Source organism: Myotis nattereri (assembly GCF_964212035.1).
Source record: "Myotis nattereri genome assembly, chromosome: 7".
Classification (NCBI taxonomy): domain Eukaryota; kingdom Metazoa; phylum Chordata; class Mammalia; order Chiroptera; family Vespertilionidae; genus Myotis; species Myotis nattereri.
The window spans coordinates 29,406,419-29,902,436 of record NC_138082.1 but is presented as its reverse complement, the minus strand read 5'-3'; the positions used below and the strand labels follow the sequence as shown (position 1 = coordinate 29,902,436).

The 496,018-nt window shown below is 41.3% G+C and overlaps 4 protein-coding genes and 1 pseudogene across 5 annotated transcripts; 3 read left to right on the top strand and 2 right to left on the bottom strand.

Moving 5' to 3' along the window:
• Positions 1-648: 648 nt before the first annotated feature.
• FBXO36 (F-box protein 36) lies at positions 649-70,192 on the bottom strand (the record flags this gene model as incomplete). Its single annotated transcript, XM_081096221.1, has 4 exons — positions 649-1,480; positions 5,796-5,968; positions 14,516-14,624; positions 70,097-70,192. The coding sequence occupies 4 exons, from the start codon at positions 70,190-70,192 to the stop codon at positions 1,313-1,315; spliced, it is 546 nt and encodes a 181-aa protein (XP_080952347.1). The 3' UTR covers positions 649-1,312.
• Positions 70,193-70,560: 368 nt separating this feature from the next.
• Positions 70,561-195,164, top strand: TRIP12 (thyroid hormone receptor interactor 12). The gene is made up of 42 exons (XM_081096220.1): positions 70,561-70,828; positions 101,144-101,290; positions 113,433-113,555; positions 114,358-115,160; positions 129,657-129,762; positions 136,909-137,045; positions 140,885-140,968; positions 142,483-142,578; positions 150,063-150,211; positions 152,844-152,879; positions 152,981-153,076; positions 153,833-153,925; positions 154,268-154,429; positions 156,013-156,081; positions 156,174-156,339; positions 158,867-158,984; positions 159,099-159,255; positions 161,039-161,192; positions 162,240-162,468; positions 162,786-162,904; positions 164,768-164,975; positions 167,153-167,253; positions 167,951-168,122; positions 169,892-170,033; positions 171,090-171,281; positions 172,932-173,083; positions 174,600-174,757; positions 175,130-175,203; positions 175,285-175,484; positions 176,092-176,219; positions 177,483-177,634; positions 178,278-178,420; positions 179,475-179,631; positions 181,479-181,577; positions 185,325-185,439; positions 185,736-185,890; positions 187,041-187,205; positions 190,108-190,272; positions 191,495-191,608; positions 193,347-193,441; positions 193,814-193,917; positions 194,623-195,164. The coding sequence occupies exons 2-42, from the start codon at positions 101,193-101,195 to the stop codon at positions 194,817-194,819; spliced, it is 6,183 nt and encodes a 2,060-aa protein (XP_080952346.1). The 5' UTR covers positions 70,561-70,828; positions 101,144-101,192; the 3' UTR covers positions 194,820-195,164.
• A 5,423-nt stretch (positions 195,165-200,587) lies between these two features.
• LOC308522691 (large ribosomal subunit protein uL11-like) lies at positions 200,588-201,184 on the top strand (annotated as a pseudogene). Its single transcript has one exon. The product of its transcript is annotated as a large ribosomal subunit protein uL11-like (transcript).
• An 11,984-nt stretch (positions 201,185-213,168) lies between these two features.
• On the bottom strand, positions 213,169-216,331 carry LOC308522632 (pre-mRNA-splicing factor ATP-dependent RNA helicase DHX16-like; the record flags this gene model as incomplete). The annotated part of the gene is given in 3 exon segments (XM_081096104.1): positions 213,169-215,137; positions 215,140-215,506; positions 215,510-216,331. Coding segments are annotated over 3 exon segments (3,120 nt in total). The 3' UTR covers positions 213,169-213,206.
• Positions 216,332-226,519: 10,188 nt separating this feature from the next.
• On the top strand, positions 226,520-457,586 carry DNER (delta/notch like EGF repeat containing). The gene is made up of 13 exons (XM_081095960.1): positions 226,520-226,958; positions 322,219-322,518; positions 324,794-324,888; positions 327,296-327,462; positions 352,026-352,171; positions 381,940-382,093; positions 395,202-395,315; positions 404,844-405,068; positions 424,426-424,548; positions 435,732-435,845; positions 442,257-442,388; positions 449,951-450,197; positions 456,574-457,586. The coding sequence occupies exons 1-13, from the start codon at positions 226,665-226,667 to the stop codon at positions 456,683-456,685; spliced, it is 2,223 nt and encodes a 740-aa protein (XP_080952086.1). The 5' UTR covers positions 226,520-226,664; the 3' UTR covers positions 456,686-457,586.
• The last annotated feature ends 38,432 nt before the right edge of the window (positions 457,587-496,018 follow it).

Sequence of the window (496,018 nt, the reverse complement as noted above, 5' to 3'; positions counted from 1 at the left end):
TTTCTTTCACATCAAGGTTTCTTTCTGTCTTTCCCTCTCTCTTCCACTCTCCCTAAAAATCAGTGGAAAAATATCCTTGAGTGAAGATTAAAAAAAAAAAAGAAAAAGAAAAAATATCTGTCACTAAGCCATAGCTATGAAACCATTCTAGAAGAATCTAGGAGGAGGACAGCCAGCAGTTCACCTCTTCTGCACTTTTGGGGAGGTCCCACTGCATCAGGGGAGTCCCTCTGACATGGAGGACGTGGGGTGGAGAGCTACATATGTCATTGTTTTCTAGGTAGCAAAGTAGAGGCTGCAGGAATGAAGAAATGAGGTTAGAAAGGTGATGGGAGGTTGAAAGCTACTTTGTTCTGTAACCTGAAAGGAGTCATGAGATTATCCACTGCTATGAGTTCATTGGGGGACTTAAACCTCACGAGAGCGCAGGAAGAAAACTATTTTTAAATAACCCATCTCAGCAAGGTGGCATTCCCTCCCCTAAAACTGTTGTGTTTTTACTCCTCTGCCAAGTTAAAAGAATACAAACCACAGATTTTTACACAGTTACCCACAGCTTGTGTTCTTAAAAATCACAGTTATAAGAGTGGTAACTGTCCACATCCTTTGGGAAACACATCCCTCTAGGAAATATTTATAGGTTTATTTGGCAATGTGAAGTCCTGGGAGGCTGAGCTCTAAACAAGATCTGCAAGGAGCATGCCTGGCCTGGTAGTGGGTTGTCTGCATGGCCATACCCCAGGGCCAGGGCAGGGGTTGTCTGCATGGCGAGATGATGCCCAGCATCCCGGGCCCACAGGACCAGGTCCTGAATGCAAACTACAAGGAACAGGGTTGGGAAGACAGTGGCACTCATGGGAGTACCACCCAGGCCATTGCCTCTCTGGCGACACGTGGCCCCTGCTCCATGAATGGATTCATATGACATACCATCAGCAAAGAATTTAAAAGCTTGGTTCCCTTTTCCAATGCCTAGGTGAAACAGATATGTAATAAAAAATCCACTGGTGGCCATTTATTGCAGAAGCAGCCTTTTTTCCTTTGGGTGTTGGAGGATGGGGAAGACATCGCTGGTGGGCTTCCTGTCTTTCAGCCCTTGGGCGGGCCATGATTTGACCTTCACCTTCGCCTTCACTGGAAGGACTGTGGTTCAGGCAAGGCCCTGCAGAGTGGGGTTTGCTGCATCTGTGAGTAAGTACTTTGTGCTTTTCAGATGACTCCTTGAACCAGCAATGCCTCCTAGTTTTCAATGAAAGGAAACAGAAGAGATATGGACACAGCAGAAAAACGCAGCCATGCCTCAACATCCCTATCACTGACTGTCTGCCTGGCTTTTTTGATTTTGCTGCTTGCAGAGATGCAACTTTCGAATGAAGAACTTTTGTCTCCAACCCAGGTCCTGGGCCAGAGCCTTCATGGCAGGGGTGATTTCACCAGAGGCCTCAATTATTGGCTTCCACAGTTTGTCAGATGTGCACAGCTGTGGGAGGAAAAAGTCAGAAGTGGATCACAACTCGTGTGGGTTTAGTGCAAGTCATACACTCACTCATGAGGTCACTACCCACGTCCTGTTGCCTGTGAGACATGGGAAGAAACACTGCATGTGCATGAAGAGGTGCCAGGCATAGCTCCTGCATCCAGAAACTTCCTACTTGAGGAAAGAGGCAAGTGCACAAAGATCTAAAGGACAAAGCAATATTTGATTAACTGAATAAATCCTGATGTCATTTAAGATGCAGAATGCAAGATAGTTCTATGTAGTTCGAAAACAACATTACTTAGCTAATTTCTAATTAGCCACATAGCAGAGGCTGATAATGGTATAGTCAACTGATCTGCCACCCAGCACTGCATTAGAATGAATTAATAGGGAGCAGCTAATTCCTGCTAAATTTGCATCCCTTTTCTTAAAAAATTTTCTTTATTGATATCAGAGAGGAAGAAAGAGGGAGCGAGAGATAGAAACATCAATGATGAGAGAGAATCATTGATCGGCTGCCTCCTGCACGTCCCCTACTGGGGATTGAGCCCACAACCAGGGCATGTTCCCTGACAGGGAATCAAACCGTGACCTCCTGGTTCATAGGTCAACGCTTAACCTCTAAGCCATGCTGGCCAAGCTGCATCTATTTTAAGCCCTTGCTCAAGCCATCTCTGCCCTGGGTTTGCACAACTGACAGCTCATTCCCCTGCAGGCTACTCAGTGTTGAACTTCATCAAAATGACCAAGCAGCCCTCAGAGATTGCCAGCAGGCACATGGAAAACCTACTCCTTCCTGGTACCACAAGTTTTGCTCCAAGTCCTCTGCACACATGTCATTGCCCCATGCACCTGGCAAAGTGAGCCGTTCTCTGGGAACAACTTCCTCTGAGACACTCTTCTACAGCCTTGGGCTTTAACCAGGGGCCATGAGGTTAAAGACAGACAAGACCCCTCTGGCCCAATAGCTGCACACGTCCATTTTCCCTCCTTCCAACATCAAAGTTGCCACAATTCAGCTTCCATTTACCCAAGATTTCCTAATAGCAGGACTTTTTCAGATGGCACCATTAGTTATGGTAACACCTCTCATCAGTCCCCTGCTATTAACACACTATTAGAGTAAAAACTATTATATTCACATAATGTTAAACAGCAACACTGAATATAGGATAGTGACGGCCCACAAACATTTTGATGTTAGGCAGGTTGTGCATTATCTTAATCCATCTTCAACAGTCATTCAAGGTCTAGTTTCTCTATTCAGATTACAATATATTCTAAATATAAACAGCAAAGGAAAAAGAAAGTGTCAAAATATTAAAAACAAAACAGATCTGTTCCTTTTAAACTTTAATACTAGTATAGATGACTATCCTGTTTCCAGTAGACACATTTCATGGGAGAAAACTATGAGGTTTTGGGAGAAGAGAAAGAATTCTCAAGAGAGCTGAAATTTCCACCAGCATAATTTCATTTGACTCATTTTATACTGAAAACACTTTTGTTTTGTATTATAAGTTCGTCATAAAATACTCCCATCTAAGACTACCAAACCCTGGGGCTTTTTTATTTGGTAGATGCCAGGTTGCAAAACACGAGGTATCTATCCTGACTATGGTTCCAGTTACTTTGATTCCAAGCAAAGCAAACTGTGGGCTTAGCGCCCCCTCGTGGTGACGCGTGAATTTAACATACATAAGCTATAAACTTAATATACATAAGTTTGAAAGGAATCCTAGGGCTTATCTCCTTAAAACCTCTCCTTTTACAAATGGGGAAATTAAAGCTCAGAGAGGATAAGGGTGCAGCTGCCAAAGGCTCATGATGGGAAGTGGTTGAGCTAAGAACAGAACCTAGCACTCTGGCCTCCTGTGGACTTAGAACACACATGTTGGCCTGTACACAGTAAAGACAGGAAAATCCCTCTCCCACCCCGAGCTTCCAGCCTTTTAGAACCTGAGATATTTTATCTGTACAACTTTAATATCCATGGGTCAAATTCTTGGACCAGACTCTTAGATTGCGGTTACTGTAAACACAAGAAAAGATGTGAAGAACACAGATGCTGGGCCCACCTCAGCCCTGCGGAATCAGGCCCTCGGGGCTGGGCATCACCAGTTCCACTGCTCCCTGGGTGCTTCTTCCAGGTGGCCAGACTTGGGAATCAAGGTCAAAGGGCACGAGGAAAGGCTGTTTCTCCATAGCCAAAACGTGACGGAGGAGAGGTTTTCTTCCTCAGTGTTCCTGAGTCATGATCAAGAGGAACATGTTTATATACTAGTCATGACTGTCCCTCCCGTCTGTGCCTCGGCCTTCTCATCTAGCTGTAGAGGGTTTCCTCAGGTCTACTCTGCTGCAGTTTGCAGAAACAGCAGAGTATCAATGCCAGGTGCCGCCACCGGAGCCAGCCAGCAGGCCCCCAAGCAGGTTCCCACGGCAGCATCAGCTTAGTGAGCTTACCACAATCCCAGGGTTCGCCTTTCAGGGGTTTGCTTCTATTAGCCAGGCTCCCAGAGGAGTGGTTTGCCCTGAGAAATATAGACAGCCAGCCCACCAGACCTACGGGAACTTGTCCATGGAGGCTCTGTGACTTGGTCGACAGAGTCAGATCAAGGACTGGCAGCTGGAAGGTCCTGATTGCTGGTGGCATGAAGTTTGATAAGTGGAAACTTCCTATCTTGACCATGGGATGGCACCACAGGCTCTCCTGGGCTAGGGCCCCCTTCCACCTCTGAATCCACACACTGTGTCTCCATGTTTATCGTTATGCTTCCAAGACAGGCCCTTTGCTGCAGAGTCAGGTCTGGCCTAGAAACCTTTCTGTCTCATAAAGGTGACCTTGCAGCTCTCATTTTCAACAAGATCCACTAACCCTACTAGACCGCTGTACCGATTTTTCGCTAGACGAAGGTGGAATATTGGCACTAGACGAAAGGTAGATGAAAGGTAGACCTATTTTCTACAATGTCTCCAAGTTCCATCTTAGTCTAACCACTTGTTTGCATGTAACTAACATTTTTCTATATCACGTTGGTTTTTTCTCTTTAATGCTCAGGAGCCCAGGTATAGGGGACAGTTGGGTTCAGGGCCTCAGGTCTGGTAGGATTAAAACAGCACCTGACCACATCCCTGTCATCTGCCCATCTCCCCTCAGCTCTACCCTCCAAAAGCCTCTCCAGCTTCATCCCTGCTCTAGCAGCACTGGCCTTATTCTGTCCTTCACTCTTCAGGGTCTCTGGCACACAGCTCCCTCTGCCTAATCAGGCTGCTTCCCACTCAGCCTGGCTAACCCCTACTAGTCAGGTAAATGTCCCTTCTTCAAGGAAGCTCCAAGTCAATTATGTCTCATGGGACCCCACGCCAGTCCCCTGAGCACTCATCACAGCTGTCACTGTCCAGACAGTTCATTGTGTACTGCCTCTGACCCTCATTCAGGTGTAAGCTCCTTGAATGCAGGGACCATGTCAATCTTACCACCTTCAAGTCCCTAGCACCCAGCACAGTGCCTGGCCCACAGCAGGAACTCGGTGACCACTTGCTGACTGCATATGTCCCTTAGTGGAAAGTTTGTGACACTGGCCCACCGACTGGCTGACAGAATGCCTGGGGATCTCAATTCTGCCCTTTACTGGCTGTAGGGCCCTGGACAAGTTAATCTTGCTGATTCGTAGCTTCCTTATCCCTAAAGTAAGAATGAAAAATAGGATCTATACCATACAGTTTTTTGAGACTGAAATAAAATAAAGAACTTAAGAGATCTGGCCAGTGTGGCTCAGTTGGTTGAGCATTATCACATGCATTGGTTAGATCAGGGGTCCTCAAACTTTTTAAATAGGGGGCCAGTTCACTCTCCCTCAGACCGTTGGAGGGCCTGACTATAGTTTTAAAAAAAACTATGAACAAATTCCTATGCACACTGCACATATCTTATTTTGAAATAAAAAAACAAAACGGGAACAAATACAATATTTGTATTTGCATGTGGCCCACGGGCCGTAGTTTGAGGACGCCTGGGTTAGATTCTAGGTCAGGGCACATGCATGGGTTTCAGGCCCGATAGGGGGCATTCAGGAGATAGCCAATCGATGATTATCTCTCATCATTGATGTTTCTATCTCTCTCTATCTCTCCCTTCTTCTCTCTGAAATCAATGAAAACATATTTCTACAAAAATTTTTAGTAAATATTCAACACATGCTTGCTGAAATAAATGCAAGTAATAAATCACTGCCATATTTTTAAAAATACAGAAAAACAACTTTGACAAAGCACAAGAAACATTCTCTATGGACACAAAATATATGACCATTACCTTTGAAAATCTGTGTGATGTGAGAGAAAGGCTGGCAATATCTTTAATGCCCAGATAAGAAATGATTCTCATGAGCAAATCGTCTGAGAGCCGCTCAAGGAAGTCAATTCTACCTTCACACAAATTGAAGACATAGTCCAATATTCTTGCACCAAACACCAAGGCAATTTGAACTGTAATTCAAAGAAAACAACAAACCAAGATGATTATCATGTGCAGTCACATAAAACTTGATCATTATCAGTAAGATGCAGGCTTGGGGGCACTTTTTCCCTGAGAGTGCCATGATATTATGCTGAGTCATTCCTACTTTCACCAAGCTGCCTGTGGGCCCAGTGGCCTGCATTTGGAGGCGATTGTTTCCCATTGCTCCCCCTGCCCGAGGGTCAGAACCTTTTAAGGACACTCAGTGTGTAACATAGTGATGGACTGCATCCCCTTGATCTCATCAGCATAAATTCCAGTCCAGACATCTGACTTAACCAGTCTCAGCAACATCATCATCCCCACCCTCACAACCCCCTGACTGGGCACAGATGCTGGTTCATGTAGTTTTTCTGCCACCTCTTCTCTCCTCAGATGGATCCGAAATATATAACTCTTAATTTTGTTTTATTATTATTCTCTTGTTATTTGTAGCTTCTCCACCAAAGTTTCTTCCTTCCACTTTACCTTCATTTAAAAAAAAATAGTTTATTGATTTTTAGAGAGAGAGGAAGGGAGAAGAAAGAAACATCTATTGACATGTGAGAGCACAGCATCGATAGGCTGCTTCCTACACGTCCCCTACCTGGGGTCAAGCCTGCAACCCGGAATGTGCCTTGACCAGAAATCGAACCAGTAACCCTTTTGATGCCTGGGATGACACTCACCCAATTGAGCCACACCAACCAGGGCCCTCTTTACCTTCTTTTTACCCTTATCTTTACACAGTAGGAAAAAAATAGAGGCAAAGAGAAAAATAGATGAATATTTCATGAAAATTGTGTTAACTTTTGCCCAATATTTTTCACACCGTTTTTGTGATTTCCAAATTAGGAAATAATTCACAAAGAATCAACCAATATAATCATCTACCTCACATGTTCAATATAAGGGGAAATGGGGTGTTTTTTCAACCCAAGCTGCCTGAATAACCAAAAAATAGCTAATAAATAGGAAAACATGTTTGGAAGGATACATATTCAAATTTTAACAGTGGTTAAATCTGGAGAGACTTTTACTATTTTGTTTGTCTGTATTTCCTAATGTTTCTACTGACAAGAAAAAAATTCTGCGATGTCCTAAATTAAATTACAGCAGACCAGAGGATGGTAGGAAGAGACAAGAGAGGTTAATGAGTTAACAACTACAGGGCAAAACCAACAAAAGACTGCTTACATTCCCGAGTGTATGCTGAAACTTTGAGCTAACTTCCAGGTGGCTATTTCAGAGATTATCCAAGAGAGAATAGCTGACCATTAGTGCCACAGCATCTTGCTTATGCATTAACTTTCCAGACTGTTGCCCGAAATCAATACAAAAGAGCCAACATTTCTTCCTTCCAGGCTCTGCACCTGTCCCAGAACTCACTTGCTTCACCTCCCACCCCTTTATCTATAGCCAATGTAAATTCTTTCAAAACAACTTTCATCTTTCTTCCCCAAACTTAATGCAGAAAAGAGCCAGTCAATGCCAAGATGGCAGACTTATAGTCTTCTCCATCTGGCTGTGGGTTAGGCTGCACACCCCAGGACCTGGCCCTTTTTCTGGCTGGCATAAGGCTCAACAAACGCTTTCTTTTAGAAAAGCTTTCGGCTGTGAAGGCTTTTGTTTACCACTATAATAACCCCATATTACCAGTGTAATTTTTTAAAATCTAGAAAAGAAGGGAGGGAGATGGGGAAGAAAGAGGGATAAAAGGAGAAAGGGAGAAGGGAAGGGAGAAAAAAATATAACTTCCAAAATAGTTGCTCTATAGTCAGTTGGAAATTGGTTCACTGAAAACTCAGTTTAAGGTGGCTTAACAACTAGGATTTTTCTTTCTCCCTCACACAGTTAGATTCTGAAGGTAGGCCGCACAGACTGCTGCCAGAGCTCTATTAAGTTATTAATGTCCCAGGGTCCTTTTATCTCTGTTTCACATTCTAGGATGTGGCTCTCATCCTTGGGGGGCATGCTAACATGGTTCCCGTACCAAGACATCAACCAGGGTGCAGCAGGTAAAAGTGGCAGGGCAATGAACAAAAATGTCCATGGAGGCTAGGTCTGTCCCTGTCTGAAGGGCCCTTCTGGGGAGCTCTATGAAAAAACTTAGCTCACATCTTACTGAGCAAAAGTAGGTCACACAGCCACAAGTGCAAGGTAGGGGCAAATGCCAACTCTGTCTTAAGGGGAAAAAATAGAATAAAGAAAACAAAAAGAAAGGAGAAAATGGGAGCAAACAAAAAAAGCAAAGATAAAGTATAAGATAAAAGCATAGCCCTAGCCGGTTTAGCTCAGTGGATAGAGCATCAGCCTGTGGACTGAAGGGTACCGGGTTCAATTCCAGTCAAGGGCACATGCCCAGATTGCGGGCTCAATCCTCAATGGGGGGCATGCAGGAGGCAGTCCATTGATGATTCTCTCTCATCATTGATATTCCTATCTTTCTATCCTTCTCCCTTCCTCTCTGAAATCAATAAAAATATATATTAAAAAAAGATAAAATCACAAAATAAGACGATAGAAATTACTGGCATAGTGGTAATCATAACAAATGTAAATGAACTAATCAGGCAAGGTAAAAGGCTCTCAGATAAATAACACATGCATACACACAAGTATTTCTGCTCATATGCTATTTACAAGAGACATGCTAAGACAATGATATGGAAAAGTACAAGTAAAAGTATAGAAAAAAACCAATTCAAACCAAAAGAAAACATATTACTAGCAGACAAGATATACTTTAAAGTAAAATTCAGTATTGGTGATAAAAAAGACCATTACTTATTGATAAAAGAAATAATTCACCAGGCAGACTTAATACTTCTAAACTAGTATACCCAACTACCCTCAGTAGGGGGAATGATTGAATAAACTATGGTTTATAATGGAATAGAGTATCATTGACCATTGAAATAAATGAATTAGATTCACATATATCAACATGGATAAATCTCAAAAATAGTGTAGATTGATAAAATAAAAAAACTATATAGTATGATACCATTTATGTTAAATTTTAAGCATAAAAATAGTATGTATTATTTATATATAGTTGTAACTATGTATAATAAATATGTTTAGAAATGATACCAACTTTTTAGAACAGTTACTAGGAGAAAATAAAGGGGAAATAGGTAAGAGGTAGAAATCTGACTGTATATGTAACTTTTTAACAATTTTTAAAAGATATTAATACAGTGCTCGCTTCAGCAGCATGTATAATAAAACTGGGATGATAAAGAGAAGATTAATATGACCCCGAGAAAGGATGACACAAAATTAAAACCCTTCAGAGTAGATTCTCTGATCACATGCAATTAAGCCAGAAGTTGGGGTAAAGGAAAGTAATAAAAAAATCCCAACTACCTGGAAATTAAACAGAATGTTTTAAAATAATTTATGAGTCAAAGAAGAAATCAAAATGAAATTTAGAAAATATTTTAATGTGAATGAGACTATAGATACAATTTATCAAAACTTACCTAATACAGATACAGAAGCAATTAAAGAACATTTAGTGGGCAGAGATAGCTAAAAACAATGATTAAGCTTCCATCTCAAAATCAGACCTAAAGAAAGTGGTAGGAAGGAAATAATAATAAAGGTAAGAGCAGAAATCAATAACTAAAATGGAGAAAATCAGTTCTTTGAAAAAATTAATAAAATGAATAACTTCTCAACAAGATGCATCAAGACAAAAAGGGGCGGGGGTGCACAAATTACCATAATCAAGGAATTAAAAAGGAAACATCACTACAGTTACTACAGACATAGAAAGGAGAGGATATTCTGAGCAACTTCACCAACACATTTGATAATCTGGATAAAATGAAGTAAATGTGACTAATGTTAACATTTTCAGTTAGTGGTGTTGGGTATTACTTTCTGTCCTGTTTTGTAGGTGTAAGATATTTCTAAACTTAAAAACTTTGAAAGGTCAAAGTATAGAACACAAGGCATAAGATTCTTCTTTTCGTGTTAACATGTGTTGTATATATGCACAGACCATTTCTGGGAGGATATGCAGGAAACTGGCTCCATGTTGTCCTGTAGTGCTTCTGTCCCTAACTCTCTCCCATTCCACCCTCCACTCACAGATGTCCCCAGGTCTGCAGAAATTCCAAGAATCCAGGCTGAAGACAGGGAGTGACTGATCAGAGGAGCAGAGTCAGAGGTGGTGGCTAGGCAGGAGAAACTGCAGGTCCAAGGCTGAGATAGAAGGCTGGAGAAAGGACCTAGAGAAAATGGATTATGGATGCATACATGGGGTTGGCCCAGGCTGGAAAGAAGGTAAGGACTGTCTTTCCCAATTTCTATTCCTGCTATACCCATATTCCTAGGATCTAGAACTCAGTATTTCAGGACATTCATGTTTATTAGTATTATTAATTTTTCATTATAGTTCTCACTTCAAACATTCAGTCAAATTCTCCCCACAATCATCTAAATGCTCAAGGGAATTAAAAAACTTTGACATCAAAATGATTATCTCCCACATTTCCTTTCACATGCAATACCCAAAATAAGAAACCTTCGTCATTTGGTTCAGAAAGTATAGTTGTTGTCATTTGGTTTTATCACAGGGATTTTTGTGGATTACCCTAAATACTTAACCACCACTTAGAACTCATTAAAAGGTCTAAGCAACCAACTTTAAAATGAACATAAGTTGGAAAACAACTTATTTTTAAGTTGGATTCAATCTCAACCCATGAATCAGCACTTTCTTTCTTTTTTTTAATATTTTTTTTATTGATTTTTTACAGAGAGGAAGGGAGAGGGAGAGAGAGTCAGAAACATCGATCAGATGCCTCCTGCACACCCACCACCAGGGATGTGCCCGCAACTAAGGCACATGCCCTTGACTGGAATCGAACCTGGGACCCTTGAGTCCGCAGGCCGACACTCTATCCATTGAGCCAAACTGGTTAGGGCTCAGCACTTTCAATTGAGTTTATATTGGCACATTTTTACCTTAAACTAAAAATTTTTAAAGTTTCCAACAGCTAATTTCCTGATTGTTCCTATTTATTTAACTTGGGAGGAAAATCTATAGACATTTCCTCCGATTGTTAAAGGTCTCAGAAAGAAAAAAAAAATTTAAAATTCACAGACAAATGGACAAAGAATACAAACAGGCAAATTACAGAAAGAATATAAATGGCAATTAAACATGACAGGAGGCTCAACTTACTCAATATCAGGATAATGCTAATTAGACAAGATATTGATTTCACTATTTGACTGGAAAGGATGAAGAAAGATAGTAATATCTAATTAGTGATGGCAAAGGTATAAGAAAACTCCTGTGTCCCGGTGGATAGAGTATAATTAATACAGCAGCTTTGAGGGGGGGAGGGGGGAATTTGTGAATATTGTGAAGTAACAGGCATTTTATATAAGTTTTGAACGATTAGTGGACATTCAGTCCTGTCCAAAATGTCAGGAGACATTTGGTTCATAGTTTATATAAATCCAGTTCTCCTGAAAGATTCAAATCCCAACCCAACTGCCTAGTCCCACGGGCCATTACCAGCCAGGCTACCCAGGCAAGAAGGATTATTGGCAATACAGCCACAACCCAATTATTGGGCCAGTGAAATATGATAGTATTTTTAAGGTATTAATCCCATAAACCAAAGGTAGAATAAAGCATTATGGGCTATGTGAACCCAGGGACAGTTTCTAAGTATGGACATTTTGGACAGGATCAAATGTCCTGCAAAGGTTTTAAATTACTCAAAATTGAAATATTGTGACACCAATATATTAACAAAGTCTCATCCTATCTAATAAAAGACAAAAAGGGTAATTGACCATACCTTCGTTATGCTTCCCATTGGCTAATCAGGGTGATATGCAAATTAACTGCCAACAAAGATGGCGGTCAATTTGCATATGTAGGCGCCAAGCAACAGAGCGAAGCCGGCTGGCCCCTTGCAGGAGCAGCGAGTGAAGGCCGGCGTGGTGAGTGAAGAGCAAAGAGGGAAGCCCGCCGCACTGGACTCCGCCACGTCCCCGGGGCCCGCATGCAGCGAGTGAGGAGCTAAGCCCCTCGCCCGCTGCGCCAGCCCCTCCCGGCGAAGAGCGGAGGCCTGGGTTCCAGGCGCCAGAGAAAAACTGGTGCCAGCAGCCAGGGGAAGGGGCCCCTCGGACTGTAAGAGGGCACAGGCCGGGCTGAGGGACCCACCTGAGTGCACAAATTTTTGTGCACTGGGCCTCTAGTTTTATAAATAAACGTTGAAATAACGGTTGCTGTGCTGAGAACAAAGTACTGTGGGGCAAGAGTGGAAAGAGTGAGACCAGATGGAAGGCTGGTTCAATGATCTGGGAGAGAGTTTGTCCTTGGTTGGACCAGAAGTGGAGATGGTTAGAAGCATTCATTTGTATATTAGTTATTTATTGTTGCTCACAAATTACCCCAAAGTTTACTGGCTTAATACAACAGACATTTATTATCTCACAGTTTCTGAGGTTCAGGAATCTAGAAGTGGCTTAATTGGATGGTCCTGGTTCGGGTTTTGCCTCTCATGAGGTTACAGTCAAGACATCACGGGTTGCATCATCTGAGGCCTAAGGCTGGAAGACCCTCTTATAAAAAAAAACTCATGCACATAGCTGTTCAATGAAGGCCTCGGTTCTTCACCACATGGACCTATCCACAGAGTTGCCTCAGACATGGTAGCTGGCTTCCGCCAGATCAAGTGATGAAAGGGAGAGAGAAAGGGAGAAAAGAGAGAAAAGGCCAATTTTGCAGTGTCATTTATAACTTAACCTCGAAAGTGACATACCATCACTTCTGCCAAGTTTTATTGGTTGCACAACTGATCTAGATACAGTGTGGGAGGGGATTACACAAAAGTGTGAATATTGGTTGGTGGGCATCATTGGGGTCACCACAGTTTGAATTCTAGTGATATCGATGGATTCAATCTAGCATGTAAGAGAATGGAACCAAGGGTAACTACAGAATCTTTGGCTGACATTTTCTGGGAGGGTTTTAGGGGACCATCAGGAGCTATTTTTGGACATGTTACATTTGAGAGGCTACTACATATTTAAGTGGAGATGTTGAGAGGGCAGCGAGATACATTTCTGAGTGTGGAGTTCTGGGAGAGGTACAGGCTGGAGATGAGGGGCTTGTTTATTTACGGGTGGCATTTAAAACCAGAGCCTTGATCCAACCGCTCGAGATGCTCTGGAAGTCAGGGAAGAAAATACCAGCTCGAGCTAAGTGCTACTGAGAAGCCAAGGAAGCAAGAGTGACACAGGTCAGGTCCTTTGCCAAGGATGCCACCAAGACTAACCCAGATTTCTAGACATGTCACCAATGTGTAGGATTTAAACAGAATTATTTTGGATGAGAAAATTTTGGTGGGGAGGAGATCTTGGAACTATGACAAAAGATGGGATAGAAACCTAGGCAAACATCATTTTCTTAACAACAGCAGCAACCAATGACTAAGAGCTGATTACACACCATGCTGGGTGGAGGCAGAGCCCCTGCTCTGTGCCACAGTGCCCCCTTCCTTCCACTGCAGAGAGGCCTTTCTGAGGGGTTCCCTGAGAACCAAGAGAGGAGGGGGACGAATAGCAGTGTGGTTTGGAGGTCTCCCCTCTGCTGGGATGCTGTAGATCTAAAAAGTGAGAAACGGGAGCTTTTGAACTCACCACGACAGTTTAATTTGGTATCTTAGCCCCACTCCTGGAGAAAGGCCCCCAGGTAGCCCTGAAATTAGCCGCTCTCCAAACTGCAGTTTTAAAAGCCAGTGTGGGTGCACTCCTTGACTGAATCCCTCCACTCTTCTCTCCAGAAAGGAGGGTTGGAGGGAGTGGGGCAGGCTTTAGTCTGACCCTTAAATTCCCACTTTATTGCCCATTCCTCCAGGATCAGGAAACACACAAGTGGTTATCCTGACTGAACCTGATGTCACCAGCCACTCTCCCCTCATTATCTTACCTGGGGGTGGTGGTGGGGGAGGTGCGGGTGGGTAGGGGTGTTGGAGGTGCCTGGGGCAAGCAAGAGGCAGGTGAGGACTTGGCCCTTAAGCCTCTATTTAGAAGACAATCACCTCCAATCTGTCCTGCCCAACCCCCATCTCTGGGTTTTGTGGAAGTCAGTCTGAAAATCACATGGTCTGCTGATGAATATTCAGCACTACTACACATCTAGTTCTGGGTTAGGTACCACAGGGCTTAGAAAATAAAATGGATGTAAACTTGAAAATGGAAAGTGTTTCCTACTTTATTTTATAAGCACATGCCTCTTATTAAATAAGGAAGGAAGGCCTGGACTGATTTTTATTCATGAAATGTGGACAGTCTTTCTCCAACATGGTTCTTTTTAAGCCAATAATGCATTTTATAAATACTTGCTGTAAGAATCCAATATTCTACTATATCTACTGTATTGAATTAAGTACAGAATGACATCGATATTTCAAATGATGATGTCTTTGATCCTTCTCTGCCAAATTAATCACTAAAGGGAACTTAACAGCAATAAGTGCATAGCATGCTCCCTTCCTTACTCTGAAGGTGTGAATTCTCTCGGAAGTCTTCATGAGATTCTTTTACTTCTCCAGGTTTTGTTGATTGATATCCACTCCTTAGAGAAATCTTCCACCATCTAAAGATGACCTGTGATTGAATAGAAGTGATCTGAATTAAAACTGATGTAAATACCAACAGCTATGATCTGGTAACAATCACTCTGGTGGGCACAAAGCCTGTGTCCAACATCAGCTATAACTTGGCAATATGGCATCACATGAAATGCGAAGTGAGGTCTGCATCAGTGAACATTTTCCTAGTCGTCAGGGTCACAAAGTCAAAGTGCTAGAGGGAATCTTAAAAATCTATCAAGTCAATCAATGTTAAAATCACTCAGCACCAAATGACTGTTTCTTGAAGATCTCTGAGAACACAGATTCTCTAACCTGGGGAGCCAATTCCATAATCAATGCTCCTCCCTCTGCCTCCCTTCCTGTCTACACGACAGACAAGGTGAGGGAATACTATTCCCCTAGAGAGGGACAGTTACAGGAACAGGGCCAGGAAAGCACCACGAAGCATTGTTTGATGCATGAAAGGGTCACTGCACAAGACACTTCTTGGTAATGGATCTGCTGATAGCCCATTTGACTTCTATAAGCATTTTGATTTATCTGAAGCAAACTTCATTTTCATGGTTATGGACTGCACTGAAGCTCTATGTTGACTTCATGGCAGTGTCAACTACCAGGCCTAATGAGAAGCCCCTTGAACTTTTTCAACTTACCTCACATTTTCCAACCTGTAATGAAACTGGGTAGTTAATTAAGATGACAAAACTCCCATCAACTTGAGCAACAAGTCAAACTATTTTTGTACTAGGGCTACCAGGGAAGATGATTCAGGAGACAATACCTATAAATTGCTTGGCTTCAGACAAAATTGTTAAGCCGGTGAAAACTTGCTATGGGCCTTTTTAAAAAAAAAAAAAAAGTATTTTTTTTTAATTGATTTCAGAGAGGAAGGGAGGGGGAGAGAGAGATAGAGACATCAATGATGAGAATCACTGATTGGTTGCCTCCTGCACGCCCCCTACTGGGGATCAGCCTGCAACACAAGCATGTGCCCTGACCAGGAATCAAACTGTGAGCTCCTGGTTCATAGGTCAATGCTCAATCAGAGTCACACCAGCCCTGGCATGGACCTCTTTTTATTTACAGTTTCCTCTCCCCCATCCCGACCCACGCAGCACTCCCAGGGGTCCTCCCTGGTCCTGGGTGAACCCTCTTGAGCCACTGCCTTGGTCTCTACTAGTTTTCAACCACTGTTCCCCAGGCTTTGAACTGCCCAGCCTCTTACTTTCTCCCCACTCCTTTCCCCTTGCCTGTGGGCCCAGGCTCTCCAGCTTTCCGCTCCTGGGGCTGTCTCCCTCTGCCCTATTAGCCTGTGCCCTTTTCCCCTCCTAGGCCCCCCCCCACCACCCTTGCCTCCCCCTATCCCCGCCCTTCCCTGATGTCTGAAAGATAACTGAACTCTCCAAAGCAGCGGTTCTCAACCTGTGGGTCGGGACTCCTTTGGGGGTCGAATGACCCTTTCACAGGGGTCGCCTAAGACCATCGGAAAACACATATATAATTACATATTGTTTTTGTGATTAATCACTATGTTTTAATTATGTTCAATTTGTAACAATGAAATTGGGGGTCACCACAACATGAGGAACTGTATTAAAGGGTCGCATTAGGAAGGTTGAGAACCACTGCTCCAGAGGGTAGAGACCTTTGATACCATCTTACCTAGTACCTTGCCTGATAGAAAGTAGGTCCTCAATAAATACTTTTTGAATGAATTAAAGGGTGATTTTCATTTAGATTTGGTTCTATTTACTAAAGGAGATAAAAAACAACAACCATGTGTTAAGTTACAAAACTCCATAATCTCACAAAATTGTGGTGGCTGATTCTTTTCAGAAAATCCCTTAGCCTGTCACTTTTGATTTTCCTGAGCAGGAACCTCACCACAATCGTCCTCTTAAGCATCTTTCTGCCCCATCTCACAAAGGTGAGGATGTATCAGTCGATAAGGCTGCCATTAGAAAATACCACAGAATGGGGGACTTAAACAACAGAAATTTATGATCTCATAGTCCTGGAGGTTAGAAGTCCAACATCAAAGTGGTGGCAGGTTTGGTTTCTTCTCCTGAGGCCAAATGCCCTCTTGCTGTGTCCTCCCAAGGCCTTTCCTCTGTGCATGTGCATCCCTGGTGTCTCTTCTTATAAGGACACCATTCAGATTGGATTAGGGCTCCACCTTTATGGCTTCATTGAACCTTAATTATCTATTCAAAGGTCCTATCCCCAAATACAGTTGCATTGGGGGTTAGGGCTTCAACTTAGAAATTTTGGGGGGACACAATTCAGTTCATATCAGAGGGGTATCAAGTATTACAGTAGAAAGAACGTGAATTTTGGAGTAAGAAAGGCCTCTTAAACTTATTTATTCTCTCTGCACTTCAATTTCCTTTTCATTCACTTTCTATTAAGCATCATTAAAATTAATATTAAATATTATAACATTTCCTTTCTATTGAATGATAATGCCAGGCAACCTGAATCAAATGCTAAGTTCTTTGACCACATCATCTAGAACTTTTAGAACTAATTGGGAAGGCAAATAATTTATTCCTTCTGCAACACACACAGATGAGCAAAAAGTTTCAGAAGTGAAGTTAGAAATGATAGGTCTCCTTCCCCACAACCTTACTCCCTGATGTTATCTTATAATGAATGCAAGTCTGGGGTTGAATTCTGCCACAGGAAAGATATTTATCACCAGGCAGGCACCACTAGAGTCCAAAACATGTTTCCAGAAGCTCAGTGGAGTCCCCCTCACTGTCTTATTTTGCACTCTGTGGGAACCTTCCCAGGAAAGTTTCCATGTGGTTATAGTGCACCTGTATTATAATGACATAATCAGCTACCCTTCTAGCCCAGTGGTTCTCAACCTTGGCTGCACATTAGAATCACCTGGAAATCTTTTTAAATCCTGATTTCTGGGCCTCATCCTCCGGAAATTCTGTTTCTTTGTTACCAATGTTGTGGCCCCACCCCATAACAAAGAAACAGAATTTCCAGAGGATGAGGCCCGGAAATCAGGATTTTAAAAAGATTCCCAGGTGATTCTAATGTGCAGCCAAGGTTGAGAACCACTGTTCTAGCCAGATCAAGCAACTAAATGCCTGATTAAGTGGAGGAGTAGGGAACAAATGGAGTTCTAGACAGGGCACTACTCCAGAAACATTAAGGTACCAAACTCATTTATGTTGCTCAAAAAAAAAGGCAGAGAGACACTTGTACAATCTTATCAGCTTCATATCTCGCACATCATTCATCTCATCAATGAAAAATTATTTCTGACATTCCTTATACTAATGAATTAACCCTCTGGTACTGTTTTATTTAGAAGGCCATTTCTGAAGTGCCCAAATTATGGCCTCTGGAGGGTGGATTCCAAAGCACAGATTCAAGCTGACTTACCCACATAGATAAGCATCCTACTGGCTCCTCTGAGGTATTTAAGGTAAATTGTGAGAATACAGAACTAGCCTGAAGAAACCTGACTGGCTAGAACCAGAATCTAAGCCTCCTCACTCATGATTCAGACATGCAGAGTCTGTTCTGAGGCAAAAAGCTTTCTTTGTATATAACCTTCATACTCTAACTCTAGAGCAGTGCACAGAAACCTCATCTTCAGAATCACAACTTAGCCTTGTCAAGACTTGATTACCTTCCCCATACTGTATTTACTTACCAGAACAAAGTAGGAGACAGGTGTTTTCTACCACTTACTGTTTAAGATTGATAAAGATTTTTTTTTTTAAGTGGTAAAACTCAATGTTGGTGAGAAGGAAAATGGGGACCCTTAATAATCATTGAGAGGAATGAGTTAGTTTGGCAAGTCAAAAATTTTAAGGTTATCCATGCCCTTTGACCCAGACATTCTACTTGTAAGAGTTTATCCTAAGGAATTTATCAGAGATGTGTACAATGTTTTTCACGTAAGAATGTTTGTCATAGGTTAATTATGGTAATGACAAATCAGAACCAAACTAAGAGTCCAATAGTTGGGACTAGTTAAGTAATTATAGCACATTTAGATGCTGGAATACTCTGCACCCAACAAAATAATCATTTGCTTAAAAATTCAAGAATACACACACTAATCCAAAGATAGGAAGGGAAATGTTTACATATGCAGGGAGGAGGGGCATCAGCTTGGCAATCAATGCTACTGTCTCAAAGGATATGCACCTTGAAGGAAGCTGAGTTCAGATGTATCCCCCAAATATTTGTCAATTGAGTGCTATTATGGTATTAGCTCATTTTAATTCATATATATGTATATACAAAGTTGTTATACATTTATCGCTATTTTGAAAACCTTGAAGTCTATACATACCATTTTAAACATCTTGTTCTGATTTACTATGAATGTCTGTGAATGAACATGCCTGAAAGAAAAGCTACAGAGGATCTTCCCATGGTTTTTACAAGACTGGTTAGATTGGCTGGATCGTGGGCTTCACTGTGCTCTCCCCAGGTTTCACGAATCTCCTAACCACCTGTGAGCAAAGCACAACTGCCTTTTGATGGATGAAGAACCCACCATGGATGGGTTAGGTAACTAACTGGAAGAGCTGTTCTCATCCAGGCAGCATCTGACTTTGCAAGTCCAGTTCTCTGCCTCATACCCTCTCCACGAAGGGTGGGCAATCAGCCTCATTGTAGGATGCACACCATCATTTGGTGTCTTGATAGAAATCATGTGACCAGTGGTAGAATTCTTTAAACAATTTATTTATACTTATAATATTTTTAGATTTCTTATATACTTCCAGTAAATCTTTTTAATAAACTTGAAAACTGAGCTTGTTATAAAGGAGAGGTTCAAGTTTTCTGATTAATCCCTCAACATCTCTCCTGCACAAATTATTAGGGCAAGATTACAAGGCATTTATTGTTCACCTAGTGAAGGTCCCTAAAGGTTAGGCCCTTTTCCCCATCAGGACAGCAGTGAATCACTAGGCAACCCTAAAGGGGGCACTGGGAAAAAGCGGGTCCAGTTGGGCAGTGAGTATTTTGGACAATGCACACCCTTACCCCTGGTCTGAGACTGTGATCTTCCTGCCCCTAGCCCCGGCTGAAAAACCCTACTACTGATACATAAAAAGTGTTAGTTCTGGTTTAAACCATGGTCTCTGTCATTTACTTTAGGCAAATTTCTTTAATCTCTTTGGCCTCAGTTTCCCCATGTCCAAAATGCAAAGGATGATGCCCACCTCACCTAAGTTTGCAGAGATGATGTGCGATAAATCCAAAGTGCCCAGTGTGATGGCAGATAAATGGAGTATGCTCCATAGAGGTAGGTCCTTGCCTCTCTTTTTCTCCTTTTCCCCTTGCTCACTCACTTCATATTCAAGACAACAAACTCAGCCCCAAATGCCAAGAGATCAGAATCATGTGGGTTTTTTCTCATAAATTATCTAACAATATTCAATGATACTTCATCAAGGACTGAATCATATTCTCCAAGGATATTTGTTTCAGCTTTTCACTCAGACTTGGAATTTGATTTTTCTAATCATCAGTCACCATTAAGAATTGCATTTTTATGCTCTAAGTATTTCCTCAATGGTATAATTAAGAAGATGCATCCTTCTATCCAGTTTACAAACAAAGTTGCTTCTAAAGGCTTAGGGTAACCTGCCAGATTCCACATACTAAACGGGGCATCCTGAATCTTTCTGAGCATCTGTACAAGAAAGAGGTTTATAACTTAGCCCACAGCTGCCTCTGCTTTCTCCTGCAGAGAGGGTATTGTTATTCTATCAGGTCCAATTTCTCCCTATTTTGGAAATCATATATAATTAGGGGATTTCACTGTGTGCGATTGAGAGAGATCCTGTATCCTTAGGTGAGGAAGTATTTTGTGATCTGAACATCTTACTGAGAAATGGAAAAGCAAGAACCTCAAGGACAAACAGCATGTAATTTCACCTTTGAATATTACTCAGATGATCACACAGTACCGGCATTCCAAAAGGTAGAAAGATGGTATTTTTTAAAGGAATTATGAAGACAATTTCTTTTATTTTGCCACCTATTTAAACTATAAACACTTAAGATATGTTTTGGTGTAAATTTATAACATCAAATATGTGTTCCTCTATGCGTCCATGTTTGGTTCAATTTGTCTAAACATAGCAAAACTTGGATTTTCAGCTATAAAAAGTTTTACTATAGAATATACTAATTTTTACACATTAAGAATAAAAGCAACATTATTAATGATGGTAAAGATAAGACTGAGGCTAAAATGAGAATGGAATAAACTGAAAATTTTAATAATGAAGAACTGATGACATTGAAATGTTTATTTCCTTCAGTAATTCAAAAATGAAGTTGCCCTTGGAGAGTCAAATTAATAAACTTCAAACAGTGGATTTGATTAGGAATTGGTGTCAGACCTTGTTGGTTGCCATCCAACATTCATTTTCCCACTTGCCCTTCCTAGATGAGCCCCTTTTGTTCAGAAGACTTTCTCCTCTGCATAGAGATCTGCCATACTATATTTGTCATTTTAATTTAAATACATAGGATAATGTAAATAATTAGTGCTTAAATTTAGGAATAGTTTTAATCAAGTGCATTCTTCGGTTTGGGTGAGTATATCCTTCAACAGATTTCTAGGAAGTAATGGTCTCTGGAGGGAGGATCCCAGGTCTGAAAATGTGCATATTCTCTTTCAGGGTCTGGTCCTCTGTTACTATTATTCAGTGTGGGAGCCAGTGGGCAGTGCAGATGACCTCCAGATGTGCCCTCAAACATGCATTCTCTACTGGCAGTTGCTGCTACAGACCAGCTCTGGCCCTCTCTCTTGTTCCTGCAGTAGTCACACCTTCTCCAAAGAAATATGAATCTGTCTCATTGGGGAGAAAGGGAATGGATATCCTAGTTATTACTGTCCATCACCCACAGCATACAGGGAATAAGCTGCTTTTTGCCACTGCTACTTCTGCACCCTTTAGAGTCCCCTTATACCCCTTGTAGGTTGTTAACCATCTTCTATTAGTTAACAATTCTTTATCATACATTGACCCTGGTAAAATAACAGTGTGGTTTCTGCTCCCGAATGGAGTTTTCTCGAGATACCTGGTATGATTCTTTTGTCATTTATTATGCAGTGCACTTGTGAGAGCTTTTAATCTGGGGACATACACTTAATATTAAGGACAGTTTTTTATATAATTTTTGTTCTGGAACTTCTCTTTTTCAGATTTTGGACCTCCTGGTCTAATTTTTATGAGACTGATGCACTACCTACTGTGCTAATGAGGCACCTCTGGTCTAATTTTTAAATGTTATTCTTTTTCTCGAATTGTCCATCTCTTACTTTTGGCTCTTTTTCCCTAGGTGATTTTCTCAATTTCCTCTTCCAACCCTTCTACTGAGTTTTTAATTTTTCTTATCATATTTTTTACTAGAAGCTCTTTTAAATTTTCTGGATGTTATTTTTTTCTTGTGTGCTGTTGTTTTATGGATACAATATCTCTTTTTATCCTTCTGAGGGTATATATATGCCTAAGCAACTGAATGGCCGAACGACCGGTCGCTATGATGCACACTGACCACAAGGGGGCAGACGCTCAATGTAGGAGCTGCCCCCTGGTGGTCAGTGCACTCCCACAGCGGGAGCACTGCTCAGCTGACTGCTGGATGCGAGATGCCGGGCTCACAGCTGGTGAGTGCAGCTGTGGCAGGACGAGCCTCTCCTTATCTCTGTGGCAGTGCACTACCAAGCAGCAGCGGAGGCAGGCACAGCAGGGCTGGGGTGAGCGCGAGTGGCATGGCACCCAGCCTGGGGTTCCTCCCTGGCCGCCTGCCACTTCACACACTACTAATCTCCCCCAGGGGTCCCGGATTGTGAGAGGGTGCAGGCCAGGCTGATGGACCCCATCAGTGCACGAACCCGTGCACCAGGCTACTAGTTACTAATAAATAGTTTGCTTTGTCTTTGTGCATTGTCTTTATTTACTTCTTAGCTGTCCATGTGTATTCAGGAATGGGGTGCTAGGAAGCTGATTGGAAGCTCTGGGAACTTGAGCAGGGCTTGTCCAGAGGAGGGTCTCACTATATACCTGTCTGCTGGCGCTCTTTGGTTGGAGGATTCTGGCTATTAATATCTTGCAATCTCTTTTCTTGGCCTAGTCTGATTCCCCAGAGCAGGACCTTTCTGCCTGGAGGGTATAATCCCGGTGCCTGCAGTGTTCTGTGCAGAAGTCACAGTGAGTCTCCCAGTTCGGTATGTAAATTTTCACTTTATCCCTGGCCATATTCAGCATCGAGTCCCTCTGTCCCCAGTGGCTTGGGGTCCTGCATCCATAGATACCTATCTTATCCCTCCACAGATCAAGCTTCCAATCTTCTCCTGAGGGTGAGGCAAACCTGCTGCTGGTTGTGCAGATGAGAGGAGGGGCTGAAGAAGGTGATTCTAACCACATCAACACAATTTCAACCTTTCCTACAGTTTTCAGGTCCTTCTTCACTCTCCCTTTCCAAAGAATCTATTTCCACCCATTCCTGAGCCACCCTGCTCTGAGGTTCCGGGGTGCAAATCTGATTGCTTCTTGATTCCCTAGTTTAGGTTTCAGCTTTCTCAGGGCTGTTAAATCAGCTACCAGTAGGTCATCTGCTTTCTAACATACAAAATTGTTGCCTTTCCCATTCTCTTTGTTTTTGTTGGTTTATGCTTTAGAAAAACCCTATAATTGTCATTTGAGTAGTGTTGCCAGAGGGAGGGAAGGTATGTAATAGTTCTTTAACTAGAAGTTGCACTTTTCAGCTGTATTCTTAAGATGTTTAAAATGCTACAGATAATTTGACATACTATATTTGTCATTTTACTTTAAGTACATAGGATAATGAAAACGATTAAATTGGTAGTCAATATTTAAATGTAGAAATATATTACATTTACGATTTTAAGATGTTAGAATGTTTAAAGAGTTTGATCTACATATTCATTACAGTTTTTTAAACACTTAACTGATTTTGTTAGATTTGTAATTATGTTTCTTTAGATTTTAGAAATGCTTAAGAAAAAAAAACAAAAAAAACACACAAAACAAATAACAAAAAATAAAATAAAATAAAAATGCTTGAGAAAACCAAATATATTAAATTTGTGATATAGGCTGAAATGCTTGAGGATTTAATCAAGCTATAAATTGTATTAAAATTTAAGATAGTTTAATTAGATTTGTAAGTTTTGTGACTTTAATGTACAATATTTAGATAATTTGATTAACTTTGTAAACAGTGCTTAAATGTTTAAGGGTTTAAAATTTGTTAAATATAAAAAATCTAAAACATTACAAATAATGAAATGATTGTTTTTAATTTTAGTGCAAAGTTACTTGATTTATAATTAAATTTACTAGGTTGGTAAATTGTATTTGAAGGTTTAAAAAATAGGCTTTTAACCCTAGCTGGTTTGGCTCAGTGGATAGAGTCTGCTGGCCTGCAGACTGAAGGGTCCCGGGTTCAATTCTGGCCAAGGGCACATGCCCGTGTTGTGGGCTCCAACCCCATTAGGGGGCGTGCAGGAGGCAGCCGATCAATGATTCTCCCTCATCATTGATGTTTCTATCTCTCCCTCTCCCTTCCTCTCTGAAATCAGTAAAGATTATATATAATACATATATATAATGTTTTTAATTTCTAACTTTATTTTTATTTATTTATTTTTAATCCTTACCTGAGGATATTTTTCCATTGATTTTTAGGGAGCGTGTAAGAGAAAAGGAAAGACAGAGAGAAATATCAATGTGAGAGAAACACAACGATTGGTTGCCTCCAGACCAGGTCCCGGGCTGGGGAGAAGCCTGCAACCTAGGTATGTGCCCTTGACCAGACTTGAACCCCAGACCTTTAGTCTAAAGGCCAATGCTCTATCCACTGAGCTAAACTGGCTAGGGCTAATTTCTAACTTGAGTTAAGTATTAGTAATAAACAGAAAGAATTGTAATAAATTAAAAAATATTTGTAATAAATTATAAATAATTACATAGAATTGTACAATAGAGTTTCTTACATCATATTTTTTATTTATTTATTTATTTAACATCATATTTAAAAGACTGATTTAGTAAACCATGAACAAAGACAACAGTGCGGTGAAGGTGGGGAGGGGGAAGGAAGAAGGGAGGGTGTCAAGGGGGGGGGGAATACTTTCAACAATAAATACAAAAATTTTCAAAAGATTGATTTAGGAATTTGAAGACCACTGGGTAACCATTTGGAAAAGGAAAATTGATATCCTTACATAAGGATAAAGTCCAAATAGCTCAAAGATCTGATGTAAAAAAAAATAAATCCACACAAGTACTAGAAGGGGAAAAAATAGTGAATTATTTTATCTTTCTAATTATGATTCAAAAATCTAAAAATCGTAAAAGAGAAGATTGATAAATTTGACTATATAAATATAAAAAACTTTTGCCTGGCAAAGTCTCCCAAAGACCTGTATGAAAATGTTTAAAGCAGTTTAGTCATAATAGTTCCAAACTAGACACAACCAAAATATCCAGCCATATAAGAAAATATAACTCTGTTAGCAAGAATTTGGGCAAACTGGAACTCACATCATTGTGGTACAAAAGCTATGGAAGAAATTTAGCATGATCTAATAAATTACAGATGGGAAGAAAAGGATGATTTATTTAATATAGTGTTACCATGATAAGCCATCCATCTGAAAGAAGTGAACTTAAACTATTTCCAGCTACATTCAAAATTAAAATTTAGATGGACCAATATGATAAATGCAAAAAGCAATACTATAAGATTTTAGAAAAAATGTAGTACTTTAAAAATAATAAATACTAGCATTTTCATTTTAGAAAATGGTACAGGAACCAGGGATAGCACCTCACTAAGAATGACTATGCATGCTTTTAACACCATCCTTATTCTCTGGCTGAGATCTTGGAATCAGAATTAGATTAGATGCTGTTATTTTAACTTAATTAATTACAGAAATGGTAGCTACTAGTTTGCTTCCCCTCTTAGGTCTTGACATCCAGAAATATAATATTGTTACAGTAAATAAAATTGGAGGTCCTACAGAATTCATGATCACTGTCATTTTCTCTTTATCATACAGCAGAGGCATGAATTAATGCACTTGGGGGAGAGGGGGTCCCTCAGTCCTGATTGCGAGAGGACGCAGGCCAGGCCAAGGGATCCAACCAGTGCACGATTGGGGCCGGGGCCGGGGAGAGACGCGGGAGGTTGGCCAGCCGAGGAGGGACCAGTGGAGGGCTCCAGGGCGTGTCCAGCCCATCTCACTCAGTCCCGATCGGCTGGACCCCCGCAGCATGCTAACCTACTGGTTGGAGCATCTGCCCCCTGGTGGTCAGTGCATGTCATAGTGACTGGTCAACCAGTTGACTGTCTGCCCCCCTGGTGGTCAGTGCACATCATACATAGCAAGCAGTGGAGTGGCCTTAGCATATCATTAGCATATTACACTTTGATTGGTTGAATGGCCGACCAGACGACTGGACACTTAGCATATTAGGCTTTTCTTATATAGGATAAAGTCTTGGCTACTACACCTCAGAAACAATCTCACATTAGGCAGGTTTCCTGAAAGCAAAATTAGCATAAGATTTTACACCAAGGATGGAGAATAAGTAAGAAAACTATATATTCTGGTGATAAAAATCTTTCCAAAAGAACACTACACGCCAACTATACTTAATTTTTAAAAAATAATAAAATTAAAGAAGAATAATATATTTTGAGAGACCTGATCAATACAAGAAATTTTATATTAAGTGGAAATTTCAAAAACAAAAGTATGTTTTGTAAAATTAAATGTTAGATTTTGAGCAAATAATGAATACAATATATTATGGACTAAGGGTATGTTCAAGATTTGCTGATGAAGTAAAGGTTCATGAATAAACAAATGTGAAATTTTAAAAAATGTTTCCAAAAGAAAATGAGGACAAAATCCTATATAAATACTGAGTAAGGGGGTGGGAGGAAGTCACATAAACAGTTAAGAGGAGAAAACATACTAGTATATCACGTCTAAGTGGATGATGTCACTGACTGTGGTCCTACAGTGTGAAGACACAAATGTGGCTTCAGAGAGCCAAGTAGGTGTTTTGGGCCCGCATGGACCTAGCAGGGTGACCTTGGGCAGGTCTCATAATCTCTGTTTGCCTGCTCATATGCTCATAGCTTCTGGGATGATTACAATGGAATAAAATGTGCTCCGAGTACTAGATACGTCTTTATTTTCCTTTCCTATAAAATCGTTACTGGAATTTGATAACATAACAGGTCAAGAACACAGATGTAGTTCCACCAATTTGGAAGAAGCACACAGACCCACTCTTGCAACTCCAGTTGAAGAACCTGATGACACCCACAATGTTCAAAGTTTGCAGATAGTGAGACCATTCTCAAGTGCAGAAGGTCAGTGGAGACTGGGCCATGCCAGTCAGTTCTAACACACGCTCTCCAGAGGCCAGACCCCAAAACACTAAGTGTCTCTGCCAGATCAGAATACTAAAATATCTCAAAGAAATTCAAGTATTCTACAAACATTAAGATTAAAAAAAAAAGAAAGAAAAAAAGAAAAAAGGAAAAGAAAGGAAGAAAAACAAGCAACTCTGAACACAGATACAAGTGGAGCTTTTTTTTTTTTGCTTTTTTTTGCATTAGTATATCTTCTGGAACAATTCCCAGAAAAAAACATAAACAAAAAATTAATCAAACAACCCAGAACCCTCTCTCCAAAACCATTCTGGATATGGGCAAGAAAGTGACTAAGCAGGTAGCAAGGCCCAAGTATCTGTGCTTTTACTTCACAGAGCACATTTGCCTCTAATCCTGTAAACTGCTTCTTCATAAAATTACTATTTACAACTCAAAGGTGTATGCGCTTTCACTCTGGTACAAAATTTATTTTAAAAATTTCCCTCAAGTTTCTTGGTGGGAGCTGGTTATATCCCACCTTGTTACTTACCCATTCTCTATCACTGCTCTCTTCAAATGCAGCTTTAGGAAGAGACTTACCAGTCAGTAAGGGGCCATGTCATAGTTTTATTTCTGTGCCTTCTCTCAGGAATGTTTCCCTCTTCCTTCGGGTTTCTTTTCTTCTTGTTTGTAAAACGAACACCTGCTACCAAATAGTTACATCTATGCCCTTTCCAGGGCTTATCTGCTAGTCAAAAGAACAACCAGTAAAGCACTTTTGTTGCTGGGAATTAAATATTTCTTAATTATTAAATATATCAAAATTGGATATACTTTTTCAAAACCTTCTTTAGCTTCTGTTATGGACTGAATTGTGTTCCCCCCATGCCCAAATTCTACACTGAAGCTTAACCCACGATGTGACTGTATTTGGATATAGGGCCTTTAAATAGATAATTAAGGTTCAATGAAGTCATAAAGGTGGAGCCCTAATCCAATATGAATGGTATCCTTATAAGATGCACATGCACAGAGGAAAGACCTTCGGAGGACACAGTGAAAGGGTGGCCATCTGCAAGCCAAGGAGAGAGACCTCAGGAGAAAAAATCAAATCTGCCACCACCTTGATGTTGGACTTTCAATTTTCAAAACTGTGAGAACATAAATTTCTATTGTTTAAGCCCCCGCCCCCGCCTGTGGTATTTTGTTATGGCAGCCGTAGCACACTGATACAGCTCCCAAAAATAATGGTAAAATAATAACAGATCTTATCAAGTGCCTACCAGGCACTCTGCTTTAGACTTTATTCTTTACAGCAACCCTGACATTATTTATTTTACAGAGGAATAAACTAAGACTCAATGAAGTTTACAAAAACTTGTCTTAACTCATTCATTACTCAGTGGGGTTTGATCCACGTCTGTCTGACCCCAAAACCTCTAAATCTGTTACGCATGTTCAAGAGATTGCCTTTCTGGAATGACAAAAAGCTTTAACTTTTCAATGTCCATAATGTAGGGGAGCAGTGGTGTTTATAATCCTAAGGCTGCTAATCCACAAATCATAATATTTGGCATTGGATGGGCTGTTTACTTCCATTTGATGGGGGTGTGATTGATGTACTGAGAAGTGATAGCATTTCATTCATTCCACATTCCAGAAGCACACAGAGCATTGCATTGTTCTAATTTAGATAAACAGACAAATCCCTGCCCCCATGGAAATTACATTCTATGGGGAGGAAGAAGAACAATAAACAAAACAAATAAATATATTTCAGAGAGTGTTAGAACCTCATAAATGTGAAGAAAAATAAATTAGGAAGAGAAGATAGGGAGTGCTGCCTTGGGGGTGGGGTTCCATTTTAAGTAGAGTGGTCCTGGCAGGTGTCATTTGAGCCCTTCAGAATCAGATGGTGAGATACAGGAGCTGGTAAACTGCTTTGCTGCTCAGTCAGTATGCCCCATGTAGTCCTTCCAAGCAAGAGTCTATGTCATCTTCTCCTTTTCCATTAGCTCCTCCTCTTAGCTTTAAACATGCTTAACCCTCTCCTTTCTAACAATAACAATTCTTTGACCATACTTTCCCCACAACTTGAGCCTGTTCTGATCTTTCCCTTTATAAACAAGTCTCTTGGAAAAATCGTCAATTTTCCTTTCTTTTATTTCATTTCATTCACACTCATCATGTTGTTGAGTCCATTTTGCAGATGTTACCAGGATCCTCCCAACTTCCATACCTAAGGGCACACCCATCTTTGTTTCACTATACTTCTCTGTAGCATTTGATACCTTCCCTGGCTTCATCTTCTTTCCAGAATATTCCCAGATTCCCAAGGCTGAAGCCCTCCAAAGATTCCTTGCCTTGTAACATCTCCCTGCGTTTGCACAGGATGGCCCAGAAGCCCTTCTTCACATCCAGTAGAGCCTTCTATGGCCCACATCCCACTGAACTTCAGGGTATCTGGAGAGTTTTATTCAGGGGGGGAGGTAGCCCAATGAACTATAAGTACTTGTTAACATTTAGTAACTACCACTAGCCTCCAAAGCAATCTCCAAGACTTAGAGGCTTTTGTAAAAAAACCCTGCAGAATGCCCATAGTGAAAGGCACAGAGTGCTTGCTGAATAAATTAATACATTGACTTATCCAAGGGCACACATCCAGTAAATGGCTGAAATAAAATCAAGAAAGGTCAGAGAAGAACGAACTCTCCAAAAATTCAAATGGAATAAAAAAAAGACCCTGAGCCGAAACCGGTTTGGCTCAGTGGATAGAGCGTCGGCCTGCGGACTGAAAGGTCCCAGGTTCGATTCTGGTCAAGGGCATGTACCTGGGTTGCGGGCATATCCCCAGTAGGAGATGTGCAGGAGGCAGCTGATTGATGTTTCTCTCTCACCGATGTTTCTAACTCTCTATCTCTCTCCCTTCCTCTCTGTAAAAAATCAATAAAATATATTAAAAAAAAAAAGACCCCAAATAGCTGCAGCAATCCTGAGAAAGAAGAACAAAGTAAGAGGGATCTCAATACTAGATATCAAGCTGTATTACAAAGCCACAGTTCTCAAAACTGCCTGGTATTGGCACAGAACAGACATACAGACCAATGGAATAGAGTACAGAACCCAGAAATCAACCCAAACCACTATGCTCAATTAATATTTGACAAAAGAGGCAAGAGCATACAATGGAGTCAAGACAGTCTCTTCAATAAATGGTGTTGGGAAAATTGGTCAGATATATGCAAAAAAATTAAACTAGACCACCAACTTACACCATACACAAAAATAAACTCAAAATGGATAAAGGACTTAAACGTAAGACAGGAAACCATAAAAATCTTAGAGGAATCCACAGGCAGCAAAATCTCAGACATATGTCATAGCAATATCTTTATTAATACAGCTCCCAGGCAGTGGTCGGCAAACTGCGGCTCGCAAGCCACATGCGGCTCTTTGGCCCCTTGAGTGTGGCTTTTCCACAAAATACCACATGCGGGCGCGCACGTACAGTGCGACTGAAACATCGTGGCCCATGCGCAAAAGTCGGTATTTTGTGGAAGAGCCAACTCAAGGGGCCAAAGAGCCGCATGTGGCTCGCGAGCCACAGTTTGCCGACCACTGTGACCTATGGCAATGGAAACTAAGGAGAAAACAAACAAATGGGACTACATCAAAATAAAAAGCTTCTGCACAGCAAAAGAAACCATCAACAAAACAATAAGAAAGCCCACTGCATGGGAGAACATATTTGCCAATGTTATCTCCAAGAAGGGTTTAATCTCCAACATTTACAGGGAACTCATACAACTTAATAAAAGGAAAATAAACAACCCAATCAAAAAATGGGCAACAGACCTAAAAGAGGGTCTGTTTTGAAAGAGGACACATAAGGAATGCCAAGAGACATATGAAAACATGCTCAAAGTCACTAATCATCTGAGAGATATAAATCAAAACAACAATGAGGTGCCATTTCATACCTGTCAGCATGGCTATCATTAATATATCAACAAATGACAAGTGCTGGCGAGGATGTGGAGAAAAAGAAACCCTCGTGCACTGCTGGTGGGAATACAGACTGGTGCAGCCACTGTGGAGAACAGTATGGAGCTACCTCAGAAGACTAAAAATGGAACTCCCATTTGACCCAGTGATCCCACTTCTAGGAATATACCCCAAGAAACTAGAAACACCAATCAAAAAGGATATATGCACCCCTATGTTCATAGCAGCACAACTTACAATACCTAAGATTTGGAAACAGCCTAAGCGTCCATCAGCAGATGAGTGGATTTAAAAACTGTGGTACATCTACATGATGGAATACTACGCTGCTGCAAAAAGGAACTCCTACCATTTGGAACAACATGGATGGACCTGGAGAGCATTATGCTAAGCAAAATAAGCCAGTCAGAGAAAGATAAATATCACATGATCTCACTCATTTGTGGAATATAATGAACAACATAAACTGATGAATAAAAACAGATCCAGAGGGGAAGGAAAATGGGGGAGGTATAAGCGGACGTGTCCTGTGCCTTGTCCTGGAGCAGATAAGGGTGAGCAGCTGAAACGGGTAACATTCAGCCCGAATAGGTAGAGGATTTTCAGCTGAGAGATTGTCTGCAGCTAGGAAAGACTGAGAACCCACCAGGGAAAAAAAAGGACGGTTGGAGACTGCGGCTGAAGCCTCTCCTGGTGCGCCAGCTAAGCAGCGGAGACTGCGCCATCTTGGGTGGTTGTTGCTGGCATCCAGAGACCAGCTACTAACCTGGAAACAAGGGATCTCAAGCAGCGTGACTGCGTGAACTCAGACGAGCACTGCTTCTTCTCACGGAAAGGTTGGACATCCCCTAAAGGTGCGGTTTGCAGTTCGGGTTGGAGGGAGGACCCAGCTCGCGCGAGCGCGGGGCGGAATCTGCGCCCCACAGAGTCCGCAGCCGTTGGGACCAGCGTGACCCGCGAGTGGGGAAGGGGCCCCACAGGGCTGCTGGCAGAAGGGAACGCGAAAAATGAGCCCATAGCTGGACTGGATGTAAAGGAGCAGCCTTGGACTTTGCCAATCTGCTGGCTGCTTGGTGCCAGGGGCGAGTGGGCGCGCGGAGACTGCGCGCGAAGACTGTGCGCAGACCTGGAAGGTGGAGGCTTGCGAATTCGCACATCTATCAGGCTCTTGTTACAGTTCCCCTTAGATCCGTGCATTTGATTATTAAACCCAGCGCATGGGATTCCCCAGTTGGGGTCATTCACAGAGCCTGTAGGGGAAAGTTCTTTTTGGGGAGCCTGGGAAACAGCGGGCAGTGGTCTTTCCCAAATCAGTTCCAAATACCATAGAGGACAAAACCCTACTGATAGAGAGGACTTAGAGCCTCGGAGGTAAATCCAGACACACTGCCACCCAGAGGCAGAGCCACGAACTGTCTCTTTTGCGATCACAAATAAAGGCAGTCTGGTAAAAAAATACAACCTGACTTAAAATCAGGTCTGTGGTTTACTGCACGGAGGGACAGTGTATCGCAGGGAAGTTCAACACTCCCCTGAATGCCTGGCAGGACTGAGGCGTGCCAAAAAGAAGAGTGGAAGATCTGAAGCACCTTCACTTCCGAATATTTTTATATATATATTTTTTTAATTCTTTTTTCACCATTTCATTAAGAACCTATTTTATTTATTTTTTTATTTTTTATTTTTTTCATCACCTGATTTTACCTTTTTAATTACTACATTTTTTAACCAGTATTATTGCTATCTTTTTACCATTTTTTCAAGGGTCATTTTATTTTATTTTATTTTATTTATTTTTCTTTATTTTATTTTGGGATTAGTGTTCTACACTCTATTTTCATCGTTCCTTTAGCATCATTTCTCTCTATCTCACATTTACCCTTAAGTCAAAACTCTCTTCCTCACTTTTCCCCTTTTGTTGTCCTGTTTCTCTTACCCTATTCCTGCTTTGGATTTTACCTATTCCTTCTTTCTACCCACTGTCTAAATTTCACCCTACTTATATATCTAATTTCCAATCCCTCGCTCTCCCCATACAAATAGCCTCTTCCCCACCTCTATTTCATTCTCTTAATTTTTTTTTTGTTTTTGTTGTTGTTGGTTTTTTGGGGGTTTTTTTTGGTCTTTTTGTGGTTTTTTTTCTCTCTCCCTTTTCCCAATCTCATTTCGGCACTCCTTTTTGTTTTTTATTTTTCTCTCTAATATTTTCCTCTTTTTTCTTCTTTATCCCCTAATTCTCTTCGCTCGGGGGGGTCACCTTTATTTGGGGTTATTAATATCGTGAATGCATTTAGTTCGGTGCCTTGTACGTTGTGCCTTGTTGTGTTGTATTTTGTGCCTTTGCATCAGCGCAACAGAGAGAGATCTACATAACCAAACACCTTGAGAAGAGAAATCATGGTGAAACAAAGAACCAACCCAAATATGAAAGAAAAACAGGCATCATCAGAAAAGGAAGTAAACGAAATAGAGGCAATGGAGGCAAGCAACCTGTCAGAGAAAGAATTCAGAGTAATGGTCATAAGGTGGATGAAAAGAATGGAAGACCAATTCAACAATATGTGTAGGAACCAAGAGGAAATGAAGAAGAACCAAGAGGAAATGAAGAGAAACCAAGAAGAAATGAAAAACGACATCACTGCCATAAAGAACTCAATAGAAAGCATCAACAGTAGACTAGAAGAAGCAGAGGACCGTATCAGCGAGCTAGAAGACAAGGTAGAAAAAAATACCCAAACAGAACAGCTTCTAGAAAAAAAAATTAAAAAGCAGGAAGAGAGCCTAAGAAAACTCTGGGACAATGCTAAACGAAACAACATCCGAATAATAGGGGTGCCAGAAGGAGAGGAAACTGAGCAAGGAATAGAAAACCTGTTTGAAAAAATAGTAACAGAAAATTTCCCTGATATAGGGAGGAAAAAACTCACACAAATCCAAGAAGCTCACAGAGTCCCAAACAAAATGAACCCGAAAAGACCGACACCAAGGCACATAATAATTAAATTGGCAAACACCAACGACAAAGCAAGAATCTTAAAAGCAGCCAGAGAGAGACAGAAAGTTACCTACAAAGGATCCCCCATCAGACTAGCGACCGATTTCTCAACAGAAACACATCAGGCAAGAAGGGAATGGAATGAAATATACAAAGTCATGCAAAGGAAGGGTCTGAATCCAAGAATACTATACCCAGCGAGGCTATCAATCAAAATTGAGGGTCAAATCAGGCGCTTCACAGACAAAAATGGTCTACGGGAGTTTATTACAACCAAACCAGCAATGCAAGAAATGCTAAAGGGTCTGCTGTAAATAGAAAAAACAGGAAACAAAGAAGGAACGCAGCGGTAAAGAACAAAAATGGCGACTAACAAGTTTCTATCAATAATAACTTTAAATGTAAATGGATTAAATTCCCCAGTCAAAAGGCATAGGGTAAATGAGTGGATAAGAAAACATGACCCATATATCTGCTGTCTACAGGAAACCCACCTCAGAAAAAAAGACGCACACAGACTGATGGTGAAGGGATGGAAAAAGGTTTTTCAGGCCAATGGAAGTGAAAAAAAAGCCGGGGTAGCAATACTTATATCTGACAAATTAGATCTCAAAGTGAAGGACATAAAAAGAGATCAAGAAGGCCACTTCATAATACTAAAGGGAGCAGTCCAACAAGAAGAAATAACTCTGGTAAATATATATGCACCCAATATAGGAGCACCCAAATACGTAAGAAATCTTCTGGAGAAGATCAAGGGAGAGACAGCAATACAATCATAGTAGGGGACCTTAACACCCCATTATCGCCACTGGACAAATCCTCTAAACAGAAACTCAGCAAAGAAACATCAATCCTAAATGACTCACTAGATCAGATGGAATTAATTGACATCTTCAGAATATTTCACCCCAAAGCCACAGAATATACATTCTCCTCAGGTGCACATTTGTCATCTTCAAAGATAGACCATATATTGGGTCACAGACAAAGTCTCTTCAAATTCAAGAAAATTGAAATCATATCAAGTATCTTCTCAGACAACAAAGGCATAAAACTGGAAATCAACTACAACAAAAACAATCCAAAAAAATCAAACACATGGAGAGTAAATAGCATGCTATTAAACAACGACTGCGTCACCAGTGAGATCAAAGAAGAAATAAAAAACATCATGGCAACGAATGACAATGAAAACACAACAATCCAAAACCTATGTGACACAGCAAAAGCAGTCTTGAGAGGGAAGTTCATAGCTCTACAAGCCTACTGCAAGAAACAAGAAACAATGAGAATAAATGACCTAACTCTACAACTCGAAGAATTAGAAAGAGAGCAACAAAAAAAGCCCACTGTAAGCAGAAGGAAGGAAATAACAAAGATCAGAGCGGAGATAAACGACATAGAGACCAAAAAAACAGTACAAAAGATCAACAAAACCAAGAGCTGGTTCTTTGAAAGGATAAACAAGATTGATACACCTCTAGCCAGGCTCACCAAGAAACAAAGAAAGAGGACCCAAATAAACAAAATCAGAAATGAAAGAGGAGAAATAACAACAGACCCCATAGAAATACAAAGGATTGTTAGAAAATACTATGAACAACTCTACTCCAACACACTAAACAACCTGGAGGAAATGGACATATTCCTAGATAAATACAACCTTCCAAAACTTAACCAGGAAGAATCTAAAAATCTCAATAGGCAAATAACTATGGAGGAAATCGAAGCAGTAATCAAAAAGCTTCCAGCAAACAAAAGCCCGGGGCCAGATGGCTTCACAGGGGAGTTTTACCAAACATTCAAGGAAGACCTAAAACCTATCCTCCTCAGACTATGTCAAAAGATCCAAGAGGAAGGAACACTTCCCAGCTCATTCTATGAAGCCAACATCACCCTAATCCCAAAACCAGATAAAGACAATACAATGAAAGAGAATTATAGGCCAATATCCCTCATGAACATAGATGCCAAAATCCTCAACAAAATCCTAGCAAATCGGATCCAGCAGTACATCAAAAAGATCATACACCATGACCAAGTAGGATTTAACCCAGGGATGCAAGGATGGTACAATATCCGCAAATCAATAAACGTGATACATCACATAAACAAATTGAGAGAAAAAAAACCACATAGTCATATCAATTGATGCGGAAAAAGCATTTGACAAAATCCAACACCCTTTCTTGACAAAAACTCTCAGCAAGATAGGAATTGAGGGATCATACCTCAACATAATAAAAGCCATATATGACAAACCCACAGCCAACATCATAATCAATGGGCAAAAACTAAAACCATTCCCCCTAAAAACAGGAACAAGACAGGGATGCCCCCTCTCACCACTCCTGTTCAACATAGTACTGGAAGTACTAGCCATTGCGATCAGACACGAAGAAGAAATAAAAGGCATCCAGATTGGAAAAGAAGAAGTAAAACTGTCCTTATTTGCAGATGACATGATACTGTACATACAGAACCCTAAAGACTCCATCAAAAAATTATTAGACTTAATAAATGAATTCGGCAATGTAGCAGGATACAAAATTAATGCTAAGAAATCCATGGCATTTCTTTACACCAATAGTGAACTTACAGAAAGTGAAACTACAGAAGCAATCCCATTTACCATTGCACCAAAAAAACTAAAATACCTAGGAATAAACTTAACTAAGGAGGTAAAAGACTTATATGCCAAAAACTACAGGACACTGAAAAAAGAGATAGAGGAAGACATAAACAGATGGAAGAATATACCGTGTTCATGGATTGGTAGAATCAACATCATCAAAATGTCTATACTACCCAAAGCAATTTATAGATTCAATGCAATCCCCATTAAATTACCAACGGCATATTTCACAAATCTAGAACGAACGTTCCAAAAATTCATCTGGAATAAAAAAAGACCTCGAATAGCTGCAGCAATCCTGAGAAAACACAAAGTAGGTGGGATCTCAATACCAGATATCAAACTGTATTACAAAGCCACTGTTCTTAAAACAGCTTGGTACTGGCACAAGAACAGACATATAGATCAATGGAACAGAATAGAGACCCCAGAAATCGACCCAAACCACTATGCCCAATTAATATTCGACAAAGGAGGCAAGAGCATACAATGGAGTCAAGACAGTCTTTTCAATAAATGGTGTTGGGAAAATTGGACAGATACATGCAAAAGGATGAAACTAGATCACCAACTCACACCATACACAAAAATAAACTCAAAATGGATAAAAGACTTAAACGTAAGACGGGAAACCATAAAAATACTAGAGGAATCCACAGGCAGCGAAATCGCAAACATATGCCGAAGAAATTTCTTCTCTGATAATGCTCCTAGGGCAATGGAAACTAAAGAGAAAATAAACAAATGGGACTACATCAAAATAAAAAGCTTTTGCACAGCAAAGGAAACCATCAAAAAAACAACAAGAAGACCCACTACATGGGAGAACATATTTACCAATGATACCACCGATAAGGGTTTAATTTCCAACATATACAGGGATCTCATGAAACTTAACAAAAGGAAGATAAACAATCCAATAAAAAAATGGGCAACGGACCTAGATAGACACTTTTCGAAAGAGGACATACAGAAGGCAGAAAGACATATGAAAACCTGCTCAAAGTCACTAATTATACGAGAGATGCAAATCAAAACGACAATGCGTTATCATCTCACACCTGTCAGAATGGCTATCATCAACAAATCAACAAACAACAAGTGTTGGAGAGGATGTGGAGAAAAAGGAACCCTTCTGCACTGCTGGTGGGAATGCAGACTGGTGCAGCCACTGTGGAGAACAGTATGGAGCTACCTCAAAAGACTAAAAATGGAACTCCCATTTGACCCTGTGATCCCACTCCTAGGAATATATCCCAAGAAACCAGAAACGCCAATTAGAAAGGATATATGCACCCCTATGTTCATAGCAGCACAATTCACCATAGCTAAGATTTGGAAACAGCCTAAGTGCCCATCAGCAGATGAGTGGATTAGAAAACTGTGGTACATATACACAATGGAATACTATGCTGCGGTAAAAAAAAAAGGAACTCTTGCCTTTTGCAACAGCATGGATGGAACTGGAGAGCATTATGCTAAGTGAAATAAGCCAGTCAGAGAAAGATAAATACCACATGATCTCACTCATTTGTGGATTATAGAGAACAACATAGACTGATGAAAAAGGACAGACCCAAAGACTGAGAAACAGCGATCAGGCTATCAATCCCCAGAAGGAAAGTAGGGGAGGGCGGGGGTAAGGGGAAGAGATCAACAGAAGGACTTGTATACATGTATATAAGCCAAACCAATGGACATGGTCAACGGGGGGATGGGAGCATGAGTTTGTGTGTGGGGGGGAGGTTGGGGGTTAAAGGGGGGGATGAGGACACATTTGTAATACCTTAACTAATAATAAAAAAAAAAAAAAAAAACAGATCCAGAGACAGAGAAGCATCGATCAGACCATCAAACCTCAGAGGAAAGGTAGGGGAGAGTGAGGGTAAGGAGGAGAGATCAACCAAAGGACTTGTATGCATGCATATAAGCCTAACCAGTGGACACAGACACCAGGGGAGTGAGGGCATAAGCTGGGGGAGGGGAGGCAATGGTGGGATAAGGACACATATGTAATATCTTAATCAATAAAGAAAATAATAAAAAAAAAAGGTCAGAGATTCTTTTCCAGTAGACTATACTGTTGAAAATGATAGTAAGTTTTACAGATATTAGAACTCATCGATATGTGGGATAAAAACTATAGAAATCTGTACTTTGGAAGATAGAAAAATTTATTTATGTAAATAACTAGGGGCACTGTGCACGAAATTCGTGCACTGGGTGTGGGTGGGGGGGGGGAGTGTCCCTCAGCCCAGCCTACCCCCTCTCACATACTGGGAGCCCTCAGGTGTTGACCCCCATCACCCTCCAATCGCAGGATCGGCCCCTTGCCCAGGCCTGATGCCTCTGACAGAGACGTCAGGCCCGGGCAGGGGACCCTCATTTCCCCCCATCACTGGTTCTGCCCCTAGCCCAGGCCTGATGCCTCTGGCCCAGGCGTCAGGCCTGGGCAGGGGACCCCCAAACCCCTCCGATTGCTGGCTCTGCCCCTTTCCCAGGCCTGATGCCTTGGTCAGAGGCGTAGACCCCCATCACCCTCCGATCGCCTGATCAGCCCCTTGCCCAGGGTTGGCGGCGTGAGTGGCGCGGACACCGCAGCAGCCCCGCCGGCTCGCGTCCAGGTCTGCCGGCCAGATCGGGTCCGGGCAACCGCTGGCACTCACGCCCCCAACCCGCTCTGGTTGGGGGCGTGAGTAGGGCGGACACCGCAGCCGCCCCGCCGGCCTGTGTCCTGGTCAGCCAGCGGGATCTGGTCCCCGGGGACCGCCAGCACTCACGCCCCAAACGCGGGTTGGCGGCGTGAGTGCGGGCGGATGCCGCAGCCTCCCCGCCGGCCCGCATCCGGATCTGCCGGCCGGATCGGGTCCGGGCAACCGCTGGCACTCACGCCCCCTACCCACTCTCTGATGGCGCTGTACCATTCTGCCTGCAATATGCAAATTAGCCGCCATTTTTTTTGGCGGTTAACTGCCAATCTTAGTTGGCAGTTAATTTGCATATCTCACTGATTAGCCAATGAAAAAGGTATCGTTCGTACACCAATTACCATTTTTCTCTTTTATTAGTATAGGATACTTATATTTTAATTTATATTTATAGATTTATATAAATATTAGATTTACATTAATTTATTTCTATTTAAACATATATTTGTATGTACAGTCATTATGCACTTATGTATTTATTTTAATTTTAAAAAGAGTAAACTAAAGATAGCAAGCAATCTAAACAGCTGAGAAATCCTTATTATTATGAAAACTAGAGGCCCAATGCATGAAAATTCATGCAAGAGTAGGCCTTTCTTTCCCCGGCTGCCGGCACTGGCTTCCCCCTGCCACCTGGGACCCAGCTGGCTTCCCTCAGGCTACCGCGGGCACCCGGACCCGGACTGGCTTACCTAGGGCCCCAGCTTCGTCAGGAAGGACATCCGGAATGACGTCTGGAAGACAGCTGGTCTAATTAGCATATTAACCTTTTATTATTATAGACTAGAGGGCCAGTGCATGAAAATTCATTCACTGGAGGGGAGTCCCTCACCCCGGCATAACCCCTCTCACAGTCCAGGAGCCCTCAGGGGCATGTGGTGACCCGGCAATCATGGGAAGGTGACATCCCATCACATCTCTTCTGCTGCCACTGCTGACAGCGCAAGCCTCGGCCGGCCCTGGTTACCTGAGCCTGGGGCAGCCCTGAGTGGCTGGGCAGCTGCCATCCAAGGCTTGCCTGTGCTTCAGGCGGGCCCTGGGCGGCTGGGCAGCTGACATCTGAGGCTTGCCTGCACCTCGCGTGTCAGCTGGGCAGCCACCATCCAAGACTTGCCTGCGCCTCGGGCTGGCACTGGGCGGCTGGGGGTCTGAGAGGACAGGGGAACTCTGGAGGCAGGCGCATGGCAAGGCCAGGCCTGCCCCCAGGTGGGCCCGGCCTTGCTGCATGCCTGCCACCCCGGCGGGTCTGAGGGGACTGGGTGCTGCCATCTTTGAGGGTGTGTCAGTCAATTCGCATATTCCCTCCTTATTGGCTGTGGGCACCACCATCTTTGTGATGGTGTGAGGGTCAATTGGCATATTACCTCTTTATTAGATAGGACTAGAGGCCCGGTGCATGAAATTCGTGCATGGAAGGGGGGTCCCTCAGCACGACTTGCACCCTCTTGCAATCCCTTGGGGGGATGTCTGACTGCCGATTTAGGCCTGATCCTGGGGTGAGATTGGGCCTAAATCAGCAATTGGACATCCCTCTCACAATTCGGGACCGCTGGCTCCTAACTGCTCACCTGCCTACCTGCCTGATCACCCCTACCCACTCTGCCTGCCTGTCTGATCGTCCTTAACCCCTCTGCCTGCCTGCCTGATTTCCCCTAACTGCTCCCCTACCGGCCTGATTGCCCCTAACTGCCTCTGCCTTAGCCTCCACAGCTTTGTCCGGAAGGACATCCGGAATGTCGTTTGGTTATCTGGTTAAGTAGCATATTATGCTTTTATTAGTATAGAACAGTGGTCGGCAAACTCATTAGTCAACAGAGCCAAATATCAACAGTACTTCTTCAAAACAGAGTCACCTAGGCCGAAAACCAACTTCTGCGCATGGGCCACGAACTTTCAATTGCACTGTACGCGCGCCTGCACATGGTATTTTGTGGAAGAGCCACACTCAAGGGGCCAAAGAGCCGCATGTGGCTAGTGAGCTGCAGTTCGCCGACCACTGGTATAGAAGACTAGGAACCCAGAGCACAAATTCATGCACCTTGAAAGGAACTGTGGGCCACGAGGCTGTGGTGGGCACAGGGGTATGTCTCGGCCCATCCTCTGTGCTCCCGCCCATCCCCTCCTCCCGCAGCCCCCAGTCCCATCTTTGCCGGCAGCCCGCTCCCGCTGCTCCCATGCACTGACAGCGCCAGCCCTGCTAGCACCCACTGACCACACCAGAATTGCTTGCACCCACTGACCACACCAGAACTGCTCACACCCACTGCCGGCGCTGGTTCCACTTGCACCCACAGCTGGTGCTGGAGCCATCGCTCACACCCACTGCCAGCACCCAGTGCCGGTCCCAATTGCTCGGCACTATCAGGGGGTGCGAGTGGAGGCTGCTGCCCCAATCGCCCCTCAGGAGCAGGAGGGAGGTGGAGAAGCCCTCAGGGCGATTGGGGCCGGCAGCCTCTGCTCACACCTGTTGATGGCGCAAAGCGATCGGGAGTGGCACCAGGTGCCAGCAGCAGGTGCGAGCAGCAGGTGCGAGTGGCGGCTCCAGCGCTAGCTGTGGATGCGAGTGGGGCTGGTGCTGGCAGTGGATGCAAGCGGTGGCTCTGGCACCAGCAGTGGGTGCGAGCGGGGCAGTGCTGGCAGCAGGTGTGAGTGCCCGGTGGGACCATGGCATGCAGAAGCAAAGAATTTTCAGTAAACACCAGTGGCTCACTCTGATGAGTGACTGGCGCCCCGCCTTGGTCTGGCACCTCCACTCACCAGCTCCACCATCCCACTGCGGCCAATACCTGCCATGTTCCGCACACGCCCCCTGTTGGTCAAAGCACGTCATAGCGACTGGTTGTTCGGTTGTTCCGCCGTTTGGTCTATTTGCATATTAGCCTTTTATTATATAGGTGACCACAAAAGCACTTTTCTGTGAATGAACAGACTATTTTCTATTAAGTGAAATTTAGTATTTTAATAATCATATTAAATACATTTAAAAATTAAAACTGCATTTCAGCCATATCTTCTGACTCTACAGCAGACAAGGGGCTAAAAAGGGGGCTAAATAATAGCTGCCTGCTGCATTTCTTTTTTGAAATGATAAGTAGGTGCAGATGCTGGGCAAATCAATACGATAAAAATGAGGGGATTTTCATGCAGTATTGCGAAGATAGCCATAAAAGAGAAAATATACTAAACTCCTCAAAAGGCTGAAAACATTGCAGGTTAGGCTTCAGGCTATTTCCAGTCAAACTGGCAGGCAATCCTTCAAATGAGAACAAAAGGGGTGGGAATAAATTAAATGTTTTGGAATGTTAAAATTGGGAAATACTATCATACACAGGTTTATCAATAAATCCTAAATAATAAAAGAGAAACATGCAAATTAACCGCCCCCTGCTACGCTCAAGCCACACCCACAAGCCTATTAGGAGCAAGTATGCAAATTAACCCAACTAAGATGGTGGCGGCCATGAAGCTGGAGCGAGCAGGAGGCTTGGGTAGCCCCTGGTGATGGAGGAAGCCAAGCTTCCTGCCTGCCCTGGCCAGCCCTCGGCTCCGCTCAAGGTTACAAATTTATTTATAGAAGATATATAAATCCCAGAAAAAAAAAAAGATAAAAAGGAGAGGCTGGGAGCTTGGGTCGCCAGGGGGCATGTCCAGCCTGAAAACGGCCTACAGCCCCTCACCCAGGCTGGCCAGGCACCCCAGCGGGACTCCCCCACCCTGAAGAGGCTGTGGGCAGCCTAAAAACGGCCCTCGGCCCCTCACCCAGGCTGGCCACACCCCCATGGGGTAAGGGTCCCCGCTGGGGGGCTTGGCCAGCCCACAAACGGCCTTCAGCCCCTCACCCAGGCTGGCCAGGCACCCCAGCAGGACCCCCACCCTGATCCGGAACACCCATCAGGGCAAACCAGCCGGCCCCCACCCATGCACCAGGCCTCTATCGTATATAATAAAAAGGTAATATGCAAATTGACCCTAACAGCAGAACAACTGGGAATGACTGGTCACTATGACACACACTGACCACCAAGGGGCAGACGCTCAATGCAGGAGATGCCCCCTGGTGGTCAGTGTGCTCCCACAGGGGGAGCTCTGCTCAGCCACAAGCCAGGCTGACGGCTTCCAGCACAGTGGTGGTGGCAGGAGCCTCTCCCACCTCCTCAGCAGCGCTAAGGATGTCCGACTGCATCTTAGGCCTGTTCCCCACTGGCAAGTAGACAACCCCCAAGGGCTCCCAGGCTGCCAGAGGGATGTCTGACTGCCAGCTTAGGCCCGGTCCCCCAGGAAGCAGGCCTAAGCCAGCAGGTGGACTTCCCCCGAGGGGTCCCAGACTACGAGAGGGCACAGGCCGGGCTGAGGGACTCCTCCCCCCTCACCCCCCCGAGTGCACAAATTTTTGTGCACTGGGCTTCTAGTAGATTATAATTAACCTTACCTCTTCAAGGTACCCCACAATTTTATTTCCATTTTACTGCTATGAATTGTATAAATGCAATTTCTTTGTAAATAAATTGAGCTTTTTGCAACACAAATATTAAAACAAAACAAAATAATAATACATGACCTGAGAATCGGGTGGGGACATAGACTGCAAAGAGTTACCTGGAGGTAGTAGCCCATCTTTAAAAACTCAAAATATCAGTGACATTAACCAGTTCGTATACTATGTACATAAATAAATATCTTGCTAGATCTCTTCATAATTACTGTGAGTGTATTTCTAAATAAAAACTAAAAACCCGGAGTCCTAAATTACTGGTTTACTCTGAAACCATGTATTTCCTTTCCCCACCCCAACTCCTCAGATCAATAAAAAATAAAATGAAAAAATTGAAATGTATCACCCACTAAGGTGATCATTTAAGTTCCAATTATTTTTCCATTCAAAAAAGTTTAGCTGTGGCTGGTGCCCAGTGGTTAGCGCATCAGCCAATGGACTGAGGGTCTTTATTCGATTCCTGGCAAAGGGTATGAACCTGGGTTGCAGGTTCAATACCTGACTTGGTCCAGGTGCGTGCGGGAGGCAACCAATCCATGTGACTGTCACATAACCATTTCACTCTCTTTCTCTCCACCCCTCCTTTCCATTCTCTCTAAAAATCAATGGGAAAAATATCCTGGGGTTAGGATTAACAAAACAAAACATTAAAAAATCTGCCAAGTAGGATGTCTCCACCTACTGTGGACTACCACTGAAAGGTGAGTCAGTTTTCCTGGAGTGTGTTTCATGTATTTGACTTTCAACAATGGCCACACCTTTTCCTGAACAGTAAGCAGGCAAAATTCCTCACATTACTTTCTTAATCCTGTTAATTTTTTAAAGAGAATATTTAAAACGTTAGAAAGGCTTTACAGTTTTTAATAACAATGATAAAGCTGACAGTAAACAGTTCAAGTAATGATAAAAGAGCCTGGGGGTGGGGTAAGGGGGGGAGGGGAGTAAAAAACAAAAACACCGCAAATCTAAAATTTCATTTTTAGTCATTAAATAGTATTTTTACAGATATTCTCCAAACATTTCTCAGGCTCTCTATATATTTATAGATTTGTATGACTGTACATATGTGTGCATGCTTTCTAGTTTTACATGAATGGGATAATAAACATGCTCATTTGTAATCTCTTCTTTCATTCTATGTCATAGACATCTATTCCTGTGATGTCTAAATATAGCATCATCATTTTGGTGGCTTCACAGTGCTCCTTTATACAGAGGTATACATAATTTACCTAACCAAGTTCTATTGAAGGACTTTTAGTTTCTCCACCCTCCTTTTTGGTTATATAAACAAAGCTGTGATGAATATTATTTATGTGTCTTTTCAAATTTATGTAATTATCTCCTGGGGTAAAATTCCTGACTTGGGATGCCAGGGTAAAGGATGACCATATTACTTGACTGTGTTGCTGAACTGTTTTGGGGAAGCATATTGGTCAGGACTGGACAGAATTTGGTCATGTGGCTACACCTAGCTACAGGGGAGACTGAGAAATGTAGGTCTTTTTGTTTGTTTGGTTTTGTTTTTTTCTGGGATGCCCATATATATGTTCAGCTAAAAGTCAGGTAACCTTTCACTAAGGACAAAGGAAAATCAATATTGGGGACGATTCATGTTTCTATGAAGGATGCACTAATTTACACTCTTGTCAACATCACACAAGAGGAGCCATTTTCCATACCTTTACCAACTTTGTTCCATCAGATTATTCCCACTGCACATGCTTTTCATTACTGACAAGGAAAAATATTTAACTCATCCTCAAATAATCTGAGTCGTTTATGCCACTAATATCAGTGATATACACTTTTCTCCCCCAAAAGTAAAAAGATGATGCAAACATGGAGACACAAGTGTTCCTCTGCCTTGACTTGTGCTTCAGTGTTAAAACTCTGTTCTTTGCTGATGTCTCTTGTCTCTCTAGGTCAGTGGTTGGCAAACTCATTAGTCAACAGAGCCAAATATCAACAGTGAAATTTCTTTAGAGAGCCAAATTTTTTAAACTTAAACTATATAGGTAGGTATATTGTTATTTACTTAATTAGGGTACTCCTAAGGCTTAGGAAGAGCCACACTCAAGGGGCCAAAGAGCTGCATGTGCCTCGCGAGCCGCAGTTTGCTGACCACAGCCCTAGGTAATCTCATCCATAGCTTTAAATGCTGCCAAGTGAGTCAAATCTTTATTTTTCACTTTTGATTTCCAGAGTCCTAGTAAAGTATCTAGCAGACTATGTATACCCAACTGGGTAATTTACCAGGACCTTTACTATAAAAAGTTGATTTCATCATCATCTCTCACAAACTTACCTCTTCCTCTTCCTAAATTCCTTATCTTGGTGGCACTAGTTGAGTCATTCTAGACTCTTACCACTCTTTCATCCCAAAACATTGGCTTTGTGACCAAATTCTAATTAAATTCACTTTCTCAACAACTACTGTCTTCCTCGCCACTGTGCTCTTGAAGATCATGATAAAATCTTATAAGAGGCTCTCTACCTCCACTCTATCTTTAAAATGGCAGTCAACGGCCTCTTAACAAAATGCTACTATGAATGTAATTTTTCCCCCCCGACTTAAAGTCCATTAAAGTTCTCCATAGCCAAAATCCCTGGAGTGACATACGAAGACCTCCAGACAGTGGCCCTCATCCACGTCTTCTTCAGCATACTCATGCCAGGCCCATGACTATCCCTCACATTTCAACATACCATTTCTGGCTTCACAACTGTAGTATAATAATTCAGTGACTGTGCTAAAATGGATGCCCACTGCCTAGAATTCTTCCTACTATCCACTTCACTTCCTAGAAATTGCCAAGATTGGGGACAGAGTGTTCCAGGTGGAGGGGTAGAATAAGGAGACTGAAGGACAGAGGTGACATTATTCAAGTTCAAGAGAGGATGCCTGTGTGAGGATAGGCCCCACATAATCAAGATTGCAGAGGCTTAGCTCACAGCATACCTTACATGCAGCAGAGCACTGAGACCTGACTGAACCCCTTGGATCATACATGGTCCATGGAAGTGCAATTCTAAGGCCTCTGTTACCTGCCTATACTTCCTTTCTCCCTCCAGGGGCTACACTGCAAAAGTTCTACTCTTGTTTTACTTCCTGTTCATATTCCCAATTCCCAGTTTGCTGTTTCACACTCTGTCCCAGGAATAGTCTTAAGGAAATAAAAGATAGAAGAAAATCCAGGTCCACTACATTTTGGACCAAAAGAAATCCATATTAGGGATAAAGTTGTGATTTAGAACAAGAGTGAATTCAAGAGAGATCAAAATGTCTGAGTGTATTATTCAGAGCTCCTGGTCTCAAGAGACAGACTCATACCGAGTATTTTATTAAGAAAGCAGTAGTGTTGGGTTGTATAATTTGGAAAGACAGTGTTGTGGGTGGCCTCAGGCATAACAGGGGTGCAAAGCGACAGCACCAGATTATCAGCTCTTTCTCTTGTTTCCACTCCTCTGCCGTTGGCCTCATTATCTTCTATGGCAGATGCATGTCTCTTCTGCAGTGGGGAACTGGCAGCTGGAAATTCTAGGCCTAATCACCCAGCTTGAGGACCCACCAGAAAATGAGAAACTCTCTTTGAGGGTAAACAAATCCCAGGGAATGATTGTATTGGTCTAATAGACTGTAGAGTCTAGGCTGTGTCAACTACCCACACATGTCCTGGCCTAGAGGCAGGGGGATTCATGATTGGACAGACCTGGCTCACATGCTCATCCTTGTGACTGCTCCCCAGTGGAGTGAGGGTGAAACGAGTGGGGAGGGGCAAAGGTTGAAATGAATTATGGGCAGAAAAAAATTGTCAATTTGGTTGTAACAGAGACTTGTGTCAGAGTATTAGGAGACAAGTTAGGAGAGGGAAAAGGGGTCAGATTGTGTCGATCAATATCCCATAGTGAGAGAGAGAAACCAAGATGGCGGCATAGGTAACACCGGAGATTGCTGCCTCACACAACCACTTCAAAAATATAACTAAAAGATGGAATGGACATTATCCAGAACCACAGGAAGGCTGGCTGAGTGGAAATTCTACAACTAGAAGGAAAGAGAAAAGCATACTGAGACTCAGAGGAGGTGCGGTGCGGAAGTAAAATACAGAGGTACAGAGGCGCATGCGGAGAGGGTTGGCGGCTGAGGACATGGTTGTCTTTTTCAATCGGGAGGGAGTCTCAAGCTCTGAGCTCCAGTTCCGGGCGAGTCTCTGGGGACCCAGACTCATACGGGAGAAACTGGACTGTCTGGCATCAGTGGGAACCTGAGGGCAGCTTTCTCTCGGGGGTGCTTGCAGCAATTGCTGGGACACTGAGAAGCGGGGCCTCTGAGGGCAGGACTGAAAGCAGCCATAGCTGCTCGCTCCGCCCTGTTGATTCCCTGGGACCCTGCCCTGCCCAAGCCACGGAGGCTTTTGCATATGAAAGGCCTGGCCCTTTGCAATCTGATAATTACCTAACAAACTGCAGCTGGCCCAAGGCTCCAGGGCAATTTACATTGCATCACAGCTGGCTCCTGCTGGATAGCCTCAGGCAGAGGCTAGATTAGCACCTCCTTAGAGATCCAGGAGCCAGTGTGCCTGGTGGTCAGAGTGGGACCATCCAGATTGCAGCCCCTCAGATTCATAAAGGACACACTCAGGGGGCAGACTCAGTGAGCATCAACGCCCCATTGAAGCAAGTCTTGCCCCGGAGGAGTGTCTCCAGCACAGAAGTTCTCCCACTGCAGACACAGCTGATTCTCACAGCCAACTGGCCTGGAGGTCAATCCCTCCCAGTGTTACCTACAACAATCAAGGCTTAACTACAACAAGACTGTGCACAAAGCCCACAAGGGGGTGCACCAAAAGCGTCTACCTCAGGTAATTGAGGAGACTGAGCCACTGGGCCCTATAGGACACCTAGTACAGAAAGCCACTCTATCGACACGCGAAGCATAAAAAAATGCGGAGACAAAGAAACAGGACACAAATGACAGAAATGGAGGAGAGCAAACTACTGGATATAGAGTTCAAAACCACACTTATAAGGTTTTTTCAAGAATTTTCTAGAAATCACCGATAAACTTAATGAGACCCTCAAGAAATCTAATGAGACCCTCGAGGTTGTGATAAAGGACCAACTAGAAATTAAGCATACACTGACTGAAATAAAGACTATTATACAGACTCCCAACAGCAGACCAGAGGAGCGCAAGAATCAAGTCAAAGATTTGAAATACGAAGAAACAAAAAATACCCAACCGGAAAAGCAAAATGAAAAAAGAATCCAAAAATATGAAGATAGTGTAAGGAGCCTCTGAGACAGCTTCAAGCGTACCAACATCAGAATTATAGGGGTGCCAGAAGAAGAGAGAGCACAAGATATTGAAAACCTATTTGAAGAAATAATGACAGAAAACTTCCCCTACCTGGTGAAAGAAATAGAATCACAAGTCCAGGAAGCGCAGAGAACCCCAAACAAAAGGAATCCAAAGAGGACCACACCAAGACACATCACAATTAAAATGCCAAGAGCAAAAGACAAAGAGAGAATCTTAAAAGCAGCAAGAGAAAGTCAGTCAGTTACCTACAAGGGAGTACCCATACGACTGTCAGCTAATTTCTCAACAGAAACTTTGCAGGTCAGAAGGGAGTGCCAAGAAATATTCAAAGTGATGAATACCAAGAACCTACAACCAAGATTACTTTATCCAGCAAAGCTATCATTCAGAATTGAAAGTCAGATAAAGAGCTTTACAGATAAGAAAAAGCTAAAGGAGTTCATCACCACTAAACCAGTATTATAGGAAATGCTGAAAGGTATCCTTTAAGAAGAGGAAGAAGAAGAAAAAGGTAAAGATACAAACTATGAACAACAAATACACATCTATCAACAAGTAAATCTACAAATCAAGTGAATAAATAATCTGATGAACAGAATAAACTGGTGATTATAATAGAATCAGGGGCAGAGAAAGGGAGTGGACTGACTATGCTTGGGGGGGGAAAGGGGTGTGGGGGATGCAGGAAGAGACTGAACAAAAATCGTACACCTATGGATAAGGACAGTGGCGGGGGGTGAGGGCAGAGGGTAGGGGGGTAAAGGGTGGAGGGGAGCTATGGGCGGAAAAAAGAGGAACAAATGTAATAATCTGAACAATAAAGATTTAATTTAAAAAATTAAAATAAAATAAAATATCCCAGAGTGAAATGGAGCACCACATATCCTGAGTCTATGAATGTATATGTGTACAGCTGATTCTCATTATTCATGTGATTAGGTTCTAAAAAAAGTCTCCACCAAGGCTGAATTATCCAATACCGAATCACTGCCCTCGGGAAACACAGAGGTAGGTTCCTGCCAGCCTCTGGTCACATTTTCACCAACTGACCAATACATAACCTTGCTTTATGTGTTTCATTTTAAAGATACTTCGTTCAGCATATATTGGTTCATTAACATTGAACTCATAGCCAACAGCAGTATAACTCAAGCCTGAATGAAGCTAACACATGTATTTTCTCCATAAGGCACATGGCAGCCTTCTTGTACTTAGGACACTAAGAGAGCACTTTAGCACTGTGCATGGAGGCCATTTTAAACAGCGAAACCACCACCAACAAAAAACACAAAAATGAGGAAAATATGGCACTAAATAGACCACAAAAAGGACACTTGTTTTCAGATGAGAGCTAAACTAAGAAGGCAGATGGTGGCCTTGTTCCACATCAGCTGGGGACATGCCAGTGGGTGGACTCAATCGTTTTTCTGCTCTGCAGATGTCCATGAATGACTGGGAAAGCACTAGGAGTATATTGATCTTGGGGTTCCAAGTAAATTTTAGTGAGCAAATTCACAGGCACGGAATCCGTGGGTAATTAGGATCGACTGTATTGTCCCCCTCAGAATTTTGGAAGATTCACCTGTGGGCAGTGGTGGGCAGGAAGGAGGAGGACTCGAGATGTGGAGACCAACTGGGAGACACAGCAAGATGGGTAAGAGGCAATGAGGGAGCAAAGGGGAAGGAGAGAAGGATGAACCTGAGTTTAAAGGAAGGGGGGACAAGACTTGATTTCCAACTGGACATGAGAGAGGAAAGGGCAAAGTCAAGGAGAGGGAGGAATCAGCAGCTTGAGCGCAGAAAGGTGAAGAACCAAGTCTGGAAGGGAATCTGACTTTAAGGGGCAAGATGATGGATTCTGAAGTAAGCCTTTGGTCCTGTCAGATGCTGTTTGTTCTTCACTATGAGATTTTTTTTTTTTTTTAAAGGAATACATTTTAACCGACTTAAAAATAAGTACTATTCTAGTACTAAATCTGTCCACTTTCAAGCAATCAACCAACCTCATTAATAACAATAAACACACATAGCACTTACTATACACCAAGCATTGTTCTAGCTTGCTTATATTTACTAGTATTAACTCATTTATTTCTCACAACCTTTTGAGGTATCATTATTAGACCCATTTTTTAAGATGGAAAAACTAAAGGTAGAGGAAAGTAACTTGCCTATGTGGTCCAACAACCAGTAAATAGTGGGATCTGCTAATAGAATCCATGCATTTAATTAACTACCATGTTACTGGTAGTATTGGCTATGACCTATTTACAAACTCTTTTTTTTAATATATTTTATTGATTTTTTACAGAGAGGAAGGGAGAGGGATAGAAAGTTAGAAACATCGATGAGAGAGAAACATCCATCAGCTGCCTCCTGCACACCTCCCACCAGGGATGTGCCCGCAACCAAGGTACGTACCCGCAACCAAGGTACATTCCCTTTACCGGAATCGAACCCGGGACCCTTCAGTCCGCAGGCCAACGCTCTATCCACTGAGCCAAACCGGCTAGGGCTACAAACTCTTTTTACCACACTGCTATCTTCCTGCCCCTTCTCTGCACCCTCCATACAATTTGTGGCTTTGCTAATATTGCTGACTTTTTCTCATCTAAATTAGAACAGTAATAAACCATATGCATCCTCATTTCTTGCAATTACATTTCTCCTAAAAAATAATCAATGATCTTTAGCTAAACTTTGTTATAAGTTATAGTTCACAAATCCCTAAATCTTTAGGTTTTTTTTTTGTTTTTTTTTTTCAGAATAAGCCAATAAAACTCTTACTTTTCTTATGCTTAAAAAACACACACACCAGTTTTACTGCTTCTATCAGAAATTTAGTTTTTTCTCTTATATTTAAAATAATTAACATGGTCTATAATTTTAGGTACTAATAAAATAATTCTTTTTGCCTAAACAACTCATTTGATATCCTCATGTTTAAAGAAGTGATACTATCTTTCTAGTTTGGATACTGTAACAATTAATAACTGGAAAGTCATAAGTGAAACTGTTAAATAAATGCATTTTAATGTGACATGTAAACTTGCCTAGAACATTTACATGAATTCTGCTTTGTTTGCGAGCTATATTTTTGTTTATCTTTGATTCCTCAAACATGGCTGGTTTCTAGTGTGGAGAACATGGGAGAGGCAGGCAGTTTTTAAGAAAGGCGGGAACATTTTAATTTAGTGAACACATTTTTTGTGTTAGGTGCCTTTTTTCTTTTTCTAACTTATTTTTATTGATTTTAAAGAGTAAGGGAGAGGGAGAGATAGAAACATTAATGATGACAGAGAATCATTGATCAGTTGCCTCTTGAACGGATCGAGCTGCAACCCAGGCATATGCCCTGACCAGGAATCGAACTGTGACCTTCTGGTTCATAGATCTATGCTAAACCACTGAGCCATGCTGGCCAGGCTAGATGCCTTTTTTCAACACACATAACCTCATGCAGTTTTTACAAGCAGATCTGGGGAGATGGTCACATCAGCAGTTTGTCCAGGTCCATACATACAGCCATGGTAGCCAGCAAAGTTGCCAATGGGCCACGGCTCTTGAATGTATCACATATCTACTCCCAGGCTACTGTTTGTGTTTGGTTTTGTCTTATAACAATAGCCACCATGATTTATGAACTCAAACACTTTTAACCTTGTCTTTCACATCTTTATTTATATCGGAGAGGCTGAACTTCAAACTGCCTGTATCACCCACAGCTCCTATCACTGAGCCTGACCTTCCTTGAACCCATTTTGTTCTGCATTTGACATGTGGCCTGCCATCCCAGACACTGCTGATTCTATCAGGGTGGCCCTCTGACTTGCACCAGTTAGGGTGCTTCCAGTTTTAGGTGATGGAAAACCCTGTCAACCTGGTTGGAGTGAAAGAAAAGAACCTTATTGGCATGCATAGCCGTAGGCCCAGTTGGCCCCAGGAGCAGCAAACAACGCCACAAAGATCCGATCTCTCTGTACCTCTGTGTTGGCAGGTTGTCCCTGGTGGTGACAAGCTTACAGCTCCCTGGTAGAGACAAGATGACTGCTGGTAGCTCACATCACTGTAAGTTCAGAGTAAAGGGAATGCTCCATTCTCAACAGTTTCAGCATCTAATTGGTTTGGATTGGGTTCTCCAAATCACAGTGGCCATTGGTCATCACATGGCCTGTGTATGTATTCACATTTCCATCTTCTTATAAAGATACCAGTCACTGGATTAGGGGGTCCACTTATTCCAGTATGCTATCATCTTAATAATATCTGCAATAACCGTTTCTACATAAGGCCACAATCTGAGATACTGGGGATTAGAACTTAAACAACATTTTTGGGGGAAGACATAGTTCAACTCATAACACATACCTACATGGGTTGTATAGACAACTTCTCCACAAATCAGATACACAACTAACCATTATGGCAGAATTACTCCAAATGCACAAACCTTACACATAAGGCATGTGACACTGCAGTAAGTACCTATGATGAAGACGTGTTCCCTGTGTTTATGAAATATTCTTAGTTATGTTATTCATAAAGCAGTCTTTGGGTTACTAACTGAAAAAAGTAAAAAAAAAAAAAGTAAAAGTAAAAAAATAAGTATTTAAAGGTAATATTGAGGAATAATTTTTATTTCATTTATTTTAAAATCTTTTTTAGTCACTACTTTAATAAGGTCTACTACTTGGGAAAAATAAAATCGATACAGTAAGCAAAATACAAAAGCACTAAAAATACATCCAGCACTATGATGGACTCTTAGCCCCTTTTTTGAAAATGAAAAAAACATTTTAGGCAGAGGTAAGACTCGGTATTTTTAATTTTATTTATTTATTTTTACTGAATTTATTGGGGTGACATTGGTTAATAAAATTATACAGGTTTCAAGTATACAATTATATGATACATCATCTGTTTATTGCATTGTGTGTCCACCACCCAAAGTCAAACCTTCTTCTGTCACCATATATTTGACACTTAGCTCCTTTAAGAGTGTCTTTTGTGGAGCTTTGGGAAGGCTCCGATAGCCAGGTCTTTAAGGAAGAGAGAATCTTGAGTAACTGCAGGAAGTAATGACCATGTATGTGGAAGAGAGCCGTGGAGGAGCTGGAGGCAGTCACCGAGACCGTCTGGCACAAAAGGGTATGGAATGCATAAACAAGTTTTGTCCTGCTGAATGCCAAACTCTCCCTTAAAAGAAATGCCAAAGAGACCTTTTAATAGTTTTAGAGAGGAGACTCATTTCGGAACTAAAAGAACTACCAGAACAAAAATGTAAGGTCGGGAAGAATTGTCAATAACTTGTATATTTACTTCATAAAATCCTTAAAACATTATTAGGCGGTAAAAAGTATTATGGACATTTTTTAAAATAAGAAACAAGATCATTTCACTTGTGCATCTCCTCTCCACAGAAACTTCTTCCACTCCCTCATGTCTTCCACATTGCTGTACCCAGAGCCTGTTCTGTCGCACAGCTCCAATCATGTCATTCTCCCCAAAAGTCTGCTGTGGATCCCTACTACCTTGAACAGTAGTTTTCAAACTTTTAGTTTTTCATTGCAGAATCCTTTTATGAAGGGAAATCTGTATAGATTTTATCTGTATCTATTTATGTCTATATATCAATTTATATTTATCTATTTTTTTGAAGACAGACTTTTTGTAAGTTCAGAATAATAACATTTAGTTATTATAAGTTGACCAGAGCAAAGAAGCTCTTCTGACAAAGAGACCTTTGAAATTAGGCAGTGAAATATAGATGAAAATGAATATTAGTGTTATTCAACATTAGTAGTCAATATCTGCCTTTTATTATAATAAAAAGAAAACCCTGATCCATGCAGATAGTCATAAATCTGTTGACATTTTATCCAGACTTATCCTTTAAAAATGCAAACCTGATTACCACATTTCACTAACTCTAAAATGCCATCAACTGTACGTTATTTTATGAATAGCACAGAAAAAAAAATGCTAATTAAATTTGGTTCTGGGGATAAGAGGTAAAAAAAGTGTACCTCACAATCATTGGAATTTAGTATTCCAGTCACTTCATCCTCTTAAAAATCAATGGCTCTGGGTCTCTCAGTATCAGGACAAAGCTCCCGATTATGTTCTAAGAAGCCTGCTTGGCCTTGCTACCCTGGTCTCTGCACTCCAGCTGCACGGGCCTTCTTTCCCGTCGCCCAGTCTTCCAGATGGCAGATCAAGCCTCAGTTCCTCTGGAGAGCCTTCCTCCACCTCCCTGACCAGGCCACATCCTTGAGCACTTGTGTGTTTCTCCTTGACAGCACTTACCATGGTTGACATCTCATTTGGTTCACATTTTAGTTCAGCTTACGTGCTTATTTGCTCAGCATCCAGCTCCACGAGGGCAGAAAACATGTGCTTTTGCTCCCTTCTGTATCCTTAGTGTTTGCACAGCACCCAGTAGCACCAATTAGTAGAAAGCACTCAAACATGTACTGAGTAAATTAAAATCATTTTGTTTTAATTACTGCTTTTAGGATACTCTTCAATTCAGAGGATCCAGGAGATCCAAACATGTGAGAGTAGTTAATTAAGACTTTCATTTTAGAGTTGAATTACCAATATCTACCAAATTCAGTGTTCTTATCACAAATACCAAGTTCAGACAAAAAGCACTGAAAATTGCTTACTGTGTGTTAACTCTCTAGCTTGATGTCATTATCACAAGGTGGTCAATGTGTTTTGGGGGGAACTCTCAGGTTCCATGATCTGTGCTGAGATGGTGCATCTGAGCTTCTCCTGATCTTCAGGCTTTCTCTATCTGACTGTACCTGCCTTGTACAGGCACGAATCCAAACAGGGTTGATCATAGCTCAGCCTTCCCAAACAATGACACATTTGTGAGAAATTCTACTGTCTTCACAGTGATGACAGATGCTTTCCTCTGTGGCCTGCACCAAAACATGTTCATCTAGATTTTGGAAGCACAAGGTATTAAAATTTGATACATAAAACATGTGAAGGTGTAAGTATTTCCTTTGTGTTACAACTTCCAAATTAGTGGAAAATATTCCCAAAGAGGAGATTTGAATAAAATGCTTGTGGAACCTCGTTGGTCCATTTATTTGTAAAACCAAAGGGTAATTTGAAAACCACTGACTGGCTGGATCAAGTCTTAATTCTTGATTTACACTTCCTGATCTGCTCCCTGGCTGCTCCTCAGTGATATGGACACCAAGTTTTACTAGTACTTCCTGCACTAGTACATGATTTTTTACTCACCCCTGAAACAAGTGCTGGGCTCACATATCCTTGGCTCACATGACTGTCCCTAGCTCTTCGTCTTCATCTCAGCTCACATCTAGGCCTCACGAAGTCTTCTTGGACCTAGGTAGGATGCCTTCCAATGCTCTCACCAGATGGCTCAGATCTCTACTTGCTGTAGTCTTTGTTGTCGGCATGGTCCAGGACTTGGTGAGCAAACACTTCATGAAGCCCTTTCTCTCTCGGCCTTGTCAACCTGGATGGTTTCAATTTTTGCCAGTGGAAAAAAAATGTGCATCTTGTGGCTTTAAATTATATTTCCTTGATCACTAGTAAGGTGAATCATCTTTTTTTAAAAAAAATAAATCAGCCGAAGCCGGTTTGGCTCAGTGGATGGAGCTTCCGCCTGCGGACTGAAAGGTCCCAGGTTCGATTCCGGTCAAGGGCATGTACCTGGGTTGCGGGCACATCCCCAGTGGGAGATGTGCAGGAGGCAGCTGATCGATGTTTCTCTCTCATCGATGTTTCTAACTCTCTATCTCTCTCCCTTCCTCTCTGTAAAAACTCAATGAAATATATATTAAAAAAAATTAAAAAAAAAATAAAAATAAAAAAAATAAATCTTTATTGTTCAGATTATTAGTTGTTCCCCCGTTTTCCCCCCCATAGCTCCCCTCTACCCAGTTCCCACCCCACCCTCTGCCCATTACCCCCCCACTGTCCTCATCCATAGGTGTATGCTTTTTGTCGCCGGGTCAAAGGTCATACACATGGAAAATGTAGCTATTTCCATCCGCAACATGTCCCCGTGTTCGGAAAGGTCTCTCACGACTTGTTCACGCTCTACTCAGAAAGGGTACAGAGCCATGTAATGGCTTTTTAAAATAATGTGTCCTCTTATGTTTAAAATGAGGATTTTGCTACCAAAAGTGAGGAGAAGGCAACACTACAGCTGCTCTCACCCCTCTCGCCCTTCGGGTGATAGTTGTGCGTGGGGCTGCGAGCTGGTTCATGGGCTGTCGATGAAGCCATCTGGGTGGCTCGTGCGGTTCCACCGGCTTCCCAGGGGCCGTTGCAGCCTTGCAGGGGCCGTTGCAGCCTCACAAGGGCCATCACAGCCTCGCAGTGGCCGTTGGAGTCCTGCAGGGGCCATCGCAGCCTTACAGGGGGCGTCACAGCCTCACGCAGCCTCGCAGGGGGCGCCGCATCCCACGTTGGGGGTGAAGGTGTGAGACAGAAGCTCCTCTTGCTGTCTGTCCTGCTGCTCCCTTGCGTATCGCCGATGCTGTAAATTTCTGAGAGCAATCTGCAGGTGCTGGACATCATACTTTAACTGGTCAACACAAAGTTTGGCATTCTGTCTTTTGTTGGGAGGATCCTTGCTGGACAAAATCTCCAGGCGTTCTTGCTGGCTAAATATCTGGTATGCTTGCTTGGATTTCGTTTTCTACTAAATGCACAGACTGCTTGTCTGCCATTTCCTGGCATCCCATGTGAGACTGGATCTGGTGGACCTGCTTGTGTGTTTGCTAGTACAGCGGTTCCATGTCACTGGCCCAGCCGGGTCCAGCTCTGGCTTCCTCTGAACCTGATTCTGCTTCTTGAGTGTGTCCCTTATGGATGAGAAGAGTTGAAATCTGCAGTGTGTTCGGTAAGGCTGCAAAAGCGCACGCGGTTCCTTTTGTGCCACTGGCACAGCGTGGGTGGGGATGTAAATTGAGTAGGGTGAGGTCTCGGGGAATCACCAGGGCGGAGCAAACAGCAATGGCGTCTCCGCGACTCCTTGCCTCTCTGCGACTCCGCGTCTCCGAGTCCCTGAGTGTCAGCGAGCAGCTCCGCGAGAAAGCCACCCTCGCTCTCCGACCCGCTGCAAGGCAGTCCCGCCTCTCCTCGTAGGGGTCTGGGACCTCAGAATCCCGCCCCAAACAAGCTCAGTGGATTTGAGAGCTTGTATCCCCTAAACCACGCATTTAGTTGCACGCCAGGCGGGCGACTCTGTACCTCTGTTCTTGGCGCCTCTGCATCTCCTACTCAGTCTCAATGAGCTTCCTTCTTCCCTTCTAGTTGTAGAACTTCCACTGGGCCAGCTTTCCCATGGTTCTGAATGATAGTGTTTTGTCTTACAGTTGGTAGTTTCAATGTTGTTGTGGGAGGCAGCACGCACAGGTCTATACCTTATGCTGCCATCTTGGTTCTCTCCAGGTGAATCATCTTTTCATATGTTTATTAGTCATGTGTATTTCTTTCTTTTTTTTTTTTTTTTTTGGTTAATCCTCACCTGAGGATATTTTTCCCATTTTTTTTTTAAAAGAGAGAGTGGAAGGGAGGGATGAGGGGTGGAAAAAGAGAGAGAGAGAGAGAGAGGTGAGAGAGACACACTGATTCGTTGCATACCGCATGTGCCTTGACCAAGGCTGGGGAACAAACCTGCAACCTAGGTACGTGCCCTTGACCAGCAATCAAATCTGTGACCCTTTGGTGTGCCAGCTGATGCTCTATCACCGAGCCACACCTGCCAGGGCTGTCATATGTATTTCTTCAGTAACTGTCCACAGTCTTTGCTTATTTTTCTATGAGATTATTTACCTTATTACTTTATATATTAACTAGGGGCCCAGTGCACGAATTTGTGCACCTTGAAAGGAACTGTGGGCCACAAGACTGCGGTGGACACAGGGGCGGGTCTCAGCCCATCCTCCGTGCCTCCACCTGGCCCCCTCCTGCCACAGCCCCCAATCCTCTGTCTACTGGCAGCCCCGCTCATGCTGCTGCTCCCACACGCTGATGGCGCTGGCAGTGGGTGCAAGCGGGGCCAGTGCTGGCAATAGGTGCAAGCGCCAGGCCAGACTGCAGCACGCAAGAGCAAAGACTTTTCAGTAACCACCAGAGGCTCACCTTGATGACAGCGAGTGGTGCCCTACCTTGGTCTGGCGCCCCCACTCACCTCCTCCACCATCCCGCCACGACCGATGCCTGCCATGTTCCACGCGTGCGCCCTGGTGGTCAGTGCACATCATAGTGACTGGTTGTTCGTTTGTCCTGCCATTTGGTCTATTTGCATATTAGGGTTTTATATAGATAACTTTTTAATACAGAGTATATTAATGCTTTGCCTAGTAAATATGTGGTTAACATTGTCTCTCAGGTAATTTATTAAATGTGTTTTAAGTATCATTTATGAAACAAAATTTTATTTAAATGTATGTGGGTTCCAGATTCAGAGTCTTGCATAGAATCTACCTCCAGATTAAAACAATATTCTTTTATTTCTTATGGCACTTTCACAGTGTATGTCTGTGTGTACAGCACTTAGTTCTTCAATCCATATGAAACTTTTCAATATATAGCACGAGAGAGAGAGAGAGAGAGAGAGAGAGAGAGAGAGAGAGGGAGGGAGAGATATTTAGGTCATTTTTTAAATTTTATGACAATTTTGATTGTGAATTTGATTGTGAACCACTATAATTATTGAGTGGTTCTACATTTCCTCATTGACTTGAAATGTCAAATGGGCATCTATATATCTACACTAATAATAGACAAACATGGTAATTGACCATACCTTCGCTATGCCTGCCATTGGCTGATCCGAGCGATATGCAAATCAACCGCCAACAAAGATGGCGGCTAATTTGCATACTGCAGGCAGGATGGGACAGCGCGAGCCGCCATCCAGGCCCCCGTGTGCAACCTGGGGGAGGGGACTCAGGCGAAGCGATCGCTGATTGCCTCGCCTGAGCCCCCGCGCGCCTGCTGGGGACACGGGGCCCACTCCTGTGTGTGATCCGGGAGTGGGCGGGGGCTCAGGCAAGGTGATTGGCATTGCTTGCCTTCGCCTGAGCTCCTGCCCGCCCACCGGGGACAGGGGGCCCTCTTATAGAGAAAGAGAAAGAGAGAAAGAGAGAGAGAGAGAGAGAAAGAGAGAGAGAGAGAGAGAGAGAGAGAGAGAGGGAGAGAGAGAGATGGAATTTGGCACCCTGCATCCCTCCCTGATTGGCCACTGCGATTCCAAGCCAGCGAGGGCTGCCTTCAGGCTGCAGCTCCAGGTCCCTCACCCCCACCCCAGGCCTGAGAGCACAGTGCTGGGCAGGGGCACCCAAGGATTCGGGAATGCAGTGCGAGGGGCCGGCACGACATGGGGGACGGGGGGCTTGTGTTTACACCGCCAAGTTCCCCACTTCTGCCCTGGCCTGTGCATCCCTCCTCCTTCCCCTCAGAGGCCCAGCTCCTGCCTACATGCTTGCTGGGCAGGCCCAAGTGCACCAGGGAGTGAGCCATGGGATCGGGATGGCCAATTCCTGGGATGGAACAGCCGGACCATGGTGATTCACGAGGGCGATGAGGCCCGTGGGGCATGCGCAGCCCTCTGGTGGCGGGGGTGGCCGGCCAAGCTGAGTCTGGCTTCAGTGGGGCCAGTGGGAGCCCGAGGTCACCCCAACCCCCACAGGGCCTGGGCAGATGGTGGCTCAGTGGAGAGCGGTGTCTCCATGCGTGGTGTCCAGGGGTGGCTGTGAGCTGCTGCAACCCCGCCCCACACTTCAGGGAGGGGGAGAAGGCTCGCAGCCACCAGCACCCTAGGCTGCACCGCCTGTGCCTCAGCCTGCCAGGTTGGCAGGGTCCAGAGCAGGTGAGCTGCTCCCTTCCCCTAGTGGTAGAACAGGGAGGAGAGCACTGGGTACAGGGAGGGGACCTCAGCTGGGATCCTCCTGGTGTGGGGAAGGGGCCCAGCCTGGGCCCGGTGGGGAACTTAGGAAGTCTGGCTAAGCAGGCACTGGTTCATACCAATTCTTACTCTGCCATCTTCCTCTAGCTCTTCAAGCTAGCCCCCCTGCCCCACCAGTCCGGGGGAATGGGCTCTGGGTGACCTCCCTGAGCTCAAACTGTGGACCCAGAGACCTCAAGGAAGAGTGCCTGGCCAGACCCAGGCAGGGGCCGGTGCAGAACTACCAGGGCAGAGTTGCTTTGGTGTCTCAGTGAAGTTTGCAACTGACCCAAGGAGGAAACCCAAGAGGGGAAAGGCCGGAAGGCATGAATTGCCAGCACTTTAGCCACTTGAAAACAGCTCCACTTGGAATGTGAGGCGGTTGTATGTTCAGCTGAGAAGTGAGGGGGCTGAACTCCACCGTCGCTGGGCTCCTGTCAGTCTGAGGCCCAAGCGTCCACCACGACAAGGGGAGAACAGAGCGAGGGGCCCGGAGGAAGGGAGGACAATTGAAGAAAAGCAGACTTTCCCCAGCCCGCTCCTTCTTTCTGCTGCCTACAAGAGCCCCAGGCCCGGCCACAGCTCTGTCTCCACCTTTTAGTCCCCAATTCTCCAACCACAGAGGAAAGAAATAAGGACGGAGTCTGTGCTGCCTTCAGAAAGTATCTATATACCTGATCGGCCAGTTGCCTTCCACAGAGGGAGGCCAGACTGCGGCTTAGGCCCACTCCCCACAGGGACATCAGTAGGACATCCTGTGAGGGCTTCCAGACTGTTAGAGGGGGCAGGCTGGCCTAGGGATGCCCCCCGAGTACACAAATTTTTGTGCACCAGGCCTCTAGTATATATATAAAAGCCTAAGCAACCATTAGGACCAAACGACCAGAATGATAGGAACAACCAGTTGACCATTCATTATGATGTGCACTGACCACCAGGGGCCATACGTTTAATGCAGGAGCTGCCCCCTGGTGATCAGTGCACTCCCACAGCCAACCTCCCATGGCCAGCCAACCTCTCCCACTCCTTCCCCCGTCTGACAGGCCCTGTCCAGCAGAGCCGGCAGGCCCAGGCCATCAGGTGCCGGCAGGCTCCAGCTGGCAGCCGGCAGGACCCGGCTGGCCTGGCCCCAATCAGGACTGGGCGAGACGGCCCTATAAGCCCTAATCGCCGGCCAGGCCTACGGACCCCACCCGTGCATGAATTTCGTGCACCAGGCCTCTAGTTTTAGATAAGACTCAAAGGAGGGAAATGACTTGGATATAGGGAGACAAACAAGAAGTGACCCAGATGATTGGGCCCAAGTGTACAGTGACAGAATGGGTAAGTGGTGGGTATTATTTAAGGTATGATGAGCATGGTGGTGGTCCTGGAGTCAAGATATTTGATCTGAAGAATTATTCAGAGAAAAACTACAATTTAAATTTTAATATATAACTAAATGATCATTTTTTGTTTTTGTTTTTTTAAATCAAATTCACTATCCATCCAAAATAGAAACTTTTAGCAAACTTGAAATAAAAGGAAATGTTGTTAATGTGATTTTTATAAACATAGAGCAAATATTATACTTTATGGCAAAATATGAAAAGCCTTCCTCTTAAGTCCAGGAATAAGAAAAGAATGTCTTACATCATTTCTTTTCAATATTTTAGTGAAAATCTTAGCCAATGGAATAAGGCAAGGATAAAGAAGACATGAGAATTAGGAAGGAAGAAATACGTATCATTATTCAGAGGTGACATGAATATATCCAAAAATCTAAAAGAATTATAAATTATTAGAATTAGCAACTGACTTTTGGCAAGATCACTAGATCTTTTTTTTTTTAAATATGGAACGCTTCACGAATTTGCGTGTCATCCTTGCGCAGGGGCCATGCTAATCTTCTCTGTATTGTTCCAATTTTAGTATATGTGCAGCCGAAGCGAGCACAAGATCTCTAGATCTTGATAAAAGTTCTAGATAAAAGGAAATTTACCAGAAACAAAAATCAATTGTTTTTGTTATTAGTTACAAACAGAAAATAAAACTTTAAAAAGGAATTTAATTTAAAATAGAACAAAGAGGTCAAACACCTAGCAATCTAACAAATATATGTAAGATTTCTACTCTATGAGAAATCATTGAGCAAAATTAAATAGCTAAAAAACTCTAAAAGTAAGTATATATTTGTGGATTTGAAACTTGATAATAAAGATGTTATTTGACCACAAATGGATCTACATATTGCATTATAATCCCAATCAAAACATCAATAGGTATTTTTGTGGAAATATAAGCTGATTGTAAAAATAAATAAAATAACATAGTTGTGAGATGACTAACAGCTACTACAAACATTTTCATTGGAATGTTAAATTTGACTAATTTGTCATTGGAAGAAGACAATGCAATATAAATCCTTAAACATTTTTCAACATTTGCTGCCATATACCAGGCACTCTACTGGGTATTTTGCAAAGAACACTGCACAGAATCTCAGTTTCTGAGATGCTCAGAGAAAAACGGGTTCTGTAGTCACATGCCTGTAGGAAAAATTCCATGCTACAATCTCCTCTTGGAGATTTCATATTGCGCAATAGGATTTTAAAGGTTCTGAAAAAATTGGAGAAGCAAATAGAATGGTGTTTAATCCTGGATTTTCTAAACTTATTCGATCATGAAACATCTCTTAGGGTAACACTGGTTTAGAGTGCTTTAAAAAATTGTTTTTAAAAATATATTTTATTGATTTTTTACAGAGAGGAAGGGAGAGAGATAGAGAGTTAGAAACATCGATGAGAGAGAAACATCGATCAGCTGCCTCCTGCACATCTCCTATTGGGGATGTGCCCGCAACCCAGGTACATGCCCTTGACCGGAATCGAACCTGGGACCCTTCAGTCCGCAGACCGACACCTATCCACTGAGCCAAACCGGTTTTGGCTTAAAAAATTTTTAAAAGTATGTTTATTGATGAAAGAGAGAAAGGGGGGAGGGGGGGAGGGAGCGTGAGTGTGCATGCACCCAGACTGGGGATCGAACCTGCAACCCTTTCGGTGTAAGGGACGATACTTCAACCAACTGAGCCACCTGGCCAGGGCTAGAGTGCTTTTTCATATACATTTGGTTTTCACCAAATCTGGGAAGTGGCCAAGGGTTGAACTGTTCATTTTAGAGATGAAGAAATAGAACCTCTGGCAGGTGAAGATTTACACCAGACCAAACATCTAGCTAGTAATACAGAATCTTTGATGCAAATGCAATTTTCCTGAAAAAAAAAAAAAAAAAATCCAGGGCTTTCTCCCAGGTAAAACACTATTTTCATGTGAAATAGCATTTTAGAGATGGAATAAACCTTAGTGATCCCTTAGACTAGTAACCTTATTATGTTGATGAGGCAACTGGGCCCAGACAAATTAAGCGCCTTGCCCCAGGTCAAGAGCTTGCAGATTAGCAGGACTAAAAGGATCCATGACTCAGTGACTCCCAATTAAGTGCTCTACTGCCCCATATAATTAGGAGGTAAATCTGTGTCAATGCAGGGTGAACCCAAATTAACTGCCCAGACTGAATAGGTGCTGAATGAATGATTTACCTGGAAATAGATGATGCTAGAGCTATGTGGAATCGTCATGTAATTTTGAAATGAGGACTTAAGAGCCACTCGATGACTTGTTGATAATATGATAAAGTACTGAATATTGTTACTTTTAAGAGTTTAATCACATTATTTGTATTATTTTACCCCTCTCCTCCAAAAAGTGCCACATGCCACTTGAAAAAATTAAAAGGAATTGAAACTGTGGATTAAAAATGTTTTCACAACTCTAATGGGGCACATCCTGGAGTGTCACAGATTGGGAATTATTTTTCTGAAGTGTGTCAGGTATGAGGAATAGAAGAGTAATGAAGAAGGATAAACACCTGGCCAAACCTGTAGGGCAGGGAAGGGTGTTTACAGCAGGTGCTGCTGTCAGAAAGAGCAGCAGGGAAAACCAAAACCTTCCTTGAGCAGGGAGGGGCTGAAAGTTCTAAAATGCAGTGAAGAAGGGAAAAGCCTATCTTTTAACGATAGAGGGAAAAACAAGGGGTTGGGGGAGAAAGACAGCGGAAAAGAGGAGGGTAAGTCAAGCCATAAAAAGTGGACGGGCAAAATACATGACTTTGGGCTTTAAAAGAAGCAGGCGTGCTATGGCTGGTGGCCATTGGGCAGAATGGGCGAGGTAGCTTTGAAGTCTGAGGTAGCTCTTAAGTCTGCAGAATCATTCAGTTCCATCAGAGGGAGGGTTGCATTAGGGTTAAGGAAAGAGTAAGCTTTATTTTCTCCATGTATTTGACTCTGAGGACCTTATGTGGGGGACAGGCCCAAAACAGAGCATAATTTAGGGGTTCCTGGGAAAACACCATCACAATAACAAGTTGACTGCATCCCATGCAGCTCTCAAAATCTGCAATCTGGTGTCTTCTTAATATGATTTCAATTTACTTGAGATATTCTGTTCTCTAAGCTTTATTGGAGGGCAAGTAAATCTATTCACTATACCACCTTTGCCTTGTTTTACCCTCCACATGTTTTTGTAGCTCATTAGTATTATCTTACAACCAGCATGGCAAGAGAGGGCAATCCTTTAGTTTCTCAAAAATATTTATTACCTACATTAAAAACGAAAACAAAAGCAAAAATCAAAGGTCAGAAATTTTTAGACACTAACATCTCCTTAAAATTTCCCAAGTAATCATTAACTCATTTGCACCCCCTCTAAATTCGTAAAATTAGATTTACACCCCCCCGCCGTCCCCCCCCCCAAAAAAAAAACCACAGCAGGATCTTGGTGACAAATTATTAATGCTGCCCATCATTTAATGTGGGAGGTGGTGCTGGTGAAACTGTTGCACAGAGTAGGGCAACTTTTCTAAGAGTTAACCATTTTAATTTTTTATTGCTTTTCTCTGATTATAAACATAAATGCTCATTGTAGAAAAATTCAGATCTTTCAGAAATATGCAATGAAGAAAGTGAAAGCAATCCCTAAGAGTGAATCACTCCAGCTTTTCCCTCCAACATTTATTTTAAACAAAATAAAACTGTAGTTGTTTTTTAAACAGGATTATACGATGTTTAATCCAACAACTTGCTTTTCTTGATTACAATTTTACTTGTTCTACTGAATAATCAGAGATCCATCACATCACTTTAAAAGGCTGCATATTTTTCTGTAGAAAAGATGTTTTTATAATTATTTTACTTTGGTGAACATTCTTGCTCACATATCCTTGTACACACGTGAAAGCATTTTTGAATAGAAAATCCTAGATATGGATTTGCTGGGACAACATGTCCAAGTATTAACATTTTCATTAGACTGTTCTTAAATTTTAAATCTTTAAAATTGGTCAGTGGCTTGAAATGGCAAATGACTTTGTTGCAAGGTCTCTCAAACAACAGTCACCAAGTCTAGTTTTCTTTAATTCCCTTTTCAGGAGTCACTGAGATAACAGTTTATTGTCACAGGCTCACATTCAATCTCAGTTTGTCAGTGTTACAATTCTAAAGCATGCCAAAAATATTTTTGGGGAGTGAGCTTTTGGATTTTTTTTCAGATGACATTAGCTTCAGGTATGTTTTTGAAGTTTTGAGTAGGCTTTAGAAAGACAGATAAAATCAGACTAATCTACTACCCAATTCTCCCTTCTTTTAGCTGCTGCAGAGAACATGATGTTGCTCTTGGGACAACCACCTGGGTTACTAGCTGCAGGAGGCCATGTCTGACAATTCTCATTTATTTAGGGTATGGGTACTATTTCTAGCAGTTTTCAGTATTTGTCACATTGAACCTAAGCCACTAACTCTGACTACACTTCCATTTTAAGAAGACAGACTTTCAAGAGCAAAAACACTTATAATAGGAACCTCCTGGACCACCCACTCTAAAATGATTTTTGCTTCCTCTGGACTCACAGATTTAAAAATGTCTGTGCTATTCATTAACTTGTCAATTTCCTTTTGGACGTCAAAAAAAGGTATAAAAGTTAAACTGTTTAAGTGTTTATATAAATCAAATGACTGACTATATTATCCCCACTGTATTATAACCTTCATGAGAGGAGGTACTTGGTTTAGTTCACTGATGTTTCTCAGTATCTAGGACAGCACCTAGCCTATAAAAGGTGTTCAATACATATTTGTTGAAAGAATAATAAATTCTTGAAAGGCAGAAATCTTCTTATATTTTGCATCCCCATAGTAAATGCCAAATTGCTGATAAAAATTAAGGAAAGACTTTTCATCCAGGAACACAACTTAAGAATTTTTTAAGAAGCTAAGTATGTAATATCCCTGGCCTAAATAAAATTCAAGATTCTTCCCAGCCTTAACTTTTATGAAGTACTAGTTTTTTAAAAAAAGAATCCAAATATATATACATATGTACATAAAACTAAAGTAAGAATTGGATCTTTGATTTAGAAAGCAGTGGACTGATTTTTTTTAAACCTTCAATCATCATTATAAAGATCAGACTTGACCTCAAGCTGCATTCTATAAAGTTCCTTGTTAAAAAAACAAAACAGAACCCAAACAAAAACATGGCATCAAGTCGTTAACTGGGAATGCCTTTGTAAGCCTTAAAAAAGCTTTTAATGTTACTGTGTAAGCAAGAAGGCAAAGGAAATATTTGTGTACATTTTATATTCTACACTTTGCCAACGGTGATATGCCTTCAAATCCATGTCATATGTGCAATTATTTGGATTTAAAGCCAATAAAAATAAAAGCAGTAAAAAATGTATAGAAAAGGGAATCTGAGTGAAAGAAGTATCCATCTAAACCTAGTGCATATTTTGGATAAAATACAACATTTGGGGGAATAAAGGCAGAAAGTGAGATAAAAAATGTACAAGAGTGAGTTTTAGAAACTTACTCCAGAAAATAGTCCATCTTATAAAGCACATTTTAATTCTAGTCTTTTAGTACTTATTTATGTCAGACCACCTCTTAGTGGATGTTTGGTTTCCTGTGTCGAGATTGAGAAAAATTACTTTGCGGTTAGAAAATAGCATATTCTCAAGACAGTTGACTGAAAAAACCTTTTTTAGCTTACTATTTTTTACAATAAATTTTACTTTATAAAGAGAGTAAATTAATCAGATTGAGATTAACTCTCACTGGTAGAACTGTAGTGAATATATTCAATTTGCTTAAAAAAGAAAATGGATCATCCCTGGAAAGAATTTTATATATAAGCAACTCACAGAAATAGGGCCTAAAATAAAGGAGAGTTTTTTGATCTGTAAACAAAAAAAAAAAAAAAGGAGAAAGAAAAAAATTTAAGAATATTGGGTTGGGGAGGGCAAGATTTCATAAAACAGAGTAGTTAAAGTGCCCAAGTTACAGTAGAGAGCAAAGTCTGAAGAATGTCAACAACAGACGCATTCTTGGGGAAAACTAATGTCAGGCCCACTCCTACGGTTCATTTCCTAAAACAAAACGGTAGACGAGTATTCAACTTGCTGAGGCTTACAATGCTGGAGTATAGTGCACTTGTTACACCGAACCAGTGAGCAAAAGAATTACTCAAAAAAATTTTAAGAAGACATACTATGGGAAAGACTATAAAATAAAAATTAGAACATTCTTACTTAAGATAGATTAAAATAAAAAATGAAGTAGGTATAGGGTAAGAAGATATTACTGGTCCCAATCACTCATGTCAGGAAGATAAGAATCATTAGGATCATACATCTTAAAGCGAATGGAAAAGAGTCATTCCTAAAAACTGTACAAAAAAAATTTTTTCAAAAATTAAGAAATTCCAATTCAATGTGTAAATATTCCTTAAAAAAAGGTTTAACTTAAAATTTAGCTTTGGCAGGCTATCACATGGGAATATTAATATTATGCCTGCAATATCTATACATTTTAGATTAAAAAATCAAAATATGTATTACTTCTATTTTAAAAGGTGCTTTTGAAGCTATTAAAAAAAAACCATTCTCTGCCTAGTTTATTTAAGGGCTCATGGAAAAAAAAACACCTGATGAAATATTCATTATCTACACCAAAGCAAATACATACAAAGTTCTAAATGTCATTTTATAGGAATACCACCTAGTCTAGTGCAAGGTGCGTGAACCTCGCTCTCCGTGACAGGCGTGAGCTCCGCCAGGCATCAGAAGCGTGTTGAGTGGAGGCCCCGTTCAGGTCCTGCATTTCCTGGGCACAGTGAGTCCCCCCAAAGCCCCCTCAGCAGCTCAGGTAACACAAACACAGGCCGCGGCCGCTGGACCACAGCGAGAATCCCAGCCCCGGCCTTATTGTGGTGGAGCAGATGTCACGATGGGTGGGGCTGACGCGCGGAGCAGCTGAAACATTTTGGCACCACCCCCTGCACTTTCCATGGAAGAGTAAGGCTCCCAAAAGGTAAGGGCGACGCTCGTGAGGATCAGTTCCCACTAGAAATAAGGAAGTTACGATGGGACCGCGGTACACGTGAAGGCCACAGGAGATTTTTTTAAACCCCCCCCCCCCCCCCAGGATTAAGTTCTACCCAGGGAAAGAGACCGGCCCCTTTCCCCCTCCCCTGCCGACTCCTCCTTGGGACACTTGGATGAGTCTTTCTTTCCCTCCTTCCCACGCTGAGGTGAGGCGGCACGCAAGCCCGGGGCGCCTGTTTTTCTCTTCACGCGGAGAGAACTCGACGGGTAGGAACCCTCGGTCGCAGGGAGGGAGAGCGCGGCGTGGTGCGGAGGCAGAGAAAGCTCGCCTAGGCCGAGCCGGGCGGGGATTGGGAAGGGACCGGCGGGCCGCCGGGCCGACTGAGGAGGCCGAGGTGACGAGGGAAATCTGCCGGCTGGGAGCCGGGACCGGGCGCTTCCGGCAGGCCCCAGCCACTCTCGGCCCAGCGCGGCTGGCGTTCCGGGCTCCCCCGGGGCGGACAGGTAGTTAGTCGAGAGGGTAAACCGCGGTTCGCACTTGCCTGGGAGCGGGTGATCAACATCTGGTAGTAGTCTTTGCTCGGCGCTTTGCCTTGTCCTACAATTTCGAACAGAATCTCCGGCAGCCACGACGCCATCTTGGGACGCCACCGTCGTCGCTAAGACAACCAGGAAGAGGCGGGGCTTGGTTGGGGTCATGAGGCCAAAGGCCTACTTTCAATCGAACTCTTCTTTTTTTGAGCTGGCAGGGGGTTTGTAACTTGAGGTGATGTCCCCTTTTCCCAGGGTCTCAAGGCACTCTGACCGGTAAACTTTCCACCTCAGGCCTCCGGTGACCCGAAAGGGAATTAGTTCCTGCTACCACGGAGGGGCGGGGGTGACCCCGGCGGAGGGATATCGAGTGAAGCTTCACATTTCCCTTCCTGGTCCCTCGAAGGGATCGGGAGGAGGTCGCAGGCCGCCGGGAAGTTGATCCAGGCGTTAGGGTAGGGAGGGGCGATGTGATGGGCCGCGAGTAGGCAGCGGGGCCGGGCCCGCGGACCAGTTCGTCAGCGCAAGCGGAGGGCAAAGTAGTTCCTGAGGGTGTTGGAACGGGCGGGGAGGGAGGCGGCGCAGGCGGAGGCGCACGCCGCCACGGTGCTGCGGCTCAGCTGATAATTGAAGGGACCCGAGGAGCCGCCGCCGCCGCTGCCGCTGTCTGGGGGGGTGGGGGAGCGAGTGGAAGTTACTGCCGCGCCACCGAGTCCGGACCGGAGACTTTGGGGCCCAACTAGGTAACTGGGGCGCAGTTGCGAGCGGTGGGGTCCGGCCTGGGGGAGGGGGATATGCTGAGGGGTTGGGGGGAGGTGACGGTGGGGAGGAGCTGGAACAGAAAGTCCCAGGAAGCCCGGTTGTGTCATCGCCGCGAATCGGCCCCCGCTCGGCCTGCTCCCGGCGGCGGCAGGGCCGCAGAAGGACCGGGCTCGGGGGTTGACTGGCGAGACGCTCGAGGGACACCGCGGCCGGAGGAACCTGGACTGGGCGGGAGCTGTGGGGGCGGGGGGGTCGCTGGGTTCCCCCCTCCGGTACCCCGCAATGAGGAGGGCCCTTGACGGAACCGGGGTGAGGCGTGCGTGTTTTGTTTTTTTTTGGAGCCCGGAGGGGGCCGGGGAGCCGGAAGTGGGCTTGGGAGCTTGGAGGGCGTCTAGGAAGAGAGAAAGTGGGGGGCCGGAAGTGCAGGTGGGAAGTGTGAAGACCGTGAGGGTTCCCCGGAAATGGGATGGGGGCCCGGAAACCGGGTGAGGGGAGGCTCCAGGGCCAGGGACGTCCCGGAAATGGAAACTAGGGAGCAGCTCGAGTGACAACAGTTGTGGCCCGCGAGGGTCAGAGGAGGGAGAGGCCGGAGGGACTTTCGGCCGCAGTAAGGGGTTTGCCGCCCGGGGGGACGGTTGAGGGCGGGCGGGGCCGTGGACGGGTCCGCGCTGGGCAGTGTTAGTCGTGGGAAGTTGACGCTGAGGGAGGTTGACGACGAGACGGGCCTGGGCATGCGGGGGGGGGGGGGCATGAAAAGAGCCCCGGAAACTTGGCTGAGAGGAGCGGAGCATCCTTGTAAAAAGGCCAAAACGGGAATTGGGGGGAGGGGGTCCAATTGTCACTCCGTTCGTATTAGCATTCAAAGCGACTCAGGCGATTAATTTATTTATATATGGGTTACATAAAACGTATTATGCCGTTTGTCCATTCAGTTCCCCCTCTTTCTCCTCCGCCTTTCTCCACAGTGAGAGGGTTTCTACCTCAGAAACAAGTGAGAGGGGAGTTCAGATAACGAAGGTTGTAAAACCCCAAACCCTGGCCTCCGGGTCGCTCCCTTCCTCAGAGTAAGGGAAAGCCTAAATTTCTCGGAGAAACTAATGACGATTTAAAACACACGCTAACGGGGGGAAATAAGTTAGGCGTTGAAACTCCTGCGGAGGGGCGGGAGGGAGCCGGTCCCCCCGTGTGCTGAGGGGACGGAAGGGGCTGCTCCGACACCCTGCAGATTGGGCGGCGATAAGGCCGTTTTGTCTGGCGGAGGGTTAGCTTCAGCTTCAGCAGCGTGCCGGCGGTGGGTACAGTTTAATTGCCTCGTTAGTTGCGGGGAGGAGGGACTGTACCAGTGTGTAAACATCCGTGTGTGCTCGGGGGTTGGGGGGCGTTTAAAAGCAGTGAATCGTCCTGAGTGGACTTGCCCCTGCGCCCTGCTGTCTCCCTCCCTAGTTGGCGTTCCTGACGCTGCCTGGGCTGCCGGATCCCCGATCCCCGGGCTTTACTCTGTTTTGTAGGCCCTTTAGTGGTGCCTGTAACTTTCAAGTCCCTTGCCGTCTCTCTAGATATTTTTCACATTTCATTTTTTAAAGACCCGTGAAGTTGAGGCTCAGAATCTCCTCTCTAAAAACAAAACAAAAATATATACGGGTTAGAAAGTTGAAAGAGCTATTGACTGGGGTGAAAAACCGAGTCTTGGAACAAAGGTCCTAGTTGTTAGAGAAAAAGGCAAGAGGCCTATATATGAGGCCTGTGTGTCGCATGTACACGGGGGATAGGGGCTTGGAGAAGGGACACAGGGTTGAGGAGTGGAATTATCAGAGGTTTAGAGACAATAAATTACAAAGGGTGTTAGTGAGGCTTATTTTAATATTTACATCATGCAAGGAGGTTAATTTTAAGTGTGAATTTTGGAAGAAACAGTTTCTAATTTTTTTTGAAACTCCCTGCTCCATATTCAGCCCCAGGAATATTGAATTAACGTGGCTTTTATAACATCTTTGTGAGATTGTTTAGGGAGTTTTTTTATTTTTTATTTTATGCTTAAAAGAGCATATTAACATGATTGGGGTTTGTGGGCTTTTTCCATAACTGCCTTTCTATGAATGTGCCAGTATCCGTAAGAATTGAATAACTGTAATTAAGATTATCATTTTTTCCATTTGCTCCCCAGTTTTTCAGGAGTTTGAGTGGCAAATCTGCTCAGCTGACATTTACTATTTAGTTTGTGTCCACAAACAGACATTTTATTTTAGTTTTTCATTTACTTTCTAAAAGTTTTAAAATATTTTTGGCAGAGTTCTAGAGGTGCTAAACTAAAATAATTATATTTTTTAAATGAAGGGGATGCTGGGCCAGGGTAAAGTCAATGTTTTTTCCCAAGTAAATTTGGAGTAATGTTTAACATTCCATTCTAACTTTAAGATTACTGGATTTATGTTATCTCCATAAGGTTTTATTATCCTATTTTAAAGACTCCATCCTAAAAGACACATACTGGTTTAGGAATTCATACCTTAACAGCAGGTACCTGTGTGACCTTGAGCTATTCACTTACCTTATCTGGTCTACAGTACTTCTTTATCTGTAAAACCGGGTACCTCGCTAGGTGGTTGTGAGACTCAGTGAATATAATGGTTGTGAAAAACGACAAACAGCTAAATAAGTGTAAGATATTATTTTAAGAAAATAACATTAGTTATTTTGAGGTCATTAAGAAAAACAACAGTTTCTGCTCTGGCCAGTATGTTCACTTGTTTGGCATATCCTTTATACCAAAAGGTGGCAGGTTCAACCCTATTCAGGAGAGGAGGCATGGGTGTTTCTCTCCCCATCTTTCCCCTCCCTCTCCCTGTCTGAAAAATCAATAGAAAATGAAAAGAATAAAAGTTTCTTATCAGTGGTGGTGATTGGGGGAGGTTGATGGTAGTTTGAAGATAAGAAGTTACAGCACCTTATAATTTTAAATTGCTGCTAAAGTAGTGGAACTTGTGCCCGATTTCTATCTGTGAAGTAATTTTTGTTTTGCATCAACATGCTAGGTAATTTTTCACCATACAGCCTACTGAATAAATTTGTTAACCCTCTTTAGAAAAATTTCAAACAAAAATTTCTTTACATTTTTATTATTGTTATTTTTTGTCGGAATTTTCTTTCTTTCTTAATCCCTTCATCTTTTTCACCCAGCTTCCCCAATCCCCCCTCTGACAGCTGTCAGTTTCTCTTTTGTTTGTTAGTTTATTTTGTTAATTAGATTCACATATAAGTGAAATCATATGGTACTTGTCTTTCTCTGACTGGTATATTTCACTTAGCATAGTACTCTCCAAGGCAATCCATGGTATCAGAAAAGGTAAGATTTCCTTTTTTTCCGGCAGAGTAGTAATCCATTGTGTAAATGTACCACAGCTTTTTTTATTCACTCATCTTTCTACTGAGGGGCACTTGGGCTGCTTCCAAATCTTGGTTATTGTAAATAATGCTGCAGTGAACATGGGAGTGTCTATGTATTTTGAATTAGTGTTTTGGGTTTCTCTGGGTATACTCCCAGAAGTGGAATTGCTGGGTCATAAGGCAGTTGTTTTTAAGTTTTTGTTTTTGTTTTTTTAAATATAGTTTATTGATTTTTTACAGAGAGGAAGGGAAAGGGATAGAGAGTTAGAAACATCGATGAGAGAGTAGCATTGATCAGCTGCCTCCTGCACACCCCCTACTGGGGATGTGCCTGCAACCAAGGTCTATGCCTTTGACCGGAATCGAACCTGGGACCTTTTAGTCCCCAGGCCGACGCTTTTTCCAATGAGCCAAACCTGCTAGGGCTGTTTTTAAGTTTTTGAGGTAACTCCATGTTGCTTTCCACAGTGGCTGCACCAGTCTGCATTCCCACCAACTGCACTAGAGTTCATTTTCTCCACATCCTCGCCAACACTTGTCATTTTTTACATTTTAATTATTGACAAAATATGTACCTAATCTTGGTTTGTGGCTCTTCTGAAACTTTCTAATGGAGACTACAATTAAGGAACATTTCTGAATCTCAATCTTTTTTTTTATAGAGAGTTTAGGGAGGTTTTTTTATTTTTGTTTTAATTTTAAATGGATGGGTGGGAATCTTTTTGAGCAAATATGGTAACAATTGCCCTTTTATTTTTTCTTATTTTTGTTGAGGTAATTAGATGGACTCAAGTATAAAATGTGAACAGCTTGTTGCTTCTCTCCTTCACTCAAGCTCTTGCTACTGCCAGCCTGACCCTGCACTTTTCCCTCATTTAAATTGTTTTTAGGTTCATTTCAACTCACCCTTCAAATCACTTTCCCAAGACTTTTTATTTTATTTCTTGGTTGTCTAGGTATGCTACATTTTGGGATTATAGTGCTAAATTTGTTGGTATGTTGCTTTTTCTAGTTGTGTTTTTTTTTTTAAAAATTAAATTTATTGGGGTGACATTGGTCAACATGAACATAATAGGTTTCAGGTGTGGGTTTCTAAGCACTTTGCTTTTGTTTCCATGCCTGGATTATAGGCTTCCTGAGGGTAAAAATGTCACCATGTTCTTCATGAAGGGGCACTCATAAACACAACTGAAAATAATACCTATTTTTCTTTCCACTCCAAACCAATAAAGTTAGCCTGGGCTTGCCTACTATGTAGTCAGTCTTCCTGCTTAGAAAGGATCTTGGTCCTAACATATTCCTCAGGGTGCTGTTTGGTTTAGTGATCACAGCCTCTTCAAATCGTCCTGACTACTGTGACATCAGAGTGCCTAGATCAGGGGTCTTCAAACTTTTTAAACAGGGGGGCCAGTTCACTGTCCCTCAGACCGTTGGAGGGCCGGACTATAGTTTAAAAAAAAACTATGAACAAATTCCTATGCACACTGCACATATCTTATTTTGAAGTAAAAAAACAAAACGGGAACAAATACAATATTTGTATTTTCATGTGGCCCGCGGGCCGTAGTTTGAGGACCCCTGGCCTAGATAGAGTGCCAGAATAAGAATTTGGTGGGTAATACACAATAAATATAACTTGTAGATTGTTACATAATCTTGGTGTTTGTAGTTCTTAACATTAACTTGTAATAGCTTCATGTTTGTGTATTTTTTTATAGTGCTTGTGTATAGTTCAAATAGCTGTTACAGATTTTTCAAAAACAAAACCTTAGCCATTATTCTTTATAATTTCTACCTTGTCTGCTAGTTTACTTTGTACATACTGGGGGCTTGCTGCTGAACCAGTCTCTTGATTTTGATTTAAGTAAAATTTAATTTGGCTAATGTCCTGGATTTTTAAAAATGCAGTTCCCTAGTACACCTGAAACTTATATAATGCTATTAACCAATGTTATCCCAGTAAATTTAATTTTTTAAAATGCAGTTCTTTAAATCTAATATCCTAATTTATTGATAGTTTCAGGTTATTGGGAAAAGAAGTTTGTTTCTCACCGGTCACCAACCAGTGTTTGGAAGACCACTGGTGGTCCATGAGGTCCGGAAGGTTGACAACCTAGACCAGTGGTTGGCAAACCGCGGCTCTTTGGCCCCTTGAGTGTGGCTCTTCCACAAAATACCACGTGCGGGCGCGCACGTACAGTGCGATTGAAACTTCGTGGCCCATGCGCAGAAGTCAATTTTCGGCCTGGGCGAGTCTATTTTGAAGAAGTGGCGCGTTAGAAGTGGGGGTATGTTTTCTGAAGTCGACCCCTCAGATTGATGACATTTTTAGCAAAGGCCAGCTTAGGAGTAAGGTCAAATTAAACTAATATGTCTCAGGCGCTTAATAGTTTATCTCAGGCCTTTTAATATGTTTCATTGATTTTTTTACAGAGAGGAAGGGAGAGGGATAGAGCGTTAGAAACATCGATCAGCTGCCTCCTGCACACCCTGTACTGGGGATGTGCCCGAAACCAAGGTACATGCCCTTGACTGGAATCGAACTTGGGACCCTTCAGTCCTCAGGCTGATGCTCTATCCACCGAGCCAAACCAGTTAGGGCTATCTCAGACCTTTTAGATTTCAGTTGTGGGTTTTATAGTTTCATTAAATTAGATTGGACAGAAGAAAAAGGTACTTGTCTGTTATTCAGACTCACCTGTTTTGTCTTGAGTGTGCAGACGCTGTTGGACATAGACAGTTTTATGGTTATGCTTCATTTAAAAAGCCATTTTAGTAGCCTAGAGTAAACAAGCTGCTACTCTGTTCTTTACTGAACAGCACTGTTCAAGGGAGTATCTGATGTGAAGAAGGTAAAAGACTTGGGTTCCAGTCCTGATTGTGTCTTTTTTATCTTTGTGTCCTTGGGCAAATAATTGTGAGTTTCAAGTGCCTCATCTGAAAAATGTGGTTTATTGCCACCTAACCTAGAATTAATTGTCATTTATGTGCTCAACACTGTATTTAGGAAATTAGGTTACAAAGATGGATTGGAATACATGACCCTTCCTCCATTGGTTCAGTTGCAGTATTGACCATCATCTTATCAAACATACATCATACATCAAAAATATTTTAGTATACAATAATATTCCATAGCCGGTTATGAATTCCTTTCAGTGCCTGACTCATAATACAAACTTTTTAAATGTTTATTGAATGAGTAAGCATTGTGAGAATAAAATACTATAAGTGAAAATATATTGTAATGATTTAATGTCCTATTTGTTTTGATAATTATTTTGGATTATTGTTAATGCTAAAAAGTCTCCAGGAGTTTTATTTTTAATCTGTTGGTATATATTTTAGAGACTGCAAGTTGCTTTAAATCATACATATTAAAAAAAATTGGGCAGGCCATTTTATATTACCTTTTTTTAAACATATATTACCTGATCATTTAAATGCGACATTGGGGACCTAAACATATTTTTATGCAATGCGCATATTTATTAATTATAAAATTGAGTTTTATATATCATTTCAGTTTATTCTCTTTGTTCCTTATTTGTTTTTATAAATGTGATGTCATTACCCATACAAGATTTTGAAGGCTATTTATAAGCTGAATGGTCTGTCAACAAGTCTTCAAGACTTGAAATTAACAGCATTTCAATTTGTATGTTAATCAGCTCGTTGGCTGTCATAACCACTGAATTTTCTACCCTGACTTCAAAACTATTACTCATGCCACCTGTGGGTGGCATTCTGAATAAATAGATCTACCTTGTGTCATCTTCTTAAGGTCAAATTAACTCATTTTGAAGTCCTTCTACTGGTAAACATGTGTGATGCCTTGGAAACCCAAAGTTAGTTTTTACAGATAGCCGATCTAAAATTCACTGTTGAGTTGTAATTTAAGATGGTTTGTCCTTAGAGAGCAGGTTCATGGAGATCATATGGAGGGCCTCCGCCCACCTCCTTTAAAAAAATTATTGAAAATCAAGTGCTTATAGTTAGTTGCCTTATAAATAGTAAATATATGAAAATGCTGCAACTTATGTTACGGCCCCAGTATTTATTTTGTACCTTGGCTGCATGCAGTCAGATTGAGCTGCTTGTTCCTCTCTCTGAACATACCCAGGAACTGCAGCACACCTGGTTTTGATTGTCTGGATTAAAACCCCTCCACCATCTTATATCTCTTATTGCTACACATTTTCTTCCAGTAGCTTTTGTAAAATTTTTATTCTTCACTCTTCTCCCTTCTACTCCTTTCTATGACATTTTATTTGTCCCACTTACGTCATCCACAGTTTGTCTTATTGTTAATTGTTTACATCTTCTCTACTAGATCTTTGGCTTCTTGGGGTAAAGGTCTCATTCTTCTATCCCCACAGTGGCTGGCACAAGGCTCCTAACATAAACTCATTGTATGTGGTAAGTGTTAGACTTTGTTTTGGTGACACATTGAGAAACTATATTGGGAAATAATATTAGCATCATTTGCCTTAGTTTATTGTCAGCTTGCTTATTTTACGTTTTCAGGGTTTGGTAGCTGAGGTTGGATCCTAGAATATAAATTTGTCAGAATTAGGCTCATTAAAATCAGCTACTTAGGGATTGTTAAGGCACTAGACTATTTTAGTAACTTAGTTTCCCCAGATTTAGCTTTTGGGACGTTTATTAGTAGATGAAATACATACTAAGTGCTTACTGTGTACCGTGACTGTGTTGGGAGGAATACGAAGGGGACTTAAGACCTAGTTCTTGTCCTCTGGGTTCTGTTAATGTTTCATTTACTTGATAATCATGTACTTACTTGGTAACTATATATAGAGAAGTATTCTGTAGGTATTCTAAATGCAGGCTTCCTGCATTTAGAAAACCTGATAATGAGAATCTAAATTAAAAAACATGAATTAGGGTATGAGTTTTGTTTGGCTTTACTGAATTGTTGGAAGCAACTTCACTATACAAAGATTTCATCAGCAACGTGTGTTTATTTCTGGTTCTATAAAAGATCTATCCTGAGGAGAAATAAGAGACATAAAATGAGATCTATTATGTTGAAATGTACTTTATTGAAGATGAATTCAAATTAATGACAATAGAACACAACATGTAAAAGAAATACAAAGTTGAGTTTTATACAGTGGGTACTCAGAAATTTAGAGAGATATTCAATACTGGGTTGAAGTTTCTGAGGAATGCTTCATGGGGACAGGAGGGACTTAAATTGGTCCTGATTGGGTAGCTATAGAAGAATGGGAGCTTAAAGATGTAATTGTGGTGAGGGTCTAATGGTAAGACACACTGGCTCTCTGGAGTATAGGGTCCATATTGATGAAGCAATAGAATATGTGGGCTGAGATTATTGAGGTCCTTAAATGAGAGATTAAGAAATTAGATTTAACAGATGGTTAAATTTATTGTTGATTCCTGAATAAACAAAGACATGAAAAAGGTGTAAATATATTTAATTTATAAATGAACTGAACAGAAAAACAAAAGTGCTTTTAGATCTTATTTATCTTTTCATGCACTGCTTCCCTTTTTGGATTGCAGATAAGGTTTTTTGTAAGTTTTGGGGCCATACGAGCAGTGGAGGTTAAACTTCTTGTTCAGTTTTCCTGTGTAATAGTTAAAGTAGTTTTGCTCAGTAAGGAGGAGTTGGTTAAGTGTCTAATGAATCCTGTTGCTCCTCAGGTTAGTCACAAATTTTTTTTTTCGTTTTTGTTGTTAATCCTCACCCGAGGATATTTTCCATTGATTTTTTTAGAGAGAGCGGAAAGGAGGGGGAGAGACAGAGAAATATCAATGTGAGAGAGACACATGGATTGGTTGCCTCCCGTATGTTCCCTGACCAGGGCTGGGATCAAGCCAAAACCTTATATGTGCACTGGAATCGAACCTGGGACTAGTTAGGGCCATAGAATTTTTCCTTTAGAGCAGCGGTTCTCAACCTGTGGGTCGCGACCCTTTGGGGTCGAATGACCCTTTCTCAGGGGTCGCCTAAGACCATCGGAAAACACATATATAATTACATATTGTTTTTGTGATTAATCACTATGCTTTAATTATGTTCAATTTGTAACAATGAAATTGGGGGACACCACGATATGAGGAACCTGCATTAAAGGATCGCGGCATTAGGAAGGTTGAGAACCACTGCTTTAGAGCAAGCATGTCAAACTCGCTGGCTGCATGTGGCCCACAAGGTATATTTATGTAGCCCAGCCAACAAAATGGTATGTAAGAAATGTTTTAATAAAAATTTCATAACTTAATTTTTACAATTTTTACAATACATAATTATTAATAACAAACTATAACGTTTGCTAATGACTGATTACTATAATCGTGTTGCATTCATTTCCCTTACACGCCTTACATGCAGGCTCACCATTTTTCTCCACTAATACTTGCAGCGAATATTTTAGCAGCCGATTGCCATGTCATTAGTCTTGTACTGAATTGTTTGGTGTGCACAACAGGAAATATTTCACTTTCGGAGAACAAGAAAAATAGGTTTACTTGCATTATGCTTATTGTGCAGTTATTCAGTGTCTGGTAAATTACTGTTCAAGAAAATTAATTTTTATTAAAATGTTCTATTTTATGTTTACGATTACTTATTTATTTCAGCCCTTTGTATATAGCATGTCTCTATCTAAATATATCTACCTTTCTATGAAAATTGAAGCTTTTGGTTTCTTTTGGCCCATATAAACTTAAACCTTGTTTATTTGGCCCATGTTAGCCTTTGAGTTTGACATGCTTGCTTTAGAAGAAGCTGGCAATCATTTCATCTTAACACATTCAACTGTATTCAGAAGTTTATGTTTTAAATTTTGAGTATTGTTTGATAATATATGATTTTTTGTGAGTCACACAGTAATTTGTCATTCTTATTTATAGGACAAACTTTTTGCTTGGCATCTAATGCAGTGAAAAATGTTTAAAGCAAAATTGAATTGTAATAAGTACTTAGGCACTTTAAAAATGCAAATCAATATTACCCAGTTTAATCAAGTTAAATATTTTAATTCTGGTTGATGTCATAGTAGACTATTAGTTATCCCTTCCACTTTTTTGAAAGTATGCACAACAGGACTTTAAAAATAGGAAGTGAGGCTAGATGGTGGTTGAAGGGAAAATAAAGAATAATATTCAGGGGTCTGGTAACCATATTTACCTTTCTTCGGTAGCTTTTGTTTTCTAGTGTGTTCTTGTAGATTTGCTGACTACAGTCTGAATTAATTTGATTTTTCCTTATGTGGAGATAGCAGAGATGCTAACTGTTAGTGCAAGATAATGGTTTAATACCTGTGAAGGCTATTTGTATAGGCCAAAATTTGGGGGGGGGTTGTGGATTTTAGAATAAAAATATTTGTTAAGTGTGTATTTTACTGCTATAGTAGGTAGGAGTGCCTGTTTTTCTACAAGACAGGCAGCTTCCTTTTTTTGTCTTTATGAAGCAGATATTTTCATTTCTTCTACCCACCTAGAGAAAACTGCTTAGTCTCTAGAGAAAATTTGACCTATCTCTGCCCCTCCTTCCCAGATCCAAAAGCATTTGTGCCCTTCTCCCAGTAGATGGCAACAAGTAGTCTGAATTTTGGGAAGACTCAGTAGTTCTTAACTTTGTGATCAGACCTGTTTGCTGAATATTTCTCAACTGTCATTAGAAACTTCGTGTTGGTTTCCACATTTTGGGCTCAAAATATTCTGTTAATTGCCGAATTCATCTTTTTTACTCTATTCTTCACCCTGTCTTTTGAAAAGTTTTGCTATTCCAGTTGCCGCTATGAAGTAAGACTTGGGGAATTTCAGCCTTTGGTGTAGTACACTGTAAGATAATCTGCTTCTGCCTCTTCTAACCATCTAGTATTACCTTTCAGCTGCCTGTATATAAGGCTGTGCCACTCCTCACCCCCCTGACCCCCCCCCCCCCACACACACACACACACTCCCCAGTATCTTCTCATTACACAAACTTAAGTTCTACTGAGAGGAATTACTGAAGAGATAATAGACCATCACTTGGGATCTTTGTTGTAGCAGATGTTCTAAATAATAATTTATATTGCTTAGATCTGCTAAGGAATCGGTAAACTTAATGTTTGCCATAATAGCAGCATTTCTCTCTTGTGGGGTGGGCTTCTACTTCATTCCTGTGTTTATTTACATTTAGCTTAATGCTTTGTTTCTTGTTACTAAACATTTAATTCATAATTGCACAATTAACTTTTGAGAGTTTACCATATTTAGAGAAACATAAAACTTTTTCAGGATGCCTGCTGAGTTTATTTATATGTTTAATTCGGTAGTAAGGAATTTGGGAAGCTTCTATATTAGGAGAGTTTTAACGTTAGGAATGGCTTAATCTGTAGTTCCATGGAGTGTAAAGTCAAGAACTTACTAAAGCAGTAGTTCTGAAAATTCTGCAATTATTTCTGTTTTAAGGGCTAGTATAATTATGTTGCAAGGGAAGAAATTATCTTGGTTTCAGTAACTTGCTTGCTGTATTTATCTTATTTTTTAAGTAAAGCAAAATGGGGTTTATTGAAGATATACTCCAAATGAGAAGTGGGTCAGCCTACTACTTATAGTTTCAAATAAGTAAGGTCAGTGTAGGGTGTACTAGTATTTTAGCTATCTTTTTGATAGAATTTCAGACTTATAAAAATGTTATGAAAGTATTGTAAGGAATATCCCATACTCTCTTGGCCCACTTTCAAGGTCATTTTTTAAATTGTTAGATGATAAATTTGTTTTCTGTTTTAAGTCAATGAAAGCTTTATTTTTTAAAAAAGAAATATATGTGGTAAAAATCTGGAAAAAGGTTAATACAGTAAACACATTTTTTCCCCATGTAGCTCTTTACCAATCATTGTACACTTGTTAACTTGTCAGAGTGAGGTGAATGCACTGTAATGCTTTGTTTCTGACTCTTGTTAAAGCAAAGTTTTTAATGAGATGTCTCCCTCCTTTATCTTTTGTACTAATTTGGGGAATGTTGTATTATGAGAGGAATATTCACGTGCTTGTGGCAGTCCATGGGAAGAGTTGGAAGGCTCCTTATGACTTATAGGTCCTATGTGGTCTGGCTCTTGAGCACCTCTCTAATGTCATCTCCTGCTTTATCCTTTTACTGGCTCTTGCTGCCTGGAATGCTCTTCTAGATCTTACATGGCTACCTCCTCTTGCATGAGGCTCAGGTATTACCTCTCAAAGAGTTCTTAATTGATCACTCTCTCCATAATAGTTCCTTCATCTGATAGTAACATTTCACCTGTAAGTAATAGAAAACTTGATAACAGGGCCTTCAACAAATTGGGGTTATTTTTCCTCATATAGTGTGGTTCAGCTGCAGGATGATCCCTGTGAGGACTTAACCTCTGCCATTTTTAGCAAGTGCTTCTCTTGGAAACCATCATACTGGCTTGAAGTCAGTATGCCCATCATTTGAGGCAGGAAGGAGGAGAAAATGATGTCTTTTTAAATGCTAAATGCAAAAGTATTTCTACAGAATGCCTAGAATACCTTACCATACCTCTTATTAGGGAGAAGTAGGTCATACTTCTGGCAAAAATAAAGTATAATGGTATGTTTGTACAAATATAGGTTTTAGACCACTGCCTTTTAAATTCTTTTGATCTGCAATCCATAAGAGATGCCCTATTTTGTATCACCAGTGTATTAGTAGATATATGTATGTAACTCATTTCACAATGTTTAATCATAATGTTTGCTGCTATTTTCTGTTCTCTGTTTCATTTGAAACTTCTGGTTATGACCTCATTAACCTTTTTTGTAGTGTGGACCCTTTAGTAGTGTGAAGCTATGGATCCTCAAAATAGTATTTTTAAATTCATAAAATAAATGCAAAAGTCAAAATCCCAAGTATATCAGAATGTTGAAATCTAGCTTTCAAACTGTTAAACTGGTTTGTTGTAATATAGCAATACATTTCTTTGTTAGTACTTAATAACATGGTCTCGCAGCTGTTCAAAGTAGTGATGGTGTAAATTATATTTTGAGGTATCCTCAACAATTGCATTATGATATGATAATATCTGTGATTTTTCTTGGTGCATTGTCAAAGGTACTGGCAGTAATGTTGTGGTTTGTTGTTTATTCATAATAGAAGGGAATGCTAAATTTAACTAGAGGTTAGTGAAACTATTATTTTTTTAATCCAAGTTCATGAACTCATTATGAACCCCTGATCCAAATTGATTTCAAGACTCTAAGTTTGTAGTTTTGAGAAAAATACTGACTTTAGCCCCATCATGATCATCTCCTAGGGCCAGGGGAGTAGCCTGCTTCCTCAGCGGTGATGGGATTTGTATCTCCTTTAGGGCAGGATTCTTTTAACAGGGAAGAGAGGTGTGGGGTACATGGAATTTGGGTAGGGAACAGTATCTTCTATTTTCTCCCCCTTCTTTACACTCCTTCCATATTGCTTAATTTTCCTCATTGTACTAATAGTATTTGCTGTTTGTCTGTCTCCCTAGTAAAATATAAATTCTGCAGCGGAGAGACTGAAAATGTGAATTGTTTGCTATCATTAACTTGATTTTTTTAACTTGCTAGTTAAACACATTTCAAAGTTTTCTTAAAGCAGTAGTTTTGATTGATAAGATGCATCAGTCCCTTTTGCACAGTTGGAATGCAAACATGTTGACTGAATACATTTTTTTCTGGTCTACATAACTGTCTCGATATCTATTCCTCAGTCTTGAGGTTCTTTAAAAAGGTCCATCACACCTGTCAGAACAGCTATCAATGAACCCACAAATGACAAGTATTGGCTAGGACAGGGGTGGGCAAACTTTTTGACTCAAGGGCCACAATGGGTTCTTAAACTGGACCGGTGGGCTGGAACAAAAGCATGGATGGAGTGTTTGTGTGAACTAATATAAATTCAAAGTAAACATCATTACATAAAAGGGTGTGGTCTTTTTTTTTTTTTTAGTTTTATTCATTTCAAATGGGCCAGATCTGGCCTGCGGGCCGTAGTTTGCCCACGGCTGAGCTAGGACATGGAGAAAAGGGAATCCTTGTGCATTTTGGTGGGAATGCAGATTGGTGCACCCACTATGGAAAACAATATGGAGGTTTCACAAAAAATTAAAAATGGATCTGCCTTATGAGCCAGCCATTTCACTTCTGGGTATTTACCTGAAGAAACCCCAAACACTAATTCAAAAGAATATATGCACTCCTGTGTTCACTGCAGCATTATTTACAATAGCCAAGATATGGAAGCAAACCAAGTGCCCATCAATAGATAAGTAAATATAAAAAGCAGTGGTACATAGTATACCCAATGAAATATTACTTGACCATAACAAAGAATGAAATCTTACCATTTGCAATAGCATGGATGGACCTAGAGGGTATTATGCTCAGTGAAATAAATTAGAGAAAGACAAATGTTACATGATTTTACTTATATGTGGAATCTAAAGAAGAAAATAGATGAACAACCAGAATTAAAACAGATTCATAGAAACAGAGAACAGACTGGTGGTTGCCAGAGAGGGGCGGGGGGTTGGAAGACTAGCAGAAAGAGGTGAAGGGATTAAGAACTACAAATTGGCCGAAACCAGTTTGGCTCAGTGGATAGAGCGTCGGCCTCTGGACTGAAAGGTCCCAGGTTCGATTCCGGTCAAGGGCATGTACCTGGGTTGCGGGCATATCCCCAGTGGGAGATGTGCAGGAGGCAGCTGATCGATGTTTCTCTCTCATCGATGTTTCTACCTCTCTATCTCTCTCCCTTCTTCTCTGTAAAAAATCAATAAAATATATTTAAAAAAAAAAAAGAACTACAAATTGGCAGTTACAAAACTACCAATAGGGATGTAAAGGGCAGCATAGGAAATATAGTCAATAATATTGTAATAACTATGTATGGTGCCAGGTGGGTATTGGAAATACGGGAGGAATGCTGAAAGGTATATGATTGTTTAACCACTCGGCTATACACCTGAAACCAATACAAAATAATATTGAAAGTAAACCATAATTGAAAAGTTTTGTTAAAAGGTAAACTGGTACTTTTGGATTGCAGTATTTTGTGAGTCCTAGAAGAAGGTGTTTTGGAACAGATGAGTGACAGTATCCATGTTGGACTTAATTAGTGCTATTTTGTGTGCTTTAGAAAAAGCCATAGTGTTTAGCTTCATCCAACATTAGGTATGTGGAATATAACAGTAAATGTCTGTTAGTTCCTATGTAAATACTTGTGATTATTTTATTTTATTTTTATATTTAATGGCAGTGTTGATAAACAGAAAGCTATTGACATTCTAACCAGTGTAAGGATTGTGGAGAAGCTGTCATTTTTTATTTTTTTAAATATATTTTTATTGATTTCAGAGAGGATTGGAGAGGGAGAGATAGAAACATCAACCATGCGAATCATTGATTGGCTGCCTCCTGCACACACTCTAGTGGGGATTGAGCCCGCAACCCAGGCATGTGCCCTTGGCGGGAATCAAACCCAGGACCCTTCAGTCCCCAGGCGGACGCTTTATCCACTGAGCCAAACCAGCTAGGGTGAAGCTGTCATTACTTTAGAATAGAGAAGAGTAAGATGTGGTGTTAGTACTAAAGAAATTAGATGATCACTGTGCTTTAGTAACTGCATTAAAAAAATGCACTCTTATTATATTTAGGAGTTATCATTCTTAACAGAAGATTATTTGTCTTTAAAATGTCACTTGTAATATCTCCCAATAGGTATTGGGAGAAAGAATCTGGCATATCACACATTGTTTGTTGGCATTTAAACTGTATAGTGTTTAGTATATTCAGAGTTTTGCATTTTAGAACATTTTCAGCATTCCAGAAAGAAACCCAGTACTAGGTGGATTCTATAAACTTTTAGGTTAAGTTTTAGAATTGACAATTACATTTTGATGTGCTGTTTCCCATTAGTTAAAATCTTACCAATAAAAAAAAATTAAAATAAAAATCTTGCCTGTTTTGTCTAATGGGACTACAAAAGGAAACTATTTGTATTTCTCCTAGGAGGGTTCATACCTTGTCAGTTTGACTTACTGTTTCTCCTTAAAATTATTTGAATTTAAACATCCTGTTAACTACAGAATATACTTATTTGTTGGCTTTGACAGTGTCACTTGAAGAAGGCTAGATAGGAAATTTTTGAAGATGCCAAATTCACTTCAGAACCAAGTTCAGAGTGGTGGTTCTACTTGTCAGGGAGCACATTACCAGTTCTTTTTGATATTCCATATAAATATCAAAAAGAAGTCCACCTAATAGGTAAAAATTAAATTTGTGATTGGCTCTTACAAACTTCTATCCATTTTCTTATTAAAAGTTTATATGAATATTGATTTTAAAAGACCCTATTAGCACTTTCTTCATTATTATGTTTGGTTTGCAATTTGGCTGAAAGAGTTAGGTGTGAATTATGTATTGGGGGTGTCTTTTGTCATTTCGATTAAGGTGTTTTCAGGCTTTCTTCTCAGATATATCCAATTATTTCCTGTTCATTTGTTCCTTCATATCCCTAGGCCTTTCGGAAGCTGTTTTCTGTGAAATGCCTCCTTTGCCTCCCATTCCTAAGGGCTCCCTTTTCTCCTGGGCAAAGTCATTTTTCCACTTCTGGGAGGTATGTTGCCTTGCTCAGGGCTTGAGTTGCTCTTCTATAATAGTACTTAAAGTAGTAATCTGTCACCTTTCACTCTGTTTATAGTTTGCTCTTTGGTCTGAGCCTCCCAGAGTTCCTTTAAATCTTACATGCATCTTAACCAGTCTAACATCACCACTATCTGCTCACTTTGGAGTTGTCTTTAAAAGAGGGTCTGGGCAGCACAAGTTGGAATCTTCCTTAACCCACTTGTCACTTCTAATTTATTCTTGCTGGTTTTGTGATCCCCCCTCCCCCCCAGGAGAAACTTAACTGTCCTGTTTTGGAGGTGTGGCAGAACCCCTTCTCTTTCTTTTGTCTAGTGTTTACATGCTATTTTTTCATATTTTTCTTTCTGTGTTCCTGTGTTTTAGATCTGTCTCTTGTAGTTGAAGTGTTTTAAAAATCTGATTTGATAATCTTAGAGATTGAAATTTACCATTTTCTAGTTTGTTGCTTTCATTGGAATTATTTTTAATAGAGGTATGATTCTAGTCTTTGAATGGTTATCTTAGAAACTAGATCAGTATATCTAACAAGGTCTATCATTCATTGCTACCTTTACTTGTGGAAAATACAAAGACCTTAGAATTGTAACTCGGTTTACCAAGCTCCTTGACTTCAAGATATTGATGTCATTTTACTTTAATCAGTTTTTAAAATTTTACTAGATAGTATAATTTATAGTTATTGTTTATTTACACATCTTTATTTTTTATCTTTATTCTAGCATCTTAAAACTGTATCTGGAAAAACTATCAGATTTTATCTGACAAAAACTATATTCTTAGGAGATAACTTTTATTTGATGTAAAATTTTGATTGGCACCTATAATTCCACTGTCTTCTGGCTTCCATTGTTGCTGCTTATAGCCTGGCAAACAATAATGAGCTCCCTCTCTTTGCACTATAAAATTGTCTCTAGCTTTGGTATTTGTAGTTTTATTATGACACTAGTAGTCTGGTGCACGGATTCGTGCACATTGAAAAGAAATTAACTAGAAGAAATATTTTAATATCGCTATTCACCTTTTCTCTGTAATAAGTGTCAGAAATGAAGGAAATTAGTAAAATGTATATGAAAATATATATAAATTGATTAATAAATAAACAATAACATGGCATAACAACAACAAAGACATATAAAAACAACAAAAACATAAAAACATGATATAAAAACAACAATTACTGATAAATTGATGAAACTTATTCTAATATCTCCCTGTATACCACATTGAGTAAAAACACTTTCAGAGTGCTTGACTAATTTCTCTTGTGATAAAGTATTTACAACTTTAACGTCACATGCTCTTCAAACATGAGAGAAAGCAACATATAACTGACCATGTTGGAAAATGGGTTCAGGTAGGAATATTCCTACTCTGTCTAGAGTTTGTCCTTGTGATTTATTAATAGTCATGTAAATGCTGGCACCATAGGAAACTCTTCGAATTAATTTAAATGGGAGACCAGTGTCAGCCGGGGATAAATCAATTCTTGGAATCAGAATAACATCTCCGCAGATCCTGGTAATACTTCAGCTTCAATTATGTTAGGTCGCAATCGTATGGTAAGTTAGTACCATTACAAAGACCCCATTTACTCTGAAGATTTCTCAGTAGTGTAATGATAGCAACTACTTTCAATTTTAATTTATGACACGGCATTCCCGAAGGAGTAATATTAAGAAATTCGATGGGAAAATTTTCCTTTTCGGCATCATTCATTAAATCCATGGAATCATCACTCAAATACTAGTAGGTGTGAAAATCTCCCATTGAGTATATCCAAAATTTCTCCATGTAATTTATGAATGTGCTCATTTTTTGGACAAAGAATTGCACATTTAGATATATTTTTAATATTATCTATAGATATGCGATTTCCAAAGGTAGCTTCAATAAATAGATCCTCCTTTTTTTTTAAATAAATCTTTATTGTTCAGATTATTACAGTTGTTCCTCTTTCTTTCCCCCCATAGCTCCCCTCCACCTGGTTCCTACCCCACCCCATGCCCTTATAACCGCCCCCCCACCCACTGTCCTCATCCATAGGTGTAAGATTTTTGTCCAATCTCTTCCAGCACCTTCCTCATCCCCTTCCCCCTGAGAAATGTCAGTCCACTCCCTTTCTATGCCCCTGATTCTATTATATTCACAGTTTATTCTGTTCATATTTTTTAAAAAAATATATTTTATTGATTTTTTACAGAGAGGAAGGGAGAGAGATAGAGAGTTAGAAACATTGATGAGAGAGAAACATCGATCAGCTGCCTCCTGCACATCTCCTACTGGGGATATGCCTGCAACCCAGGTACATGCCCTTGACCGGAATCAAACCTGGGACCTTTCAGTCCGCAGGCCGACGCTCTATCCACTGAGCCAAACCGGTTTCGGCAATCATATTTTTTATTCACTTGATTTTTAGATTCACGTGTTGATAGATATGTATTTGTTGTCACTTTGTTGTTCATAATTTGTATCTTTACCATTTTCTTCTTCTTCCTCTTCTTAAAGGATACCTTTCAGCATTTCATATAATACTGGTTTAGTGGTGATGAACTCCTTTAGCTTTTCCTTATCTGTGAAGCTCTTTCTCTGGCCTTCAATTCTGAATGATAGCTTTGCTGGGTAGAGTATTCTTGGTTGTAGATTCTTGCTATTTATCACTTTGAATATTTCTTGCCACTCCCTTCTGGCCTGCATAGTTTCTGTTGAGAAATCAGTTGACAGTCATGTGGGTACTCCCTTGTAGATAACTGTTTTTCTCTTGCTGCTTTTAAGATTCTCTTCTTTGTCTTTTTCCCTAGGCATTTTAATTATGATGTGTCTTTGTGTGGTCCTCTTTGGATTCCTCTTGTTTGGGGTTCTCTGTACTTCCTGGACTTATAAGTCTATTTCTTTCACAGGTAGGGGAAGTTTTCTGTCATTATTTCTTCAAATAGGTTTTCATTGTCTTGCTCACTCTCTTCTGGCGCCCCCATAATTCAGGTGTTGGTATGCTTGAAGTTGTCCCAGAGGCTCCTTACACTATCTTCATATTTTTGGATTCTTTTTTCTTTTTGCTCTTCTGGTTGGGTGGTTTTTGCTTCCTCGTATTTCAAATCATTGATTTCATTCTGGGATCCTCTAATCTAGTGTTGAATCCCTGCATATTAGTCTTTATTTCAGTCAGTGTATGCTTAATTTCCAACTAGTCCTTTTCCATTTTTTGGCATTCTCATTAAGATCCTTGAAAGTCTCACTGAGTTCCTCGGAGGTTTCTAGAAGATTCTAGAGTAACCTTATAACAGTGGTTTTGAATTGTATATCCAATAGTTTGCTTTCTTCCATTACTTTCATAAGTCTCATCCATATGAATGAATCTCATGGTATAGTACTGAGTCAAAGAAGCTTTATACAAAGGAGTGTATATTCTGTGGCTCCATTCATATGAATTGGTGGAATAAGTAAAACTAATGTTTCGTGAGAAATAGAACAGTGGTTTTAGAATTGGGAAGAGCACAAGGAAACCTTTTCAGTGATATTCTATCCTATATAATAAAAGCCTAATATGCTAAGTGTCTGGTCATTCGTTCAACCAATCAAAGTATAATATGCTAATGATATGCTCAGGCCGCTGAACCACTTGCTATGACGTGCACTGACCACCAGTGGGGAGACGCTCTGACAGGTAGGTTAGCTTGCTGCTGGGGTCCAGCCAATTGGGACTGAGCGAGATGGGCCGGACATGCCCTGGAGCCCTCCCGTGTTCCCTCCCAGGCTGGTCAACCTCCCGTGTCGTTCCTTAGCCCCGATCTTGCACCCCTTTGATTTTATCATGGAGTTCACAGCAGTGCCAAGAAAAATGCATTGAAGAAAATATTCTGAAAATGATGCCTATGTGTATTCCTGTGCTCTAAAGGTCATTTACCAAACATAAAATTGTTTTTGTCTACAGGTAGAAACTTTCCCTTTTTTTGTAGGTAGCACCTTTCTGTCTTCTACAGGATATTTTGTAATTTTACTTTGAATAACTGATTTCTTACCCAGCAGGCATCTCTCTGTCCCTTGGTACAGGAGAGGCATTTACAAATCAATCTTTCCCCTCTCTCAATATCTCTTCCCTTTTGATAAGCCCTATGTCTAATAGTGGTGTTAGGAGATCTTCATAAAGAAGAATTTAAAAAGCATTCCATGTAAGCCCTGGCTGGTGTGGCTCAGTTGGTTGGGCATCCTCCCAAGCACCAAAGGGTTGCTGGTTTGATTTCCAGTCAGGGCACATCCTGAGTTGTGAGCTTGATCCCTGGTAGGGGGAGTGCAGGAGTCATAAGTATTAGGTTACAGTATTATAGACTTTAGAGCTGAATTGTGTTTTAGAGACCATCTAGTCCAGTGGTTTTCAACCGGTGTGCTGTAAGAATTTATAAAACCTGTAATACCTGACATTTAGTCAGGAGCACTGACTTTTTACCCTTAGATTGTCAGATAAAAAAATAACAATAATCAACACAACAGTAGCCGTCCAGTGTGAATGAATTAGACCAGCCAACAGTATATTTTTTGGTGTGCCGCAGAATTTTAGTAATTGTGTGCTATGAGATGAAAAAGGTTGAAAATCCCTTATCTAGTTTAATAACTGTTCCCTCTTGTCTTTTCATTCCTGGGTAGTTAGAAAAGAACATCTTTAAGAGGATGTATTAAAAATGCTAGTGATAAGCTGACCTCTATCCTCACTCATTGGCTAATTATGGTAGCCAACAAGGTTGAGACCTGTTAAGACTGGGTCTATGAGCCATCTTTGGCACCTGGGCTAAAAAGTTGCTCACTCTAGTCCTTAAGATCTTAGAAAGAAGAGAAAAAAAAATAGGAAGTACAATTAGTATCCTAAAGTATTATACGAGCTATAAGACAATTTATATTTGGGAATGAGTGGATCTGTGTTTTAGAAGTGATTGGTCTGGGCAGGGTCATATGTGATTAATTGATTGATCATTAATTACAGTGTTCTACAAAAATAGACATTAGGTGCCAGTCATGGACACAAGATCTCTGGCTAATTCAATATATCATTCTCTGTAGTCTTATGTTTTAGGCAAAGTAATCAGTTTTTAAGTTTTTCTCCATTTTTTAGTAATTAGACCATACAATTTAAAAAACGAAAATGAGAAAACAATCTGCTGCTGATTGATTTTTTTTTTTTCCTGGTTATTTTTATCCACTTCTAGTGTTAAAATTACAGTATACATAATTGTGTAAAGAAATTTTTGAATATGGAAATGTGTACATGATAAAAAATGTAAAAGGCCTCAAAGGATCCTGTTCTTATTTAAATATTTTATAATGTATTCTCTATTGACAATATTTAAACCAGTGATTATTTACACATACAGAATATGTAGCTACATCATATTCTTTGCTCAGCATTTTGCTTCACAAAAATATTGACAAATAGTTTCATTTTTAGTGCAGATAGCATTTTTCTTCTCATTGTAGAGTTAAATAAAACTCTTAAGGTTGTCTTCTTCCAGTTTTATAACTTGTTTTTAAAATTGTGCAATAGTATTTTTTTCTTCTATTTTATTAAACACTAGAGACCCGGTGCACAAAAATTTGTGCACTGGTTGGCGTGGGGGATCCCTCCGCCTGACCTGTGCCCTCTCACAGTCTGGGCTCCTTGGGAGATAACCACCTGCTGGCTTAGGCCTGCTCCCTGGGTGGCAGATGGCAGGCCCGGATCCCACGCTGGGTCACAGATGGCAGGCTGGATGGCAACGGGGCGGGCGGCGGCTCGCGCTGTGCCGCTCTGCCTGCAGTATGCAAATTTAACGGCCATCTTTGTTGGGTTAATTTGCATGCTCTTCTGATTGGCTGATGGGCATAGCAAAGTTATGGTCAATTAGTATCTTTGTCTTTTATTAGTGTAGATGTTCTCTGTTTTCTTCACTTAGTTGTTTAAGACATCTATTCAATTTTAATTACTTCCTCTGCCCTGTAGTTAAATTTTTAATTTTGCTTTTGGTTATTTTTTTCCCTTTGAGCAGAAAAGATCTTTTTTTCAGAAAGCCTTTGTGATAACTTTTGCTTGGTGCTTTGGGAGTTGTTTGCCTAGCTGGTTTAATTTTGGTGTTGCTGTTTCTCTTACTGCTTCTCTTCCTCTCATTCTGTAGGTATTTTGATCTTTTGTTGCCTTCACTCCATAGTTCTTTTTTACAAGGAACAAGTCATTGATAGGAACCTTCAAGATTATCTTCTTACTGTTTTCTTTTTAAAAAATTACTTGGTCTTTGCCTCTTTCCTGTTTTTGGTGCAGATTTTATTGTATCTGGCAAATTTTCTTTTATGATTTAGGGTATTGCCAGCTCTTCTCTAGTTTCATGATAAGTGAAGTTTTATTTTTAAAACGTTTAAATGTTTTTATTGATTTTTAAAGAGGAAGAGAGAGGGATAGAGAGATAGAAACATAGATGACAGAGAAACATTGATCTGCTGCCTCCTATAGGGCCCTCTGTTGGGGATGAAGCCTGAAACCTGAACATGTGCCCTGACTGGAAATGTATCCTGCCTGGAAATCGATCCCATGGCCTCTTGGTTCATGGATGGACACTCAACCACTGAGCCACCTGGGCCAGGCTATTTTGAATTTTTAAGTGTTTATTTATTTTCCTTGATTTCAGGGATGGGGTAGGGAGAGAGCCTTTACCCTGTTGTCTCCTTATTTTAGGCTTGCAATAAGTATTTGGGTTAAATAAAAAAATCTTGAATCAGGTGCTTATATTCAAGAGATATTGGAGTACCTATTATGTGCTAGTTAATGTGTTAAACAACTGTGAACCTCAAGTTCTATTGAAAAAGGACGTTTCTAAGAGAGTTAACAGCACAAATTGTATAGAGTTAATTGCTTGGCTTACTACTCAAAAGAATAATACACTTTGTGAAAATAATGCCAAAATTAATCTCACTGACCCTTGCCAGATGGCATCTAAGGTAGATTCTCAAGGCATAATTACAATTATAAAATGTGGGCTTTGGTATCAATTTGTGTGTCCAGTGTTGAATTGTAGTTAAGTGTCAGGTGACACTTGAAAGATCAAGTGCTTGCTGTAGGTACTCTAGTTTTTAATATGCACTGTGTAAATGAATGTATAGTGTAAAAGTTACTCAGGGTTTAGACCAGGGGTGGGCAAACTTTTTGACTCGAGGGCCACAATGGGTTCTTAAACTGGAAGAGGGCCGGAATAAAAGCATGGATGGAGTGTTTGTGTGAACTAATATAAATCCAAAGTAAACATCATTACATAAAAGGGTACGGTCTTCTTTTTTCAATAGTTTTATTCATTTCAAATGGGCTGGATCCGGCCCGCGGGCCGTAGTTTGCCCACGGCTGGTTTAGACTCTGGTGGGTCAGTTCTATTCTTTTTCCACTGTTAAATGGTTACATGTAAACAGATCAGTAAAGAAAAAGTGATTAAATTCATGTATCAGAGCAGAATGGCATAATGGCAAGTACAGTGGGGCTGGGGCCTTGACTTACGAGTTTAATTCGTTCGGAGACCGAGCTCGTTAAGGAGCTCGTTAACTCAAATTACTCTGTCAACTCAATGCAAAAAATCGCGGGAGTGACAGCTGGTATCTCAAAAAACTCAGTAGGGACACTTGTAAGTGAAGGCCCCACTGTATACTATGTACTGGCATTCTGGAGAGCTGGGTTTAGCTGTAAGGCATGTCCCTAAATAGATGTGTGCTGTGGAGCAATTCACTCTGGATGAGAATTTCCTCTTACAGAAATAAGGTAATCACATCAGGTGTGGATTTGGCACTTTAGTTATGGATTCTTCTCTCATGTAAGTTCTTTGTGCCCCTGGGCAGTCATTCTTGCCTTTTTTTTTTTTTTTTTCCAGTGACTTAGGACTTAATATCAAGCTTTTATGTGAAAAATCTTGGTGATTATTTTCACAGAAATGAAGGTGTATTCATAATTAGAAGAGTAATATATTTCAGGACTTTATAGTCAGTACTAGAGGCCTGGTGCATGAAATTTGTGCCAGGGGGGTCGGGGGGCCTCAGCCCAGCCTGCACCCTCTCCAATCTGGGACCCCTTGGGGGATGTCTGACTGCCTCTCACAATCCGGGACCGCTGGCTCCTAACCACTCGTCTGCCTGATTGCCCCTAACCACCTCTGCCTGCCTGATAGCCCCTAACGGCTCCACTACCGGCCTGATTGCCCTTAACTGCTTTCCTGCTGGCCTGATCGCCCCTAACCACCTCTGCCTCACTCTGCACCTGGGCTTCCCTCCCTCTGGCCGGCTGCAGGCGCCCAGGATCACAAGGCGGTTGGCTTGTTCCTCTCCCAGGCCGCAGGTGCAACCACTTGTGCCCAGGACCACAGAGCGGCGGCTTGTCCCTCTCCCAGGATACAGCCTGGCTGGTTCCCATTCCTCGCTTGAGAGTTCATTTGTACCTGGCTGGTCCCCATTTCTCTTTCCCCAGTGTTGAGTGTCTGAGCCGTTACGGCATGATGGCATGATGACTATTTGCACATTAGCTCTTTATTATATAGGATTATTAAAAGCTGGACTTAGCCAAAACCGGTTTGGCTCAGTGGATAGAGCGTCGGCCTGCGGACTGAAAGGTCCCAGGTTCGATTCCGGTCAAGGGCATGTACCTGGGTTGCGGGCATATCCCCAGTGGGAGATGTGCAGGAGGCAGCTGATCGATGTTTCTCTCTCATCGATGTTTCTAACTCTCTATCTCTCTTCCTTCCTCTCTGTAAAAAATCAATAAAATATATTTAAAAAAAAAAAAAAGCTGGACTTAAAACTTCTAGTATCAGCATTACGAGATAGTCTATTAGGATGGAGTCTTAAGTTCCTATTCGTTTCAGGTTATTAAAGCACAGATTGTAGCAGTATGGTTTTTATATTACTGTGCATGTGTTTTAAAAATTAATAAAATATGGTAGGCATAAGTAATTTGTCAGTACAGTACAGAATAAAAGGCTAATATGCTAAGTGTCTGTCCAACCGGTCATTATGATGCGCACTGACCACCAGCGGGCAGATGCTCAACACAGGAGCTGCTGTGACGTGCATTGGCCATTTACAGAGAAAAGGCACCGCAGACTTGGTGCCCACAAAGCAACACTCGGCTTCCCCCAAGTGGGACACAGGCCCTGCCACCACCCCAGAGCAATACCCCACCAAATTGCAGCCGACACTGCCAAGACCCCATGGTGCAAAATGCAGCCTACAGGCCAGCCCAACCCAGAAATGGTGGCGGTGGGCGCCGGGTAATGACATCATGTAGCAACTCCTGGCTTCCTCTCCCTAGCGACTAGCCTCCTTGCAGTTTCTTCAGCCTAGGAACACGAATTCCTTTATAGCCAGGTGGAAACATTTCACAATTTAACCAAATGTCTGTGAAGCGTTTTCCTGTTCCTCATCTCATTTGATCCTCACAGAAGTCCTGGAGTAGGTTGATAGGAGACTCGGTGGAATCCTATTTTCTTTTCATTAGCCAGAAAACAAAGATTTAGAAAGCTTAGAAACTTGACCTGACTGAAAAGAAGAAATGGTGGACCTTGAAAATGACTTAAGGTTTTCTCACTGCACAGAGTATAGTCAAACACTGCTGCAGTTAAATATTTTACCCTTTGTTCTTGGGTGATCTACAATTATAATCTGCTTCGTGTTGATATTTGTTGCTGTGTTGCTGACAATTACCTGAGAGAGAATTTTGGGGTGCTTCACTGGGCTGGAAAAAGTTTAACTAAATCAGAAAGCAAGTCTAATTAAGCAAGTTTATTCAACATATATAAAAGGCTAAGTTGACTCATATGTGTGCAACACATATAAAGCTCTCGCTGGCACCAATCGCAAGCGTGCGTTTTGATCTGTCATTGTCAATCGTGAATTTGGTTGACACTTCTATTACAGAGAAAGGGTGAATAGGGATATTAAAATATTTCTTCTAATTAATTTCCTTTCAACGTGCACAAATTGATGCATTGGGCCACTTGTATTCATAGAATAAGAATGAAATCATTGTATGTTGCATACTTTTGGTTCTTATATGGAGCCAAAGGGAAGTTGAATTTTGGTTGAAGTTGAGGTCGTTGTGATCTTTGGAGAGGATAGGTCAGGATTCACAGGACTGGTTCTTCAACACATGACTTGCTTCATTTGGATTTGTCTGTTATGTAAGGGGTTGAACTTGATCATCCTCAAGGGTCCCTTGCAGCTCTGGATTTGTTGATACCTGGCAGAGGGGGAGACCCTATATGTATCATACGTTAATCTTATATCTACATTTTGGGAATTCAAATTTCAAAGTTTAACCAAGTCTGGCATCCTTCTTTAAAGATCAGCTTAAGCTTTAAAATCAGGTAGCGCTTTGATGAATAACTGTCTTGCCACACTTTCTTAAATCTCCAGAATTATTCCCTAACTAGAGGCCCATTGCACGACATTTGTGCACTTGAGGAGGAGAGGGTTGTTCCTCATCCTGGCCTGTGCTTTTTAGCAGTATAGGAGCCCTCGGGGGCTGTCCAACTGATGGCTTAGATCCCACTCCCTGTGGGGAACAGGCCTAAGCTGCAGTCAGACATCCTTAGCACTGCTGCGTTGTGACTGAGCGGTGATCCCCCTGTGGGAGCGCACTGACCACCAGGGGGCAGCTCCTGTTTTGAGCGTCTGCCCCCTGGTAGTCAACACATGCCATAGCAACCAGTCATTCCACCATTCAGTCGATTTGCATATTACCCTTTTATTATATAGGATGGACTGTTGGTTGGTAATGATGCTGGTTGAAAAGCTCTGAAGATATTGGGAGCATTATTAAGGTTATTTTGGTAATTGAGGTGAAATTAACCAGTGTGACTTATATTCATTTGAATGACAACTTAACACCCCAGGACATACAGTAGACATTTAATGGCAGGAAGTAGGCTGGTGAGATATACCAACCCTGTTTAATAATAGTATTCTTTGCTTTTCAAAATGAAAACAGCTGTAAAATGCTCTTCTCTTGTATCCATTCTTTTTAGGGTCCAAGTGAAATAGCACTGAGATGGTGTTTGAAGTAGTAAAACTTCTTGGATAAGTTCTGAAATAGACTGGCATTTTATTTAATTCTTTAATTGGGTGCAATTGTTCTCTAGTGAGCTCTTTTAAAATATGTCTCCAGTTTCTGTACCCACAGAATCAGAATCTTAGGGCAGAGGCCAGGCATTTATAATTTGATGAAACACTATGTATTTAGAGCAAAATTCACTTTTTAAACTATATTTCCAGAATATAAAACTCAGGTTGACAGTGTTTTTTATGGTGAATTTCTCCCCGCCCCCAATTTTATTTTAACACAAGTATTTTTATTCTTCTGAATAAATGTTTATAATAACAAGAATAGTTAATGCGTACTGAGCTCGTGCTATATGTTAGGTACTGTGTTAGTGGTTTGCATGCGTTTTCTCATTTAATGCTCACATTTGCTCTATGAGGTTAAGTTCTTTATCCCCATTTGATAGACTGAAGCACAAAAAAGTATATACAGGGGTGGACAAAAATAGGTTTATGGAAAAAGGCATGCAGGTTATAACTATAAAATACAAGAATAAGCTTTTACATAAACCTACGTTTTCCCATCCATGTACACAAGGACATACAAGTTATTGGTGTTGGAATCAGGATTTGAACTCAGCCAGAGATAGTTTGACTCCAGAGCTCTACCATTGTAACTACTGTGCTAGAGTCATCTACCTTATAGCACCCAAAGGGTAAATAGCAAAATGACTCCTTTTACCTCAAACTTTGGACCCCCCAGTTTTCTTTCTTGAAGGCAGTTAGTATTAACAAAGTCTGTTTTATGAATCCTTCCATCAATAGACAACATATAAAGATAAGTATATAAGCCTTTTTAATATACATATACACAGATTGGCGGGGGAGGGTATACTGTTTCCTCCTAACATATCTTGGGAAGATCTTCCTATATCAGTACATGAAAATTTAATCATCTTTTTCTCCCTCTTAATGTTTACATAGTATTTCCTCTTTTTTTTTCCTTTCTAAAATTGATAGTAATTACACTAGTAATTTGAACTTTATGACCCAAGCTTATGTAATATATTAATCAATGATGTGGGCATGTATGACAGAAAAATAATCTTTCTACTAAATGGGGTCAACATGTAACTTAAAAGAAAACCTACTTTCCCATTACAGTGCATGGAATCTCTAAAAACAAAAATCTAATGATAGATTTAGTTATGAATAGTTCGCATTTTCTTCATTGCATTCTGTTTGTACCAGTTTCTCTAATGTCATATGGTCTTTCTCTTCCCTCCCCTGTACATGGAAGTAATTAAGAACTTGAGGCTTAAGAAAAATTGTGACATTCGACTTACACAATCATAATTCTTTTTGTGATGGTAATATTAGCCTGTTGTTGTTTTTTTCAGTTAAACTGATTTTCTTTGAGTATCAGCATTTTTTCTATATAATAATTAAATTTCTTACAGAAAGAAAATTTAAATTAACAGCTGTGCTTTGAGCTAACTTGTTAAACTTATGAACTATGTTTATAATTTCTTTGATGCCAAAAACTGTGAGGTAGGTAATATACTGATAGTACAGAATAAGCAAACGAAATCTAGAGATTAAGTTTGTAGTCCAAGTGCATAGCTAGCACAGCTGATGTTGAAATTAGGGACTATTTCTCAATTTACTATACTGGAGCTGTTTTCTCTTTATTTCTCCATTAAAATACGATAGTTTTATGGTTTCCTTTGTATTTATGATTTGTTATTCACCGTAATACTGTGAGGTAGGCATGACATGTTTTTTCTTTCGTGGCTGAGGACTCTTGAGGCCAGAAGTTGGGGCTTGTACAAAGGTAGACTCCTTTTATGCCTGTTCTATCACAGGATTTGAGCCAAGGTGTCCTGACTTTAGGTGCAATGCCATTTTCTACACAGTGTTAAAAATGTGGAAACAGATTTCTACTTGTACTGTTTTCTTTGAATTGTGAATTCCTGGGCATTTCATGAGAAATCTTAAGTTAATTTTATTTGCTGTGTTTTGGACCTCATACCTCAAATTTGGTATATTTCTGACATTTTATAACACACTAGTCAATCAGTCTTAGTTTAATAAGACAGTGCAACATTTGTGAAGACTATACAACCAAATTGTTTACATAAAATTTCCCCTTCATCTTTGGTGTCCCTTTTTTCTTCAGTGTTATACCATGTATAACTGATATTTTTTCTCATTTTTTTTTCTTTTAGTGAATGGTAGTGTCTAGAAAGGGTATGTCCCTTCAAGAGAGAGGTGCCAATGTCCAACCGGCCTAATAACAATCCAGGGGGGTCACTGCGACGTTCACAGAGGAACACTGCCGGGGCCCAACCACAAGACGATTCGATAGGAGGAAGGTATGTATTAAATGGTATTTAAAGGGAATTGGGAATAAAAGAAAATATTTTTTAAACCTCATTATGAGGACCAAAACTTGAATGGTTCACTACAAATAGGTAATTTCTCTCTAATTTTTGAGCCAAGAAACACAAAACTGGAATTCAAAGCAGTTCTTTAATCATTTCCCAAATATGCCAGACTGGAAATAAGAGTTCTTTGTCATTGACATTATCAAAAATCTAATTTAAGGGTGGTTAATATATGGAATATCATGTTTACTTGCTCTTCACTTTCCTAAACACAAGCTACAACACATCTTTCAACCCTTTGTGGTTCCTTTATGTATGTCTTGGCTTGATTTACTTCATTGAATGGAACTTTCATTTGTTTTAACATGTAGAGTTTTGTTACCTAGCTTGATATCTTTTCTCATCGTCTTGACAACATGGTTGCTGACAGGCTGGTGAAGCAGTCTGACTTTGTTAGCACATCGGTGCTCATTATTTTCTTAGTGGTCTGGTGTTCAGCTGGTCTTTCTAGTTGGAATAGTGGTTGTATAGCAGGTAGCGTGAAGAATCAGATGTGTTCTCTTGAATGTAAAATTCCCTGTTCGATCTAGCCAAGGACTGTCATTTTATGTATAAGATTCAGAACTTTACTTGCAAGGCCGCCTTTTCCAGTCCATGGAATAATCATGTTTAACTTGCAATAAATAATGGCTAAGTTCTAATATGATTACCTGATGCAACATTTTTAGGCATTACCATGTATATATTGTCTATTAAGTTATAAAAAATGTTTTTAAATGTTAAAATGCAAAGAATAAACTGAGACACTTCTGACATGAGGTTATTTCAGTGATTGAGCATGTGGACTTTGGACTATATAGCTTTACATGTAATTTCTGCCTCTGCCATTAAATAGCTGTGTGTTCGTTGTTAAATCTTTCAGGAAACCTCAGTTTTTTTGGTCCACACAATGGGAACACCTATTTCACAGGGTTATTGGTTAACTTCATTATTGTAGTTTGTTAAGCTCTTAGCAGAATGTTTACTACAGAGTTCTGTTCTGAAATTTTTTTTTGTGTGTGTGTGGTTTTTTTTTAGATTCAGGAGCAGCCACACGTTATTTGTCCTGTTGTTTAAATAATATCACTGCCCCATTATAAAAATGTTGTATATTTATTTTAGAGAATTTGGAAAATATAAAAAAGTGTAAAGAAAAATATGGCTCCACAACCCACTTGTAACCACCGTTTTACTGGCATATATCTCCTTAGTTTTTCATCTATGTGCTCATAAGTAACTTGTATCTTCTGAACAACTTTAGTTTTTATACACATCCTCAGGTTAATTTAGACTCTTGCACATGACTGATAAACATTTTAGGCTATCACACATCACATTGCTTCTAAAATTCACAGTGATGTTTTGGCACATTGTCTTTTCCACACATCATTGTTATATAAAATTATTTCAATATTGTATTTTATATCTTGAAAATACGAGTCTGAAACAAATGGAAGTGGTTAATACTAGTATTTAAAGATGCGTTGGTTTACATAAAGTTGTCATCAAAATGGAACTCAATTAAATTTATAGAATGACATTTTTCACTGTAGTTCATGTGCTTAAAGTCAATAAGCTCAATTGTGAAGGAAAAGAATAAATTTTAAAATGCGTTTTCTTTGAATTGTGAATTCCTGGGCATTTCATGAGAAATGTTTGGAATGTCAGAAAACATGCCAAAGAATATAAAGCAAAGTAAAATTATAATTAGGGTCCCCTCGTTCAATAATGTAGACCATTTCAGTTTTCACAATTTCAACCTTTACATGTCTTCAAAAAACACTTCCTCACAAAAATGCTACACAAAAGAGGGCCTATTCACTTTTTAAAACCTGTTACATGTATCATTTCCTATATCTTTAAACATTTTTTAAAATGTGACTTTTGAAGTCTTTATGTTCAATTGTGTGGCTATACTATAATTTAGTAATAACTGAATATACATATTTTTCTATTAGTAAAATAATGATCAGGGTATAGAAATTTAGATATTTAGCCAAAAATTTTATTAATTAACTAAGAGTGCAAAATTAGAATTCATTGGACAGCTTGATTCTTTTGCTCAAAATAGAATCTCAGAACTAGAGGGACCCTTTCATCAAACCCTAGACTGACTTTTGAAGTCCCATTAGAGTGTTGCTCTACTGGAAATTTTCTAACCTTTAAGAAATCTCTCATGATTTTGGGGAGTGAGCGAATTGGGATTAATTGGGAGAGAGCAACTGTAACTATAGCTTCATTCTCTTTCTCTGACTCCTGTAGCTTAGCTCTCCTAAATAAAATGCTGTTATTGTGGCTTTTGTTTCCTAAAAACAGTAGACTTGGTCTTGTAAATATATTTACCGTGATAGTGATTTTAAAATGGTAATAAATAACAACATCTACTACAACAGCACTGGTGTGGAGTGTTTTAAGTTAAAATATATTTTAAACATATCTTTCATTGGAGACTCACAGGAACTCTGTGATAAATATGTAATCCCTGTGCAATAAATATGGTAGCTTGCTCAATTTCACCCAGTATGTAGAGTCCAGGACCTGATGATTACTGACCTCTTGACTCTAAAGTCAGTGATTCTTTTCATTATGTCAAACTGTCTACTGCACAAACCACCTGATTCATATGATGAAGGGATTAGAGCAGCCGTGGGCAAACTACGGCCACCGTTTGAAATGAATAAAACTATTGAAAAAAAAGACCGTACCCTTTTATGTAATGATGTTTACTTTGAATTTATATTAGTTCACACAAACACTCCATCCATGCTTTTGTTCTGGCCCTCGGGTCCATTTTAAGAACCCATTGTGGCCCTCGAGTCAAAAAGTTTGCCCACCCCTGGCTTAGAGGAAGGTGTGAAGAAATTATAATTGAAGAGTATTAACTTACCCAGTTTAAAAGTAAAGTAGCAGTTTTCCCCTGGTAGAATTTTTTGATCCATTTATTTTTGATCCACTCTGTTTTCTTCCAAACTTGCATTAAGCTGTCTTCTTTTTGTAGCTTTCTTACTGTGACCTCACCTGCCCTTCTGCAAATCAAGGTCACTTACCTTTTTTTTTTTTTTAGTAGAAGAGTTTTTCATCATTAAGATAAAAGAAAGTTGGATCTTTGGGATATATTAATCTCCTGATTATTCCCTCTGCTCTTTTTCACTCATCCTTCATTTCTTTCCATAATTGAATTAGACATCTTACTCCTCTTTTATCATTTTTTCTTTTCCCTTTTTCCATAATTTTTTGGGCTCTAGCTGATCTGTTCCTCTCTTTTCTGTTCTCTTTTTCTTTAGGAAATCACTCCCTTCCACTGCTTCTCTGTTGGCTTGCTCTCAGGGATACTTCTAGCCTTTTCCACTTCTAGTACAGGTATTTGTAGGCTCCTCCTCCCTCTTGGCCATGCAGTAGCATTTTCATTATATCATTGTGCTTTTTCTTGTTTTTCGCAAATGGCAGTGGTGGGATTGAATTCAGTTCTATAGCAACTTTGGCTAAGATTGCTATAGTGTTAAGTTTCTTCTCTGATACTTTTTTTAAATATAAAAACATAGCATATTAAGAACAGAAAATTGAGAAGCTTCAGGAAAATTTAAAAAATAAATTTAATTTGACTACCCAGAGATAATGGTGTTCAATATTTCTACTCTTATTTGTTTTTTCCTTTTTACTGAATTTATTGGGGTGACACTGGTTAACACAATTATGCAGGTTTCAGTTGTCTACTCTATTTTTACTCCATGATTTTCTGTGATATGAAAGCCCATGATTTAAATTTGGGCCTCTGGTTTTTTTCTCCCTCCCTGCACCCCAATTTTTTCCTGTGAAATACATTGCTGTGCCTATCCCATTTGACTATGGCTCTGATTTCATCAAGTGAAATTCCATGAATGGGTTTACAGAACCTAAGGGTATGAAGATTCTGAAGCTTAACAAATTGCTAACTCGTCTTTCACAAAGATCAGACTGCTTTATTTGTCATTTATTTTTATTGTGAACCAATTTATACTTCTACTTTTTTAGAGTGCATATTTCCCTCCATATCCTAGTCAAAACAGCATACCATTTTTAATAGATTTGTGGAAAAGAGAATTCTTTCGGTTAAAACTCCTATTTCCTTGGTTACTATAGAGTTGAAGATCTTCCCACATGTTGGCCATTTTTACTTATATTATGAGTTGCCTGTTACTGTACTTTGTCTGTTTTAATTCTGCTTGTTCTTTTATTAGAACCCTTTATAGAAAGGCTATCAACCTATTGACATGGGCAAATACTTTTTCTAGTTTTATTACTTATTATGATTTAATTTATAGAAGTTTTAAAAAGTAGATAATCAAGTCTGTCAACTCTTTGTTTCTTATCCTCCTTTGCCTTCTCCATCCCAAAAGTAAAATTTCTTCTCAGTTCTGTTATGGTTCCGTTTTTATGCTTTATTGTAATCTGTCAAATTTTTTAATGATATGATGCAATGATTGAATCCAATCTACCTACATTCTTACCCCCATTAAAAATTTTGTAATTTTAAATAATTATTACTGAGTAAAAACTCAATTATGAGATCTGTAAGTTATAGCTTTTTGTTAATGTCAGAGGAGTGAAACTTTTAGCCAGCATTAATTAGACAGAAAGAAACAGATGTATATTTTGCTTCAAAGGTTGTATGGGATACAGAAAAATGGAAACAGAAAATAAATATTATCCAGAGATAAATCTATATTAACATTTTGATTTTTATCTCTGGAAAGTTAGCATGTAGGTGATTACTTTAAACGTAATTTTGGATCCTGCTTTAAAAAAAAAAATCCGTATTCTAATAAACATTTTTCTCACGTTGTGAATTTTTTAGTTAATTGTTTACAAATGGTCACAGTATAAATATTTTCCATGATTACAGTTTTTGGATAGGTAGATGGTTACAGTGGGCAGAGTTTTTGCTTATGCTTAAATGTTTGTATTTCAGGTATCTCTTAAGGAGGTAGATTCCCTGACATGCAATTTCTTTGGTCAAAGGGAGTTTTTATGGTTAATTTGTTTTACATACATTTTTTTTTCCTTCAATCTCCCATCAGGAAAAAGAATGCTTTTTCTCACCATTCTGTTTGCGTTATCTCCATTTTGCATATTCCTACTAATTTAATTATATTTATAAGGAAAAATTGCATTAAACTTATTGTTACTTGTATAGTAATGAGGTGTTAAACATAGGGAAAATAGATTTAAGGAGTGAGATCTGAGTGAGAATACTTTTTGATGCCTTTGTACTAGTAAGTTTTCAAATGTTAATCTCCCTTTGTACCAGTAGATAGGTGAACTGACTTTTTAATTTGTTTAGCAGATAGTAGCCCCTCTTCTTAGAATAGTAACCCTATTTGTGGAATGATCCCCCTCAATTCTTCACGGAATGCATTTCGAATGGCAGTTACTCTTTTTCAACATGACCTTACTCATTTCCTGGCTACCCATTGCCTACTCTTTGGCTAGAGCTGGAAGAATCTCTTGTCTTCCATCTTTCTGAGCTCAGTGGTGGGACTAGGGTGATCACATGATCCAAGCTTGGAAAAACTGGAAACTTTTTTCCATTCTGGTCGCAAAGGGAAGATGTGAATCTGAAATTGCCAACTGCATATCTTCTGCCTTATGGAAGAAGGTGGACAGGCAGAGAAAAGCAAATCTAAGAGAGTATGTTTGTATTAAAGTTCTGACAAGTTTCAGTTCCTTAGTTCCTTTAGAGCTATGTTGACTTTTGCCTTCTTTAGGCTTATTTAGCTGTTTTGGTTCTAGATATATCCATGCATTATTTTATTTTATTTTATTTTATTTTTTGCATTATTTTAATAAAACCTCTTTTGGCTTTCGAGTTGAGTCTTAACCATAATGTAATACAGACCCAGTATAAGATTATATTTATTTATTTGTTGAATGCTATGCTAGTAAGCACTGTGCTAGATGGTAGTTATAGAAATAAGAGTAGAATAGCCTTTGTTGCAAGCAGTTTCAACTCAGTAGGGAAAATGGGCATGTAGGTGATTGTTAGACTCGGGTGAGAAACATTTCTAGAAGATGATCTCATTGATCTGGGCTCTGAAGCCTGAAGAAGCAGTTGTGAAGCAGATTGTACATCAATTGTATTCTTCTCTACTTAAAATCGTAATGTGTGGAATCATTAGTTACTACCAGAGTTTGGATTTATTACTCATTCTTCTGTGTCACTTGTTGCTTTGATCATAAGTTGTAGTTGTTCAACACTGCCTTGGTAATGCTGAGAAGGTTATTCTGACCCATTAGGTCTTGGGTCTGCAAGGCAAGATTTATAGTGTAGTTTTAATTTGTGCGTGGTTGTGGCATGGTGGTCTAAGAAGGAACAGTGATTGCTTTTCTCTAGTTGAAAGTTGAGCACATCCTATATAATATCCTATATAATAAAGAGGTAATATGCAAATTGATGTTACTCCCTCACAAGATGGCTGCCTATGACCAGGCCAGCAGAGGGGTTAGTGAGGAACGACCAAACAGCTAAACAAGCAGGCTGCGTGGGGCGACCAGGCCAGCAGGGGAAGCAGTTAGGGGTGACCAGGCCGGCAACGGGGAGCAGTTGGCGGGGAGCAGTTGGCTGCAGCCAGGCAGACAGGAAGGTGAGTGATTAGGAGCCAGCGGTCCAGGATTGTGAGAGGGATGTGTGACTGCTGATTTAGGCAGTTGGACATCCCCCAAGGGGTTCCTGATTGGAGAGGGTGCAGGCTGGGTTGAGGGGTTCCCGCTGCCACCCTGTACATGAATTTCGTGCACCAGGCTTCTAGTTAGATTATAAAACAAATTTGAAGGTGTAATTAAGCTCCAAATAATTTATATTTGGTAATATATAGTTGTATTTGAGTTGTGAATGTATCTGGAATAGAAATTAATTTCAAACACAATTTAAGACTTGTAATGTAAGGAATTAACTACTTGTTACTAGCCACTTTTCTCATTTTCCCTATGTGCTTTTTTTTAATCCTCACCTGAGCATATTGATATTTTGAGAAAGAGAAAGAGAGAAAAACAAACATTGATTGGTTGCCTCTTGTATGTGCCTGGATCAGGAATTGAACCCTCAGCCTTTTGGTCCATAGGATGATGCTCTAACCAACTAACTAGCCTCTTTTAGATGTCCTCTGAATGAGAAATGTTTTTAAATGGTTAGAACTGTCTAGGATTTTACTAAATACCTGTAAAAGTAAATTAAAATATGAAAAGGGTCATTCACTATGATTTGCCTAAAAGTGAACCAGTGACATTTGAAACTTGTTTTTAATTGAAGTTAATCTTGAAAGCAAATAACCCAGAATTGATTATAGTCTGTCCTGTTGTAATGTGGGATTTTTAATGTGAGTGAGCCTACATACACTTGATGAATAGGAAAATATTGTCACTATAACATGGAAGTACTGTTGGTTCACCGACAGTTTTCCCTACAGTGCTAATATATGAACTGAAAGGCATGTAGGCTTTTGAATTAAAGAAAAATATTTGGTAATAATTTATAAGATCTTGTGGAAAATCTGAAAATATTGCAGAAATGCTTTGAATAAATGATTTAGTGCAAGAAAAAGCTAGTGATTTGCAGAACCGCTGTACTTTGCACTATTTTAAACACTTTCAGAAAGCTCAAAAACATTTACCCCTGTATTTATAAAAGAAAGAAATTGTCAAAAAGGAAAGCCTCCCCAGAAATGTATTTTTAATTTTGTTGAAGCTGGTTTTAAAAGAAAACATCTTTGGAAGTTTACACTTATAGGAGAAAGTACAAAAATAAGACTCCAAAGAGTAGACCAACTGTGATTATTGGTCCAAATGTTAGTAGAGATTTAACATTTTATTAAAATTTATGATGTTTTTGTTGGGACCTATGAAAATAACATAGGTTTGAGTAGTCTGTGTCCAATCTTATTTTTACCATTAGCCTAGTTATTTTTAGTGGTGACTTTTCAGAACATGAGTTTTTTGAGGAACCCCCATTCAATGGCCATATAGAATTTCCTGAACCACACACACCCACACCCATCCACCCACCTGACCTTGGGCTATAATTTACTAAATGGACTCATTCTTATGCTATTAAACAATTTGTCATGAATTGTACTGTGCTGCTCTTGCAAATTTGATTCATAGTGGATGTAAATTTTACTAGATCTTAAACAGATTATACATTTAAATAACAATGTTTGGCATTAAGGTTTAATAAATGAGAGTTGGTAAAATGAGCTAAAAGGAGGCATTGAAGTTCATGTAGTGCTGAATACTGTGATGTTTTAATTGGCTATTCTAGATCTGGTATTATTTAATGGAGATTTACTTACAGTATTTTGAGCATTAATAATTTACAAATGAGTATAATAAAATAGAGCCTCACTTTGGAAGGCTCCGTATTGTTACTTTAAGGTTCCATCTGGTTGCCTCTTCTTCTTGTGGTAAGTAAGCCAAGGGTTGGGAAACTGTGACCCCTGGGCCAAATCCAGCCTATTGTCTGTTTATAAATAAATTTGCGTGGAATGTGCCATGCCCATTTATTTGTGTATTGTTTATATCTGTTTTTGTTTGTTTGTGGGTTTTTTTGGTATATAGTTTCTCCCACAAAGCTGAAAGTATTTACCATTTTTTAAAGAAAATGTATTAAGACTGTACTAAACAATAGGCAGGACAGTAATAATGATCAGTACTTTATAATATTTTAAGATATATTTTTAACCACTCCTCAGAATGTCACCCCCCCCCCTTTTTTTTTTTTGGTTAATCTTCACCCGAGGTTATTTTTCCATTGGTTTTTAGGGAGAGTGGAAGAGAGAGGGAAAGACAAAGAGAAACACTGATGTGAGAGAAACACATTGGTTGGTTACCTCCTGCACTAGCCCAGACCAGGGCCCAGGCAGGGGAGGAGTCTGCAACCAAGGTACATGACTGACCAGAATTGAACCCGGGACCCTTTGGTCCAAAGGCTCCTCTACTGAACCAAACCGGCTAGGGCAGAATGTCACACTTAAAATAGTTTCAGGAAAGGAAGAATCAGATCAGTATGAGCTTAATTGGATTTTAGCTTATTTTAAGATCCTCAATTTCTAAGATGATTGGGTATTGTTAATCTTTTTTTTGGTATTCTGATATTGAGGCTTCACCTGCTAAATTATTTAGTTCATTGAAGTAGCGTGTTAGTAAGAACATGAAAAATGAAGAAAGAGATTTGGATGAATATATAGTTAGATGTGTTTTAAGACCAGAGAACAATTTATTTGGGTTAAAGACGGGGAACTGCTACCTCTACTAGAATCAGCGTTAGGTTGATGCTGGTCAATTTCTGTTGACAAAGAAAATGAATATTATTTTTGAGATATACTAGGGATATACTGTGACTGTTTTTTAGCATTGACATTTGAATATTTAACTGTGTATACATTATTACAAAATTGCCTAGCTTTGAATAGGTAGCATTTTTGTTTTGTTTTTTAATTTTGTATTTAATGATTTGAGAGAGAGAGAAATATCAATTTGTTATTCTACTTATTTATGCGTTCATTGGCTTAGTCTTATATGTGTCCTGACTGGGGATCAAGCTCACAACCTTGGTATGTTGGGAAGACGCTCTACCCAGTGAGGGTGATAATGTATTGTGTGTTTTTTTCATATGACTTCTAAATTATAATAAAAATATGTCAAGGAATATTTTAAATTTTATAACTGAAGTAGAAATTGTGATTCAATTAAGTTGCTCTGTTAGCAAACTATGAAAATTAGGATGTGTGGAGAACCTGAATGATATGTTGTCCCATGGATATTAAATTGTATACCCTGAAAATGGAACATTATACCTTCCTTTTAAAAAAATAACAAATTATTTTGAAAATTTTCTCAATCTCATTAAAAACAAAACAAAACTCTTAGGTATATTACTAGAAATATAATAAAAACAAAAGCAATTCCTAGAAATTAAATCTCTAATAAGAAACTCATGGGATAAAGCAACATTTTGATTTGCAGTAGAATAATATCTAAGAAAAATAAAGAGTAAATTATAGTCTATCAAAATCTTACAAGGTTCAGTTAGCTATACCCAAAGAAAATATATACCTTGAAAAAAAAATCATTCCGAAAGTGAAGACTAAGACACTTGGAAAAACTAATCTAGAGTTTTTAAGAAGTTGATCTATATTCTGTCATAGATTAGAACCTTAAAAATGAAAATGATATTATGGATCCAAGAAATACTTCCTTTCATTGACAAGCTAAATTTCATATATTCTTTCAAGAATCCAGTATTGGATTCTGGAAAAATTGAAGAAAAAATAAAAATACTGAGATGAGAAACCTTAGATCTAAATCTTCTTGAAGAGATGGTGGAACTTGTATGATATATTAAGAACTGTATGGCACACTTACAGGTTAAATTAGAATTTTTGGTGAGGTTTTCAGTGACTTATGTCTAAGCTCCTTTGAGATTGTGCTCAGAATGAAAGCCTTTAAAAAAATTTTTTAAACATGGTAAACAGCTTTGATATTAATGAAACTTTGTTATTCTCATTAGAGTATGCTCTTTATGTTATATATTATTTACATGGATGTTGGTTGTGAATTACATAAATTGCATCTGCTATGTTAATATCTTACCTTTATAGCACCAGCTTTTCTGGGTATATATTAATGCATGCTTCCTTTGCTTAGTAAGTTTGATATAACTATTGGCAGGAATTAAAAAACTAACTACTGCCCTGACCGGTTTGGCTCAGTGGATAGAGCGTGGACCTGGGGACTGAAGGGTCCCAAGTTCGATTCCGGTCAAGGGCATGTACCTTGGTTGCGGGCACATCCCCAGTAGGGAGTGTGCAGGAAGCAGCTGAATCGATGTTTCTGTCTCATCGATGTTTCTAACTTTCTATCCCTCTCCTCCTCCCTTCCTCTCTGTAAAAAATCAATAAAATATATTTAAAAACAAAAAACTAACTACTGAAAACTCTTTATGTCCCTCAAACTTGCTCTTAGAATAATGCTGACATAAGGATTTGGTTTATTATAAATACAGGGTAGGGCAAAAGGATATTTACAGTTTTTTTTGTGTGGTAAATAATACAATAATTAAGAAACAATAATACGCCAATAAACTCTGTTTCCTGTATGTGTAACTGTAAACCTCCTTTGTCCTACCCTGTACAACTCAAATCATTTATCAGTGATGGAATCTTTAGAATGTGTTTGGATTATTTTGTTATAAATACTTTCCCCCCCCTCTTTTTTATTAAAAATATTTATTTTATTTCAGAGCGGGGGAGAGAGTGATAGAAACATCAATGATGAGAATCATTGATCTGCTTCCTGCACACCCCTTACTGGGGATCAAGCCTGCAACCTGAGCATGTGCCCTGACCGGGAATCAAACCCTGACCTCCTGATCCATGGGTTGACATTCCACCACTGAGCCACACCGGCTGGGCTGTTGTAAATTCTTTATCTCTTTCTCAGATTTGGTTTTGGGTGTACTTTCTGTTTATAAGTGCTATAAATTCTTAGCAGATACCACTATTGATTTCATGTAAGTTTATTTACTCTTTAGTTGCTTCTAATGATTTTCTGTGTAAAATCAGCTTGAGAATTGATTTAATCTTATGCAGTTACATGCTAACCTAAATTACAATGTACAAATTGGATATCGTTAACATTGTAGGGATCACAGATTGCTATTTCTATAAACATTTTATGCTATTATAGTTACATTGGCTATTAAAAGTAGTGTTTAGATCTAAAATCTGGGTTTGCTTTTTAAAAATTGAGCATATTTGAATGTCTACAGTAAAATTGCTGAAAAATTTATTATGGCTTGAGCAACTATAATACTGCTATGCAATTATGACAGCTCATAATAAAAAATCTTAAGTCTTGGGTATTCAGGGAGTTGGTACTAAAAGGCAGTTTTTTTGCCAAATTATTTGATAGAATAATAATTTAATATAAATATTTGGGACAGGTGTAGGGTCGATAATGAAAAATTGGAAGGATTTTTTTGAAAAACTGATTTGACTTTCACTATTGTATTTGCATCTCATTTTCCTGATAGATTTCTGTTTTGATTTTCTGCTGACAGGTCACATTTAGGGCAGGCAAAACATAAGGGATATAGCCCTCCTGAGAGTAGAAAATCTAATTCTAAGGCACCCAAAGTGCAGTCTAATACTACTGAACTGTCAAGGGGACACCTTTCTAAAAGGTAAATCTTCACATGGCTTATACATTCTCAAAGCAGAATTATTTGCATATGAATCATTGCATAATATTAAAACTTACTAGATTATGCCAAAATGTTATGATATATATTTCATTATTCTCTAAGTATAACTTTTGCATTAATGGTTTTTTCATCAACTTTGCAGTGATGTTGATGCTGGACAATGCACTTTTTCTTGCTTAGAGAGAGATAGGAGGTTCCCCTTTTTCTTAACAAATCATTATAGGCTTCTGAAATGCATTGTGCCATTTTCCTTAGATTTTAATTGTTAGAGCCATAGATCAATGATTTCTTAAGATCTAATTGGTAGGAGCCTTTGGGATAAAATATATCTGTAAAGATTTGATGATGCTACAATACAACAACTTCTAACCTTCATTTTGAAAGTGTGTAATTTAATGCTTGCTTATTTTAAGCTTGAATAAAGTAGTTTTCTTTGTAAATAGAGCATCAATATTCTAGTTTCAACTGGTTCTGAAAAAGCATTCTTTTTCCCATAATCTGAGTTCTTGTTTTATGATTAGGAGTGTTAGTGTCAGTAATCTTTGGGCTAAAGAATAAACCTGATCTTTGGGCTAGAGAATTAACCTGATCTTTTAATATTTTTACAATCCAAAGTCAAGCTCGATTTTTCCCCCCAATTTTGAGCCATTGGAAAAGCTATGTTTATTATTGCTTAGAAAAATTTTTGTACTTATTTTAGCACTTGTTTCCATAGATTTGAGAATTTAATAAATATTATATGGCAGGCTGATATTAACTCTCTTCTTATCTAACCTCTTAGAAGCTGCAGTTCATCATCTGCTGTCATAGTTCCACAACCAGAGGATCCAGACAGAGCCAATACTTCAGAAAGGCAAAAAACGGGGCAGGTGCCTAAGAAAGACAATTCTCGAGGAGTGAAACGCAGTGCTAGTCCAGACTACAACAGGACCAATTCTCCTAGCTCTGCAAAAAAACCAAAAGCACTTCAGCATTCTGAATCTCTCTCAGAAACAAATAAGTCACATAGTAAGTCAAAAAAGAGACATTTAGACCAGGAGCAACAACTGAAATCTGCACAATTGCCATCAACAAGCAAGGCTCATACCAGAAAGAGTGGGGCCACTGGTAGTTCACGGAGTCAGAAAAGAAAGAGGACAGAGAGTTCTTGTATAAAGAGTGGTTCTGTGTCTGAGTCAACTGGTACCGAAGAGAGATCTGCAAAACCTACCAAGCTGGCTTCAAAATCAGCCGCCTCAGCCAAAGCTGGGTGTAGCACCATCACTGATTCTTCTTCTGCTGCCTCTACTTCCTCCTCATCTTCTGCTGTAGCCTCGACCTCCTCCACTGTACCACCAGGTGCCAGGGTGAAACAAGGAAAAGACCAGAACAAGGCCAGGCGTTCCCGTTCAGCATCCAGTCCCAGTCCCAGAAGAAGTAGCAGGGAAAAGGAACAGAGTAAAACTGGTGGCTCTTCAAAATTTGATTGGGCTGCGCGTTTCAGCCCTAAAGTTAGCCTTCCTAAAACAAAACTGTCTCTTCCAGGGTCTTCTAAGTCAGAGACATCAAAACCTGGACCTTCTGGATTACAGGCCAAATTAGCAAGTAAGTTTACGGAAAGAGCTGCTTTTTTTAAGTAAGAAAATTTCTCTTGGTTTGTCAAAGTGACCATGCTTTCAAGATAGCCAGGTGTTTTGTTTCTAGTCTGAGGCAGCCTTAGATTTATTACTGTACCTGTGTCTACACAACAGTACATAATAATTGATACCACTTTTAATTTTATCCAGACAAATACAAATGCTGACTTATTAACCATGTTTTAGTGTTTATGTCTTTATTTTTATAGCATCTGCTACTTACCAATATCAGGGTGAGACATCAAGTTGCATTTTCTTCTATAACCAAACACAAAATTATTCTAGTTATGAGTTGCTATTGACCAGGATCAAGCATCAGATGTGTTTTTGCATGTGTGTTGTTTTGTTTTTGGTATTGTACGTTCTTGATGTATGGAAATACTGAGTTAACTTATTAGAATAAATGCACCATATAATTTAAATTCATGCACATGTAATATTTTATGGCTTTGAAGGAGTTTAGTCTAAAGGTGAATACTTCTTATTTTCATGTACTGAGGCTCTGGGTCCTAAGTAAATGGAAAAGAATATTGCCCTTTTGAAACTTAAATTGGAGTAGAAAGAACTAATGTTTGAGAATAATATATTCAAGTAAAGATCAAACTAAATGGGAGAAATGGATCTTGAGGTACATTCTTCTTCTCTTTTTTTCAAAAAGTCTTCAGGAAGCCAGATGTTCATTTCATTAGAACTGTTGATGAACCTTTTCAATTATGCATTTGCTGTAATGCTAAAGTGTTTGTTTTTCTATTTTGAAAAGTCTAAAAAACACACAGAATAATACTGTGCTAATCTACAATTTTTAAGCATTTAATTTTTGTAATATTTAACCAGAAGCTTGGTTTTGACCGTCTTTTCTCCTTTTGAGTCCTCAGGAAATTTCAGATCCACATTTTCATAGGGCTGTAATTTTTCTTTTGGTTATTAGAAGATTTTATATAGTGCCTACTAGCTAAATTCTTCTCAAAGTTTAGCTAGCATTGAATCAGCCTAACCTAATATTGAATTAGAACTAAATGTTAGCTTTATTTAACCCTACAACCTATGACTACTTTCAGTTGATTCAGTTGATTCATAAACTTTGACAAGAATCGTAGTAGGTACAAAATAAAATCTTACGTTTAACCTGTATCATAGGGCTATTGTAAAGGTAAGTAACATCTTTTTCTCTTAGATTGTAGAATTTTGTTTTACATCTGTATAAAATCTTTTGAATTTGAAGGTACAAGCGTTGGATTAAGATCAAGATTAGTATCTTGAAGTCAAAAGGAAATAAAGGGCTGGGTTAAAAAAGGACGGGCAACTGCCCATTGGGCCTGCCAAGGTTTTCTTGAAAGTGCCATTATCCGTCTCGGCTTTTATACCTCTTCCCTCTCTGCTTTTAAGTAGAAGCATGTGTGCATCTGTGTTTGCGTGTGTGTCTGTGTATGTTCATGTCCTCATTGTAGTATCTCTGTGATCTTAATAGACAGTGGACCAGGTTGAGTTTACAATGAGTTTCATGGGATTCACTCCTCACTTTCCTGTCATCCAGTCTGCTTCACTTAAAGAGCTCATCTTTTTCAACATTTGTTTCTAGGAAGGTTCAGGCCTGGGTGAGAGCAGATTGTTGTTGAGTATCATGTTGATTCTTCTCAGTGACCAGCTTTCTTGTTTTAGAGAGAAGCTTCTTAACATGATTTTTAACAGGAAGCTCAGCCCTGCCCGTAGCTGGCTACTCAGTGGTATTTCCTTGATTGTGAAGTTGCTCTCAGTCAGGAAGCACTCAGAGTTTTGACACTGCCCCTGTGCCATAATAAAACCAGTCTAGATAGTCTAAGTCTACACATGGTCACAAACTGACTTGGTGGATTAAAGATCTGTGTGTTCTGTGGTCACTAATAAAGCTTGTACATTTTCACTGCCACTGTCCTAGTTCTAAGCTCTAATTATAGTCTAAGCTGTTGAAACAAGAGAAGGGAACCAGTATGTGTTTAGCATCTAATAAGTGCCAGGTATTTTACATATGCAGTCATGACTAATTTTAAAAAGTTAAGCTTTGTGATACTTATTAATGAAAATTTATTCCAAGAAGGTGAAATAACTTGCCTGCGTTACGTATTTTAAGTGGCAGAGCTAGGATTCGAAGGCAGAATGTGTGACTTTGAAACTGTTGCTTTCCTTGCTGTGCCATTTATTTTTCACCCATGTTAGTTCTCCATGTTTGCAGCATCTTTGGCTCATTAAGAGATGTTAAGATCTTAGAGGACATAAGATTTTATCTGATTCTTCTTTACTGGTATTGATTAATCTTTAGGAATGAACACCATGTGAACCAGGGATTCATATCATCCCATTCACTACTTACTTGCTTCTTTTCAAATAAGTGAAAAACATTTCTTAAAATAATAGGAAATATTTACAAGTGCTTACAAGTGTCTGACAACTTTTAAAGACTTTACATGAATCATTTCATTTACTCCTCATCTTCCCTGTGTGGCAGGTACTATTATTCCCATCTTACAGGTAAGGAAACTCAGTGTCATTTGTCGAATTACCTATCGAAGGACACAGAACTAAGAAGTGTAGAAGCAAGAGTTAAATCCAGGCCATATGAATAGGACTCAAAGGATTGAGTAGATTGGGTGAGCTAAATCTAGGAAGGTTTCCTGAAGTCAGATGGGCAGGGTGAATTTTAGACACGATTGAATGTGTCACTTCAGGAAAGAGTTAATGTAAGAAGCAGTACTGCAAGAGAATTGGCAGTACTTGGTAATTTTATGTAAGACCATAGGGGCAAAGTGTGGTATCTTAGGGGAATCTCTGGGTTTCAAGTAATGGTATTTTGGGGACAGAGAGCTCTTAATATAGGGCTAAAAATCCTGAGTTTAAACCCTAGTTCTGCCATTTTATCACCTGGTGACTATGCAAAGTTTGTAACCTTTTCATTGTAAAATAGGCACAATAGCTATTTGAGGAATAAATAATGTGAGCAGACTTAGCATAGTGCTTAGTACATAAGTTGCATCACTAAATTTAGGGTGCACAGCTGAAGTTGAGTGTCTTAAGAGAGAAAAGATATTCAGAGTAGCATTTTGAGAATAAAGGATTGATAAATACTTGTCAGTTATCAGTTTTAAATGTCTCTCTCCTTAGATTTGGAAGACCCTGATTTGAAGTTGTTATCTCCTAGTTTTGTGAGGCTGGACAAATAATTGGCAACCTAATCTCTAATCTTATTTGAAAAATGGTAGTATTCATTTTTGTGAAGCATAAATAAAGTAATGTATTTGAAAGAGTTTTATAAAATTAAAGCACCATATAAACAGATAATGGTGCATGAGAGTTATTGCAATATATTTGAAGTGCTTTTGTATGAATCAGGATTTTTTTTCACTTAAAACATTAACCTAGGGGACAGAATTAGATACAATGGATAGAAGTTGAGATTTCTGATTAGTGTCTTTCAGGGAAACAGAATTTGTGAATTACCTGAAAAGTGGATTGGACCTACACTTTGTACAATATATAGAGCATTTCAAATTGGGTAGATTATTTGTTTTCTTCCTCTTTTAAGAATCTGTGAACCTGTTAAATTAGAATGTGATATTTCCCCCAGGTAAAGGTTAATTCTAAGATAAGATTGGTCAGTAAAGCTTCATGGTAAAGCAGATTTTTTTCCAAATTGCAGGAATAACAATATTTATATGATGTTTTGTGAAACCCATTTCCCCATGATCAAATATCACTCAAGGAGGTTCAGGTTAGAAATCTTACAGTAACTTCTGCTTAACTCAAAATTTTATACATTTATCTGTTCACCTATATTACCTTGGGAGATAGCAGTGTTCCGTGGAACATACTTTTAGTCAACACTTGAGTGGGAAGACTTTTCCTGTTTTGGCAACATTTATAGGCTGATAAATGCTTTCCTGGGGAGGAACTAGGGCTGGCCTAGGGGTGGTGGGAGAACTAGTGAAACAGCTACTTTTGTGATGGACTTTCTGATGCCTGTGGCTTTCCAGCTATAGCTGATCAAAATAACTCTGGGACAAAGGTCATCCTGTATCAATTGATAGAAATCTTGAGGTAATACTCTAGAAGAGATACTGTTTATGTGATAATTTTTAATGTGCATTAGGAAATTATTCTTGCTATGTGTTTAATCTAAGCAAACAGACATTCTTAAAAACTTACTTAGCATAAATGTAAAACCAATGGGGCAGTAAAATGATACAAATGATGTTTCTTTTTTATATTTTAAATATAATATTTAAAAATATGTTCATTTGGCTTCAAAATATATTTTTCTAATTTACCTTTTTAAATTAAGCTAATTTTGAAGTAATTTGACTTTCAAAATGTGTATGTCTGAATAGTAGAAAGTGATGGATGGCATAGAAATATGCCAGAGGAAATTTGTGATCAAAATTCGGGTAATTGTGGAGTTTTTTTTTACAGAAAAATTTAAAGGTATTATATTTCCGCTCTGGTGTGCCTATTTATAGAACTAGTTTCCCTTCTATTATTTAAAGTGGACATCATGTGCACATTATTAATAACATAGTCAGCAGTAGTTACCAGCTTATTTGCATCTTGAGTTTCAGACTTTCTTGGTGACTTGTGTGCAGTCTGTGGCCATTATTAGAACTAGCCAAAACCCAGGCAGATGCCGATTCTGGCAAGGTAATTCTGCTTGGTTTAGGACTCTTACCGACACTCTGAGACATATGGTGTATTGCACCACTAGCATCAGGGGAGTAAATAAGAATGAGTTGAGCAAGACAGAAGAACTTAAAAGTCAAACCCTTGGTTTTACCTAATTGGATCTTGTAGGGTCATCCCTACTGATTTTACAAAGTTGAATTATCTTTTAGTCTCCCGAGGTGTTGGGTAATAACCTTAAAAGGAAAGGGTTGAATATTAAAATTTTCTATATTAGAAGGCAGCTGTTAAAATAATTTTAACTTAAAAGTTTAATAGTTCTAATATGCAACTGCTTTGAAAAATTACCAATGATTTCTTAAGAACATATTAAATTTTAGAAAATGGGTTGCCAAAATAAAAGAAAACTATGTATTTTTGTATGTCAGATTAGAATAAGAATTAGTTTAACCAAAGTACACTTTACTAAACTTACATGTAAGTTAGTGAAAACTGTTATTTTATATTCCAGCTTCTGTATTCTGTAATATTTTAGACACTTCTATTCATAAAATGTTAAAGACTAATTCAGACAATACCAAAATGTACAACTAAGAAAAATACAAAATCACTTAATTTGATCACCGAGGACTACCTCTTTCCTTGTATGTGTGTATCCTGCTTAATTTTTTTCAATGCTTAAGTGCATTTTAAAGTCATTATATAAGATTTATTATTTAAAAAAAGCAGTCTTTCTGCCACATTGCCCTTCCCTGTAGCTGATTATTTTGGTTCTTATTTTAGTCTCTAAATTATGTGCTCAAGAGGTCTACTTGTTGATTTTTTTTTTTAAGTGTGAGCAGTATTTCATGTCCTTCATGGAAAATTTACACCACCTCTTCACTAAACTCGTAGTTGTACATCTCATTTTCCCAGTCATGAATGATGCTCAGTGTTTGTATGGTTACATAAATGCTATTTACAGAGCCATGTAGGAACTTTTCCTTTCTTACACATTTTTGTTTTTCTTGAATTTAATAATTAGTTCGTTTTTCTTTTCTTTTTTTTTCTTTTTTCTTTTTTGTGAACTGAACTCCAAACTATGCCATTGTCTGAATCTTTTCTCAAGCTGTCTACATGTATCTGTTTCAGTTCCTGAAGAAAAATGGCTTCTGGATGACTGCTCTTCTATGCCTAGTTACATTGCTTTTAGCCTCAGGATTTTCTTTACTCTCTCCTTTCTCCAGCTTCCACATCATCTTTCTTGGTTTACTGTTTCGTTTTGGTGTGATATACCTTTGACTTGCTTTCTATGAAGAAGTGCTTATGAAAATTTAAAAAGCTTTTTAATTTTTGAAGATTTTGAATGTCTGAAAATAAATAAATAACCTTGATACTTGTTTTACCATTGAATATAGAGTTCTGGGTTGGAAATAATTTTCCTTCAAAACTTTGAAGAATTAAATTACCTTTTAGCTTTCAATAACATAGATATTCTGATTCCTGTGTCCCATTTTTCTGGAAGCTTGCAGATCTTTATCTCCATTATTTAGAAATGTCATGCTATTGTCATAGCTGTGGGTTTATTTTTATTCCTGTTAGAGTGACCAGAAGTCTTGTTTTTCCTTGGGTCTGGATTTCCTCAGGAGTTTTAGCCTTAAAGTTACTAAATCTTAGGCAAACCAGGATGGCTGATCGCCTTATTGTATCTTGTTTAAGATACTAGTTTATGGACCTTATATTGGTTTTTCTACTCCATTTTTAAATAGAGATATATTTACTATCTGCAGGGATATTACAAAAACAGTAAAGAAAAATCAAGATATTTAATATTCTAGAAAAGTTAGTGCTAAAACTTTTATTACTAAGATATTAATTAGCTAAGGTTTTGTTTTTTTGTTGGTTTTTTTTAATTTAAAACAAAAGGGATTAGTTTTTATTTTGGAGAAGTTTTTTTTTAATTTTTGACAGATTTTAAAAATTTAGGTGAGTGCTTATACTGTTCTTTTCTACTCACAGTCCATGTCAGTAAGCATTTTTTGTAAAGGTCCGTGTAGTAAATATTTTAGACTTTGCTGACCACATACGTCTTTGTCATATCTTTCATTTTAACTCTTAAAAAAGTAAAAATCACTTTTAGTTTGTGGGTGATACAAAAACAGGCTGCCAGCTGGATTTGACTCATAGTCTCAAGTTTGTTGACACTTACTCTAGAGTAGAAATTTTAATGCAGTAATGACTTTTAGTCAGAAGATTTGGGCTTATGTGATAGATATTCATACCATTAAATGGAAATCGGCTTACGTGACTGGTAAATCCAAGAGATTGACTAGCTTCAGGCTTGTTTGGGTCCAGGTGCTCAAATGAAGACAGTCCTATTCATCCCAAGCCTTCCCACAAAGAATCCAGTCATTTATATATCAGCCTGTAAGAAAGTTTCTTATTTCTCTTTGGGTCACATGCCTATCCTGAATGAAACACTGATGGAGGGGAGAGGGAATGGTGGTTGTAAAGTTGTAATTGGAAATGATTGAAATAGTCTGGCCAATTTGAGTCCCACTCATATAGTAGGGGAGTATACTGTGAATGACAGTTCATCAGTACTACGTGGAGAAGGGGAAGGAGATAGCTCCCCATAGAATTAAAAACAAAACAAAAAACAAGGCAGGGTGCTCAGAATCGGGTTGCTGGGCATAATATAACAGATGTCTACTTGGTCATCTTTTAATGCCACTTTAAAGTTAATGTATAAGTTGGAGAATAAAAACATTCATGTATTTGGAAGTAGTTATACACTGAATAAAGGTGTAAGGTCAGTTTTTCCCTCCAAACAACTTTATTAAATACACTAGAGTCCTGGTGCACAAATTTGTGCACAGGTGAGGTCACGAAGGGGGTAGAGGAGGCCAGGACGTGATCGGCCCTCTGGGTGGACGGTGGGACGCCCTTGCTGGCCTGGGATCCGGATCCGTCCTGCTGACATTTGCACCTGTTGTCTGGAGCCACCTGGGAGCCGTTTTCATATTGTTTCTTCCTCACTGACCGTCTAGGGAGGTGAAGCAGCTACGGTCCCCGAGGCTGACTTCGAGGAGGCCGGTGGTACTGGTCCGTTGGTGCCTGGCCAGTTCTCCAGAGATTGGACCTGCAGGACTACTGCGGGCATGAGTGGCTGCCGCCAGGCTGGTGGGCCACCGGGATGGGTTGGTCAGCTAAGCAGTGCTCCTGCTGTGGGTGCGTACTGACCACCAGGGGGTTGCCCCTGCGTTGAGTGTCTTCCCCCTGGTGGTCAGTGCACGTCATAGCGACCAGTCATTCTGGTCATTTGGTCGCTTAGGCATACATACACACACACACACACACACACACGTGCGCGCATGCGCGCGCGCACGTATATCCAGTAGGTCCTCGGATTACGTCAGAGATCCGTTCCTACAGTGTGTTGTAATGCAGTTTTCTCCGTAAGTTGGAACCCACCTGCATAAGCACCTACGTCACTCACATGGAGCACATACACAGCAGTAGTGAAGTGAAACATTAAAAAACATTTAAAAGAAAGATAACGGTGCCTGACCTTTACTTGTGGTAAATAAATAATAAAAAAAATAAAGCACATATGTTGAAATAACGGAACTTTTTTATATATCAGTAAATGGGAGAAGGCAACATAACCACAAAATGATATACGTCGAGGACTGTCTGTAGATTGATATTTATGCTTACTTTGACTCCTTAAACAGAACAAAAGGAATCTTTAGGCAATTGGAAAGTTTTCTTAATTATTACATTGCTAAAATATTTTATTATTGGGGAGGCTGTATTTTTATTGTAGGATTTTGTATTCTGTTATGTGTATATACGTAAACAGATCATGTAAGAATAAGTAGAGAAAAAAAGTATGACAGTAACTATGTATCACCCAGTTGTATTTTGCTACTTTTAAAGTAACACAATTAACCGTGAAAACCTTATCTTTCCAAGGATTGGAATAATTCTACCTTTGGTGACTCTGGTAGTGAAGTAGTAATCATATTACTGTTGCTCATTTCTTCTGCAAAAATGACAAAATTGGGATCATTTCAGTTTTGTAATGAGAAATACTTTTAAAATTTTGAAGTAGAAAAGAAAAATTAATTGCAAATAGAAGGTACCCAAGAACATCTTAATTCCTTTTACACTAATGGGGGTCCAGAAGATAAAATTTCTAAGGCCCTCCATCTGTTTATATTTTTTTAATTCTTATATTTAAAAATCCAAGTTTTTAGTTGGATACATGAGAGGTTTACTTATTTTATTTTTATTTTTTTAAAATATTTTTTATTGATTTTTTACAGAGAGGAAGGAAGAGGGATAGAGAGCTAGAAACATCGATGAGAGAGAAACATCGACCAGCTGCCTCCTGCACACCCCCCACTGGGGATGTGCCCACAACCAAGGCACATGCCCCCGACCGGAATCGAACCTGGGACCCTTCAGTCCACAGGCCGACGCTCTATCCACTGAGCCAAACCGGTTTGGCAGGTTTACTTATTTTATATTTCAAATATCACACTTTATAAAGGACTAATTTTTTAAAAAGATGAAGCCCTGGATTTTGAGTAAATCAGTTTGAGGCTAGGAATACTTGTTCAAAAGAAAAAACAGTAAGACATACCTACATTGTAGAAGAAAATATCAATTAGGACTTTTAAGAGAATAATACTGCCAGTTTCACCTTTATCTGAAAGAAAAATGACCATAGGAATAGCCCTGGCCGGGTGGTTCAGTTGATTGGAAAATTGTCTTGTATACCTAAAGGTTGAGGGTTCGATTCCCGGTGTAGGCACATACCTAGAATGTGGATTCCATCCCTGGTCGGGGCAAGTGTGGGAGGCAACTGATAATGTTTCTCTCTCTCCTCTTCCTCACTCCCTAAAAATCAATTAGAAAACACATTCTTGGGTGAGAATTAAAAAGAAGATTATAGGAATATATTTGTAGCAACAAATTCATATATTCATATACCAATATAATAAGATCAAGGAGCTTTGATAAAAGTAATATGTCTACATTTATACCTAACTTCATTACACAAGGCATTGTGGATAAGAATATATTATTATGAGCAGTGATATTCTGGTTGCTTCTCAATGTGGCATCATAACAATAAGTGATCAATACAGTTTTTCTGCATTACAGAGCCTGGGAGAGAGAGAGAGAGAGAGAAATAGAGATAGATTGATTGAAATTGTGTGTGTTCCCATGCACCTGCATCTAAATTGGTTTTCAGTAAGTTGTAGGTTTATACTTACCATGTTTTCTCTTTTATTAAAATACTCCTTACTTGAGACATAGAATGAAGAAAACATATTTTAATTATATAAAAATACTTTATTTTTATAGAGAGAGTTTTATAGTTTTCTCTTTTCTTTTGCTATACAAACATATTACCTGAAGGTTTCTAAAGGAACCAAAAATCAAAGTTTTAACACTTTTCCAGAAGTATATTGAACAAATAGTATACTGTTCTGCTTCAGAACAAACTTGGGAATTGTGTAGTTATGCACTTCTAGGCAAGTCAGTTAATATTTTTGTGTGTGAAAAATAAGAATTATCATTACTTTATACCTGAAATTGCTTTTATGAAAAATTCCATAGCCGATCTAAAACTGTGAAGATATAAGAAAGTATATTCTGGCAGCATCAATTTGCTGAATGGTCAAAAAAACCCACATTTCACATTCACATTTCTAGGAAGTACTTGATTTACCCAACTGTTTTATCTTTAACTTGACTGTTTTATCTTTAACTTTCATTTTTCCAAGAATTTATATAGTTCTTCCAAGAATTGACTTAATTTGTTTAGAAATCCTGATAAGTTTCTAATTACCAGTCTTCACAACATCTGAGATGTTTCCCTGTAGTAGTTTATGGAGAGCAGAGTATATAAAAGCTAGTTTTGTTTCCCATAATAGACTTGGGTAATGTTATAAATAGTGATACCTCTTTTCCACTAGAGAGGACTATATGTAGCAGCTCCTTTACCATGGAATTGCTTTCCCGGCAAAATGTTTGAGGCTATTTCTCCTAGTTTTTGGGACTACATCGAGTTATGTCAATTAGCCTAACAGTCATTTTACATTGTGGTATGATTATAACGTCAGTTATAAATATTTAACTCCAAGGATGGATAAAGAGTTTGTGCACATATGTGAAGAAATACCGTACCATACCACTCCACAGTAAAAAAGGAATGGAAGGAATAGACTAAAAGGTACAACATGAATTTATCTACAAAACACTGATTCCATTTATATAAAATTCTGTAATAGCAATAGCAACAAAATAGCAAATCAGTGGGTGCCAGAGCCTGATGTGCTAGGGAGATTAACTGCAAGGGGCATGAACAAACATGGAAATGTTGGTTATAATTGTCTTAATTGTGGTGTTATATGGGTGAACACATTTGTCAGACTCATTGAACCCCATATAGTCAAACCAAGTACCTTTTGCCATATTGGAAATTATATTTGAAGTTGTTTAAAATAAAGTTAAACACCAAAGTATGAAATAAAATAGTTCATGAGTAGTGACGTGTAAAATAAGTTTGGTCAAAAAGTATACTGTCAACCTCAAATTAGCATTAGAGCAGTAGTAGCCCACGGTTGAGTATTAAGTTGAGTATTTTATTTTGAATGCCACTGAATAGATGTCAGATTTTGTGCTTGTCCATTACTGTCTTATGCCATGTGTAAAAACGCTTTAGTATTATATGAATTAAGTTAATGACGGTAATACAGGGTTTTTAACTTGCTTTATAGCACTTTGTTTTTCAGTGTTTTAATGTAAAGTGCACTCATGTTTTTTCTCTCTCTGAATTGTATGTTTTTTTACTGTATTACTGCTTAGTCACACAATTCAGATAGGTATAATTTAATATTTCCTGAAATATTAAAAATAATTTCTGATTTTTTTTAACATTAAAAAATAGTGATTCTGAATACCTGAATATATTCAGCTATTCTTCTCCCTTCCTTCTGAAATCAATAAAAATGTATTTAAAAAAATATTTATGCCCTAACCTGTTTGGCTCAGTGGATAGAGCGTCAGCCTGTGGACTCAAGGGTCCCAGGTTCGATTCCGGTCAAGGGCATGTACCTTGGTTGCGGGCACATCCCCAATGGGGAGTGTGCATGAGGCAGCTGATCGATGTTTCTCTCTCATCGATGTTTCTAACTGTGTATCCCTCTTCCTTCCTCTCTGTAAAAAATCAATAAAATATATTAAAAAAATATTTATATTTTCATGGATTTTTTAGAGAGAGGGGAAGGGAGGAAGATAGAATCATGGATGAGAGAGAAACATGATGGGCTGCCTCCCTACACCCCCTACTGTGGATGGAGCCTGCAACCAGGGCAGGTGTCTCGACCACGAATCAAACCAGTGATCTCTTGGTGCATGGGTCTGTGCTCAACCACTGAGCCACACTGGCCTGTCATTAAAGATTCTTGAGTAGCTTGCTTTTCACTTGGCAACTTCCATTATCCTCCTATATAATAAAAGGGTAATATGCAAATTGACCCTAATGGGGGAACTACCAGTCGCTATGACACACACTGACCACTAGGGGACAGATGCTCAACACAGGAGTTGCCCCCTGGTGGTCAGTGTGCTTCCACAGGGGGAGTGCTACTCAGCCAGAAGCTGGCTCATAACTGACCAGCACAGTGGCGGTGGTGGGAACCTCTCCCACCTCCGTGGTGGTGCTAAGTTGTCTGACTAACAGGTTAGGCCTGCTCCCAGCGGGCTCCTGGGCTGCCAGAGGGATTTCTGACTGCCAACTTAGACCCGATCCCCTGGGGGGAGCAGGCCTAAGCTGTCAGTCGGACATCCCCCAAGGGGTCCTGGACTGTGAGAGGGTGCAGGCCAGGCTGAGGGACCCCCCCAGAGTGCACAAATTTTCGTGCACCAGGCCTCTACTACAAGTACCATCCCAAGTGAGTAAACTGAAGTTATAAATTAAAAGTCTAAATCAAGAGTAAAGAATTTCTTATCTTTCACTTTAAAGCAGTGAAATGGTAAAAAAATAAATAAATAAAAAGTAAAACAAAAAACCTTCCTGGGATCTGGAGAATTATTGTCGTACAATTGTTTTTGAAAAGTTAACATCTATTTAAGACAGTGGTTCTCAACCTGGGGGTCGAACCACCCTTTCACAGGGGTTGTGTAAGACCATTGGAAAACACATAAATAATTACATACTGTTTTTGTGATTAATCACTATGCTTTAATTATGTTCAATTTGTAACAATGAAATTGGGGGTCACCACAACATTAGGAACTGTATAAAGGGTCGCGGCATTAGGAAGGTTGAGAACCACTGATTTAAAATGCTGCCACAGTTCTAATGGAGATATGCTTGTTGACTTTGTAGGCCATTCAGTGTTGGAGATCTTTGTTTGAATAGAGCACACTGCACAGTATGTTATATGATAACATCGTTGGGGAAGGGTAGATGGATGCTCTGATGGCTTCCCCATCCTGTATAATAAAAGCCTAATGTGCTAAGTGTCTGGTCATCTGTTCAACCAATCAAAATATATCAATAATATGCTAATGATATGCTAAGGCCACTCAACTGCTCGCTATGATGTGCACTGACCACCAGTGGGCAGACAGTGGACTGGTCGACCAGTCACTATGACATGCACTGACCACCAGGGGGCAGACGCTCTGACCGGTAGGTTAGCTTGCTGCTGGGGTCTGACCGATCGGGAATGAGTGAGACAGCCTGGACACCCCCTGGGGCCCTCCCATCGTCCCTCCCCAGCTGGCCAACATCCTGTGCCCCTCCCTGGCCCCGATCGTGCACCGGTGGGGTTCCTTGGCCTGGCCTGCACCCTCTCGCAATCCGGGACTCCTCCGGGGATGTCGGAGAGCTGGTTTTAGCCTAATCCCGCAGGCCAGTTCATAAAATAGTAATATACTTACATGTTATACCTTTTTAGAACTTAATACCTATAAAGGTATTAGCATCCAAAATAACATGTGTACTTGATTCATTTTCCCCCTACCCCTCCAATTGTACAGTATTCTGTAAATTGGACATTCCATAACTTTAGTTTAAGTTGATATTCCTTGCTGATAGGATGGTGTATAGTAGTGGTCACCAACCTTTCGGACCTCTGGTTGGCAACCGCTGGTGTAAAGGAAAGAAAGTATTTTATTCTCTCGTAGCCTTATTTATGAACTGTATGTAAACTAGGTGAAATGGGACAGTGTAAAGACAGTGTAATAAAGTGATAATGGACCCTGGCTGGTTTCTAAGTGGTTAGAACATCAGCCCAAGGATGGAAGAGTCAGGGGTTCGATTTCAGGTCAGGGACATATACCTCAGTTGTAGGCTCCATCTCCCACCCTGGTCAGGGCACATGGAGGAGGCATCAGGAGGATGCAACTGATGCATATGTGTCTCCCTTACATGGATGTTTCTCTTTCCCCTCTTCTCCTTGCCTCCACTCTCTCTCTAAAAAAAAAAAAAAAAAAATCAATGCAAAAATATTCTCGGGTGAGGATAAAAAACAAGTGAAAAGTTCTGGAATATGTAGTATATACAAAAAAAAAACACAACAACAAAACCTCTTGGCTTTAGTTAGTGGAGAAAAGTAGTGGACGAATAGAGATGTGGTAGGAACTCTCCTAGTTTGAAAAGGCTAAGTAAAGGCAAACTCTCTAAATAAACCTGGCAGACTGCTAGAGAGGCCATGAGAAGATTCTATGGTCTTTGAACCAGGACGATGAAGAATTTTTATTTTTAAGAGAACTTCTCCCTTTAAAATTTTACTTTTGCATTTCATATATATAGGTTTAAGAAAATCTACCAAGAAGCGCAGTGAATCCCCACCTGCTGAGCTCCCCAGTTTGAGGCGGAGCACACGCCAAAAGACCACGGGCTCCTGTGCTAGTGCCAGGTAATAACTTGGGTTTTTCCAGTTTATGATTAGTTCATTATCTGTGTTTTAGAATTTGTTACCTCTATAAAGGAGGGTAGATGGGTCTATGATTTTTTCCTCAAAATCATTAACTTTGTAAGATTTATAAAATTATTAAAAGTTTCACTTGAATATTGATAAAGAAATTTATCACTATTTTTATGAATTTTTTTAAAATATATTTTTATCAGTTTTAGAGAGGAAGGGAGCGGGAGAGAGCGAGAGATAGAAACATCAATGATGAGAGAGAATCATTGGCCAGCTGCCTCCTGCATGCCCAATACTGGGGATCCAGCCCACAACCAGGGCATGTGCCCTGACTGGGAATTGAACCATGACTTCCTGGTTCATAGGTCGATGCTCAACCACTGAACACACCAACCGGGCTGTTTTCATGCATTCTACCCCAATATTTGTTTACATGTTTTTGCTAAGCTTTAATTATACTAGCTTTTTTTTTTAAAGGTGCTGTTTATTTTATTTTATTGTATATAATAAAACGCATATATTCATTTTTATATATATATACTAGTGACCCTGTGCACGAAATTCGTGCACATTAAAAGGGAATTAATTAGAGGAAATATTTTAATATTGCTATTTGCCCTTTCTCTATAATAGAAGTGTCAGAGATGAAAGAAAATTTATAAAATGTATATGAAAATAATATATACATTTATTAAGAAATAAACAGTAACAGCGGGGGATGCAGCCTCACGTCCCCTGGCCTTGCTGTGCACGCAGCGCCACTCACCCGCGCCTGCTGCACACGCAGCCTCCTGCTGATCGGTCGTTATGGCATGAGGGCATCACAATCATTTGCATATTAGCCTTTTATTATATACGATATATTTTATTGCTGATAGTATTACAGATATCTCCCATTCCCCCCCACACCCCTCTACTCCTTTCTTCACAGCCCCCCCCCCCACCTGACCCCCTGGTCTTCACTATCCTATTGCCCGTGTCCATGGGCTATGCATATAAGTTCTTTGGTTTATCTCTTCTTGTCTCCCCTTCCCACATCAAGGTATGTCAATCTGTTCCATGCCTCCATGCTTCGGGTCTTATTTTGTTGGTCAATTCGTTAGATTCAGCAAATAAGGGAGATAAAAAAAGAATACTAAAAGACACACAGCCAAAGACTTAGAGGGGATATAAAGAAAAAGGGAGGAAAAGAGAAGATGAAAAATTGGCTTTATTGAAGCAAGGAGGAAGCTAAAAGAACTAGTTAGTGTAGGACAGTAATGGCGAACCTTTTGAGCTCGGTGTGTCAGCCTTTTGGAAAACCCTAACTTAACTCTGGTGCTGTGTCACATATAGAATTTTTTTAATATTTGCAACCATAGTAAAGCAAAGATTTATATTTTTTATATTTATTTTATATATTTAAATACCATTTAACAAAGAAAAATCAACCAAAAAAATGAGTTCGCGTGTCACCTCTGACACACGTGTCATAAGTTCGCCATCACTGGTATAAGAGGAAAAGAAGAGGAAACAGAAAATAAGTGAAATGATGAACTTAAAATGTAGTAATAATGAGTATATTAAGATATAGATAGGAAAAATAAAACAGAAAAAAAGAAAAAACAAAATAAGAAAAATTAATAACAATAAGAATAGACTGGCGTAGACTAGAATCAAAGGAAAGAGAAATTAGAGATATGGAAGAAAAAACCCAAACAACAAAAACAAAGTTTATTCACACACACACCAAAAAACAAAACCACATACTCAAAAACCTTTGGGTCTGCTATTTGTGGAGCTCGCTTGATTTTGCTCTGATATTGTTGGATCTGCTCACTTCGTGTGTCTATCCTGGGCCTCCTGGGAGCTTCTATAGTACAGGCGAATGTGTGTCAGCTATCCTTTTCTGGCCCTGTGCAATCTGATTGAGGTCTGAGAGGTAGAAGACCCTACTAGTCCAGTGGTTGGGACTCCTTAGCCCAGAGGTTGGGTCTTCCTTGAGTCTCATGCCTTGATTGTCCCTGTTCTGAGCTGTACTCCCTTCCCCCATGGAGTTGGCCCTGCAGGTATCAGCTGCAGGCGTTGGGGGTCCCACTGGCTTTTGCTTCGCTTCATGATGGTCTGGGTGGTATCTGCATTGGGCACGCATGGGGTCTGTTGTCATTATAGTAGTTTTTTTATAACACTTTTATCCTTTACATTTTCCTTCATTGCTACATTGTTTTCATAGTTATTGCCAAGTAGTTGGACATTTGATTGTCTTCAAAGTTCTAGTCAACCAAATAAATCTCTAGTGAGCATCTTAATGCAGATTTGGGTTATTTTCTTAAAGGTAGCTGAATTTTCCAGTAGTGTGATTAATGGATCAAAGGGATGCCTGTTTTTTGTTTGTTTTTTAAATATACTTTATTGATTTTTTTACAGAGAGGAAGGGAGAGGGATAGAGAGCTAGAAACATCGATGAGAGAGAAACACCGATCAGCTGCCTCCTGCACATTCCCCACTGGGGATGTGCCTGCAACCAAGGTACATGCCTTTGACTGGAATCAAACCTGGGACCCTTGAGTCCGCAGGCCGACGCTCTATCCATTCAGCCAAACTGGTTAGTGCAGGGATGCCTGTTTTAAAGGATGTAATATTGCCTAATTAGTTTCTAAAAGTGTTGCCACAGGTTATTGAGTTTAATGGGTGAGTGGGAGAGATGTACTTCATTTTGTATACAACACCTACCTGGCAAGGAAAAATGTATTGTTTGTATTTTTTCACATCTTTAATTCCCATCTCCCAGTTACTGTTTTGGAGCTCATTTTCAGAAGATCAACTACCTTTGTTGTGATAAGTGTATTACTTTTTTCACATATTTATTTTTTTTTATTTATTTTTACATACTTTTATTAACTGATGGGGAATCTTGGGTTAAAGTTAAAAATCTTTTTCTGACAATTTTATTCCCACATTTTCTTTTTTTTGGCCTTTGAAATTGTCTTTATTTCTGATCATTCCTTTCCAACCATCCACCCGAGGATTAACTCCCACAGATGCACCTCCAGCCCAATTCCCCAACCCCTCCCCAAGCAAACCAGATGCATGTTTCTGATAGTAGGACACTTTGCCTTTGAGTTCCCATGAACTCCCCAACCTTTGTCCCTGCAATCCTGTACCCAGGCTGGGTCCCTCCCTTTCCCCATTCACACTGAGCATGAACATGAAACGTGAGTGGCCCCGCATACTGCACCCCAGTCCAAGGTTTCAGGGGCCCAGAAGGAAGCCCTTGTTAGGTGCACCTGGTGAGCAGGGTCACTACGGGGGCACATCACGGGCTCCATGTCATGAAAATGCCATGTCACAAAAGTCCCCAGAGCTAAAGTACTTGGTGTCAAGACCGATGGTCCTGGGTTGTCCTAACTCCCTCAGTGTCTCCGTGACCTCAGCCCAGATCATGGCAACTCTTTCCTGGTCCACAGTCTCGTGGGTCCTGTAACACTCCAGGGGGACAGGGTACAGCTCGCTCTCTAAACTGTGCAGCCCAGCTCTGTGGCACAGCAGCTTCTTTATGGTGGCCACGGAGACGGGGTTCTCAGTGATGGTGAAGTCCCTGAGCTGGTGACAGCAGCTCAGGACAGGCAGGATGGCCTCAACTTGGGAGTCCATCATCACACAGTTATCTAGGCGCAGGTCCTGGAGGGTGGGTGCCACTGCCTCAGCAGAGCTCGGAGGGGCTTGGGACTAAAATCAGTGAGGTTGGCGCCATACAGACGCAGGGACTTCAGCTGCCTGAGGTCGGGCACTGGAACAGGTGTGTCAGGTTTGATTGTGTCAGCTGCCAGCAATGCCATATGGAGAGTTTGTCCAAGGGGGTCTGCAGGCACCTGAGCATCTGGTCCAGATGGCCTCGGGGGAAGGAGGTAGAGTCCAAGTAGAGCTTCTTGAGGTGCTGCAGCCTGAGCATCTGAGAGAGGAATTGGGAAAAGTATCCCTGCTCCTCCTGCTCCTCCCTTTCCCACTCCTGCTCCTCCCTCTCCCACAAATATTCCTCCTCCAAGGCCTGCTTCTTTTCCTTCTGTTCCTCTTGCTCCTCTTCTTCCTGCACTTCCTCCTCCTCCTCCTGTTTGTCCTCCCCCTCAGCTAACACCTTGATGTGGCAGAGAGCGAGACTCTGCAGGTTACTCATCTGACCCAGGTAGAGAGCAAATGTCCCCAGGGTGGGCAGGTCCCCGGTGCAGTCCACTTGCACCTCCTGGATGCAGTCCAGCTGCACCCTATCCAGGACCTTCCTGGCCCTCTGGAAGGGCAATTCGAAAAACCTCAGCATCTTGCAGCACAGGTGTTACCAACCCTTTTCTCTGGTGGGCCCATTGGATGATGTACATGAAAAACTTAACCCCGTCCATTTCACTGAAGTAAAGGTCTAGGAACACCTCCAAGGGAGCCAAGGGGTGCTCCATGTTGGGGCTGGAGCAGTGCGCAGTCACTGGTCCTGTCTGAGAGCACTCCTGTGTGCTGTGTCCACACCACATTCTCCAGAGGTTGACATCCTTGTTCCTTAAATCCAGCACCCGCAGTTTTCACCTCCTGGGGCGAACCTCTTAGGCAAGCAGACCGTCAAGCCCCTCCAACACTGCTTTTAAGACCATGACTGGAGGCAGCCTCATCAAGCTCCCCAGAGGGAGGACAGGGAAGGGCCAGCCAGGCTTGCACCAAAACCTTCAGGGGCTTCCGCATTCTCCCACGCATTCTCCCACGGCAGGCCTGAACGAACAGTAGTTTGAAGAACTCAGCAGGCAGGTACTCCAGAGCTGCGATGGCCACAGCCTGGTTTCTCAGCAGGCTCCTTCCTGTCAGCCTCAGGAGTGTTGGGGGGGTCCAGATGCTCATCTTCAAGGTGCTCAGAAAAAAATCCTGCAGAAACATCTGCTGTGACTGGGTTGATTGGGGCTCAGATCTCAGACCTGGTGGATAAAGAACCACGGCACTGACTGCAGAGCTGGAGGACTCTCTATTCCCACATTTTCAGGCTTGGTCGTGAGTTGGTCAAGTGCTCTTATACTGCTCGCTATTCACAGCCATTTAGGCTTTTTCTTTCATTTACATTCACTTTGTTCTCTTTACTAAATGTGCCAAAAGCCAGTGATGGAGCAACTGATTTTAGTTTGTCTTTTCCTTTCTAACTCGGGTTGGTAGAAAGGTTTTAGCACTTATTTAGTTCTTCTCTAAAGCAATGGACTTTGCTGTTGGCAGTGAGTACAATAGTGACATAAGGAAACAGTATGATTTGTTTCCTGTAAGTCATAAGAAAAGAACCCTGACCACTTTAATCTCTGCTTTTCCATTTTCTAGTTCTGTCTGGATTGTTTGAAATATCTGGAATCAGTACACCTATTTGCTTTTGAGGTTTCTAGGCAGTACAGGCAGCCCTTGTTTTATTAGTGCTTCACTGTAGTATTATACTGTGTTTTTTTCAAGTTGAAGGTAAGACCCTCCCCCAGTTGCAAAAAAATTACAACTCGCTGAAGGTTCAGATAATGGTTAGCTTTTTAAAAAATCAATGAAGTATTTTTACATTAAGGTTATGTACATTGTTTTTTAGACATACTATTGCACATTTTAGCCACCTGCCTGGAATGCTCTTCATCTCAAACTTTTTCAGAATTAGTTGAGATTCTGCAACTAATTGCTTTTTTACAGTGGTGTCTTTGTCTCTGTTTAGACTCATACTTCTGGAGGGCAGCAATCATAGTGTTCAGCACAATGTGCATCACATGGTTGGTGCAAATTAAATGTCAAATAAATGAATTAATTTGAGTCCCACTTTGTAGCTTGGCAAATTGAGTTTGGAATGAGCTGTTTTACCATGTAGGAAAGATTAACCAAATAAATTCCTGTTTAGGATGCATTTCTTTACTAATTGGGAGAAAAAACTCTTCTATTTTTTGGTAATTCAGAGCCTCCTTTACATGTGTGCTTCGTTCTGGTTCCTTACTAGGCAGCATCTAATGCAGTAGTTCTCAACCTTGGCTGCACATGAGAATCAGCTGGGAATCTTTTAAAATCCTGATTTCTGGGCCTCATCCTCCGGAAATTCTGTTTCTTTGTTATGGGGTGAGGCCACAACATTAGTAGCAAAGAAACAGAATTTCCGGAGGATGAAGCCCAGAAATCAGGATTTTAAAAAGATTCCCAGGTGATTCTCATGTGGAGCCAAGGTTGAGAACCACTGATCTAATGTCTCTGTAGCTTGACTGCTGTTTGAACCATATCAAGGTGTAGTAAGCTGGGAAAGTCTTTGGCTTCTACCTGATTTTCTTTTAAAATAGAAAAAAAGTCATCATTAATAAAGTGTACTTTGTTTCATGAGAAATGACTGATGATTCTTTAAAAAAATAAATGTTTTTACTGATTTTCAGAAAGAGAGGAAGGGAGAGGCAGAGAGAGAAACATTAAGATCGATAGACTGCCTTCTGCATGCCCTATACTGGGGATTCAGACCGAAAACCGGCCGTGTGCTCTGACCTGGAATCAAACTGGTGACTTCTTAGTACATTGGTTAATTCTCAACCATTGAGCCACACAGGCCAGACTGTCATTCTTTTTTCACTATCTTATACTGTGCTTTAATCCTAAACAATGTCTTCCCAAATTTCGTCTTAGTTATAAATATTACATATTTAAATCTTTATTTTAAAGGGTGGAGCTATTGTCCATTTTTAAGATAATTATTTTTTGATTTATGAAATCTGAAACTTAGGTGATGGGAATTTCCCCCATCTTCTTTCCTCCTTCCCTCCCCCCTTTGTCAGGTATCAATCTGACAGTCTGTATATTGATCTACTATTTACCTTGGAAGTAGGGAGCTATTATAAATGAATTGAATTCTTTCCACAGAAGGAGTCACGTTTTCATTTATTTGGAAGTGTTTAAAAGGCATTTCTTTCTGTAAGGATGACAACACAAAAGTTTGTATTATGAAAGTAATATTATTTTGGAAGGCTTTTAAATATGTAACGTCTTGCTTGTTACCCATAGTGTTTTTCTGCAACAATTTTTATGTAAAAAGAAGAAACTGGCTTCGTGCTCCACGCATTGGAGTTTTGTGCTGTGTGTTCATTGCTCTTGGTCGCTGGAAGTGCTGCCTCTGATGGCATTTTTCTGTTGTAGTCGGCGAGGCTCTGGCCTGGGCAAAAGAGGAGCAGCTGAAGCTCGTCGACAGGAGAAAATGGCAGATCCTGAGAGCAACCAGGAGACAGTAAATTCTTCAGCTGCACGGACAGATGAAACCCCTCAAGGAGCTGCAGGTAGTGGCACTTCTTAGCCCTAAAATGCTTTTATGTATCTTACAGGTTTATTTGGAGATAAATTACTTATTAGGTATATCAAATATAATGAAAAAGGGGACAGAAGTATACTAGATGTTTATTATCAAATGACCTTTTTGTTCTGTTTTATTTCACTGTATAGGTTTCTTGATAAGTTGGATTTGGTGGTGGTTGTTAATTCTTTCCAAAATCCAAATTTGTACTAATTATATTCAGAAGGGAGTAAGTCTCTTTCTGCTTTAGCTTCTTATATTAATGACCACATATAGTAGTTGCCCATTGATTGTCTGAAAAAATTTAAATTCATTATAAAACTGTAAGGACATGCCTTAATTTGCTTCAATTTTAATTTAGAATGTTGAAATTCCTAAAAAAATAATAAGTATTATTATTATTCAGTAAGTATTGAATCTAAGCAACTTCAAGAATACTATTTATACTTTTATGGGCTTTTTTCATTTTTAAATGTATTTTTTATTGTTGATAATATTACATATATCTCCTGTTTTTTATGGGCTTCTTATTTTTATTCTTGATATCTTAGCATAGCAAAAGTTAAGCCACCTCCATCCTTCAGCTTTAAATATGTATTCTTTACCAATACCAAAAGAAGGATAATACTTCCTAGCTAGTTGTGTTAACATGTTTTAAAATGTTGCTTGTCATCAATATTTCTCACTAGTATTAAGATATGATTTAAAATGTTACAGTTCGTCATTATAAATGTATGGATATGAGGCCATTAAATCAGGAAGATAACACATTGGTTTAAGCATATACTTTTGAACAAAGCCCTTTCATATACTGTTGTTTAATATTAGAATATGTGCTAGTTGGTTGTTGTTTAATGTCTGTGGTTGATCACATGTCCTCATTTGCCAGGAAGGTTCTGGCTTGCCCACTACTTATCCATGTTTTATGCCTTTTGTTCCCAGCTTTCTGTCCAGCTTAACATTTTTCCACTGGTCTTTCCTAGTTATGTATGATAAATTACTTGGTGAACTGACAGCCTCACTTTTGATAGGAGGGGACTTTTTTCCTGTACCTTATTTTCAAATAGTTTTCCTGAGGAATTAAATGGTGGATTTAGGGAAAATAATCCATTTCATATGCAACTCATTTAAGCTTTTTATGATACAAAGCCTATCCTTCCCAATGTTTTAATGTTTATTTCAAATATGAACATGGAAGTGGGGCAATTCCCATATGGATGACAGAAATGGAGATGCTGAGTATGTTGTTAAAGTAGACTCATTACAGTAATTATAATAGCTAAAGTTATGGTATGTACACTCTATTGCAGACACAGAATTAAGCATTTCACATATATTTTCATTGAAAATTCTAAACAACCTGCTGAGGTGTGAGTGCTGTTACCCTCATTTTACAAATGAGGCAAACTTGAAGCATATAATGGTTAAGCTTGCCCTGAGTTTACAAACTAGGATGTGTGATTCTCAAATACAGATCTCAGAAAAGAAGTGCATATATATAATGGCTGTGGCATTCTGCTCCTTAGGGTATAAGAGGTTGTTCATTTCACATGGATATAATTGGAGGCTGTAATAGCGGAGTGGAGTGTAAAATGTTCTTCCATGGTATATTTACCTACGAGGATAAAAGCTTCAAGGGATTAGGTCAGTGGTCAGTAAACTCGCTAGTCAATAGAGCCAAATATTAACAGTACAACAGTTGAAATTTCTTTGGAGAGCCAAATTTTTTAAACTTAAACTATATAGGTAGGTACATTGTTATTAACTTAACTAGGGGCCCGGTGCACGAAATTTGTGCACTGGGTGTGTGTGGGGGGGGGGGGGAGTGTCCCTCAGCCCAGCCTGCCCCCTCTCACATACTGGGAGCCCTCAGGTGTTGACCCCCATCACCCTCCAATCGCCTGATCGGCCCCTTGCCCAGACCTGACGCCTCCGCCAGAGGTGTCAGGCTTGGACAGGGGACCCCCATCTCCCCCCGATCACTGGCTCTGGCCCCCGCCCAAGCCTGAGGCCTCTGGCCCAGGAATCATGCCTGGGCAGGGGACCCCCATCTCCCTCTGAGCGCTTGCTCCACCCCCCGCCCAAGCCTGACGCCTCTGACCCAGGCTTCAGGCCTGGGCAAGGGGACCATCATATCCCCCCAATCCCCGGCTCCGCCCCCCACCCAGGCCTGATGCCTCAGCCAGAGGAGTTGACCCTCATCACCCTCCGGTCACCAATCACCGGATCGGCCCCTTGACCAGGCCTGAGGCCTCCGGCAGAGGTGTCAGGCCTGGGCAGGGGACCCCCAGCTCCCCGCGGTTGCAGGCTCTGCCCCTGCCCAGGCCTAACGCCTCTGGCCCAGGCGTCCGGCCCAGGCAGCAGGGACCTGCAGTGGCAGCGGGGGGCGCCGCGATCGTGGGCTTCGCTTTAGGCCCAGGCAAGGGACCCCTAGCTCCTGGGACTGCCAGCTTTGACCGTGCCCAGCTCCCATCGCTGGCTCCACCCCTACTTCCTGCTATCACTGGCCAGGGCGGCAAAGGCGCCTGATTCTCCGACCATGGCTGGGGGGGGCAGGGCAAAGGCGGCCCTAGGGCCGCCTTTGTCCTGCCCCCCAGTTCTTAGCTCCCCCCTGGGTTTCCGATCACTGTCAGTGGCAGGGGGCTTCTTCCTGCTTTCCCTTTCGCCTCCCTGCATTGTGCCTACATATGCAAATTAGCCGCCATCTTGTTGGCAGTTAACTGCCAATCTTAGTTGGCAGTTAACTGCCAATCTTAGTTGGCAGTTAATTTGCATATAGCCCTGATTAGCCAATGAAAAAGGTATCGCCGTACGCCAATTACCATTTTTCTCTTTTATTAGTGTAGATTAGGGTACTCCTAAGGCTTAGGAAGAGCCACACTCAAGGGGCCAAAGAGCTGCATGTGGCTCGCGAGCCGCAGTTTGCCGACCACGGTATTAGGTTCTTAAGCCTGCCCTCATAAACATTCACCTGTGTTTTCATTTGTCACTCATATTTGAAACCACAGTGTGATTTAGGTATTTTCCAAGTTTAAAAATGTATGTGGCATGTTCACTGGTATTAGAACAGTACTAGCTTCAGTACACTTTGGAGGCTGGATCCCTGGTGGATTCTACAGGAATTCTGCCAGCACACTACAGTAGTTTTGGAGAAAAAGGTGAATTACTTATTAGCTTAATATTGAGTTTTTCTGAGTAATGTGCTTTTTAAAAATTTTTAGTTTTGAATTTCAAGTGTACTACCATGTAATGTGCTTTACTTTCTTAGTATTTGAAACCCTCTAAGTTAGTGTAGAGTGTAAATCGATGATGTTAACTCAGCATCTTTCAGCAAGTATCCATTCTCAGACAGCTCTTACACAGTTGGTACAAGACTCCCTTCTTTTGAAGCATTTATTTTGAATCCTCACCTAAGGACATGCTGAGAGAGAGTAAGGGAAAGAGAAATACCCATCAGCTGCTTTCTGTATCGCCCAGACTGGGAATCGAGCACACAACCTGGGCATGTGCCCTGACCAGGAATTGAACCTCAAACTCCTGGTTCAACCACTGAGCCACACCTGCAGGGCACTCCTTTTTCTTTTTATTATTTGTTTTGAATTTTTTTTTATCTTTAATTTTTTTGTTGATTAAGGTATTACATGAACAAAGGTACTTATTGATTAAGGTATTGATGAGGTCACATCCCCATAAACAACCCCCCCCCCCACACACACACACACACACACTCATGGTCTCATTCCTTTTTCTTTTTAAAGATAAACCAAATATAATGAGTTTAAATATTCCTCTTTTAACCCTTGCCCCTTTTTTCCCCCTTTGAAGCCTCTAGTTCTGTTGCAGGGGCTGTGGGCATGACCACTTCTGGGGAGAGTGAATCAGATGACTCTGAGATGGGACGATTACAAGGTAAAGACAGTTTTGAGCTTATAAGAAACCATTATTATGGGCTGTCTATACTGCTATTCTTTGTTGAAATTAATTGAGATGTTTCTTTAAACATAATCTAGCAATGCATGTACTAAAAAAAAAAAAAGCTCCTTATTTAGTGGTGATTTGATAGTTTGGAATTAGAAAATGATTTCCTGGCTCCTCATTTTATCTGTTTAACTAGATAAAATCTTATATTTAGAATATTTTAAATTTTTCTTCATTATGTTTGCATGTGTAGCTGGTAATAAATTAAGGAAGATTATGAAAGGGGGTAGCTGGTTTTTTTTTTAAATATATTTTTATTGATATCAGAGAGGGAGAGAGAGAGAGAGAAATCAGTGATGAGAGAGACTCATTGATCGGCTGCCTCCTGCATACCCCCTTCTGGGGATTCAGCCCGCATCCCAGGCATGTGCCCTTGACCAGAATTGAACCCAGGATCCTTCATTCTGCAGGCAGATGCTCTATCCACTGAGCCAAACTGTCTAGGGCAGGGTAGCTTAATATATTGTTCTCTGGTACCTAATAACACAACGCATCCAGTATGCTACTTTTTTGCCATGATCTTTTGTATTCTTGATCACCTATTTCCAAACAGATATAAAATGTGTACATAAACTCCAGCTATTTTAATGGTGTTAGTGCTTTTTTAAAAGCAGCTTTATATATATGCTCTTTACAAGTGGATTAGTATATGTTTTTATCATCTTGAGATGGCTGATTTCCAGTGTGAGGCTTATAAGAAACATGTTATTTATAAATCAGTTTCAGATTGCTTTTAAATTTCTGAAGGAACTTACAATAATCTCTCTTTGACTAGAACCCTCATGAACACAGGTTTCTTATTTTTTTTGGAACTGATAAAAATAATTTTTCATGTTTTTATTTTATTTATTTATTATTGTTTTAAATATATTTTTATTGATTGCAGAGAGGAAAGGAGAGGGAGAGAGAGGTGGAAACATCAGTGATGTGAGAAAATCATTGATGGGCTGCTTCCTGCACGTCCCCTACTGGGGATTGTGCCTGCAACCCAGGCATGTGCCCTTGACCAGAATCGAACCTGGGATCCTTTAGTCCACAGGCTGACACTCTATCCACTGAGCCAAACCAGCTAGGGCTAATTTTTCATGTTTTTAGATTAGAGGTTGTCATGACCCATATCAGAGGAAGAACAGCACAAGGGTGTTTACCATACAATTTCTTCAAAATAAATATTTACTTTGAGTTTTTCTTGGACCACTCTCATCGTTCCTGCTGGTATACTGATATTTAATATCACCATAAAACCTTAAGATACCTTAAAGTAACAGATATTAGTATAATTAATATGAGAGTGGTCTTGAACGTTTAATGTAGCTTCTCTTCAAGTTCAACATGGAAGGTAACATTGTCCAAATCAGTTATGTGAGGTGAATCAGTTGGTTCAAATTTTTAGATAGGATTAGTTGCATCAATTAACTCACCTACTCCTGCCTCTTTCTCTTTAGCTCTGTTAGAGGCCAGGGGTCTTCCTCCACACCTGTTTGGCCCTCTTGGTCCTCGGATGTCACAACTTTTCCACAGAACAATTGGAAGTGGAGCTAGTAAGTAAATACTTTTAAACTCGTTCTCCTCCCCCAACCCCCACCAATCCTTTAATAATTAGTTGAGTGCTGTTTTTATTGATGTAAGGAAGTTCTCATGAACTTTAGCCTATTTTAAAAATAGAGCTTTTGTACATTTTTCTTTTAAATATAGGAACTCTAAGGTTTTTCTTCTATACTTTGGATTACTGAATTGGAATCATTAGAAAACCAAAATTTATAGCAAGATTGACTCTTTGTTTTGTTTTAATATATTTTTATTGATTTCAGAGAGGAAGGGAAAGAGAAACATCAATGATGAGAGTCATTGATTGGCTGCCTCCTGCATGCCCCCACACTGGGGACCCAGCTCACAACCTGGGCATATGCCCTATCTGGGAATCAAACTCTCACCTCCTGGTTCATAGGTCGATGCTCAACCACTGAGCTATGCCAGCCAGACTGACTCTTATTTGTTTGAGTTATAGAAGAGTAAAGAATCTCAGATGATTACATTGATTATTACAGCATTTGATGGCATGATTTGCATATATTTAAATCTTGGGTTTTTTCACAATATAATAAAGACAGTTGTAATATGAGCCTTGGAGGAAAGATTTCTCAGTACAATTACCAGTCACAGTCACTGGTCTCATTTCATCAAATTAATGTATTATAATCCTGAAATCTTGTCATGTATGGTATGACAGTGGCGATTTTTAAAGTCTCAATTTGTAACTCAGAATAACTTATGCATAATTATAAATCCAGTTAAGTTTTTTATGGTATAGAATACTATCTTTAGCTTTCTTTAAATATATGTTTTTAATTGATTTCAGAGAGGAAGGGAGAGGGAGAGATAGATAGAAACATCAGTGATGAGAGAGAATCATTGCTCGGCGCTTCCTGCACACCCCACACTAGGGATCCAGCCCACATCCTGGGCATATTCCCTGGCCGAAAATCTAATCATGACCTCATAGTTCATAGATTATTGCTTAGCCACTGAGCCATGCTGGCCAGGCTAAGGCTATTTTTCATAACTACCTTGCTTTCTGATGTGAGAAGTTTAGCTCTTTCCTTCACCACCTCCACCACACACCCCCATACATGAAATCAAACATTTCTTCAGAGAACCCTGATTTTTTTTTATATGAAATGGTATTTGGAGCCCACAGTCTGGAAAGGCATATTCATTTATTGCTACTGTTTTGATCATTGTTATTAGACACTTTTAATGGACAAACCTAGTAAGTAGTTGCATTTTATCTTTTAAAATAAAAATTATGATCAGCCAGTGTGGCTCAGTTTGTTGAGCATCATCCCATGCACCAAGAGGTCGTTGGTTTGATTCTCGGTCAGGGTACATGCCGGGTTTTGGACTCAGTCCCTAGTAGGAGATGTGCAGGAGGCAGTGATTGATGTTTCTGTCTCTTTCTCCCTCTTTCTTCCTCTCTCTAAAAAGTCAATAAAAACTTTAAAAAATAGTAAATAAAAATCGAGTTCATACTAATGCTGCCGATGCAAATTTAGACCTACCGGGTTTTAATTAACTTTATCTTGTATCTTTTTTCTCCCATGCCAAAAGTTCCAGTTCCTAATGATAATGACATAGTCACTTCTTTGCTTGATGTCCCTTTGCTCTGTTTCCTCCTCCCACACAAATAACCTTTGTTAATTTAATGGCTTATTCTTCTGATATTTACTTGAGAAATAAACAAATTCTTCTTAGATATTTCATACATACTGCCTTTTTTTATTTATTTTTATATTTTTTAATTAAATCTTTATTGTTCATATTATTACAGTTGTTCCTCTTTTTTACCCCCAAAACTCCCCTCCACCCAGTTCCCACCCTACCCTCTGCCCTTACCCCCCCCCCCACTGTCCTCATCCATAGGTGTACGATTTTTTTCCAGTCTCTTCCCACACCCCCAAACCCCTTTCCCCCCAAGAATTGTCAGTCCACTCACTTTCTATGCCCCTGATTCTATTATATTCACCAGTTTATTCTGTTCATCAGATTATTTATTCACTTGATTTTTAGATTCACTTGTTGATAGATATGTATTTGTTGCTCATAATTTTTATCTTTTACCTTTTTCTTCTTCCTCTTCTTAAAGGATACCTTTCAGCATTTCATATAATACTGGTTTGGTGCTGATGAACTCCTTTAGCTTTTTCTTTTTTGGCTTTTTATTTTATTTATTTTATTTTTTAAATTAAATCTTTATTGTTCAGATTATTACAGTTGTTCCTCTTTTTTCCCCCCCATAGCTCCCCTCCACCCAGTTCCCCCCCCCTGCCTTCACCCTCCCTCCACTCCCCCCCCCCACACTGTCCTCATCCGTAGGTGCACGATTTTTGTCCAGTCTCTTCCCACATCCCCCTCCCCCCCAAGAATAGTCAGTCCACTCCCTTTCTATGCCCCAGATTCTATTATAATCACCAGTTTATTCTGTTCATCAGATTATTTATTCACTTGATTTTTAGATTCACTTATTGATAGGTGTGTATTTGTTGTTCATAATTTGTATCTTTACCTTCTTCCTCTTCTTAAAGGATACCTTTCAGCATTTCATATAATACTGGTTTGGTGGTGATGAACTCCTTTAGCTTTTCTTTATCTGTGAAGCTCTTTATCTGACCTTCAATTCTGAACGATAGCTTTGCTGGATAAAGTAATCTTGGTTGTAGGTTCTTGGTATTCATTACTTTGAATATTTCTTGCCACTTCCTTCGGGCCTGCAAAGTTTCTGTTGAGAAATCAGCTGACAGTCATATGGGTACTCCCTTGTAGGTAACTGACTGTCTTTCTCTTGCTGCTTTTAAGATTCTCTCTTCGTCTTTTGCTCTTGGCATTTTAATTATGATGTGTCTTGGTGTGGTCCTCTTTGGATTCCGTTTGTTTGGGATTCTCTGTGCTTCCTGGACTTGGAAGTCTATTTCTTTCACCAGGTAGGGGAAGTTTTCTGTCATTATTTCTTCAAATAGGTTTTCAATATCTTGCTCTCTCTCTTATTCTGGCACCCCCATAATTCGGATGTTGGTATGCTTGAAGCTGTCCCAGAGGCTCCTTACACTATCTTCACATTTTTGTATTTTTTCCTTTTGCTTTTCCGTTTGGGTCTTTTTTGCTTCTTCATAATTCAAATCTTTGACTTGATTCTTGCAATTCTCTAGTCTGCTGTTGGATCTCTGTATAATATTCTTTATTTCAGTCAGTGTATGCATAATTTCTAGTTGGTCCTTTTTCATATCCTCAAGTGTCTCACTAGATTTATCGAGGATCTCACTAAATTTATCTGCAGTTTCTAGAAAATTCTTGAAAAATCTTATAACTTTGGTTTTGAACTCTATATCCAATAGTTTGCTTTCCTCTATTTCTGTCATTTGTGACCTGTTTCTTTGTCTCCGCATTTTGGCTGCTTCCCTGTGTTGATAGAGTGGCTTTGTGTGTTAGTTGTCCTATAGGGCCCAGTGGCTCAGCCTCCCCAATTACCTGAGGTGGACACTCTTGGTGCACCCCTTTGTGGGCTGTGTGTGCAGTTTTGTTGTAGTTAAGCCTTGATTCTTGTAGGTATCACTGGGAGGAATTGACCTCCAGGCCAATTGGCTGTGAGAATCAGCTATGTCTATGGTGGGAGAACTTCTGTGCTGGAGACACCCATACAGGGCAAGACTTGCTTCAGTGAGGGCTTTGGTGCTCACTGAGTCTGCCCCCTGAGTGTGTCCCTTATGGATTTGAGGAGTTGTAATCTGGATGGTCCCACTCTGACCACTGGGTACACTGGCTCTGGGATCTCTAAGGAGGTGCTAATTTAGCCTCTGCCTGAGGTTACCCAGCAGGAGCTACTGAGAGATCTGCAGATTCCTCTTCTTTGTTTGGGGTTTGGAGGTGCCCAGATGAGGCCCAGCTGTGAAGCAATGCATGCTGCTGTGGGGCCTTGGGCCTTCTTTTGGATGTTCTGGGTCTCTCTTACCCAGCTGCAGTTTTTTAGGTAATTTTAGATTGCAAAGGGCCAGACCATTCATGTGCAAAAGCCTCTGTGCACAGCTTGGGTGGGGCAGGGTCTCAGGGAATCAATAGGGTGGAGCAAACAGCTATGGCTGATCCTGAGCCCTGCCCTAAGAGGCCCCATGTCGGTAATCTGCAAGCACTTCTGAGAGAAAGCCTCCCTGGAGTTTCACCTGATGCCAGACAGTCCAGTTTTTCCCCTTATGAGTCTGCGTCCCCAGAGACTCGCCCGGAACTGGAGTTCAGAGCCATCGGGACATTGTGACTCCCTCCTGATTAAAAACGACAACTTGGTCCTCAGTTGCCAACCCTTTCCGTGTGCGCCTCTGTACCTCTGAACTTTACTTCCGCACCTCCTCTGAGTCTCAGTGTGCTTTTCTCTTTCCTTCTAGTTGTAGAATTTCTACTCAGCCAGCCTTCCTGAGGTTCTGGATGATGTCCGTTTTGTCTTTCAGTTGTATTTTTGAAGTGGTTGTGCGAGGCAGCAATTTCCGGTGTTTACCTATGCCGCCATCTTGGTTTCTCTCCTCCATACTGCATTTCTTAGATAAAGGTGGTAAACTTTGCACACCTTACCTTGCTTTTAACAACATATTTTGGTGCCACTCTTCATAGTTGCATATGTAGATTGCAAGAGAAATAATTTTTTTTCCTTTTGTAAAGCACCATGGTGCTACAGTTTACTTAGCCAGTTTCCTTTTGAACTGGCTAAATAATTTGGGTTATTTCCTATTTTTCTGTGTTATCTGTAGGATAGATTTCTGAAAGGGAGATTGCTGTGTAAAAAGGTAAATGCATATAACATTCGGCAGATGTTGTAAATCACCCTCTTTTGGAGTTTTACTATTTTTGCCTTCCTACCTGTCATGTATAAAAAATGTGGTGTCATTTTTTTTTCTTTTGCTAACTTGTTAATTATATATCCTTATATACTTCTTTTAGTAGTTACCCTAGAGATGATAATTCATATCCTTGGTTTATATAGCCTACCATATATAGCCTATCATATACAGACAGTTTAAGAAGCTTACGAAAATTTAACACTTTACTTCCTGCAATCCTTAATGCTATTGTTTCCATTTGTTTTACATATACATGTGTCATAAACACAATAAGATATAATTGTTATTTTAGAACATCCATATTATTTTATGTTTGCCAATATATGTGCCATTTTAATTCCTTCCTGCATTTTTTTTCTTCTAGAATTTGTTTCCCTTTAGCTTGAATAATTTTTTTTCCTTGTAGTGAATGATTGCTAATAATAATTTCTCTTTGCATTTGTTTGTATTTCTCAGAGATATTTCCCGCAGTTGTAAAATCTTCAGCACTTGTAATATCATCTGGTTTCTGTTTCAAAGTCTTACTGCTGTCCTTCCAAGGCAATGTCCTTTTCCTCTGGCTTTTAAGATTTGCTTTTTCAAAACGTAATTAATTTTTAATAGTTTGACTATATTAGGTCTATGTGATATTGTTTTCATTTTCATTTGCTTGGATTTCACTTAACCTTTGAGTTTGTGAGTTGATATCTTTCATCAGTTTTGGAAAATTCTTTGCCATCATCTTGTCAAATATTTCTCCTATCTCACTATCTCTTCAAATATTCTCCTTCATTCCTTCTGGGAGTATCAAAATCTTACATATATTCAAACTTGGACTTACTCAACATGTCTCTTCACTCCATTTTATTGTTGTTTTTATAAGAATTATTTTCTTTTACCCAGTTTGAAAACTTTCTGTTGGCCAGCTTTCAAATTTACCAATTCTTTTTTCTGCTGTCTTTAATCTTCTTGGAAACTTATCAGTGAGTTTTAAGTTTTTTATATTATGTTTTTTAGTTTTAAAAAGTTAAATGATTTTTATTATAGATTCTAGTTATGTTACTCATTTTACCTATCTTTTCTTATATTTTCTGTAAAAGGCCAGATAGTAAATATATTGGCCTTTGTAGACCATAGAGTCTCTGTTGCAACTCTTCAGCTCTGACACTGTGTCATGAAAGCAGACACAGACAATACGTAAACAGGTTTGCATGGCTCTATTCCTATACAACTTTATTTCTGGATGCTGAAATTCATATTCATTTAATTTCACATGTCACAAAATATTACTCTTAAACTTTTCAGCTATTTAAAAATGCATAAATCATTTTTAGTTCATAAGCTTTAGAAAAACGAGCAGGAAGCAGAATATGGCTCTTTATGGAAAATAATTTGCCAACCAACCCTTGATCCAAAGTGTGGTCCATAGACTCCTGAGTGGTTCCTGAGACTCTCAACATTTATTTTTAATTTCATTTGATATTCAGTATTATTTTAGTTTCAGGTGTACAGCATGGTGGTTATATACATTTATGTAACTTGCAAAGTGATTCTCCTGATTAGTCTTGGCATCCACCTGACACCATATATAGTTATTATGATATTATCGACTACATTCCCTAAGCTCTGTACTTTACATACCTAGAACTATTTTGTAACTGCCAATTTGTATTTCTTAATCTCTTCACCTTTTTTATCCAGCCTCAACCTCCCTACTACCTGGTAACCATCAGTTTGTTCTCTGTATTTAAGAGTTTATTTCTGCTTTCTTCATTTTGTTTTTTGGATTCCACATAAAAGTCAAATCATATGGTATTTATCTTTCTCTAACTTATTTCACTTAGCATAATATCCTCTGGGGGATATTGATGATGATTTTTTTTTTAATATATTTTATTGATTTTTTTACAGAGATGAGGGAGAGGGATAGAGAGCCAGAAACCTCGATGAGAGAGAAACATTGATCAGCTGCCTCCTGCACACCTCCTACCGGGGATTTGCCCGCAGCCAAGATACATGCCCTTGACCGGAATTGAACCTGGGACCCTTCAGTCCACAGACCAACACTCTATCCACTGAGCCAAACCGGTCAGGGCTTGATGATGATTTTGATCATGCCAAAATGATCTGTGTCCTTAAAATTGCTAACCTCAATGTTTATAAGATATCCAATGGCATATGTGTCAGTTTGGGTTTTTTCAGATAGTTGTGCTATTAGGGCATAAAATGAACTATTTCATTCTTTAAAAATGAATGTAGGCACAACTGAGGATTTTTTTTTTCACTAGTTACATTCCCCTCATTTTGTTTTTCTTTCCACATTATTTCAACACAAAAATTAGCCTGCTCTAACTAGCACTGATATTATTTTGAAATTTAAAGATGGTATTTCTTTGAAGTTGGCTTTCTTGCAATATATTTTTAGATGGACTCTTATGACAGAAATATATACATAACTGTGAAATCACTTTAAGGCATAGTAAATTCAACCATTTTAATTACCTTGAATTACCAGCAGCTTGTCTTAACCCTCATATAGACTTATTCTTCATTTGGGAGGCAAAGAAGATAAGCAGCCAGCTACCATGTAGAGTCACATCTTTTACCTAGTAATAATTTTCTTAAATGTTTAAAAATCTTTTTTTTTTTTTTTTTCCTCTGTGAAGGTTCTAAGGCCCAGCAGCTTCTGCAAGGACTGCAAGCAAGTGATGAAAGCCAGCAACTCCAGGCAGTTATTGAAATGTGTCAATTACTGGTCATGGGAAATGAGGAGACACTGGGAGGGTTTCCTGTCAAGAGTGTCGTTCCAGCTTTGGTAAGATAGTTTTCCCCTTGTTTTACCTCAGTTGTCCTCTATGCTTCCAGTATTTTACTGAAAGTATAATTATTATCATTATGAATTTTAAAACACAACAGAATTAAGAGTCAGTAGAGTGTGGCTTAGTGCTTTTATTTCATGCTTACAGATATTGTGAGTGAGAGCTAATGATGTTTGGTAAATTTTCTTGATAATTAAATGACTACCTTTAAATTGTTGGCCTCTTGACTTACTATACCAAAATTTACATGCTTTCTTTTATATCCCTGTGATACATGAGGCAATAACAAGCAGTTCACTTGTGGATTGTCTTTGTGGACCATACAGGTTTCACGTTTGATGATTGTGTGCATGGCAGAACCCTCAAGCCAGAACACTACATGGATCCTTCTAGTTTAAAAAGTTTTTTGTTAAGCAAAACCAAAAGAACAAAACAATACCCACTATAGAAAAACAATTTTTAAAAATCTTGTAATAATATTTCAACACAATTATATTGAGTTGATATTTAGATATATTAAACTTAATTGCTTAATCTTTTAGTGTGAAAAAGGAAGGGATAATCTCTTGAGCATAATGTCTTTTAAATGGTAGCTTGGTAAATTTTCTTAGTCCAAGATTAAGGAAGTTGCCTATAATTTAAATCTGAATAAAGAACTAACAAAGACTAAAATGAACATCATGAATACATTCATAGCATATTGGAAGTTAAAAATATGTAAGTTTTTTTTACATATCTAATAACGTTGACAAACATGAAATTCTGGTTGACATATCAGATTGTTCCATTTGGTTACATTATCAAATTATGGGTAAAGCTGAGTGTTAAGGAGAGAGCTGAATGAAGACCAGTCAACTCTAAGGTGACATGGTGTTTTTTGTAGTTGTTGTTTTTTGTTTTGCCTATTTTTAGTTGTTGGGTGACTGGGCTCTGGCCAGAGCTTATAAAGATTAAATTAATTTTTTTGCCTGTAGCCAGTCATATCAGGATAAATAAAAGCTAACATTTAAATCTTACCAGTTCCCCTCTAATAAAGCTTTGCATGTTGATTCCTGAATATTTCAAAAAAAAACCAAACAGTATTATTAGCCTTTGTACTTCTTTTTACATTTGGCCTATGCTAATTTTCATTCTCAAATTACAGATTTCTTCAGTAGCTGGCTTCTGTTTCCCAAATTAAACTTTCTTGTTTTGTTGGTGTTCATTAAAAAATACATAGCAACAAAGAACTAGGTTTACCTTTTACTGTCTACTGTTAAAAATGCAGTTTTTATTAGTTAAATAAGGAAGCTATAAAATCTAGGCAGAAATGTTGACACAGTCAACTTAATTTGTTAACTCTTGATTAGATTTAAATACTTACTAGACCTACATGAGTCAGCTCATGCTATTAAGTCAGCTCATGCTATTAAGAATGACTGTTGTTAATGAGTTGTCCAGATTTATCTTTTATCACAGTTGAATATTGTGAATATATATTTATATATTGTGAATACTGTGCGTGTGTGTGTATATATAACATATTGGAAGTTAAAAATGTATATTTTTATATAGTATATAATAATGTATACACACACACACACACACACACACTATCATGCACTTGTGAAGCTGTATTTCATTTTTTGGTGGAATAGAATAAATATATAGTAATTCTCCCCAAACATGGTCAACGCAACTTAAGTATTGGAGAATTTATTACTTTTTCTGTTAATGTGACAGCCTCTTTCATTTAGAGTATTTTAAGTGACTGATTGATTATAGGTTATTTGAGACATAGAGTGTGCTGATAACCCCTGAAATGGAGTGGGTGCTTTATAAAAAAAGTTATCAGAACCTCTGGTGTGTGTGTGTGTGTATGTGTATTCTGTGCCCAGTGTAATTGAGATCTGAAAAGTCACTCTTATTAAATGATTATTGTATTAGAATGCGATGTCTGTTATTATAGTTATACATGTATTTGAAGGGTACTTTATAGTTTAAATTCAGTACATTTAAGACTTTCTATTGAACTAGACAACAATGAATGATCTGTTTCCCCAAGTGGGAAATTTTTTGGTAGCTTGGCTGCTTCAGGAGAATAAGAGTACATGCACCTAGCAGTTTCGTATTCTCTCCTTTGAAAAATGTGGTTGAAATCTCCTTAAGGTCTTTTCCACAAGAGAAACTAAAATAAAAATAATATATTTAGACTCCTTCATGCATTTGTAGAATAAATATATTAATTTATGTTTTAATTAGTGCGTAGTTTCTGATAATGATCAATATTGTGTTTAAACCCTAGAGTTTAAGCTATGGTCCTGAATCTGTACTGGCAATTTTTATTTAACAAATGTCATGCTGCCTCTTGCATGCCCCACACTGGGGATCAAGCCAGCAACCCGGAGCATGTGCCCTGACAGGGAATTAAACTGTGACCTCCTGGTTCATAGGTTGATGCTCAACCATTGAGCAACACCAGCTGGTCTGCATGCTAGGTTTTTAACTTGATATTATTTTTATATGGTAAAAGTCTTGAGTAATACTTTTCTATTTCAGTTGAAGTGTAGAGGAAGCAATACTTCCTCTAGGACTTTTCTCTAAGAATATAGATAGCTTCTAATACTTTGTCATAAAATCTTTTAACAGATAACATTATTGCAGATGGAGCATAATTTTGATATTGTAAGTATGTCCTTAATTTTTAAAAATACTTCAAATTTTGTATTTTGAGGTGGTTGTTTTTGTTTGTTTTGTTTAATAAAAATTGCCTTCTTGTTTTCAAGATGAACCATGCTTGTCGAGCCTTAACATATATGATGGAAGCCCTTCCTCGATCATCTGCTGTTGTCGTAGATGCAATTCCTGTCTTTTTAGAAAAGGTAATCCTACTTTTGCCCAATTTGTTCAAAAGCAGGGGTAGAGGAATCAAGTTGAGGACTCATGACTTCTGAATTCTAAAGTAGTACCTCACGTTGTGAAGCCACAGTTTGTATTCATTATTTTAGCTAAGATTCCAAAAAAGCATTTCAGAGCAGTATTTTAAAGTTGATATTAATAAAATATTATAAAATCAACTAAGGTTTATAATTTTTAATAATGATAATTACCACATTAAAATCTGTCAGAGAAGAACTTAAAGCACTTGATAAAAACTAATTTTATTATTTCTAGAAAACATCTCAGTGAGGTTATAGCTATTTATACCCTCATTGTATAGCTAAGAAAGCTGAAATAGACAAACTGCCTTGCTCAAGGTCATAAAATGAGTCAGTGGAGAAAGGGAATATTTTTTCATATGTGGTAGGTTGTGGTTTTGGTCCATGTTAAGGGTCTTTCCTTTTCAATGAATGGTAAAATTACATTATCTGATAACTTTGGAATATGAATAAAGTTTAAAATTAAAGTTACGTAATTGGATATAGTTTATTATCAATATAAAACATTTTTCAGTCTTAAGACAGCAAAGTCGTTGGAAGCTGTTTTGGCTGTATGTTATAGCTTAAAGCTGGTTTCCTGTGATGGCTTTCATATTAGTAGCCGTATAGATTGATGGAAATTAAAGAAAATACTGTGGTTAAGTGACTAGAAATAATTTGAATGATAACCTTAGGTTACCTATTTTTTTATGTTCCCAGCTGCAAGTAATTCAATGTATTGATGTGGCAGAGCAGGCCTTGACCGCCTTGGAGATGTTATCACGTAGACACAGTAAAGCCATTCTACAAGCGGTAAGTGTTGTTACCAAAGCACTATATTTCATTTAATGTTGGATTTTACACTCACATTTATAGCAGCTCCTAGATTGTAATCTCTGTAAGATATTAGGCTTTTTAATTGCTCATAAAGAGTATTTCTTGGGTAAGAGATCAACCAAAGGACTTGTATGCATGCATATAAGCATAACCAATGGACATAAGACACTGGGGGGTAGGGGAGGCCAGGGGATTGTCAAGGGCGGGGGGAAAAAAAAAGGACAGATATGTAATACCCTTTGTAATACTTTAAGCAATAAAAAAATAAAAATTAAAAAAAAGAGTATTTCTTCACATTAACAGTTTTCTGTATTTTAGGGTGGTTTGGCAGACTGCTTGCTCTACCTAGAGTTCTTCAGTATAAATGCCCAAAGAAATGCACTAGCAATTGCAGCCAATTGCTGCCAGAGCATCACGCCAGATGAATTTCATTTTGTGGCAGATTCCCTCCCATTGCTTACCCAAAGGCTAACCCACCAGGTAAAATAGAACCTACTTTATGTGTCAGACACATTTTTATTACGTTTTTTAAATGTCAATTTTAGCCGGATGTCTATCAACTGGATGTATAAATCAGAAATGTTGTCTGATCTGTGATTTTTTCCTATGTTAACCCAGTTTCACTTACCATGTTAAGTATTTTATAAATGTTAGTAGATTTACGCAAATGAACAGTATTTGATATGCTTGATATCTTCAACTATTTTACTTTAAGGGATAAATTTGTTATTTTAGCAAAAATTGAGTGTTTACTATGTGATATGATCAGAATTTCCTTTTGGAAAGATTACTCTTTCCTAGAAGGCATTTGAGACAAGACTGGGGGGACAAGATTAGGATAGAGACTAGACATGTCCTGAAAGGAAATGAAATGGAAAATGTAGACTGAGGTTCTCTGGGGAGAGGAGGAGGAGCAGTTATTTAGCAGATAGAATCAATAGACCTGATGATGCAGTATGAGAATTGAGGCTTACAGAGACTGCGGTGGAGGACAGATCATGAGTTAACTTTCAACTCAAGGTTGTAGAGAAATTGTATTTCCTTTTAATATAAATGTTTTAAAGTATGATTGCTATAATTTTGATTATTGGATCACTCTGGAGTGCTTAGGTGATCAAGACACAAGTAGTACCATTCATTTCTTTATTTTTAAAAACTTACTAGGCTGAGATAACTTATGTGGTTAGAATATAGAAATATGTTCTTTAGGTAGCTGTGATTTCAGGTCTTATTTTGGAAGTAGGCATGATAGTCAGAGAAGTTAAAAAGTTGGCCACTATTGTAGCACTTTTTTTAGACTTAAGTAGTGACAGTGAAGTAGGTGTAGAGCTTTTGTAATACCAGAATTCTCTCATTTTCACACAAGTAAGCTTAATTATCACATTGTAAGCCCATTTATTAGGAAGAACAAGTTCTTTCACACTTGTCATTAAATAGTTTCTTTTGTTCTTATATCACTTATTTAAGATGTTTTCTCAATTAAGCCACTCTAATAGTACTTTCTGATTGTTTTTAACGTGAATATAAAATCTATAACTAGTTTTTCACATTACCAATAAACCTCTGGTTCACACACATTTTTAACTTTTTAGTGTATGCATGTTTTAAATATTTCTACTGGGAATGCTTTTTAGGGTGATAGGATTTTTTATTATAAAGTTTTTAGATATTAAAATTACAGAAGTACACTATGGAGTCGTATAATAAAGGTTTATCCATATGTGATGCACAGATGATCTGACCCTTGTCCTCTTCCTCAACCTCCCACAAATAAAAACACAAATGAGTTAAATAAATGAAATAAAATTACAAAAGTATAAAAGTTGTCCCTCCTTTTCTGTATATTTGCTTTTATTTATTGGGGCCTTAATGGAGGAGAGAGTTTCTATCAGTATGATTCTCTTTACTTTAAAATCATATTATTGGTTGTACTTTGCTTAGGCTCATTGCATTTTCAGCCAGCTTCAAGAGTTTTGGGTTAGGAAGAAGATAAGGTAGTAGTGATGCATGACAGTGAGAATGTTGTATATTAATAAACTTTATTTTTCTTTATTAAAAATTAGGACAAAAAGTCAGTAGAAAGTACTTGCCTTTGTTTTGCACGTCTAGTGGACAATTTTCAACACGAAGAGGTGAGCATTTAGTTCTTGGTGTTATTTTCATAAAGTCATTGCATTGCTAAATCACAATATAACAATTTCTTTTTTTTCCCTTATGTTTGAAGAATTTACTCCAGCAGGTTGCCTCCAAAGATCTGCTTACAAATGTTCAACAACTATTGGTTGTAACTCCACCAATTTTAAGTTCTGGGATGTTCATAATGGTGGTTCGCATGTTTTCTCTGATGTGTTCCAACTGTCCAACTTTAGCCGTTCAACTTATGAAGCAAAGTAAGTGGTATTTTATTATTCTACTTTAAGCAGGAGAAGTGGCTTTAAAAAAAACAAAACTAATAAGTAAAGTCAACATAAGTCGAGCAAGTAAAAGATTGCTAATGTCATAGGGACTGTATAATAAAGGAAGAAAAATATTGTCTAATTGTGTTAAGACAGTGTAGCAATGCTTCCTACATATGATTTTTAAAGTATATAATATCATAAAAAAATTTTCCTTGTGGTTCCAGGGCTTAAGATCTGTACAGTATCAGTTATGTAATATTTATTAGATTTTCTAGCAGTTCATCTGATTACAGAATGCTTTTATTCTCCCTGAAAAAGTTTCAAGTTATACAGATGAATGCCACTGATCTTTGTTACTTTAGTATTTCTGAGCCTTTCCCATCCCCACTCAGTATGTAGGAAATAAAGTTTTATTGCACTGCTATTGCAATTTGCTCTCACTTTCTTAACCCTTAGATTTTACAAGTTAATGTGTGAAGATAACAGAATTTAAAAAATATATTTGATTATTGCTTGTAGAGTATTGGTCACATTTGTATGAAACACCTATAGTTGTGGGTAACTTCATATTCGTAGTTCTAATCTCTGAAGGAAGGTGTTACCTTGGGAGGTAGGGGTGATATGCACTAAAAAAAGAGCCCTTGATCCCACTGCCTCAGATAGACTGTTGAGTTGTATAATTTACTAAGTAGTATAATTTAAACTGCTTTTTGAAGGGAAACTCAGTTTTATTTTTAGTTTCATTACTTGTGAATTAGTGCATTGGCACATAATTTTTCAGAAAAGTAGTGTTGCTGGGTGATTTATTGATAATATTCCTCTTAAATCATTGATATATCCCCAAACTTGGCATTCCAGGAGCACTGTTTTTCTTTTGCTATGAGCAAAGTGCTCTCTGCCTAGATAAGTCTGGGAAAAGTTTAAATAGCTCCTTTTTTTTTGATGTAGTCACAGTATACTTCGCTTATTAAAATCCCTAGTAGTTCTTTGAATTTTACCTAGCCTACCATTTTCTGAAGTATGGGGCACAGCATTTCCCTAAATACTAATTTGGAAAATTGCTGCCTGAATTTTGTTTGTTTAAATATGGATATTTTTCTTTTAATATGATGAATATTTTCACCTCTTTTGCATACTTCAGGAAGTTTACCACACCTTCATACTATAGGGGCTGCTAGATATATTTTCTTTCTATAACAATAAAACAATGAAAACATGAATCTGATCTTTTTTTAAAAAGTAGAGAATCCTTGTGTGACATTGCCATGTATTCACATTTCTTTGGGAAGTTGGCAAAATGACTTTTTCAAGAAAAGTTTAAACATTTTCTTTACTATTTGTAAAATTTCTATGAGGCAGAGATTACCTCTCTGCCCAAATCAATGGTGAATACTTTCCTTGACAACAGATCTACTGATTACTGGCAAAACATTTCACTGAAATGTTTATATATATTTTGTCCTGTATGTAGTATGTGTACAAATGCACACACCACAACCAACAAAAAGCCAGCCTGTTTTCAGGTTGTTGCTGTTAGAGTGACTCAACCCTGTGGAGGCTGAGAACTCTCCACTCACACTGTATATTAAACTGGCTCATGCAAATTCTTCCATAAAATGGTGTCTCCTGGGAATGGAAATCTGTGGTAGACGATAATTTTAATGATTTTGCCCTTTGATGGCATGCTTAATGTAATATAAGAAAATGTCTTTCCTGATCACAAAATATGGTAAGATTCAGATGTTTTTAATTGGTTTGTTTTATCCTATTGGCCACACATTTTCAGTTTATTTGAATTGAAGACAAGTATACAAAATACTTAAATTGAGGGTTAAAACACACTGAGTGTACTTTTGTACAAAGCACTGTGTTCCTTAAAGAAAGTAATAAAAGATTCCTAAAGTTTCTGGGTGGATTTGTGATTAGGTGTCCAGCTAGAAGATTAGAACTCAAACTGAAGTCCTCAGAAAGAAATTGTTACAGTTTTTAGAAAATTTTCTTAAGTATTTGTTATACCTCATTTGGATCTTTTACTTTAACTTCAGTAGTGTATTGCTCAAGAAGAAAATAATTTTTCCCTCCTAGGGAATGATTGCCTTTTAAAGTAGGTAATATTATCTAATGAAAAAAATAAACAAAATAGAAACATATTCATAGATACAGAAAACAGACTGACAGCTGTCAGAGGGGAGGGGGCTTAGTGGACTAGGCGAAATAGGTAAAGGAAGCAAGGAGGGGAAATCATAGGCACAGACAACATAATGGTGATTACTAGAGGGAAAAGGGGGTGGGGGAGGTAAAATTGGTTTAAAAGGCTGATAAATGGTGATGGAAAGATAATTTGACTTGGGATGGTGAACACACAAAGCAATATACAGATGATGCATTATAGAATTGTACACTTGAAACCTATATAATTTTATTAACCTGTGTAAGTAACTCAATAAAGTCAATAAAAAATAAAGTAGGTAATATAACTAGTTTCACAGGCTTTTGTTTTTTGTTGTTGGTTTTACAGACATCGCAGAAACACTTCACTTCCTCCTGTGTGGTGCCTCCAACGGAAGTTGTCAGGAGCAGATTGATCTTGTCCCACGCAGTCCTCAAGAACTCTATGAACTGACATCTCTGATTTGGTAAAGATTGAGCTAATGATCACTGTGCTTTATAAGAGGGTGTTTTACTTTAGAGGCCTAACCTTTACTAATATTTTGAGAAGCTATTAAAATAATTGCACTTTTTCCCCCCAGTGAACTTATGCCATGTTTACCAAAAGAAGGCATTTTTGCAGTTGATACCATGCTGAAGAAGGGAAATGCTCAGAACACAGATGGTGCGATATGGCAGTGGCGTGATGACCGGGGCCTTTGGCATCCCTATAACAGGATTGACAGCCGAATCATTGAGGTAGTAGTTTCATTGTACTGTTTAAATGTGTCTATTTTGGTGGAGAGAGGGTGTAGGGATGGAGTGGGGAGGGTGAATATGTGTGCTTAAACGTGCTCAATTTTGAATTAACTCAAGATTTTCTCATTTTGTCTCCTGAGAAGAAGGTCCTCATTTCTGTTCAGGTCAGAAAACATGATGTTGTAGTCCTGCTTCTGCTGCTAACTACCTGATTGACTTGGAGCAAGTAATTTAAGTTCTTTGTTCCATAGTTTCCTCATTTCTGAAAGGAAACATTTGAAGAGTTAGGCTATATATTTCTAAAAGTCCATTTTATCTTCTATCCAAAAGAAGTCTCTCAAAAGTAGAGATTTACATAAAAATAGATGTTTCTCAATATTTTTAAGAGCAAAAATGTGGAAACAAATTTAAATGTCTATCTCTAGGAGATTGATTAATAAACTCTGACACATGCATAGGTTCATATATAATCCAGACATTAATGGGATAAATTTTATGGCATAATATAGGATATAAATGAAAACAATATTCAGAATTATGTGACTCTTTTGGGAAGTAAACAAAATAAGAGAAAGAGGAATAATAAATACATAGGAAAGAAATAAACCAAACTATTTAGAGATTTTTTTGTGTGTGTGAGGTTTTATGTAGGATTTTATTCTTATTTTCATACTTCCATGTTATGTTTGCATTGAAATATTTCAAAAGTTTCTCAGGTCAGGAAAAATTTGCCCTCATTTAGGAAGTGTTGGTAACTGCATTATTTGAGATGCAATGAATCTCAAATATGTGATTGTTAATATGTGATTCCTTTAAGTGTCAATATAATTTCTAATTTCAAACTGACATTTGAATTTTTAGAACATCACCCTTAAACATTCTTTAAAGATGTCTTCCAGTTAGTTTCTAAAAAAGGATTTTTTTAAAACTTTGAAACTAATGACATGTTACAAAATCAAAAGTTCTTATAAAAATACCTAAATTCAGAGCTAGCTTTTATGAGGAAGTTAAGTATGACTGACTGCTCTTTTATGCATTGTTAGCCTTAGTGTATAAGGAGGTCATGTTCTCTAATTCTAAGCATTCTTCTTTTTAGCATTTTTCCAGTAATTGCATCTTCACTGTTAATTTTCTATCTTGTATTTCCTAAGTGTCTTGCCTTCCATTCAACATAGAAATTCCATAGTTTGAACTGGTATAAGAATGAATATTTTGTCACTTATTAGGCTGTCTAAAATCCAGCAGACAGTGTGAATCAGACTGTCTTAGTCTACAAATGTACTGTATAATGCCTGCAACTCCTAGGGATCAGGATTACTCTGTTAATTCGAGTTGTGTCTTAGAGCATCATTTAAATGGAAATTCTTGTTTACCTCAGGATAATTTTATAGAATCGTTTTGTTTAAAGTAGGATTTCATTGGGTTAAGAATTTATGATGTAAATAACTTTATAACCTAAGAACTAGATACTAAGATTTATGGATAACACATTTTTTTTCTATCAGCAATGTTTTAGGAGCTTTCTTAATACAAATGGTGTCTTCATGTCAGTGATTCTACATGACTGGATCCTTAATCAAGATTTTTTTATCTGTTTTTATGTCTTGGGGAACCTGATAGGGCTGTGGTATATATTTATGTTTAATTGAGAATGATTTTAATTGAGTTTTGTCATATCCACACTATTAAATTTAAGTTAGTATTTATGGAGGGTCCCCACTGTGTCTTAAGTTAATAAAGTTCTCCATGGTTATATTCAAGGTTTCTCTCTCTTTGCTCTCAGGCAGCCCATCAGGTCGGTGAGGATGAGATAAGCTTGTCCACTCTGGGACGAGTTTATACTATTGATTTTAATTCTATGCAGCAAATCAATGAGGACACGGGAACAGCACGTGCCATTCAGAGAAAACCTAACCCCTTAGCCAATACTAACACTAGTAAGTGCCTTTATTAAACTTAAGTAATTAATTTGTTGTTGTTTTTATCATGTGCTTTACTTGACAGATAAGCCAGTATTTCTTAACTGGTATCTTCCCTATGATCTTTTTACTTATGTGATTTGCAGTATCCTGGCATCTGATCGGAATTGTCCTGTTTAGGGTTTTTTTGTTTGATGTTGTTTTGATTTTATCTGATTCTGTTTCCCTATTCTACCTTTAGATGCACCCACACCTGTCAGGTTAATTTTTTCCAATCTTTGATTCTATATATTTCCACCAAAATTCTCTTTTTAACGAATGAAGAATAGACAACTGTCACACACACACATTTTTGACATTTATTCCTCTCAGGGATATAATCCATTGCTTTTAAAGCACTAGCTTAGAGTACATAGAGTCAGCAAACTTTATCTAAAAAGGGCCAGATAGTAAATATTTTAAACTTTGCAGGCCATATAGTCCCTGTACTTAACACTGCTATTGTAGCTCCAAAACAGCATATACAGTTATATTAGCAAATCTGCATGCTTGTGTTCCAGTAAAATCTTATTTACAAAAATAGGTAATGGGCAAGATTGGGTCTCTGGACCATTCTTTGCCAACCCCTTGGTCTTGAGCTTACTTTTCATCAGTTACCTTTTATTTACACCTTATTCCCTCTAAGCAAACTGACAGATTACCTTGTTTTTCTGTATCTTCTAACTAAATATTCACTATTTATTTCTTACCGGTGGTTTAGTTGTTTTATGCTGAAATAATCCCAGTCTTTTGTTAAACATACTTAGTGAAATAACAGGCATACTATATTGGTGCCTTGTTCTCTTTAGCTGTCCAGAAGGGTGAGTAATTTTTCTAGCTGGCTAAATTTTGTCTTCATGATTCCGTTGTTACCTTTCTAGACCCCAGTTCATCACATTAGATGGGTTGATTTGTTTTATAATGAAAAATGTTTTAGCATTTCAAGTAGTTACATAGGCTTGAATGTTTTAAATATTGTTTGTTTCTGAAATCTGTAACTATAGGATTGAACATTTTTTATAACAGGTGGATATTCAGAGTTAAAGAAAGATGATGCTCGAGCACAGCTTATGAAAGAGGATCCGGAACTGGCTAAGTCTTTTATTAAGACTTTATTTGGTGTTCTTTATGAAGTGTATAGTTCCTCAGCAGGACCTGCGGTCAGACATAAGTGCCTTAGAGCAATTCTTAGGATAATTTATTTTGCTGATGCCGAACTTCTGAAGGACGTCCTAAAAAATCATGCTGTCTCAAGGTGTGTTCATGAAAATAGTGAAAACATTTTAGAAATTCAAGTTTCTACAAGTAATTTCTGAAATCTTTAAAGTATATGTAATATAGAAAAAAATGTGTATTTGGAGTATCTTGAGCCCTTTGTTTTAATTACACTTTAATATTATTACACACTATAATAAAAACAAAAGTTGAGCTTTTAAGAAAAGTTTTTGTTTTAGTAGACTGGTTTCATAATTAAAATATTTTTCTCCCCAATTTAAAGTAGTATGACCAAAAATACTTGCCAAATTCAGACATGTTTTATGTACAAATGTGTTTTTTGGGGTTTTTTTTTAGCCACATTGCTTCCATGCTATCAAGTCAAGATCTGAAGATAGTAGTTGGAGCCCTTCAGATGGCAGAAATCTTAATGCAGAAGTTACCTGATATTTTTAGTGTTTACTTCAGAAGAGAAGGTAATGTCATTTATGATTATTTTTTTAGTCTGAATAGTATTTTAACAGTAAATCAGAACAGTTGTAAAGGGATTATTTTATACTTCATTGTATAGTTATTGGAATATTTTAAGGCAATATTCCAGTTGGAATCTTCAGAATGCAATTAGTCCAGTCCTCTAATTGGAGGAATTTAAATGTTAAAATCAGCCCAGGAGACATGATACTTTTCCATTTTCCTTTTGAAGACCTCATAGATGAAGCTGTGTCACTCATTCAGGTTTTATCCTTTTAAAACCTGCCCAAGATATTCAAAGAAGTTCTTTCTCATCAACAGAAATCTCTTGATGGCTCTTTTGGTCTTTTAGGATACTTTAGTCTTATGTGAGGGTACAGAAAATAATGGTATTTCCCCCTCAAGTAATCTTTAGCTTTGTTTTCTATCTTACCAACAATCCTGGTTCTTTCTGCATATGATCTATTTTCCATTTTTTGAGCACCTTTGCTGGATTAATATTCACATTTTAAGAATGCAATAGACAAAAAGGCCAACGCCACATATTAACATGAAATAGAAGGTAGACTCGCTCCACTTCCCAGAGATAATATCTACAGTTAACAAATCAGGAGTATGTACAAATTGATGTTTTCCATGCTCATATAAACATTTGGCATGTGTTTTTGTTTTTAGCCTTAGGTTATCCTGTATTTTGCAATCTGTATTGTGTTTTTGGTGTTCTATATTTTTGTTGTTGTTTGCTTTTCGGTTCCACTTTTCTGATTCGGAAGTATATCAGAATTAGACTATTTTTTTCCAGGGTGATTTTTGTTTTACTTTGATATGATCAATTATGCCATTATATTGAGTCTTCTTCCCCCAAGAGCATATATATCATGTTTATTGGGGAATCTTGGTTGTTTCTAGTGCTTTGCATCCACCGTTCTTTGAGGTTTCACTTATATATCACTTATTTATGGAGATCTTTCTTTACATCTGTAAGATCCCCCTATTTTATGTTGCAGCAGCACCATATTTTTCCTCTCATAAGCAATTTATTCTTTATTTGTAATACCTTGCAAATTATGTCTTTCCCACTAATCAGTAAGTGCCCTGAGTTCATTTTTTATATCCATGGCCATACTATTTCTTTAGTACCCAGAGTCTAGCATATGATTGCCACAAGTATTTGTGAAATGAATGCCTGAAGTTTGAATTAATTTGGACATCCTTTTTTTTTTTTTTTTAAAGAATGTGATGGAAAGCTCTGGACTCTTTCCGCAAAAAAAATGTGAATATGTGAAAATGCATTCAGACAAACATCATTGCATACAATTTTATTGTTCTTGGACCATCCCCCATGTACATCTTCCCATGATCCTAGCCTGCCATATGAGTTACTGTTTAGCTTTCCTATACACTTCCAAGGGTGTGAAAATCTTCACCTTCCCATAGCTGGTGGTCTACTTTTGGCAGCAGTGTTACTGAGAGCTTGTCTCATTGTAGCATTTGAATTTAACTAATGATTGTAGTTCTTTACTCCCTTTCTGATCAAGCCCCACAGGTGCACTTTGTTTCTCTAATTGATTATTACTTATTTTAAATTTCTAGTGGGACTTTACTTGTGACCCTATTAAATTTCCTGTGTTCACTTTTTGAATATTAGAAGACATTCAATATAAATATTTTTCTTTAATTTTGAATTTGCCTACTACTTTTCTAAGTGGAGTCAAGTTGTAAATCCTGGCATCTAGACCCCCCCTCCCCATTTGCCAGGTACTTTTTATTCATTCCCTATAAGTCAGTGTTAGCATTAATGGGTTTAGTAATGGCAGGGAGTCGATCATGATTAAAACTGACTTGTTTTAATTCCTATTACTACATAGGTGTAATGCATCAAGTAAAACACTTAGCAGAATCGGAGTCTTTGCTGACAAGTCCACCAAAGGCATGTACAAATGGGTCAGGATCCTTGGGGTCCACAACGTCAGTCAACAGTGGAACAGCCACGGCTGCCACTAATGCTGCAGCTGACTTGGGATCCCCCAGCTTGCAACACAGCAGAGATGATTCTTTAGATCTGAGCCCTCAAGGGTAAGTGGGAGTCGTGTGGTGACGTCTGTGCTCTTTGCCTTTAACTCTGCCCTGGTGGCTGAGACTCACACAGGGAATAATTTGTTAGAGTGCACACTATATTTTTTCATCTGTATTTTGTTAGATGTTTAATGGGAATGAGAAGAAAAATGAACATTTGTTGCAAACCCTGTTATATTGAGCCATGTTTGGGAACCACAAGAGATATGTGGTCCATTTCTATTGATATAGAAGGGAACTGAATATTAGAAGGCTAGTATTAGAGCCTTATATTAGAATAATATAAGGCTCAGGGAAATTAAATAACAGTGTCACATACTTATTTTATAGTTGTAGGATTGAGTCCTCATTTTTGATTCGATAATCTTGAATTACTGTGTTACATGCAGCATACATAAAGAAAATTATCTGCTTCTACCTTTTTATCTGTTTTTTGTCCCTTTTTTTCTACTGTGCTATTAAGAACATTACCAGACCCTCGTATTGGTTTTAATTTTTTTGTGTTGAAATGAATCACATTCTAAAAATGTTTTTGTTTCTTTGATGTTAGAAATTTATTATTGCTGTATGAGTGGTGCAAGATGAACCAAACTCAGTTCTGAAATTCAGGATGTGTTCAGGGTGTAATGCTCCTTTTTACTTTTTCGGTGAAAAGTAGATCTTGCTAAAATATATAATAAGTGGGGTCTAAATATTTAATCTTGTAAAATGCAAGATGACATTGTCCAGTGAAACTAGCCCATTCAGGATTCCAGCTGCTTTGGCGCCACCTGGTGGCAGTTGTCTACTTTAGTTTAAATATGAGTTTTGGCAAATCTGGGACTTGGGGGCACAGATTGGGACCTCTGGCACAATTGCTGTCACTTAGGAAGCCCCTGAGCTTGGGTGGTACCCATATTATGGGCCCAATTTAAGCACATTGGATCTGGAGAATACTCAGAGCCCTCTCACTTCCCTGTTCTCAAGTTGGAATTGTCTTCCATTTTCCCTCACAGCCTTGCCTGCCTCCCTACTTCCTCCCCAGCTCCACTTTCTCTCCCTAGCTGCTGCAGTAAATCTTAAATTATGCAGGGTTTACTATATAGCACAGGCATAGCGCCTGAGATATCATAGCTACATGGTGAAATATGATACATTTCAGACACATGCAGTATTTCTGAGCCATTTAAATTAAGGAATTAGACTTGATTATTATAGATTCTAACAGTTGATAATTCTGAAGAAAGAGGAAATACTATTTCTCTTAAAATTCTTTCAGAGTTTTAAGTGTTCCCATTCCCTTCTAATACAGTTTCAAATGAAAGTTCATGTAAATTTGTAAAGGGGGAATTGTTCAATCATATTAAGTTTATTCTTTGAAAGTTCACTTGTCCTGTTTTGTTTTCGATGGACATGGCAGATGTTGGAAGAATTTTTCAATTTTTCCAATTTTATTTGAGTCACAGACCAACTGAACCAGAATATCTTTTCATCTTTTCTGTTGCATGCAACTTGTTATTCCAAGAGATATTTCAAACTATTTCTAGTGTTGTTAAGAATAGTGAAAATAACACACAAATGCTATGTATATTCTGTTTAATATATTCTAATTCAAAACAGGTTTATTTGTACTATCACTTGCTAGATTTATTTAGGTAATTTTGTGTGGTTATTTTTTAAATTACTAAAGTATTTGTAAATACATTGATTTAGAATGTTATTGCCATTGCACACCATGAAATTTTTTAGGTAATATTGGAAGGTATTTTTATAATATTATTACTTAGAGTTGTGTACTTGTCATTTAGGTTAGGGAAGAATTATTGTACTCAGATTTAACACACTCTTTTTGTTTATGATTGCATAGTTCTTTTTAATACTGGTTCTTCACATTGTATACTTGTTTTATGTACTTTCTATATGTACTACATATTAACACAGAATTAGGTATCCTATTTTGTTTCATTTTGAATAGTTTATATAAACAGCTAGCTATTTTTTGAATTAATTTTCTGTGTTGTGTACGTCTAGAACATAACAGACACAGAGTCAGCATTAAATAATCATAAATGGAAGATACCCTGTTGTGGCAATATTTATTAACTCCCTATTTCTGCCATTTTAGCTTGCTTTTCAATGAGTGATGATAAGAAATCATGGTAATTGCTAAACTTATCTCATATTTTCCCATGTGATAGTCGATTAAGTGATGTTCTAAAGAGAAAACGACTGCCAAAACGAGGGCCAAGAAGGCCAAAGTATTCACCTCCAAGAGATGATGACAAAGTAGACAATCAAGGTAATTCCTTTGATGAAACTACGGGTAGGTAAAAGGGAAATGGTAGTAGTTAAAGATATAGTTTAAATATCCTATTAAAACTGCTGATAGCCCAGACAGTGTGGTTCGGTGATTGAGTGTCGACCTATGAACCAGGAGGTTACGGTTCGATTCCCAGTCACTGCACCTGTCCAGGTTGTGGGCTCAATCCCCAGTAGGAGGTGTGCAGGAAGCAGCTGATCAATGATTCTCATCATTGATGTTTCTGTCTCTTTTCCTTTCCCTTTCTCTCTGAAATCAGTAAACATATATTTCAAAACAAAACAAAACTGCTGATAGTTTTGAAGTCTCCTGAATACCCAGTGTTCTTAGTTCTTTTGGCTAATCTATTAAGAATGAGAATCTTGCCCTGGCTGGGTAGGTGAGTTGGTTAGAATGTAGTCCCGAAACACCAAGATTGTGGATTTGATAGCCATCAGGGCACATTTAAGAATCAACCAATGAAAACAAAAAGAATCAACCAATGAATACATAAATAAGTGGAACAATAAATTCAGTTGCTCTCTCTCCATCTCTCCCTCTCCCTCCATTCCTCTCTCCCTCCCTCCCTCTAAAATAGAAAATATTGAAAAATAAAAGAGTGAGAACCTTAAAATTCACTTGTTTTTTGTCAGTTATTGTAAAATGATTTAACTATCATTCTCTCTTCTTTTCATAGCTAAAAGCCCCACCACTACTCAGTCACCTAAATCTTCTTTCCTGGCAAGCTTGAATCCAAAAACGTGGGGAAGGTTAAGTGCACAGTCTAACAGCAACATTGAACCAGCACGAACTGCAGGAGTCAGTGGTCTTGCCAGGGCCGCTTCAAAGGACACCATATCCAATAATAGGTGAAGTGGGGAAGATCTATATTCTATTCTTTGATTAGAAAAACAGCACATTTATTGTATGGAGATGAAACTTGGACACAGACCTTTAATGTGTGCTCAGAAGTGGCATGGTTCAAGAATGTAGTGTTTTCTCAGTTTTTAAGTCCTGTGCCTGGCTTTGTCTTGAGTTCCAGTCTTACATTTTAAAGATCTTCTAGACAAAAAATCAACAGGGAAACAGCGATCCTAGACAACACACTAGATCAAATGGATTTTTAATACTTTGTATTTTTTTCTATTTTTAAAATTTTATCTTTATTGTATAAAGTGTTATAGATATTCCCCTTTTTTCCCCCATTGACCCCCTCTCCCACTCCCATCCCCTCCCCAGGCCTTCACCCTAACTATTGTCTGTGTCCATGGGTTATGCCTGTTCCATATAATAAAAGCTTAATATGCTAAGTGTCTGACTGTTTGACCAGTCGCTGTGACACACACTGACCATCAGGGGGCAGACGCTCCCATCAGTAGATTAGCCTGTTGCTGGGTTCAGGCCGATTGGTCCTTCCCCGGCCCTGATTGTGCAGCGGTGGGGTCCCTCGGCCTGGCCTGCACCCTCTTGCAATCTGGGATCCCTCAGAGGGATGTCAGAGAGCTGGTTTCAGCCCGATCCCCACAGGCCAGGCTGAGGGACCCCAGCAGTGCACAAATTCATGTACCAGGCCTCTAGTATGCATGTAATTTGTGTTTGGTTGATATCTCCTCCACCCCGCCACACCCTTTCCCTCTGAGGATCCTCAGTCTGTTGCATGCTTCCATGTTTCTGGACCTATTTTTTTATTTTCTTTTGTTCATTAGATTTCACATATAAGTGAGATCGTGTGATACTTGTCTTTGATCTAGCTGCTGGGACTCATGTATTTTCAAAACCAAACAAATTATGTTCCCCAAGGAATCTGTTTCTCAGTTTTGATCCAGGTACTGGAAAATTGACTTTTTTGAGGAAGTGTGCATACACATATTTTTATGACACCCCCCCTCTCCCCTTTACAGTGGAACTTAAGGATCTTAGAGTAGCGGGTGTTTTAGGAACTTAGAAAACTACCAGCTAACCTGTTTATACCAGTTTATGGCTTTTAAGAATTACGTCTTTAAAGTCCTTGAGAATTGTTTTATTTTGTTGGCTCTGGATATAGCATACCAACAAAGGATTACTTCCTCTGCAAGTAAGAAATTTAAAAATGTGAAATGTCATTGGAAAACAATCTCTTTTTGTTTGGTTGATTGGTTTGGTTGGTAGTAGTTGTTTTTCAGAATTTCAGTTAGTAAAAATAATAGAGCAAATATATTTCTGAAGCTATTTGAATTTGTAATTTAGACAGCAAGGTGTCAGTTGTTGTAGTTAATCATGTAACTAGCCAGGACTTGTTTCTGGTCTATAGGGCTCTACTTCAGCTCTCCAGAGAACACAAGTAAAGAAAATGCAGATATGTCTGTACCTTAGAAAGTAGTCATGTAAAATCACTCTCAGCTGAATGCCTAGGAAACTGCTACTTTGTAGAGTCCCAAGAAGTTAGAACTTTGGTTTACTCTTCATGCATATGTGCATTTCTCTAGGTACATTTCAAAATGAAACTTAATTTGGTTAATGTGAAGTCTGAATTTATTAGTCTCTAGAACCTTGGGCCAAAAGAAGGTTTTATATGTAGCAGTTATTTGCCTTTCATCAGAAGTTATAATTGAAATTCTTTCTGTGTACACTGAGCTATATCTCCTTTTCCTTCTTGCAGAGAAAAAATTAAAGGTTGGATTAAGGATCAGGCACACAAATTTGTTGAGCGTTATTTCAGTTCTGAAAACATGGATGGTAGCAACCCTGCATTGAATGTTCTTCAGAGACTTTGTGCTGCAACTGAACAACTCAACCTCCAGGTATTGTATCCAGTGCATCCTGCTGGCCCCTTTTCAGTATCTTCCAGCACTCTCTGTCTTGCTGTGTTTTTTTTTCTTGTTTATAACTCTAGCTTTCCGCCAATTTAATCCTTATAGATAGACTTTTTAGCTAGATAGGTGCTATATTAGCGTTGACATTCTTTAACTTATCGCTTGCTTTTATGCTTCATTATTTCATCATTAAATGTACTATAGAAATCTCATTTTTGACTTTTTTTTGTGACATTCCATATTTATTGACAAATGAAGAGACTTTAGAAATGTCTCTAAGACCTCTTTAGTTTACAGACACTTGAGTTAATAGGACACTCCTTAACCCCTTCACCTGGGTTCTAATAGTAGTTAGAAAGGGTTCATGTTTATTAAACCTTTTATATTTCATCTGATTCTTCATCTTTTCACTTTTTTTATGTACTTTGAACAATTTGAGTAGTACATGTTTTTCAAGAAATTTACCATTTTATTCAGATTTTGAATGTATTAGTTTAAAGCCCTGCCCTAACCGCTTTGGCTCAGTGGATAGAGCATCGGCCTGCAGACTGGAAGGTCCCAGGTTCGATTCTGGTCAAGGGCATGTACCTTGGTTGCAGGCACATCCCCAGTGGGAGGTGTGCAGGAGGCAGCTGATCGATGTTTCTCTCTCATCAATGTTTCCGGCTCTCTATCCCTCTCCCTTCCTTTCTGTAAAAAATCAGTGAAATATATTAAAAAAAAAAAAAATTAAAACCCTACCTTGTATTCTTTTATTTTTCCATTATGTTATAGCTCTTTATTCCTTAATTTGAATTCTTATCCTCTGTTGTTGTTGAATTGTGAAGGTTTTTCTTTTTATGGTAGTATGAATACTAGTTTTTTGTTTTGAAATATTTAACTTTTTGTGAATGTTTTCCAAGGATCTACAAAGAGTGCACCAGGCCCCTCCCTTTTTTTTTAATGGTATTGAGGATGCATTCAGTTTCATTTGGGGAATGTAAATTATGCATTCAGTAAGAGCTATTGAAATTAATATAGAAATACTGTTTCTGACTCTTTCAGGTGGATGGTGGAGCTGAGTGCCTTGTAGAAATCCGTAGCATAGTCTCAGAGTCAGATGTTTCATCGTTTGAAATCCAACATAGTGGATTTGTGAAGCAGCTGTTGCTATATTTGACATCTAAAAGTGAAAAGGATGCTGTGACCAGAGAGATCAGATTAAAGAGATTTCTTCATGTGTTTTTTTCTTCCCCAGTAAGTTATTTAATAATGTTTGCATGAATCTTATTATAAGAATCACTGTTCACTTATGTATCTTTTCATCCCAGTAGTAATTTCCAGTAAGTTTTGGTCAGGATATTCAGGTAAAGTTTCTAGTTTGCTTGTACACAGTTGGAATCCTTGGATTTTTATATATGAAGTCAGCAGTAAAACGACAATGGGGATTTAATGAAGCCAGTGCCAAAGTTTCCATGGTCAGTGTATCTTGAGTCTTTGGTGTTTTTTTTCTGCAGGCCAACCCATTAATTGTAGTCTCTCCTCTGTGAATGCATTTTATTCTCAATATTTGTTTCCAAACTTATTGGAGTTTGAGATAGGTGATAGATAGGATAGATAGATAGATAGATAGATAGATAGATAGATAGATAGATGATAGAGTAGACATAGTGTACCTATAACCATAAAGTAGACATATATATATTTCCACTTTGTATGTAAAACATAGCAAATGCTTCTTGACTTAGGATGGGGTCACATTCCAATTAACCCATTGTAAGTTGCAAATATTTTAAGTCAAAAATTTATTTAATACATCATAGTTTCACCCCTGCCGAACATCATACTTCAGCATAGCCTACCTTAACCATGTTTAGAACGAAGTACGGTTTCTACTGAATTCTTGTCACTCTCGCACCATTGTAAAGTTGAAAAATTGTGAGTCAAACCGTCTTAGGTTGGGGACCATCTGTATTAACACATTGTATGCGGGAAACGTTTTACTTACATGTTTTACGTTGACTGGTAGTAGAGCGCGGGACACGTATTAATACGTTTTTTATAGACTAGCGGTAGAATGCGGGTAACGTATAAATACATAAACTAAAGTTATTGTAATTTTACTGAACGTTGCCATTTGCACAAAAAATTAGCAAAAATGGCCCACGCCACCTGTTAGCGCGTGATAAAAACTACCCGCAAACAATGTAAAAAAATTCCATTCAAAAGTGCTTAGTCATATTTACAATGTGGATTATAAGGCCAGAATTCAGAGTAGCTCCCCTTTCTTTACCCTCAGTAGCTGAGAACTAGAGAATAACTATTCTTGGAAACTTGATTTTACACTACTGGTTTCCAACTGCTTAAGACAAGGCATTTCTAGGGAAGTTCTCTGGCTCATCTGTGTAGTAGGGCCAAGGATAGCTCTCCTGTGTGTGAGTGAAACTCCTTACCATGCCTTTCTAGTTTGTGGGGATTTGAGCATTACTTACGTTACTTTAACTTGTTATTTATTAGAGAGTCATTAGATCTGTAGCAATATTGGATGTACTTTTCTCCCACACTTAAGATTTTATACAGATGTCATCTCTTCACTGAAATTCCTTGGTGCTTTCTGGGTTTTAAGAGTTCTACAATATAATACATGAACCATATATTACCTGATGTCCCCAGTAGATTCTAAATATCACTCCAGATACAGTAAATATTTCTGTGGCAAAGCATGAAATTTCTACTAAAAAATACAGTCTCATGTCTGTCTGAGTCAGATTTTGCCACCAAATGAAACAATAAAAGAGAATAGATGAATGGTTTCCTTTTGTAAAACTGCCTGTTAAAGTTTCTTGTTGAGGAGTGTTCCCTGTTCAAGAGGCCTTGTTTAACCTATTGGTTTATTTTTATCTTTAGCTTCCTGGAGAAGAGCCCATTGGAAGAGTAGAACCAGTCGGTAATGCACCTTTGTTGGCATTAGTTCACAAGATGAACAACTGCCTCAGCCAGATGGAACAGTTTCCAGTCAAAGTGCATGACTTCCCCAGTGGGAATGGGACAGGAGGCAGGTAAGGATCATTGCCTGAGTGTGCCCTTTTCCTTTGCGCTTAATTAATCTTGTTGAGGTAAAGTGGCAAGAGGTCTGGTAACATCTTCATCTGCCTAAGTAGCATTTAGCTATTATTACTGAAGAAATTGAATAGTCTAAAAAGTAAATAAAATACTGTTTATCTTTAAAATCACACTGTTTCTTAAACATAATGGTTTAGAAATATATAACCCAGTCACTATTGGCAACTTGCAATCTGTTCTCCATAAATTGACATACTTTATAATGCTTCAAGAATTTTGTGGATCTGGAAAATAAAACATTTAGTTTCTGTGCAGTAATGTGATTTTATATGTAATGTGAGTGCTTATAATTTTGTATTGTGATGGGTTTTAACAAGTGTTTATTTTGAAGTTTTGCTGTTTTAAATAAAACCTGTTTTTTTCAATAATACAGTAGTTTTATAGGATTCATGAGATACTGTAGAAAGAATTATGTAGGAGTTAATTGTTTTGTTTTATATGAAGTTATAAGCTTCCTAGAATATTATAACTAGAAGCCTGGTAAATACGAAGTTAGTTTTTTTAATTCTTAAAATACACAATCTGCTGTGTTTATAAAACATTCAAATTTTTGATTGAATTAAAACTGTGCATCTTGAGTAGATAAAGTGATCAATGTGGACTAGGTTGTTGTTTTTTCCTTGAAATTTAATGTAGAGTGTGATATTTAGGTTTTTATTTTATTTATTTATTTTTTATTGATTTCAGAGAGGAAGGGAGAGGTACAGAAATAGAAACAACAATAATGAGAGAGAATCATTGATTGGCTGCCTCTTGTATGACCCCCACTGGGGATCGAGCCCACAACCCAGGCACTTGCCCATGACCAGAATCAAACCTGGGACCCTTCAGTCCGCAGGCCGACGCTCCATCCACCAAGCCAGACCAGCTAGGGCTGATACTGAGTTTTGATCATTATGCCATACTGGAGTATTTTGTAAAATGAGGGGATGTTTTCCACTATGCTGAGAAAACCATGAAGCTTTTCATTTTTATCCAAATTTATATACTATTAAATAAGTATGTACATATTTATCAATATACTGGAATATTCTTTCCCATAACTCCTATTTACATTCTTTATGGAACCTCGTAGATGACCATATTTTAAGCTTATCTGTTATCTTACTCCTGCCAGCCCTTTTCTGAAATGAGCAGTTAAATAGCCTTACCAGATTTAGACTGGTGTAGCTATTGAATTACTTCTTTCAAAAGACTATAGCAAAGTTTGTACACCTGAAACTAATATAAGTTTGTGTGCCAACAGTAAAGTTTTAAAAGTGATTTTATAGCAGACATCATTTTATTTGTCATTTTATAATAAATGTCTTGAATTGCTGGTAAGTGTTTACTTTTGTGCCTTAAGAAAATGCAGTTTGTATTATCTTGCTTTTATTTGAATTAATTTTGTTGATTTTGAAAATAATAGAATAACTTTTTTTCACAAATTATCTTGAGCTTTTCTCTTAACAGAGGATCACAGGCTTTAAAATTTTTCAACACACACCAGTTAAAATGCCAGTTACAGAGACATCCAGACTGTGCAAATGTGAAGCAGTGGAAGGGTGGACCTGTCAAGATTGACCCCCTGGCTTTGGTACAAGCGATTGAGAGATACCTTGTAGTTAGAGGTACTCTTCATAATGTATATTGTGTGTTTGTATGTACTTTTGGGATAAAATTAAGGAGTTAAAATTATTTCCCTTATTGCTGTTTCTATTAAAACCTAGCATCAAGAACTTGTGTTCCCGTCATTTATTTTATGTGTAGTATATAGAAATGTGTTCAACATAGTAGAGGTTGACTGCTTACTTGAGTGATGAGTTAATTTTTCTTGTTGGAATATAGTAGAAATGACATTTTGTATTTGACATTTTTCTTAGATCTTTCTGCTTTGTAGATCAAAGTGTTTTTCTAAGACTATATTAGCTTAAACGTAAAGACAGGCTTTTCTTTGTCGTGTAAAATTTGCTAGGAGTTGAACAACCTTCTTGGGTTTTTAGGTTATGGAAGAGTAAGAGAAGACGATGAAGACAGTGATGATGACGGCTCTGATGAGGAAATAGATGAATCTCTGGTAAGGTACTATTCCCACCATGTTGTCATGCATAATGTTCAGGGCCTATAGGTTAAATAGATTCTCTTTTGCTTCATTCAGGCTGCTCAGTTCTTAAATTCAGGAAATGTAAGACACAGGCTACAATTTTACATTGGAGAACATTTGCTACCGTATAACATGACTGTGTATCAGGCAGTACGGCAGTTCAGTATACAGGCTGAAGATGAAAGGGAATCTACTGATGATGAGAGCAATCCTCTAGGAAGAGCTGGTATTTGGACGAAGACTCATACAATATGGTAAATCTCAAAATGATTTTGTTTGTTTTCGCCAACTTTGACACTATTCGTGTATTTTGGAATTGGTTCTGATGGCTGACTTGCATAAGGAGAGGGGACCCTAAATCCTACATTTCATCATTAAAAGCCACTTCAAATATCTTGTGTGTGAGCACCTGTGGGTGCATGAGTGTGTATATTTATCTTCCTCTTTAAGTCAACTAGATAGAAAATATATTCTTGGATATAATTATAGTTTATATATCTACTTTTCTAGATTTATTTCCATTCTTTAAATAGACAAACGTTTTTGTAAGATGTTCCTTTAGCTGTTAGAAATCGGGGCATCTCTGAATCTTGAGAAACATTTGGATGCAACTTTGTCTTGTTTGTGAATGTCTGCTACTTATATTTAAAGAGAGCTGTTCTTCTCAGAACTCCTAAGCTGGTGTTCTCTTCTAGGAAGCAGTCCCACTGGTAATTGTCTGAATCTGTAAGTAGGGAGAGAGGATAGATCTCACAGAGTTCTCTGGTAACTCTAGTATCTGTGGCTTGCACTTTTGGCCTTGTAAAATAATTTGCAGTTTTAAAATCTGCTTTTGGTTTAACTGTACCCCTGTCACTTTAGGTACAAACCTGTGAGAGAGGATGAAGAAAGTAATAAAGATTGTGTTGGTGGTAAAAGAGGAAGAGCCCAAACAGCTCCAACAAAAACTTCCCCTAGAAATGCAAAAAAGCACGATGAGTTATGGCATGGTAAGTTGTAATATGAAAGGAAAACTGCCGTGGGTCAGTATCTTCCTGTCTTCATGGTTTTAAAGGAGTGATTTATTTGTATCTAGTAGTAGTAAAATCTTGAGTATAACTTAGAAAAAAATGAAGTTACTACCAACATTTGACGGTTTTTAATTGAACCCTTGACTTTAAAGTCTAGAGCATGAAAACGTAAATATCTGCAAAATTAAATTTGGAAAGAAAATTGGGAAAAACTCAAATTCTTTCCATGAAGAACTCATGTTTGCATGAAGGCTAGACAAATTCAGTAACAGAACACATTTCTCTAAAGAAGAGACTGATCATTGGCAGATTGGCCCTTAATTTTTATTGGCATTCGTTATGATAGTATAATCCAGTAATGTAGAAGGAATAAAAAATTTTGCCAGTAGAGTGTAATGGCATCTCCTAAAGGACTTCTTTTTCTTTACAGCATTTTCTTCTCATTTAATTTTGCTGGTTTCCTTCCCCTCTCTTTTATATGATAGTAAAGCTTTAGCATTTGTCCACATTCTCATTCCATGGGGACTGCCTTTATCAGGGATTTCCAAACACTGGTGTCAGTTGATGAAATTTTCCTGGTTTACATAAATAAGGGCATTGTAGGAATTTTTTTTCCCATAAAGCCAAGTTTATTCTTTTTAAAGGGGTCTTTGTTTTGAAATGTTTGTTTCTTTGTTTTTGGTGCTAAAATTCGCCTTTTTTATGCAGTGATAGTGTTGTGATTTTTAATTCTTTTGCTCAGTTAAAGCAAATGGCAACAGTGTGAATCCTCATTTATTTTTATTTTCATGCTACTTGGTGAGATATAAGAACAGAGGAATCACAACTCCTACTTGGAATCTGTCACAGTCTACCCTGTCATAAGCCTTGGATTAAATAACCAAATCTGAAATATACAGGCAGTTTCTATAACTGAATTTAAACTCAAACATGTTGTCTTTACTCCTCTCTGGCTGTTTTATTGTTAGTTATTATTTCTGGTATCAAGAAATGCAAACAAGTTTTTCTCATTTATGATGTTTATTTGGGTATGGGAAGGAAAGTATAAATTTCATAAACCTGGATGAATTATGTATAAGGTTTTAAAAAAAAAAGTTCAAGCTATCAATTCTCTACCAATAAGATCCAAGCATTAAATCTTAACAATTTATAAGTACTGTTTTAGGCATGATAAGATGACACTGGCTCCATTAGCTTGGCCTTTCTAACTATAATACTTTACTTTGATCTTTTGCCCTCTAGATGGAGTGTGCCCATCAGTATCAAATCCTTTAGAAGTTTACCTCATACCTACACCACCTGAAAATATAACTTTTGAAGATCCATCATTAGATGTGATTCTTCTTTTAAGAGTTTTACATGCCATTAGTCGATACTGGTATTACTTGTATGATGTGAGTATTATTGAAGTTTTCTGTGATGTGTTATTCATTACATGTTATCTCATAGTTTCTGTCTAGTGATTTATGAATTTCCTGTTGTACTAGAAACAGAAACAGTGATTCAGCTAAATGCAGAGATCCTGGCCCAGTGAAATACAATGTATTCTTCAGTGGGAACTTCTCCCCTTTTATTTCCTGGCCTTGCTTTTAGATTTGTTCTCTTGGCAGACTTGTAAATTTATTAAATTAAACTACAGCATGAAATTGAACATACTTTTATTATAGTTAAAATACTTTTAACCCAAAGTTCATTTATCTAACTTAAGATGTATGTTAAGAGTTGGGTGAAAGTTGAATGCGGCCTTTGATATTTATATAATGTAGGGAAGAATGAAGGAGTTGGCCTTGCATAAAGTATTAGCTCCCACATCAGTGATTGAGCCAGTACTCATGGCATGTGGGGGTTGAGGTGTTTCAGCTATGCATTATAGAAATTCTCATTTGTGTTAGGACACAACAATGAGAAGCTGTATTTTGTATTTTGGAAACAAGTGAAATCTGGGCACTTTGTATACATATTTGGAGATAAAGGAAGAGATAGTGAATATAGTCCTGTTTTTACTACATATTGACTTTTTTCTTAAACATTTTGCAGAATGCGTTGTGCAAGGAGATTATTCCAACTAGTGAATTTAATAACAGTAAGTTGACAGCAAAAGCAAACAGGCAGCTTCAAGATCCTTTAGTAATCATGACAGGAAACATCCCAACATGGCTTACTGAACTAGGAAAAACCTGGTAAGACTACCACTTCTATAATGGTGGCCTTGGGAGTGTTATCATTGTATTGGTCTTTATATTTTGTAACAGAAACAGTGTTTAGTGAACCTGTTTAATGTGTTTAATAACATTGTCATATTTGATCACAGCTTGCTTACTAGTGTAGCTTTAGCATCCAAACAGACTAGGCAAGCTGGAACTAGTACTAGATCTACTTGATTGTATATGTCTGCCTATATGAAATAGAAAAGTACACAAGGGTATTTGACTGAGGAGATTCAAATCCTCTGCCACAATAAAATCAGATTCCACAAGCGGAATTGAGTGATTCTCTGATCCTACTTGGGTCTACACCTATATTCTTAGAAACTATAGACCTGCATTGTCAGTATAATAGCCACTAACCACATGTGGGTATTTACATCTAGATTAAAGTTAAATAAAATTAGAAATTTATGTTTTTAGTTACAGTAGCCACGTGCTCACATATCTACCTGTATTAGGCAGATACAAATACTGAACATTCATGTCATCACAGGAAGTGCTCTGGTAGCTCTGTCAAAATCATACATCAGGAGGCATGTAGAACCTCTGTTACTGCAGCTGCCTTTTGCATCTTTTAGTGACTTAGAAATGCTAAAGCTAAGAGGAAAATCATGAACTGGTAAAGCCACCAGTATTTGTGTATATATGGAATGGGGTAGGTCACTAACCTGGTGAAGTGTTGATCAGATTTTAAAATTTAGCTTTCACTAGTCATGTTATACTTCCTAAAGATCTTTGGGTATATTATAGACACTCTTGAATAGACTTGATTTCAATTTCAAACATAAGAATTTTAATGATTGAATTTCAGATTTCATAATGAAAGGCTACTTAATGTATTATTATGTGATCACTTAACAAATTTCATATAAGAATTAAGGAAATTCTTCAAAATTAGTTTACTTAGACCATTTTTATTGGTCATATTTACAATTCTGTATCATATTAAAACTTGTTTCTAATACAGGGTTTTTTATGGTTTCTGATTCTAATTCAGATAATAAAGTTATATCACATCTTTTTACAGCCCATTTTTCTTCCCTTTTGATACCCGGCAAATGCTTTTTTATGTAACTGCATTTGATCGGGACCGAGCAATGCAAAGATTACTTGATACCAACCCAGAAATCAACCAGTCTGATTCTCAAGATAGCAGAGTTGCACCTAGATTGGATAGAAAAAAAGTAAGTTTCTTCACCAAATTTTTAAAGATAAATCAAACTGAGCTTTTCAAAATAATGGGAAAACTAGAAATATGGTACATCTAATTTTGCCTATTGGTTTAGAGGGCTGCCTTAGTCACAGTCTTCTCTTTGCTTATTTTTTGTAATCATCTTTTAGCCATGTTTTCCTGTTAGTCTCTTGGAACTGTGCAATCTATGATTCTTTTTCAATCTCCAGTTAGAGTTCTTCTTCTCAGTTTCTGAAATAATTTTTATAGTTCTTTTATCTTTTAGACTTCATAACGCTTGTGCCAAGAAAAAATCTTGTCCTTTCTTACTGAGGCTTTCTTCCTTTCTAAATTAGGAACTCAAATTAGCCCTCCTTTTATAATTGACTAGAGGCCTGGTGCATGGATTCGTGCACCCATGGGGTCCCTCGGCTAGGCCTATGGGGATTGAGCCAAAACTGCTTCTCCATCCCCGTAGGGTCCTGGATTGCGAGAGTGCACAGGCCAGGTGCACGATCAATCTGGGTCAGGGAGGGACCGTGGGAGGGCTCTAGGGCATGTCCATCCTGTCTCGCCCAGTCCCGATCGGCCAGACTCTAGCACAACGGTTCTCAACCTGTGGGTCGCGACCCCTTTGGTGGTCGAATGACCCTTTCACAAGGGTCGCCTAAGACCACCCTGCATATCAGATATTTACATTACGATTCATAACAGTAGCAACATTACAGTTACGAAGTAGCAACAAAAATAATTTTATGGTTGGGTTACAACATGAGGAACTATATTTAAAGGGCCAGAAGGTTGAGAACCACTGTGCAGCAAGCTAAGCGACTAGTCAAATGGTCAGACACTTAGCATATTAGGCTTTTATTTTTATAATTGATCCCTATGCAGTAGGTAGAATTAATCAGCTCTACTTCATTCCCTTAGCAAATTACTCCAATTAGAAGAAACTGAAACAAAATCCTTTTTACATTTTATGTGCATAGACCAGTTAGCCCCCTGTGTTGCTGACTTCATCTTCCTGTGCTTCTAATCTGGCTCCACATTCATAGCCCTAAAACACACAGCTCTAAGCCATTTGCATCTGAGACCCAGTCCTCCACTTATGCCACTACACTGCCTTTTACTTAAGACTTCTCTCCTGCCTCTTTCTTGCTAAGGATTCTTATGCAAGTCTGTCTTTTCAAAACCTTTATCTCCAAAAGTCTCATAAGAGCCATTAGTAATGACAGAAGAAGAGGAGTGGAAGGAATGAGAAGCAAAGCAAAACCAAAAACATTCTACTTTAAAAGAAAAAAACAACACTCGCTACTCCTATCTTGATAGGTGTCATTAGGATTCCATAAAAATTGTTCTGGTAGACTTTGGAGATCTGCCAAAACCTTCCTTGTCCTCATGAATCTCATTAGTAGATGTTTGCAGTAGAGTTTTGTCGGATCTCTGCAGGTCAGGGCCAGTAGTAGGTTTCCAGCTCACCTATCACCTCCATTCCTATTTCTTCTTCATCTGCCTATCTATAAGTGCACCCAGGGATATGTTAAGTTACTGCAGCCCTGAATTGCTTTGATGTTTGGCAGTGTTTCAGAGATCCTTCTCCAACTTGAATTTTCTGAACTTGCCATGGGCTCAAGATAAAAATTACACTTACATCTAACTTTTCTTCATGTATGTATGCCAGGAATGCTGCCGATGTTTATAGCAGTGCAGCTACTTCTTAACCTTTTCTGAGGTGTGCTTTGTAAAAAAAAAATAGTTTTTTAGCAGTTTAGTTAATTTTTTTGCACTTCAAGAAATAGCACCTGTTTATTAAAGTGTAATGTGTACTTATTTTCCTCACTTTTGTACTTTATTTTGTAGCGTACTGTGAACAGAGAAGAGCTGCTGAAACAAGCCGAGTCTGTGATGCAGGATCTTGGCAGCTCACGGGCCATGTTAGAAATTCAGTATGAAAATGAGGTGAGTTTTTGAGTCGGGACAGTTTTGAGCATGGTTTGTGTCCTTGATAAGATTGTCATTAGAGTTTCCTGGTCCTGTGAAATTCTAAAAGATAATTGGGAATTACCTGACATCTGGAAATTTTTTTAAAAAACAGGTTTACTAAGATATTATTTGTGTGTAATAAATGTACATTTTTAGGATGTACAATTGTAAGAGTTAACAAGTATACAGTCTGTAATCACTACCACATCATGATCAAGAAAAAAATCCAACCACCATCACAAAATATTTTCTTGGACCACTTTACAGTCAGTACCTGCTCTTTACCCCCTATCCCTGCCCCTGTAGTTTTGTCCTTTTTTACAGTCTTAATAAATGGAATTATACAGCATGTAACCATTTTTGTTACTCTTCTCTCACTTAGTATAATGCTTTTGAGATTCATCGTGCTGTTGTTTCCTTTTATTGCTGAGTAATAGTAATAGACTATTCATAGTATGTTTCATCACCAGTTGATGTACATTTGAATGTTTCATGTCAGTTAATATTTTAAGTTGTCTGTTTTACCTATGGAAATAACAGTATTTGGATAAAGGAAATAGACTGATTTGATCTGTGATTTCTACTTAGCATAGGGGTAGTATGCTAAAGGGAGAAAGAACTGACTTTAAAGCACCATCTTGTGGGTATCAGGTATTACTGCAGTTTTATTCATTTCTCTCTTTGCTTCTCTCTCCTCTTTCCCCTCCTTTCTTTCCTCCAAGACCCAGTGGAGAACAAAATGTATAAAGTCCCTACCATCATGGGACTTTTCTTTTAGTTTGGGGAGGTCAATACACACACACACTCATACACATGGCTATGAGATGAAGAAAAAGAAAGGAAAATAGGAAGATGGAGCATGATGGGGAGGGGACAGGGTGTTCTATGGTGACATTTGAGGAGAAGAATATCTCTAGCAAAAGAACAGACATGCAAAAGCCCTGAGGCAACATTCCTTCCTGGTGGCAGATGACTTGTGGCTGGAGGGTGGGAGGAGGGATCATAGGACACGTGGGCAGTTTTTTTAACCTGAGCTTTTGCTGTGAGTGAGATGGGGAGCCTCAGAGGGTGTGGAAGAATGATACAAAACTATGTTTTGTAAGGCTCTCTCTTAGCACTTTGATTATAGGCTGTGAGATGCCAAGAATGCTGGTGCAGAGACCAAATGAGAAATTGGTGATAAAAGTTTATATGTTTTGAAGGTGGGGCAGGCTTAGTGTTTAATGATTGGTTGCAATGTGGAGAGTAAGACTGAGAAGAGCCACAGATGGCTCCCAGGTTTGGGTTGGTGTGTGGGCTGAATGCTGATACCTTTCACTGCTGTGGAAAACTGACAAAGGGATGTGGGGGATTAGGAACATGTCACCAGGTCCCAACAGATCACTGTTTGGAAAGTTGAGTTATACCTTTGGTGGACTGCACCTAATCTTTTAAACTAGTTTGGATACTTTTTAAAAGTAACTGTGATAATCCTGTGTAATAAAAGCCTAATATGAAAATTGACCGAACATTTGAACAACTAGTCGCTATGATGTGCATTGACCACCAGGGACAAATGCTCAACACAGGAATTGCCCCCAGCCCGCAGGCCCCAACCAGCAGTGATGGGTGGCGAGCCTGCAGCGCCAGGCCAGCCAAGGCGGATGCCAGTGGGGGCCCCCGATTGCCCCACCAGTCACCCCACAGATCAGCCCTGATCACAGGCCATGCCTAGGGACCCTACCCATGCACGAATTTCTTTATTTCTTTTTTTTTTAATTTTGTTTTATTGCTTCAAGTATTACAAGGAGTATTACGTATGTCTCCTTTCTCCCCCCCCCCCCTTGACATTTCCCCAGCCTCCCTTACCCCCCAGTGTCTTATTGTCCATTGGTTATGCTTATACCCATCCATGAATTTCATGCACCAGGCCTCTAGTGGTAAAGTAGTGCCCATTAGTTGCAAATACCATGCACGTGAAATACAGCCTTCTGTATTTCAGGACAGTGGTTAGATTTAGCCTATAGACTTTGGTATTAACTTGTCCTTAGCTGCATATTTAGCTTATTGTCTGAGCTGGTAGGACCTTGATAGAACATGAAGGAATATCTAGGCTGAACATTGCCCCAGGCTCATGTATCTCATGGAGGAGGCATGTTCATTCTCAGCTGGCTGTACAATTTTCTCCGGGGTTTGTTTCAAGATACCAGTGTCCAGGATCAAAACGAGACCCACCTACTAAATCAGAGTCTTTAGGATGCACCTACCCCCCATGTGCATGTTAAACAGCACTCAGGAGATCCCAGTGTACCATGGGCTTGAGAAGCACTTGTGTACTTTCTGAGGCTAAGTTAGCCCAGTGTGTGCTGGTATGGATTCAGACCTCCCCTTATTTGTGTTTATTTAACAAACCGCTGTTAAAGGCTAGTGTGTGCTCCAGCACTGTAGAGGATACAGAGGTGAATTAACCATTTGTACGCCATAAGCATCTATAGACGCAAGCAGCAGACCTTTTTTAACACATTAAGCGCCTAGCCTGTTTTGTCTTCCGGATGGAAAGTATAGTGTCAGTCACCGGTGACTGACAAGGATACTTAACATGTTAATTAAACTCAAAATATCGTGGCAGTTAACTGGTTAAAGTTTCCCTCGGGTGCGATATACAGGCATATAATGAAATGCTGACAGTGAAATATGGTAAGTATTTAGTAGCTGAAATGTAAATCCTAAGAAAAGAAGCAAAGTAACTGGGCATATAAGGAGGCTTTTCCTAAGGAGATGACATTTGAGCTGGTTTCAGAGTTGCCATTCACCAAAGATAGAATGAGAGAGAGCCATATGCAGACCATGCCTTAGTCCAGTGGCTCTCAACCTTCTGGCCCTTTAAATACAGTTCCTCATGTTGTGACCCAACCATAAAATTATTTTCGTTGCTACTTCATGACTGTAATGTTGCTACTGTTATGAATTGTAATGTAAATATCTGATATGCAGGGTGGTCTTAGGCGACCCCTGTGAGAGGGTCGTTCGACCGCCAAAGGGGTTGCGACCCACAGATTGAGAACTGCCTTAGTCCCTGAGGGTAAGGTATATAGCTTCTTTTCTCAGGATACAAGCTCAGACCATATAGTTTCTTGGAGCTTGTTTCAGGATACCAATGCCCAGGCTTGAAATGACCCACCTACTAAATTAGAGTCATCCGGGCATGCCTACCCCCCATGTGTGCATGTTAAACAGCTTTCAGAAGATCCCAGTGCACCATGGGCTTGAGAAGCACTGATGTACTCTCTGAGGCTAACTTTGGGCCATAGGGAGTAGGAAATTAGAAAGGGATGCTAGTTCTTATTCTAGAACAGTGGTTCTCAACCTTGACTGCACATTAGAATCACCTGGGAATCTTTTTAAAATCCTGATTTCTGGGCCTCATCCTCCAGAAATTCTGTTTCTTTGTTACTAACGTTGTGGCCCCACCCCATAACAAAGAAACAGAATTTCCGGAGGATGAGGCCCAGAAATCAGGATTTTAAAAAGATTCCCAGATGATTCTAATGTGCAGCCAAGGTTGAGAACCACTGTTCTAGATGATCAAGACTGAAGAAATGCAGTCAGGTCAGCTGGAGAAATAATCCCTACTGCGTCCTGATAAAGAGTTCCTGTTAGTATCCACATTGCCAAGAGGTTTTCAGGTTAAAAAAAAGGGGTGCAAATTCTAAAATTTGAAATTGTTCTACTTTTATTCTGTAGGTTGGTACAGGTCTTGGGCCTACACTGGAGTTTTATGCACTTGTATCTCAGGAACTACAGAGAGCTGACTTGGGTCTTTGGAGAGGTGAAGAAGTTACTCTCAGCAATCCAAAAGGTAATATTAATCTGAGTTAGTCAGTCAATTTGTGTTATTCAGATCAGGTAAAGGGCCCTTGCAATTCATTAAATATATTTAATTTGTAGCAGAGGACCATTCTCTCTGACCTTAATTTATTTTAGCCTTTTTCTTATTATCAATTAAGGGAGGCCCTTCCAGCTCTAGGGGACTTAATTACATGATCTTTCTGATTTTGAGAATATTGCATTTCTTAAATGTTCTGAGTTACCAGTTTTTGTTTTGTCTTGTTTTGGGAGAGAGCATGTAAAGTTTGGTTACTTGTTCATTTACAGGAAGCCAAGAAGGGACCAAGTATATTCAAAACCTCCAGGGCCTGTTTGCGCTTCCCTTTGGTAGGACAGCAAAGCCAGCTCATATTGCAAAGGTTAAGATGAAGTTTCGCTTCTTAGGAAAATTAATGGCCAAGGCTATTATGGATTTCAGATTGGTAAGTTTATTTGCTTTTCTATAAATTTTTGTGTGCCTGTTTTATGAAAGTGCCTAATCCCATGTGCTTAATGCTGTATTTTTAAAACAGTGCTATACAAACTTTAATGTGCATATGAATTACTTGGGGATTTTGTTACAAAAGCCAATTCTGATTCAGTAGTTCAAGGGTGAGGCCCAAGATTCTACATTCTCATACCAGCTCCCAGGTGATGTCCAGATGCCAATCTGTGGCCCATGTTCTGCTAGAAGCAGAGGCTCAGAATCAGGCATGGTTTTAATGATATATTTCTGAAGTATTTGATATCATAGTTTCAATTCAGTAGGAAAGCATGAGTATGTAATTACACTTACAGTAATTTTCCAGTAGAGAGCTAGAATGAAAATAATCCAAGGAAATCAGTACTCACAGAGGTTTGAATATTTCTAGACTTTCCTCCATTTCCTCTTCTCACATTTTATAAACTACTTTGTATGTGGAAGACATTTTCATTTGATGTCAAATTCACAAGCTTACAATTTCACTGTAACTGAAGAATGGGCTGTTCACCAGTTATTTTAGAATTTCCATTTAATTTTCTTTTAATGATAATCAGTTGGTTTTTTTAACTCTTCCCTCTAAACATCGCTTGATATTGAGCCCTTATGGAGACTATATGTCCATCATTGAAAAATTATTTTATAGGGTCATTGTTTAAATAGAATACTTAAGTATTTTTAAAATTTCATTATATCAGGGCCCCAGATTGAATTTAAATGGGGATTCTTTTCATATAATGAGGGAAATAGTCCTTAATACGGACTGTTTTCCTCTAAGGATTATTTGACCTATTTAAATGACCTCTTGACATGTCAGTTATAAAACTGAGACAATTCTAGAAGCTGTGACTTAAAATATTTTGCATATTCGCCCTAACTGGTTTGGCTCAGTGAATAGAGCATCAGCCTGCGGACTCAAAGGTCCCAGGTTTCGATTCCGGTCAAGGGCATGTACCTTGGTTGCGGGCACATCCCCAGTGGGGAGTGTGCAGGAGGCAGCTGATCGATGTTTCTCTCTCATTGATGTTTCTAATTCTCTATCCCTTCCCCTCCTCTCTGTAAGAAATCAATAAAATATATTTAAAAATAATATTTTGCATATTCCCTTTCAGGTGGACCTTCCCCTTGGCTTACCCTTTTATAAGTGGATGCTACGGCAAGAAACTTCACTGACGTCACACGATTTGTTTGACATTGACCCAGTGGTAGCCAGATCAGTGTATCACCTAGAAGACGTTGTCAGACAGAAGAAAAGACTTGAACAAGATAAATCCCAGGTAGGCTTACAAGATGAGGAAACCTCCAAATGGATCAGTTTCTTATTGTAGAAAGATGAGGTCTTTGTTAAGTGGTTTGTATTTGACACAGTTACGTTATTTTAGAAAACTTTAATTTTTTTATCACAACTGAAACGTGATTTTATAATGTGTAAGATGGCCTATAATAACAGCAGTTGGTGAGTAAAAGGCTTGATTAGCAAATAAAATACACTCCTAACTGAAATCAAAGGCTCCTGCTTGTTAAATTTTATATGGGTGTTATGTATCTGGGCAGATACTATGTCAGGCTGAATTCTTTTAGTAAGCATTTGAATCAATAAAACTGTTCTTAGGACAGATTTTTTTTTTTTGTCCTGAAATGTGGCTGAATTTAGGAACAGTCCATTTGTTTCTAGAGAGATTTCAGGATGATATCTTTAAAAATCATAGTGGCTGTGTACTATATTTTGGTAACACATGTTGAAGTTTCCTTTAGATTTCATGGGTAATCTTGAGTTTTATATCATTAATTGATATTTTTTACTAAGAAGTCATTTCACTCAGTCTGAGATTAGTAGTGGTATCTGACATTACAAGAAGGCAAAGTTGTATTTTTAAAAAATGGCACAGACTCAGATAGCTTATATTGGGCAGGTAACATGGACCAAAGTTAAATCAACTCCCATTAAGAATAGAGAAGAGATTCTATAGAGTCAAAGTGTCATATCTATATTAATAAAAGGGTAATATGCTAATAAGACTGGGTCGATTGGCCATTTTCCAGCACCGACTTCTTTCCAGACAAAACCATGGTGGTGGGGGACCGAGGCAGAGGCTGTTAGGGGTGATCAAGCCAGCAGGGGAGGGCAGTTGGGGGTGAGATCAGGCTGTCAGGGGAAGGCAGTTGGGGGCAAACGGGCCGGCAGGGGAGCAGTTAGGCATTGATCAGGCTGTGGCAGAGGAATGGTTAGGGCAGTGGTTCTCAACCTGTGGGTCGCGACCCCTTTGGCGGTCAAACGACCCTTTCACCGGGGTCGCCTAAGACCATCCTGCGTATCAGATATTTACATTACAATTCATAACAGTAGCAACATTACAGTTATGAAGTAGCAACGAAAATAATTTTATGGTTGGGGTCACAACATGAGGAACTGTATTTAAAGGGTCAGAAGGTTGAGAACCACTGGGTTAGGGGGTGATCAGGCTGGCAGGCAGGCGAGTGGTTGGGAGCCAGCAGTCCCGGATTGTGAGAGGGATGTCTGACTGCCGGTTTAGGCCCTGTGGGATCGGGCCTAAACCGGCAGTCCGACATCCCCCGAGGGGTCCCAGATTGGAGAGAGTACAGGCTGGACTGAGGGACCACACACACACACACACACACACACACACACACACACACACAGTGCACGAATTTTGTGCATCAGGCCTCTCCATAAAATTGAGAGGAGCTTACAGTAGACAAGTTGGGGGTTTTAGAATGCCTTTGTGTCAGGGAGGATGATTAGTAAGGGAATTCATCTTAGCTCCCATATTAATTGGTAGTTGTTGGTGATTTTGGAGAAATAAGTTTATTAAGGGAAATAGCCAGATCTTTGCCAAGTCCATATTTTCTTTTTTTTTTTTTTAATATATTTTATTGATTTTTTACAGAGAGGAAGGGAGAGAGATAGAGAGTTAGAAACATCGATGAGAGAGAAACATCGATCAGCTGCCTCCTGCACATCTCCTACTGGGGATATGCCCGCAACCCAGGTACATGCCCTTGACCGGAATCGAACCTGGGACCTTTCAGTCCGCAGGCCGACGCTCTATCCTCTGAGCCAAACCGGTTTCGGCCCAAGTCCATATTTTCAATACAATATCTGTTTTCAGATTTTTAGAACCACTTAGGTTTACACTTAGCAACTTTGTAAGTTTTAAACTATTGTAGTCTTATTTAGGATCGATTATCTTTTAGGTAAATAATGGCCCAGGGATAGAAGCAAGGAAAGAAAGTAAAATCATGGCATGTTCCAGGTGCTTTACATATGTTAATTTATATAATCCACAACAACACTGTGAGACTTAGGTATTTCTATTATCTCAGTTTTACACGTGAGAAACCCAAGGCAGATAGGTTGGGGTAACGTGCTTCCCAAGGTCACATACCCAGAATGTGAGAGCTGGAATTTAAGCCCAGGATGCTTGATCTGGAACCCATAGTGTCAAATGTCGCAAAAAAATGATTTAATAATCAGTCTGTTTAAAATGACTAATTTTCTGCACATAGAGGAATCTCCAATCCAGAAACCCATTTGCCTTCTTTCTAAGAGTGTGACTTGATTTTTCTTTGTTGGAATCTTTTTTCACTGTAGTGCTATTATATGAATATATATTTGTTATTCTAGTCCCGATTAAGAATTTACAAGGTATTCTCTAGACTTGGACTTTGCAGAGAAAAAATATTTTTATTACTAGATAGTGCATTGTTTGTACTTACTTGAATTTATAATTTCCTAACTATATTGTATTACTCAGTATTGGCTATATACATATATTGAATTCATTAAGATTTGCCAAGAATTTATGAAAAGTTTGACTCCAGAGCCCACACTCTTTAGGTAGACCATTATGCATAGTATCTTGGCCTTTTTGAGAAATTTGATTTGAATATGATCAAATTGAATAGCAAACATCTCATTATGAAGGAACACTTAAGATCTTGTTTCTCATATAAAAACAGTTGGAATCGAAAGTGTTTAAGATTATTTCTTTTGTTATCTCAGTGACTTGGTCATGTGTAGATTATGACAAAAGAAAAAAAAATAGGCTAAGAGCTAAAAGAAACCATAAAATGTGCTAGCATGTCTTTTATTTTATAAACACAAAAACATAATTAAGTGAATGACGGTACTTGACAACCCCCTTCCCTTTTGTGTAGACCAAAGAGAGTCTACGATATGCATTAGAAACTTTGACTATGAATGGCTGCTCAGTTGAAGATCTGGGATTGGATTTCACTCTGCCAGGGTTTCCCAACATCGAACTGAAGAAAGGAGGAAAGGATATACCTGTCACTATCTATAATCTAGAAGAGTATCTAAGGGTATGTAATCGTGGCGTCCTTTGGGGAGAAGACCATCTGTGGTGATGCAGAGCTTTGCCTGTGGCTACTGCTTTGAAGGAGAGGGAAGGGGCCAGTCCACTAAAGCACAAGGTGCCAGCTAGCTGCCTGCACGGTCTAGTTTGAGACCTTTGACCTGTAGGATCACTGCATGAAGTTGACTTTTTCAGCCTTAGCTTTGTTTGTTCTATGAGAGGATATATTGGATATTTCACAATGCCTTATACAATCTTGAGTTTGCTATTCTTAAGCTTAAATACTATCTTAGATGATCACATTTCACATTTTGTCACAGTTTGAGTAGAAATTACTGAAAAGGAGCTATCCCTTGTGACTAAATTGCTATCAAGCCAGATAAAAATTGCCTCTAACACACACACACACACACGCGCGCACATTTGTGGGATTGATGAGGCTTTTCAAATTACCAATTCATGGTTCTTTACCTTTATAAGCTGAATTAAGGAAAAATAATTTTATATTGAATATAAATTATGTTTTAAATTACAACCCATGAGGTCTTTATTGCTACTTTTTGAAAAGGGTGTTTTTTTTCTTTTTTTGTTTTTTTTCTAGACATTGAGTGGAAAGAGCATTGTGTTCAAGATGAAATATTACCCTCAACCTAGACCTAACTCTTCCACTAACTTAAGTGTGGGATTTTAGATAGAACCTCTGAAAATTTTTAGCTCTGATTTCTTCACCATTTAGAGAGAGAGAGAGAGAGAGAGAGAGGGAGGGAGGGAGGGAGGGAGGGAGGGAGAAACGATAGTAGAGAACCTTAAATACTATTTACCTGCTGCTTTTCTTTCAGTTTACTATTAAATGAAGCATTAACATCCAGATTAAGGCTCTCTGAAAATAATTTATAATAATGTTTTTATTTTTATCTGAATGTGTCCTCTATTTCAGAACAAATAGGTTAGTCAACGTGATTGATGACTAGATAATGTTGGGCCAGTTACAGATGCTTTTTGTTATGTGACTGCATTTCTATAGTGTGCCTTTTGCTACGTGCACATACTTAGCAAAGGGTTGGGTTCTAAGAACTTAACAGGATATAAAACTAAAAATTTCACATTTAAAACAACAGTAATTGTTACTTGTCCATTTTTTTTTTTTTAAGTAATGTTTCACTGTACTTTGTTGCAGAAAAAGATTTGAAATGTTGTCACAGTTTGTAAAAGATTTTTCTCTTTTGCAGCTGGTTATATTCTGGGCTCTAAATGAAGGCGTTTCCAGGCAGTTTGATTCATTCAGAGATGGATTTGAATCTGTCTTCCCACTCAGTCATCTTCAGTACTTCTACCCAGAAGAGGTGAGTATCTTATATCTAAAATAAATGTTCATTTCTAGTTCTGTGCCTTAATTATCTTAGTGGGGTATTTCTGTGCTATTTAGTCAAAGACTCCACTGTTGCAAACAAAAAGAGGGTTGGGAGCAAGAGGTGGATTTTTGAGAAAGATAAAGCCATTTCCTGAGCAAGGAAAAATATTAAAACATCAAATATAACATTTTATACTGTATAAATAATATATATGAACTATATAAATATTCAGTGTAATATAAATATTAAATATAAGGGAGTGGGGTCCATGTGTGATTGAAGAAGCATAGTATCATTGTCAGCTGAGACCTGGATGCTTGATGGGGCGTGGGACTTAGGTGTCTGTACTGCTGTGGTGAGCAGGGAGAGCCATGGGTCCAGAATAATGAAACTGGTACTGAGGCGGTCACACTGTCTTTATTTGTTGTTATTTTTTATTAACCACATTTCCTGGATTTGATGAGACTTGGTTTCAAGATTCAAGTTAGTCCTTGAAATTTTAAGGAAGTGTTATAAATGTATTAATTGCCAAATTCAGAGAATACTTTTGAGAATGGAAAATATGACTTTATGCATAGTTTTTCTAGCCATCTTAAAATGCAACATGAATCTCAGACTACATGAAATGTCATAGAACCAGTCTAGAAGGTGTTAGGTTTCCCCAGTTTGCAAACCTTTTTTTTCAATACTAGCTTTAGAATACACATATTCGTTGCTGGCTGAATCTGGAAATCTTTGAATAACAGCTTTTTAATCTCATTATTTTTATGTCCACTTGGGTTTGGTAACTATTGAAGCATGTGGCATCCCTAGCACTTTAAAGCACCAAGTGTCACCTGGACTTGAAAATAGCAAGTGTTGCTCCCATATTTGAGTCCTGTTCCTCACTGCCTAGCTGTGTGACCATATCCAAGTAATTGTACCTAATCTGACTGCCTTGTCTATAAAATTAAGATAACCTCTGTCTCACTGAACAGGATACATGAAGTACCTGACAGTGACAGGTAGTCAGTATTAAATTTCGTATGTCCTAAATTGGATTTTCTCAAAAGTATATACTCATTCTGCAAATGGGCAGTTAAATTAAAGAAAAGATGGTTTGATTTGAAACTGATGTTAAGATTCTCCAAGGACACAAAGGCATTTTTTGCTTTCTAACAATCATTCTGTAATGGATAGGTGGGTCCCCATATAGCCCTAAACAACTGTATGGCATAGACATGCATCTCTTTACAAAATATGGAAAACTACCGATTTGCTATGTCTCATTTTAACTTACTTCTCCCACTGCTCTCCAGCTCAGTAGTCTATCTCTTGGCTTCCCTTATTGAGTACCCTTGTGATTCCAAAAGCCAGGATTTATAAAAATCTACTTGGTTAGAAGTAGGTTATCAGGTTAAAGCTTCTAAAGAACTGAGAAGAGTTAGGAAAACTTAAATCAAGTGTTTGTTTCAGATGTTTTGTTTGAAATTAAAGACTTCTCTAGAACTCTAAATCCCAACAAATGGGCAGAATTCCTATTAATGTACAACAGAAGGGGAAATTGAATGTGTAAATGCATTAGAAGAGCACAGTATCTAAAGCGGTCCTAGCAGAAGTCTTTGATATAAAAATGATACTCTTCCTTAATACATTCAGACCTTTTTGGCATACTATGAAACATATTGTATGCACTTCAATCTGTTATACAGCTATTATCTTAATTCTTTACCCTTATTTAAATGCACAGCTGGATCAACTCCTGTGTGGCAGTAAAGCAGACACTTGGGATACAAAGATACTGATGGAATGCTGCAGGCCAGATCACGGTTACACTCATGACAGGTGAACGCTGGGGTCTGCCAGGGGTTCAATTTATAGCTTAGAATTTGGTAGTCTGTATATATATATTGTAAACAATAAAAGGGGGGTATTTTCTAATTTGTCTACATATTAAAGGAGGTTTTCTGATATTTATAGTAAAACAGGGATATCTGAACAATCCCACACAAATCTTACTTATTATAACAGTAACATTCCACTTGAATTCTAGGTATAACAGCAGAAGCAAATTTGATTTCAGGGTTCATTGTAATGTGAATTCATATGTAGTCATACTTAAATTTGACAGTCTCTAGTTAATTGTGAGAGTTGGCAATGTGTTGTGATTCAAATCTGTATTTTAATATGAAATAATAATAATTATTTCTGTTGCAGTCGGGCTGTGAAGTTTTTGTTTGAGATTCTCAGTAGTTTTGATAATGAGCAGCAGAGGTTATTTCTCCAGTTTGTGACAGGTAGCCCAAGATTGCCTGTTGGAGGTGGGTACACTGTTGATGCCTGACATTGAATGTAGCTATAACTGTGTGTGTGTGTGTGTGTGTGTGTGTGTGTGTGTGTGTGTGTGTACACACTTCAGTACCAATAGCAGGATATTTTTTATTTGATTTACAGTGCCTCATAGTTATTCCAGTATGGTAATGTTTCTCAATTTTTGGTTTGTGAGGTAATTCATTAACAGATATAACTGGCAGGAAAACTCGTAGAGATTTATCTTAAACACACTGAAATAGGATTACTATATACTGTAATGCTGCTTTTGACATATGTACATTATGATCTTAGATGAGAAGGTATTCTGAAGTGTGAGTGTTCAAAGTTGAGTCCTAACATACTTCTATAGGTATGAGTTGGTACTCTTTTAAAAGTTAGAAGACATAAGAAACTGTATGCCTTCATGTTATGCAATGACTTTTTATAGTAAATAAAGCAAATGCCAGGTTCCATGCACTAAAGGTATATTGAATATGTAGGTTTAATCGCCAAGGAAGAAATAGTACCTTGTGTGTGTGGTAATATTATACAGCAAAGCAGTGTAGTGTTTTCTGATAGTCGTAGCATAAAAAAGGCATGCCTATCATTCCAGTCTGACTCCTCTCATGGCTAAGAAAGTGTTCTCTAAGCTGGCTGTTTGCATCCTGTACACTTACTGAGTCCTTGTTCTCTCTTCCTTCCCTCTAAATTAGGCTTCCGGAGTTTGAACCCACCCTTGACAATTGTTCGGAAGACATTCGAATCGACAGAAAACCCAGATGACTTCTTGCCCTCCGTAATGACTTGTGTGAACTATCTTAAGTTGCCGGACTATTCAAGCCTTGAGATAATGCGGGAAAAACTGTTAATAGCCGCAAGAGAAGGGCAGCAGTCATTCCATCTTTCCTGATTACACCGAGGAATGCAGTGTCTGCCTGTTACAGCAAAAGAAAACAAATCATGATTTCTTTTCTAAATGTATCACCTGAGTCAAGGAAACATGTTACTCCTTCTTGTTGTAGGAAAAACGGCTTGCAGATGATAAAAGAGACACTTGGTTGATATTCATTAATGGCCCCATGGACTTAAAGTGATCAGGCCCTAAACCATTGTTGTGATGAGGTTTCTTTAGCAAGTTCTTGTTTAAATTATCATTTATTTGATGAGTGAAGTTTTTAACTTGCTTTGCTGTGTGAAATTTGAAAAAGGGGATGTTTTTCCAGGCTGAAACAATAAATGTCGCTGTGCAGTTTAATTCTGGGCTGTGTGTATCCATCTAGCTAAGTCTGCAGTATTGTTTCCTCCAAAGATAACTCTTGTACATAAGTACAGAAATTAAAGCTCACGCTTATTTGACAAATAGTTCAGTAGGTTAGCTCTGTGTGCTTTTCACTTCCCTCTAATTTTTTCTCCCCGTTCATGCATTGTCTGTGCAGTTCACACAGTTTTTTTGTATATGACACTCAATTGTTACATTTTCATTAGCCATGGGCTTTTGTTGTTCCATGTTCTCTGAATTAAGATATAATTTAAAAGTCAAAACTTGACTTATACTGTCAATATAATTCAGCCTTTGTAATTGGGTGGACTTTTCTTAGAGCTTAGTTTTAATATAGTTGTAGGGTATTACTTGCTGGCTTCCTACCAGTGACACACTAGGAATGTTTACATGGTGATTCCAGCAGCCACAGCCCATGGAGCAGAGGCTAGGAAAGCTCATTCATTCATTTCTCTTGTGTAGGTTACAAAATGTACAGCTTGGGCCGTCCAGTATGTATTATTCTATGGCCAGAGCATTTTGAATTGATGTAAAGTTTTAAAGAAAACAAGCAGTTTTAATTCCCTTTTGGAGTAAAATAATATTTTTCTCCCATGTTCTTGTTTTAAGTTTTTGTTCATAGTCTGTCTTTCTTCCACTCCCCTCTCCCCTCTTCCCAGCGATAACTTGGGACAAACAGTTCAGCCTTTGTCTCCACACAGATAAAAGCACCTGTAAGCAATGCTCTGTCCAGTAGTTCTATGTGCTGATTTCTCAAATCTGCAATAATTCATCAGGCTAATGTTTCTACCTAAAAATAAATAATGTTTGCTTCACCTTTTTGTTTATAGTTCTGTGCTGTATGCATAATTTGTGTAGATGTATTTCTGAAGTAAATTGTTACATCTCCATGATTCCGCGTCATGGCTGATTTTGCTTTTCAAAGATTTTGTAATAGCAACTTGAAGAACATAAAAATGTGGAGAGAAAATGGGAGGAGACTCCTTCCTAAGGTCAAAATTAAGCCTATTGCATAAATTTGAGAGAATTTCCATAATTCAAATTTTTTGAAAAAGAGATGAGGTCTTTTTTTTTTTAATTGAACTTTGAGAAATCAAAATTTTTTTTGTTTTACTTACTGTTCCAAAGTTTTATTTAATTGATGTAGAAACCCCTTTGTTCCTATTCTACCACTGAGAAGAAACTGAGTGGCTTGTTTTATTTTGATGACTGTCGTTTTCCACTTAAATGGCCTTACATGGAGCATCCCCTAGTGGGCGCTCATCCCCACGTGCCGCATTCTTCACTGAGCTCGGCAGTGACCTCTGTGAAGTGTGAGGAGCTGTAAGAGCTGCTCAGGGGCCTGTCTCCCTGGTCCCTGCAGAGGCTCTGACAGGTGAGAGCAGCTGTACCTTGACATGGGGGAAGGGGTGGCATTTCTGCAGTTCTGATCGAGCATAGGAACTAAGCCGTTTAATCAAGCAGCGCTAGGTTAACAAATGAACCGATTTGTTTTCAACTGTTCTGATACCTTTTTACAAACTAAGCACAAAGATTTTTGCGTGAACATAGCATTTTGTTTTTTTTAAATCAGGGTTCTGTTAACATTTAGACCTGTGTATAAACAAAGTAATGTCTTCTACTAAAATATCTGTATTTGACATTTTCATGTTGTGGCCCTGGCAGATTTGCCCTCATTGATTGACCGTCTAACCAGTACCTATGATGGTTTTTAATCCAGTTGTGGAGCTTGAGTGTTTAAGAGTCAGTAATTATCTGTTTAAACACTCAGTCTTTAGCCTACACTTTCCTCAGCAACCCTTGGTTAGTTAGGAGCAGGAAGACTTCCCCATTGTAAAGCAGTCTCCCTAGGCAGAGGCCTTAATATTGCATTGTAGGGAAAATGTATTCTATTTCATTTGCTGTTACTCCAGTTATGCCTTAAATTTATTTGCTTAGTAATCCTATCAACAAGCACTAATTTTTAGATATCCTTTGTATGCGTAAACAGTTGGATAGTGTCCTAATATTCTGTTGTCCTTTAATTTTGCTGAGATGGAGTCAGTCAGATGTTGGGCAGCTAACACCAAATATGTCATGGTGTGTTGGACAGTGACTGGTTTAATCTGCTTTGTATATTTTAACTTTCTTTTTAAGAAGGAAGGGAGAGGGAGTTACATGTAATTACATCCCCATCCCCCCTCCCTCCCCGAAGGGAATTGTAAGGTTAGTCTAATTGGGGACAGACATGGAGAAAGTTATAGATACCTTAGCCTAATTTAGCAGAAACCTTAAACACAGCCACACATAAGGGTACAGATTTCTCTCTTCCTGTTCCTCAGCTCTGGTTTCCTGTGTTTATATTGATAAACTTCCTCTCACCTTCACAGTTTATAAAGAAGGTAGTACCCCAAGTCCCTGTTTTCTGCATTGAACAACACTTCAGTACAGAACTCCAGAAGGCTGTGACCAGTCACTCCAGAACTTCATTAGGGCCACCTGTGTGTGCATAAAGTCCCTAAGGCTGAGTAATGAAGCCCCAACTTCTGCATATAAGAAATTAGATTCAAGTCTTGGTTTTCCACAGAAAGGATTCTCGCCAGCGAATTGGAGGTTTGTCTTCCCTCTGCTTCATCAGGTTTTGAGGCTGTGCTCTGTGCTCCCGATTTTTGTCAGTGAGTACAAACTCAGGAAATGGCGATGTCGCTGATACTCCAAGGGGGGCAGAAAAAAGTTAAGGAGACTTGCAGGGGAAAGACATGTTAGTGCATTCAGAAACCACGTCCTTTGAGGGTATTCTGGATGCTAGTGTCCATCCTCCTTTAGCAAAGATGATCAAACTTTTCATCCATTTATCTTAGTCTGGATTTTATGACCCGTTTTTCCCTACTGTAATGAGAATGTTGTTTGGAAATGTCATACTCTGTATTTCTAACTCTGAGAAATGCTCTTGTATGGGTCATAGGTCTGCCATGGCAGGAGCTGGCATACCAGCTCAAGGGTAACTAGTGTCAGATCACTGAAAATGCTTCCTTTGTTACCTCAAAAGAAAAAGATCCCAGACAGAATATAGCATTTATATTTCTAGAAAATGGAGGGTTGGCTGTTTTCCAAGAACTTGAAGTAAATTCTTGTGCAAGGAAAAGTTCTTAACTCTAAAGACTTGCCTGCATAAAGGAAACATTCTTTAATACTGGAAGAGGTGGTTTTATTTTTACAACAAGCCTACTTAAGACCAAACCTATAACCAATTGCTGATCTCCTGTGTAAAGCATTTTTTTCTCTCTGATCTGAAACAGTGATTTATATGAACTGTTGGAATAATGGAACCTCAAACTACAGATGTGTATGTAAAATTGCATAAATGCACTGACTTCCTTCTCCCTGGATATATTTTTAATAAACAGCGTTATCCTATATGGTCAGTTTTATTAAATCATGCACAACTAGAGGGTTCTGAGCAGTGGTATGCTTGTATGGGTGGCTTTTGGAAAGCTTCCTGTTTTGCTAAGTGCCTATAACCTAATCAGATTATGGAAAAAGTTGTAGAAGACAAATATATTCAGAGAGATGACCCTAACACTTACTTGTTAGTGGAGAGGTTTATACTTGTGTATAAGATAGTCCCGTGAAGTGGTGCCTTTGGGGTTGGGAGGTGCCTGTCAGTGTGCAGTGATAGTAGCAGAGCCCTAGCATTCATGACCGGCTGCTCCAGAGCAGTCTGTATCACTGGAACAGAGTGGAATTGATTTAGGAAAGCAAGGAGGTAGATTTTCTTTTTTTGAGTGATTATTAAATGTAGGGGTGTTTATTTGGGGGAAGGGGGGAATTACTCTTTAAGAGAACCAATGAAATATATACATATATGTATATAGATACCCACCATACATGTATATGCATGCATACACACATGTTCTAAAAGAATAGTTTGTTGGTTTTTAGAGAGAAGAAGGGGTAGAGAGAAACATCAATGTGAGAGCATAACATTGATCGATCAGTTGCCTCCTGCACACCCCCTTTTGGGGATCAAGCCCACAGTCCCGGTATGTGCCCTGAGGGAAATCAAACTGGCAACCTCCTGTTGCACAGGAAGATACCCAACCAAGCCACACCAGCTGGGTCCACACATACATTCTTATGTATTGTCGTGGTATAACTGCCTAAGGATAAAAGCATACTTTTCTCGTGGTCTGTAAAAGTGACTTTCACAGATGAAAGGAACTGCTGAAGCCAAGCCCATATAAGATAGGCATGTACATAAAGTTTGTCATCCTTGCAATGTTGCCAATTCATGTGGGAGCTGAAAAGCTCGTTTTTAGTTGAGGCAATGATATGAATCGATATTGGCATGTGAATGGGGTACACAGAAGTTTATATGTTAGTGGCAGTTGCTGGCCAGTATTCCAGTAGAAAGCACTGTGTCCCTTGAGACTGTGCATTTGGTAGGACGGTATGTGGCCATTTAATTATAGCTATTATAACTTACATGCTTACTGTGGAACCTACAAATTCCTTCCTCTTGTCCTTGGCCAGATTAGTAACCTCAAGGTTATCTGGCCTGTGTTGCCCTAAACTAATGCCATCCTACCTATGCAAGGAACTCCCAAGTGAGCAGGCAGGCCCCAGAAACCCCAAATCCATATTTGGTCTCCAAGAATTGGCCTTGGGACTTGGGCAACCTTGATAGACAGCTAAGGTATTATATCTCAAATACTCTTGTGGCTTCATGGCCCAGACACTTGTGGGTGATGGCACTCTGGCAATTCAGGTTTCAGGGAGAGATTTTAGTGTCCTCTATGTGACTAAGATGCATTCACTAGGGACATTAAGAATTTGTGTTATTGCCCTGCCGGTGTGGTACAGTGGTTGAACATTGACCTAAAAACCAGGAGGTCACAGTTCAATTCCCAATGAGGGCACATGCCCAGGTTGGCTGGATCCCCAGCAGGGGTGTGCAGGAGGCACCCAATCAATGAGTCTCATCATTGACGTTTCTATCCCCCCTCCCTTTCTAAAATCAATAAAAATACATTTTTGAGATTGCTATTTGCATTGACTGATTGTTACATGGGTGGATGCCATAAAGAAGCGGGTTGTTTGAAATGATTGTCTAAAAGTGATGGGAGGAAAGCCTCATGTGCTCCGTTTGGTGTTCCCTTCTCAGTGAGGGGGTTGAGGCCTCTGTTAGACCTGTTTATCCAGCCAGTTCTGTTCTATTCCCAAGGTGTGTTCTGATTAGTCACTTTAGTAAAATAGAGTATCCAGCTCTGAGAATCCAGCGTGGTGAGAACTTGTGCAGAGCTGTGTAAAGGCTCCGTCGGTACATGTGGAGTTTTCAGCTTTCGACCTGCAGGAGGGTCAGGTGCAACTTTCCTCACTTGTCCCCAATCCGGGTTCATCCGACACCAGCTGCCTCCACCATGGTGCCAAAGTTCAACCCCAACGAAATCAAAGTTGTATACCTGAGGTGCACTGGTGTGGAAGTGGGTGCCACGTCTGCCCTGAGCCCCAGATTGGCTCCCTGGGCCTGTCTCTGAAAAAGGTTGGTGATGACATCACCAAAGCAACCAATAATTGGAAGGGTTGAGGATTACAGTGAAACTGACCATTCAGAACAGACAAACCCAGACTGAGGTAGTGCCTTCTTGCCTCTGCCCTGATCATCAAGAGCCTTCCAAGAGACAGAAGAAAAAAAAAAAAAAGCACTAAACATTAAGTGGAAATATCACTTTTGGTAAGATTGTCAGCATTGCCTGACAGATGCAGCACCGATTGTTAGCTAGAGAACTGTTTGGAACTATTAAAGAGATCCTGGGGACTGCCCAGTCTGTGGGCTGCAATGTTGATGGCTGCCACCCTCGTGACATCATAGATGATATCAACAGTGGTGCAGTGGAATGTCCGGCTAGTTAGGAACTACAATGGAAAATGTTTCCATTAAAGATTATTTGACATAAAAATAAAAAAAAAAGTGGAGCAGGAAGAGCCCTGGCCTATTCCTAGCTAGTCATGACTCTTATTCTCTGCATTTGTCATCCTAGGGGTATGTTTTAATATTAATGTTTTTACAGTCTTGGTGTGATTCTTTGAAATGTCTTCCAGTATTTCTTGACAAAGGCATATGGGCATTTTGGTTGGCACATTGTTCCTGGCTGTTGCAGAGCACAGGGCTTTCCTGGCTCCCGGCTCTGATGGCAATAGCTTCCTCTAGTGGTGGTGACAATGCAGAATGCCCTCTCATACTTTGAAATATCACTGTGCTGTCCCCTGGCTGAGTGTTCATGTGTGCAGCTTTGGAAAGCATTCAGATGTTATACTCAGCCAGTCGTAGTTAATAACAAATTACAACTTTGCCGAACTTATGAGCAGGCACAACTTTGCAGAACTTATGAACAGGCACAAAATAAGAAGAGAAAGTAAACATTACTTAGCCAGACTATTTTTATCCTGCTTTATCTATAAGTCTGGGGTTAGGAGATTTAAGGTGATTTGCCATGTCCCCGAGCTAGTAAGTGGCATCAGGCATTCTGAGGTGAAAAGGCAACCGTATGTATCGGGTACTTTCTGTGTGTGTGTGTATGCATGTGCATGTGTGTATATAAAACAATAAGGAGAAAAATAAATTCACAGCCACAGAAGCACAGAGTGACAGGCCCTACTACCTGAATGGTCCTGAAGTGTTGCCAAATTCATCAGAGCCATTGACCTTAATATTTTTGGTATCTCTTGAGTTTTAAAATGAATACATTATTTTTTTTTCTACCAGTAAAAAGGGAAATAGCCTCACTTAAAGGTTCATTAAAACTTGAAAGCCCTGGCCAGGTGGCTCAGTTGATTGGAGCTTCGTCCTGGGCACTAAAAGGTGGTGGGTTCAATTACCAGTCAGGGCACATACACTTGTGGGCACTTGTGGGAGGCAACTGATCAGTGTTTCCTCTGTTTTCTAAGAAAGAGAGAGAAAGAAGAGAGCGGGAGAGAGAAGGAAGAAGGAGAAAGGGGGAAAAGTTAGAAGAGGAAAATAAATATTTTGAACTTAATAGAAAAAAATAGAGGGCAGAGCCACTTCTCCGGTCCCTTTATTCAGGTCCTCGCAGAATTGGAATCAAGAGTTCTCCAGCCTTGTCAATTTGTCTCCTAACCATCCACTGCCTGCTTCCACCTGGATCCAGGCAGCAGCCAGGCAGGTAAGAGGAAGCTTCGACCTGTGATCCTCCTCTGTTAAAAGGTCATTGACCTTGTGTTTGTGGAGCATGAATAGATGCAGGTAGTACCAGGAGAGAGAATGACACCAGATAAATAGATCACTTCACTGCCTGTAGGAGGTATTTAATATTTTAATAGTGTATTTAATTATTCAGAGGCATTTCTTTTCTCCTTGTACAGGTGATAAAAATTGCTGTGAAGCACATATAGCTTTTTTAAAAAGTTACTCAATTGAAGGGTTTGGTTACCTTTGTAGTTTCAGGTTGGTGCCATTAACTGGATGACTGGGTCTCACTCCCTTTTTGGGTGACATAGATTTTGAATTTGTGTGTTAGAGTTTTCATATAAAATTTTATTTTATCCTGGTTTATTTGCTCGCTTGGAAAATATTCCTATGATTGCTAGTACAACAGTTGTCTCGGGAATCAAGTTTAATTGATAAACGAATGCAGAAAGTGTATGGATGGAGTAGGCCTCTGTTCTCAAACTCTGTCTGAAGTCTACTGTCCAGAGCTAGCCAAGTTCTCAGCAATCACCTGGTCCAGCTTCCTCATGTTTCAGATGGAGAAAGAAGTCAAGAAAGTTCAGGGACCTGATCGTGTGGCTGGTAAGTGGCTGAGCCAAGACTCTGAGCCCAGCCTGGGCTTGCTTTCCTCCCTGGACACCTGGAAAGCTCAGGTTAGGGGGCATTAGAGCTATCCCTCCACCCTCCCATTCAACACAAAAATCTCTTTTCCAGGGTCCTCTGCTAGGATCCTGCTCTTCACCCATGGACCCTCCTGATTCTCAGTCCATCCTTTGGAAGCTCAAATTACTAAAAGTTTCTCCCCATTTTCATAGGAACTTTTGCTGGAGTAGAATTACGTCTAATTTCCACATTTGATTTTGAATCTAGTCACCAAAACACTTACTAGAAGTCTTTGCTCTTTTTTTTTTTTAATCATTGGAAAAATGGGTGGTTTGTAGAATATGATTCTTCCTAGGGAATTTTTTTCTCTATTCTCCCATTTCTCCCTGAGATTATTATCAGTAATTTCACAGAAATCTTTTTGAAGCTACTATCCAAGGGAATAGCAAATATTGGTTTCTTATCTAAATGGCTTTTAATTAATGTTGAGGCTAAATTATGCCAAAAGCAAGAGGACATTTCTAGGCAGAAAAGCTCATCTTGGTGTGAAGTTGAAATCTGCCTCCACTCCCCTGGTGACTCTCATTCTAGCATAGCCTTTTGTAATCAATCATCCTAAATAGCATCTAATCCTCTTTCCATGTGGTAGCTCTTAAAATATTTGGGATACAATCTCATTTCTACTCCTACTTCCCCATGCTAATATTTTTCTTCTCTAGCTACACTTCCTACATTTTTCTTAAATTCCCAGTGACCTTCCCACCCTATTCCTTTGACAATGCCAGTGTTCTTCAGTCTCCCTCAAGTACCTGCCATCTTGTCATTTGTTTGTGTGCCCTCTTCATATGGTGGTGCTTAGACTGGGGCAAGGAGTTCTGTGCCCTCCGGCTGTCAGACCACAGGGAGATGCTCTCTCATTGCAGACAGTTTACTTACATCCATGGAGCCTGAGATTGTATTCACTTTCTTGGCTGCCGTGTCATCGTATTAATTAATATTGAACATGTGATAGATGTTACCTCTCAGTCTGTTTCAGCCTGATGTTTCCATCTGTACATTCCCTTGGGCAGTGAATCATACAAATACTTGTGTACTCTTGGTTCAGAGGTTTTGGGGTCATGCTCCCAGGGACCACGTGTGGAGAATGGGCTGTTCCAGCCTGGGACTCCTCACTTAGTATGCAGGACTGGAGGCTGCCAGCCACATGCCTCTCCCTTCTTGCCATGTGTTCCTGGGATCCTTCTCAACCTTTGCTACGGTCACTGCAGGTCCAGAGCTCTCTCTGTCAAGGGTCTTTTCTCTCCTTGTCGCTACTGATCCAGCCACTTGTGGACAGTTTTGCAAAGGATGGGAAAGTGTCTCTTATAATTACCAGAGGTGAAAGTGACTGGGGATTGGGGGGCAGGACAATCTGAGGTTTGACCCTCTTAGAACTGTCAAAACTTGGAGTCTGGACCTTACCTCTGGGAACAGGAAATGACAGTAGGTGTTTATCTCATATTACTTGTCTGTCCCATCACTTGCCCAAGGCCCTTTGCAACAATGATACTCTGTAGAAACCAAACACCTCAAACTCTTGGCTCAGAAGCTTGCTATCAACGCCCTTTCACATCGCCTGTGAAGATGGCTGTCTCCTCTCAGGGGCTCACTTTCCCAGAGATAACACACAGCGACTATTGTTTCCATTCTAAGCTTTACTATCTCCTTCTTTCTGCTTGCTTTGCATTTAGACTGCTCTTCTTTTCCCAGTTTCCTAAGGTGGAAGGCTAAGTTATTCAAAGGAGATCTTCATTCTTAATATCACATTACTGATAACCTCTAGTTGTTGAAACATTCTTATCATGCCTTTAATTTTTGATAGTTTCTTTTAATTTTTTGAATCTGTTTATTAGAGGTCTTTAAAAATCTTTGTTGAGTAAGTCCAAAAGAAATCTTTGTCTAGGTTTCTCTTGGCTACTTCCCCCACTGTGTTTAAAACACACTTTTGTTTCTTTGCCGGTTTTGTAATGTTTCTGGTGGAAATTGGGTATCTTTTATAATAGAATACAGCAATTCTGGGAATCATATTTCCCCTTCCAGGGTTTATTGTTGTTCATTTAGTGACTTTTTGGGACTAATTTTGTACATTCTGTATTTTTTTTTAAAACATATTTTATTGATTTTTTACAGAGAGGAAGGGAGAGAGATAGAGAGTTAGAAACATCGATGAGAGAGAAACATCGATCAGCTGCCTCCTGCACATCTCCCACTGGGGATGTGCCCGCAACCCAGGTACATGCCCTTGACCGGAATCGAACCCGGGACCTTTCAGTCCGCAGGCCGACGCTCTATCCACTGAGCCAAACCGGTTTTGGCCATTCTGTATTTTTTATCATGTGTCCATTGATCTCTGCTTCACTAGTTTGATGGACAACTAATGATTGGACATTGATTTCTTTAAATGCATGAAGCAGTAAATGCCCGATTCTTTGCTGGGGGACCATGAGTGTGTGTGTGTGTGTGTGTGTGTGTGTATGTGTGTGCAGGTGGTTTACAACTCTGCCTTAGCCTTCACTGTTGGCTTGTGCAGAGCTTCAAAGTCAGCCAGAGATGAAAGATAGGGACTGCCCTAACCGGTTTGGCTCAGTGGATGGAGCGTCGGCCTGCGGACTCAAGGGTCCCGGGTTTGATTCTGGTCAAGGGCATGTGCCTTGGTTGCGGGCACATCCCCAGTGGGGAGTGTGCAGGAGGCGGCTGATCGATGTTTCTCTCGTCGATGTTTCTAACTCTCTATCCCTCTCCCTTCCTCTCTGTAAAAAATCAATAAAATATATTTTTAAAAAAAAGAAAGAAACAAAGATAGGGACTTTTCAAGTCTTCCCTGGGCATGTACACAGCCCTGCGAATGTATGCTGTCTTCTTGTTTCCCAGGAATATGTCAGAGCTTTTCCAAGCCTCCTGTAGATATCTCATTCCCCAGCTTTTTCTTTTCAGTTTTTTGATCAGCCCCAAGTTGTTTTACTACCTCAGGTAGCTGCAATTTCAAACAATTGGCACGTATTGTTCGTTTGTTTACAAATGCTCTAGGAAGAGGGTTGTTTAAATGGAGTGAGCTCTGAGTAAGGTTATATAATAATAAACTTAAGAAGAGAGTTTTGGGGATTCTGCCCAACAGGTCACATAGTGATAGTGCTCTGGGGATAGGCTTTGGGGGAGCTCCAGACCCATTTTTCTCCCTTGAGGGGCTGCTAGGCTGACTGACTTTCACAACTCCCATGTTTGTGGGCTATTGTTTTCAAGGCTCCTGTGGAGCTGGGGAAAGGCGGGGGGACTAAGGCAAGCTCCAGCACAGAGCTCAGTGTCTCACCGAGATTCAGCAGGTTTTCTTGAACGGGTGTTCCTCGGGTGCCACAGGCTGCAGTCAGTGTTCTCGCTTGTTTTGTGGAGGTGTGGATTTTCAGAGGTCCTTCCTCCACCATTTCAGAAATGTTTCTACAGAAATTTGGTAATAGACGTGTGTGTGTGTGTATAAGTAACCCTACCTGACTTCTTTCTAAAAATACACATAACCACCGGAGAGATAGTTGGAATTCATCAAATTACTTCTTTTCTTAACCCTGAATGAGAACTTCATCATAGTGGTGATGGGGGTTAGTGAGAGAGCAGAGGGCCAAGGACGATGGAGGCACTAAAGAGAGAGCTCTTCTGTTTCCCTAATTTCCTGAAAAGTCCATCCGTATGGGTCAGGGATGATGGGTGATGTGTGTGTGTGTGTGTGTGTGTGTGTGTGTACGTGCACATGTGTGTTTATTCTTGCTTAGAAAATCACAGGAGAGGCCAGGGGATAGACAGGGCTGCTCCTGACTGGAGGTTGGAAGGCAGGAAGCTGGTCTTCCAGGTCGTGTGTCTCTCTGAGTGGGTCCCTCTTTCCGCTTTAGTGTCAGTGAAAACAATGTTGAATTGCTACCCAAAGGTACTTCTGGCTAGAAATTTTGTAATTCTCTGAGTGAATTAGAAGCCTGCAAAATATAGCAAACCACACTTAAAGTGAAGTAGTAAGAGCTTGAAGCGTTTAAAATTTATTAGTTTTCAAAAGTATTTTCCCCTTTTATATGACAATGAAACAAAAGAACTACAGAGTCCCACACTGACCGGAGACTTGTTTACTCTTTACTGATAACGATGGACCAAGTGCTCTGATTTAGCAACTGCCCCCAGTGAGGCCTTTCTTTCTGGGAGCAGAGCAATTGTGTGAGTCATTGGAGGAAGGAAGCAGCCACTTGCCCAACCAAGGACAGATTACACGCAGATGGGGTCGGGTCACTGCCACCAAGATTAATAATGGAGGATGGATGGTTGTGTGGGGCACCAATAAAGTGTGTTGATAAATCCTCTCATTTGAGGAGTTCTGCTGAGACCAGGAGTTGAGTTGGAAGCACATTTTGTGAACTGAAATCCCACTGGGGATCTCAGGGTCTCTTCCAGTGCCCCTACTTTCCAGGAGGCTTAATTTATCAGCTTACCTTTTATCACCAAGGCTAGTTCTACTTGAAGCAAAATAGTACTATAAGCAAGTTTCCTGCAGGGCTTAACCATTTTTCTTTAACCCCCTAGATCTGCATTGAATGTGTGCTTTTGGCTCTGTGCATGCCTCCAAGATAAGCCTCAACTTCATTCACAGCCAGGGGTAAATGACTGGGAATAGCCTTCAACTCTCCCCAGTGATGTTTTCAAATGAAGAGGGACAACGGTTGCAAAGGGATCTGCTATAGACTCAAAAATAGTAGATAGCCCTAGCTGGTTTGGCTCAGTGGATTGAGCAGTGGCCTGTGGACTGAAGGGTCCTGGTTTGATTCCGGCCAAGGGCACATGCCTGGGTTGCAGACTCAATCCCCAGTAGGGGGCGTGCAGGAGGCAGCTAATTAATGGTTCTCTCTCATCATTGATGTTTCTAACTCTCTATCCCTCACCCTTCCTCTCTGAAATCAATAAAAATACATTTTTAAAAACTTTAAAAATAAGAATAGCAGATAAATGGCACCTCATGGGCTGGTCCTGGTCTTATTAGAATTGTCAAAGGTGCTATGAGGAGGAGGATTGTGATTGATTAGTGATGCCTGTTGTGTATTAGCAGGAGTTACCATGATAACATGACACCTTGCCAGGCCTGGCGCACAGGGCAGACCACTGCTCTGCAGCTCATAGGAATTGGGCTTGATGAGCCCTGCCACGACCTATGGACTGAGTTTCTGAGAGAAGGAAATGAGAAGATGTGAGTTAGATGAGAAGATGTGTGTAGAGTGTTCAGTCAGGTATGGAATTAGCAAGTGTTATGCCCAGATTTCAAGATTCCCAAGAGCCCACCAGGGAGCTAGCGAGTCCAATGCAAAAGCAAAGAGTCCTTTATTTCGAACTAGTTCGGCTCCCTGACCACACTCACCGATGCAACGGTAAGCCCAGTGGCAGAGAGAGGGCTAGCCGGATGGGAAGAGGAGTTTTATAGGGGGGTGGAGTAAGGGGTGGGGAGGTGACTGTGGGTCCTGCCGATTGGCCAGGCGCAAGTCGGTGTCTCGTTACACAGGATGTGGTCACATTGATGGCGTGCACTTCCCTTGATTATTATTGGTTAGTCCAGAGAAATCCTGGGTGTGGCTAGCAGAGGCTTGGGTTTCTGGGAAGAAGCCTTGCCAAGCACATGGCTCTGCCCAAAAATGGAGGACCCGGGGTAAGATGGAGGGCGTAGTCCTCGCCCTTTCACAAGCAGTTCTGCTTCCATAGGCTCTGAGCTCCCAGGGAATTCACAAGCCTGTCTCATTCATCTTTGTGTTCCCCACAGTGCCTGGCCCACAACAGGCCCTCCATCATTTGTGAATTAGTGAATGCTGCCTATAGAAACAGGTCAGAGAAATGGATCTAGTGATTGGTTTTGAAGACTTAGCTCAACCAAGTGGGAAGCATTGGGTGTAGGTGTGTATGTGGCGGGGGAAGGGTCATGGTCACTGGGGCTTCCCTACAAGCTTCTGAATATGGATTACCTCCTATTTTTTTAAACTTAAAAGTTATTATTGGAGTAAAAGAAACACATAGTGAAGTTTAGAAATCATAAGGGGGAGTAGCTCTATGAATTCTCATACACCTATGTAACCATGACCCATGTAAAAATTAAATTTAAAAAAAAAAAAAAGCCCAACATGGCCAGCGTGGCTCAGTGGTTGAACATCGACCTTTGAACCAGGATGTCATGGGTTTGATTCACAGTCAGGGCATATGCCCAGGCATATGTGGTCTTAATCCCCAGTGTGGGATGTGCAGGAGGCAGCCGATCGATGATTCACTTTCATCATTGATGTTTCTCTGTCTCCATTCCTCTCACTGAAATCAATAAAAATATTTTTTTAAAAATGGAGCATCACCAAGCATCCCAGAGTGCTGGTATTGCCCCCTCCTCCTCCTCTCTTTCCCCAGAGATACCTCTTGTCCTGCCATGTAATATTAGCCATTAATTTTTTTTTTCAGTATTTGGTGACATTCAACCATGTTGTTGCACAGAGTTATAATTTGTTCGTTTTTATTGCGGTATCATACTTCAGTGTATGCCATTACCATAATTGGTTCATCTGGTCACCTCTTGGCAAACATCTGGGCTGTTTTCAGTTTGGGGCTGTTACCAATAGATCTGCTAAGAATATCTTAGTTCATCTCTGTTGGTGCTTTTGACCCAATTTTTATTGGATGAGAGTAAAACCTTGGAGTGAAATTGCCAACTCCTAGGGTATGTTATGTTTGACATTGGGAGATAGCACCAAAGAGTTGTCCAAAGTGGTTGTACCAATTTACACTCCACCAGCAGTGTCTGCAAGTCCCCACTGCTCTGAGTCCTTGCTACCTTTTCATTGTCAGTCTTTTCAATTTTAGCCATTTCAGTAGATGTGTAATATTATTTTGGTTTTCATTTTAATTTCCCTGATGACTAATGCAGATGAGCATCTTTTCATGTATTCATTGGCCCTTTGAATATCTTCTTTATTAAATCTTCCTCTAGTTTTGCAACACTGTGCCTTACCATTGGAATTTTCATTTTTAATGAATAAATGTTATTGGTTGTACTTACTAAAAGTTATCAAATTCTGGTTTCCATCAATTCAGGACTCCTGTGGTGAACTTGTTGCTAATCTCTTTGTGAGAAAGCTCAACAATTAGAAGTGAATTTTCTCTGTACTCAGCCCTCAAGGAGAACTCGTTCTTTTGGAATGGCCATCACACACATTATACTGTGTCCTTAAAAATTACATTTAGCCCTAGCCAGTTTGGCTCAGTGGCTAGAGTGTCGGCCTGCAGACTGAAGGATCCCTGGTTCGATTCCGGTCAAGGGCATATGCCTGGGTTGTGGGCCCGAGGCAGCCGATCCAGGATTCTCTCTCATCATTGATGTTTCTATCTCTCTCTTCCTCTCTGAAATCAATAAAAATATATGAAAAAAGTACATTTAAATAAAAAAGGGAAATTTCCTGCCCAGCAAAGGCCCCAGTCTGGGTCAGAGCCACCTTGCCTTATCCATGCGTGGCCCTGCTAGAGAGAATGCAAACGCTGTGCCTTAGTAGAATGTTCAGAAGTGTGATAGACCTGCCTGTTTGTTTGGCTGTTTGTCTTGTTTCCACTGGTGTCCCTGGTTCCCTTCCATTCCCTGCACCTGGACTCTGCCCCTTGCCCAGCTCCTTTGTGCTGACTCTTTAGTCGGATTGTTTGTCCTCGGATGCTGCCTGTTGGCTCACCTGTAGCTCCAGGCTCTGCAGCTGGTGGGCCACTCACGTCCCCTCTTACCACACTGCTACTACCCCAAGCCCCGCTCTGACCACACAGTTCCGAAGCATTTGGCTTCATCGATGGTCCTTTGGGACTTATTCCCAGAATGTAAGTATGAGTCAGCATCAAAAAATCTATTCTTCCTGAAATGGAAAAATAATCCTGTGATCCCAGGATTCTGTGGTGAACATCCCTAAATCTTTGATTTCTAAAATTCACCATAGTTGATAACCAAGACAATGATCTAAAATCCTGATGGCTTTATAATGCATTGTCGTCAAAGACATGAAATCCACAATTTAAGCAGTTTGCAGTGGAAGCGGGGGGGGGGGGGGGGGGGGGCGGAAGGCTGGCTCACCTGGGCTAATTGTTACAATCAGGAAAATGACTTAGCACAGTTCCCCTGAGGAGCTGTCGGGATTATATGAATGTTTCTGGCTTGTGTCTATTAATTCTCATCTCAGCAGCCAATGGAATATTGGCTACTGAGTAGTTTTTAATCAGTCTGTGCCATCTGCATCTAAATAAATTGGCTTAATGGTGAGATAAACGATTGCAGTTGGTATGACTCAGGGACACAAATGTCCTTTAATTGTCGTAGCCTGTTCTTTGAAGGATGCTCCGACTGCAGGTTGCCCTCTGACGCAGAGAAGGTCACACGGTACTGTGATGACATTTGCTGGTGACGCGGACCCAATGCCTCAGTTAATCACAAGACAGAGTGACACAGCAGCCCAGTATCTACAGGGGAAAACTTCTGCCTGTTACCAAGTCTTTCGCTTTTCCTAGTGATTTAATTAGATTTCATAAAACAAAGCTGCTTTCTTCTGTGGCTGGTCCGCAAAAATGGAACATGCACAAACTGTTTTCTGAGTTGCTGATTTTATTTGGAGAGCAGTTAAGCCTATTTTCTGGATTTCTTCAGTGGCACTATTTTGGGAAATGTCGGATAGGAATGTGCGACATGTACCAAAGAAAATAAAAGGCTTTTGTGGGTTGAAAATAACAATTTGGGTGTCAAGTTTATTTATACTGATAAAATAATTGGAAGTAGCTAACAAACTGCTTCATATACAGAGTTTAAAATATAAGTTACTCTCCAGCAGCACTCCCATCTCTATTGAATCACTCTGGTCCTTATTTTGCTCAGCCCTATTCACCTGTCACTCACCCCTGCCTGTAAACCGACCCCTCTCCCCTGACTGAAGTGACCAGTTCTCTCCCTCCACCACACCCATGCCCTTCCTCCTACCCCACTTCGCCCTCCCTCCCTTTCCTCAGCATGGCAGGGGATGGCAACTCCATTTATCCATTTGTTCAGGACCCAAATCTAAGGGGTCCTCTTTGACTCCTCTCTCTCCATCATACCCAGTGTATCTGTTGTTGCTTCTCCGCCCCCCCCCCCCCCCCCCGTCCTCCCAGATACATCCCAAATTTGACCACTTCTCTCCATGTCAGATCCCACCACCCTGGATCAAACTGCCTCTCATCACTTTCCTCCTCTACCCTCTGAAGCCCATGCATCCACAGTGAGTCACAGTGATCATCTCATAATGTGATTCAACTGAATCACCCCCTTGTTTCCCCACTGGGAAAAAAATATCTAAGCTCCCTTTCATGGCCCACCACCCTGCTTCTTTCTAGTTCCTTCTTCTCAGGTTCCTGCAGCTGGTTAGTTTTATCTCAGTTGTATGAACTAGCTCCTACAAATCAATAAGAAAGAAACTATTAACAATAGAAACCCAGACAGTGGCTCCTCTGAGACTGAGTTTATTGCTCACAGAGCCTAGAAGGTCTCAGAAGAGGAAGGCGAAGCTGGAGTCTGCTGGGAATCCATTTAGTTGAAGGTAGACCTTCGAATGCAGGGGTTTGATGAGTTTTGGGTAAGAATCAGGGTCTGCCAGAATTCGGATTGGTGGAAGCAGAAAGGTGAGTATTTTGAGGCAAAGGGTTGTAGGGCGTAAACTCTTGGTGATTTTTATTAAAGAGTTGATGGGTCTTTTGAAAAGTTTCTGTAATGAATAATAATGAATTTTCGCCTGGGTAAAAGCGGCCTGTGATGCGAGGGAAGACAGAGGAATGGTGAGTCATGTTAACGTGGAGTCTAGGCTGTACACAGTAGGCTGTGTATGTGTGCATCGGTGGGGGGTAGTTTCCATCTCATCTCCAAGCCATGTAGGACAGTGGATGGTTTTGGTTCTTGGAACAGTGAGCACACACAGAGAAAATACAGCCCTGACCAGTGTTGCTAAGTGGTTCGAGCACCTGCCTGCGCATTGGAGGGTCACCAGTTCGATTTATTTTTTATTTATTTTTTTAGCTTACAAAAGTTCCCACAAGCTTTATCCCAAAACTACTTTATTAATGGATAGAAATAACGTGGAGAAGATGGAGCTGATGTCGTGTTCTGTTTACGGTTCTTTTCTTTACCCTAGCTCTTCACGTGTCTTGCCTGTTTTTTGGGGCATTTTCTTGGCATGGGGATCTTCTAGCTCCTTGGCTTTATAATAGTGAGGTGCCACCTCCAGAAGCCAACTGCTCTCAATCTCCAATACCTGTCGCATGAACTCCTTGGTGGTCAAAACAAGTTCATGGTAGAGCAGCCAGCGAGGCTGTTCCTCAAAGAGGGAGGAGTTGGGGTGAACGAACACTGTCTGCTGCTGTTTCACTGCACGGTAGCCGCTGCGAGTCAACCGTGCCGTGTGGTAAAAGTAACCGGCAGTGATGGCCTTGCGGACACGGATATAGTCCCCCTGGCAGGAACTGAGGCCAACTTCCACCCGCTCCAAGAGCCCCTCCAGCTGCTCTCGCACATCCCGGGCTCGGCACATCGACCTGAACTGGACAAAGTTCTCATAGCACCACTGGGAAGAGTAACCACTCTCAGCCCATTGTGTGTACACGTTTAGCAGAACCAGGTGGTCCCCCCCAGGGAGGAAGAAGTTGACGCGGGCGTTGTCCGCGTGGACGACTTTGTCCTTGGGCCGGTAGAAGATGGAGTTGTTGACGGACAGCATGGCGGCCACTGTCAGGATCTCCTCTGAGCAGCTGTACTTCTCAGAAGCCAGGATCATTTTAGATAGCATGGGGTCCACTGGCAGCTCTGCCATCTTTCTACCAGACGTGGTGAGCTCCCCAAGGTGGTTGAGGGCTCCCAGAGCATACAGCTGCTCCAACGCCAGCAGCAGGGTCTCATACGGGGGAGGGTCCAGGAAGTCAAAGTGCATGAGGTCATGGATCCCTAGGCTCTTGAGCAGCAACACCACGTTGCCCAGGCTGGTCCTCTGGATCTCGGGCACCGTGGTGTCCTCCAGCTCGTGCTGATAGGCCCAGGCGGTGTACAGGCAGAAGCACTTCCCGGCCGCCACCCGGCCAGCCCGGCCCGCTCGCTGATTGGCTGAGGCCTTGCTGCAGGGTGTGACCGTGAGTGACTCCATGCCCGTGCGAGGGTTGTAGCTCTTCTGCTTACAGAACCCTGGATCCAGCACGTAAATGATGCCCTCGATGGTGAGTGAAGTCTCGGCGATGTTGGTTGCCACAACCACCTTGCGTGCCCCGGGGGGCGTGGGCTGGAAGATGCGGGCCTGCATGTCGGAGGGCAGGTTGGCGTAGATGGGCAGCACCAGCAGCTCCCGGATCTTGGAGCCCAGGCGGCGGCAGCGGTCCTGGAGCATCTCGCAGGCAGCCTCGATCTCCTCCTGTCCCGTCAGGAACACCAGGATGTCCCCAGGGGGCTGCGTCACGTGGATCTGCAGCACAGACACGACACAGGCCTCCAGGTAGTCGGCCTCCGGAGCCTTGGTGTAGAAGATGTCAACTGGAAACCGGCGTCCAGGGATCCGGAAGACGGGGGCGTCAGCAAAGAAGGTGGAAAAGCGGGCAGTGTCCAGCGTGGCCGAAGCCACCAGGACCTTGAGCTCAGGTCGGAAGCGAGCCACATCTTTGATCAATCCAAAGAGAATGTCCGTGTGCAAGGTCCGCTCGTGAGCCTCGTCCACCATCACCACGCTGTAGCTCGCCAGGTCGGGCTCCGAGAGGAACTCGCGGAGCAGCATGCCGTCGGTCAGGTAGCGGAGGACCGTCCGCTCGCACGTGCAGTCCTCAAAGCGGATGCTGTAGCCCACCTCACTCCCCAGCTTCACGCCCATCTCCCGAGCGACTCGGGCGGCCACACTCATGGCGGCCACTCTCCTGGGCTGGGTGCAGGCGACCTTCAGACCCTTCTTTGTATAACCCTCCTCAAAGAGATACTGCGGGATCTGGGTGGTCTTCCCCGAGCCTGTCTCGCCCTCGATGATGAGGACCTGGTGGCTCGCAATGGCAGCCAGGAGCTCCCCGCGGAAGGGGAACACGGGAGGCTGTGGCGCACGGCCTGGATGGACTCCCGCTGCTGGGCCTGGGTGGGAGAGGGCGCAGCTGCCGGCTCCTCATCGCCCCGCAGCTGAGTGGCCCGGACAAACTCGATGGTCTCCTCTTCCTCGAGTACCAGCTGGTACTTGGGCTCCTGGGAGGCAGCATCTCTGGCCCCAAATTTCAGGGCGGCGGCCCCCAGCCGGGCCTCCTCCCAGCGCCGCTGCTCCTCCCCGGGGGCGCCGGATTCCTCCTCCACCAGATCCACAGCTCGCACTGGCGGTCCTCGCGTCAACTCGGGCATGTGGTAGCGATTGGTGGCCTCCAGCTTCTCCTGCTCACCGGCTGCCCGGTACTCCCGGGCCAGATCCCGCACTCACCGCTTGTATCTGAGCTCTCGCCGCTCATGCTGGCTCAGTTCCACGTCCCCAAAAAGGAACTCCTCATCCGCCAGCTCGGCCTCCAGGTCCTCCAGCTTCTCTCGCTCCCGCTTGGCCAGGTACTCGCGGCGGGACTTCTTCCGCAGCTCAGGGACCATGTTCTTCCGGTCTTCCTCAGCCATCTTGAGGCGCTTCTGCGCCTCTTCATAAGCCTTCTTGTCTGACCGCTCCAGGACATTGCGAGTCCGATCCTTGTCCCGCTGCCGAACCCGCTCCGCGTCGCGCTCCTCCAGGTCCTGGAGGCGCTCTCGCTCTGTCCGCTCGCATTCGTCCTCCGACTCTGGCTTTTCTGTCTGCTGTCGGCTCCCCCGTGTCTTCTTCCCTCTCCCAGAATCCTCTTCTTCTCCCTCTTCCTCCTCCTCCTGGCGTTTCTTCCTGAGGTGTTTCCGCCTTTTACGCTTCTTCTGGAGACGGCTCCCAGCCCTACCCACACTCTCCTCACTGCTCTCCTCACTGTCTTCCAGCAACTTATACGATCGGTTCTTCTCCAGCAGGGCTCGGGCCTCTCGCTCGGCGGCCCGGGCTGGCTTCTCCACCACCGCCTCCCGAGGCACCTCGCTCCAGAGCCGCAGGGCGAAGTCCCGCGCAGGCCCGCTGAGGTCCAGGGTGTCGGTGTTGGGCAGGCGCTGTAAGAAATCCTCGGCCGAGCTGCAGCGCTGCGCCGTACCGATCAGGAACTGCGCCACGTGCTTCTCGCTCAGCCCCAGCACTGCGTGCAGCTCATCCTGCACCCAGCGCTCCAGTGACGCTGGCGTCGCCATGGCGACCCACTCCTTGAGCGTGAGGGCGCCCTGCTGGGGAAGGCCTGGAGTCCAGACGGCCCGGCAGCCACGAACTAGACAGGTCAAAGTCCTGGAGCACAGAGGGGCCCAGCCCCTGCGCAGGAACCGCCTGGGGCCCGAGGTTCCCTGTTGGGGTCCAGCCCCAGCAGGTCCAGGGGTTCCCAAAGGTGTGAAGGAATGACACTGAGACAGCGTTCAGTTGATAGCAGCCTAGCCAGGATCTCTAGCCAAGTTCTGTCTTGTATTGTCTTGTTACATTTGTATTTATACCAGTTGATTTTAATCCTATCAATTTCTATTCCAAAGGTTAGGGCGTTTCTTATCTCCATTCCAGGGATTGTTCGTAGTTGAAGTGATTAACTATCTGCCTGGCATTTAGTTAAGGGGTTTTATTCCCTCCCTAACTTCAGGGGAAAATCCCTACCTGGGGAAACAACCTTTCTTGGAGAGGTGACCTTGGTTAAAACACATAGCACCAAGAAAGTGAGCAAACATATTAAGAACAGTATGCCATATATGCCAGGTCCCTTGAAACATATGCTGTGCAGATGTTTCTTCCCTGCAGCAACTGTTAAGCAGCAAGGATGGACCGGCTTCCGGCAAATTCCCCCTTTTTTATTTTTTAAATGATAGCACATGTAAATTAGTGGCCACCTCTGATTGGGTTGTTTAAGACTCGAAAGAAAACTGACAAGCAATAATAGCGAGCATAGCTATAAACATAGTGGATGGAGTGCACAAGGTGCCTTGTTCCTGTAGAAGGTTGCTGGCCTCTTCAGTCAAGGGATTTCAGCTGTCCTCAAGTTGGGGGTTTCGTTGTCCTTGTTGATCTGGCTAGCAGACGGAGTCATTGGCGACGGGCTTCCCAAAGGTGTGAAGTTGGAGGGCTTCAAAGATGGAGTTGAAGGGCTGCATTAAAGGGTCCATCAGGGCTGTGCTTGATGGTGGTGTCGGTGTCCGGGGAGGAGTAAGCTGTGCCCTCTGGGTCGGCTGATATGGAAGATGGAGGGTAGTAGAGAGAAAAAGAAGAGAAAGCAAAAGAACTACAAGGCATGGAAGTGTTTAGAAAAAAGAGGGAGAAGAAAGGGAAGAAGGCAGCATCCTGACACAGCCCTTTCCTTCAGCTGCCCCATTCCCTGTGGTCCAAGGTAGAAATGGGAAACAAGTCCTGTTGCAGTGAGAGGGCAGCTGCTGTCAGCCAGTGTCTGTCTTTACCTGGGTCCCGATCTGAGCTGGGCGTGGGAAGTGGAGCAGCCATGGGGGCAGGAGACCTCCCTCAGAAGGGGTGAGGGTTCAGGCCTCTGCAAAGTTGAGGGGGTGAGGGTCTGTGCCCCACCTCTGTTGACCCCCAAGTTGTCTCCTGATGGCCCCTCTGCAACTGTGCCTGTCTTAGGTTGTTCCTTCCCTGAGGAATCTTACCCATCTCTGGCTAACCAGCCGTCCTCTGGGGCCAAGCAGGGTGATGTGAGGTGTGCGAATGAGGGAGGGGCAGTGCCCCCCCTGCAAGAGGTTCAGTTCTGTCTCCTAGGTAGCCTATGCCCCTGTGGCCTCCACGCCCAGCACCTGCCTTGGGCTCCCCTCGCCTGCTGGCGGGGCCCCGGCTCTGGTCACATCTCTTGGGGAACCCAGGTTTCTTCTCCAGGGAGGGCCCAGCTCACGCCAGTGGGCAAGAGACAGATCCATGGCACTGGCCACCACGAGACCTCAACTTTAGTGTGAACAGAAAGCCCAGGCAACAGCTGTGGGCAAATGGACTGTAAGAAGGGGGTCCCTCTTGACACAAGGGCAAGAGGGGCCAATACTGGACAAAGGAGAGTCCCAGGACAGGGCTTTCTCAGCCCAGGATGTCAGGCTCTTGGCACAAGATAACTCCACATATGGGGCATATACCAGACAGCCCTTAGTCATGGCAGAAAAGGGAGGTGCCCTTCCTGGAACAGTAGGGTAGGGAGATTCTAGAAAAGGCTGTGTTCAGGAGAAAAGGAGAAAGGCCAAAGAACCAGCAAACAAGTAGTCAGATTAAAAAAAAGAAAGAAAAAGGAAAGGAGATGTGGAGCAAAGCTGGGACATATGGACAGACAAAAAGGAGGCACATGTGATCCTCCCAATGGACAGATGGTTCCAGCTCAGGGCTGCACATCTGCTGCATATGGGCACTGGTCAGGTGTGCTAGGATGAGGCAGAGACGGAGGGCAGTGAGACATAAGGTCGGACTAGAGTGGAATCCACACAGGTGAGTCTGCGTCCTGTGGAAATATACAAGCATATCCTCTCCCCCAGGTTAAAACCACATCAGGTCCCTTCCAGGCTCCTGTAAGCAAGTCTCTCCATTTGACGAGGGCTTTAGGTTTAGTTAGATCAGGGTTCCAATGTCTGTACATCGGGGAATTTCCCTCAGAATCTACATTTAGTATATTAATTACGAATAGAGTATGTTGTAGAACATGATGAGGAGAGGAATATTTAAACTCATTTTCTTGTGGGTTCCCAAAGGTGTGGATGGAGTCGGCGAAGAAGGAATGACACGGAGACAGCGTTCAGTTGATCAGCAGCCTAGCCAGGATCTCTAGCCAAGTTCTCCAGCCAAGTTCTGGCTGGAGAGCCTAGGTTCGGTTTCCAACAGCCCAAAGCCGCCCTCTCGCCCTCTCGCCCTCTCGCCCTCTCCCACCAGTTCGATTTCTGGTCAAGGGCACATACCTTGGTTTAGAGTTAGCTCCCTGTCCCCAGTCAGGGCGAGTGAGGTAGGCAACCAATCATGTTTCTCTCTTTCCCACCCTTCTACTCTCTCTCTCAAAAGCAATGGGGAAAATACCCTCAGGGGAGGATTAACAAAACAAATACAAGAAAATACCAATGTCTCCAAAGTACATGAAAAGTTGCTCACTTTAACTCTGGATGAGAAATATACTTGAAAACTACACTGAGGATTGGGTAGAACATCACTGTGCCCATTAAAAAAGAAAAAAAAGAAAGAAAAAAAGAAAAAGGAAACTACACTGAGCTATCTTTCCCACTTATTAGATTTTCAAAGATAAAAAGTTTAATAAAACCTTATGATGGGAAGGAAAACAGGGAGTCCTACACATTCCTGGTGGGAATGTGAATTGGTAGAATCTCTAAAAAGGTCAACCTGACATTAGCTATTAAATTATAAATTCACAGCCAGGCTGGTGGTGTTCAGTGGTTGAGCATTGACCTATGAACCAGGAGGTCATGGTTCAATTTCTGGTCAGGGCACATGCCTAGGCTGCGGGATCCATCCCCAGTGTGGGACATGCAACAGGCAGCCAATCAATGAATCTCTCTCATCATTGATGTTTCTATCTCTCTCTCCCTCTCTCTTCCTCTCTGAAATCAATAATGCTACATATTTTAAAAATATATAAATGCACATACCTGCTGTGAAGAATAAAAATGATCACTTGTGAGTATTTATCCAGCCAGCCTGCTAATATCCAAAGGAACCAGTGTCCTGTAGAATGCTTTCCAGGGAAGTGCTGCTTTAAACATAGAAATTAGTCCTTTGATTTTGATGAAAGTTGCAAATGTTTATCTCAGTGTTTTCACTTTGCATATGGTGATTTTTGCCATGTGAAATTTTGGAATGTTATGCTGACAAATGTTTTGATCTTTTTTTCAGTGGCTATGAACATGTGTCACACTCCAAGATTGTAAAAATATTCTGCATTGGTTTCTTGCTGTGCTTTTATGGCTTCTTTTTTTGGGTTGCATTTGATCCATTTGGAGTTTATTTAGGTGTAAGTTGTGAGGGATGGATTCTACACTATTTTTTTTTCATGTGGTGGTAACTCAGTTGCTTCAATGTATTGAGCAATTCATCCAGCTCTCAGCATATACTAAATTTTCACAGATATTTAGTTCTTTCTCTAGACTCCCTAGTCTGTTCCATAGATTTGTCTGTCCATTTAATGTTGCAATTATTGTAGTTTTGTCTTAGGTTTTAATACCTCATAGAGTTAGTCCCACCTCATTGCCTTCTTGTTTCAAAGTTCCCTGGTTCTCCTAGGTTGTTTATTTTTCTATGTGAAGTTTAGAATCAACTTGTCTAACCTCATTGTCTGAAATCTTATTGGTAAATGTATTTATTGTGTTAAATTAATGGATTAGCGTGCGGACATTTCTATTTTCTGATGTTAAGTCTTCCTCTCCAAGGTCATGTGATGCCTTTCTATTTCTTCATGTTTATTTTGTGTTTGTCAGTAATATTTTAATGTTTTCTTTAGTAGCTATTTCATATTATTTATTACTAGGCTTTCTCTTTTTGTTCCTAATATAAATGAGAATTCTTCATGTCCATATCTATTACCTGCTTGCTATTTATAGATATGAAGTTTTCTGATTCTGTGTATTTATTTCATACCCAGATATATGGAATTCTCTTATTGTTTGCAATATAATTCTAATTGGGTTCTCTAGGTATGGAATCACATTACCTGCTTCCCTATTTATAATGGTCTGGCCCTCTAGCAACTTCAGTGAGAAATTATAGCTAATATGCCTACAAATGTCAGGTGGTCATAATAATCTGGCCACTCAGTCTATATTATCTACACTAATAAAAGAGAAACATGCAAATTGGTGTCACTCTGCTATGCCCACCAACCAATCAGATGAACATGCAAATTAACCCAACAAATATGGCGGTTAATTTGCATACATGGGCATGGAGTGAAGACTAAAGATGATGTAGAAGGAAGCCAAGCACTGCAGAAGGGAGCGAAGCTGTGGAGAAGCAAGCGGGCCGGCGGAGGCGGGTTTGCTCCCTTCTCTGCTTCGCGCTGGCTGCAGGAAGCCCTATTCTTGCAGGAATCTTCCTGCAACGGGTCTCTAGTATTATAATAAGGAAATACTATCTTTTCTCATTTTATCAAGAATGTTATCAAGAATGCATATTGAATTTTATCAAATGCCTTTTCAGCATTTATAAAGAAGATCATAGGATTTTTTTTCTTAAATCTATTAATATAGGTGAATAGCTTTTCTGACATTTAATCATACTTTTATTTTGGGAATAAACCTCACATGGTTATTATATATTAATGTTTAATCATTTGCTGGATAATTTTGTGAATATTTAAAGATCTTTATGTGACTGTGTGTGTGTGTGTGTGTGTGTGTGTGTGTGTGCTAGCTTTGTTGAGCTGTCAGTGGTTTACACACTTTATAAAAATGAGAATGTGACTGGGGTCATATGACCATCTCTGAACTGATCTCCATCACCAGCGGAATGCTCAGGCCTAGGTCACCTGACCGCTCCTGGGTCTGAGGGTTTGGGTCAGTCTCTTATATATCTATCATCTATCTATCTATCTATCTATCTATCTATCTATCTAGTACTTGGAACCTGAGTGACTAGGTTTTTTTTTTAATTTAACCTCACTGTACCTTAATTTTGTCTTTTTTAATTGGGCAGAAGTCATAGTTGCTATCTCTGGCATTAGGATTAAATGATATAATATGTAAAATATACTCATATTAGTGCCAGGTACATTGTATATACTCTGTATCACCACTATCATCCCACTTACTTCTCCCAAGAGCTCTATAAAGCAAGGTTCTTGTTCACAGTGAGCATTCTGGAGCTTCCCTGGTGAAATCTGAAACTGACCCCCATACCTGGAGGCCAAGGAGAGACCAAAGAAAGAGGCAGACCGCTCCATGTGAGTGGGTAAGAGGTGTAATAAACACTGAAACCTACATACAAGGCTCATCTTGGACGACCACAAGAGGAGTAGATTGCTGCATCATCCCGCCAGAATGTTAAAAGTTTACATAGAGGCCTGAATGGGGTTCCTTCAATATTCAGTCTAGATGGTCTCAATAATATCTTACTTTCTCCAGGCTATGTCCTTGGAATAGCTCTGGCTGTGGGAACAGTGTTCTGGATGAACACATTCCAATTAAAGGACAGGAGGTTAGGAGCTTCCGATTGCCTAGATCCAGCTCATGGGTCAACCTTCTAGATGATCTCATTCAACACAGAGATTTCTACCTCCGTAATATGTGGCATCTCAAGGTTAAGGACACTGAGTAATTTCTTTAACGCCATCATGGGTTCTGATATGACTATTCTGATCAGTGTAGGTTGTTTGGTGCTGTTCTCCATGGCAGAAAATTATCACCCAGCATTGTGTTTCTTCCCTCTGGATTGTGTGACCAACTTTTTCTTTTAAGTTGACTCCTGCTGCAACCCAGCATTCAGGCCCACCTTCTTCAGGAGGAAGGAATGTTCCCTTATATTCTTAAAGGGTAACTGAATATAGAAAGAGGCAACAGTAATACTTGTCACTGTCTACAGGCAACGTTGGGTGCAGAGAGAGACATAGGGACCGATTTGTCAATGGCCACAGACAACTTAGATGCTTTGGGGGAGATGAGTGCTAAATCATTGCTAGAGGCATGTATTATGGCTGTGGAACTGGAGGTAAGCTGAAGGTGACTTATGCCCCATGTAAATGTTCCAGTTGGATTTATTTCAAAGCCCAGGAGATCATATCAGGTATCCTTTGCATTCTGTTCTAAATATGATATTCTAAGTCTACGGATCACCCATGATGCATCCAGGCCAGCACTTCCACAGGATGCTCTGAATGTCATGGAATGTGAGAACCTCACTGGTAAGAGGAGCATTGCTCATTGAGACCAGTGGTTCTCGTATGCCTAGTGTCTATGAACCTGTGCTGTACTGGGAAGATGTCTTCTGTTGTGACAAAACACAAAAAATAAAGACAATTATATTGCCTTGGTTTGTAACATTTCTATAACATCCTATAGTATAACTCAGTTGAGTTATAACTGTGGAGTAGATCCATGAAGAGAGACGAGCCAAACTGTTTCTTAAAAATGTTCTGTTCCATTCAATCTAAAGGCCTTGGGATCCTGAATTGGATCAGGCTGCCTACCCCCCGGGACTACCACACCTAAGCTAGCGGGTCACGCTGCATTGCTCATAGGGAACAATCACATCTGCCCTGCCACTCACGAGTGTGTGACCTACAGTTGTTTCATGTTGCTGGGACTCAGTGGCTTAAAACTACAACAGTTTATGTCTCACTCATGCCATATGTCCATTGTAGGTTCCCATTGCTTCACCAGGTTGTCCTCCCTCAGAGCCAGGCTGAAGGAGCCTCCACCTCTTGGAATCTTGCTGGTTACCATGGTCACATGAGTCATGCACTGTATTTTAAAGGAGTCCACCTGGAAGTGATGTGTGCTATTTTCCTCACATTTCATTGGCCAAGGCAGGTCATATGACCTCCCCTCACTTCAAAAGGGAGTCCTATAGAGAAGTTCCTGGAAGAAGGAGAGGTAGCAATATTGGTAAATAGCAGTAAGGCCAAAGGCACTATCATTCACTTCATATTCTGCTTTACTTACTTTAGCTCAGCATTTTTACTGGTTGAGATAATGTTACATTTTGATGCTGTTATGAATTGTATTAGCTGTCAAATTTTGAGACTCTGGCATTTTCCTAAAATTTTCATCTGACCTAGAAGTGGTCCCCTGACTAGCATGTTCAGACTACACTTGTTAAAGGGCTTCAAGTCCACTTTCCCCAGAAGGTGACTGTGAGAAACTCTATCACATTCTTTGTTGAAATCAAGACTCATTATTTGGATATCTTTCCCTTATTAATATAGAGTCTCTATATAAAAAAAAAAAAGAAATGAGATGGTTTAGGGTGCAGATTTGATGTTCTGTAAATTTGTAACAGCATGAACCAAAGGCCTGGACAACTGAATTTTTAGGTTTTATTTAAACATAGGGCCAACATTATTGTAATAACTTCTGTTAAAATGTCAAGGTCATATATTAGTTGGAGTCTTTAGATGAGTATTTGGAAGTCTGTCAGCCAAGTACCAAATCAGCCTTCAGAACCACAGAAGGACCCACTTCTCCGAGAGTGATCACAGCAACCACCACAGTGGTCACCTGGTATTTAGTGTGAGGTGTTTGCGGCCAGGGCACACAATGCCATGCTCTGTTGTCTAGAACTAATTGCATGGCTCCACCTAGAAGCAAGGGGCAAGAAATGGAGCCAAGCTCTCCAGCTTGGAGAACAATGAAATGGTCTTTTATTGTCTCTTCCATAATATGCCTTTTTAAGATTAAAGATAGGATACTTAAAAAAGGCTAAATGTTATCTTCAAAATTCAGAAATTGGCTTTCAGAAAATAAAACCTCTGTTCTTCCACATTTTTTTAAAAATATATTTTATTGATTTTTTACAGAGAGGAAGGGAGAGAGATAGAGAGTTAGAAACATCGATGAGAGAGAAACATCGATCAGCTGCCTCCTGCACATCTCCTACTGGGGATATGCCCGCAACCCAGGTACATGCCCTTGACCGGAATCGAACCTGGGACCTTTCAGTCTGCAGGCCGATGCTCTATCCACTGAGCCAAACCGGTTTTGGCCACATTTTGAAATGATATGAAATCCATTCATAAGGGGATTGCTAGGCAAACATAAAAACTTGTGATTTTAATGAGTTCACAACTTTTCTTATACTTCACTTTGCTTCAGAGGTGTGTGTTGATGTGCGGGAATGAGCACTAGTCCATTATTCCAGGACTTAAGGTAAGAGAAATTAGTGCCAAGAAAGAATGCATACTCCAGGGGCACAGAAAGTGGAAGAACACCTGAATGATGAGGCTAGTACCAGCAGAGGGTGCTGGCGTGGCACAAAATTAGGATTTTTTAAAAAAGAGGAGGTCCGGAGATAAAAGGCAGCAGGTGTGAGGGAAAACGTAAAAACCCGTTTGGATCCACCTGGAGAGATGAGTGCCCCCTGCTGCATGCAGACCCTTCTGGGTTTCAGCGACCTCTTGCAGTGGCCACAGGAATTTCAGGTGTCTCCTAAACTAAAGCACAAACCCCTGACATTGGCTCCTATGTCCAGCAGGGCTGGGAGAGGGTGGACAGTGCGTCTCCTGTTTCCACTGGAGATTTTGCATGCATGGGGTCATGCGGCATCTCTGCTTGCTCATTTGCCCAGGTTTTACAAAACAATTTTTGTGTGCCCTAAAAAATTTGCCCAAACTGTCAAGCCAAGAGACATTTTGCTTTCTCACGTGGCCATCTTCAAAAAGCAAGTACCTGAGAGCCTATGCCTAGTAGAGGCCGGGAAAGGTCGGGTGGCAGAGACAAATCGAGCTGCGTTTACTCAGCAGAGCTTGACCTCCGTGGTTGTCAAAGCAAGAATGAGGCTAACCCGGGCGTTTAGAAGAGTCCCTCACCCGCCGCCCCGCCCCGCCCCGCCCCGCCCAAGTGGGTCCCGGTGAATGTTCCTTTCCTGCAGAGCCCTGTAGTACTAGGGAATCCTGGCAGGGCCTTTGCAAACCTGCACTTCTGAGCAACTCTTTTTTGGGAGACTCGCCGAGTTCTGGGCTGGGAGCCAAGTGACCCACTGGGTTCCAGTCCAGCCCGTCGGGGCCTCAGTTTCCTCCTCGGTGCAACGACAGGATTTGACACCGATTCCGAGGCCCTTTTCAGCGCCCACAAGCCACAGTCAGACGCTGCTGAGTGGCGAGCAAGGCCGGGCTCGCCAGAAGGGAGCCTCCGCGGTCAGCACCAAGGACAAGGGCCCCAGGGCGGCTGAGCCGACTCAAGGTCACTTCCCAGCGAGCCCGGCTGATGAGCGGGTGCGGGGGCTCTGGGCGTGGGCGGTGTGCGGCCAGGGGGTGTCAGCGGGGGAGAACTGTGGAAGGGGCAGTAGCCCCGGGAATGAGGTGAGGCCGGTCCCTGCCGCGGGCTCCTAGATTCTGCGCCAAGAGGCAGCGGGTGGCGGTTGCCAGCCCGGGCCGCCCTGCCCTTCGCGGCGCGGCGTTCCTGCCCCTGCCCAGCCCATTGGGGGCGCTCAGCAGCTGGAGGCTGGCAAAGTCCTTCCCTCGGCCGGCTTTGACCCCTTCAGCCCCTTTCCTGCCCGAGCACCGCCCGGCTCTGGCCAGGCCAGCGCCACCACCGGTGGACACACCCCCGCCTCTGACCGCACCCTCACACCTAGGGGCTCAGGGAGGCCTGAAGCTCCTCCCGCCCCAACCCCTAGCTTAGGAAGGGTCCCCACGCCCCTTTCCTCCCTCGCTGCCCGGCGCCCCGCCTCCGTTTGCCCCGCCCCACAAGCCCCGCCCGTCGTTGCCCGGGAACCACGGTTCCCGCAGCTGCAGGAGGCGCCAGGCCCCGCGGAGCAGCCCTCGCCGCCGCCACCGCTCCCGCAGCCGCCGCCGCCACCGCGCCCCAGCTCCGGCCCCGGCTCCGGCTCCGGCTCCGCTCCGCGCCCACTCCGTCAGCCATGCCGCCCCGCCGCGCCCCGGCGCCCCGTGCGCAGCTGCTGCCCGCGCCGGCCCCGCTGCTCCTGCTGCTCCTGCTGCTCCTGCTGCTCGGCGCGGGGCCCCGCGGCGACTGCCTGGCCAGCCCGGTGCCCGCCGTGCCCCTGCCCGTCCCGGGGCCGTGCGCCGCGCAGCCCTGCCGGAACGGCGGCGTCTGCACTCCGCGCCCCGCGCCCGGCCCTCAGTCCCCGGCTCCCGCCGGCGAGACCAGCTATATCTGCACCTGTCCCGCCGGGGTCTCCGGCACCAACTGCCAGGTGAGTGAACGTGGCGGGCGCGGGGCGGGGCGCCGGCCCGGGACCCGCAGCCTCCTCGCCGGCCGCGAGCGGGGCCCCGCGCCGGGCTTCAGCTTGCCGGACACTAGTTTTTCCCGCTTGGGGAAGGGGATGGATCGGCCTCTCGGTCTGCACAGACGCGGACCCCTGGCTGACCTTGCAAGTGCCACTTCCCTGCCCACCGGGTTCTCTGGCCGGGCCATCCTGGGGCGCTCGGGGCGCGCCGCTCCAGGGCCGGGCCGCCACCCTCGCCCCGGTACTCCTGCTACGGCCATTGGTCACCAAGTGGCGCGCCCCTCCGGCCCGGGCTGAGCCACTCTCCACTAGAGTGTGTCTGGGTGCCGGCGGAGCGTCCCCGGCGGAGAGTCCAAGGTCCAGGTGACCCCTGCTCCCTGTCCCGCTGGACCCCGCGTGTGCCGAGGGTGAGGGGTATGGGAAGAGGCAGGTGATGGCGGGCCCCGTGCCCGGTGGTCGGCACTTTCTCCTCCATCCTTGAAGGCCCTGACGTGCAGCCAGCGCTCACAGAGGGCAGCCGCCTCCCCGCGGCCTGCGACCCGCCCTTCCTGAACCGTCTGGGGCATTCCGGGGGACTTGGCGCGTGGCGTGCCGCCCTCCGGGCTGGACGCTCCTGGAGGGGCCGACAGCCAGGGCGTGATCAGGGCACTGGAAAGCTTCGAGGAATCGGGGGCTGTGAGAGGGATGGCCAGCTGCTGCCTGGGGATTTGGACTTTCAAGAGAATTTGGCAGAAAATAATAGATGAGGCTGGATTACAAGCACGCGAAAGCTCGGTGGAACCAATTAACCTATTAACATCAACATTTTTCAATGCTGGTAGTACTGTGTGTAGAATATCCCCAAGTCTCTTCTAGGTCAGGGCTAATAACGAATCTATCTAAAATGATTAGATTAAGCCAAGTGAATATGGAATGTATTTGGAATCAAATGCTTTCTTTCTTACATTTGGAATGGAGGAGTTTGTTTCACATACATTTGATACAGTGCTCCAAGAGTTACTTTGAGAATGCTCAAATGCACTCTTATTTCTGCGGGGAAGAAAGTCCACATATGCTATGATAAGATGTGATAATAGGCTTTACTTTTTAAAATAGAGGGGTAAATGGGATTGAAAAACTTGACCTTAACAGCCAGAATTTTTGCTATTTCTTTTTGTTAATAGCAAATTATCCACCTGAATTCGCCCCCCCCCCCCCCAGCCAGTATTGTGCTCTTCTTCTTTGTTAACTGGTTCCAATAAGCTATAATTCCCTCAAAAGGGATGATGATGATGAAAGGGTGTGCTATGACCATCTGCAGTAGCTGGGAGGGGGGAGCAAGATGACTCTTCGGGGAAATGCCTGTTGGAGCCATTTTAATCATTAGGACAAAATCTTTCTTACCAATTTCCCATATTGATCGATGACTTACATTGTATTTCCTAAGAAATAAGTTGCCTTGAATGCTTCTCTCAAATGTTATATTTTCATGTCTGAATTCTATCCTTGAAAGAGGATTCAGAGTGTAGTAGAATAGACAGGAAGAGGTTAGAGCACACAGCAGCTCCAGTAAGTGGCAAGAAAGACTGGCCATTGGGAATTTCACTCAACTCTGAGATTTGTTTCTGTGACTCTAAAAATAGATCTAAGAAATCTTCAAGAAAGGCAAAGACCTCTTCAGTGCTTCCTAAATATGGCCAACAGAGAAGCATAAATATTTTCTGTGCTAAGTAGTGGTTTGATATGTAATGCAATTCATTCAGAAAAGAGTCATGAACTAATACATAAATATTGCAGAACCAGCTGGTTCAAAACAGATCCGGTTGCCTGTATAGCTCCCATTTGAGGCCATCTTAGCTGGTGAAGGCTGCCCACCTGAGGAGAAGCAGAACGGGGTGTTCTGAGTTGAAGAGAGAGCTGAAGTAACTGTAATTCTAACAGGAAAGCTTAGCATATTTGGAACCTGATCTGGCTTGGTTACCCAGAAGAACTTCAACTGAGGTGATTCAGAGCCTTATAAGCCATGAAAAATTGATTCCTGCTCATTTTAATTTAATCTTTCATGATTTTGCAGTGATGCTCGAGACTTAGGTTTTTTATGGGGGGAATAAGGGGCAATCTCAATAAAGACATTAAGCAGAGAAAATAATCCAACATGAACTCAATTACAGATAAGAGAAATGGATGCTAGCCATTGCTAAGAGTGTGACTGCTGCAATAGAACCTAACGTTCACTGGATAAACTGGAAATGGAATTTTACCTGTATGTGAAGAGAATCCTTTAAGCAGTGTCACCTTTCCCCCAGCTTCAAGGACAATAGTGTTAGCAATGGAAACATTAGAACCAAACTCTGAAACCTTCCTTCCTTCCTTCCTTCCTTCCTTCCTTCCTTCCTTCCTTCCTTCCTTCCTTCCATCCTTTCTTCTATCCTTCCTTGCCCCCCTCCCCTTTCTTTCTTTGTTTCTTCTTTGGAGAAAGTAAAGGTGATCATAAACCACTAATTGGGCTTAAAATGGATCACAGCTGTCTTCAGCTTTTCTATGGTTGGCTGACTGATGCCGGGCAAGCAGGTGGGGCCAGGCAGTGCTTCTGCTATCACCTGGTTGACGGGAACTTACAGGATCTTGAAAAAGGGGAGGGGGGGGGGCGTGGTGAAAGGAGGATGCTTAGGTTTGAAGTTGAAGGGCTAAAGTTAAACCTGCTATGACAGGTGATCTACACACACTGAGTCCTGTTTCCTCATCTCCAAGATGGGACCTATCTCCCAGAGTTTGTAATAAGGAGGGAGTCTGATTCTGTTTCTTTTGATGCTTGACTGTGACAGCATTTAAGCCTAGCCCCTCCCTCTTTCCCTTCTGCCCTGCGTCTAGGCAAGCTGATACAAAAAGCCTAGGAACGCTTTCCTTTGGTGCTGGTGAAAGGTTCATGCTATGTAAGCCCCAGGCCAGGCTGTACTGTCCCCTCCCCGAACCGCCCCCTCCACACTCACAGTCTCGTGTTCTGCTCTCTCCTGTCTGGGAGCTGCCTGCTCTCCCCAGAAAACCTCATATGAGAGCAAGGAACCTCTCCATACCCTGCTGGTGTTTGCGTGGCACTTTCATTCTTGACATCCAAACCGAAATTTAAGTGGGTGCCTGTCCTGTCTTGGTGGGGTGTCCACAACAGGGTTTGGGGGAGGATTGCATTCATTGTTCTAAATCACTGAACACCTGCGTGGTGCCTCCATCGCTGCCGCCTCTTTTCTTTCTTTTTAACTTTGCTCATCACCTAACTGTGTGAGGTAGGTGGAGCAAGTATCATCCTGCTCCGGTGTCACATGGAGAAATTGAAGCTCATTTTGACTGAGTGGCTAATTCAAGATCTCATGGCTTGATGCTACCCTAAAATCACACAACATTAAAAACATATCTATTCTGAGTTCTCTAACACAGTGATTTTCAACCATTTTCATCTCATAGCACATATACTTTAATTACTAAACTTCTGCAGCACACCAAAAATATATATATATTTGCCATTCAGACAAAAATAGCTATAATTTTGATTCATTCACACTGGATGGATATTGTTGTGTTGGCTGTTGTCACTTTTTTATTTGACAATCTAAGGGAAAAGAGGTCAGCGTCCCTGGCTAAATAGTCAGGTATTGTATGTTTAAAAAATTCTGCCGCACACTGGTTGAAAATTGCTGCTCTAACACATTTAAACATAGTAAATCACGAGGGTTCAATGGATTCCATATGGAAAGCTAAGCTGTAGAGATGATGATGATGGTGGTGGTGGTGGTGGTTGCTAACTTTTCTCAAGCACTTGCCATGGGCTTTACAGATGTAACTCACCAATTCTCGCAGTGCCCTGTGAGCTGGGTGCTGTAACATCCCATTTTATAGATGAAATGCAGAAAAGTGGAATGACTGGTCCAAGGTCACACTGCTAGTAAGTGGGAGAGCTGGGATTTGAACCAGGCAACTGGCTGGCTGGAGCGCTGTGGGATAAAGTGGGCTGAGGTGAGGTCCCACCCTGGCCCTGTCATTTGTACCTTTGTGACCTTAACTGAGAGCCAGCACCTCTTTGTGTTTTATCAGTAAAAAGGGCATGGAGTGATTCCTGAGTCTGATTTTGCTAGAAAACACTGTGCTTTTATGGCTGCGCTCAGTTACAGTAAAATGCCCCAGGAGTGACAAAGACACAGCAAATCCCCCCTTATGCCACTTACCAAGCAGGTCCTTCCTCTCTGAGTTAGAATTCTGGGTCTTGGTTGCATGATAATATGTAGATGGACATTAAAGAAAAGAATTGTGAATATATACGATGGATTTGAGAAAACGTCAACTTTTTAAAAATTGATGCTGCTCTTCTTGCCTTTCCGGCTCATTTGGGGAAACAGATACCAGAGGTGGCAGCTGCTAGGCCAATTTTTCTTTTCTAGGGAGTGGCACAGGAGTGCTTCACTTCTATTGGGCCATCCATCCAAAGTAGGGATTATTTACTTGGTTTGTTTGTAAAGCTTTTTTTTATTTTAATGAAACAATTCTTTGCCAGCTACTCGAAGCCAGCAGACACCTGTTTGTTTTTTCATTTCATGTTCCCTATGAGTCTTATCCTTTGGGATTATAATGAAAATGTGTCAACTTCTGCACTTGGAAAAAAAAGGGGCATGTGTAGCTGCTTTTTATGCAAGTTAATTTTACTCACTAAACTGGTTCTATAATCCTTTCTTCTGATTTAACATGCTAACTTAAAACAATGGTTCTACTTCAGATGCATCCATTTTATATTTTATTAATATATTTTTTTAGTTTTCTCAGGTTTTTTATTGCTAACACTATTATAGATGTCCCATATTTCCTCCCCCCTTTGCCCACATCCACCCAACCCCCACCACTCCTCAGATGAAACCATCTTAGATTGAAGTTTGCTAACAAACAACAACAAAGAATTCTAATTCTTTGCACAGCATCAGTCTTACTGGGCTTTTTGAAAACACACACACACACACACACACACACCACACAAATTTGCATTGTAATATATGCAAAATGTCCAATATGAGCTGAGATAGCAAGAGACATTGCTTCTTTCTCTGGCCTTTCTATCAACTCTTTGTGACCTTGGGAAAGTCACTGAACATCCTTGAAGCTCGCTGTTCATATCTCTAAGATGAACTAATACTGCTTGTCTTAATTTTTTATAGAAAAGATGCAGTTCATAAATAGGGACATAGCAAATTTTTTTTCAGTAAGCATAATGAAGTATGGGAGAATGAATTTTAAAGCATTTTTAAAAAAATATATTTTATTGATTTTTTACAGAGAGGAAGGGAGAGGGATAGAGAGTTAGGAACATCAATGAGAGAGAAACATCGATCAGCTGTGCCTGCAACCAAGGTACATGCCCTTGACTGGAATCAAACCTGGGACCCTTGAGTTCCCCAAGCTGACGCTCTATCCACTGAGATAAACCGGTTAGGGCTTAAAGCATTTTTTTTGGGGGAAAAAAGTAAGATGCTGCATAAATACAAGGCATACTAAGAAAAGGGTATACTTCCTGTACGAAATACGATGACAGCAGTTACTCAGTGTCTGATTGTTTTTCTTCAGTGAACAGACTCAGCTTTTTCTCCCTACTAGGATGAGTATGCTGCAATCTAAGTTTTAAAAATGAAAATTTCATTGTATTAAAATTTTGATAAATGTGTAGTTCTCTCAATTGTGACATAAACAAATAATTTCTCTGAAAATTCTCAGTGACTTCAAGTTTTCCTTTGAAATGAATGAAGAAAGCCTGGTCAAAATCCTTGGAACAATTTTACTAAAAGAAGGAAACCATTGCTTTTCGTGGTGCTACTCAAATGAAGTGCTTTTCCTCTTTTGTTGATGTGGTGCATTCTGAGGAGAGTTCACATTTCTCAGCTTGGCCACCTGACAGAAGTGCATTTCTGCCTTTAGCTTCTTTGCTTAAGCTTCTCATGGGACACGGTGCCATCTAAAATGGTTTTGATTATGCCCTCACGTCACAAGCATCAAGCAGGAAGGAGAACCAGTCTGAAGTGAAGGGTATTGGACTCAGGAAGCAGAATGTCCGAGTTGTATTTTTAGAGCCTCTTACCCGTTGAGTGGCAGCTGTGGCCACAGTGCTTAACCCCGAGGCAGGGACTACAGGGTCTTGCCTGCCAAACAGAAAACGCAGCAGCACAGCCAAGTTTTGTGAATAGAATTTCTTTATATTTCCACCCTGCCCCCTCCCCCTGCACTGGTGTCCCACCTGGAGGCTGATTAGAATCATCTGGGAGCTTCAGCCAAGGTGAAGGTTTGGGTGTGAGTTTAGAGATTTAAAATTCCCGCCCAGGTGTTGTGCAAGCTTGTCAGCGATCTTAAGCCCAATTTCTCACCCATAAATCTAGTCGTGGGAAGGATTAAAATGAGGGGCTAGTAGAGGCCCTGGTGCAGAGTTGGCCCTCTGCACGCACCGACTGCCGTTTTTATAAAGGTGGATGCGGTTCTCCACTTTATGGCTAAGGAACCTCACCTGGGGTCCCGAAGCTCGGTGACAGGGTTGGGGTCGGGGCCCCGGGGTTGGCTTTGAGTGCCGAGTGTTTGCTGTCACTGCGCAGCACTCACCCCTGAATGCTCCCTGGTTCTGACTCCAGGGTGAGCCCAGGGAACCAGCAGAGGAAGGAGTGGTGGCGGCCCCAGTTCTGGCGGTTTTAGTGTGTGTAGGGGTGTTTCAGGTGTGTGTAATTAAGGTTTTCTTCCTTAAACAGAGAGAAAAGGCACGGGGCTTTTGATAAAGAGTGAGGATTGGAGCAATGAAATAAGCATACTTCAAAGAAAGGAGCCTGAAAAGCGAACTTGTCTGCTATCTTCTGCCAACAGTGCAGCCTCAGAATTTCAAAGCTCACACTTACTTGTGCTCTTGGTTCATTTAAAGGAGCGTTTGTAACTACTTCTGGGTTTCAGAGGCAGGTTGAAACTCCTCTCTGAAAGGCATTCATGGGGTAGTGATCCCAGCAGGAAAAGGATGTAGCCCCTGGAATCCAGGGAACTCAGCCCCGTGACTGCAGGACATCCACCCCATGAGGAAGCTGGCCGCTTTCCCAAAGCATCCAGGGCAGAGTTCTGAAGTATATTATGTGGAGCAAAAGCCCATCTTTAATTTTTAAACGAAATAGAATGCATTAGAATAGGAAAACTGCCGAAACCGGTTTGGCTCAGTGGATAGAGTGTCGGCCTGCGGACTGAAAGGTCCCAGGTTCGATTCTGGTCAAGGGCATGTACCTGGGTTGTGGGTACATCCCCAGTAGGGGATGTGCAGGAGGCAGCTGATCGATGTTTCTCTCTCATCGATGTTTCTAACTCTCTATCTCTCTCCCTTCCTCTCTGTAAAAAATCAATAAAAAAATATATTAAAAAAAAAAGAATAGGAAATCTGTTCAGAATCTCTTCAGTATATTATGTTAGAGGGGAATGACATTATATAGGAACCGTGAAAAGAAAACCAAACTCTCTAACTTCAAAATGACCTCCCCTACAGTTCCTTAGACAAAGGACTTTTAGGTTCTTAAAAAATAAAGTTTAATTTATATACAGTAAAATTTACTCTTATAAGCATTCTGTTCTATGAGTTTGTCATACCGTTGTGTAACAATCACAATTAAGATACAGAACAGCTCATCACTTTCACAAATTTCCTTGTGCCCCTTTTATAGTAAACCCTTGCCCCAGCCCTAGCCCCTGGCTGCTGCTGGTCTCTGATTTTGGCTTTTCCAGGAATATCATATAAATAAAATCATACAACAACATAGCTTCGTCTATTTAGTGTAACACCTTTAAGATTGATCCATGTGGTCAAAATTTCTTTTCATTGCTGAGTAGTATTCCATTGCATGGATATACCACCATTTGCTTATCCTTTCTCCAAATAATGCCACTTGGGTTTCCAGATTTTAGTGATTATGAAAAAGGTGTCATAAACATTCCTGCATGGGTCTTTAATTTTATTTTACATTTCTTTCTTTTTTTTAATCCTCACCTGAGGATATTTTCCATTGATTTTTAGAGAGAGTGGAAGGGAGGCGGAGAGATAGAGAGTGAGAAACATCGATGAGAGAGAGACACATGGATTGGTTGCCTCCCACACACACCCCAACCAGGGTTGGGGATTGAGCCTGCAATTGAGGTAGGTACGTGACCTTGATTGGAATCGAACCCGGACCTTTCAGTCCATGGGCTAACACTCTATTCACTAAGCCAAATTGGCTAAGGCTTTATGGGCCTTTTTAAGGGCAACAGTCAAACTGTTATAAGGCATTAAAAACCTGTGAAAATATAGTGGAAGCAGTTCATTCATAAACTTACGTTATCCTCTCTCCACCTTGTCTGCTCATCTCTTGCCTGTGCACTATTTATTGTTCACATTTTGGTGTGTAGCTTTACAGTTTTCTCTCTGTACATATAAGCATATATGAAGCATATCTAAATACTCATATATCCATGCAAGTATTTTATGTTCAAATTAGATCATTTTATGCATACTGTTCTGCAACTTTTTTCCACTTATGTTTTCTTTTTTTTAAAAAAAATATGTACATATATATTTATTGATTTCAGAGAGGAAGGGAGAGAGATAGAGAGAGAGAGAGAGAAACATCAATGATGAGAAAATCATTGATTTGCTGCCTCCTGCATGCCCTTTGTCCTTTGTATTGTAAATGGTTTTTCTTGATTTATCTTTTTTCTTTTGACTCTGCTTATACTCATTGTTTTGCCCTTTAGAAGCTTATAATTTTTTATTCTTATTTAGTCAAACTCATCAATGAGATGGTTGATACATTTTAATTCAAGCTCTAATGTTGGATGCCAATACTATGCTTTACAGTGTTTTGAGAATTACCTGATTTGAGCCAGGAGTTTGCTTTTGAAGAATTCTGTTTTGGCCAAGATTTGTATTGATAGCACTGAATCTATTTGCTCTTTAGAATGTACAATTAAATATAGCCCCACTTTATGACTATTTTAAGAAGGGTTGGCATAGATTTTCTAAATCATATTTAAATGCTTGTAATTTATCTTGACTTTTTCTGAGTTTGGAACACTATAACCATTTAATAAGGTTCTTCATTTATTTTTGTAAAAGACCTACTCAGCACCTTTTATTTTTTTAATAATTGGCATGGGTTCTTTCGTATTTTTTTTTTTTTTAGAATCACCAAGTTAATTTTAATAATGTTATTGGATAATGAAGTATTTCTTGAAAGTTTTTGGTGGTTAATGGTATGATTTCAAAAAGCATTCTTCATCCAGGCTTGGGCAGAAAAAGGCTCATCTTAATAGTCAGCAAAATGCAAATGTCCCTTATGCTTTAGTCTCCATATTGTATTTTTAGGTGTTTTCCCCTTGGGAGCAACCTCATTTCTTCTGACCAGAGATTTTATGGTCCTCTATCTCCATTTTCATCCTTAAAATTGGCCAGTGTTGCCCAGCCAGCATGATTCAGTGGTTGAGCATCGACTTATGAACCAAGAGGTCATGGTACATGCCCGGGTCGATCCCCAGTGTGGGGCATGCAGGAAGCAGCTGATCAATGATTCTCTCTCATCATTGATGTTTCCATTTCTTTCTCCCCTTCCTTTCCTCTCTCTGAAATCAATAAAAACATATTTTAAAAAATAAAATAAAAGTCTCATAGTGAGAGAAATAATGAGAGAGAGAAATGAGAACTGATACTAACATTTCTATGAGGCTTAAAATAAACTCTCAGCTGGAGAGAAGTAAATTTAATATTATTAGATTTTTCTTTTACAAAGGCAGGGTCTCATGGCGGTTAGGGTGGGGGCTATATTGATTGAAAGGGAAGTCACTTTCCTTTTTCCTTTTTAAGGAGAGAAATTGTGATGATTATGTTCAACTTTAATAGTGTTAAAAAATGATATTCAAAATGATGCTGACACCTTGTTAAAAATTCCAGTTGGATTTTACGTGAGGTTCCCCTTGCTTCCCTCACCTTCAGTGAACACTGTACATGTTTTGAATGTCTAGAAGAGCTTTGCTTTCAGGCAGGCCTGGGAGGCTCCACAGAATGGAAGTTGAGGGGTGGGTGGTAAGCAGAGGTTCATGTTGATGAGCCCTTGACCTGAAGATTTCATTTTTTGAGCTTCTCTGGGCCGTGAACTATCCAGTTTCCAGAACTGCCAGCTCCCTGAAGGTGGCTTGTTTTTGTTTGTTTGTTCATTTGGGGGGAGGGTCTGTGCATTAGGGACCATACTAAGCCTACAAAACACCCAGTTTCCCCTGCTTTCTAGACAACACTGCCCAAATCCCAATCCCTGAGGACATTAACAAGGCTCATTTGTAGTTGCCAAGTACTGTAGCCTATGATGGTTGCAAAGCAACAGATGATCTCTAGGCCTCAGCCCTGCTTTGGCTATCCTTTCGCGCAGGGGTCCCACTCCCCAGCCAACTAGAATTTATCATTTGTACTGAGCTCATTAAAAACTAGCAATATAAGCACCCTACATAAACCCACACGAGCTGGTTCCTTAACAAAGGAGTCAGATGGTATTGCAACCAGCAGGGATTACTGGGGAGCCTTCATTTTTCCTTATGATGGATTGAATGTGCTTGTTGGATGCCAGAGCCTAAGAGAAGGGGACTGCATCGGGTATCTGAAGGCCACCCTACCAGATGCCAAAGACCTTTCTCAAGCTCTGTGCCACCAGTTATGAACTGGATAGCCTTGCATAATTTATAGAAAGTGAAAATGGAGAACAGAAAGGTTAAGTAATTTGACCAAAGTCACACAGTAAATGGGAGCTGAGCAGTAAACCAAAACAATTTGTGCTGCTCACCACCATGCTGTAGTCCTTCTCTGATTTGCTTTGGTGCTAGCCAGGAGACTTGCAGGATCACCACTACCCAGATCCTAGTCATCTTGTGAACTTCAGCAGAGGGGGAATCCTTTCAGACTGACCAGGCATGCTTGAATTCTTCGAAGACCTGCCCCTGGGCCTCCCACTACAGCACTAACCTTTAATATGCCCCATGTTTTGAGCCCAGGGCAGATGGATATTAGGAACTGTTTCAAAAGGAAAGTGGTTCAACAAAATGGTGCTAGGAAAACTGGACATCCACAGGCAAAAATATACAGTTGGATCCTTATCTCACACCATACAGGAAAATTAACTCAAAATGAACCAAAGACATAAATGTAAGAGCCAGAACTATAAAACTCCTAGAAGAAAACATAGGGGGAAAACTTCATGATATTTGATTTAGCTATGATTTGGGGTATGACATCAAAAGCATAGGCAACCAAAGAAAAAATAATTGGACTTCATCAAAATTAAAACCTTTTGTATAAAAGGAAAGTATCAACAGAATGAAAAGGTAACCTTAGAATGGGAGAAATATCTGCAAATTATATATCAGATAAGAGATTGATATCCAGAATATATAAAGAACTCCTAAAACTCAATGACACAAAAACAACCCAATTCAAAAATGGGCAAAGGACTTGAGTAGACATTTCTCTAAAGAAGGTATGAATGGACAATAAGCATATGAAAAGATACTCAAAATCACTAGTCATTAGGGAAATGCAAATCAAAACCAATGAATTTCCATTAGGATGAATATCATTAAAACAAACAACAAAATAGCAAATATTTGTGAGAATGTAGAGAACCTGGGACCTTTGTGCATTGCTGGTGGGAAATGCAAAATGGTGTATCTGCTGTGGAAAATAAGGCAATTTCTCAAAAAATTAAACAGAATTATCATGTGACCCAGCAATTCTACTTCTCAGTATAAGCCCAAAAGACATGAAGGCAAGATATTGGCATACCCATACTTATAGCAGCATTATTTACAATAGCCAAAAGGTAGAAACAACTGAAGTGCCCATTGATGGATGAATGAATAAATAAAATGTGGCATATACATACACCCAATGGGATATTATTTTACCTTAAAAAGGTAGAATAATGCACATTACAACATAGGGTTCTGAAGGGTAACACCTTACCATTAAGAGGGTCCTAACTCCAAATATGGGTGGCTATCAGGCTCCCATCTTTAGCAGGCCCTGAATTCTAATTAGAGGGAAAAAAGTCTAAAATTGTTGTTAAAAAACAAGACATGAAACTTGACTGATGCAAAATCAAGTGTCATGCATTTATTCTTAATAAATGGACGTTGATAAAAGGAAACTTCACCATATTATGAGGCTTAACAAACGTGGTAAAACTTGTAGTCAGAAATAAAATAGTAATTTCAAGCTGTACAAATAGGCACACACACAAACATGCATCTGTGGGAAGAACCCTGTTATTTTACTTATTTTGTCCAAAACGCTTGTCACCTTCTACCTACTGCGTGATTGAGATTTTCGTGGGGTTGCTTGTTTATAGTCTGTCCCTCTCTTGCTGGAACTTAAGCTCCCCAAGGGCAGGAATCTTTGTGTTTTCACGGTATAACCCAAGTGCTTGAAACAGGGCATGACCATAGTTGATAGTATCAGTTTTTGTTGAATGGATGAATATGTAGTGCTCCATTCAGCCATAAAGGTTTTACCCAATGCTGGTTCCATCCAGGCCCTGACACTAAGCAAACCCAGATGAATTAGGTGAGTTCTCCTAACCCTGTTGTTCTTAGGTAGATGGGAGAGCAGGCTCCAGGAGGATGAATGTCTTGTCCAAAGCTACTCAGATTGTAGAAGAGCAATGGTCCTGCCATTCTTCAGGACTGTGAAGTAGACCCCTGCAAGACATGCTTTGCTTTGTAGGAAAAGGGCAGAAAACATCCCATCCCCCTCCATTAGTGGTTCTCACCCTGGCAACATATTAGGTGAGCTCTTTGTGAGCTTAAAAAATGCAGATGTCTGGACCCTACTCCAGACCCATTACAGCAGACTCGCTGGGGGTGATGTCTGAACAGCATGTTAACAAAGGCACCCCCTCCTGCCCCACCAGGTGATCTGATGGGCAGCTATGGCCTAGGCCACTGGCCCAGGTTACTTGTGTAGGTCACACAAGCCATTGGTGTGTTATTTTTTCCTTTCCATGAGAAATCAGACCCCCTTCCCACTTCTGGAATATTAACTCCTTCCTTCCTTCCTTCCTTCCTTCCTTCCTTCCTTCCTTCCTTCCTTCCTTCCTTCTTTCCTTCTTTCTTCTTTCCTTCCTTCCAACATCTTTATTGATTTCAGAGAGGAAGGGAGAGAGAGATAGAAATATCAGTGATGAGAGAGAATCATTGATTGGCTGCCTCCTGAATGGCTCCTACTGGGGATTGAGCCTGCAACCCGGCATGTGCCCTTGATCAGAATCAACCCTGGGACCTTTTAGTCTGCAGGTCAACGCTCTATCCACTGAGCCAAACCGACTAGGACCCCTCTTCTTTCTTGGTTGAAGAGCTTGATTTGGTTTCTTCCACTAATGTTGGCCTGCTCAAGAGAACGTAAGACTTACCTGTGCAGGGTGGATGGTGATGTTCAGTAATGATCAAAGCTCAATTGCTGGTTTGATTACTGTCCTGTCCTCATATTTCGCTGGTCTGTGGAATTCTACATCATTTATCCAGTCCCCTCACTCACTGGACCTTGGTTTGGATTTGGATCTTGGTTCTGTGGCCTTGAGTAAGTTACTTAACATCTCTGAGCCTCATTTCCCTCATCTCTGAATTAGACCTAATAGAGTGTATCTCTTGTGGGTGCTATGAAGGCCACAGCCATGCAGGCACTGTCTGACCAGTTGTCTGCCATCTCCTTTCTGTTCACCGGTACCTTTTTGTCTCTGTAGGAAGGAACTTTCCCGATTTACAGGAAAATGAATTTCCCTGTGCATTTTGCTTTCAAGTCTGTAGGAAATGGACTCAAATATTTGTACAATCAGCTGACGTATTTCCTACAAGGCATCTAAGGATGTACCTTTCCTGGTTCTTTTAATCTGGGCCCTCTAAAAGCAATTGGACAAGCAGTTTATTTTTCCTCATTTTTCTCTGCAGAGGAATAAATTAGTGAAGATGACTTTTGTTTTTGTCTCTGTCCCCCTTGTGTTGAATTTAAATGAGAATCATTATAGTGAAAGGTCAGTTGTCTTCAGACTAAATCCTGAATATGTGATTTGTGGTTCACTATTCTCATTGATGAGTGCAGTTCTGGCCTCTAATTGGTGAACTAAGATGTGTCATAAGACCAATATTAGAGTATAAATGAAGCATTTTCTAGAGCCTACATGACTTGTAATGATCTCCCTCAAGACTGGAGATTGGATCCATTGCTTTATTGTGTTCCAAATTTTACTTTTTGTTGCTAGAGAGAAGGCAAGGTATTTCTTATGTTGCCTGAGTCAGATCAGTTGGGTTTTCACTGGTAATTCCCTCTTTGCATTATTTCCTATAGAACTTGACAAATGATTAATAAACATGACACATTCTTGTCTTGCATATGTTTCCTTGGGGAAATTACTGGAGTGAGTTGGCTGCATGGTTGACTACTTGGTTGATATCTGAGTGTGAATAGAAACTTTAACATAGGGGTTGATCATTTGGAAGAATTACTTGCAAACATTCTGAGACTACAATGACCCACAAAAGAGAAATAACCACAGCCTTCACATATAACTACTCCAATTACACTTGCCAAAGCCTGTTGCCTTCAGGAATCCTGCTGCTGAATGGAAGAACAAACTTTAAGTCTTGGTGCCAGGATGGTATGCTGGAAAAAGTTCTAGATGGGGAATTAGGAGGACAGACTATGTCATTAGCTCACCATAGAACCTTGGACATGTCATCTAACCTTTCTGGCACTTATTTAACATCATCTTAGTAATAGAAGATTTGCTTTCAGGTTCTCTGAGGTCCCTTTGAAACTGTGATCATTTCAGTGGGGGGAGCTCTTAAATTTGTTCCCTGGAGCAAGAGGGCTTTTGGTGTGTCCCTCTCCACTCCCCCAATTAAAAGGGAGTATGCGTGGCCCAGCTGATGTGGCTCAGTGGTTGAACATTGACCTATGAACCAAGAGTTTACAGTTTGATTCCTGGTCAGGGCACATGCCCAGGTTGCGGGCTTGATCCCCAGTGTGGGGCGTGCAGGAGGCAGCCAATCAGTGATTCCCTCTCATCATTGATATTTCTATCTCTCTCTCCCTCTCTCTTCCTCTCTGCTATCAATAAAAACATGTGTGTTTTTTTAAAAAGAGAGTATGCATGTATGTCTATATGCTTTTAGGATGCAGGAGGTGCTAAGGGATTTTCCTACTAGTAGGTGGTGACATTTCCTCTTCATCCAATTTGAGTTCAGTGGGTCCAACCTTTTTTTTGGTTCTGAACTCTGCCAGGTTGCATCTCCAGTGCTTCTAGTATGTTGATATGAATACTGTCATCTTGCTTCTTTTCCATCAGTACACTGTAAGACTAAGATAACTTGTGGGAAGAAGCACGCTTTAAAATATTTTAAACATTGCACATATTTAAAGGGCTTTTAACAGGATAAATAGCTCTAATCTTTTTAATGTTGGAAAGTCATGGCTCTGCCAAAGTCACCTGTTCTGTGGCTTTGGTAGAAGCAAGGTAGGTGGTGGGGAAGGGTATCTTTAATCCAGGGCTCAGGAGGGAAGGGGCAAGGCAGGGAGGATTTGTGGGACTAGAGGCATCACAGGCTACAAGTATATTTGCTGAACCTAGATCTTGAATCTATTTTAACTATGTGCTCAGGTGACACACACTATCTAATATCTCCTAGGAGCCAGCCTTTTAGATTAAATTCTCTCATGTGTTATTAAAGGTCATAGTCCTAGAAATATGATATTTCATTAAAGATTTCCCTTGCTGCCTGGAAGGTCACGATCTTAAGGAGAACCGAGTCTACCATCTAGTGGCACCTGCCACAAACTACAGACATAGGATCCCAAAAGCCCCAGGCTGGTCCCTGCAGGATGATGTGTCTGGCTGAGGCAACAACCCACACTTTGCTGCATCTCCATTTTCAAGTCGATGCTGGAGAAACTTCCTCTCCACACATTTCCGTAATTAAACAGGAGGACAGTGGCCTGTTCAATGCTGCCAAGGCTGCAAAAATTCAATTTTGCATGAATGCCATGGGCCCATCTGATGGTTGCTTCAGGGTGGGTGGGATTAAGTGCCAGTGTGGACATCCATAATCATTGGAGAGAAGTTTGGGTTTCAAGGCGACTTTCCACGGCTGTGCTTGTATGGACAGGACCAGGCTTCTCCAGGAAGGCCCATCTGTGTACCCTGACATCGGAGGTCCTCTCAACCCCCAGATTGTACTATTCTGGTGAAATTGTTAAGGACAACCACTGTTTATGTGTGTTAACGAGAGATGAAAGGTTCCCAGCCCATGTGTTTGCTGATGTGAATTTACCGGGGTAGAGGGTTGGCATGGATTTTACATCACAACTAAAATTAACCAAACTCTTGCTGGTCAATTTTATATACCAGCCATATTAACAGGACTGGAAAACTGTCATAAGAAATGATGACAGTTAAGATAAAGTTGACTGAGAATCCATCTGGAGATCATTATGGCCCAAAGCTGTGCCAGATTCATAAGTATTATGTGAAATCATTCTATCAGCCTTATGACTGAATTTGGCAGTGACTGATATTAAAATATTGTGACAGTAAAATAAATTTAAATCCCATTAAAAACATACCCCGTGAAGTGAAATATGGACACTTAAAGCGATGCTGGGTGTGAAAACTGGTGTATGTTTCTGGAAAGCAATTAGATAATCGGGAGGAAGAACATTAACATTTTTTGCTCTAATACTCTTTTTAGGAGTTTGTCCATAGAAAGTAGTGGAAGTTTGAACAAAATTTTATAAACAAAGATGGTCATGATAACATTATTTTTAATAGTCCAAAATTGGGAAGCATCTAGATATCACATTAGTAGGAAACTGTCTGAATAATTGCATTGTTCAATGATAGATTTTTAAAATGAGATATAATCAGAATACAATATTATAGTAGTTTCAGATGCACAACACAATGATTTAACATTTGTACACACTGTGCAGTGATCCCCACAGTAAGTCTAGTTCTGATAGAATTTTACCTGACCATTGTAAGCCATTTGACAAGACAACTTAGTGCTTATGATGTGAAATGAAAAGAAGAAAAGGCTAACGTGAACCAGTGTTACAGTCACAATTAGGGCAAGATGCACAGAGTAAAGCTGGCAGGAAAAACACTTTAGCCCATGGCAGAGTGGCATTGAAAACAGTTGGACCCGGTGCCTTTAAATTATTTTAAAAAATTGGTTTAATTTGTAGTTTGTACACATTTCAGTGTGATTCAAAGGGAGTTGGTGATAAAGTCCATGAAGGATGCTCCTCCCTAACATGTTGGTGTGACTGGGTTTTCCGCAGTAAAAGCTGCTTGCTGGGATTCAGCACTTTTGGTAGTAAGATGTTCAGAAGGTCCATACCTGGACTGTCAGGCGAGAACATGGCATTAAGCCATCAGCAATCATCACTCTCCATAGAGGGATTTGTTTTCTGGCTGAGTGGGTGCTGAGATGCAGGCTGAGTGGGGTCTGAAGCTCAGGGGAGGACGGGGCCAGCAGGAGGCAGGCCTGAGCAAGGTTTCTTGGTAGGTGGCTAGAAGGGTCTGCTGGTCCCTGAACAAACACAGTTTGGGCCAAATGAGGGTCAGGATGAGGTGCCAGAGAGGAATGTCTCTGGGATTTGACTGTGTTGGTTTATTTGAATTTCTACCTGCCCCTGGCCCAGGCCAGGCCAGGCTGGCCCAGAGGGAAGTCTCCCATGGACCACTCCCGAGGCCGCGTCCCAGGACCTCCCTTCTCTGCACCCAGGTGGGGGTATGGTGCCACTGATGACAGCTGGCTCAGCACCTGGGGGGAAAGGTGATGGTTGGGGTGGGAATGATGGGCAAGGCAGTAACTTCCCCACAAGAGGTCCTCCACTTTGTGGGGAGGGAAAATGTGGGTGTACTTTCCTGATAAAATGTGACTTCTGGAGGCTCCAGCACTTTTGGCATACTTAGTAATTTTGTGAGGACACAGGTCCATCTCCCTCTCCAACCTCCCTCTTACCCCAGCTTACCATGTATCTCCCTCCCATCTGGGGAGAGACTCACAACACAAACATATAGGCTCTTTTCTGCCACAGGCCCTTTGCACATGAAGTTCCCCTGAAGCTTCTCTTTCCTTGGCTCGGCCATGGCCAGCACCACTGCATCCTTCATACATCCATTAACTATCAGCTCCCGAAAGAGCCCACTGACCACCTTATACTGATCTTAGACTTCCGCTTGCTTCCTCCTCAGTTCTTGTTATGACTAGTAATTGCACATTTGTTTACTTGGTCGCCATGTCTACTAGGAGTGTTTGCTCTGAGGCTGGTATAGTGCCTGGCATCCGGAGTTGTTCAGTGACCATTTGTTGAATAAACGAAGAGCACGTAACCTGACTTTTACATTTACAATCACTGAAATGAATGGGAAGTGCTCTTTGTGGAATGTATGTTACTTGTTAAATTCTCTGCACAGCCAGTTTGTCCATTCCTCTTTGGTGATGGTGATGATGATGATGACAGTGACAGCTGACATTTATTGGACAGGCATGGCCCGAGGGGCACTGTCTTTGTAATATACATGCATTTTTTTTCACTTATTTTTTTTCTAACAACATTAAGAGTTTTGCTATGGAACAATGACACTCTGAAATAGCCAAGTTAAATACTGCTCTCATCATATTTTGTTCAAGTTAGTACATTTGTGTCATTCACTCAGTGATAGGCTCCAACTTCAAATTCAGGGTATGATAGAAATAAAAATAATGACTGATCCTGTGAAGTATTCATTTGCATACTTTATTTAGACAGAATAGTTTTAATAATTTAAAACTTTTAAATAACTGTTGAATTGCGGTTGGCATTCTTTTGCCAATGGACCCTTTATCCTTCATTCTCTTCAGAACTGTGGGTTGCTAAGCAACTGAAGACCAGAGTGCTCGAAACTTGTTATGTTATTATTATACAACCGTGGTCCCGGTGGATAGGAACAAATCAACAAAGATAAAAACAAGCCCCAGAATGATTATAATAATTCAGTGATTATCCAGATTGCATTCTAGAAAATCACATTTATTCCAAACCATATGCTCAATCTCTTTATCTTTACTAGGTCAGGAGAACAGCTTTCATCTAAATTATCCTTAACTGTGAATTCTCATTAGAATTCTTCAAAAAATAAATTATTTTAAATTAGTTTCCGTTGAAAAATAGCCCACACGGCTTTGATTTGTGGTGAACTGTGGGCTGTAAGTAGGTCATGATCATGAAGATCAGGTTTGATAGGAGGCTTGTTTTTTATTATACCGCAGATTGTGGCCCAGAGGAATCGGGTCGGGGGCAGTACGCTTGGAGTTAGGACCCAGTGCAACTTTGTAGCTCTCTGGGCAACTTAAACTCATGCAGCCCCAGTTTCCTCCTCTGTAAAATAGAGCAAGAACAGCATCTCTCTTTGTAGGGGAAGCTCCTGTAATAGATAAAATTAGGGAAGAGATAGGGTGTGGCCAGATAATGTAAGTTTTATATATTGTGGTCAAATTTTTATTTTATTCTAAGGACACCAGGGAGTTTTTCTCCCCTCCTCCCCACCCCACTGATGAATGGAGGATGATTTGGGTCCTGGGATTCATTGGCCATTGTTTTGGTTATCTATCATTGAGACACAAACTATCCCCAAGTGTAATAGGTTAAGCCAGTAACCACTTTATTTATTTGCTCTGTAATTTCATTGTTGTCAGTTTGGCTTATTTATATACTAGAGGCCCGGTGCACAAAAATTTGTGCACTCAGGGGGAAGGAGGAGGGTCCCTCAGCCTGGCCTGTGCCCTCTCGCAGTCTGGGACCCCTTGGGAGATAACACCCTGCTGGCTTAGGCCTGCTCCTGGGTGGCAGAGGGCAGGCCCAATCCCTAGGTGCAGCCCCTGGTTGGGCTCAGAGCAGGCCGATTGGGGAGTTGGGGCACCGCCCCCTGTCATGCACAGAGCAGGGCGGATAGGGAGGTTGCGATGTCACCCTCAGTCATGCTCAGGGTAGGGCCGATTGGGGGGTTGGGGCACCGCCCCCTGTTACACTCAAGGCAGGGTCGATGGGGAGGTTGCGGCGCCACCCCCTGTCACGCACAGAGCAGGGCCAATCAGGGGGTTGGGGCTCTGCCCCCTGTCACGCACAGAGCAGGGCCCATCAGGGGGTTGAGGAGCTCCCCCCTGTCACTCACAGAGTAGGGCCGATAGGGGAGTTGGGGCAATGCCCCCTGTCACACACAGAGCAGGGCCGATCAGGGGGTTGGGGCACCGCCCTCTATCACCCACAGAGCAGGTCCGATCAGGGGGTTGGGGCGCCACCACTCTCACACTCAGGGCAGGGACGATGGGGAGGTTATGGCCCTACCCTGTCACACACAGAGCAGGGCCCGTGGGGGAGGGGGGGTTGGGTCGCCGCACCCTGTCACACACAGAGCTGCAGGGTGATCAGGGGCTTGGGGAGCTCCCCTGTATCAGGCACAGAGCAGGGCTGATCAGGAGGTTGGGGCGCCTTCCCCTGTCACGAACAGAGCAGGGCGGATAGGGAGGTTGTGGCCCCACCCCCTGTCACACACAGAACCGCAGGGTGATCAGGGGGTTTGGGTGCTGCCCCCTGTCATGCTGATCCCAGTGCTGGGAGGCCTCGCGGCTCCGCTGATCCCGGTGCCGGGAGGCCTCGCGGCTCCGCTGATCCCGGTGCTGGGAGGCATATTACCCTTTTACTATATAGGATAGAGGCCTGGTGCATGGGTGGGGCTGGCTGGTTTGCCCTGAAGGGTGTCCTGGATCAGGGTGGGGGTCCCCACTGGGGTGCCTGGCCAGCCTGGGTGAGGGGATGATGGCTGTTTGCAGCTGGTCACACACCCTTCAGGGTGTGGGTCCCCACTGGGGTGCCTGGCCAGTCTGGGTGAGGGGCTGAGGGCTGAAGCTCCCAACTGCTCCTTTTTTTCTTTCTTTTTTTTATTCTGGGCCAGCTTTAGCTCTGGCTCCAGCTCTGAGGTGCCGGGAGCCGGTCCATCCTTGCTGTTTCAAGGGACCTGGCATATATGGCATACTGTTCTTAATATGTTTGCTCACCTTTTAGGCACTATGTGTTTTAACCAAGGTCACCTCTCTGAGAAAGGTTGTTTCCCCAGGTAGGGATTTTCCCCTGAAGTTAGGGAGGGAATAAAACCTCTTAACTAAGTGCCAGGTGGGTAATTAATCACTTTAACTACGAACAATCATGCTTAAGCTACATAATCTTTACTCCCTGGAATGGAGATAAGAAACGCCCTAACCTTTGTAATAGAGATTGATAGGATTGAATCAACTGGTATAAATACAGATGTAATAAGACAGCAAGACACAGATGTAAAGACAGAGAGAGAGAGACAGAACCTAGGCACAGAACCTACACAGAACGTTCTCTAGAGACAGAAGAACTTCGCTGGAGAGAACATGGCAAAAGATCCTGGACAGAAACTGGCCTCAGAACCTAGAGACAGAACCTAGCAAGAGAACATGGCAAAAGATCCTGGACTGAACCTGACTACAGAAATTGGCAAGAGAACCTGACTAGAACCTGGTGACAGAACCTGGCTGGAGAACCTAGCGAGGGAACATGGCTACAGAACCTGGCTGGAGAACCTGGAGAACCTGGCTAGAGAACCTAGCAAGAGACCATGGACACAGAACCTGGCTGGAGATCCTAAACAGAACTTCGCTGGAGATCCAGACCAGAACTTTGCTGGAGATCCTGGCTAGGCTGCTGATCAACTGAATGCTGTCTCCGTGTCCTTCCTTCTTCGCTGACTCCGTCCACACCTTTGGGGACCCCTGGACCCGCTGGGGTTGGACCCCAGCACTGAGACCTCTGCTGCTGAAAGCAGGTATCTGGTTTGTTTGTGTTCTGTAATCGAAACAATGTATAACTCTAGCTCTGAGATCCTGGCTGGCTGAAAGCAGGTTTCTGGGGTTTTGTTTAGCTTCTATATTTGTTCCAATGTTTCAAACTGCAGGCTCAGAGGCTGGCAAGGCAGGCGGGGAAGCTTGGTTTCCTCTGTCACTGAAGCAAGCAAGCCTCATGTTAGTTTCAAGCTACCTGGCTGCCGGCCGCCATCTTGGCTGGCAGTTAATTTGCATATCGCCCTGATTAGCCAATGGGAAGGGTAGCAGTCGTACGCTAATTACCATGTTTCTCTTTTATTAGATAGGATTTATTTTTGTATTTGTTTACCTACAATAAGAGTCAAACTTCATGCTATACAGTTAAGATGTTAGATAATTACCTATCTCACCAAATAAATGTATTTCCCCAGTCTGCCTGGAAATTGTAGTCCATCTTTTCAGTTTTGTAGTTCACTGTTATGGAAGGCAATAACATTTACGGCCACTCCTCCATCCTGCTTGCTAACCCTGGTCTTGACCTTTCATTGAGGTTGACCTTTGTCTTCATTACCCTCTAGTTCAATGGTTCTCAACCTTCTGGCCCTTTAAATACAGCTCCTCATGTTGTGACCCAACCATAAAATTATTTTCGTTGCTACTTCATAACTGTAATGTTGCTACTGTTATGAATCGTAATGTAAATGTCTGATATGCAGGATGGTCTTAGGCGACCCCTGTGAAAGGGTCGTTCGACCTCCAAAGGGGTCGCGACCCACAGGTTGAGAACCACTGGTCTAGTTCTTTCACTCTCTTCTCTGTCTTGCTTTGTGGCTTTGAGATAAAGTGACAGGTGTAACTTTTACAATATCACTTGCTTAGGTGATTATATCAGTAAGAAGAATTAAGAAATAAGATTACTAGAAACTTCATGGGTATTTTAAATCTCAGTGAAATTTTTCACTACAGTTAGATAAGAAAATTTATCAGACCAATGAAAATTGTCTTTAGTTACAGTAATCCAATATAATAAAAGGGTAATATGCAAATCGACCAAACTGCGGAACAACCGGTCACTATGATGTGCACTGACCACCAGGGGGCAGACACTCAACACAGGAACTGCCCCCTGGTGGTCAGCAAGCCGGGGCTGATGGCTGGCGAGTGCAGCTGTGGTGGCCATCAGCCATCAGTTTGACATCCCCCGAGAGTGCCAGGACTGCTGAAGGGCGCAGGCTGGGCTGAGGGGACCCTGCCCCCCCCCCCCCCCCGCCCCCGCAGTGCACAGATGTCGCACACCGGGCCTCTAGTTAGAATATATTATGTCAAGGTTCTTAGCTGAATAAATTCTAACCAAGTTTTAATTTAAAAATCTTATGTACAGTGGGGTCTTGACTTATGAGTGTCCTGACTAGCGAGTTTTTCGAGATACGAGCCGTCTCTCGGCCGATTTTTTGCTTTGAGTTGCGAGCTAAAATTCGGGTTATGAGCCAGCTTCAGATACCCCACCGCTAGTTGGCGCAGCGAACGTCACAGTGAACGCCACAATATCAGCCCAGCATCACGTGTCTCACTCGTTCACTTCTTGATTTGACATACGAGTAATTTGAGTTACGAGCTCCATCACGGAACGAGTTAAACTCGTAAGTCAAGGCCCCACTGTATAAGGTTTCTTAGCAAATATCAGTCTATAGTCTGCTGAATTTTTTACTGGGTTTGTGGGGAAGGGTGTGGGATAAATTTGTAAACTAGTCTTGAAATATATTCTCACTTGTTCAGATGTCATTATGATCCTCAATGCAGTGTAGCCTTCATCTGTGGCCTTTTGGTTAGAAATCGTTGGAACTCTCTCTTCCCTTCTCATGTGCCATCTCCCCACCCCTTGTCTCCCTCACATTTTGAATGATTTCTATTCCCCTTTAATATAGTTTTCTCTAGAATATGTGCATAGCATCTGGCAATCTGTTGTGCCAGTTTCCAGTTTCTTTTTTATTTATTTTTTTATTTTTATTGATTTTAGAGAGAAAGGGAGAGGGAGAGAAAGATAGAAACATCAATGATGAGAGAGTAGTATCATTGATTGGCTGCCTCCTACACTCTCCCTACTGGGGATCGAGCCTGCAACCTGAGCATGTGCCCTTGACCGAAATCGAACCTGGAACCCTCCAGTCCTCAGTCTAATGCTCTATCCACTTAGCCAAACAAGCCAGGGAGATTTCCAGTTTCTTGAGATGACATTACTAAATTAAGGAATAGGTAATTATAAATGTACTAGAGGCCCAGTGCACAAAATTTGTGCACTGGGGGAAGGTCCCTCAGCCCGGCCTGCACCCTCTTGCAGTCCAGGAGCCCTTGGGGGATGTCCAGCTCCCTGTAGGGAGTGGGCCTAAGCTGTCAGTCAGACATCCTTAGTGCTGCTGTGGAGGTGGGAGAGGCTCCTGCCACTGCTGCTGTGCTCGCCAGTTGTGAGCCTGGCTTCTGGTTGAGTGGTGCTCCCCCTGTGGGAGCACACTGACCACTAAGGAGCAGCTCCTGCATTGAGCTTCTGCCCCCTGGTGGTCAGTGAGAGACATAGTGATCAGTTGTCCAGCTGTTTGGTCTATTTGCATATTAGCCTTTTATTATATAGGATTACATGATGCATGATTTTTAGTGGAGGTGTAATACTCCATAACCTAGTTAATGAACTCCCCTGAATTTGAATGAGGATTTGGGGTAGGGATTCAAAAATTGGAAAGAATAGTATTTCCTAGAGGACCCTTGCTAAGTCTTTCTCATTCTGCTTGAGTGGAGTTGCATGGCTTCTGCAGAACTCAGGAATGAGTAACTTAGTAAAGGATGTAGAATTTCCTTAAAAAATAACCTAAAATGTTGATGGTGGTTTTTGCTCTTATTAGGAAGGGATTTACTATGTCAGGGAAGCTATAAATCACACTTTCTACAGAATACCTGATTTTGTCAGTGTGGGTGCTTTCTTCTAGGAGGGGCCAAACTCCTTCTTCTAACATAACTGGTTTAAGGGAGTAACACCAGGGTTGATAAAGAGTGACCTTGTCCTATCACTTTACCCCTGACAGTGACAATCTGGGAGTCAGTGGTTCTTCTCTAGTTATTATTAATTACCAGGTGCATCCAGTATACTATTATGCTTTTATGGTGCCAAAGATGGGACGTTTGGGATCCATAACTTAGTGTTAGAACTTTGGGGAGGGTCTATTGTCTCTCAATCAGTCTATATCCTTGTCTAGGTCATTTTCCTTTTAGAGTTTTATCAGTGATTTTCTGCAGCTGGCTTGTACCAGTGTCTGAGAGTTTATTGTTAATTTTCAGGAATTTTGCAAGTCACTTGATGTTTTGTTGGTAATGTGAAATCCGCCATGGTGGGGGTGTTTGCACCATGGGAATTAGCAGAAGCTATAAATCAAAGTTCCCTCTTTCCCATAGAGCTGGTTGTTAAACTTTTATCAGCACACCACTACATATACCTTTCCTTTTGAGACCTTATCATATTGTGGCTTAGTATTTTATCCAATTCTTTGGTAATTGTTTGATCTCCTCACTTCCACCCTCCACTAAAGCTAGCCTCCTCATAAGAGAGGGACCGTGAAGGTAATCTTTATCAATGTATCTTTAGCTACTAACACAGTGCCCTCGTGTATAGTAGGAGTTAAGTGGATATACACACCTTTTGCCCTGTCACCTGTTCTGTGCACATTCTCCAAATGAGATACTTGTTGAAAGTGTAAGTTATGTGACCATTACTTTCAAGAGAAATGATATTGTTGAGAAAGATAAACTATATGAAAAGTCAAATGTTAGTTTTGTCAAACAGCTTAAAAAGTAAGTGGGTCGCCCTGACCGGGTTGGCTCAGTGGATAGAGAGTCGGCCTGCGGACTCAAGGGTCCCAGGTTCGATTCTGGTCAAGGGCATGTACCTTGGTTGCAGGCACATCCCCAGTGGGGGGCGTGCAGGAGGCAGCTGATCGATGTTTCTCTCTCATTGATGTTTCTGACTCTCTCTATCCCTCTCCCTTCCTCTCTGTAAAAAATCAATTAAAAAAATCAAAAAAAAAAGTAAGTGGGTCCTCTGATTCTTTAATTTTGCAGCCACTAATACATGGTATTGCTCAAAAGGGCATGTTGAGCTTGCTTGTTTGCCTTTGGTGGGGCAATTCAGGCTCTGCCTGACGTTGGGCATTTTAATGTGGGGACCTGCTATTACTAAACTGCGCTCCTTACCTTACCTTTTGCTTTCTGCATGTGTTTCACTGGAGCATCCTTTCACCTTGCAATTGTAGTTCCCCTGTACTCAGGCCCCATGTTGGGCACTACGTGTGCCATGCCAGCATGGCCAAGAGTGAATCTGAAGAGGGGCGGTGAAGGATTAAAGAAGACAGACAAAGAGAACATAGCTGGGGCTCAGCGGATCTCCCATGCCTGGATGAGAGCACAGAAAGATCCAGCCTGCAAGCCAATACTTTATTTTATAGTCTGATTAAAACAAGGGTAGATTAAATTAACAGGTATACAAATGTTCTTGTTTTGGCAACACTTGCTGCACCTCCCACAGCCCATTAGCTATTTAGGAAGGAATTAGGGAGGGCTACAAGGTCAAGCTTAATTATGCTAGGAGAGCTCTGCCTTCAGGCTGGGACTTGTTTGTGGCCCTGCCACAGGTCAGCCCTAGTCTTGACCCTAGAACTGCTCCCTACAGGGACCAAGTTGCCAGCCCATCAAATTCTTCACTGAGTGATACCTGTGTTTCTGAGGAAGGACAGAATTAGTAACTACATGGACATTTGGGGGTCACTGGTTCTTCTCTGGTTCCTAATTACTAATTACCAGGTGCATCCAGTCTGCTTTGTAGGAATCACCAACAAGAGTGAGACCCAGGGTCCATTTAACGTAGGAGTGGGCCAGTGGGGGCCCCAGAAATGTACCTTGGGAAGGAAGCTTTCTTCCTTGATGCAGATTTACAGGCTAGGTCTTTCTGAGAAGCCATCCATGACTCAGTGGCATAGTAATGTGTCCAGACTCTTTCTATATCCTTTCCCCTTCAGACCTGGAGCCGTATCTTGAGACAAATGAGTTTTATACCATTATTACTCTTTGTGAACATTTGACTTCCTTTAATTTGTTGTACATTTTGAGTTGTTGAGGGTGTCTCCTTATTCTAGCATTTTAGGGTTTCGTGAATGAATCCAGAATAATTACTTTATGTTTATGTCAGTTTGAATCAGATGCCTTCTGATTCTTTGCAATTGAGAGAGACCTAACTTTTATAGCCTTTTTTTTCAAATGAGTCAGATAGCTTTCACTGCATATAATTATATGCAGCAGTACATCCTGACCCTCTGGAGTGGATGTGAATCACTCCATTTTTCATGTGAGAGGTCTTGGGACTGTGCTCCCAAAGAAAGATGGAGTTGGCCTCAAGTTTGATGTGAAAGATGTTGGGATGGACACACGGTCAACATATTTACTTGCCATGTAATAAAACTCAGTTTAGAGTGAATGACAGAAAGCAAACACAGAAAAGTCTAAAGTAAATATGAAGACAGGAGTTGCAAAATGTTATTAAATACCAGGTGGACTGTTAGACATGTGCAACTAGGCATTAGTGGGTTTCGCAGAGCTTGACATTTCTGCTTAGATGAACAAGTAGACGACAAGGTGCTGTTGATGAAGTGCTGTTATGTCTCTTAAGATGACTGTTTTGAGCTGTCAGACAATGCTTAAAGCTATGGCAAATGATTGTAATTCTGTTTTCTATCTAAAAAAAGGAGTAGGATAGGATAGTAGAGAGAGAGATGTTCCAAAGAGAAAGTTTGCACAAGTGAAGCTGCAAATCTCTGCAGTTCTTTTATAATAATACTAGGGGCCCAGTGCACAAATTTGTGCACCTTGAAAGGAACTGTGGGCCACAAAGCTGTGGTGGGCACAGGGGTGGGTCTTGGCCCATCCTCTGTGTCCCTGCCTTGCCCCTCCCCTGTCTGCTGGCAGCCCCACTCCCGCTCCCATGTGCTGATGGTGCCAGCCATCTGCTGGCACCTGCTGATGGCGTGAAGCGATTGGGGCCTGCTCTGGCAGCGGGTGTGAGTGGCGGCTCCGGCAGTGGGTGCAAGCAGGGCCAGTGCTGGCAGCAGGTGCGAGCGCCAGGCAGGACTGAGGCACAAGGGAGCAAAGAATTTTCAGTAACCACCAGAGGCTGCATTGAGGAACTGGACTAGGGCAGAACAAGAATTCTGTAGGTACCACTACATACTAAGTGGGCAACATTGAGGTTTCACAGGAAATCATACTCAAGAGCCAGAAGTGAGACTCATCCCTATATACCCACCTGGATCAGAGCAGGTGTATTTGCAGGCTGTAAGTTATTGTAAACAGGACAGCCCACACTACATTTGGGGGAGGGGAATGTTCAACGTGTCCTTTCCATTTTACACAGCTCTATGATCATTCATGAAATGGAGCAGCAACATTTCTGCAGGAGAATTTCAAGTCCATCCTGGCAGTGACATCTGCAGAAGAAATAGACCCAGTGCCACCTCCTACCCCAGCCCCAGGGGCACCATCAGCAGACTCCCCCCAGTTCTTCATAATCATGCACACAAGTGACTTGGAAATCAGAAGCACCTCAGGAGTGCCCTTTGGGGATAAATAGCTGTAGGTCCTGTGCAAAATTATCTCATGCAATTTCACTGCTTAGGGAGGAGGACTTTGTTGAAGTCGCTGCAAACAGGGAAGGGACGGTGACCTAAGAGAACTGTCCTTTGTTGGAGCAAACATGAGCCACTCAAAAATGCCACTCAAAAATCACAGCAGCACGTTCATGTAGGATCTAAAGAATTGGTGTCAAACCATTCAGCATATATTACTACGTGACTTTTTTTCATGCTCATATAACCTTATCAAACGATCATTAATCTGAAAAAATGTCAGCCATATTGTCAGAAGCATTTAATCTTCATAACAAACTTTTGAAGCAGGGAAATATACCCATCGAAAGGACTGTGGCTCAGAAAGGTGAGTAACTGGCCTGGGGTCTCACAGTAGGTGATGGGGATGCAGCCTGGACCTTCTGAGTGCAGGTCCAGAGGTCTTCCATATTACCAGCCCAGCCAACTCTTTCAAAGAGCCAAGGGCCCTGGGTCTGAGGCCATCTCTGTGATGGTCCCAGTGAGCATGGGACATGGGGATTTCACAGCAGCAGCAGCACTACCAGCAGAGGACTTCGGCTTCCTTCATTTGGTGTCTCCCGAGACATCCCTGCAATCCCAGCTGTGCTTCCTGGAAAGTCTTGCTGGCCCCTCCTGGGAGATGGAGTTCACAGCTCTCCGACACACCTAGACCTCCCTGGCCATGAGCAGGCTGGTCAAAGGCCCTGGGAACTGTGTCTGGCCATGTTACTCCCCTCCCAACCGAGGCTATAAAAGAGTAAAGAGGAGATATAGCCACGTGGTGGCCAGAACAGTAGCCTGTTGGTCATTTCCTTTTTGAAGTGGGAGCTGAGACAAAGGAGGTAGTACTTGAGTGCCATTCCTTTGGTAAGATAACAAGGTTGTTTCCCAGCAATTAGCTTAGAACAGTGGTTCTCAACCTTCCTAATGCCGCGACCCTTTAATACAGTTCCTCATGTTGTGGTGACCCCCAATTTCATTGTTACAAATTGAACATAATTAAAGCATAGTGATTAATCACAAAAACAATATGTAATTATATATGTGCTTTCCGATGGTCTTAGGCGACCCCTGTTAAAGGGTCGTTCGACCCCCAAAGGGGTCGCGACCCACAGGTTGAGAGCCGCTGGCTTAGAAGGACAGCTGAGTAATGAGAAATTAGGAAAGCCTATGCCCCCAGTGATCCACTTTTGCCCATCCTTTGTGCGTTGTGCTGCCTTTAAGTCTGGCCATCTTCTGGACAGTAATGAGCTGTAAACTTGACAACTTAGAGAAGTTCCCTGTTCACAGACTCTCTGAATTGAACCAAAGGATGCGGGCCCAGGGTCAGAGCTGACAGTGCCTGGCAGCGGTGGGCATGGAGGGTGGCAGAGAGTGGGAATTCCTGAAAAGGAGTCAAGGAATGGAGTTGGGTCCATGTCAGCTCATGCTGACCTCAGCTACAGCACTTCAGACTGGTCCTGTGAAACCAATATGGCTCCTTTACAGACTTTTTGACTTGTCCTCATGGGAGGACTTGGTTTTGGTGGCTTATGTTGTCGAATGTGGCATACGCCTTACTCTTCAGTGGACTACTTTCAAAGTTAGACTTATTAGCAGGTATCCCTGGCTCCTTCTCCCTCAACATGAGCATGCACATGTCAGCCTCTGTGTCAACAATTCCCAGATGCACTTGCTGCCTGTGTTTTGAACAAAGTAACAGGATTTACACCTGCTGGAACAAGGTGACTTTTAGAAAAAAGATGACCTTTGTGGGTAGATAACTAATGCTGAAATGAATGCCCTCCATTTCCTAACTGGCTTCCTTTTAGGAGGCACCTTCCAGCACCCTGTTTTCATCAGGTGATGAGTGAAGACAGAAGTCACCTTTGCATTCCGCATTAGGTCGCAGTGGTTTGGAAATAGACACTCCTTCTGGCTTCTTGATAAATGTTGGCCAAATAAAATCCAATGTTGTAGGTGAATTGTAAGGTCCATGAAAGTAGGACCCCAGGGGTTACTCTCACCACCAAATAAAGCTAGTGCTGTTACTATTAGAGCTCATAGTTATTTGGAGATTAGTGAATGAATAAAGACCAAATGAAGTCACAGCCCTAGTGAACAGTTCCCTGGAGAGCAGAGCTCAAAGGTGGTAGAGGAATCTGTGCTGTGCCACTTTTTAGTTCATAAGAGCAAGGGTTCTGGACCAGTCAGGCTTGCATTCAGAAAACAGATGATATGGTCAACTTCGTTGTATAATTTGAGAAGAAGAGTTTGACAAAGGAACTATTTACTCAGGACTGGGCGGGGCATAGAAAAACCCAGAAGAGATGCTGCAGTCTCTAGCTAACAACAGTGCCTTTATTGCTGTGGGCCTGAAACAGGGGCAGGAGGACAGGAAGCTGTTCTTGGAACTTGGAGACCAAGGTTATGTTGGAGGACAGGAGCGGAGACCTTCGGTGGCTCCTTCTGGTCATGAGAGCTTTGTGTCCAAAGGCTGGTGGACTAAGTTATGAGAATGTGACCTCAAAGTTCTCTCAATTCTTTAATTTGTGCTAAGTCTGGATGAAGTAAGGGGCACCATTTGGCAGTCTTGGGCTTCAAAAACTCTCAATGTTACTGCATATCTATTTTGTCAGTTACAATATGACATACAATCTGAGTGCATCAACCCCAGAAAGCACGGTTGCTGACATATACTATCCAATGGGCCCCTCCATGGTCAAATTAACAAATGGGTCTGCTAACACTCCAAGTAGAGGGTAGAGCTTGTTGTTACCATAACTATTTGAGACATCACACTCTACTGTTGTCCACACCTTCCTTCCTTTCTTCCTCCTTCCCTTTCCTTCCTCCCTTCCTTCCTTCCTTCCTTCCTTCCTTCCTTCCTTCCTTCCTTCCTTCCTTATTTCTCCTTCTCTTCCTCCTCCTTCATTATTATATTAAAATTTTATGTTCTCTGTTTTATTACAAATTTAATATAGTCTTGTTGTCAAGTTAAGTTATATGGACATATCTCAGTTTTCACTTTAAAATGCAACATCCCTGTCAGAAAATGTACTGAGGTTAGTAATAAGTATAAGGGACACACAGCTCTTAAATGATGTCATTTATTGGGGCACATACTATGTGCCCCAAATTCTGCAAGCATAAAACCTAAGAAATGTAAAGAGTAGACGTACCGGCGAACATCAGCATCACTAGGCACACGTGACCTTCGGCAATTTATATAATAGTCATTACAGCTGCCTGTTTGCTCCCATTAACTTTTTGATGAAAATATTCTGCTCAGCATTCCCAAAGGCATTGGCTTGTCAGAAACTCTCTGTAGCCTTGTACATTGCTGCTGCCTCTTCTCCTTCCCCTCCTTCTCCCTCCCTCCTTTCCTTCCTTTCCTTCCTTTTCTTTGTGTTACTTCACAGAGTGGTCAAACCAAAATGCTATTTTGGGCAGATGCATTTCTGCATCTTGATGTGTAGTTCTGTACAATGCTTTCAACTCATTAGTCACCCAGTTGGGCATTTTGTTGCCAGTGAATCCTGGTGGGCCCCTCTGGATGCTTAGTCCTGAGGAAAAGAAATATTGAACAGGAGTCATTATCCAGGCTGTTTATGACAGAGTGGATGTGTGGATCATCCTGCCCACTGTATCTCTTCCTCGTCTTCGATGCAGAAGAGAAGTCATGAGCAGCTGACTACTTGTTACTGCATTTGACACAATACAGAGCTATTTTAGAGACACTCTCAATTTAACCATTAGACATCTCTTATGGTGTGTCTGTATCTAGTGGCCCTCTGTCAGGACAACTCATATTTTCCTTCGCAAACAAGACCTTTTCTGGCTTCAGCCTTGGAGGAATAGCATTCAGTCAGTTCCTTTCAGGTGGCTTCAATTTGGAATCAGCTGATATCTAACCTCATTCAGAACCACCAATATCAGAGGGAGTTATTTCTGCACTAGCTCGCAGGCCACAAGCTCTACACCTGGACTATATTCTTCTAGCTCCCAACAGGATTGTATTGATTGATAGGTTAATATTACATTCAGTTTTTATTGAGGGTCATGGTAAGAAATCGCTAGATGGGTTTGTACTTTCTGTAAAACATCTGTTGAGGATATTATCTATTATGCTAAATGCCTTTAAAATAATTACACACATGGAAATTTCCTTTTTTGTTAAGAGCTGGGGAAATTGTATCTCTATTGATGAAGTCATATGATTAAAGTCAGATGAAGACAATTTAGGTATCATGTTTCATCCTTTGCCTTGGTTGTTATGAAGCTCAGAGATAATTTTTGTGCTCAGTTATAGAAACTTTTCCAAGTTTTTAAAAATATGATTCCCACTTCTTCACATATATTCTTTGTTTCCCGTCTTTGAGTTACTGATACAATAATTGGGGGAGGGCTTGTTCTATGGCAACTGCACTTTTTATGATGGCCCATATCAGATTGCATTTGGAAATGGGGGTGGGAGGGAGACCAATGATTTGTTCTAGAACTTCCCCAGTTTTCATGACTGGGATCACCAGTCATGGTTAGGGAGAGAAGATCAGGTAAAGGAGGAGGGGTTTTGAATGAGGAAGGGAAGAGAACATAACATAATTAAAGGGCATTAGGAACCAAGGTGAAAGGTGGGACTTTAGGAGTCATAAAGTGAACAGTTTGGTTCTCATGAGGAGTAATGGGAAAGAAGATAGGAAACATTTGCTAAGGGAAGACAGGGTGGGTCTGGGAGCCTGGATTTGGAGACCAAGTCCATTTGGAGCTAGGTTAAGTGACTTCTGAGAAATTTAGGTTTTGAATAGAGGTGGGATAAGATGAAAGTGTGGTGGGGGAATACTTACCTGACATGCATAATGATTGGAACTGAGTCAAGATTAGAATGGAAAGATGAGCTGATAGGAGGTTGCAGAAATTCAGGTACTCCTGCCGAAGGCTAGATTTACTGAGACTGAGAAGGAAAGAACTCTGAGCTATGAAGTTAAAGAGAGGAAAGACCTAGAGCATTTTTTGACTCTCAGTCAACTCTATGTCAAGGATGATCCCAGAACTAACAGTGTTAGAAATTTATATGAGCTCTATTTTGGTTTCACCTTGAATCCAGCTAGCATTGCTTTGGTAGACTATATTTAATACCGAGGATGGTGAAAATATTAAACACTGACATTTTGGCATTCTTTATTATTGCTTTAATATTGCATTCTAACTATTCGAGCTAACATTTGATTTATACTTAAATATATTTTTAATTACACTGCTGATTATGTATCCTCCCAACATTATATTTTCCAATAGAATAAATTCATCATTTAAAAATGTTAGTGTTACTGGGCATTATAAATTTCTGTTTTTGGTTACTTGCTCATTTCCTCAGCCCTTTGTAGACCTATGAGGATGGCCAGCTCTGTCTTCCATTTGGATTGAACATTAGTGGAATTGGTGATCCACCTTTGGAACAATGACTGGCCTTCTTATAATTCCCTGATGCCATGATTTTCTTTTGGATCCTTCTTTAATTGGTGCCTTACATTTGGCAAGATTTGCTGTCTTGAATTTATTCTCTTACTTTGATGACTTTTCTTAGCATCTCCACATTGGTCATCTTGTGATGGCTTCATTTTTAGTTTTCACAGGCTTTCAATCAGATCTGCTGGGCATGAGCCTCAGCTGTTATGTTTATTGCAAGAGGCAATTAGCCTTCATGAGGTTCACATTGCACGAGAACATGTGGTTGGGTCAAGTAGTTCTTAGGGTTTCTCCATAAGTTAAAGGGCCTGGCCTGAAGATGCTTGTGACTAAAGGGGGTTGTTCTACTACTTCTCATGATAAAGAACACTACGGTTGGCTAAGTGGAATCGATACATATATATTTTTGCACAGGATCCAATTTAATTTTCCTTTTCACTTCTTTAGAAATTTAGAATTATATCTTACTAGAGCTAAAGAGAAATTAAAGCTAAAGAATTTAACATATTATTATACTGAGGAAGAATGACTTGATATCAAGCAGCTGGTGAGAGAGAGAAAGCAGGCACCTGACCCAGGACCAGTGCCTTGTTGTTGCATCCACTATGACCTCAGCCTTGCATGCTTCAAGAATGCCTTTTCTTCTGCCCAGATTAAGGAATACAGAAGTTTTTGCAGAATGCCTTGTTTTCACTTTGGAGGTCGAGTCTTTGGAAGGAAGGCATTTTGACATAGATTTATCAAGGACTTTAGGATCAAAACCTAGCTCCTTTATCTACAGTTTGAAGCCAAGTTACTGAACTTTTCTGTTATTCTATTTACTCACCTAGAGGTCAGTGATGAGCATAACTAACTGGTGTTTTTGGTCAGTTTTTTTTATATTGCTTCTAGAGTGGGGCCCTTTTCAGGGGACTCACCTGCTTGGGCTCAGTTCTTGGCCTCACTATTCTTGAGGTCCTGGATGGTGCTTGCTTGCATCTTACCAATGTATGCAAAATGACCCTCAGTGATAACTATTTATTTTAGCAATTTTTCTTTGTTGAAGTTAGGAAAATTACTTATTCATAGTATACTTTAAGTATAGACTGTAAGGAAATTCCTATTCAGTTTGGAACAAATCAGTATCAAATAGAAATCTTTGCAGTGAAAAAAGGACAAATGTCCAAGATTTTATGAGTGTCCTCAAAATCAATGCAAGTCAGGAGATGAAATGTGAGCAGGGGTAATGAAGCAATTACTGGTACAATGCCAGTTAATTTCAAGGACTTTTCTTGCATGTCAGATTCCCCTTGAATATAGAAGGCAAAATGGAGATATTTTTATGTCTCCAACTCTGGTGGAATCTCTTGGTAATTTATTGTTTGAGACCACGTTATGGGTGAAGTTGTATTTCAAATAGGCACCAGTGGCCAGCCTGTGCTGCATGTAGACTACAAGACAGATCTACTGTGGAGTTCAGGTAGCAGTGGGTGGAAGCTTACCATTGTGTGTTGCCACAGAAATGTTGGACACCTATCCTTTTGTTTCCTGTAATCCCAGGAAAAAAAATTAAAAACCCAATTGTATTTGTTGGTGTGCCAACACTCTTCTTAAAGCTTAACGCCTCTCTAAAATGATTGATTCCTTTACACACCAATAATGAACTCTCAGAAAGAGAAACTGAAAAAACAATCCCATTTACCATTGCAACAAAAAAATTAAGATACTTAAAATAAACTTAACCAAGGAGGTAAAAGACCTGTTCTCAGAAAACTACAGGACATTGAAAAAAGAGATAGGAAAAGATATAAACAACAGGAAGAATATACTGTGTTTAAGGATTGGTAGAATTAACATCATTAAAATGTCCATACTGCCCAAAGCAATTTATAGATTCAATGCAATCCCCATTAAAATACCAACAGTATATTTCACAGATCTAGAAAAAAATTCCAAAAATTCATATGGAACCAAAAAAGATCCCGAGTAGCCTGAGCAATCTTGAGAAAGAATAACAAAGTTGGAGGGATCACAACACTGGATATCAAGCCATACTATAAGCCACTGTAATCAAAATAGCCTGGGGCTTGCATAAGAACAGGCATATAGATCAATGGGACGGAATAGAGAACCCAGAAATCAACCCAAGCCATTACACTCAATATTTTACAACGGAGGCAAGAGCATAAAATGGAGTCAAGACAGTCTTTTCAATAAATAAATGGTGTTAGGAAAATTGGACAGGTACATGCAAAAAAATGAAACTAGACCACCAACTTACACCATACATAAGAATGAACTCAAATGGACAAAAATCTTAAATGTAAGTCGTAAACCATAAAAACCCTAGAAAAAAAAACCCTAGGCAGCAAAATCTCAGACATCTCATGTAGGCAGAATTTTCACAGAAACATCACCTAGGGCAAGAGAAAGGAAAAAATAAACAAATGGGACTACATGAAGCTAAAAATCTTCTGCAAAGCAAAATAAAACAGCATAAAAATGAGAAGGGAACCCACTGTATGGAAGAACATATTTGCCAATGATACATCTGATAAGGGGTTAATTTCCAAAATATATAAAGTACTCATAACACTCAACAAAAGGAAGACAATTAAAAAAAGGGCAGATGACCTGAATAGACACTTCTCCAAAGAGGACATACCAATGGCCAAGAGACATATGAAAAAATTCTCAACCTCACTAATTATCAGAGATGCAAATTAAAACAATGAGATACCACCTCACACCTATCAGAATGGCAGAGGCCAGATAGTTCTGTATTACCCTTGGTTTTTCAAGAGGCTGGGCTGGTTCTAGATTCTGAGGTGGGAGAGAAGACAAAATGGGTGTTTGCTCCCTTCCTTAGGGTCCACGTGTGTAGTGTGAGAACATGGCCTTTGGGCCCAGGCCCCTGCATCCATGTCTTGGCTCTGCCACTTCCTAGCTGGGTCACCTTGAGCAGGTTATTTTGCTTCTTTATCTGTTTCATCATCTGTAAAATGGGAGCAGCATTATTAGTAACTAGAGGCCCGGTGCATGAAATTCGTGCACTGGGGGGGGGGGGGTGTCCCTCAGCCTGGCCTGCGCCCTCTTGCAGTCCAGGAGCCCTTGGGGGATGTCCAACTGCTGCAGAGGTGGGAGAAGCTCCCGCCACCGCCACTGCACTCCACAGCTGTGAGTCCAGCCTCTGGCTGAGTGGAGCTCCCCCTGTGGGAGCACACTGACCACCAGGGGGAAGCATCTGTGTTGAGCGCCTGCCCCCTGGTGGTCAGTGTGTATCATTGCGACCAGTCATTCTGCTCTTCAGTTGATTTGCATATTAGCCTTTTATTATATAGGATGACCTATGAAACCCTTAGGACAGTATTGGACAGATAGAGTACTCCATAGGGTAACTTATTCATCTCCTTGGGCCTACCTTTGTCTGTGATAAAGTGTTCCCTCCTGGCTGCAGAGTCAGTGAACCAAGGACAGCCTGCATCTCCACTGGGCAACGTGGCTGGGCCATCTTTGCTTTGCTGACTCTGAAGGCTCTGTCCCAGGTCCTCGAATGACATTGTGTTGTTCTCCAGCCCAGCATCTTCGGGGGTAGTATCCTCTTGTAAAATTGACATAAATATGACCACATTTAGTGCTATAGATTACTACAAGTCTTCGGCTATACCTCTATGATACTAAATCAAGTATTAATTGAATTTAAACATCAGTCAAACAAATTAAGTTGATGTCATGGACAAGAAAATCCAGAGTTTTTCCATTTCTAGCTTTTGGTATTGGCATCATGAGGACACAGCCACGGGGTGTCATTTCTCTATTAATTATAACTGCAATTCCTAATTCTAATAAGTTGTGTGTGTGTGTGGTGGGGAGAGGCATGTCCACTTTCTCAAAGGGGTCACTGTGGAATGATGGCATCTGAAGGTTCCATGTAAACATTGAATTAAAAAGCATGTTTACACTCCTGTTATCTTAGGTTAGTTGCTGTGATTTGAAGGTTACTTTTGGTTTGACTTTATCCAGCATTGTAAATCAAATATTTGTTTTCTTAACATGTGGTTCCTTTTCACAGTTGTCTTCAGTCTCTTCAGTCTCTTTGATATTTCATGTTTGACTGCGGACCACGGTCCTGGTCATCTTTCTTTGGGCAGTCCATAAAGAGTTTAATTCTGAGTGGCTAGCTAAAATTGGATCTCATTTTCTGCTTGTCACAGTTTATGATCTTAGAACTTTAGGGTTCATTTTGTAATGGTTCTTGGGTTCTACATAAAGGCTCAGCATGTCTTGTTCTACTGCAGTGAACCATGTACTGAGTGACAAGGTTTTTTTTTTTTTTTCTAGGCTGATATATAGGATATTTGGCAAGACAATTTCCATTTTGTACCTGATTATAAAACCTAGGTAACTATGGATATATATAACTAGGGGCCCGGTGCACGAAATTCGTGCACTGGGTTGGGGGGGGGGAGTGTCCCTCAGCCCAGCCTGCCCCCTCTCACATACTGGGAGCCCTCAGGCATTGACCCCCATCACCCTCCAATCGCAGGATCGGCCCCTTACCCAGGCCTGACGCCTCTGACAGAGGCGTCAGGCCTGGGCAAGGGACCCTCATTTCCCCCCATCACTGGTTCTGCCCCCAGCCCAGGCCTCATGCCTCTGGCCCAGGCATCAGGCCTGGGCAGGGGACCCCCAGACCCCTCCGATTGCTGGCTCTGCCCCTTGCCCAGGCCTGATGCCTCAGCCAGAGGCGTAGACCCCCATCACCCTCTGATCACCTGATCGGCCCCTTGCCCAGGCCTGACGCCTCCGCCAGAGGTGTCAGGCTTGGACAGGGGACCCCCATCTCCCCCCAATCACTGGCTCTGGCCCCCACCCAGGCCTGAGGCCTCTGGCCCAGGAATCATGCCTGGGCAGGGGACTCCCATCTCCCTCTGATCGCTTGCTCCACCCCCCGCCCAAGCCTGACGCCTCTGACCCAGGCTTCAGGCCTGGGCAAGGGGACCATCATATCCCCCCAATCCCCGGCTCAGCCCCCCGCCCAGGCCTGATGCCTCGGCCAGAGGAGTTGACCCTCATCACCCTCCGATCACCAGTCACCGGATCGGCCGCCCCTTGACCAGGCCTGAGGCCTCCGGCAGAGGTGTCAGGCCTGGGCAGGGGACCCCCAGCTCTCCGTGGTTGCAGGCTCCTCCCCTGCCCAGGCCTAACACCTCTGGCCTAGGCGTCCGGCTCGGGCAGCGGGGACCCGCAGCTGCAGCGACCCCGCGATCGTGGGCTCCGCTTTAGGCCCAGGCAAGGGACCCCTAGCTCCCGGGACTGCCAGCTTCGACCGTGTCCAGCTCCCATCGCTGGCTCCACCCCTACTTCCTGCTATCACTGGCCAGGGCGGCAAAGGCGCCTGATTCTCCGATCATGGCTGGGGGGCAGGGCAAAGGCGGCCCCAGGGCCGCCTTTGCCCTGCCCCCCAGCTCTTAGCTCCCCCCTGGGTTTCAGATCACTGTCAGTGGCAGGGGGCTTCTTCCTGCTTTCCCTTTCGCCTCCCTGCATTGTGCCTACATATGCAAATTAGCCGCCATCTTGTTGGCAGTTAACTGCCAATCTTAGTTGGCAGTTAATTTGCATATAGCCCTGATTAGCCAATGAAAAGGGTATCGTCGTACGCCAATTACCATTTTTCTCTTTTATTAGTGTAGATTATGACCTGCTACTCATAACCACCGTCATCGCCACTATGTCTTTAGCATGAATTAAGAACTTTGCCTCATTCTTTCAAGAAGTATTTACTGTGCATAGCAATATTCTCCATGCTTAGGGTTCGTCAATAAACCCAGCACATAAAAGTCCCTTCCCTTATGGAATTTCCATTTGAGCTGGGTGAAGATGGGGTGATGAAGAGGTTCTGGGTTGGAGAAAAGCAATAAATAAAATAATTAGGGGTTTCCAGCAGTATCCCCATGCTAGCTTGTTATTTATTTCCTCTTAACTTAAATTATTTTTACTTAATATAGTGGAATTTCTTCTGACAGGCTGCAGTCTTCAACAAACTTCACACACAGCTTTAAGACACATTCTCCTCTTTGGGACTGAGTTTCTGGAAATTGCTTAACATAGGTTTAGAGTTTCCCAAGGTCAAGGTTATAGATGTACCACCTTCTCTCCATCCCCAACTAATTAGAGGACAGAACATTTTAACTGTTTGCTAATTATCCTAGGCATAGCTTCAGAGATATTTTTGGTGGAGGTCAATGGGAGGATATGACCGTTGGTTGACCCAAGAGCTGGAGGCTCCTTATCCCTCCTCTGTCCTTGTGTGTTGTCTGGAGTGTACATCACGCCCACTGTCCCCATAGCCAGAGCCATTTCAAGGATACAGCTTTGAGAGATAAAGTGTTGTTGAGACCATCTGGGCTGAATGCATGACTGAACTCCATTTAGGCCTCCATATAAACTTTTCAGATTCTGGTGGAATGATGTGGAGATCTATTCATCTTGCATCTGTCCAAGAAAAGCCTTGTATATAAGTTGCCATATTTATTTCACCTGCCATCTACCTGTCTGGAGTGGTCTGTGTCTGTCTTGGGTTTCTCTTTGCCCTCTGTATAGAGGGGCCAGTTTACAAACCACTATCCTATATAATAAAAGCCCAATATGCTAAGTGTCTGGTCGTCCAGTTGGCCTTCCCCAGCTGGCCAACATCCCATGTCCCTCCCTGGCCCCGATCATGCATCATTGGGGTCCCTTGGCCTGGCCTGCGCCCTCTAGCAATCTGGGACCCCTTAGGGAATGTCAGAGAGCTGGTTTCGGCCTGACGGAAGAACGACCGGTTGCTATGATGTGTGCTCACCACCAGGAGGCAGATGCTTAACGCAGGAGCTGCCCCCTGGTGGTCAGTGAGCTCCCACAGGGGGAGTGCTGCTCAGCCAGAAGCCAGGTTCATGGCTGGCAAGCACAGTAGCGGTGGTGGGAGCCTCTCCTGTCTCTGTGGCAGTGCTAAAGATGTCCAACTGATGGCTTAGGCCTGGGGAGCGGGCCTAAGCCATCAGTTGGACATCCCCCGAGGGCTCCTGGACTGCAAGAGGGTGCAGGCTGGGCTGAGGGTCCCCTCCAGAGTGCACGAATTTCATGCACCAGGCCTCTAGTATGTACATAAATTTATCAGCATCACATGTACCAGTTGCATCACAGGTTCAGGTGACGTTTGTCCATCCATGTCTGTAATGGGATCACTTTCCCACCAGGCTTGAGAAAGGGTTGTGAAAATGTGATGCCAAATTCTCAGTCACTTAAAGAGCACGTTTATCGCCCACTAAATAAATAATTAAACAATGTCAGCTATACCAAAAGATGGGTCAGAGCACAGCCCCGCTACTTTATTTGAGCCCTGGCTGTGTCTGTTCCTAATAAACAAGCACAGGTTTAATAAACAGTCAGATGCAGGCATAATATAGTAATCATAATATAGTAATTCTATTAGTAGAATAATAGTATCTCTATATATAAAAGCCTAAGTGACCCTTAGGATGGAACTACCGGAACGACTGATTGCTATGATGTGCACTGACCACCAGGGGGCAGATGGTCAATGCAGGAGCTTTCCCCAGCCCGCAGGCCCAGATCCCCCATGGAGCCTGCTGGCCAACCTCCCAGTACCCCCCTCTCCCCCCCTCCCCCACCCGCCAGCAGGTCCCTATTGCCCGGGGGTGGGGGAGGGGGTGGCGGTGGATGAGGGTGGTGAGGGAAGGGGGGGGAAGCGGGGAGGCAGGGAACTGCATGGTGGCAGGGAACCTGGTCAGCCCTGATCTCCGGCCAGGCCTAGGGACACCACCCATGCACGAATTTCGTGCACTGGGCCTCTAGTATAATATAATACAGTAACATATATAATATGTAACATACAGTCACATATAGTACTTAACAACAGTAACATTTCAGCCATAGATCCTTTGGACCAGTTGTTTTTTAACCTGAGAGCTGTGCCTGCTTTTGAATATTATCAGATTGATCACCCACTTCAGTGTTTACGTGGAGACAATCCATAACTTACATTAGACTCACAAAGTGGTTGTTTAAAAAACGCTTATTGAGACCAGAGCTTAGTGGGAGAAAAATTGAGATTCAGAGAAGCACTGACTTACTCAAGGTCATACAATCTTTGGCAGCCCAGGTCCAAACTACTAATTCGAAATATTTATATTGTGGTGAGGTTAGATTAGCTCAAATGTTTCTGTCTTATATAAATATCAAATGCTTGTGGATGTGAGGCAACCGAATGGAGTGGGAAGCTATCCTTTTTGCAAGTTGTTAGAGCTTTTAGAATCTTTTTGAAATTATTAGTAATTTGTAGGTGGGTCTTTGGTAAGTATTGGAAGGAAAAAATTTACTTATTTTACAAAAAGATTAATGACTTCAAAAATCAATTCCTTCTGTGCATTGCCCGTGTTTCCTCAAGTCTCATTTCAGTGACCTTGCAAGGACACCCCATCCTTGTCTTAGGACAAAGACAGCCTCTTGTTTAGCTCGGAAGCTGCAGGTGCGTGTGCAGCTGTGGCCCTCTTCATCAATGACTGCCAGGTCTGGCTGCTGCAGAATTCTGAGAATGACAGTGTCACATCTATGTAGGTCATTGCATCCTTCAGGACAAAATGCAGATGCAGAAAAGTGGGATGTTAAAAAAAAATGTCACATTTCTTTCAATAGAAAGCTGGCTAATTTTGTAACCTCTATTTTTTTAGGTCTATTTTTTAAACCTTTCATTATAATTTAAAATTTAATGTTATGTCTTATAATTTGAACTAGAAAAGTTATGCCCATTTTTTTCTGACCTTGGTAGCCTCAGAAATCATCCAGAATGTTTCTTATGGTTCCTAAATCTGGAAAAAGAGGGGACCGAGGCAAGATATTTTCTGAATAGAGTTTTGGAGTCTGGGCACTGATTCTTTGAACTGGTTATCATTCAGATTAGGGAGTAAAATACACCTACTTATCCATGGTCACTGGGATGGGGAGTTGGAAATTAAAAACACCCTCCCCCCTGCAAAATACCCCTAAATAACAGGCCCATTGTATGAATGAATGAATTCATGCTGGAAGAATGGCAGTGCATTATTTTTTCTGAACAGGTTTTATTACACACAGAGGGGATGGCTCCGTCCTTCTTGCCTGCTGCCTTCCTCATGGCTCAAAGACATTGCTCAGCTCCTCTCCCTTTTGGCTACGGATGTGTGTCTTCACCTCTTTCTTTCTTTTGTACAAATATTTATTCTTTTCTTTTTTTAATTGTTAACACTATTGCAAATGTCCCCTTTTGTCCCCTTATGCCCACTTCCACCCAGCCCCGGCCCCGGCCCACTAGCCTCTCTTCCCTCTGGCCATCTCCACACTGTTGTCTGAGTCTATGGGTGATGCGTGTATGTTCTTTGGTTAATTCCTTCACCTTCTTTCATCTGTTCTCCCCTCCCCCAACCCCTCTGACAGCTGTCAGACTGTTCCATGAATCCTTTATTAACATCAGGGTCCTCTGGTCTAAGACTTTGCATAGCTCCATGGTACACCACTCACAGGGGGCAAAGCCACACACCTCTTGGATCACACCCTCCACAAACTTGGAGTGCTTGGTGAGGCACCCTGGCGGCAGCTGCACCTCGGCATGCTCACACTCAGTCACCTATGGCCCTTGATGGGGTCCATGGCCACGGGGTAACACAGATCCACGGCTGTAGCTCCTCGATGGTGCCCACAGCAGAAGGGTGAACTCTTCATTTTTAAGTGAGTCATTCATTGGAAGACCATTCAGGCAGGAGGTGACTAGGGGGAGGTCCTACCTGGGTTGGGCAGAGCCATATAAAGATGCTGCTATTGTAATGGTGTCCCCGAGACTCTTCACGGGGAAGGGCATGTTCATTGATGCCCAAATTCGAGACACTCGGGCTGCTTGCTTCCTCAACCAGGGCAGATGGGACCAGTCGTGCCAGTTGGATGTCCTAGCTTCTGCTGTCTTCAGGCAAAATAAAACCTGTTTGAGCAGACACCTGGGTAACATTCATGTACGCCAAGGTCATACAGTCAAGTGAGAGAACCAGAGTGTGGGAAACTGAGTAAATTCAGACACCTCCACATCGACAGTGTGTGCTTGTGGAGGCAACCCGAATGTTCCTCCCAACCATACAGATCTTTCTAGAACTTCAGCCAATGGGCTGCCTGTGTCTGATTTTAGAAGCATCCTGTTTAATTCAAGTTTAATTCACTATTTCCCCTTTTCCCCAAATGATTGGCTTGGGAAATTTTTAAGTGTTTCTGAGGCCTATCAGGAAGAACAGGTTTTCATCATCCATGAAGTTCCCTTGTAATGTAAGTGTGATCATTAATTTCATGTGTCGACTTGACTGGGCTAAGGGATGCCTATGTATCTGGCAAGGCAGTATTTCTGGGTGACTGTGAGAGACTGACATTTGAATCAGTAACCAAGTAAATAAGATGACCTCACCAGTGTCGGTGGGCACCATCCCACCCACCGAGGACCTGAGCAGAGCAAACAGATAGATGGAAGGGAGAGCTTGCTCTCTGCTTGAGCTGGGACATCCACCTTCTCCCACCCTCAGACATCTGTCCGTGCTCCTGGTTCTTGGGCCTTCAGTCTTGGACCAGAACTTACACGATTGCCCCCCCCCTTTGGACTCAGGCTTACACAACGGGCTCCCTGATTCTCAGGCTTTTATCCACAGACTGAATTACTCCACTGGCTTTCCTCGGTCTCCAGCTTGCAGACGGCAGGTGTGGGACCCCCTCCACCACCATAATCACATGAGCCAATGCCTATAATAAACTTCCTCTTGCACGTATCTCTATATATCCTATTGGTTCTGATTCTCTGGAGAACTCAGACTAATACAGCAGGCAGCCCTCAAAATGAGGGAGTAGCAATCCTGATGCCATCGTTGCATTGCATTTCTCCCCTACTCTGAGTTTAGGAGAGGTGCTGGTGACCTGTGTATGGCTGCTTTTCTAACCCAGGCAGGTATTTTAGCTCTCGGGCATGGAGAAATCACTTTGAGAGTCTGGACACAGAGCTATGTTGAAGGAGGTTATGTTTTAAAAAAAAATGAGTCATCTAGGTCTTATATACTGTTATCTTGTCACATAGTAGGTATTAAGCAAACATTTGAATGGCTGTTAGTTAGCTGTTACTAGTTAACTGCCACAGAACATCATGGGGATAAATATATTTTGTATCATAATGACTTATTTTGTTACTTATTTAATGTAATGTTGAAATTGAAAATCATTGCCTTCATGTGTTTCTGAAAGTAAATGAATTGCATTATAATTTCGTACCTCCAGGACATCAAGATATCTCAAAAACACATTTGCTGAAATTATACTCTACCTGCGGGAATTAATGGATAAGTGTTTAGGTGTGATAGAGAGAATGAAGCAGATAATTTCAAGTATTATAAATAGAAGTGTGGATACAGGCACTGAAAATATTTTAATTATTGGCAAGAAGTTTACTGAGAAGAACAGGTTCAAAGAGCTAGATGCCGTTAACAGTGAGCTTTCCTCTTATTCGTGAATCCCCAACACTTGCATTGAGGTTGGCAGTGAGTTGGAGCTCAGCCCATGCTTGGTTGCAGGGAATGTATCTCACCATTTGCCTGTCCCTGTAGCATGCATTTTCATAGGGATGATCTCATTTATTCCCAACAACACTGTGAGGTAGGGTTTGTTTCTATTGCCCACCTTTATGGAGATGACACTGAGGCACAGAGAGGTTAAGAAACATATCCAAAGTCACACAGTGAACAATTGACAGAACCTGGTTTATTTTTTATAATAATCAGCCTAGGTCTCTTTAATCTGAAAGTGTCTGCTTCCCGGGCACAGGATGGCTTTTCACAATAACTTTGTTACTGGCCAAGGTGTCTGTATTAATTTCCTAGGGCTGTAGTAACAAATCACCACAACCTTGGTGGTTTAAAACAATAGAAATTTATTCTCTTACAGATCTGGAGGCCAGAAGTTGGAATCCAGGTGTGGGCAGAGCCAGCTCCCTCCAAACACTCTGGGAAAGGATCCTTCTTCGCCTTTTCCAGAAAGTGGTGGTTCTTGGGGTTCCTTGGCTTGTGGCTGCATCACTTAATCTCTGCCTTCATCATCACGAGTCTTCTGCTGGCCTTTCCTGTATCTGTGTGTCAACTCCCCTCCCCTCTGCTCCCCTTCCCTTCCCTTCTCTTCTCAGGACTCATCATTAGATTTAGGACTCACCTTAATCCAGATGATCTCATCTCCAGTTCTTTAATTTAATTACATTTGCAAACACGCCCTTTTCCAGATAAGGTCACAATTTATAGGTTCTCGGATGTGGGACATGGGCATATCATTTTTGAGGAACCACCATGCAATCCACTACAGTACACCTTCTAGTTCTTTTTACACACCCCAAAGAAAACCAAGTAATTTTTTTTGAAGGAACAAAAACACTCACTAAATGTGCTGTTTGCTGTGAATCATATGTCCTTTATCTTATTCATTTGGGCCTTCAGAACTGCCCATTTGCCTCCGCACTCCTGGATTGCAGGCTTGTGAAGACTTTGTGAAATTTCTCTTCTTTTCCTGAATCCAGTGGGGTTTCCGTGGCCATTTTCTCCTTCTTCCCAGGAAAGTCTTTCAAGATGCTTTTCTGGTTCTAGTTATTGACCTTTCATTTCCTATTTTTACTAGACTCTTTTGATTTCATTTCTTTTGCATTTTTTATTTACTAATTTTTTACGTTAAAATTCTTTTTGTTATTTATTGATGTGTTTGATTCCATTCTCTTTATTATTTTTGATTGGGCATGGCCTTATTACGTTTGAGTAAAGATACTGTGCAGCTTGGAGGGTTGTTGTTAATGGTGACAGTCGCTCCACTGTGTATTTCAGTGAGTACCACAGCAGTTTGGGGAAATTTCTTGAATTTGGCAATGTTTTTTTATTTTTTAAAAAAAATACATTTTATTGATTTTTTACAGAGAGGAAGGGAGAGGGATAGAGAGCTAGAAACATCGATGAGAGAGAAACATCGATCAGCTGCCTCCTGCACATGTCCTACTGGGGATGTGCCCGCAACCAAGGTACATGCCCCTGACCGGAATCGAACCCGGGACCCTTCAGTCTGCAGGCCGATGCTCTATCCACTGAGCCAAACCAGTGCTGGCGGATTTGGCAATGTTTTAAAAGCTATGTCAGTAAATTGTTCATTTTTTTAGATTTATCTCAGTACCAATATCTGAAAGATTTTCTACAAATTGCCTGCTGCGATTTTAATGATGCGTTTGGTACTTTTTTATGTAGGTTGCCCCCGCTTCCCCCAAGGAGAGTATAAGACCATAGAGTCAACCCTTCTAGTTGCATCAAAATTCAACTGTTCACTTGTGAAAAGTAACATGTTAGTGTTTTGGTTAATGCGACCTCAGTGATGTGTTCGGGAAGAGCTTCAGGTGGCTCCCTAGGACATTTGATTTGACCTTAAAGATGTGAAATCTTGATGGTAGTTTCTGTAACTAAGAACTACTTGGTCTTGTTGCAGGCACTGGAACCTTCTGTTCTAATCTAAAATCTGGGTCTTGTCTGACACGGGAGCTCAGCAGTACTCAGGGGCCAGAGAGTTGGAAGTTAGGACCATCTCGGGAAAGGGTTCACCTGCCACAACCACCAGCAACAAACCAGACACAAATGTGCCTTCTGGGTGGGATTTCCAAAATTACTGCTTTTCTCCATAGGCGTTATTTCACCTTTGTCATAAACACTTATTGAAATAAGACCAACCCCCTCCCACACCCTTTGCCTAATCGCCCTCTAAGTATGGCTTAAAGACAAGCTTGTGAAGCTTCTGTATGATTTTTGTTTTTTTGAATTTTGCATCATGGCTATGCACACCAAGGGTTTTGACCATTAGCCAGTTTTAACCCCCATGGTTTTCCCCATGCTGTACCTTTCTCCTTAGAATAACTAGAGGGTGTGGGTTATGAAGCACAGGCGTGATTGTAACTGTGAAGACTCAGCATAAAAAGGGAAGGAAGTCACAGCCTCCGGACATGGATTTATGGAAGCTCAACACCATTGTCTCCTCCTCAGTGACGGGTGGTTTGCTAGCTAATTTAATGCAAAATGAGCCTCAATTAATATTTTTCTCATCAATTTGAACCGCTCAGGTACAGTGGGAAAGGAGCAAGAAATCGGGGTTGGGCAGGGAGCTGTTGGCAATAGTCACAATGGTCTCAAATCGATCGTGGCCTGGTGTATACAGTATCTATGAAAAGAACACACGGAGCTGAAGACGGGAGCCAGCCACAGAGAAGAATAACTGGAGAGTAAAGCATGTGTTCACTTCTTAGTTTCATGGCAAATGGCTCAGGAGAAGCAGTGAGCTCCTGGCTGGCGTGGGGCCAATGACTCGTGACTCCACTAGAACAAAAACCTGAATTTGCTCCCATGGGGTTAGCCCAAGGGAGCTGACCCTTTCCCACCACTCTCCCTGGAAGGTGCTCCAGCAAGACTGGGAGGCACCTGTCAGCAGCAGGGGCATCGCCTCCCAAAGCCGAAAATGGCAGGTGACTTTTTTTCCGAAACCTCTGACCCGGGATCTGAGTGCTTCTCAGGTCCTATGTTACACGCGAAGAGAAACGCCGGGTTTTCAGAGCGTAGTGGGAAAGACTGGGGGAGCTAACGGAAACCCAGCTTACTGGAAATGCTCACTGCTGTGCCCACTCAGAGGCAGGTCCACATTAACATGCGGGTGCCTGAGCTGGCAGATCAGAGCTCTAACGGATTCCGGGAGAAGCAAGATCTGTGTGAGCAATTGCGCTAATCAGGGCCACCCCGCTCATTAACATCCTCCTCGCGCCCTTCTGCACAACCCGAGAGGCCTTCACAGGTTCCTTTCCAAACGCTGAGACAACGACAGCCTTTGTAGCCAATGGAGAAAGCGCACCAGCAGGTGAAGAGCTATTTTTAGACACGCTGAAAGCTCAACGCTGATTACTGTATTTTCACACCAGAAACACACAAGATGCGAGGATGAAAAAAATTGTGGTTTTTTTTTTGCACTCACTTCTGAGCTCAGGACAGCTACTGTCTCTCACATGCTGCTTTCTGCCTGACACTGCCTCCTGTCACTGGGATGCTGGAGGGTCAGCAGGCAGGTCCCCTCTCCGTGGCACCTCGTCCACGGCATTTTATACCAACTACTGCTCTTCTTTTCTTCCACATCCCTCTTGAACCTAATAGTGAAGAGATTTATTACTGTAGATTGATGTGCGTGGGGTCCATGGTTCATGTCCCTCTGTGAGGTCCTGGTACATGCCGCATCTGGTGTACTCGCTGTTTCACATTGAGAACTTCACGTTGGTTGGTTTCGCATGTCATCTCGCTTATTCTGCAGAATAAATCTGCATGGTGGTGGTTTTACCCATTTCACAGATGAAAAACAAGAGGATGCCCTAGCCGGTGTGGCTCACTGGATAGAGCGTCGGCCTGGGGACTGAAGGGTCCCAGGTTCGATCCGGTCAAGCGTATGTACCTTGGTTGCAGGCACATCTCCAGTAGGAGGTGTGCAGGAGGCAGCTGATCGATGCTTCTCTCTCATCGATGTTTCTAACTCTCTATACCTCTCCCTTCCTCTCTGTAAAAAAATCAATGAAATATATATATTAAAAAAAACAAGAGGAGGAGGGCTTGGAGAGGTTAAGAAGCCTGATCCGCTGACCTAGCCAGTCATGGCTGACTGGAGTCTGAACCCAGGTTTTCCTGGTTCAAAACCTCATGCTTCACTCAGCTTTCCTGCTGCCTCTCTCACTGATTTAATTTCAAACTGTTCTTGACTGCAGGGGGTGGGGCTCCATTTTTCTTTTGATGTTCCTTCTAGCTCTTTGATTCTACCATTAAGTGAATCTCTTCTGAGTACAGTTTTTCTTTTTGGAAATGCTACAGTAATGACCAGTAATAGCTAGGATGTCAAATGCCTGTCATTTTCTTCTTCTAATTGAGACAAATCCATTCCGTTCCCCACTGATTCTCTCTTTCCCACCAGGGTGTCTGATTTAATTGCCCCCATCACTCCTTTATGGCTGAATCTAAAAGCACTGTGGTTGTTGGCACTTGGACACTTGGATTGTTTTGATGGATTGTGCTAACTTGCATGCTGTTCTTTGTCTAGGCTTTCTTCGATTGCTCCTTGCTTCCTTGTGATCGATCCTGTGTGAAACTCAGGGACTTACTCTGAGATGTCACCTACAGAAGGTCCTTGAGGACCCCATGGCTAAAGTTGTACTAATCCTCTGTCTGGATGTATCCTGTTAAAATGTTCTGTCTTCATTCTTATTTGCCTCTTGCTGAGTTACCTAAAACAGTCCCCAGAGAGCAGCCTAGGAAGGGGCTCTCCACTTGAGATTGGACTGAGAACTGCTCAGGTCTGTCTCTGCCCCCAGCTCCCAAAGGCTACTTTCCCTCCTGCAATTCTACTTTCTTTTTTTTTTTTTTAAATTAAATCTTTATTGTTCAGATTATTACATTTGTTCCTCTTCCCCCCCCCCCACAATTCCCCTCCACCCAGTTCCCGCCCCACCCTCCGCCCTTACTCCCCACCCACTGTCCTCATTCATAGGTGCGGGATTTTTGTCCAGTCTCTTCCCGCATCTCCCACACCCCTTTCCCCGCAAGAATAGTCAGTCCATTCCCTTTCTATGCCCCTGATTCTATTATAATCACCAGTTCATTCTGTTCATCAGATTATTTATTCACTTGATTTGTAGATTTACTTGTTGATAGATGTGTATTTGTTGTTCATAGTTTGTATCTTTAGCATTTTCTTCTTCTTCCTCTTCTTAAAGGATACCTTTCAGCATTTCATATAATACTGGTTTGGTGGTGATGAACTCCTTTAGCTTTTCCTTATCTGTGAAGCTCTTTATCTGACCTTCAATTCTGAATGATAGCTTTGCTGGATAAAGTAATCTTGGTTGTAGGTTCTTGGCATTCATCACTTTGAATATTTCTTGCCACTCCCTTCTGGCCTGCATAGTTTCTGTTGAGAAATCAGCTGACAGTAGTATGGGTACTCCCTTGTATGTAACTGACTTTCTTTCTCTTGCTGCTTTTAAGATTCTCTCTTTGTCTTTTGCTCTTGGCATTTTAATTATGATGTGTCTTGGTGTGGTCCTCTTTGGATTCCTTTTGTTTGGGGTTCTCTGCGCTTCCTGGACTTGGAAGTCTATTTCTTTCACCAGGTAGGGGAAGTTTTCTGTCATGATTTCTTCAAATAGGTTTTCAATATCTTGCACTCTCTCTTCTTCTGGCACCCCTATAATTCGGATGTTGGTATGCTTGAAGCTGTCCCAGAGGCTCCTTACACTATCTTCGTATTTTTGGATTCTTTTTTCATTTTGCTTTTCCGGTTGGGTGTTTTTTGCTTTTTCGTATTTCAGATCTTTGACTTGATTCTTGCACTCCTCTGGTCTGCTGTTGGGAGTCTGTATAATATTCTTTATTGCAGTCAGTGTATGCTTAATTTCTAGTTGGTCCTTTATCACAACATCGAGGGTCTCACTAGATTTCTTGAGGATCTCACTACATTTATCGGCGGTCTCACCAGTCTTTTCGAGGGCCTTACTAAATTTATCGGCAGCTTCTAGACAGTTCTTGAAACACCTTAAAAGTGTGGTTTTGAACTCTATATTCAGCAGTTTGCTTTCCTCCATTTCTGTCATTTGTGTCCTGTTTCTTCGTCTCCGCATTTTTTATGCGTTCTTGGTGCACCCCCTTGTGGTCTTTGTGCACAGTCTTGTTGTAGTTAAGCCTTGATTGTTGTAGGTAACAATGGGGGGGATTTGACCTCCAGGCCAATTGGCTATGAGAATCAGCTGTGTCTGCAGTGGGAGAACTTCTGTCCTGATCTCTAGGGAGGTGCTAATCTAGCCTCTGCCTGAGGCTATCCAGCAAATGCCTGTGTGCAAGTCTTGGGCGGGGCAGGTCCCAGGGGATCAACAGGGTGGGCGGAAGCAAGCAGTTATGGCTGCTCTCAGTCCTGCCTTCAGAGGCTCTGCTTCTCAGTGTCCCAGCAATTGCTGCAAGTACCTCGGAGAGAAAGCTGCCCTTGAGTTCCGACTGAAGCCAGACAGTCCCGCTTCTCCTGTTTGAGTCTGGGTCCCCAGAGAGTCGCCCGGAACTGGAGCCCAGAGCCTGAGACTCCCTCCCGATTGAAAAAGACAACCGTGCCCTCAGCCGCCAGCCCACTCCGCATGCACCTCCGCACCTTAGTATTTTACTTCCACATCGTGCCTCCTCTGAGTCTCGGTATGCTTTTCTCTTTCCTTCTAGTTGTAGAATTTCCACTCAGCCAGCCTTCCTGTGGTTCTGGGTGATGTCTGTTCTGTCTTTTAGTTGTATTTTTGAAGTTGTTGTGCGAGGCAGCAATCTCTGGTGTTTACCTATGCCACCATTTTGGTTTCTCCCTCTACTTTCTCTGAGACCCAGGTAATATCTTGAGACCCTGCAGGGGGCATAAAAGAGAGTGCTCTTAGCCAGAGCTTGGGAGAAGACACTCAGGTGTCCTCTGAGTACCTCAGGAAAACAGATGATGAAGACGTTTTACTCCTGTCTATCCTATCTGTCCCGAGTCATCTACAATGGGTTTGTGTCAAAGAGTCCTTCAGCTTCAAGGAACAGAAATGACTTTGGGTAATTTGTACACAAAAGGAATTGGCTGATGCTGCAGAGCTGGTACTCTTCCTGCTGTCTCCTGTGAGCTGTCTTCAAAACCTGGGCGCAGATGCTTCATTCACACTCTGGTGTGAGTAACAGCAGATAGCTTAGTGGGGGCTACTTGCACTTTTCCCCAATAGGAGTAGGAGCCCAGGTAAAGAGTTGCATCTCCAGCTGATGGAATCTCCTGCCCAGGATGTGTGGGAGGGTAGACAGCAGTTAAATTTGCTGTGTGGGGTGTAGTAGGGTTCACCTGGGAGTTAAACTATTGATTTTGGTGCCCTTTCTTAAGAGAAGACCTAAAAAAAAAAAAAAAAAAAGAGCCCCGCCAGTTTAGGTCAGTGGTTGAGCACAGTTCGATTCTGGTCAGGGTACATGCCTGGGTTGGGAGTTTGATCCCAAGTGTGAGGTGTGCAGGAGGCAGCCGATCAATGATTCTCTCTCATCATTGATGTTTCTATCTCTCTCTCCCTTCCTCTCTGAAATCAATAAAAATATTTTTTAAAAAATGGAGCATCACCAAGCATTTTTTTTTTTTTTTTAAAGAGAGAAGACCTGAGAAGAAAGCAGAAAGGGAAGAGTTAAGGGCAACTCTCCTTCAGTATGTATAAAGTATAATGACCCCAGGTATTGGAAATGTCCAGCCATCACATTGTAGGATACAAATATAACTCTCCTGTGATGATCTCAATTTCTGTGGTCCTGGTATAATTCCATTGATGTTCTTAGCTAAGATCAAGGTGTGGCAGAGCCGGCTGGGACTGTGATAGTTGACCCTGTGCACCTCTTCCCAAGTTGGTGTTCAGTGACATCACATTGGTGGCTAAATATCAGATATGGTGGGTGTATTTACACTACAGAAACTGGAAATGCTATAAAGTGGGAAGTTGTTTTTCAGAGTTGGCTGCTAAATACCAAATATCACTGAATATAATTCATTTGGAAGTAATGTTGTCACATACCTAATGCTTTCTCTCCTATGGAAGATACCATATTTTAATACGTAATACTGATAAGCATCTACATGTATAAACTTTCCAAAGTATGTTTATAGTCAGCCTTTGATATTAGTTTTTTAAAAAATATATTTTTTATTGATTTCAGAGAGGATGGGAGAGGAAGAGACATAGAAACATCAATGATGAGAGAAGACTCATTGATCGGCTGCCTCCTGCATGCCCTACACTGGGGATTGAGCCCGTAACATGGGCATGTGCACAAGGATGGATGTACTTTGTAAAATTTTGCAAAAACTCTGTGGAAATAGCTTTCTCCTTGTTAGAGAAGAAGGACATCCTCTTAGGTGAATTGTTCTTGAGGCAAATTTGCAAATAATTTTGGGTTTGGAGGAACAGACTTTAAGGAAATGTTAGTGATTTCTATGAAAGCTACCCAAAATGTCTTGGGTACTTTTCAGCTTTGATCAAACTTATTTCCAATACTATGAACATTCATTTAAAGACAAGTTAGTAATTTAATAGAGTTAGCATTTTAATATAATGTATGCACTATGTTTAATACAATAAAAACCCAACATGTGATAGAAGTGAGATTTTAAAGAAAGCATATTTCTTCTTTTTTTCTCACTTTTCTGATCAGTCTCTTTCTCTTTTCTGTCCTGAAGCTCTGACCTCTTTTATCTTGGTGTGTGGAAAGTTGGCCAAGCCTCTGGTGTCAGATTTCACTGGGTGTGTCATAAAAACCAATATTCCACCAGGGGGAGCTGAGTAGCAAAGAGGAGACCAACTTGCTTTCTTCACGGAAATGCAGAATTTGATGTTATTTTCCAGTTTTTAGTAAAAGAAAAATTTAAATGTTTCAGGGGAACATATTTATGTTTTATTTCTCTTGGATTTGGCATTCTTTGTTATTGCCCTTCAGAAGGCAGGGATGGGCCCAGGTAACCACATGTCACAGGGATTCCCCAGGTGGCTGTGCTCTGGGTGGATCCAGGTGGTCACAGACATACTCTGAGAAACCCCTGGGCTGAAGCCTGGAGACGTGGCCTTGTGGTTTTTGTTTCTTTGGATTAGTGACTTAATTGTTTTCATGTTTATTTTCTTAATCCGTGAAGTGGATTAAATTAGATTACTTCACCTGCACTATCAGATAGTCTCTAGTTTGTTTCAAAGAAATGACTGTGCTCCTTGACTTACTATGGGGCTACATCCTGATGAACTCATCATAAACTGAAAATATCATACATGGGAAATGCATTTAATACACCTCACCAGCTTTGCCTACTGAACATTATAGCTTCACCTCCTGAACATCAAAGCTTCGCCTAGCCTACCTTAAACATGCTCAGAACACAATATTCCCCAAATGCTGGCAACACAGTACACTGTGGGGGATCAGTTGTCATATTAGTATTTTTATTTTATTTTAGCCTTTTGGCCACTGGGTTAGCAGGTTCCAGTAGATAAATAAACCCTGCATTTGATCAGTGTATTGAAATAATTAGAACAGAAAATATCCCTACATATTCTGATTGAAATTAAATTCATATCACGTGGGAAGATGGACATTTTTAAAAGCCTCTCTTTCTGCCCTTCCGCTCATGCACATTGCATATCAAAATGTGCAGACTGAAAAGAGCTGAGGCATCACCAAGGAGATGTCTTCCATATGGACATCTAATTGCCCTGCACCATTTGTTGAAAAGAGTATTATTTTTCTATTAAAGTACCTTGGCACCTTTGCTAAAAATCAATTGACCAGATGTTTGTGTCTATTTCTGCATTGTGTGTTTTATTGATCTATTTATCTCCCTTTAGGTCAATACTATACTACCTTGATTATTATAGGTAATCTGTACTATACATTAGTTTTGAAATCAAATAATGTAAATTCTCTAACTTCGTTTTCCTCCCCCCTCCCCAAATCAATTGGTTCTTTTAGTCTTTTGTAGATTTTCATATACATTTTAGAATTTGTTCAATATCTATTAAAAAACGGCTGCTAGGATTGTGACTAGGATTGTTTGGAATCTATAGATCAGTTGGAAAGAATTTACCTGTAAACCACTGCAATCATCCCCACCCCATTATGTCAATTTTTGGGTTTTAAAGGATTGCTCATAATTTAAGGAAGAGAAATCCTGATTAGCAAAGGTATCCTCTGAATAGAAAATAGATAATGAGGATAAATTTCCACTAATATATCTTATGTGGCATTAATCCTAATTATTTTTGTGGTAATAAGAACATTAAATAATTTCCTTAAAGCAATTTAGTCATTTTTGAAATTAAACGTACAAATTAACAATGGACATATTTCTGTGTTAACCTAAGGCCAAATGCCTCCATGCTTGTTTAAAATAATTGAAAGAATGATGCTCAAGCATGATTTTATTTCTTAAGAGCAGGGTAAATATTTAACAACTGAGTTTAAAGGGGAAGAAAGCCCTGATTTGTATCATTTACCAATTTCTGTGGTGTAAATACTCCCACTATTGTTGAGTTTAAGCTACCAAGGTGATGTCCTTGAACACTAGTGTGCCTGTACATAGAATTTCCATTATACAAATTCCATAGTTGTAAAGAACTTCAAGAGCATAGATGATAATAAAATGTGGTAAAATAATTAGGAAGAGGTGGGGCTTGAGTATGTATTACCTTTGTTTTTAATGTAGTTTATTTAATTGTAAGTTTGTTTAATTTAACTTTTAGTAATGGCTGTATTTAACAGCTGGGTCAAAAAATTCCTGAAAATTTCACAATCAGCATGCAGATATGAGCTGGCCCCAGCACATCACTATGGGCCAAGAGTAAAGAGTAAAGCATGTTTAATATCAAACAAACTAATAGTTAATGAGTTAATTGTCAAATAAAACAAAACAAAGGGAGGCTTGTTATGTTTTGTAACTTTAAATTCTTGATTCAATAATTTTAAACTGATGGGGTTGGCAAACATTATATTACCATTTTATAAATTAGACTAGAAGCCCAGTGCATGAAAGTTGTGCATGGGTAGGGTCTCTAGGCCTGGCCAGCAATCAGGGCCGATTGGAGCCTTCTGGCTGCCAGCTGGGGCTTTCCTTCTGGCTGCTGGTCCGGGCCTCCGAGCCGCTTCCTGGTGGTCAGCACATGTCAGAGTGAGCGATAGAACTCCTGGCTCCTGGTCGAACTCCTGTGGGGACACTTTGCATATTAGCCTTTTATATATAGACTAGAGGCCCGGTGCACAAAAATTTGTGCACTCGGTGGGGAGGGGGGTCCCTCAGCCTGTCCTGTGCCCTCTCGCAGTCTGGGACCCCTCTGGAGATAACGACCTGCTGGCATAGGCCTGCTCCCGGGTGGCAGAGGGCAGGCCCAATCCCTAGGTGCAGCCCCTGGTCGGGCTCAGAGCAGGGCCAATTGGGGAGTTGGGGCGCCACCCCCTGTCATGCACAGAGCAGGGTGATTGGGAGGTTGTGATGCCACCCTCAGTCACGCTCAGGGTAGGGCCAATTGGGGGTTTGGGGCACCATCCCCTGTCACACTTAAGGCAGGGTCAATGGGGAGGTTGCGGCGCCACCCCCTGTCATGCACAGAGCAGGGCCAATCAGGGGGTTGGGGCACTGCCCCCTGTCACGCACAGAGCAGGGCCGATCAGGGGACTGGGGCGCCGCCACTCTCACACTGAGGGCAGGGCTGATGGGGAGGTTATGGCTCTACCCTGTCACACACAGAGCAGGGCCCGTGGGGGGGGGGAGGGGTTGGGGCGCTGCACCCTGTCACACACAGAGCCGCAGGGCGATCGGGGTTGGGGAGCTCCCCCCATCAGGCACAGAGCAGGGCTGATCAGGGGGTTGGGACACCTTCCCCTGTCATGAACAGAGCAGGGTGGATAGGGAGGTTGTGGCCCCACCCCCTGTCACACACAGAGCAGGGCCCATCAGGGGGGTTGGGGCTCCGTACCCTGTCACGCACAGAGCAGGGACCATCAGGGGGTTGGGGAGCTCCCCCCTGTCATGCACAGAGCAGGGCCGATCGGGGTTGGTGCGCCACCACTGTCACACTCAGGGCAGGGCTGATGGGGAGGTTATGGCTCTACCCCATCACACACAGACCAGGGCCCGTGGGGGGTGGGGTGGGGTGCTGCCCTCTATCACCCACAGAGCAGGGCCGATCCGGGGGTTGGGGTGCCGCCACTCTCACACTCAGGGCAGGGCCGATGGGGAGGTTATGGCTCTACCCCGTCACACACAGAGCAGGGCCTGTGGGGGGGGGGGGGGCGTTGGGGCGCCGCACCCTGTCACACACAGAGCCACAGGGTGATCAGGGGGGTGGGGAGCTCCCCCCTGTCACACTGATCCCGGTGCCGGGAGGCCTCTCAGCTCCGCTGATCCCGGTGCTGGGAGGCATATTACCCTTTTACTATATAGAATAGAGGCCTGATGCATGGGTGGGGGCCGGCTGGTTTGCCCTGAAGGGTGTCCTGGATCAGGGTGGGGGTCCCCACTGGGGTGCCTGGCCAGTCTGGGTGAGTGGCTGAGGGCTGTTTTCAGGCTGGCGGGTGACTGAAGCTCCCAACTGCTCCTTTTTTTCTTTTTCTTTTTATTCTGGGCCAGCTTTAGCTCTGGCTCCAGCTCTGAGGCCTCTGCTGCTGAAAGCAGGTATCTGGTTTGTTTGTGTTCTATAATCGAAACACTGTTTCAACTCCAGCTCTGATATCCCGGGGGGGCTGAAAGCAGGTTTCTGGGGTTTTGTTTAGCTTCTGTATTTGTAATTATGTTTCAAACTGCAAGCTCAGAGGCAGGCAAGGCAGGCAGGGAACGTTGGTTTCCTCCGTCACTGAAGCAAGCAAGCCTCATGTTAGTTTCAAGCTGCCTGGCTGCCGGCTGCCATATTGGCTGGCAGTTAATTTGCATATCTCGCTGATTAGCCAATGGGAAGGGTAGCAGACATACGTTAATTACCATGTTTCTGTTTTGTTAGATAGGATGATTGGCAAGTGTGTGTGTGTGTTTTCAGTGCTAGGTCAGAGAAGATCAACTGGAACTTTCCCTTAATTAGGGTGAGATGGGTGCAGTAACAAATTAAGTCAAACATGTAAAAACATGTAATGGTATCTCTCAAAAGTTTCTTTTTTTTCATTGAATTTATTGGGATAACATTGGTTAATAAAAATTATATAGGTTTCAGGCATACAATTCTATAATATATCATCTGTATATTGTATTATATATTCACCACCCCAAGTCAAGTCTCTTTCCATCACCATTTATCCACCCTTTACCCTCTTCTATCCCCCCTACCCCCGTTTGCCTCTGGTAGTCACAATACTGTTGTCCTCGTCTGTAAAAGTCAGGACTTGATTAGGTCCTTCCTCGTTCTGTGACTCCCCACTGATTCATTCTGTCTTCCCTACTCAGCATTCCCTGTTCTTGTTTCTTTCTTTCCTCCTCTTCTGGGGGTGGCTTTTGTTTATCTCCTGGTCCAGTGGGAATGGTCTTTCCTATGACTGGGCAGCTCTGTTCACCTGCCTGGCTTGGGACCAGGTTTGGGAGCACAGGGCACTGCTGACTCAGGGGTTCTGAGGGGCTGAGCACAGCTGTTCTGTCTGGGGAGAGCCGTGCGAGGTGTAGCTCGGCGATTAGTCCGGAAGCTGTTTTCATTTTGCTTCACTCAGGAAAATGCCAAGTTTGATATGCAGGTGCAACCAATTTGTTTCAGCAAACAATGCCCGGGAGGAATTATAGTGTCATGGAGGAATGCGGCCTCTGGAGTCAGCTGCCCGGGTTCAAATCCCGACTCCGCCTTTTTGACTTGTGTAACCAAAGCCAAATTACTTAATCTCTCTGAACCTCAGTTTCCCCACTTTGGAAAATGTTATTTAAATAAAATACAAATATAAAATAAATATATAATTTAAAAATATTTTTCCATAGAACAAAGCTTAGGGTGTTTTTGGACAGTTAAGTAAGCTAATACATGTAAAGTGCACAGAACAGTGAAAAGTATTGTTTCTGCTATTGTTATTATTAATATAGTTATTTCACAGAGCATTCAAGGAGATGGTGCTTTTAGGGGCATTATAAGTAGTAAATAAAAGGGTCAAGATCTGATTAGTTAAAATGGACAGTTGGTTCAATAGATTGTGCATCTTTCAGCAGGTCTGCCCTCTCCCCATTCTAGACTCTTGGCAGACATTGTTAACCAATGTGGGAGTTTTTTTTCTTGCTGAACCACAGTGCCTCCAAAGAAAGGGGTTATGGTCCAAACATTTCACATTTGGTATTCTTGGACCAATCAGAGCCCACACTGGCCAGAAGGCTGGAGGTCCCCTGCTGCTCCAGGCATCAACCCCTTAGTTGCTCAGTTTGTGTGAGATAAAAGGGGTAACAGGGAAAAAGCCAAGGTGTCCGGGGCAGTGAGCGTGGGGGTGGGAGGTTAAAGGGGAAGCCCTGGGTGTTCAGGCAGTATGGAAGAACAGAAGTGTTTTACAGTTTTAATGATTGGTATAGCTGCCCTTTTCAAAAAGGATGATTAACCTGGCACAGAATCCTTTTCAACACTGCCACTGCCACTGCCACATTGGACTTGAGATGAAACTCAGCTGACAATCCATTGTTATAAAACGTGGTTCAAAGAAGAGGGTCGCTGCTGTTTGTGAAAGTTATGGGGAAGACCTGGTGGAGGACAAAGGATTTTGGGGTGGGGGGCGCTTTTTGCCTTCCACTGTTAGAAGGCAAAAAGGCATTTCAAGTGAGGGAACTGGATGAACAGAAGGGCCAGTGTGAGCCTGATGAGGGAGGCAGGCCCCTCCTCCTAGCTTCCCCAAAGGATGCTGTGCCAGGTTGCCATGGTGATGACAGACTCCTTTGGGCAGGCAGCCTTGTGGAGCCACCAGAACAGAAAAGGCGGTCAATTCCCTGGTTCCCCTTTCTATCCAGACTGTGAAATGGCAGTAAATGCTAGTTTGTTTTCTTGCAGAAAAAGTGGGTTCTCTTTATAAGTTCGAAAGAGAAAGTAATTCACCAAAAATAAATGTATTTATATCATTATAAAATGTACTGCTTTACTGTTTTCCTCTTTTTTGGGTACATGTTTCTAGTAAAATTGTAACACTTCCAAATGAGCCTGAATACAACCAAACTGCTTGAGAAAAATTATTTCTCCAAATTTATCAAGTAAGCTATACTATAGTGGTTTGGTGAGAGTGGAATGAATTTGACTGGAGGGAGAAGACTTGAGTTCCATTCTTGGTCTGCCTCTTTCTGTGTGTAGCTAGGGACATTTTACTTACTGCCTCTCAATTTCCTCCTTACAAAGTGAAATAATATCATCACTTCATACAAAATTTGGCCAAAAAAATAAAAAATCCATAACTTGACTTATTATAATTTTTGCAAACATCCTCTATTCATATTTATTCAAAAAATTAATTAAAGTTGTAATCATGGTCTACATTAAATTTTATATCCTGCCATTATTTACATTTTTCTATATTGTTTTAGAGAGTTTATGATTTTAATGGTTGCAACATTCTACATACCATACCTGGCCTAACCAGTTCTCTTATGTCACAATTGTTTTCTTCAAATTTACTATTTTTGATATTCAACTTGTAACTAATAGCTTTTTCCATATTAAATTGAAGCTATATTATGCCATATGTTCACTTACTCTCTCATAGGTTTCCTGAGAGCTTTTTTCAATTTACATTGTGATAGGTGAGCAGTGTTGAGAAGAGCCGTTTCACTGAACTCTTGCTGACATTCTGAACAGCAATGATTATTAATTTATTTATTTTTGCTAATTTAATAGGGAAAGAGGATATGTTGTTTCAATTTGCATTTTCAACTACTGGTAGGCTTAAACATTTCCCTATGGTAGGTCACTTTTTAGAGTTTTTATTTTGTGAATTCCCTCCCTATGTATGTGTGTGTGTGTGTGTGTGTGTGTGTGTGTGTATAATTAAATTTATTGGGGTGACATTGGCTAATAGAATCACATAGATTTCAGGTGTGGATTTCTATGTTATAAGATCTGTATATTGCACTGTGTTCCCACTATCCAAAGTTAAATAATCTTCCATCACCGTGAATTCTCTTTTTAGGTCATTTGTACTTAGGCCTACTATTTTTCTTATTGTTTTAGATAAGAAAAATGTTAACACTTTGTGGCAAATACTGGTTTGTTTCCTAATTTACACCTTTTTGGATTGATATTTCTTTTTCAATTCTCTGGATTTGTATTAATACACTACTTAAGTAGTGCTGCTTTGTAATTCTTGCAGAACTTATTTTTATGTTCTTATCCTCCCCCTTTTTATATGAAAATTATAATTGTCCAGTGAGTTGTCCCTACTCTATACCCCAAAAAGTCCTGTTTGAGTTTTGATTGTGAATAAGTGAAACCTACACATTAGTTTTGGCGGTACAGACATTTATTAGTCCTTTATCAGGGAGATGAGCCTCGGTAATTGTTTGTGGAATTGCGTTCTTGAAGTGATTTGCTTATTTTATCTCAATGACCGATCTTCTCTGTTAGCTGCTGGATCTTTAGTATGCAAGCGATGTAGTATAGTTAGTGTGAGTTAGTGTGTACTTAGCTTTAGATCGCATGTGCCAGAGTCTCCTACTCACTGATTTGTAAGATGGTAATAGAAAGCATGAGTAAGTTTGAATTTGCACAGCCTTCATTTGGAACGCTCTTTCCAGACCCCCTGGATGTTGGCAGTCTTTCCTTAATACTACATTGTTACTGAAATAATACACTGTTTGAATTTTTATCCTTATCAGCTAAAAAGCATTGTCTTGTGTTTAGTGACATTGCCTTTGGTGCTAACATTTTAGTCAAAGAGATATATTTAATCACAGCTATATATTTTGACAGCATATATTAGCTTGAAATGTTCTATAGCACTTATTCTAGTAGGGTTAGGAACAATACTGGCAGAAATAGTATGTTGGTTGATATAAAATCAATAATAATAACAATAATAAAAATAATTTTAGCGGGCATTTGATGTCTTACAGTTGTCACTTACTTTTCTTAGTTAATTTAATTCTTAAAATCACCCTTTGAAGTTGATTCTGTTGCTCTTCCCCTTTTGAAGATGGGGAAACTAGGTCATTGGGAGATTAAGCAACTTACTTCCCTTTTTTCCCCTTTGTTCTTTACTAAGATGTGGAAATGGAAGTGTTGGTAAGTAGCTGTGTAGGATTCATTTCTGGTGCCAAAGAATTTAAGAGCTTGAAGTGATGTCTTCATATCTTTCAGTTTATGGTCTGGTCTTGTCATCTTTAAGGTGAGAAAATCAGATCCCAGGAAGTTCTTTAAATGTTGTTGTTATGAAAACAATAATGCTCCCTACATAGAAGTGCGTAAAGAATCCCTGCATTTCCTCCCTTCCTATCCATTTGCTCCCCAAGAAAGGCCTATCAGTGGTTTGAAGTGTCTTCCTCCAGACCTTCTTTTCCATATTTAAAGTAGCAGGTCTTAATTTCCAAGGGAGTTGGGGGTCAGAATGGAGAGTAGAAGGCAGAGTTTATGAGTTGAGGGATATGTTCTTCTAAGTGCCCGCCTTGGCTCCCAAAGAAGCTCCTGCCCCAAGGAAGTGCTGGGGACAAGGAGATGGTTGGGATGCTCCCATGGCCACCAGATGCGGTCCCTGGGATAAGCCTGGTTCACAAATTAGCTGATCTTTTCCAGGCAAGCCAATGGCTTCAAGTGATTTTTCCCTGCAGGTATGAAAATAAGGTGCTAGCAATAAAAACTCTTTGTTCAATTATGTATTAGCTTGTGATTTATGTGTAACAAGTAAGGGAGACATATTTTAACCATCTGGTCAGAGAACCTATTTCCTATGAGTTGTGTAGTGTCCCTGGTGTCGTTGTTATTGAATGAATGAATAAATTCTGTTTAAGATCAATTTGCGTTTTATGTGGTGACCTGTTAAAATAGAAGATGAACAGACTTTGCCAAAATAAACATTGGAAATTGACTAGGAATGATAGATTTTGCTCATAAATGAGATTGCTAAAAGAGACACACATTCTAAATCTCTGACCTTGAGACATGTTTTCTGGGCTATCATAACTTTGTAATGTCATGCTCAATACTTTTTGATCACCCTTTCCAAAAATGCACACACGTACTACATGTGATCAAGAAGAAACGGCAACAAACATTGCTTTAAAGATGGACATGTCAGAGAGAAGGGCCGTGTGGTCATGGAGAGCTAGGCTTTCAGAATGCCACTCTGCTACATTTCTGGGTGCAGTCCCCGTGTGACCCACTCAGACTTTTTAAACCTGAACTTCTTCTTCTCAGCTTTGCCATGATACAGGGCAAATGAATCAACACTGTGATGTTCAGCAGACGTGTGCTTTGCCACTTACAAGTCTTCCGATTTGAGAAGATCATTTTGGGAGGATCGGAGCGCTGTGGCTCTCTGCCTCTTTGAAAAGCTAGGTTCCATGTGTCGCTCAAGGGCCTTTTAAGGGCCGCCTCATTCAAGCCGGCACCTTGGAGTTGTTAACTCGACTGGCCCAATGCGGGCTGTGATTCAGAAAGCTCTCCTTAGCATTTCTTTCTAGTGAGGCCTCCGTTTGGTGATCGCAGTGCTGTTGAGCCACTTTAGTAAAAGTTAAAGAGAGCTAAAGAGAGCCTTTATAAGGCCAATATTAATATGTAATGAGCCTTGTACTTGAAATGAGCTTAAGCATCATTATCAATGGTACATGTCAGGTATTAGCCATAAATCCCTCCTTACTAGAATATTATTAAGAAAGCTACGAGTTTTAGTTGGGATAATAATCATGACTTAACATTTATTGAACCCTGACTATCACCTATTAATCATTTAAGTGTGAAACCAATTCTATGAGCAGGGCTCTATGATAATGACATTCATTTTACAGCTTAGAAAACAGGGGGGATGGTGGCCCAGTGAGTGACTGGCAAAATTAAGACAGAAATCTCAAGAGTTTGGATGTAGAGTCTAATCAGCCAACTAAGTACTATACAAAACCATGCAGAACAATTTTATTTTTTTTACTCTGTTCCTTTTCTGAGATTAAAAAAAAAAAGTAAGGGGAAGGAAGAGGAAGTGGAAGGAGCAGGGTGAGAGGTTGCTGGCGTCTTTTAAATACCCGTTAAGATTATTTGAAAATATGTTAGAGGAAGCATGCACAATGGGAGATGGAAACGTCCGTGGTCAGACCCTGGGACAGGGCAAGAAGGTACCTTTTTTATGTTCTGGTTCCAGCTCATGGGAACCAGGTTGCCCCTGGACGCAGAGGCAAAGATTCAGAGCTTAGCACCTGCATCCAGATGCTGCCTTGGGAAGGTGGGTCATGGTCAGGACTTGTGTGAGTGTTTCATGTCCTTCTGTGGAGTTAACGTTCAGAACTCATCAGCTCTGTCTTCACACGGCTTTACCGCCCAGAGCTCCTGGGCCTCCTGCACCCTGTCCCCCCAAATCAGAGCAGCTCTGGTTTTTTGTGTTTCAAATTTTTGGGTTCTTCTGACCCAATAAACTCAATTTTAAAAATGAGAGGGGAAAAAAAAGATCCAGCAGTTCAAAATCAGTTGAAAATTGCTTTTCTATGAGACTGAATTTGTTACTAGAGCTCCGTGTTTTGGGGATCTACTTCTGTGTAACAACTTGCTCCAAAATTTAGCTGCTTAAAACTGCCATTGTTTTGCTCAGGGTTTTTCGGACTGTGACTTCAGTGGGCTCTGCTGAGGAGTTTGTCTCTGCTCCGAGGTGTCAGCGGAGCGTCTGGGCTGAGGATTCACAGCTCAGATGGCTCCTTCCCTCTTCAGTGTGGTGCCCGGTGAGCCTCGGCTATGTCCCCTGCCCCGTGCACCTGTCACCTTGATGCCTCCCGCTCCGGGGCAGCCCAGTGCGGCTTAGGCTTCCCTCGGAGGGTTCCGGATAGTTTCACTTCGAACATGGGGGCTGCCTCCCAGAGCAGGACGCAGTAGCCACCTGCCAGGTGAGAGCCTTCCCAGAACTGCAGTTAGGTTGCTTGTGCCCCCCTCTGTGTGTCACAGCAGCCAGGAGCCCAGCCACATTCACTTCTGTATCCACTGCTGGTGGGAAAGAGGCAGAAGTGGATGCAGGATGCCAGCCATTGTTGTGCCATCTCACAGTCTGCCACATCTCACCACCTCCACGGTGCCTCTGTGGCCCTCACATCTGACCCCTCCAAGTCGCTGCTGCGTACCCCCCTCCCACCAGCTTCCCTCCACTTCCCTCAGTCCTTCTCCCGTTTCCCGGCTGGTGAGAGACTGCCTCCCCTCCCCGAGTGGCTTCCAGAATGGCTCTCATTTTCTCCTGTCTTCTGTCTGGTCCCAGCTTGCTTTCCCAAGTGTCTTGCTTTGTCAGTGAACAAGTGCCACTTCTAAAGCATCACCTGTTAGTCAGACCTTTCTTCCTCCACAGGGCATTCTGATCCACCCTGTCTTTATTTGTGCAGCCTGTGTGTCCTTGTTTCCTCATGGGTATTGTTCATTGTTAATTTGCTTCAAATAGTTAAGAACTGCTGTCCTCCAGAGCTGGTATCATACCAGAAGGCTAGAAGGCTAGGTGACAAATGGTCCAGCTTTTATTAAAATGAGGAAAGGGCTTTATTAACCAAAACTTGTTATGCACGGGGACAGATGTTAATTAGACTTACTGTGGTGATCATTTTCCAACCTATACAAGTATCCCGTCGTGTTGTGCATCTGAAACTAATATAATGTTCTAGGTCAATTGTAACTCAATTGAAAAAATAAAAGTTCAAAATGACAGTATATTTGAGACGACTTCTAGCTTCTAAATGAGTATTGCTAACAGTTAGTGGAAAGTGAGAAAAAAAATTTTTTTTAAAGATTAAATTTACTTCCGCAGAGGATTTTGACTCAAACGTGCATTAAGCTTTTATTTTCACTCATGTTCCTACCAACTGAAATGGCCCAAAGCGTAGGAAAATAGGAAATCCTTCACTGACGCAGGGAACTACGGAGAAACTGATCAAGTCATGAAGATACAGTCGAGATGAGAACGAGTTGAAGGTAGTCCCAGGCTCATTCGACGCCCCTTTCTAAGAAGAATGTGCGGGAAGAAAAGGGTGTACACCCGGCAGGACAGTGTTAGCATCGTCCACCGTGAAAAGTTCTCATTCCTTTTCACTACTGTTCTGTACTATCAAGTGATGGATGCATTGAACGGATTCTTTCATGAAGATTACAAACTGAATTTTCTCATCCTGTTGTTCCTTCCATTTTCTGTAGAGGACTCTCCCTCATCCACTGAGGCCGTTGAAACATTTTCCGTACAGGAACCGCAGGATCCATGCTTCAGGATTCCCCTCTGATGGGGCTCAGGACACACTGCCCTGAAATATGGGACATGGACATACTGAATATTTTTAGCGGAAGGAGTTCAAGGTAATGGCAGGACAGAGGTCACTCTGACCTTTTGCCCTTCTGTCTGAAACAGGTTATGAAATCCTCAGGAAAGAGGTTTTCTCTCTATACCCAGAGGAGAGGAGCGTCTTTATCTCCAAAGGCAAAGGGATGCCATGAAGAATCCCAACAAACAGGATTTGCTAAGTTTCCCCCAGTGGACTATACTTCTACTTCTTCCTGTGTCCTATTCCTGCATGAGTGTTTGCTCAGCACAGAAATACCCTGGTCCAACTATTTCTCCAGTTCTTCATTCCTTATGAATGCTACCATGTCACAGAAAATATATAGTAAATATATTTGTATGCTATTCTCCTATTTAAAAAAACCAAATTTATTATGTCTAAAGTCGTGAAATAAATGGACCCATTCAATTTAGGTGACCTGCTGTAATTTTTTAAAACATTTTTTATCGATTTTAAGGAGGAAGAGAGAGGGAGAAAGAGACAGAAAAATCAATGATCATTGCCTCCTGCACACCCCACACTGGGGATCGAGTCCGAAACACAGGCATGTGCCCTGACGGGGAATCAAATCCTGACCTCCTAGTTCATGGGTTGATGCTCAATCACTGAGCCATGCCGGCGGGCAGAACTCTCATATTTTTAAAAGGGGACTTGAGTTGGGTAAGTATTCCTTTCTTCTCAGATGGACATTTCTACATGTTCTTTTTTTTTTTTTATTAACATGGAGAAAATATTGTATGTGCAACATTCAAAGACATTTTCAATACTCAAATTTCTCAATATTTACTTAAAGTGAAAAAACAATTTGGAGCAAGTCCAACATCATGCTTAATCAATTAAATTATCTAATAACAGTGCCTGCTATCTGTTGACTGTATAGATTTACTGTTCTACCTCTATGTGTGGAGAGCTGGTATTTCCTAGGCAGGGAAATGCTACTTGTTTTTATAGTTTCAACATGATCCTTCCTTATCATTAGGCTTTTACCATAAAAGTCACATTGATGCTCTGTAATTGCTTGATTCTGTGTAACTGCTTTTGGTGATGTGTTTGAATTTCTGAAAGGTCTAAAGAAAAAGCATTAAATCATGGTTGTACAAGCAAATAGGAAAAACTATTAAATTTGTGCTTTGTCTAACTCTCCTGTTCATGTAATTGAAAAAACCCATCTATCGATAGCATTTTGCTTAGTTCACAAAATATATATGAACTTCTGATCAGTTTTATGGAGTTGAATGTAATGGTTTGAATAGCCTGATGTATTCCTCTATCGACATTTCCTCTCAGCCTTTGGATTAAACAGAAACTTCTGGTCCAACCAGTGTCATCAGAGTTACAGAGTAGACAGCCCTCCGGTCTGCCCGTGCCTGCGAGCCTTCTGCCTCCTGCAGTGTCTCAGCTCTCGTTTGCCAGTCTAAGCGATCTGGAGTTCTTTTGCTTGTCTTCAGTTTTGCTTTTTTGCATTCCTGCTTCCAAACCGTACTGAACTTGTTGATGTACTTGGGGCAGCTTTCCTGCCATACTCCACAGGGCTCTCCTCTTGATTCAAATTCAGATTCATTGTTTCAATAATTTGTGTTTCCTACTAATAACAAATGGACTTACAACCCGCCAGCTTTTGGAGAAGAGGCTCTGAGTGGATTCTGTGTTGAATCCTACAGAGGCGGTTTCCGCTGGCTCTTGAGCTCCCCTCCCCCTCCCCCCCAATCTCCTTTGTCTTCTAGCCTTGGACATAACCCAATGGCCTTGGCCCTTGTACTCCATCTTGCCGTGACTGTTTGAGCTGTGGCGGGGGCTGGATTGGGAAGGGGAAGACAGTGACCTTGGAGGAAGGTGGTAATAAGAGAAAAGCAGGAAATGAGAAGAGAAAGTTGGGATTAGAAGGAGAAGAGAGGGAAATTTGGAGGAATAAGAGCTGATTTCAGTCTGAATTCAATTGTTCATATTCTGTCCACTCTCCCTCACTCTCCCACCCCCTCCCAGCTCTCATTGATTTTTCATGACAATAAAATAAAGGAGAACCACTTTGGGGAAGCAGAATTTTCTGAATTTGCTTTATATGATTTTTGACGGTTGGGTTGCAATTTCTATTTTGCCTTGGGCTTAGGGGTCTATTTTAAAGAAATGCCATTATCCTAGAAAACTTCTCATATGGTCTTGTTTATCCCCAATATAAGAAAATAAAATTATAGTGGATTCTTAGCCTCACATAGAAGTACTTGCTTATATATTGGAAATCTGATGAAACAACTAAAAAAGAAGAAATAGAAATTGGAGTCTCAGAGTATATGGAGCCAACCTCAGCAGGAATAAAATGAAGGGGCATGGTCTGAAATGATAATTTTGTATAGCCTCCGGAAATGTGCAGGAATGCAAAGATGTTAGGTAGTTCTGCTGTGGCTTTCTCAAAGCTCCTGGAAGTGAGGGCTGGATGTCACAGCCTAAGAAATGCAGAGAGAAAAGGGATTTAAGGTTATTTTAGTACCTGCAGAAACTGCTGATTGCATGCAGGCAAACATACCCGATCTTGTGGAAATCAGGGCAAGCTACTTATTTAAGACAGGGATCAGTTTGTGCTCTATTAATTTGCTAGAGGTATGGAAAGACATGATTATATTTTTTGCTATAGCGAAAAGTTTAGAAAGTCTCTTAAAGCCATATTTAACTTGAAAATAATTACATCATTCCAGAGACACTTTTTTTTTTTTTTTTTTTTAGTGCAAAGAGGAAAACCTTGTAAATTGTCACTGAAGAGAGAAATGGCTTAGATGCCTGTTCCATTTTCTGGGAGGGGGTGTCCTAGACGAGACATGTCTTTGCTGCACAATGTCTCCCTTCCATCGGTGAGAGATCGGAGCTGTTATCACAGAATTTAGGAACCTCTGAGGTCTCTCATGTTTTACTTCCTTTTCCTGCCTTTTTCTCTTTCCTAACTTCACTTTAACTTCCTTGTGTTTTCCTTTGTGTCACATTCTTACTCCCTTCTCTGCTGCTTCATTTTCCTGATCCACCTCTTGACCAGGTGCTCAGGGAGAACAACTGTCCGACAACCAGCCTCCTGCAACAAACCCCTTCAGCCTCACTGACACTGAAAGCACTGAAGACACATTAGGAAGTTACTTCACCAAGAAACCCATAGGTCGGTGACTGCTTTGAGAAAAAAGAAAAGAAAAAAAAAAGAAAGTCATTGCAATAAATTCTGATGTCATGCATATTTACAGCTACCACTTTTGTTTCAATATCTGTAATATTAAAACAGTAAAAGCACTTAGTTATGTGGTCATTGAGGACTTTGTTTTATCCTTGGAAACTCATAGAAACTTCTTGTCTGCTAGGCCACAACAAAATACCAGACTGGAGAGCTTAAAATTCAGAAACTTAGAATTCTATTGTGTAAATGTACCAGAGCTTTTTTATCCAGGTAGAAAATGGTAAAGGGGGGGATAAATGGTGATGGAAGGAGACTTGACTTGGGGTGGTGAACACACAATGTACTATCCAGGTGATGTATTGTAGAATTGTATACCTGAAACCTGTGTCATTTTATTAACCAACGTCACCCCAATCAATTCAGTAAAAATAAAAAAATCAGAAACTTATTCCTTGCAGTTCCGGAGTCTAAGTCCAAGATTAAGGGGGTTGGCAGGTTTGGTTTCTGCTGAGACCCCTGACTGTGTCCCCACCTGGTGTTGCCTCTGTGTGTGCACATCTCTGACGTCTTCCTCTCCTTTTGAGGACATCAGTCCTACTGGATTAGGGCCCAACCCTAACAATCTCATTTTAACTTTATCTCCTTTTTAGAGACCTTATTCTCCAAATATGGTTACGTTCTGAGGTCCTGGGTGTTGAGGCTTCAACATGGGAATTTTGGGGGAACACAGTAGAACCCATGACACTTCTCAAGGGACCGACGCCCATCATAGTATGAGGTTGGTGCTTCTCCCAGGATTAGGTAGGGATCTCTGCCAGGAAAGCTAAAGAAAACAGCACGTGTCTACAGAAGACACCCATCATGCACCCAGCAATGTATAGAAGTGCATGTACCTCATTTCATCACACACAGTGAAGTGATTGACATAAGCCCTTATTGAAAGGGGTGCTGATGGCTGAAGCTCAGTGGATGACATGTAACTGGTTGGGGTAAGGAGAGAGTCCACTGTGTGGCCAATGCGTGGATTGTAGCGCTATCCATAATTATAATTCTGATATGAAAATAATTTGAGCCAAAAGATATGTGAAAAAAATAAGTGATAATGTTGTCTGGTTTTACTCAACCCTTCTGTTTACAGTTCCTTAATTGCTTCCTGATTTTATTCCTTTTCCATTGTTATTTCTGTTGGGGACATCTCTTGGGAGCAATGCCCTTCTCATACCCCCAGCAGGCCCAGGAGGTGCAGGTGGTCCTGTCCCACAACCACATGCTGAAAGGTGTCCATCCGAGTCACTGCAGTGCAGAAACAGTCTCAGTCAATTCCATGTTGGCTTTATCAATCTGCTTCCTCAGGTCTGAAGAAACTTCCCCTTGGTGATTTCCCCCTTCCTCTCAGTTTCATAATGATAAAACAACCCTTAATTACTTGGTCTTACTCACAAGGCTTTTCCTTGTTCACAGGCAATGGAGAGGATAGAACAACAATGCAGGCTGAGGATTACCCATGGGAGGAGAGAATAGAAAACAAAGTCGATTTACTTATTCATACACTCATTGCCATTGAATCCAGGCATTCTTAAATTCAAAATAATGTGAAAGTTGGCTGGCATGCTTAAGTGTTTACTGTGCCTGGCATCCTGCTCAGTGCCTTTTGTGCATGCTCTTATGCAATCCCAAGCAACTTTGTGAGCTCAGTTCTAGGGTTAGCTACAATTTAAGGCTTAGAGAGATAGGACACTTGCCTGGCATTACATAGCTAGGTAGGATCCAGGGCAGGACTTGAGCCCAAGGTTGACAGATTTCAAAAGCTGGGCCAATTCTCTCCTGCACAACTTGATTCTGCTCTTTTGAATGAGATTAACCTGTCAAATGAAGAAGCAAACACAGTCTGTTTGGCACTCTTGCTGTCATTTCTAAGAAACCTGCATGGCAGACCACCTAGTGATTAGGCCGCTGAGAAGTAGCTTTGTTCATTGCCAATGACCAATATAAAATTATTATCAATAATTCCTCTTTTTATATTACATTTTCTTCAAAGATGCTGAAGGACAGGGTAGGCTGTGCAGTGCATTCGAAGCCATGATTGGCATCTAGTCTCCACTCATCTTTTCGCTCATTCAGGGAACTGCATGTGGAAGCTCGGTATACGACCTGTAATTGTTTCAGTCATAGCTCTTACTACCCCATCCCCACCAGCTGTGGCCTTCATGCCTTCGAGGACCTGGGGTGGTTTTGCTTCCACTGTGCTCTCATGGGGCTTTGATGGTATCCTGGTGGAATTTTCCTTTGAGTGAGCACAAATTCAGCTTGTCCTTTGTGAGTGATTTCCTGCTGAAAATCAAGTCATTGAAAACTATGGGGACCTCCAAAGGCTGAATGGACCAATCAGAAGTGATCAAATTGCTCATTTCTGAGTAACATTATTGCAAATTGAGGTAGAGAAGCTTTATTTATTTATTTTTTTTTACCTAATTAAAGTTTTAGCTAATCTCAAAGTCACTTCGATGTTTATTTTGACTAAAACTTTTGAGGAAAGGATTTAAATATGTTTGGGTATGTATGTGAACTACCTATTCCATATATCCTCTGAGTTTGTTTCAGTTGCAATATGGGAGTATCGTGACTATAGATTATCATTATTACTAATGCCTTAGTTATGAAAACTCACAGCTGTGTGATATTTTATGAAGCTGATGAAAGGTGCCCTTCTTTCCCTCATGACATTATAGAAATCATATGTCATGCCATCAGCTTGAGGTGCAGAGACATTCCTTAAGTGGTTAATGGACATTTAATTTTTTTCATTTTTCAATGTATTTTAGGAAGCTTTGGGTGTATTTAATTTTCTTAGAAAGTATGTTTTGTATCTTCATGAAGATAAGAACATTTGGAACTTCCAGAACAGTAGAAAAGAGTTGGGGGCTTCAACTGTAAAAACCAAGTGACTTAACATTGTTGAGAAATAATTATATTTATGAAAGTGAAATTTCCAGATAAACGAAGCTTGCCTTCTTAACCAGTCAAAGCATTCTTTGTTAGTATCAGCTTCCAAATTGTGTCGCACACTTCCTTGCCATTGCATAAGTCATGGACAGTGTAACGGATATGCTGGAATTGCGTAGTTAAGGTCTCAGGCTCTGGGGCAAGACTTTCTGCATTCAGATTTTGTTTTGCCACTTGTGACTGTGTTCCTTTGGCAGCTGGTCAACCCATTTGGTCTCGGTTTCTTCATCTGTAAAGGGGGATGATGATAGTATCTTTTTTGTAGGTACATTTGGAGGATTAAATGAGTTAATATATGTCAAGTGCCTAGTGCACACTAAGCCCACAACATATGTTAGCTGTTACTATGTTTTTCTTGTTTCACATTATGATCATGACTTAGATACTGTACTCTGATCTTTTACACCGGTGGTCTCTGTGATGCTGACAGGACTCCTATTTTTCTTCCTTTTGACTACTTCAGATCGTTTTCCTCCCCCACTGTCACCTGTCACCTATTTCCCCTCTGTCATTGATTCACTCCACGCTCGTTAAGAGGATGGTTTTTGAGAATGAGACCTGGGTTCTATTTGTGGCTTTATCACTTACCAATTCTGAAACCTTGGGCAAGTTACTGAACCTTTCTAAGTCCCAGTTTCCTTATATGTGGACTAGAGGCCCGGTGTACAGATTTGTGCACCAGTCGTGTCCCTGGGCGTGGCTTGTGGGGATCAGACTGAAACCACCATCCAACATCCCCCGAGGGATGTAGTAGTGCACCAAGCAGCAGGTGGCCAGGGAGCAGCCCAAGCCTGGGCCGGGTGCTGAGCTGCTCCTGCTCATCCAGGCCCCGCTGCACCTGCTGCCGCCACTCAGTAGGCTCGCTGCCGCTCCGCTGGGGTCTCTGTGCTCCTGTTTTAGGGCGATACCCACATGCCCATGACTGAGAAGCGGTTGCAGGCTTGCGCCAAGTCAGTCCCAATGCTGGTCCCAATCCCGGTCCTGGCCCAGACGGGGGAGGGGCTCACAGGGGGAGTGTCTGCAGGAGAGGCTCGCACTGCTGCATCTGTGCTTGCCAGTCATGAGCCTGGCGTCTGGCGCCCGTTGGTCAGCTCAGCGGTGCTTCAGCTGTGGGAGTGCACTGACCACCAGGGGGCAGCTCCTGTGTTGAGCATCTGCCCCCTGGTGGTCAGTGTGTGTCATAGTGACTGGTTGACCGGTTGCTTAGGCTTTTATATATATAGATAAACTGGGCTAATTGTGCCATTCTCAAAGGAAAAGTAGGGCCCTAACCAGTTTGGCTCAGTAGATAGAGCTTTGGCCTGCGGACTCAAGGGTCCCAGGTTCGATTCCGGTCAAGGGCATGTACCTTGGTTGCAGGCACATCCCCAGTGGGGAGTGTGCAGGAGGCAGCTGATCGGTGTTTCTCTCTCATTGATGTTTCTAACTCTCTATCCCTCTCCCTTCCTCTCTGTAAAAAATCAATAAAATATATTTAAAAAAAAAAGGAAAAGTAGGTAAAATCCTTGACATGGTGGTTGGCATGGAGCAATAGTAGCTGCTGTTATTATTACCCTTAATTATTATTTATGCTTGGGGAGGATCCTGAAGGTATTCTCATGTTTTTCCTACAGAAAAAGTTTATAAATATATACATTTATATTTTTAACTTTTTTCCTTTATGTTTTCTGGTTCCAAGCTGAGGCAGCTAGATATTTTATTTACAGGCAAATGGCTGTTAGACATGCATTCATGCATTTCCGGTATTTCATGAAATAATATAATGAAATACTAGATTGAAAAATAATCAGACAAGAAATCATTATAGTAATATTAAATCCACTATTATTTAATTATTTAAAAATACAGTTTCAGCTCATTTACCTAGCACACGATAAGACACTTGGAATGAGTTTCCCGATGTCTGAACATGACTCTTTGGATTCTGCTATTCTTTGTAGTCATTTTTAAGGAATGGACCTCAGTGAGCTGTATATGTCAGTGGAGAATACAGAACATAATTTAGCCTTTTTATTGACTCAAGGGCATTCTTTAAGCATTAATTATGGATTGTTCAGTAACCACAATGATCCCCAAGTGATGGGAAGGCATGGGATATTGCCTCTCCACTCTGTGGCCTTGGATGTTCAATCTGTGGAGTCCATGTGTTTTCCTTTTATAGATTTTTGCTTCTTCCCACACCAGGTATCACTTTGTGCCAATGTCACTGACCAGCCTGCAATAGGAATTTCTCTTTCTAATATGTTGCTTCTAATTTATTTTGCTTCTAATTTATATAGCAACATTAATTATTTCCAACCGCCTCCAAAAATTGTGAAGAATTTTGGATCCATTATTTTCTGTCCAGGAGGACATATGATTTAAAAAGATGTCATGATCTTTTTGCATGTGTCCTATGTCTATTGCAGTATAAGGTTAGTGGCCGCTGAAGGTCATTGAGAACTAATTTTGTTAGGTTTGTCTTCAAAGTAATTATAAATATTATAATTTATTATATTATAAATATTAAATATAATATATTAAATATTATAAAAATATTATAATCAAAAGCTTTATCTGTGAGTACAATGCATGGTTGTTTAATGAATTCTAAATTAGGTTAGGATTTTTGACTTTGTCCATGGCATATGCTAGGTAGGTGACTTATTATATTTAATTTGGATTGGACTGGGAGACCTTGAAGAGATGTTAAAACAAACACACAAAAGAATTTAAAAAGGGGAATGTCAAATCATGTAGTTTGTATGACAGTTACGGAATTGCCATACTTCCAAATTACGAAATTAAGCATATTTATTAGTTGTGTTAACCTTAGTCTGTTCACCAAGAGCTTATAAAACACGCGGCATAAAAATTTGAAAGGCAACTGGAACCTGGTGCTGGGCAGAAGAATTAGGTCTGAATTCGATGAGCTGGGCTACGTGTCCTGTTTTGGGCACCAGCTGATGGGTGGGGGGCTACTTTTTCATGTGATGGGGGCACCCATGGAAATGGGTCTTCATGAAGACAGCAGAGGTTGCATTGAGAATTACTGAGCTGACATGTTGAAATCACATGTAAAGCACATTTAAAGAATAGTTACTATGGTTCCATTTTGCATGATTATATTTTCCTCAGGGCGGAACTGGTAGAAACTCTTGCCTAAATAAATTGTTTTTGCTGTGTGCTGTCTCCTTTATAGACTGAAAATGTTTTCTCCTTTGGGCTTTCACAGTATGAAGCTTTTTATATAACAGCATTAAATATTTCCAACCGCCTCCAAAAATTGTGAAGCATTTTGGATCCACTATTTTCTGGCCAGGAGGACATACGATTTAAAAAGATGTCATGATCTTTTTGCATGTGTCCTATGTCTAGGTCAGTGGCCTCTGGAGGTCACTGGGTGCAGCCCTGCCTCGTGCAGGAAAAGTGGGGCTGTCTCCACGGGACAGATGCAGAAACCACGCCCAGGAGCCCCGTGACTTGTCCAAGACCAGAGGAGTGGGAACTGGGTTTCGGATCTGGGCCCCCTTTCATGTTTATAACACATTCTTTTTCTCTGGCTTCTCTCTGAAGCGTAGAAATAAATTACTTACAACGGCAGTGTGACCGGGAGAATCGAACTTCTCTGTCACTCGTGGGAACGGGGTCCTTACAATATCCTTAGACCCGGGAGAATGAGATGTGGTGAAAGTCTCTATTTGGGTGGAGTTTCATTCCTCGTTGTAAAGTCCCATGTCCCTGACTCCAGTCCTGAAAGAGGTGCCGCTACAGCAGGGCCAGTGTCCAGAGCTTCCACTCCACAGTGGAACTGGGGCTGGCAGAGCATCAGGCTAATTAAAGTCCATTAGCTCGTTATGTGGGTCCCACGTGGCTCCGTGCCCCCTGCAGAGAGAGCTGGAGCTCGGTGTGTGTGTGAGAGAGCCAAGAGCCAAGAGAGAGGGCTTCTTTGTCTGGGAGTTTAAATATTCAGGTTTCTTGCCTTGCAGTGGCCATGCCTATTCTGGCCACTGACTTGTTTCCAGGTGACTGAAACTCAGACCTTGTCACTCAGACCTCACTGAGCATGTGGCCCAGCTGCCTTTGTCCATCCCTTCCCCCGTAGATCAGTGGGAAACAGACTTGGAAAGTGTTAAGTTTCCAAGCTATATACATGTCATGCCTATATTATCTAGTATCTCTTTACTCCTTTCCTGCTAACAACCAGGTTATTATAATGGTATCAGTAGAAAAAAAAATTCAAACTTTTTTTTTGGTTAAAAATGGAAGTACAGAGGCATACTACTAATGTGTCCGAGGGGATCTGTCTTCAGCAGCCCTTTTCAGAGGGCTGCACATTGTTGAGAGTGGTTGAAGCTAAGCAAAGCAATTTAAAAAACTGCAGTTAGTTTTTCATTATCTAAATTATGAGGAACTTATTTCAAATAATTGCCACAGGTGGCAAAGTTTTAATTCAAATGGTAAGCAAATCACTTTTTAAAGTAGTTTTATATAAATAGGTTGCAATTATTTGAATAAATTGGATCTAGATCCTGAAACTGTAACTATGCCATAATCACTCTTGTAGAATGCAAATTTATTGTTACAGGATCAAGAAAAAGAGCTTTTTGTTTTCTTTTTAAATTTATCATTCCCCCTGTTCTGATTTAAAATATATATAATTGATTTTTTTATAGAGAGGAAGGGAGAGGAATAGAGAGTTAGAAACATCGATGAGAGAGAAACACTGATTAGCTGCCTCCTGCACACTGCCTACTGGGGATGTGCCCGCAACCAAGGTACATGCCCTTGACTGAAATCAAACCCGGGACCCTTCAGTCCGCAGGCTGATGCTCTGCCCACTGAACCAACTGGTCAGGGCTCTATTCTGATTTTTATTTGCCATAAAGCTTATATTGAGCTCAATGAATAAGATCTAATGGGATAAAGGATTTCTTATTTCTTGAATTAGCATATTTTGAAATTAGCATGAGGTTGAAATGCATGCTCTTCATTTCTTGATATCTCCATGATGGTTGTGCTGGAGTGTTAGCACGTATCAGTCATATTCAGGACTTTCCAGGGCAGGTTGACACATCATGGCTAGAGAAACCTACGCCACATCCTCCCACCTACATAACCGTGCTGTCCAGTCAGCAGAGGTGGCGGGGCGGGGCCCCCAAGCCCCCAGGCTCTTAGCGCTGTCCTTTGCCTCCTCCTCTAGCTGAGAGATAACCCTGGTCAAGCCCAAGAAAACAGCAAAAACGTCTTTTGGGTCTACAGAGCTACCTCTCCACCCCAGGAAACTGTGCTCTGTCAATGAAATGTCCTGTGGGAGAGTCTAGAAAGAGGTTAGGAAAAGGACAGAGAATAGGCCAGAAGTAGTCTGAGGAGGAGCTGGCCTCTCTTTCCCAGGGAAGTGGACTTGGAGAGGCCGGGCAGGTCGGGAAAACTCTGACCTTCTATCTAGTTGGGTTTCATGTTGTTGTTGTTTTTTTGTTTGTTTGTTTCCTGATGTGTCTCAAATTCCCAGATACTCATCTTCAAATACAAATCTCCGAGTCCTTTACGCCTGTCTAGCTTTGTCTATGCCATAAAGCCCTTCAATTAGCATGTATAATTAGGGATTTAAGGCTCAGCGATTGCAAAGAGTGGCCGAAATGAAGACTAATGATTTTCAGACTTAATAGTAGGCGTTGTCATTTGTTTCTAAATGCATGCTCTGGTTCACCTGCTGCTCAGACTGTCCTTCCTGAAAGGTGAGCGATTGAAAGAAAAAAACTCCCAGAAAACTTAGGAGCTCTCTATTGTTGGGGAAAGGCAAACTGTAGTAGGAACAACCTGGGCTTAACTCTTCACTGTACCATATATTATGTCTGTGGGGTGTGTTACCTTCTCTGAGTCTCAGATTTCTCACCTGTGAAGTGGAATCGACCATACTTGCCTACCAGGATTATGTTTAGGTTTAGAAACACTGTTTAAAATGCTTAAAGCCCTGCGACAGAATACTCGTTCAGTACTTGAGAATGTCTACCATCAGTGTTATTTTCTATACAGTACACAGAGTGTTGTGGCTCACAAACTGAGTGCTGTGACTGTAACACAGGTGATCGGCCTCTTTTGCGGTCTTATACTTGAATGCTTGATTTCACTTTTTACAACAGTATTCCCGATTGTCAGAGACTAAACATGCTGTGGCCATAATTGATAATGTTGTTGGATTTTGTGTCTTCCCTTTGCCAGCAAAACTTCTGTTTTTGGAAGCAATATTTATAGAATGAGCTGGCTATTAATCTATATTGTGCTCAGCAAAATTAGATTTTTTAATGGCTTTGTTGCCAAAATCCTTCCCTGTAGAGTTGGAGACAATAGAGGTACTGATAACCGGATCACATGTCAGGCAGTTTGCAATGCAAATGTTGTAGCAAGGACACAAATGTGACTGAATTCTAAATGGAGCTAAGCCAGTGTTTTATTTCAGCAAGTCGGTAGTACTTTTGTCTTAAATATGCAAACACATTTTGGTCTAAAATATGTTTGTATGTTGGACTAGATTCTTGCTTTATAACACAATGTAATAGAATTTGAATTACCACTAAGGTTTTTTTTTCCGTCAATTCACCCAGTGTTTCCTCTACATGTGCATAGATGTGATAAAACAAATCCATAGAATTATTCATAGGATCTAGAGGTTAGCACAAAAGACCAAACATCACTGCTTTGGAGCTCATTGTGCCCAATATTGGACAAAACAGAATCTAGGCTGAGCATGTCGGTGCTGGCAGACCCCATGTCCAGGCCATTCTTGCGAATATGCAAAGGAGAGTGAGCCCAGAATGTTCCATTCAGGGTCAGGCCCACAGCTCCCTGGCTGGAACCTTCAGAGGGCAGCTCGCTCAGTGGCCCCCTTGTGGACAGCTCGGGTATCCTACACCCAGAACCTGCTGTCCCTGACCTGAGCCACCCTTGCTGGCAGTGGCTGCCCTACCAGACTCCTTTTCCTTTAGAGTAAATCTCTCTCTGGGACATTTTTTAACATTAATTTTTTTTACTGAATTATAATTGACATGTAACATATTAGTTTCAGGCGTACAGCATAATGATTTGATTTTTGTATACCATTGTAAGATGATCACCACAATGTCTAGTTAACATTCATCACCATCCATAGTTACAAAAATGTTTTTCTTGTCCTGAGAACTTTTAAGATCTACTCTCTTAGCAACTGTCAAATATGCAATACAGTGTTATTTACTGTAGTCACCATGTTGTACGTCACCTTTCCATGATGTACCTGTTTTATCACTAGAAGTTTGTACTTTTGGACCCCCTTCATCCATTTTGTCCCACACTCCCCCAGAAGTGGAATTGCTGGATCATATGGTGGCTCTATTTTTTTAAAAATGTATTTTTATTGATTTCAGAGAGGAAGGGAGAGGGGGAGAGAGAGAGAAATACCAATAAGAGAGAACCGTTGATCGGCTGCCTCCTGCACGCCCACACTAGGTATTGAGCCCGCAACCCAGGCATATGTACTGACCAGGAATCTAACCGTGACCTCCTGGTTCACAGGTCAACATGCAACCACTGAGCCATGCCACCGGGCGGTAGTTCTATTTTTAATTAGAAGCCCTCTTATCAAAGGTATTAGGATAGTTAATCAGGCAGTTAATCAAATAACTTAATTTAAGTTGCAGAATCATAAAAAAATTTCAAACATATTTTAAACATCTTATTTTACCTTAAAATATATAAATGGATATTCACACAGCAGGGGAAATGCCTCTTTCCCCGTAGTTCTACATGTTGATGGTGGTTTGTTTCCTTGTGCGGTTTGTAATTTTCTATTGCGAGCTCATTGCGGTAAGTGTCCATGTGTGTACACTTGTGCAGTTTGTAATTTTCTATTGCGAGCTCATTATGGTAAGTGTCCAAGTGTCTCATGTGCTCTGTATTGTGGAAGCATCACTCCGTCACTCCCCTAGTCCTGCACAATTTTTTAATGTTCATTTCTCATCCCAGGATTTCTACCTCAAGGGGATGTTGCTGATCACATGGGGTATTCATATGGAAGGTTCTCGTTACTCATGAGCAACTCCTTTTTCATCTGGAGATCCTAGAGCAGTGGTTCTCAACCTGTGGGTCGAGACCCCTTTGGGGGTCGAATGACCCTTTCATAGGGGTCGCCTAAGACCATTGGAAAACACATATATAATTGCATATTGTTTTTGTGATTAATCACTATGCTTTAATTATGTTCAATTTGTAACAATGAAAATACATCCTGCGTATCAGATATTTACGTTGCGATTCATAACAGTAGCAAAATTACAGTGATGAAGTAGCAACGAAAATAATTTTATGGTTGGGGGTCACCACAACATGAGGAACTGTATTAAAGGGTCGCGGCATTAGGAAGGTTGAGAACCACTGTCCTAGAGGGATGCCATTCTTTCTGCTGTTTCTCCAGGCCTGCTGCTAGATTTATCTCTTTTTAAACAGACAGGTGGCTCTAAGAGGCGTTATGTTTGGTCTCAGTTATAGGCCCCTCTCTTCTCCTGTGCTCAAGGCCACATTTCCCATCTGCACATGGTTTCTAGAACTCAGACCTCCAGCTCTTTATTTCCAGGTCCAGAACCCCTGTGGTTAATACAGTGGCATCTGCTAATGGCTTTGGTTGTGAGATCTCTTATCATTTCTGAAACTCAAGGATTCCCCTCTCCCTCCACATTTTAAACATTTCTTTTTTTTTAATATTTTTTTTAAAAATTGTTTTTTAGAGAGAGGGGAAGGGAAAAAGAGAGATAGAGAAAGAGAGAGAGAGAAATATCACTGATGAGGGAGAATCATTGATCAGCTGCCTCCTGCACGCCCCCCAACTGGGGATCAAGCCCACAACCCAGCCACATGTCCTGACTGGGAATCAAACCAGCGACCTCTTGGTTCCTGGGTGGACACTCAACCCACTGGCTGGGCTCCCCCACCCCATTTTATTTTAATTTATTTTATTTTTTTAATATATTTTATTGATTTTTTACAGAGAGGAAGAGAGAGGGACAGAGAGTTAGGAACATCGATGAGAGAGAAACATCGGTCAGCTGCCTCTTGCACACCCCCAACTGGGGATGTGCCCGCAACCAAGGTACATGCCCCTGACTGGAATTGAACCCGGGACCCCCCCAGTCCGCAGGCCTACGCTCCATCTACTGAACCAAACCAGTTAGGGCTCCCCAACCCCATTTTAAAGCTCACTTTTGAATCAAAGCATTTTCTATTTTATCTAAAATTGTTACATGGTTTTAGCTGGAGAAGGTCCTGCTCATCAGCTCAATGTGTTATAATTCAAGTTCTGAATAATGAAATTTTCCTTCAATAAAGCTTTTATTTTCTGCCTGCCCACAGCATTTACACATGTAAGAAAAGTTATGGTGTCTATAATCTTTATACACTAAGTTAACTCTCAGAGTCCAACTTGGCAAGCAATATTAAATGCGATTGGTTTCATTAACCTTCTAAAACAGATCAGAGCTCAAAAATTAGTGTCCTAAAAACCCTTAATTCTTTTTTTTTTATTATTATTAGTTAAGGTATTACAAATGTGTCCACATCCCCCCCCCCACCTTAATTCTTAATTACTGATAATTTTTCCACCCTTCTAATTTCATGTCTTAATTGGAAATGCTAAATATTTGTGGTTTTAAAGAGAAAATGTGGATGATCAGTATTGTAGAGTATCTTCAAGCTACAGTACCTTTGTTGTACTGCTTTGTAGACACAATTATCTAGGCAGTAGCTCTCTACTGATTTACGGTTAAGCTCATCGTGGGGCAGGAAACCCCTCTGTGTCTTAGTGCACTGAAGTGCAGCCAGAATGTTCTTGCTTCTGCTTCCCTATAGAGCTATCTTGTGTCCACAGGGCTGCAAAATTAAGGTGGGGTGGTTTTCCATCCCTCGTCCGTCCACCCTCTGTCTTAACTCCCAGACGGCAGAGACTATAGTCTCTGTTGCTGACCATTCTTGTTTCTGTGCTTCATGCCCTGTGGTTCTTTATAGTTGGCAGGGTCTTATAATGACCTCCACGTTCAGTCCTGTTTTTCTATTCCTTTATTGTTTATTTTTCCCTTTGTTCTTTCTGTCTTCTATAATTTTTTAAAAGTCCAGTTAACTTCCTCGTGGAGATTGCTGGTTTTTTCCTAAATATTGTTAGCCAATCAGAGCCTCTTTCCTGCTATGCATGGAGATGGCTAATCTCAGCATGCGTGCAATTGGCGGTCTTTGGATTTTGTTGACTAAGAAACAGCAATTGCTGCTGGATGTCCAGAGCCTGCTCTTTTGGTGGCTTGAATTGTACTTTTTAGCTTTTACTTTTTCTTTTTCTTGGTGAAGTGGTCTACATGAAGCTGGCTGTCTCTAGAAGGCTCATCTTTAGGTAAATGAGGTTGGACAACATGAAGATTTTAGATTTCTCCACCGAGTCACTGATTCTTGTCCTCATTTCCGGGAGCAGATGGGTATTAAAATTAGAGCAGCTGTTTCAACTTAAGGTTAGAAAAGCTGAAAAGAGAGCAGGGGAAATTTTGTGCCTGCAGAGAAAAGACACAGCAAAGAAGTTAGGAGGCCAGGCAGGTACACTAGCACATGAAGCACTGTCCAGCTTAGAGGAGCAGTCTTTCCTGAGGACAGTGGCCCTGGTTTCTCCGTGTTCACCTCATTTCACGGCACCCATAGAGCTCTTGGCCAACTTTTCTTAAGGATCCTGGGCTACCAAGCCTGGCTGATACAGAGCACCCTGCCTGGGAAGTGCTCGGAGCAGAGAGTGAAGAACAGGCTGACAGGAAGCGATGTCCTTTCCCTGTTTCAGACAGTAAATATAATCGAGTGCCAACTCTGTGCCTAGTTTTGCAGCTCCTCGCTGCCTCACACCGGTGTTATTTTCACCTATTTTAAATAATAAAGAAATCAACACATTTTTATACTTGGAGATTATACAAGAGTGGAAAGCTCTTTTGAAAGTAGGAGTCTTGCCCTAGCCGGTTTGGCTCAGTGGATAGAGCATTGGCCTGAGGACCGAAAGGTCCAGGGTTTGATTCTGGTCAGGGGCATGTACCTTGGTTGCAGGCTCATCCCCAGTAGGGGGTGTGCAGGAGGCAGCTGATCGATGTTTCTCTCTCATCGATGTTTCTAACTCTCTATCCCTCTCCCTTCCTCTCTGTAAAAAAAAAAAAAAAAAATCAATAAAATATATTTAAAAAAAAAAGAAAAGAAAGTAGGAGTCTCTGCCCTGATTTAACATGTTTGGTTGGTGTCCCAAAGCTTCTAGGATGGAGGCCAAATCCATTAAAATATGTAGGGGCCGCTGTATTTGGGTCCCCACTGGCTTCCCTGGCCTCCTGTTGGCTTCCTTGGCCTCCTGTGGGCGTCTGTGGCCACTGAGCTCTGAAAAGTCTGTGGAATCTGCCTACTGCTCCACCGTCTGGGAGAAAAGTCAGGAAGGAGCTTTGAGGTGACTTTTGAGCAAAGGCAAGTAAGTTTCATCATTGCTTCCAGGAAGAGGGCCTCTAGGTGCAGAAAACTCTCAAAATAGGGGTGCAGTGGGTGCTATTCTTGGCAGTATTCACCAGGGCAGTTACCTGCCTACTCATTCAGATTGTGTCACTAGTTCCAGAATTGGCAGATGGCAGACATTTCCTAGAAAAGTAGTTGTTTATTTTTGAAGGACATAAACAAAAAATGCCCTTTTTCATTTGACTGGTGGGAAATGTTACCCAGAAAGGTGTAGCCCCACCTTTCTCATGTGTGGACAGTTTCAGCCCCAGCTTTGAAGACATTAATGAACTAGCTCTTCTCAGGACGGATGCCACCTCTCCACCTCCTCTCCCTGCTGTGTGGCAGCCTGCACTGAGCCCCCGCGCCCCTTCGCCTCTGCTCTCCTGGTCTGGGCACCTCACATAGCCTGTGTTTGCTGCTCTCTCCTGTTGTCTGGGTGGAGTAGCTCCATTTGCTCAGACTTTGCTCTGAAACTTGGTTAGCATGTAGTTCATAGAGTAGATACTTGCTCTAAAAGCCATGGTTACCCAGGGTGGGGGTGTCTGAGTGAGGGCAGAAAATCTGGCTTTTCCAGCTCTTTACCTAGCAGAGCCTTCTAAGGTTCCATATTCCTATGGGCTCTAGGAAGGTATCCTAGACCTACCTTCAGGCCTCTCGAATTCCACGTGTGCAACACTGGAACCTTGCACAAAACCAGAAACTGGGGCTCTCTGGGCAGACACCTTCTCTTACTAAGCCGAGTGAGCTCGGTCCAGATTCTTTCAAAGGCCTGATGAGCCACCCAGGGTTTAGGGCAGTGATGGCAAACCTATGTCATTTTTTTGGTTGATTTTTTCTTTGTTAAATGGCATTTAAATATATAAAATAAATATCAAAAATATGAATCTTTGTTTTACTATGGTTGCAAATATCAAAAAATTTCTATATGTGACACAGCACCAGAGTTAAGTTAGGGTTTTTCAAAATGCTGACACGCCAAACTCGAAAGGTTTGCCATCACTGGTTTAGAGTCTATTTAACCTGAGGCCCCCCACAGTTGATTGAACCCAGGGTTCTCTTCTCCCACTGTGTCCTGAGTGTCATCTCTAATGCTTCCTGATCCGCTGGAAGGTGTATGGACCCTCAAGCTGCTCAAATTGCCCAGGTCTGGGTGACCAGTGCCAAATCTGGGCCCAGTCTCCAGTAATTGGGTTTCTTTCCTCTGGTAGCTGATGGCAGTGAGCTACTCTCCTCCCAGAAACCACTCCTTGACTTCATGACCTAAAAGAAGAGGTTTTGTGGAAAATAGTAAAGGAGTCACTCAGTCTTGGGTGCATATTTATGCCACATGAGACTGGATCAGCTACTTACCCTTCCTGAGCCTTAGTACCTTCTGGATAAAGTTAGGGTCATATTTATGGGACTGAGCTGGTAAGAGCAAATGAGTCAGGGCATATAAGGGCCCTGGTGCTTATGGTCCTCAACACGTTTTATCTCTTTCCTAAATCCTCCTTCTTTTTCTCCTCCGTGCTCATGTTTCCAAATCCCTCCAGCTGACCCCTCCCAACCTCTCTGATGCCTCGGCCCCAATGATCTTCTGTATATGCACAGTCACCCTTTTGACCCCCATCCCCCAATACACTGGTGATTTTCAAAGCAGGAGCCCAGCACATTCATTTCCCCTGAGCGCCAGATCTGTGTTTACAATGACTTAAGGTCATTGCCTATTCAGTGTTTCTTAGATACCTAAAGTCTTCCTGCCCCAAATAAAAAACCATGGCGTCCTGCCTCTTCTCAACTTGTTTTTCTTTCTGAATCCCATATTTCAATGAGTGACCCTACCATTTATTTACCTGGTTGTCCAAGTAAAAAACCCAGGAGTTACCATGCATAGCAACTTTTTCTTTTTGAAAAATTTTCCCATCGAATTTTTTATTTTTATTGCTTAAAGTATTACAAAGGGTATTTATTACATATGTGTCCTTTTTTTCCCCCCCCGCCCTTGACAATCCCCTGGCCTCCCCTACCCCCCAGTGTCTTATGTCCATTGGTTATGCTTATATGCATGCATACAAGTCCTTTGGTTGATCTCTTACCCACCCCCCTCCTGCCCCCCAACCCTCCCTGGCCTTCCTGTTGCAGTTTGACAATCTGTTTGAGGCAGCTCTGCCTCTGTATCTATTATTGTTCAAAAGTTTATAATGGTCTCTATTATCCATGAATGAGTGAGATCATGTGGTATTTTTCCTTCATTGACTGGCTTATTTCACTTAGCATAATGCTCTCCAGTTCCATCCATGCCGTCATAGCAACTTTTTCACCTTACCCATATAGTCTCCCAATCCTATGACTCTCCAGCCTGCCTTCACATTTCTGTCTTTGTTGATCCAACTTTAGATATGGCCCAATCATTCCTCACCTGGATAATTCCAGTGGTTTCCTAATATATCTCGTTGCTAGGGGTCTGTCTCTAAAATTTTTCATCTGTCATATTCCTGCTTACATTTCATTATTGACTTGCTTTCATAGCCAAAGTCAAACTCTTTAGCATCACATGCTATGAACCAACCTCCCATTGTTTCATCAAATCTACTTTGAAAACTCCCTGACTCGTGGCCCATTTGCCAGTTAAGTAGAACTATTTATAATTCTCTCAATATGCCACCCTCTTTAATACCTCGGGGTCTTCGTACTTGCTGTTCTCTCTGGCAGGAGCTCTCTCTCCTGCTCTTCTTTCCGTTGGTAGCTCCTCCTTGATCTTTGAGGATTACTTTACATAGGAAAACTTCCTGAATTACCTTGGCAAGTTCAGGGCCCCGACTCTCTGTTTTCATAGCATCTGTATACATATTTCATGGCTCTGATCTCACTGTGATCAAGTGGGTTTATTCACCTGTTACCCCTGTTAATCACTAATCTTTGGCCTTGTGCCATTCATCCGTGTATTTCCAGATACATTGCCAGGCCTTTTGCATAAAGGTTATACTGATCCTATGAGTACTTCCTTCACCGTATCGTTGCTAGATGTAGAGATTAACCATTTTAAAAAAATAAATTTATTTTAAGAAAGAAAATTCTATTTTTATATATGGGGTGAGGGAGGAGTCAAGCTTAATATCCTCACACACACATGGATATCAATTTATTGAAAAGACTATATTTACTGCACTGCTCTATTTCAGAAATGAAGTGTCTATATATGATCATTCTAGTTTTCTAGTTCTTGACTCTCTGTTCCATTGTCCTAGTTACTGTAGCTTTAAAATTCCTGATTCTTTATGGAGCAAGCCCTCCCACATTGTTCTTATTCAGGAGCATCTGGGCTATTTGGAGACATTTTATTCAAGAAGAACAACAACAACAAAAATAATTCTTGTGATTTTTGTTGCAATTGCATGAAATCTGTAAATAGTTCTGGGGAAATTGGAATCTTTGAGTTTTATAATTCCTCCATTTATATATATCTTCTTTAATTTCTCTCAATATTATTTTACTATTTTACTGAACTTTTTGTTGAGTTCATACACTTCTTTCAATTGATTTATTCCTAGATATTTGATTTCTTTGATATATTGCAAACAGCAGCTTTTTAAATTTTTATTTGTTTGTTTCTGAAACACGGAGATGCAATTGTTTGTCCTTTTCAAGAAATTTTGACCGGTGTCAAAATTGCTGAAATTCCATATTCTTATAATTTATCTGCTTGCATAACCATATAGCCTGTGAATCATGACAGTTTTTGTCCCTACGCAGTCCTTATATCTTCTTTTCATTCCTGTCTTCCTGCATGGGCTAGGACCTGTAGTGCAATGTTCAGTGGAAGTGGTGATGCAAACATCCTTGCTTTGCTCTCAGTTTCAGGGAGAAACTTTTCAACATTTCGCTAATAAGTATTCCATTTCCTGTAGGTTTAAAAATTTTTTTTTTTTGTAGATACTCTTTATCAGATTAAAGAAGGTCACTTCTCTTCCTATTTGCCAAAAGTCTTCACTCTAAATGGATGTTGAATTTAATAAGACACTTTTCCTGCATCGGTTGAGATGCCTGTATAACCTTAATCTAGAAAGTTTAATTCCCAGTTTGTTGTAGGCTTCTTTTCCTGAGTGGGCAGGGAAGTAAGTGTTGGTATATCTCCTGTATTCATGGCATTGTTGGTTTGTAAAGAGTGTTTGCTAGGATGTATGAGTGTCTCTGATGAGAGGCAAGACATGAATGTCGGCATTGAGATTGTTCTATAAGTTTCTGATTCAAGAAACTTGTCTTTGAATGACTAAAAGAAAAAAAGAAAGAAAAGCATTTCATCTGAGGCTGGTGTGCTTATGCCAGTAAATGCAGTTGAGTGTTACCTCTGGGAATTTAGTGAATATAGAAACCAGAACACAATGGGTTTGCCAGGTTTTTGAAGAAAAGTTATTCAATTCTTGATACATCTACAACTGAACAGGACTTAAAGATTCATCAGTATGACTAGTGACATGTGTGTTAGCCAGACTGAAGCAAAGGCAGTGCAATTTCAGGGTAATTTCCAAATGTAAAGAGATGCCATGAAAAAGTAGAAAAAGAATTGGACATGTTTATTTTTAATGGATTCATTTCATCACCAAGAGTTTGAACTCTGCTTGTAATTTCCTTTTAACCCACTTACAAATGTGACTCAACCCACATGCAAAAATTAGGACAGGCTGGTTTTAAGAAAATTGACTGAGAATTGAGGGGAAAAATGACTGTCCAAATTAGTCTTGGAATAATTTTCAAGTTGACCAGAGTCCCTAATACAGAAGGGAAGAAATATTAAAACATGAGAATGCGTATTTCACTATGACATTGCGTCCCTGATCCAGTGAAGTGAATGAGCATTTTTATTATTATTTGGATTTGGAAAAACCATTTCATAGGATGCATTTCTTGGTCCAGTCTACTACTGGCATAAACACTATAGCGACTACCCCCTCCCTCATATCTTTACTCCTAGTGGGTAAGCAGTTGGAGTTGGAATATAGTTAGGATCATTATTGAACAAAGTAGGAAATATATCCTTTTTTTCAGATTAAAGCACTGTGATAGTTGGACCCCAACACTGTTCATTTGCTTTTTAGCAGGAACAATTTCTAACCAGTGCAATTTCTATTTGGACTGAGAATATTAGGAATTGAAAGGACATTGGAACTCCCTAGTCCCATTCTTGCCTTTTACAGTTGAGACTGAGTGCCAGGAAACATCCTTGCTTGGCCAGGATCACCCACAAATGGGAGTGGGACCCCAGTTTTCTCTACTGTGTAATAGCACTTCAGGGTAACAATTGCTCATTACTATTTTTCTCAAAACCCTGAACTCCATAAATTCGGGAGTCATCTGTGCTGTGGTCCCCCTCCCAGTTGGCAGATGTAGACAGTCCTGCTATTTCTTTTCTTTGGTTTTCACCCTGATAACCACTCTTAGAAAGAAAAGTTGTGCATTTTGACAGATAGATAAAGAAGCTGGAGTTTAGACAGCGAGAGAATGTTTTGTAGATAGTAATACCTAACGTGAGACTCCAAAATCTTTTTAGTGCCTCTTCAGTACTTTTTCCAAGAACTGAAATGATAATGGTGAAATGTCAGATAATAGAAAAGTTATATTGGACAAGAACTGAATCCCTTCAAGTCTTATCAGTGGATCCAGCACTACATAAGAGGACAGTCTTTTGCTGTGCATCTAGCTGGTCCTAAGCTTGCACCATAAAAACATGGCTGAGTCATGTAACATTTTTTAAAATTGAGTTCGTTGGGATAACATTGGTTAATAAAATTACATAGGTTTTAGGGATATCTATACTAATAAAAGGGTAATATGCTAATTAGACTGGGAGACCTTCCAGGAGACCTTCCAGAGGTTCTTCTGGACAAAGCCATAGTGGCGGAGCCGAGGTAGTGGTAGTTAGAGGCCAAGAGGGGAGGGCAGTTGTGGGTGATCAGGCTGATGGGGGGGCGGGGCCCTTGAGGGTAAGCAGACCAGCAGGGGGGCCATTTGGGGGCGATCAGGCCATCAGTGGGGGTCAGTTGGAGGTGATCAGGACAGCGGGGCAGGGGGCAGTTTGGAGTGAACAGGCCAGCAGGGGGCAGTTGGGGGCGAGCAGACCAGTGGGGAGGGAGGGTGGGGGCAAGCAGGCCAGTGAGGGGGCGTGGGGTGGGGCAGTTGGGGGCAAGCACACTGGCACAAGAGGCAGTTGGGGGTGATCAGGCTGACAGGGGGGTCTTTGGGGGTGAGCAGGCTGGTGGCAGGGGGCAGTTGGCGGTGAGCAGGCTGGCAGGCAGAGTGTTTAGGGGCAATCAGGCAGGCAGGCAGGCAGGTGAGTGGTTAGGAGCCAGCAGTCCTGGATTGTGAGAGGGATGTCCAACTGCTGGTTTAGGCCCGATCCCTGTAAACCTACAGTAGGACATCCTTTGAGGGGTCCCAGATTGGAGAGGATACAGGCTGGGCTGAGAGACACCTCCCGCCGTGCATGAATTTTGTGCACTGGGCCACTAGTAATTTTATAATACACTAGAGGCCCTGTGCATAAAAATTCATGCACTGGAGGGGGCGGTCCCTCAGCCTGGCCTGCCCCCTCTCACAGTCCGGGAGCCCTCAGGGGTGGGAGGTGACCCAGCCATCAGTGGAAGGTGACGCCTCCATCACACCTCTGCTGCTGCCACTGCTGGCAGCACAAGCCTCGGCTGGCCCTGATTACCTGTGCCTCAGGCCGCCCTGGGTGGCTGGGCAGCCGATATCCGAGGCTTGCCTGCACCTCAGGCATTGGCTGGGCAGCCGACATCCGAGGTTGGATGTGTGTATTTAAAAATAATATTGGCCTCTGCAGTGAGCTGTCCATGGGTGGGAGGATGGGGACAGAATTTCCACATTTCCTCCAGTGAAGGAGTGTGACCCTTTATAGAGATCTCACTTCATAGTGTGTTATCTACCTAAGCATTCCTTTCAGAGTGCCAAGATTTAATGTCATGTTTCTGCACATAATTACGATCCAAAGTGCGGCTGGTCCCTTCTCTGCATTAAGTTGTACTGTGAAAAGTCCTTTCTGTGATTTAATCACTTAGTATATGCCATCCCAGTAAGGGACTTGGGTGGAGAGAAGAAATAGTAGTAATTGCTATCAACATGATCAAGCCCCTGTTTTAACTTGTCGTCTTTGAAGTTTACCCAGATGAGCCCACCTACCTGTTCCTTCCTTTTGTGAACCCAAAGTCAGTATGATCTGGATCAGGCCCAGAGAAAACTCAAGGGCCGGATAATACATACTCTAACGGCCTTGTGGGCCAGATAGCCTCTGTGGCTGTTACTCATCTGCTGAGGTGGTGAGTGGAAACCTACACAGAGGGCCATGGCCAGATCCCAGTGAAACTTTATCTACAGAAACAGGCTGGAGTTGGAGTGTGCCATCCCTGGTTTATACTGAGAAGTTCTCAATTTTGGTGTCTGGACCAGAGCATCAGAGTCCAGGGATGCTGAAAGAGACGGGTTTCTAGGCCTCGCCTTCAGAGTTTCAGTGAATAGCTTGGAGCTGGGGAATATGTAGTTTTAAAGGTTCCTTAATTGATTCTACCGCCCAAATGATTAAAACCATGGTCCATTCTGCTTTTAAAATTTATATGTGTGCTTACATACACACAAATAGACACATGGTTTTTTATGTGTGTATTTAACCATAATATTAAAAACGGCATGATTGTGTGCAAACCATTCTGCATGTTGCTTATTTCTTTGCTATTTTTACCGAGGTGTCTCTCTGTTAGTGACATCCAGGAATGGATATCATAAAGGATTTCATCCATTGTAATATACAGTACTATTTTTTTTCTTTCATCATGTTGCTGCCTTTTTATTTCATTTCTGGAGTCAGATGGATTTTTAACACATTTTGATGGAGGGATATTATCAGTCTGTTCCTTTAAGGGGTGATTTTGCCTCAGGGGCACAGGCAATGTCTGCAGACCTTTTTGGTTGTCACAACTGTCATTGCTGAAGGGAGGACTTCTGCTGGCATCTGGCAAGTAGAGATGAGGGATGCTGCTAAACACCCACAATGCACAGGGCAACCCTCCCAGCAAAGAACTATCCGGCCCGAAGCGTCAGGAGTGCCTAGCCTGAGAAATCCTGCTTTACTGCTCTTTTGTTCCTTGCTTAACAAGGTAACTTCTTCCTACGATACCAATACCTGTATCAAGATCTGTAGTGAAAAGTTCCTGAATTGATTTGCTGCTCAGAAAAATTGCTAAAACAGTGGCCCATCCTACTTATTTCTTCAGACCCCACACAAATGCCCCTCAGTTATTTCTCTTCCGTGTTTACATCTTACTGCCTACTGCTCTATAAACGCCACGCATCCCTGTCTCCCTCGGTGACCTGTGCGGCCTGGGTCACGTGACGTGCTCCATCTGTGATTGCAGGTCCTCCTGGGCGTCACTGGGTTTGGACTCCACGGACATGCCCCTGTTTCCCTGGCTGACTGCCCACTGAGCGCGGGTATAAGTGAGGGGGTGGGGCTGGTCTCAGGTTAGCGCTGTGCTTCCCTGGACTTTCTGAAAACAGTGTCAGTGAAACCTGAGTGGCTATCAATAGAATGTGAAATCCTAGGAGGGCGGGGGCCCTGGGATGTCTTACCCCAACCCTTCACTTACTATGTGGGGAATGCATGTCAGCCAGGTCACTTCTATGGTGTGAAAATATTTACCTTAAATAGATGAATTAATCTGATGCAACAAATGTACAACATTTAATAAATGAGCTTGTTGGGTAGCTGTAAGCAGAAAACCATTAACCCCAGGGCTTTCTCCTTACTCTTTTTTTTTTATAGCTGAAATGACAAAGTCTTAATCATTCCCCCTCTCCACCGTCATTAGAAGCTAGAAATTATAGCCGAGAAAAGATTGCCTGTTAAATATTGGGTATCCCCAAAGTCAAATCTATTAATTATGATATTTTTTGCCCCATGCATTTTGATAGTTTGGTTATTTACTGCTTATAGTTCAAAATTAGTGGGATCCAGTGGCAGTAGTGACCTCCAGAACTGGACTTTCACTTTGTGAAATGAGGTGGAGAGCCATGCAGAGTCTGGGAGGAAAGCATTCCAGGAAGAGAGCATAGCAGGTGCAAAGGCCCTGAGGCGGGAAGGACCTTGGCATAGTCCAGGGACAGAAAGAAAACAGGGTGGGGACAGTTCCAGGGAGAAGGAACACACGTGGGAAGAGTGGACACCAGGGTATGAAGGTGTCAGATCAGGGAGGGCTTTGCCTACCTGGAAGGAGTTGATAAAGATTTTAGATATTTAAAATCATTTATAGTTTAAATATTATCTTCAGATACCACTCCACCTACTCTTTTCTGATATTCTGTGAAGGGATTGCTAATTGATAGCAGAGAATCGACAATGCAGTATTTTTGAGCTTCATTTTATTCAATTCAAAATCCCTTAATATTCTTTAAGGAGTTTGTTGGACATTGTAATGAGGGTAATTAGCATAATGAGTAGCTGTTTTTCCATGCAGAATTATGTTTGAACCATTTCTATAGGAGAAATTGGGGTTCCATTTCTCTGTGGTCTGTACTTTGCTGAGTTCTATTTTGTGATCAGCCCTGAGAAGCCAGGGGAGCATCAGATAGAATCTAACTTTCCAAGCAAATGCTAATGGAATAAGTGTGTAGAACACTTCTGAACCCTGGAGGCTCTCCAGAGAAATGTTGTTTCATTTCTCATTGTTTCGTAGCATCACCAGGTAATAACAAGTGGCCATTCAGAGGTCAGCAAAGCCCTCTGGATAGACATGTAGAGCAAGAACACTACTTAAAGACATGCAAGTGGATTTTATCTTCCGTAATCACCGTCCAAAGTGATGAGCTAGGAACTTCTATAACGTTCTACTTAATGTGCTTCACCACCATGCTCTCTAGTAGCTTGCAGTGGTGGTGCACACTCATCATTTTGGAACCTGTAATTAAAAAACAGCATCTTAAAAAGCTCTGTTCATCAGGTGGGACACTGGGAGACCGAGGTAAGCGCATCTTTAGGAGAGAGAAACTGGGCATGAGGGCAGTCTTGCAATGGTCCAGGATGTGCAAAAGGAGATTTCACTTTAGAGGCCTACTTTTGTCATGACACGCAGCTGACATTTTCTTAATAAGCCTCAATTTTAACTATCTTTGCCTTAGAAAAATTCTCTAAATAACGTGTTCCTGAATTCAGCGTTACGTAGGGCCTTGGTTTGAAGGCTCTTCCTCACCATGCATATATCCTTGGGGGAGGCCTGTTACCTGTGGAAGGGTTAATGTTGGGATGACCTTGGGAGGCTGCCCGCAACATCACAAGTAGTTAAGGACAATGCATTCCCCAGGAATAGCATTTCCACGGGAGCAGCAGCGCTGACACACCGAGCTAATTTCCCAGCGATGGCACCACTTTTCTTATGAGGGAATAATTGACCCATTTATGGTCTCGTTTCAGATTGCTGCGGACCCCTGTGCCAGCAACCCTTGTCACCATGGCAACTGCAGCAGCAGCAGCAGCGGGGGCTACCTCTGCATTTGCACGGAAGGCTATGAAGGTCCACACTGTGAACAGGCGCCTCCCAGCCTCCAGGCCTCCGGCTGGACTGAGTCCGTGGCACCTAGACAGCTTGAGCCAGTCGCTGCTACCCAGGAGCCCGATGCCATCCTGCCCCGCTCTCAGGGAACCGTGGCCCTGCCCACATGGCAGCCGAAAACAGGGCAGAAAGTTGTAGAAATGAAATGGGATCAAGTGGAGGTGAGAATGTTTTACTACATAGGTTTTTTACTCAAGACATTAGTAAGGTTAAAATAATTCCAGTAGTTCTAATTATAGCAACAAAAAATGGAAAACTTTTAAGTTGCCCAGTGAACAAAACAATGTGTCCAATCTTATTCCCCGTCTGTGCTTGTTTGGGAAATCTCCCTTGGTTGCACAGATGAGACATTTGGATTGTGATTGTTTTGTGCGCTTAAAAAGAGGAATCAAGAAAAGAAAAGGAATGTAATTATTCTGGGGAACAAAATCCATATACTTTTCTGTGAGATAATCTTATTTTGGGGCAAATGGCTAATGAAGAGTCATAAACATGAATGCAGCCAAGACCCGCCATTGCTGACCCAATTTTACTCATGGGATGTTATGTTCAGTTTTTTCTTGGTTTGCTTGTTATTTTTTGGGTTCTATTTTTGGTGACTTGCAGTCCTTCAATGGGATTTAGAGAAGAAAAAGCTATCATAGATTTAAAATATTTTGAGAACGCATTTGAAAATAAAATTTGCAAATTGTATTTAGTTTGGCAATAGAAAATTCTATTTACTGAACGTTGGCCAGTCTAGGTTTGGCTTATTGTATTTTCAAGTTCATCAAAAGGCTCATTATATAAAATAAAAATGCTCAGCACATCTCTAAAAGTTGACATAAAATATAAATTTGCTAGCTGGAAGAATTTGGGAACAAGTCAAAATCATGAATTTGAGGTGACAACGATAGTGTAATTTCATTCCATATTTTATACTTTATATGACATCCATAAGGGTTTGTGTGGGGTTGTATTTTATTACAGGTTTTGTAGCTTAAATGAAAAAAACAGCAACACACAGATCTTTGCATAGCACTTTTAGAGTGAAGGAGTGTGTCTAGAAATTTTCCTTTTTATAAAAAGTGGTAAGGCACCATTTCTTCTTTCATTTTCGCGGGTAATTATAACCGGCTGACCCACTTTTTTTTCACTGCCACACGATTTATGAAGGCCACATTCAGACTGCAGGGCAGCGTTCTTCGCCTGCCTAAAAACTGGCGGACTTGTTCTGGTTTCAGACTTTTAATAAGTGCTTTGAAGTTATTTCAATACTTCTTTGCTGAATGACTCACTGCTTGAATGTGAAGATTTGGATTCACATTTACGAGGAAGTGTCCTTTAGTGAACATTTCTTCCCAACCAGCCATTTCAATCTATTTATTTAAAGACATACTGTCCGACAGCTGGTCAATGTGCTGTTATTTCTGAGGCTGTTCAAGAAGCAGGTGAAAAGTGCTGCTAGAGGAAGACCTTCCCTTTTTCATGAAGTGATGGTGCTTTGGGAACCCGAGGCTGTTTGGAGCCCTAGGGGGCTAAAATGTATGGAACAGTTGTCTGTCACACAAATTTAACAAGTTGGACTCCCGTCTTTGAATACGCATGGTGGATTTTATCGGTAGCATTTGAGTATCCAGCCTTCTGGGCAGTAAGTTCTAAGTGTTGGGTGGGGTGAAAGTACTGAGAATTTCTGTATTGTTCTCAGTTAATTCAGTGATGATGGGTACTTTTAATACCCTTTTATTTTGACTTTCGTGGAGGAAGACAGTGATCATGGTATGAGGAATAACAAATGAATGAATTGGTCAGAAGCACCTCAGCGGACACAGCTCAGGTGTTCACAATATGCTTTCTGATGAGCACATTCTCCCTTCCCCTCCCTCCACCAGCTCCTTTTTCATATACATCAGCGTAACACTTTGGAATATATTACTTAAAAAATGAAGATATAGTCCACAGGGGAAAAGGGCCGTTCCTCGGTTACCTGGCCTTCGTGTGGGCTCCTGAGACCCATCTCCACACAGAGCAGGGTCATCCAGACCAGATTCTTCTTGCCTATTGTTTGCTTAAGGGCTCACTCTCCTAGTGGTGAAGGCTTATACCGCTGTGTGTAAGCTGGTCCTTAAAGGCCACCTCCTTGTTCTCTAAGGTTTTAATCCCTCGGGAGCCCCCAGACTGAACATAGAGCAGAGGCCAGTGACTCTTGTTAAATGAAAGAGCAGCCAGCAAACTCTGAGCCCCTCCCTGGGATATCCTATATTATTTCCCCAATCCCCGCAATGGGTAGATTCTTCCCAGGAAAACTTTTGCATTTCAGAAACTCAAATGGCAAAGCTTTCATTTTCTCTTGAGTTGCTAAGGTTTCACTTGTCCTTTGAGGGATGTACCTCATGGAATTTTGCTTTATAGTGTTACCTGTGCTGTGAACCCCAACGTCTTTGTTCTTATTCTCAGGTGATCCCTGATATTGCCTGTGGGAATGCCAGTTCCAACAGCTCTGCGGGTGGCCGACTGGTGTCCTTTGAAGTGCCACAGAACGCCTCAGTCAAGTAAGGAAATTCTCAGTGAAAAAACGGTTAAGGCTGGTACTGTGAAGGGCTGTGAGGCTGTGTCTCTCCATGTTACCGTTCTGTAAATGGTCCATCCAGTGAGAATCGTGCATGGAGATTCATGTGTAGACATGGGTGCTGTTTGTTTCAGGGAAGACTGTAGAGTGAGCTACCTGCAGGGATGGAGACACAGACTTGTGGGACTGGTCTGGACGAGTCAGGTGTGAGATGAGAAACCCCGAGGCCTTAGATAAGGTCCATGGCCAGACTCTTCACTTCCCAGATGATTTTCGCTTCCAAAATTCTTTGGCCTCTTCAGATTTTAATGGACCATTGGTTAAACTCTTATGCATAATTTACCCCAAATTTAAAATCTAAACATTATAATATTCTCTTTAAAAACAAACAGCCCAGAAGAGAGCATTTTTGTTTTGTTTTAAACTTGAGCTCTTTCAGATTACGTGCTGCCCACTGTCACCGGTGGGGGTGGGGGCCAGGCACAGGGAAGCAGGTTGGCTGAGTACCTGCAGGGTGTCAGGTGCTGTGCCTTGCTGGGGGCTGAGGGTGGAGCCAGGTTAGAGGGTCCCAGTCCTGTCTGACAATTCCTGCTCCCTGACCTTCTCTGTTGCTATTAACTACCACCCCTCTCTACCCCACCACCCCATGCAACCAATGGTCCTTCGCTGTCCAGTCTCCAGGGACTTTAGAAGAGTGAGCCACCCGTGGCCCTGTTTAACCTCCTTTTAAGGGAGCAGCGGGCATGCAGACCTCTCCCATTTATCCAGGGCTGTTCTGCCCACCTATCTTCTCTACAATAGTCCCTGAGAACTGTTTGGAAGAGGGGCTTTGTTACATTGCCCCTGGACCCCCTCCCCTGAGTCTTGACCCAGTCTGGTCGGGAAGGAGGGGGAAAGAGCCAGGAAGGGCAGTGAACTCTGGGCACAAGGAAGAAGTCCCCTGAGCGGGAAGGGTGTGGCGTCTGAGGCAGCTTTGAGTTCTACCAGCAGGGGGACCCCGGTCCTAAGCGTTTCATTGCTTTTAACACAGAGGAAACCCTCATGGGCCTGAGCTGGTTTTAGGGAAATAAGGTTCATTAATTTATGAAACCGTCTCCCAGCCCTTTCTTCTCTAACAGCGATTTTCAACCTTTTTCATCTTATGCACTTATAAACTAATCACTAACAATCTTCAGCACACCAACAAAATATATTTTTTTGTCAACTGGACAAAAAAATAAAAAGGTATAATTTTGATTCACTCACACTGGATGGCTATTGTTGTGTTGACTGTTGTCACTCTTTTACTTGACAATCTAAGGGAAAAGAAGTCAGGGCCCCTTACTAAATAGTCAGATATCGCATGTTTTAAAAATTCTTGTGGCATGCTGGTTGAAACCCGCTGGTCTAGGTCATGTTATCTTACTTTAATAAACCTTTCCAAATAGTTCTAATTTTCTCTCCCTTGAAATGCTTCCCCCGCCCCCCAACAAACCAAGACTCTCTTAGGCTGCAAAGCTGGGCGGAATAGCAGAGTCTGACCCAGGCCGAGGGCTGACTGATCTCTGGGCGCCCTGAATTCTCTTGTGAGGGTTACTGACCCCTTGCACTTGGCGTTATTCATGACTTCAGTCATTCATCAGCCCTTTCCCGAGCACCCTGCTGCGAGCCGGGCTCTGTGCTGGGGAGGGGCAGCTCTTCTCCCGCAGGTAGAAGCCCAGGGAAGGAGAGGTGGCGGGAAGGTGGTCAGAGGTCTCAGAGAAGAGGGGATGTGGGGGCTAAGCCTTGAAGATGACTCACCTCCCAGGTGGCGGACAAGGTGAAGGCTGGGAGCTGGGCCGGGACCTACTTGGGGGAGAGACAGCAGTCCTGTTGTCCCATCTCTGGGTTGCAAGGAAGGAGGTGACAGATTTGAGAGGGAAACTGAGGCCGAGGTTGATTAGCATCCATGGCATATCATTCTTTGGGTTTTATCCTGAAAACAAGAAAAAGCCAGGGGAGACCTGAAGCCTGGGAGGTGCTCATTTGACAGCACACCTCAGGTGGCTGTTTGGGATGCATTCCAGCAGGACCCTTTCTATTGTGTGGAAATAAAGGCATTGTCTCTAAAAAGAACTCAATTTACCTCTTTATTATTGATGAAAAAAAACTCTGACCCAAAGGTGAGTTACCTGTTAGTGACTTTGGGGTCTGTTTTTGATCAAGTAGGAGGCAGACATTTCTAACAAAAGTGGGAAATGACAGCCATGGATGGGCACAAAGTGGGTGCTTGTTTATAAGATCATTTCATCCATGTCCCCGTACTTCCGTGGACGGACATGTCGCCTCTGTGCTTATTTTTAATTTGATGAACTGGCTCTATGGTGAGTTTTTCTGGATGGGACTCCCATTGACACCGCTCCTGTTTTCAGAATTCGGCAAGATGCTACTGCCTCGCTGATTTTGCTGTGGAAGGTCACGGCCACGGGATTTCAGCAGTGCTCCCTCATCGACGGCCGGAGCGTGACCCTCCTCCAGGCTCCCGGGGGCCTGGTTCTCTTGGAGGAGATGCTCGCCTTGGGGCCCAACCACTTCATCGGTGAGTTATGGAAACCTCCCACCCAGCACCATGTCTCAGTTTGGTGTGTAGAGACTGTGTGCAAGGAGTTTTCCAGGATAATCTGTATTCTAGCCACCAACACTGTTCCCTTCGTTTTAGGTGAGGTTCCGCTTATAATCAAAATTGCTGTTGAAGGTAATATTTCCAAGGTGGCTCAATGTGGGAGGCGCGTGGGCCCTGGATTCCTGAGACTATATCCCAGCCCTGGCCAAAGGGTCTCAGGGGTGTGACCTTCGGTGCACAGTGCTCTGAATATCAGCTTCTGATTCCCAGCTCTTCCGGCGGCTTTCTCCAAGGATCGTGGGTAACTGGAGGCATTGAGTTCATTTGCTAACAACAAATTTCATGGGGAAAAAAATGTATCTTTGAAATGTGGTGTTCTTTGAGGAGTAATTTAAAAAAATGTACTTTGATATAGTGATAATATATGCGATATGTTAATCACTAAATTACACTACATTCTCAAAAATTACACTTTAGGATGAGAAGACAGTGATTCTGAGTAACAACCTTTCTTTCTCTAACCCATTATTTTCCATTTTGCAAATTTGTGATCTGGTATCTTTTACGTTTCCTTAACTAGAGCTTTCTGAGTGTTTGATGTGGCTTGGACGGAGCTCACAGTCTGCAGTGTGATTCTCTGTAGGTAGCAGACAGTGTGCACACTCCTTCCGAGGCAGAGCGGCCAGGTTTCTCACAGTGGCAAATTGCCTCACACCCACACACGGCCAGCTGCTGCTTCTTACAGAATCTTTTCATCTTAAAGAAGCAAGATTTCTCTTTTGTAATTATTGTGGAAGCCCTGTGCTTACTCCATTGACATGTGTTTAATGCTCTTTCTGTTTATCTTTTTTTTTTTTTATAAAGCAGCTTCTTAAAAATAATTCATTTTTACAACACGGGGCTCTGTAACATGAATACATTTTAGTGAAGAACCAAAAGACTACTTTGAAGAGGACAAAGGCATTCATCTGACAGATGAACAAATCGATGCGAGGGCAGGTGGGAGAAAGCTTCCACGCCACAGGGGATGCCCCAGCGTGTGCTGCTGTGTTCAGTCACTCCTGCTCCTCTTTTGAAATAACTGTGAATTCACTTTCAGGAACAACTGTCTCCTCTCTCCCCCAGCCCCTTACTGTCAATAGATTCCATGCACATACCTGAAGACCAAAGTATTTGAATGTTTCTGTGCAGCAGAGCAGAGGAGTCCCTTCTGTGTCTTTGGCTGCTGTCACCAGATTTACACAAATATTCCTTTTTAAAGTTTGTTGCTGAGAGCCTAATGTTAAACTTCTGCTCAGTCCAGACAATGACAGTATACGTACATTTGACCTGTTTCAGTGCCACGGCACTTAATGCTCTTAGCTTTCCTTCATGACCACTGCCTTATGAATACTTACAGTTTCAGAGAAAGAAAGAGGTGATAAACATTTTACCAAGCATCTGGCTCTTTTTTTTTTCTGTGCCTCTGTCATCCATTTCAACTCTTCTGCTCTCTCCTTAATTAGTCCTTCTTTTTCCTAAAACTGTCTCTTCCAGATAGGTCATTTGCTTTATGCAGTGTTTTAGAGGTAAATAACAAAATTAACCTTTGTTTAGCATTGTCTGCTCCATGGGAGGCATTCTAGGTGCTTGTTAGCTCCCCGAGTGACTCAGTGGCTCAATAGTTTGTATTTTCAAATAAGATTCATTGTCCTGTTGCCTTCCCATAAAACACAGTTGTAGCCTGCTTGTCTTCGTAAAGAAATTTTTTTTTAAAACCTGTGGTTGCTTGGAAACACTGCTGTGATGGATGATCTCAGGGGTGAAGGAAAAACCAGCCCTCTGGTGTGTGGCCTCTGTGTTAGAAGCTGTTGGAGGTCCCCATTTCCTTGGGGTGAAAGCCCCATTGGAGTCCTCTAGGTCTTATTTCCTCTTGTCACCGGCCCTTAGGCATATTTCCCCTCACATCTACATGGTGGACCTCTGCTCTGTCACCTGCTGCCTGTCCCATCCCAACCTGGACCCTCACCCTGCCTCACCCCATCCTTCCCATGCCTCTGACCCCCAAATCGATTCCTCTTCAACACCTCAACAAACTCTCCACATTTGGAGTGGTTTAGGAGGAAAACTGCCAGCCAAAGATGCTGCCTTGCATGGATTCTCAGCTATCCTTAAACTCTTAAAAGTTTTTACAAAAACACACAGATGACCCTGGACCGTTCTCATGGCTGGTTCTCCATTTGATCAGCAAACCCAAGTGGGGATGTCTGCTTTACCCACACTGCTCACCTGCCTACTTGCTCAGAAATGCTCCATTTTTCCTTTCACACTTTTCTCTTTTATGGTCCGTATTGGTTGCTACCTCAGTCTGATATTTTATCTCTTTTTTCTTCTTTGAAATGATTTTCACCATGATCCAGCCTGTTCCTCTCTTCATTTTTCATGGTCTAGCTCAGTGGTCGGCAAACCCATTAGTCAACAGAGCCAAATAACAACAGTACAACGATTGAAATTTCTTTTGAGAGCCAAATTTTTTAAACTTAAACTATATAGGTAGGTACACTGTTATTAACTTAATTAGGGTACTCCTAAGCTGGCCTTTGCTATAAATGTCCTCAATCTGAGAGGTCAACCTCAGCGAATGTACCCCCACTTCTTACAATGCCACTTCTTCAAAATACACTCGCCCAGGCCAAAAACCGACTTCTGCACATGGGCCAAGAAGTTTCAATCGCACTGTACATGCATGCCCGCACATGGTATTTTGTGGAAGAGCCACACTCAAGGGGCCAAAGAGCCGCATGTGGCTCGCGAGCCTCGGTTTGCCGTCCACTAGTCTAGCTGCTTGTATCTCTGTCTGTTTCTCTTCCCTTATCCTGCTCTCTTGCTCACAACCCACTGTTTTATCTTACTTTCATGACACTTGTACCACTTTTTTCTTATAGTTTTTAGTACACTTTTACGTCTCATTTATATCGTAAAAGTAAGTGCATTTTTATGTGTAGTCCAGACCAGTTGCTTCATTTATGACCCACTAAAACGGCTCTTAATACCTTAGATCGAAAGAGTGAGTGGTGCAACCCACAGCCCATAGGAACGTCCTTTAGGACCTGGGATCACTTCTTCAGGTTTATAGCTACTAAATTAGCCACTCACCTCCAGAAATCAGTGACTTCCTGGTCTTTGTATCTGATGTCTTACCTGGATTAGAGACATGTGCATGCCTCTTGGGTGCCTCCGGGGAGCTGCTGAGTGCTTGAAATTTCCTTGGTTTTAAGTTATTAGTTTAAACAGATTCTTGTCATGCAAAATAATTTATAAAGCAGTGCATTCTCTTTATTTTCTTCTCTTGAGAAGCAGAGAAGAACAAAACGGTACTTTAGCAGGTGCAATGAAGGGAAGAGTTTCCTTTCCTTGAGGTAATAAGGCTGAGCTGGTTTGGGTCTGTCTTCATGACACCCCTGGGACTTCTGCTTTGGAACATGGCCAGCTTTTACAGACTGACGCCAGCCCGGAGTGGACCTACATTGTCCCTGCCTCTGAACTTGGTGGTCGGGATTGCTGGTCACCCTTCCTTGATGCTCACCCAACCTCAGCCCTGCAGGTTTCCTGTTTGTTCTTCTCTGCACAGCTGGAATCATTTCCCCCAGCTCTGACTCCTTCCCCTTCTTCCAAGTCTTCTATAAACCTTTGCTTTACCAGCTGTGTAAGCTTCTTCTCCCTGTAAACCCATTTAAAGCTAGCATCACACAACTTAGCTTCTGAATGTTCCCTATGCTCTTTTTGTGTTTTTTGTTTGTTTGTTGTGTGTGTGTGTGTGTGTGTGTGTGTGTGTGTGTGTGTGTGCTGATTTTACATCTTTAATTAAACTGTAAGATCTGAGAGAAGCGACCATATCACAGGTCCTTGTACCATGTTGGCCACATGGTAGCTACCTGAGTGATTAAATTCTGTTCATAAGTAACGGTTACCTGCTCAGTAAATGCCAGGTGGAGAAAATTTCCAGCTGCAAATGTCAATCTTTAGAATTCTTTGTAGAGTTTCACAACCCACCTCTGTGACATTTAAACTTTCTTCCCTTTTATTACATTAAAAGTATTTTAGAGGGTCAAATTAAAAAGAAAAGAAAAGGAAAGAAAGAAACTTTTCATCATTCTTTTGGGAATGCTACATTTTGCATTTTGTCCTTTAAGATATCTTACTCAGGGGTCAGGGGTAAAATAGTCAAAGAAAGTTTGAAATTGCTACCAGCTATAGAAACATTAACATCTTTGCCAAAAGCTTAAGCTTGAACAAAAAATGCAAATATTTCCCCTTTGCTGATCATCTTAAAACCACAGTTGAATATGGTGTATTGAACTCCCTGCAATAGAGGAAACAAGAGTTGGAAATGTTCAAACAAAAAGTAATAGTTGGGAGAGAACAAAAGCAGAGGAAGGACAAGGCTGCCCTGAACAGCATAATGTAGATAACATTCTTATAGCTCACATTTGCATAGTAGGAAGATTTCTATTAAATTAAATTGAAACCACATTTCTATATTAGTAGCAATCAGAATCATTCTTCTTGGTATCTTTTATTATTGGTAATGTATATTAGGGTTTTAAAATTAGTTTGCCTTGAACTTCATGATTTTGCTCCTGTCTTTCTAAATATTGTCATTGCCAGCATCATTTATTGGTTCCTATTAATTGTGGTGATAAATTAAGCATTGATAAGAAAGATAGATTCCATTACAGACATACCTGGTCCCTATAGTTGACAGTCTAAACTGAGCTGGGTCCCACTGAGTGTTGGTTGCTCAGGCTGTGATTGAGTTGGGGCGGGTGAGCCAAGATGAATGAAATGTTTTTCCTACCCTTCAAGATAGTCCTTGGAATTAGGCTTCATAGAAAGGTGGGTTGCTGGTCTATCAAACCCAGCAGAATCTTTTACAAGCTACTCCGGTCATTCTTTCACACACCATAATTTGTGCAAATTCTAGGAACTAATCAATAGTATTTGTCAATTAGTTCTTTAGAAGTAAAGGACAAACATATAGAGTAAAATTAGTCGGCGTCCATGTGTGTAAGTTACTAAGGTGCTTCTGTAGATTTGAGCACCAGTTTCATAATTTAAGAGAATGAAAAGGTGGCAGGCAGTTCTCCTGGAAATTGTGCCTGATTCATTGGTTAGAGGGGTTTGCTTGGTTTTGAGAAGCAAACTCAAGGTATGTCTTTATAATTATAAATTCTCCTCTCTCCCTCCCCATTCTGCCTCATTTTCTTGTTTTCTCCCTCTCTGCCCTTTATTTAAAAAACTAGAGGCCCAGTGCATGAAATTCATGCACTGGAAGGGGGGTGTCCCTCAGTCCAGCCTGCACCCTCTCCAATCTGGGACCCCTCGGACATCCCTCTCACAATCCGGGACTGCTGGCTCCCAACTACTCGCCTGCTTGTCTGATTGCCCCTAACCGCTTCTGCCAGCCTGCCTGCCTGATCACTCCTAACCATTCCCCTGCCAGCCTGATCGATGCCTAACTGCTCCCCTGCCATCCCAATTGCCCCCAACTGCCCTCCCCTGCTGGCCTGGTTGCCCCAACTGCCCTCCTTTGCCAACCCAGTCACCCCCAACTGCCCTCCCTTGCCAGCCTGGTTGCCCCCAAGTGCCCTCCTCTGCCAGTCCGGTTGCCCTTAACTGCCCTCCCTTGCAGGCCTGGTCGCCCCCAACTGCCCTCCCCTGCAGGCCTGATCACCCACAACTGCCCTCCCCACCCTCCCAGCCTGGTCGCCCCTAACTGCCCTCCCCTGCAGGCCTGGCCTGGCCCCAATTGCCCTCCTTCCCCTGCAGGTCCAGTTGCCCCCAGCTGCCCTCCCCTGCTGGCCTGGTCGCCCCTAACTGCCCTCCCCTGCTGGCCTGGTCACCCACAACTGCCCTCCCCTGCCGGCCATATTGTGGTGGCCATCTTTGACCACATGGGGGTGGCCATCTTGTGTGAGGGTGTGACAGTCAATTTGCATATTACCACTTTATTATATATGATAAAGATGGCACATTTTGCTTATAGATTGATATGGAAAAAATGAAATGATAAGAAAAATTATTTTGACATTTAAAAGAATTTATTGTTAACTGTTTTTTAAAAAATATGTTTTTATTGATTTCAGAGAGAAGAAGGGAGAGGGAGAGAGAGAGATAGAAATATTAATGATGAGAGAGAATCATCAATTGGCTGCCTCCTGCACACCCGTACTGGGGATCGAGCCTGCAATCTGGGCATATGCCCTGACTGGGAATCAAACTGTGACTTCCTGGTTCATGGGTCAATGCTCAACCACTTAGCTACACTGGCTGGGCATATTGTTAGCTCTAGAAAGAAATACCTTATTACTTAACCAATACTAGTGAATTTCAACCCATCTTATCTACAGAATTTGATTGGAATATTTCTTTAAAACTTTTCCTGCTTCTTTTAACTTAGAACAAACCTTCCCAGGGCTTTGCCAGTTTGCTGAAAGCTTTCCAGTACAACATTTCAACTAAGAAAACAATTTCTTTAATTGTTTTTTTTTTAACAGTCAAATTTCTGCTCCTCAATAGCATCTCTTCTCTTTCTTCTTTCTAAGGGTGGGGCAGAGGAAAGGAGAGAGAGGGGAGGTAAGGAAGGAGAATGAAATAGAGGAGAGAGAGAAGTTGATTGATCCTCAGGGCTAAATATATAAACCCCAGAACTATGGTTTTCTTTTACTAGAAGGTAATTTTAAAATTTACTCTCTTTTTAAAAATAAAAAATGCTCTTTAATGTAGGTAATATAAATGATACACTTTTTTGAAAGAAGAACACATTTGTGCACTGTCTGGTTATTTTCTTTTTTCATTTAATGTATCACTGACATTCTTTTGCATTAATAAATATGAACCCATGGTGCTCTTCTCAACAATTGTGTAGTGTTCCATTGAATCAATGTACTATATTCAATATGCTGTTGTTAAACAATTAGGTCCTTCCTTTTTTTTGCCTCTTTAGATAGAATTTCAAACATTATTATAACCTTATCTTTGTCTCTATAATGATGATTTATTTGGGTTAAATTCCTAGATGTGGAATTTATTGAATCAAAAGGTTCATATATTTTAATGACAAATTTGATACAAATTTCCAAATTGTTCTTAACTTTTTTTTCAGTTTTCACCCATGACAACCAGTTTATCTTTGACAATGCACATTGCTCCCCTTCCATGGACTTTAAGCGAGGTGCTGTTAACCAAATTCAATTGGAAATTTGCATACATCTCTTAGCAACTTAAGAACTTGAAACTTGTAGGGAGCCCCTCAAGACTGCGATTAACAGTCTCCAGAAAAAGGACAGTTCAAGCTCTTTAAACAAAAGATATTTAAAGTGGTTGCATCACACTATGGCATTTAGAGTCATGGTGAATAGAATGGTTTATTATATCATTGCATTTTGCACATCAGCACAATTGTAAAATGGTGAGAGAGGGTGGCATATGGGCAAGTGTCTGTTGCTCTCAAGGTCCCCAAGATTGGTCATGCTTTAGTGACATTTCTCCCACTTAATGTTCTGCAAAGAACATTTGTGTTCTAGAGACGACCCCTCCTTCTCATAGATCCTTTTGTTTCCCCACTTCAATATCCTGAAGGTAGATATTTAAGTTGCATTTATCAGAGACTTTTTATGGGGCCAGATATATTCCAGGAGGATGGGGCAAAGGGTTTTCCAGAATGGACGAGTTTTTTGGTAACCTATCAGGGAGACTTTCAAGATGATCATTTGATTTTGATGCAAAGTCTTGGTAGTTGTGATTGCTTTTCTTAAAGATTTTGGGTAAAAAACTCAAAGCAGCAAGTAACTGGATCAAAGTAGGGCATGTCATCAGGAAGAAATTGTGGTTTTGGGTGAAGAATATAAATAATTAGGATTGCATTTCAAAAAGACTCTCTTGCCTTCTCCTCTCTGATGCTTTTTCTGACATTTTGGGTTTGAATGCCAGGATATTTTTGGTGTTCACATGCTCCCTTAACCAGTGACACTCTCCTGGCTGTCCTGTTTTAGTGCTGTAATTGTGAGTTTGACCTACAAAAGTGATATTTGCTTGGTAGACAAATGGAAATATCCTTAAATAAATATACTGACAAAGACTGTTTGGCTACATCCCTAATAACAAATGACAGCCTCTGGAATGCTACCATGTTAATAAAATAAGCTCTTGATCATCTCTCTACATCCCTGTTTATTATCAATAAACATTTATTGATTAATGACTCTGTGTAGGACACTAGGCTAAGTACTAGGGACACAAAGGAATAAAAGGTCAAAAGTCCTGGCTTTGAGAGATCTCCAGCTTCAGGCAGACAGGACATACTCATTATGTAACCGAGATAAATCATGTCCCACGACTGTCTTGTTCATGAAGTCACATTTAAATAAATACAGTCTAGTAGCCAAATAATGAATTAACACTCTTGAAATCTTTATTCATCTTTTTGAGGGAACATGAATAAGAGTGGGATAAGGCATTCCTATTATGCCTTAAAGGCATTCCTATTATGCCTTAAAGTCTTGTCAATCTTACCTCCTCCTCACTAGTATTAAGAAACTATGTGCTTGGCACTTTGGGAAATTCTCTCTTCCACTGTCATCATCTCCTCCCCCAAATCTCAGCCCAACGGCCTTTAAGGCATTTTCTTCCTTTCTCTTACTGCTCTTTCAGCTCATTCGTCGGTATATCAGTGTAGCCCCTCTGTTTGTTTTCAGTTTTTCTCTCTGTCTTGTCCATTACCTGGGTTCTCCACTACAAGGAACTTGCCTGGGAACTCCCCTTAGAAGCTGAAATAAGAGGAAGATTGTACACATTCCTATAATAAATAATTGTTTCTCTTGTTAGATATAGTTTGGAGATGATGTTGCACATGAGATGGTAAATGAGAAGATAAAGGAGTGTATATTAAGTATCAGATGAACTATACAGTTAATTTAAGGGCTCTGTGAATTCAGAAGAGAAGAATAATCACCAAGGGGAAAGTTGAGGCTTTAGACTTGAGGTATACCCTGAACTTGGCCTTGAATTGAAGACTAGGTATGAGAGGGAAGGCATACAGGGTGAGAGCAGTGGTAAGAGCAATGATGTAGGAGGGGGAGTGCACATGTTTCCAAATAATAGAGCAATTTGGCTGGAGCAGTAGATTACAATAAATAAGCCATGGAAAATTAGAAGAAGACAGGAGGTAGGAGCTAGGCTGTAAAGGGGGTTATGTACTGTATGAAGGGGTTTAGCTAGAAGGTGGTCATGACAGTAGTTTATAATGTGGTGAAAACTGTGGAGTAGCCTTTGGTGGTGAAAACCACGGTCAAAATCAACTGGGAGAGCCCAGTTGGCGTGGCTCAGTGGTTGAGCATCCACCTATGAACCAGGAGGTCACAGTTCGATTCCTGGTCAGGGCACCTGCCGGGGTCGTGGGCTTGATCCCCAGTAGGGGGCGTGCAGGAGGCAGCTGATCAATGATCCTCTCTCATCATTGATGTTTCATCTCTCTTTTTCTCCCTTCCTCTCTGAAATCAATAAAAATATATTATAAAAAAATCAACTGGGAGTGGCTGCAGAAAGCAGGACAATGGGTCCAACTGTGAAGGTAGCTTTTCCAGACATGATTGAATGTCAGGGAAATAGGGGAAATAGAAGGCAGAGTCAAAAGTGACTGATATCAGGGATTCAAGTTGGGAAGTATTATTAACAGGAATATACTGAGTTGGAAAGAACAGCTGTATGTGACAAGGGTGGGGGCACTCAGACATCCATGGAGAGCTGAACCTCATTTGGGAGGGAGGCGATAGCTGGAGATTGAGAGTTGAAGTCTTCTACGTGAAGGTTAGAATTGAAGCTGCTGGGAAGAAGGAACCTGTCAGGAGAGAAGGAGCAGGTAGAGAAGGGGTTGGGGAAATCAACACCTGGCTTCCTCTCACTAGCGACGGCTAGCCTCAGGTGGAAACACTTTACACTGTAACCAAATGTCTGTGAAGCGTTTTCCCGTGCCTCATCTCATTTGATCCTCACAGAAGTCCTGGAGTAGGTAGATAGGATACTCGGTGGAATCCTGTTTTCATTAGCTGGAAAACAGATTTAGAAAGCTTAGAAACTTGACCCGCCTGAAAAGTAAGAAATGGTGGACCTTGAAAATGACTTCAGGTTTTCTCACTGCACAGAATATAGTCAAACACTGTTGCAGTTAAATACCCTTTGTTCTCCCTGCGTGATCTACAATAATAATGTGCTTTGTGTTGATATTTACTGCTGTGTTGCTGGCAATTGCCTGAAAGAGAAGTTGAGGTGCTTCACTGGGCTGGAAAAAGTTTAGCTACATCAGAAAGCAGGTCTAATTAAGCAAGTTTGTTCTATATATATATAAAAGACTAAGTTTACTCATCCATGCGCGATCTCTCTCATTCTCTCTCTCTCTCTCTCTCTCTCTCTCTCTCTCTCTCTCTCTCTCTCTCTTCCCTGGCGCCAATCGCATGCATGTGTTTCTACCTGTCATTGTTGATCATGAATTTGGTTGTTTTTGTTGACATTCTGAAGCTGAAAGAAGAAGGCGGCGTCCCACGGAAGTAACAATGGCAATTAAATATGATCATAATAGTGATCCTGGTAGATATAATTATCCCCGTGTAACCAAAGTTGCCGTCATATTCAGAAACAAAGATGGAGGACCTCCTTTTGAAAGGGATTTGCTCATTCATTGTAAACCAGATCCCAATAATCCAAACGCCACTAAAATGAAACAAATCAGTATCTGTTTCCTACATTAGATGCAATAACGTATCCTGTTCTTTTCCCACACGGTGAAAAAGGCTGGAAAACAGATATTGCATTAAGACTCAGAGATGACAGTATAATCGACAATAATACTAGATTCAATGGATGAAGCCAAAAAGGAAAATTTTTCCATCGAATTTCATAAAAGTATTACTCCTTCGGGAATGCCATGTCATAAATTAGAATTGAAAGTGGGCGCAATCATCATGCTACTGAGAAATCTTAATAGTAAATGGGGTCTTTGTAATGGTACTAGATTTATTATCAAAAGATTGTGACCTAACATAATCAAAGCTGAAGTATTAACAGAATCTGTGGAGGAGAGGTTGTTCTGATTCCAAGAATTGATTTGCCCCCATCTGACACTGGCCTCAGTGTTAGAATAAGTTTAATCAATTTATCAGTCATTGTTTTTATCAATGTTGTTTTTATATCATGTTTTTGTTTTTTTATGTCATGTCTTTGTTGTTGTTATATCATGTTGTTATTGTTTGTTAATCAATTTATATATTATTTCCATATACATTTTACTAATTTTCTTTCATCTCTGACACTTCTATTATAGAGAAAGGGCAGACAGTGATTTCTTCTAATTAATTTCCTTTCAATGTGCACAAATCTGTGCACTGGGCCATTAGTTCATAAATAAAAAACAGTCAGCAAATTCACAAATTAATTTTGTAATAATGTGACAGTTGTATTTTAAGAAGCAGTTAATTTCAAATATTAAAGTGTGATTGGCTTTTACAAACAAGCCTAATTCCAAAGTTTGCATTTCATCCTGGGGAGCCAGGACCCTCTCTGGGGGTGGAGGGCAAGCAGCCCTTGAACCAAGGCAGTGGCCTGCAATGAGCACTAGAGATGGAAGCTGGAAGACCAAGAGCACTTGAAGTGGTTGATAATTTTTTTCTTTGTTTCAATGTGAACAAAAGTTCCTTTAGTTTTGGTTTTGGACCTCTGCCCTACACACAGAGATTCCCATTAGATTTTCCATAGTAAGGCAGCCTGTTCAAGCAATGTCACATCGGGATTTAGGACCATAAAGGTTGCAAGGGAGTCAGATAGAATTTTTAATTTTCTACATTGACTATTATAGAAAGAATCGATGATCAGATAGCGGTCCCAGGACTTTCATAAAGACTGGAGCATAAATGAAATCTGTCTTGGTCAGATAAAGGAAACCCTCTCACCCCACTGAGCTGACAGCCAACTGAATTAAAGAATTTAATTTGGGGAGGGAATGGATTGGGAACAGAGACAATCTGTAATTCATTCTTTCTTGATAAGCCCCGGAAGCAGCACTGGTGGTGTTCGTGGCCTGGGGAAGGGCATGGTTTATAATGAGGCTTGCCACGAAGTTGCTTTGGGTCTCTGTGCTCGGGGATGCTCCTGGCTGAGGATGAAGCTGCTCTGTGCTCCACCGAGGCTGTTAGCTTGAGCAGAAGGCCAGGGAAGTTTGCTCCTGTCACCACCAGCTTTCTTTTATGCTACCTTGTCCTCCCTGTTCCCTCATATTTGCTGGTACCACATGCAGGTCACTTGTTTTCCTTCCCCCCCAAAATTTATTGAGCACCTACTGTGAGCCAGGCACCTGCTTGGTGCTGTCCATAGAGCAATAACAAAATTAAACAAAATCTTTGCCCTCATGAATCTTATGTTTTAGTGGGTTGATAAGTAATAAATAATTCTGCAAATAAATAGAAAACTACAACTGTGATTAGCACACTGTGCTATGATGTAGTTGATAATAAAAACCTGACATATCCTTGGGGCAGGGGAGATCACTATCTTAAAGACAGATGATTAGGCTGAGATATTAACTAGGGAATAACGAAACCCTTACAGGCAGAAGGCTAGAACTGCATGTGCAAAGGCCCTGTGGCTAGACAGAGTACACAATATCATAATATTGGAGGAACTAAAATAAGGGTGAGAGAGGTGGAGAGGTGGTGGTGGTGGGTAAGTAGCCTGGGCTGGTCCTGCCTGGCTGTGGAGGCCACATTAAGATTCTGGTGGCAATGGGGAGCTATTGAGGGGAAGGAGCTGACAAACATATTCTTCCTATGTCAGGTCCCTTCAGAAACATATGCATTTTAACTTGGCAGAAAAGAAGTCATCCTTACAGCTGCTTCTCTGCCTGGCTGTCACACACCTAGGGCACTGGTGAACCCACCGGTGTTGGTGGTCACACCCCCAGAGATTCAGATTCACTGGGTCAGGTTAGAGCCTATATAGCAGTTTATGATGTAAACTGTAGGTAGTTCTGACTCACTGCCAATTTCTAGGCATTTGTGAGCCAGATCGGAGAGGGGCTGAATGGTGGGGTCTTTTCTGAAGCTCCAGAAAGTGGAGCAGATAGGTAAGGCTGCCCCTGAGCATCTTGAGGACTGAGGCGCAGGGTATGACTGTGCTAGTGATGAGAATGCTAATATGCGCTAGAAATAGCCTGACCAATCAGGCTGAATCCCAGTCCACCTCCCCACACCTCCCAATTGTTCTCTCTCCAATCATGGCGCACCCCTGGGGATTCATTGCAGTGCATTGGCTGCTTCTATTTTTAGTGCCATAAATACCTGCTCTGAAAAAGAAAGGCGTTATGCATAATTGAAGAAGCACATGCATCTCAAATTAGAAACCTCAGCAAACACTTGTAAATTCAGGCAACGTCTTTCATATGACCTTGAAGTTACCAGACAGTCTTGTCGGTGGCCACTTAAATGTGAGATTTTGAAACAAAGAGATGTCACAGAACAAAGGCAATTGACAAATCATTTTCACAATGCTTGCAACAGTCAGGAAGGTAAACATGTTAATCAACAGCTTTTCATGTTAGCTCCTCAGAAGGCCCAATTCTCTGACTGCCTAATGTTTATGAAGTCATCCATTGCCCAATTAGCTGTGCTTTTATAATCTCCCATTACCCTCACATCAACACAGAGAAATGATGAATTATTTTGCATTCATAGTAATGCCATTAATCAGGATGCATTCATTGGGTATTAAGGACTGGAAGTGGTGGGCAATTGTATTTGAATTCTACAGGAATTTAGCAATTGATTGACTAGTACTTGATGAGTTGAAAATGTACTAATGGAAGATCAAGTGATACAATTCCAACTGATTACGAAAAGGTGACAAGTAGACATTGAAAATGAGATTAAATAAATGAAGAATTTCCACTAATAGTGAGCCAACAAAATTTCAAAGGAAAGTGCAAATTAATTTTCATGTTCTACTGATGGGAACTGGCATTAAAATATATGTCCAATTAGGATGTAGTTTTCATAAGCAATGAGAAAGGTCTTCTTTTTTTTCTAAATGGAGATTACCTAAGGTCAGAAATGGGCATATAGAGAGATTTGACAGACCTAGTTGTAAGTTTTATCTAAAGAAGGGATTTTATAATTTGAATATTTTTATACCACTAAGCCCATTCATATTGCATTATATTGGCCAGTGCCTCTTGAGTTAACTGCTTGTTATATGTTTTAAAAATTTCTTTTAATTGTATGAATTGTCATTATACCTCATTTATTTACACACACACACACACACACACATTTTATAACTTTAAGTGAAGCCGAGAGCCTCATTTTTTAAAGTAGAAACTAGTCATGAATTGTTCAAAGTGGCAGATAATAAGAGTTATACTATTATGAATGCATGGTGTAATTTTATTTGGACATTATTTTTAACCTTTTATTGAATTTATTAGGGTGACACTAGTTAACAAAATTATACAGGTTTCAGGTGCACAATTCCACATCATCTGTACACTGTATTGCGCGCTCACCACCCTAAGTCGTCTCCTTTTCTCACCATTTATCCCCCCTATGTTCTCCTTCACCTCTCCCCACCCCTTTCTGATAATCATCACGCTGTTTGAACATTATTTTTAAATTCTAGCAATAATTTTTAAAAGTAGCAATAATTTTTAAAAAATTCCATTTCAGAGGCTTGACAGGAGAGGGGCTGAGTTAGAGGACTCTTTAAATGACCTCCTTGCTTGCATACCAGCACTGCATTTTTCTCAGGGGACGGACGTATTTCCAGAGCCTTTTCCTTGGACCTACACCAGTGTAAGATCCAGTTCTGTTCCACTTTAAACAGGTGTTGGTTTTTTACGTTGATGTTAGTGATGATAATGATGGTGATGACAGTGGAGATGATGGTGGTGATCATGATGATGTTGATGGCTGTGGTGGTGGTGATGATGAGGGTGATGGTGATGATGGGGGTGCTGATGAGGATGATATAGTAGTGGTGGTGATGATGATAGTGGTGATGAGGATGGGAGTGATGAGAGTGGTGGTGGGGTGATGATGGTGTTAATCATGATGATGGTGGTGATGACAGGGGTTATGATAATGGGGTGATGGTGGTGGTGGCGATGATAACAGTGATGTTGAAGATGGAGGTGCTGCTGGGGCTGCTGCTGCTGCTGCTGATGTAGTGGTGATGAGGATGGGAGTGATAATGGTGGTGGGGCAATGATGGTGTTAATCATGATGATGGTGGTGATGATAGGGGTTATGATAATGGGGTGATGGTGGTGATGATAATGATTATGGTGATGATGGCTGCTATTAAAGGAGTGTTTGTGTCCCTAAGGAAGAGAAAGGAGAGGGGGAAATGATGGAGTTAGTATTTTGTGACGTTGGGACACTAAGCAGCAACTAGATGATGATTCCTTCGAGGCAGGTGGCAGAGGGGGATGTGGCATAGGAGGAGGAGTTTTATATGAATCTTCTGCAGGCCTGTGTTGGTTAGTGTGCAGTGTAAGCTGCGTCATAGAGAGACCTCAAACAAGTTCCAGGTTAATTTATGTCTCATGTTACAGTCTCAAGGGAGCTGGTCCAGGATGAAGTGGGCAGCTCCACGTCCTCCACACACAGATTTAGTCTCTAGATTCAGGCAGGCTGCCTTGGCTGTCACCATTCACTGTGGCACGTGAGCCAGTGTGAGTGTGGGGGGCTCATGCTTCATCTTCTTAAATGTTCACAGTGCCACTCATCCTGGCACCAAGGCCCTGAAAAGAGGCATGCTCTTTCACTGGTGGCTCCATCCCCAGCAAAAACTCCCAATTCTATTATTATTAAGGGATATGGGAAGAATAGATGCCAACTAGCAGTTACTCCCACATTCAAATACTCAAATCTTACTTAGGATCAGTAATGTAGTCTAATATTAATGGAGAAGGAGTGTGGTAGAATGAACACCTTGAAAAAAATTAAACTAAAATATTAGCTTCAGGTGTACAACATAGTGACTAGACAATCATATACTTTATAAAATGTTCCTTCTGATATATCTCGTACCCACCTGATGCCATACATAGTTATTACAATATTATTGACTATATTCCCTAATACAAAATAATAGTGAATGTAAACTAATTGAAAAATAAATTAAAACAATAACATAATAAACAAAATAATTAAACAAAACCACTGCACTCATTGTTAGCAACTATTTACTGTGGGAATAGATACTTCTTTTGGAAATGTATAGAATGTCAGCCTAAGAACTCTCAATCTAAACTTTTAAATTCATTTTAAGCCTCTGTTTTGATATAGAATTTGCAGTTTCTCTGCAGGGTGAATAGACAGAGGATGATGCTGAGATGCTAAAAGTGGAAAGTAGTTTTTAGGTGTTGCTATGTCTGACAGCAAGATTTGTTGAGAAAAAAAATCAATCTATAGTCAGGTGATAGCAAGTGGATTATATTTCTTTTATAATATCTTACCACTGTCTTTACAATTTCTTTTTAGTTAGAGAAAATGATATTGACCCATGAACAATGTGAGGGGTACGGATGCTGATTCCATGTAGTCAAAAATCTGTGTATAACTTTTGACTCCCCTAAAACTTTGGTTGTTTCTCGGTATTCATGGGGGATTAGTTCTAGGAAACCCCATAGAGATAAAAATCCAAGGAAGTTCAAGTCCCTTATATAAAATGGCATAGAACAATGCATACAGTTGGCCTTCCACATCCAGAGAGTCCCAACTGTGGATGTGAAACCCAGGGATACAGAGGGCCAGCTATCTGTTTATTGAAAAATATCTGTATATAAGTGGACCCATGCAGGTCAAATCCATGTTGTTCAAGGCTGAACTGTACTGAACGTGCAGTTTTCAGTCACTTGGCTAGGCATAACCTACCTGATGACTTAGCTGAGTGACATTGGCAGAGGTATCTGCACTGCTGCTGTTATGTGCCATTGTGTCTTTCAATTCAAAAGCATCATTGGCCATACCTTAGCCAAATGTCCCAGGAAATGAGATATTCTGTATGAGAAAATTTTGTAAAAAGCAATTTACTATCTTAAGCATCACAACTTAAAAGCAAGCAAGCAAGCAACAACAACAAAATCCAGCTTTTATATGGAAATTTAAAGAAAGATTCGTTAGAAAAAGTAAAAAGACTGAGAATGAGATCCTGGAGGGTTGGTGTGGCCAGGCACATTCTTCAGCAAATGAGGCATTGTCCGTTAGTACCTGGTGTAGTGACAGCTTTTTTAGTGCTCATTTAATTTTTCTCCTTAACTCCTGATCTGCCAGCATTCTGCATATGTGCACTGTGGGGATAGCTGTGTTCTTTACAAAGTGGGGGTGCATTAATAAGCCTCATTTTATATCATGTTGCCCTGAACTTGGTCTACATTCAGGCTTGCTCCCTGCCTCAAGGTTGTTTCTGTGTTGTGTTTTGTTTTGTTTTTGTCTCTGGCTTGGCATTGTCAAAAGATGATTTATTTCTCAAGTTTGTTCCCCAAACCACAAGTATTGAGTCACAAATCCACAGGGATCTGACCAACTTATTAAGCTTTCCACTAACCTCCATCCTACCTTCTAAACAGTGGGCATGGAGGAGGGGTTGTGCCTTCCAATGGGATCTGGAATCTGTGATATTTCACACTTCTCATGCCTATCTCATGCCAGCCATGGGACTACCCCAACTATGGACAGTTTTTATAGGTTATAGGTTTGTGCCAGATGACTCACCAGTCCTAATAGTAAGACTAGGCAGTCTGTTTCCAATACCTACTGCTCAAGTATTTACAGCCAGAATTTTTATTTTGCATGTATGCTTTCCCTTTAACAGGAAAGAAAATGGTCTTTAGCCAAACCACTGAGGTGAGAAATGCAAATCTCATTTGCTATTAATCCCAATGAGGTAGTAACGACAGAGTCCATTTAAGACTCTTTAGTGTTAATATTAAAGAAGACAAGTGGTAAAATCAACAGTTAATGGCCTGGAGCCAGCCATCTCTGCTCTAACTGATGTATGACCACACCACTGCATTCCAGAGATAATGACTGGACCCCTCTCAGGGCTCTCAGCTTCTCATTGGCCCCAAGGGAGGTGAGTTTGGCCAAGTCACTGTTTTAAAAGGACTGTAATGATGGCAGAACATTTTATTACTGTGTTAATGAGCACAGTGTGGGGTGCAGACCAGGCAGAGTCTTTGTGTGTGAGTTAGGGAAGGTGGGGGGGAGCCCGGCACAGGAGACAAGGATTGAGAGGTGGGAGAAGGAAACCCAATTTTTATTTGTCCTCATAACCAGTTACTCCAGAGTGTTAACGGATTCCTGGATAACCTTTGGAGAAACTTTGCCTTCATTACAGTTTTAAAACTCATTAGGGAAATCACCCAGTTGCGTAGCAAGTAAAAAGGGTCTCCCAAGCCATATCTTCCCTCCTCCATCCCTCCCTCTTCTCTTTCGTTCCTTCTGAAGTTTGAGTTGAGCTGTGTAGAGTCTTGGAGACTTTTTCTTTGCATGGCCCCCAGCCTCCCACTTGTAGTTCTTTATGTTCTTCATGATGTAGAAGTCTTATCTTTCCTTATCAATCCCACAATGGAAAAATCATGTAGGCACTTCTGTTGTAGCTATTTTTTTTCTAGTATGATTCTGTAAGGGCTGATTACTATGCAAACCTAAGTGTATGTTGGCTGGTAAAGTTTGTTTCTGGGCCCTGTTTTCTCTCTCTCTCCTCTCCCTAAGTTCACTCTCCATGTCCCATTGATTTAATACCTCTATATTTAGATGAGACCCAAATTTAAAGCGTCTGCCCTCACATTTATAACTACACCTGTCCTACATCTGTTCACCAACTTGACTGCTCCATTTCAGGAGAGGTCTCATCAGTGTCTCAAATTTGATATGTTCACAATGGAAATTTTGATTCACATGCCTACCACCACCCCCCCCCCCCCACCACAAAGTTGTTTATACTATCTATGTGTGATTTCTTCCTTTCTCTCCTATCCCACATACAAAAGTCTTCTTGGTTCTTCCTCCAAAATGTGATCTTTGAAAAAGCATAAGTCATGTGTTATTCCCCTGTTTAAAACCCTTCAGTGGATTTCCATTGCACTTGGCATAGAATCCAAATCTTTACTAAGGTCATGAGACCCCCCTGTGATCAGGTCTCTCCTGCCTCTCTCTCCTCAACAAGATGCTGGCCATTGACACACTGATGTCCTCATCCATCCGACACGCTGACCTCCTTAGCTCTTTCCTTGGCACTTTCTCAGCCTTCAGTGTTCAACCTGAAATCTGCCTCCTGCTTGGAGCTCAATAAACAACAGCTGAATGTTGAATGAATGAGGCCACTCTCCCTCCATCCCTATACTTTTCCCCACCTCACCCCATGGAATGCATGGTCTCTCCGTTTAGGGTGGCTCAGTACGTATATCCTTCTCATAATCAGAATCATAGACTTTAACTGTGCACAATTATGATTTAAACAAATGTTTATTCATAATGACTTTCAAAGAACTCTAATTTTACATTTGTTGTGGTTGCAATGAGGAATATAAGGCCCAGAAAATGAGAAGAAGATAAAACGTCCTTTTGATAAAAGGTGTAAGAGTCCCTGAAGCATTTGATGGAAAGCCTTCATTTTTTTTCTCCATTTCTGCTTCACTGTTTTCCTTTCCTTCGTTTCATGCTGTTTCTAACCTGTGATTTGGTTTTCTTTTTCCTTTTCTCGGCCTAGTCTTCCTTCCCCCCTTCTCTCTTTCCTCTTTTCTCTCCTTTCTTTTATAAATCTCCTTCTTTTATTTCCCCTTCTTGCTTTTAACTTAAATCAAGTCTTAGTTGGAGCAAATTCATAGCCCGTTTAACATCAGTGCCTTGGATTTTGAAAAGACTATAGAGAATGCAGGTGTTGCCAAAGCCCACTCTAAAATGTCTCTGCAGACAGACCCAGAGTGTCATCTCAGAGACTCCAGTGGAGGGTGAGGAAGCTTTTCTATCCAGTCCTGGATCAGGAATTATGTTGTACATATTGATATCACACCATTAAAGAAGAAAGAAATCATGACCATTTGCTTTGCATTTCTTATAAGTGTGTTAGAAGTGTCCATTGGTATGAGTACTGTGTCCGAAAAAACAAACAAAAAAACCACACTGACTTTCAACAACTCTCAAATGACCACGAATCCAGCCTCAAAGAACTTCTTTTGTAAAAGATGAATTCTTTTTCACTCTGATTTTTCCCACTGTCCCTTTGTAAAGGACACAGCTCCTGATTTTGGCATGAGGCATTTCCCAAGGGCTACTTGACTCCCTACCCTAGCTGCAGGTTGATGAAAGTTAAATTGGACAGTATTACTTTTCATGATGAGGAAGTCCAAGCCTTTTCCCTTAGACATGGTCAAAGAGAGGTGCGAACAACTTACTGAAATTATACTCTGACCTGGAAGGAGCCACCAGGCGCTGATCTCATTGTGTGAGCACTATATTGCCAAAAATAGCATGCTTATTCTGTTGACTCCCTTTGGGAGATGAGGTGACATAATTAGGAATTACATAGGAGTGTGTGACACACTATTGCAAAGATTGATTTCTTTAATCAATTTTGGCCCTAAGAGACTTTAGGGCCAAAATACTCACAGTTTTATTAAGCAAATAAAGCTTATATAGGAACCTTTATCAGAGTTGTGTCCAAGAACTTCTGAGACCTGTGAAGAAGAGGGAATATCAATTCTGTCTAAATAATCAGAGTTGGCAGAACTTTCAAAAATAGATGAATAAAATGTGCTTTCATAGGCTCACCTACATGCCTCTGATTCAGGGTGGTTGTTACCTTAATAATAATATTACTTGCATGATTTAGATTAGCTTTTCTGCCAGACCAGTGGTTCTTAACTGGAAGCATGTGTCAGAACTATTTAGGAAGTCTTTTTCAGAAAACATGCCTGCCAGGGGCCCATCCTAGACTATTGATTCTGAATCATTTGTGTTGGAGCCCAGAAATATGTACTTGGAAAAAGCCCCTGAAAAATTATGTAGCTTCTGCTTTCAAAACAATCAAAGGCCCACTACTCTGCACTGAACCTTGGTGTGGCAGAAACTAGGGGTGACTCATCTTTGTAACCTTAGCATTTAATATGGCCCCTGGTTTGTAGATGGGAGTTCAGTAAATGGTCATTGAGATAATGGAAGCAAATTATGTAGAAAACTACACCATGTATATTTTTAACTGTGTATGCATTCGAATGTCTACCAGCTAAGTACATTTAATAGCTGAATAGAATTTAAAAAATAACCTTTGGAGAGAGGTCTCTTCAACAGAATTACAAAGCATTATGTGGTCTAAATGCTTAGAAAGTAGACAGATGATGTAGATTTCAATCATAATAGCAAAGGTATGAAAAAAACCTTTATAATTACCGATATCTGATTGACCTCTATTATTTTATGTGTAAAATATCTTTTCGAGTAAGAACTCTGGTAGCATCCCAACATTGTTCCAGGCTCTGTGTCCCTATCAAGGCTAATCACAAATTAATAAGCAAGTATTTCCTTAGGAAACTGAGATCTATGCATTCAAATAATTGTTGTTCATGTTAGATGACAAGACATTCTGGAAACTCCTCTTCAGGAATTGCCTTTGCCACTCACTCATATATAGGGTGTCCCCCAATAATGTATACATACTTGGAATGATTATAAAGTCAGTGTTTATTAACATACAGTTCATTTTCAAAATTTAAAAGAATCTATAGAAATGAATATATATTTTTTTATTTTTATCAATGCCTGTTTTCAAACTGATGACTGTTATGGTCCAGGCACTGGACCGAAGCAATGAAATTGCAAACATCAAGAATCACTTTGTTCGGTATTTGTGTGCCCTCAGTTAGTCAACTGTTGCCGGTTTTGTACCATAAACTTTATCTTTCATGTATCCCCATAAAAAGTCTAATGAATAAATTTCCTTAGTTCAAACTTAGTATGGCTTCACCTATTATTTCAAAGAAGTTAAACCTGAAAAGGAGCAAAAATTAAATGAGTTATCAGCTGTTAAAGTGTATATAAAATTTTGGGGATACCCTGTGTCCTCCCTAAAATCCAATAGCATTTTAGGATGAATTTCTTTTGTTCAGAGCTTACTCTGGCTGAAAAGAAATATCAGTTGAACTTTTAAAGTGTGCATACATGTTTTGGGACACCCTGTATACACCCGTATCCTGACTTCCTGCTTGCCACCTCTCTTACTTATCCCTAGCCATCAGGAAGATTTGGTAAAGGTGGTATAACAAGAAACCACCCAAAACATAAACTAATCAGGGACATGTACGTGATAGTTTGTACTTGAGATGGATGGGTTGGGCTCAGAGGGGGCTGGGATATTGAGGAGAAGCTCATGAATAAGGTGAGATCTGAGCTAGGAGATGGAAGAAAGACAAGTAGGCCAGACAAAGGGGGCTTCATGGAAGTGTTTAAAGAATAGAGGCGAGCAGGCAGTGTGAAGGTGGCTGGGAGGAGGTGTGAGGTATCTATCTAGTGTGGGGCCCTGATCGAGGAAGTAGAAAACTACAGAGGAGGTGCCTTTGCCTAAACCATCCTGTTTCTTCTGTCCGAAAGCCAGTTTATCATAAAGTCCTCAATAGGAAATCTTAGGAAGAAAGCAACTAGTCTCTGTGGATGTAAAATGCCACCCTGAGTCAGGCCTGCAGCACCAGTCTTTACCGACACACCAAGAGACACTGGCCTCCTAATTCCAAACTAGGAGTTGAGGCGTGTCTCCACTCCACTCTGACTTGCATTCATTTTCCATCATAACCTTGACACTTGTGAGTTGGATTCAGTCTTCTGCTCTGTTTTGCACCTATCTTCTGCCTGTTAAAATGATCTCTTGCATTAATGTAAGACTGCACTTTGCAGGTTCCTGGTCTCTGGATGTTCCTCAGGACAGGAGACTGTCCTCTCACTTCATGCCTGTGTCTAGTTGTAGTCACAAAAGCACCCTGTTTTGATCCGAGAAGAGCCCCAGTTTTGATCATAAATTCTGTAGTCACCCTACTTTGGGCTATTATCCTTACTTAACAGATGAGAACTTTGGGGCTCAGAGAGGCATGACTGTCTAGAACAGCGGTTCTCAACCTGTGGGTTGCGACCCCTTTGGTGGTCGAATGACCCTTTCACTGGGGTCGCCTAAGATCATCCTGCATATCAGATATTTACATTATGATTCATAACAGTAGCAACATTACAATTATGAAGTAGCAACGAAAATAATTTTATGGTTGGGTCACAACATGAAGAACTGTATTTAAAGGGCCAGAAGGTTGAGAACCACTGGTCTAGAATAATTTTCACCACCTGGTCTTGAGCACTATTTATGGGTAACACAGGAGTCTTCTCCTGGATGATGGAGGTGTTAATTATAAGTGATTTATTTTGAAATTTAAAATTATATGTAAATAAGTGAATATTCTTATTAGAAAAAAAGACACTCTCCTAGTAAAATAATTATATCAATGATACAAAATACAGGATTTATTTCTTTATTCCAATTGGAGACTATATTTACTACCTATTTATTTCTACTTACTATCTATAAATAGCCATACTAGACAAAGATCATGGAATGATAAATATGATGCATTAATGATACTGCAATCAATATTCAACTACCATTGGTCCTGTATTATTAGTTGGTTAAAGCCATATAAGTTAAATTGATATTGTGTAGCCAGATTGGTGATCAAGTAAGCTATTCACTGATAAACCCAACATAGAATACCAACCTGTATTGCATGTCTGCCTGTGAAGGCACAGAGTCTGCCCAGGAAGGCTGGCAATGGAGGTATATTTAGTGCTATGACTACCCCAGGTAACCAGGAGGCAGGAGAGTTGGGAAATGTAGGCAGGTGGCTTCCTGGAAGAAAATGGGTTTAAATCAGGGAAGTTGAATTCTAACATGCTAGAGCAGGATGGACTTGAGAGAAAGAGCGGCCCCCAAGGGCGAGGGCAGGAGCAGAGCAACGGGTCTAAGGGATGACCAAAGTGGCAGCCGCTCCTTTTCGTTGGCCTTGGGTGTTTCTCATGGAGGAGTGGCTGTCTGAAGGGCTTGAGGCTACTGTGTGTGCTTTATTCTTTTGCCTAACTTAACGCATTTCATCTTCTTGGCCAGACTGCTGGCCTAAACTAAATTCAGAGTCTTTTTTTTTAATATGTTTTATTGATTTCTTACAGAGAGGAAGTGAGAGGGATAGAGAGTTAGAAACATTGATGAGAGAGAAACATCGATCAGCTGCCTCCTGCACACTCCCTACTCGGTATGTGTCTGCAACCCAGGTACATGCCCTTGACCAGAATCGAACCTGGGACCCTTGAGTCCGCAGGCTGATGCTCTATCCACTAAGCCAAAACCGGTTAGGGCAAAATTCAGAGTCTTGTAAAAAGAATGTTGGTAAAATTCACATTTCCTCTTGTCCCATTTCCTTTTAGGTTTTGTGAATGATTCTGTGACTAAATCCATCGCGGCTTTGCGCTTGACCCTGGTGGTGAAGACTAGCACCTGTGCTCCAGCGGAGAGCCGTGCGCGTGACTTGGAGTGCTCAGGAAAAGGGGCCTGCACCACGAAGCCAGCAGAGGTAAGGGGAACGCCGGTAGCCTGGAAAACATATATTGCTATAAATGTATTTTAAGAAGCCTCCCACATTTCTGGTTTCAATTATATGCCAGTATGCAACACACAGATATATAAATCTCCATATGATTTCTAAAGTAATCACAATGAGTTTGTGCAGTGCTAGCCCTTCTTGCTTTGGTAGAACCAGAGTTTTTGTGAGAAGTCGTCAACATATCTGGTAGCAGAATCAAGAGAAATGGAAGGAAGGAAAGGTAAGCGCAGAGTCATTTATTTCCCAGTTACTACCGAATTCCCTCCTTAGACTTTGCATTTCCCTCGTGCTAATAACAGTTACAGAAGTGAAAATAAGAGAAGGAATGGAGAAGAGGCAGGGACCAGAAGGCTGACATTATTTTTGACCTTCGTGGACCAGCATTGTCAATATTGTCGGGGACCTGAGTCTTGTTCCCCGTAGTTCAGGTCCCAGGGGCAGGGGTCAAGGGGCAGGCGTCAGGGGCTGAGTACAGTTTCTCCTCATTTTCTGGTTAGTGATGGGGTAAAGGAGTCAGACCAGAAAAGGACCAGAGCAGCCACTGAGGCCAATTGCCATCAGTCTAGGGATCCCTTAAGGCAATGGCAGATGGACCCCAGGTGCCATCTGAATGCCAGGAGCGAGAGACCCTAATCCTAACCCTTACAAGGGAGTCTGTTCCATAAGGACACATCCACTACTCTTAGCACTCACTGTTTCTGTGTCCGGCATGCTTGCCTCCATTTCCCTCTCCCCAGTTCTACACCTATTTACACTGGAGTTCATGTTAAGTAAAGTGGGCCCCTCAATAGAAAAAAGAGTGTGAGTTGTTTTAGACCAGTGGTTCTCAATCTTCCTAATGCCGTGACCCTTAAATACAGTTCCTCATGTTGTGGTGACCCCCAACCATAAAATTATTTTTGTTGCTACTTCATAACTTTAATTTTGCTACTGTTATGAATCGCAATGTAAATATCTGATATGCAGGATGTATTTTCATTGTTACAAATTGAACATAATTAAAGCATAGTGATTAATCACAAAAACAATATGTAATTATATATGTGTTTTCCGATGGTCTTAGGGGACCCCCTGTGAAATGGTCGTTCAACCCCCAAAGGGGTTGCGACCCACAAGTTGAGAACCGCTGTTTTAGTCCAATTTTAAGGGTAGCACTGGTCAATTTTCTGTGGTGACACCTCCTTGTGGTAATGCCAGCACCCTCAGTAACAGTGGTGGGAACTTGGATAAGTGGAAGGAATGGGGTAACTGAAAAAAGAGATGTTGGAAGATAATGCTCATGCCGTCTTAGAAAACCCGTGATTTTGATGTATTTTAGGTGTAATGCAATGGCTCAAATATACCATTTTTTTTCCTCTAAGATATCCCCTGGAGGGGGCAGAATGCTGTCAGAACCCAAGAAAGCAGTGGAATAATAATTTCTGCTTAATCTTAGAAGAGGAACACAGACATAAACCAAAGTTACAAATGAAATCCCTGGGGAAGGGGAGAGAGCCTGGGGTAAAGCCAGGAGGTAGAGCATGAGGTTTCCTTTACTGAACCGAACCTTCCCTGTGGGTCCATTTCTGTCTCAGCCAACTTGGACCCAATGCTTCTCTTTCTTGAGGGGAAGCTTCATTTATCAACTTATTTTATGGGGAAAAGGGAAGGACACTAATGTTCTGTGACAGTCAAGGCTAGAGTACAATAACTTGAGAAAAGATATGGAAACCATGGAAGAATGTCAGAGCTCCCCAGTGAGGCTGAAAAGGGGGTACACACGGGTCTTCCCCAGATTCATTCTTATCATTCCCAGTGAATGATTCTGGGGCCTGATTAGCCCTCAAACGATCATATTGGCAAACGAGAAATGTCTTAAACAGGAACAGAGGGCTGTTCTCAGAATTTAGGACTGACAATGTGCTTCAGATTCCTTGTGAGCTTTCTCTTACAATGGATGATACTTCTGGGGAAACTTTTCATTCATAAAGTACTCACCGTATTATCCTGAGGCATCATGTTGGCTGCACGTGGCCCCACCTGGGTCTCATTGGCATGAAAGCTCTAGCTCAGAGGCTGTGCCTGGTGCTTTAGAACTGACTCATTGAAAAGGTTGTGGAAGTGGTTAGCACCTGGCAGGTAACTTGGAAAACTGAAAAAAATGACTCAGAAGCCTGAGTGAGGAATCCATGCTAATTTTAGCAGATCACTGTAGAGGAAACACGTTCATTACGGGCACCAGCTCCTTTGAATAGCTGTTTACCTCTCCCTGAGATGACACCTCCTCCCTCTGCTGCCACCTCCCACGTCCACCATGTGGCTTCTAGAGTGTGGAGCCTCTGCTGTTGTTGATTCAGTCAAAGCCCACATGTACCTTCAGTGGATTTAAGGAAATTGTGGCAGTCATCTAATCTGAGCCACTATAATCATCCCTGGTGACTGTAAGCAAATGATTAGGCTGAAATTACCATGTCCATTCATAGACCCACTTTGTTCTCTTGGAGAGAACAATCTGGAAGCCAGTCCTATATAGTTCATAAAAAGACGGGGGTATTTGAACTACCATTGGCAGGAGTGGGGATGCAAAGGAGGCTCACCTTTTTTGTGTCTACTTGAATTCAGTGGCTTCTTGTGATTGTTGTCATAATTTACTAGTCATTGACTAACAAGACTGTTATCATCAAGTTTGTTTCTTTTTACTCTTTCCAAAAATTAGAAGTTATACGGTCTAACCTCAAACTCAATGCAAAATAGAAAGAACTCTATGGCAGTTTAACTCTTTACTGTTGCTAATCATTTTTGTAACTTTTTATTGGATCCTCCATAAAAATAAAAGCAATTCTATTATTTCCACACTACTCTCATTTGGTAATGGGGATCATTTCTTTTCTGTCAGGTATGCTTTGTCTAGAGGATACTTCACAGTTCTGAGTTGATGGGTGACTTGTGATAAAAGTTTAAACTTGCTGTTCTTAGATATGGCCCCATCCTGGGAAGGTCTTTTTAAATTTTTACTATAGCACGGTAGGGAGCTACCTTTTAAAAAACTCCTTTTGTTGTAACAGTTGACTGATGTTTTCTTTTCTTTATGAAATATTTGGACTGTTGGCCACTGGTTCTCTCTGTATCTTGTCACCAAGGTTGGCTGTTGCCTATTTGATGATTCCTTAATTATCTGAAAGGTGTGTCAGAGAGTCACAAAGACCTCTTTGCTGGTGTGGGCCTTAAGTCTTCTTTAGATTCAGTTAGGTTCCATGGACCCTGCCTCCTAAGAGCAAGAGATGTGTATTAGTCAAGGTTTTGCAGAGAAACAGAAGCAATAGGAGACATATTTATGATTTATTTTAAGGAATTGGCTCGTTCTGGATCCACTCATTGTGGAGTCTCAGTGAGTTCAAAATTTGATTGGGGAGAGGTTAGTGGGCTGAAGACTCAGGAAAGAGTTTCAGTTCAAGCCCAAAGTCAGTCTACTGGTGGACAAGGAAGAGCTGATGTTACAGATGAAGTCCAAAGACTGCTGGGAGAATCCCCTCTTGCTTTGGGGGAGATCAGCCTTTTGTTCTATTCAGGCCTTCAACTGATTGGAAGAGGCCCACCCTCATTATGTAGTTCAATCTACTTTACTCAAAGTTCACTGATTTAAATGTAAATATCATTCAAAAACACCCTGATAGAAATATCCAGAATAATGTTTGACCAAATATCTAGGCACCATGGCCCAGCCAAGTTGACATATAAAATTAACAATCACAAAACTTTCTCTCCAATTCATTGTTGTACCCTTTCTACTCAATTGCATTCCTTGCCCACAGAATTAAAGGAGTAGTTTTAAAATTTACTTTGCCTAAGATTTGCCTGAGACCCTTGACAAAAAGTCATATTCCAGGCCACTCACTCAGATTATGATGCCTTTTGTTAGACAGATGGTGATTCTGATGCAAAAGTAGGTTGTGGACCATAATTCTGGAAATAGAGGTCTCAGAAGTAGTGCTATACTCTTCCCATTCTTGCTGATTTCATAACACAAATATGCAACATCGTTTTATTCAGGGATTTCACTGTTAATAAATTCAAGGTCACGTGGAATTGATAAAAAAAGATAACTGCTGACAAATGATATAATGGTTTAATACATATCCCCAAACTGTCGTATTTGTTGGCTCTGATTTATATTGATAGATAAGTGGGGTCAGGCCCTCATTCTTAAAAGGTTCCTTAGAAATCTCTCTAGCTCTAGCTTAGGAATCCATCATTGTTAGGCTATTTGGATCAGATATTAGAGCTAACTATTCAGATTGTGTTTTGAGAGAGAATTGAACTGACATCATGGCTGGGAGCCATTGATAATTCCCCTTAGAGCCTGTATCTTAATTTTGTCTCCAGGGGTTGGCCTGCACATGAGAAAAGCACTAGCATGTTGGGCTCTTGAAGATTCCTGACCTTCTATTACCTACTTCCTTGCTCTTAGAAGTCAAAGGCTCAAGTTCTAGAAAGTCCTAGACTTCCTATGGCTGAGTTCTTCTGCGTGGGTTTGGTTTATAGGAAATAAATCACTGCCCTGAGGTTGTTTTTTATTCATCACTTGTTAAAATCTGCTGTCCTTGTTCTCCAGCCCATGTGGCCTGGGCAGGGGATACTATCCTTCCCCTCTACTTAATCCTTTTTCCTGTTTCAAAAGCATGTGCTTCTTTGTTAGGGCTCAAAGTAAATTCTCATTTCTGAGGTTTGTTTATTTTCTATTTCATTCCTAGAGCAGAGAGAGGAGCATGCCTCAGCTGTGTGCAAGAGCACCCTTTCCAGCTTCCAACCTGAGCTCCTCTCACAATCCCTGTAGGGAGGGGCGTTCCCTCCTTCCTCCCCACCCCCATCTCATTCCTCCCTCAGATTTCCATAGTTTTCCATATGCTGTTCCCTCCATCTGGAATTTTTAGTTGCCACACCACCCTACCCCCACTCTCTGCCCCTGCCCTCCCACCTTCCTAACTATACTTCAGTCTCAACTCAAACACTTTTTGCTTCTGGAAGCTGTCCCTAATCCCCAGTGCAGACTCCCTCCTCTAAAACCCTGTTGCATTTTATTTTTCTTATGAGACACATGAGTATTGATGCATGCTTGTATTTCTTTACATCCATTATTATTTGTACTCAATGCACTGCAGAGTTATTGTCTGTCATGTGCCTGGTACTGGCCAAGGCTCAGGAGATACACATTTGGTCAGGGATGACATGGCCTTTGAGACAGAGTTGGAAGTTTGTGGGGGCAGGGTGCTGGTGATGCAGGTTGGGCTGTGGGAAGGGGTTGCAGGTGTGTTCTGTGAGCCCTGAGACAGGCCTGACTCAGATGTGGGATCACTGGGCTTCCCAGGGGAGTCTCAGCAGGTGAGTTCCTTGATCCTGTGCCTGCTTTTTTCGGCATCCATTGTAACAAATAGCATGTGCTGTCCGCATGGATGATGCTGAAAAAGTGCCTATGAACCGAATGAACAAAACAAACAAAAGAACAAAAATATGATGGGAAACCAGTTCTCCGAGTGTTGAGTTAGATATATAATTTGATATGTAATTTGAGTTATCTGGTAGTTAAATACGGGAAGGGCATGGTGAATTTCATTTGATAAAGTCACGGATGGAAAATAGTCTCTGTTCTGAGGTTCTCACAGACAGTGTGACCCAGGATGCTGCAGTCACCACTGAGGACCTCCTTAAGCAACGCTGCCAATTCCTTCCCTGTCATTTCCAGAGGAAATAGGTCAGAATAATCAGAACCAATGGAATCGTTGATGCCATCCTTCTGTTGGTTTGAATCCTCTGCGAACCTCTCTCAGGCAGTAGCAGCGCGCTGGAGGGCAGGAATGGATGTCGCATTCTCTCAACCATCACTTCTCTCAGAGCTCATCTTTTGATTGTCATTAGCGCAAACATAAGGGCCCTCAAGAGACCTTGGAAAAAGACTATGACCTGGTAACACTGTGAGAAAGAAATGGGGTGGGAGGGTAGCAGAGGAAGCCCCTCGAAAAATCAAAGAAGGGCCTCACTGTATCCTAGGCACTCAGGTGTGGAGCCCTTTTCTCACAGTTCTGTCCAGTTCATTATATCCATCAGACTTTACAAAGAGGAGACATACTCATGAGGCTGCATCAAAGACAGATAACTATCATTCTGAGATTGCAATGAATAATTTTTAGAACATGGAAATAAGGCACTGATTAAATGATGTCTGAGAGAAGATAAACCATCATTTGGAACGTGGCAGGCCTGTTTTCCTTGTCTTTCCATAAAATACTTACCCTTTTGCCCTATTTTTCAGTCCATAATTCAGTGAACTTAGCATGAGCTGCTGGGAATAATGAAGCTGAAGGGCTTTGCCTGAGGAGGGCATCCCCTTTAGGGATCTGGAAAGCATCACGGTGCTTTGCTCACACACACCAAAGGACTTTATGCCACTCCTCATCTAGGATAGTCATTTATTTCTGCACATTTCCACTCTCTCACCCAGCATTCTGTGAGCACCTCTATGTGTCAGGCATGGAGCTTCACCCAACAAAACACAAGGGAGGAAAATCACCTAACTCCCTGCTCTCCAGACGTTGAAGGTCAAAACACTGGCATCGGGAATCATTGAACTTGACCTTCACCTGATGCCCAAATCTCCTCTGAAACATCACCTTCTGCAGCCTTCCTCTAATTAAATATCTAGTCAGTGCCCATTTGAGGTATTTCTTTCATATTAGTAGGGGGAAAGAAATCATTTAAATGTTCCCTATCATGGACTGCTGTTTTTGACAGTTACCTCAAATATGGCTTTAAAGTGCAAATAGTAATAACAAAAAGTACAAATGGACTCATCTGTCTTCCTGAAGTCTGACAGTTTGGAGCTTTTATTTGTCTTTTCCTTCGTGACATCCTCTGAGCTTCTAAGAGTCAGCCTGCCTTTGCAGCTTATCCTTCCAGTGAGGGAGTGTTAGGTAATTCAGAATGACCTGTGGTGTGTTAGGGGATTGTCCAGCATAACTTCCCCCCAATTGGACAGAATGTGTCTTAATGACAGACAGAGTCCAGGTTCCTTCCTGGTATTAGAGAGATCTCCCCTCCCTTTCAGAATTGCTCCCTGCTGGCCATCCTTGTGCCTCAGTCTCTAGACCTTGGCCCCCATTCTCTGCTGATAGCTACAGACTCATGTGAAGACTCCTCCAGTGGATGTGGTGTTTGCACTTTTATTTACAAATATGTTTGACTTCACTTAGCCCATTGCTTTTCTGATTTTTTTGGTCTCAGAACTCCCTTGCATTTTACAAAATCATTGAGGTCCCCAAAGAACTCTTGGTTATTGGGCTCCATCTACTGATATTTATTACATTAAATTAAAACTAAGGTATTAAATATTTATTATTGCTTTTAATTAATAAACCCATCACATATTATCAAAAATGACACCTTTATCAAAAGTAACTATATTTTCCAAAGCAAAAAAGAATTTAGTGAGAAGCAAGACACCGTTTTCATTTTTACAAATCTCTTTAATATCTGGCTCCAAAGAAGAGAGCTGGGTTTTTACCTTTGTTTTTATATGTGATCTATTGTGAAGCGTTATTTTGATTGAAGTATAGGAAGAAAATTGAGCCTCGTACAGATTCGCAGTTGGAAAGAGGAGAAGTGTTTTAATAGCCTTTGTAGATAACGGAGTATCTTGAAAATACTTGAGAACTGGACAAGTGGCAGATTCATAAAGTTTAATTGAATGTGGAATCTGAAACCATATCAATGATCTCTTGTACTCTGGTACATTAAAATCCATTGGTCTGTTCTGCATTTTGGATTTCCTACTGATGAATGGTTTTTATAACAACACAGATTGGTCATTTGGAAAGTAATGGACTTATACAGGGCTTCCAAATGTTGATACCTTTCATTATATAATAATCCTAAAAATCACATCGTGATTAATATCACCACCAATCTCATCAAAATTGTCTTTAGATATTGGGGGTTTGAAAAGCTCATAATGAAAGATAAAAGTTTTCCAAAATCCTAATTTCTCCTTTAAGGCTTTTAAAGCTCAAATGTTATCTCTGACAACAATAACTACTGGTTGTTTTCCTTGAAGTGGCAATCTTCCTCGGTTCATTTGAGAGAAAGTATCTGCTAAATGGCCAATTCCGAAGAAGCCTAGTTTGCCTGTGAGTCCTTGTTTCAAGGAGAAAAGGTGTTCCATGAAAAATGGGATCATTAGGTCCTTACTCAAAGAACTGCATGTGTTTACTGAGACAACCCCTGCCTGGGCTTTGGGGAGCAGCAGGAATGCTTTATGTTCTCCTCCCCACCCCCGCCCCGCCGTTTTGTTACCAGAATGTTAAAAAGATGTGTAAGGCTTGAGATTTCATCAAATTTTAATTTTACTGCTCCAAGGACATTCCAAGTGAAATTGGCATTTTTCCTTCTGCAACCTTTTCGGTGGTTATTGTTGCAAGCTCTTTAGATAGTAAAGAGGAGCAAGGAAATGAAGGGATTGCCTTTCAGAAAATTGGCTGCTTTCCTGGGCAGGAGGTGGGAGAATCCAACCAGGATCTTGCTTTTGGGAGGGCAGCAATGGTAGTGGGCAGGAAGCCAGATCATAGGGGCAAGGAGGGACTTGGGTCACCAACATGCCTTGCCCTTTTGATAAGTTTGGCACGGAGTGGAGGGAGAGAGTGGGCAACTTGGTCAAAAGGAGGGCTTTTATTTCTAGAGCAGAAGATGTGCCACATTGAAATAAACAGAAGGAAAGAAACTGGCAGATGTGACAGGTGGGGGGAGGGATGTAGTCAATGGAGGAAGATTCCAGAGAAGATGGAATCAAAAGGAGTTGTGGGAGAGAAGGTGCAGAGATCTGCAGAAAAGGAAACAAAACTCCCTTCTTTGAGGCAAGGGATGTCAGGCACCAGTCTTAACAGAGTATTAAAACAATTTAAAGAATTGAGGTGAAATTCATCTAATACAAATTTAAGCCATTTTAAGGTGAACAATTCAATGGCATTCAGTACAATCAGAAGTGACCACCACATCTATCTAGTTCTCATCTCCCCAAAAGAAGTGCTGTACCCATTCAGCAGTCACTCCCCATCCCCTCCCCAGCCACTGGCAACATCCTTTGGCATTCTGTCCCTATGGATTTACTATTCTTTTTTTTTTAAAATATATTTTATTGATTTTTTTACAGAGAGGAAGGGAGAGAGATAGAGAGTCAGAAACATCGATGAGAGAGAAACATCGATCAGCCGCCTCCTGCACACCTCCTACTGGGGATGTGCCTGCAACCTAGGTACATGCCCTTGACTGGAATCGAACCTGGGACCTTTCAGTCCGCAGGCTGACGCTCTATCCACTGAGCCAAACCGGTTTCGGCAGGATTTACTATTCTTGATGTTTCACATAAATGATATATGTGACAGTTTGCATCTGGCTTCCTTTCCTTAACACAATGTTTCGAAGCTCGTTCATGTTGTAGCGTGTGTCAGTACTTCATTCCTCTTTATGGTTGAGTAATATTCCATTGTGTGGATGGACAATAATTTGTCTATCCATTTATGATTGATGGACATTTGAATTGTTTCTAGCTCTTGCTGTTGTGACTAGTGCTGCTGTGAATACGTGAGTACAAGTATTAGTTGGAATATCTGTTTTCAGTCCTTTTGGGTGTATACCTAAGGAGTGGAATTGCTGGATCATATGGCAATTCTATGTTAGCTTTTTGAGGAAATGTTAATTGTTTCTCACAGTTGTCAAAGAACCATTTTACATTCCTACCAGTGATACATGGGAATCCAAACTTCTCCATATACTCACCACTTGCTATTTTTCTTTTATTTTCTTTCGTTTCCTTTTCTCCTTTCCTTTGTCCTTTCCTTTGTCCTTTCCTTTGTCCTTTCCTTTCTCCTTTCCTTTCCCTTCCCTTCCCTTCCCTTCCCTTCCCTTCCCTTCCCTTCCCTTCCCTTCCCTTCCCTTCCCTTCTCTTTCGACTTTTACCACCCTAATGTGCGTGCAGTGTTATCTGGTTGTAGTTTTGAGTTACATTTTCCTAATGACTAATAATGTTGATCAGAGAAAGATTTTTGTTATTTTTTATTTTGTTTTCTAAAAACTCATACTCTGTGCTTTTGTCTTAGGAAAAAAACACTTTTAATTTTCCCATCAAAACTGAAGTCATATCACCTTTGTGCAATCTTGGTTATAGGGAAAGAAATCATTGCAGACATAACATAGTCCAGCTCCTGGGGATCGGAGATAGCTCTGCCTCTGAATGGAGGCAGGTGATTCTGTTCACCTGAGCCACCTGATACTGGTCCAGGCTAAGTGAGCACTGGGATATCTGCTCAATCCCAGGTTATTCTTGGCCTGACATCCATTTAAAAGTTTGGTTTATTTCTATGGAATGTGAGATAAGGCAGATTCAGAGAAGATGCTACTCAAATATTGCCTCAACTGGAAACTGGCCAGGAACCCACCACCTCTGTGAGGAAAGGGTAGGACCATCATCACCCCACACCCGTCAGACTGACCTGAGTCCTTGTAAGAGTTTCTTCCTTCAGATTGCCGCCTTCTTGTATTCCAAGAATAATCCCAAGAAACTTGGCCCAACCTCCATGTCTGTTAATCATCAGCAAGAAGGACCTCATTCTGTACTCCACTTCCTTTGACATAAGGGGCATTTTGAGGCTAAGATAAGCATTTATGAGCCACGAGCATTAATCCTTTCCAACTTCACACTGGAGGATATTTTGTAATTTAATGATAATTCTTCAGTTGAGCAGGATATTTCCAAACCAATAAGGGAAAAAGAATCTGGCTCCAGAAAGGAACGAGCAAGCTCTCCCTGGAATACAACAGCTGTGCAGTGATGGATAAATGGAGCAAGGTTACCACAGCCCTTGGACTGCTGCCCTGAACACAATCCACCCTCTCTCTATGACTGTACTTGGTTTCCACCCAGATTCCGGGCAGGAAATTCGAGCTGTGTCTCAACCTCAGACAGAGGTGACTGTGTGACATGTGCGGTGGGATATCATGTAACGCTTGAGTGTGGAAAGAAGGGCACAAAGGACAAGGGCTGACTCCTCCTAGGAGTCAGCAGAGGCCAGCAAATGTGGAATGTTTCAGAGCTGTCCAGAATCAAAGGCCATTAATTATGGAGGACATCAGAACTGTCACACATCTGTTTTTAGCGCAGTCACAATATTTTGGCAGGAGACTAGGGGAAAATGAAGCACATGAATAGAAGAAATGCTGGTGGCAGCTTATACAGCAGCATTTATACATTCCACAAATAATTATGCATGGGTATTAGTGTCTCCATCTAGAAAAAACTTAGAAAATTCATTTTTTCGCTTTTTATTCTCTTTCCACATTATAATTTAATAAGTAAGTGCTTTCCTAACTTCACTACCATGTTTTTATTTTTCTTTTCTCCTAACCATTTCCATTTCTCTACATGCTTTCTTCATTGCATTTTACCTTTAGCCTTTTTCTTTGTATTCTCTGGTCTCGGTTTGATTTAGTATATATTTAAGTGCTGATAAGCAAAGTATAATAGGTAGTTGCCATCAGATGGTGTCAGTAACAGACAGTTGAATAAAATTATATAAATCAGGCAAATTAAACATTGATGCAAGAGGCATTAATGGTCAGCGCACATTAAAATATTAAAAGGATGAGCTACATATCAGGAAAGCATCAGTTGAAGTGATGATGAAGCAATCTGCTCAGGAACTTTTGTAGGGTCTGGAATGGAAAAAGAACCTTCAGCAAGACAAATGGCAAAGGCCATGGCTAGTTGGAAGTTTGATTAGATTAAGGGTGTGACTGTCCCACAGCCCCTGGTCACAGACTGTGGGAACTTGTACTGGAATCTGGTCACTTTTCTTTAAGCTTGAATTACTTTCATTGATTTTTTCAATCACAGCCTGCTCCTCTATTTTTAGTTTCTCTGAACACATGGAAGATTTTGGGGATAAAAAAGATAATATGTTGTGCTATCTGAAATCAGAAGCAGCAGCTAAAGTTGACTTTTGTCTTAGGGCTTCTTTAGGTTGCTAAAATAAATAAAAATGGAAGAAGTATGGGCTTCCATATTTAGGTTATTATCATATTATACTTCCATCTTCTACCATAAGAATAATTCATTGTGCAATCTAATAGAATATACCCCATAAAATTCTGCTTGGTTTAAATTTCCAGGATGATATGAGACAACAGTTTCATTGCTGCATCCTGGTAGAAAGAATATTCTCCTCAGTAGGGCCCTGTGACAGGGACATTTTCTTCACTCCTGTTATTGGATGGGGATATTGAGGCTCTCAGGCATTAAGTGTCATGATTTTAATAAGGGTTGAAATTTTGAAATTTGATAGTACTTCCAAAGGTACTAACTTTTAGTTTTGTGTAGATCAGTTAGGAAGCATATGAAGCCCTTATTATTTTTGTCATCTTGTTGGAGAGAGAAGTCAAGTCTACAACAAATATCTCTGTGTTTAAAGATAGCTGTACTGGTACTTGGTCCAGACAATGTCAATGTGGCTTCCACATTTTTACAGATCATTCTGATGAAGTCTGAGGCTTTCTGGCCCAGTGGAGGCCAGTGGACATAGGGTAGAGTAGGGGTCAAGATATGACTCTCCTACTACTGAAATTGCATCATGGAATTCCATCGGTGTCTCCGTCTGATGATGGGAATGATGAGCATGTCCATGTCACAGAGCTGTGACTTGTGCAAGGTGGAGGTATAGCACAGACACACATAGGTGCTGGAAAGTCATAATGGAGTTTGAAATGAGCTTATATATATGGAAGTGTTGGCAGCGAGACGGCACCAGAATGTCACTGGCGATTGGACCTTGGTTCAGCAACCTCAGTTCTTGAGTTCTGGCTAAGAAAGAATTCAGAGCCAAGACTCAAACTATAAAAGTTTATTTAGAAAGTCACAGAGGTAGGAAAAGTGAGCCAATTGGTGTGGGCTCAGGAAACAAGTCACAGAGACAAATGAAGGGCTCTTGGAACTTAGCAGGAAAAGATAGGCAAGGAAATCTCCCTTGGGGAAAAGGGTGGGAAAAGGTGTGCTCCCTATGGGAACTCATACTGTGTCCTCTGTCTTGAGGGTATTTATCTGGAGGTTTTAGGGGAGGATCTCAATAGAATATTCATCCGTTTTCCAAATGTGTCCTTTCTAAATGTTGTGGTCTCTACTGATAGGTCAGACCTGGACAGGGGGTCACTAGTCAGTACAGCTGGTTCTGAGGTCAGCCATGGCATCACTTGTCTGGTTTTGCTGCTTTTTTTGGGCCTGAAGCTAAAACTCAACTGAGGCCTAGATGTTACACTTAAGAGTTAATGGTTAAGGAAGTGATTGGTGCAAGGGCACGCAAGGGAGTTGAATGAGGCCACTCTTTGACCCCTTGTCCCTCCTCCAAGAGGGTCTACTGCATAGTAAATGACATGCCAGGGGAGGATCTGAACCGCATGACCAGCGATATGCTAGGGGAAAGGTGACCCTGGGGCAAGGTCCTTGTTTTCCCAGTTTTGCCTGTTGCTAGGCACCCAGGCTTTCCACCCTGGTGACCTTCTGTACCTGGCCCATCTCCTTGTTCTGCTCATGTCTGTCTAACTGCCTACCACAGAAGCATTTTGTAAAGAACTTTACAAATTATAGGTGGCACTTGAGATGTACAAACCAATGGAAATGGCTTCTGTTGCCTCCATCAAGAGCCACCTTCCAATGGCCCTGTTGCCCTTGGCATTCCAGCCCTGTTGTCCTTCGAAGTGCTTCCACTCATCTTCTTTTGAACTACCCAAGAATGCTTCTGGCCTGCATGACTGAACTTAACTGACTTCAGTGGAAATCATTTTGGGGTTAGACTCATGTTTAATTTCCTTCTCAGAGTTCTAATTTTGAAAGACAGTTGTTGGGAGAAAGTTGATACTTGAATTTCTGAATCAAACTCCATAGCATATACTCTATATGCTAACATTTTGTTTGTTGTTGTTTTGCTTTTAAAATCTGTCCTGTGACAAGTGTTGGGGCTGTTGGCCACAGAAATGGGCAATTAGGACCAGCTGGTTTGGCTCAGGAGGTCATGGTTCAATTCCCAGTCAGGGCACTTGCTCAGGTTGTGGGCTCAATCCCCAGTGGAGCTTATGCAGGAGGCAGTTAGTGGATCAGGGATTCTCTCTCATCATTGATATTTTTATATTTATTTCCCTCTCCCTTCCTCTCTGAAAGCAATAAAATATATTTAAAAAACCACAAAAGAAATGGGCAATCAACTGCCTTGTCTTCTTACCCATTGTTTTGAAGCATTCCTCAGCTAAATGTATTTTTAATTTTGTAGTTAAATAAAATTGTTGACAAATATCAATTGTAGCCAGTAATACTCATGAATATATAATTGTTCTCTAAGAAGGATACTAATAAAAGGGTCTTCTAAAAAATGACAAAACCATAGTTACCAACCAGCAGTAGTACTAGGAGATAATTTTCTAAAAATGTTTTATTTTGAAAGTCTTTATTTCGGAACTAAAAAATCTTTTAAAAATACTTCAAAAAAATAAAAGTGACTTGACATTGGTACAATTAAGTTGCCCATCCTTTTGGACAGAAGGCAGTGGGTTGGGGGGTGCCTACTTGGTGTAAGATTCAAAAATATTTAGGGAGGTTCCTTCATCCCAAATTTCCTTGACACATCCGCATGGCAGGATGCCTGCAGTCCTGCTATTTGAGCTTCATTCCTATGTAATTACAGCATGATTTCCTATTTAAATGCAAATGGACCTAAAATGGTGTCCCATTAAGGTGTTATCTGTCATTAAGACTAGAATAACTTAGTTCAGTCAGGGGTTGATTTCAGTAGGAAAGAGAATAGTAGATAATTCTAGAAGGCAGGTGCCTCCTGGAGGTGTTGGGTATGAGAACAGGGACCAGGGTTGGGAGAGGTGAGATTTATCAAATTTGGCAGCAAATCTGAGCCTTGGTTTGGTTTTCATGTCTCCCTCGTTTAGCGACAGGGGAGGCAGGTGGCATTTGAGCCATTCTCAGACAGCTGTTATACCAAATAAACAAAACTACTTTTATTTTAGCGGAATCTGAGAAGCTCTAGGAGAAGTGTTTATCTGGCAACAAAATGACCTTGAGCCCATTCCATAGCAGAAGCCCATTTATGCAGCCCCCAGAGAAAACAGGAATTTGGGCCAGCTCATAGGAGCTTTATTTCCTTCCAACATGTGCATCTAAAAATTATATTGCAAAAAATTATGTATTCAAGATTGGCTTTGCACCAAGGACTGCTGTGCATGGCAGCCACGCTGCTAGGTGTATCAGCCTTTGTTAGCACCTGAGCACATGAAAGAGGAAGTGAGCTTACTGTTTTTTCCCTAGTACTTAGATAGATCTGTGCTGGCTCAAGGACTTCCACACCCCACAGCCCTGTGACATGGACATTTTCATTATTCCATCTATTGATGAGGATACCGAGCTCTAGGGAATTCAACATGCCTTTCCTTTCTTTCCGAATAAAGAACTTCTAAAAGAAAAACTTAGCTTTCCACCTTTCTGTGTAGAGAAAACCCAGTTCTTCCTTACTGTGTGTTTCTTTCTCCTGTGGGTTTCTTTGCCTTTGTAGGGAGCACTTCACTTCTGACACTTGTGATCATCAAATCTATAGAGGTTTTCCCCACACCAACCAGCAATTCTCAGACACCTGCTGGGTATCCAACAATTTACAAAATTCAAACTGTATCTACCTAGACAAAGCATCAAATCCCACAGGTTAAGGGCTCTGTCCCACAAAACTGTCCCTACCCCTTCAGATGACAGTCGCAAGCCCAGGCTATCTCATCCGAGCTTCTGATTGGTTATAGATTGGAGGTTCCCATGACCTCTTCTTGGGTTTGATTAATTTATTAGAGGAGCTCACAGAACTCAGTAACAAACTTCTTACATTTACCTGTTTATTAAAGAATATGATAAAGGATAGAGATGAAAAACCAAATGAGGAAATTCATGGGGTGAAGTCTGGAAGGGTCCCGAGTCAAGGAATTTTTGTCCCTGTGAAGTTGGGGTACATCACCCTCCTTGTGTTTGTCAGACTGGAAGCTCACTGACCACTGTACAGTTGGGGTTTTTGTGCAGGTTTCATCATGTAGGCATGATCAGTTATTAACTCCATTTCCAGTCTATCTCCCCACTCTGGAGGATTGGGGTGGAGCCGAAAATTCCAAGCTTCTGATCATGGCTTGGTCTTTCTGGTGACCAGCCCCCACCCAGCAGCCATCTAGGAGCCCACCCAGAGTCATTTCATTAGAACATAAGTCACTCCTGTCACCCAGGAAATTGTAAGGGACTAAGGAGCTTGTTTTTAGGAACTGGGCTCAAAGACCAAATAGTAGAGCAAAAGGTGTTCTTAGTGCTTTTATCATTTAGGAAATTACAAGCGTCTTAGCAGCTCTGTGCCAGGGATCTGTGGCACAGACCCAATATTTTTTTTTCCAATTATGTCACAGAACCTATATATAAGTATCCTATTCCAAGAGTCATACATGAGTTAGAAAAGACACTACAAGCATCAAAATGGTTAAAATGCGATACATTAACTAAGGGAATTTTGAAAGGGGTATATAAGCAGTGTTATTATTCTTACATTCAAAATTTGTATGCAGATTTCCCCTATTATTCAGAGTTGGAGGACTGAATTATCACCCAAATGAAATTGTTTCATGTGAATATTATAGATTAATAAAAAGTTTGAAAGCAAGCAAGATTTGCCTTGCCTGTGAACTTAACCTTTTGCTATCCCTGAGTTAGATATTTGGATGAATTTAGTCTGGAAATTATAATGATTCTAAATCTCCTATAGAAACACATTTATTAGATATAACCTGCCAGTTGTTCAATATTAAAATGATGAAAGCAACAAACCTTTATTGAGATAAGATTTAATTAAAATGAATGATAGGACCTTCCCTCCTTTGCTGGTGTTATTTCCATTTGTGTGAGTATAAATTCAATAAAGTAAGAAATGCATTGACCAGACCAGGGACTCTATAATATAAATAAAAATCTTTCATGGTAAAATAAAGATATCATTTTTTTCCCTCCTCCAAATGCTGAAGAAATGTCTTTAATCAAAGTCCATAGTATCAGGAATTGTATAGTCAAGCAAAACAAACCTTTTGGAATTTAGGCTATGATACCAGTATTCTAGGTTTATATGTATAGTCTCATTTCAGTAGGAAAACAAGGGGTTGAATAATTGCATTCACTCTCCATAAAGGAGGCTGAAGTGATCCCTTATATCAGCTCTCTGTTTTACGTTGTTGTTTATTTACAATCTCTCTCTTTGGATTGGACTTCAGACTATTCAGAAAGGTATGTAAACTATAAAATGATCTACTTAGAGGAAAATAGATGTGAAGACTAAGGCAAAGGAGAAGTATTGATCCAATAGGAAAGTAAATCTAGGTTCAAGTTATGAATGACCAGAGGAAGACCTCAATACCAGCTGAAGACGGGAATCCTATGGGATAAGTGTTGTCGCATATCTGTTGTATCATTTTAGATCTTTCAACAGTTAATTTTTAAAAATCACAACATCAATAATAGAATCTTTCAGTCATAGCACATCTCCTTTTATTTTTTGCCTATTATTGAAGTGAGGTTGAACAGGAAACAAAGTTATAAAAATTATAAACTACTTGCCCAAAGTCAGGGAGGTAGACGAACCAGGAATAGCATCTGAGCCAGCAATACAGGGTTTCCTCTTGCTGTCTACACCAAGCATGTCAAACTCAAAAGCTAACATGGGCCAAAGAAGGCTTAAGTTTATGTGGGAGCAAAAAAATAAAAGCTCCAATTTTCATAGAAATGTAGGTTTATTTCGATAGACATGCTGAATACAAAGGGCTGAAATAAATGAGTAATTGTTAACATAAAATAATAGAACATTTTCATAGAAATTAATATTTTTTTCTTGAACATTAACTTACCAGACACTGAATAACTACACAAATTAATAAGCTTAACACAAATAAACTTATTTTTCTTGTTCTCTGAAAGTGAAATATTTCCTGTTGTGCACACCAAACAAGTCAGTCCAAGACTAATGACATGGCAATTGGCTGCTAAAATATTGGCTGCTAGTATTAGTGGAGAGAAATGGTGTGCCTGCACATAAGGCGCGTAAGGGAAATGAATACGACAAAATTATAATAATCAGTCATTAGTGAACGGTGTAGTTTGTTATTCATAATTATATATAACAACATATTGTAAAAGTTAAGTTACAAAATTTTTATTAAGACATTTCGTACATACTGTTATATTGGCTGGGCCACAAAAATATTTGTAGTGGACCACATGTAGTCGTGGCCCGCGAGTTTGACATGGTTGGTCTACACGGTTGTCTGTGGTTCACTTTTGATATTGTGTGTGTATGTGTGTGTGTATGTGTGTGTGTGTATGTATGTATGTATGTATGTATGAATGAGTGTGTACAGGTCGAGTCCTGAAATCAAATGATCTGTGCTCAACTTTCAACTCTTTAGTTAATTAGCTGGCCCAACTTGGTCAATGTAATCACCCTCTCTGTATCTAATTTTCCTCAAATATAAAGTAGGAATAACAATAGCAATGAGGATAACTGCATTTTTCAGAGCCCTTAGAATGGGGCCTGGCATTTATTGAATGCTCAATAAATTGTTCATGATGAAGACGATAGTGATGATGACAGTAACAGACTTAGTTCTCTAACTAGTTTGTCGTTTCCTAGAGCACATGAACTATAGCTATATGCCTCTGTGTGTGCAATGCCAACCTATTCACACAGCCATTATTCAGTGAATATTGTTTGTCCTCCAGGATAATCAGTTGAATATAGTAAGCATCAAATAAATATTTGTGGAGTTCTGAAAACAACGTTTAAGGAAGACTGCTCTGAAAATAGTTGGAGGAACAGCTAGAGAAGGACTGGATGTATGTTATGGGCTAAATTGTATTCCTATAAAATTCATATGCTGAAGTCCTAACCTATAGTACCTCAGAATGTGATTGTATATGGAGACTGGGCTTTAAAGAGGAGATTAAGGGTAAAATGAGATCCTATGAGTGGGCTCTCATCCAATATGACTGGTTCCTTTCAAAAAGAAGAGATTAGGACATAGACATGCACAGAGTGAGCAGACAGCCATCTATAAGTCAGGGTGAGAGGCCGTCAAAGAAACCAACCCTGCCAGCACCTTAATTTTGGAGTTACTAGCCTTCAGAATTGTGAAAAAAAATAAATAACTTTCTGTCATTTAAGCCACTCAGTCTGTGGTGCTTCGTGTGGTAGCTTCAGCAGATGAATACAGGTAGAGTAGGAAAGAAGCCCACCAGTGTTGTTTAGCATTTCAGAATGGCATGGAATCACTTGAAGCAGGATCATGACACTGGGGATTTGTGGTTCACATGGGACTGAAACTTAGGTCCATTAAACCTAGGAGTTGAAGAGACCTTTGGAGATCAATCCCTTCAAATCCCTGTTCAGTGCATGAATGCTCCCCACATCCCCTTTCTCAGAATGTCCTTTGAGCTCTGCTTCTCATACTTTGTAACTAAATTCTTTGAATTTCTGAATATCTTAAATTGTAAGAATGTCTTTACAATGAGACCAAATCTGCTTCCCTCTGCCTCTGTATGACCTTGATCAAGCTATCAAAATTCTCTGATCTATCAGTAGAGAAAGAGAAAAATAATATTGATTTTGCAAGACTGTTGGGAGGATTAAGTGAATCCTTGTGTGGTGCTTGGCATATGGCAGGGTTTTCTTCAATAAATGATGGTTTTGTACCCTGCCGTATCCCCATTGGATTTCTACTTGTAGAGAAAGTTACCACTGGTTGTTCATCTCGGCTTTACATTTGAAAATGTAATTCAGAATGAGTTTTCCACCTGAGTTCACCTGAGGAAGATGTTGGGAAGGATCTCTATTCTTCAATGAGTCCTTCTCATCAATAACTTATGCATCAAAATGCCCATTTTATTAAAGCCTTTTTCTTACCATTTTCTTTTGGTATAATAATGGAATTTTAAAGTGAGAAAGTAGACTGATATGTCATCTACTTGTGGGATCAGGCTATTTTCAGGGAAATTCAATAAAAGATGAGTTTGCAGTGACATTCATTTTTTCAAAGTTGAAACTAGACTTTTGTGAATGGATTGGAATGTTGCAGCAAACACAGATGGCCGTGACTTGAAGGTGGAGGCTGACTGCATGGAAATCTTATGCCTAATTATGGCCATGCTCAGAGTGCTGAGAACACATAAGTTGGCAGAATGTGGTTGGAAATGGCGTTTGAACATCTCCATTTTTCCCATGCATACATCCAATTTTTAGGAAGAAAGGCCTTTACAACATTTCCTGAAAGCCATTTACTTTTTTCTCCCCTGAGTAACAAAGTGAACTTCAATGTCCTTTGAAAGTAGAGAGTGGGACTGTCATTCATTATTGTTTCTATTATTGAGAATTTAACATTTAAGCCAGAGAAATGAATTCTATGAATTCATGAATGTCAAGTCTTGAATTTAATGTTTAGATGATCTGTGTGTTTCCAAGCCTTTTTATTTTTTTTTTAAAAAAATAAGCTGCTACATTTGCAATTAATGAACCCAAACAGAAGAGCAATGGTATGTCTACTGTCTAATGGGAAAATAAGGTTATAAGCAATGAAAGTATGTTGTTTAAATTACATGTGTAATGAAGAGAAAAAGACCCAGTTAATAGGCAAGAATTTGAAAAATGTAATTTTACCCAGTTTCCTTTGAGATGGCTCACCGTGTCCCAACAGGAGGTAACGATTTTTCTTTGTGGCTGGAGTCCAGGTGTGGCAGTGTGGTCCGGCCTCAGGGAAAGGTTTTCATAACTTTCACATCATAAATAGAATTTTCATATAATGTCTTAAATTTTGCATCTAATTCTTTTTGTTTCTTGAAATACGTAATCTGGGTTTAGCAAAAGGCATAAAAGAGCATGCTAGATTGATTTGATCCTTTAGTTATAGCTCACCTATGCAGAATCAAATGAAAGAGTATGCTATGCTTACTGCTTTTTATCTAGATTTTAGTGTTCTTCAACTTGGTAATTTCAGACCTGAATGACTACCCAGTCTGGTTCCCATGTCCGGTCTAGGACTTGTGGTAATAGGTCTCTGGCTAAGGATACTGGAATGATGCATTTGTGGCCTCTGTCTCCACTGGTTCAGGGTCAATGCATTTGGGGTGATGGGACAACTGGGGCTACAATGTGACTGATGCTGCATTGTTACATGAGTTGGTCGGGCCTCACTGCCTTCCGTTCCCAAAGTCTGCATAGAACAATATAAGCTCTGGGTGAAGGGGGCCACAGAAAGCCCCTACTTGGGACACTTTCTTTCTGGACAATTGCACCTGGAGCTCATCCATTAACCAGGAGCAAAAACATTCCAGAGTTTTCCTAAGTTAGGAAAAGTTCTACTTCTCAGCTTTACAGACTCTACTTCTTGACCTTGCCAGTGTATGGTGAGCTAGTTTCGAGATGTCTTCTGCACTTTTACCCATAGGCTCTAGAGCAGGGGTGGGCAAACTTTTTGACTCGAGGGCCACAATGGGTTCTTAAACTGGTCCGGAGGGCCAGAACAAAAGCATGGATGGAGTGTTTGTGTGAACTAATGTAAATTCAAAGTAAACATCATTACATAAAAGGGTACGGTCATTTTTTTTTTTTTTTAGTTTTATTCATTTCAAATGGGCCGGATCCGGCCCGCGGGCCGTAGTTTGCCCACGGCTGCTCTAGAGCATAAGCAGGAATTGCTGTCCCCATCGAGGTCTGCACTGGCTGTGCCTTGCTTGTGACCCCGGCATGCTGGGGAAGCTGAGAGGCAGCCAAGCCTCCCCTTGCATAGGAATCTTTAAGAAGATTCGGTTGTTCCGAGGGAAATGTGCTCAGTTATGTGATTTGTGTTGCCCACAGGAGCAAACTCCTGGGTCCCTTAGGATGAGCAGCGCTTTTCCTGGCACTTCGATATGAAATAAGTTTCTGGAGTGGGACTTCACATAGGGGAACTGGGCGATGTGCACACAATGCTCTCTGCAGCATCTCTGCGGTGAATGCACTAGCAGATTCCTTAGGGAGGAGCTGGACACAGGACACTGAAATGGAATTCTAATGCTTCCAAGTTTTATCTTTCCTTTCATGGGACTTAGCCAGATTCTTAAAATAAAAGCAACAAATTGTTTTATTATAGAAAACTTTAAACATATATAAAATTAATTTGGCAAACCACCATGCCTGCATCACTTAGCTTCAACAATTATCAACTCATTAGCCAGAGTTTTGACCTTGCAGATGTTCAGACATTTAATTATGAATAGCCCAGATGTTGTTTGGACCATACTGGCCCATAATGGAAATTGAAATTGGCCTACAAAATCTGTTAGCCAGGAGTGGTTTAAAGAAAAATTTCCCCCATTTTCAGAGGTATTTGGGCCTCATTAGTCACCTTTTTGCTTGGGATTGTCCTCCTAATCTTTGTTCTAGTATCGCCTTTAAAATTAACATGTAGTTGAAGAATGTATAAGGGCTATGATGCTATCTTAACAAAACACAAGATCTTTAGAGATAGCAAGGGAGTCGGAGAAGAGGATGCTGTACCTGCACAGGACACCCCTGAAAGTCTACCTGTAGGCATCCTATTAAAGAGACAGCCCCATTCAACAAACATGACGTCTATTATGCATGAGTAACTGAAGTCCTAGATGTGAAGGATCTCCAATTCTGGTGAAGTTTCCAAATCTGTGCATGAGTGATTAAGCTTTCAGTCCTCAGGAAGGATATTTTTATTCCATTTTGACACCTTATTTGAATAAATTTGGTATTGTTCTTAAAGCTACAGGAAATTTGAATCAGTGAACTCTAAGGACAGGCAATCATGCTGGCAAGGAAGGCAGCCAGACAGCAGAGTGGAGGTAGAAAAATGACTTATATTTGGAGCAGGATCTAAAATACTACAGTTGTGGGGGGGGGTAATTTTAGAGTTAGGGTGAAGAGCACCCCCACGTGCCTTTATGATATGCAGAGACCATCACAGTGATGATGGGACGGCATGCAGCTGAGAGTGGGAAAGGACTTACAATCAGATGGTAATGGCTTTAAGGCTTGACCTTATACTTGCCTACTGGGACACCTTCAATAATTTATCGGACTTCTCCTGTCAAGTCTGTTCTCAACTCTTAAAATGGATCTGACAATACCCACCTGACAGATGTGGTGAAGATTAATGAGGTAATTGAATGTAAGTAAGCTCTGTGAACAATGAGATTCAGTGACTGGTCAGCTGGGATTTTGTGTTGATACTGATGTCACTGGGATAGCAGAAAAACATAACTGTATTTTCTGTAGTTTGTTTAAGGGACAAAGCAAAATAAATTCTTATTCTTAAAGATAGAAATAAAGCTCCTCAGAAAACTTATCTCTCTGGGATTATTTGTTCAAAATAATTAGGCTTTCCTGAGAGGTGAAAATTATAGAGAATGAGACAGAAAAGTAAGTTGGGGCCAGATTATCAAGGGCCCTGTGTGCTTTGAGAAAGAGTTTTGATTATTTATTTATACATTTGGCTGTGTATTTTATAGAGTATTGAAATATAAAAATATAGAACAAAAGCCTGTGTCAGAAGATATAAGTTAGAAAGCAGTTTCTGAGTTGGAAAAGGGAAATTGATAGGTCACAGAGCCCTAGGCAGCTGCTAAAGTTGAATCTTGAGCAGACTGCAAGCTCACTTCAGCCAAATCAAATAGGAAAAAAAAGGACAGTCACATGACCTGCACTGTTCATGAGAACCAAGCATCGGTTCTCATGACTAGCAAAATTGTTACTGGCTCTGAAATGAGTGCATTTTCTTGGATAGAGCTTTATAATAAATGGGGCACAAAAAATGTAGGTAAATAATTTTCTCATCAATGGCCTCAGAGTAAGTGCAATGGTAGGTTTAGTAGGGATGTTTTGGACAGGACCCTTTGCTATTTAGTTGAGAGCATAAGGTGAAATAGCAACTCAGTGGAAACAACTCACTTTCAACTCAGTGAAGGAGCAAGAGGGAGCAGAGACTGTGGCACAGGATTCAGTTTTCTGATGGTTGGGTTTACTAGCAAAACCTGGAAAATGTGGAGGAAGAGTTGAGCTCTATGTAGGTACAATTCTTCAGAAACATTGGTCCTTCCCACTAGACTTAGATTGAGATAAAAGTCAACTTATATTCCACCATCTCTATTCATTATATCAGTTTACACTTCTTCATAGCACTTACCCCTATGTGACAGGGTATTATGCATTTCTTTGTTGTTACTCTAGGATATAAGCTAGAACATGAGCTCTATGAGAACAGAGACTGTCTCCTTCAGTCCTTCCCCACACCCCTAATACTCACAGTACTTCTTGGCATATGGTAGGGCGCAAAAACTGTTTGTGAGTAGGATTAAAGAATAAAAATTGGACCTCCAGCTTCTGTTAAGTTATCTGGTAAGAGCCAGTTATGCTATAATGCTGAATAAATACTTGGAAGATCATCTTAGATGGTAGTGCTAACATAATATGATAATTGAAGAAGTAAAGTTTGCCTGAATAAATGGCTATCAACTTCTGCCATTTATCTCACTGCTGTGGGATTACTTTCAGTCAGGATTAGGGTGTTAGAAGAATAAAATCAACTATAGTAATGAAACAAGGTCATGTAATATAAAGCAACATTAATGTGTACAATACAATATTGGGTCTTTTGGGGCACAAGAACCATGGTTTCCAACATTTTACACCAGGCTGGAATCCTTACTGTGGCTTACAAAGCTCTCTATCAGGGTCTTCAACCTGAGCACTATTACATTTGTGCCAGAAAATTCCTTGTTCTGAGGTCTGCTCTGTGCATTGTGGGATATTTAGCAGCATCCTTATCTCTAGTTACTAGATGCCTGTAGCAAGCCCCCAGTGTGACAACAAAAAATGTCTCCAGACATCCATCACCAAATGTCTGGAGGGTGAGGTGGTCCCCCATTGAGAAGCACTGCCCTGAGCCGATCTGAGCCTCACCCCAATTACCCTCTTCTCTCATGTCCCACAACTGTCCCCGCCCTTTGCTTTATTCCAGCCACACTGGCTTCCTGGCTCTTTTTGGCTGGGCTAGGCTCCCCCTTGGTGTCTTTTCAGTGACCATCCCCTTTACCTAGAGTATCTTTCCTGGGACTCCTCCATGGTGCATCCCTTCACCTCTGCCAGGTCTTTGCCCCATTACCACCTTCTCAGCATGCCCTCCACAACCTTCGCCGTTTCTCTTCCCTGCCCCTACTTTACTTTTCCCCATAGCACTATCACCTAATTTACTGCCCTAGTACTTGTTCATTTTGTGTGTGGTCAGTCGCTCCCAGTGGAGTACACTCCGCATGGAAGAGTCTTGTCCACATTTGTGTCTCTAGCTCCTAGAGCAGTGCCTGGTGTACAGTTAAGTGCTCACTTTGTTGAGTGAGCGAATAAATGAATGCAGGGAGGACTAACACTTTTTTCACCTAGAACTTTTCAAAGTAAGCTTTTTAACCATGATCTGAAAACATTTCATTAATATACAAATGGAATGTTTGACTCCAAGCTCTTGAGGAAAATTGAGATTCTGCATTGGGTTTTTAAATTAATCTCTGAGAGTCACTTTACATTTTACTTGAGATAGACTTTTACATATGAATATACAATAATTTTTCAGGGAAGTACTGTTCTGTAATTTTGCTAAGCTACTAATTTGAAGTTAGTTTGTTTTGTCTCTTGTGCTGGTTAAGTTAATCTGAACTAGGTCAGCGATGCCATTACCATCAGTGGGTTAAATATCTCCAGCTTGGTATAACAGTTTATAACTTTCAGTGTCAAACAGTTTTCCACAACAAATATGCTAAAAACATACTTTCTTAATGTATATTCATGGCTTCTTATAAGTCAACAGCCTAGGAACTATAAAAAGAAACCTTTTAATATTTATGGGAAAGCTCCTTATTGTTAGAAAATAGACTAGGAAGAAGTTTAACTTTATGAATGACATGATACAGAATACACAAAATTTTAACTAAAATTTTATGTTCAAGGGTCTGTAAACATTTTTCTTCATCTTTCTCATTCAATTAAAAGTTTAAGAATCAATTTGGTGATAGCAATTGTTTCAACAGTCTCTTAAAAATTTCTTAATGCTCTGGCCGGCTTGGCTCAGTGGATAGGGCATCGGCCTGTAGACTGAAGGGTTGTGGGTTCGATTCTGGTCAAGGGCATATGCCTGGGTTGCAGGCTCGATCCCCAGTAGGGGGCGTGCAGGGGGCAGCCGATCAGTGATTCTCTATCATCATTGATGTTTCTATCTCTCTCTCCCTCTCCCTTTCTCTCTGAAATCAATAAAAATATATTAAAAATTGTTTTTCAAGGTTCCTGCTTAAAACAAAGTAAAACAAAATGTATGGCTTTTGTTTTATCTTTAAATCAATCAAAATGAAATCAAAGATATTTGATTTGTGGCTTTTAATAATTTACTTTCATAAGCAACATAGTTTACATGGAATTCACCAGATAAATTATATGTAAAATGTAATCCACAAATAACCAAATAAATTTATCTGCAGTATGGAACATCTGACTACCAACCAAGTAAATTTTATAGGACATCTGCTGAAAATAATGACCCCTAGTAATTGATTAAGATACTGAGACCCACTTTGGAATTGTATGCATTGGGCATGCCCGTGTTTACATATCAAAGGTGGTCACAAATCTCCAGATACACCAAGGGTTCCAGACACATCCCCTGTAAATAGCAATGGTGTAATCTGTTGTACATGTGCACAAGGACAAGATGTTCCTTGAAAGTCCTAGAAAAGCAGTTTCCTATTTAAAAGGTGGCCTTTCTAATAGTCCTTGATGTAGCTTCTCCCAGCTTTCAACCACAAAGTCCATGCAAATGCATATAAAAGGAAAACACTCAGGATTTCATGAAAAAACCAGAGAGGAAGCCAACTATTGCTGGAATGCAGAGGGAACCTCCACTGGCCACAGAGAGGTGTGAGAGATGACAGAAATAGGAGGCAGAACATTTGGCTCTAACCTAAGAAGAAACAGCCATTGCTTTTATTCCAATTGCTCAGATTTCTAAAATATAATTGAAGAATATAGTCTTAAACTAACGGAGACTTGACTATGCAGATTGCAAGTATTTGGCACACTCCTTTAACTAAAACATATTCAGTTAACAAAGGAAACACACATATAAAATCCGGCAGCTTGGGGCGAGCTGAATGTCACGTTTGACTGGCCTCTTGGTTGGTTTCTGAGGTCAGTGGTGCATCCACTCCTGGTTTAGTCATGGTGACAAGGACCATCCTCTTCTGGGGTAAAATGTGACCTCACTGTGCAGGGGACAGTTTTTCTTAGAAAAGGAACCTTTGGGGACAGGACAAGTTAGGTGGGAGGCTTTAGCAGCACGGCTACAATAGAATGATGAAGTCATAAAGTGATTTTGCATAATGACCTCTGTGGGTGTTCCTTCCAGGAGTGCAGGTTTGAGTCACCACAGAGAAATGCAAATATTCAACTCACATATATGTAGGTTAAAGAGAAAAAAAGATAATTTTTAAATTAGGAAGCTATCTAAAAATCATCTTATTTTTTATATAAGTTAAAATAGCATTTGATAAAACTTAATAATCATTCTAGCATTCTACTTAGTGGCAAATTCTACAAACATTTCTTTGAAATCAGAATCATTCTGGAAGAGCCACCAATGGAACCATGATGACTGGAGAAGGGAAAGCGATGTGACCGTTGTTTGTAATTGGTATGCACTTTGGGGTGGGAGTGGAGTTGTTTTATCTAGAAAACATAAGTGAGTCCGCTAAAAACTCTCTGACCTGTAATGAGAGGTGATGTCTGGTAACAGAACTCTAGTATTTTCCATGTCATTAATAATCACTACCTAGTGTGATGGATATTACAAGGAAGGGGTGAGAAAATATCTCGTTAACAAGAGCCACAAAGAAGTCTAAACATACAGCAATAGATTTATCAAGAACTGGGCAAGAACTCTAAAACTTGACTGAGAGACAAAAAATATGAAAGAATGAACAAGGCTGCTTTCTCTTTCAGGAGGAAGGAAGGCATTCTGTTGTGCTTGGCCGGGAAGTACCGGGTGGGGATCTGGGTGAACATACCTACACAAGAGGGCAGAGTCTCCAAGTTTAAGGGCAGCAGGCTGGGGACCTGGAGACAGAGGGCGGGCCCAGGAGGGGCTGCGGGCAGGGCTGTGGAACAGAGATTTGAACACCTGCCTGCTGTGTGGGGCTTGGAAGAGCTGGACAGGTGCTTTTGTCCGTTTTATTTTGATTTTTTCAGCAGCAAGATTTGCTTATGCAACTCTCCTGTGCTTCTTTCCTCCCCTCTTCATGCAAAGCTGCAGTAACCACCTGCACTGCTCACACAGGCTTTGGAACCAGAGTTACATTTCCTGTAGACTTGCACCCGCCTGAGGGTGGTAAGAAGGAGAGAGAAGGAAGGCTCTGTTTTATTTGGATTTTACACCTGTCTCAGAAACGAACCTTCTCATTAGATTCAGTCCTCTGGGTCTGAGTTACAGTCTTTTGCTAAGAGAAAGTGAATATCATAAACCCCAAAGGCAACAGGTGACTTGAATTGCAGTCTTTGTATTTTCCCCTGCACTCAGCTCATCCGCATGGCTATAGATCGAAGCTAATCTACAGGCTGATTCAGTAAAGTCCTTGCTCTGGAAGGTGGTCTGAGGAGGACATTTGATGATGTTTTGTCACAAGAGCTGCCTATGCTGCAGGATTTTATTTGCTTGGAGTAACATCTAATTTAAGGACTGTAATACAATATATCTGCTCTAGCAAAATTGCTATTTTCATGTGAAGTCAACAAAACTGAATTTTTTTCTCCTTAAAATAAAGTTATCCTTTCCACTTCTATTTTAGGAAGATTGAAAATGGTTGAAATAAATATGAGTAAAGAATCATTAAAGCCGAAACCGGTTTGGCTCAGTGGATAAAGCGTTGGCTTGTGGACTGAAAGGTCCCAGATTCGATTCCGGTCAAGGGCATGTACCTGGGCTGCGGGCACATCCCCAATAGGGATGTGCAGGAGGCAGCTGATCGATGTTTCTCTCTCATCGATGTTTCTAACTCTCTATCTCTCTCCCTTCCTCTCTGTAAAAAATCAATAAAATATATTTTTTTTAAAAAAGAATCATTAAAAATGTTTGAAATTAAACTATAGAGATACATATCATTTCTTTTTTAAAAATATGTTTTTATTGCTTTCAGAGGAAGGGAGAGGGAGAGAGAGAAACATCAATGATGAGAGAGAATCATTGATGGGCTGCCTCCTGCACGCCCCCTCCCCCCCCAACCCCCACTGGGGATCAAGCCCACAGTCTAAGCATGTGGCTTGACCCAGAATTGAACTGTGACCTCCTGGTTCATAGGGCGACACTCAACCATTGAGCCACACCAGATGGGCCATATATCATCCCTTTTAAAGCTATAGTTTTAATCAGATCATGATATAAGTGATATGAGTGAAAATACTCAGTGTTGGTATAATTATAAAAAGAAGTGGTGCTTTTCAACTTTGAGTTTCACAGCCAAAGCCTACGCTTTAGAGGACTCCAGTAACATACACTGTACATTTGTGTTTTAGGCGACTTTTTCCTGTGACTGTGATGAGCAATACGTGGGGACTTTCTGTGAAGAATTTGATGCCTGCCAGAGGACACCCTGCCAGAACAACGCGAGCTGTGTTGACGCAAAGGAAAAGCAAGACGGCAGCAATTTCACCTGCGTCTGCCTTGCTGGTATGGTTTCCGGAGCTCACCATTATTATATATCACTCTGTAGAACATACGCCCTTATTAGTTAGTGGTTGTTAAACAATACTTGGTCCGGCTGTTGGACAAGGGGACTTCAAGGTCCCATTTGATTCTATCAGTCTGTGCTTTATATAATTGGGGAACAGGAGAAGGAAGTTCCCATAAGGATACACCTTCTGCCTCTCGGCTGGATTTCTGACATTTCCATGGTAGCATTCCACCATTTTTGTTTTGGGCTGAGGATATTGATCAAATAGAGGCCTGGATGTTTCAAAAACAATTCTGCAAAATAGGCACTGAGTGTGGGCTGGCGTTGTGCTGGTTGATTATGCTAAATAATAAGAAAAATCCAGTATCAACTACCCAGGTTGTTACGTAAAGCCACCTAATCTTTCTGCTTATGTTAATACCCTTTTGTTCATGTACATTCATTAGACCAAATTCTTGGTACACTCTTCTCCACAATGAGGCAAGGGATTCCTTAATTAGTACAAGGGATTCATGGATACTACATGAGACTTTCAAATCCTTGGAGCACAATGAGTGATTCTTAGGAGATCGCGGTAGACAACGTGCCCAAAGACTTCTGTGCTCTGTCAATCATCTTAACTGACTTTCAGCTTAGTCGACTGATTCTAGACCAGGGGTGGGCAAACTTTTTGACTCGAGGGCCACAATGGGTTCCTAAACTGGACCGGAGGGCCGGAACAAAAGCATGGATGGAGTGTTTGTGTGAACTAATATAAATTCAAAGTAAACATCATTACATAAAAGGGTACGGTCTTTTTTTTCAATAGTTTTATTCATTTCAAACGCGGGCCGTAGTTTGCCCGTGGCTATTCTAGACCTTCAAGGATCAGGAATGGCATTTACCAGTGAATATGTTGATACAACTGTTTTGATGCAGCTTAAAATCAAGCACCAAATTAATCCTTTTTTATTATCAAATAACATGACATTATCCTTCAAAACTGACATCATCTTTCCTCTTCTATCTCATTCTTTTGCCAACTTCTGCTACTGGGTGGGGATTCAGGCTGAGGTAGGGGTTGGGGGTAAAGAGAGGGGTCAAGTGAAATAAGCCTTGGGAGAGTCAATGCTCATTGTAAGCAACAAGATCTACCAATGGAGAAGTTTATGAATGAAAAAGTGAAAGCCCTTTACTTATCTATTAACACAAACTTTATCATCTCATAGGGGTAGGATAATAATTTGGTATATTCTTTCCAGACCTGTGTGTGTGTATTTCCCTTGCAGATTGGATGAGTATTTTTCTATATGTATTTAGCAAGTGATTATAGCATACACATTGTTCTATAAGTTGCGTTTTTTTTCTGGTAGATCACAGCTATCCTTCCATATTAGTACATATGGAGCCATCTCATTCATTTTAACAATTTTGTGGTGTGTCTCCTAACTTTGTACTGTATCTTCAGGGTGGAGGCCCTTTAAACCATTTATTTAACAGATTATTGACCTCTCCCACATAGCTCCTATTCTTCCTCATGCTCCAGTACTAATCCTAATCAGAGGTAGAAGATTTTTAGGAAATGTTACCCTGGGACCCGAACTCTCTCTGCTCATCATCGACTGACTTATTCCTGCGAGTCTCTTAAGCATGTTTCTACTTCATCAGTTTCTATATCCTGTAGAAAAAACCTCTTCTCTCCTTCCTAACTGTACCTCCCAATAAGCTTTTCATTGTAACACACACACACACACATACGTAATGTTCACTGAGTGTTTAACACATGGCAGGGCTGTGCTAAGTACTTTCTCAGGGTGTTTGTAGAGCAATCTCTGAATTAAAAGCCTTAATTAAACCAATTTCACAATTGAGAAAACTGAGGCAAGGGAATTTTGTAACTTGGCCAAGAATATTAGTCAGGACAATGCTGGACTATGCTGCATTAACACGCCAATCCCCGTATCTCAGTGGCTTCTAAGAAAAGGTTAAGTTCTGCTGTGTCGTAGTCTGATGAAGGCACTTGCCTCCAGGTGGTCACTCAGGGATCTGGAGGGTCTCCTGTGATGTTCTGAGAGCAGTGCCTAGAGGTGTCTTTTATTACTTCTGCCACATGTCATTAGCCAGAATTTGGTCACTGAGTCCCTAGAGCTTTGCCTAGGAAGAGGTAAACATTCTCATGGCCTCACCAATAACTGCTGGGGCTGGGATTTGAACCAAGATCTTCCTGCCCGTCTCCAAAACCCATATTCTCAACCATCTTATTATACTCTGAGTACGCAGCCACACTGTGTGCTGAGTCCTTTCATGGTACAACTATGTGATTCAAGCCCATGCCTTTCAACTTCCTTATCTCAAACAGGTCTCTTCTTAAAAGAAGAAATATTAGGCAATTTTGTCCAAAAAGGAACTGGGAGCTAAAAATGAGGAGTTTTATACTAAACTAGAGGCCCGGTGAACAAAAATTTCTGCACTCGGGGGGGCTGAGGGGGGGCCCCTCAGCCCGGCCTGTGCCCTCTCGCAGTCTAGGACCCTTCGGGAGATAACGACCTGCTGGCTTAGGCCTGCTCCTGGGTGGCAGAGGGTAGGCCCAATCCCTAGGTGCAGCCCCTGGTCGGGCTCAGAGCAGGGCTGATTGGGGAGTTGGGGCGCCGCCCCCTGTCATGCACAGAGCAGGGCGGATCAGGAGGTTGCGATGCCACCCTCAATCACGCTCAGGGTAGGGCCGATTGGGGGGTTGGGGCACCGCCCCCTGTCACACTCAAGGCAGGGTCCATGGGGAGGTTGCGGCACCACCCCCTGTCACGCACAAACAGGGCCAATCAGGGGGTTGGGGCGCTGCCCCCCTGTCACTCACAGAGCAGGGCCCATCAGGGGGGTTGGGGCTCCATACCCTGTCACGCACAGTGTAGGGTCGATCAGGGGGTTGGGGAGCTCTTCCCTGTCACGCACAGAGCAGGGCCCATCAGAGGGTTGAGGAGCTCCTCCCTGTCACTCACAGAGTAGGGCCGATAGGGGAGTTGGGGCACCGCCCCCTGTCACACACAGAGCAGGGTGGATCAGGGGGTTGGGGCGCCGTACCCTGTCACACTCAGGGCAGGGCCGAATGGGAGGTTATGGCTCTACCCCGTCACACACAGAGCAGGGCCCGTGGGGGGCGGTTGGGGTGCCGCCCTCTATCACCCACAGAGCAGGGCTGATCAGGGGGTTGGGGCGCCGCTACTGTCACACTCAGGGCAGGGCCGATGGGGAGGTTATGGCTCTACCCCATCACACACAGAGCAGGCCCCGTGGTGGGGGGGGGAGGTTGGGGCGCCGCACCCTGTCACACACAGAGCCGCAGGGCAATCAGAGGGTTGGGGAGCTCCCCACTATCAGGCACAGAGCAGGGCTAATCAGGGGGTTGGGGTGGTGCCCCCTGTCACACACAGAGCAGGGCCAATCAGGGGGTTGGGGCGCCATACCCTGTCACACACAGAGCCGCAAGGCGATCAGAGGGTTGGGGAGCTCCCCCCTATCAGGCACAGAGCTGGGCTGATCAGGGGGTTGGGGTGCCTTCCCCTGTCATGAACAGAGCAGGGCGGATAGGGAGGTTGTGGCCCCGCCCCCTGTCACATACAGAGCTGCAGGGCAATCAGGGGGTTTGGGCGCTGCCCCTGTCACGCTAATCCCGGTGCCAGGAGGCCTCGTGGCTCTGCTGATCCCAGTGCTGGGAGGCATATTACCCTTTTACTATATAGGATAGAGGCCTGGTGCACGGGTGGGGGCCGGCTGGTTTGCCCTGAAGGGTGTCCTGGATCAAGGTGGGGGTCCCGCTTGGGTGCCTGGCCAGCCTGGATGAGGGGATGATGGCTGTTTGCAGCTGGTCACACACCCTTCAGGGTGGGGGTCCCCACTGGGGTGCCTGGCCAGTCTGGGTGAGGGGCTGAGGGCTTTTTTCAGGCTGGCGGGTTACTGAAGCTCCCAACCGCTCCTTTCTTTCTTTTTTTTCTTTTTTTAATTCTGGCCAGCTTTAGCTCTGAGGCTGCTGAAAGCAGGTATCTGGTTTGTTTGGGTTCTATAATCGAAACACTTTCAACTCCAGCTCTGAGATCCCAGCTGGCTGAAAGCAGGTTTCTGGGGTTTTGTTTAGCTTTTATATTTGTAACAATGTTTCAAACTGCAAGCTCAGAGGCCGGCAGCGGCAGGCGGGGAACATTGGAGTCCTCCGTCACTGGAGCAAGCAAGCCTCATGTTCGCTTCAAGCTGCCTGGCTGCCGGCCGCCATCTTGGCTGGCAGTTAATTGCATATCACCCTGATTAGCCAATGGGAAGGGTAGAGGAGATATGGCTAATTACCATGTTTCTCTTTTATTAGATAGGATTTAGTTCTGAGTGTATTGAAAAACTTATTTTCCATAGGAAAAGTACATTTCCTTTGTGGAAGAACTATGAACAGGTTAATTAATATCAACTCATTGATCTCTGATGCTCCAGATATACATCAGATCTACAAGTATGTTTTCTTTTTTAAAAATGTATCTTGCTGTGCTCTGATTGTTGCACATTTGATCATGAAAATTACCTTGTTAATGAATGAATGATTTCAAATCAGAGAACAAAAGTCCCCAATAAAGTATTTTCACAGAGACGTAGCCTTGACTCAGTGCTCATTTCTCTTGAGAGGAGAACATTTCTTGGCAAGTGAAAGTATTATTTTCAGCCAAGAAGCTTCAGCTTCAAATTTGCTAATATTTTGGTATTTTGCTTTAATTTCTACATCAAATGCCAGTACAGATAGAAGTTTTTGAGTCATGGGTAATCTGTGAATGAATATGGTGCATTGAATGTTGAGTTGGTTAAGTAACAAACTGTTATAGTTTTCACTTTCAATACAATTTATTGGAAAGCAGAAAATAGTAAAACATTGATTGACAGTAAAACGTTAATTAATGCCATATACATGGACATGCAATATAAAATTAATAATACAATATGGTCGGTAAAATTTCTATTTTGAGGAGGAAGTTTTTAGCAGGTGTAATTGATTTTTTTAAAACTTCCTTGCAATACTTTCAAAAAGAGGGGGATTGTCAACAGCATTAATACTGTAGGAAAATCTAAGAGGAGGTTATTGGCTTTGCCAACAGGAGGTTATTGGTTTTGCCCAAGCCTTGGCAGCCTTCTGTTTGCAGGGATGTGGTAAAGGCTACATGAGCTCTGAGGTCTCTCTAAGACTACATACAGGAACAAAGCAAGGGAGGGTAGCTAGAATTTATCAAACACTCTGAAGGGCAGCAGCACATTTGGCGATAGTCACTGCCACTCAGTTTCCATTGACCTAAGAGTTTTCTCAAGTGACAGTGGTTGGCAGGGATGAGGTACAGAGGACATGGGCAGGATGCGAGAATGAATGAGCAGCAGCTACAGACTGTTGTAAGGGCAAGATTAGTGGCAACATTAATGTGAGGAACAGAATCAGAAAGGTCTCTTAGATTTTTTAAAAAAATATATTTTATTGATTTTTTACAGACAGGAAGGGAGAGGGATAGAGTTAGAAACATTGATGAGAGAGAAACATCGATCAGCTGCCTCCTGCATACCCCCCACCTGGGGATGTGCCTGCAACCAAGGTACATGCCCTTGACTGGAATCGAACCCGGGACCCTTGAGTCCGCAGGCCGACTCTCTATCCACTGAGCCAAACCGGTCAGGGCTTTCTTTAATTTTTTTAAAATTATGGCATATTGTTTAAGAGGACAGGCTCTAGAGCCAGATGCCCAGATGACAATCATAAATCCCACACAATTGGACCTTAAATGTGGGTTATTTCCCATCACTACAAGGATGAGCGTCCTGGAGACCCTCCCTGCTTGTTGCCTGAAGTTACAAGAGCACTAAGCACCAGAGGCAGGAGACCCGATACCACCTGCCCTGGAGCCCTGACCCTTGCATGGCCCACTGACCACAGCCTCTGGAGCCAGCATACTAAATCCTGCTTCCGTCCCTACCATTTCTAGCTGGGCTCCTCAGGCAAGTTACCTAACCTCTCTGGGCCTGCTTCTTCCACTCTGCAAGGAGATTACAACAACCCTTGCCATGGCTGGTTATGAGTATTAAATGAGAACGTAAGCTTGTGGTCTGTTCTGTGGACATGTATCTCCAGCACCTAGCCCGGCACATAGAGTTGCTCAATAAAGATTTCCTGAATGAATGAATGACTAGAACGAGATGAAATTCAATGCAAGTCATGCTGTAGAGGCTTGATTCCCTTGCCTCTCCTCCCTCTGCCCACTCTCCCCGGGCTCCTCCCTATGGCACACATGTTTTTTGCCTCCCACCCACATCAGGTCATGGCTATCCTGAGGGCAGCAACGTCATATGGCATTACTCTTTATTTCTCCACTCCCCGCCAGTGCCAAGCCCTGTGCCTTGCATGTTACAGACACACAATGAATGATTAAGTTGAAAGTTAGATTTTTAAATCAGGATTTATTTTCATAAAAGTCTTCTAATTTGAAGAATATGATTTTTCCTCAAAGGAGCTATTTCTTTTTCTGAAAAGGATAGCTATGATACAGGTTCAGAGTTACCACTGCCAAAATATTTTCAGCACCGTGCAAAGCATTTTTCAACTTCAGAGCACCTCATCGTTCAGCTAATTGGTGATTTCAGCCTATTTTTAAAACCTCCTTATTTTGGACGCAAGGGGAACGAGTGATTGTTCCTGCCCAGCTTTACTTGTTTAAACACCGAGTGTTGCTCAGATGGCCTCGCGGTGCCTTGGCGTTGTGAGTTAGAAAGGGGTCGCCTCCTCCTAGAGGTAAATCCTGAGCAGATTTGTGGGGCGTGCTCACACCCAGGCTCACTTGGCTCAGGAAGGGAGCACCTTAGCTGGTCATGAGTGTGGTTTTTAAAAAGCAGGTTAGGTCAGAGTTTCAGAATGGAAGGAATCTCTGGACTTGCCTCTCTATGTGGAGTGTGGGAATCAATGGTGACTCTGAGGCTGAAGGACTTGCCCAAGGTCACAAAGCTCACAGAGAAACGGGAATTCTGGTCACTTCCTTCTCTGCCCATCTTTGGGTCAGAGTATGTTTTACAAACGTATTCAAGGTTAGTGAATTTCCTGTGAGTGATGAAGGGAGCAGGAGGCATGGCATTCTTTGGCTGTGAATGTGTTGCTTACAATGCCTTCACCAATGTTTGGGGCAGGGAACAAAAGAAAATGTGTAACCACATGATGTGACATGTGTCAGAAATTTGCTCCTTTTTATGCCTGAATAATATTCCATTGTATGGATACACCAGGTTCATTAACCATCCATCCAGTGATGGGCATTTGGGTTGTTTCCACCTGCTGGCGGTTGTGACTAGTGCTGCTATGAGCCCCACCCTCCACATGCTCTCCCTTCTCCCCTCCTCCAGGATCTTACGCTTCCAACCTTTTCTGTCTTCCGCTCCCTGCTGTCTTCCATCTCCCTCCCCATCCCTTCCCTGGCCTCTTGTCCACAGGATTCACAGCTCTCATCTGAATACCAGCCCCTCACACAAGCAAGAATGTAGTGAGTCCTTGCTGCTGTTCCCCTGTGTCCACCTCTTCCTCCTCCTCTCTCATCCTCTTCATCTCCACCACAAAGTGGTCTACACCCAATGTGCAGTTTTCCACCCACACCTTGCACTTCCTTTCTCTTTATATCATGAAACTGCTTCTCCAAGGTCATGGGCAGTGTCCTCATCTTGCCCATGACTGTCATCTCTGTGGAAGCGTTTCTCACCTGGCTTACAGACACTGCCCTGTGTCCTGTCTCCTGAGATCTCCCCAGCTCCTCCCCTCCTTCCTCTCCCCTCTATTGTCAGAGCTCAGGCCTTACCATTCCTCTCCAACTGCTCTCCATAGCAGCAGTCACTCACTTTGAGCTGTCACCTCTAAGTGGGTGTCTTCCAGACCCTCCCTCCAGCCCGAGTCACCTCCACTCCAGCACTCCTACTGGACGGGGCGTCTGCTACCACCTCGACCCTGGTTAGACTCATCTCCCGACCACTGTGTTCCCCCCTCCGCCTCCCACACACGCTGCCAGCCTGGCTTTTCTGACGGGCTCCAGTTTCTATCAGTGCCATCACCACCCTCGTCACCCAGTTTGGAAGCTCAGTCTTCACAGATGGAGGCCCTCAGCTCATCTGTCTTTGGATAGCCGCCAGGTTTGCTTTATTTATGATGATCCCCATTTGTTTTCTCTTCTTTGGCCAATGCCCTGATTTGAGTCATTGTCATCCGCTGCTGGAATGATTGTGCGAAGCCTGCCCACCCTCTCTGCCATCCATGCTGCCTTGCTTACCCGGAGCCCGGAACTGGGAGAGCCCAGTGGGCTGCCAGTGCCAAGCCTGCACTCACTGCCCGTTTTTTGCATGACTTCGGGGAAATTACGTACTCTCACTGGGTAAATTGCAATAGGTGACAGAATTCCAAGCATCACAATCTGGTGGCTGTTGTGAAGGTTAAATAAACCGATGGGTGTGGAGTGCCCACAGAGGTACCTGGCTCACAGCGAGCGCTCAGCAGGTGTCAGCTGCTGTCATTGTCACTGTCAGGCCATAGCTGGCTGCCTGCACTGAGCTCCATGCTACTTCCTCTGGCCAGAGATCTGCCCTCAGCTCTGTGGTCTCCCTGACTGGTGAGCCACACTGGACCACATCGGACCTCAGCACGTCCTTCTCTCCTCTGCTGGTCCTGGAGATCCAGGCCTACCAGACCACTCCCTGCCTCCTCTCCCTGCCTCAGGGCTGGCCTTGCTGGCTCTCACAGTCTTTTCAAACAAGCCTGAGAGGAAAGAAAAGACACAGGGAGGAGTAAGGAGCGTGGGGTTTGGAGTCTGCAGTCCTGGGTTTCAGTCCAGGTGGAGTCGCTCACCAGCTGTACCTTGCTCCCTTGAGCCACCGTTTACTTCTCTGTGAAATAGAATAATGGTATTGACCTTGTAAGAGTTCAAGAGAACCCACACATATACACACCTGCACACACAAGCATGCACACAACACATGCACATACACACCCACACACAAACATGTAATATAACACATATACACACAAGCATGTACACATGCACATACATACACAAGCATGTACACACACACACATGAACTCACACAAATGCACATCTATACATACACACACACACATGCCCAACTGGCATTGAATAGGTGATCTGTGAAGGGCACCTATTCGTAGCCTCTTGACGGAGGAGAAAGATTAGAATTTTCTTCTCTTCCTTCTCAAGGCTCTGCCCACTACCCCACATCCTGTTTTTATGATGGCCCCTCGGGAGTTCCCTCATTTGGTCTATACCAGAGCTCCTGTTCCCACGGAGAAGGGAGGGGAGACTGAAGCTCCCACCCCCTAAAATTGAAGTGAATGAGACAAGGGATGACCGATCTGCAATGCGCCTTCTCACATCCACACGCTGTTCAGAAACCTTCACAGACACTGCCACGTGTGGTAACCCCAGCGCCCCAGCACGTGCCCTTGAGGCCTGTCAGGGCCTGCACCCAGCCCAGCCTTTCCCTCTGTCCCCAACACTTCCGTCGGCCCAGCCTTGTCCCTGAATGTGCCTGACTCGGTGCCATTCCCCTGCTTTGCTCACACCATGTGCTCTTTCATGTGAACGTGGTTCTCTCCTCACCAGAGGGCAAGCTCTCTGCAGGCAGGAACTTTTTCCAGACTTCCTTTAGATCCCCCTAATTTTCACTCACAAACCTTCTTTCTGAAAGAATGACTGACTGCCCCCTCTGTAGTTTGGTTTATAATACAGACTTAGAATTCAACTGATGAATATTTTTAAGTCAATCCCTTAGCTTGTTTGTCCCACAGCATATTTCTTAATTAACTTCAGGTTTCCTTCCTCTTTGATTTAAGTTTCTCAGGGAATCATCAGGACCTACTCAATGAAAAGAACTTTATTGAAATCTCTTCCCCTTTGTAACCACCAGATTAGAAGACTCAGGTGTCATAAGATATCTGGCCTATATCAATATCACAGTTTCTTACTTAGGTTTAAGGAAAGTAGAATGAAAGGGGTTATCTAAAAAATAGCAAAGCACGGTGCTTAGGCAGTTGTTAATGACTGTGTAATGGGTACCTGTGGTGTCCCTGGCTCTGTGCTGGAAGCTGGGGACAAAAATCACTAACACCTGCTCTTAAAGAATAGGGAAGCATACCCGCCAACAATGCGATGGCAGGCACAGCAACTAACTGAGCCTTAGAGGTTCCTACTCATGAAAAGAAACAGCATGTGTGGACAGCGCAGTCCGTAAGGGCTTTCTGACATGATACATTTTATTTGACCTTCACTCTCTGATCTTTTTCCTTTGTTATCTGCATTGTATGTGTAATTCTTTAATGACTAATACTCATATTTGCTATTAAAAACTGTTTTCTGCTAGTTTTCCAGATCAGAAACTTTAGCATGTACATATACTCAAACTTTAGCATGTACTTTGTGTCATTATCGCCCAGGGGGTGTCTTACACTCAAATTGTTGGGCCCCACCCCTAGAGTCTCTGATTCTCCAGGTCTGGGTGCTGCTGGGGACTCTGCGTTGGTAGCCAGTTCCCAGGGAGGCTGCTGCTGCTGGTTGGGGACCACACTGTGAGAACCGTTGCTCTAAGCTGCCTGTTCAAAGCAGAGATCAAACAATATTGGCACATTGGTGGCAGTGTTAAAATCCATAAATTATTCATTCATTCAAAAATATTGAGCCAGGCGTGGTGCAAGCTACTGTGGACTCAAGGCTGCCCTTGATAGGAACGGCTCCTGCTCCTTGGAGTTGCTTTCATTTAATCGTTACAACCACCCTGGAGGGAGCAGGTATTATTACCCCTGTTTCACCCCGAGGGAAATGAAGGGCAAAGGCCAAGGTTTTGCCCTGCTCACTCAGCTGATTGGTGCATCATCATCCCGGACATTTCGTTTCCCAACCTCTGTCCTTCCCACTGTGCCTTTTGCCTATGTACTTGTTGGATGTGTTACTTTTTTTCTAAACTTGAGATTAACTTTCCTAATTGTGCTGTCAGCTTTCTCTCATGCTTTCCTATCCCATCGTCCCATTTTATACTTTATTAATTTCCTCTCACAGGTGGGCCTCTTAGCTCTTTTTTTTCTTTGCCTTTAGTTTTTAAATAATGCTTCCATTTCTTCAGATGGCTTTGTTTTTTCCCCTGCCAGCAGATCTTACTCATTTTTATCCTGTTAAATAATTCCTGCCTTCTGACTTTGATATTGGATGGACCGTGTTGATGGCACGCGAAGCCCTGCTATTTATTTCTTACTTCAGTTGCTAATATTAGGCATCCGTCTCAGCAGCAGTGGCTGAGCCCCAGCCCTGGCTGCTCAGATCCCCACAGGGCAAGGCCTGGGGCTGGTGGGCTCTCCAGGGGCTTCAGGCTCTCAGGACAAACCCAGCAGCGGGCCTCACTGCCCAGGCCAGGCTATTAAAAGATAGGAATATTAAAAATAGCTCTCACCACAATTCTCACCCTGGAAGCTTCTGAAGAAACTGCTACATTCTGCCTCCAGAGTGAAGGCAACGGCAGAGGCCTATTTTTATTTCAGTAGCAGATCGTGAAGAAAACATAATACACACCAACAGTTGTGCAGGGAAGAAGTTTAGGAAAACCACTGTTCGATTGCCTTGTTTTTTAATAATCTGACCACTTGGCCAACTTCGAGGATGCCCCTGCAATTTGCCATTAAACTCCAGGTTTTCCTTCATTGGAAGAATACAGGCAATATAGATACTGACATGGGGGTGCTGGTGGGAGTGGGGTGGGTTTTTTGTTATGTTGAAAACAGTCAAAAGACTGATCACCAGGATGTAGTTTTCTTCGAAGCCATTCTGACATTCACAGGGAACTTAACTATTTTCCTTTCTCCAAACACTGATAAATTTAAAATTTATATTTTTATACTTAAATACAAACTAATATAGAATTAAATACTCTGTCTACCTCAGACCAGATGTAATCTGGTAGTGAGCTTACTGAATAAGTTTATATCTCAATGCATTTCCTTGATGGTGTACTAGCATACAAACTTGATTTTATCTAATGTCATTTCTCAGGGTCAGTTGCTAAAAGCACCAAGCCTCAGTTTAGAGCTTCTCCATTCATCCCATATGTCCTTGAAAGACATTCTTACTGTATATCACAACTTTTCTTATATCCTTTCTGTTTGCTAGAATGTTCTTCACCAGCCGTGGGCAAACTACGGCCCGCGGGCCAGATCTGGCCTGTTTGAAATGAATAAAACTATTGGAAAAAAAAAAAAGACCGTACCCTTTTATGTAATGATGTTTACTTTGAATTTATATTAGTTCACACAAACACTCCATCCATGCTTTTGTTCCGGCCCTCCGGCCCAGTTTAAGAACCCATTGTGGCTCTCGAGTCAAAAAGTTGGCCCACCCCTGCTATAGACCTTTGTGATTAATTCCCTACAAGGAGACATCAGTGCTTCCAATGGTCACCTGTTTTTGACCTAATTATTTTACTTATTCATTGAATATCACAATTATAAGTTCCTCAGTAATTAAAGTTTTGTCGTCAAGTAATTTATTGTAAAATGATCTTTAACTCTCTAGAGGTTGTAAATATTCCTAAGGATTCTGAAAAATGTTCTGAAGGAGCTATTTCCCTGCTTTGTAAAGCACCAGCTTATGTTTAATGAAAGATGAGAGGCACTGGGACAAAATGAGTGTTTTTGTTCAGAAAGATCAATGTCTCATTGACCTAAACCAGCATGTTTAAGTCTGCATTAGGGACATTTTGGGCTGGATAGCTCTGTTGCTGGTGACTGTCCTGTGAATTGTAGGATGTTTAGCAGCATTCCTGGCCTCTGCCCACTAGATGTTAATAGCGCCCCCATCGCTGTGACAATAAATGTCTCTAGACATTGCCAGATGTTCTGCGGGGAAAGAGTCACCTGTGGAGAACCACTCACCTGAGGAATGAAACCTGGACAGGGCTGTTGGTGGGAGATGTGCGCTCAGGGTGCTGCCTTTGTTGGGTGGGTACCAGCGGACTCCATCAGTTCATGGGATGGTTCATGGTGGCTTTGGCATAACATATTATGTAAAATACCTTTCTTATTCTGTTCAGGTTATACCGGAGAGCTTTGCCAATCCAAGATTGATTATTGTATCCTAGACCCATGCAGAAACGGAGCAACGTGCATTTCTAATCTCAGTGGATTCACCTGCCAGTGTCCAGAAGGTAAATGTTATTGCCCCAGCCAGCACCTTCGTTTTCCATTTTAAATCATGAGCTTATATGATGAGCTTTGTACTTTGAATTTTTGAAAAACACTATACAAGGGAACTTCCTATTTTGTTCTGTTTATTTTAGAAGAATTATATACTCGTATATTTTTTTAGTTCTATGCTAGAATGGCTTGAACATTATGTTTGACTATTAGAGATAATCTAGGAATTCCTGTGATTTTTATGTATACATTGAAAATGAATAACTATAATGAAATGAAATTTCTTTCTAATGGTGAATTTCACTTAAGATTCATATTTTGTTAAATTATTGGTTTTTGATACCAGTTCACATGAAAAATATTCAGGGTAAAGTTCACCTGCTTTTGATTTTAAATCAACTTTATAACATCTCAGAAATTTCGAGTCACCTGGAAAGCCACATCTTTAGAGCTATTGTTTTAAAAATCTCTTTTTATTGATTTTAGAGAGAGAGGAAGGGAGAGGGAGAGAGAGAAAAAAAATATTAATGTAAGAGAGAAACGTCAATCAGTTGCCTCCCATATGCACTCCAACCGGGGATCAAACCCGCAACTTGGGTATGTGCCCCAGCTAGGAATCAAACCGGCAACCTTTCGGTGCACCGGACAATGTTCCATCCAACTGAGCCATACTAGCCAAGGCTTTAGAGATAGTTTTAAAAAAATTGTTTTGTAAGAGTTTATTTTAACCAAACTGATGACAGCTACTGAGAAGTAAGATCTCAAATGCTTCTTCAGTCCTACTTTTATTGGTAAAAATAGTTTTACATTGTGAAGAAGCAGGCGGGTAATCACAGCTATCAAGCGGGTGTTCAAGGAATGATTTTGTGCTTAGAGGAAGTTTTGTTTCTGTTTCTGCTTGGAGGAATGTTATGGGAGGAATTACTTTAAATCTTGGATGTTGCAAAAATAGCATGTTTCAGAGGTTTTACTTCTTAAAACCAGCTTGTAAACTCCTGATCCACTGAAGTGACATTGACAACCACACAGAGTAGCATGCCATCCTCTGTGGAGGGTGCATGTAGAGTGTGAGTGTGGAAGGAAACATATCTGTGCACAAAATGACCCTAAGCTGCCCCTGACTGTGAGGCAGCAGGAAGGCAGTGGTACTGCGTGAGTGTTGATAAAAGGCCACTGACCACCCAGTAACCTGAGGGCTCGGGGCTGCCGGTAGCTGCACCTGTGATGGGCAGCGTTTCATATCGGCAGTGTCTCATATTCATTGATGTGAAGCCCTGAGCATCAGCTAAAGATGAGTCCTGTCTCCTGGCTCCTGCTCACCTGAGTGGGTGCAGGAGCTGGGTGGTCGCAGCCGGCCTTGGCGTGTTCCTTTGTAGCTGGATGTGCTTGTGATGACTGTGGTCACCATGACAAAGGAGTTAAATGTGCTGGACGAGCCCCACTCCTCACCCTCCACTGGAGTCTCTGAAACAAATGGGAAAACTTAGAAACACTGGGAGGGCTGATGGCCGTGCAGCAGCACCCATCATCACTTGCCCGTAGAACACTTCCGAGTTCTTCACAGTGTGCCTCACCCTGCGCTCCACAGTTGCCATCCACTCTGGTTGCAGGCTGTGCCATAGCCGGGGGTGGGATTCAGGGTCACTGGCTAACTGACTGCTGAAAAATCATTAATCCCCCTCTCTGACCCAGTTCTTTTCTTTTAGTAGTAGATGTGGGAGGTGATGATGCCGCTTCCTTCACAGGGCCATTCTGGAATCACAAGGGGTTTTTGTGCAAGAACTTTAAAACCCCAGAATGCTTTGTTGTTATTGCTTTGCTTGCTACCAGAAAGTAGCTCAATAAACATTAGCTGCTTTATCAATATTAACTGCCAAGTCATTAATGAATTTTAATGGGAATTTGAAAATTTCATCCTGGAACATTATAGATTGGAGGGAAACAAGAATGGGACTAAGGAGAAAAGTTTGGGAAGTTTGCAGGAAAGAGATGTGGAAGGATAGGGTTTGAGAAGGAGAGAAGCTCATATATGTTAGAGAACTAAGTGAGTTTTAATTCTGCAGATATCTAATTGTTTATACTTATCATTACTGTCCATTGTATTTACATACATGGATTTTACTGTCAGACATTACAGATCTTATAACTTGGAAACTCCATTGCCAAAGTGAGAGCTGGTGTCTTTCTCTGGCCTGGGCGCCAGTAGACCTGATTCTGGTTCTGATGATGCAGCAGGAGCGTGGAGTGGTTACAAATGTGTCTTTAGGGTCACACTATGGGTTTGATATCCGGATGTACCTTTTACAGCTCTTTGCTTCTCGGAGGCTCCTTTTCCTCATTTTAGAAAATGGGGGTGATACTAGTATACTCTTTGTAAATAGCTGTGAAGAACAGGATTTAGTCCTGTGCTTGGCAGATAGTAAGTGCTGAATAAATATTAGTGGTGATGATGATGATGATGATGATGATGATTATGGAGAATTAATCATATCACCTTGGGTGAGTCATACAATTTTTATCTTTTCCAGATATTGTTTCTTTATAAAATGATAAGAGTTGACTATTACCTTTAAGGAACCCCATTCCTAAAAGTCTTCAATTTAGATATATCTGCTTGAGAGCCCCTTACTGAGATATTAAATCCATTTGTTTATTCAAGAATGTTTATAGAGAAAAGTTTTAAAATCTCTAAGTGACTCTAAGGAAGGTCTGGGTCTGAAACTTAATGTTGAGCCAAAGGCCCTGAAGGTTGAATCCCATTGCAACATGCTCCAAAGTTTTATCCAAAACTATTTTTTTTTCTACATTTTATAGCCTTGAGTAATTTAGCTATGTAAATCCTTTTGTTCAACTCATGTCAGTGGTGATGCTTCCCATCTTAAAGGGATTTACAGGCAATAGTCACACTTGTCATAAAAATTATCTTTGAGATTAATGTGCATTGCTCAGGAAGTGGGCATGCTCTCCAATAAGGATTTATGAGTTATCCAGTTCTAGGATTTGTTTGTTTTCCCCCAGAATCCTGATATGTATGAGTTTGGTGAAAGCCCTCTCTTAGGACCATATAAAACTGCATGTATTTACGTAAGAAACATGCAACATGTCCTCATAAAATTACCATGCCTGAATGAAATACTGTTCTTACTCTTTTAAAATTTGGCTTTATCCCTAAATCACCACTTCATTTAGGAATTTTAGCAGCTGAGATCCTTGGAGTTCCCAGTGCTATGTGGTTTCACCTTTTGGAAACAAAATAGGATATGAAGACTTACTAAGTGTGTGTAAAATTTTATTTCTATGTTTGGTACATGCTCATTAATTTATGATATACAACTGAGCCCTTATTTCTTTTTTGTTTCTTCCCCCTTTTCTTTTCCCACAGCACAGTTTCTCTGAGATTGTTTAAATAAAAACACTGGAAGGAATTTTGTTTGCCTGCTTCTCCCATTAGCAGTGGGGGCCAGCAGTGCTCACTTCTAGTGAATGCCTGGGTCCTACCCCTCACCTTGAGCTCTTTGCTTTGGGAACCATTCTGATGCTCAGTTTAGGGCTGGCACATGATAGTCGAAAGTTAGAGAGGCAATCACTCTAGATTCATGTTGATATACTCAGTTACAAAGATTCATAATCCACATAGAATATTCTAAGTAGAAAGAAAGATGGGTTAAAAATGCAAGGAGATGCGGAGAGTTCATGATTTGGGGGAGAGCCAATATTTCGATAAGGCCAAGAGGAGTATGGAAAGTGAACATAAATGAGGGGACTACTCAGAGGCCCCATCACGAACGGTCTTATAAGCCACACTAAGTCTGCATTTCATTCTGAGGCTACTGGATATCATCTATTTGTGTTGTTTTGCTATCCCTAATTGCAAGCAGTATAGAAAGTGAATTAGAGACTGGAAGTAGGAAATCAGGTGTTTACTAGTGTAATTGAGGTGAGAAGGGAAGAGGGATGATTTGTAGCAATATGGGTAAAGACTGTGGAACAGATTGGTCAGTGATTTTACAAGTTAGTTCCTCAATAACATGCAAGGTCTTGAAGCAGTGCCTGGCCTCAACAATTATATGTTATATATAAATTTGTTAGATAAATGAATGCCCAAAGGAAATAGCAGAACTTTCTCACTAAACCTCTAAATTTCCACTGTTAATAACCAATTATTTTTGTTCATATAATTCATCTACTTTAAGTTTCATTTCTTCTGACTTTTATATATTTAGTCTAAACTGGGGAGAAGTTAACTTAATATTCCTCTATTTCCTAGTTATTTTTCATTTTCCTGTCTTAAATCTAAATTCATCCTTTTGTTCTGCTAAGAAGTCCTTAAAGTGGTTTTTACTCTCTCACATGGATTTTCTTAAAAATTAAAAGTCACATTTTAAATGTGATTGTCTTGGGTCTTTTACATCTGATGGTTTTGTAATTGCTTTTCCTGGATATTCTCCCTTCTCCTCTTTATCATGCATAGCTGTCTACTTTCTTAGAACTGGAACAAATGTGGTCCCAATTACGTTTTCCATAAACATCAGCCAAAACCTCTTCTCTGATCCCAATATCATTTCTCGTCCTTGTCTGCCCAACCAAATCCAGGGCTTTCTTTTAGGCCCAGTGCAAACTCCAGCTCTCTGTGAGGTTTTCCTGGCTTGCACACCCCTAACAATCCTTCCTTCTTTTCAATCACTGCTGCTCTCAGAGCCTGTGCCACATACACCGATCCACTGCTGACAGCTGGGCCTGTCCCTCCAACATCACTTCATGCTGGAATCATTCCGTGTTTGCAGAAAGAAAAAATGGCCTCACATTGTTCTCGCGTCATCGCAAATATGTCCTTCTGGTCTTCACTGTTGAAGACTAAATTCTTTGAGAGTCAAGATTCTACAGACCTTCTTTTTGTTTCCCTTTGCAACTCATCAAGGCACCAAATTTTCTACTGCTGTCTTGATTCACTGATTGTTTATATTATCTGTAATCAGAGCAGATAGTGACTAATATTCACCCTTTTCATATTCCTTTATTGTAACTCCCCAAACCTAATCCATACTTCTCAATCTACTTTTTTTTTTTTTTAAATTGTGGAATAAATCTATTAGAAAATGTCCTCTGTCACTCGTCCATTTTTTCATCTGCTCAGTTATTCCACAAATTTTGACTGCGTGGCCACTCTGTTGGGTGCTGAGCTTCTAGGGTGAGAGGAACCCACGTGACTCTTCTAGGAGGCCTCAGATCTTGGGGATGAGAGCTGGTTATTTTCTGGTAAACCAACATACAACTACATCTCACAAAGTCAGGAAAGTGCTGTGATACAGAACAAGCAAGAAATATATGTACCTGGAATGGGGTGATCAGGGAAAGCCTGTCTGTCCAGCACTGAGGCTGAGAATTAAAAGGAGCCCTCTGTGTGAGCAGGTTGGAGCAGGAACTTCCAGGCACTGGAATGTTTCAAGGCTCCAGGTGGGGGATGGCTTGTCATTTCTGGGAACTGCATGGAAGGCAGCATGGCCAGGTCCTGGAAAGAGAGGGCTCAGAGTGGTCAGCCGAGTCAAGGCCTGTAGGACTTGTTGCCCATGGAAGGGAGAAGTGATGATGGTATTTCCGTTCTAAGAAAATCATTTTCATTGCTGTTTGGGAAATTGGTTATAGGGGTAAAATAGAACAGGGATGCTCACAGGAGGAAACTTATAATAGACGAGGGGAAAGATAATTGACTAGAACAGTGGCGGTGAGATGATATAAAACATTCGGATTCACAAACTATTTTGGAAATAGAACCTGTTACTATCCACTGATTGGTTAGCTATGGGGGTTAAGGGACAAGAAGCAATCAGGTATACTTTCTAAATTTCTGACTGGAACCATTTGCCAAGACAGTGAAATCACGTGTTCGGTTTTAAGTGCCCACACATATCGTTTCTTCTATATAAATGATCTTTACAGGGTCAGCAAAAATGCCAGTGTTACTTTATTCCATCCTCCCCTTTATCAATCTTGCAGAAACTTCTGACATCTAGATAGCTTTCTCCATAGAGTGACTCCATTGTTTTGTAATTTAAAGTCTCCCAGAAGTGCTTTCTTTGGGTCTTAAATATGTGATTTCCGTAATGTGTATATCTCAGGGGTGCTGATTTCTTTTTTATTTACAGAATAAATGGTGAGCTGGCATATATAAATACTGGTTCAAATACAAAACTTGAAGTAACAGTCAACTAAGTAAATTATAGTGTGGGTTTTTTTTTTTTTGCATTATCCCTGCATTCCTTAGAGATTTCCTTTGTAGTTCTGTTTTGTTTATTCTCCATTTTAATCCTTTAATCTTTCATCCTTTTCTAAACTTCCCCTTATTACAGTGAGTTGTTTTTAAAGCTCTCCACTGCTGGTATTTCTCCCATGTGTTTGAGTTTCTCTCTGGAGCTCTGGTATTTTCATTTTAATATTTCCTGATGTCCATCATATGAGTTTTGTATGACTTGAAATAAACTATTCCAAACAAGAAATATCACTATCTTTGTTATTCTCAATGCATCTTTTGGTTAACATATCAAATAGTTTTTCATTTTCTACCTTCAAGTGGGATTATTAATTCAAATATGTTAGCTTCCAATTAGGACTACACATTATTCCTCCAGTATGGCTAATTTATCCATCTTTTAGTCATTTTAGAAACACTGCTATTGTTATTTTTTTTACTTATATTACAATTACTAGAGGCTCGGTGCACAAAAATCATCCAGTTGGGAGGCGGTGAGGGGGGGGATCCCTCAGCCCTGCCTGCGCCCTCTCTCAGACTGGGAGCCCCATGATCAATCGCCCCTCAGAAGGAGGCCCCACCCACCCACCGCAGCACTGCCAGCTGGGTAGCCTGGACCCCTTTCTTTAGGGCGATCGATCGCGGAGCCCCCTGATCGTTCGCCCCACCTGGGCCTCCCTCTGCAGGGCGATCATGGGGCAATGGTGGGGCCACCCGACCAATCACATCGCACCCGCCTTGGCTGGCCTGATGCCAGTGGGTGTCATAGTGTGGTCGTCTGGACAGTCGTTCTGCTGTTTGGCCATTCGGTTGATTTGCATATTACGCGTTTATTATTATAAATTCCACAAAGCAGTATTCCATTTGTTCTCCTATATTGAGCTCTTTGTGTTTTGGAGTTCAAATGTGTTTATGAATGTGGAGCCCCCAGAGGATGTCAGCTGTTTCTATTCTTATTACCATTTTTATTCAGTCATTCAGCATTGGCCTGGGAGCTGTTTTAAGAATTTTGATGTACGTCTTTTTAGAATCCAAAATAACTTTATGGAGAAAGTAATTTCGCCTTGTTGCTGGGACAGGCCAGTAGTAGATTAGAAGGGTCAGGACTTGCCCTGGTTTCTCAACTTGTCCTATGGTAATAACAGCGTGTTTAAGTGTCTCCTTTGCAATCAGAATGAAATGGAAAACATTTCATGAAGGATAGAACTGTATTCCACTCCAGGCTGCAAGGGAACTCTTGGGAGAATTCAAGTGTTATTAAAACTGATTGTGTGATACATTCTTAGGATTATTTCTAAAATTAAAAACTACCCAAAACATTATAAAATGTTGGATAGCATTAGATAATTTTTGAATTTTCTGTTTCGGACAGAAGAATACCATGTTGATTATGCCAATTTTTGGATGATGCTTCAGATGGTTAAGTCTGGGAACAACTTTTGTTTTGTATATTCCTTATGTCCTTAACAATAGCAACAGAAACTACCAGCATTTCTAGTTCTGAGTGCAGATGGGTAAATATAAATTTAAAGGAGATAAAAACCATGAAATAGAATATTGGAATAAAAACTGTATATGAGTAAAATTTTTAAACTCTTGTTTCTAAAATTTGAATAATCTTCATTTAATTTTCAAACTTCTCTTAAAATATTAAAAGAAAAATAGATTTTACCCAAAGCATTGTTAAACACCTACATGGACACACAAGCCTACAGACCCACACGCATAAATATGTAACATTTTAAAAATGAGAAATACTGAAACACACACACACAAAATAAAAAATCACTTATATAATTAAACACACTTAAAATGAATGCAATTTAGAACCTTTATTGAAGTATAAGTTACATATCATAGATTTCATTCATTTTAAGAGTACAGTTCAATGCATTTTAATAAATGTATGGAGTTGTGCAACCAGCACCACAATCTAATATTAAAACACCAGAGGCCTGATGCACAAAGATTCGTGCAAGAATAGGCCTTCCTTCCCCTGGCTGCCAGCCCCGGTTTCTCTCCAGCACCCAGGGCCCGGGCCTTTGCTCTGGCTGCCTCCTCCTGCCTTTGCTCCGGGCAGGCCACCGCTATCTTTGTCACATTAATTTGCATATTCCCTCCTAATTGGCTGTGGGTGCTGCCATCTTTGTTGTGAAATGACAGTCAATTTGCATATTCTGTCTTTATTAGATAGGATTTATATCAACCCTGAAAGACTCATCATGGCCATTTGAAGTCAACTCTTCTTCCCACCCCAGCCCCAGGCAACCACTGATTTACTTTCTATATCTTTAGACTTGCTTTTTCTGGGCATTTCTTTTAAATGAAGTTATGCATTATGTGTTGTGTAGCTGGCTTCTTTCACCAGCCATAATTTTTTATAGTTGATTTATGTCATGTCATGAGTCATAACTTAGTTCCTTTCCATTGCTGAATAATTTCCTACTGTATGGATATACCACAGTGTATCTAGTACAATAATCAACTTATATATATCCAGGTACTGCCAAAAGTGATTGCTTCTAGAGAAGGGAATGTGGGACAAAGGAGTAAAGATGGGAGAAAGGTTTTTTTATTGTGTGTTATTTTACATGGGTTTAATTTTTAAAATTCAGGATTATATCTTTACCTGTTAAAGCAAAGTGAGGAATATCTTTCCCCAGCAATGTGTATAAAATAAGAGGTGAAAGCCCTGCACTGACCCCAATCCCACTTTCCTGAAGGTAATCACTGTTAATATATTTTTGACATCTCTCTAGTCAGGGGTGGGTAAAGTCTGGCCCACAGGCCACATAAGGCTTGTAAAATCATTTGGTCTGGCCCTGCCAAGGCAACCACAGGCAGGACTTGAAATTCAATAAATCTAGGAGCTTGTTTTCATAGCAACATACATTTATAGTAAGTAAATTATATTAAGCGAGTGATGTTATAAATATCCAAAAGGTCATTGATAGGAAAAAGGTTCCCCACCCCTGCATAGTATATATAGACACACATATGTATGCGTATATAAATGTGTTCATGTCCCTGCATGTCTATACATCTGAGCAGTCATATTTTGTATTGCAAGAAAACTGAAAGCACAGGACTTAGTAATAATTTAACCCCCAATTACCCACACTAAGAAAACCTGCCATACCTGCCTTTGTTTATACCTGCAGACTATTAATGTATTAATTGGCTAATCAATTCACAACGAGGAAAAGATTTCTGTACTCAGTTTACAAGTTGTTATGAGTAAATGCAGTTTAAAAAATTTTAACCCATCCTCTGGGTCTGCGTTTCCTGGCAGGGTACTTCGGCTCTGCCTGCGAAGAGAAGGTGGACCCGTGCGCCTCATCGCCGTGCCAGAACAACGGGACCTGCTACGCCGACGGGGTGCGCTTCGGCTGCAGCTGCAGCGCTGGCTTCACGGGCCCCACCTGTGCGCAGCTGGTGGACTTCTGTGCGCTCAGCCCCTGTGCTCACGGCACCTGCCGCAGCGTGGGCACCAGCTACAAGTGCCTCTGTGACCCAGGTGGGTACCGGCCATCACTGCGGGTCCTTCACTCCCCAGCCTCAGGCTTCCGACTCTCTCTCGCATCCGAGCAAATGCTGGCCTGCTGCATGTGTTGACTTGTCAATGTAATTGACCTCCACTCATGTATGACACACTTTTTTTGTAGACTTACTCTTGGCAGGGTTTAAAAAATACCCTTTCCCCTTTTTATGAGCAGTTCACCATCATAGAAAAATAAAAAAAAAATACAAGTAAGCAAAATAAAGAAAATTAAAAACAGGCTTAATCTTACAGCAGCTTAATTATTTTTTAAACACTTTATTAAAGGTCATTCTACAGCTTTGGCTGTATTGCACATCTTTTAATACTGGGTCCTTAGGCTAATGGGATATGTTTTTCTGTTTTAATGCACATAAAACAGAACACTCTCTGTTCAGAATTTTATCCTCTAGTAAAATTCTTACTCCATGCACAGTATGTTATAGGAACTGCAGCTCCCTGTGTGAATGTTCAAAAGTTCTATCACTTATTTTCCAAATGTGTTCTGCATTGTCCTGTTTTTTTTTTTGTTGTTGTGTGAGTTTTGATACTCAGAGTCACAGTGGTTACTAGTCAGTCTTTGCTCCGCCTCCTGGTGTGGTCTGAAAACAGTGCCCGCCCACTTTCTTTCCTCCACTTCCTTTCTGCCTGGGTCTCAATCCTTGCACTGGCTTGCTCTTTAGAATACTCCCAGCATGATTCCCCACAAACGTCCCTGACCCACCAGCACAGGTGGCCAATTCCCCGGTTTTGCTTGACTCCTGGTTCTGCTCATGCAGTATTCTCCCATGAATGCCTGTCCTTCCTCTCCCATGTCACCTGCAAACTTCTCCTGCTGGGCCTGAATCAGCTTTCCTTCCCTCGTGTTCCAGCTATCACCCAGTATCACTTGTCTTATCTTTAAAGCATCATATTTCTTATCTTTGTATGTGTCTTTCTCCCCCTGGGGGTAAGAGGACATGGTTTTAAAAAAAATTAATTAATTAACTTATTTATTTAAATATATTTTTATTGATTTCAGAGAGGGAGAGAGATAGAAACATCAATGATGAGAGAGAATCATTGATCGGCTGCCTCCTGCACGATCCCCCACTGGGGATCAAGCTGGCAACCTGGGCATGTGCCCTGACTGGGAATCAAACCATGACCTGCTGATTCATAGGTTGATGCTCAACCACTGAGCTATCTATGCCAGTCTACAGGAAGTGTGTTTTATTAGTAACTTTTATATAACAACTAGAGACCCGGTGCATGACATTTGGGCACTGGGGGTGGGGGTGGGGGTGGGGGTCCCTCAGTCTGGCCTGCGCCCTCTTGACAAGACCAAAAGGCTGTTTCATTTTCTCCTTTCCTTCTCCTCTGACTTCCTTTCTTAACCATGGGAAAATTTCCCTTATATTTTAGTTGGTTTATTTTTAATCCTTTCAATGTAGTTATCCCATATAATAAGAGCATAGTAATCAAATTGTCCCCTCGACCCGGAGGTCTTCTGAGAGTTCAACCAGGGGGTGGGCCTGGCCAGGGGAAGGGAGGGATTTCCCAGCTGGCAGCTGGCAGCCAGCAGCTGCTAGGGACCCTACCAGTGCACAAATTTCATGCACTGGGCCTCTAGTTTAAATATAAAATGCTACTTAATATGCTTCAATATTATTAAGATCTTGCCTAACAATAATACATAAAGAGGGGTTTCAGCTTGTGTGAGTAGGCTGACATGGTCCTAAATGGAAACTATTCTGCTAGGGTTTTTCTCTCTACACTAGGAGAAGAGGCCGAGGAGGGTAGAGGGACCTCCCTGTGAGATCCCTACTTATTGACTGTCACCATAGGAAATTACCAGGACATCTTGGTGCTTCAGTTTTCATTTTCATGAATAACATCTTAGTTGCTGGTCCATTCAATTACAGTTGGGGTCCCAGATTAGATCTGGGACAAGTTGTGACCATGTTCTTCTGTTGTGTGAGAGCATGGAGCACATTTTCTGGCATGGAGTAGTACGAGCTGTTCCCCTTTATTTCCATTCATGGAGATTTCTCCTCAAGCCATGGTGTGTGTGTGTATGTGTGTGTGTGTGTGTGTGTGTATTTCTTGTTTAAGTTCCATTTTTCTGTCCTGCTGCTCTTTGCTCAAACTTCATTCATGTCCATTCAGAGCATTTAGCTTGGTACTAGCCAGTGTCCAGCCTCCAAGTGGCCTTGAAAAGCTGAAGAAGCATATATTCCATCCCATGATACCTTCATCTATTAGGCAGTCTCTCATAGCTTTGGAATCTGAACTCTCATTGAACTTGGGAGATAGCATTCCTTTCTGAGGTGTTGCTTTCTCCGATCATTAGGTGACATTATGTGAAAAAATATATCTTAATATCTGGTAAGAATTTACATTTTAGGAGGTGAAAATGACAGTTCTCTGAATGTGAAATTTCTAGTCTTAATCTTTTGGAGCATGTAATTGCCTTCCCACTAGTTTGCATAACAGAAGACCCTCGTAAGAACAGGTGAAATGGGGTGTCTAGCTGAAGCGTGGCCAGCCTGATCACCTTCATAGAGAGCACACGGATTCCATTCCTAGAAAGGCAGTGGGTTGAAACCGTGCCAGCTTGATAATGAGTTGCCAGCTAACAAAATGCCATTTGAGTGACTGAAATCAGATCTGCCAGGTGCTTTATTTTCAAACCTCATTTTTAGCTTATCAGGCTTGAGATTTCGGGTGGGATTTTAATATCAAATAATAAAACGTCAGCACTGTGTAATCACTGAGATGTTATCTTTCAGTGACGCTGCTAAGTGACAGGCCACAAGTACTCTAAAAATATAGCAAATTGAAATCTCTCAAAGGCTGGAAATACTGAGAATATGGAGCCCTGCAAACATAGGAGGCAGTGCCACAGTGTAGGGAGTCACCCGCCGGCATGACATCACCTGTATAGGTGACAGCCATGTGTTTCATGGGTTCTCAGTACAATGGTGGCATTTGGAGATGCCATTTGGATGATGACCAATACCAGAAGGAATCCCGGGTGAAGAGGGAGATGGTTTGCCTGAGTTCACTGGTCCTCCTCCCTGCCTAATACACTTGAATTATTCTAACCTTATTGAGTTGAATTAATCCTGCCAGTATGGAATGTGCCTTAAGTTACTATTGAAGGAATTTGAAGTATAGGCATTAGAGGATTTTTACATGGAAATATAAGTAGCAGTTTTTATTTTTATGAATAACCTTAGATGCTTACAAATTGTTACAGACTAGACTTTGGACAAGTTGCCCATTGTGAATCCATGCGGATTCTTCTCCGCCACAGGCTGGGGACTCAATAGGTCTTCCAGACTATACAAGAAAGAAAGGTTAGTCTTTTTCCAAATGAAATTTTTTAAAAAGGAAACTGCATGATTTCAAGTACTGTTTGGGGTTTTTTTTGTTTTTTTTACTAATTTTTTTGCCTATGCTCTACATGTGGGCTGCATTACTGGGATGTGTGGGCTAAAGACACAGCTGGCATTGCTGCCTTCTGTTTAATGTAGACTTGATACTATCAGCACTTTGGTAATGTCTGCTGAGAACAGAATCTAAGGTAAGACTTCAATGGTCAGGATTTTAATAGCCATTCAACAGCTATAAAGAAAAAAGTACAACTGCAAAGATATGAAGACATCTAGCAACCTAATGAATGCCAATTGCATTTAGATTCTTCGGTAAGTACAGTGGGCAACTGTCATCTTTTATTAACCAGAAAACTTTACCAGGTTTATTAGAATGGAGACAATTCTTGCATTTAACATGCTCTAGGAGGGGCCTGATCTGCATATCACATTCTTCTTGAGAGTTATAGCTCTTATGAAATACATTGTTTCCTTTCCCCACATCCTAATCTTGTTACCAGGCCTTTCCTTTGTTATATTCCAAAATATATCTGCCCACCATCAGGATCCCAAGTAGAAGCCTATCTACCTACCACAGCTGTCATAACCCTTCATAATCTGTACTTTCCCTAAGAAAAAGTTTAAATCTTCACATTGTTAAAGTGTAGCCCCTGACATCTGGGAGCTTGTTGGACACTCACAGGTAGGCCTTGGGGTTGTTGGTTATGTGCTCAGAGCCTGGCATTGTGTCTCCTGTTGGACATAAGGGTATAAGCAATCACATAGAACATTGACATCAGGCATGGTCACTCATAGGCCATGATCAAGTGAGACAAACAAGACCATTTCATAATTTTGTCTAAGTACAGATAAAAATAAAATACTAAACATCTCCTTCTCCCATAAATAAATTGAAGGCCAGCTGCATCTTCACCAATTACAGCTTCAGCATTGCTCTGTCTGCCCTCTCTATAGATAAGACTTGAGATACCTAAGCATAGAAATGCTACATCCTGATGGTGTTCAGACCTCTTCCATGACCATTCTTCCTCTCCATTATGTTTAGAATCTAATTATGGGGGGGGGGGGCACTCACGGGGGACCTGATATTCACCTTGTTTAGGCTAGTGACCTGAGGGATTAATCCGAGGAGACAAAGGACACTGGTAATGAGTCAAGGGCATTGGCTGGTGCAGCATACAGAATTTTTATGAGATTCCTGACATTAAAAATCTTTTCACAGGCCACTCATTTAACCTTGCTTTAAATGGCTAATCCATATGTATGAAAGTGTTAATGAACTTGCCTTTAATTAGAAGGGATTTCTGTTCCCTCTGCTCCCACTGCTCCCGGCTTCCCCTTAAAATTCAAATAGTTTGAAACACATTCTTGACTGAACAGTTGTTGTAAAGGTATGAGACTTACCTGCTGGCAGCAGGATATAGCATAGTCTGTGAGCAAATCGTTTCACATCATCTTACCTGGAAGGAAGGTCAGAAATGACAGCTGTTGTCACTAACCAGAACATTTCTGAGGATGGCTCTGTTTGAAGCACTAGGCAGTGCCTAACTTTGGGAAAGTCTCATTAAGCCATGGCCATGGAGGTCATGTGGGGACTTATTTAGAACTATTTTGTGACTAAGCCATTGCCTCTTATTTTGTTTTGTGGTTGAAAATTATGATCCCGTGGCTAACATTTTTCACACATCTGGAATTGAGACCTGAAATTTGGCATGCCTTGCCTTCTCCCCAGGTGTGATGGAAAGGGGCCTGGGTTTAGAGTTAAGAAGAGGGCTTAGAGTTAAGAAGAGCTGAACTTAAGTCCCAGCTTTATCACTGAACAGCCATGCAATTGGCCTCTGTTAGCCTTGGTTTTTCTTGTTTTTTGTTGTTGTTTTTTTTTGTTGTTGTTTTTTTAATGGGGATAAATGTAATGAAGCTCAAATGAGATGATGCCCTGCAGAATCTTTAAGAGGATGATGCCAATGTCAGATACTCCCCTTTTCCTGGGGAAGACCATTGAGAAATTATTAAATATGTGCTCTGGTTCTTCTCTTGTGAGGTTCAAGGTTGGAGTTGAACTAAAGGTGGGATCAATTTCCATGGCCATGAAAATTGGCCATAGTGGGCATTCTTGAATAATGGGTCCAGGTCCTACTTATGGGATTAAAGGATTGTTCGCTGCCTTGGCCCTGTGACTGATAAATATTTCAGTGCCAGAGGCCAGGCAGAGCTCTTTTACTGGATGGCTCTCAAATCCCTAGAATTCTTGTGAAGTGGGATAAAAGGTATTTGGATTTCTCCACCCATGACTCCAGAGCTAGTTAAGGATGAAGCTGGGCTGGGATCTGGAGCTTCTGTCATCTTAGAGTGAACAGGAAATGGGGTCAAACTCTGACCCTGACTCACCAGTAGTGAATAGCTGACTGAAAAATGAACCATTTCACCAGATTTCTATGTGGTAGTTGTCTGAATAGCCACCTCGAATGACTACATTAAATTGAGATTCATCAAAACGTTGATTTAGCTCTGTTGACCCAGGTAATGCACTTTATCCATGCTGGCTTCGCCCTGAGCAGCTTCCAGCTATGAGAACTTCCTACATGGAGACTGTGCTAAGCCCTTGACAAACATTTTCTTTTACTTAACCCAGATGATAGTATTTCTATTGCCGGAGGTGGAGGTGATAGAAACCCCAGTGTAACCTGGGTCTGCCTGATGATAAAGCTCTTGACCAATAGGCTAGACTTAGCAGGAGCCTAGTTGTGGCCCCCAAGCTATGTGTGATCCTGGCCGCTTATTTATGCTTGAGCCAATCACTGGAAGAAGCTTCTAGACTCCTTTTATCTTAGCACAGCTCCTGAGATGGGTGTCTAAGTGTACACCTCAAAGGCAGGTTTGAAAAGTGGCCTTGGTTGTGATCCGAAGAGTGGCTCTTAACCAATAGTTTCTTACTTCCCAGCATAGAGAAGCAATGCTGACTTCCAAGGAAATTGAACTGCCTGGCAGTAGGGGGCCCTCTTTTGCTTTTGTTTCATTGCAGATTCAACTGCTTCAAAATAGATGCTGAGGGCAACCTGTGACTGAGACTTATGATTTCATTTGACTTGGTGTCTGCTGTATGCACCCAATTAAAGAAACTTCTGTTCCTATGACTCAAATACAGACACAGCCACATGACAAATCAGCTTAGGCAGCCTCTCCCTCTCCCTCTCCCTCTCCCTCTCCCTCTCCCTCTCCCTCTCCCTCTCCCTCTCCCTCTCCCTCTCCCTCTCCCTCTCCCTCTCCCTCTCCCTCTCCCTCTCCCTTTCCCTCTCCCTCTCTTTTTTTTGTTAATCCTCACCTGATATTTTTCCCATTGATTTTTAGAGAGAATAGAGGAGAGGGAGGGAATGGGGTGAAGGGAAGCGAGAGAGAGACATTGACCTGAGAGAAACATATTGATTGGTTGCCTGCTGCACACACCCTGGACCTGGGTGGACTTTGAAAAACTATATTTCTTTATTGGTTTCAGAGAGGAAGGGAGAAGGAGAGAGAGATAGAAACATCAATGATGAGAGAGAATCATTGATCGGCTGCCTCCTGCACGCCCCCCACTGGGGATCGAGCCCGCAACCCAGGCATGTGCCCTTGGCTGGAATCGAAACTGGGACCCTTCAGTCCGCAGGCTGACGATGGACTTTGAATCTTGACTGGGAATCGAATCTGTGACCATTCAGTGTGTGGGCAGATACTCTAACCACTGAAAAACATTGGCCAGGTTGGCAGTCTTTTTTGATGGATGCTTTCCACTCTGGAGTCCCTAATGCCTAGTAGAAATTTGACCTTTTTTAAAAATTATTTTATTACCACCTGCGTCTCTGAAAGCCTCCCATGTTGATTATTGTATTGTATTGATGGACTCCTTTGGTACTGTTTCTTTTTACCTGGCACTGGTGACATCCCTGAAATATTCTTTCCTCTTCATATTTAACTTTTATAATATTTTTTAGTTCACTTCCTTGAGATAACTCTGATGTCCTCCCCTTTCAACATGACACCTTCGCATAGGACTGGCTCAGTGTCAATGGGCCTCAGAACCCTGGGGATGGAAACCCTATGACAGTGTGCTGTTCCAGGTGATATCTGAGCTGTATTGTGACTAGGCGGGGGTGGGGGTGGGGTGACATGCACCCTGAGTCCCACTTAGACAACCAATAATGAGATTTGTTTGCATGTTCTACTTTTTTCTGACCTCCTAGCCTTCAATGTGCTTTGAGTCTTCTTTGATTCAGATTTGTATAAAAACCTGGGACAGTGCCCTGCATTTCTTCCATTTCTAAAATCACAGCCATTAATTTTCAATTTGAAAGTACATGATGAAAGTTGCTTCATATACTGAGTGGTTTTACAAAATTGCCTCAGTTTTAATGAAGATTCAGAGCTCTTAGGTTTGCCTGAGTGGATTGATAGGCAACCTCTTTTTTAGTTCCAGGACATTGTCACTTCAAAGCACTTATTGATTTTGTAGAACAGCATGTCCTTTTATGTGTAATGAAGGGCCTCCTTATACAATGTCACACTGTTCCACTTAAAACGCCATTTTATTTTATAGGGTTTGCCTAGGCAGATCCTTAGCTGTTTAGACTGTAGTCTTAATTATATGTTGATAATTACCAGGGTCATGTTTCATTTTTTTACTCTACCAGATGGTTTCTAATGATATAGATCAGAGTGAAGGTCCCAAGTCATTGGTAAAAATGTTTATTTTAGGTTGGGTAAGCCAACTGAAAACAAGGAATGTATAGTGCCTGGCTGTATGATTTTGGGTTGACTCTCCTTTATTCACCATCCCCCTAAGACTACCTTTCCTTCTAGTTCTCTGATGCCTGCAAGTTTATGTCTTTGGCTTTATTCCTTTAGGTTAGGCATTGTCTCTTGTAATTAAACCTTCATATATCAGTTAGTTCTTGCTATAACAAACCACTTCAAAACTTAGTGGCTTGATATGACCATTTATTGCTTATAATTCTATGGTTGATAATTTAGTCAGGGCTTCACTGGACTATCTCTTCTCTCCTCCATGTGGTGTTAGGCATATTCACTTATACTTTTGTCGTCAGCTAGATACTGGCTGATCCTGGATGGTCTTACTCGTGTGCCTGGTAGTTGGCTGGAGTGATGGGGAAACTGGGCCACACATCTCTCATCATCCAGCAGACCAGTCTGGACTTCTTCACATGGAAGCTGGGTTCCAAAAGCAGCAAGAAAGGACAAGACCCAATACACACACTTTTAAAGAATATTTTTTTATTGATTTCAGAGAGGAAGGGAGAGGGAGAAAGATAGAAACATCAATGATGAGAGAGAATCTCTCTCTGCCTCCTGCAGGCCCCACAGTGGGGATCAAGCCCACAACCTAAGCATATGCCATGACCGGGAATAGAACCATGACCTCCTGGTTTATAGCTCGACACTGAACCACTGAGCCACGCTGGTTGGGGCCCAGTACATACTCTTTTTAAAGATGTTTCTTCTTTTATGTTTGCTACTGTCTCATTGTCATAAGCAAGTCACAGGGCAAGCCTATAGGCTCCATTTCTTGAAGGGAAGAGCTACGAAGAATTTGTGGCCATTTTTTTTTTTCAGTCTACCACAATTTAAAACTTAAATATGTAAAGAATGTAAATAAGTTTATATATACACACACGTGCATACGCATACACACGCACACACATACACATACATACAAATATGAGAGATCGAGAAGAAGGAACGTTGAAATACAAAAAGTGTGTAGGCATCAATTGCTTGAGAGAAAAGAAGTGAGGCCCCACTGTACTTGCTACTCAAGTGGTAAGGAATGTCTGTGAGTCAACAGCTTTTCTCACTTCATAAAATTCTGTGTAGATTGAACCTCATCCCTGCTTATTTCAAGGAAGTTTTATTTTCCACTTTAGATTATTAATGCAATGCTATACTAGGATCTTCAATCAACAAACAAAACACACACTTTTGATCTTCTACTGCATTATGACCTCTTAAATGAATATATGTCTTATTTTTAGACATCTTTAATATTTATTCAATAGAAGCAATAGGATGAGAATCTGGGATTTACTTGAATACTTGAGTTCTGACTCCAATTTATTTGCACTTTGAAATTTTCTTTGCTGTGCAGTTGCCTCAAGGTGCAATTCCGGTAGTTAATTTTAGCTTTAGCTGAAGTCCTAAGAGTCAGCTTCAGCCCTTATGAGTTTGCAGCCCTTAGGGATGGTTGCCAAGTGGGAGATAGGTGCTTCTAAAAATGTTCCTGAGTGACTATGAGAACTTTGCTTGGTGTTTAACAATCTTTAGGATTCAGCATAGTTCCTTGAGAATGGTAGTGACTAATAGGGAGTTAGAGGATTGCACTTTTGCATTGTGCCTTTGAATGTCGCAGTGATATGAGGGTGAAAATACCCACCCTCCCTGCCCTAGGGGAGGGAGGGATCTATGGTCTGCATTCCATATTCCATGCACCAAAATTTTCTGGAAAAAACCCAATCACAATGTTTTGTCTTCCATCACACAAGTCCTTTGGTACCAAACTATGTATCCATGAGGATGCCTTTTGTCACTAGAAAACAGCACAACTTTGTTAGATCACATTTCTCAATTGTTGGTTTGTAACATTATTATTGTAGATTGTTATTTCAAAAATTAAAAATTTTCCAGCTTTATTGAGTTATAATTGACATGTAACATTGTTAAGGTGTATAATATGTTGATTTGATATACTTTTATATATTGCAAAATGATTACCACCAAAGTATTAATTAACATTTTCTTAGTTACCATTTGTTTTCTGTGGTGAGAACACTTAAGATTACAATCTTAGCAGTCTTCTAGTATGTAATACAATATTATTAGTTATAATCACCATTCTGTACATTAGACCCCCAGAACTTACTCTATTAAAACTGGAAGTTTGTACTCTTTGACCAACCTTTCCGCATTCCCCACACTGGCAGCCTCGCGTCACCACCATTCTATTCTGTTTCTATGAGTTCTGTCTGCCACTTTCTGATTGTGTTCCTTTCAACTGAATGCTCTTCCTGTGGGTCAAGGAAGCTGAGTCATGGAAGTGAAGAAAACTGTGCTCACCAATCTGAATTTAAGCTTATTTCTCCTCATTCTGAGTAGGAATATATGACTTGCAGTCATACAGGGAGGATTATAAATGTCACTTCCATACACTTACAGTTCCTCATTTTGGCCTTTCTTTTCCTATTTGGCATTTGCTGTCATCTTGAGATTTCTTTGCATTTCTTTTTCCCCTTAATCAAACCCCACCCAAGAGGAGTGTAGTTTCGTTTAGTCCATGTGTCTTTGGCTGGCAGGCCCTTTGTGGGCTTCACCGTTGGTTTGTTTCTATGCCTGTGATGGGTACATGTTCTGATTGCTTGCTTTACTGTTGGTTTATTGATATGCTGGGGAAAGCCATGGCTATTAAAAACATTCCCATGCCAGCCCTGGGTAGCTCAGATGGTTAGAGTGTCATCCCCATACACCAAGGATGTAGTTTCAATCCCTGGTCAAGGCACATAGAAGAATCAGCCAATGAATGCATAAATAAGTGGAATAACAAATCTCTCTCTCTCTCTCTGCCCTCTTCCTCTCTCTCTTATAAAAACAAAAACCCAAACATTACTGTTCCATATCTAGCACTTGCCATAGGTAACTGCTACCATTTCCCTGCATCAGAAGTTGTGGGAGATGTTGCATTCTTTGCTAATCTATAACTCAAACTTAAGTGTGCATCATAATCAAGTAGAGGGTTATTAAATCTCAGAATTTTAGGCCCCGCCCACAGTTTTTGATTCAGTAGGTCTCGGGTAGGGCCTGGGAACTTGCATTTCTAACAAGTTCCCTGGTGATGCTGTTGCTACCTGTCCACAGGTCACACTGTGAGACCCATTGTTCTAGTGGGATGGACACAGACACAAGCCCTTTGGAGGGCAAACACCTCAAAAGAACATATTGTGGTAACTGGATAAGGGGTGATTAAAATCAAGTTTAACCAACAGTTTGTAAAATAAATTAAAGGAATGAAATATTTTAGAACTCTTTTTTTCTCTCTCTCCAAAGTGTTGTAATAGAATCTTAAACTTTGATTTTGCCCCAATACTCTTCTGTTGCCTGTGGTGGGCTCTGTGTCCATGTTGATGCATTTTATACTGAAAATCCCTAGAATGTGAGGGCTTTAACTTATGTTTTCTTTTCCAAATATGCTGCTCATCCTTCTTACCTTGACTATAAACCAAGGCAGTTTCCCATGTATATATAAACACGTTAATCAATTGAGTATATGGGATTATTTCATTAAAGCATCTTACTTGTTGTTTATAAGTAAACACACATACCACTATAATCTTTAAAATCAACTTGTAAAATATTATCTTGTCATTATACTTAATCTTGAATCGGGGTGCTTTTGTTATGGTGTTGCAAGCATTTGCATTTTTAAAAGTAATTTTTATAAAGTTAGTAAGAAAAATAGACCTCGTTATAATGGAAAATTTTAACTGCAGCTGTGATATGCTTAGAAGTGAATTTGTTTGTAAGCCATAAACAAATATATGAATGTTAAGTTTTATTATTAAAGCAAATGACATTTCTTCTTTATGTATTTGCATCCTGATGCCCTATAGTTCCCTTTTGTAAAACAAATCTTTATATTTAAATACATCTATCTTGTATTAAACTCTTGAGTAACCTTTTATTTCCCTTTCTTTTAGCCAGTATAGATCATAGGTAGAATCCACCCTCTAGTGGCCAAAAGAATCATGAAAAAAAGGACATTTATAAGACACGGCTAAAAAATCGTATGAGGAGATTGATTTTTTTCCTGTGGCTCAACCTTGTTCTGGAGGCAAATCCAGTAGGGATTTTACATTTATTGGATGATTGTTTGGCATCTTTCTCCTTTAAATGGTCCCAGTAGAGGCATTATGTCTGTTTTTGCACAGCCTTAAAGCCCCAGTGATAAGTACAGTGCCTGGCACATTGTGGGTGTTTAACAACTATTTGCTGAATTAAAGAAAGAATCAATGGATGAGGAAAACAGCAGACCCAGGGGTTTGCCAGCCTTCCCTTGTGACTAGTGAAGGCAGCAGTTTTTGCAGCGATAGAGAACCATCGCCTGAACACTTGGGATAGGACTTAGAGTCAGTTCTCCATTATCCAACCTTTCAGCAGTTCAGGGAGGTAGATGAAATTTGTAGATGGCTCAGTTGGAGAGCCTAAAACTTTATTTTTGCCTCTATTTTACTCTCCTTTCAAGTTAATGTTTATGAGATCCACAACAATGGAAATATTGACTGATTTGGGTCATTTCACATATATTTCCTTTCTGGCCACAATGTCCCTCACAATGAAAGGATAAGAAATTAGGAAGCAAAAAAAAGGAATATCAGCAGTCACCATCCCCCACATACCAACTAATGCTCTGTTTCACTTGCACAGCTCCCTCATGTCCATAGGTGGTGTGTGTGTGTGTGTGTGTGTGTGTGTGTGTGTGTGTGTGTGTGTAACAGGAGAGTGTAGTTATCCCACAGAAGCCTGTAAGATCTCACTCAGTACACAGGTCAATTTAGAGCAGAGCATCTGTATGCTTGATAGGATTAAATTGAGCAGGCATTCCTGATACATTTTTTCTCTGTTCTTAAAAAGATTCCTATTGTGAACACACCAGCAAAGAGAGAGAATGCGATGGGGACACACACACACACACACACACACACACACACACACACAGTTTACTCTGCAGCAAAACTTTCTGTTCAGTAAAATAAATGTGCTGCCTGGGACACTGCAGTGCTGAAGGGCTCCGTGGCGATCAGTGAGTTTAGCCAGAATTTGGAAGCTCACAGACAATCATAGTATTATAATAGCACTATTTTCTCTTTGTCCACTTTAACTACTATCGGTGAGGTGTTTGGAAGACTTGAGTTCCTGGGAACTGGCCTAGACTTGAAGTAGGGAGTCTTGGGTTCTCACATTTATGCATTCAACCTGAAATGAGGGAACCATCTGTGGATTTGCAACACAGCCTTTAAGAAAATGCTCCCCCTTTCTCCACTCATCAGATCTTAAAGTGAAACAGCAAAAAAATTCCCACGAAACAAAACTCCCCAAGTGAATATGCTTCATATTCACTCTCACCTTGAATTAGGTCTGTGCTGGGGGAGTGAGCAGCGTGATCTGGACACACACCAGTGTTTTTGGAAGGTCCTTCTAGCTTGCTTTTCCTGAGGCAGTGGGAAGTGCAGGAAGGCCCCTAGGGTGATACAAAGATGACTTGTCCCAATTTGTTACACAGAGTGTGCAAGCCATCTGGTTAGAGCCAGAGTCATGGGGTTTGGATTTTTCAGAGTGGGATGTGATGGACGAGGGGAGGAAGAGCTCTGGAGTAAACCCAGTGTGGGGCAGAGCCTGTCTTATATTGGTATGAATGTTTCAATGATGTCGTCTTGGGACAGTGTTGAGAGAATAGAAATCAAGGGCCTCTTGAAAGCTGGAGGCAGCAGTCTGTACTATTTGGTCATGGTGGTCCTACCAAACTAATACTCTAGGTAATGCATCTGGGGGACAACCTAGGACAGTGATGGCGAACCTTTTGAGCTCGGCGTGTCAGCATTTTGAAAAACCCTAACTTAACTCTGGTGCCGTGTCACATATAGAAATGTTTTGATATTTGCAACCATAGTAAAACAAAGACTTATATTTTTGATATTTATTTTATATATTTAAATGCCATTTAACAAAGAAAAATCAACCAAAAAAATGAGTTCGCGTGTCACCTCTGACACGCGTGTCATAGGTTTGCCATCACTGACCTAGGACAATAGGAAGAACACACAGGATCAACTGTGTGGCCTTGAGCACATTTCTTTACCACTGTGACTCTTAATTCCTCTTGTATAAATTGGGTTAGTCATGGCTATCATTTTGTCATGGGGATTAAACAAGTTAACACACACAAAAGGCCTGATAGAAGCACATGTTGCTAACTTGCTCGAAGTCCTTGAAGGTAAAGACTCTGCCATTTAGCTTTGTACCCATGGTACCTGGACGTTCCAGGCACATCACAGGTACATCTTAAATGTGTGTTGATTTAATCAGTGACGTTTTGGGAGCTGAGCGACTATTATTTGAGTGTCTTTTCTGTACTGGATACTGTGGGTACAGCTGTGAACACCACAATTATGGCCTCTGCCTTTAAGCTTATTTTCTAGCTGAAGAAAAGAAATAATAAGCAAGTAAAGTACTAAGCTAGAAATATGATTTCAGGCAGTTATAAGTGCTATGAAGGAAGTTAATTGAGTGTGGTGATGAGTAACTGGTGGGAGAAGCTACTTTGGATGTTATTGTCAGAAAATTTTCTGAAGATCTGAGTTTTATTTTGTTTACTGATTGACACAGGTGTGCTTTTTTGGTGACTTAAATTCCTCTGTTGCTCTTATGAAGAGATTTTTCCTAATGGTGAACACGTTTTGGTACAATCTCCTCTTGATATACCCAGTGGTTCTATTCTAGGAAAACTCAGTATATCTTAAAAACTGTGGTGTATATGTGAAGCAGTTGGGTTTTTGACCTGAAATGTGGTCCACAAGGTTTTCACCTATGTGGATGTCCAATGGGACTGTCCACAGTTGTGAGGATGCCAGAGCGTTTTCTACTGTGGAGGGGAATCTTGACAATACGTAATGTTTAATATCTCTGGCCCAAACCAACTAAATTCCAGTAGAACCCTTCAATTACTATAATAACCAGCCCCCCAATCTCTAAGGTGCCTTCAAAAGGGCAGCACAGCCCCCATTGAGAGCCATAGTTTTAAAGGTCCGAGTGGCCTCTCAGTCTTGCCATCTAGTTGTTATTCTCACTCTCTGGAACCTTTGACACTGTTAACTAGGCCTCCTTGGTTCCCTTTCCTCTGCTGGCTTCCATGGCATTGCCCTCCTTGGTCTTCCTCCTCTCCTTGGCTCCATCCCTGCCCAGTTCTCCTGATCTGGCTTCTTGTTCTTTACCTGCCCATCCATGTAGATCTGACCTTCTTCTTTCCTCTCCATGTTTTTTTTTTTTTTTTTTTTTTTTTTTTTTAGGAAAACTTCACCACTTCTAGGCAACTAAACTCTCAAAGTGCTGGTTCCATGCTATTGGAGTCCATTTGTTTCCAACTGCACCTAGACCTCCATTAGTGGGCCCCAAGTTAAACATGTCCAACTGGTCAACTTACTCGAACACCTGTTATTTCTTTGGACGTATCTATTTGTGGTAATGGCAGCATCATTCACTCACTCAACCTAAGCATGGCAGCCATCTGGACCGCTCTGTCTCACTCCCACCTCCTGTCACTTGCTATGTTTTTGTCAATTGTAAGGAAGTGATTGGAGCTGAATATTCAGGAGAAGTCATGCACAAAGCAGAGTGGTGGTGATGAAAGTCAGTGCCCTGGGAAGAGCCACTCTGATTCCATGCTTCTGATCTTTTATTTTAATTTTAAAAAGTTTTTTGGGCTAGGTTAATTTTTCTAGACCCTGGGCCTATTACCTTGAGCTAATTTGTTTTTCCAAATTAATTACCAGCAGGGGCGGCAGCCTCATTTTTTTTCAGAATCCTTCTCTTTTGGAAGGATGGCCTTTTTCATTCAAACAGTCCAATTTAGGTCCTTTGGCACAAAGTTTAAAGGGTGCCTTGACATTTCCATAAAGACATTTAAATGTTACTGTCTCTGAAGAAACAGTTTTAGCATATGAAACCTTTATCTTTTTCCCCCCTCCAAGGAATAAAAACATCACCAGCTTAATTATCTCTGTAAAATAACTTCCTCATTTGCTTAGCATGTTGCTAGTAGAAAAAGATAGTGATACTGTTTTACGAAAACAAAAAATGCTTATAGATGATTTCATGAAATTTTCTTTTGATTTTTGTCTCTGTAAATAGCACCTCAATTCAGAGGCCAAAATGCATATAGGGTTATATGTGCTCCTTCCCAGTTTATTTTTAAAACATCTTCTAGGAGAGCATATACAATGGAAAAGATGCTGCTTGTGATTATTTCTTCACACGGAGAAGCCAGAAAACACACATAATAAAATCATGTATCATGACACACATAATAAAATCCTATAACATGAACTCTACCCTGTGCGTGAGTTCATGTGGACATATTTTAAATTTATAGTACAGTATTGTTAACTGTATGCACGTTGTTGTACAACATAGCTCTAGGACATTTTCATTTTGCATAAATTAAACTCTATACCCATTGAGCATCCACTCCCAATTTCCCTTTCCCCAGCCCTTGGCAATCACCATTTTTCTCTGCTTTTATGAGTTCAGTTACTTTAGAATCATGAAGTATTTGTCCTTCTGTGACTGGCTTATTTCACTTAGCATATGGCCTCAAGGTTCATCCATGTTATAGCATGGCAGGATTTCCTTCTTTTCAAAGACTGAATGATAGTCCATTGTATGAACATACCCTTTCTCTTTATTTACATGCCTGTTGATGGATATTTAGGTTGTTTCTGCCTCTTGGCTATTATGAATGACAATGCAGTGAACATGGGAATGCAAATATATCTTTGAGACTCTGTTTTCAAGTCTTTTGGATAAGTACCCAGAAGTGGGATTGTAGATTATATGGTAGTTCTATTTTTAATATTTTGAGGACTCTACATACTGTTTTCCAAAGCAGCTGCACTATTTTACATTCTCACCAACAGTGCACAGGGTTCCAGTTTCTCCACATCCTCGCCAACACATGATTACACACACACACACACACACACACACACACACACACACGCACACACTTATAATGGCCCTCCTACTTGTGGCAATCAAAGATATATCCAAAAACTGCCAAAGTATTCTGGGGGACAAAATTGCTATTAATTGAGTAACTCTGATCTAGATGAAGAAAACAGTCTGATGAAGAGTAATGGCCCCCAGCCAGTTTGGCTCAGTGGATAGAGTGTCAGCCCATGGACTGAAGGGTTCCAGGTTCAATTCTGGCCAAGGGCATGTACCTCGGTTGAAGGCTCAATCCCCAGGCATGATTGGGGTGCATGCCGGAGGCAACCAATAAATGTGTCTGTCTCCCTCACATAGGTGTTTCTCGCTCTCTGTCTCTTCCCCTTCCCTTCCACTCTCTAAAAATTAATGGGAAAATATCCTCAGGTGAGGGTTAACAACAACAACAAAAAATCCAACCTTTGAAAAAAAAAAGAGGAATGCAAAATATTTCCCTAAAACTACAAAAAGGGTGAGGTAGAAGAATTGAGAACCATGGTCTATTTGTCTTAAGTAGGTCAGGGTCTCCTCAAAGGAGTCTTTATCACCACCTAAGTTTGGAAAGCAGTTCAAAAAGCAACTGAAATGGCCAGTGCTTGAAAAATGCTCAGTTAACGATGCCAATATGAGCTTAACCTACTGTGATGGGCACAAGAAGCAAAACAGTTCAACACTTCAGCAGGGCCTAAGGGGACTTTCTGAGTTTGAGGGTTGGCTAGGAGTTGGAAAGCTGAAAATAAGCTAGAGGTTCTAGTTCCCACTTGAGCAAGGGTTTATTTTCTCTGCTTATCTGGACTCAGAACCGACACAGGCAGGGTGATTTTTGAGAGCACTCACATGTTTCTCATTGTTTGGACAGGGCCAGACAAAAATGATCCAGTTTCATTGCAAATTGGCAGTAACACATGTTTTTGAAAGTAAAAAACAGCATAACACTCATGAGTGAATCTCAAAGAATGTTGTCTTCTTGTCCTTTGGAATAAACACCTGTTTTGAAACTAGGAGGGTAGGAACCATCTTTGATTAAGAAATTGTCAGGTCTCTTTTTTTTTCCATTGTGAAGATTATATTTTTAAGAATTAAAAATTTGAGCACAATTAAAAATATTAGAATGTGGATAATCATAACTTTAAATAAACAACAACAAAAAAGATAGCCCACATTTCCTCTGGAATTTCAGTTAAGCCTGCTTAGCTGAGTTTGTTTCCTGACTTGAAATGCAAAGCAAATACATTGATCCTTTTCTCTTTAGATAGATATATTTTTTGAATTGATTGGAGGAAAAATGTGGTCTACATCCTTGAGAGGAGATGGAAGTCCTGCTGCTATCAGTGCCCTGTGGCCACAACACATATATTCAGCAACCATCAGTGCCCCTGAACACGATGTAATGAGGAGACCATCTGGCGGATAAATGGATAACTTCTTTTATTTTTTTTAAAGAATATAGAGTTGCAGTCAAGAGATCAGGTTCTTTATTTTTTATTATTTTAGAGAGTAAGGGAGAGGAAGAGAGAGAGAGAGAAACATCAATGATAAGAGAGAATCATCAGTCAACTGCCTCCTGCATGCCCCCCTACTGGGATCGAGTTCACAACCCAGGTCATGTGCCCCGACCAGGAATCCAACCATGCCCTCCTGGTTCATGGGTCTATGCTCAACCACTGAGCCACGCCGGCTGGGCTGAAAATAATAATTTCACTTACAGACGAATATTCTCCTCTCAAGAGAAACGAGCAGAGTCAAGACTACGTCTCTGTGAAAAGACTATTAGGGGAATTTTGTCCTCTGGTTTGAATTCACTCATTCATCAAACAAAGCAGTTCCTCATGATCAAACACGCAACAATCAGAGCTCAGCAGGATACACTTTCAAAAGAAAAACACGCTTCCCACTGCTTGTGAGTTCTGACGTAGGTATCTGGAGCGTCAGCGATAACCTCTTTTAATCTGGGGATCATGAAGGAGGTTGCTGAGAACAGATTCTTCATAGCCTTCCCAGAAATCTTCATTTCAGTTATACCCCAAGAGACCCGCTCCTACATCCCATCTGTCTGTGCCTCACTTTCCCCTGAATCCTCAGGGGCCTCCCTGGCAGGCTGGTCCGGAGTGGGTGGAAATGGGACACATTGACAGCAGTCCGTTCTCTCTGTCCCTCAGGTTACCATGGTCTCTACTGTGAGGAAGAGTACAATGAGTGCCTCTCTGCCCCGTGCCTGAACGCGGCCACCTGCAGGGACCTCGTAAATGGCTATGAGTGCGTGTGCCTGGCCGAATACAAAGGTGAGTGACCCTTGGGCCTTCTTGTGCCAGAAGAGCTGTGCATGACCTCACGGACTTCTCAACTTAAATGGACAAGCCTCTCATTGGAGCACAAATTGTTTCAAATAAAAATCAAGGAGTGGTGGTGGTAGGATGATTTATGGGGCCAAGGAGACCAATTGGCAAGTCTCAGGTTTTCTGTGAATAAACTGAAAAATCTCTCTCCTGTTCTTTGCTTCTACATCCTCACCTCTTTGTTGAATATGCAGAAAGCCAAGGATAAAGAATGCTAGTAAGTGGGCCATCAGGCATAGATCTGAGGACCCAGCTGTGGAAACGGTGGGAGAGGGGAGCAGCTAGCTCATTGCTCGCTGGGCAGAGTTAGGGTATTGTGCTTTTGGGTGGAGGAGACAGGTGGAATCTCACGTATTGGCATATAAGTGAATTCTTATGAAATGATTCAGTTGGGAGGGAAATGTTAGTTCATTTGAGTGTATGCCTGTCAAAGTCACTCTGGAAAAGCATTTGACACCATCCGAGTGTTTTTAATGTGTAGACTCTGTTCTAAGTCCTTCTGTGCATTAACTCATAAATCCTCACTCACCCTGTGAGGTGGTAGATAATGGTATCCCTCATGAGCCTGGCCAGCATGGTCCCTGAAGCCCTTGCATCTGCCTTCCCCAGGGGCCCCGGGTCACAGTTGGTGGATGGTGTGGTTTCATTGGAGCCCAGACACCCTCAGACGGCACTGTGCCAGGAAAGTCTGTTTATCAGCGGCTGCCCACATTTCTCTAAGCCACAACTTCAGGGGTGGGTTTAGATTTTTGTAATGCTTTCGTGGGCTCTATTTATAACCATTTCACGTAACCTCTTGCTCCCTCCACTTGATTGATACCATCCATCTGCCTGGCAACCTTGCGTGGCAGCCCCTGTTGCTTCTCTGTGGATGGGCCACAGGGATGAACTTGATCCAACCCCTGGATAGAAGGGCTGAAGCTGGGCCAAGTCTATGCACTGTGTTTGGCAGATCTGATGCTTCTTGGCCTGAGATGCCCATTTAGAGATAGACTACACGGACTTCCACAGGGCTGATGTCCTGGGTTATCCACATGGCTTCTGAGTTCTAGGTTTGTCAGAGCATTGGGAAATATGAGTGCTGGGAAGAGGAATAAATGAGCAATGAATCCGGAGACCTAAGGGGCTCATCCCAATCGTGCCACTGACTTCCGTATGAACCTGGATAAATCCCTTAAAATTACTGCCGATAAAGTAAGGACAGGGATGTTTACAGATATCTTGAGATTCTTTAATGACCAAATAGGTAGTGGTGGATGTACTTCAAAAATTTAAAATTCCAAAATTCTTTAGTTTATGATAGAGTGTATGATAAAATTTTATGAAGCAAATTTAATCATTATAGATGACAAAGTCATTACTAGGGTATATTCTGAATATGCCCCTAACATTCCCATCTTTGAGGTATTGGTCATGTCATTGTGACTAAGAAGCAAAAAATACAATTGCACAGTGGCTGACCAGTGTCTCTATACATTTATAGACTGTGACTTGTTCACCTCCTCCTTTCATTTTTCTCAATGGGTATTCCCAACTTCTTCCATTTACACCAAGCTCTGTAGTAAATCACTCACCCACAGTAAATCACCTACTTCCATCTTCATGGCATAAAAGAAAGGTTATCATTTGTAAACATTTTTAAATGTATCTAATTTTCCACATTCTATGGTAGTGGTTCTCAAACTTAGGTTTACATCTGAGTCTGCTGGTGGGCTTGTTAAAACAGATTGCTGTGCCTCACCCCTAGAGTTTCTGATGTGGTGTACCCAGGGCGGGGCCCAAGAATTTGAGTTTCTGGTAAGTTCTCAGATGATGTTGCTGTGCTGGCCCATGCACCACCCACTGAGAGCCCCTGCCCTGCAAACTTCTCTGCAGTCACAGCCACTAAAACCTTATTCTCTTCCACGTTAGATGATTATGGCTCCTCATCCTGCTCAAGATTAGCCTTCCATGTATGTTCTAAATCCTTTCTCTTCTACCTTTCTGTGACCTCTTCTCTCAATTACCGACTCTGCTAGGGATGCTTCAAGGAGGTGGATGACCCTGAAGGGGATATCAAACACATCTGAAGGTTTGGGTTCTTAAGAAAAGGATGCAGGTGCCAGGCGCCTTTGCAAACAGCAGGGTTAGGGGACAGGGTTCTGAGGAGAATGGAGGATTCAATGACCAGCTGAGCCCAAAGGACCCCTCAGCCTGTGAAGAGGCCATACATGCCGTGAATGTGCACACGTTACTCTATGAGGCAGAAGGCTCTGACTGAGTAGATACTGGCTGTTCTCAAGGAGGATTGCACAGTGGGGCTGAACTGGCCCTTTCTTTTTTGTGTGGCTAGGAGGGAATGGTCTCCTGTTCACACCTGGAGAACCCAAACAGGGAAGCCTCCACCCCAAGCCTTAGGACCCTGTTGGCTGGCCTGTCCAGGACTGGAGGAGAATCCCCCGTGTCATCTGTCTTTGTCTGGCATTGCCAACTTCCAGTCTGGCCAGTACAGGGAGCCTGGACCAGCAACCCAAAGAGGGGAAAAATCTAGGAAATAATAAACAAAATAAACAAAATTGGAATAAAACAACACTAAACACTCAAGAGAGGAAGTGAAAAGACTGATGTATGCTACTCAACATTAAATTTAGATCTGGGAAAGCAAAAGGAGGAACTAATTCATGATAGAAGTAAAAACAAGAGGAAATAGAAACCATGAGTTGAAAGATAGGAAATGTGGAGAAAAGATTCAAGAGCTCTGCTTCTGTCTAAGTGATGGACGCTCCAGAAGAAGGAGGAAGGAAACAAGGATATGAAACCAGAATGGACCCATTACTAGAGGGAGAAGTCTATGAGCAGAAGAACATTGATGTTTTCACATAGTATGGGCTTCCTCAGTGCCAGAGGACTAATGAAGGAGAAGATGCACAATTTGATATTTCCTGATGGAATTTTTAAATCCAAGGATAAAGAGGATTGTTTTTATAAGAGTATTCACAGAGAATACAGGTTACATACAAAAGAAAGAGAATCAAACCATCTTTGATCTTCTCTGTAGTGAAACTAAATAATGGTGAAAAAGTGTTTCAGACTTTTCAATGGAAAGGACTGGTAGTTAAAAGGTCATTGATATTTGAGGGCAAAAGAAAGATATTTTGTACACTTCAGGATACAGAAAATATAACACCCTCTCTAAGAAAATTATTTTAAAAGTATTCTCAATAACTAAATCAGAACAAAGATAGCCAGATAGAGGAAGGTAGAGAACAAGAGGAATAGAGTTGAGAAGACTGCTTTAAATGCAGAGAAAAACTTAAAGAGATGATATTGATGTGATTGTGAATGATAATTCAATGGTGAAGAAAAGTATTTTGAAAAAATAGGTTTACCTTTATACTGATTAGTATTGCTGCATAATGAGTTAGTACAAGGTCATGGTTTGAAACAGCACCCTTTTATTATTTAGCAGTTTTGTTCATCTAAGCCTGGCTTAATGGACTCCCTGCTCAGGGTCTCATAGGTTGACTGGGGTGTGTTGGCATCTGAGGCTTGAATAAAGAAGGATCAACTTTCATGTCCCCTTGCATTGTTGGCCAAATTCATATCCTTGTGGCTGTCAAATTGATGACTGCTTGCTTCTTGAAAGTCAGCAGTTATGAGAGAGAGTCTCTGCTGCTTCATGTATCTAACTTTAGGAGAGGCCCGCACCCTCTTAATGTCTCACCTGATTAGGCCAGGCCCACCTATGATTAACTTAAAGTCAACTGATTAGGACCTTAACTGCATCTTCAAAATTTCTTAACTTTTGCAATATGCTTTTGGCTAGAAGCTCATGCTCAAGGGGAAGGGAGTACACAAAGGCATGACTCATTAGGGATTACTCTAAAGTGTGTCTATCATACCTCTTATTAAGGAAAAATTGAAATGACTAAAATTGAAATTGAAATGACTAAATTACATGACACTAAAGTTTCATGTAATTTTAGCCAAATCTATGTGTTAAAGGGAATGGGGGTAGGAAATATTGGAAGACATACATGTGTGTTAAAAATGTCATCCCAGTGGGCAGGTAAATTGATTATTTAACTTTGGTGCATTTATAGAGACATTTAGGTTCAGGTTTAAATAAGACTTCTGGAAACAGGAAGGTAAACCCTAGAAAAATAGCAATAAATAGGACATCTAAAGTAAGAGTGATAGGGAGGTGGTGGGGGTGGTGTACAAGGGTTTAAGTGAGAAGCAGAAAGGGCTAAATCAGGCTCTCCAATTCAGAGGAAGAATGAGTGAGGGGAGGACAGAGGTCACAAGATCCTGTGCCTTTCTCTCCTTGAAGAATGTACATTCTCTCCCTTTTTGGAAGCATTTCACCTGATATATACTTACATGTAAGATGTATGTATAAACTTAGGAAACTATCAGATGGGTGGGCTTCAGTTCCTAACTAGTTAGAACTTGCATAGGTGGTGTGTTGGTGGGGAGGGTTGGGACTTTAACTTCTTATTTTCCATATGCATTTTTAAGTGATGAGTTTTACTCTTAAAAATTAAATGAATATGATAACTGTCTAAAAAGAATGGCATTAATAGGAAGTAAGGCAACTATAGCTAAGAACATTTTGCAAAAGGAAATCAATGAGTGGAACTTCTGCCAGATGTTAAACCCATTTAAATGCTCCAATTATTATTACACTAGAGGCCCGATGCACTAAATTTGTGCAAGAGTAGGTCTTCCTTCCCCTGACTGCCGGCACTGGCTTCCCCCTGTCACCCGGGACCTGGGCTTCCCTCTGGCCTTGTCCAGAAAGACATCTGGTCTAATTAGCATATTACCCTTTTATTATTATAGATTCCCATGTTACAGGTGAAAATTGGACAGCTGACCCAAATTGAGGAATGGTCCAGAAACCCTTGTCGATAATAATAGACATATAAAAATGTGTGACTCTTGAAGAGGACTTGCTATGAATGGACATTTAAAAAAAAAATGGTGCTAGAAAAATTGGGCTGCTAAACAGAAAAAATAAATGTTCTCACACTTCTAAATAAATTTCATATGGATTTAAAAATCACAACTTGACTCTAAATATAGTAATCCCCCCTTTCTCTCTCTTTTCAATGAAATTTCCTTAGAGTTGGTATAGACAGCACCTCTATTTCCTTAAGTTTATCTTTTTTTTTTTAACCCTCCCCAGTTGGAGCTTGTCCATACCATCCTTCTAACATGGATTTAGTGGTGACTTAACCAGAGTCTTTTCAGTGAATCCATGAAGCCTTTTCTGCCTCTGACTCCGACTGTGTTCCTGCCCCTTTGCTCCATTGGTCGCTTGGGTCCCTGCTTCAGCTTCCACAGCTGCAGTCCTGCCCCCTGGACTTTGCACTCCCAGCCCCCACTGAGTCCGAGTCCTCGTCCTCGTCCTTGAGACACCACAAATGCAGTTGGTCCCCAGGGTTCTCTTCTGGACCCCTTTCTCGTTCCTTCTCTTTGCTCTCATTCAATTCTTTGACTGTATCCACTGTCTGAAATGTTGATCCCCAAACAGATTCCCTGCGTGGACTCTCCCTTCATTTTCTCTGTATCTGTTATGACAGTTACGGCCAGCTTTGTAGGCGATTCTTTCTGGCTGCAGACTTTCTTCTCCTTTACACCAAATCGGAATTTAGTGAAAGGCAGTGCCTACATTGGTTTTTTTGTTTCGTTTGTTTGTTGTTGTTTTTTAATTCTCGGCAGCGTTCGATATGGTGGCTTGCACAAAGCAAATGCTAAGTAGCTATCTTGACTTGAATTGAAATTGCTGCTTGACATACTAATTAGGGGAAACCATCTCGAACATTTTCCCAGTAAATTTCCACTGTGGATCATGAAATTTTTAGAAACAAACTGCACAGAGGGACTCAGAGTAACCTCCTTTCGGAGATACCAGAATGCTGACGCTTCCTGCAAAACCATTTCACAACTAGTTCATGAGGGACTCCTAATTTCATATTCTCAAAAAGTCAAGTGACCGCTCCATTTGTTTATTTTTATTTCTAGCAAAACAAACTAAATGATCAACAATATACTCATTTGGAATTTTTGGTGACAAAAGTTAGAAAGAAAAAAAAACCCTGTGTTTTTTAATTGTGAAAATAATATAACAACAATAAAAAATTTAGAAAAAAAGAAATTTCAAAATACCTCATTACTTTATAACAGAATACAAGAGGAATAGTCATCTGTATTGTTTCATCCTTTTCTAATATCCACATTTTATAGTTATAATTGAGTACACCTACGATTTTCTGTTCATACTTGTGGGGCTACCAGCGGGTGATTGGGGGGGGCGCTCCCGCTGGCACCTGCCTTGGCTAGCCTGGCGCCATCTGCTCGCCAGCCCTGTCCCCTGCTCGCCAGCCCCACCCTCCGCCCCCTGCCACTGCTGCTGGTCACCTCCCTCTGTGGGAGGCAACAGGGGGCGATGCCGCCGGCTCACTGGCCTGCCCTGCCCCCCCATCACCCCACCACCACTGCCGGTTGCCTCCCTCTGCAGGATGATGGGCAGAGCAATCAGGAGGGTGGAGAACCCCCTTCATCCCCCACCCCTGCACCCACCTTGGCTGGCTTGGGGCCTGTGGGCTAGGGGCAGCCCCTGCATTGAGCATCTGCCCCTTGGTGGTCAGTGTGTGTCATAGTGACCGGTCGTTCCACCAGTCTTTCTGCCATTTGGTTGATTTGCATATTAGGCTTTTATTATATGGGATTATTGAATTGATTGGGGTGACATTGGTAAATAAAATTATACAGGTTTCAGGTATACAATTCTACAATACATCATCTGTATATTGTTTTTGTGTGTTTACCACCCCAAGTCAAGTCTCTTTCCATCACTATTTATCCCCTTTTATCCTCTCCTACTTCCCTGACTCCCCTTCCCTCTGGTGATTACCATATTGTTGTGTATTTTTAAAGTCCACAGAATTTATAATTGAAAAGATGAGAATTTTTGTTGTTGGCTAAAATTACTTCCTCTGTGTAACCAGGAACCAGAATTTCTGGATGTTTTGTCTACCTAACTCCTCTCATGTAGTGAGATAGATGCAGAAATAGATGTCCAGATTTTTTCCTGTTTCAGGCTCTTATTTAATCAGAAGAGCAAACTGAGGCTGAAACACACGTGGAATAATGCGGTTAAGGCTGAGAAGTCAATTGTAATTTCTGAAATAATTTGGAAAAAGTTGAGCTCTGTGAGGGTAGAAATAATAGAAAAGTTTTCATGGAGGAAATAAGTTTTAACATGAAATAATGGTTTAAAGAGAATAATAAGTTCCAAGAACACTTCAATCTAATTTTCTTTACCTGGTCTGCTTTTGTTCCTGGAGATAAAAATAACGATTTTTGTTTTCAAAATCTTAATCATGACTAATGATGACAACAAAGATTTATAATTGGTACACGACTCTCTGAATTTTTGTTCATTTTAATTCTAAAATTAACTTCTATGAAGAACCCTGTTGGAGTAGAGATCTTTTCAGAAACATTGCCTCTCTATTCCTTAATATGAAAAGTATGAATTTTTATTAGTTTTGACTGGATTACAGTTTATTTTTACTTGAGACTAAACATAAGTTTTGTAATAGTGCGTGCTGCATCCCTTGCCAATGGCTGATGCATGTGTCATTCCACAGACTCGGTTTGAAGTGTGGACCTGGTTTTTCCTGACAAAATAGGGTGTTTTTGAGTCGGATTTGGAATCGCTTCTCACTCCTCTGGCAATCCTACCTGTGTGTCAGCCAAAGTACATGGCCCGTCGCCCCTCCTAAAAGGACAGGGTTCTGGTGGTATACCCTTAATTTCTTCCACGCATTAAGATATGGCCTCTGCTTTAAAGGACCTCAGAGATTTGGGCGGGGGGGGGGGGGGGGAGAGGAAGGGCGGGATAAGACAGAAGAACAGATAAGCCATGGTTTAACACAATAAACTCTGTAACGGCGTGAACTTAGCACACTCTCAATGCATGATGGTGGGAGAATGGAGCTCTGTCTTGGGAGAGTCAGGCTCAGCTTTCCGGACAAAGGGGGTTTGAGCTGGCCTTGGACAGTAGGATGTGGCAGGTGATGACAAGCGTGGGAAAAAAGATGAAGGAGGGCGTTCTTGTCAGAGGACGTAGGATGCCCAACACTCCGTGTTGCACAAGCACCTGGGACCCCTGGGGAATGATGAGCTCAGGAAAGCAAGACCTGGGCCCCCAGGAGGAGGGCAGGAGTGGGGGCCACCCCAGCTCAGCAGTGCTCATGACTGTTTATCTCTCTTCTTAAGATTTCGAGCTCATAGCTTTAATCGCCAAGCTGAGCAATATGACAAATATTTTTATATAGGGATTAGCAAGGCTCAGGGTATAGAAATGTGAGTAACCAGAGTGCTCACTGGGGACTTGAAGACCATCTTGCTTCATAGTCATCATTTTTCTGTGAAGATTGGCTTTTGTTCCATCTTGCTGCCAGAAAACTCTCACTGGGTCACAAGTGACCAAATATCTTATCTCTTGAAAAAGAGACATGACAAGGGATAGAATTATTGCCAGAAACACACAAAACATTGAAAGTGCTTATTATCTTGCATGTTTTAATCAGATCTGTAATATTGAAGGCTTTTAAGGCTAAGATGTTTAAATATTTAGCTTAGATTTTGCTCTTCAGCCTTATTTGGAAAATGTGGTAATTTGTATGTTAATGTATTATTTATGTTAATATCATGCAGGTGAGATTAGCTGACTACCATTAGAAACCCAGTGAAGATCATCCTTGATTGCTCATGGAAATTTTTCTAGGCTTCAGATATCTCTGAACCTTAGTCCCGGCTGCATTTCCCATTATAATTGAAAGTCTTATTTGTCAGCTGGTTCCCCACTGACCAGCCTCAGGGGAACACTGCGGCTGTAAATATGTGAATCATTGTTTTTTGATAAACACTTGGAAGCAGAATGGGCCCTTTTGTATTTTGATCTTTCTGTTGATTTTGCGTTACTTGGGAATCAGTGAGAAATAGAAATAGAGAGTTTTAGATGAGCGAAGTAGTCTCTCTCTCTCTCTCTCTCTCTCTCCTCACCCCTCTCTCTCAAAGAATCACTAGCTTTATGCTAAGAAGTAATTTCATCTTTAAATTACTCTGAGCTTGTATATTAACATGCATCTCCTGGGTTTGTTAAGGATGCTGGAAGTCTGAGGCTCCCACAAGTCACTGGAGTTGGGCAGGTAACTAGGACAGGGCTCAGAGGGTCCATATCCTCCTGAGCACAGGGCCATGGGATCGGGGTGGTGGTTGCAGGGAGCAAAATAAAGCAAAGATCTGAAAGGCACTTTAGGAAAACATCTGGCAGACTATTGTTCATGGGTTGGATATGAGGGGCAATGGATAAAAAGAAATGAAAAGCCATCATTTTAAAATGCTTTTCCATACTCAAGTAAGTCATTAAGGTGAATACAGGGAGGCAGTTCTCATTCTATTTTCTCTTATGTATTTTTCTCTTTCTTGAGCCCTACTTCTTAAGGCATTGAAAAAGAAATGAGAGAAAAATCCCAACAAGAGTAATTTCAGTGACTAAATGATGAGTCATGGGGTGTGGCAGCCTTTTTATAATGTGAGCTAAGTAATGAGTAGATAGTAAATTAAGTAAATACCATTCAGTCACTATTTGCTTTATGTTTGTTCTTTGTGATGCTGCCGGGAAGGAAGAGCATATCATTATATAGATTCTTATACAGAGTACAATGTAATTTATCTTCCTCTCCAGAGAGTGAGGAGTGGGAGAGAGGGAGCTTAATCCAGGCCTGCATGTTGGCACTCCACTGAAACAACTGCAGAAATCCTGCCTTAGGAAAAGCCACATTTTTAGTTTTTTATAAAATTATAAAACAACTAGAGGTTCGATGCATAAAATTTTGTGCAAGAGACTCAGCCCTTGCAGCCCCAGCTGCCCCAGCCCTCACAGCCTGGCTGTCCCACAGCCCCATGGCCCTTCAGCCCCGCCCACTGGTCATTCTGGAAGGTCGTTCTGGAAGGTCGTTCTGGAAGGTCGTTCCACTGTCCGGTCTAATTAGCATATTAGCTCTTTATTATATAGGATAGGTACTCGTTGTAAAGTTATTCCAACACTATAGAAACACATAACTTGAAAATCAAAGTAATTCATTTCCCTCTCAGTCCCACCTCAGGTATTTGTATGCACACACACACATAGACCTTTTAAAATATCAATGGGAAACTTACTGTTTTCACTATGATTTTTTAAATGCTTCTCTCTTGTTAAATGGGCGCTGAGTTACATAGAATTCCGTGTGTTTGCATGCCAGTCTGTGTTCAATCTAAGAGAACTACTTTGCAAGCACAGACTCAGATGCAGACTGCCTGTGGTTTCAGGTTCCAGCTCCTTCCCCTGCAGCCTCAGGACCTGAATTCTTTCCTCTGTTCCCTCACCTAGAAGGACGGAATGAGGGCATTTGTCTCATAGTGTTGTTGTGAGGATCAAATTTGGTGGAAAGCACAGTGCAAGGCCTGGAATGTAGTATGTGCATCGATGTTAACTTTAGTACATGGGGAATTAATGAGGTCTTTGCCGACTGAGTACCAGGGGGCTCCCTCTCTCTCCCACAGTTTCCCAAAGTAGAGCTGAGGCTCACTTACATATCTGAATCCAACTCTTCCCTTCAGGATGCTGGCCATCAATTACCTTGATATCTCATGAAGGCTGCCTGGCTATTTTCTGTTTCTTTTGGAGACGCAGAAAGCACTGGTCCCTGATAAATCTGATCTTTCAGGCCTTTAACTCTCTGGTCCCCAGGCTTGGGGACATGTGCGCAGAGAAAATCCAGATGAAAGACTTATGGTAGGACCTCTGAGAAGGGATTGCATTTGTTATTTTCTCATAAAATATGTCTTTACAATAACCTAAAGTCAAGACTGGGCATGTGCGCGCGCTCGCTCTCTCTCTCTCTCTCTCTCTTTCTCTCTCTCTCTCTCTCTCTCTCTCTCTCTCTCACACACACACACACACACACACACACCACTAGGAACCTGCCTACATACCATTCCAGGATGTTCGAACACTTTGCTTTCAAAGGCCATGGGAGCTGAAGATTCCTTAACCAGTCACCCCTTTTGTGTCTCTGTCTCCACAGGAGTTCACTGTGAATCCTACAAGGACCCCTGCGCTAACGTCAGCTGTCTGAATGGAGGCACCTGTGACAGTGAAGGCCTAAATGGCACATGTGTCTGCACACCAGGATTTACAGGCAAGTGATCCAGGAACTGGGTTTTCAAATTTACCACAAAATTCCTGAGATTACCATTGTTCTAAAACCCAGGAGCCTTGCTACAAAATGTAAGTGGGCATGGCATTTAGATGAAGGTCTGTTTAAAAATAATCCACTGTTTGTCATTAAATGAGGCTCTTCTGAAATCAGTATTTGCATGTAGTCTTGCCGAGACTAACAGTGCTGTACAATTCAGAGCTGTTGCTGTGAAACACAAGACATGAGCCATTATGCCAACATCTGAAAGGTTTGTGTTAGTGGAAGAAGGGAAGGAAGGATCACATATGTTCTCTGTAGCAGTTGCATTCAGCCACAACTTGTATTTTTATTGAAAGATAGAGGAGTGGGTTTTGAAAAATGAAAAGAGATGGTGGTGATGGTGGGAAGTACTGGGACACTCCAGGTTCCAGATTGACTGTTAGTGAAGGTAGGGGTGCTATGGGTGTGGGGAGAGTGAGGAGAGAAGGTGGCCCCAGGGAAAAGCAGGTGGGGAGGACAAGGGCAGGTTCCAAAGGAGCCACAGTGGCCACTGAGCTATGAGTGGAGAGAGTTGTTTCTAGACTAGGGGATCCACCCTAACCTGGGCTCCTTCTAAATAACTCCTTATGGGCTTCTGGGAGTTTGTGAACCTGAAACAGTTATGAAATGTTGAATCTATGCATCTGCTGAAGGGAGGCTCTCAAATCTTCATCATATTCTCAAAAGGAACCATGAACTTCTGGGGCAGAAAAGATTCCATCCTTTGCTTTGCCAGCAGAGCCCAGGAGTCCTGGAATGTAGAGGGCAGGGCAAGTCTATGTTTTCAGAGCTTTGCTCAATAGGAATCACTCTGGTTTGCAAATTGGAAAAGGGTGACCTGGAAGGAGCCTGTAGAAGGGAATGGGTTTTTAAGATGCAGGAAACCATGTTGTCATTGGCTGGAGAGCACCCTGAATGCTCACCTCTTCCCTGGAGAATTTCTCAGCATCCGGGTCCCGGGTCCATCCCTGGGGAGTCTCATGTGTGCTTCTAGGGAAGATGTCAACAGTCAAGATGTGGGAGAAGCAACTTCTGATCTCTTCATATTTGTCTGTGTCACACACTGTGTTTTCCTGGAACTGAGGAGTAGGGTCACTTCAGAAAATCACTCAGAGATGTTTTTGTTTTGCCGACTGGCTCACAAACACACACAGATGGTTATACTCATCAATGGGTGCAAAAATAATATTGGGGAAGCATCCTATTTTTTCCAGGTATTTTTATCCCACAAATAGTAAAAAGCAAGGAAGACAAATTAGAAAATACTGTGTTAGAGAAAAAACCCCCACTATTAAAACTGTGCTGCTAGGAGACTTGCCCTGCCCTCTACATTCCAGGATCTTTAGATGGGACCTTACATGACCGATTTTCCTTATTTCTAATGTATATATTTTTTTGTGCTCTAAGTTATCCCCTCAATACCTCTATGGCTGTGTCCCACAAATTTTATGTTGTATTTTCATTTAATTCAGTTCAATGTTTTTGTTAGTTTGTTCTTAAGTTCCTTTAGATTTTTCTCTTTGTTCCATGGATTATCTCTAAGTGTGTTATATAGTTGGCCCCCGACCCCACCTTGCACCTTTTGGCATTTCTAGGTTGCTGGCTTCTCTAGCACCTAGTCTGGAATATTTGAGGCAAAGAGAAAACGCAGGATGCTCACCATCACTATTCTTGGGTCCCGAGAATCCTAGCCAGTCTGTCTCCTCTTGACCTCTCAGATTCTTCTCATATTTGTTTTATATATAATGTCCAGGGCTTTTGCTTGTACTTAGTGGGAGGAATAGGGAAAATATTCCATCTTTTGGGGAGCAACATTCCATCTTTTTTCCATCACTCTAGCTGTTTTTAGAATTTTTCCTTTGCTGCTGGCTTTTAGCAAATTGATTATGATGTGCCTTGATGTGATTTTGTTCATATTTATCCTGCTTAGGATTTGTTGCACTTCTTGGATCTGGTTTTATAGTTTTCTTCAAATTTGGAAAATATGTAGCCACTATTCCACCAAATATTATTTTATGCCTCTTCCTTCTGTCCTTGAACTCTTATTACATCTGTGTTAGACTACTAAAATTTGCACACCAGGTCACTGAGTTTCTATCCCTGAGATTTAGCTTTTCTAGCTTCTATTGCTCTGTTTTCAAATTTACAAATCTTCTACTCTGCAGCATCTAATCTATTACTCTCACTCTATATTATTTTGTTTTTAATTTGATATTATATTTTTTATATCTATAAATTCCATTCAGTTTCTTTATATCTTCCATTTTTACCCTTATTTCTTTCATGTTTTCCTTTAAATTTTGAGCAATTCCTTGTTTGCTCAACATCATCTGTTACTTCTGGATCTCCACCTTTCGAACTGATTTTTCTTCTGGTTATGGGTTCCATAAGTCTGCTTCTTTGCATGTCTAATAATTTTTGTTGAATGCTGGCCATTGTTAGTTAAGTTGTTGAGTGATTGGATTTATTGTCTTTCTTTTCAGAGAGCTGCCTTTTTTGGTGGCAGGTAGGTAAGTTACTTGGCAATCTGACCGACCCTTTCAAGGATGGTTTTTATATTTAGGAGAATGAGCTTTTACTCAGGGGATAGTTCTACCCTACAGCTAATGCAAATGCACTGGCTGGTCAATAAAATACCTGCACTCTGACTTGTGAAAGTTTGAATCCCTCCTAGTCCTCTGTGAGCTCTGGGATTTGTTCATCCTTCATCTTGTTTGTAGGCCAGTGGAGTTCCATGTACTCATATGCAACATCCAGTAACAAACTCAAGGGACATGGCATATTTCTGATGCTCATTTTCTGAGTGGCTTTATCTTCTGTGTTAGTCTGTTCTGCAAATTACAGCTATCTTGGCCTCCACCAAATCCAGTTCTCCGCAGCTCAGTGAAACCATTGTGTTCTAAATTGGGTCCAGGCAGAAAGCCAGGATGCTGGCGGTACTCAGCTGTTTTGTTTCCCTTCTCTCAGCAGTCACGGTCATGCTCTGCCTGTTGTCCAATGTCTTAAAAGTGTTTTTTAAAAATACATATTTCATCCACTTGTCTAATTTTTTATGGTGGGAGGTCAAGACAGGTTCCAGTTTTTCCATCATGGTAGAAGTTCCAAATACTTTTTTTTAGATCCATTTCATCTGGAATAAAATGTTTGTCAAGTATGAAGGCATAGTTAAAGCCCCCAGTCCAGTGAATGGCATATAGTAGTTATATATTTAATAATATGTATTACAATTATAATCATTTTCATTGATATTATTCAATGTGGGTTTTGTTAGCCCAAGGATTTACTAGTGGCAGTGAGTTTTGATTTTTTTAAATCTTTTTAAAATTTTAATTTATCTGAGGAAAGCATAGAAAATTAAACAGTACTCTTGTAAACTTGCATAAATACTACCAAATTTGATACCTACTTTACATATTGCTTCTTAGAAAGTAGGATATTGAAAATCAATGGAAAACATTTAAAGTTCAGACTCTGATTTCCAGCCTTAGTGAAGTAGAAAGTTCATTTTGTATTCTCTTTACAAACATTATTCGTGCACAACAGCAATTTAAAAGCAATTGATTTTTCTCCAACTCAGATTTTTTTTTTTTTAAAAGTAAGCAAGTCAATGAAAAAGTCATTGGCTCAAGCCTATAAAAGCATAAAGATTTATTAAGTCAAATATGAGTACAAAAAAAGATGATATAATATACTAAGAACTTTTCTAATAAAATAAGCTAGTATACACATTGCTTGGTGCTAGAATGGTGGGGTGTTGAAATGCATAAAAACATATAATAGTCTCAATATGGGAAAATGCAAATGAACTCAAACTTGCTCTTCATCATTCACAATAATTCTTCAAATACCTCGCATAAGACTGATGGGCAGTAAACATGAGCTCGGTAAGGCAGAGAAGAGCAGTCCTCTTTGGGAGTCTTCTGGTTGACATTTTTCTTGACTGGCTCCATCATCAGAATCATTCCATATCCCTACTACCAGCATGTGACACAGTGAAGGCATCGGAGAGCCAGCTGGGGGATAACTGACTCAACCAGAAGCTTAGGAGTGTTAGACTGTGAAATAAGCCTGCGGAGTAAATCTACAGGTTTCTGAGCACTGTGCATCGCTCCAGGGTTCTTCCAGAGCACACGGGCTGTGGAAATAGCTACTAGCTCTTTGGGCCCCTGCCTGGCATGGAGTTTAAATCATTAACTAATGTCATCTAATCCCCAGTAGAGCTCTAAGAACACTGTGGTGATAAAAGTCAGACTGGAATAGGTTTGGATCTCTGTCTGGGTTTTAGATATTTCATAAGTGTCTGTAGAAAGAGTTCATCCTATTTTCTCCTGCTGTTCTCTATACCTCCCAAATCCAATCTACTGAGTGCCAAGAATAGACAAATCTAGGGGTTTTGGATTCCTTCTGACTGTGTTAGAGACCAATAGAGATCTCAGAACCAATACACACATTAAGGTGGCTCTGGATCCTGAATTTGGCATTTACCTCCCTGGAGAAGCTCGGGACCAAAGCAGGACTGGATGGATTGGACATACAGCCCTGGGACTACCCGTAGTTTAAGGAATTAGTAGGGAGAAGTTAGGTAGTTTCTGCTGCTATTGTTGCAAAGACCATGGGACATCTTATTTCAGAATATGTAGTATTCCCATTGCCAGCTAAAGAAAGCTGTTGTTGAGTAGATACTTCAATTAATCTTGTCTTCCTAAATGGTTGGAAAGTAATACAGATGCATATATTTGTCAAGGCCTTTGATTTAATCCTTTTAATATTTCCTAGTACATCCTTATTTATGCTTCTTTTACTAGTCTACTTTGTAATGCTGTTTGTAACTGTTTAGTCTGTACCCTTCTCACTTCGAGCAGTTGCCCCATTAATAAAAAGAAAACCCTTGAAATAGGTTAGTAAGAGGAAATCAATTTTATGTCTTTTCTATTGATGTAAATGACTATATTTACTGCAGGAAACAAACTCAACTTAGACAATACTGAATTATAGTCAACTTAGTAGGATCTAGAAGTAGTAAATGTTTTGTTGGACAGATTCCACTTTAAAAATGAAAGAGTCAGATGCTAGGTATGCAAAGAGTGTGAAATGAAACAGATGTGAAATATTTTAGTGTGAGATTCCTCCTCTAAAGTGGCTGTGGGTGACATATGGTGGTTTTGTAAACGAGAGGTAAACCAATAGCAGACAGAAAAGCACTTCGTTGCTAATTAAGTCAGCCTGGAAGTAATTACCCAAGTGTACACTGAAATATTGCCTTTTGAAAATGGACAAAATATTGATTTTGCTCATTTTCTTTAGTCTATGACTATCACAATGCTAGGAAGAGCTTTTTTACATTTATCTAAACAAATGGAGGAGTATATCAAAACAATTTTTTTTCTCATTTTCAAACTTTTAAGAGAGAGTGCCTCAATTTGAGCTACCCTCTTTTATTCAGCTTTGATGAGATACCTTTAAATTTCATAAGCACACCCAATTGGTACTGACTCATCCTATGCCTTTAATTCACAGGAAGATGGCTTTGTTCCTGCAACTGCTAATAACAAGCTATTTCCTGTAAATTGGTGTTTGAATCACAGTGACATCTTCCCATGTTCTGGTTTATAAGTTTAAACCAGGCACTCCCTGAGGGGGGCAAATGTTGGGTATAGGTGGGGTCGGGACTTCAGGGCACAGTTTTCATTATGGAGAAAGGACAGACTGGAGCGGATGTGAATTTCCTTTGGGCCATCATTGCTCAGGGAAGATTATGTCCAACTTAGGTCAACCGAGACTTCACAACTGTCGCCCCTTGTGGCTAATGCCCTCCCTGAGCATTTCGGTCCACCCCAGGAACATATCCAGGAATTTGGAAATTGGAGTAAATTTTCATAATTGACTCAATCTAGGCACACAGCTGTGCTCTACAAGTATCCAGAAACTAGATGTCCTGACTCACGCTCAAACACTTGGCTACAAAACAATCATAAACTTTGAGTTCTCAACTATCTGGAGTTTCAGAAAAATAAGATTCGGCTGACAAAATACAAAATAGAGTTCTTTAATGAAATCAGGAACCCAAATTTGCTTTCCCAATAAACTTTGGAAAATTTGTTCAGACACGGGAATCAGCTTTAGTTAACTAGTTCATTAGATTAAAGAAAAGTCTTTTTACCAAGGCTATTTTTTTCTTTTTTAAGAAGTTTTATTTGAGTAAAAGATCCCCTGACTAGAATTTGGGAAAGTTATGCATTTTATACAAACAGCAATTGGGCTCCATTGCTGGAGATCATGAAATCCGGACTCAGATCTGGAGCTTTACCTTGCTAGAGAAGCGATGGGTGATGCAGCTGATCGTCTCACGGCTACTTCTCTTTATCTCCTCAGGCGAAGAGTGTGACATCGACATAAATGAATGTGACAGTAACCCCTGCCATCATGCCGGCACCTGCCTGGACCAGCCCAATGGTTATACCTGCCACTGCCCACATGGCTGGGTGGGAGCAAACTGTGAAATCCGTAAGTTTTTCTTCCTCTCAGCTATTAATTTAACCTACAGTTTTCTTTCACCAAGAAAGGGATGCTGACCGTGCCCAGCCTGGTCACTCTCAGAGGCAGTGCTGCCTGAGTCGCCATGCCTTCTGCATCTCAGTGTCACACTTTTGCCCCCACCCCCACCCCCACATTCTGCTGCTCCCACTTCTTCCTGAGTCTGAAGGCAGCCCTTCCATGGGATGAGAATGTGCAGATGTCATCCAGAGTTCACTGCTGCTGCTACAGCCAAAAATGCGCTCAACAGAGACGCGTTAGAATCACAGCACAAAACAGAGGCCCTGTGTTGAAAATGTAAAAACACACACCAAATGTAAATTCACTTTGCATTTATGTCTTCAAGTGTCTTCAAACATATTAAGTTCCATCAATTGCCTGGAGAAAAAAAAATCCAGTGAGGATGAGTGGAAAAGAAAATCTGAAAAACATTTTGAGTTGCTTAGAGCTAAGTGTTCTCTAAAGACGAACTAACAGAAGTTTCAAAATGTCACAATCAAGATTTTATACATTCAAATACCATGTCTACTAGGATTGAGGTGAAAATGAGAACTGACAAGTCATTGGGGTTTCCATTGGTTTGTAAACTGCTAAAAATTCAACTTTGAAAGCTGCCTTTCTTCTTATTTAAATGGATCAAGGCAATTGAACCTTTCATAAAAGCTCCCTCCTGGGGCCTCTCACCCCCTGGCCTAATCATCATCAGGTAAAGACAGCTTATCTGCTGTGTGAGTTTGGAAGGAGGCAAATACTTACACGGAGCCCTGTCTGTCTGTCTGTCCTTGTCTGTCTGTCTCCCTCCTGAGCAGGCCTTTCTGCTGCCTGTAGTCATCCGTGCTATAACTGCTTTAAGAATAGCCCCCTCACTGGTGGTCCACATGGCCTGTGCTGGATGGCTAATTCTTAGTATGTGTCTAAGGTGCGGGGTGGTCAGTGTTAGGAAGCCTTGTTATTCACAAGTGTGGACAACATTCTCCATCAACTTGACCAATAGTGAAGGTGCCCTTTGGGCTCTTATCTGCTCACGCTTTGTCTTTGCTCTTGGCTCAGAGCTTGGGAGGGAAAGAAGGTAGTTATTTTTAGGCCTCTCCTTCAACTTTCTCAAATGCTCCAAAACAGGATGGTTTTAAGACCAGCTGTCCTTGTTGAAGATGAGAAATACTCTCTTATTGAAGAAAGAGACAGAAAGAGATTCCAATAGTAAAAATGCTGAGCACTATGATTTGGGTAGGATGTTAAAACTGTTATTGGTGTAGGATGTTAAGTCCACTCTGCTGGGATCGTTGGTGGAAGGGATTGCAGACCTGGGTCAGTAGGACCTTGCTTCTCACCCTGACCATGGTACTCACTGTGCGGCTTTACTTAGTTGTGCTGAGCCTCAGTGTACTCATCCATAAAATGGGGCCACTTTTTGTTCTGAAATTTGATAGTTGTTTGAAATGACACATTTCTCAGAATAACATCTATTTATAACTTTAAAATTTTAATTGTAAAGATTAATACATAGTACAGTATGAATAAGAAGTCAGGAACACATAGGATACCCTCAAGAAGTTTTGAAGTACAATCCTATAATTACAAAAAATCTAAATTTTACTTCCTCCCAGTGATGATGATATTAGTAAAACATGCACAAATAATAACAAAAGTTGGACAAAAGTTGGCTTCATATTCTAGCTATGTGACCCATACAAACACATTTATCTCATGGAGCCTCGTTTCTCTCACTTGTAAGATGGTTATAGTAAGGTTGCTGTGAAGACTAAAGGAGGCAAATATGTGCATATTTCTGTTATGTAGTAGGCAGTAAATAAATGCTAGTTTCTCTTTAATTCTACACTATTTAGCTCTTATTCTATGAGCTATTCCTGGGAAGATGAACCTTTGCAATTGTCTTTTTAGCCAATGCACCTGCAGGGCATGGGCCACCATGAACAGCCGAAGGTGTTGGGGCACATCACACATATGGGTCCACACTTGGGCTCTTTGTTTGCCTAGAAGAGCACTTCCCACTTGATCTCATTTGCATCTCCCCATTAAGCCAACATGTTAAAATAAATGTTATCATAGATTAGACGCTGTGGGTTCCAGTGTTGGGTACTTCACCCTTGGCCTGAGTGTAACAGTGGAGAACATGCATGGGAGGGTTGTGATCACATATAGCTGAAACTGGTGTACAGTGTTTAGAGCAGGGGTGGAGAACTTTTTTCCTGCCAAGGGCCATTTGGATAGTTATATCATTCACGGGGCATACAAAATTATCAACTTAAAAATTAGCCTGCTATATTTGGTTAAACATTTAATTAACTCACCCCTAATGCCTTGCCAGGGCCAGACAAAATGATTCTGTGGACCTAATAAGGCCCACGGCCAGACATTGCCCACTCCTGGTCTAGAGAATTGGATCTGAATCAAATGGAAGGAATCCAAGGACCAGGTGTGCAAGCAGAATCTGGCTTGTCAGTGGACAGGGAAAGTCTAAGAGGCCTCCAGTCCTGTGTGAGCTATGGACCCACAGAGGTCTCTTTCTAACCCTGAGCATCTGTGAGCTTCTGAAGTGGCCAGAAACCACGAAGAGGGTGTCTGGATGGTACAAGTTCAGGTCAGTAGATCTCAACAGGAAAGCGCAGATACACACAGAACAGAGAGATCTGAAACCCACACAGCTATGTGGTCTGGAAAGCTACTGAGTTGTTGAAGGCAGTAAATGAGCCTCCATTGGCCTGACCTCTGCCTCTGGAGGTCACATCACCCACTTCCCTTTCTTACTCACTCTGCTTCAGCCACATGGTCCTGCTTTCTCTTCCTTGAACAGATCAGGTTTATTCCTGTCTTCAGGGTCTTGGCCTGTGCTGTTCCTTATGCCTGGAGCTCTCTTTCCTTAGATTTTAGCACAAGTATCTTCTTCTCAGCAGACAGATCTCAGCTTGAGTTCATCACATCCTGAAATCTGAGACCTCACAGTGAAGGGCACTACACATGAAATGGAATCAGCCCTTCCAGCAGCCATCACTAGAGATCCTGATACCTCAATAGGATTTACATGCAAATTAATACCATTTTAGTGGTTCCATTTTCATGTCAACCTTCTGTGCCAGTGTTCACCCTAATAATGTTTCTTAGAAATTTGCCCCAGTAGATATACTATCTGGCCCCTGATCAGTAATAAGAAGTAATAATCAAGCAGACCGTACATATTTATCAAAATGATCAACAAAGTTGATCCAGAATTACCCAAAAAGGATCATTCAAATAACTCTGGTGTTCTGTATATATTCTGAGGCAAATGCAAACCCTAAATTCTTGAAATTAACAAACAACCCTGGTAAAATGTTACTGCAACTTATTCTTACAACCTTGGAACCGATCCTAATTTTTGGGGTGTGTATGTGTATTTTTATAAAATGTTTGCATTTCTAGAATCAAGGTCTAAAAAATCAAAATTCCTATAAATTTTTACTTAGTGGTGTTTTGTATCATCTGTATAGAAGCTATAAGGTTCATACAGTTAGAATTACAGTCAACCTTGCTGAGCGACAGTTGAACGATAGACACTGAACAGTTGGATCTGTGGTCAAACTATTGGATTACTGATATTCTACAGGTGAGAAATAGGAGACGAGGCTATCTTGGATTTATGCATTCAATCAGTGAAAATGTTAAATGTGAAAGCACTTTGGAAAATACAAAATGTCAAACAAATTGAATTTAAACCAAAACACAAATTATCCCTCAGACCCATACGTGTGACATTTTTCCTGAACAGTTCGTGTGCATACATTCCTGGTCATGCACCTGCTGGGGCTGCTGAGACCATCCCATTCAGCATGTGCTGGTGTGCAATTCTTCCCCAGCCATGCTGTAGCCATGATAGTAAATGATTCATGCAGTGGGACTCCCAGGATGCAGCAGAGCAATGACTTATGAGGAGCACTCCCGGACCAGGAGTCGGCAGCTGCAGCCACCTGGTGCAGATAGATTTGCTGCCTCTCAGACCAAGCGTTGGATTTATTCAGATCCACCTTGGCTCCAAACTTGATTAGTGTGCAAAGCAGCCATATTCACTTATCAGAGAAGCTTTAGATGAAGGTAAAGTTGGGAAAAGCAAAGGGCAAGGCAGAGGGAAGCAGAGGTTTTAGGAGAAATTTTGAGTTTTCCTAGAAGTCCAATCAACTTGGAACTCAGAGTTTTGGGAAACAGAGCTGATGGTCAGAAATACAAGCAGTTCAGGCAGCTCATCAGGCCTGGGACAACGTGCCGAGCACATAATGCGGTACAGTTGTCTTTCCACTGTCCTGGCCTTCTGGTTGTGCACTCCCTATGTGTACACAGTTAATATGATGTGTAAACTATTTATGTGGTTATGCATCAACCATAAGATTTCACAACCCGTGTGGCCCTGCTGCAGCAATCAGATCTGAGCCCTCCACCAAGTTGGAGCAGAAAGCAGTACTGGCTGCCTTTGTGTTGATGCTAAATGGGTGTTAGAGCAGACTCTGTGAGTGTTGGACTCCATCCTACAACTGAATTTTTTCAGAGAATGTCAAAATACTTGGAAATCAAGTGAGTCACACTTCTCTTTCAGCCAAAAAAATGAGTTGTCTCTCTCAGTGTGCACCAGGTAATGCCAAATGCAATGACTGCCGATTTCAGGATTGAGTCTTGGTTCAAATTTCACAAAACACCTTCTCTCTTCCATTATGAGCATTTGTTTGTAGTGATTTCTGCTGGTCCATCCGCCTGTGTGTGATTTGGCACAGAAGGTGCTGTGAATGCACTAATGGTTAGTCCTATGGCTCCCTGGGCTTTGTGAGCTCAGGCAGGCAGGCTCCAATGGCAACGCGAGACTTCAAGCATGAGTGTTGGTGAAAAGCTCAAGAGTCAGAAGATCTGGATGCAAAGAGCTGTCTCTTCTGTTGTCCAGTTCTTCTCAAACTTTCAGGAACCCTCCAGGCTTGGGGCATGGGTCATTTTTCCATTAGGCTTCTGGGAAAGGGGTCCTTGTGCTCTTCTGCAAACTAACTTTTCCAGGTAAAGAATAGCTGACGCTTGGATTCCATGTCATTAAGATGAGGCTATGAGGGCAACAGTGAGAAGAGTCCTGAGGATTTCCTGGGAAGACAGGCCCAGTCCCACCCATCTCTGAATCCTATTTTCAGGTACTCAGAGTCCTAATCTGGAAGTGATGACCGAGAGGCGGTGGTGATGGTGTGAGCAGAGAAGGCATCTTCTTTTCACATGAGTTAACTTCTCTTTGGTCTTGCATCATCCTTTTAAATTTTTACAGCTTTCTTTCAAACCCTGCTCCTGTTATCCAGAGCATTCCATTTGTGTGCAGGTCTGTAAACAGGACTTCTGCCAGACACTGAGATTACATTCCATCCTTCACTTTTTCCCTGTGCATACAGGTTGGTGCTTTTTGGAAGGGCATAGGACAATGCTCAGTAATCCTGAGCTCAGGGCATGTGCCTCAGAGGCACCAGCCACTTTATCCTTTCTTCTTCCACCACCCAGGTGCTCCTCTATAGGGACCAACCACCACATGCCTGGCAGTGAACATTCTTACTTTTTAGAAACATGTTTCCTAACTTATGCTCACAGCAAGCCCATGGGGTATATGTTGCTATTTTCCTCTTATAAATTAGGAAACCAAGGCTCAGGGAAGTCAAGTAAATGTTGAAGCCATGATTGAAAGCAAGGTTGGTATGATCCCAGCACCCACATTCCTTCCACTAGTTACATTGGAAGATAATACATGGGTAATTTCTTAAAATAATGTATCGCTTCCTTTAAAATTATTATAAAAGGAATACATTATTTTTAAGAAGCTGAGAAATAAATGCCTGAGATGTATAAAGAAGGAAATAAAAATCACTGCCTTCTAGAGACCACTGTTATTAGCACATCGAGGCAGAGGCCAAGAACTTATATCAAGACTTGTATTTGACAACACACCCAGGAAGTGACATCAGTTTCTTAGGCCACATCTATAAAATGGGGAGAGAAAGTAATACATCTTCTGGTGGTTATAATGATTAAATGAGATGTTTTCAAAGAGCTTAGTCCATAGTAAGAAAACAACAAGTGTTCATCCCCATTATCACTCTATTTTTCTAAGCTTTTTAGTATGTAGACAGACATTTTAAGCTTACATATGCTTGTACTATACAACCAGTCCTGCTTGATAACCTTCTTTAATTCTTTAGCTATTTGATGAACATCTCTTCATTTCACTAAGAGTTGAATATTTAGGTTGTTTCCCACCGTTTTACATTTTTAATTGATTTTTTAGAGAAAGGAAGAAAGAGACAGATAAGAGAGAGAAAGAGAGAAAGAGAGAGAGAGAGAGAGAGAGAGAGAGAGAGAGAGAGAGAAACATCAATGTGAGAAAGCAACATCGATCAGTTGCATCCTGCATGAGCCCAGACTAGGGATTGATCTACAATCTGGGAATTTGCCCTGATCTGGAATTGAACCTGCAGCCTTTTGGTGTATGGAACGATGTTCCAACCAACTGAGCCACATCAGCTAGGGCATTCCATGTTTTTGCTTTAATAAATTGTGTTGTCTACTGTGGGATGAAGAGAGAGAATGGAAGTGGGGATTCTAACTATATCTGTAACATTTTATTTAAAAAAACCTTGGAAAAAAAATAAAGTAAAAATGAAAAATATGAACATTTATTAACTTTGGTTTTCTGGGCCTATTTTCTGAATGTTTTTCTAAATGTATAATAGTTGATAATTTAACATTTAAACATTATGATGCTGAGATGAACATCCTTGTACACAGGGCTTTGTATCCTATGGGACCAATTCCCCAGCATAAATTCTCTGGACTCTTCTCTCTGTTGCACTCACAACCCTAAGACCATACAAGTGTTGTATATCAATTTACACAGCCCCCATTTCTGTACTGTTATCAATTGTGGTTATCAAAAATTTAAATTATGTTTGGGAACTGAGAGGAATTGCATTTAAAAAATAATTATGGCCCGGCTGATGTGACTCAGTGGTTGAGGAATGACCTATGAACCAGGAGGTTAAGGTTCGATTCATGGTCAGGGCACATGCCCAGGTTGTGGGCTTGATCCCCAGCAGGGGCATGCAGGAGGCAGCTGATCAATGGTTCTCTATCATCATTGATGTTTCTCTCTCTCTCTCTCCCTCTCCCTCCCTCTCCCTCCCTCTCCCTCCCTCTCCCTCCCTCTCCCTCCCTCTCCCTCCCTCTCTGAAATCAATAAAAATAGAATTAAAAAATAATTGTGAAGCTAAATAATTTTCTATCTGCATTTCTTTGGTGAATTCCTTTTACACCCTTTGCCCATTTTTCTATGACATGTTCATGGTTTTTCTTAATGATTGTTAAGAGGTCTTTATATTATTAGCCCTGGATCTGGAAAATCCTTAGAAAATAAACCTTCCCAGTGAGGATGAGCCTTACATTTTAAGTTACCCATGGAAGGATAGGAAAGACCTTCCCATGCTAAAGGCCACACTTATGTCCAGCCATTTGCTTGTTTTTGCTTTCAGACCTCCAGTGGAAGTCCGGGCACATGGCGGAGAGTCTCACCAACATGCCCCGGCACTCCCTCTACATCATCATCGGGGCCCTGTGTGTCGCCTTCATCCTGATGCTGATCATCCTGATTGTGGGGATTTGCCGCATCAGCCGCATCGAGTACCAGGGCTCTTCCAGGCCGGCCTATGAGGAGTTCTACAACTGCCGCAGCATTGACAGCGAGTTCAGCAACGCCATCGCCTCCATACGGCACGCCAGGTGGGCTGTTGCAGGGGCAGCAGGAGGGGAAAGGGACAGGCTGCTTTCACATGTGCACTCTTGGGACCAGGGTTATGTTGTAAATAGGACTTTACACCCACAAAGAGGGTTTCACAGAATAAACCTAGGTTCAAGGTGCTGTTGAACCTATTGAATGTTGTTGGGGTTGATAATGAGACTGCTTTATAAGCAAACCCCTTTTCAGTGGTTGCTGGCTTCCTGATTTTATTTGGTACATTCCTTCAATTTGTGTTTATCTGTGTGATAAATATCTGATTCTTAATCACTGAGTATGAAAAATTTTAGATGATTTATTTTTGGAATGTCTTTAGCTGTATTACTCTCCAAACAGTCAGCATAGATATAAATTATTCCATTTTATAACTTTAAAAATGGCTAACAGCTATCACACAGAAACCTATGTGAAAAAATAATGATGGAAAACTTCCCTTACCTGCTGAAGGAACTAGGCATACAAGGCCAGGAAGCACAGAGGGTCACAAACAAGATGAACCCAAAGAGGCCAAATCCAAAATACATCAAATTTAAATGCTAAAGGTTAAAGAAAAAAAGAGAATATTAAAAGCAGCAAGAGAAAAGCAGTTAGTTACCTAAAAGGGAACACCCATGAGACTGTCAGCTGATTTCTCAACAGAAAGTTGCAGGCCATATGGGATTGGCAAGAACTATTCAAAGTGATGAAAAGTAAGGACCTACTACCAAGATAACTGTACCCAGCAAATCTATCATTTAGAATTGAAGGCAGATAAAGAGCTTCTCAGAAAACATAAAGCTAAAAAAGTTCACCACCAAACCCATATACATAAAATGTTAAAGGGTTTCTTTTAAAAAGAAGAAGGAAAAAAAGATAAAAAAATATGAATAACAAAATGGCAATAAAAACATATCTATCAACAATTGAATCTAAAAAACAAAATAAATAAACAAGCATAACAGAAACAGACTCATAGATACAGAGAACATTTTGACAATTGCAAGATGGGGAAGGGGATGGGGGATGGGTGAAAAAAAGTGAAGGGAAAAAGAAGTACAAATTGGTAGTTACAGAATAGTCACAGGGATATAAAGTACAGCACAAGGAATATAGTCAATAATATTATAATAATTATATATGGTGTCTGATGGGTACTAGACTTACCAGAATGATCACTTAATAAATTATATAATACTAGAGGCCCAGTGAACAAAAATTCATGCACTTGGCGGGGGCGGGGTCCCTCAGTCCAGCCTGTGCCCTCTTGCAGTCTGGGACCCTTTGGGGGATGTCCACCTGCTGGCTTAGGCCCTGCTCCCAGTGAATTGGGCCTAAGCTGGCAGTCAGACATCCCTCTGGCAGCCCAGGATCCCTCAGGGGATGTCACATCTGACTAACGGCTTAGGCCCGCTCCCCACGCCATTAGTTGGACATCCTTAGTGCTGTTGGGGAGGCAGGAGAGGCTCCCACCACCACCGCTGCACTGGCCAGCCATGAGCTGGCTTCTGGCTGAACGTTGCTTGCCCTGTGGAAGTGCACTGATCACTAGGGATGAGCTCCTGCATTGAGCATCTGCTCCCTAGTGGTCAGTGTGTGTCATTGCGACCAGTCATTCCCAGTCATTCTGCCATTAGGGTCAATTTGCATATTACCCTTTTATTATATAGGATTTAGTCACTGGGTTGTACACCTGGAACTAATATAATACCGTGTGTCAAATGTAATTGAAAAATAAGAAATTATTTTTAAAAATGGAATTTGTATTATATAAAACAGTGTCCTTTACTGGACAGAAGACTCAGAAAGGGACAAGGACTTGGTGTGCTATCACAGAAAGAATGTGAGTCCAGGTGTCTGAGATACTTCATTGAGCCCAATTATTCTATTACCTGACTCTGGATTTTAGATGATTTAACCTTCCATAATACAGTTCCCTCAACTGTAGAAAGGAATAACCCTTCCTTCCAAGCCAGTTATGGCAATCAAATTAACTTACAAATGATAAAGGGTTGTGTAAACCGATAACACCATATTAACGTCTCTAAATAAATTATAACGTCTCTAAAAAATCGCTAATCTAACATGTTGACTTTTGCAAAGAGTATTTATTACAAAAATAATGATGATATTGTGTGTTAAAGAATATCGCCTTTTCTTTTAATTGGTAAAACAAGCTAAAGCATACAATTCAGAAAGTCAGAGTGCTAGAGTAACAAGTGGGCTTTGCTTGGTGTCTTTAAGATTGGGGCTCAAGGGTACTCTTAGCTGCATTGATTGGGTCATTGTATATTGATAGTGGTTTTGATACAAGCAGATCCAAATTCTGTCTGAATGGCAAAGAAGCTCAGAAGTTCGGAAAGTTTGCTTTCTTCAAAAGGAAACCCCCAAACCCAACACTTAGATCTTACAGAAATTTTGCCACATCAATGGAAGCAGAAGCCAGTCCCCAGCTTCCAGGCAGAGGAGCCAGTGGAAGAGAGGAGTTAGGAGACAGTTTCTGCCCCCTTGCCTCTGGGTAAGGACAGCTTCTTAGTGGGACTTGCACGAGCCTGAGCCTGACTTCTACAACTACGAGGAAAAAGGGTTCATCCCTCCCCATATCAAGCCCTACACAGATGCCTGTCATTTGCTCCTTCCATTAAGAGTCAACTGGACAACACAGCTTCCAGGAAGCCCTTAGATCAGCAGTTCTCAACCTGTGGGTGGAGACACCTTTGGGGGTCGAACGACCCTTTCACAGGGGTCGCCTAAGACCATCAGAAAACACATATATAATTACATATTATTTTTGTGATTAATCACTATGCTTTAATTATGTTCAATTTGTAACAATGAAATTGGGGGTCACTACAACATGAGGAACTGTATTAAAGGGTCGCGGCATTAGGAAGGTTGAGAACCACTGCCTTAGATCGATCCCTGCAAATCTCATCTCAGTTGTTTATTTGACTAATTTTTCCACTAGCTTGTGCATCAAAAACAGAGGTTTATTTATTTATTTTTTTTAATTATTTCATCTCCAGTGGGTCCTGGTACATAGTAGACCTTACTAAAATTTGAGGTCTTACTAAACTTTGGTCTGAAATGGATGGATGATCTTGGTTAGTGGTTAATGGAAGATGCCTTCATCTGCCTAAGAGAGAGATTCATTTCAGACACTAGCTTGGTGAGTGGAACCAGCCTGCAGGAGTCTTTGCAGTGTCCTGCAATCATTGAATGACACACAGAAGATGTGAAAAGGAGAGAATAGATAAGTTCAGTTGTTCAAGAGTTCCCAGCGGGGTTCAGGTCACCAGGAAGGAGCGGATGTCACCACTTTATACTGGGGTGTACTGGGAGACCCAAGAAACTGGATTCTTCCACTGCGAGAGGATCCCTAGCTAAGTAAGATGCTTTTGCAATCAAGAGGAAGAATATTTTATTTTGGCCTCAGAATAGTTTAAAATAGATCCTTCTGGGCTTCCTGATTATAGAGCCCATTGGGAAGATATTTACCAAATATTCTTGGAAGGAAAGGATACACTTGAAAGCATTTACAAACCTGGTTCTTATTTGGTGCCGATTTTTATCAAAAATCTTTACTGCAGAATTCCTAACCAACAAGCTCCTGCATGCACCAGTGACTGCAAATAAAACCACTGAAGTCAAAACGGTACCTTCCACATAGCTGGGAACTCTCCCATCGAAAGGTGTTTGTAGTTACAACCTGTGGTTTCTACAGCATGGCCCTCTGGAGGCCCAGGCTGGGTCTCTGGCTGGTGGGCCCTTTTTGCTCCCTTTTCTTGGAAACCCTAGAAAGCACTGACAAAGCACAATGCTTGTGATATTACCCTCCTCCTCGTCTTCAGCAGTAGCCTATGCCTAATGTTCATTACACGGCCTGTCTTCCTGTCGCTAGTCTGGAGGTGACATTGGATAAGAATGACTGTAGCTCAGCAACCACACAGGACGAAACTGAGTGGGTCCCCTGTGACATTCAGGAGTGACTGAGGAAGTGTGTGGTGACTGTGATGTCAGCAATCGATTGGTGCTGGTGCTGGGTGGAGAAGGAGCCCCTCTCTCTTATCCCATGAGTCATCAGCTCTGTAGCTGCTTTGCTTACCTTCAGGTTGAGAGAGTTTATAACTGACTGACTGGCTGGCGGGAGTGATGACATGACTCTCCAAGTTCTGGTCATATCTGATTGCTTGCTGCTCCACCAGCTGTAAGTGCCTGATCCCAGAAAACAAAAAGAAAGGAGAGCTATGAGAGGAAACAGTCACTTTCTCTCAAATAGCATCTCCTGATGTGGGCCTTTTTCAAAGTCAGAACCATCTGACATTCTTTGTGGCATTGTTTTAGCTGTTGACTTTCAGAGGAATATGAACTAGAAGAATATGAACTCTGTGATCTGCCTTTTAACTAGTTGTAGTTTTTTTTTTATTGAAATAAGGTACATAAGACTTGTCACCAAATATGATGTTTAGATGCCTGTCACACAGATACTACTGTTGCCATGACTCTGTTAGTGCTTCCACGATGGTTAACATGGCCAGTACTACACTAAATCCTTTGGAGAGAGGGACTGTGGCCTTCATCTAGGGCTGTAAAATGCTACACTTTGTGGGCCATACAGTCTTTAGGTCTCTGTGCCTCCTCAATTCTGCCTTTGTAGCCGCAAAGGCACTACAGATGGACACAACTGTGCTCCAATAAAACTTTATTTGAAAAACAGGCAACAGGCTGCAACTGGCTTGCAGGCTGTAGTGTGCTAACCCCTGGTTCACATTATACTTTCCTGTAGCTTCAAAATATGCAATTAAAATTAATTAAATTCGTATTATTGGTGGTATCTTATTACCAGTGTAGCTGGCTATTTTATGAGAAATACATTGTCCAAATATTTGTACCTTAGGTACTCTCTGACATTTTCAGACTTAGGAGAAAGTGTTAAGACCCAGCTGGCTTTTACACTGGTGCCCCTTTTCTGAGTCTCAGATTATGCAGGCCTCCCTCGACTGAGATACACAGACCGCAGTCGGCTGTACACATTTATGCACACAGAATCCCGGACCTTTAGTGAGGCTTCGCATTGTAGACGCGAGTTTATGGATGACTTCAGTGTTGCAGTAATAGCTGTGATTTCTCAGTGGCAGCATGCTTTACCTCTTTGTCTCTGCATGTGCCTGGCACCCACCGGGTGCTCCTGGAGGCCAGTAAATCTTGAATGAATGGGAATACACGATAGAAAAACATTTACAAAGAAAATATCACATGAAAATGCAATGTTTCTCCTTTCCCATTCGATTCTCCTTTCCATCTCTGTATGTAAGACAGACTTTTCAAAGGAAGAAATAGGAAAGGGGGGAGATGACATGTAAGCCACCATAAAGTACCCCCTTGATGTCTTAGGGTGCTCATCCTCGCCACCTTTTAAAAATTTTAGCTTCTTTTAAAATTTCTTTTCTAATGGGCCCTAGTGGACTTGAAATAGTTAAAACCTGTTTTCTATAAAAGGCAGGTGGGGGGTGGGTTTGTGTGGAAGATCCTTTAAATCCCACTGCACTGCAGGGGCTGCTGTGGAAGGTGAGGTCTTGAATGGGAAGAGACCACCCAGGAGCTGAATTGGCTGTATTGTAATCATCACCATCTTGATACTGACTTTTCAGGAAGTCCTGAAATTGGATTTTGGCACCCAGGGCTTCTGTTTGTCAGTCCTGCTGTCAAGGAGATTTTGAAATATACCAATCTGTTGGGACAATGGCTTTGTGCTCAGGGAAGAAACAATGGCATGTGTGTACATGGGTGTCAGGGAGTAATAGGTAGGTGGGACTGGATGGCACATTTTGTGGCCAAATACCTATTTGAAGTCATTTCCTCCCTGGTCCCTTCGCCTTGTCTTGGGGCCTCAGAAGACCACTGAGCCTTCACAGCCCTCCGGCAAGTCTCACAGGAGGGGCTGTCTGTCCATGGTCTGGGGTAGACCACCCTGTCACTGTGCATTCCAGGCTCCAGAGTGAATGTAAAATAAACTTGCCTCTCCATGTCCTTACAGGTCTCAGAAGAAAAAGATAAATCAGTATATGTTCTTTTAAATCCTATTGTAGAGCCGTCACGCCTGACTGCTTTGCCAAGATTTAACCTACAAGCTTCAACATTAATTTGGACTCTGTGTTTTGTGGAATCCATTTCTTGCCTCTTGCACCAAAGATTAATATTTTTACTCATTCAGTGTTACTAGGAGGAAGTCTTAAATTTCTGTACTTGCTAGAGAATATATTTGTTAGGGTATTTTTATACTTCCAGTTGATTCTTGAATATAAGTTATTCTTACCATTTGCCTTTCATTGGACTTGAGATCCAACATGTACCTAACTAAAGTCCTCTCTCCTGTGATTTTAGGTTTGGAAAGAAATCCCGGCCTGCGATGTATGACGTGACCCCCATCGCCTATGAGGACTACAGCCCCGATGACAAACCTTTGGTTACACTGATTAAAACAAAAGATTTGTAGTCATTTTTTGGATTATTTTTCAAAAAGATGGGATACTACACTCATTGAAATATTTTTAAGAAAATAAAAAGCTTAAGAAATTTAAAATGTTAGCTGCTCAAGAGTTTTCGGTAGAATATCTAAGAACTAATTTTCTGCAGCGTTTAGTTTGAAACACATATTTTAAACATGGAATTTGAGAAGTCCATAGACTACGTCTTAATGTACTTTCATCCCTCTAAACCCTAAGCTTCGACTAGTGTGTGGTCTTTTCACGATAGACCCTATCATGACACCCAGATTAATTTCCGTGGCTGTGACAGAAATAGTCTAATCAAGGAGAAGTTTCTAGTTAACGTGTGAGTGTGGCTTTCTGAGTAGAGTTAGGAAACACATAGAGAATGACGCGTAGTACAGTATCCCTGTGACTTAAAAAGAAGTCTGAAATGTCTGTTTTGTGAAAAAGAAAGTAGTTACCTTTACTATTCCTAACCTGAATGAAATTAGCCTTTGCCTTATTCTGTGCATGGGTAAGTAACTTATTTCTGCACTGTTTTGTTGAACCTTGTGGAACATTCTTTTGAGTTTGTTTTTGGTCGTTTTTGTAACAGTCGTCAAGCTAGGCCTTGAAAACGTACTTAAAGGAAGGGCCTAGTGAGGCAATTACAATCGAATTGGATCTATATTTTCTCTCAAAAGTCAAGGTCTTTTTAATTGTGAGCAAGTTACATTTACGTTGGAGCTGTCTGTTGCTAAGAGATAGTAAATGTAAGAGGGTACCAGCCCCTTCCGTAGCGAGTATCTCTCATAGTGCATCTTTATTTATATGAGGACTTTTTTTGTGGCTGTATTTGATTGATATGTGCTTCTTCTGATTCTTGCTAATTTCAAGGAATATTGAATAAATATTACCGAGTCAAGGAAACACTTGTCTCTTGTTCTTTTAAAATGACATAAAACACATTATTTCTGGGGCTCAAACTCTCAGAAAAAACAATGTCATAATTGTGAGCCAGATAGTATTCAGTACAAATAAAAACACAACAATGGCAGTTCTCTAAAATAATGTCAATGTGAACTATCCATGTCAATAGTTATAATAGTGGTGTGTGTGTGTGTGTGGGGGGGAGGGCAGCACATCTTCTGGCACATTGTACTCAATAAACAGTAACTCCTTGTACCTAATGGATTCTTGTGGCAAGGACAGGAAGAAAGGCAAAGTTTCGTGTTAGTGGGGCAGGATGACCATGCTGCAGAAATTCAAGCAGAAATGAAATTCAGTTAGTGCATTATAGACCTCAGTTTCTGGATTGAATCAGCAACCCCATAATTTTATAATGGAGGTTTTGCAAGAATGAATTTCATGCTAGCTCTTAAAATTTTCTAATTCGCAGATTAAAATTTAACCCACAGACACATTCCCAGACTGCTGTGTGGCAGTAGAGACCAATAGATAGCCAAGCATTGTCATCTTTCTGCTGGCTTATTTGAAAATCTCCAAATTGCTAAAGAAAATGTCCACAAAATTGAAATATTTTTATTATTAAACTAGTCCATGTGGAAAATACTCCATGTCCAAATTACATTTTAATAAGGTGATTTCCTGCTTTCCCAAGTCAAAAGGCCCCTTAACAATTTGAAATTCTGATACTGTGGTTTCCTTATATTGGAAAGCAAGCAACTTTTACAGTCTTTCAGAAATGTGACTCCCATGGGGAATTTCAATTTGACTCATGAGAGCAGGATCCTTCTTACAGTGAGATGGATATAAATCCATAAGGACATACAAAGCGGTCCTTAGACCAGCTGAATTTTAGGCAGATCTACCCAAACACACACACACACACACACACACACACACACACACACACACACACACACACATATACACACACAGAGACACAGACATACTATGGAGGAGCTGAGTTTAAATTCAATTCACTAGACCAGGGCTTCTCAAGCTCTGTACTATTGGTATTTTGGTCTGGATTATTCTTTGTAGTGGACTGTCCTGTGTGTTTTTGGGGCATCCCTGGCCTCTACCCACTAGAGGCCAATAGTACTTCCCAGTATGTGGCAACCGGAAATATCCCAAGATATTATCAAATATCCCCTGGGGTGCAAAATCACCCCTGGTTGAGAACCACTGAACTAGAAAATCTCTCATTCCTTTTTATTTTTTCCCATCTGTTCACCTATTCTCTCACTCATGCAGTTTATTCCATCTGTTCATATTACAAATCTACAGGAGCTGTGTTGTGTATTGTACAAGTAGTGTTCTCAAAAGCCTCCTCGTGACCCATGGGTGCTTCATGATGAGTCTAGGGGTGGAGAGCCAAAAATGTGCTGCTAATTCTATATGTTTCAATTTTGTCTAGACTTGCTTTTTCATGATTTAGACTGATTAAAGGTTTTCTTTGTAATAAGATGACTTGCACTCAATATTTTAATAAAAATAGCTTATGTTTATTAATGCTGATTGTGTGCTGGCCAAACTGCTGATCAATTTATGAAGATTATCTGCTTTAATCCTCACAGTAACCCAATGAGAGTAGAGACTTTAATGACTGACATTCTTAGGAAGAAACTAAGTCCCAGATATTTTAAATAGCTTTTCAAGGTCCCACCGTTTTTTAGACATAGAGACAGTTTTAAAACATGGAATCAGAGCTTCTGCTCATAGTCCTTATTTATCCAGCCACCCATCTACCCATCTACCCATCCATTCATCCCATCCACCCATTCACCCATCCATCCATCTACCTAACCATCATTAATTCATTAGATCTTCATTAATTAATTCATTCAGCAAGTATTTATTAAATAGCTATGATGGACCAGTAAACCCTTCCCTTATTGGGGAGGAGGGCCATGACAGCAGGAATTGCTCACACTCCTGGATATCATAAGCTTCATCAAGGATGTTGTGTCTACATCTCCTAACAGTTGTGGCTATAGGGAAGCTCCCTTCTGAGTGTCAATTCAGAAGACAAAGAACAAGAGTTGGCTCTGAGCTTTGTGCTTGGCAGTGAGGCTACCCCAGGGAAAGGGGGATGTTGGGCCTTTGCTGTTGTCTTCTCAATTTCCCTACTATATTGCTCCTGGCTCCTCACCCCTGCCCCCCTGACCCTGGGCAGTGGATATGAAGAGGGTACTTTCAGAGAGACAGTCAAGCTTTTCATACTGATGTAGGTTTCCTGTGGTTGAGAAGTGAAGGGTGTTTGGAAAATATTCTGCTTCACCCTCACTCTACAGATGAGCCAAATAGAGCACAGGAAGACTAGAAGATGATTTTCCCAAAGTCAGAGGGACACCAGTACTATTGAGAAGCAGAAGATGGCTTCATGTAGCTGGAAGGAAGGGCAGCACATCTCCTGGCACATTGTACTCAATAAACAGTAACTCCTTATACCTAATGGGTCCTTGGCTCCATGGACCATCCTGAGGCCAGCTGAGTGCCCAGAAGACAGGTGTTTTGCACAGAGATGAGGAGAGATCACTTTACGGAACTTCACTTGTTTGCCACATGAACATGTTAGCACAACTCATCTTCCAGAAGACTTGTAAGTGCTTTAGCTCTGAACTCAGGGGATTAAGTGCAAACCACTTTCAGCACAGGCTAATATTCAAGTGGAAAATATCAGGCAGCTAGGGACATGACTCATGTTCTTCACATGAATTTTAAGGTGTGTCACAAATGCAGTTACCTTAATTCTCAGATAATCTCAGGTGCTAGTGATGAGAAAGAATTACATAATAGAATAAGAAGTACAATTCAAATAGTTTTAAGTGTCTAATTGTCTTTTTTAGAAGTAGTGGGTAAATCTAAAGCACTAAGGTTAAGTTCATTGTTGCTGTACAAGTGGGTTGAGTGCTTTCCCAGTCCTTATTTTCAGGGTTCAGCAGAATCAACCTTTCTTGAAAAGCTGCAACTATATGGATCATCTCCATAAGGAAGCGGTGATCTCTGTACCATTCCTCATTGTACTTTCCTTGAAGACAATCACCACTTAACACAGACAGGACTGATTCCCAGCTATTTTCTTCCAAGAATGACTCACTCCTAGATCCATTGCTTGCAAGGCACCAAACAGCTTTTCCTTTAGCCCCTGCTGATTTGTTTATCAGCGGTTCTCAATCTGTGGGTCTTGACCCCTTTGGCGGTCGAATGACCCTCTCACAGGGGTCGCCTAAGACCATCCTGCATATCAGATATTTACATTATGATTCATAACAGTAGCAACATTACAGTTATGAAGTAGCAACGAAAATAATGTTATGGTTGGGTCACAGCATGAGGAACTGTATTTAAAGGGCTGGAAGGTTGAGAACCACTGGAGATGCTTACTTGATTAGATGGTATGGTCCTTCTGGGTGGAAACTCCACCGTTTATGCTTGTCCCACTTATGGAAAGTATCCATTATTTGTTATCCTAGGAGACTGTCTTCTATGCCTCTCCTACCCCATATAATCTGGGTGGTTGAAAAGTGTCAGTGAGCTCTTCCCAGCCCAACACTCCCTTACCCAATTCCTGTATTTTCATTATTCCAAAATAATGTGTTTGCATAAAATCAGATCTTCCCAAGCTTGCTTCACTATGGGAACCCCTGGCATGCTTGTAAAAATAATAGGCTCTGTGACCTTCTTCAGTGGAGAGGGATTCAAAAAAAACCTATTCTGGGCCTGCTTTGGGCTAAACTTTGGGCCATGTCCTAATAGCTTATGGTGAGCAAATTGATTCAGATCCATTGTCTTCAAGAAACTGCAGTTGGGGAGGGGATGTGTAGAAAGCTTTGAGTAGGAAGTGGGCAGAGGGTATAGAAAGTAGAAAATCCAAAAACCACTTTTTGTGGGCTCAAGGCTGGGCCTGCTCCATAAGCAGGGCCTTCAGGTCAGCTCCAAGTAGGTAGGCTTCTATCTTGAGGGAGAAGGTAAAAAACAAATGATTGCCGATTATTTCTGTTCCAGTCTTGTCTGTCCTTTTTAAACCCTACTCATCAAGTTGGATATTGCCCAATTATTGACACAGAAATTAATACTGAGCAATTCACCTTCAGGGACTGGGGCCCTCAGGGCATTTTAAAGGTTTCATCTCACTTGCAGTGAGTTTGCAAGTGCCAAAGACTAGGCTCAACAAAGTGGAGAATTTTTTCAACTCAGTTGCACATGTAAATCTAATTGTGACAGAAAATAATCCTGATCTCTTTTTTTCAAAAATCCAAGAATTATAATCTATAAATTCTATATTGAATTTATTTGTATTAAAAAAATATATATATATTTTCTGTTCATGTTGCTCTCAGACCGAAATAATTAATTTTTGACAAATGCAAGGAAGTAGACCAAGTGAAATTGGCAGAAGCTAGGGTCCTTATTTTGGGTTTGCCTCAGAGTTTGGGGGTTCCTTTAAGGTGATTGGGGGCTGGCTGATTAAACTGGGGACATGAGATAGAGTGGGGGAATCTGGAACCAGATGTGCCTTTGGACTTGACTCCACTTGTCTTCTCTGAGCCTTGCCCTGGAAGTGGGTTTGTTTTTCAGTTACTCACTAAATAAAAGTTCTAGAAACTATTGCTCTTTCATCTTGCCTTTGCTCCACAAAGTAAAGCATCTCTTTGCTCTTACTTCTAGGAGAAAGTTTCCTCCTTCCTGGATGGGAATGAAAAGTGGGCATGCTGTGTGCATGCAGGTAGATTCCCAAGCATCCAGCAAGTCCCCCGAGAATCCCTCCAAAGAGGGGCCCATTTTCTTCTTATTAGCCAGAAAGATCTATTTTATTCCCATGACATTTGTTCAAATGACCTTGTTCTTCAGGAAACTGACCTTCTGTTTTTAGCATCATATTTTTAAGATACACTAGTATACTTATAAAGGACCTCCTTTTCCAAAGTCATACATACAGACCCTTGACCAGAGCTTGAAATTTGTCAAAGGGGCCTTGATGAGGGCATCTGTCCTGCACTTATCCTTTGTGTGTCTACCCACTATCTGCCTGCTAGACAGTCCATCTGTTTCCAATAAGGGTCTTTACCAGCTATTCATCAATAAAAGTCCACTCTGCTTGGCTTCTCTAAAATTGCAAGGCTTTTCTCCATGTGGATTTCCACTCCAGCAACAATGCAGGCATTTTAAGTCACTGGACAATTTTGCATTTTCATAGCATCCTGTTTTGTGGTTTCATAGACCGTGTGGAATGCAGAAGCTACTATTGGGCCACTTCCCCTTCTTTTGGACATTTCATTTTATTCATCAAGGAGAGGTGATTCATCATGGTGATTGTCCTGTACTGTCACTTCCTGGAGTCACTTCCCAGCTGTGTGGTTGAATGTAGGGCTCATCAGCTCCTTGGTTCTCAGATTCCTCCTTTGTAAAAAGGGGTAGCACTTTGGGACCTTGAGTTTTGGGATGTGTTTTCTGTTTATTGTCCAAATGTCCAGAAATTCCCTTCCCATCATCAGCTGATACATAAGTACTTAAAACATTACTTCCAACAAATATATTTCCTAAATGTATTTGCATTTTAACTGTTAGGTGGTTTTTCTCTAAGTTGCAGATGTTAAATTTTACACAAATACTTTATTTTTTCTTTTGTGACTTCTCCCATTGCCTAACCTATCAGAATGTTGTTAGAGCAGTGATCATAGTTTTATTATATAAAAGTTTAGAAAAGTCATTATGTAAAGTCCTAACATTCAATAGAATAGTGGGGAAAAAACATTGACAATTTACACAAGAAGTACAAATGCAAAAAAATTTCTATATTCAATATGTTATCCACAAATAGTGGATTTACCCTTGAAGATATCAATTCACCTGTAAGGAAATACTAAGTAAAAGTAAAATAATGAAATTCCAACTTTCTCTTATAAAAATAGCAAAGTACAAAGTGCCAAGGTGATATTGCAGGAGCTGTGCCTGGGGGGCAGCAGTTGCTTCCTTGAAATCTCCCCCCGAAAGGCCTCAGTGAGATGGAGGGTGGAGGAGCAAGAGAGGGGAAGAGAAGCTTTGGGAAACTTCCTGTAAATTTAGGTTTAGTTGGCATGTGTCCAAAGATTGAGCAGAAAGCACTGATTAACTAAATTAAAGAATGATGGTAAGAAGAGGGCCTTAGGCTCCCCTGTGGGCCCCAAAAGAAGATAGTCATTCTAGGAAGCACTCTGCCATGAGGGGTGTGGACTGCCCTGCAAGGACTCACAGTTCACTGAGGGCAAGAGTCAAACTTGAACCAGGTGTGAAGAGAATTGGGGGGGAGGGGGGAAACAAGCCTCCTGGAGGGTCTGATGCCTGCCGGGAGACCAAAGGGTGGACTTGGTGGCTGGGAAGGTGTATAGGGTCAGGGGGATGAAAAGGGTGGGTGTGCCAAGGTAATTCCATTGCTCTCCCAGGTTTTGATTCAGTGTGTGTGCATGTGTAGTGTACATATATATCCTATATAATAAAGATGTAATATGCAAATTGACCATCACTCCAACACACCTGATGGCTGCTGCCATGTGGACACAAGATGGCTGCCACAAGATGGCCGGCAGGGGAGGACAGTTGTGGGTGATCAGGCCTGGAAGGGAGGGCAGTTGGGGGCAATCAGGCCTGCAGGGGAGGGCAGTTAGGGGTGACTGGGCCAGCATGGGAGGGCAGTTAGGGGCAATTGGGCCAGAAGGGGAGCAGTTAGGTGTCGATCAGGCTGACAGGAGAGTGGTTAGGGGGTGATTAGGCTGGCAGGCAGAAGCAGTTGGGGGCAATCAGGCAGGTGGGCAGGTGAGTGGTTGGGAGCCAGCAGTCCTAGATTGTGAGAGGGATGTCCAGTCGAGGGGTCCCAGATTGGAGAGGATGCAGGCTGGGCTGAGGGACAAAACCCCCTGCCATCCCCCCCCCCGCCCCGGTTCACGAAATTTGTGCACCGGGCCTCTAGTCTCTCTCTCTCTCTCTCTCTCTCTCTCTCTCTCTCTCTCTCTATATATATATATATATATATATATATATATATATATATATATACCTAATATGCAATTGTCCTCTCTGGAGTTCAGCTGGGAGACTGGGAGTTCCTTTTCTCACTATGATGTGCACTGACCTCCAGGGGGCAGTGCAGAATATAGGAAGGCACTGGCCAGCAGCCAGAAGACCCCAATTGGCCCTGATCTCTGGCCAGGCCTAGGGACCCTACCCATGCACAAATTTCATGCACAGGGCCTCTAGTATTTTATAAAACACAAGACTGGAATCCTATTGATTACTGCTTTTTAACCAATTTTTAAATTTAACAATATTTCAGAAGCATTTTCCTTTCATTAAACATAATCAGTAAATTCTGTGTTCAAATATTTATTTCCCAGGGAGACCAGCCATCACCCATACTAAAGAGAAGCCCCTGTTACTCTCTGTCCACTTTCTCTACTTTGTTTTATACTAACACTAACTACCACCAAATTTACAAATACACACACAAACATGAACATCCCCTAAACTATAAGCTGTGGGATGGCCAGGGCCTCCTCTCCTTTGCTCACACCTGTCTCCTCAGGGCCTGGACTTCAGACAGGCAGAGTGGGTGCTCAGTGATTATTTATTGAATGAATAAATGAATGAAGAAATGCTACATAATAAATGATCAAATAGTTACTTTTGAGAATTCTAATCATATATTTTTCATTGGACAAGAGATTTTGAGATTTTCACTTTGTCAGTAAAACTCCAATGACCACCTCAAAAAAAAACCACCTTCCTCTGTTTCCTTAAGGATTTCCTTCAGCCAGGTCACCAGATGTGGCCTGTGGGTCAGTGTATGGAGTTTCCTGCAGTGGAGTTCTCTCTTAGAGACTCTGTTGTATTCATTTAGCATAGGGTCCAGAATATCTCAGGAGCTTGAGAAAATGTTTGGTGAATGAACCAGCTAAGTAGCAAGTGGAACCAGAGGAGACTTTGTAACCCATAGGATTTGGTGCCTGTCTCATAGGCCCTCTAGGAGCACCAGGGCCAAGGTGGCCTGGCACCATGCATGTGATACCTGATGTCCAGATGGTCTCCTCGCCCATGGAGGCCTGTAGGTGGATGGCTGCCAAATGAGTCACTGTGGCCACAGAGAACCTCCAGGGAGCTCAGGCAGCCTAATGAAATGGGCTTTTTGCCCCAGGAAGCATTTTGTGGATTTCAAGGATCAGAGGGGACCTTAGTGAAGAAAAGAGATTTCATACGCTTAACCTCAGGGGCGACAAATGTCTTCAAGAGTGTTTTGGGCTGTAATTGATCATGTTTGGAGCAAGACCGCAGGAACATCCTGGCAGAGACCATCTGGGGCTCGTGGAGGGAGGCAAGACAAGGGCTAATAGGTTGTGTGTGTATGTGGTGGGAGGCTGAAATCTCTGAACATTGGCTGGAGACCTGGGCTGGCAAGGCAGTGGCCCATCCCCTGGGCTGGGAGCCTGGGACACCATGAAGAAGAAAGCCAGAGTTCCTTCCCACTTCCTTCCCATGTGCTCTTTTGAAAGTCCCAGTCATCACTTTTCTCTCCCCTCGCCCACACATTGCTTGTCTTGGATTTGGGATGTGTTTGAATGAAACTTGGTCTTGGTTTGAACGATGCAGAACCAAGCCCTTTATTTTCCATGGGTAGCATTTATGGGTTAGAAACTGGTAGCAAAATAGAAGAATGTGTGTTGGGAAGAACCATTTGCTGCGAAACTGTGGGATCAGTACATAAGGACCTTAGCACTTCTACAAACTGGTAGCTCACAGGATTCATTCTTTGTAGTAAGTTTATATTTTGCAAATCCCGGGTGATTCTGAAAGTTCTTGAGCTCTGGGAGGTCTGGGAGGTCAGGCCTATGGGATCACTTCCTTGGACCACTCCTGCAAGGCCGTGGCTGAAATCAAGCCACCAGCTGGAGGCTCTGGCCCAGGTAGCTCCCCACACCATGGGTCAGTATTTCACCTGGCACACAGACCTCCCTGCCCCAGGAAGAAAGTAGCTGGGCCTCGCGGCTGGCCTTTCTCTCTTCATCATTTCAGTGTTAACTATTCTGAGATACAGGTATTTTGTTTTTTGCTATTTTGGATACATTTAAATCCTGAGAGACTTTTGCAAAAGTAGACAGTGTATCTCAGTTCACTGTTCACCAGGTTTGGGAGAAAAGAAGCTGGTAGGAAGAAGGCGGGTTGCAGCAAGAGCCTGTATACCACTTTCAGAAGCTGCCGAGCTGCTCTTAGTCCCGAGTGAAGGAAATCGATGTTTATGGGAAGGAACTCGTTCCTGCTGGGAGCATTTAAGCCTTTGTCAGGGTCTGGTCCGGGCTCAGCTATTTACTCTGTGTCTGTGTGCGGAACCACATGAAAGGTTGCTCTGGAAAATTGTAAGCTACACACAGCAGAGAATCACAAACCATTAATATCTACCACCTGCTGCACTCAGTTGGCATTAAGTAACATCTTGTTTCTCTCTTTGGAGAAAAGTCACAAGTGTCAGGCCAGGGCCCTGATGATCCATGAGATGCCACCCACCTTGACCCCTGAATCTTGTCTGAGACTGACCCTTTCTGGGGTTGAGGACTACCAATCAGTAAAGAGAGCTGACTCCTTGATCTTGAAGGCAGCCCTTGCAGTCAAAGACTTTCCCTAAAGCTTGGCTCTCAAACTTGGCTTGAGGTGGCCAGGTGAAATACAGGATTCCTAGTCAAATTTGAGTTTTGACAAAGAATGAATATATCTTTAGTATAAGTATGTCGTATGCAATGTTTGGAAGCATACTAAAAATGATTAGTTACCTGAAATTCAAATCTGACTGGGTCTGCAGTCGTTTTATTTGCTAGATTTGCCACTGAAGGCTCAATATAGAAATCACCTGGGAGTTTCAGAAAGTACTGATATCTGGGTTCCAGCCCAAGAAAATCTGTTCGTTGGTTTTGATTGGGCCTGAACACTGGAGATTTTAACAGCTTCTCTTCTGATTTGAATATGCATGAAAGTTTCACAGCCACTGGGCTAAAACAGTGACTTCTAAATTGTCCTCAGCTTTGCAAAGCTTCACCACCACGCGCTTTTTCATCTTAGTGATCTAGAGCCCTTTAATGACCTGCCTTTGTTAACCTGACACCATAGGCTGGTCAGCCTCTTGAGCCTGTTTTCTCACCTGTAGATGAGGGTATGGAACCAGGTTAATGGCTGATCTTCAACATTATCCATGAAATTGCCCCTAGTGCATGCTCTATCCAAAAGGGTCCAAAGCAGCCAGTCACAAGCAAGGAAACCTTTTTGAGCTCTCATGATTGAATCTTAAATATCCCTGTGAATATTGTGTTCTCCTCTTATAACACACGTATGTGTCTTAATAGAAAAACGAGGAATTGTTTCTTTCTGTACAATGTTCACATAAAGTTGACAACAAAAAGAAGACAAACTCTTTACCCACCAAGTCATGGGCCCCTGGTTCACCTGTGAGATCTCTTGCCGTGGTTCTCAACCTTCCTAATGCCGCAACCCTTTAATACAGTTCCTCATGTTGTGGTGACCCCCAACAATAAAATTATTTTTGTTGCTACTTCATAACTGTAATTTTGCTACTGTTATGAATCGCAGTGTAAATATCTGATATGCAGGATGTATTTTCATTGTTACAAATTGAACATCATTAAAGCATAGTGATTCATCACAAAAACAATATGTAATTATCTATGTGTTTTCCAATGGTCTTAGGCAACCCCTGTGAAAGGGTCATTTGACCTCCAAAGGGGTCTCCACCCACAGGTTGAGAACCGCTGTCTTACAGGAAGCACGTGATGGCTGAGGAACCACAGAAGCCATGCTCCCATGTGCTGTGGAGCTTGGCTCAATGATTTCATTCGCAGGCACAGCTCATTGCCTTTCCTCACCTGGAGAAATAAGAGCTTAGCGTTAGGCCCAGGTGAGCTTGCTGATCAGCTAAGGCTCCTCCTTCTGTCTCAGTAACAGATTGGATGAGTAGCAGTGGGCTTTAAATGGCTGCACTTAGAAACACGCCGACTCTTCATCTATAAGAGGCAAGGCAAATAAATTGTGGCATTTCAGCGATGGAATTCTGTGTAAGTAGTAAAAAGAAGGTGTTATATTTTTTTGGCGTTGACCTGGAAGTATGCTTATTCTCTATAGTTAGTGAGGAAAGCAGATTGTAGAATAATATAGCCTGAAATATAATGAGATGGGCTTGCCTGCATTGGGGGAGAGAGATGATTACATTTCTTAGATCAAAATTTACTAGACTCATTGTGGCACTGTCCGCATGACCTGGGTGTTGGTTTGAAATGCAGAATCTCAGGCTTCACCCCAGACCTCCTAGTTGAAATCTGTTATTTAACAAGATCCTTGGATAATTCACATATACAGTCAATTCTGAGAAGCACTGCTTTAGACCCTCTGGGTTGGTCAACATGTAAAAATATCACCTATTCCTTTTGTAATATATGAATGAAAATTTTAAAAACTTTGAAACTGTGTTTGTAAGGTTAATTATCTATGTAACGTCCATAACTGTTATTTTAGTCCAAGCAAATTTCTATCACCTGTGCTATTACTCTGCAGAGAACCGGAGAGTAGGTTGTACCTGACTGAGTCAGCCTCTCACACTCTGGGTCCAGCAGTTTCTCAGACCCCTGTTGATCCCAGTTCTCACACCATCCTGTGTCCACATGTCCCTTCTACCTGTCCCCACAGAATCGGGCCTGAGTGTGACTGCAGATGTGAACATGTCACTTGGGGCTGTGGTGGCCGTGTACTATGGCTGAGCTGCTGGCCTGGAGACAGCTCTTCCGTGAGCTGACCGCATTTGCTGAGTGGTAGACTGTTTTGTAGAGTCTGGTCTCGTCTGGAAACTGGCAGGGAAATGCTATGGTTTCTTGAACTGTAAATAACATTGAACAGATCCCTTCTTGTAGTAGTTTCCAAAACAGTCTGCCACAGCCTGCTCAGCGCCTTGGGGAAATTTTCAGTGGAGAACGAAGCAAGGTTCTGCTGGTTTTGCTAATAGGATAAACAGTTCTCCTCTGCCTTGCAGACTGGTAGCAGCCCCACTGAACTCTCTCCCAAAGCATTTCATCATCTTCCTCTGAAAGATAGTAGAGCGTCAAGAATGCTGGAGATGGGGCCACAATGGGAGCAGCAAATCTGTAAGCCTGAATCTTTGGCAGGAACCTCACTTTTAAAAAGAGAAGTGGGTCTCCTAATGGAATAAGGGACAGTTACAAAAGGGTTCTGGGGCTCTATCCTTTAAGCCTCCCTTCTTCCCCAAAAGCCAACCCCAGACTTACCCCAATGGCACGTGTGATTTCCTGGTCCTAGTGAGAAAGGATCCAAAGAGAGAAGCTGGGGTTTAATGGAACGTTACTATCTCAGGGGTTAAAATGTGCCCAAGTCTAATTGGAAGAATGAAGGATAAAATCTTTGGCTCCACTGGGAGAGAAATGGTGGTCTGGATGACCTGGCCTGGCTGCTCCTGCTGGCCTGACAAAGATGAATGGGAGGACAAGTTCTGCTTTTGATGAGACCGAGTGAGGTGATGTCTGCATTTTCCTGAAGGTTGTATGCAACAACTTCACCCTTGCCAGAAACCAGTGTGTAAACAGGACCACAGAGGAAACACAGATCCTCAGAGTGGCCGGTCTGCTGACACTGGGAAAACGGAATGGACTCCCACATCGACAGCCACCACTGTCCCTGACTCTGCAGGTTTTGTTTTCTCCCCATGGTTTCTGATCTAAATGTTCTCATTTAAGTCCCAAATGCTCTTTTAATATCAAAAAGTCGTGTTTCCTTTCCCCAGTCCCTAACAAAGTAAATGTCTGTTGTCGTCTGGTGCATTGCCTGGGAATGAGCCATGTTTTCCTAAGAAAATTAATGCAGTTCAGCTCAACCATTGTGTGAATCAAGGGTTTGTGCAGAGAAAAGAGACACCAAAATGAAGAAGGTGTCACTGGGGACATCTTCAAGATCCACATGAGTAGCTGATAGGGTTTTGTCGGGATATCTGGAAGAGACTGAAAATGAAAGGAATTCTGTCATAGTCTGTTACAGATGCGTTCCCTCTTAGAGGCTGTTTCCATGTCTACCCACAAGCCGTCCCCTCATCCCTGGAATACCCTGCTCCTCCTTCTTTGTCACTTTCTCCCCAATCTGGCCACCTCTGTCTGACAAGTTTGTGTTATCCTCAAGTCCTGATCTCAATACAGAGTCACATTTAAAGGAAAAGTATCCCCGCAGAAAACAAAATCATGAGAGGCAATTTTAATCTTTGTTAGAGACTATTAAGAAAATACCTAGCCCTGGCCAGCATGAGTCAGTGGTTAGAGCATTGGCTTGAGCACCCAAGGCTAACAAGTTGGCATCCCAGTCAAAGGCATGTGCAGGTTGTGTGCGGGAGGCAACCAATAGATGTGTCTCTCTCACATCGATGTTTCTCTCTCTCTCTCCTCTTCCCTCTCTCTAAAAATCAATGGAAAAATATCCTTGGGTGAGGATTAATAAAACAAAACAACAAACAAACAAACAAAAACCTAAAGCTGAGTTTGATGGGGGTGTGGGTGGGAGCAAAAAATATAATGTTTCTTTAAAATCCCCTCTTGGTACATTTATCTCTCTCAGTATCTTTCTTTCTTTTTTTTTTTTTATTGCTTAAAGTATTACAAAGGGTATTACATATGTCTCCTTTTTTCCCCCGCCCTTGACAATCCCCTGGCCTCCCCTAACCCCCAGTGTCTTATGTCCATTGGTTATGCTTATATGCATGCATATAAGTCCTTCCGTCAACCTCTTACCCCCACTTCTGCCCCCCTACTCACCCCCCCCCCCCGCCCCGGCCTTCCCGCTGCAGTTTGACAGTCTCTCAGTATCTTTCACTTGAATTTCATCTCTTTCCTCTCAATCTCAGCTCCCAGTGTAAACATTCCCCAAACTTGGCCTGATAACCCCTGACTTTGTAGTTTCACAGTTCTCAGATTGAGAGCCAGCCTGCCTGGGTTCCAGTCTCTACTTTTTAATTTGAAACTATGTATTCCTTAGTTACTTAGTCTTTTTTTCTACATCTATAAAATGGGGACAAAATTTCAATGAATTAATATATGAAAAGTACTTAGAGCTATGCCTGGCACAAGGTAAGTGCTAGGTATGGGTTTATTATTATTCTTTCTAGTCTTTCTATTTCTCAATCTATTCTTTCTAACAGCTAGTAGTGTCCTCCCTTTTCAAATAAAATCCCTCAGCCATTCTGTCTTCACATTTCCCACCTCCTCAATCCCCTGGTCTCCTACTAAAGCAAAGGTGGGGATGAGGAAGAAGAGAGGGGATGGATCCTCAGGTAGCAGTGCTTTTCCTCTGATAAGCCTGCATCTGAAACTTCTATTCATCCTTTAAACCCAGACATTGCCTTCTCTGGGACCTTTATTAGTCCTGCAGAGAAAGCCCCTTCTTCCTCTTCCTGAACGACATCTGTGTATCTTTCTACTACTACACACATCACCCAGAATCTACACTGTTTGCTTATCTTTCTATCTGCACCATTGAACTGTGAACTCCTTCGAGGAGAGGGAATATGTCTAATCTGGCTTCCTATCATGAGCGCAGTATTTGGTACACAGAAGGATCTTAATAAAGTTGGTTGAACTTTATTAATGAATTGAATGAGATCCTCCATTGCTTAGTGGGAAGGCAGAAATGTTATGAACTTTGGGGGGCTACAGAGGATGGTGTTGAAGAAGGTTATGGGTTGTCCCACTCCCAATGCAGAGATGCAAATTACATGGGGTTGGTTCACACTGGGAATAGAGATGCTGCAGCCTGCAGCAATGTTGCTCTGAAGGGCTCCTTTCCCGGCACGAGAAATTAATGAGTACTAGTGACAGTAAATATGAACACTATCTAATGACATTCATAAATGTCTGATATATTTGGCACAGTGCCTACAACAACATGGAAGCCATTCCCTACTTATTTCTTGAAATGAACCTGACTCATTTAAAAATAATAACAAACCAATCACCACCAACAAAAACCATAAGCAGGACAAACATTTAGTCTCCTCTATGACCACCTCTCAGGTTATGTGTATTGAGATTTCCCATCCTAAATATAGGCAAAAACATTCCTCTCTGACTGAATTTGCCTTTTAAAAAGACGGAACAGAGAGGGCAAATGAGGCCTCTTTGGAATCCCAGCTGTTAGAGAACTAAGCTTTTAATAAAAATACAACTGGATACAATCCTATGTTGAAGCCACACTTGAGTTCTCCTGCAAATCTTGTGTTGGTGAAGGCAATGACAGAAAGGCAGGCACAATGGAGGTGCTGGAAAAGGTGGTGATGACCAGTGGGGCAGGTGAGCATTGCCTGTGCATTCCATGTCAATGTCCAGATGACAGACGTGCTTTAGGTGCTGGGAGAAGACTGCCACTAAGGAAGCCCAGAAGCCCAGATCATGCCCATGAAGAGGACAGGAAGGGGATACCACCTGCACAGGCACCATCTAGCTGAGGAGTGAGGCCACAATTCTCATGGCCTCAGGTGTAAAAGGTGTGGCATTCTTCTTAGTACTCAGGTACAATAATGCCACATTAAAAAAAAAAATTCTGAATCAAATTTAGCCAGACTTAGGTCTCAGCCTTCAATAATGTACAATAGTGAGACCCTGAAGAAGAGCCTGGGATCTCTGGTGGCCTCTGAGCTTCTCAAGAGATACAGCAAAAAGTCCACCAGCAGATGGAGGAAGGGGGAGACCAGATGATTTGCCCAAAGTCTCACAGCAGATAAGAGACAGGGCCATAGCAAGCACAACACACTGCCAACCCAGATCATTGTCCTCTCTCCTCTCTCATGTGCCAGAGCCATTGAGCGGGATAGTGGCTCTCAGCAAGGCTCCAGGGGGAGAACTTGCTAAGTGCCCACACAGCAATTGTCAGTGCCAGCACTGACCTCATCATTCCAAAAAAGGTTACAAAAGCTGAAGTGATAGGACTCCATGTCTTCAAGTCTCATGCTCAGAGTTCAGAAATCACACAGGAAGTGAAACCACAGAACCATCTGTAAGTGCAAAGAAATAAGGAAGCCAGGAGGAGGAAGCATCAAAACAAACCCTGATCTGGGTACTGATGACAGTTAAATAGGGTTATGATATGATCAATGAGGGGAAGTCTTAGTTGTAATAAGAAGCAAAAGGTTATTTCAACATCCATTTATTGAATGACTCATTGATGCCAAGTCCCATGCAAAGTGCTGGAGAAATAAAGATTAATTAAGCCCCACGTTCACTGTCTGGTCCAGGGACTGTCTCTAACATGCCCAGCATACTCAGTGCAGTAGATGTAACCACAGGCCTCTGTACAGGGCACAGGAGCTTTAGAAACAAAGTGATTTCATAGCTCAAATGGTCAGTAAAATATAGCGGTCCTTTGAAATGAAAATAAAATGGACTCCAGCCGACAGTTCATGACTAGGGGGCAGCTAATGCCCTCTCCCAAATGTCTGTTGATTTCCAGTTTTACGGGCTCAAAGTTCCCTCTGACTCTGAGAATCTGACAAATGTCAGACTCACAAGATGATGTGTCTCAATTTCTACAGTTTTCTTTTCCTCTGCTCCACTCTGCCCCAGATATGGAACTCATTCTTTTACTCCAAATACTTCACAAAAGCTGGGATCATGTTTAAAACAATGGTATGGAGATGGACACTGAAAATGAAGAACCAAACCACTGGTCAGAATTGAGAGTGGCAATAAAAACCCCATGTGGACATCCAAGATTAGGTGGCAGCTACATCACCTCCTCCCAGGACCAAACTGGAATTACATTTTTATACACTCTGCTTCTTGAAATGCAATCCTCAGAAGCATTAGATCACCTATAAACGTATTAGAAACGAATATTCTTGACTCCCACTCCAGACATACTGAGTTAGGAACTCTAGGGTTGGAGTCCAGCAATCTGTGCTTTGACAGGCATTCCTGGCCATTCTCATACACTAAGGTTTACAGAGCCACTGCTTTAGGTAGAAGCTCATCAGTTGCACTCATCTTAAAATTTTTCTTTGTTTAATTGAATTTCCCTATCTTTTATCCATTTTCTAGTTCATTGGCTTCTTTAATCTTGATTATTTTTTCTTTCTCTTTGTGCTTAATTTGCTCATCTTTTTGTATTTTCTTAAGATATAAGCTAAGCTCATTGATTTTAGGCCTCTGTCCCATTAACTATAAACACTCAAAGCTGTAAATTTCATTCTAAGCACTGCTTTAACTATATTGCATAATATTTGATATGATTTGTTTCCACTTTTACTTAACTCAAAATTTTTTCTAAATTAATTTATTTCTTCTTTGGCCCTGATACTGTTTAATTTTCATAAAAATTTGAGATACATTTTAGAAAACCTTTGGTATTGATTTCTAACTTAAGTCCTTTGTGGTCACATAATATGATTTCATTCCTTTTAAATTTCTTTGGAATTACTTAATGGGTCAGCACATGGTCTATATTGGTAAATTTTCCTTAGGTTGTGGAAAAGAATGTGTATTCACTGTCACAGGAAGGAATGTTCTATAGATGTCAGGTCAAGTCGCCTGATAAGATTGTGCATACTGGTTTTCTGATTGCTTATTCTTTCAGTTATTGAGGGAGCAGTATTGAAATCTCAGGTTGTAATTGAAGATAAATTAAACAATGTATATCTTATATTAAAACTAAAAGGCTCACAATGTAGATGATCTTTAAGGTTCCTTCCTGGAATTCCACCATCTGATGATATCAATAACCAAAGCGTGAGCCAATCTATGTCCCAGGAGCACTCTGGCATATATTTTCCCTGTGGTCACTCCCTGAATTTTTACCTGTACATACACAGAATGTGCCAAGAAAGCAAAAAAACTTGGTTAAAACAAGTGAGAACAAAATTTGGACATCATGATCACCTCAAAATTAAAATGAGAAACAAAACTGGTGAAATTCCTCAGAAAATGGGACCCAGAAAGGCATGGGGAGTTGCTGGGTCCCTAAGAAGAAATGGTGGGTTTAGTGGGAAGTCAGCCCCTGGGTGGTTGAAAGCTACTGAAGACTGCTTGTTTCTGGACCAGGCGGGCTTACTGCCAGGCGCTGGGACGGCTTCCTTTGTTGAAAGGAAGAGGGTTTTGATGAAATTTAGGAAAAGGGGGAAATGACAAAGTCTATAATAAAATAAGCAGTGCCCATTTAATTTAGGAAAATACTACAGGCTCCTTAACTACTGGGGATTTGTACTATAAAAATATTTGCAGGCATTTATTACCATCAAACCAGGAAGGGTAGCTTGTGGAATGAAACACAAGGCCCAGTGAGGCAACAAATGAGCAGGCAAGCCGGGCTGGTGGGGAACCTTCTTAAGACAGTGGGGGTGGAGGGGGGCGGCGGGGGCGGGGCCGGGGGGAGTTCCACTCAGGGGTTGGGTTGTCCTGTGTCCTCATCCAGCTGGAAGGTGAAGGCCCTTCCCAGTGGCAGGCACCTAGGGGGCCACCGGTGAGGTGAATGAGCTTACATCTGTGTTGGTGAGTCTGACTTAGGGGTTTAAGAAAGGCAATGGGGGTCATATCAGGGAAAGGCCACGTCTCCCATAAAGTCCAGTATAATCACGAGCAGGAGGCATGAGGTATACTGAACACTGACCAAAGTGAAATCCAGTCAAACCTTGTTTCTCCAACATCTCCCATCTTGAACATTTCAATTCTTAACCAAGTTTAGGAGGTTGTTGAACCAAACTTTGTTTTTCATCCCGCCACTTCTTTCATGCAGGTACCTCAGCATGACAAAAGGCATCTCTCAGGCAAGGAACGAAAGATTGAATGCTCTTGTTGCTGGTGAAATCAACTATTAGCACAATTTCAAAACATAAAGAGGCCATCAAGAGTGCTAGTGTTGAGAAAGATGTGAAAGAAACAATGATCACAGGCAATCCAAGAGGTAAAAAACCCAATTGTTGTTGATTTGAATATACAAAAAGCAGTTAGCCAGGGACAGCATTTCAGAGGCAGTGATAAGTGAAAAAGCATAGAGGTTGCATCCTGACCTCCTGAAAGACACCCATAAAAAGTGATTCGTTTAAGGCTAGGAGGGCGTGGTTTGATAAATTTAAGAAAAGCAGTGTTTATAGGTTAAGGCATGACTGTATTTAAGACAGATTAAAACAGGGAATCATTTTGGGGTCTGGAATGAATTAATTCAACTTACATTATTTCTAATGGGAAAAATGATTTTTAAACAAATCACTTCTCGATCAGCCTTCTAGGAACGAATTAAGTTTGAGAACCATGGTTCCACTGTACAGCTTCATATTCAAGAGTGATGGAGTGTCATATTCAGTATAATTCAACACAGAATAATTTGCAGAAGAAAATGGTAAAAAATGTTGGAAGACATCAAGGCATTAGAAAGACCCATAAAAAGTTGAGTACAAACTCAAATGATAAAAGAGATGAAAGAAAGGGGAGAATGGAAAGTCTCTGAAGGTGGTCAGTTTTAATAGAGCTAAACCTGTATAATGCCAACTGGACATGTGGCATCTTGTTGAAGATTTTTAAAAGTTTATTTTTATAACATCAGGGATAATCTGATTCAAAGACATCTGTTATCCACATTTCCTAAGGATTAAAGAGCAATGGCTTTAAAAATACATTTTAGTAAGACAATTAGGGAATGATAAATAGGGGACATTTGATCTGTTAGGGAGGGACAATGTTTGCAATTTTGTAAGAGTCAGTCTCAACACCAGATGCAGTGTCATGGACCAGTGGAGAGTTCACAAATGTCTGTACAAGTAAATAAATACTTGAGTGAGAAATAGCTCAACTGTTAATCCAGGGAGAGACAAGAATATTTGTTATTTTTGCTTAAAAATCTGCAGAAGAAAATAGAATAAAAAATGCTAAGTATGTTTGTATAGTTCTCAAATAAAAATGGAAAAGGTTGAGTAAATAGAATTATCAACATGATAATTCAGTGAAGAAAAACATTGACATGAGTTTATACCAAGCCAAAAAAAGAAATCACGATTTTAAATTTTATTATAATTTTGAATGTGAAGACATTTCTAAAATTGTGCAATCTCAGCTAGTTTTGTTCCTGTACAAATTGGAAATTTGGGCTAAATGTGCAGCATCAAACATCCATTAGCTTTCTCAGTTCCTGCCTCAGCTCCCCTGGTTAGAGTTATGACCTGCTTTCAGCAGGCACAGCCTGCCCAGTTTGACCCACGGAGAATCTGGCTTGGTCTGTATTAGTGTCTCCTTTATTAAGGCTGAGGTAGTAGAGTAGGAGTTAGGGATAGTGTCTGTAATTTAGATATAGTCTTCTGTACTGGGTCATGATGCCCACACTGGCTCTGGGCTCCCAGTTCCCTACCTGTCCCCTCTGTGGAGGCCAGTCCACCCTGAAGTTGCATCTTCTTTTGTTTTTGTTAATCCTCACCTAAGGATATTTTTTCCATTGATTTTTAGAGAGAGTGGAAGGGAGGAGAGAGAGAGAGAGAGAGAGAGAGAGAGAGAGAGAGAGAGAGAAATATCCATGTGAGAAAGTCACATTAATTAGTTGCCTCCTGAACTTCAGGCTGTACATTAGACATGACTATATATAAGAAAGATTAAAATAGGAATCTGGGGCTGGGGATCAAACCTGCAACCCAGGTACATGCCCTTGACTGGGAATCAAACTGGCAATGCTTCAGTGTGTGAGCTGACACTTTATCCACTGAGCCATACCGGCCAGGTTTGAAGTCACTTCTCCATGCCTCTGAGTATTCTGCTTCAGCTCCAAACACAGCCATGAACTGCCCTCTTCAAATCATCCCTGTGAGGCTTGCTCATGAGTGGCCCCAACTCTGATGGTTTTGATTCTGACTTACATGGATTTCCCAGACTTTACTAGGACACGTCAAAGAAGTCTCACCACTCCCACGGCCATCTCCCCAGATAGATGCCAATCCAGCTCAAAGTGGGTTTTTCATGGACTCCTGACCTTTCTCTGCTGGTGACTACTCTTCTCTCCCTTTCTCAGCTCTGGATTTCCAAGCAGCCTTGCATCAGTGCTTGTGTGTAGCATCTTCTTCAGGAATTGATGATTTCACTGACAGAAAAATCTTTTCACTGCAGATCTAGAGTTATGGCTGTATACCAAAATTGGTATCAGTCAGGGTTCTCCCGAGAACCAGAACCAATAGGACATTGTGTGTGTGTGTGTGTGTGTGTGTGTGTGTGTGTGTGTGTGTGTAAATATAATGAAGGGTCTGGCAAGTCCATAATCTGTAGATCTGTAGGGCAGGCCAGGAGGACATGGCTGAAACCCAGTTGATAAGTCAGATAAAATGCTTTCATTTTCCCACATTCAATACAGTGGCTTGTAGGAAATAAATGCAAAAGCAATTACTTATAATCAAATAGATATAAGTCTTTTTCACAATAAATGATCTGTTTTCAAAAAAGAACATTCTACAAAATATATTCTCTTAGATGTCCCAATCTGGCTCAAAGTTGATACGAGGGATAGTATGGACAGAAGAAAAGTCTACCAAACAGGCAGAGAATAATGCATTAAATTATTTATATAAAATGTATTTGGTTGGAGCTCTGTAAAGCTAAATTAAAATGTTTATATAAACTTTGCCGAAACTGGTTTGGCTCAGTGGATAGAGCGTCGGCTTGAGGACTGAAAGGTACCAGGTTCGATTCCGGTCAAGGGCATGTACCTGGGTTGCGGGCACATCCCCAGTGGGAGATGTGCAGAGGCAGCTGGTCGATGTTTCTCTCGCATCGATGTTTCTAACTCTCTATCTCTCTCCCTTCCTCTCTGTAAAAAATCAATAAAATATATTTAAAAAAATGTTTATATAAACGTGAGACTATTCTGTAGATTGAGTTAGTAGAAACAGAATGTACTAAGTATGTGATTTAGAAGAATGTGTGTGGGTCAGTGAGGTAGGTAAAGATACTGGCTAGAAAAAGAGGAAAAAAAAACTGTTAAGATTCCATGTTCTTAAGAGCACAGCATACAAGTGAGCCAGGAATTTAGTTTGAGTCAGAACAAGTGGTCAGAGCTCCCAATTGGAAAACACGAATGGAGGTCCTTCCTCAGGCTAATGATTTATTATGAGCAGAGCCACCTGCAAATGAATTACAAAGTTGTCAGAAGGAAGCAACAATCTGCATGTTTTCATTTTGGAGACAAGATTGAGGTGAAATGGGAAGGGTCTGAGAAGAGAGTATGGAGAGCATGTTAGGCATGGCACCTGACTGCTATTTATCTTGTCACTCACTAGCACCATGGGTCCAGTGCATTCCTGGTTTGTCTGGCACTCTCATTCGATGGAAGAAGACCCAAGAGGATTCAACAGGCCCCTGGCGTGGCTCAGTGGTTGAGTGTCCACCTATGAACCAGGAGGCCCCAGGTTTGATTCCTGGTCGGGGAACATGTCCGGGTTGTGGGCCCGATCCTCAGTGTGGGGCGTGCAGGAGGCAGCCAATCCATGATTCTCTCTCAGCAATAATGTTTTTTTCTCTCCCTCTCCCGCCCTTCCTCTCTGAAATCTATCTATCTATCTATCTATCTATCTATCTATCTATCTATCTATCTATCTATCTATATTTCAACAGATCATGGCTATTAGACCCATGCTGTTATGTTATTTTAGGGAGCAAGAGATCTCTAAGGAAGGATTTGTGGCATTCAGAATAGTTGAGGAGTATATATTGGTGTGGCTACACAGAAAGCCTTGGAATGCAATCATACTTAAAAAGGTCTTGTTTCAGAAGTAGATGGAGCAACCAGAACATGGTGAGAATACTGTCAGGAGACTAAAGCTCAGAATTAGCGGAGGCCAGAGTAAATGAATAAAGATACAAGGTATGTTCAGAACCAATAGGATGGATGAAACCCAATTGCTTGGGACAGATGGTGAGATTCCAACTAATAACAAAGAAAAGGGAGGGCCACTTTTGTTGCTAGCTTCTCCAATAAGACTGGAAACAAAACTGGTTTTATCTATAATCTCATTAAAAGCTGGAAAAGAAAATTGAAGATAAGTGGGAAAATATTAAGAGAATTTAGGAATTTTGGAAGATTTTATTTTATAAGGATTCTATGAGCTCAGAGTCACTATCAGGCATCTTTGAACCATCTGATCAAGAATGAAAACAAGGCCAGAAGACTAGTAATGAACAAATGCTCTTCCAATTTTGAATATGAGGAATTCTGCAAACTACACATTGGCAAATATGATTTTTATTCCAGAGAAAGCTTCTAAAATAGAATATTAAACAGATGGCTTGTGAGCACAGAGAAGAGGAAGCAGTGACTCATTAGGCAAAGTCGTGCCAAACTAATAATCACCCTCTTTTTTAATTATACTCCTAGATTGGTGAAACAGGAAACATTGGGGAAACCTTCAGAAAAGTCTGCTTTCATTTCAAAAGGGCATTTGCCAAAGACTCTCATGATAGTTTAGTAAACACAACAATGAACTATTAGCTGGATGTTGGGATAGTCAGGTGAATTATAGCTAGGTGAACAATGACTTCCCAAAAGGTGTTGATGTCAACTGGAGGAAATGCTGAGAGAAATGTCACATGGCTGGGCAGATTTCAACATTTCATCAATTGCTTGGAAAGGACATAGAAGGCCACATAAAATTTGCAGATGATACAAAGGCACACAACCAAAAGAGCTAATATGACAGATGCAGGAATTGAAATTCAAGATTATTTTGATATCTAGAACTCTAGGAAGAAACCAGTAAGATAAAATTTAACAAGGATACATGTGAAATTATATACTTAAAAATTCATGGATATAGACTATTAATGATCTGCCTAAACTTCTAACCCCTCAGGCTCTAACTCTGACTAATAAATCATATGTCTCTGATCTTTTGCTCCACTGGCATGCCCTTGAGTTTCCCTGGTCTTAGGTGGAAATATAGGAAGTATTTTATCAGTATTTTCACCCATGCTGTTGGACTAGCTCTGGAGTTTTGACTGCAATCCTTTCCTCTACACAATGTTCACAATAACAGAGCTCCTCCCTGTTATTCCATAGTCTATGGCCCTCATCTCCAGTGCCCCTTTGGCTGTGTCCTTGAATCATCTGCTCAACACTTGCCCATTTGGATCTTCATGATTATTGACAAGATGGAACTCAGCGAATCCCCTGCACTGGCCTTGCTTCAAAATTATTCTTTATCTTGAGTTTTGTAAGGGCTTTTGCTTGCAGTACATAATTTCTAAGTTTGATACAAGGTTTGAATGTACCTCAAGCTCTTTCCTCACATAGACTGGCTGGAAATATAGACGTTGGTACAAGGCATGAAAGCAATCAGCTAGGTTGAAGTTGAAGCCAAAAATGTGACTATTATGTAAGGAAGAAGAGAGCTAAGAACAGAAGTCTGAGAGAAACCAAGGAAGTTGTGGTTAAAGAGAGCCTACAAAAGTAATGAAGCAGAGAACAGCCAGAATGATGGGGGGTTAATCCAAGAAAGTTAGTAATACAGAAGGCCAAGATGTGGACAGTTCCAAGAGGAGTTAATCAATAATGCTAACAGGATTAAAGACTTAAAAGATTTCATTTGGATTCAGCAAAAGCTAGCAATAACATTGGCAAATGCTCCTTCTGGGGAAGGCTGGAGGAAAAGACTAATTGTCAAAGGGTGTGAGGGAAGAGGTTTGGAGAACTGGAGATGGAGGTTCACCTTCACACTTGAATAAGGGAGAGTGAATAACAGGGCAGTAGTTAGAAAGGGGTAAAGGGTTAGATGAGAGAAGGGTGCACAATTGTGTGCTCACTGCCATATGTATATGTGGCAAGGAAATGTCATTAGAGGAAGAAATGGAAGGTTCATAAATTCCGTTTTTGATGGAGGAAACTCCTTATAGATCCATCTGTATATCTGTGTTTCTTCCCCCTTTTCCTTTTCCTTTTTGTATCCCACTTAGATTTCCTTCCTCTTTCAGACCTTCTGTTCTTTCCTACATCCCCCTTTTTTTTGAGGCCAGGGACTATTGATTTTTATTTTTCTATATTTACACCACTATCATCCCAGTCTGTTGCCTTGAGTGGGCTCAGTGATATGTCATGCCCGAATGGAGATATGAGCTAGCATTGATAGGGACTGCTCAAAACACATGCTAGTAACAGAAATATGTGAACTTGTCTCTGTACTTTGCTTAGCCTATAAAGTGCTTGGCCTACCTTATTTTCAGTCCCAATATTAGTTCAGAATTCTATTATATCCATTGCCGAGAACTGCTGTGAGCCACTCATTGTGATCAATGAACAGGCTGGCTTCTGGAATGACCAAGACATTTGGAAAAGAAACGGAGAACCTGCACATATGAGTAATCTGGTCATTTCTCTTTTTGGTGGGGTGAAAAAGCCAGCTCTCCAGTTCACTTCCCTAATTGGCATTCACAACTCTGCTGCTTTCATGATCTTTAGGGGTAAAGGTCACAAAAATATTTTCAAGTTTTGCAAATTTTTGTGGTTAAAGAAATTGCTTTCTAACTTTTTTCAGCAACAAAGACTCTGACAAAACCCATCTTTACTTTGCTGGGTGCAACCAACATGTATTAATGTGGGAAAAGTAATAAAAACTGGGAATCATTTTAATGGATAGATGACTCACCTAGTGTCTTTTCCAGGTACATATTATTTTGCTTATTTCTTATGCTTCCTCTTGCCCTCACCAAATTGATCAATAATCATCATGTTTAATTTTCTGACTTCATTGTTGTATACTCCAATAGTCATTGATCAGAAGTTCTCAAAGTATCAATTTATTAGTTTTAGTAAAAACACATTTAATAGAATAACCACATAGAGGCACCAGATGTATGATGCTACTGTAATGAAGATGAAGAAACTACATCCGTAGCAACAATTCTCACTTTGCTCTTCCAAAAGTTTAAGATGACACAAGAAAAAGAAATGACTTGATATCTGTCTCTCTTCACCAGCATTCTCCAACACCCCTAGGAGGATCTGTTAGTGCAACAGCAATTTCAGCATTAAAATTCAATCCATGAACTTTCTGTACCTAAGAAAAGACATGTAAGTCTTACAGCAGCCAAATCAAATTAAAAACATAGAAAAACAGATTACTGTATACCTGATGATTCTAGATAAGGAGTAAACACTAATCAAAAGATGTCTTCGATCAATAAAGAAAAATATTTTAAAAAGATGTCTTGGGCATATTTGATTCAGCCTTTTCTAGCATTAAGTTATGGGTCATGTATACAGGGCACAGAGGCAAATGGTAGTGGGAAATGTCTGAGTTTGGTTGAAGGTCAGGGGGCCTAGTTACTAATCCCCCCCAAACCCTGCCCCTGGCCCACCTTCTAGGAGGCTGTTTCTGATTTATCAAAAGAAGTAACAAAGCCCAAATGATGCACATATCACCACAATTATAATTATTTGTCCATCTGTAAGTTTTCTTTTGTGCTTTTGCTTGTAGAAATTTGGAGGTTTGTCATAAAACTATGTTGTATGCGACATTTGATTTGAGTAGCACTGCTGTAACTTCCTGGTTCCATGAGATGGAATGAGAGAGGATAGAGAGCATGCAGCTGCAGGAGAAATCACAGAGTGCCTCTAAGAAGACTATGCTCTTTTCTTCTCTGAGCAATATGGCTCTGCTTGGCTGCATCAGCAGACTGTGGAAGTGGAGTGAAGTCCTGGCATAGTGGAGTTGCATCCAGGGCGTGTCTGAGGGGTCAGGCCTGCTCAGAGAGTCCTGGGCAAGCTGGAAAGACTGGGCTTTTGTTTCTGGAAGATAATGATCAGGGGTGGAAATTCAGCAGAGAAAATTGCCTATTGCCTGACCCTTTCTCTGCTCTCCCAGTCTCAATTGTCAGTCAATTACAGAGAATGTCTGGTGAGATTTTCAGTTTTAAGCAAATTTGGTACTTCTTATTTTTGAGCCCAAAAGTGAAGAGGAAATCTTATTTTCTTAGAAGAGCAATATCAGTCCCCCTTGCCTGCAACAGATCTGCTTCTTGTTGGGTGAAAATTTTAATAAGGGAGAGAAACCCAACCCACCACTACTTCCCCTAAAAACAACAGCAAAGGAACATGTTTCTGTAACACAAAGAAGTTCTAGTGATTTCTAAAGTGCTGAGCCTCTAAACTATAAGGCCGTTTTCCCTCCATGAGTGGGGAGGGCTGGAGCTCAGATCAATAGACTGGGTTCTGTCTGGGGGTAGTGGTGAGCGGGGTGGGTAGAGAGATGGAGTGGCAGGTCTTGGAGAGGACATGTTTAGAGGAAGCACAGAATTGTCAGGTGGAGAACTTATATTTTGTTGCTAATTCTCTTCCCCATCTCTTTGTGAAATATTCAGTAGAATCCAAATGACTTGCCAATGTACTGTTTGGAAGCTGGGGCAATGGGCTATTGGTCTCGTGGTGGTGGTGGTGGTGGTGGTGGCGGTGGTGGTGGTAGTAGTGGCGGTGGTTGTATGTGTACAGGTGTGAGAGAGTATGGGTTGGGGATAATAGGGGAAAACAAAGCCACTCAAGAGAGACTTACCACAACTAATCACACCTTTTAGCTAGCTGTCACTCTGCGCCCAGTACCGTGCTAAGCGCTTTATATGTGCTATCTCATTTAATCCTCATAACAATCCAACAAGACACTAGTGTGCTTTCTGTTAAATCTGTGTCAATAGCCTCCCTCTTCAGATAAGGGGCTGTGAGCATCTCGCAGGCAGGACTGTGCTTTATTTATCTTGGTATCTCTATTGTCTATTACGTGGTCTGGCACAAAGAAGGTACCAATGATGATTTGTTCAGTTGAATTGTGTAGAGAAGGAGATATGATTGAAGATGTAGATTGAAGTTAGATTCATTGACAGATCAAGTTTGGATTTCGTCTTAATTGCTGTGGTGAATGTGTATGTGATGCGGTGAATCAACAGCATGAAAGTTTTTTGATCAAAAAAGTTTATTCCATTTGTCTTGGTTCATAAACCTCCAGCAGGTAAGACTTACATGGTAAAGCTCAATGTTACTCAGTACTGTATCTTGCATGAATACATTTTTTTCTTGACACATTATTTTTGATGATTGGTTATAATGTGAAAGATCAGTCAAGGGTGAGCCCAAGGAATATTTAGAAGCTCAAGCTTCTCTCTGAGCTGCCCTTTGCTTTGTAAAAGAAATGGTTGCAACAAGGCTTATCAAAACTGAGGGAAGTTATTCTTTTTAACATTGAACTTTATGCAAAAAAATGATTGGTTGCCAATTGATAATAAAGATCATTATTGTGACCATAACAATAATGTAATATATTTTTTTACATGTTTTTGTCTTGCCCAATTTGGCAAGAAGGGGAGAATCACAGAACTGTAGAAGTTCCTGCTGGAGCAGAAACAGGATAATCAGCTGTCCCAAAGTCACGCAACTTCGCAGTCTGCCTTGATGATAAAGGGAGTCCATAAGCTTATTCCAGTTTTTCTGAGAAGTTAGCAGAAACCATACATTTTCTCATGATCAGATCATACAGGATAACTGAGCTAAGCTTATTTGCTTTTGGCAAATATTTTAGCAGTCTGATGTGCTAACCCTGCTCATCTCTTGCTGATTAGAAGCTCTGATTAATAGTTGTATATGTCTTTGAATAAATAAATGAAAAGACAAATGAGCTGTTATTTTGTAAGCCATTTTTGGGGGGGTGTAGAAATATTTTTAAGCAAATATTCCTCAAGAGACGTGCAGATAAAAATGACCTTTGAAAATAATGACTGGAAAGCCATTCATCCACTCCCCTCACTTTTACTGATGGGGAAGTTGGGGTCAGAGTGTTCAGTTGGCCCCCAGGCCCTATTCCAGGATCTCTCTCACCCACCATATGTTTCATACCCCTGGATGCCGCAAATCCTTTACTGAGCTGGTTGAAAATGTAGCTCCTCAGCTGTTTTTGTTCAGTATGAGAATATATGTTCTCCAAATTCTATCCCTGCATTCTGCCTTTTTCAGTGAATCTAAGGAAATGCAAACCCTTTGTTTCTGGCACAATAGGACATGGATTAAAGGATACCTAATTACACGGAACTGAGGTGATATAGTTGAGGTGACAACAAAAGGAAGCCCATGAAGTGTTTGCCGGAAACCTGGCTGGATGTCCTTTAAAGAGTCATCACCAAGGCTTTGTTTGAACACCTTGGTGTGCTTGTTCCCATCTCACTTTCTCACAAGTCATTGTCATCTCCTTGCCGCTCTGGCTCTCTGTGATCCCCTCTCCTTCCTTCTGAAACCACAGAGCCTATTTGCTGAGACATCAGCCTGGGCAGAGCAGCCGCAAACCACTTTTAAACATTCTTTTCACCAGTATTTTCTCCAAGGTAATGAAAGAAAATATTATGCTTCTTAAAGGAAACAAATTGCTGTTATTTGCATCAAAGGAAAAGGCACAGCCAGCCTGCATTTCAATAAGACAGATTGCAGGTAAATGGCTGCTAATTCTAGATAATGGGATGCCGTGGACATGCTATGGTGTTTGAAGGGAAAGAACAACACGTGTAAAATACTGACCTTTCGGACAATGAAGTAGAGAATGTGAAAAATCTTAAGTCTTTTTAAGTTATTTGTTTCCATCTTCATTGAAAGAAATTCAAGGCCTGAGGAGTGAAACCAAGATTTAGATAAAGCTGAAGTAAGTGAAATAAGATAAAAATGTGACATCCATCCATTCATTATTTATTCATTTATTTTAATTAACTCAATTTGAATGTAGCTTTTTTTTTTTTGAAAAGAGAGAACATGCATAACAATGTCACATGCCGAACCCAGCCTGTGAAATGGAGACGCTCTTCTCCGTTCATCTTTGTGATACCCCAGGCTCTGTGGCGCAGTCGCAAGTCAGCCAAGTCTTGTGACATGGATGGGAGATTTGGCTCGAGGAGGCCTTACATCTTCTCTTTTTACTTGACTTTTTCACTTGGGATGGGAAGTTCATTTTTCAAAATAATTGTTGAGTGCAATTTAGGAAAGTTGAGGTCAGCCAGCTTCATCGGCTCATGGAAAGTAAGCAGAGGAATTCTTCCCAGAGGTGCTGTAAAGCTACCCCACTCAGCTGTGATTGAAGGAATGCGTCCTTCCTTCCTTCCTTTGCATCCACACGCATTTCTGCACATGCTCCTTAAAAAGCTACAATCCAGTCTTTCCAGTCCATCTCTGGTAGTCAGTTAGACAGACATGAGCAGAGCAAGAACAATGGGCCAGTTACAGAAGGTCACCAGGACAGAAGGGCCCATACACCTAGCAATGTGGAAAACTGGTCGAGCAAGTTTTAGGGATAAACATTGTTCATCAGGACCTCACCCTAAGATTGTCTCTGGTCATACAGGTCAGATTTTCCCCCTGACCTTCTCTCCCCTGGCATGTATCCAGTCATGTGGTGGACCCCCACCCTTAGAGGAGAACAAGGGGGTTGAAGGAAAGATACTCACTTCCATACAAGGACAGAAGATGACTGGACAGGCCCCAATAGGTCAGCTCTAAGAAGAAAGCAGTTAATTCCCCTCCAAGGGTTAAAGGAGCTCTAGCCCACACCAGAGGGCAGCTCCTTGAGCCACCTGCTTGAAATTTCTTTTCGAGTGTACTTTTTCTTGGCTTGCTTAATAAATCTTCTCCCTCAAGTTTGAGTCATGGCTCTGAATTCTTTTCCTAGCCAGAACTCAAGTGCCTAGGTCTACTTTAGCCATTTACACATCTGGTCTGAGTAACATGAATTTCTTTGAACACAGAGCTAGTAATATCTACCTCCAAGTGTAGTTGGGAAGATTCAGTGAGGAGCTGTGCACAAATGTTCTGGAGGTTTCTTTCTACCTCTACCTTCTCACCTGTTTTCTGCCTCCACAAATTCTTTTTGCAAGGTCTGATTTAGAAGTCTCAGAGTGAGGAAAGAAAAGTTAATATAAGAAGGTTAGAAGTGGAAGATTTGGAAACTTCCACACACTATTTTTAGTAAATCCAATGTAAGCATTACTTTAACATTTTTTCCTTAGTATATTCTCATTTTCCTTCTCTCCTCATAAGGAAAGAATTTCTCCATAATAGTCTCCCCCTATCACTCTGGGAATTATTTTCGTGTTTCTTTATATTTCACCTTGAAAACCACTGGGCTAGAACTAAAGCATAGATAATAATTCTGTTGTGCTTACCCAACAGTTAATTTTTCAATATTAGGATGGCTTGAAAAATACATATGTAATATTTCTCTTTCTTGCTCTCTCCATATATATTCCAGTGGGAAACACATGGGCTCATGTGTTTGGAATTAGCTAGTTCTGGGGAACCTGTTGGAATGAATACCACCACCACCATGCTCTTAGCAAACATGGAGGAGTCATTGTTTATGGGATAAAGTTTCCTGTTTTTCTAGTAATGTCTCATCTGCCTTGGACCAACATATTAGAATATAAAATAACTTCTAACCTCACTCCTCTTACTCTTCCCCACCCCGTTTCAACCTTAACCATCTTATTTGGTGTTAGGGATCCCAAAGGACAAATCACAAAGCTATTCCTGCTCTTAAAAAAGATTTGAATGATGGTGACAAAATTTGAAACAGGCACCAATGGGTCTTAAAGAATTCCATTAGTGTTATTGATGTCCTACATTATACACATTTAATGGGATCATTAGCCAAATAACAGAATAATAAAATTTTAAATCTGGAACAAAGCTTTGGTAAACTAACCCACATCATTTATTTTACAGATGAGAGAAATGAGACTAGAAGTGAAGTAACTTTCTCAAAGTCACACAGTGGCAGGGCTGGGGTTAGTGTCCAGTACTGGGCTTTACACACATTGGTGACCTCATGGATGTCTGAAGACCTTGATTAAGCTTTTCTATGTTTCATGATGACATCACTGTGTTCTGATGATCTGGGGAACAAGAGATGTTTAAGAACTTATGAATTCATATGAAATATATTGTAGAAAAAAAGCAAGGGCTTTCTTGTTATATACTTTTGCCATTATTGATGAGTTTTTTCTGGGAAAAACATATCAAAATTGTGGCAAAATATATTAGCCCTGAAACTTAATATTGAAAAACTCAATAACTCACCAGAGACTCAAACCATAGAAACATTGCCACTATATCCCTTAATTCAACACAGTGTTCTAAAATCTGACTTTCAGCTGAATTGGAAATTAGACATCAGAGAAGGGAAGATGAAGAAGTTGACTCACTGTAGGTTGCCTAAGGGAAGTGAGAGTGGCTCTCTGTTGACTGTCACACTCCCAGTGGGAACATACATGGAGTGCTCAAAGTTTATGTATTAGCCGTGGGAGAGAATATGACCTTAAATAAAAATATTCAAATTTATAAAAGTTATGGAACATTGTGTTTATTAACATTGATTAGTATTTAACTATAGATGCAGTGGGAATCATGTTATGATTTTAGTTTCTGATGAGTTCTTGGAATCATAGTTGAACCCAGGACTGTCTGATTTTGGCGCCCGAGTTCTTACTTGCAAGAGAAAGTTGAGAAAAGTATAGAACAAGTGAAAAATGTGACTGAAAATTGCTTGGCCCTGGTTGTTTTTCTCAGTGCTTAGAGTGTCAGCCTGTAGACCAAATGGTGTCAGGTTCAAAAGCACATACCTTGGTTGCAGGTTCAATCCCTGGCCTTGGTGTGGGAGGCAACCATTTGTCTGACACCAATGTCTCTCTCTCTCTCTCTCTCTCTCTCTCTCTCTCTCTCTCTCTCTCTCCCACCCTCCCACTCCTTCTCTCCTCTCTCCTCTCCCCTCTCCCCTCTCCCTTCCTTCCACTCTCTGAAAGAATCAATGAAAAAAATATTCTTGGGTGAGGATAAAAAAAAAAAAAGATTCCCTGCAGAACCATCATCTAGAGATAACCATGGATCAACCATTTGGTAGATTTCCTTCTTATGTTATTTTTTTCTCTTGCCTTAAAGATTTGTTTGTTTATTTTTTGGTTATCTCTGTCTCTACTTCTATACCCAACCTTATCCCTATTTCTATGTAATTTTAAAAAATCATAGGTAGGAATGAAGCTGGGGAATAGAGATAAGTGTGTGTGTGTGTGTGTGTGTGTGTGTGTGTGTGTGTGTGTGTGTTGTCAGGGGGTCAGAAGTATGGGACCTGGTGAACAACATGAAATCTTTGACAGACAGGACACATTTTTGAAAGTGATGCCTTTCAACAGTTGTGCAGAGAATGAGGGAAGGGTGTTGGAGATATTTCCTGTCACACAGTAAGAATACAGTTTTCATCATGTGTTATTTACATACCCACAAGCATGCAAGCACGTGCACACACACACACACACACACATACAATGCTGACCATGTCTCATTAAACTGATTTCACAACCAATGAAAAATGAGTTGAAACCTCTGAGTTAAGAGAAGTAGAGAAACTGAAGTGGTCAGATGAAAGGAGGCTTGGTGGAAGTGACTCCCTCATTTCATGTGTCTTTTCTGAACAATCAGGCTGGGAAACAGGCCCTGATTATACCCCTATCCCCCCAACCCAGCAGCCAGCACCAGGCTCCGTTTCAGACCAATGGAGACCTTATGGGGGGCTCAGTGTTGTTTTTCACTCTTTTCCACATTGAGTGTGGCTTTTGTTTCAGCTATGAGAAATAAACACAGAAACATTTTAGAAAAGACAGGAAGAATAATATTGGGAAAATATTATCCTAAGTTAAAATTCTGGCACTGGGCTTGTCCATGGTCCAGGAGGTCCAGGGGTAAACTCGGCCCTCCAGGGTGAGTTGTGTAAGCAGAGGGGCTGTTCATTTGACCTGTTCCCACTCACCCTCTGGGGTGCTTCAGCTGAAAGTATTTACACAAGCCTAGCCTATAGCATAAAGGGAAAAGGGCAGGGTTCAAAATTGCATACATAGTATAAGCTAAACTATGTAAATATTGATAGGAATCATGTTTCTATCTAACTATCCAAATGCCTGAAAAAATACACCAAAATATTTTTAAAATGGGTTTCTTTGCTTGACTGGATTAGTAAAGTAGTTATGTTCTTCCTGATAATATTCTGCATTTTCTAACTTTTAAGGATTCTGCATGTATTACTTTTTCAAATCAGAAACTTTATAAGAAACCAAGCTGCCAAACTGTTTTCTGAAATGGTTGTGCCATTGTATATCCCAAGCAGCAATGTTGGAGAGAACCAGTTATCCCACACTTTTCCCCCTAATCCTTAAGGCTTAGATATTTGCCTCTAGACTCCTTTTCTAAATATAAGCATTTAAAATGGTAAATTCTTCTCTAAAGATTGCTTTAGCTATGTGCAACAATTTTGATATGCTGATGTTTATTATTATTTAGCTAAGATATGAAAAAATTTCCTTGATGATTTCTTCTTTGATCCACAGATTATTTAACCATTTGTTATTTAATTTCCAAATTTTCTAGGCATTTCTCTGTGGTTGATGTGTGAGTTAATTCTGTTGTGGTCGGAGACTATATTCTATATGATTTCAATTCTTTTATAGATATAAAGACCTGTGCTGAGGAGCAACGTATGGTTTATATGGGTGAATAGTCATGTGCACTTAAAAGAGAATGTGAATCTGCTTGTATTGCATGCAGTGCTCTGTAGAAATCAATTGCATTAGTTATTTTGCCAAGCAGAGTTCAATACATCTTTCCTGAGCAAAGAGAGCGGCAATTCTCCTGGTACAGAAGGGTCACAGAGTCTGGGAATTCAAAGTTTCCAAGTACATCGATCTGTGTTCCCAGCCCAGTCGTCGGGGTCCCACTCCTTCCCCTCAGGGTCCTGAACTTGGCGCAGCACTTTCTGGAGTAGAGATTTCAATCTTCTCTGGCTCCACTCCCCATAGAACTAATTCTGAGTCCTGACCCTCAGCTTTCTCCACCATTTTACTGAAGGAGATGTGTCTCTTTCTGTAGTCGCAACTGAATTTCTTTGTCTTCCTCCAGTGCACTCCCAGCACTCAGCAGTAGCCATCGATTCCGTAATCCTTATAATTACTATTTCCCCTAAACCTGGCTAATGCCTTAGACACTGCACCCGTCAGCGCATCCGCCTCCATGTGTATCCATTTCAGCTCATCGCCAATAAAAGTGTTAACAATCACCCTGCTATGGGGTTCCAGAGATGATCAGTACTCTATCTACTGTCATCTAGTGAGTGGGTGGTCCGGCTCCCAGATCCCAACTTGAGCATCTGAAAGGAAGTAAGAGACACAGGTTTGGGCAAGAACAGAAAGGTGAACTGTGAGGTGGCTGCCAACAAGGCTTTCGGCTGGTTCAGGAGGAGGCCTGGAGCTAGAATGGCCAACATCTGCCCCCCACTGAAGTCTTTGCAGCTCACATTGACCAGGCATTGAAAGTGGGCCACCCCCAGGGAGGGAGCATAACCTTGGGCAAGGCAGTGCCCAGAGAGAAGGTTTTGTGTGCAATCAGCTCAAATGGAGAAATGAGGAGGTGGGTGGGAAGAGACTGTAAGGCCCCAGTGAAAATGCATTTGGGCTCATGTTGCTAACCATATAGTCAGGGCCATGATAGAGGGTGATAAGGACCCTTAGAAACCAGTTTGCCAAGAACATTGTTGCCCCTGTCTCTACTAAATGTGGGGAAGGCAGATCCCATCATCACCCTGTATCTGGTCTCACTTCTCCAGGCTCTCGCTGGAATGGAGCTGCATTCATCCCTGCGGAAGGATGGCAGAATGTCGTTCACACAGTGCCCCAGAGAGAATGAGAAGGGCTGTGACAGAGGAAGTACCTTCCCGCTCACTGCTGATTGTGCTAGAGAAACAGCCACCTCGATCATTATATACCTGAAGCACTATCCAGTGCCCATCTTCCTTTCAGAAGGACTTACTAGAAAATGTAGCCGGCATGAGTGGGAAGCATGGTCCACAATCTGAGACGAGGACAGAGGTGGGCAGGAGGGAAGTGGGAAGCAAGGGTAAAACAAACAAAAAGAGAACTATGTCTTTAGGTTCACCTGTTAGGCTTCATTTTGTGCCAACTCTGATACATTAGTCGTTTGGGAATATTGAAAAGGATGTGAACTTTAGTGGGAAAGACTAATACTTAGTGATGTTGAATGGATCAGGTATCTACCACTACCTAACATGCCATGGAATGTACACTTTGCCCACTGCCCCCACGGAGGGAGTGTTTTCAAGGATGCAGCCTTCAGGGAGCACTGTGTTGTTGAGACTGGTCTGAGTGTGTGACTGAACCCCAGGAAGGCCTCTATATAAACTTTGAAGGTTCTGGCAGGTGGGTGCAGAGATCTACTTGTCTTGGCAGTTAAGTTCCCATGTTTATTACACCTGCCACCTAGCAATCTGGAGTGGTCAGCCTGTTTCTTCCTCCTCTCTGTGACCACTGTGTATGGGGAGCCCATTTACAAACCAAGGCCCGCACAGATTCAACGGGTGCAGATAAATTTCACCTCATGATGAGAGAAATAGGCAAGGGCAGGACTTCTGGGGGAGGGGGATGCTTGTGGCCATCTTGGAAATTAACCTACCACGTTTCCAAGGTGGGTGAAGGTATAAGGAAGTTTAAAATAGAAGAACTGCAGCGTGCATCCTGGGCGTTAACCAGTCTTGTGCTCTGCCTTTAACCAAGTTTGCAGGTGAACTGTGAAGATTTCCATTTAAGGGAGGAAAAGGGTTATGTCAGCACCCTCATAAACACCTATCACTTGGGATGGACAAGAGCCAGTGGCTCCATCACTATAGAAAGCTGTAAATGGTTTATTGCAGTCACAAGTTTTTCTATATTGCTCATCTACAGCTGTTTTGGTGATTTTGAAATAAAGTTAATGATACCATAAGGACATTCCCATGCTTGCTCTGCTAAATATGCAACCATAATAAATGTTGCTGGCCATCTGATTACATTAGAAAGGTAAATGAGCTTAAATATGGCTTATCACTTTTGTTTAAGAAACTAAAGCAGGTAATTTGTGAAATCCACAAATATTCCAAATGGAAATTACTTAATCACAAGAAGCATGGGCAACTTTGTGAGACTTTGTTAATTTCAATAATCAAAAGGGGGGAGGAAAGTAACAGGATGAAAACTAATGTTTTCTGCACACCTACTATGTGCCAGGCCTGTTGCATACATTCACTCCATCACGACTCCTAATAATTCTAAATGTTAATAATAATATCACCCTTTTTACAGATGAAAAATCAGAGGTCCCACGAGGCAGATGACTTGCTAAGAGCAATCACTCAGGTAATTCAAATGCTGGGACTCCACCTGAGTCACTGCCCATTGTCTAGCTCCTTTCTGATTTTTTACTGAGATTGATACATATTTTATACATATATTCAAATTATGCATATTTTAGTCTACTTAAGAAATCTATAATTATACCGGGAGTATTTTCAGCTGCAACACAGCTTCATAATTATCCTCCTTAATAGCTACATACTAGTTCATATTTGTTTGTTGTGTTGGACCACAATATATTTCACCTTTCTCCTGATTTAGACATCTAGGTTTCTTACCTTAGGGCCCAGAAACATGGCCGAGATTTAATCTGCTTTAAAAAAAATTTCTAGAGATGGTTGTAATTATCCCCCTGGACAAAACATTATTTTTATAATTCATATGGGCCTTGTCACTCTTTTTTTTTTTGTCATTTCCTTGAAATGCTATTAAGATTAGACCTATTTAGAGGATTATGGGGGGTTAAGGGCATGAAATTAGGCACCCATTTATGTGCAGAACATTTCTACTCATTGCATCCAAACACTTCCTGCATTTTCCAAGAATGAGTCTTTGCTCAGAACAAATAGGTTTATGCTGTAAAGCAGTACCTTCAGACTCACCAGGAGGTGATGTCCCAGAACACAGCCGGGAGAGATCAGCATGCATATCCTGCCTCTAGCCAGTAGATGTCTCTATTTCATTCACCCTCTAGGGTAGGTTCCTCCTGAATGGGAAAGCTTGGGAGCAAAACTGATGGCTGGAAGGTTGTTCCATCCCTTTTGTCACTTTCCACCAGCCTCCACCTTCACTCTCACTCCCTCCCCCAGTTTCCTGATCCGTGGCATAAAGGTAATTGAAACAACAGTATCATTTGAGTTTAAACACATTCCCTACGTTACCAAATCGATTTGCCATGGGACTGGGAAGGGAAAGCAATCTCTACAGAGCCCAAGACAGGGCTCTTTAAATAGTACCATACTCTGAACTAAAAGCTGTATTACTGAGTCATCACAATTAATTACACTCGGAGGTGAGAAGACAGGATTTAACGCTCTAATGGGATGTGAATTTAGGCCCGTTATCTCACCCCATTGCTATTTAAAACAAAATCATTTTTCCACGGAGGCATCTGCAACTAAGGAA

Bases quoted from the DNA above. Each gene is read 5' to 3' on its own strand.
- TRIP12 (XM_081096220.1), top strand. From the start codon at position 101,193: ATGTCCAACCGGCCTAATAACAATCCAGGGGGGTCACTGCGACGTTCA. The intron at 101,291-113,432 runs GTATGTATTAAA...TTCTGCTGACAG, and splicing joins GACGATTCGATAGGAGGAAG to GTCACATTTAGGGCAGGCAA. The intron at 193,442-193,813 runs GTGAACGCTGGG...TTTCTGTTGCAG, and splicing joins CACGGTTACACTCATGACAG to TCGGGCTGTGAAGTTTTTGT.
- DNER (XM_081095960.1), top strand. From the start codon at position 226,665: ATGCCGCCCCGCCGCGCCCCGGCGCCCCGTGCGCAGCTGCTGCCCGCG. The intron at 424,549-435,731 runs GTGAGTGACCCT...CTGTCTCCACAG, and splicing joins GTGCCTGGCCGAATACAAAG to GAGTTCACTGTGAATCCTAC. The intron at 450,198-456,573 runs GTGGGCTGTTGC...CTGTGATTTTAG, and splicing joins GCCTCCATACGGCACGCCAG to GTTTGGAAAGAAATCCCGGC.